Raw genomic sequence first — 530,453 nt, forward strand, 5'->3', positions numbered from 1 at the left:
ATAATATTTAATACTGCTATTGTAGTATGCTAATAATATAATATATTGTATATATTATATTATAATACTAATAATACAATATTATATAATATATGACACTGATATTCAACTATGTTCATAATATAATATATTGTATATATATATATCTCTTGGAAGCGGCTTTGAGTCCCCTAAATGCCGTAAACAAACAAAATAAACAACTCCAGCTGGAACTTTCCTGTTGCTTGTTTAGGAGCAACAACAACAACACTCTGCTTCCCTGCAAGCCCCGCCCCTTTCCCAAAGCCCCTCCCCTTTCCCAGGCCCCGCCCCCTCCCCAGACCGCGCCTCCTCCTTTGTTCGGGCTCGAAGGGGCGTCGCCGGCCTCCCATTGGCTGAGAGACTCCCAAGGGGGCGTGGCTAGAATGTAGTTTAGCAGAGGAGTGTATAGGGGCGGGGAAAGGGGCGCGGCTTGGATCCTGATTGGCCGGGCGAGGCCTAGGGGGCGTGTCTTTGTGGCGGGACGTGCCTGCGATGTCCCCAGGAGGGGGCGTGGCCGAGGGAAAGCAGGAGGAGGAGGAGCAGAGAGGGAGGCAGAAGGAAGAAGGCAGGGAAGCAGAGAGGAGAGGATGGGATGGGGACCCCCGGGTGCAGGCGCCCCCTCCCCACAGCCCCCTCCTCTTCCTCCTCCTCCTCCTCCCCAGGCCTGAAGGGGCAGCCGGTGAGTCAGACCCCTCCCCAATCCCCAATCCCCCCTCCCCTTTTCTCTGCTCTCTGGGGAGGGGGCCGGGTATCAGAGGACCCCCTCCCCCAATACATTTCCTTTACTCCACTATTTGAGGGGAGGGGGAGGTCTCTTTTTGGGAGGGGGCGTGGGCACTGACCCCCCCCCAATACATACCCACAATCTTGAGTAGGGGTCCTTCTTTGACTCTTTCTCCACCGTTTTGGGCACCAGAGACCCCTCCCCACTTCAAGATTGGTGCCCAATCTTCATTTGGGTGGGGGTCCCTCCCTTGGCTGTCTAAGGACGTTGAGAGCCCCCCCCCCTTTGGTTTGAAGGGTCCTGCCCCTCTTTTTGTACTATTTTGGGTGGGGGGTCTCTTTTTGGGACAAGAGACCCCTCCCCACTTCAAGATTGGTGCCCCCTCTTCATTTAGGTGGGGGTCCCTCCCTTGGCTATCAAAGGACATTGAGAGCCCCCCTTGGCTTGAAGGGGAGACCCCTCCCCACTTCAAGATTGGTGCCTACTCTTCATTTGGATGGGGGTCCCTCCCTTGGCTATCTAAGGACATTGAGAGCCCCCCCCGGCTTGAAGGGGAGACCCCTCCCCACTTCAAGATTGGTGCCCCCTCTTCATTTGGGTGGGGGTCCCTCCCTTGGCTATCTAAGGACGTTGAGAGCCCCCCCTTGACTTGAAGGGGAGACCCCTCCCCACTTCAAGATTGGTACCCCCTCTTCATTTGGGTGGGGGTCCCTCCCTTGGCTATCTAAGGACGTTGAGAGCCCCCCCTTGACTTGAAGGGGAGACCCCTCCCCACTTCAAGATTGGTGCCCCCTCTTCATTTGGGTGGGGGTCCCTCCCTTGGCTATCTAAGGACGTTGAGAGCCCCCCCTTGACTTGAAGGGGAGACCCCTCCCCACTTCAAGATTGGTACCCCCTCTTCATTTGGGTGGGGGTCCCTCCCTTGGCTATCTAAGGACGTTGAGGGTCCCCCCCTTGGCTTGAAGGGTCCTGCCCCATATTCTATACTATTTTGGGTGGGGTCCCTCCCTTGGCTATCTAAGGACGTTGAAAGCCCCCCCCCCCTTTGGCTTGAAGGGTCCTGCCTCTCATTCTGTACTATTTTGGGTGGGGGTCTCTCCCTTGGCTTGAAGTGTCCTGCCCCCCATTCTGCACTATTTTGAGTGGGGGTCTCTCTTTGAGAAGAGGGTGTTGGGACAAGAGACCCTTCCCGACTTCAAGATTGGTGCCCCCTCTTCATTTGGGTGGGGGTCCCTCCCTTGGCTATCTAAGGACATTGAGGGTCCCCCCCTGGCTTGAAGGGTCCTGCCCCTCATTCTGTACTATTTTGGGTGGGGGTCCCTCCCTTGGCTATCTAAGGACATTGAGGATCCCCTCCCCCTTGGCTTGAAGGGTCCTGACCCTAATTCTGCACTATTTTGGGTGGGGGTCTCTCTTTGAGAAGGGAAGTGGACACAAGAGACCCCTCCCCACTTCAAGATTGGTACCTCCTCTTGGTTTTGGGCACCAGAGATCCCTCCCCGCTTCAAGATTGGTACCCCTTCTTCATTTGGGTGGGGGTCCCTCCCTTGACTATCTAAGGACGTTGAGCCCCCCCCCCTTGGCTTGAAGGGTCCTGCCCCTCTTTTTGCACTATTTTAAGTGGGGGTACTCTCTGAGAAGGGGACGTAGGGAAAGGGACCCCTCTGCACTTCAAGATTGGTGCCCCCTCTTCATTTGGGTGGGGGTCCCTCCCTTGCCTATATAAGCATCCCTGGTGTACCCCTCTTTCTCCTCGGTTTTGGGCACCAGAGACCCCTCCCCACTTCAAGATTGATACCCTCTCTTCATTTGGGTGAGGGTCCCTCCCTTGGCTGTCTAAGGACATTGACCCCTCCCCCACACTTATGTAATCTTGAGTGAGGGTCCCCCCTTGGCTTTCAGGGTCCTGCCCCTCTTTCTGCACTATTTTGGGTGGGGGTCTGTCTTTGAGAAGGGGGCGAAGGAACAAGAGACCCCTCCCCACTTCAAGATTGATGCCTCTTCATTTGGGTGGGGGGTCCCTCCCTTGGCTATCTAAGGTTCCCCGGCGTGCCTCTCTTTCTCTCTCCATGATTTTGGGCATCAGAGACCCCTCCCCACTTTTCTCCAAGATTTATACCTTTCTCTTCTTCTGTAATTGGGTGGGGGTCCCTTCCCTGATTATCTTTGGGAAGGGGGCGTTTGCATTGACCCCCCCCCCCAAAACACACATTTCTGTAATCTTGGGTGGGGGTCCCTCTTTGACTCAAAAGGTCAATGACATGTCCTTTTTTCCAAGGCTTTGGGCACCAGAGACCCCTCCCCACTTAAAGATTGATGCCCCCTCTTTATTTGGGTGAGGGTCCCTCCCTTGGCTATCTAAGGACATTGACCCCCCCCCAAACACTTCCGTAATCTTGAGTGAGGGTCTCCCCATGGCTTGAAGGGCCCTTCCCCTCATTCTACACTATTTTGGGTGGGGGTCTCTCTCTGAGAAGGGGGCATAGGAACAAGAGACCCCCCCTCACTTCAAGATTGATGCCCCTTTCTCTTCCTTCCCTGATTATAAGGGGAGAGGGGGGCTCTCTCTTTGGAAGGGGGCATGTGCATTAACCCCCCCACCCACCCTTCCGTAATCTTGAGTGAGGGTCCCCCCTTGGCTTTAAGGGTCCTGCCCTTCAATCTGCACTATTTTGGGTGGGGGTCTCTCTCTGAGAAGGGGGCATAGGAACAAGAGACCCCTCCCCATTTCAAGATTGATGCCCCTTTATCTCCCCTCCCTTCCTCTGTAATTGGGTGGGGGTCCATTCCCCAGTTATAGGGGGAGGGGTCTCTTTTTGGGAAGGGGGCGTGTGCATTAACCCCCCCCTCACAGTTCCGTAATCTTGAGTGAGGGTCCCCCCTTGGCGTGAAGGCTCCTGCCCCTCTTCCTGTACTATTTTGGGTGGGGGTCTGTCTCTGAGAAGGGGGCGTAGGGATAAGAGACCCCTCCCCACTTCAAGAATGATGCCCCCTATTCATTTGGGTGGGGGGCGGGTCCCTCCCTTGGCTATCTAAGGGTCCCCGGCATGCCCCTCTTTCTCTCTCCATGATTTTGGGCATCAGAGACCCTTCCCCACTTCCTTCCAAGATTGATGCTTTGCTCTTTCTCTATAATTGGGTGGGGGTCTCTTCCCTGATTATAAGGAAAGGGAATCTCTCTTTGTGAAGGGGCGTGGGCATTAACCCTCCCCTCAAACGCACTCACACTTCTGTAATCTTGAGTGGGTCAGTGGCACGCCCCTTTTTCTCTATGATTTTGGGTACCAGAGACCCCTCCCCATTTCCTTGAATAATGCCTTTCTTTTCTGTCCCTCTTTCTGCAGTATTTTGGGTGGGGATCTCTTTTTGAGAAGGGGGCGTGGGGACAAGAGACTCCCCACTTCAAGATTGATGGGCCTTTCTCTCCCTTCCCCGATTATAAGGGGAGGGGGGTCTTTCTTTGGGAAGGGGGTGTGGTCATTGACACCCCCCCCACACACACACATATTTCTGTAATCTTGGGTGAGGGTCCCCATTTGACTCAAAGGGTTAATGGCGTGCCCCTCTTTCTCCATGGCTTTGGGTGGGGGTCTCTCTTTGGGAGGGGGCGTGTACACCATAGACCCCTCCCCACTTTTTTCCAAGGTTGATGCCTCTTTTTCTTCCCTTTCTATATTTGGGTGGGGGGCTCCATTCCCTGACTATATAATTGTCAGCGATCTGGCTCTAGGGTAGTCCTTCCTGCACCCATTTTTGTTGCTTCTGTCTCTTTCTTCCCTTTGGCGATAAGTGTGGAATTGGGAAATAAGGGGAGGGGTCCGGCTATAAGGGCTGGGGTCTCTTTGTTGGCTATATAATTGTAGGGGGTTCGGCTCTTGGGTGGGCTCTGCTGCACCCCTTTTTTTGTCTCTTCCTTCCTTCCGACATAATTGGTGATAAGGATGGAATAGGAGGATAAGGGGAGGGGTCCGGCTATAAGGGTTGGGGTCTCTTCCTTGACTATAACGGATGCTTGCCAGTCTATAAGGCATGGGAGGGGAGGGCTTCCTGCTTGCTGGTCTTTCTCACCCTTCTTTCTCCCCCCACTTCCTTTGCAGGGAATAAGGGGAAGGGTCCGGCTATAAGGGTTGGGGTCTCTTCGTTGGCTATATAATTGTAGGGGGTCCGGCTCTGCTGCACCCCTCTTTTGTTGCCTCCTCTGTCTCTTTCTTCCCTCTGGATGTCATTGGCGATAAGTGTGGAATTGAGAAATAAGGGGAAGGGTCCGGCCATAAGGGTTGGGGTCTCTTCATTGGCTATATAATTGTAGGGGGTCCGGCTCTTCGGTGGGCTCTGCTGCACCCCTCTTTTGTCGCCTCCTCTGTGTCTTTGGACATCATCACCGCTAAGGGTGGAATTGGGGGATAATGGGAAGGGTCCGGCTATAAGGGTTGGGGTCTCTTCATTGGCTATATAATTGCAGGGGGTCCGGCTCTTGGGTGGGCTCTGCTGCACCCCTCTTTAGTCGCATCCTCTGTCTCTTTGGACATCATCAGCGATAAGAGTGGAATTGGGGGATAAGGGGAAGGGTCTGGCTATAAGGGTTAGGGTCTTTTGCTAGACGGATGCTTGCCCGTCTATAAGGCATGGGGGGGGGGGCTTCCTGCTTGCTGGTCTTTCTCACCCTTCTTTCTTCCCCCACTTCCTCTGCAGGGCATAAGGGGCAGGGTCTGGCTATAAGGGTTGGGGTCTCTTCGTTGGCTATATAATTGTAGGGTGTCCGGCTCTGCTGCACCCCTCTTTTGTTGCCTCCTCTGTCTCTTTCTTCCCTCCGGATGTCATTGGCGATAAGTGTGGAATTGAGAAATAAGGGGAAGGGTCCTGCTATAAGGGTTGGGGTCTCTTCATTGGCTATATAATTGTAGGGGGTCCGGCTCTTGGGTGGGCTCTGCTGCACCCCTCTATTGTCGCCTCCTCTGTCTCTTTGGACATCATCACTGCTAAGGGTGGAATTGGGGGATAATGGGAAGGGTCCGGCTATAAGGGTTGGGGTCTCTTCATTGGCTATATAATTGTAGGGCGTCCGGCTCTTGGGTGGGCTCTGCTGCACCCCTCTTTTGTCGCCTCCTCTCTCTCTTTCTTCCCTCCGGATGTCATTGGCGATAAGTGTGGAATTGAGAAATAAGGGGAAGGGTCCGGCTATAAGGGTTGGGGTCCCTTCGTTGGCTATATAATTGCAGGGGGTCCGGCTCTTGGGTGGGCTCTGCTGCACCCCTCTTTAGTCGCATCCTCTGTCTCTTTGGACATCATCAGTGTTAAGGGTGGAATTGGGGGATAAGGGGAAGGGTCCGGCTATAAGGGTTGGGGTCTCTTCATTGGCTATATAATTGCAGGGGGTCCGGCTCTTGGGTGTGCTCTACTGCACCCCTCTTTAGTCGCATCCTCTGTCTATTTGGACATCATCAGTGATAAGAGTGGAATTGGGGGATAAGGGGAAGGGTCCGGCTATAAGGGTTAGGGTCTTTTGCTAGACGGATGCTTGCCAGTCTATAAGGCATGGGGGGGGGGCTTCCTGCTTGCTGGTCTTTCTCACCCTTCTTTCTTCCTCCACTTCCTCTGCAGGGCATAAGGGGCAGGGTCTGGCTATAAGGGTTGGGGTCTCTTCATTGGCTATATAATTGCAGGGGGTCCGGCTCTTGGGTGTGCTCTGCTGCACCCCTCTTTAGTCGCATCCTCTGTCTATTTGGACATCATCAGTGATAAGAGTGGAATTGGGGGATAAGGGGAAGGGTCTGGCTATAAGGGTTAAGGTCTTTTGCTAGATGGATGCTTGCCAGTCTATAAGGCATGGGGGGGGGGGCCTTCCTGCTTGCTGGTCTTTCTCACCCTTCTTTCTTCCCCCACTTCCTCTGCAGGGCATAAGGGGAAGGGTCTGGCTATAAGGATTGGGGTCTCTTCGTTGGCTATATAATTGCAGGGGGTCCGGCTCTTGGGTGGGCTCTGCTGCACCCCTCTTTTGTCGCCTCCTCTGTCTCTTTGGACATCATTAGCGCCAAGGGTGGAATTGGAGGATAAGGGGCAATAAGGGTTGGGGTCTCTTCGTTGGCTATATAATTGCAGGGGGTCCGGCTCTTGGGTGGGCTCTACTGCACCCCTCTTTAGTCGCCTCCTCTGTCTCTTTCGACATCATTAGCGCCAAGGGTGGAATTGGAGGATAAGGGGAAGGGTCCGGCTATAAGGGTTGGGGTCTCTTGCTTGGCTATAAGGGATGCTTGCCAGTCTCCAGTGCACCCCTCTTTCTTCCCACCTTCCTCTGTAATGTTTTGTGGGAGTGGGCTTAGTGGGGGGGGGGCTGTAAGTGATCAGGCCAGGGGCCTAGGGGGTGGGCTTAGTGGGGGGGGGGGTATAAACAATAAGGCCAGGGGTCTCTTGAGTGGGGTCTGACACGCCCCCTTTCTCTCTCTCTCTGTCTCTTCCCCTGGCTCTGCCCAGTGGCACCCCGATGGACCTTGACCTGGACTACGAGCGGCCCAATGTCGAGACCATCAAGTGCGTGGTGGTGGGCGACAACGCCGTGGGCAAGACCCGCCTCATCTGCGCCCGAGCTTGCAATGCCACCCTCTCGCAGTACCAGCTCCTGGCCACTCATGTGCCCACTGTCTGGGCCATCGACCAGTACCGCGTCTGCCAGGAGGTGGGTCCCGGGGAGCCCCCCAAAAGCTGCAAAGAGGGGGGCAAAAGTCACAAAAGAACTTTCAGGATTTAATTATGCCTTGAATTGTTTGGCTTTTAATGGCAATGCCATAGCATTGTATACAATGCAATATGTGTGTGTTTCTGTGCGTGATAGATCTATATTTACATAATCTGTGGAAAACTAAGTCTTGTAAATGACACCAAATAATATAGTGCCATATACATACAATAGATTTACATGATGTAAAATTGAGTCTCATAAATGATGTCCAATGTGATAGCATTATATACAGTATATGGACGAAATAGGTTTGTTTACATGAGGTGCCAAAAACCGTGTCTTGCAAATAGTACTCAGTAACATATACAGTATATATAGGAAATAGTTTTCCACGGGTTATGTAAACCTGTTTCCTATATATACTGTATATAACGCTATGTGATTGGATGCCATTTGCAAAGCTTCATTTTCCACAGGATGTGTAAACCTATTTCTCATATATATATATATATATATACATACACACACACACGCACACACACGCACACACATACACACACTAGCTGTCCCCTGCCACGTATTGCTGTGGCCCAGTCTGCATATATGTGTTTTGTGTGTGTATATATGTATTTATATGTGTGTATATATTTATGTATATGTATATATGTATGTGTGTGTGTGTGTGTGTGTGGCTGGATGTATATATGTGTGTGCATATGTATATGTATATATGTGTGTATATAATTTTTGTGTGTGTGCGTATATATATATATATACACACACACACACAATATATATATATATATATATATATATATATATATATATATATATATATATACAGGGTTAGTCAAAATGCATAGGCCAATAAGCCATTCAATTGAATGGCTTATTGGCCTATGCATTTTGACTAACCCTGTATATATATATATATATATATATATATATATATATATATATATATGGATGTATATATGTGTGTTTATATGTGTATATGTATATTGTGTATATGTGTGTGCTTGTCTGTATGCATATTTGTGTGTATATATATGGGTGTATTATGTGAGCATGTGTATATTTGTGTGTGTTAATGTGTATATGTATTCATGTGTGTATGTATATGTATGTGTGTATATTTCTGTGTGCTTGTGTTTGTATACATGTGTGTATGTATGTGTGCATGTGTATATGTATATAAGTGTATATGTATATATGGTGTATTTTTGGGGTTTTTAAGTCCGTTCTGCTCTGGTTTTTTGTGTTTTTAGGGGTGATGAACACTTGTTGAACTGTTAGGTGTCTTGTGTCCAAATTTTGTGTCAATTCATCCAGTGGTTTTTGAGTTATGTTAATCCCACAAACTAAAATTACATTAATATCTATATGCACACACACACATATATATACATACACACATATATATACACCTATACCTATACCTATATAATATATATATATATATATATATATATATATATACACACACACACATATACACACACACACACACATATATATATAGACACACAGAGAGAGAGAGAGAGAGATACATACACACACACATACACATTGTATATGTTACTGGGTGCCATTTACAATATAGGATTTTTGCCACCTCCTGCAAACCTATTTCCTATATAAAGGCTTCGTTAAATACCAAAAAACCATTTGTAATTTTTGGCCCACCCTTTGCAAACATCTTGCAATGACATGCAAGAGCATAACATCACGTACAGTATATATAGGAAATTTGTTTACGTAAGATGTGAAAAATATAGTCTTGTAAATGCCATCCAATGCCGTAGCATCATATACAGTATATATAGTGGGAATAAATGTACACAATGTGTGAAGGATTAAATCAAATTAGTGGCATTCAATACTATCATATCATATATAGTATATACAGGAAGTGTGTGTATATAATCCGTGGAAAATTGAGTTTCATAAATGGTGTCCAATATGATAGCAACGTATACAGTATATAGAGGAAATAGGTTTACGTTAAATGTGAAAAATATAGTAAATGGCATCCAATGTTGTTGCATGATATACAGTATACAGCGGGAATAAATGTGTATGGTGTGTGAAAGATTGAATTTAATGAGTGGCATTCAATACTATAGCATTATATACCACGTATATAGTAAATAGCTTTGTGTTGCATGTGAAAAATCGGATCGCATCAATGGCTCCCAATACTATAGCATCATATACACAGGCATGGGCCAACTTTGGCCCTCCCTCCAGGTGTTTCGGACGCCAACTCCCACAATTCCTATACTTCCTTCTTTGCTTCCACTCCGGGCTTCTTTCTCATGCCGATAAACAGCTTCACTCTCACAGAGGCTCCTCTCAAACCGAAGTTACACAGGAGCTTCACACAATAGCTTTACACACAGGCCTTCACACACTGAAGTTTCACACAGTAGCTTTACACATGAAGCCTTCATTCTGGGGTTTCTCTCACCGAAGCTTCTCATACTGAAGCCTACCTCACACTGAGGCCTTCTCACACTGAGGAATTGTGGGAGATGAATTCCAAAACACCTGGAGAGAGAGCCAAAGTTGGCCCACTCCAGGCTTCTTTCGCATGCAGATAAACAGCTTCGTTCTCACAGAGACTCCTCTCACACCAAAGTTACACAGGAGCTTCACAAAATAGATTTACACACAGGCCTTCACACACTGAAGCTTCACACAGTAGCTTTACACATGAAGCCTTCATTCTGGAGTTTCTCTCACCGAAGCTTCTCATACTGAAGCCTACCTCACACTGAGGTTTACGTCACACTGAGGCCTTCTCACACTGAGGAATTGTGGGAGTTGAATTCCAAAACACCTGGAGAGAGAGCCAAAGTTGGCCCACTCCGGGCTTCTTTCGCATGCAGATAAACCGCTTCGTTCTCACAGAGGCTCCTCTCACACCGAAGCTACATAGGAGCTTCACAATAGCTTTACACACAGGCCTTCACACACTGAAGTTTCACACAGTAGTTTACACATGAAGCCTTCACCCTGGGGTTTCTCTCATCGGAGCTTCTCACACCAGGCCTTCTCATACCAAGACCTACTAACACTGAGGCCTTTCTCACACTAAGGCCTTCTCACACTGAGGAATTGTGGGAGTTGAATTCCAAAATACCTGGAGAGAGAGCGAAAGTTGGCCCACTCTGGGTTTCTTTCTCATGCAGATAAACAACTTTGGTCCTCCCTCCAGGTGTTTTGGACGCCAGCTCTCACAATTCCTATACTTCCTTCTTTGCTTCCACTGTGGGCTTCTTTCTCATGCAGATAAACAACTTCACTCTCACAGAGCCTCCTCTCACACCCAAGTTACACAGGAGCTTCACACAATAGCTTTACACACTGAAGCTTCACACAATAGCTTTACACACTGAAGCTTCACACAGTAGCTTTACACATGAAGCCTTCACCCTGGGGTTTCTCTCATTGAAACTTCTCACACCAGGCCATCTCATACTGAGACCTACCTCACACTGAGGCCTTCTCACACTGAGGAATTGTGGGAGTTGAATTCCAAAACACCTGGAGAGAGAGCCAAAGTGAAGAAGCCTTCACCCTGGGGTTTCTCTCAACGAAGCTTCTCACACCAGGCCTTCTCATACTGAAGCCTACTTCACACTGAGGTCTACCTCACACTGAGGCCTTCTCACATTGATGAGAATTCCAAAACACCTGGAGAGAGAGCCAAAGTTGGCCCAGGTCTGATAAACAGTATATAGAAGACCCCTCCCTACCTGACTGCCCCTCTTTCTGTCCTCCCCCAATCCTTTCCTCCCCCCCCCCCAAATGACAGGTTCTGGAGCGCTCCCGGGACGTGGTGGATGAGGTCAGCATCTCCCTCCGCCTTTGGGACACCTTTGGTGACCACCACAAGGACCGGCGCTTCGCTTATGGCAGGTGAGGCCGGGGTACCCCTACATCAGTGATGGGCAACCTTTTGAGCTCGGTGTGTCAAAATCTGCCAAAAACCTGAGCATAACTTGGGTGGAGTGTCACTTTGAGGGGAAAAACCATAATTTTGCAATATTTATAGTTTAAATAAATATTTAAACCAGGCCTTCTCATACTGAAGCCTACCTCACACTGAGGCCTAGCTCACACTGAGGCCTTCTCACAATGCCGAACAATGCTCAAACGTGCAGATGTTAAATTTGTAAGGATGGAATGTAAGGATGGAATTAGATTGGCTCTTATAAGGTGTATTTCTCTGTATGTGGCTGCATGTGTCTGTGTGTCATCAAAAATAGCCATGCGTGTCAGTGCTGATACGCGTGTCGTAGGTTCACCATCACGGCTCTACATGCTGGCCAAGGGTGAGCCTCTCTCTTTGATGGACGTGTGACTTTCCACATGCAACCAGGGCCAAACGTCCTCCTTGACCAGCGGAATAGGGAGGGGGAGCTATTCAGGGGAAGGGCAGAGCCGGACCTGGCCGGTATCCAGCTGGACGGTTCTGTGTTTGGCAAAGCGGCCCGAGAGTATGGATTGATTGACCACATGAGCTGCAGTGATGGGGAAACGAGGCAGGACAAGCAAGAGTTTGCTGCAACTCCAGGGAGGGGCTGCCCCCTTTCACAAAGTCCATGGTGGTGAGAGGAGGGGGTGTCCTTGGCATTTTTATTTGTCGTGTAAGAGCAACCAGTCCATTATATTACATTTCTAACAGAACAAAGCAAACAAACAGAAAAATACACAACTTGTGAGTTTGGTAGCTGGTTAAATGTCCTTTGACCAGTATCTGGCCACTTGGAGTGCTTCTGGTGTTGCTGCAAGGAGGTCCTCCCTTTTGCATGTGGCAGGGCTCAGGTTGCATTGCAGCAGGTGGTCAGTGGTTTGCTCTTCTCCGCACTCGCATGTCGAGGATTCCACTTTGTAGCCCCATTTCTGAAGGTTGGCTCTGCATCTCGTGGTGCCAGAGCGCAGTCTGTTCAGCGCCTTCCAAGTCGCCCAGTCTTCTGTGTGCCCAGGGGGGAGTCTCTCATCTGGTGTCACCCATGGATTGAGGTGCTGGGTTTGAGCCTGCCACTTTTGGACTCTCACTTGCTGAGGTGTTCCAGCGAGTGTCTCTGTAGATCTTAGAAAACTATTTCCTGATTTAAGTCATTGACGTGCTGGCTGATACCCAAACAAAGGATGTGCTGGAGATGCCTCTGCCTTGGTCCTTTCACTATTGGCTGCTACTTCCCGGCGGATGTCAGGTGGTGCAATACCGGCTAAGCAGTGTAATTTCTCCAGTGGTGTAGGGCGCAGACACCCCGTGATAATGCGGCATGTCTCATTAAGAGCCACATCCACTGTTTTAGCGTGGTGAGATGTGTTCCACACTGGGCATGCATACTCAGCAGCAGAGTAGCACAGCGCAAGGGCAGATGTCTTCACTGTGTCTGGTTGTGATCCCCAGGTTGTGCCAGTCAGCTTTCGAATGATATTGTTTCTAGCACCCACTTTTTGCTTGATGTTCAGACAGTGCTTCTTGTAGGTAAGAGAACAGTCCAGAGTGACTCTCAGGTATTTGGGTGCGCTGCAATGCTCCAGTGGGATTCCTTCCTAGGTGATCTTCAGAGCTCGGGATGCTTCTCTGTTCTTGAGATGAAAGGCACATGTCTGTGTTTTAGATGGGTTAGGGATCAGCTGGTTTTCCATGTAATAGGCAGTAAGAGCACCTAAGGCTTTGGAGAGCTTCTGTTCAACCATTTCAAAGCTCCCTACTTGAGTGGTGATGACATGATCGTCAGCATAGATGAAACTCTCTGTCCCTTCTGGCAGTGGCTGGTCATTTGTGTAGATGTTGAACATGGATGGAGCAAGCACGCTTCCCTGAGGCAGGCTGTTCTTCTGGTTCCGCCATCTGCTTCTCCGGCCCTGGAACTCAACAAAGAAGCTCCTGTTTTGTAGCAGGATTCCTTCACTGTATCTGGTTGTGATCCCCAGGTTGTGCCAGTCAGCTTCCGTATGATATTGTTTCTAGCACCCACTTTTTGCTTGATGTTCAGGCAGTGCTTCTTGTAGGTCAGAGCACGGTCCAGAGTGACTCCCAGGTATTTGGGTGCGCTGCAATGTTCCAGTGGGATTCCTTCCCAGGTGATCTTGGGAAGAGATAACCCCGGTCTGTGTGTTTTTGTGCACTTTATCACTTTGGGATACTGGTGTTGGGTCATGCTGCTGCTCATAAGTTACTCTGCTGTACATTTATGAGGAGGGGCTTGGGGAATGGGTGGTCCTTGGCCTTTGTGAGTTGGGGTCCCCCAGTAGAGAGTGTGGAAGGCATGCTGGCCCAAGTAATCCCTTCCTTCCCTGCCAGAGCTTTGCTGGCCGGCTTGGCCTCACGTTCCGGCTGCGGCTCGTGCTGATAATTCCTTCTAAGATGTTTCTGTGGCATGCGATGGAGGGGAGGGGGTGTTCCCCAAAGCCCAGGGTCTTTTGCCCCAGACAGAACATGCCCAGCTCCCGGAATGAGGTTCAGGAATGCGTTGTTGGGCAAACGGGCTTAGTAACAAAAGATTCTCCTCATAAATGTACAGCAGAGTAACTTATGAGCAGCAGCATGACCCGACACCGACACATTGGAACACATCTCACCACACTAAAACAGTGGATGTGGCTCTTAATGAGACATGCCACATTATCATGGGATGTCTGTGCCCTACACCACTGGAGAAATTACAGTCTAGCCGGTATCGCACCACCTGACATCCGCCGGGAAGTAGCAGCCAATAGTGAAAGGACCAAGGCAGAGACATCTCCAGCTCATCCCCTGTTTGGGTATCAGCCAGCACGTCAACGACTTAAATCCAGACATAGTTTTCTACGATCTACAGAGACACTCGCTGGAACACCTCAGCAAGTGAGAGTCCAAAAGTGGCAGGCTCAAACCCAGAACTGATACCAAATGAGGGACTCCCCCCTGGGCACACAGAGGACTGGGCGACTTGGAAGGCGCTGAACAGACTGTGTTCTGGCACCACGAGATGCAGAGCCAATCTTAAGAAATGGGGCTACAAAGTGGAATCCACGACATGCGAGTGTGGAGAAGAGCAAACCACTGACTACCAGCTGCAATGCAACCTCAGCCCTGCCACATGATGCACAATGGAGGACCTTCTTGCAGCAACACCAGAGGCACTCCAAGGGGCCAGATATTGGTCAAAGGACATTTAACCAGCTACCAAACTCACACATGTTGTAGTTTGTCTGTTTGTTTGCTTTGTTCTGTTAGGAATGTAATATATTTGACTGGCTGCCCTGACACGAGGAATATATAAAAAAAACTTAGAAAGTGCCAGGTGATTTCCAAATCCTGGCAGGTATGGTCCACCTTTGCAACAGATCCCCTGCCTCACTTCAATCCTCTTCTTCTGCAGGTCGGACGTGGTGGTGCTCTGCTTCTCCTTGGCCAACCCCAACTCCCTGAAGCACGTGAAGACCATGTGGTACCCCGAGATCAAGCACTTCTGCCCGCGCACCCCCATCGTGCTGGTGGGTTGCCAGCTGGACCTCCGCTACGCCGACCTCGAGGCCGTCAACCGCGCCCGGAGACCCCTGGCCAAGTGAGGAGCCCCCCTCCCCACTAGATAGATAGACCCCCCACCTGCCTTCCTTTGGGTGTTTGGGTGGGACCTCCTGTTACTCTTGGAGGTGGGAGATAGAATCATAGAATCAACGAGTTGGAAGAGACCTCATGGGCCATCCAGTCCAACCCCATTCTGCCAAGAAGCAGGAATATTGCATTCAAATCACCCCTGACAGATGGCCATCCAGCCTCTGTTTAAAAGCTTCCAAAGAAGGAGCCTCCACCACACTCCGGGGCAGAGAGTTCCACTGCTGAACGGCTCTCACAGTCAGGAAGTTCTTCCTCATGTTCAGATGGAATCTCCTCTCTTGTAGTTTGAAGCCATTGTTCCGCGTCCTAGTCTCCAAGGAAGCAGAAAACAAGCTTGCTCCCTCCTCCTCCCTGTGGCTTCCCCTCACATATTTATACATGGCTATCATATCTCCTCTCAGCCTTCTCTTCTTCAGGCTAAACATGCCCAGCTCCTTAAGCCGCTCCTCATAGGACTTGTTCTCCAGACCCTTGATCTGCTCCCTCCTCCCTGTGGCTTCCTCTCACATATTTATACATGGCTATCATATCTCCTCTCAGCCTTCTCTTCTTCAGGCTAAACATGCCCAGCTCCTTAAGCCACTCCTCATACGGCTTGTTCTCCAGACCCTTGATCTGCTCCCTCCTCCCTGTGGCTTCCTCTCACATATTTATACATGGCTATCATATCCCCTCTCAGCCTTCTTTTCTTCAGGCTAAATATGCGCAGCTCCTTAAGCCGCTCCTCATAGGGCTTGTTCTCCAGACCCTTGATCTGCTCCCTCCTCCCTGTGGCTTCCTCTCACATATTTATACATGGCAATCATATCCCCTCTCAGCCTTCTTTTCTTCAGGCTAAATATGCGCAGCTCCTTAAGCCGCTCCTCATAGGGCTTGTTCTCCAGACCCTTGATCTGCTCCCTCCTCCCTCTGGCTTCCTCTCACATATTTATACATGGCTATCATATCCCCTCTCAGCCTTCTCTTCTTCAGGCTAAACATGCCCAGCTCCTTAAGCCGCTCCTCATAGGGCTTGTTCTCCAGACCCTTGATCTGCTCCCTCCTCCCTGTGGCTTCCTCTCACATATTTATACATGGCTATCATATCCCCTCTCAGCCTTCTCTTCTTCAGGCTCAACATGCCCAGCTCCTTAAGCCGCTCCTCATAGGGCTTGTTCTCCAGACCCTTGATCATTTGAGTCGCCCTCTTTCTCTGGACACATTCCAGCTTGTCAATATCTCTCTTGAATTGTGGTGCCCAGAACGGGACACAATATTCCAGATGCCAGGGAAGGATCCACTCCCAATGGGCGTGTTTCCCTGAATGGGGTGTGTGTGTGTTTTCAGACAAAATATCTCCACTCCCCATGCTCGCGAGCAGCGGTGAATAGTTTATAATGGAGAATAAAAGACAAAAGGCGCATTGAGCCCGTCGATGCTGATGACGAGAGGGTGTCTTTATCAGTTATTTATATGACTCGCAGTTGTCTCAGGAAGTTAGTGAAGTTACTGTGAGTCCCATTATCTGTGGTCCATCCCCCTCCAAACTGCTCCAGGATGGAGAGTTGATCATGGGGGTTTTGTGTGCCAAGTTTGGACTTGATCGGTCATTAGATGAGTGTTGCAGAGGTCTTGGGAAGTGAGTGGAGGTACTTGAAGTCCCATCATCCCTAGTCTGTACTCCCCAAACCTCACCAGAATGTTGAGTTGGCCATGGGGGTTCTATGTTCCAAGTTTGGTCTTTATTGGTTTTTGAATGAGTGTCGCTATGGTTTCAGGAAGTGAGTGAACGTACTGCAAGTCCCATCATCCATCGTCCATCCTTCAAACAGCACCGGGATGTAGGGTGGGTCATGGGGGCTGTGTGTGCCAAGTGTGGGCTTGATCGGTCATTAGATGAGGGTTGCAGCAATCTTGGGAAGGGAGTGGAGGTACTTGAAGTCCCATCATCCATGGTCTGTCCTCCAAACTGCACCAGGGTGTAGAGTGGGTCATTGGGGCTCCGTGTGCCAAGTTTGGTCTTGATTAGTCATTGGCGAGGGTCTCAGTGGTCTCCCTCACCAACTGCAAACCCTGTGATTCCAAGGGGCAGGGCAATGGGAGCATACCTGTTGGGCAGGTGGGCTTATTAGCAAAAGACCCTCCTCCTCATAAATGCGCAGTAGAGTAACTTAGTTGCAGCAGCGTAACCCAAAACCAGTAGCCCAAAGTGATAAAAACACACAGACCAATGTTATCTTTATAGTAAAATAATATGGTTGCGCTGTTTACAATAAGGTTTACAAATAAGGTTTCCATAACACAAATAAACAAACACATAGTCGCATTACACGCAGCAGCCTTCACATTGGAGCTCTCTCATATGAGGCTTCTCTCACACAGTGGTTTACCTCACATTCTTCAGGACGACACTAGCTTTTGCCCACTGACTCTAACAGGCTTTGCCCTACTCACTCTCCTCAGCCTACTCACTCTCCTCGGGACAACACTAGCTTTGGTCCACTAACTCTAAAAGCTTCGGCCTACTCACTCTCCTCAGGACAACACGAGCTTTCGCACACTGACTATAACAGTCTTTGGCCTAGTCACTCTCCTCTGTATGACACTGGATTTGCCCACTAACTCTAACAGGCTTCAGCCTACTCACTCTCCTCAAACGACACGAGCTTTCACCTACTGACTCTAACAAGCTTTGGCCTACTCACTCTCCTCAGACAACACGAGCTTTCGCCCACTGACTATAACATTTGACTTACTCACTCTCCTCAGGACGACACGAGCTTTGGCCCACTGACTCTCACAGGCTTTGGCCTACTCACTCTCCTCAGGACAACACTAGCTTTGGCCCACTGCCTCTAACAGGCTTCAGTCAACTCACACTCCCCAGGACGACATGAGCTTTGGCCCACTGACTTTAACAGGCTTCAGCCTACTCACTCTCCTCAGGATGACACGAGCTTTGGCCCACTGACTCTAACTGGCTTCGGCCTACTCATTCTCCTCAGGACGACACTAGCTTTCGCCCACTGACTCTAGCAGGCTTCGGCCTACTCACTCTCCTCAGGACGAGACTAGCTTTGCCCACTGACTCTAAGAGGCTTTGGCCTACTCAGTCTCCTCAGGATGACACGAGCTTTGGTCCACTGACTCTACTCACTCTCCTCAGAACAACACTAGCTTTGGCCCACTGACTCTAACAGGCTTCAGCCTACTCACTCTCCTCAGGATGACACGAGCTTTGGTCCACTGACACTAACAGGTTTCAGCCTACTCACTCTCCTCAGGACGGCACTAGCTTTGGTCCACTAACTCTTAACAGGCTTTGGCCTACTCACTCTCCTCAGGACGACACGAGCTTTGGCCCACTGACTGTACTCACTCTCCTCAGAACAAGACTAGCTTTGGCCCACTGACTCTAACAGGCTTTGGCCTACTCACTCTCCTCAGGATGACACGAGCTTTGGTCCACTGACTCTACTCACTCTCCTCAGAACAACACTAGCTTTGGCTCACTGACTCTAACAGTCTTTGGCCTACTCACTCTCCTCAGGACAACACTAGCTTTGGCCCACTGACTCTAACAGGCTTTGGCCTACTCACTCTCCTCAGGACGACACTAGCTTTGCCCACTGACTCTACCAGGTTTTGAAGCCTACTCACTCTCCCCAGGACGACACTAGCTTTGGCCCACTGACTCTACCAGGTTTTGAAGCCTACTCACTCTCCTCAGGACGACACTAGCTTTGGTCCACTAACTCTAACAGGCTTCAGCCTACTCACTCTCCTCAGGACGACATGAGTTTTCACCCATTAACTCTAACAGGCTTCTGCCTACTCACTCTTCCCAGGACGATACTAGCTTTGACCCACCGACTCTACCAGGTTTTGAAGCCTACTCGCTCTCCCCAGGATGACATTAGCTTTGGCCAACTGACTCTAACAGGCTTTGGCCTACTCACTCTCCTCAGGACGACACGAGCTTTTGCCCACTGACTCTACCAGGTTTTGAAGCCTACTCACTCTCCCCAGGACGGCACTAGCTTTGGCCCACTGACTCTACCAGGCTTTGATGCTTTGGTCTCGTCCGTTCAGCCATGACCTTCTTTCTCCCTTGCCCCCTCCTCTAGGCCCATCAAGCCTTCAGACATCTTGCCCCCGGAATACGGGCACGAAGTGGCCAAGGAGCTGGGCATCCCCTACTACGAGACCAGCGTGGTGGCCCAGTTCGGCATCAAGGACGTCTTCGACAACGCCATCCGGGCTGCCCTCATCTCCCGGCGCCACCTCCAGTTCTGGAAGTCCCACCTCAAGAAGACCCAGCGGCCTTTGCTGCAGGCCCCCTTCTTGCCCCCGAAGCCCCCGCCACCCATCATCCACATCCCGGAGCCGCTTCCCGAGGAGGGCCGGGGTCCCACCGCCCTCTTCCACCAGCCCCTCTGCGCCGACGTCGCCTTCTTCCTCCAGGGCGGCCACCGGATCTTCGCCCACCGCGTCTACCTGGCCACCTCCTGCTCCAAGTTCTACGACCTCTTCATGCTGGACTTGGGGGGAGAGGCGGTTGCGGCGGCCAAAGAGCCCGCCGGCAGGACGAAAAGCTTGGACGCCGCGGATAAGGCGCCACCGGGACCCCCGGCAGCCTCTCTTCGGACCTCGCAGAGTGACGACCCGCTGCGCTTGGCCCCGCCCGCCCGGGAGTTGTCCGGCTGGGGACGGGGCTTCGTGCGCATGTGTCCAGAGGTGGTGCGGGATCCTGTGACGTTGCAGGAGAGGTCCATGACGGCGGTGTACCTGGACGGGCTGGTGCAACCGGGACCCTTCCGGGCGGTGCTGGAGTACCTCTACACGGGACACCTGGAGCAGCACCGGGCCGACCTCATGCAGGTGGCCGCCATCGCTGAGCTGCTCGAAGTCTTTGACCTGCGCATGATGGTGGCCAACATGCTCAACAAGGAGAGCTTCATGAACCGCGAGATCACCAAAGCCTTCCATGTGCGGCGGGCCAACCGGATCAAGGAGTGCCTGACCAAGGGTACCTTTGCAGGTAGGTGAGAGAGGGGTGGGGTGCCCCCCACCTTGGTTGGTTGAGAGCGTTGGGGGCATGATCCGCCACCTGCGCTTGCAACACTGTCTTCCTTTCCCCCTTCAGATGTGGTCTTTGTGGTGGACGACGGATCGGTGCCGGCGCACAAGCCGCTGCTCCTCGCAGGATGTGACTTCATGGTGGCCATGTTTGGCGGCACATTCCGGGAGAGTTGCGCTGCTGAGGTGAGGCGAGGAGGGGCTGGAAGTAGAATCGTTATTTTTCCACTGACTCTAAGAGGCTTTGGCCTACTCACTCTCCTCAGGATGACACGAGCTTTGGTCCACTGACTCTACTCACTCTCCTCAGAACAACACTAGCTTTGGCCCACTGACTCTAACAGGTTTCGGACTACTCACTCTCCTCAGGATGACACGAGCTTTGGCCCACTGACTCTAACAGTCTTTGGCCTACTCACTCTACTCAGGATGGCACTAGATTTGGCCCACTGACTCTAACAGGCTTCAGCCTACTCACTCTCCTCAGGACGACACGAGCTTTGGTCCACTGACACTAACAGGTTTCAGCCTACTCACTCTCCTCAGGACGGCACTAGCTTTGGTCCACTAACTCTTAACAGGCTTTGGCCTACTCACTCTCCTCAGGACGACACGGGTTTTCGCCCATTAACTCTAACAGGATGACACGAGCTTTGGCCCACTGACTCTAACAGTCTTTGGCCTACTCACTCTACTCAGGATGGCACTAGATTTGGCCCACTGACTCTAACAGGCTTCAGCCTACTCACTCTCCTCAGGACGACACGAGCTTTGGTCCACTGACACTAACAGGTTTCAGCCTACTCACTCTCCTCAGGACGGCACTAGCTTTGGTCCACTAACTCTTAACAGGCTTTGGCCTACTCACTCTCCTCAGGACGACACGGGTTTTCGCCCATTAACTCTAACAGGATGACACGAGCTTTGGCCCACTGACTCTAACAGTCTTTGGCCTACTCACTCTACTCAGGATGGCACTAGATTTGGCCCACTGACTCTAACAGGCTTCAGCCTACTCACTCTCCTCAGGACGACACGAGCTTTGGTCCACTGACACTAACAGGTTTCAGCCTACTCACTCTCCTCAGGACGGCACTAGCTTTGGTCCACTAACTCTTAACAGGCTTTGGCCTACTCACTCTCCTCAGGACGACACGGGTTTTCGCCCATTAACTCTAACAGGATGACACGAGCTTTGGCCCACTGACTCTAACAGTCTTTGGCCTACTCACTCTACTCAGGATGGCACTAGATTTGGCCCACTGACTCTAACAGGCTTCAGCCTACTCACTCTCCTCAGGACGACACGAGCTTTGGTCCACTGACACTAACAGGTTTCAGCCTACTCACTCTCCTCAGGACGGCACTAGCTTTGGTCCACTAACTCTTAACAGGCTTTGGCCTACTCACTCTCCTCAGGACGACACGGGTTTTCGCCCATTAACTCTAACAGGATGACACGAGCTTTGGCCCACTGACTCTAACAGTCTTTGGCCTACTCACTCTACTCAGGATGGCACTAGATTTGGCCCACTGACTCTAACAGGCTTCAGCCTACTCACTCTCCTCAGGACGACACGAGCTTTGGTCCACTGACACTAACAGGTTTCAGCCTACTCACTCTCCTCAGGACGGCACTAGCTTTGGTCCACTAACTCTTAACAGGCTTTGGCCTACTCACTCTCCTCAGGACGACACGGGTTTTCGCCCATTAACTCTAACAGGATGACACGAGCTTTGGCCCACTGACTCTAACAGTCTTTGGCCTACTCACTCTACTCAGGATGGCACTAGATTTGGCCCACTGACTCTAACAGGCTTCAGCCTACTCACTCTCCTCAGGACGACACGAGCTTTGGTCCACTGACACTAACAGGTTTCAGCCTACTCACTCTCCCCAGGACAGCACTAGCTTTGGTCCACTAACTCTAACAGTCTTTGGCCTACTCACTCTCCTCAGGATGGCACTAGCTTTGCCGACAATGGGTTAAACCCTTGTGCCGGCAGGACTGCTGACCTGAAGGTTGGTGATTTGAATCCGGGGAGTGGAGTGAGCTGCTGTCTGTCAGCTCCAACTTCTCATGAGTGAAGCCTCCCACAGGACGGTAACACATCCGGGCATCTCCTTTCCAGGTGGCACAATGGGCTAAACTCTTGTGCCGGCGGGACTGCTGACCTGAAGGTTGACGGTTCGAATCTGGCAAGTGGGGTGAGCTGCTGTCTGTCAGCTCCAGCTTCTCATGAGTGAAGCCTCCCACAGGACAGTTAACACATCCGGGCATCTCCTTTCCAGGTGGCACAATGGGCTAAACTCTTGTGCCGGCAGGACTGCTGACCTGAAGGTTGGCGATTTGAATCCGGGGAGTGGGGTGAGCTCCTGTCTGTCAGCTCCTGTCTGTCAGCTCCAGCTTCTCATGAGTGAAGCCTCCCACAGGACAGTTAACACATCCGGGCATCTCCTTTCCAGGTGGCACAATGGGCTAAACTCTTGTGCCAGCAGGACTGCTGACCTGAAGGTTGGCGATTTGAATCCGGGGAGTGGGGTGAGCTCCTGTCTGTCAGCTCCAGCTTCTCATGAGTGAAGCCTCCCACAGGACAGTAACACATCCTGGCATCTCCTTTCCAGGTGGCACAATGGGCTAAACTCTTGTGCCGGCAGGACTGCTGACCTGAAAGTTGGCGGTTCGAATCTGGCGAGTGGGGTGAGCTGCTGTCTGTCAGCTCCAGCTTCTCATGAGTGAAGCCTCCCACAGGACAGTAACACATCCGGGCATCTCCTTTCCAGTTGGCACAATGGGCTAAACTCTTGTGCCGGCAGGACTGCTGACCTGAAGGTTGGCGATTTGAATCCGGGGAGTGGGGTGAGCTCCTGTCTGTCAGCTCCAGCTTCTCATGAGTGAAGCCTCCCACAGGACAGTCACACATCCGGGCATCTCCTTTCCAGGTGGCACAATGGGCTAAACTCTTGTGCCGGCAGGACTGCTGACCTGAAGGTTGGCAGTTCGAATCTGGCGAGTGGGGTGAGCTGCTGTCTGTCAGCTCCAGCTTCTCATGAGTGAAGCCTCCCACAGGACGGTAACACATCCGGGCATCCCCTTGCAGACAGCCTATTCTCTCGCACCAGAAGCGACTTACAGTTTTCTCAAGGGGTTCTGTGTTTCTGAGCATGCATGTGCTCCCTTTCACGGAGAGGGTCTCTCTTCATGGCCCACCTTTTGTCCCACGGGCTTCTCAAAGTGCTTCTTCTAACCACTCCTTCTGGTTTTGAAATGCCAAGTCAACGTTGGTGCTCCTGACACGATAAAATTTCAGGGTTCCTGTGTTTCTGACCATACATGTACTCCTTTTCATGGAGAGGGTCTCTTTTCATGGTCCACCCTTTGTCCCACGGACTTCTCAGGTCAAACATTGAAGTCCCCATTGGCCTCTTGGACGTTTAGGGGTCCGGCCCAGCTTACTTGTCCGAACGTATCTCTCTCTACGTTCTATGTCGTAGTTTAAGATCCACCAGGGAGGCCCCACTCTCGGTCCCACCGGCCTCGCAAACATGTCTGGTGGGGATGAGGGACAGAGCCTTCTTGGTGGTGACACCCCGCTTGTGGAATTTGCTCCCTAGTGAGATTAAATCGGCATCCTCCCTCCTTTCCTTTAAGAAAAAATTGAAATCGTGGTGTTGGTCCCCATTATCCTCTTGGACGTTTAGGGGTCCGGCCCAGCTTACTTGTCCGAATATATCTCTCTCTATGTTCCGCCTCGTAGTTTAAGATCCACTGGGGAGGCCCCACTCTCGGTCCCACCAGCCTCACAAACACGTCTAGTGGGGATGAGGGACAGGGCCTTCTCGGTGGTGACCCCCCGCTTGTGGAATTTGCTCCCTAGTGAGATTAGATCGGCGTCCTCCCTCCTTTCCTTTAAGAAAAAATTGAAATCGTGGTGCTGAAGTCCCCATTAGCCTCTTGGACGTTTAGGGGTCCGACCCAGCTTACTTGTCCGAATGTATCTCTCTCTACGTTCCGCCTCGTAGTTTAAGATCCACCGGGGAGACCCCGCTCTCGGTCCCACCGGCCTCACAAACACGTCTAGTGGGGATGAGGGACAGGGCCTTCTCGGTGGTGACCCCCTGCTTGTGGAATTATCTCCCTAGTAAGATTAGATCGGCGTCCTCCTTCCTTTCCTTTAAGAAAAAATTGAAATCGTGGTGTTGGTCCCCATTAGCCTCTTGGACGTTTAGGGGTCCGGCCCAGCTTACTTGTCCGAATATATCTCTCTCTATGTTCCGCCTCGTAGTTTAAGATCCACTGGGGAGGCCCCACTCTCGGTCCCACCGGCCTCACAAACACGTCTAGTGGGGATGAGGGACAGGGCCTTCTCGGTGGTGACCCCCCGCTTGTGGAATTTGCTCCCTAGTGAGATTAGATCGGCGTCCTCCCTCCTTTCCTTTAAGAAAAAATTGAAATCGTGGTGCTGAAGTCCCCATTAGCCTCTTGGACGTTTAGGGGTCCGACCCAGCTTACTTGTCCGAATGTATCTCTCTCTACGTTCCGCCTCGTAGTTTAAGATCCACCGGGGAGACCCCGCTCTCGGTCCCACCGGCCTCACAAACACGTCTAGTGGGGATGAGGGACAGGGCCTTCTCGGTGGTGACCCCCTGCTTGTGGAATTATCTCCCTAGTAAGATTAGATCGGCGTCCTCCTTCCTTTCCTTTAAGAAAAAATTGAAATCGTGGTGTTGGTCCCCATTAGCCTCTTGGACGTTTAGGGGTCCGGCCCAGCTTACTCGTCCAAACGAATCTCTTTCTTCGTTCCACCTCGTAGTTTAAGATCCACTGGGGAGGCCCCGCTCTTGGTCCCACCAGCCTCACAAACGTGTCTGGTGGGGACGAGGGACAGGGCCTTCTCGGTGGTGACCCCCTGCTTGTGGAATTCGCTCCCCAGTGAGATTAGATCAGCGTCCTCAATCCTTTCCTTTAGGAAAAAAAAATGAAATTGCCACCTCGTAGTTTAAGATCCACTGGGGAGGCCCCACTCTCGGTCCCACTGTCTTCGCAAATGCGTCTGGTGGAGATGAGGGACAGGGCCCTCTCGGTGGTGACCCCCTGCTTGTGGAATTTGCTCCCTAGTAAGATTAGATCGTTGTCCTCCTTCCTTTCCTTTAGGGAAAAACTGAAATTGTGGTTTTGGAACCAGGCTTTTGGCTAGCAGGCACTTTGGATCATGATTGTTATGATAACGTAAACGGTTATGTGACTGTATAATTAACGTTATTGTTTGTAATTTATTGCATATTTATGGTTTTATATTGTAGTTATATTGATATTGTGGCATTGAATGGTTGCCAGTGTTAGTCGCTGTGAGTCCCCCCCTCGGGGGTTGAGAAAGGCAGGGTAGAAATGTTGTGTGTGTGTGTGTGTATGTGTGTGTATATATATATATATATTGGTCATCTGCAAGGATGTTGCCCAGGGGACGTTGCCTGGATGTTTTGATGTTTTATTTATTTATTTATTATTTAAATAAGGTAAAGGTTTTCCCCTAACCTGAAATCCAGTTGTGTCCGACTCTGGGGTGTGGTGCTCATCTCCATTTCTAAGCCGAAGAGCCGGCGTTGTCCGTAGACACCTCCAAGGTCATGTGGCCGCCATGACTGCATGGAGCGCCGTTAAAATATAAATAAACTAGCTGTACCCGCCGTGCATTGCTGTGGCCAACCTTCCCTCCCTCTTTCTCTCCTTCTTTTCCTCTACTTCTTTCCCTTCCTATTTATCTTCTTTCTTCCATCTCTACCTGTTTCATTGGTGGAGTTCAGAATGCTCTTTGATTGTAGGTGAGCTATAAATCCCAGTAACTACAAATCCCAAATGTCAAGGTCTATTTCCTCCAAACTCCACTAGTGTTCATATTTGGGCATATGGAATATTTGTGTCAAGTTTGGTCTAGATGATCCATCATTGTTTGAGTCCACAGTGCTCTCTGGATGTGGATGAACTATAATCCCCAAACTCAAGGTCAATGTCCACCAAACCCTTCCAGTGTGTTCTGTTGGTCATGGAAGTCCTGTATGCCATGTTTGGTTCAATTCCATCATTGGTGGAGTTCAGAATGCTCTTTGATTGTAGGTGAACTATAAATTCCAGCAACTATAACTCCCAAATGACAAAATCAATTTTTTTGAGTGAAGGACATACATTGGGTTGTTAGGTGTATGCTGTCCAAATTTGGTGTCAACTGGCCCACTGGTTTTTGTGTTCTGTTAATACCACAAACGAACATTACATTTTTATTTATATAGATAGATTATTAGTAATATTACATGTAAATGCTCTGTGCATCATGAGTACCTTAAAAACAAAAGAACCAATGAACGAAATCCCACCAAATTTGGCAACAAAACGTCTCACAACACAAGGAGTGACCGTCACTCAAAAAATTATGATTTTGTCATTTGGGAGTTGTAGTTGCTGGGATTTATAGTTCACGTATAATCAAAAAGCATTTTGAACTCCACCAGCGATGGATTTAAACTGAACTTGGCACAACTCCCATGACCAACAGAAAACACTGGAAGGGTTTTGTGAGCATTGACCTTGGGTTTGGGAGTTGTAGTGCTCTCTGGATGTAGGTGAACTACAATTCCCAACTCAAGGTCAATGTCCACCAAACCTTTCCAGTTTTTTCTGTTGGTCATGGGAGCCCTGTATGCCATGTTTGGTTCAATTCCATCATTGGTAGACTTCAGAATGCTCTTTGATTGTAGGTGAACTATAAATCCCAGCAACTACAACTCCCAAATGTTAAGGTCTATTTCCTCCAAACTCCATCTGTGTTCCTATTTGGGCATATGGAATATTCGTGCCAAGTTTGGTCCAGATCCATCATTGTTTGAGTCCACAGTGGTCTCTGGATGTGGGTGAACTACAACTCCCAAACTCAAGGTCAGTGCCCACCAAACCCTTCTAGTGTTTTCTGTTGGTCATGGGAGTTCTGTGTGCTAAGTTTGGTTCAGTTCCATCATTGGTGGAGTTCAGAATGCTCATTGTTAGTTCGCCCTCAGACCGTGAGAGGCCTCAGTGTGAGAAGGCCTCAGTGTTAGTTCGACCTCAAACAGTGAGAGGCCTCAGTGTTTGTTTGCCCTCAGAATGTGAGAGGCCTCAGTGTGAGAAGCCCTCAGTGTTAGTTCGCCCTCAGACTGTGAGACGCCTCAGTGTGAGAAAGCCTCAGTGTTAGTTCGCCCTCAGACTGTGAGAGGTCTCTGTGGAAGAAGAGCCTCAGTGTGTTAGTAGGACTTAGTATGAGTAGGCCTCATAGTTCTCAGTATGAGAAGGCCTAGTATGAGAAGCTTCAGTGAGATAAACCTCGGAATGAAGGCTTCATGTGTAAAGCTACTGTGTGAAGCTTCAGTGAGTGAAGGCCTGTGTGTAAACCTACTGTGTGAAGCTCCTGTGTAGCTTCGGTGTGAGAGGAGGCTCTGTGAGAGCGAAGCTGTTTATCTGCATGAGATAAACAGCTCTGCCCCTCCCCTGTTACTTTGCCTCAGTATATGAGAGGTGTCAGTGTGAGGTAGGCCTCAGTGTGAGGTAGGCCTCAGTGTGAGTAGGTCTCAGTATGAGAAGGCCTGGTGTGAGAAGCTTCAGTGAGAGAAGCCCCAGGTGGAAGGCTTTGTGTGAAGCTTCAATGTGTGTAAAGCTACTGTGTGAAGCTCCTTGTGTAACTTCGGTGTGAGAGGAGACTCTGGGAGAGCAAAGCAGTTTATCTGCATGAGAAAGAACCCCAGCATGGAAGCAAAGAAGGAAGTGTAAAGAACTTTGTTCATTAGGTTCTTGTAGGTTTTTTCGGGCTATAGGGCCATGTTCTAGAGGCATTTCTCCTGACGTTTCGCCTGCATCTATGGCAAGCATCCTCAGAGGTAGTGAGGATGCTTGCCATAGATGCAGGCGAAACGTCAGGAAACATCCTCACTACCTCTGAGGATGCTTGCCATAGATGCAGGCGAAACGTCAGGAGAAATGCCTCTAGAACATGGCCCTATAGCCTGAAAAAACCTGCAAGAACCTAGTGATTCCAGCCATGAAAGCCTTCGACAAAACTTTGTTCATGTTATGAAAACCTTGTTGTAAATAGTGCAGCCATATTATTTTGCTTCTAGCCATCCCATGCCACGCGTTGCTGTGGCCCATTCTGGTGGTCATGAGGGTTCTGTGTGGGAGGTTTGGCCCAATTCCATTATTGGTGGAGTTCAGAATGCCCTTTGACCGTAGATGAACTACAAATCCCAATAACTACAACTCCCAAATGTCAAGATTCTATTTTCCCCAAACTCCACCAGTATTCACATTTGGGCATATTGAGTATTCATGCAGAGTTTGGTCCAGATCCATCATTGTTTGAGTCCACAGTGCTCTCTGGATGTAGGTGAACTACAACTCCAGAACCAAAGGACACTGCCCACCAAACCCTTCCAATGTTTTCTGTTGGTCATGGGAGAACTGTGTCCCAGGTTTGGTTCAATTCCATCGTTGGTGGGGTTCAAAATGCTCTTTGATTGTAGGTGAACTATAAATCCCAGCAACTACAACTCCCAAATGCCAAGATTCTATTTCCCCCAAACTCCACCAGTGTTCTCATTTGTGCATATTGAGTATTTGTGTAGAGTTTGGTCCAGATCCATCATTATTTGAGTCCACAGTGATCTCTGGATGTAGGTGAACTACAACTCCAGAACCAAAGGACACTGCCCACCAAACCCTTCCAGTGTGTTCTGTTGGTCATGGAAGTCCTGTATGCCATGTTTGATTCAATTCCATCATTGGTGGAGTTCAGAATGCTCTTTGGTTGTAGGTGAACTATAAATCCCAGCAACTACAGCTCCCAAATGTCAAGGTCTATTTCCCTTAAACTCCATCTGTGTTCATATTTGGGCATATGCAATATTTGTGCCAAGTTTGGTCTAGATGATCCATCATTGTTTGAGTCCACAGTGCTCTCTGGATGTGGATGAACTATAATCCCCAAACTCAAGGTCAATGTCCACCAAACCCTTCCAGTGTGTTCTGTTGGTCATGGAAGTCCTGTATGCCATGTTTGGTTCAATTCCATCATTGGTGGGGTTCAAAATGCTCTTTGATTGTAGGTGAACTATAAATCCCAGCAACTACAACTCCCAAATGTCAGGAGAGGAGATTCCATCTGAACATTAGGAAGAACTTCCTGACTGTGAGAGCCGTTCAGCAGTGGAACTCTTTGCCCCGGAGTGTGGTGGAGGCTCCTTCTTTGGAAGCTTTTAAACAGAGGCTGGATGGCCATCTGTCAGGGGTGATTTGAATGCAATATTCCTGCTTCTTGGCAGAATGGGGTTGGACTGGATGGCCCATGAGGTCTCTTCCAACTCTTTGATTCTATGATTCTATGATTCTATGATTCAAGATTCTATTTCCCCCAAACTCCACCAGTGTTCTCATTTGTGCATATTGAGTATTCGTGTAGAGTTTTGTCCAGATCCATCATTGTTTGAGTCCACAGTGATCTCTGGATGTAGGTGAACTACAACTCCAGAACCAAAGGACACTCCCCTTTTGGTGGGGTGGGAAGACCGAGCCGTGTTGGCACCAGGAAGGCAGGTCAAAGGCGTTAAGTTGCAAAGAGGGTCAGGACTGGGGTCAGATTGCGCAGCTTCCCTTGGCTCTTTCCTCTTGGTCCTCCTCCCCTATGAATCCGGACCCCTCTCTTTGGCAGGAAGGAAGAGCAGCTGGTCCCAGGAATGCGCTCCTCCAGCCACTGGCGGGGAAGGACCCAAGATAAATTGGGCAGTGCAAAAATAAAAGGGCCAGGCGGTCAAGCAGGCCAGCAAGCCTAACGCCTCTCCTCCTCCTTCTGCCATATTCTTGGGTGGTTTGGCTCTTGGCTCCACCGCCAACCTCATGGACCTTCCTTCCCAGGCTCAGGCAGGGGCCAGCACAAGGAGTGCCACTGAGCATGTGCAGAGTGGACTCTGCCCTCCCAAGTCTTAGAGAAATGGACTTCTGTCTTTCAGGAATCATAGAATCATAGAATCCTAGAGTTGGAAGAGACCTCTTGGGCCATCCAGTCCAACCCCATTCTGCCAAGAAGCAGGAATATTGCATTCAAAGCACCCCTGACAGATGGCCATCCAGCCTCTGTTTAAAAGCCTCCAAAGAAGGAGCCTCCACCACACTCCTCAAGGGGCAGAGAGTTCCACTGCTGAACATAGAATCATAGAATCCTAGAGTTGGAAGAGACCTCGTGGGCCACCCAGTCCTCCAGCCTCTGTTTAAAAGCTTCCAAAGAAGGAGCCTCCACCACACTCCTCAAGGGGCAGAGAGTTCCACTGCTGAACATAGAATCCTAGAGTTGGAAGAGACCTCGTGGGCCACCCAGTCCAACCCCATTCTGCCAAGAAGCAGGAATATTGCATTCAAAGCACCCCTGACAGATGGCCATCCAGCCTCTGCTTAAAAGCCTCCAAAGAGGGAGCCTCCACCACACTCCTCAAGGGGCAGAGAGTTCCACTGCTGAACATAGAATCATAGAATCCTAGAGTTGGAAGAGACCTCGTGGGCCACCCAGTCCAACCCCATTCTGCCAAGAAGCAGGAATATTGCATTCAAAGCACCCCTGACAGATGGTCATCCAGCCTCTGCTTAAAAGCCTCCAAAGAGGGAGCCTCCACCACACTCCTCAAGGGGCAGAGAGTTCCACTGCTGAACATAGAATCATAGAATCCTAGAGTTGGAAGAGACCTCTTGGGCCATCCAGTCCAACCCCATTCTGCCAAGAAGCAGGAATATTGCATTCAAAGCACCCCTGACAGATGGCCATCCAGCCTCTGTTTAAAAGCTTCCAAAGAAGGAGCCTCCAACACACTCACTTCGGGGCAGAGAGTTCCACTGCTGAACGGCTCTCACAGTCAGGAAGTTCTTCCTTATGTTCAGATGGAATCTCCTCTCTTGTGGTTCCTCTCTTGTGGAAGTTGAGGTCCAAGGCATAACACAGGGGTGGCCTTGCTTGGGAGCCTTTCTAGTCCAGTTCTGGAGGGGAAGGGTGATTATTGAACCATAGACCCCAATCAATCAATTAAAATAAATAAATAAATAAATATAAATATAAATAAATAAATAAATAAATAAAAACACCCAAGCAACGTCCCCTGGATGTTTTGAAATACTTATGAAAAGGAGAACCAGTCCAACCCCCTTCTGCCATGCAGCCACATACAATCAAAGCACTCTTGACAGATGGCCATCCAGCCTCTGTTTTTTTTTTCTCGTGTCAGGAGCGACTTGAGAAACTGCAAGTCGTGTCCGGTGTGAGAGAATTGGCCATCTGCAAGGATGCTGCCCAGATGTTTTGATGTTTTATTTATTTATTGAAAGCATTTATATTCTGCCCTTCTCACCCCAAAGGGGACTCAGGACGGAGCACAACATACAAATGGCAAACATTCAATGCCAAAACATACTACACTGAAAGGTAAAGGTAAAGGTTTCCCCCAGACATTAAGTCCAGTTGTGTCCGACTCTGGGGGTTGGTGCTCATCTCCATTTCTAAGCCTAAGAGCTGGCGTTGTCCATAGGCATTTGCGTTTTCGGTTTTGTAATTTGTTGATTGGGCTTGGCCTCATGTATGTCGCTCCGAGTCCCCATTGGGGAGATGGTGGTGTGGTATAAATAAAGATTATTATTATTATTATTATTATTATTATTATTATTATTATTATCTCCAAGATCATGTGGCTAGCATGACCACAATGAGCACTGTTACCTTCCCGTCGGAGCGTTACCTATTGATCTACTCACATTTGCATGTTTTCGAACTGCTAGGTTGGCAGAAGCTGGGGCTGACAGCTGAAGCTCATGCCGCTCCCCAGATTCGAACCTGCGACCTTTCGGTCAACAAGTTTAGCAGCTCAGCGGTTTAACCCACTGTGCCACCGGGGCATACAAAAACATTAAAATCACTTATCCTTGTGGGAGGCTTCTCTCATGTCTTCACATGGGGAGCTGGAGCTGATGGAGGGAGCTCAACCCACTCTGATGGGGTTGGACCTGATGGCCCACCAGGTCTCTTCCAACTCTAGGATTCTATCATTCTATTATTATTATTATTATTATTATTATTATTATTATTATTATGTTCAGCAGTGGAACGCTCTGCTCCAGAGTCCGGTGGAGACTCCTTCTTTGGATGGCTGGATGGCCATCTGATTCTATCATTCTATTATTATTATTATTATTATTATTATTATTATTATTATTATTATGTTCAGCAGTGGAACTCTCTGCTCCAGAGTCCAGTGAGACTCCTTTTTTGGAGGCTCGGAAGCAGAGGCTGGATGTCCATCTGATTCTATCATTATATTATTATTATTATTATTATTATATTATGTTCAGCAGTGGAACCCTCTGCCCCAGAGTCCGGTGGAGACTCCTTCTTTGGAGGCTCGGAAGTAGAGCTGGATGGCCATCTGTCAGGAGTGCTCTGAATGCAATTTTCTTGCTTCTTGGCAGAATGGGGTTGAACTGATGGCCCACGAGGTCTCTTCCAACTCTAGGATTCTATTATCAGATTCTATTATTATCAGGTCTCTTCCAACTCTAGGATTCTATAATATCATTATCATTATTACTATTATTATTATTATTATTATTATTATTTTGTTCAGCAGCGGAACTATGTGCTCCAGAGTCTGGTGGAGACTCCTTTAGAGTCTCAGAAGCAGAGGCTGGATGGCCATCTGATTCTATCATTCTATTATTATTATTATGTTCAGCAGTGGAACTTTCTGCTCCAGAGTCCGGCGGAGACTCCTTTGGTGGATCAGAAGCAGAGGCTGGATGGCCATCTGTCAGGGGTGCTTTGAATGCAATTTTCCTGCTTCTTGGCAGAATGGGGTTGGACTGGATGGCTCACCAGGTCTCTTCCAACTCTAGGAGTCTATTATCGTTGTTGTTGTTGTTATGTTCAGCAGTGGAACTCTCTGCTCCGGAGTCCGGTGGAGACACCTTCTTTGGAGGCTTGGAAGCAGAGGCTGGATGGTCATCTGATTCTATCATTCTATTATTATTATTATTATTATTATTATTATTATTATCTTCAGCAGTAGAACTCTCTGCTCCAGAGTCTGGTGGAGACTCCTTAGAATCATAGAATCATAGAATCAAAGAGTTGGAAGAGACCTCATGGGCCATCCAGTCCAACCCCATTCTGCCAAGAAGCAGGAATATTGCATTCAAATCACCCCTGACAGATGACCATCCAGCCCCTGTTTAAAAGCTTCCAAAAAAGGAGCCTCCACCACACTCACTCCGGGGCAGAGAGTTCCACTGCTGAACGGCTCTCACAGTCAGGAAGTTCTTCCTCGTGTTCAGATGGAATCTCCTCTCTTGTAGTTTGAAGCTATTGTTCCATTATGTCCTAGTCTCCAAGGAAGCAGAAAGGAAGCTTGCTCCCTCCTCCTCCCTGTGGCTTCCTCTCACATATTTATACATGGCTATCATATCCCCTCTCAGCCTTCTCTTCTTCAGGCTAAACATGCCCAGCTCCTTAAGCCGCTCCTCATAGGGCTTGTTCTCCAGACCCTTGATCTGCTCCCTCCTCCCTGTGGCTTCCTCTCACATATTTATACATGGCTATCATATCCCCTCTCAGCCTTCTCTTCTTCAGGCTAAACATGCCCAGCTCCTTAAGCCGCTCCTCATAGGGCTTGTTCTCCAGACCCTTGATCTGCTCCCTCCTCCCTGTGGCTTCCTCTCACATATTTATACATGGCTATCATATCCCCTCTCAGCCTTCTCTTCTTCAGGCTAAACATGCCCAACTCCTTAAGCCGCTCCTCATAGGGCTTGTTCTCCAGACCCTTGATCTGCTCCCTCCTCCCTGTGGCTTCCTCTCACATATTTATACATGGCTCTCATCATACCCCCTCTCAGCCTTCTCTTCTTCAGGCTAAACATGCCCAGCTCCTTAAGCCGCTCCTCATAGGGCTTGTTCTCCAGACCTCTTTGGAGGCTTGGAAGCAGAGGCTGGATGGCCATTCTATCATTCTATTATTGATTTATTGTAAACTGTCTTTTTCTATGTTGTTGTACACCGCCACGAATCGCCCTAGGGCTGAGAGCGGCGGTTAATAAGTGCAAGTAATAAATAAATAAATAAATAATAAATTATTATTATTATTATTATTATTATTATTATTATTATTATTATTATCTTCAGGTCCCTCTTCCGGGCACCAACTGTGCCTGCCTCCGTGCGGTGCTGGAGTTCCTCTACACGGGCCACTTTGTGCCCACTCCGGACCTGGACGCCATGGAGCTGCTGGTGCTGACCAACCGCCTCTGCTTGACCCGTTTGCAGGCCTTGACCGGTGAGTCCAGGGACCCAAGATATGTGTTGGGGTGGAATTGGGACGTGGCAGTCGCAGCCCCACACCACATCCCCTCCCCAATGTCCTGCTGCTGGACCGGCCAATCTATCTGACCGCTTCCTGCCTGGAGGCCTCTTACATAAGCTGCCAATAAGATAGCGAGGAGGGCGGTGGGGACACAGCGTCCCTGTAATCAATTTGTCCCAGGGACTTGTTTTGGCTTGCCAGCAGCACAGTCAAAAACAAAAGGGTGGCGTGGGGGGGGGGGGGGGTGGGGGGGGGTATTAATCTCCGTTGGAGTACTGAACAAGCCAATTGAATCCCAGAGCCATTGGACCCATCCATAAGGCTTGCTGGTGTGATTGTGGTGGGCAAAGGGACCTCTGAGCATCCCCAGAGTGCACCCAGCATTCCATGCACTTGACTTCCGACAAGAGGATGGTTTGCTAGTCACTCAGCCAACTTTCCCCCATGTTTGCGATTGATTTTTCATTGCATTGTTTTGTTTTGTTTTATTTTGCTTTGTTTTACTGTATTCCTAAGTTTTGCTTTTGGTTTATTTTGTATTTTGCTGTAATGTATTTCTGGGCATGGGTATAAATAAAGATTATTATTATTACTAGCTGTACCTGCCTCTTTCTCTCCTTCTTTCCTTCCCTCCCTTTCCTTCCTTCCTTCCGCCCTTCTTTACTTCTTTCCTTCCTCCCCCTTTTCTTTTCCTTCCTTTTCTCTCTCCTTTCTTCCTTCTCTACCTCTTTCCTTCCTTCCTTCCTTCTCTTTTCTTCCTTCCTTCCTTCCTTCCTTACTTCTTTCCTTCCTCCCCTTTTTCTTCTCCTTCCTTTTGTCTCTCCTTTCTTCCTTCTCTACCTCCTTCCTTCCTTCCTTCCTTCCTTTCTTCCTTCCTTCCTTCTCTTTTCTTCTTTCCTTCCTTCCTTCCTTACTTCTTTCCTTCCTCCCCCTTTTCTTTTCCTTCCTTTTCTCTCTCCTTTCTTCCTTCTCTACCTCCTTCCTTCCTTCCCTTTTCTTCTTTCCTTCCTTCCTTCTTTACTTCTTTCCTTCCTCCTCCTTTTCTTTTCCTTCCTTTTCTCTCTCCTTTCTTCCTTCTCTACCTCTTTCCTTCCTTCCTTCCTTCCTTCCTTCTCTTTTCTTCTTTCCTTCCTTCCTTCCTTCCTTCCTTCTTTATTTCTTTCCTTCCTCCCCCTTTTCTTTTCCTTCCTTTTCTCTCTCCTTTCTTCCTTCTCTACCTCCTTCCTTCCCTCCCTCTTTCTTTCCTTCCTTCCTTCCTTCCTTCTTTACTTCTTTCCTTCCTCCCCCTTTTCTTTTCCTTCCTTTTCTCTCTCCTTTCTTCCTTCTCTACCTCTTTCCTTCCTTCCTTCTATTTTCTTCTTTCCTTCCTTCCTTCTTTACTTCTTTCCTTCCTCCCCCTTTTCTTTTCCTTCCTTTTGTCTCTCTTTTCTTCCTTCTCTACCTCCTTCCTTCCTTCCTTCCTTCCTTCCTTCCTTCCTTCCTTCCTTCTCTTTTCTTCTTTCCTTCCTTCCGTCCTTACTTCTTTCCTTCCTCCCCCTTTTCTTTTCCTTCCTTTCTTCCTTCTCTACCTCTTTCCTTCCTTCCTTCTTTCTCTTTTCTTCTTTCCTTCCTTCCTTCCTTCCTTCCTTCTTTACTTCTTTCCTTCCTCCCCATTTTCTTTTCCTTCCTTTTGTCTCTCCTTTCTTCCTTCTCTACCTCTTTCCTTCCTTCTCTTTTCTTCTTTCCTTCCTTCCTTCTTTACTTCTTTCCTTCCTCCCCCTTTTCTTTTCCTTCCTTTTCTCTCTCCTTTCTTCCTTCTCTACCTCCTTCCTTCCCTCCCTCTTTCTTTCCTTCCTTCCTTCCTTCCTTCTTTACTTCTTTCCTTCCTCCCCCTTTTCTTTTCCTTCCTTTTCTCTCTCCTTTCTTCCTTCTCTACCTCTTTCCTTCCTTCCTTCTATTTTCTTCTTTCCTTCCTTCCTTCTTTACTTCTTTCATTCCTCCCCCTTTTCTTTTCCTTCCTTTTCTCTCTCCTTTCTTCCTTCTCTACCTCCTTCCTTCCTTCCTTCCTTCCTTCTCTTTTCTTCCTTCCTTCCTTCCTTCCTTCTTTATTTCTTTCCTTCCTCCCCCTTTTCTTTTCCTTCCTTTTCTCTCTCCTTTCTTCCTTCTCTACCTCTTTCCTTCCTTCCTTCCTTCCTTCCTTCCTTCCTTCCTTCCTTCCTTCCTTCTCTTTTCCTTCCTTCCTTCCTTCCTTCCTTCCTTCCTTCCTTCTTTACTTCTTTACTTCCTCCCCCTTTTCTTTTCCTTCCTTTTCTCTCTCCTTTCTTCCTTCTCTACCTCTTTCCTTCCTTCCTTCTCTTTTCTTCTTTCCTTCTGTCCTTCTTTACTTCTTTCCTTCCTCCCCCTTTTCTTTTCCTTCCTTTTGTCTCTCCTTTCTTCCTTCTTCTACCTCTTTCCTTCCTTTCTTCCCTTTTTCCTTCCATCCTTCCTTCTCTTTCCTTCCCTCTTTCTCTCCCTTTCCCCCCTTCCTTTGCTCCCCCTTTCCTTCCCTTTTTTCTTTCCTTCTCTCCTTCCTTCCTTCTCTACCTCTTTCCCTCCCCCCTTTTTCTTTTCCTTTCTCTCCTTTCTTCTATATCTCTTTCGTTCCTTCCTTCCTTCTGTTTGCTTCCATGCTTCCTTCTCTCTCTCTCTCTCTCTCTTTCTCCCTTTCCTTCCTTCCTTTTCTGTATCATCATTTAGCTTTTTGTCATTTAGTTTTTGGGGTTTTTTGAGTCCTTTCTGCTGGTTTTTTTCTTGGCCACTCATTGGTCTGTTAGAGGTATAGTGTCCAAATGTTGTGTCAATTCGTCCAATGGTTTTTGAGTTATGTTAATCCCACAAACGAACATTACATTTTTGTTTATATAGATTATTATTATTATTATTATTATTATTATTATTATTATTATTATTATTATTAGCCAAGCTGAGGCCTTTCCTCTGGTATCTCCTTTTCCAGAGCAGTACGCGGTGGACGAGCTTGTGCACGCCAGCCTGCAGCAGGTGGAGATAGACGCCCAAGTCATCCTCTACCTGGAGATGACACAGGTAGGAAGTCGGGAACACACTGTCGTTGCCTCCTGCTAGGTATCAACTTGTGGGGCATCACTGAGATCTCTCTGGAGGCTCAATTGGTGGTCATCTTGGTGGCTGCCTCCTTTCAGCATGGCCTTTGAAATAGGCCCACAGCCTATGGAGGTACATGGGAGGGGAGAGCCATGCACACCTGTCTGCCAGGTCTGTCAGGGCAGGGGGCATGTTCTACAATCCTTCCTCTGTCTTTGCTGGAGGTTTAGCACAGCTGGTAAATCATCAGCAACTATAAGATCTACCAACCGAAAGGTTGCAAGTTCGAAGCCCTGGGTCAGCATGAGCAGCTGACCGTCAGCCCTGCTCACTGTTTACCTAATCAGTTCGGAAACAGCTTTAGCTGTAGAGAAATTAGGTACCGCTAAAAGCGGGGGAGGTGTTTTACAACATTAAAAAGGATCAGAAAATGCTGGAATGAGGAAGTCCTGAGAGCTCTTCGTCATAGACGATGGAGCGACAGCACCTCCTGTGCACTCAAATCCAACCGTCCATGGCATTGAAACAGTACACCTTCTGTTCTGTCTGTGCACTATGTATACAAACGGCATTGAATGTTTGTCGTGTACATGTAAGCACCGGGATTGTGGTGCTTACATGTACACGACTGTACATGTAAGCACCGGGATTGTAAGCACCGGGATTGTGGCTCAGCTGGCTGAGTGTCAGCTGTATTAAGATCACTCTGACCAAAAGGTCATGAGTTCGAGGCCAGCCCGGGCTGGAGTGGGTGTCCAGCCATTGTGTAGCCCATTGTCGACCTTTGCAACCCGAAAGACAGTTGCATCTGTCAAGTAGGAAAATAAGGTACCACCTTAAAGTGTGGGAGGCTGAATTTAACTAATTTATGAGGCCATAAAGAAAGAAGACTCCGGGGAATGTGGAATGCGGAAGAACTTCATCAGTGTCGTTGATGGACGATGAAAAGCAGCAGCTCCCCCGGCGGCCAGAAAAAAGTTAAATAGCCTTGGTGTATTTGTCTGTATTTGTTGTCTGTCAAACTGGCATTGAATGTTTGCCATATATGTGTTTACTGTAATCCGCCCTGAGTCCCCTGCGGGGTGAGAAGGGCGGAATATAAGAACTGTAAATAAATAAATAAATAATAAATGTAGTGTGATCCGCCCTGAGTCCCCTTCAGGGTGAGAAGGGCAGAATATAAATAAAGTATTATTATTATTATTATTATTATTATTATTACTACTACTATTATTATTACTACTACTAGCCGTCCCCTGCCACGTGTTGCTGTGGCCCCTCTAGTGGTCATGGGGGTTCTGTGTGGTAGGTTTGGCCCAATTCTATTGTTGGTGGGGTTCAGGATGCTGAACCCCACTCCACCCTGAGTCCCCCTTAGGGGGTTGAGAAGGGTGGGGTAGAAATGCTCTAAATAAATAAATAAATAAATAAATAAATGCTCTGTGATTCTAGGTGAACTATAAATCCCAGCAACTGCAACTCCCAAATGTCAATATTCTATTTTCCCCAAACTCCAGCAATGTTCACATTTGGGCATATTGAGTATTTATGTAGAGTTTGGTCCAGATCCATCATTGTTTGAGTCCACTGGATGTAGGTGAACTACAACTCCCAAACTCAAGGTCAATGCCCACCAAACCCTTCTAGTGTTTTTTGTTGGTCATGGGAGTCTTGTGTGCCACATTTGGTTCAATCCCATCACTGATGGAGTTCAGAATGATCTTTGATTGTAAGTAAACTATAAGTCCCAAGACCTACAACTCCCAAATGACAAAATCAATTTTTTTGAGTGAAGGACATAGATTGGGATGTTAGGTGTCCTGTGTCCAAATTTGGTATCGATTCGTCCAGTGGTTTTCGAGTTCTGTTAATCCCACAAACGAACATTACATTTTTATTTGTATACTAGCTGTACCCTGCCATGCGTTGCTGTGGCCTATAGTAAATCTTTTCAAAGTAGAGGTAGATATCTGGACTATTATGAAAGAGAGGTACCTACCTATTCCTTCTCCCTTTTTCTCCCCCTTTCTCTCCTTTCTTCTTTCTCTACCTCTTTCTTTCTTTCTTTCCTTCTTTCGCTCCTTGGTTTCATCCTTCTCTCTTTCCTTCATTCCCTCCCCCTTTCTTCCTTTGCCTCCTTTCTTCCCTCCATGTTTCCTTCTTTCATTTTTTATTTCCTTTTCTCCTTCCTTCTTTACTTCTTTCCTGCCTTTCCTTCCTTTTATTTTTCTTTCCTTTCTACTTTCTCTTCTTCCTTCCTTCGGTACCTCTTTCTTTCCTGCCTTCCCTCCTTCCTTTCTTCCTTCCCATTGCTTACCAAACCCTTCTCGTGCTTTATGTTGGATCTTGGGAGTCCTACCTCCCCTTTCCCTGCCACGCGTTGCTGTGGCCCACCTTACCTCCCTCTTTCTCTCCATCTTTCCCTCATTCCCTTTTCTTCTTTCCTTCTTTTTTTCCTTCCTTCTCTTCCTCTTTCCTTCTTCCTTTTTTCTTTTCCTTCCCTTTCTCTTTCTTCCTTCTCTGCCTCTTTTCTTCCTTCCTTCCTGTGGTTTTTGTTTCCATTCTTCCTTTTGTCTGTCCTTCTCCCCCCCCTTTCTCTTTCTTTTCTTCCTTTGCTCCTCTTTCCTTCCTTTTCTGTCCTTCTCTCCTTCCTTCCTTCTCTTCCTCTTTCCTTCTTCCCTTTTTCTTTTCCTTCCCTTTCTCTTTCTTCCTTCTCTGCCTCTTTCCTTTCTTCCTTCCTTTGGTTTTTGTTTCCATTCTTCCTTTTGTCTGTCCTTCCTTTCCCCTATTTCTCTTTCTTTCTCTTCTTCCTTTGCTCCTCTTTCCTTCCTTTTCTTTCCTTATCCTCTTCCTTCTTTCTCTACCCATTTCTTTCCATCCCTCTTCATTTCCTCTTTCTCTCTTTTCTTCCTTCTCTACCTCTTTCCTTCACTCTTTGCTTCCATGTTTCCTTCTCTGCTTCCTTCCTTCCTTCAATGTTTTTCCTCTTCCTTGATTGGGCCCGCCGCGGCGAAGGAAGGGGGCATGTCTTACCGGAGGGGGGTGGGAGGAGGGAAGGATTGACTCAGGGAGGGAAGGGGGGGCGAAGGAAGGGGGCGTGTCGCGTGGGCGGGGTAAGATGAAGGAGGGGGAGGAGGGTTGTTTTTGACAGGGCGGGAAGCGGCATGGTGGGGCTTGGAGTGGACAGGGCTTCTTTGGAGGCGGCGTGTTGTGACGTGATCGTGTGGGGCGGGCAGGGGGAGGGCGGGGTGTGTTCGTGGGGGCGGGGTGATGGAGGATGGGGGCGTGGCTTGTGCGGAGGGAGCGTTGGCCGGCAGGCAATGTGCGCATGCCAGGGAACTTGCGGCTGGGTGCCATTGCACATGCTCAGTTGTTTTGTCCTTTTGTGAGTATGATGTTGTGTTGTTTTTTATTTTGATTCGATATGTTTGTACCTTGTGGGTTGAGGTATGTGCATGGGAATTTTGGTTAATTTTCGTTGGGGGGTTTTTGAGTTTTGCTGTCCCGTTGGATGCCCCTTACAGATTTATATATATAGATAGATGATGATGATGGTGATGATGATTATTATTATTATTAGAAACACAACAAGATGAGTCCACACAGATACTCTGCTGGCTGTTGTATTGAATCACACGTTGGACACTTCCCAAGTGTCTAGGACTGTGTGATATTATTATTATTATTATTATTATTATTATTATTATTATTATTTGCTCCTCACGGCTGCCGATTCCTCTTCTGCAGTTCCATAACGCCCGCCAGCTGGCTGCTTGGTGCCTCCACTATCTCTGCACCAACTACAACAGCGTCTGTCGGCGGTTCCCCCGCGAAATGAAGTACATGTCTCCAGGTAGGGCTGCACCTCCACGCTTTGGCTAGGCCAAGGGAAGTGACAGGGCAGTGGGCTAGGAGGGAGTTTTGGGGAACCTGGGCAGAGTTTGAAGTATATTCCCTTTTTGTGGAATTGTGGCGCAGCTGGCTGTCAGCTGAATTATAGATCACTTTGGCCAAAAGGTCATGAATCATAGAATCATAGAATTAAAGAGTTGGAAGAGACCTCCTGGGCCATCCAGTCCAACCCCATTCTGCCAAGAAGCAGGAATATTGCATTCAAAGCACCCCTGGCAGATGGCCATCCAGCCCCTGTTTAAAAGCTTCCAAAGAAGGAGCCTCCACCACACTCCGGGGCAGAGAGTTCCAATGCTGAACAGCTCTCACAGTCAGGAAGTTCTTCCTCATGTTCAGATGGAATCTCCTCTCTTGTAGTTTGAAGCCATTGCTCCATTGTGTCCTAGTCTCCAAGGAAGCACAAAACAAGCTTGCTCCCTCCTCCTCCCTGTGGCTTCCTTTCACGTATTTATACATGACTCTCATCATATCTCCTCTCAGCCTTCTCTTCTTCAGGCTAAACATGCCCAGCTCCTTAAGCCGCTCCTCATAGGGCTTGTTCTCCAGACCCTTGATCATTTTAGTCACTCTCCTCTGGACACATTCCAGTTTGTCAATATCTCTCTTGAATTGTGGTGCCCAGAATTGGACACAATATTCCAGGTGTGGTCTAACCCGAGCAGAATAGAGCATGACTTCCCTAGATCTAGACACTATGAGTTCGAAGCCAGCCCGGGTTGGAGTGGGTTTCCAACCAATTGTGTGTAGCCTCTTGTCGACCTTTGCAACCCGAAAGACAGTTGCATCTGTCAAGTAGGAAAATAAGGTACCACCTTAAAAGGTGTGGTAATTGACTAATTTATGAGGCCATAAAGGAGACTCCAGCAAAGCATTCCAGTAGGGAAGCATGCGGGGAATGCGGAAGTACTTCATCAGCGTCACAGATGGACGATGAAAGCGACAGCTCCCCTGGCGGCCAGAAAAAGTTAAATAGCCTCTGTGTATGTCTGTATATGTTTGTATGTCAAAAATTGGCATTGAATGTTTGCCATATATGGGTACGCTGTAATCCGCCCTGAGTCCCCTGTGGGGTGAGAAGGGCGGAATATAAAAACTGTAAATAAATAAATAAATAAATTTTGGGGGTATTTGGCCACCCAGAGTCAAGGGACCCAGACTGCTAATGCACCCACTTTCCCTGTTTCTCCACCCCAAATTTCCTGCTTCTTGGCAGAATGGGGTTGGACTGGATGGCCCTCCAGGTCTCTTCCAACTCTGGGATTCTATGATTCTATAATCAAAGCACTCCTGATGGATGGCCATCGAGCCTCTGCTTAACTATAGAGTGGCCAGGGAGGGTGGCACATGGACCAGGTGAGGGTTGGGTGCTTAGGGATGCCACTCACCTGGTCGGATGGCCCTCCAGGTCTCTTCCGATTCTAGGATTCTATAATCAAAGCACTCCTGATGGATGGCCATCGAGCCTCTGCTTAACTCTAGAGTGGCCAGGGAGGGTGGCACATGGACCAGGTGAGGGTTGGGTGCTTAGGGATGCCACTCACCTGGTCGGATGGCCCTCCAGGTCTCTTCCAACTCTAGGATTCTAGGATTCTATAATCAAAGCACTCCTGATGGATGCCCATCGAGCCTCTGCTTAACACTAGAGTGGCCAGGGAGGGTGGCACATGGGCCAGGTGAGGGTTGGGTGCTTAGGGATGCCACTCACCTGGTCGGATGGCCCTCCAGGTCTCTTCCAACTCTAGGATTCTATAATCAAAGCACTCCTGATGGATGGCCATTGAGCCTCTGCTTAACTATAGAGTGGCCAGGGAGGGTGGCACATGGGCCAGGTGAGGGTTGGGTGCTTAGGGATGCCACTCACCTGGTCGGATGGCCCTCCAGGTCTCTTCCAACACTAGGATTCTATGATTCTATAATCAAAGCACTCCTGATGGATGGCCATCGAGGCTCTGCTTAACTCTAGAGTGGCCAGGGAGGGTGGCACATGGACCAGGTGAGGGTTGGGTGCTTAGGGATGCCACTCACCTGGTCGGATGGCCCTCCAGGTCTCTTCCAACTCTAGGATTCTATAATCAAAGCACTCCTGATGGATGGCCATCGAGCCTTTGCTTAACTCTAGAGTGGCCAGGGAGGGTGGCACATGGGGCAGGTGAGGGTTGGGTGCTTAGGGGTGCCACTCACCTGGTCGGATGGCCCTCCAGGTCTCTTCCAACTCTAGGATTGTATAATCAAAGCACTCCTGATGGATGGCCATCGAGCCTCTGCTTAACTATAGAGTGGCCAGGGAGGGTGGCACATGGACCAGGTGAGGGTTGGGTGCTTAGGGATGCCACTCACCTGGTCGGATGGCCCTCCAGGTCTCTTCCAACTCTAGGATTCTAGGATTCTATAATCAAAGCACTCCTGATGGATGGCCATTGAGCCTCTGCTTAAATATAGAGTGGCCAGGGAAGGTGGCACATGGACCAGGTGAGGGTTGGGTGCTTAGGGATGCCACTCACCTGGTCGGATGGCCCTCCAGGTCTCTTCCAACTCTAGGATTCTAAGATTCTATAATCAAAGCACTCCTGATGGATGGCCATTGAGCCTCTGCTTAAATATAGAGTGGCCAGGGAGGGTGGCACATGGACCAGGTGAGGGTTGGGTGCTTAGGGATGCCACTCACCTGGTCGGATGGCCCTCCAGGTCTCTTCCAACTCTAGGATTCTATAATCAAAGCACTCCTGATGGATGGCCATTGAGCCTCTGCTTAAATATAGAGTGGCCAGGGAAGGTGGCACATGGACCAGGTGAGGGTTGGGTGCTTAGGGATGCCACTCACCTGGTCGGATGGCCCTCCAGGTCTCTTCCAACTCTAGGATTCTAAGATTCTATAATCAAAGCACTCCTGATGGATGGCCATCGACCCTCTGCTTAACTATAGAGTGGCCAGGGAGGGTGGCACATGGACCAGGTGATGGTTGGGTGCTTAGGGATGCCACTCACCTGGTCGGATGGCCCTCCAGGTCTCTTCCAACTCTAGGATTCTAAGATTCTATAATCAAAGCACTCCTGATTTATGGCCATCGAGCCTCTGCTTAAATATAGAGTGGCCAGGGAGGGTGGCACATGGACCAGGTGAGGGTTGGGTGCTTAGGGATGCCACTCACCTGGTCGGATGGCCCTCCAGGTCTCTCCCAACTCCAGGATTCTAAGATTCTATAATCAAAGCACTCCTGATGGATGGCCATCGAGCCTCTGCTTAACTATAGAGTGGCCAGGGAGGGTGGCACATGGACCAGGTGAGGGTTGGGTGCTTAGGGATGCCACTCACCTGGTCGGATGGCCCTCCAGGTCTCTCCCAACTCCAGGATTCTAAGATTCTATAATCAAAGCACTCCTGATGGATGGCCATCGACCCTCTGCTTAACTATAGAGTGGCCAGGGAGGGTGGCACATGGACCAGGTGATGGTTGGGTGCTTAGGGATGCCACTCACCTGGTCGGATGGCCCTCCAGGTCTCTTCCAACTCTAGGATTCTAAGATTCTATAATCAAAGCACTCCTGATGGATGGCCATCGAGCCTCTGCTTAACTATAGAGTGGCCAGGGAGGGTGGCACATGGACCAGGTGAGGGTTGGGTGCTTAGGGATGCCACTCACCTGGTCGGATGGCCCTCCAGGTCTCTTCCAACTCCAGGATTCTAGGATTCTATAATCAAAGCACTCCTGATGGATGGCCATCGAGCCTCTGCTTAACTATAGAGTGGACAGGGAGGGTGGCACATGGACCAGGTGATGGTTGGGTGCTTAGGGATGCCACTCACCTGGTCGGATGGCCCTCCAGGTCTCTCCCAACTCCAGGATTCTAGGATTCTATAATCAAAGCACTCCTGATGGATGGCCATCGACCCTCTGCTTAACTATAGAGTGGCCAGGGAGGGTGGCACATGGACCAGGTGATGGTTGGGTGCTTAGGGATGCCACTCACCTGGTCGGATGGCCCTCCAGGTCTCTTCCAACTCTAGGATTCTAAGATTCTATAATCAAAGCACTCCTGATGGATGGCCATCGAGCCTCTGCTTAACTATAGAGTGGCCAGGGAGGGTGGCACATGGACCAGGTGATGGTTGGGTGCTTAGGGATGCCACTCACCTGGTCGGATGGCCCTCCAGGTCTCTTCCAACTCTAGGATTCTAAGATTCTATAATCAAAGCACTCCTGATGGATGGCCATCGAGCCTCTGCTTAACTATAGAGTGGCCAGGGAGGGTGGCACATGGACCAGGTGAGGGTTGGGTGCTTAGGGATGCCACTCACCTGGTCGGATGGCCCTCCAGGTCTCTCCCAACTCCAGGATTCTAAGATTCTATAATCAAAGCACTCCTGATGGATGGCCATCGACCCTCTGCTTAACTATAGAGTGGCCAGGGAGGGTGGCACATGGACCAGGTGATGGTTGGGTGCTTAGGGATGCCACTCACCTGGTCGGATGGCCCTCCAGGTCTCTTCCAACTCTAGGATTCTAAGATTCTATAATCAAAGCACTCCTGATGGATGGCCATCGAGCCTCTGCTTAACTATAGAGTGGCCAGGGAGGGTGGCACATGGACCAGGTGAGGGTTGGGTGCTTAGGGATGCCACTCACCTGGTCGGATGGCCCTCCAGGTCTCTTCCAACTCCAGGATTCTAGGATTCTATAATCAAAGCACTCCTGATGGATGGCCATCGAGCCTCTGCTTAACTATAGAGTGGACAGGGAGGGTGGCACATGGACCAGGTGATGGTTGGGTGCTTAGGGATGCCACTCACCTGGTCGGATGGCCCTCCAGGTCTCTCCCAACTCCAGGATTCTAAGATTCTATAATCAAAGCACTCCTGATGGATGGCCATCGACCCTCTGCTTAACTATAGAGTGGCCAGGGAGGGTGGCACATGGACCAGGTGATGGTTGGGTGCTTAGGGATGCCACTCACCTGGTCGGATGGCCCTCCAGGTCTCTCCCAACTCCAGGATTCTAAGATTCTATAATCAAAGCACTCCTGATGGATGGCCATCGACCCTCTGCTTAACTATAGAGTGGCCAGGGAGGGTGGCACATGGACCAGGTGAGGGTTGGGTGCTTAGGGATGCCACTCACCTGGTCGGATGGCCCTCCAGGTCTCTTCCAACTCTAGGATTCTAAGATTCTATAATCAAAGCACTCCTGATGGATGGCCATCGACCCTCTGCTTAACTATAGAGTGGCCAGGGAGGGTGGCACATGGACCAGGTGAGGGTTGGGTGCTTAGGGATGCCACTCACCTGGTCGGATGGCCCTCCAGGTCTCTCCCAACTCCAGGATTCTAAGATTCTATAATCAAAGCACTCCTGATGGATGGCCATCGACCCTCTGCTTAACTATAGAGTGGCCAGGGAGGGTGGCACATGGACCAGGTGATGGTTGGGTGCTTAGGGATGCCACTCACCTGGTCGGATGGCCCTCCAGGTCTCTTCCAACTCTAGGATTCTAAGATTCTATAATCAAAGCACTCCTGATGGATGGCCATCGAGCCTCTGCTTAACTATAGAGTGGCCAGGGAGGGTGGCACATGGACCAGGTGAGGGTTGGGTGCTTAGGGATGCCACTCACCTGGTCGGATGGCCCTCCAGGTCTCTCCCAACTCCAGGATTCTAAGATTCTATAATCAAAGCACTCCTGATGGATGGCCATCGAGCCTCTGCTTAACTATAGAGTGGCCAGGGAGGGTGGCACATGGACCAGGTGATGGTTGGGTGCTTAGGGATGCCACTCACCTGGTCGGATGGCCCTCCAGGTCTCTCCCAACTCCAGGATTCTAAGATTCTATAATCAAAGCACTCCTGATGGATGGCCATCGACCCTCTGCTTAACTATAGAGTGGCCAGGGAGGGTGGCACATGGACCAGGTGATGGTTGGGTGCTTAGGGATGCCACTCACCTGGTCGGATGGCCCTCCAGGTCTCTTCCAACTCTAGGATTCTAAGATTCTATAATCAAAGCACTCCTGATGGATGGCCATCGAGCCTCTGCTTAAATATAGAGTGGCCAGGGAGGGTGGCACATGGACCAGGTGAGGGTTGGGTGCTTAGGGATGCCACTCACCTGGTCGGATGGCCCTCCAGGTCTCTTCCAACTCCAGGATTCTAGGATTCTATAATCAAAGCACTCCTGATGGATGGCCATCGAGCCTCTGCTTAACTATAGAGTGGCCAGGGAGGGTGGCACATGGACCAGGTGAGGGTTGGGTGCTTAGGGATGCCACTCACCTGGTCGGATGGCCCTCCAGGTCTCTCCCAACTCCAGGATTCTAAGATTCTATAATCAAAGCACTCCTGATGGATGGCCATCGAGCCTCTGCTTAACTATAGAGTGGCCAGGGAGGGTGGCACATGGACCAGGTGAGGGTTGGGTGCTTAGGGATGCCACTCACCTGGTCGGATGGCCCTCCAGGTCTCTCCCAACTCCAGGATTCTAAGATTCTATAATCAAAGCACTCCTGATGGATGGCCATCGAGCCTCTGCTTAACTATAGAGTGGCCAGGGAGGGTGGCACATGGACCAGGTGAGGGTTGGGTGCTTAGGGATGCCACTCACCTGGTCGGATGGCCCTCCAGGTCTCTTCCAACTCCAGGATTCTAGGATTCTATAATCAAAGCACTCCTGATGGATGGCCATTGAGCCTCTGCTTAACTATAGAGTGGCCAGGGAGGGTGGCACATGGACCAGGTGAAGGTTGGGTGCTTAGGGATGCCACTCACCTGGTCGGATGGCCCTCCAGGTCTCTTCCAACTCTAGGATTCTAGGATTCTATAATCAAAGCACTCCTGATGGATGGCCATCGAGCCTCTGCTTAACTATAGAGTGGCCAGGGAGGGTGGCACATGGACCAGGTGAGGGTTGGGTGCTTAGGGATGCCACTCACCTGGTCGGATGGCCCTCCAGATCTCTTCCAACTCTAGGATTCTATAATCAAAGCACTCCTGATGGATGGCCATCGAGCCTCTGCTTAACTAGAGTGGCCAGGGAGGGTGGCACATGGGCCAGGTGAGGGTTGGGTGCTTAGGGATGCCACTCACCTGGTCGGATGGCCCTCCAGGTCTCTTCCAACTCTAGGATTCTATAATCAAAGCACTCCTGATGGATGGCCATCGAGCCTCTGCTTAACTATAGAGTGGCCAGGGAGGGTGGCACATGGACCAGGTGAGGGTTGGTGCTTGCGGATGCCACTCACCTGGTCGGATGGCCCTCCAGGTCTCTTCCAACTCTAGGATTTCATGATTCTATAATCAAAGCATTCCTGATGGATGGCCATTGAGCTTCTGCTTAACTATAGAATGGCCAGGGAGGGTGGCACATGGTCCAGGTGAGGGTTGGGTGCTTAGGGATGCCACTCACCTGGTCGGATGGCCCTCCAGGTTCTTCCAACTCTAGGATTCTATAATCAAAGCCCTCCTGATGGATGGCCATCGAGCCTCTGCTTAACTCTAGAGTGGCCAGGGAGGGTGGCACATGGACCAGGTGAGGGTTGGGTGCTTAGGGATGCCACTCACCTGGTCGGATGGCCCTCCAGGTTCTTCCAACTCTAGGATTCTATAATCAAAGCACTCCTGATGGATGGCCATCGAGCCTCTGCTTAACTCTAGAGTGGCCAGGGAAGGTGGCACATGGACCAGGTGAGCGTTGGGTGCTTAGGGATGCCACTCACCTGGTCGGATGGTCCTCCAGGTCTCTTCCAACTCTAGGATTCTATAATCAAAGCACTCCTGATGGATGGCCATCGAGCCTCTGCTTAACTCTAGAGTGGCCAGGGAAGGTGGCACATGGACCAGGTGAGCGTTGGGTGCTTAGGGATGCCACTCACCTGGTCGGATGGTCCTCCAGGTCTCTTCCAACTCTAGGATTCTAGGATTCTATAATCAAAGCACTCCTGATGGATGGCCATCGAGCCTCTGCTTAACTATAGAGTGGCCAGGGAGGGTGGCACATGGACCAGGGGAGGGTTGGTGCTTGGGGATGCCACTCACCTGGTCGGATGGCCCATGAGGTCTCTTCCAACTCTAGGATTCTAAGATTCTATAATCAAAGCACTCCTGATGGATGGCCATCGAGCCTCTGCTTATCTATAGAGTGGCCAGGGAGGGTGGCACATGGACCAGGTGTGGGTTGGGTGCTTAGAGATGCCACTCACCTGGTCTCCCTTTGTTTACCCCCCCTTCCTACAATCTGCAGAGAACCAAGCCTACTTTGAGCGCCACCGCTGGCCCCCCATCTGGTACCTGAAGGAGGAGGACCGCTACCTGCGCCTGCAAAAGGAGCGCGACCTGGAGGAGGAGGCACTACGCAAGCAGCACCCGCGCAGCAAGTGGTGCTTCTGGCGCCCTCATCACACCAGCCACATCTCCTGAGGCCCCCCCCCCCCTTCCGATATCGGAAACGGGGGTGTTATGGGAGGCCAACGCTGCTGTTCGGTCGGCGCCTTTGCTGGCGAGGGTGCTGGCTGGCCGGCAGCGGTTGGGCAGAGGGGGAGACCTGTACCCCTCCCTCTCCATTAGCTATTAAGAGGGGCCCCTGCCTTGTTTACAGTCTCTCCCCCCCAGAAAGACCCCTCCTCCTGGAGTGCCGGCCCTGTGCCTGTTGCTGCCATGCCTTCTTCACTCGTTGTTTACACCCCTGCGCTGATTGTGGGTCCCAATCCACCTCTCTCTCTCTAGTTGCTACCTCTGACCTTAGCAGTATTTTGGTGACTGAGGGAGGGGAGGCCTTTGGGGTGGAGCTGGGGGGGGGGGGGCTGTGACGAGCGAGGGAGGAGGGGGGGCGCTTCGGACGAGGCGCCCGCTGGATCCTGCCCCCTCCCCAAATGGGACTGGATGGAACTGGATTCTTGGTTTGGGGTGAATCGCTGAGCTGTGTGACTCGGACAGGGGAAAAGTGGGGAGGGGGTTTAGGGGGGGCTTTCTTTGCAGAGTCAGTAAGTAAGGGAGGGTGCATGGGGACGTTGGGGCCAAATGGGGCCCTTGACGAGGGGATGGGGTAGAGCAGGTATGGGCAAACTCTGGTCCTCCAGGTGTTTTGGACTTCAACTCCCAGAATTCCTAACAGCCTACCGGCTGTTAGGAATTCTGGGAGTTGAAGTCCAAAACACCTGGAGGGCCAGAGTTTGCCCATACCTGGGGTAGAGTGTCTCTGAAGGCATCTTGGTGTAGACGTTGCTTCCTGTTTTGTGCTTGTCTGCTGTGAGAGGGGGGGTGCGTGCGTGCGTGTGCGCAGAGTGGGACCCCCTCCCCATTTGCCTGCCGACGTCTGTGCCTTGGACACAACACACGCCTCTTCCCGGCACGGGCCACACCTTGGTGCATTAAGGGAAGCGGTGGCCAGGTGTGTGCGTGTGCGTGCGTGCGCGCTTTGGAGAGAGGGGAGGGTCGCCGAGCCCCCCTCCCTTGGGAAATTGCACACACCCAGATAGAAAGGTGTTCCCCCCACCACCACTACCACCACTTTTTTCTAATCCACGCTCCACTTTCCTCGCCCCAAGACCTCAGCCAAGCACAAACCTAACCCGGGGTGGGGGCCCCTTTCGTGGCACTCGCTGTTCTGAAGGGCTTTTGGGTCACGTGCGCCTCTCGTGGGCCGCGTGCACCCACGTTTCTAACCACTGTGAGCTGGGCCTAGCCTCTCCTTTTCTTACACACTTCAGTATTGGACTGTTTTAACCTTTAATAAACGCCTTTTTTGTATTGTGCGCCCGAGTGAGAGTCGGCTCTTTTGGGGGCAAGTAGGGTGGGTGGGCAGTGGCCTGTATGTCCTCATGGGAGCCAGAGGTGGGCAAAGTGTGGCCCTCCCAAGCGGTGGATGGGCACAGCTGGCATGACCAGGAATGACAAGCCTCTAACAGTCCTAGAGAGACCCTCCTGGCTTGCAATCCCACCTTTGCTCAGCCTAGAGAGCCCCCACTTCAGTGTCTTGGGAGGAACTTCTTTCCAGGAAGAGTTTTCAGGTGGTGGAATGGGCAGCCTCAGGTGAGCGTGGGCTCTGTGAAGGTCTTTCTTCAGGGGGGCTCTTTGGGGAAGTCCCTTCGAGAAGAAATAGGCGACCCCTAGAATCCTGTGTTGTCAGAGGCAGAGTGTGAGATCAACTTCCATTTGCAAGCCAAGAACCAAAAATAGGTTGTTGTAGGTTTTTCAGGCTCTATGGCCATGTTTAAGAAGCATTCTCTCCTGACGTTTCACCTGCATCTATGGCAGGCATCCTCAGAGGTTGTGAGGATGCTTGCCGTAGATCAGTGTTTCTCAACCTGGGGGTCGGGACCCGAGGAGTTCACAAAGGGGTGTCAGAGGGGTCGCCAAAGACAATCGGAAAACACAGTATTTTCTGATGGTCCTGGGGATTCCGTGTGGGAAGTTTGAGCCAATTCTATCGTTGGTGGAGTTCAGAATGTTCTTTGATTGTAATGAACTATAAATCCCAGCAACTAAAACTCCCAAAAGTCAAGGTCTATTTTCCCCAGGCTCCACCAGTGTTCACATTTGTGCATATTGAGTATTCGTGCCAAGTTTGGTCCAGATCCACCATTGCTTGAGTCCACAACACTCCTCTGGATGTAGGTGAACTAAAACTCCCAAACTCAAGGTCAATACCCACCAAATCTTTCCAGAGTTTTCATTGGTCATGGGAGTTCTGTGTGGCAAATTAGGTTCAAATCCATTGCTAGTGGAGTTTGGAATGTTCTTTGATTACAGGTGAACTATAAATCCCAGCAACTACAATTCCCAAATTACAAAATCAATCCTCCCCTAACCCCACTAGCATTTGCATGTGGGTGCATTGGGTATTTGTGCCCAGTTTGGTCCAGTGAATGAAAATATATCTTGCATATCTAATACTTACATTATGATTTATAACAGTAGTAAAATGACTGTTATGAAGTAGCAACAAAAAGAATGTGATGGTTGGGGGTCACCACAACAGGAGGGACTGGATTAAGGGGTCACGGCATTAGGAAGGTTGAGAACCACTGCCGTAGATGCAGGTGAAACATCAGGAGAGAATGCTTCTAGAACAGTGGTTCTCAACCTTCCGAATGCCGTGATCCCTTAATATATATTGTTTCTCATGTTGTGTGAACCCACAACCATAAAAAGATTTTGTTGCTACTTCATAACTGTAATTTTGCTAGTATTATGAATTGTAATGTAAATATCTGATATGCAGGGTGTATTTTCATTCATTGGACCAAATTTGGCACAAATACCCGATACACCCAAATTTGAATACTGGTGGGGTTGCGGGGGATTGATTATGGACTCGCTATGGACTTGCCAGGGATACTCATATGCCCAAATGTGAACACTGGGAAAATGGATCTTGACATTTGGGAGTTGTACTTGCTGGGATTTATAGTTCACCTACAATCAAGGAGCGTTCTGAACCCCACCAACGATAGAATTGGGCCAAACTTCCCACACAGAACCCTCATGACCAACAGAAAATACTGTGTTGTCTGATGGTCTTTGGCGACCTCTCAGACATCCCTTCATGACCCCCCAGAGATCCCGACCCCCACATTGAGAAACACTGTTCTAGAACATGGCCATATAGCCCGAAAAACCTACAACAACCCAGTGATTCCGGCCATGAAAGCCTTCGACAATACAAAGAACCAGAAGGCTTCAAACCCCAGGACTGGCCAGTTTGGGCTTAAGTGGGAGCAGTGGGGCCCTTGGTCTCTCCCCCGGGCCACAAAGCAAAGAGTGCATATGGGACATGTATTTCCTTGCATGTTGACACAACTCGTTGTGTCCACTCAGGATATTTTTGTGTGGGGACAGATGCAAAGAAAGAATTACCTGGAGCCACGACACAGTGAGATTGGGCTGTGAAGGGCCACAGATCTGGAGCAGCACATTTGTCCTTGCAACAACCCACACGGCTGGATGGCGGAGGGAGGCTTTGAAGCCCCCAGAAGCCAAGTTCCATCACCCTTTGGCCCATGGCTGGTCAGATGACCAGATCAGACACAGTCCAGGGAAAAGGGAGGCTTGCCAAGTGGGTTGAGGGGTAGGGGTGTGGTGCTAAGCCCTCCTCCTCCTCTCACATGCCTTGGGGTCTGGACTTCACTCTGCATTCCAGCCAGCCGCCAGCTGGGCTTTCTCCTCCGGCGAGAAGCTGCCAAGTCAAACAGGACATCCTGCTTGTGCCCCAAACGCCTCTGAGTGACGACGCTGCTTCCAAGTGCAGATACGTGTTGATGTTTTTAATAAATAGCAAAAATACAAAGCCTGCCCCTCCCATCTCTTGAGGCAGTCAAGGGCAGGGGTGAGGAAATCTCCCGGCTTAGGTTTGATAGCAGAACTAGTGAGATCCCTGTGAGATTCCTTCTAGTGGGAAACCTGAAAGAAGGGGGCGCTTGTTTGTGCTCTCAAGGCTGCTCTGAGTCTACAGCTAGATCGCTCAGGACCTGCCATCCAGGGAAGAAGAGCTTTGCTCAGGATGGCATATGGCCACACTGGGGGTCCCTAGGCACTGCCCAAGGAAAGGGGAGCGAGGAAAGGAGGGCAGGAAAGCCAGCTGGCCCTGGTTTCTATTCCCAAGCACCCCCCCTCTACTATTAAGGTTCTCTAAGCTTCAAAGGGAGCCCTCATCCTCCCTTTTGGGGTGGCTCTGAACAGGGGAGCTACACCTGGACGTAGCGGATGATCTCGCTGAGCTCGAAGCCCGTGACGGCAAAGACGCTGCCTTCAGGGTTGCAGAAGCGGGCCCCACAGAGCAGGCTGTCGGTCACGCACTCCCCGTGGCAATGCTCGATCTGCAGTCAGAAAGAGAGGGAGAGTGAGTGGGGTGCCCCTGGCCGCAGGGGGGGATGTAGCCATCCAGGTGGGTGAGGGGGGATGCTTGCTTCCTGCCCCCTCGTTACCTCCACGGCCTCTGTGTCTGGATTGCGGCTCAGCCTCCACACCTGCACAAAGGAGTCCTCCGCAGCAGACAGGAGCTGTGGGGAGGAAGTGGGAACAGATTAAGGCGGGTGAGAGGCTGCTGGAGAGAGGGGGGGGGTGCATTTTCAACACAACTGGAAGCTGTAGAGATGAAAAGCAAAGTGAGGCTGCAAGGACAAGGCCTCCTTCAAAGAGTGGAAGCACGGCTAGGCCCACCACACTTGTCAGGAAGGCCAAGGCAGGCGTCATTGCAAAGAGTTTGCTTGCATGCTGGTCGCTTCTGTGGTGAGAGAATCAGCCGTCTACGAACACGTTGCCCAGGGGACGCCCGGATGTCTTGCAATCCTGCAAGGAGGCTTCTCTCATGTCCCCACTGGAGCAGATGGCGGAAACAGAAGAACGGCCTGCCTCAGGGGAGCGTGCTTGCTCCATCCATGTTCAACATCTACACAAATGACCAGCCACTGCCAGAAGGGACAGAGAGTTCCATCTATGCTGATGATCGTGCCATCACCGCTCAAGCAGGGAGCTTTGAGATGGCAGAACAGAAGCTTTCCGAAGCTCTAGGTTCTCTTACTGCCTATTACAGGGAAAACCAGCTCATCCCCAACCCATCTAAAACACAGACATGTGCTTTTCATCTCAAGAACAGAGAAGCATCCCGAGCTCTGAGGATGATTACCTGGGAAGGAATCCCATTGGAGCATTGCAGCGCACCCAAATCCCTGGGAGTCACTCTGGACCGTGCTCTGACCTACAAGAAGCACTGCCTGAACATCAAGCAAAAAGTGGGTGCTAGAAACAATATCATACGAAAGCTGACTGGCACAACCTGGGGATGACAACCAGATACAGTGAAGACATCTGCCCTTGCGCTGTGCTACTCTGCTGCTGAGTACGCATGCCCAGTGTGGAACACATCTCACCACACTAAAACAGTGGATGTGGCTCTTAATGAGACATGCCGCATTATAACAGGGTGTCTGCGCCCTACACCACTGGAGGAATTACACTGCTTAGCCGGTATTGCACCACCTGACATCCGCCGGGAAGTAGCAGCCAATAGTGAAAGGACCAAGGCAGAGACATCTCCAGCTCATCCCATTTGGGTACCAGCCAGCACGTCAACGACTTAAATCAAGAAATAGTTTTCTAAGATATACAGAGACAATCGCTGGAACACCTCAGCAAGCGAGAGTCCAAATGTGGCAGGCTCAAACCCAGAACCTCAACCAATGGCTGATACCAAATGAGAGACTCCCCCCTGGGCACACAGAGGACTGGGCAACTTGGAAGGCGCTGAACAGACTGCACTCTGGCACCACGAGATGCAGAGCCAACCTCAAGAAATGGGGCCACCAAGTGGAGTCCACGACATGCGAATGTGGAGAGGAGCAAACCACAGACCACCTGCTGCAATGCAACTTGAGCCCTGCCACATGATGCACAATGGAGGACCTTCTTGCGGCAACACCAGAGGCACTCCAAGTGGCCAGATACTGGTCAAAGGACATTTAATCAACTATCAATCTCACAAATTTTGTATTTTGTCTGTTTCTTTGCTTTGTTCTGTTAGAAATGTAATATAATGGACTGGTTGCCCTGACACGACAAATAAATAAATTACAAAGAGTGGCCGCAGCAGGCCACCACTTTCCTGCTTCCCTCCAGGTCTAGGGCTCCACAGAGAACCTCAGCATCTTCAAAGCAGTGTGCATAGGACTTCAGAGGCAAGTCTGGATCCTGTTTACGCCTGACAAGGGATTGCTATGGCTCTTTTCCCTCCGTGCTCCCTTACACATACAAACACACCATGGGATGCCTCTTCCTTTCCTGTGGGGAAGTAACTCCCACCTTTCCTGAGAGCGGTGCCAGGTCCAGGGCATTGATCCAGCGCGCATGAGCACTGACTTCAGCGCGCAGGGTCCCGCTGGCTGCCTCGTAAAGGCGGATCTGCCCGTTCCCGTAGCCAGCAGCAATGATCCCGTTCCACAGCTTCACGGAGGAGCAGGGGTACCTGGAGGAGGAAGGAATTGCAGAGCGAATTACAGAGAGTGGTCAACCCTCCTGTTAAAGGAGCTCCACTGGCTGCCATTTACCGGGATTGTGGCGCAGCTGGCTGAGTGTCAGCTGCATTAAGATCACTCTGACCAAAAAGGTCATGAGTTCGAAGCCAGCCCGGGTTGGAGTGGGTTTCCAACCAATTGTGTGTATCCTGTTGTCGACCTTTGCAACCCAAAGACAGGTGCATCTGTCAAGCAGACGACACCAAATTGGGAGGGATAGCCAATAGTCCAGAGGACAAGAGCAGAATTCAAAACGATCTTGACAGATTAGAGAGATGGGCCAAAACTAACAAAATGAAGTTCAACAGTGACAAATGCAAGATACTCCACTTTGGCAGAAAAAATGAAATGCAAAGATACAGAATGGGTGACGCCTGGCTCGAGAGCAGTACGTGTGAAAAAGATCTTGGAGTCATTGTGGACAGGAAGGTAAACATGAGCCAACAATGTGATGTGGCGGCAAAAAAAGCCAATGGGATTTTGGCCTGCATCAAGAGGAGCCTAGTGTCTAGATCTAAGGAAGTAATGCTACCCCTCTATTCTGCTTTGGTTAGACCACACCTGGAATATTGTGTCCAATTCTGGGCACCAAAGTTCAAGAGAGATATTGACAAGCTTGAATGTGTCCAGAGGAGGGCAACTAAAATGATCAAGGGTCTGGAGAACAAGCCCTATGAGGAGCGGCTTAGGGAACTGGGCATGTTTAGCCTGAAGAAGAGAAGGCTGAGAGGAGATATGATAGCCATGTATAAATATGTGAGAGGAAGCCACAGGGAGGAGGAGGGAGCAAGCTTGTTTTCTGCTTCCTTGGAGACTAGGACGCAATGGAACAATGGCTTCAAACTACAAGAGAGCAGATTCCATCTGAACATTAGGAAGAACTTCCTGACTGTGAGAGCCGTTCAGCAGTGGAACTCTCTGCCCCGGAGTGTGGTGGAGGCTCCTTCTTTGGAAGCTTTTAAGCAGAGGCTGGATGACCATCTGTCAGGGGTGATTTGAATGCAATATTCCTGCTTCTTGGCAAAATGGGGTTGGACTGGATGGCCCAGGAGGTCTCTTCCAACTCTTTGATTCTATGATTCTATGATTCTATGAATGCTGAGCAATAAAGTGCAGAGTTCAGAGGGCTCTGAGTTTGTGCAAAATTTCTAGATAGAGCTATGAGAAAGTGCAGAATTCAAAAATAAAATAGTCAGTGCTGGGAGAATCATATTTGTAGGTGTTAATATGTCAGAATTATAGAGCGGAGGGCCATGCTAAAGTGTGGAAACTTAGAGAACATTGGCCCATTCTTTGGAACTGCCTAATCGAAGGCACTGCGGAAAATCCATGTTTTTAAGTTCTTGCGGAAGATGGACAGGGTGGGTGCCAGTCTGATCTTCCTAGGTAGAGAGTTCCAGAGCTGGGGGCCACCACTGAGAAGGCCCTCCTCCCACCCACCCAAAACAAACAAACAAACAAACAAACAAAGAGCAGTCCTTACTCAGAAGCTGGGATCTGAGTGACCAGCCTGAACTTCTCTCCAGAGCACCAAACGCACAAAGCACCAGAGTCATCGGCTGTCACCAAGTCAGCAGATCCCTCCTGTAACAGAGAAAGAGCACATGAATAATCCTCTTGCCTTCCTCTGTTGAGGTGGTGGGAGCAATGTATTATCGATAAGGGACTCTCCAGCATGATGGCAGCCTTGCCTAGAGATTGGTTTCAAACTGGACACGGTACCAGTAATAAGACAACAAAAATGCATAAAACCCTAGGCTCATTTGACTTGGCCCAAGTCGTAATTTGTGAGCAGGTGGCCATTTTAAATGTAGCCACCATACAAAGAAAGCTTGGCTGTAATTGCATGCTTTGCTACAGAAAAGCAGCAAAGCACATTAGTAGGCGCTAAGGGCACATGCTGAGAAGGTAGGACATCTCTGGCACAACCACATGAGGTTTCTCTCACACACAGGTTTACCTCACACTCCTCAGGACGACACTAGCTTTGGCCCATTAACAGGCTTCGGCCTACTCGCACCCCTCAGGACGACACTAGCTTTGGCCCACTGACACTAACAGACTTCGGCCTTCTCACTCGCCTCAGGACGATACTAGCTTTGGCCCACTGACTCTACCAGGCTTTGGCCTACTCACTCTCCTCAGGACGACACTAGCTTTGGCCCACTGACTCTAACGGGCTTCGTCCTACTCACTCTCCTCAGGACGACACGAGCTTTGGCCCATTGACTCTAACAGGCTTTGCCCTACTCACTCTTCTCAGGACGACACTAGCTTTGGTCCACTGACTCTTACAGACTTCGGCCTACTCACTCTCCTCAGGACGACACTAGCTTTGGCCCACTGACTCTTACAGACTTCGGCCTACTCACTCTCCTCAGGACGACACTTGCTTTAGCCCACTGACTCTTACAGACTTCGGCCTACTCACTCTCCTCAGGACGACACTTGCTTTAGCCCACTGACTCTTACAGACTTCGGCCTACTCACTCTCCTCAGGACGACACTTGCTTTAGCCCACTGACTCTTACAGACTTCGGCCTACTCACTCTCCTCAGGACGACACTAGCTTTGGCCCACTGACTCTTACAGACTTCGGTCTACTCACTCTCCTCAGGGCGACACTAGCTTTGGCTCACTTACTCTAACAGGCTTCACCCTACTCACTCTCCTCAGGACGACACTAGCTTTGGCTCACTTACTCTAACAGGCTTCACCCTACTCACTCTCCTCAGGACGACACTAGCTTTGGCCCACTGACTCTTACAGACTTCGGCCTACTCACTCTCCTCAGGACGACACTTGCTTTAGCCCACTGACTCTTACAGACTTCGGCCTACTCACTCTCCTCAGGACGACACTTGCTTTAGCCCACTGACTCTTACAGACTTCGGTCTACTCACTCTCCTCAGGGCGACACTAGCTTTGGCTCACTTACTCTAACAGGCTTCACCCTACTCACTCTCCTCAGGACGACACTAGCTTTGGCTCACTTACTCTAACAGGCTTCACCCTACTCACTCTCCTCAGGACGACACTAGCTTTGGCTCACTTACTCTAACAGGCTTCACCCTACTCACTCTTCTCAGGATGACACTAGCTTTGGCCCACTGACTCTATCAAGCTTCAGCCTACTCACTCTCCTCAGGACGACACTTGCTTTAGCCCACTGACTCTTACAGACTTCGGCCTACTCACTCTCCTCAGGATGACACTAGCTTTGGCCCACTAACTCTAACAGGCTTTTCCCTACTCACTCTCCTCAGGACGACACTAGCTTTGGCCCACTGACTCTTACAGACTTCGGCCTACTCACTCTCCTCAGGACGACACGAGCTTTGGCCCACTGACTCTAAAAGGGTTCGTCCTACTCACTCTCCTCAGCAATGCCCAGCGCACAGTGAGATGTGGCCCTATCTGGGACAAGAGGATCCTTCTTGCTGGTCAGTTGGGTTCCGGCCGCCTTACCGGCTGCTCGCACAGCTCGGCCCCAACGTCCGTGATGGCGCTGGCATGCTTTTTCAGGACTTCGCTCAGCGTGATGTTGGTGCCTTTGGAAGGAACATCAAAGACGAGGACAGCCCCGGAGGATGTTCCTGTGGAGGGGAGAGATAGAGTGAGTGTGGGGACCTTTGCTAAGTTCCCCCAGCCAGACTCTGCCGTCTTTCTCCAGGTGTTGCAGTTGGGATGCAACTCCCATCATCCACCTAAGCCAGCATGGCCAATGGTGAGGAATGCTGGTGTTTACAGGCCAGAAGCATCCAGAGGACCACACTACCTATCTGTGTGCCTTCTGCAATTCCCTTGGTGATCCTGGAAGCATGAGAGTTGATAGATTCATACAGAATACACAGAAAAGCCACTGAAATCCACAAAAAGCATGTGGACAATTTCAACAGAAAGGAGGAAACCATGAAAATGAACAAAATCTGGCTGCCAGTATTAAACATCTCTAAAATTACAACAGCACAACAACAGAGAGGAAACAACCAGGCACATCTTAACACCTCTCAACAGAACATTTTCCCAGGCTCAGGCAGGCCTTCAAATGCTAATGAAGGTGGTCAGCTGAAACATTCACACCTAGCTTCAATAAATAAAGAGCAACAGGGGAATTCCAGACAATCAGGGCCAGCTAACATGTGCCGTCGCGCCTGGGGGCTATTTTTCTTAATGAAGGAGGCATGGATGTGGCATCTTTCCCCCAGGGGATTGCTTCTTGCCCTCCTATAGGAAACTAGAACTCTCAAAAACCCAAAACATTGTAAACAACTCAAAATAAGTTTTATTGATCACAAAGATTCATTTCTTAAAGCAATGAGCTGGAAACTTCAGAGGGTGAAGGAAAATATACGTTACAGTCTCAATTAGTCCTGGGTCCAAGGGGTTTGAAGCTGAGAAGCCTCACCAAGTTTCCTCTTTCCTCAATGGCTGTGAATGCCGGAGCAAACCACAACCCCAGTCCAAATGGCCTATGTTTTGAAGACTCAGGATCTTCCTCTGGTGCCTCAATGTTGTCCAGGACGATCTGGACATAAAGCACGAGTCCCAAGGGTAAAAAACCTCAGAATTGGTGCTAAGAGGTAACTTAAATCAAGGTCCTTTAGAGTCAAGTCTTTTACTCACGTCCATATGGTAGGAACTCTGATGGCAGAATGAAAAAGAAAGGAAGCACTCCCCTCCTGCAGGAAGAGGTGGAGCCAAACAGCACTGATTGACAGCTACAAGTAACCAATCCATACAACTATACATAAGCAGGGTAAAAAGGCAGGATTAAGCATGATACGCCAATTTAAATCTTACAACTAACAGTTCTATACATAGGTGGCGCCACTCGCGCCGTTACATAACACCTCCCAACAAATTATTCCCCTAGGCAGGAAGCAGCCAGGCTTTGAAACTGCAAGGCCATTCAATGATAATCAAGGTGGCTAATTGCAACATGCACACTTGCTTCAAGCAGACAAGAGTTCTTTCTCCCAGATATATAAATGTTATTCCAGATATATTAATCTCACTTGCCTCGTTTCCAACAGACCTTACAACCTCTGAGGATGCCTGCCATGAATATGGGCGAAATGTCAGGAGAGAATGTGAACAATTTCAACCATGAAAATAAACAAAATCTGGCTACCAGTATTAAAAAAAACCCCTCTAAAATTAGAACAGCACAACAACAGAGAGAAAACTAACAAGGACATTTAATCACCTCTCAACAAAAAGATTGCCCCAGGCTCTGCCAGGCCATCAAATGCTAATGAAGGTGATCAGTTGAAACATTCACACCTAGCTCCAACAGACAAGAGTCCTTTGCCCCACCCTGGTCATTCCACAGATATATAAACCCACTTTCCTAGTTCCAACAGACCTCACTACTTCTGAGGATGCTTGCCATAGACGCAGGCGAAACGTCAGGAGAAAATGCCTCTAGAACATGGCCATATAGCCCGAAAAAACCTACAACAGCCAAGTGATTCCGGCCATGAAAGCCTTCAACAATACGTCAGGAGAGAATGCTTCTGGAACATGGCCAGATAGCCTGGAAAACTCATAGCAACCCACCGACAGATATATAGTTTGAATGAATACCTAACAGTATCTTTATTTCCTACCTCTTGTAATTTCCACCTCCCACAACAACCATCCTCCCTGCATGCCTTTCTGAAGGAATCAACTCGCCCCTCCGGCATACATCAAGCCCACATCTTGGCCTCGCTGGATAACACGAACATAGGATTCCACGACTACCCCACTCCTGACGTGCTGTTTGCTTACCTATGCAGATAAAGTGTTTCCCAGTCGCTGCAATCCCACGTGCAAATGCTGCCATACCTGGAGATGACAGGAGGGGAGGGGACAGTCAGAGTGTGGGAGCACCCCCTCAGCCCTGCCTGAGCTGCCCACCTCTTTGTAGTAGAAGCGGTGCTTGCACAACAACTTCTTTGCATGAGCAGACAGAGTAGCATGGAAATGTGCAAACACCCAGCACACAGGACTAAGAATTCCTAACACTCAGTGGTTGTTTGGGCATTCCTTGCATATGACAACTGACTGTCCTCTAATGCCAATATGATAGAAGCCTTTGCACATTGGTTTGTGTGCTGGTACAGCTGTACCAGGAGCTCCAACGTAGAAGCGTGTTTGCATGTATTCCAAAGTTCCATGCATTTTGCAATAAGGTGGCTTCCCTTGGTTTGCAATCATAGGGCCAATGACCCATCAATTATCATTATGTTCTTTAGTTCCGCCTGTTCTGGTACAGCTGTACCAGGAGCTCCAACTTTATTTGCTTTGTATTAAATTGCAGTCCAGGGTTTCAGGGACTCTGCAGATAGGTGGCTTCCTTTGGTTGCAGTCATAGGGCAGGCTTCCTGTCCATCATCGTTAAGTTTTGGTCCCGCCCCTTGCTCAGGGCATTTGGGAAGGGAAGGGAGCCATTTTTAGTTAGTCTCAGCAAGGAAAGCTAATGTACAGGATGTGTACAAGCTTCCCCTGTACAAAAGCTTCAACCCTTAAGACTTTCCAGGGAGAAACAGTCTTAAGAGCATCCAAGACTTTCCGGGGGAGAACCGTCTTAAGAGTCTCCAAAGATTTCCAGGGAAACTGCCCTAAAGACCAAAGAACTCCAGCTGGAGAACATCTAAGCCTTTGCTGGTAGGTCCACTCGGCGTTCGAGAAGCAGTTCGACCCAGTAGCGGAACCCACATCAGTAAGGGTTAGATTACAGTCAGCCTGGGAGAAGTTAAAAAAGGGGATTTTCCTTTAAAAAAGAAGTTATTGAAGACAGTTACCTGTCCTTCGTGGGCAAGATTAGGAATTCACCAGTTGACTAAAGGCTTGGAATCATTTGCTTAACTTTACTGAAGACAAGAGAAGTTTCTGTTTGATTGTTCATTAGTAAAAGAGTTTGTTGTACTTCTCAAGCCATCGAAAGACTGTTTGTGGTGGAAACCTCTGAGAACTTCTCTTCCCGTTGGACAAAGGTTGCACGTCCTGTTTTAAAGACATCTATTTACAGGCCCAGCGTGCTACAGAACAGGAGGCCTGTGTCTCAGCAATGTAAACACACACACACCATGCAGGAAAGAGTACCTGGTGAGGACGACTCCATGCCCTCCAGAGCGTGCCAGTACACCATAACGGACCCATCTGACTCATACATCTTGGAGGAAGAGCAAAAGGAGAGAGATGGCAGAGGAGTGAGCCTAGCAGGGAAGCCCACAGACCCTCTTGGGTGGGTGATGAAGATTGGGGTTCCAGGCTCCGGGGTCGATTACTTAGCCTGGCTTGAACTCAGGAACACCTCTCACCTGGATCCCTTTCCGTGAGGTCAGCACCAGGAGGACACGAGAAGGGAGGGAGCACCACAATGCCTGGAAAGGAAGAGGTGAATGTGAATGTGCCAGGCCAATCTGCAGCACTGGAACACCACAGAGAAGGCGTCCCACACAAGACCTCCCCGTGGAAAGATCAGGGTCTAATGCAGGAACCCAGAAAGCAGAACATCTATCTATCTATCTATCTATCTATCTATTGTCGAAGGCTTTCATGGCCGGAATCCATGGGTTGTTGTAGGTTTTTCCGGGCTATATGGCCATGTTCTGGAGGCGATATCCATACTAGCGAAAGGAGGAAATTTTGCTGTAACTGCCACCAGGATCCCAGTAGATCCTGCCAATTTCATTCATCATTGCCAATGTCGAATCAGCAATTTATCGCCTCCCCGAGGAAGAAGCAGAAGAAGTAAGAGCGGAAACAGCAAGCATCCTGAAAAAGGCAAAACTTCCCTCCAGTAACATTACAAGGAAGGAAAGACAAGCCATCAGAGACCTCAACTCAGATCCTGACATCCTCATTCTCCCAGCAGACAAGGGGAATGCCACAGTAATCATGCATACAGAACAATACAAAGAGAAGGTCAGAAAACTCAGGAGAAAAATTGCCTCCAGAACATGGCCATATAGCCCGGAAAAACCTACAACAACCTATCTATCTATCTATCTATCTATCTATCTATCAATCAATCAATCAATCTATGTGCTGAAAATGAACGGCAGCCAATGGAGCTCCTTAAACAGGGGAGTTGACCACTCCCTGTAATTCGCCCCAATTATTAATCTGGCTGCTGAACGTTGGACCAATTGAAGTTTCCGGGCCGTCTTCAAGGGAAGCCCAACGTAGAATGCATTGCAGTAGTCCAGTCTAGAGGTAACTAAGGCGTGGGCTACTGTGGTCAAGTCAGACTTCATGAGGTATGATCGCAGCTGGCATACAAGTTTTAATTGTGCAAAGGCCCTCCCAGCGAAGGAGATTCCACTGGCATCTGAGGGAACAGCATATTCCAATGCTGCACAGTTCTGTAGTCAGCCCTCCATATCTACAAATACTACAACCATGATTTAATAATACATTCCAAACAAAACCCCCAAAGCAATCTATGCTGGTACAGCCATACCAGGAGCTCCAACTTTATTTGCTTTGTATTAAATGTTTGCTTGCAGTCCAAGGTTCCTGGGATTCTGCAGAAAGGTGGCTTCCTTTGGTTGCAGTTGTAGGGCAAGTCATGTGTCCATCATCGTTAAGTTTTGGTTCCGCCCCTTGTTCAGGGCAATTGGGAAGGGAAGGGAGCCATTTTTAGTTAGTCTCAGTAAGGAAAGCTAATCTAGAGGACGTGTACAAGCTTCTCCTGTACAAAAGCTTCAACTTTCCAGGGGAGAACAGTCTTAAGAGCATCCAAAGATCTCCAAAGATTTCCAGGGAATCAGCCCTAAAGCTTTGAGGAATTTCGGAGGGTAAACAGTTTGGAAGACCAAAGAACTCCAGCTGGGGAATCTACTGGCTTTACTGGTAGGTCCACTCGGTGCTCGAGATGCAGTTCGACCCAGTAGCAGAGCCCACATCAGTAAGGGTTAGATTACAGTCAGCCTGGGAGAAGTTAAAAAGGGGATTTTCTTTTAAAGTAAAGAAATGGTTATTGAAGACAATTGCCTGTCCTTCGTGGACAAGATTAGGAAGCCACCAGTTGCATAAAAGCTTGGAAGAATTTGTTTAACTTTATTGAAGACAAGAGAAGTTTCTGTTTGATTGTTCATTAATAAAGGACTTTGTTATACTTCACAAGCCATCTAAAGACCATTTGTGGTAGAAAATCCTTGAGAGCTTCTCTTTGGGGGCCCCTGGCTTCCTGCTGGGTTCAAGTTGCACGTCCTATTTTAAAGACACTTCTTTACAAGCCCAGCACGCGACAGAACAATCTATCTGTGGAATGTCCAGAGTGGGAGAAAGAATCCTTGTCTGTTTGAAGCAAAGTGACTTTTGCAATAGAAGCAGGCTACCACCTCACCCGCCTCATAGGAAACCTGCTACAAAACAGGAGCTTTTTTGTTGAGTTCCAGGGCCAGAGAAGCAGATGGCGGAAACAGAAGAACGGCCTGCCTCAGGGGAGCGTGCTCGCTCCATCCATGTTCAACATCTACACAAATGACCAGCCACTGCCAGAAGGGACAGAGAGCTTCATCTATGCTGATGATCGTGCCATTACCGCTCAAGCAGGGAGCTTTGAGATGGTTCAACAGAAGCTCTCCGAAGCTCTAGGTGCTCTTACTGCCTATTACAGGGAAAACCAGCTGATTCCCAACCCATCTAAAACACAGACATGTGCCTTTCACCTTAAGAACAGACAAGCACCCCGAGCTCTGAGGATTACCTGGGAAGGAATCCCACTGGAGCATTGCAGCGCACCCAAATACCTGGGAGTCACTCTGGACTGTGCTCTTACCTACAAGAAGCATTGCCTGAACATCAAGCAAAAAGTGGGTGCCAGAAACAATATCATACGAAAGCTGACTGGCACAACCTGGGGATCACAACCAGATACAGTGAAGACATCTGCCCTTGCGCTGTGCTACTCTGCTGCTGAGTACGCATGCCCAGTGTGGAACACATCTCACCACAGTAAAACAGGGGATGTGGCTCTTAATGAGACATGCCGCATTATCACAGGGTGCCTGCGCCCTACACCACTGGAGAAATTACACTGCTTAGCCGGTATTGCACCACCTGACATCCGCCGGGAAGTAGCAGCCAATAGTGAAAGGACCAAGGCAGAGACATCTCCAGCTCATCCCCTGTTTGGGTATCAGCCAGCACGTCAATGACTTAAATCTAGAAATAGTTTCCTAAGATCTACAGAGACAATCGCTGGAACACCACAGCAAGCGAGAGTCCAAAAGTGGCAGGCTCAAACCCAGAACCTCAACCAATGGCTGTGAGTCGCCTTCGGGCTGAGAACAGCGGTATATAAGTAAGGTAAATAAATAAATAAATGGCTGATACCAAATGAGAGACTCCCCCCTGGGCACACAGAGGACTGGGCGACTTGGAAGGCGCTGAACGGACTGCGCTCTGGCACCACGAGAAGCAGAGCCAACCTTCAGAAATGGGGCCACAAAGTGGAATCCACGACATGCGAGTGTGGAGAGGAGCAAACCACTGACCACCTGCTGCAATACAACCTGAGCCCTGCCACGTGCACAAGGGAGGACCTTCTTGCAGCAACACCAGAAGGACTCCAAGTGGCCAGATACTGGTCAAAGGACATTTAATCAACTACAAAATTCACAAATTTTGTGTTTTGTCTGTTTGTTTGCTCTGTTCTGTTAGAAATGTAATATAGTTGCCCTGACACGACAAATAAATAGGAAGCAGGCAAGACGTCAGGAAAGAATGCTACTGAACATGGCCATACAGCCCGAAAAACTCACCCCGACCCAATAATAACAATAATAAAGAGTGTGGGTCCAGAATAGGTCTCTGCTGTCACTTTCGGACCCACCGCCAAGACCCTACTCATGGAAGACAATCAGACTCACAGGCCACAACAAGGGATTGCTAATGAGTTTGTGTATCCTGGGACATTATTGATTTTGCTATTGCTTTCTGTGAGAGCCCCCCTCCCCCCTTTGCTTGCTCCCCTGCCTCCATTGATCACTTCGTTCTCTGTTCGCTGGCCAGTGTTTATGCCCCAGGGGATGGACATTGGCTTCTCGGTGACAACAGCGGCAGCAGCGCAGTTGCCCAATGGCAAGCCATCGATGCAGTGGGCACGAGGCCCAGCACAACCCCCCCCCACCCTCCACGGCCCCCTTTACCTGAGTGATGAGGGAGGTGCCCAGGCCCAGGCCACCCTCCTTGGCCATCAGCTGGCGGTGGGAGATGGACAGGCCATCGTCAGAGGCACTGGCCATGGTGACGCTGGTGCCATGGACGCTGGCAAAGTAAGTGACCTGCTTCCCTGGGACCGGCAGCACACTCAGGTTGTTGTAGAGGGCCAGGCTGCTCTCCTTCAGCGCAATGCTCTTCTCCTTGCGGTACATGCTGCTGCTTCTGGCACCACCACAATTGGGGAAACTGAGGCAAACAATGTGGGGTGGGGGCTTCTTTTCAGTCAGCCTGGCCTCAGAGCCCGGAGAAGTCTCCTTCCCGGGTGCCCCTGCCTCTCAGGACCATCCTTCAGTGCCTGGAATCATAAAACAGAATAACTTTTTTGTCATTGTATAGAAACAATATCATATGCAAGCTGACTGGCACAACCTGAGGATCACAACCAGACACAGTGAAGACATCTGCCCTTACGCTTTGCTGCTCTGCTGCTGCGTATGCATGCCCAGTGTGGAACACATCTCACCACGCTAAAACAGTGGATGTGGCTCTTAATGAGACATGCCGCATTATCACAGGGTATCTGCGCCCCACACCACTGGAGAAATTACACTGCTTTGCCGGTATTGCACCACCTGACATCCGCCGGGAAGTAGCAGCCAATAGTGAAAGGACCAAGGCAGAGACATCTCCAGCTCATCCCTTGTTTGGGTATCAGCCAGCACGTCAATGGCTTAAATCAAGAAATAGTTTTCTAAGATCTACAGAGACACCTGCTGGAACACCTCAGCAAGCGAGAGTCCAAAAGTGGCAGGCCCAAACCCAGAACCTCAATCAATGGCTGATACCAAATGAGGGACTCCCTCCTGGGCACACAGAGGACTGGGCGACTTGGAAGGTGCTGAACAGACTGCGCTCTGGCACCACAAGATGCAGAGCCAACCTCAAGAAATGGGGCCACGAAGTGGAGTCCACGACATGCGAGTGTGGAGAAGAGCAAATTACAGACCATCTGCTGCAATGCAACCTGAGACCTGCTACGTGCACAATGGAGGACCTTCTTGCGGCAACACCAGCGGCACTCCAAGTGGCCAGATACCGGGCAAAGGACATTTAATCAACTGCCAAGCTTGCAAACTTTGTGTTTTGTTTGTGTGCTTGTTTGTTTGCTAAAAAATGCAATACAACTGTTTGGTTTGCTCCTGACACGATAAATAAATAAGCACAGCACAAGAGACTTCCTGGCCCCCTCTCACTTCACTCTGGCCCAAAGCAGCAGTGGAATGTCCAGAATAGGGGAAAAAACCCTTGTCTGTTTGGGGCAGGTGTGAATATTCAGGCAGTAAGAAGCCAGACCTTGAAACTGCTAGGCCATTAAATGTATATCAAGGTGGCCAATTGAAACATTCGCACCTACCTCAAAGAGACAAGAATTCTTTCTACAGAGACACTGCTAGGCCATTCAATTGGCCACCTTGATTAGCATTTAATGGCCTAGCAGTGTCAAGGTCTGGCTTCTTACTGCCTGGAGTGTCATGGTCTGGCTTCTTACTGCTCTGATTGCTTCTTGTCTGGAATTCCCATTTTTGAGTGTTGTCCTTTATTACCAGTTATGATTTGAGAGGTTTTTTTTAAATACTCAGGCAGTAAGAAGCCAGACCTTGAAACTGCTAGGCCATTCAATGCTAATCAAGGTGGCCAATTGAAACAATCACACAAGAGTTCTTTCTCCCACCCTGGACATCATTCCAAGGTATATAAACCCCATTTTTCCTAGTTTCCAACAGACCCCACAACCTCTGAGGATGCCTGCCACAGATGTGGGCGAAACATCAGGAGAGAATGCTTCTGGGGCATGGCCAGGCAACCCGGAAAACTCACAGCAAGCCAGGTGTTTTAATTCCTACGCTACATTTCTTCTTCTTCTTCTTTTATTATTATTATTAATTTATATTATTATTATTATTATTATTATTATTATTATTATTTCTGGCCTACTCTTCTTCTTCTTCTATTAAGTATTATTACTATTATTTTATTATTATTATATTATTTTTATTATTATTTTATTTTTATTTTTATTTTATTATTATATTATTTTTATTATTTTATATTATATTATTATTATTATCATTATTATTTCTGGCCTACTCTTCTTCTTCTTCTTCTATTAATTATTATTGTTATTATTATTATTTATTATTATATTATTATTATATTATATTATATTATTTTATATTATTATTTGTGGCCTACTCTTCTTCTTCTTCTTTTATTAATTATTATTATATTATTATATTATTATAATAATTATATTTTTATTATTGCATTATTATCTATTATTATTATTATTTTATTATTATTATTATTCTGACATGACAAATAAATAAATTATTATTATTATTATTATTATTATTTCTGGCCTATTCTTCTTCTTCTTCTTTTATTAATTATTATATTATATTATATTATTATTTTATTATTATTATATCATTATTTTATTATTATATTATTATTATTAAATTATATATTATTATTATATTATTATTATATTATTATTATTTTATTATTTTTATTATTATTATTACTATTATTATTATATATTATATTATTATATTTTTATTATTATTTTATATTATTGTTATATATTATTATTATTTTATTATTATTATATTATTATATTATTTGTATTATTTTATATTATATTATTATTATTATTATTCTTTCTGGCCTACTCTTCTTCTTCTTCTTCATTTATTATTATTATTATTATTATAATATTATAATATATTATTATTATTTTATATAATATTATTATTATCATTATTATTATTTCTGGCCTACTCTTCTTCTTTTATTAATTATTATTATTATTTTATATTATTATTATATTTATTATTTTATTATTATTTTATTATATTTATATTTATATTTATTATTATTATTATTATTTCTGGCCCTCTCTTCTTCTTCTTCTTTTATTTATTATTTTTATTATTATTATTATATTATATTATTTTTATTATTTTATATTATTATATTATTATTATTTTATTATATTATTATTTTATAATAATAATAATAATATTTTTATTATTTTATTTATATTATTATTATTATTATTCTTTCTGGCCTACTCTTCTTCTGCTTCATTTATTATTATTATTATATTATAATAATATATTATTATATTATAATATAATAATAATATATTATTATTATTATTATTATTTTATATATTATTATCATTATTATTGTTTCTGGCCTACTCTTCTTCTTCTTCTTTTATTTATTATTATTATATATTATTATTATTATTTTATATTATTATTATTATATTTATTATTTTATTATTATTTTATTATTTTATTATATTATATTTATTATTATTATTATTATTATTTCTGGCCTACTCTTCTTCTTCTTCTTTTATTTATTGTTATTATATATTATTATTATTATATTATTGTTATTATTATATTATTGTTATTATTATTTTATTTTTATTTTTATATTATTATTATTATATATTATTATTTCTGGCCTACCTCGCAGGGCGCGCGTTGCCTCAACAGGAGGGGGCGTGGCTTCCAAGCGCGCGCGCGAGGGAGGGAGGGAAGGAGGCGGCCAATGGGAGCCCGTCTCGCGGCGAGGGGGCGTGGCCAGCAGCAGCAGCGACGCTTGCGGCCTTCACTCCCAGTCTCGGCTGCGGCCTCTCCCTGCCGCGGCCTGCCTGCCTCGCTTCTCCCTTCGCCTCCTTCCCGTCCTGCCCGCTGCCATGGAGACGACGCAAGGGCGGAGTGACGTCCGGAGGGCAGGCGCACGTATGTGGGCGGCGGCGGCGGCGGTTGCCGCGGTGACGCGACGCAAAGGGGGCGGGGCCACGGGGAGCGCCGACGGAGAAGGAGGGGGCCGAGCCGAAGAGGTACCGGAAGCCCCGCCCCCGAAGGCCGGTTCAGCCTATAGGGTGCGAGGGGCGTGGCGAACGGCGGAGGGTGGCGGAAGTATAAGGGATTGTTGTGCGCATGCGCAGTGAAGCCTACTAGTTGGGTTGGGAAAATAAGGGATTATTGTGCGCATGCCCAGTGAAGCCTACTGTGTTACAGCAGCAGAGGACCAAACCACCCAATAAACCTTGCACCTCTTCGTGTGCTTTTCTGCTTATGTCTTATGTTTGATGTTTTTTCATAGTTTTAACACTTTTATCTACAATTTTATGTTATGTGATATTATGTGATTTCTATATATATGTGAGTCATTGAATTTGCCATTGAGTCCCCCCAGGGGTGAGAAAAGCGGTCTAGAAATGTAGTTAATCATAATAAATACTTATTAGAGGGAATACTTTGTAACCAAACTGGAAAAAGTTTGCTCCAGATCCCTCCTCGGTTGGGTTCACAATGCTCTGTTGATGTGGGTGAACTACAACTCCCAACGTCTTGGGTCAATTTCCCCCAAACCTTGCTAGTATTTAGAGTTGGTCATAGTGGGTCTATGTGCCAAGTTTGGTCCAGATCCGTCATTGGTGGGGGTTGCAGTGCTCTCTGAAGTTGGGTGAACTACAACTTCCAACATTGTGGGTCAATTTCCCCCAAACCTTTCCAGTATTTAAAGTTGGTCATAGTGGGTCTGTGTACCAAGTTTGGTCCAGATCCGTCATTGGTGGGAGTTGCAGTGCTCTCTGAAGTTGGGTGAACTACAACTTCCAACATTTTGGGTCAATTTCTCCCAAATCTTGCCAGTATTTAGAATTAGTCATAGTGGGTGAGCATGCCAAGTTTGGTCCAGATTCGTCATTGGTGGGGGTTGCGGTGCTCTCCAAAGTCGGGTGAACTACAACTCCCAATGTCGTGAGTCAATGTCCCCCAAACCTTTCCAGTCTTTAAAGTTGGTCATAGCGGGTCTGTGTGCCAAGTTTGGTCCAGATCCATCATTGGTGGGGGTCACAGTGCTCTCCGAAGTCGGGTGAACTACAACTCCCAATGTCGTGAGTCAATTTCCCCCAAACCTTGCCAGTATTTAGAATTAGTCATAGTGGGTCAGCATGTCAAGTTTGGTCCAGATCCGTCATTGGTGGAGGTCACAGTGCTCTCTGAAGACGGGTGAACTACAACTCCCAACATCGTGGTTCAATCTCCCCCAAACCTTGCCAGTATTTAGAGTTGGGCATGGTGGGTCTGTGTGCCAAGTTTGGTCCATATCCATCCTCGGTTATGTTCACAATGCTCTATGGATGTAGGTGAACTACAACTCCCAACATTGTGAGTCAATTTGCCAGTATTTACAGTTGATCATAGTGGGTCTGTGTGCCAAGTTTGGTCCAGATCTGCCATTGGTGGAGGTCGCAGTGCTCTCCGAAGTCGGGTGAACTACAACTCCCAACGTCATGAGTCAATCCCCCCACCCAAACTTTGCCAGTATTTATAGTTGTTCATAGTGGGTCTGTGTACCAAGTTTGGTCCAGATCCATCATTGGTGGGAGTCGCACTGCTATCCAAAGTCGGGTGAACTACAACTCCCAACATTGTGGGTCAATTTCCCCCAAATCTTGCCAGTATTTAGAGGTTGTCATAGCGGGTCTGTGTGCCAAGTTTGGTCCAGATCCATCATTGGAGGGGGTCGCAGTGCTCTCTGGAGTCAGGTGAACTACAACTCCCAACGCCATGAGTCAATCCCCTCCCCCTAAACCTTGCCAGTATTTAGAGTTGGTCATGGTGGGTCTGTGTGCCAAGTTTGGTCCAGATCCGTCATTGGTGGGGGTCGCAGTGCTCTCTGGAGTCAGGTGAACTACAACTCCCAACGTCGTGGGTCAATTTCCCCCAAATCTTGCCAGTATTTAGAGTTGGTCATAGTGGGTCTGTGTATCAAGTTTGGTCCAGATCAATCCTCGGTTATGTTCACAATGCTCTATGGATGTAGGTGAACTACAACTCCCAACATTGTGAGTCAATTTGCCAGTATTTAGAGTTGGTCATAGTGGATCTGTGTGCCAGGTTTGGTCCAGATCCATCATTAGTGGGGGTCGCAGTGCTCTCCGAAGTCGGGTGAACTACAACTCCCAACATCGTGAGTCAATTTCCCCCAAATATTGCCAGTATTTAGAGTTCATCATAGCAGGTCTGTGTACCAAGTTTGGTCCAGATCCGTCATTGGTGGGGGTAGCAGTGCTCTCCGAAGTTGGGTGAGCTACAACTCCCAACATCGTGGGTCAATTTACCCCAAATCTTGCCAGTATATAGAGTTGATCATAATGGGTCTGTGTGCAAAGTTTGGTCCAGATCCGTCATTGGTGAGGGTCTCCGAAGTCGGGTGAACTACAACTCCCAACGTCGTAAGACAATTTCCCCCAAACTTTGCCAGTATTTAGAGTTGGTCATAGCGGTCTGTGTGCCAAGCTTGGTCCTCATCCATCATTGGTTGTGTTCACAATGTTCTATTGATGTGGGCGAACTACAGCTCCCAATGTAGTGGGTCAACTTTCCCCCTCAAATTTTGCCAGTACTTAGAGTTGGGCATGGTTGGTCTGCATGCCAAGTTTTGTCCAGATCCATCCTTGGTTATGTTCACAATGCTCTATGGATGTAGGTGAGCTACAACTCCCAACATTGTGAGTCAATTCTCTCCCTCTCCGGACTTTGCCATTATTTAGAGTTGGTCATAGTGGGTCTGTGTACCAAGTTTGGTCCAGATCCATCATTGGTGGGGGTTGCAGTGCTCTCTGGATTCGGGTGAACTACAACTCCCAACATTGTGGGTCAATTTCCCCCAAATCTTGCCAGTATTTAAAGTTGGTCATAGTGGGTCTGTGTGCCAAGTTTGGTCCAGATCCATCCTTGGTTATGTTCACAATGCTCTATGGATGTACAACTCCCAACATCGTGAGTATATTTGTCAGTATTTAGAGTTGGTCATAGTGGGTCTGTGTGCCAAGTTTGGTCCAGATCCATCATTGGTGGGGGTCGCAGTGCTCTCAGAAGTCGGGTGAACTACAACTCGCAACGTCGTGAGTCAATTTCCCCCAAATCTGGCCATTATTTAGAGTTTGTCATAGTGGGTCTGTGTGCCAAGTTTGGTCCAGATCCATCATTGGAGGGGGTCGCAGTGCTCTCTGGAGTCAGGTGAACTACAGCTCCCAATGTCATGAGTCAATCCCCCCCCCCCCCAAACTTTACCAGTATTTAGAGTTGGTCATAGCGGTCTGTGTGCCAAGCTTGGTCCTGATCCATCGTCGGGTGTGTTCACAATGCACTATTGATGTGGGTGAACTACAGCTCCCAGTGTTGTGGGTCAACTTTGCCCCCAAACTTTGCCAGTACTTTGAGTTTGGCATGGTGGGTCTGCATGCCAAGTTTTCTCCAGATCCATCCTCGGTTATGTTCACAATACTTTATGGATGTAGGTGAACTACAACTCCCAACACTGTGAGTCAATTCTCCCACTCTCCATACTTTGCCAGTATTTAAAGTTGGTCATAGTGGGTCTGCGTGCCAAGTTTGGTCCAGGTCCATCATTGGTGGGGGTCGCACTGCTCTCCAAAGTCAGATGAACTACAGCTCCCAACATCGTGAGTCAATCCCCACCCCCACCCCACCCAAACTTTGCCAGTATTTAGAGTTGGTCATAATGGGTCTGCATGCCAAGTTTGGTCCAGATCCGTCATTGGTGGGGGTCGCAGTGCTCTCTGAAGTCAGGTGAACTACAGCTCCCAACGTCGTGAGTCAATCCCCACCCCCACCCCACCCTAACTTTGCCAGTATTTAGAGTTGGTCATAATGGGTCTGCATACCAAGTTTGGTCCAGATCCGTCATTGGTGGGGGTTCTAGTGCTCTCTGAAGTCAGGTGAACTACAACTCCCAACATCATGGTTCAATTTCCCCCAAACCTTGCCAGTATTTAAAGTTGGTCATAGTGGGTCTGTGTGCCAAGTTTGGTCCAGATCCCTCCTTGGGATGCTCCCTTGATGTGGGTGAACTACAACTCCCAACATTGTGGGTCAATTTCCCCCAAACCTTGCCAGTCTTTAAAGTTGGTCATAGTGGGTCTGTGTGCCAAGTTTGGTCCAGATCCCTCCTTGGGATGCTCCCTTGATGTGGGTGAACTACAACTCCCAACATTGTGGGTGAATTTCCCCCAAACCTTGCCAGTCTTTAAAGTTGGTCATAGTGGGTCTGTGTGCCAAGTTTGGTCCAGATCTATCCTCGGTTATGTTCACAATGCTCTATGGATGTAGGTGAACTACAACTCCCAACATCGTGAGTCAATTTGCCAGTATTTAGAGTTGGTCATAGTGGGTCTGTGTACCAAGTTTGGTCCAGATATGTCATTGATGGGTGTCGCAGTGTTCTCTGGATTTGGGTGAACTATAACTCCCAACATCCAAGGGCAACCCCACCCCACCCCCCACCAAACCCTGCCATAAATAGATAGATACATAGATTTTTAAAAACTTTTATTTATATGGATAGTTAAGAGAGAGAAAAACAACCAGAGAGAACAAAAACCAATACCGAAATTTTTTTTTCATAAGTCCCTTTTGGCGGTGATAAAGTGGGGTATAAATATAATAATAATAATAATAATAATAATAATAATAATAATAAACGAAATCTCATTTCTCATGCGCAATCAATCATCTTCCAGAGGTAGGGACTTGACGACCTCTAAAACAATGACCGGAATCTTCATAATTCGGAATAAAGTCGGAAAAAATACATTTTTCAAAGCGATTTCGAAGTTTTTAAGGAAACCGGAAGTCCGTTCGCCTTTCCAAAGCTTTTTCCGCCATTTTTGTTATGACTCATGAAGTGAGTTGGAAATTATTCGACTTTTCCCCACCAGAGAAGCCAGTTTTAAACCAGAAGAGGAAGGAATGTCCTGCCCTCGGCTCAAGCCAGAGAAGCCAATTTTAAACCAGAGAAGGAAGGAATATCCTCAGTTTGCTTTCCCCCGCTTCTGGTCCCTGGCCTCAGCTCAAGCCAGAGAAGCCAGTTTTAAACCAGAAAAGGAAGGAATTTCCTGCCCTTGGCTCAAGCCAGAGAAGCCAGTTTTAAAGCCAGAGAAGCCAGTTTTAAACCAGAGAAGGAAGGAATTTCCTCCGTTGGCTTTCCCCCGCTTCTGGTCCCTGGCCTCAGCTCAAGCCAGAGAAGCCAGTTTTAAACCAGAAAAGGAAGGAATTTCCTGGCCTCGGCTCAAGCCAGAGAAGCCAGTTTTAAAGCCAGAGAAGCCAGTTTTAAACCAGAGAAGGAAGGAATTTCCTCCGTTGGCTTTCCCCCGCTTCTGGTCCCTGGCCTCAGCTCAAGCCAGAGAAGCCAGTTTTAAACCAGAAAAGGAAGGAATATCCTGGCCTCAGCTCAAGCCAGAGAAGCCAGTTTTAAACCAGAGAAGCCAGTTTTAAACTAGAGAAGGAAGGAATTTCCTCAGTTTGCTTTCCCCCGCTTCTGGTCCCTGGCCTCAGTTCAAGCCAGAGAAGCCAGTTTTAAACCAGAAAAGGAAGGAATTTCCTGCCCTTGGCTCAAGCCAGAGAAGCCAGTTTTAAAGCCAGAGAAGCCAGTTTTAAACCAGAGAAGGAAGGAATTTCCTCCGTTGGCTTTCCCCCGCTTCTGGTCCCTGGCCTCAGCTCAAGCCAGAGAAGCCAGTTTTAAACCAGAAAAGGAAGGAATTTCCTGGCCTCGGCTCAAGCCAGAGAAGCCAGTTTTAAAGCCAGAGAAGCCAGTTTTAAACCAGAGAAGGAAGGAATTTCCTCCGTTGGCTTTCCCCCGCTTCTGGTCCCTGGCCTCAGCTCAAGCCAGAGAAGCCAGTTTTAAACCAGAAAAGGAAGGAATATCCTGGCCTCAGCTCAAGCCAGAGAAGCCAGTTTTAAACCAGAGAAGCCAGTTTTAAACTAGAGAAGGAAGGAATTTCCTCAGTTTGCTTTCCCCCGCTTCTGGTCCCTGGCCTCAGCTCAAGCCAGAGAAGCCAGTTTTAAACCAGAAAAGGAAGGAATTTCCTGGCCTCAGCTCAAGCCAGAGAAGCCAGTTTTAAACCAGAGAAGCCAGTTTTAAACCAGAGAAGGAAGGAATTTCCTCCGTTGGCTTTCCCCCGCTTCTGGTCCCTGGCCTCAGCTCAAGCCAGAGAAGCCAGTTTTAAACCAGAAAAGGAAGGAATTTCCTGGCCTCAGCTCAAGCCAGAGAAGCCAGTTTTAAACCAGAGAAGCCAGTTTTAAACCAGAGAAGGAAGGAATATCCTCAGTTTGCTTTCCCCCGCTTCTGGTCCCTGGCCTCAGCTCAAGCCAGAGAAGCCAGTTTTAAACCAGAAAAGGAAGGAATTTCCTGGCCTCAGCTCAAGCCAGAGAAGCCAGTTTTAAACCAGAGAAGGAAAGAATATCCTCAGTTTGCTTTCCCCCGCTTCTGGTCCCTGGCCTCAGTTCAAGCCAGAGAAGCCAGTTTTAAACCAGAGAAGCCAGTTTTAAACCAGAGAAGGAAGGAATTTCCTCAGTTTGCTTTCCCCCGCTTCTGGTCCCTGGCCTCAGCTCAAGCCAGAGAAGCCAGTTTTAAACCAGAAAAGGAAGGAATTTCCTGGCCTCAGCTCAAGCCAGAGAAGCCAATTTTAAACCAGAGAAGGAAGGAATATCCTCAGTTTGCTTTCCCCCGCTTCTGGTCCCTGGCCTCAGTTCAAGCCAGAGAAGCCAGTTTTAAACCAGAAAAGGAAGGAATTTCCTGCCCTTGGCTCAAGCCAGAGAAGCCAGTTTTAAAGCCAGAGAAGCCAGTTTTAAACCAGAGAAGGAAGGAATTTCCTCCGTTGGCTTTCCCCCGCTTCTGGTCCCTGGCCTCAGCTCAAGCCAGAGAAGCCAGTTTTAAACCAGAAAAGGAAGGAATTTCCTGGCCTCGGCTCAAGCCAGAGAAGCCAGTTTTAAAGCCAGAGAAGCCAGTTTTAAACCAGAGAAGGAAGGAATTTCCTCCGTTGGCTTTCCCCCGCTTCTGGTCCCTGGCCTCAGCTCAAGCCAGAGAAGCCAGTTTTAAACCAGAAAAGGAAGGAATATCCTGGCCTCAGCTCAAGCCAGAGAAGCCAGTTTTAAACCAGAGAAGCCAGTTTTAAACTAGAGAAGGAAGGAATTTCCTCAGTTTGCTTTCCCCCGCTTCTGGTCCCTGGCCTCAGCTCAAGCCAGAGAAGCCAGTTTTAAACCAGAAAAGGAAGGAATTTCCTGGCCTCAGCTCAAGCCAGAGAAGCCAGTTTTAAACCAGAGAAGCCAGTTTTAAACCAGAGAAGGAAGGAATTTCCTCCGTTGGCTTTCCCCCGCTTCTGGTCCCTGGCCTCAGCTCAAGCCAGAGAAGCCAGTTTTAAACCAGAAAAGGAAGGAATTTCCTGGCCTCAGCTCAAGCCAGAGAAGCCAGTTTTAAACCAGAGAAGCCAGTTTTAAACCAGAGAAGGAAGGAATATCCTCAGTTTGCTTTCCCCCGCTTCTGGTCCCTGGCCTCAGCTCAAGCCAGAGAAGCCAGTTTTAAACCAGAAAAGGAAGGAATTTCCTGGCCTCAGCTCAAGCCAGAGAAGCCAGTTTTAAACCAGAGAAGGAAAGAATATCCTCAGTTTGCTTTCCCCCGCTTCTGGTCCCTGGCCTCAGTTCAAGCCAGAGAAGCCAGTTTTAAACCAGAGAAGCCAGTTTTAAACCAGAGAAGGAAGGAATTTCCTCAGTTTGCTTTCCCCCGCTTCTGGTCCCTGGCCTCAGCTCAAGCCAGAGAAGCCAGTTTTAAACCAGAAAAGGAAGGAATTTCCTGGCCTCAGCTCAAGCCAGAGAAGCCAATTTTAAACCAGAGAAGGAAGGAATATCCTCAGTTTGCTTTCCCCCGCTTCTGGTCCCTGGCCTCAGTTCAAGCCAGAGAAGCCAGTTTTAAACCAGAAAAGGAAGGAATTTCCTGGCCTCAGCTCAAGCCAGAGAAGCCAATTTTAAGCCAGAGAAGGAAGGAATATCCTCAGTTTGCTTTCCCCCGCTTCTGGTCCCTGGCCTCAGTTCAAGCCAGAGAAGCCAGTTTTAAACCAGAAAAGGAAGGAATTTCCTGCCCTTGGCTCAAGCCAGAGAAGCCAGTTTTAAAGCCAGAGGAGCCAGTTTTAAACCAGAGAAGGAAGGAATTTCCTCCGTTTGCTTTTCCCCGCTTCTGGTCCCTGGCCTCGGCTCAAACCAGAGAAGCCAGTGTTAAACCAGAAAAGGAAGGAATTTCCTGGCCTCAGCTCAAGCCAGAGAAGCCAGTTTTAAACCAGAGAAGGAAGGAATTTCCTCCGTTTGCTTTTCCCCGCTTCTGGTCCCTGGCCTCGGCTCAAACCAGAGAAGCCAGTTTTAAACCAGAAAAGGAAGGAATTTCCTGGCCTCAGCTCAAGCCAGAGAAGCCAGTTTTAAACCAGAGAAGCCAGTTTTAAACCAGAGAAGGAAGGAATTTCCTCCGTTTGCTTTTCCCCGCTTCTGGTCCCTGGCCTCGGCCCAAGCCAGAGAAGCCAGTTTTGAACCAGAGAAGGAAGGAATTTCCTCCGTTTGCTTTTCCCCGCTTCTGGTCCCTGGCCTCAACTCAAGCCAGAGAAGCCAGTTTTAAACCAAAAAAGGAAGGAATTTCCTGGCCTCAGCTCAAGCCAGAGAAGCCAGTTTTAAAGCCAGACAAGCCAATTTTAAACTAGAGAAGGAAGGAATACCCTCAGTTTGCTTTTCCTCGCTTCTGGTCCCTGGCCTCAGCTCAAGCCAGAGAAGCCAGTTTTAAACCAGAAAAGGAAGGAATTTCCTGCCCTCGCCTCAAGTGAGAGAAGCCAGTTTTAAAGCCAGAGAAGCCAGTTTTAAACCGGAGAAGGAAGGAATTTCCTCCATTTGCTTTTCCCCGCTTCTGATCCCTGGCCTCGGCCCAAGCCAGAGAAGCCAGTTTTGAACCAGAGAAGGAAGGAATTTCCTCCGTTTGCTTTTCCCCGCTTCTGGTCCCTGGCCTCAACTCAAGCCAGAGAAGCCAGTTTTAAACCAAAAAAGGAAGGAATTTCCTGCCCTCGCCTCAAGTGAGAGAAGCCAGTTTTAAAGCCAGAGAAGCCAGTTTTAAACCGGAGAAGGAAGGAATTTCCTCCATTTGCTTTTCCCCTCTTCTGATCCCTGGCCTCGGCCCAAGCCAGAGAAGCCAGTTTTGAACCAGAGAAGGAAGGAATTTCCTCCGTTTGCTTTTCCCCGCTTCTGGTCCCTGGCCTCAACTCAAGCCAGAGAAGCCAGTTTTAAACCAAAAAAGGAAGGAATTTCCTGGCCTCAGCTCAAGCCAGAGAAGCCAGTTTTAAAGCCAGACAAGCCAATTTTAAACTAGAGAAGGAAGGAATACCCTCAGTTTGCTTTTCCTCGCTTCTGGTCCCTGGCCTCAGCTCAAGCCAGAGAAGCCAGTTTTAAACCAGAAAAGGAAGGAATTTCCTGCCCTCGCCTCAAGTGAGAGAAGCCAGTTTTAAAGCCAGAGAAGCCAGTTTTAAACTGGAGAAGGAAGGAATTTCCTGCCCTTGCCTCAAGCCAGAGAAGCCAGTTTTAAAGCCAGAGAAGCCAGTTTTAAACCGGAGAAGGGAGGAATTTCCTCCATTTGCTTTCCCCCGCTTCTGTTCCCTGGCCTCGGCTCAAGCCAGAGAAGCCAGTTTTAAACCAGTGAAAGAACAAAATTCCTGGCCTCGGCTCAAGCCACAGAAGCCAGTTTTAAAGCCAGAGAAGCCAGTTTTAAACCAGAGAAGGAAGGAATTTCCTTCGTTTGCTTTCCCTAGCTTCTGGTCCCTGGCCTTGGCTCAAGCCAGAGAAGCCAGTTTTAAACCAGAGAAGGAAGGAATTTCCTCGGTTTGCTTTTCCCCGCTTCTAGAGTAAAACAACTACTTTCTAAGTAAAGACCACCCAATGAAACAGGAAATAACACTTTCAAACCATTAACGAAAGGATTCGGAAGTCTCAAGTTTCAAAAAGTTTTAAACGTTTTTTTCTGTGAAAATCGGAACTGACTCTAGAATCGAACCACCAGCGGCCCTGCATCCGAAACGAATTTTGAACCATTTTTTAAAAATTAAACAAGCCTAGTCCATAGACAACATCAGGGTTAACTTGCCGCACCTGTGGTTAAAATGTTAGGTGATTGGCAGCAGCCCCTACCTGTGTTGGAGCCCCCCTGAGAGTCGTTCCAGACAAAGCACTACATGAGCAAACTTCCTAACTTGGGGGCCCGCACTCCCTGCTAGGAAGACTGGCTGCCCAGTGATGGAAGGAAGGAAGGAGAGATAGAAGGAAGAATGAAAGGAAGGGAAGGATGGAAGGAGAAAGAGGGTGGTAAGGAAGGCAGCCAGCGAGGGAGGGAAGGAGAGAGGGAAGGCAAGAAAAAAAGGGAAGGATGGAAGAAAGGAAGGAAAGAAGGAAGAAAAAAGGGAAGGAGGAAGGCAAAACAGAAGGAAGGAAAGAGAGAAGGAAGGACAAAAGGGTGGAAGGGAATGTAGAGAGGGAGAAGGAGGGAGGGAAGGGAGGGAGGGAGGAAAGAGAGAAGGAAAGACAAAAGCAAGGAAGGAGAGAGAGAGAAAGTGGGAGAGAGGAAAAGAGGGAAGGAAGGAAGGAGGAAGGAAAAAGAAGGAAGGAAAGACAAAAGGAAGGATGGAAGGAAGGAGAGAGAGGGGGGAGGAAAAGAAGGAAGGAAAGAAGGAGGAAGGAAAGAAGGAAGGATGAAAGGTAGGAAGGGAAGGATGGAAGGAGAGGGTGTAAGGAAGGCAGCGAGGGAGGGAAGGAGAAAGGAAAGGCAAGAAAAAAGGGAAGGAAGGAAGGAAGGAAAGGAGGAAGTAAAGAAGGGAAAGAGAAAGAAAAACAGAAGGAAGGAAAGAGAGAAGGAAGGACAAAAGGGTGGAAAGGAATGGAGAGAGGGAGAAGGAGGGAAGGGAGGGAGGAAAAAGGGAAGGAAAGACGGAAGGAAGGAAGGAGAGAGAGAGAGAGGAAAAGAGGGAAGGAAGTAAAGAAAGAGAAGGAAGGAAAGACAAAAAGGAAGGAGAGAGAGAGAAAAAGGGAAGAAGGAGGAAGGAAAGAGAAGGAAGGAAAGACAAAGGGAAGGATGGAAGGAAGGAGAGAGAGAGAAAGAGGGCGAGAGGAAAAGAGGGAAGGAAGGAAGGAAGGAAGGAGGGAGGGAGGGAGGGAGGGAAGGAAGGATGAAGGGGAGGAAGGGAAGGATGGAAGGAGAAAGAGGGTGGTAGGAAGGTAGGCAGCAAAGGAGGGAAGGAGAAAAGGAAGGCAAGAAAAAAAGGAAGGAAGGAAGGAAAGGAGGAAGAAAAGAAGGGAAAGAGAAAGGAAAAACAGAGGGAAGGAAAGAGAGAGGGAAGGACGCATAAAAGGGTGGAAGACTGGAGAGAGGGAGAAGGAGGGAGAGAAGGAAGGGAGGGAAGAAGGGAGGAAAAAAGGAAGGAAAGAAGGAAGGAAGGAAGGAGAGAGAGAGAAAGAGGGAGAGAGGAAAAGAGGGAAGGAAGAAAAGAAAGAGAAGGAAGGAAAGACAAAAGGAAGGAGAGAGAGAGAGAGAAAGAGGGAGAGAGAAAAAGAGGGAAGGAAGGAACGAGAGAAAGAGAGAGAGAGGAAAAGAGGGAAGGAAGGAAGAAGGAAGGACGAAAGGGTGGAAGGGAATGGATAAAGGGAGAAGAAGGGTGAGAAGGGAGGGAGGGAGGAAAGAGAGAAGGAAGGAAAGACAAAATGGAAGGGAGGGAGGGAAGGAAGGAAGAAGAGAGAAAGAGGGAGAGAGGGAAGGAAGGAGGATGGAAAGAGAGAAGGAAGGAAGGATGAAAGGGTGTAAGGAAATGGAGAAAGGGAGAAAGAGGGAAGAAAGGAAGGATAGGATGGTGATAGAGAGGAGGGCCTGAGAAAAGAGCCCTGTGCCTGGGTTTCCCATACCTGCACTACAAGGCTACTTGTCATAGCTGGACAGCTCCCTGGGGTCAGGACCTGGCCCTTTTCCTGCTTCTGTCCACAGCACTTCTGGCTACTGCTTTCCCAATTCCCTTCCCAAGAAGCCTGGAGACTGGACTCCACACCCCTATGTTTCCCCATTCTCTTCTGGCAGGGGTTTTCCTGGTCTGGAATGCCCTCTGCTGGACGCTGGACTCGGAATCCTGGCCTTTGAGGTTGTCATAATCAGGGTTCTTGGGTCGCCAGGCAACCGGATACACTTTGCCCGGAGAGTGGTTGGCGTGGGACAGGACAGCCCTGCCTTGCAGCTCCTTGGTCTTCCTGTTCCCTAGCCGTGGTGCTGAGTGACCCCTTCTGTTTGCCCCCCTTGCAGAAAATGGCCTCCCGGGACCGTGTGGCCCAAGCCAAGTCGCGGGCGGAGCGCTCCCGTCCACCCACGGTGCCCGTCCCGCAGGTGGAGATCGTGCCCGGGCGCCTGTCCGAAAGCGACTGGGTGTCCATGCTCTCCTTCGAGGAGGCGGAAGACAGCGTGGGAGACCTCCTGTCCGTGATGCTGGACCAGGTCATGGAGGAATGCTACAAGGTCTACCTGCAGCGACAGGTGAGAGGCCTCTCCTGGGGCCGGCAAGGTGGGTGGGATGGGGTGGGGGTCTACACGACCAAGGGCGACTTTGGAGGGCAGGAAAGGTGACCCTGGGGGTCAGAATCGGGCATGTAGGCTTCTCCCTAGGGAGACCATAGCCTACAAAGAGAGGCTGGGGGTCACGCTTGGCGGGGCCTTCTCTGTATTGGCACCCAGTTGTAATACAGAAAAGCGCTTGGCACCCAATAGGTTCTGTCCAAATCTGTGCCATTGTTTTACATGCTTTCAAAACAAGGCTTCTCCCTAGGGAGACCATAGCCTACAAAGTGAGGCTGGAGGGTCACGCTTGGCGGGGTCTTCTCTGTATTGGCACCCAGTTGTGGACCACACTCTTAAGCCAGGGTGGTGCTCTTTGGAGGGCAGGAAAAATGACCCTGAGGGTCAGAATCGGGCATGTAGGCTTCCCCCTAGGGAGACCATAGCCTACAAAGTGAGGCTGGAGGGTCACGCTTGGCGGGGTCTTCTCTGTATTGGCACCCAGTTGTGGACCACACTCCTAAGCCGGGGTGGTGCTCTTTGGAGGGCAGGAAAAGTGACCCTGAGGGTCACAATCGGGCATGTAGGCTTCTCCCTAGGGAGACCATAGCCTACAAAGTGAGGCTGGAGGGTCACGCTTGGCGGGGTCTTCTCTGTATTGGCACCCAGTTGTGGACCACACTCCTAAGCCGGGGTGGTGCTCTTTGGAGGGCAGGAAAAGTGACCCTGAGGGTCACAATCGGGCATGTAGGCTTCTCCCTAGGGAGACCATAGCCTACAAAGTGAGGCTGGAGGGTCATGCTTGGCGGGGTCTTCTCTGTATTGGCACCCAGTTGTGGACCACACTCCTAAGCCCTTGTCACCCAATAGGTTCTGTCTAAATCTGTGCCATTGTTTTACATGCTTTCAAAACAACCCAAGGGACCGTCGAAGGCTTTCATGGCCAGGTTTGACCTCTGAACCAACCTCTGAAGATGCCTGCTATAGATGCAGGTGAAACATCAGGAGAGAATGCTACTGGAACATCGCCATACAGCCCAGAAAACCCACAGAAACCCAATCCAAGGGATCTTTGACATCTTGTTTTAACTTGTGTAGCTCTTTATAGTTTGTTCAGTCTGTTCATTTAAGAATTTTTACCTCTTTATTTTGTTTGTTCATTTATTTAATGAGTTGTTGTGAATTTTCCGGGCTGCCTGGCCATGTTCCAGAAGCATTCTCTCCTGATGTTTCACCTACATCTATGGCAGGCATCCTCAGAGGTTGTGAGATCTGTTGGAAACTAGGCAAGTGGGGTTTATATCCTTCCTTCCTTCCTTACTTACTTACCTTACTTAGGTGATCCCTCATAGTCCGAGGATGATGGTTCTCCAAGTGTAGTATTCTGGTGGTGGGTCAGTAGGTGACTGTGGAGTCCTCTTCTTGACCTGCATGTTCTCCCGCAGTGAGGACATTGGTTTCCAGGTGGGAGGCGGTCCCGATCAGGGTTGGCTTGACGTGCCTTCCTCTTGGAACATTTCTCTCTTTCACCTTCCATTCATGCCTATTCAAATTCTGCAGCACTGCTGGTCACAGCTGACCTCCAACTGGAATGCCCGAGGGCCAGGGCTTCCCAGTTCTCGGTGTCTATGCTAGAGTTTTCAAGGTTGGCTTTAAACCCATCTTTCAATCTATTTTCCTGTCCACCAACATTCTGTTTTCAGTTCTTGAGTTGGGAGTATAGTAACTACCGGTACTTTGGGAGATGGTGATCGGGCATTCGGATAATGTGGCCCGATAGTAGTAGTAGTAGTAGTAGTAGTAGTAGTAGTATAAAATAATAATAATAATAATAATAATAATAATAATAATAATGATATAATAACAACAATGTGATAATAACGTTGTTGTTGTTCATTCATTCAGTCATTTCCAACTCTTGGTGACCTCCTGGACTAGCCCACGCCAGAGCTCCCTGTCAGCCGTCACCACCCCCAGCTTCTTCAAGGTCAATCCAGTCACTTCAAGGATGCCATCCATCCATCTTGCCCTTGGTCGGTCCTTCTTCGTTTTTCCTTCCACTTTCCCTACATTTCCTTCCAGTAATAATGTAACAACAACAACAACAACAACAACAATGTAATAATAATAATGTAATAATAATAATAATGTATTGTCGAAGGCTTTCATGGCCAGAATCACTGGGTTGTTGTAGGTTTTTTCGGCCTATATGGCCATGGTCTAGAGGCATTCTCTCCTGACGTTTTGCCTGCATCTATGGCAAGCATCGTCAGAGGTAGTGAGGTCTGTTGGAACTAGGAAAATGGGTTTATATATGTGTGGAATGACCAGGGTGGGACAAAGGACTCTTGTCTGCTGGAGCTAGGTGGGAATGTTTCAACTGACCACCTTGATTAGCATTTGATGGCCTGGCAGTTGTTTGGTGCGGCTTGTTGGTGCAGAGAGGAAACAAACAAGGACATCTAATCACCTCTCAACAAAAGTTTGCTCCAGGCACTGTCAGGGCATTATATGCTAATCAAGGTGGTCAGTTGAAACATTCACATTTAGCTCCAGCAGACAAGAGTCCTTTGTCCCACCCTGGTCATTATTCCACAGATATATAAACCCCTTTTCCTATTTCCAACAGACCTCACTACCTCTGAGGATGCTTGCCATAGATGCAGGCGAAACGTCAGGAGAGAATGCCTCTAGAACATGGCCATATAGCCCCCCCCCCCCAAAAAAAAACCTATAACAACCCAATAATAATAATATCCCCTATAGAGGCAGTTGGTTCTGGTCCTGCCTAAAAGTTTGGTGAGTTGCTATTTTCACCAAGCAAGGATTCATCCTGCCTCCAGAGAGGATGAGGTAGGAAAGGAAGGGCTTTTGCAGCATGGATGTTTGATTCTGGCAGCCCAAAAACAAGCCATTAGAACCAATGCCACCAAAGCCAGAATTGAAAAGTTGACGACAGATCCCAAGTGTAGATTCTGCAAGGAAGCAGATGAAACAATAGATCCCATCCTCAGCTGCTGCAAGAAGATCGCGCAGACAGACTCCAAGCAGAGGCACAACACCCTTGCTCAGATGATTCGTTGGAACTTGTGCCACAAAGACCATCTGCCTGCAACAAAGAAATGGTTAAATCACAAGTCGGAAAAATTACAGAAAATGAACACATCAAACTCCTCTGGGATTTCCAGATTCAGACAGACAGAGTTTTGGAGCACAACACTCCTGACCTCACAATCGTGGGAAAAAACAAAATGTGGATAATCGATGTCGCAATCCCAGGTGACAGCAGGATTGACGAGAAGCAACTGAAATGTATTGTCGCAGGCTTTCATGGCTGGAATCACTAGGTTCTTGTGGGTTTTTTCGGGCTATATGGCCATGTTCTAGAGGCATTTTTCCTGACGTTTCGCCTGCATCTATGGCAAGCATCCCCAGAGGTACCTCTGGGGATGCTTGCCTCTGGGGATGCTTGCCATAGATGCAAGCGAAACATCAGGAAAAATGCCTCTAGAACATGGCCATATAGCCCGAAAAAACCCACAAGAACCTAGCAACTGAAAATATTACACGATATGAGGTTCTAAAGATCGAATTGCAAAGACTCTGGCACAAGCCAATCAAGGGGATCCCAGTGGTGATCAGCACACTGGGTGCAAGGCCTAAAGACCTTGGCCTGCACTTAAAAACAATGGGCACTGAAAAAATTACCATCTGCCAGCTGCAAAAGACCATCCTACTCGGATCTGCATGCATTATTCGCCAATACATCACACAGTCCTAGACACTTGGGAAGTGTCCAACCTGTAATCAAATTCAAAAGCCAGAAGAGTGATCTTGTTTTCTGTGTACTCATCTTGTTATGTATAATAATAATAATAATAATAATAATAATAATAATAATAATGTATTGTCGAAGTCTTTCAGGAGAAAATGCCTTTAGAACATGGCCATATAGCCCGAAAAAACCTACAACAACCCAATAATAATAATAATAATAATAATAATAATAATAATGTATTGTCGAAGGCTTTCATGGCTGAAATCACTAGGTTCTTGTGGGTTTTTTCGGGCTATAGGGCCATGTTCTAGAGGCATTTTCTCCTGACGTTTCGCCTGCATCTATGGCAAGCATCCTCAGAGGTAGTGAGGATGCTTGCCATAGATACAGGCGAAACGTCAGGAGAAAATGCCTCTAGAACATGGCCCTATAGCCTGAAAAAACCCACAAGAACCTAATAATAATAATATTTTCTACAGAGGCAGTTGGCTCTGATTCTGCCCAAAAAGTTGGCGAGTTGCTGTTTTCACTAAGCAAGGATTCGTCCTGGCTCCAGAGGGAATGAGGGAGGAAAGTTTGCAGCATGGGATGTTTGGAAGGGGCTCCTAAAGGTCACCTAGTCCAACTTCTGGCAGGAAACCTTCTGCCAAAGCAACTCTGAGAAGGGGGGCACCCAGTCTCCAAGGACGGAGGATCCACCAGCTTCCACTTTCCCGGTCCTTCACCTTAGGGACCTCTTCTTCCTAATGTTCCTTTGGGGACTTTGGCATTTGGACATTATTTATTTATTTATTTCTCGTGTCAGGGCAGCCAGTCAATTATATTACATTTATTTCAGAACAAAGCAAACAAACAGAGAAAATACAAAATGTGTGAGTTTGGTAGTTGATTAAATGTCCTTTGACCAGTATCTGGCCACTTGGAGTGCTTCTGGTGTTGCTGCAAGAAGGTCCTCCATTGTGCATGTGGCAGGTCTCAGGTTGCATTGCAGCAGGTGGTCAGTGGTTTGCTCTTCTCCACACTCGCATGTCGAGGATTCCACTTTGTAGCCCCATTCCTTAAGGTTGGCTCTGCATCTCGTGGTGCCAGAGCGCAGTCTGTTCAGCGCCTTCCAAGTCGCCCAGTCCTCTGTGTGCCCAGGGGGGAGTCTCTCATTTGGTATCAGCCATTGGTTGAGGTACTAGGTTTGAGCCTGCCATTTTTGGACTCTCGCTTGCTGAGGTGTTCCAGCGAGTGTCTCTGTAGATCTTAGAAAACTATGTCTGGATTTAAGTCGTTGACGTGCTGGCTGATACCCAAACAAGGGATGAGCTGGAGATGTCTCTGCCTTGGTCCTTTCACTATTGGCTGCTACTTCCCGGCGGATGTCAGGTGGTGCGATACCGGCTAGACAGTGTAGTTTCTCCCGTGGTGTAGGGCGCAGACACCCCGTGATAATGTGGCATGTCTCATTCAGAGCCACATCCACTGTTTTAGTGTGGTGAGATGTGTTCCACACTGGGCATGCATAGCAGCAGAGTAGCACAGTGCAAGGGCAGATGTCTTCACTGTATCTGGTTGTGATCCCCAGGTTGTGCCAGTCAGCTTTCGTATGATATTGTTTCTAGCACCCACTTTTAGTTGATGTTCAGGCAGTGCTTCTTGTAGGTCAGAGCACGGTCCAGAGTGACTCCCAGGTATTTGGGTGCGCTGCAATGCTCCAGTGGGATTCCTTCCCAGGTAATAATCCTCAGAGCTCGGGATGCTTGTCTGTTCTTAAGGTGAAAGGCACATGTCTGTGTTTTAGATGGGTTGGTTTTCCCTGCCTATTTGAACATGGTTTGCTGGGGACCTAGGTCATTAGGACGCCTCTGTCCTTTGCGTTGTCCTTCCTGCCTCTGCATTGTGCTCACACGCTTGCCTGCTTGATCTCCCCAGTGCATCCCCTATGTCATCAATCAGGCCCGAGAGGCCATGATCCAGATCATCGAGTGGCGCTTCCTGGTGCGGGACGAAGGTGATGCGGATGTGCCTACGGACCCGGCCTGGCAGGAGGACGAGGAGCCAGTGCCTGGCATCACGGACTGCTGGGCTCAGGGCTCCGTACCTGTTGTCCAAACCACGCCAGCTCCGCTGGAGAGTGAGGTATGGGGCTTGTGCGGGAGGGAAGCGAGCACCTTCGCCACATATCCTAGTGAGGCAGGGGGTAAGGCATGAAAGGAGCTGGAGGCAAGTTCTCATGGTGCAATTCCACCGCGAGAGGTGGTGGAGTGGGTGCAAAGGGCTCTGTGATGAGGTGGGAGTGAGAGGACCTCATAGGACTTGGCTTAGTGGAGGGACTTAGGAAAAAGGGGGCTTCCATCCTGCTGTTGTAGTTCAGCTTGTGATTGTGTCTGATGTCACTGGGATAATGGTTCCTTGGGCCCATGTCTGATATCAATGGGGATGATGGTTTATGGGCATGAGCCTTGTTGAGATGCCCAAGGTTTCTTATGAATGGAGTGCTTCTCCTGTAGATTCCCAAGGTCAAATTCCTGGGAGGGGCCCACAGCAGTCTTTCTCTGAGAAACTTCCACCAATCAGTGCATGTGTTGTAGTTCAGCCTGTGGTTGTGTCTAATTGAGAGGATGATGGTTTTCCTGGCCTTGTTGAAAGGCCTGATTCTCGCCTTGCTGAGATGCTCAAGGGCAGCCAGTTTCTCATGAATGGGATGCTTCTCCTGTAGATTCCCAAGATCAAATTCCTGGGAGGGGCCCACAGCAGCCTTTCTCTGAGAAACTGTCTTCTGAGGATGATTTGTCAGGTGCAGAATTTAATAAGTTTGAAGATAGAAAGCAAGACTTTTGTAAACTAAGGCAAAGTTCTCGAGATCACCGAATATCAGCCTGTCTGCTAGAAAAGAGAGATAAGAAATCGTTATCTGCTTGTAAAGGCGAAAGGGATGCTTTCCTTTCATTTCATGGGACAGGAAAAGCTTTATATGAGATGGGGAAAGGATTTTAGTTCAGTCTCGTCAACGTTGAATTTTCATGACGGTCTTGTTTTCAAGTGGATTTCTAGTTTCTGTGGTCAGTGGCATCGGCCGCACAGCAAGGCAAGGAACACGATCATCACAGGCACTTTAGGCTATAAACTGCTTTATTTACAGCTATACACAGTAGCACATCGTAAAACTGCTTCTTCTTCGTCTGGTAGCTACATCGCGAACACACAGAACACGCTGTTATCAGTACTAGTCCACACCTCCTGCATTCAAGAATGACGTATGACGTACGGCGTCCATTGCACTATACACTTTGATTTATGACCTCTCTAGGAATGCCATTCCCTCCATGGTTCAGTTAACTCTTTCCACACAGGAATACACACGGCATATAATATTGCATTTTAAACATACACTAGCTGTGCCCTGCCACGCGTTGCTGTGGCCTATAGTAAAACTTATCAAAGTTGAGGTAGATATCTGGACTATTATGAAAGAGAGGTACCTACCTAATCCTTCCCCCTTTTCCTCCCCCTTTCTTTCCTTTCTTCCTTCTCTACCTCTTTCTTTCTTTCCTTCTTTCACTACTTGGTTTCATCCTTCTCTCTTTCCTTCATTCCCTCCCCCTTTCTTCCTTTGCCTTTCTTCCCTCCCTGTTTGCTTCCTTCTTTCTCTTTTTATTTCCTTTTATTTCACCACCATCATAACAATAACAATAATGCAATGCATTGCCTCCGGGACCTGACACCTCTCCCATTCCCCCTAAAAGGGTCTCATAGGAATAATAATAGCATAATAATAATAATAATAGAAATAACAACCTTTACCCGCCATGTGTTGCTGTGGCCAACCTTCCCTCTTTCTCTCCTTCTTTCCCTCCTTCCTTCCTTCTCTCCCATCTTTCCTTCTCCTCTTTCCTTCTCTATCTCTTTCCTTACTTCCCCCTTTTTCTTTCTCTTCTGGTCTCTTTTCTTCCTTCTCTCTTTCCTTCTTTCCTTCCCTCCCTCTTTCTCTACATCTTCCCCCTTCCTTCACTCCCTCTTTCCTTCCTTCATTCCCTTTTTTTCTTTCCTTCTCTCCTTCCTTCCTTCCTTCCCCCTTTTTCTTTCTCTTCTGGTCTCTTTTCTTCCTTCTCTCTTTCCTTCTTTCCTTCCCTCCCTCTTTCTCTACATCTTTCCCCTTCCTTCACTCCCTCTTTCCTTCCTTCATTCCCTTTTTTCTTCTCTCCTTCCTTCCTTCCCCCTTTTTCTTTCTCTTCTGGTCTCTTTTCTTCCTTCTCTTTCTTTTTTTCCTTCCCTCCCTCTTTCTCTACATCTTCGCCCTTCCTTCACTCCCTCTTTCCTTCCTTCATTCCCTTTTTTCTTTCCTTCTCTCTGTCCTTCCTTCCCCCTTTTTCTTTCCCTCCCTCTGTCTCTCATTTCTTCCTTCTCTACCTCTTTCCTTCCTTCCCCCTTTTTCTTTCTCTTCTGCTGTCTCTCTTTTCTTTCCTTCCATCTTTCATTTTCTTTCCTTTACTTCTTCCTTCTTTCTCTAACTTTCCTTCCTTCCCCCTTTTTCTTTACCTCCCTTTCTCTTTCTTCCTTCTTTCCTTCCTTCCTGTCTTTCCTGGATTTTGACAGGGCGGGAAGGGGCGGGGTGGGGTTTGGAGATGGCGTGAAGTAAAAGGTGGTAAGATTGGAGCAGGGGAGTGATGGAGCGTGGGGTTGCGTGTGTGTGTGCGATGGCGGGGGGAGTGGGGTTGTGTGTGTGTGTGCGGTGGTGGGGGGAGTGATGGAGCGTGGGGTTGTGTATTTGTGTGTGGCGGCAGGGGTAGTGATGGAGCGTGGGGTTGCGTGTGTGTGTGCGGCGGCGGGGGGAGTGATGGAGCGTGGGGTTGCGTGTGTGTGTGCGGCGGCGGGGGGAGTGATGGAGCGTGGGGGTGCGTGTGTGTGTGTGGCGGCGGGGGGAATGATGGAGCGTGGGGTTGTGTGTGTGCGTGCGGCAGGGGGGGTGTGCGGGAAGCAGCGCGGCAGGGCTTGGAGTGGGCATGGCTTCCGCAGAGGGAACGTTGGCCGGAAGGCTGTGTGCGTGCGCCAGGGAACTTGCGTCTGGGTGCCAATGCGCATGCTCAGTTGTTTTGCCGTTTTGTGAGTGTGTTGTTGTGTTGTTTTTCATTTTGAGTAGGTATGTTTGTACCTTGTGGGTTGTGTTATGGGCATGGGAATTTTGGTTAAGTTTCATTGGGGGGTTGTGGAGTTTTGCTGTCCCGTTGAACCAACCTAACAAATTTATATATATAGATACCTACATACATACATACTTTGAAATCTACATTACACATTTCAAACAGCTCCAATAGTTTCATATGTCAGGTGTTGCCAGGTTCCTCTTCTGGGTATTGGATCTCCATGCTGTCTTGTTCTTTTGGATTTTGCATCCTTGGATCTTGTGTTTCTACCTTTGTACGTTGAAGTTCATGGACTGTTTGTTACCTTTGGAAAATACTATAGTGTTTCTATCCTTTTTATTGCTTTGTTTATATATATATCCTTCAATAAACTGCTTGCTAATTTTACTATACTGGTGTGGTGCTTAAGGACAGAGTTGTCCCTGCTCTGGGATACAACAGATGGGGAGTGAGAGGACCTCATAGGGCTTGGCTTAGAGGAGGGACATAGGAAAAAAGGGGGCTTCCTTCCTGCAGTCATGGTGACTGGACAGCTCCTCATGGTGCCCTTTTTCCTTCCAGATGCTGTTAGCTATCTTCCTGGACACACATTCAGTTTCCTGAACATACTTTTTTTTTGCATACCATTGCCACACACCAAGGGACAGGCATGACCCCAGGAGACTTCTCCACCCCAAGAACCACCTATAAACTCTCATTGGAGGACGCAGGGTTTCCTTGCCCTGCGAGAAGGGGATCCCCAGCCATGTCACCCCCACTTCCACCAATCAGTGCATGTGTTGTAGTTCAGCCTGTGATTGTGTCTGATTGTGAGGATGATGGTTTTCCTGGCCCTGTTGAAAGGCCTGGTTCTGCACTTGCTGAGATGCCCAAGATTTCTCATGAACGGGATGCTTCTCCTGTAGATTGCCAAGGCCAAATTCCTGGGAGGGGCCCACAGCAGTCTTTCTCTGAGAAACTGTCTTCGGAGGATGATTTGTCAGGTGCAGAATACAATGAGTTTGAAGATAGAAGACAAGACTTTTGTAAACTAAGGCAAAGTTCTCAAGATTGCTGAAGGTCAACCAGTCTGCTAGAAAAGAGAGATAAGAAATTCTTATCTGGTTGTAAAGGCAAAAGGAATGTTTTCCTTTCGTTTCATGGGACAGGAAAAGCTTTATATGAGACGAGGGAAGGATTTTACTCAGCCTTGTCAATGTTGGATTTTCAAGATGGTCTTGTTTCCAAGTAGATTTCTAGTTTCAGGTTTTGCCAGGTTCCTGTTGGATCTCCATGCTGTCTTGTTCTTTTGGATTTTGCATCCTTGGATCTTGTGTTTCTACCTTTGTATGTTGAAGTTCATGGACTGTTTGTTACCTTTGGAAAATACTATAATGTTTATATACTTTTTATTGCTTTGTTTATATATGTCCTTCAATAAACTGAAGATAGAAAAAATACTTTTGTAAACTAAGGCAAAGGTCTTGAGATCGCCGAAGGTCAGCCCATCTGCTAGAAAAGAGATAATGTCAAGGTCAGATGCCAGCCAATTAAAGGAGTATCTTTATCTGGTTGTAAAGGCAAAATGAATGTTTTCCTTTCATTTCATGGGACAGGAAAAGCTTTATATGAGACGAGGGAAGGATTTTAGCTCAGCCTTGTCAATGTTGGATTTTCATGATGGTCTTGTTTCCAAGTAGATTTCTAGTTTCAGGTTTCAGGTTTTGCCAGCTTCCTGTTGGATCTCCATGCTGTCTTGTTCTTTTGGATTTTGCATCCTTGGATCTTGTGTTTCTACCTTTGTACGTTGAAGTTCATGGACTGTTTGTTACCTTTGGAAAATACTATAGTGTTTACATACTTTTTATTGCTTTGTTTATATATATCCTTCAATAAACTGAAGATAGAAAAAATACTTTTGTAAACTAAGGCAAAGGTCTTGAGATCGCCGAAGGTCAGCCCATCTGCTAGAAAAGAGATAATGTCAAGGTCAGACACCAGCCAATTAAAGGAGTATATTTATCTGGTTGTAAAGGCAAAAGGAATGTTTTCCTTTCATTTCATGGGACAGGAAAAGCTTTATATGGGACGAGGGAAGGATTTTAGCTCAGCCTTGTCACTGTTGGATTTTCATGATGGTCTTGTTTCCAAGTAGATTTCTAGTTTCAGGTTTCAGGTTTTGCCAGGTTCCTGTTGGATCTCCATGCTGTCTTGTTCTTTTGGATTTTGCATCCTTGGATCTGTGTTTCTACCTTTGTATGTTGAAGTTCATGGACTGTTTGTTACCTTTGGAAAATACTATAGTGTTTATATACTTTTTATTGCTTTGTTTATATATATCCTTCAATAAACTGCTTGCTAATTTTACTATACTGGTGTGGTGCTTAAGGACAGAGGTGTCCCTGCTCTGGGATACAACAGGTGGGGAGTGAGAGGACCTCATAGGACTTGGCTTAGAGGAGGGACATAGGAAAAAAGGAGGCTTCCTTCCTGCAGTCATGGTGACTGGACAGCTCCTCGTGGTGCCCCTTTTCCTTCCAGATGCTGTTAGCTATCCTCCTGGACACACATTCAGTTTCCTGAACACACTTTTTTTTGCATACCATTGCCACACACTGAGGGACAGGCATGACCCCAGGAGACCTCTCTGCCCCAAGAACCATCTCTAATCTCTCATTGGAGGACCCAGGGCTTCCTGCCTGATGAGAAGGGGATCCCCAACCCTGTCATCTTCACTTCCACCAATCAGTGCATGTGTTGTAGTTCAGCCTGTGATTGTGTCTGATTGTGAGGTTGATGGTTTTCCTGGCCTTGTTGAAAGGCCTGGTTCTCGCCTTGTTGAGATGCCCGAGGTTTCTCATGAACAGAGTATTTCTCCTGTTGATTCCCAAGGTCAAATTCCTGGGAGAGGCCCACAGCAGTTTTCCCCTGAGAAACCATCTTCTGAGGATGATTTGTCAAGTGCAGAATATAATGAGTTTGAAGATAGAAAAAATACTTTTGTAAACTAAGGCAAAGGTCTCGAGATCGCTGAAAGTCAGCCCATCTGCTAGAAAAGAGATAAGTAATCTTTATCTGGTTGTAATGGCAAAAGGAATGTTTTCCTTTCATTTCATGGGACAGGAAAAGCTTTATATGAGACGAGGGAAGGATTTTAGCTCAGCCTTGTCAATGTTGGATTTTCATGATGGTCTTGTTTCCAAGTAGATTTCTAGTTTCAGGTTTTGCCAGGTTCCTGTTGGATCTCCATGCTGTCTTGTTCTTTTGGATTTTGCATCCTTGGATCTTGTGTTTCTACCTTTGTATGTTGAAGTTCATGGACTGTTTGTTACCTTTGGAAAATACTATACTGTTTATATACTTTTTATTGCTTTGTTTATATATATCCTTCAATAAACTGAAGATAGAAAAAATACTTTTGTAAACTAAGGCAAAGGTCTCGAGATCGCCGAAGGTCAGCCCATCAGCTAGAAAAGAGATAATGTCAAGGTCAGACGCCAGCCAATTAAAGGAGTATCTTTATCTGGTTGTAAAGGCAAAAGGAATGTTTTCCTTTCGTTTCATGGGACAGGAAAAGCTTTATATGAGACGAGGGAAGGATTTTAGCTCAGCCTTGTCAATGTTGGATTTTCATGACGGTCTTGTTTCCAAGTAGATTTCTAGTTTCAGGTTTCAGGTGTTGCCAGGTTCCTGTTGGATCTCCATGCTGTCTTGTTCTTTTGGATTTTGCATCCTTGGATCTTATGTTTCTACCTTTGTATGTTGAAGTTCATGGACTGTTTGTTACCTTTGGAAAATACTATAGTGTTTACATACTTTTTATTGCTTTGTTTATATATATCCTTCAATAAACTGCTTGCTAATATTACTATACTGGTGTGGTGCTTAAGGACAGAGGTGTCCCTGCTCTGGGATACAACAGATGGGGAGTGAGAGGACTTCATAGGGCTTGGCTTAGAGGAGGGACATAGGAAAAAAGGGGGCTCCCATCCTGCAGCTATGGTGACTGGGCAGCTCCTCATGGTGCCTTTTGTCCTTCCAGGTGCCACTAGCCATCCTCCTGGAGGAAGCCCCTGCTGTGGAAGAAGAAGGGATGCCTACTAGAGACATGGCGGTGGGTGTTGCTCCAGGGCTCCTGAGCTCCCTACTAAAGGAGGACGAGGAGGAGGAGAAAGAGGAAAAGGAGCAGGAGGAGCTCCCTCAGCCCTCCTTGCCAGACCTCCGTCCAATGGAGTCCCGTACCAGCCGGCTCAGATCCCAGGAAGGGGTCTCACCAGTAAAAACAACCCGACCCCCGCCTCCCCAGCCCCGTTTGTCCATCAAGGGGTTGGCGCCCCACGAGATCAGCGAGAAAACCGTGCGGACGGCCCGCTTCAGCATCCCTTTCTCCTCCCTGGAGGGCTCTGAGAAGGAGAAGGAGCCTCTCCTGCAGAAGCTCTCTCAGATCTCCCTGAAGCCGCCGGAGCCCAAAGAGGCGGGCCACCCCGTGATGCTTCCCCCCTCCTGCAGCAACCTCCTGCGGATCCAGGTGGGCCGCCCTCCCATCACCAAGGACGTCTCCTACGACGCGAGCGGGCGCATCACTATCGTCCCCCGTCTGGACCCAGCCCGGCTGCCCAAGCACTGGATCCGGCCCGTCGTTGAGATGGTGGACATGGACGCGGAGTCCCGCCGCCGGGAGGCTCTCAAGACCGTCTCGGGGAGATGCCCCGTGCGCGGAAGCTCCCGCCGACGCCCTACCAAATACTCCCTGGCGTCCAGGATGGACACAGTGGTGGCCTTCGATGGCGTCCAGCCTCTGGGGGCCCTTCCGGGGGTCTCGTGGGAGGGCTCAGGCCGGACCCTCCAAGAGCAGCTCTTGGAACAAGCCGCCCAACCTCCCCCTCCTCCGGGAAAAGTCCTGGAGCCCACCAGCCTCATCTTCGTGAAGCCCACCTTGCTGATGGAGAGGGTGGAGCTGGCCCCAGGAGTCACGCTCCGCTACGGAAGGAGCTCCACCCTCTGCCTCCCACCTGTGGCCCCTCAGGAGGAGGACACGGCCGGGAAGTCCCACGGGGATCTCCGCCCCCTCTTCCCCATGGCGGCTGCGGAGCAGCGGTCCATGGCCCCTCGGCCCCTGCCACGGCTGCACCCGGGAGCTTCCGCAAGACGGGGGTGCCCTTGCTAGGAATCGGGACCCTCGCTCTTCAGCCCCTCGTACAATAAAAAGGAAGGACTTTGGCACAACTCTTTATTTATTTATTTACAGTATTGATATCCCGCCTTTCTCACCCCGCAGGGGACTCAGGGTGGATTACAGTGTACACATATATGGCAAACATTCAATGCCAATTTTTGACATACACACATACATATACAGACATAGGTAAGGTAAAGGTAGTCCCCTGACATTAAGTCCAGTCATGTCTGACTCTGGGGTGTGGCGCTCATCTCCATTTCTAAGCCGAAGAGCCAGCGTTGTCCGTAGACACCTCCAAGGTCATGTGGCCGGCATGACTGCATGGAGCGCCGTTACCTTCCCACCGTAGTACCTACCCATCAGTAGTACCTATTGATCTACTCACATTTGCATGTTTTCGAACTGCTAGGTTGGCAGAAGCTAGGGCTGACAGCGGAAGCTCACGCCGCTTCCCAGAATCGAACCTGCGACCTTTCGATCAACAAGCTCAGCAGCTCAGTGCTTTAACCCACTGCGCCACCAGGGGCTCCTATATACAGACATACACAGAGGCAATTTAACTTTTTCTAGCCACTAGGGGAGCTGTCGCTTTCATCGTCCATCTGCGACACTGATGAAGTACTTCCGCATTCCCCGCATGCTTCCCCGCTGGAATGCTTTGCTGTAGTCTTTTTTTATGGCCTCATAAATTAGTTAATTTAGCCTTCCCACACTTAAGGTGGTACCTAATTTTCCTACTTGACAGATGCAGCTGTCTTTCGGGTTGCAAAGGTCGACAACAGGCTACACAATTGGTTGGAAACCCACTCCAACCCGGGCTGGCTTCGAACTCATGACCTTTTGGTCAGAGTGATCTTAATGCAGCTGACACTCAACCAGCTGCGCCACAATCCCGGTACAGTCTCCTTCTCCTTGGCTGATATTGACAAGCTGGAATGTGCCCAGAGGAGGGCGACTATAATGATCAAGGGTCTGGAGAACAAGCCCTATGAGGAGCGGCTTAAGGAGCTGGGCATGTTTAGACTGAAGAAGAGAAGGCTGAGAGGAGATATGATAGCCATGTATAAATATGTGAGAGGAAGCCACAGGGAGGAGGAGGGAGCAAGCTTGTTTTCTGCTTCCTTGGAGACTAGGACGCAGAGCAATGGCTTCAAACTACAAGAGAGAAGATTCCATCTGAACATGAGGAAGAACTTCCTGACTGTGAGAGCCGTTCAGCAGTGGAACTCTCTGCCCCTGAGTGTGGTGGAGGCTCCTTCTATGGAAGCTTTTAAACAGAGGCTGGATGGCCATCTGTCAGGGGTGATTTGAATGCAATATTCCTGCTTCTGGGCAGAATGGGGTTGGACTGGATGGCCCAGGAGGTCTCTTCCAACTCTTTGATTCTATGATTCTATGATTCTATGATTTATGGGGTTCTCCCTGGTTGCTGGCTCTGAATAAGGAAAGGGTTAATACCGTATATACTCGAGTATAAGCTGACCCGAATATAAGCCGAGGCACCAAATTTTACCACAAAAAAACTGGGAAAACGTATTGACTCGAGTATAAGCCGAGGGTAGGAAATGCAGCATCTACTGGTAAATTTCAAAATAAAAATAGATACAATACAATTATATTAATTGAGGCATCAGTAGGTTAAATGTTTTGAATATTTACATAAAAATATAATTTAAGATAAGACTGTCAGATTAAACCATTATCCTAACCTCCTTCAATGTAAATGTGCTTGCATATCCTTCCAATAAAAATAGAGTAAAATAATAAATGTAATGATAGTACTGCTAATAATAGGGTAAAATAATGGAAATGTAATAATAACAGTAATAATAGAGTAAAATAATAAATATAATAAAAACAATAATAAAGTGGAATGATCAATGTAACAACAACAACAACAACACATTTATTATGTATTTCTAACAGGGTAAAATAATAAATAACCTTGACTCGAATATAAGCCGAGCGGGACGTTTTCAGCCTAAAAAAAGGGCTGAAAAACTAGGCTTATACTCGAGTATATACAGTAATAATAATAATAATAATAATAATAATAATAATAATAATAATCTTTGTCAAAGTTTGGCAATGAACAGCAGAAGGATTGCTAGATCAGCAGACACTGTGTTGCAAAATAAGGACTCTGCAGGCTTTTTGGTTCAAGAGAAACTAAGTTTTACTAAGCACATTCAATAGACACGTCTTACTACAGCGAGCTACAATTCAGGAACTAGTCAAAACGAAAGTCTCTTCACATCTGCTTATCGCTTCTTGCTGAGACTAGTTACTCCCTTCTGTTCCCAGCAAGAGCAAACCTCATCTTACTTCTCTCAAGGTCGCATAATCACAGCCTCATGGTATGAATATTCTGCACAGCATTTCTAATACACAGTGGAATCCATCTTGGAAATACATAGAAATACATTTAAAACACATACATATCTAAATTAATCCTGACAATTAGTACCCCGCCACCATCTCCCCAACAGGGACTCGGAGCGGCTTACCTGGGGCCAAGCCCAACAACACAGCAACAAAACAAAATCAAAACATAAACAACAACATAATCAATTACAGAAAACATACACTATAAAATTTTTACAAGCAATATACAATAGAATGAAACCAATCAGAGGAAGAAGCAGTTTATGGTCTTGGCTCATTCTGGGTTTGCGAAGTTAGACATATTCTTTAGATGCTCAGGAGGAGGCCTGTCTGTACTTTGGGTTCCATGTTGGAAGAAGGATGACTGTGAGAGCCGTTCAGCAGTGGAACTCTCTGCCCCGGAGCGTGGTGGAGGCTCCTTCTTTGGAAGCTTTTAAACGGGCTGGATGGCCATCTGTCAGGGGTGCTTTGAATGCAATATTCCTGCTTCTTGGCAGAATGGGGTTGGACTGGATGGCCCATGAGGTCTCTTCCAACTCTTTGATTCTATGATTCTACGATTCTATGTCATGCAAATATTTATTTATCGTGTCGGAAGTAGACCGAGGGTACAGTTGGAATGTATTTAAAAACACAAACAAAGTTTGAAAAACTTGGCATGGTACTAAATGTCCTTTGACCAGAAGCTGGTCACTGTGTCACTGTGAGAAGGTCCTCCCTTGTGCATGTGGCAGGGCTCAGGCTGCATTGCAGCAGGTGGTCAGTGGTTTGCTCTTCTCCAAAAGCCCTCCCAGACACCGCCGACGCCTGAGCTTCAAACGTGAGCGATGAATCCAAGAGGACTCCCAGACTGCGGACCTGTGGCTTCAGGGGGAGTGTAACCCCGTCCAGCACAGGTTGCCACCCTATACCCCGGTCAGGTTTACGATTGACCAGGAGGACCTCTGTCTTGTTGGAATTAATCTTCAGCTTGTTCCTCCTCATCCAGATAGACACAGCGGCCAGGCACTCGTCCAGCACCCGAGAGGACTCCTTGGAGTTGGGTGGAAATGAGTAATAGAGTTGTGTGTCATCTACATCGAGGTGTCACCCAACTCCAAAACTCCGGATGACCTCTCCCAGCGGTTTCATGTAGATGTTAAAGAGCATGGGAGACAGAATAGAGCCTTGATGATTTACCAGCTGTGCTAAACCTCCGGCCCTTTGTGATATTGTATATTATTATTAGTTTTTCTCATGAGAAGGCAATGATTTACAGCAGTGTTTCTCAACCTTCCTAATGCCGCGACCCCTTAATACTGTCCCTTATGTTGTGGTGACCCCCAACCATCACATTATTTTCGTTGCGACTTCACAACTATAATTGTGCTCCTATTATGAATCGTAACGTAAACATCCGATATGCAGGATATATTTGCATTCACGGGACCAAACTGGGCACAAATATTCAATAATACAACCAAATTTGAATACTGGTGGGGTTGTGGAGAGGATTGATTATGTCATTTGGGAGTTGTAGTTGCTGGGATTTATAGTTCACCTACAGTCAAAGAGCATTCTGAAATCCAACAACAACGGAATTGAACCAAATTTGGAACACAGACCTCCCATGACCAAAAGAAAATATGGGAAGGGTTTGCTGTGCATTGACCTTGAGTTTTGGAGTTGTAGTTCACCTACATCTAGAGAGCACTGTGCACTCAAACAATGATGGATCTGGACCAAACTTGACACAAATACTCAATATGCCCAAATGTGAATACTGGTGGAGTTTGGGGGATATAGACCTTGACATTTGGGAGTTGTAGTTGCTGGGATTTATAGTTCACCTACAATCAGAGTATTCTGTTCTCCACCAAGGATAGAATTGGGCCAAACTTCCCACACAGAACTCCCATGACCAACAGAAAATACGTTTTCTGATGGTTTTTGGCAACCCCTTTGCCACTCCTTCGTGACCCCCAGAGGGGTCCCGACCCCCAGGTTGAGAAACACTGATTTACAGTGTCATAGGCTGCTGACAGGTCAATGAAGACAGCGCCTGCTTGAGGAAAATGAAACTGATGCACCATCAGACTAATACCTTTGCAGAACAAAGGAGTTGAAAGGTGGGATGTTGCATCTATCCTGCCCACCTCCATTAGCCAAAACAGGTGGAAGAGCACCCCAGTTCAACCAGTAGGAAAGTTGCCTCCAGCCCTGTGGGAATGGGTCAATCCACTTTGCTCCTGGCCGGGACTGGTGGGTGGGTGGTCTTAAGGACAGTAACAGCACAGCGCTCTCCTCAAATGACCCTTTCCGCCCCAAACATCCAAGCCCGGTGTCATGTTTGTTCATGACAAGAGTGCAGAGCTTCAGCCAAAACCCGTAGAGCAAATTTGTTCTCCCTCGGCCAGTTTCAGGTCAAGGCTAACTCAGGGGTGGCCAATGGGACATGAATTGCAGCAGGACGTTGCAGTGGATCAGAGGGAATCTCTGGCTGGGGGTCTACCTGGTGCAAACCTGAACTCCCAGCAGGACGTCACAGTTTCTCCACCTCTTCTGCAAGTATGAAACTTCTCCTGTGTTGAGCCCCAGGTAAGACCCTGCCCTGGGCACAATTCACACACACACCTCGACCTTGCATCAGGTGCAAGGGCAGAGGCGTCTCGCCCTATTACTATTACTATATTGTACTATACCACTATTACTTACTTACTTACTTAGGCGATCCCTCGTAGTCCGAGGATGATGGTCCTCCAAGTTTGGTGTCCTGGGGGTGGGTCCGTAGGTGGCTGTGGAGCCCTATTCTTGACCTGCATCTTCTCCCGCAGTGAGGGAATTGGTTTCCAGGTGGGAAGTGGTCTTGGTTGGGGTTGGCTTGACACACCTTCTTCTTGGCACATTTCTCTCTTTCACCCTCCATTCGTGCCTTTTCAAATTCTGCAGCACTGCTGGTCGCAGCTGACCTCCAGCTGGAGCGCTCAAGGGCCAGGGCTTCCCAGTTCTCAGTGTCTATGCCAGAGTTTTTAAGGTTGGATTTGATCCCATCTTTAAATCTCTTTTCCTGTTCAACAACGTTCCGTTTTCCATTCTTGATTTCGAAGTAGAGCAACTGCTTTGGGAGATGGTGGTCGGACATTTGGACCACGTGACCTTCAGTCCAGCAGAGTTGATGGCCGAGGACCATTGCTTCAATGCTGGTGGTCTTTGCTTCTTCCAAGTTTGCACCACGCTGACATTTGTCCGCTTGTCTTCCCAAGAGATTTGCAGGATTTTCCAGAGGCAGCGCTGATGGAATCGTTCCAGGAGTTGCATGTGATGTCTGTAGACAGTCCACGTTTCACAGGCATAGAGCAGGGTTGGGAGGACAATAGCTTTATAGACAAGCACCTTGGTATCTCTACTGATGTCCCGGTCCTCAAACACACAGAGATAGGATGTATCTGGTGGGATACATCCTCTCATGTCCCTATAAGGGGAGCTGAAGCTGACAGAAGGAGCTCACCTGCACTCCCCACGGATTCGAACATCTGCCCTGTTGGTCTTCAGTCCTGCTGGCAAAAGGGTTTAACCCATTGCGTGTTTTAAATGCAAGGACTTTGCTCAGATGTTTTGATGTTTTACCATCCTTGTGGAACTCTTCTCCCATGTCCATATATGGGGAGCTGGAGCTGACAGAGGGAGCTCACCTGCACTCTCTGTGGATTCGAACCTTCGACCTGTCGGTTTTCTGTCCTGCTGGCGAAAGGGTTTAACCCATTGCGTGTTTTAAATGCAAGGACTTTGCCCAGATGTTTTGATGTTTTACCATCCTTGTGGGAGTCTTCTCTCATGTCCCTGTATAGGGAGCTGGAGCTGACAGAGGGAGCTCTCCGTGGATTCGAACCTCTGACCTGTCGGTCTTCAGTCCTGCCAGCACAAGGATTTAACCCATTGCGTGTTTTAAATGCAAGGACTTTGCCCAAATGTTTTGATGTTTTGCCATCCTTGTGGGAGGCTTCTCTCATGTCCCTGTATGGGGAGCTGGAGCTGACAGAGGGAGCTCACCCGCACTCTCTGTGGATTTGAACCTCCGACCTGTCGGTCTTTGATCCTGCTGGCACAAGGGTTTAACCCATTGCATGTTTTAAATGCAAGGACTTTGCTCAGATGTTTTGATGTTTTGCCATCCTTGTGGGAGTCTTCTCTCATGTCCCTGTATGGGGAGCTGGAGCTGACAGAGGGAGCTCACCCACACTCTCCGTGGATTCGAACCTCCAACCTGTCGGTCTTCAGTCCTGCTGGCACAAGGGTTTAACCCATTGTGTGTTTTAAATGCAAGGACTTTGCCCAGATGTTTTGATGTATTACCATCCTTGTGGGAGGCTTCTCTCATGTAGTGAGCTGGAGCTGACAGAGGGAGCTCACCCACGCTCTCCACGAATTCAAACCTCCGACCTGTCAGTCTTCGGTCCTGCTGGCACAAGGGTTTAACCCATTGCGAGGACTTTGCCCAGATGTTTTGATGTTTTGCCATCCTTGTGGGAGTCTTCTCTCATGTCCCTGTATGGGGAGCTGGAGCTGACAGAGGGAGCTCTCCATGGATTCGAACCTCCGACTTGTCGGTCTTCAGTCCTGCCGGCACAAGGGTTTAACTGAAGAAACTATATTAAGAAGCAACAATAATTATATAATTTCTTTAAAGCACCCCAAAATGGTAATTAGTTTCGCTCATAGATCCGAGAGGCCGATCAGGTGTGCTATGCTCAGACCGTCTCATAGGGCTGGAGAACAAGCCCTATGAGGAGCGGCTTAAGGAGCTGGGCATGTTTAGCCTGAAGAAGAGAAGGCTGAGAGGGGATATGATAGCCATGTATAAATATGTGAGAGGAAGCCACAGGGAGGAGGGAGCAGATCAAGGGTCTGGAGAACAAGCCCTATGAGGAGCGGCTTAAGGAGCTGGGCATGTTTAGCCTGAAGAAGAGAAGGCTGAGAGGGGATATGATAGCCATGTATAAATATGTGAGAGGAAGCCACAGGAAGGAGGGAGCAGATCAAGGGTCTGGAGAACAAGCCCTATGAGGAGCGGCTTGGGGAGCTGGGCATGTTTAGCCTGAAGAAGAGAAGGCTGAGAGGAGATATGATAGCCATGTATAAATATGTGAGAGGAAGCCACAGGGAGGAGGGAGCAGATCAAGGGTCTGGAGAACAAGCCCTATGAGGAGCGGCTTAAGGAGCTGGGCATGTTTAGCCTGAAGAAGAGAAGGCTGAGAGGGGATATGATAGCCAGGTATAAATATGTGAGAGGAAGCCACAGGGAGGAGGGAGGAGATCAAGGGTCTGGAGAACAAGCCCTATGAGGAGCGGCTTAAGGAGCTGGGCATGTTTAGCCTGAAGAAGAGAAGGCTGAGAGGGGATATGGTAGCCATGTATAAATATGTGAGAGGAAGCCACAGGGAGGAGGAGGGAGCAAGCTTCCTTTCTGCTTCCCTGGAGACTAGGACGCAATCGAACAATGGCTTCAACTACAAGAAAGTAGATTCCATCTGAACATGAGGAAGAACTTCCTGACTGTGAGAGCCGTTCAGCAGTGGAACTCTCTGCCCCGGAGTGTGGTTGAGGCTCCTTCTTTGGAAGCTTTTAAGCAGAGGCTGGATGGCCATCTGTCAGGGGTGCTTTGAATGCAATATTCCTGCTTCTTGGCAGAATGGGGTTGGACTGGATGGCCCAGGAGGTCTCTTCCAACTCTTTGATTCTAGGATTCTACTGTATTTCAATGACTAGTCCTGAATCCATCCCGCTGGACTCTGCTCCAAGAAAGCATGTACACCTGAGCCTTGGACTTTCACCTGTATTGTGCCCAAGCGCAGGGCTTGCTTCATCTGAACTCCTGGAAGAGCCGCAGAGTTGGGCAACTGATTGCAGGAACCGTCCGGTGGAGACGGAAGAGAGTGCCGAGCATGGACGTCCTGAGCTCCGTGACCTCCCACCCCATCTGGTTTGCCTGCTCCTTGGCCCTGTCCACGGCGCTCTGGGTGTGCAAGAAGAGGAGGTGGGCTCCTGGCTCCTGCCCCGTGGATCTGAGCGGCAAGACGGCCATCGTCACCGGAGCCAACAGCGGTGAGTCTTCTGCCAGGGCTGGGCTTGCAAAACCTGGAATCATTGAAAGTGTATACAGGAAGCGCTGTAAATGTAAACAACGGTGTGCTGGTACGTCTGTACCAGGAGCTCCAACTTTATTTTCTTTCTGTTAAATGTTTGCATGCATTCCAAGGCTTCGGGGATTTTGAAAAGATGACTTCCCTTGGTTTGCAGTCATGGGGCAAGCCACCTGTCTATCATTAAGTTTGGATCCGCCCCTTCTCCCAGGGACATGGGAGGAGAGGGAGCCATTTTTAGTTCAGTCTTACAGAAGGAAACCAAGCTATAGAACGTGAAGTAGATTTACCTGCAGAAAAGCTTCACTTCTTAAGAATTCCAGGGAATTCCGGAGAGAACAGTCTCAAAGCTCTGGCAGGGAGCTTACAGCCTCTCAGCCTTACAGCATCTGAGGCAAACAGCCCTAAAAGGTTTAGAATCATAGAATCAAAGAGTTGGAAGAGACCTCATGGGCCATCCAGTCCAACCCCATTCTGCCAAGAAGCAGTTTCTTAAGAAATTCCGGGGGAAAGCAGCTTTACAGACCCAAAGAACTCCAGCTGGAGAATCTGCAAGCCTTTACTGGTAGAATCATAGAATAGAATAATAGAATCAAAGAGTTGGAAGAGACCTCCTGGGCCATCCAGTCCAACCCCATTCTGCCAAGAAGCAGGAATGTTGCATTCAAAGCACCCCTGACAGATGGCCATCCAGCCTATGCTTAAAAGCTTCCAAAGATGGAGCCTCCACCACACTCCGGGGCAGAGAGTTCCACTGCTGAACGGCTCTCACAGTCAGGAAGTTCTTCCTCATGTTCAGATGGAATCTCCTCTCTTGTAGTTTGAAGCCATTCCTCCATTGCATCCTAGTCTCCAGGGAAGCAGAAAACAAGCTTGCTCCCTCCCCCCTGTGGCTTCCTCTCACATATTTATACATGACTATCATATCTCCTCTCAGCCTTCTCTTCTTCAGGCTAAACATGCCCAGCTCCTTAAGCCGCTCCTCATAGGGCTTGTTCTCCAGACCTTTTATCATTTTAGTCGCTCTCCTCTGGACACATTCCAGCTTGTCAATATCTCTCTTGAATTGTGGTGCCCAGAATTGGACACAATATTCCAGGTGTGGTCTAACCAAAGCAGAATAGAGGGGTAGCATTACTTCCCTAGATCTAGACACTAGGCTCCTCTTGATGCAGGCCAAAATCCCATTGGCTTTTTTTGCTGCCACATCACATTCCTGGCTCATGTTTAACTTGTTGTCCACAAGGACTCCAAAATCTTTTTCACACGTCCTGCTCTCGAGCCAGGCCTCATCGTCCCCCATTCTGTCTCTTTGCATTTCGTTTTTCCTGCCAAAGTGGAGTATCTTCCATTTGTCACTGCTGAACTTCATTTTGTTAATTTTGGCCATTCATCTCTCTAATCTGTCAAGATTAGGTTTACCCAGTGCTCAAGATGCAGTTTGAATCCGGTAGTAAAACCCACATCAGTAAGGCTTAGATAGTAAACAGCCTGGGAGAGGTTAAAAACGGGTTTTCCTCTCAAAGTATAAGAACAATGAATGAAGACAGTTGCCTTTCCCTTGAGGACAAGAGTAAGGAAGCCACCAGTTGACTCAAAGCCTTGAAGCATTTGTTTGACTCATTGAAGATTTGAGAAGTATCTGTTTAATTTCTTCAATAACAAAGGACTTTGTTAAATCATTAAAGACTCTAAGACCATTTCTACAGGAAAACCCTTGAGGCCCTCTCTTCGAGGCGCCCTGGCTTCCCGCTGGGCACAAAGTGCACATCCTATTCAAAGTCAATTGTTACAGGCCCAAGGCGTGACAGAACAAATGGGAAGGAGCTTTCTTCCACATGTGGTGGTCCTCGACAAAAGCAAGAGAATTCTGGTTCAAGGTACACAGCACGCTGCAAGGCGTTTTCTATTCCAAGAAACCTTATCACATCAGGAAATATTCCATTTCGGAGACTGTTTTCGAATGGGTCCCATCACTCGGCATTTGCACCATCAGTATTCCGTCTGAATCCGTCTGCAAAGCATTTCAGAAATGGATTCTTTGCAGACAGAGTTGTAATCGTCGAAGGCTTTCATGGCCGGAATCACTGGGTTGTTGTAGGTTTTTCCGGGCTATATGGCCATGTTCTGGAGGCAATTTTTCTCCTGACGTTTCGCCTGCATCTATGGCAAGCATCCTCAGAGGTAGTGAGGTCTGTTGGAAGTAGGAAAAATGGGTTTATATATCTGTGGAATGATGACCAGGGTGGGACAAAGGACTCTTGTCTGCTGGAGCTAGGTGTGAATGTTTCAGCTGATCACCTTGATTAGCATTCAATGGCTACCAGTATTAAAAAAAAACTCAAAACAACAGAGGGGAAACAAACAGGCACATAAAATCACTCTCAACAAAAGATTCCCCCCAGGCACTTCCAAGCCATTGAATGCTAATCAAGGTGATCAGCTGAAACATTCACACACTGGGGTATTGTCGAAGGCCTTCATAGCCGGAATCACTGGGTTGTTGTAGGTTTTTTTGGGGCTATATGGCCATGTTCTAGAGGCATTCTCTCCTGACGTTTCGCCTGCATCTATGGCAAGCATCCTCAGAGGTAGTGAGGTCTGTTGGAAATAGGACAATGGGTTTATATATCTGTGGAATGGCTGGGGTGGGGCAAAGAGCTCTTCTCTGCTGGAGCTAGGTGTGAATGTTTCAGCTGATCACCTTGATTAGCATTCAATGGCTACCAGTATTAAAAAAAACTCAAAACAACAGAGGGGAAACAAACAGGCACATAAAATCACTCTCAACAAAAGATTCCCCCCAGGCACTTCCAAGCCATTGAATGCTAATCAAGGTGATCAGTTGAAACATTCACACCTAGCTCCAGCAGACAAAAGTCCTTTGCCCCACCCTGGTCATTCCACAGATATATAAACCCATTTTTCCTACTTCCAACAGACCTCACTACCTCTGAGGATGCTTGCCATAGATGCAGGCGAAACGTCAGGAGAAAAATTGCCTCCAGAACATGGCCATATAGCCCGGAAAAACCTACAACAACCCAGAATTATAATAGTCGAAGGCTTCTCATGGCCAGAATCACTGGGTTGTTGTGTTTTCTGGGCTGTGTGGCCATGTTCCAGAAGCATTCTCTCCTGACGTTTCTCCCACATCTATGGCAGGCATCCTCAGAGGTTGCGAGGTCTGTTGTCAAAGGCTTTCATGGCTGGAATTACTGGGTTGTTGTGTGTTTTCTGGGCCATAAGATCATGCTCCAAAAGCATTCTCTTCTGACGTTTCGCCTACATCTTTGGCAGGCATCTCCAGAAGTTGTGAGGTCTGTTGTTGAAGGCTTTCATGGCTGGAATCACTGGGTTGTTGTGTGTTTTCTGGGCTGTATGGCTATGTTCCAGAAGCATTCTCTCCTGACGTTTTGCCCGCATCTATGCAGGCATCTCCAGAGGTTGTGAGATCTGTTGTCGAAGGCTTTCATGGCTGGAATCACTGGGTTGCTGTGTGTTTTCTGGGCTGTGTGGCTATGTTCCAGAGGCATTCTCTCCTGACATTTCACCCACATCTGTGGCAGGCATCCCCAGAGGTTGTGAGGTATGTTGTTGAAGGCTTTCATGGCTGGAATTACTGGGTTGTTGTGTGTTTTCTGCGCTGTGTGGCTATGTTCCAGAAGCATTCTCTCCTGATGTTTCACCCACATCTATGTAGGCATCACCAGAGGTTGTGAGGTCTGTTGTCGAAGGCTTTTATGGCCGGAATCACTGGGTTGCTGTGAGTTTTCTGGGCTATCTGGCCAGGCACCCTAAAAAGTTGTGAGGTCTGTTGGAAACTAGGAAAATTGGGTTTATATACCTATGGAATAATGTCCAGAGTGGTAGGAACCTCCCAACAAAGGTTTTCCCCAGACCTTGAAACTTTGCAAGATACACAAAATGCTGCAAGGAATTTTCCATTCAAAGGACCTTATCACATTAGAAAATACACATTAAAAACTGATTCTTTGCAGATAGAATTATAATCGTCAAAGGCTTTCATGAGAAGAGCCAAGAATTTTCCCTGAATTTGCCAAACCGCGATAGTTTGTCAGGAGAGACATACATTCAGTACGTTGCAGTACATTTTTCTAGAGAAACGGAGCTGTCAAAGTACAAATTTCCCACCCCCTTGCTGGCTTTCTTCTGATTGGCTGTCATCATCAGCTGGAGGGGAGGTGTGGCTGGCTTAGGCACCCCTCAGCCAATCAGGGAGCCAGCCCCGCTTCGGCTCTTGAGCCAATGGGAGTTAAGGAGGTGGTACAAGCGGGAAAACAATAAACCGAGAGGAAAACTGAGTGGATTATTGTGACTTAATGTGTTGTCTGATGGCTGGCGATAATCCGGAGATTCCTCAAGCTGGCCTTGTATTGTCCTGAAAGGTTGAAATATGCAAAAAGTGGCTGGCACAGTGGCCAAGCCCTGATATCTGTTGCAACCCAGAAGCAGGAAACGAGACCATTAGAGAACCATCCACCACACTTGACTGTGGGAAAAAACAATCCCTTTTTATTGATGAAAAATGGTTACAAAATAGAAGGAAATGCAAAGTCAAAAAGCCACAGTAAAATTCAGCAATCAAGAATATCCATGAACTAGATCAAAATTCCAAAAGCCACACTGTAAAAACCTGGAACCTGTTAGCAATTCACTAACTGTACTTGGAGTACTAGAAGCCTCTGGATGTAGGCCACGAGATGCTACTCGTGATGCTACTGAATTTTTCCCTGATGGTAATGAAAATGTTGATTCTGAGGTCAGTGGCTTGGAAAGTGAAACTACACATTCTGATGAGAATGTTGCAGAGCCAAGCGGTGATAGCTCTCCAGAGGAGCTAACACCTGGCTTCCTTAATGAGGATAGAAAAGGACAGATTTGGAAAAACAGGAGTGAATCGCAGAGTCTGCGAAGGTCAAGCAGATTAAGGGAAAGGGAGGCACAGGCTTCAAAGCCTGGAGGCGTGTCACGAAACAGTTTCTTCAGTTTTAAGTGCCTCTCCCCGGGCTGTCTCGTTAGATCAGGCATTGTTTAGACTGAGGCATTACCTTGGCAGATTTCCCGTTTCCCGTGGCCTATATCCCAAGAGGCTTCTAGTGCTCCAAGTACGATTAGTGGATTGCTAACAGGTTCCAGGTTCTTACAGTGTTGCTTTTGGAATTTTGATCTAGTTCATAGATATTCCTGACTGCTGAATTTTACTGTGGCTTTTTGACTTTGCGTTTTCCTCTATTTTGTAACCATTTTTCATCACTAAAAAGGGATTGTTTTTTCCCACAGTCAAATGTGGTGGATTGTTATCTTATGGTCTCGTTTCCTGATCTGGGTTGCAATACTCGGCCAGGATTGTTGGGTTGGATGGTGGCCTGTTTTCAGTGGATTTGCAGGGACGCTTCTGCATGCATCTATATAGAAATGTGTGTCTCCGCAGGGATTGGCAAGTACGTGGCCCTGGACCTGGCGCGCAGGAATGCGCACACCATCCTGGCGTGCCGCAGCTTGGAAAGGGGCCGGGCCGCCCTGGAGGAGATCCGCCGGGCCACGGGGAACTCCCGGGTGGAGCTGCGCCTGCTGGACACCAGCTCCATGGCGTCGGTGCGGGACTTCGCCCGGCAGTTCTTGGAGAAGGACAAGCGGCTGGACATCCTGGTCAACAATGCCGGAGCCTCAGGTGAGGGGCAGGGAGCGGGCAACAGCCACGAGGGTCCAAGAGGACTGAGGACACAAGAGCCGGAATGGAAGAAGTCAGGCCTTCGTTCCTTTTGAATTGTTTACTGCCTGGAGACATACTTGTCAGAAATATTAAGTATTAACTAGACATTTTTAATTACAAATATGTGAGTCAAGCACTGAAAGGGTTAAATGGATGCAATGACTCAGCAAAAGCTTTCGTTCAATATAAGCAGGTGTGCCTGTAGCTTAGTAGCCCTCAGTCTGTGAGAGCTCTCTGTGGGAGAAAGGCCTCAGTGTGTTAATAGGCCTCAGTGTGTTAATAGGCCTCAGTATGAGAAGGCCTCAGTGTTAGTTTGCCTCAGTATATGAGAGGCGTCAGTCTTAGAGAGCCCTCTGTGTGAGAGGGCCTCAATGGGAGAAAGGCCTCAGTGTGAGGTAGGCCTAAATGTTAGTTCACTTCAGTCTTAGCCCTCTGTATGAGAGGGCCTCAATGGGAGAAAGGCTTCAGTGTGAGGTAGGCCTCAGTGTTAGTAAGCCTCAGTATGAGAAGGCCTCAGTGTTAGTTCGCATAGTATATTAGAGGCGTCAGTCTTAGCCCTCTGTGTGAGATGGCCTCAAGGGGAGAAAGGTCTCAGTGTGAAGTAGGCCTCACTGTTAGTAGGCCTCGGTATGAGAAGGCCACAGTGTTAGTTCACCTCAGTATATGAGAGGCATTAGTCTTAGAGAGCCCTCTGTGCGAGAGGGCCTCAATGGGAGAAAGGCCTCAGTGTTAGTAGGCCTCGGTATGAGAAGGCCTTAGTGCTAGGTCGCCTCCGTATATGAGAGGCGTCAGTCTTAGCCCTCTATGTGAGAGGGCCTCAATGGGAGAAAGGTCTCAGTGTGAGGTAGGTGTCAGTGTTAGTAGGCCTCGGTATGAGAAGGCCTCAGTGTTAGTTTGCCTCAATATATGAGAGGCGTCATTCTTAGCACTCTGTGTGAGAGAGCCTCAATGGGAGAAAGGCCTCAGTGTGAGGTAGGCCTCAGTGTTAGTAGGCCTCGGTATGAGAAGGCCTCAGTGTTAGTTCGCCTCAATATATGAGAGGCGTCATTCTTAGCACTCTGTGTGAGAGAGCCTCAATGGGAGAAAGGCCTCAGTGTGAGGTAGGCCTCAGTGTTAGTAGGCCTCTGTTAGTTCACCTCAGTATATGAGAGGCATCAGTGTTAGAGAGCCCTCTGTGTGAGAGGGCCTCAATGAGAGAAAGGCCTCAGTGTGAGGTAGACATCAGTGTTAGTAGGCCTCAATATGAGAAGGCCTCAGTGTTCGTTCACCTCAATATATGAGAGGCGTCATTCTTAGCACTCTGTGTAAGAGAGCCTCAATGGGAGAAAGGCCTCCGTGTGAGAGAACGCCTCAGTGTGAAAGAAGCCCCAGGTTGAAGGTCATCGCGTGTGAAGCGCCAGTGTAAAAGGCTGCTGTGTAAAAAGTTACTGTGTGAAACTCCTATGTAACTTTGGTGTGAGACGAGGCTCTGAGAGAGTGAAGCTGTTTATCTGCCTGAGAAAGAAGCCCAGCGTGGAAGTAAAGAAGGAAGTATAAAGAACTTTGTACTGTTGAAGGCTTTCATGGCTGGAATCACTCAGTTCTTGTGGGTTTTTTCGGGCTATATGGCCATGTTCTAGAGGCATTTCTCCTGACGTTTCGCCTCCATCTATGGCAAGCATCCTCAGAGGTAGTGAGGTCTGTTGGAACTGGGAAAAAGGGGGTTTACCTTCCTTTGCTCTTTCGTTCCATCTTTCCTTGTCTCTTTCCTTCCCTATCTCTTTTCTTCCTTCATTCACTTTTTTATTTCCTTCTCTCCTTCCTTCCTTCTCTTTCTTTCCTTCCTTCTCTCCTTTCCTCCTTCTTTCCCTCTTTCTCTCCTTCCTTCCTTCCCCTTCTGTGTATATGTTTTGTGTGTGTATATATATGCATATATGTGTGTATATGTGTATATATGTGTGTTTGTGTATATATCTGGTTTTGCGCATGTGTTGTAATATATTTTGGGGCTTTTTTTGGCTTTTAAGTCTCTTCTGCTGTGTTTTCAATGATTTTATGAGTGATGGTCACTCATTGGCTTGAGAGGTGTCTTCTGCCCGAATTTGGTGTCAATTCGTCCAGTGGTTTTTGAGTTATGTTAATCCCACAAACTAACATTACATTTTTATTTATATAGATGTATAAAATATAAAAAAGAAGAGAGAAAAAATATAAAAAAATATTAAAATAATAATAATAATAAGGAAAAAAGGATATTTTGACATTGAAAGTGGGGGAACAATATCATGTATAGTAAAGTAGGAAGAAAAAGAAGGAAAGAAAGAAAAACCCATTATCTAGGAGTTAGTTTATTTCCCCTCCATGTTCTTTGTCTTTATGATTGATTCTATTTAGCATATCAACTCTATTTTCAACTGACTGAAGTAATCCTTTACTGGATCCCAATTAGTTTCTTTCTTTGGTAATGACATTGAGCTGCTTTTAGGAGGGTCTCCCCAGCCGAGGAGATCCCTGAGGACCGCACCAAAGACAGTCCTGGAACCTTGGTGAGGCCAGTGAAGCCAATTTCAGCGATAAAAAATTTAAAAATAATAAATCCTCACCAAAGTGGAAGAAGTTTCAGCGACTGAGGTGTTTTATTAGCGATTCAGCTGCAATCGGATGTATTGTAGGAATAGTTCCACCACAAGCATGCAGGAGCACAGTGATGCACGCATATTTATACAATTTTTGAAAACCCAGAGTTCAAACTTCCCGCCCCGGCTCCTCTGACATTCCCCGCTGTGATTGGGCAACAGGGCGAGCAGCTGGGGGGGGGGGCAGCCTCCCATCCCCTGGGCTCCTGGACCAATCAGGGAGCTTCAGGGGCATGCTGGATCCAAGGGGGAGGGCTCCTGTCGCCCGCCGGCCAGCGAATCAGAAGAGGGGAGGTGGGACGACAGAACAGAAAGAGAGTTCATGAATGGGTCAATGGAAACTGGCCATGCGCTCAGCGAAAAAAAGGAAAAATGTCTCCAGCCGATGCAGCTTATTGTTCTTTGAGGGGTTTTGGTGAGGGAAACAAACAGGATCAGGGCAGTGGACCTCGGGGGGGGGGGGGATCAATGCTGCCCTTTGTAAATCAATCATAATGTCCGTATTCCAAATAGACTTCCTCATCTCACTGGACCAACTCCGAGGGCGAGACAAAGGAAACCATAAATGGCTATTGTTCCATGCAGATGTGAAATAATCAAATAAGAAAGGGAGGTGGTGGTTCTCCCTCAAGCATTTCAACAGTCCTGGGTCACATTTTCTAGGGCAAAAGGCAAAGGGGAAAGGCAATATTTCATAGCAAGATACATACATTCAAATAATAAGCATTTCATAGCAACAAAACCCCATCTTTGTCCCACATTCCAAGTATATTTAATAAGAGGATTAATTTTCATGAAGAAGCCTGAAGTCCAATGTTTTAAAAGGTCTTTGAGGAAAGTTCATGAGGGAGATAGTATGTACTGAAGTCCAAGGCATGCAGGCAGAGAGTCCATGATCATTGGAAAGGCTGGCAGATGAAACCCCAGCCAATAGGTAAGTTCATCCATATTCATAACCTCTAACACAGTGGTTCTCAACCTGGGGTCCCCAGATGTTTTTGGCCTACAACTCCCAGAAATCCCAGCCAGTTTACCAGCTGTTAGGATTTCTGGGAGTTGAAGGCCAAAAACATCTGGGGACCCCAGGTTGAGAACCACTGCTCTAACACTTTGTTCAGCCATTCTTCTCTTTTTTGTAATATACAATCTATAAAACATTTTAAGCCATTTTTTTTCAAATCATAGGAATATGTGTAGTTAATTCTTTGGTTCCAGCTCCCTGCCCCCATTGTTTTAAATCAATTTGCCCCTTCACCATTGCTCCTCTTGTGTCCCTTCTCAGGTATGCCACATTCCATCACTGTGGAGGGCTTGGAGCTGACCTTCGCCACCAATGTCCTGGGCCCCTTCCTTCTCACCAACCTTTTGCTAGGTAAGCCCAAGCAGGGTTTGCTCCCCTCACAGCGTGACTCTCAGGACTCCCAAAGGGAAGCCAAGCCTTACCTGGGCCCGTGAAGGTGACAGGTGAGTCTGGCCAGGTGCCTCCTCCATGAGGAAGTGGATGGGAATCCTTGCTCTATTTCTCCTTTCCCTCCTTCCGCCCTGCGCAGATGTGCTGAAGGCCTCGGCACCCGCACGCATCGTGAATGTGTCGTCCTGCATGCATTACCACGGTTCCGTGGATGTCAGGTGCCTGACCGGAGAGGAAAGGATGAAGAATAGCAGCCAGGTTTACAACAGCACCAAGCTCATGAACATGATCTTCACAGCCGAGCTGCACCGGAGGCTGAGCGGGACAGGTGGGCATCCAGAGTCAACCTCTGTCTCAGGGTGTAGTAGTAGTAGTAGTAGTAGTAGTAGCAATAGTAGTCATCATCATCCTCAGAGCCCCCAGTGATGCAGTGGGTTAAACCATTGTGCCGGCAGGACTGAAGACTGACAGGTCACAGATTCGAAACTGGGGAGAGTGCGGATGAGCTCCCTCTGTCAGCTCTAGCTCTCAATGCAGGGACATGAGGGAAGCCTCCTACAAGGATGGTAAAACATCGAAACACCCTGACGTCCTCTGGGCAACGTCCTTGGCCTATTTTCTCACACCAGAAGCGACTTGCAGTTTCTCAAGGCAGGTTTGGGCCATAGTGGTACATATTGTGTCAGTGACATTGGCCACCACAGCAAGGCAGGAACATGATCGATCACAGCCACTTTAGGCTATAAACTACTTTATTTTACAGCTATATACATTAGAAGCTACTTAACACTAAGCACATCGTAAAACTTGCTCCTCACTGTCCGATCGTAACATCGCAAACACACGAACTACTGTTATCAGTACTAGTCCACACCTCTTGCATTCAAGAGTGACGTATGACGTACGAGCTGCCTCCATTTGCACTTGATTTCTGACCTTTCTAGGAGTGCCATTTCCTCCATGGTTCAGTTAACTCTTTCCACACAAGGATACACTCAGCACATAACTACTGCATTTTAAACATACATACATATTTTGAAATCTACATTACAAATTGCAAACAACTTCAGCATATTGGAGCACCCCAACCTGTGTTTCTCCAGAGGGAATGCATCCCCCAAATCCAGAACATGTAAATACCCCTGAAAGCCCCACGATACAATGTGCAATACATGTGTTGCTTCACCCTTTCTTCTGGTTTCTCTGGAATCATACCATTCCTTGACTTCTCCTTCCTTCTCTTGAGCCAACGGACTGTCCTTGCCTTGCCTTGCAGGGGTGTCGGTCAATGCACTCCATCCGGGCATCGTTAAGACAGAGATCATGCGCTACTACAGCTGGTGGGCTCGCCTGCTCTTCAACATCTGTTCCATTTTTCTCAAGGTGAGGTTGGACAGAGCATGGCTCTTTGCACAGGTACAAGGGAAGCAATAGAGCTGGGTTGTGCCTTATAGGAGAGACACTGTGGGACCCAGTGGGTTGGCCTTGGTGGAGGTGGCTGCCATCAGATAGTGTGTGGGTTGTGTTGTGACTCAGGTGGAACCCACAGAATGTCTCTGAGGAACCACAGAGTGTCTCTGATGAGGATGATGGGACTCAGGTTCACAGTCTGGTTCAAAATGCCCCTGTTATAGACAGTGAAGAAGTTCAGTTTCCCCCAGCAAGGAATGAAAGTGTTGATACTGAAAATAGCCAGGTGCAGGTGCAGATTGACTCAGAGAAAGAGGACAGTTCTCATCCTGATAATGATAATGAGCAAGCAGGAAAACAGGCTGACACTAACGAGCAGACTCACCTTGATGAAATGGGAACCTTAGCTTGGGCTGACTGTTTGGAATTCAGAGTTCAAAGGAGTGTGAGAATAGCTAACAGGAAGGAGGCCAGAGAAATGCCTTCACGTTTTGCAAAGAGTATTAAGCTGTGTGTTTGCAACCAAGTCACCAAATTGGTTTGCAACGACACCAAATTGGGAGGGATAGCTAATACTCCAGAGGACAGGAGCAGAATTCAAAACAATCTTGACAGATTAGAGAGATGAAGGGCCAAAGCTAACAAAATGAAGTTCAACAGTGACAAATGCAAGATACTCCACTTTGGCAGGAAAAACGAAATGCAAAGATACAGAATGGGGGATGCCTGGCTCAAGAGCAGTACGTGTGGAAAAGATCTTGGAGTCCTCGTGGACAACAAGTTAAACATGAGCCAGGAATGTGATGTGGCGGCAAAAAAAGCCAATGGGATTTAGGCCTGCATCAATAGGAGCATAGTGTCTAGATCTAGGGAAGTCATGCTACCCCTCTATTCTGCTTTGGTTAGACCACACCTGGAATATTGTGTCCAGTTCTGGGCACCACAATTCAAGAGAAATATTGACAAGCTGGAATGTGTCCAGAGGAGGGCGACTAAAATGATCAAGGGTCTGGAGAACAAGCCCTATGAGGAGCGGCTTAAGGAGCTGGGCATGTTTAGCCTGAAGAAGAGAAGGCTGAGAGGAGATATGATAGCCATGTATAAATATGTGAGAGGAAGCCACAGGGAGGAGGAGGGAGCAAGCTTGTTTTCTGCTTCCATGGAGACTAGGACGCAATGGAGCAATGGCTTCAAACTACAAGAGAGGAGATTCCATCTGAACATGAGGAAGAACTTCCTGACTGTGAGAGCCGTTCAGCAGTGGAACTCTCTGTCCCGGAGTGTGGTGGAGGCTCCTTCTTTGGAAGCTTTTAAACAGAGGTTGGATGGCCATCTGTCAGTGGTGATTTGAATGCAATATTCCTGCTTCTTGGCAGAATGGGGTTGGACTGGATGGCCCACCAGGTCTCTTCCAACTCTTTGATTCTATGATTCTCTGTCCTCCATCCACCAGCAAGCAAAGACCTCACGTCATTGTCCAAACAGGTATTTAGCATTGGCTGGAGGTGGCAGAGCACATAGGAAGAAAACTGAAGCTGGGAAGCCAGGTGCTCTGGTCAGTCTCCTTCTGGAACTGACCAGATGCCCTTTGGGGAAACCCATAAGAACCTTCTCCTCCAGTGGCAATACACCTTCAAGTGTAGGAGATATATGGCTTCGGCCAGCTTACTTGTCCGAATGTATCTCCCTCTACGTTCCGACTCATAGTTTAAGATCCACCAGGGAGGCCCTACTCTCAGTCCCACCGTCCTCGTAAACGCGTCTGGTGGGGACGAGGGTCTAGACCAGTGGTTCCTAATGCTGCGATCCCTTAATACAGTTCCTCATGTTGTGGTGACCCCCAGTCACCAAACACAAACCGCTGTTACCAGTACTAGTCCACACCTCATGTTGTGGTGACCCCCAGTAAATTATTTTTGTTGCTACTTCATAATTGTAATTTTGCTACTGTTATGAATCGTTATGTAAATATCTGATATGCAGGATGTATTCTCATTCACTGGACCAAATTTGGCATAAATACCCAATATGCCCAAATTTGAATACTGGTGGGGTTGGGATGGGAGGATTGGTGGGAGGATGGGAGGATGGGGTTTGGTGGGCGTTGACCTTGAGTTTGGGAGTTGTAGTTCAGCTACATCCGGAGAGCACTGTGGACTCAAACAATGATGGATCTGGATCAAACTTGGCACCAATATTCAATATGCCCAAATGTGAGCACTGGTGAAGTTCGGGGAAAATAGACCTTGACATTTGGGAGTTGTAGTTGCTGGGATTTATAGTTCACCTACATTCAAAGAGCATTCTGAACTACACCAACAATGGACTTGAACCAAACTTGGCACACAGAACTCCCATGACCAACAGAAAATACTGGAAGGGTTTGGTGAGCATTGGCCTTGGGTTTTAGAGCTGTAGTTCGCCTACATCCAGAGAGCACTGTGGACTCAAACAATGATGGATCTGGATCAAACTTGGCACCAATATTCAATATGCCCAAATGTGAGCACTGGTGAAGTTCGGGGAAAATAGACCTTGACATTGGGGAGTTGTAGTTTCTGGGATTTATAGTTCACCTACATTCAAAGAGCATTCTGAACTACACCAACAATGGACTTGAACCATTGAACTCCCATGACCTACAGAAAATACTGGAAGGGTCTGGTGGGCATTGGCCTTGGGTTTTAAGAGTTGTAGTTCGCCTACATCCAGAGAGCACTGTGGACTCAAACAATGATGGATCTGGATCAAACTTGGCACGAATACTCAATATGCCCAAATGTGAGCATTGGTGAAGTTCGGGGAAAATAGAGATTGACATTGGGGAGTTGTAGTTGCTGGGAATTATAGTTCACCTACTACCAAAAAGCATTCTGAAGCCCACCAATGATAGAATTAGGCCAAACTTCCCACACAGAACTCCCATGACCAACAGAAAATACTGTCTGTGATGGTCTTTGGCGACCCCTCTGACACCCCCTCATGACCCCTTCAGGGGTCCCGACCCCCAGGTTGAGAACCACTGGTCTAGACACTACACTCCTATTGATGCAGGCCAAAATCCCATTGGTTTTTTTTGCCGCCACATCACATTGTTGGCTCATGTTTAACGTGTTGTTCATGAGGACGCCAATATCTTTTTCACACGTCCTGCTCTCAAGCCATGCGCCCCCATTCTGTAACGTTGCATTTCATTTTTGTCTGCCTAAGTGGAGTCTCTTGCATTTGTCACTGTTGAACTTCATTTTGTTAGTTTTGGCCCATCTTGAGAGGGTCCCCATGAGAAACCCCTTCCCCACCTTGTGTTGACCCCTCCTCCTGTTCTTCCACAGACGCCAAAAGATGGAGCGACCAGCACGATCTACTGCGCCATCTCCCAGCAAGTGGAGGGCATTTCTGGGAAGTACTTTGACAGCGACTGCAGCCTGGCCGTGCCCCTGCCCCTCGCGGAAGACCCGGCCATCGGGCGCAAGTTCTGGGAGGCTGCAGAGAGGGTGACGGGCCTGGGAGGGGCAGGGGAGAAGCTCGGGGGGAATAAGTGATCACCCCAAAACAGCACAAAACTCTGGAAGGCCAGTCTGGCTGCTTGAGTTGCCATTCTGCCCCGCAAAGGAGGAGAGGCAGCATCGTGCCCCATGGATCCATTGGGTGTTTGTTTTCTGTGTTTGCCCATGTCCTTTTTTGTCTTACAGCGACCTTAAAGGCAGATCTATCAAGGGGTTTCTTGCCACGAGTGGCTTTGCATCATACTCCCTCTTTGGTGGCTAGCCCAGCAAGAGCAGAGACTGCTTATTGAAAAGGCAGCATTTCTATGTCAGTGTTGTATGTCAGCCTGTGATTGTGTCTGATGATCATGTTGATGTGCATGATGGGAATGGGGATGTTGATTCTGTTTCCGGGCCAAGGTCTGGGGATGAGAGGCCAGAGTAGCTGCAAGAGGATTCCCAAGGTCTCAAGCTTGGGAAAGGCTTTGCACCGCAGTTCTCTGATCAGTTATCTAGGAATGAAGTTGATTTCGAGCTCCCAGGTGTAGAAGTTAACGAGGAGAGTGTTGCACCTCAGCTGGGGTACACCTTGCTCAAACACTCACCAGGAAGGCTTTCATGGCTGGAATCACTCAGTTCTTGTGGGTTTTTTCGGGCTATATGGCCATGTTCTAGAGGCATTTCTCCTGACGTTTCGCCTGCATCTATGGCAAGCATCCTCAGAGGTGAGGTCAGGAGGATGCTTGCCATAGATGCAGGAGAAACATCAGGAGAAATGCCTCTAGAACATGGCCATATAGCCCGAAAAAACCCACAAGAACTGACTCACCAGGAAGCCCAACGTAGAAGTAAACACACATAGTTGTTGTTGTTCATTCATTCAGTAGTTTCCGACTCTTCATGACCTCAATGTAGAAGTAAACACACACAGTAAAAGAGTGAAAAAATATCCAAATAGGTAGGATAAAAAGAGTCTCACAAGACCAGAGACAAAACTCCAATGCAAAGGTTAAAACATGAATATAAATCCAAGGAGCAGGGTAAACTCATGAGCTTGAATAATCCAAAGATGAGGAAGAAAACATCCACTTAAGTGATCCAAGAATCAAAGAACAACACTTTAGCTTGAGTTCATGGTAAAATCCCCAAGACTTACAGCAAAACTTGACTTGAAGCGAGAACCAAAGCTCTAACTGCAAAGTTGTTTGATCTGAAAAACCGAAAGCAGTTTTCCCCCTTAATACAGACATCATTTATTTATTTATTTACAGTATTTATATACCACCTTTCTCATCCCTGGGGGAACTCAAAGCAATGCATGTGTCAAGACCCAGGCGGACCAACGAGGCAAAACAGCAGCTTAAGGGTTAACATAAGGTGTTTAATGGCAAATTAACAAGTCAAAAGGCTCTTATCAGCAGAGCTTGTAAACAAAAGAGTCTGCGGCTGGCAGGAATGTAAACAAACAGCAGCCCAGGCAGTCTGTGCTGCAAAAAGGAAAACAGGAGTAAGGCAGGCAAAATAGCTTGAAGTCAGAAACAAATTACAGTCAGTTCAAAAGTCTTAATACAAAAAGCAGCATGAGGAGCGGTCCGAAGTCCAAGTAGGAGTCAGGCAGAAGCGAAGAGTAGTCAAGACGTTCCAGGGTCAGGACAGGAGACAAGACTCACGGTTCCAAGCCAGGCAAGTTAGTCAGCACGATCACGGAGACACGGTTCTGGATGCAAAGACTCAAGGCAAGAGTTAAGAGCAGGATACACTGGTACACGACACTTTGAACTCTGCAACAAGACTGCTCCAAGGCTACTCCTTAAATCTCATCAGAATTGCTAGATTCGCCTTCAGGTGCATCCATTTCCACAGGTGAATCACGTTCCCTCCATTGCTGCCAGTCTGCACTCCGGGCTGCATCCTGAGAAGCAGTATCCGAAACCCATGGGTCTGCGAACCCTTGGAACTCATCGCTGGAGGTTGGAGCATTAATCACATCCAAAACCTCCTGGACCCTGGTCCAGTCCAACTCTTCATCATCACTGTCAGATTCATAGCAATCCGCTATGTCTTTAAGACGCTTGGAAATAGATTCCTCATCGCTATCAGAACTGCGTGCTACTCGATTTACACCACGGTAATCCTCCGTTTCCATCTCCTCACGAGTAAACCCCTGAAAATCCTCCTCATCAGTAGTCTCAAGGAAAATGTCCCTAATGCGCTTCAGCTGTTGCTGAGCGTCTTCCTCTTCCAAGCCTCGTTTCCTCCTACTAGCACTAGTAGATACATGAGGCACACGCTGAATTACAACAGCATGAAAGTATTCCTTTGGCTCTTCAGCCACTTTTTCCCATTGCCTGACTAGCACCTAGACTTTTCCCCACAAATAAGCAATCTTGCCTCTCTATCTAATCTTTCTTCCAGCTTGTCATTCTGCAAAACAGTTTTGTTTTCACACAGAGTCCTCCGTTCTGCCAACTGGGGAATTGCCTTCCTGTTCCAACATCCCCTCTGTCTGAACAGGCTCTGCACCCCCAGACCCCTCATCAACATCCTCAGCTGCTGTCCCTGCACCCCCAGACCCCTCATCAACATCCTCGGCTGGCTGAGCTACTGTTGTGACTCATGGATCTGGACCAAACTTGGCACAAGCACTCAATATGCCCAAATATGAACACAGGTGGAGTTTGGGGGAAATAGACCTTGACATTTGGGAGTTGTAGTCACTGGGATTCACTGTTCACCTACAATCAAAGAGAATTCTGAAGCCCATGAACGACAGAATTGGGGCAAACTTCCCACACAGAACCCCCATGACGAACAGAAAATACTTAAGGCCATCTAATCCAACTCCCTTCATCATGGCAAGAAAACGTAATTAAAGTCCTCCTGACAAAGAGCCATCCAGCCATAGAGTCACAACAGTTCACTGACTTTTTATTGCTTTGGGCTTCTTATAATCTTGAACAAACTGCTTGCTGATTTTACCCAGCTGGTGTGGTGTATAAAGTCAGAGATGATTCTGCTCTGGAGTATGAGAGTTTTACAGTTTGCAACCCACAGACGTTTTATCCTGACATATTTCTCCCTTTGTTGCTTGGGCAAACCCTTCGACAAGTCAAGCCAAACACCGACACAAGGCTGATCCAAACAAGCTTTATTCAAAAATGCATAAAAAGATGTTTACAAAAATATGAACATATAAATTTAAGTGTAGTGTCTTATGTTATGTTTATGTTTCTACGGGCGGTGCTTGATTTACACGTATGTTTTGATTTCCCCTTTCGTTCTGCAGTTCAAGGCTGAGAAAGGGTGTGTGTGTGTTAATAAGGCTCCCTTTCCGCAACCTGCTGGCATGGTTCTCCTAGCTGCAATCCCCATCGGTCACATCTGTTTCCCCAAGTTGTTTTGGGGAGCATGCATTGGGGAGCCCATTATCCACCCTGGAGCCGAGCTGAAGCACCCAGGTTTAAACCAGGAGGGTAGCAGCAGGAGCATTGCTCCCCAAATACAAACTATCTCACAACATGAAACTTTCCTTCAGTCCCCACATTTCTAACACTGCAGAGAGTGAGACACATGATACCCGTTCTCACCTAGAACAATTCCATTTACAGCAGGCACCCTCAAACTGTGGCCCTCCAACTCCCAGAAGCCCTAACGAGCTTTTTCAACTGTCAGCAATTCTGGGAGTTGAAGACCCAAACAGCTGGATGACTGCAGTTTGAAGATGCCTGATATTGGCAGTTGCCGAGCCTACTCGCTTGACTACCCCTTTGCTCTGAGGCTCTACTGAGATTTGAAGTGCATGCAGAAATTGGGAAGCGAAATATTTCCTGGGGAGTGGAATTCTTATAGAGCAGTGGTTCTCAACCTGGGATCCCCAGATGTTTTTTGCCTTCAACTCCCAGAAATCCTAACAGCTGGTAATCTGGATGGGATTTCTGGGAGTTGTAGGCCAAAAACATCTGGGGACCCCAGAGGGAGGTGATGCCTGCATTTTGCTCCCTGCTCAAGGACTGGGAACGCATCCCAGCTCAAGGACTGGGATGCGTTCCTCCTTTAGAGATCATCTATAGCAGTGCTTCTCAACCTGGGGTCCCCACAAAGTGTCTGCCAAGACCCGATAAAGATGTTCTTGGCAACTCTACATATACATGGAAACACCTGTCAATTATTGTACTGTGTAAATGTCAGACATCAGCTGATTTTATGATATTAAATACTGAAGAGATTGAGACCTCAAGCTGTGACAGCCCTTTGCTCGCTGTACACCCTACTCTGCAGAGATAGAAATAAAAAAGCCTGGAAATCGGACATGCTGTCTCCATCCTCTTCCTTCTCCTAAAGCACTCGAATGAATTTCCGGGTAACGTATTCCGCAACATTTTTAGCCTTCAACTCCCAGAAATCCTAACAGCTGGTAAACTGGATGGGATTTCTGGGAGTTGTAGGCCAAAAACATCTGGGAACCCCAGGTTGAGAACCGCTGACCTACAGCATCCACTGGCCACCAACAATGTGGTCCCAAGGCAGGGATGTGGTGCAGAAGGGTCAAAAGACACGTGGGAACGCAGCCAGGCCCAGCTCAATAAAACTGGCTTGCAGTTCTGACCTGGTGTTCTGGTTTACAGCAATGGCACTGCCAACGTGGGCAAAACATACAGGAGGAAAGGAAGCTCAGTGGTTAACCTTTCTCCAACCCCTCCCTGCTCCTTCTTCCTTGCCCTTTCAAGGCCGCACCTTCTCCTCCTTTGGGGCTAGTGTCATAGAGGTCACGCTTGCGCTGTGTTGTCAAATTCGGGGCAAGGCACAGTTTGGGTTTGAGTCTGGGGTGGGGGGTTCCTCACTTCCACGTGATGCGCAGCTCCAGGTCTTCCCTGCTGACCCGCCGGAGCAGCGCTTCGTAGTCCTTCCGGTAGATGTCTGGGCAGCGGTCCAAAACAAGAGAGCGGAGAGGGTTCTCCAGGGAAAGGATCCGGTGGATGGTGCCGCTCGAGACTTTGCACTCGACCATTGAAAGGTCAATGAGGTGAAGGAGGGCTGCGGTGGTGCCGGGGGCCCCCAGCACCTCCTCAAAGACCCCGTCCAGGGAGAAGGGCAGGCCGAACAGCATCACGTACTCCAGGCGAGGGGAGCCCTTCAGCAGGGAGACCAGGCTCGCCGCCAAGCCCAGGGTCTCTGGGGGATCCTTGGAATCCAACAAGTCGGAAAAGGTGAGGTGGAACTCCTCAAGTTGAGGGAAGGCTAAGGGGGGCAGGCTAGCGACTTGGGCCAAGGCCTCCTCACTGGGGCTGCCTTTCACCAAGTGGTCAAGGGAAGCGAAGAACGACTTGAGGTTTGGGCAGTGGCTCAAGAGGACATGGAGGGACACTTCGTCGTCAAAGGAGAAGCCCTCCAGAGAGAGGGTCTCCAGCTGGGTCCCCAGGCGCGCCGTGACAGGAAGCAACTCCTCCAGCCGCCGGAGCCAGCACTCCAGGCTGAGGCTGGTAAGAGAGCCCCAGGGCAGCAACCGCCGGGCCAGGCAAGAGTGCTCCTCCAGAACCACTGTGGCATTCGCCATGTGTGGGCACACAGCAAGGATGATGGACAAGCTGGACTCCGGCACGTCCAGGATCTCTTTCAGAGGCAGCTTGAGCTGGGAGCGGGGCCCGCTTGGGTGCAGAGAATCCCAGCGCTTCACCAGTTCTGGCATGGAGGGAAAACCAGCGGGAACCTGAGCACCACGGAAGTTTCGGTCATGGATGAGGCACACTGCATCTGTGGTAGTCTCGCTCTGCAAGACGATCAGATTGGGCAGAGCCAGGAGCATGTAGGCCAAGGCCCAGGGCAGGTCATCACAGCGCGGGCTGCTCTGCATACCATCAACATTCAGATTCTGCAAGGTTGAGCAGCAGAAGGCACTGGCTGTGGGGTCATAGACCAGGTGGAAGAGGGAGGCCGGAGAGAGTTTCTTGCACTCTGAGACGTTCAGCTCGCGAAGCCTCCGGCAGGTGGAGCCCACGGCAGACAGCACCTGAGTGTTGCACTGGGTCCCTGAAAGGATCAGCCTGGTGAGACCTGGCAAGCCTTCAACGAGGTCAACCAGTGCATCTGTGGGAACCCGGCTGCAGCCGTCAAGATCCAGCGAAGTCAAATTCTGGCCCGAGGAAATTGGGGTAGAAAAGATGGAAGGGAGGAGAGGGGAGTGAGTTAGAGAGAGAGAAAGGGTAATTATAGCCATTTATTATTTATTTATTAAAAACATTTATATTCCACTCTTCTCACCCCGAAGGAGATTCAGGGCGGAGCACAGCATATACACGGCAAACATTCAATGCCAGGACACAAATTCACATACAGTACACATAAACATTAAAAAACATTTATCAAAATATTAAAATACACCATTTAAAACCGTCCTAGCCATCCGCATCAAATCTTTCCTATCGCTGCTTTCCTGCCCTGTCCCGAAAGCTTGGTCCCACATCTAAGTTTTGACCATCCTTCTAAAGGACAGGAGGGAGGGGGCCGACCTGGTCTCACCAGGAAGGGAGTTTCAGAGCCGGGGAGCAATCACCGAGAAGACCCTGTCTCTCGTCCCCACCAATCGCGCCTGTGACTAAGGTGCCCATTTGGTGCCTTTTTGAAGTTATTTAGGGTCTCCTTAGTATGTGCCAGGGTGCACTCTGCCCATTTGGTATCTTTTAGACGTTGTTTAGATCTCAGTAGTATGTTCTAGGGTCTAAGGTGCCCATTTGGTGCCTTGTTGAAGTTGTTTAGGGTCTCCTTAGTGTGTGCCAGGGGGTAAGGTGCCCATTTTGGTGCCTTTTTGAAGTTGTTTAGGGTTTCCTTAGTGTGTGCCAGGGGGTAAGGTGCCCATTTTGGTGCCTTTTTGAAGTTGTTTAGGGTCTCCTTAGTGTGTGCCAGGGGGTAAGGTGTCCATTTTGGTGCCTTTTTGAAGTTGTTTAGGGTCTCCTTAGTGTGTGCCAGGGGGTAAGGTGCCCATTTTGGTGCCTTTTTGAAGTTGTTTAGGGTTTCCTTAGTGTGTGCCAGGGGGTAAGGTGCCCATTTTGGTGCCTTTTTGAAGTTGTTTAGGGTCTCCTTAGTGTGTGCCAGGGGGTAAGGTGTCCATTTTGGTGCCTTTTTGAAGTTGTTTAGGGTCTCCTTAGTGTGTGCCAGGGGGTAAGGTGCCCATTTGGTGCCTTTTTGAAGTTGTTTAGGGTCTCCTTAGTATGTGCCAGGGTCCACTCTGCCAATTTGGTGCCTTTTAGTTTGGTCCAGTTCCTTGGAGGATCTTAATCTCCATGATGGTTCATAGGGGGAGATGCGTTCGGACAGGTAGGCTGGGGCCGTTTAGAGCTTTATAGGCCAAAGCCAGCACGTTGAATTGTGCCCGGTAGCAAACTGGCAGCCAGTGGAGCTGGCGCAACATGGGAGTTGTATGCTCCCTGTATGCCGCCCCAGTTATTAACCTGGCTGCCTCTCGTTGGACTAGTTGAAGCTTCCGAGCAGTCTTCAAGGGCAACCCCCCGTAGAGTGCATTGCAGTAGTCTATCCTAGATGTAACGAGAGCGTGGACCACCGTGGCCAAGTCTGACTTCCCAAGGTGTGGGCGCAGCTGGCACACAAGTTTTCACTGTGCAAACGCTCCCCTGGTCACCGCTGCAACCTGGGATTCCAGGCTGAGTGATGAATCCAGGAGGACCACAAGCTGTGAACCTGTGCCTTCAAGGGGAGTGTGACCCCGTCCAGCACAGGTTGTGACCCTATGCCCTGTTTGGCCTTGCAACTGACCAGGAGGACCTCTGCCTTGTCTGGATTCAACTTCAATATGCTCACCCTCATCCAGACCGTCAGAGCGGCCAGGCATCGGTTCAGGACTTGGACAGCCTCCTTCGCATGTGGTGGAAATGAGTGATAGAGTTGGACGTCATCTGCGTACAGATGTCATTGAACTCCAAAACGCCGGATGATCTCACCCAGCGGCTTCATGTAGATGTTAAACAACATGGGGGTCAATACTGAGCCCTGCAGGACACCACAGGACAATGGCTGTGGGGCTGAGCAGGAGTCCCCCAGCAACATTTATAGCCATTGTTTGCTCTTTTTGGGCTCCCCTCAATTATATATTTTCTTTCCTATCTCATCCAGGGTTTTATCATTTTACCTTGTCCATTTGCCCTGCCCATTTTGCTTGATTTTATAATGTATTGATTTTGCTCTAATTATTTTATTTTGCTACTGCATGTATTTTATTCTGATGTAATTTTTTGTTGTCTGCATTCTGTATTTTATTTTGCGGTAATGTATTTTTAGGCTTGGCCTCATGTTAGCCGTCCCGAGTCCCCTTTGCGGAGATGGTGGTGGATATTATTATTATTGTTATTATTATTATTTATTTTGACTGAGCAATGATCCCTCACAAACTAATACCCATGCCAACATAAAGAAAGATCTGATAGTGAAGAATGGGAAGCCCAACCTTGCCAGCAAAGCAGGAAGGAAACCAATAGTCAGACAACCAGATAATAGAACAACAACCTTCATGAACCTTTTACATCTACTGAATTGGACATGGCTCTCAATACATGTAAAAATGGGAAATCAGCTGGCCTGGATGATCTACGGATAGAACAAATCAAGAACTTTGGCCCAAAAGCAAGGTTCTGGCTGCTGGAGCTGGTGAACAACTGCACTGCATCCTGTCAGATCCCCAAAATCTGGAGGAAAGCAAGAGTCATCGCCATCTAGAAGCCAGGCAAAGACTGTAATGTCCCAAAAAACTATAGATCAATCTCATTATGCCAGCTTTACAAAGTAAACAAACAAACAAACAAATAAATGACCTTGGAAGGAATCCCACTAGAGCATTGCAGCGCACCCAAATACTTAGGAGTTACCCTGGACCGTGCTGTGACCTATAAGAAGTACTGCCTGAATAACAAGCAAAAAGTGGGCGCTGGAAACAATATCATACGAAAGCTGACTGGCACAACCTGGGGATCACAACCAGACACAGTGAAGACATCTGCCCCTGCGCTTTGCCACTCTGCTGCTGAGTATGCATGCCTGGTGTGGAACACATCTCACCACGCTAAAACAGTGGATGTGGCTTTTAATGAGATATGCTGCATTATCACAGGATGTCTATGCCTCACACCGCTGGAGAAATTTTACTGTTTAGCTAATATCACACCACCAGACATTTGCCGGGAAGTAGCAGGACCAAGGTATTGAGATCTTTGGCCCATCCTCTGTTCATATAGCAGCCAGCATGCCAATGCCTTAAATCAAGAAACAGCCATTAGCGTCAGCAGAAGTTTTGCACAAGCTTGGAAGAAAACATGGACTCTGGAGACATCTGGTTACAAAGCAGGTTCAATTTTACTTAGAGCAGTTCCAAAACACAACCATTACAGTAAGCGAGCAGACATGAAGTACACAGTACGCCGGACAAAGGAAGTTGAAGATGTAAACAAACTTGCAGCTGGTTGGCAGATATCAGACACTCCATAATTTTCTCACAGTTCCACACAGAGAGTGTCTCAGGGTTACTTTCTCACAGCCTCTAATATAAACATACATCCTAGTAATACAATCATCTGGCAACCCTATTTCTACTGCATGAAATTACATTTAAACACATAACATACATCAACATACACTGACAACAGCTTCCTAAGATCTACAGAGATACTCGTAGGAACACCTCAGCAAGCAAGAGTCCAAAAGTGGCAGGTGAAAAATCCATTTCGTCCCTTAAACCAATTTTTGTGCTGCTGGCATGGCTGCTAGAATCGTGACGTCCTCAGACTGTGGCCATATCTTGACTGGGGGCGGGGGGGGGGGATAATGCATAAGATTTTTATAGCCCTTGATAAGGTAAAAAGAAGGAAACCTGATGATAAAGTAGTTGATGTGACAGAAGGAAGGAGTGGAGGAGCCACTGCTTTGTGGAGACTACATGCCCCCCAATGTGGCCATCCCACAGACCCACCCAGGTCCACTTGGAGGGGTCAGGGAAGAGAGCAAGTGAACAAAGTGCTTTTGAAAGAGATCCAGGTGTTTTCCCTTGTGCCCTCAAGCGCCAGGCAGATGCAAACCTGGTTCTAATACCCAGATGATAATGCACAAGATGGGAGGCAGGATCACCCCCCATCGCTCCGGCCACTTCCACTCCCCGCTCACCTTGCAGCGCACGGTCACCATCTGGGTGATGGTGTTGCTGACCAGCTTTGGGCAGGGGGCCAAGCGCAGCTCTGTCAGGTGGGGCACCAGGAGGAGGTGCAGCATGGCGCGGGTCACGCGTTTTCCCAGCAACTGGATCAGCTCTTGGACCAGGGAGCCAGCTGAAGGCAGGCGGGTGGAAAGAGAGAAGAAACCCAGAGGTTAACTCAGGGCCCACGGGACACATATTTGCTTCTGACTACTTGCAGACGATCTTAACACTCTTGATGGTACTTTCCTCAGATATCATAGCCTGTGTTTACCATCATAGAAAGTACTTACCTCACAGACTACAGCCATGATGGTGAACCTATGACACGCATGTCAGCACTGACACATGTAACCATTTTTGATGACACGCGGCCATATACTTTTGTGAGACCTTACTCTTAGTGTTAAATAATACCAAAACCATCAAAAGAAACAGATTGACAGATGATGTTAGTAGCACTTGCTTGGGCTTGAAGTGTACAAAATGCCAACCTTCAATTGAAGATTTAGTCCATGAAATTCAGCAACAAAAAAAGTCACTAATAAGCAGCTTAAAGAATTTCCCCTCCCACTCACTTATCTTAGTTTACGGCAACCCACACAAGTTAAATAATATCAAGACCAACAAAAGAAACTGACTGAAGGATGAACGAAGAAGTCACTAAGTGTTGGGGTTCAGCCTGCGTGTGAACCTGAACCTGATTCTCTGACTGCTGAACCTGAACCCGATTCTCTGATTGTATTTCCTGATGCTACTGAACATGTATTTTCCCTGATGGTAACGAAAATGTTGATTCTGAGGTCAGTGGCTTGGAAAGTGAAACTGTTTCAGAGCCAAGCGGTGATAGCTCTCCAGAGGAGTTAACACCTGGCTTCCTTGATGAGGATAGAAAAGGACAGATTTGGAAAAACAGGAGTGAATCGCAGAGTCTGCGAAGGTCAAGCAGATTAAGGGAAAGGGAGGCACAGGCTTCAAAGCCTGGAGGTGTGTCACAAAACAGTTGCAGAGCCAAGTGGTGATAGCTCTTCAGAGGAGTTAACACTTGGCTTCCTTAATGAGGATAGAAAAGGACAGATTTGGAAAAACAGGAGTGAATCGCAGAGTCTGCAAAGGTCAAGCAGATTAAGGGAGAAGGAAACACAGGCTTCAAAGCCTGGAGGCGTGTCACGAAACAGTTGCAGACCCAAGTGGTGATAGCTCTTCAGAGGAGTTAACACTTGGCTTCCTTAATGAGGATAGAAAAGGACAGATTTGGAAAAACAGGAGTGAATCGCAGAGTCTGCGAAGGTCAAGCAGATTAAGGGAAAAGGACGCACAGGCTTCAAAGCCTGGAGGCGTGTCATGAAATAGTTTCTTCAGTTTTAAGTGCCTCTCGACTGGTTGTCTCGTTAGATCAGGCATCGTTTAGACTGAGGCATTACCTTGGCAGATTTCCGTTTCCCGTGGCCTACATCCCAAGAGGCTTCTAGTGCTCCAAGTACAGTTAGTGGTTTGCTAACAGGTTCCAGGTTCTTACAGTGTTGCTTTTGGATGTTCATGGATATTCCTGACTGCTGAATTTTACTGTGGCTTTTTGACTTTGCATTTTCCTCTATTTTGTAACCATTTTTCATCAATAAAAAGGGATTGTTTTTTCCCACAGTCAAGTGTGGTGGATTGTTATCTTATGGTCTCGTTTCCTGCTCTGGGTTGCAACACTAAGCAGGTAAGTTAAATAATTAGTTTTTGGGTTATTAAATACGGTTATATATTACAAATATGCATTTTTTGTTATTTAAACTATAACTATCACAAAATTACGGGGTTTTTTGTTTCTCAAAGTGGCACTCCACCTGAATTATGCTCGCTTTTTTGGTGAATTTTGACACACCAAGCTGAAAAGGTTGCCCATCACTGGACTACAGCCTTGTCCTTTACCTCAGAGCACATACTACCATTATACCTCATAGTCTCCCGATATCTATACTAACTCAGAGTTTATACCGTATATTTGTACTCCACCATTCTAATCCTGTATCATTTTAATAATCAAACTGTGCCTTTGTAATCCTTTGTTTTGATTCACCTTTATTGAGCTCTGACAGAAATTCTCTCTGTTTCAGGAAACTTAATTGGTTTAATTTAATCTCGTCTCCAGAGTCTTATTTTAAAGAATTAAAGTACATATAGGGCAGTGGTTCTCAACCTTCCTATTGCCGCGACCCCTTAATACAGTTCCTCATGTTGTGTTGACCCCCAACCATAGCATTATTTTTGTTGCTACTTCATAAATTTTGCTACTTTATGAATCATAATGTAAATATCTGATATGCAGGATGTATTTTCATTCACTGGACCAAATTTGGCACAAATACCCGATTCACCCAAATTTGAATACTGGTGGTGTTGCGGGGGGATTGATTTTGTCATTTGGGAGTTGTAGTTGCTGGGATTTATAGTTCACCTACAATCAAAGAGCACTCTGAACTCCACCCACTGTAGAATTGAACCAAAGTTAGCACACAGAACTCCCAACAGAACTGACCAACAGAAAATACTGCAAGGGTTAGGTGGGCATTGACCTTGATCATGGGAGTTGTAGTTCACCTACATCTAGAGAGCACTGTGGACTCAAACAATGGATGATCTGGACCAAACTTGGCATGGATACTCAATATGCCCAAATGTGAACAGTGGTGGAGTTTGGGGAAAATAGACCTTGAGATTTGGGTAGTTGATGGGATTTAAAGTTCACCTACAACCAAAGAGCACTCTGAACCCCAACAATGATAGAACTGGGACAAACGTCCCACATAGAACCCCCATGACCAACAGAAAGTACTGTGTTTTCTGATGGTCTTTGGCGACACCTCCAACACCTCCTTGTGACCCCCCCCAGGGGTCCCGACCCCTAGGTTGAGAATCACTGATATAGAGTATACCGATGGTAACTGGGAAAATAGCCAGACGCGTATAGTTTTCTTTCAGTTCCCGGCGTGCCATCACAGTACACCCCGAGTCACATCCCCAGAGGGATACATGTTCCCTTTGGCCAAATGGCCTTTGGCACTGCCCTCCCCTGCCCCCCTCCCCTGCCTGCCTGTTGCTCACCCAGCTCGCTGAAGGGCCCCTGGATGTAGCGGAACTGGTATTCATCCAGGTACTTGTCTGTGTAATCCTTGGCCCAGACGCACTGCATGTTCGCAGCGATGTTCTCCAGGCAGAGCCTCTGGAGCGACCGGTGGATTTTCTTCCTGGGCATGACGAGAATTGTGGTGATGCTGTGACAGAGAGAAGCAGGAAGGGAAAACAAGAGGGTTGGTGCGAAGAATGCAGCAAGTTTTGTTTATGGAGAAGCTACTCATTGTACTAACATCAAATGGGAGCTCTTTTCTCCTACTGCTGACTTGCATATAAAGAACAACAACAAAACTTTATTTATATACCGCTCTATCTCTCCGAGGGGACTCAGAGTGGTTTCCAAGTAACATCATCAATACATACAGAGTAAATAACATAACCGTAAGATTAACAAAACAATATAAGCATAAAAAATTGTCACAATAACACATCTATATAAATAAAAATGTAATGTTCGTTTGTGGGATTAACAGAACTCAAAAACTACTGGACAAATTGACACCAAATTTGGACACAAGACACCTAACAACCCAATGTATGTCCTTCACTCAAAAAGAATTAATTTTGTCGTTTGGGAGTTGTAGTTGCTGGGATTTATAGTTCATCTACAATCACGGAGCATTCTGAACCCCACCAACGATAGAATTGGGCCAAACCTCCCACACAGAACCCCCATGTGGGCCACAGCAACGTGTGGCAGGGGACGGCTAGTATATATTAAAAGTAACCCTGTCTGTTCAAGGCAATTTAAAAGGCCAGGCCAAAATTAGTGCAAGCTCACAGTTTCTAGGGGCCCTGGGAATTAAGAGTGCTATAGCAGGCAACAACAAGAGTAGGTAGGGGTCTATGGCTGTTCATTTCTGGGTCCTATTAGAGGAAACAGCCTGGGTAATTGGTAGGAAGAATAAGGCCGTATTCAACAATGTCTAGGGTTGAGCTAGGACTAGTCATTCTCAAAGGCTTGTTGAAACCACCAGGTCAAGCTCTTATGAAAGGAGGGGAGGGATGGGGCCTGTCTAATTTCCCTGGGGAGGACGTTCCAGAGGCGGCGGGCTACCACTGAGAAGGCCCCCTCTCTCATCCCTACTTGGGATGGTGGCAGGAACGAAAGGAGGGCCTCCTTGGATGATCTTAAGAGTTCACGCTGGTTCATAGACGGAGATACTCCACTTTGGCAGGAAAAACAAAATGCAAAGATAAAGAATGCGACCCCTCTATTCCGCTTTGGTTAGACCACTTTACCTGGAATATTGTGTCCAATTCTGGGCACCACAATTCAAGAGAGATATTGACAAGCTGGAATGTGTCCAGAGGAGGGCGACTAAAATGATCAAGGGTCTGGAGAACAAGCCCTATGAGGAGCGGCTTAGGGAACTGGGCATGTTTAGCCTGAAGAAGAGAAGGCTGAGAGGAGATATGATAGCCATGGATAAATATGTGAGAGGAAGCCACAGGGAGGAGGGAGCAAGCTTCCTTTCTGCTTCCCTGGAGACTAGGACGCGGAACAATGGCTTCAAACTACAAGAAAGGAGATGCCATCTGAACATGAGGAAGAACTTCCTGACTGTGAGAGCCATTCAGCAGTGGAACTCTCTGCCCCAGAGTGTGGTGGAGGCTCCTTCTTGGAAGCTTTTAAACAGGTTGGATGGCCATCTGTCAGGGGTGATTTGAATGCAATATTCCTGCTTCTTGGCAGAATGGGGTTGGACTGGATGGCCCAGGAGGTCTCTTCTAACTCTTTGATTCTATGATTCTAGATGCGATCGCAATTATAGGCGGGGCCCGAACCGTTTAGGGTTTTATAGATCATAACCTGCACCTGCAACCCAAGGCAGCCTTTCTTCGCCTGATGCTTGTCTCATGCCAGGATTACAGCTCCCACCAAGAGGGAGCACTGGATGGGAACTGCTATACAAAATGCCTGGCAGCCAGAGGGCTGACAAAGGCTGCTCTACGAGCCCAAATGTTAGGAGGACATACAGTGTAATATAACTTTTGCATGTAATACACTAGCAGCATTAGGTGATTGACAAGGAAGCAGTTTGTAAACGTCTGTGTTAGGGAGAGGAAGGAAGGTGGGTGCGATAAAAGCAAGATTCTGATTTATTCCTGTAATATACTATTGTTTATATTGTGAAAATGCACTAGAAGTTTGACAGGTAAGTACTTTGTAAACACCAGGACTGTGGCGCAGCTGGCTGGGAGTCAGCTACATTAAGATCACTACTGAGTTCAAAGCCAGCCCGGGTTGGAGTGAGCTTCCGGCCAATTTGTGTAGCTTGTTGTCGACCTTTGCAACCCAAAAGAGAGTTGCATCTGTCAAGTAGGACATTTAGGTACCACCTATGTGTGGGGAGGCTAATTAACTAATTTAAGAGGCCATAAAAAGACTCCATCAAAAAGCACTCCAGCAAAGGATGCGGGGAATGTGGAAGTACTTCATCAGTGTCGCAGATGGACAATGAAAGCGACAACTCCCCTGGCAACCAGAAGTTGGAATGTTAAATAGCCTTTGACTGTCTGTCTATATGTGTTGTGTGTCTATGGCATTGAATGTTTGCCATGTATGTGTAATCCGCCCTGAGTCCCTTGCGGGGTGAGAAGGGTGGAATATAAATACTGCAAATAAATAAATAATTAAATCTATAATGGGGAGGGGAAAGGGGGTGGATGAGGTAAAAGCAAGATTTGATGTTATGGTTCAGTGTTGTCACATAATATTGTATATACTGTGAGAATTTAACACACGCACATATATATACAAAATACACGAGTGGCTATCTACAACACTGACATGTTGTGTCAGCTTCACTGGCTGTCGGTCTGCTTCTAGGCTAGATACAAAATGCTGATCATTACCTATAAATCCCTAAATGGTTTGGGTCCAGGCTATTTGACAAACCGCATCCCCTCTTACAAATGAACTCAGATACTGTGGTTAGCGGAGGAGGCCCTGCTCTCGTTCCCACCTCCGTCTCAAGTATGGCTGGTGGGAACGTGAGAGAGGGACTTCTCCGTGATGGCCCCCCGTCTCTGGAGCATCCTCCCTAAAGAGATAAAAATGGCCCCTTCCCTCCTCTCCTTCAAAACAATTCAAAACCCACTTGTGCTCTCTCGCATGTGAAAAGGAGGAGAACTAGAGAATGACAGTCAGCTACTATGCCCCTGACTGGATATTATCATTGCACTCTGGACCTGGCGGGTTGGCCGGCGCCGGGGAGATTATTGACATTACAGTTAATTTTAAATCTTTGTAAATCGAGGTTCATGCTTATATGGTTAGATATAATTTTACTGTTCAATTATCTGTGTAATTTTAGCTCTTCTGTTATAATGAGTTGTTTATTGTTGGTTTGCTTTGGGATTGGTTGGGTTGTTAATGTATAGAGTCACAGAGTTGGAAGAGACCTCGTGAGCCATCCAGTCCAACCCCTTTCCACCAGGAAGCAAGAAAATCATACTCGACAGATGGCCATCCAGCCTCTGCTTAAAAGCCTCTAAAGAATGAGCCTCCACCACACTCCGTGACAGAGAGTTCCACTACTGAAGATAATAATAATAATAATAATGGAATGAAAGAATGATAGAATCCTAGAGTTAAAAGAGACCTCGTGGGACATCCAGTCCCATTCTGACAAGAAGCAGGAAAATCGTATTCAAAGCACTCCTGACAATTGGCCATCCAGCCTCTGCTTAAAACCCTCCAAAGGAGGAGCCTCCACCACACATTATGTGGCAGAGAGTTCCACTGCTGAACATAATAATAATAATAATAATAATAATAATAATAATAGAATGATAGAATCCTAGAGTTGGAAGAGACCTCGTGGGTCATCCAGTCCCATTCTGCCAAGGAGGAGGAAAACCGTATTCAAAGCACCCCTGAGAGATGGCCATCCAGCCTCTGCTTAAGAAGGAGCCTCCACCACACACTCTGGGGCAAAGAGTTCCACTGCTGAACGTAAAATAATAATAATAGAATGATAGACTCCTAGAGTTGGAAGAGACCTCGTGGGCCATCCAGTCCCATTCTGCCAAGAAGCAGGAAAATCGTACTCAAAGCACCCCTGACAGATGGCCACCCAGCCTCTGTTTAAAAGCCTCCAAAGAAGGAGCCTCCACCACACACGCTGGGGCAGAGAGTTCCACTGCTGAACATAATAATAATAATAATAATAATAATGGAATGATAGAATCCTAGAGTTGGAAAAGACCTTGTCAGCCATCCAGTCCCATTCTGGGAGTGAAGGAAGGAGGGAAAGGAGAGAAAGAGGGAAGGTTGGCCACAGCAAAGAGTGGCGGGTATAGCTAATAATAATAATAATAATAATAATAATAGAATGATAGAATCCTAGAGTTGGAAGAGACCTGGTGGGCCAACCAGTCCAACCCCATTCTGCCAAGAAGCAAGAAAATCGCATTCAAGGCACCCCTGACGGCCACCCAGCCTCTGCTTAAAAGCCTCCAAAGAAGGAGCCTCCACCACACTCCGGGGCAGAGAGTTCCACTGCTGAACATAAAATAATAATAATAGAATGAGAGTTGGAAAATCGTACTCAAAGCAACCTTGACAGATGGCCACCCAGCCTCTGCTTAAAAGCCTCCATAGAAGGAAACTTCATCACACTCTGGGGCAGAGAGTTCCACTGCTAAACATAAAATAATAATAATAGAATGATAGAATCCTAGAGTTGGAAGAGACATGGTGGGCCATCCAGTCCAACCCCATTCTGCCAAGAAGCAGGAAAATCGCATTCAAGGAACTCCTGACAGATGGCCCTCCAGCTTCTACTGGGCGTTGACCAGGCCTTTAGGCCTTCTCAGTCAAAGAAGGCCGAACCAGCACTTCCAGGATCCCACAGCATGGAGCCAAGGCACTTAAATCACTTTCTAACCGCATCCATTCAGTCCCCAGTGTGGATTCCACATCTTACCCGGAGCTGGAGGCAATCCGTGCTTTTCAGGCGGAGAAAGAAGCGGGAAAGCACCTTCTTGGCAGCAGGTCTCTTCCTAACCGGAAGCGAGCCAACTTCCGGTTCCCTATCTCCGTTGTCTGTGATGAGTTTTACTTTAGCCCCGCCCCTTTTCAATCCACTTCCGCGTTTGCTCATATATACTCTCCGGTACCCGGATGTGAGAGGCCCCGCCTCTTTCCTTTGCGTGGCTTCATAAGCTTTACAGCGCCTGCGCAGTTTTTACTTTAGCCCCGCCCCTTTCTACTCCCCTTCCGCCTTTTGCTCCCATCCTCTCCGTTACCCGGATGTGAGAGGCCCCGCCTCTTTCTTGTCGTGGCTTCATAAGCTTAACAGCGCCTGCGCAGACCTTAGCAAAGGATAAGGGTCTTGCTTACAGCGCCTGCGCAGGAAAGGGGTCCTATTCTGAGCGGGCTGTCTTTCGTAGTGCCTGCGTTGAGTGTGGGATAGGGACAGGCGTTGAAAAGAGGCAGCCCTTTTTGGCTGGGGCTTTCCTGACAGGGCGGGGAAGGCGGTTGAAAGAGAGAGAAGAGGAAGAAGAAGAAGAAGGAGGGAGAGGAAGGAAGGGTTTGGGCCAAAACAAGGCCTCCTCTCCCTCTGGGCCCTGCAGAGCCTGCAAAGTGAGTAAGCATCCCATTTTCAATTGAGTTTGAGGAAAAGAAATGTGTTTTTGTGGCTGTGGATTCCTGTTAATGGCTGGAAATGGCCACACTCCAATCCTGTGCATTGTCCATCAAGGTAAACATGGCCCTATTTACATAGAAGTGGCTCCCATTCAAGTTTATGAGGTGCAGCTTAGGCCCCTGCTACACTGCCCTGTGAAACCCAGGTTTGTTTATTTATTTATTTCTCTCAACAGTGGAGAGAGAAAGGAACACTGGGATGTCTGTTGTTGATCAATTCCTCTGTTTGCTGTGTGCCATAGAAAAGAGCAGGAAAGGAATTGAGCAAACAGAGGAATTGATCAGTAACAGACATCCCAGTGTTCCTTTCTCTCTCCACTGGTGTGGAATGTTCATGACCCCTCCCCACTGAAAATTCCACACCAGTGGAAAGGGAAAGGAACACTGGGATGTCTGTTGCTAATCAGTTCCTGTTTGCTGTGTGCCATAGAAAAGAGCAGGAAAGGATGAAGGGAGAGGTAGTGGGGGGGGGGTTAATGAAAATTCCACACCAGTGGAGAGAGAAAGGAACACTGGGATGTCTGTTGCTGATCAATTCCTCTGTTTGCTGTGTGCCATAGAAAAGAGCAGGAAAGGAAAGGGTGAAGGGAGAGGTGGGGGGGGTTAATGCAAATTCCACACCAGTGGAGAGAGAAAGGAACACTGGGATGTCTGTTGCTAATCAATTCCTTTGTTTGCTGTGTGCCATAGATAAGAATAGAAAAGAGTGAAGGAAGAGGCAGTGGGCAGGGGTGGTGGTGGTGGTGATGGTTATGAACATTCCACACCAGTGGAGAGAGAAAGGAACACTGGGATGTCTGTTGCTAATCAATTCCTCTGTTTGCTGTGTGCCATAGAAAAGAATAGGAAATGGTGGAGGGAGAGCCAGAGAGAGAGAGAGAGAGAGATACTTGCCATAGATGCAGGCGAAACGTCAGGAGAGAATGCCTCTAGACCATGGCCATATAGCCTGAAAAAACCTACAACAACCCAGTGATTCCAGCCATGAAAGCCTTCGACAATACATCAATACCACTTCTTGTACATTCCCAAGGAAACGTTTCTGTTTTCTATGAAATACTTATGTTGCGTTCGCTACTAAGCACTTATTTTGCATTCTATATGAAACACTTATTTTGCATTCCCTACAAAATATGTATTTTCCATTCCCTATGAAACACATCTGTTGCATTTGCTATGAAACACTTCTTTTGCATTCCCTACTAAGCACTTATTTTGCATTCCCTACGAAACATGGGCTTCTTGGCCTCATGAATATGATATAATGTCCAGATCTAGGGAATCCTAGTCCCACCTGGAATAATCCTATGTCCAATTCTTGGCACCAAGAGGCTATGCACATGCTAGAAGGCATCCAGAGAAGGGCAACCAAAAGTCTGAAAAGTCAAGAATCCCTCTGAGGGGCAGGTGGGGGAGTTGGGGATGTTTATCTTGGAGAAGGTCAAGAGGGGGGCATAATAGCCATGTTTAAACATTTGAAAGGATGTCCCATTGATGAGGAATGGGTAAGTTTGTTTACTACTACAGGGACTAGGGCACAAAGCAGCTATGGGTTCAAACGGCAGGAAAAGAAATTTATCTAAACATTAGGAGGAATTTTTCAGGTGTGTAAAATTTGCTCAAACACAGTAGATTTTTTTTTGTCGTGTCAGGAGAGACTTGAGAAACTGCAAGTCGCTTCTGGTGTGAGAGAATTGGCCGTCTGCAAGGACGTTGCCCAGGGGACGCCTGAATGATTTGATGTTTTTATCATCCTTGTGGGAGGCTTCTCTCATGTCCCCGCATGAGGAGCTGGAGCTGGTAGAGGGAGCTCATCTGCCTCTCCCCAGATTCGAACCTGTGACCTGTCATTCTTCAGTCCTGCCAGCACAGGGGTTTAACCCACTGCACCACTGGGGGCTCCTACTTACAGTAGATCAGACATTTCTACAAAGTGTCCTCCATCAGACAACTTGCTTTTTTCTAAGCTTACGGAGAACATTTATAGAAAGGAAAAACAACTGCTAGGTTCTTGTAGGTTTGTTCGGGCTATATGGCCATGTTCTAGAGGCATTTCTCCTGACGTTTCGCCTGCATCTATGGCAAGCATCCTCAGAGGTAGTGAGGTCTGTTGGAAATAGGAAATGGGTTTATATATCTGTGGAATGACTGGTGTGGGGCAAAGAGCTCTCTGCTGAAGCTAGGTGTGAGAGCTCTTTGCCCCACCCCAGTCATTCAACAGATATATAAACCCATTTCCAACAGACCTCACTACCTCTGAGGATGCTTGCCATAGATGCAGGCGAAACGTCAGGAGAAATGCCTCTAGAACATGGCCCTATAGCCCGAAAAAACCTACAGGAACCTAGTGATTCCAGCCATGAAAGCCTTCGACAATACAAAAAAAACTGCATTCATAGCTACCAACCAAGTCTGGAGTCTTGCTTTTCAGGAGAGCTGGATGGGTTGTAGGTGAGGGGCTACCAGCCCTCCTGGTTTTGGATGATGTGGTGAGGAGTACGTGGGTGAATCCTTTCCTGGGAATCCTTAGCAGTGGCTGGAAAGGACCCATGGATGGTGCAGATCTGTAGCAGAACAGCATGCCCTTGTCCAGAGCGCAAGGGGAATGCGGCCTGTGCTGCCTTCCGTGACGTTTTCTTTCCCAAACAGACCCATCTGATTATTTTCCTCTGAGCGGCCACATAGTAGGCATGTCCTGTAACTCATAAAGGGAGAATCGGGCTTGGTGCCTCAGTGCCGCTCCTTTGTCTGACATCATCATCATCATGTGTTGCTGGCTACCAGAGCAGTGGCGTGTTGCTGGCGGAGTGCCGAGCGTCTGCTGAGACTGGGGTGTTCCTTTCTGCCATTGGACAAACTGAACCAAATTGGGAGATCCTTTAGAGGCTTCCTCTTGTGCCTGGCTGTCACTGGGCAGTTCTGTGCTTTGGCCTGATGGGCAAGGCCAGCGCTTGGTAGAGAGAGAGCTCAGCTGGAGAGGCAGCCCTTCCAGGGTTGCAGGGCTGGGTCTTGGGTGGCAGGAACCGCGGCTGCCCTTGCCTTACTGGTCCCAGTTTGCTGTGGATAATGCAGAAAAACACAAGGCGGAGACATGGTTAGTAAGTTGGTAGACCTGGTTTTTCAATGGGTTGTGTTTGTGTGTTCGTTTTTCCTTGCCTCAAGGATTTGAGTCTAATACTTGTTAGGGTGGTTGTAGATATTTCGAGCTGTATGGCCATTTTCTAGAAGCATTCTCTCCTGACGTTTCGCCTGCATCTGTGGCAAGCATCCTCAGAAGTTGTGAGGTTGCTATCTTTTTCTTTACCCCAGAAAACATGGCAATGGTCTATGTATTGCCGAAGGCTTTCATGGCCAGAATCACTGGGTTGTTGTAGGTTTTTTCGGGCTATATGGCCATGTTCTAGAGGCATTCTCTCCTGATGTTTCGCCTACATCTATGGCAAGCATCCTCCGAGGTAGTGAGGTCTGTTGGAACTAGGAAAAAGTGTTTATATATCTGTGGAATGACTTTTTCCTAGTTCCAATAGACCTCACAACCTCTGAGTTTGCTTGCCATAGATGCAGGCGAAACGCCAGGAGAGAATGCCTCTAGAACATGGCCATATAGCCCGAAAAAACGTACAACAACCCAAACATAATACACTCTCTTAAAAGCCTTCCTAATGCCGTGACCCCTGAATACAGTCCCTCATGTTGTGGTGACCTCCGACCATCACATTGTTTTTGTTGCTACTTCATAACAGTCATTTTACTACTGTTATAAATCATAATGTAAATATCAGATATTCCAGATGTATTTTCATTCACTGGACCAAACTGAGCACAAATACGCACCTACATGTAAATGCTAGTGGGGTTTGGGGAGGATTGATTTTGTAGTTTTGGGAGTTGTAGTTGCGGGATTTATAGTTCACCTATAATCAAAGAGCATTCTGAACTCCACCAGCGATGGATTTGAACCTAATTTGCCACACAGAACTCCCATGACCAACGGAAAACACTGGAAAAGTTTGGTGGGTATTGACCTTGAGTTTGGGAGCTGTAGTTCACCTATATCCAGAGAGCACTGTGGACTCACGGAATGGTGGATCTGGACCAAACTTGGCACAAATACTCAATATGTGCAAATGTGAACACAGGTGGAGCCTGGGGAAAATAGACCTTGACTTTTGGGAGTTGTAGTTTCTGGGATTTATAGTTCATTACAATCAAAGAACATTCTGAACTCCTCCAATGATAGAATTGGCTCAAACTTCCCACATGGAATCCCCATGACCATCAGAAAATACTGTGTTTTCTGATGGTCTTTGGCGACCCCTCTGACACCCCCTCGCGACCCCCAGGTTGAGAAACACTGTTCTAGACGCATTCTCTCCTGGCGTTTCGCCTGCATCTATGGCAAGCATCCTCAGAGGTAGTGAGGTCTGTTGGAACTACCTCTGAGGATGCTTGCCACAGATGTAGGCGAAACATTAGGAGGGAATACCTCAAGAACATGGCCATATAGCCCAAAAAAACCTACAACAACACAATGGCAATGGTCTTCTTGTATCCTTATTGGTTTGTTAACCTCCACCTAGGCATTTAAAAATGCATTGGTTGCTTTAATCTAAAGTGTGTTCTAAGTTCAGTCTCTCCCTCTCTCAATTTCTTCCCCCTTTTTATGCTGCAAGAGACTGACACGACTACATTGAAAACTATTTTGCTTTGTATTGCAGTATGTTTTACAAGAGTGAGAATGAAAGACTTCTCTGTTCTCACAGCAGGATGCACATCAAAGGTTACTTTGCATGTAACAGCAACCATGACCAAATTCCTAGAGGGAATTTTGCTCCTTCATAATAATCTTTTTGTATGTAGAGATTTGAATACATTCAGTTAACTGAAAGGTAAAGGTTTCCCCTGACATTAAGTCTAGACGTCTCTGATTCGGAGTGTGTGTGTGTGTGTGTGTTCATCACCATTTCTAAGTCAAAGTGTCAGCGTTGCCTGTAGACCCCTCCAAAGTCATGTGGTCAGCATGATTGCATGGAGTGCCATTACCTTCCTGCCAAAGTGGTATCTATTGATCAACTCACATTTGCATGTTTTTGAACTGCTAGGTTGGCAGAAGCTGGGGGTAACAGCAGGAGCTCACCCCGCTCCCTGAATTCAAACCGTTGACCTTTTGGTCAGCAAGTTCAGCAGCTCAGCAGTTTAACCTGCTGTGCCACCGGGGCATCCTCAGTTAACTATTAGGTAGGACTAAATCAGGAAGCATTAGAAGGGGGGAGGAATTGAACCAAATGAAAAACATTTTGTTCCACTAGCTATTTACTGGAATGATTTTAAACTGGTAATTCCTGATTTTATGTAGAAAAGATGCAGGAAAATGACAAAATGAAACTTGATCTGAGCTGCATTGGAAAAACCAAGGTGGAGGAGCATGAGCAGTTATGTAACACAAAACCATTAATAATAATAATAATAATAATAATTATTATTATTATTATTATTATTATTATTATTTCTACCCTGCCACCATCTCCCTGATGGGGACTCAGAGCGGCTTACATGGGGCCAAGCCCGGACAACATAATACAGCAATAAAATCAAAACATATACAACAGACAACAACAACATTATCAAAGTGACATTAAAAAGGAAAAAAAAATCATAAAATAAACATTCCAATAAACACAATAGTCAGGGGCCACATATTCAGGATAAAAACAGTTAACCAATTATAATAAGATAAAATAGGAGCAGGATGTTTATATCGAACTCTTAAAACAGAGTTGTGAGGCTGAACACCCTATTTGGAGGGCATGAACTCCATTAGCAGAAAACGAGGGGTGCAAAATATCATGCTGTGCACCTACTCATGTATAAATGTTGCCAATTGGTAGCATTAATGCTAGATCAATTTATGTGCTAAAACAGAAAAAAAAAAGAAATGATCAAGGGTCTGGAGAACAAGCCCTTTGAGGAGTGGCTTAAATAGCTGGGCATGTTTAGCCTGAAGAAGAGAAGGACGAGAAGAGATATTATAGCCATGTATAAATATGTGAGAGGAAGCCACAGGGAGGAGGAGGGAGCAAGCTTCCTTTCTGCTTCCTCGGAGACTAGGACGCAAAACAATGGCTTCAAACTACAAGAGAGGAGATTCCATCTGAACACGAGGAAGAACTTCCTGACTGTGAGAGCCGTTCAGCAGTGGAACTCTCTGCCCCGGAGTATGGTGGAAGCTCCTTCTTTGGAAGCTTTGAAACAGAGGCTGGATGGCCATCTGTCAGGGGTGATTTGAATGCAATGGCCAATGAGGTCTCTTCCAACTCTTTGATTCTATAAATTATCCTCAATAGAAAACTGGATTCTAAAAATTCTAGAACTGGCAAAAGTGGGCAAGTTACCCTGTTTGATTTCGAAGAAGTCAACTGGCATTTTTTCTAAAGAATGGGAATGATTAATGTCATGACAGTGATAATATTTGCATCGTATTTGCTTCTTGGAAGCGGGCCCTCAAACTGTTGGAGGGCCGCATTATAATTTGAAAAAAAAACATGAATGAATTCTTATGCACACTGCACATATCTTACTTATTTAGAAGGATGGTAAAAACTTGGCTGTGGGACCAAGCTTTCAGGACAGGGTAATGAAACGGCAGTGGGAAAGATGACAGGGCCAATTGGATTTGATGCGGATGGCTAGGATGGTTTTAAATGGTGTATTTTAATATTTTGATAAATGTTTTTTAATGTTTATGTATTGTATGTGAATTTGTGTCCCGGCATTGAATGTTTGCCATGTATATGCTGTGCTGAGTCCCTTTCGGGGTGAGAAGGGCGGAATATAAATGTTTTAAATAAATAAATAATAAATACTTGTAGTGCAAAAAACACTTAAAAACAATACAATAAATAAAACGAAGAAAATTTTTAATAAGTATATAAACTTATTAGCATTTCAATGGGAAGTGTGGGCCTGCTTTTGGCTGATGAGATAGGATTGTTGTTGTTGTTGTTGTTGTTGTTGTTATTGTGTGCTTTCAAGTCATTTCAGACTTAGGTTGACCTAAGCGAGGGCCGGGTAAATGACCTTGGAGGGCCATATCCAGCCCTCGGGACTTATTTTGACGACCCCTGCTCTAAGGCAAATACTACTCTGATCTCTGGTCTTTAACATGTACAGCTCTGATCTTTGACATGTACAAGATGTAATCTATGGCATGTACATCTATGATCTTTGAGGCATGTACGTGTTTAGGATGCCTGTTTCAGATTGCCAAGCCAGACCAGGCCTTGGTTTGAGGACCTCTGATCTAGATCTATGGAAAAGTGATGGTGGAGGAGCATGAGCAGTAATTGCATGCAGCACTGAACCATGGCTTAGCATCATGCGTGAATGTGGCCGATAGGTGGCATTAATACAGTAACTAACACAGTCACTAACCAGCTCCCATCCAGGCAGGTATATATCTGTAGTTCACCTGTTCACAGACATGTCCTATCGATTTACTGAATGAGCTTCAGCATCTCTTCTTACATAGTCAGGGCTCGATGACAAATCTTCCTGTTTTCTGCTTCCCAAACCACTTTTCAGGATTGCTTTTCCTTTCTGATAAAAGTGACCATTGCCCTTCTATATAGATTTGGCGTTTCTCTCAAAAACTATAATCAACTTTCAGTGGACTTAGGAGATGTTTCAGAAATGCTGCAGTCCCTCACTTAATAATAATAATAATAATAATCATCATCATCATCATCATCATCAAACAAGCAGTTGAAGAAGAAAAACACACCCTGGCAGACTATGTCAAGGAAAGCCAAGAACCTGCTTTAATTGAAGTCAATAATCGGAAACTTCTCAAAGCACAGCAGACAAAGAGTCAGTACAAGAAAACTGCACTCCAAACCAAAGCTGATAGCTGGCACAACAAAGCATTACATGGGCAGTTCCTTGAGAAGATTGAAGGAAAAGTTGACAAGGAGAAGACCTGGTTATGGCTCACGAATGGAACCCTGAAGAAGGAGACAGAAGGCCTGATTCTTGCGGCTCAGGAGCAAGCCATCAGAACAAAGGCCATGAAAGCCAGGATTGAAAAATCAGCGGATGACCCAAAATGCAGGCTGTGCGAGGAAGCGGATGAAACCATGGATCATATCCTCAGCTGTTGCAAGAAAATCGCACAGACTGACTACAAACAAAGACACAACTCTGTGGCCCAGATGATTCACTGGAACTTATGTCACAAGGACCACCTGCCAGCAGCAAAGAATTGGTGGGATCATAAAGTTGCAAAGGTCATGAAAAATGAACATGCAAAAATACTGTGGGACTTTCGAATCCAGACTGACAAAGTTTAGGAACACAATACACCAGACATCACGATTGGGGAAAAGAAAAAAGTCTGGATTATTGATGTCGCCATTCCAGGTGACAGTCGCATTGAGGAAAAACAACAGGAAAAACTCAGCCGCTATCAAGACCTCAAAATAGAACTGCAAAGGCTCTGGCAGTACAGGTGGTCCCAGTGGTCATTGGCGCACTGTGTGGCATGCCAAAAGATCTCAACCGGCATTTGAAAACAATAAACATCGACAAAATCACGATCTGTCAACTGCAAAAGGCCACCTGACTTGGATCTGCGCGCATCATTCGAAAATATATCACACAGACCTAGACGCTTTGGAAGTGTTCAACTTGTGATTTTGTGATACGAAATCCAGCATCGAGATCTCGTTTGCTGTGACATACTGTGCTTTTGTGTCAATAATATTAATAATAATTTTAAAACTTGATTTATACCTGCGCTATCTCCCTGAGGGGACTCAGAGCTCTACATTCAGCCATCCAGTGGCCAAAGTGGCCAGCGTTGGATGAGCCCCACTTGACCACAGACCCCCTCCTACCTTGCTGTACCACCTTACATAACTGGGTTCCAAGTCCTGGAGTGTCTGGCTTCTCTCTGTGTGTGCCTCAGTTTCTCCTTTGAGGAGCGCAGAAGCAATGCTTCCTTCCCAGACAGCAGTTTGGGTGTAATCTTCAATGCGCAATCCATGCTTAGTAGGGAAGGGATGTGGGTTGATTGAGTTTCTCTGTGTGTAAGGGAAGAAAAAGTTCTGCTTCAGTGGCCAGGGTTCCAGGAGGACTCTTGCCTCTCCTGGGAAGGTCTAATGAAAAAGAAGCCGGAGAGGCATCATGCGTGAAATAGAAACCCCAGGCAAGTGGTCCTTGACTAAACGAGAACCCAGTGAAACCGATTGAGAGTGCTGGCGTTCAGAAGAGACAAAAGAAGGCCCTGTTCTGTACCACTCACCAGGCAGATGGTGAATTGCTCCTTAGGCTATGCTGTGATGTTGAGCCTTTTAGGACTATTGGCTAATTCATTAGTGTGGGCAGCATGGGGTATTTTTTGTCCGCGTGACCTTCTCAGATTCTTCCGGACTGTCCTTTTTTAAGCATGAAGGTTGAGCAGCCTCTCCGGAAAGCTCCCTGGAGCAGAAATTCTCTTTTTAAGTAGGCTCTGGACTACACCTATATGTCTTTCAAAAAATGTTACATTTGGTGGTTTGGGTTTTATTTGAGGGGGGCATTTTTGATAGAATACGCAGTTCTTGAAGGGTCCCAAGATCAGAAATGTTACTTCTAGATCCAGCCATGTTGCATGCCTCTGGTTTCCCCTTGTTGATATAGAATCAAAGAGTTGGAGGAGACCTCCTGGGCCATCCAGTCCAACCCCATTCTGCCAAGAAGCAGGAATATTGCATTCAAATCACCCCTGACAGATGGCCATCCAGCCTCTGTTTAAAAGCTTCCAAAGAAGGAGCCTCCACCACACTCCGGGGCAGAGAGTTCCACTGCTGAACGGCTCTCACAGTCAGGAAGTTCTTCCTCGTGTTCAGATGGAATCTCCTCTCTTGTAGTTTGAAGCCATTGTTCCATTGCGTCCTAGTCTCCAGGGAAGCAGAAAGGAAGCTTGCTCCCTCCTCCTCCCTGTGGCTTCCTCTCACATATTTATACATGGCTATCATATCTCCTCTCAGCCTTCTCTTCTTCAGGCTAAACATGCCCAGCTCCTTAAGCCGCTCCTCATAGGGCTTGTTCTCCAGACCCTTTATCATTTTAGTCGCCTTCCTCTGGACACATTCCAGCTTATCAATATCTCTCTTGAATTGTGGTGCCCAGAATTGGACACAATATTCCAGGTGTGGTCTAACCAAAGCGGAAAAGAGGGGTAGCATTACTTCCCTAGAAGCGGAGAATAACAGAAGTGTATATACTTATGTAAGGTAAAGGTTTTCCCCTGATATTAAGTCCAGTTGTGGCCAACTCTGGGGGTTGGTTCTCATGTCCATTTTTGAGCCAAAAAGCCGGCGTTGTCCATAGACACCTCCAAGGTCTTGTGGCTAGCATGACTGCATGGAGCACCGTAATCTTTCTGCCAAAGCGGAACCTTGGGAAGTCTGACTTGGCCACGATAGTCCACGCTCTTGTTACATCCCATAAAGACTACTGCAATGCTCTCTACGTGGGGTTGCCTTTGAAGACTGTCCAAAAGCTTCAACTGGTTCAACGGACAGCAGTCAGATTGCTAACTGGAGTAGCTCTCAGGGAGCATACAACTCCCTTGTTGCGCCAGTTCCACTGGCTGCCAGTTCGCTACCGGGCACAATTCAAAGTGCTGGCTTTAGCCTATTAAGCCCTAAACGGTTCTGGCCCAACTTACCTGTCCTAACAAATCTCCCCTTATGAACCTGCAAGGACTTTAAGTTCATCTGGAGAGGACCTGCTCTCGATCCCACCATCATCACAAGTGCGGTTGGCGGGAACGAGAGACAGGGCCTTCTCAGTGGTGGCCCCTCAGCTATGGAATGCCCTTCCTAGGGAGATTAGATCAGTGTCCTTGCTCCTATCATTCCAGAAGAATCTTAAGACATGGCTATCTGAGCGGGCATTTGAAAATACGGAGTAACGGATATAATAACGGAATAACTATATGGCGGAACTGGACATTGTTTTAATGAATATCGATTGAAATATGTTTTATTATAATTTTTTGATTTTATTGTTACTGATGTTTTTTATATTGTATATTGTGACTGTGTCCTTGGTGGCATTGCATTCTTGCCTTGTAAACCACCTCGAGTCGCCGGAAGGTTGAGAGGGGCGGTATAGAAATGTACTAAATAAATAAATAAATAAATTGTTGAAGGCTTTCATGGCCGGAATCACTGGGTTGTTGTAGGTTTTTTTGGGCTATATGGCCATGGTCTAGAAGCATTCTCTCCTGACGTTTCGCCTGCATCTATGGCAAGCATTCTCAGAGGTAGTGAGGTCTGTTGGAACTAGGCAAAAGGATTTATATATCTGTGGAATGACCAGGGTGAGACAAAGGACTCTTGTCTGCTGGAGCTAGGTGTGAATGCTAATCAAGGTGGTCAGTTGAAACATCCACACCTAGCTCCAGCAGACAGGAGTCCTTTGTCCCACCCTGGTCATTCCACAGATATATAAACCCTTTTGCCTAGTTCCAACAGACCTCACTACCTCTGAGGATGCTTGCCATAGATGCAGGCGAAACGTCAGGAGAGAATGCCTCTAGACCATGGCCATATAGCCCGAAAAGTCCTACAACAACCCAATTATTATTATTATTATCAGTGGCACAACAGAGCAGCATTGGCTCCTACACAGATGTGCATCAAAGGGGAGTCTCCCTTTTTGGTGCATAGGAGCAGAAGATGGATACACATGGGAAGGGGACTTAGTTGTGCAATGAGGGGGATGAGTGAGTGATGGAAGTGACCCAGAACTGAAATAGACTCACCTCCTCCTGTTACCAGACAGCAGCATCCTCGGTTCATCCATGTGTTGCTATGGTTACCCCTTCAATGAAGCAGGATATATTGATCTGCAGTTCCAGTTGCTCCAGTTTGAGCTGTAAAAGAGAGAGAAGAAAGGAGAATGGTTTCCTGCAACATCTCTGTCAAGCGGTCTCCGCATGTTCTCGCAGCAGCTGCAGCTTTGCTCCCACGGCGAGGCTTTTTCAACCACGGCTGGAATTGTGAAATGCTGCAGTTTGTCAGTGCGCAGGTGCGCACCGTTTGACTGGCGCAGGGTCCTAGTGCTAAGCGAATTGCTGTTTTTTGTGGGAAACAAGGAGTCAAGTTTCTCTGAGTTCCTTGGCTCCCTTGAATCATAGAGTTGGAAGAGACCTCCAAGGCCATCCAGTCCATCCCCATTCTGCCAGGAAGCAGGAAAATCATATTCAAGGCCAAAATAACTGAAGGAAGGGCCGCCTCCCTCTTTAGCACCTTTCACTCAGTGCACATCCTGTCAGAATGTGTCCTAAGGACAATGGTGGAGTACAACTCTCCAGTGCCCAAAGACCGTTCCCATGTTGGTTGCAGCTCATGGGATTTGAATGACAGGCAAAGCTTGGCCTGTCATTAAACATCAAGAAAACCAAAGTGCTCTTCCAGCAGTCATCGGCAAATCCCTCTCCAATGCCAGAAATACAGCTTAGTGGAGTAACATTAGAAAATGTTGACTATTTCCGCTCCCTTGGCAGCCCCCTCTCCACAAAAATCAACATTGACACTGAAATTCAACACTGCCTGAGCTCTGCGAGTGCAGAATTTTTCTGAATGAAGCAGAGAGTGTTTGAGGACTGGGACATCCATAGGGATACCAAGGTGCTTGTTTATAAATCTATTGTTCTCCCAACCCTGCTGTGGCAGCCACCTCTCCACAAAAGTCAACATCGACACTGAAATACAACACCGCCTGAGCTCTGCGAGTGCAGCATTTTCCCCAATGGGGCAGAGAGTGTTTGAGGACCGGGACATCCGTAGGGATACCAAGGTGCTTGTCCTCCCAACCCTGCTCTATGCCTGAGAGATGTGGACTGTCTACAGACGTCACATGCAACTCCTGTAATGATTCCATCAGCGCTGCCTCCGGAAAATCCTGCAAATCTCTTGGGAAGACAGGTGGACAAATGTCAGCATGCTGGAAGAAGAAGCAAAGACCACCAGCATTGAAGCGATGCTCCTCCGCCATCAACTCCGCTGGACCGGCCATGGTGTAGAGGAAGGAGCATGAGCTAGATGGGTCTACATCCATTTTTCGGCATTCTAGGCATGTTGGTGGCCTTTGAGAGGGGAAGAAGGGGACTTTCTCAGACAAGCTTCCTTTTAATAATAATAATAATAATAATAATAATAATAATAATAATAATAATAATATATTTTATACCCCACCACCATCTCCCCAAGGGACTCGGAGCGGCTTATGTGAGGCCAAGCCCAACAACACATCAAAAACAACACACAATAATAACAAAAACAACAAGCAATAAACAAAATAAACAATACAATTAATATAACTCATAAGTAGACAATAACACACAAGAATTCAAAAACCTATGGCTGGGCCAGATGTAATAGTTAAAACTTTAAAAATAAATGCTGGACATGAACAGAGGATGTATCTAGTAGAAGGGTTTTAAATCAAAAGTAAAGAGCAACCAAGATTTTCCTGGGTGACTTCCCATCTGGCTTTGTGGTGTGTGTGTGTATCTATATCTATATAAATAAAAATGTAATGTTCGTTTGTGGGATTAACAGAACTCAAAAACCACTGGACGAATTGACACCAAATTTGGACACAACGCACCTAACAATCCAATGTATGTCCTTCACTCAAAAATTTGATTTTGTCATTTGGGAGTTGTAGTTGCTGGGATTTATAGTTCACCTACAATCAAAGACCATTCTGAACCCCACCAGCGATGGAATTGAACCAAACTTGGCACACAGTTCTCCCATGACCAACAGAAAATACTGGAAGGGTTTGGTGGGCAGTGTCCTTTGGTTTGGGAGTTGTAGTTCACCTACATCCCGAGATCACTGTGGACTCAAACAATGATGGATCTGGACCAAACTCTACATGAATACTCAATATGCCCAAATGTGAACACTGATGGAGTTTGGGGGAAATAGAATCTTGACATCTCATGGAGTTGTAGTTGCTGGGATTTATAGTTCTCCTACAATTACAGAGCATTCTGAACCCCACCAACGATGGAATTGGGCCAAACCTCCCACACAGAAGCCCCATGTGGGCGACAGCAAAGTGTGGCAGCGGATGGCTAGTATGTGTGTATGTGTATATATATATATAGGTAAAGGTAAAGGTAGTCCCCTGACATTAAGTCCAGTCATGTCTGATTCTGGGGTGTGGTGCTCATCTCCATTTCTAAGCCAAAGAGCCAGCGTTGTCCGTAGACACCTCCAAGGTCATGTGGCCGGCATGACTGCATGGAGCGCCGTTACCTTTCCACCGGAGCGGTACCTATTGATCTCCTCACATTTGCATGTTTTCGAACTGCTAGGTTGGCAGAAGCTAGGGCTGACAGTGGAAGCTCACGCCGCTCCCCGGAATCGAACCTGCGATCTTTCGATCAACAAGCTGAGCAGCTCAGTGCTTTAACCCACTGTGCCACCGGGGGCTCCTATATATATACATATATATATATATATACACACACACACACATACATATGAAACATGACTCTAAGGTTCATAATAACACAGAGGGATAACCTATTTCTGAGAAATAGACCCAAGTAGGAAAGGGACCGATCATGGGATCCTTGAAGTGACTGGATTGACCTTGAAGAAGCTGGGGGTGGTGACGGCCGACAGGGAGCTCTGGTGTGGGCTAGTCCATGATGTCACAAAGAGTCAGAAATGACTGAACGAATGAACAACAACAAGGAAAGAATGACAGGTGGCATTATAATTCAAGAATGTCCACACTTGTGAAGGTATCCATGACTTAAATTTTGGGTGCCACATGGAGAGCAACTGGTGGACAACAAAGGAGAAAAGGAGCACAAATGGGCTGTCAATGGGGTGGTTGCCTGTTAAGGTCTAAGGAAAGTGTTTTCTTGACACTGTGTGACATCTGATTGATAGCAAGGTTGATGTGTATGTGGCAGCCTGTTTACGTTAAGTACAGCCAAGGGAATGAATTGCTCATAACATTGATTTTTGTGGGATGAGACTTTAGAAAAAATTCCATATCTCATGGAGAAGAGTAGATCGCCACACTTTCTGGCCACAAGGGATGAAGGTGCTGCTCCAGCCATCGGTTCTTGAGGTGCATGCCTCCTAAAAGCTAATGGCCTCCATGAGCCCCCCACCTTTCATATCCATTTCCTCCTCTTATAGATGGAGGGCATGCATTTGATGTTTCAACATTGATTCTGCATTTATCACTACTTTGAATACCGCTTGCTATTGAAAAAAACCCAAAACTCTGCCATTTGTGGTGTGTTGACATCACAGGGCGGTTGACCAAATGGTAACCTAAATGGAAATGCAATTATCGTTAAACCCACTAGCTGCCCCAGTTAAAGATTTTTAAGTCATCCCCAAAGGCAGTCTGCAAGAAGTGTGTCTTCTCTGTTTTGCCTTCTCAAGTGCCAGATGTTTCTCCCTGGAGAGAATCTGCCAGATCAGTGGCTTTTGCTGATGAGGGGACACGTGAGGGTCCAAGACAGAAAAAACCCCAGAAAGGAATATATATGGGGGGATGTCTGTTTTTCTCCATTTTTCCAGAAGCCTTCCCGCCCACCCCAAAAAAATGAGTAAGAAACATTTTCTTTTAGAGTGAAGCACAACATGCTCTGAAATTTACTCCTTTCCGAAAGCCATGTATCCGGTAGATTTTTAGTGCAAACATTTCATAGAATTCTAGAATCAAAGAATTGGAAGAGACCTCCTGGGCCATCATCCAGTCCAACCCCATTCTGCCAAGAAGCAGGAATATTGTATTCAAATCACCGCTGACAGATGGTCATCCAGCCCCTGTTTAAAAGCCTCCAAAGAAGGAGCCTCCACCACACTCCAGGGCAGAGAGTTCCACTGCTGAACGGCTCTCACAGTCAGGAAGTTCTTCCTCATGTTCAGATGGAATCTCCTTTCTTGTAGTTTGAAGCCATTGTTCCTCATCCTAGTCTCCATGGAAGCAGTAAACAAGCTTGCTCCCTCCTCCTCCCTGTGGCTTCCTCTCACACATTTATACATGGCTATCATGCCTCCTCTCAGCCTTCTCTTCTTCAGGCTAAACATGCCCAGCTCTTTAAGCCACTCTTCATAGGGCTTGTTCTCCAGACACTTTATCATTTTAGTCGCCCTCCTCTGGACATATTCCAGCTTGTCAATATCTCTCTTCAATTGTGGTGTCCAGAATTGGGCACAATATTCCAGGTGTGGTCTAACCAAGGCAGAATAGAGCATGGGGAGCATGACTTCCCTAGATCTAGACACTATGCTCCTATTGATGCAGGCCAACATCCCATTGGCTTTTTTTGCCGCCACATCACATTGTTGGCTCATGTTTAACTTGTTGTCCACGAGGACTCCAAGATCTTTTTCCACATGTCCTGCTCTCGAGCCAGGCCTCATCCTCCCCCATTCTGTATCTTTGCATTTCGATTTTTCTGCCTAAGTGGAGTATCTTGCATTTGTCCCTGTTGAACTTCATTGTGTTAGTTTTGGCCCATCATCTCTCTAATCTGTCAAGATCGTTTTGAATCCTGCTCCTGTCCTCTGGAGTCTTGGCTATCCCTCCCAATTTGGTGTCATCTGCAAACTTGATGATCCTGCCTTCTAACCCTTCATCTAAGTCATTATTTCTCATCATTGCAGTTCTGGTCTTGGTTTATTTTTTCCTGTTCTTTTTAAGAGAGTGTTTTATGTTTGTTTGAAGGGCTAGATGAGATAAATCAATTTACTTTGTTTTACTAATGTTGATAGAGTTTTTTTTTAAAGGGGGAGGGTTTACCTTTTCCTTATAAACTAGTAAAACCAACAATGTTCCTTCCAGTTCACGTGTTCCTTTCAGTTCAACATCTTATAGTTTCCTGTGTCGCCCAAAATAAGAATTTAAAGAGCAAGTTTGCTTTGTAATTGTTTTCTGGAAAGAATGAATTTTAATACATCAGACATAATAGCTGCATGACAAATGAAGATGCATGTAATGCTTTTTATGCTCCTAAAATAACTAAATGCTCCTTTTATCTGTCATCCTGGGCATGAGGTTACAATAAGCAGGACTGGTTTCCTTTGGAGTAGCCATGTTTCACTCTAACATGTGGGGTTTTTTTTTTGGTCGTGTCAGGAATAATTTGAGAAACTGCAAGTCACTTCTGGTGTGAGAGAATTGGCTATCTGCAAGGACGTTGCCCAAGGGATGCCCAGATGAATGGATGTTTTTATCATCCTTGTGGGATGCTTCTCTCATGTCCCTGCATGAGGAGCTGGAGCTGATAGAGGGAGCTCATCCGCCTCTCCCCGGATTCGAACCTGTGACCTGTCGGTCTTCAGTCCTGCCGGCACAAGGGTTCAATTCAACAGCTATCTCCTGACTAAGATCCCTTCTACACTGCTGTATAAAATCTAGATTATCTGCTTTGAACTGGATTATATGGCAGTGTAGACTCATATAATTTAAAACAGATAATGTGGATTATCTGATTTGATAATCTGGATTATATGGCAGTATGGAAGGGGCCTAAGAGAGGCTAATGAGAACCTGTTTTGTGCCAGTGGTGATGGCGTGAATGTGAGGAGGGGTCTGACTGTATCTGAGGGGCAAGTCAGAGGGACTGGAGGGACTTGGAAGAGCTGCACGGCCGCAAAGGAACAGAACCAAGGAAGGCAGCCCTGGAGACTAGCACATGCGGTGGCAAAAAAGCCAATGGGATTTTGGCCTGCATCAAGAGGAGCATAGTGTCTAGATCCAGGGAAGTCATGCTCCCCATGCTCTATTCTGCTTTGGTTAGACCACACCTGGAATATTGTGTCCAATTCTGGGCAACACAATTCAAGAGAGATATTGACAAGCTGGAATGTGTCCAGAGGAGGGCGACTAAAATGATCAAGGGTCTGGATAACAAGCCCTGTGAAGAACAGCTTAAAGAGCTGGGCATGTTTAGCCTGAAGAAGAGAAGGCTGAGAGGAGACATGATAGCCATGTATAAGTATGTGAGAGGAAGTCATAGGGAGGAGGGAGCAAGCTTGTTTTCTGCTGCCCTGGAGACTAGGACATGAAACAATGGCTTCAAACTACAGAAAAGGACATTCTGCCTGAACATTGGGAAGAACTTCCTGACCGTGACAGATGTTCAACAATTCAACTCTCTCTCTCTCTGTCCCGGAGTGTGGTGGAGGTTCCTTCTTTGGAGGCTTTTAAGTAAAGGCTGGATGGCCATCTGTCAGGGGTGCTTTGAATGCAATTTTCCTGCTTCTTGACAGGGGTTGGACTGGATGGCCCATGAGGTCTCTTCCAACTCTAGGATTCTATGATTCTAAAACATTTATATCCTACCCTTCTCACCTGACGATTTTAGGTGCAGAATGTGTTTTGAGATGGACTCTCAAGGAAGGGAGGAGAAAGACAGCCAAGCTGGGGATGATGGGGGTGGTTGCTATTCCAAGCCTAGGATGGCAGAAGGCTTGGAGGTGGAAGGAGAGAAGGAGGCAAAGGGGGCTAATAGCAGCAGCAGCAGCGGGAGGATGGAACTGGGGTTTCTAAACGCCGCTTTAGGTGGACTGCAGTGTGAGTGGGACCTTGGAGAGGTTTGTGGCCTGACCTGCCGTGGCACTTCTTTGGCTCTGGTGAACATCCTCTGATGTTCTCAGTTGATGGATGGAAATCCATGCATGCACTCTTTCTCCTTGCAGGAAGAGCCTCAGTAAGAAGAGCTTTGATCAGGCTGAATCCCCTTGCCCTTAAATTTGCACAGAAGTGACCCCTGGGATGGTTTGCTGGCCAAGTAGGACTGGGATTACCTGTCTCTGTTTCAGTATTAGCAGCCAATAACTGCTGGGTTATTTATTTATTTATTTATTTTGCGTATTTCTACCCTGCCCTTCTCAACCCCTGAGGGGGGACTCAGGGCAGCTTACAAAAGGCACAATTCGATGCCAACACAACAGTAAAATAGAACATATATAGACAACAATTATAAACAGTCTAATGCTCAACATTCGCCAGCTCAGAATCCATAAATTCATTCCACTTTGTCAAATCCTATCAATTCTAGTCATCATTGTCCTTTGTCTATCTGCCAGATTACCCAAAAGCCTGGTCCCATATCCATGTTTTTAGTTTCCTTCTAAAGGAGAGGAGGGATGTCGATGACCTAATTTCCCCAGGGAGTGAATTCCACAGGTGAGGGGCCACCACCGAGAAGGCCCTGCTCCTCGTCCCCACCAATCTCACTTGTGATAGAGGTGGGGCCGAGAGCAGGGCCTCCCCAGAAGATCTTAAATTCCGAGGCGGGACGTAGAGGAAGATGCGTTCGGACAGATACGCTGGGTTGGAGCTGTATAGGGTTTTGTAGGTCAAAACCAGCACTTTGAATTGTGCTCAGAACTGGATCGGCAGCCAGTGGAGCTGACATAGCAGAGGGGTGGTATGCTCCCTGTATGACGCTCCGGTGAGTAATCTGGCTGCCTCCCGCTGGACTAATTGAAGTTTCCGAACAGTCTTCAAAGGCAACCCCACGTAGAGTGCGCTGCAGTAATCTATTCGGGACGTAACAAGAGCATGGACCACTGTGGCCAGATCTGACTTCCCAAGGTATAGGCGCAACTGGCGCACAAGTTTTAATTGTGCAAAAGCTCTCCCGGCCACCGCTGAGACCTGGGGTTCCAGGCTCAGCGATGAGTCTGTGATTACTCCCAAGTTGCGGACCTGTGTTTTTCCCCTTTGTTTCAAAGCATGTTAAAGAATCTTGTTCTGCCAGAGGCTTAAGACGTGGCCTGCAACTCCCCCACCCCACAGACACATCCAAAAGGGTTTGGATTTTTCCATCCTGGTATGTTGACCAACTGGCTTCAGAGCACTTCTGGTTAACTCCTGTCCTTCCTGTCTGGTGCAGTTGTGGCGAGTAGCAGATCTTTGTTGGGGTCTGTGACATCTTCCATGTGTGCCGTACGGACTCCTGACAGGAGATACCTGGTGCAAGGTGCAGATCTGCAGAACCCATTTCGTGTGCAGACGATTTCGGACAGAGAGGGCAGCATTCTTGGTGCCCTGGCTGCCCATTGCCTCTGAGTTGCACCCTACTGCGGCTGCATCAAGTTTGCAGACGACACCAAATTGGGAGGGATAGCCAATACTCCAGAGGACAGGAGCAGGATTCAAAACGATCTTGACAGATTAGAGATGGGCCAAAACTAAAAAAATGAAGATGGGCCAAAACTAAAAAAATGAAATGAGACACTGTCTCTATTTCAGTGTTAGCAGCCAATAACTGCTGGGTTTTTTTCCCATTGCTTCAAAGCATGTTAAGGAATCTTGTTCTGCCAGAGGCTTAAGATATGGCCCGCAACTCCCCCACCTTACAGACACATCCAAAAGGGTTTGGATTTTTCCATTCTGGTATGTTGACCAACTGGCTTCAGAGCACTTCTGGTTAACTCCAGTCCTTCACTGTTGTTTCGTGGTGCGGTTGTGGCGGGCAGCTGATCTTGTGGGGGGGGGGGGTCTCTGACACCTTCCATGGGTGCCGTACGGACTCCTGGCAGGAGATACCTGGTGCAAGGTGCAGAACTGCAGAACCCATTTCGTGTGCAGACAATTTCGGTGTTTCCTGGTGCGGTTGTGGCAGGCAGCTGATCTTTGTGGGGGTCTGTGACATCTTCCATGGGTGCCATACGGACTCCTGGCAGGAGATACCTGGTGCAAGGTGCAGAACTGCAGAACCCATTTCGTGTGCAGACGATTTCGGTGTTTCTTGGTGCGGTTGTGGCGGGCAGCTGATCTTTGTTGGGGTCTGTGACACCTTCCATGGGTGCCGTACGGACTCCTGGCAGGAGATACCTGGTGCAAGGTGCAGAACTGCAGAACCCATTTCGCGCACAGACGATTTCGTACAGAGAGGGGAGCATCCTTGGTGCCCTGGCTGCCCATTGTCCCTGAGTTGCACCCTGCTGCTGCTGCTGCTTCTTCTGCTTCTGCTTCTAGACCTGGCCAGAAAGGTCCTGAGATCCTTCTACTTCCTGGCCCACCTTCCCAAGCCCTTCTGCTTTCTTCTTCTGAGGAGAACATCCTGGCATTAGGACCCAGTGTGCCGTCAGACTCAATGGCAAGAGTCTGGAGCAGCACTAGCGCAGAGTGAGTCTCCCCATCAGCTGGGCAGGATTTGCGAGACAGAGAGAGAGAGAGAGACGCCTCTCCCCAGGAAAGGGCTCCTTTCTTCTCTCCTTCCCTGCCCTGCCCTGCTGGGGAGAGGGTGGCTTGCTCGGCCGAGGAGGAGGAAGAGCAGGGATGCTTTCCGGCCTCTCTGCAGCATCGGTGGTGGAGGGGCATCCTCCTTGGGCCAGCTGCCCCTTCCCACCAGCTAAAGCCCACCCTGCACAGAAATAATTGAAGCGGGCAGGAGATGGCCAGCATGACCCAGACCAAGAGGCACGCGTTCAGCCGGGTAAGTCACACACGTAGAGCGAGGGGGGTCAAGGGCCTCCTCCGCACCTGGGCCGAGGGGCTCCAAGAAGGACCTCTCCCTGCAATCTGTTGCCAGGGAGGAGGCCAGCGGGCCTGATTCAAGGGGTGGGGGCAGAGACCATGTTTGTTCTCCCCATGAAAGATGCCTCGCTGCCAGCCTGCAGCTGACGGATGCCGTGGGCTTGGCTCCTTGGGCTGAATTTCTCTTGTTCTCCCAGCCTTTTAGGATGAGATTCGTCACTGTTGTTTCTTGGTAATTAGTGTTGGTAGCGTAATGAGGCGTCAGCTCAGCTTCTGGTGATGGTCGATTCTGCCGTTCTCAGCCCCTGGTCCCCTCACCCCCAGCCACACACCGAGAAGAAGCCGGAATGGCCTCTGGAGTCCAGACTTCCACCATATTGCAGTTTAGGGACCGACTGCAATCGCAGCAGTGGGATCTGAGGCTGGGTTCATAGTGGAGGGTTGTTTTTTTGGTGAGAAGGGGGAACTGTATTAGTTATGTTATTCTTGTGTCTTTTCTTATCTCAAGCTCTCTCATCTTTCTGCGATTTGAAGGGACACTTGATCAGGATGGGTAGCTGTGGTGGTTCTCAGAACCAGTTTTCCACTCACAGGACCTTCTGGGGGGCGTTTGGACTTGTAAACATGCCCCAGCTTGGAACAGAAGGCAAAAACAAGACAAGAGGCAGCAAAATTCTACTACTTTCCCCCCAAAAATAGGCGTTTTAAATGTGAAACCATGCAGCATCACCCTGCAACCTATTGGAAAAGCTATCTGGGTCCTCCTGGAAGCTTCTGGAGAGCCAGAAGATAAGCAATCCAGGGGTCTTCCAGCCAAAAAGAAGTACCAGGGGTGTGAGGGGGTGTTCCTGAGGCCCTAGAGCAGGCATGGGCAAGCGTCGGCCCTCCAGGTGTTTTGGACTTCAATGTATTGTCAGAGGTTTTCATGGCCGGAATCACTGGGTTGTTGTAGGTTTTTTCGGGCTATATGGTCATGGTCTAGAGGCATTTTCTCCTGACGTTTCGCCTGCATCTATGGCAAGCATCCTCAGAGGTAGTGAGGTCTGTTGGAACTAGGAAAAAGGGTTTATATATCTGTGGAATGACCAGGGTGGGGCAAAGGACTCTTGTCTGTTGGAGCTAGGTGTGAATGTTTCAACAGCTGGTAGGCTGTTAGGAATTGTAGGAGTTGAAGTCCAAAACACCTGGAGTGCCCAGGTTTCCCCATACCTGCCCTAGAAGCATATTTGCCCCCCATGTCCTACTGTACTTCATCTAGGGTTGGCTGTTGGTGTGTTTCTGGTCCAGCTATAAGTTGGCCAAGGCATTTTCTTGACCGATGGTACTAGATGGCTACATTTATGCCTTCCTTCCTACCTGAAGAAGCATTTTTCCTGCCCCAAAGACACAGCCCATGCCCTCCCCATGCCTCCCAAGGACTTCTTTTTCACTCTTTCTTCTCCTTGGTGCTTTGCTAGTGGACAGACCGGTTTGTTCTCTGTCCTGAAGCTTCTTGCTTTCGTCCAGGGTTGCTCAGTGGGGAGGGGGTGGCTGTTTCTGCAGCTCAGCTGACAATCAGAAGGGCAGGATGGTTATCTCAGGAGTTGTCTCATGTGCTTCTCTGTGAAGGGCCGCTCCGGGCCCACTCCTACCTGGGAGCTGGATGGAGCTTGTTGTTGGCCTCCTCATATGCCTGGGCCTGATCCAGCAAACCTAGACATGTGTCCTCTGAAGGGTGCCTTAACTGATAGGACAGAGGGTTGGGGGACTGTGTGGAATCCTTTTATTTATCCTCCACCCTAAAGGTGGCATGTTTAAGGTTGCCAGAGATTGTGGCCTTGAGGTGTGTGTAGTGCCCTGTCAAGGTAGGCCTCTGTGTGCTCAAAGGTCTTGATGTTGTTTCACTTGGAAAGGGACAAAGGTGCATAGTCCCCAATGCAGCCCCTGGCATTCTCCAGGTAGGAGCCCCTTCTAGGAATGTAGGGAGACACTTCCAGTGTGTAGATCAGTGGTTCTCAACCTGGGGTCTCCAGATGTTTTTGACCTTCAACTCCCAGAAATCCTAACAGCTGGTAAACTGGCTGGGATTTCTGGGAGTTGTAGGCCAAAAACATCTGGGGACCCCAGGTTGAGAACCACTGGTGTAGATGATACTCAGCCAGGCTCTGAGTTTGGAGAAGGCAGCATCTTTGTGGAATATTTTAAGGAGGCTTTGCTGGTCTTTATGCAATAGTCTAAGGAGTTGAGGCACAGTAGCCAGGCCAAACAGGGCTTGTGGAAAAGGGAAGGGTGGCTTTCAGTGTTGATCAAGGTGTGGATCAAGATGCCCCCTTCTTACTCTAAGGTTTCACCTGAGAAGCCTGGGGTCTGGTTTGGGGGATCTGGAGAAGGCTGGCACTGGGATGGTTTGCCTTGTCCTTCCTGGGCCAGGGAGAGAGTTCCACTGGCTCAATTTGGGTAGCTAGCTTGAAGGCCATGTCATTGCTATTTGAACCTCTCCAGCAGAATGTGGCTTGTATTGTCGAAGGCTTTCATGGCTGGAATCACTAGGTTCTTGTGGGTTTTTTTGGGCTATAGAGCCATGTTCTAGAGGCATTTCTCCTGACGTTTCGCCTGCATCTATGGCAAGCATCCTCAGAGGGAGTGAGGTCTGTTGGAATTAGGACAATGGGTTTATATATCTGTGGAATGGCTGGGGTGGGGCAAGGTGCTCTTCCCTGCTGCAGCTAGGTGTGAATGTTTCAGCTGATCACCTTCATTAGCATTTGAAGGCCTGGCTGAGCCTGGGAAAATCTCTTGCTGGGAGGTGTTAATCTGTGCCTGGTTGTTTCCTCTCTGTTGTTTTGCTGTTGTAATTTTAGAGTTTTTTAATATTGGTAGCCAGATTTTGTTCATTTTCATTGTCTCTTCCTTTCTGTTGAAATTGTCCACATGCTTCTTGTGGATTTCAATGGCTTCTCTGTGTAGTCTGACATGGTGGTTGTTGGTGTGGTCCAGCATTTCTGTGTTCTCAAATAATATGCTGTGTCCAGGCTGGTTCATCAGGTGCTCTGCTATGGCTGACTTCTCTGGTTGAAGTAGTCTGCTGTGCCTTTCATGTTCCTGGATTCTTGTTTGGGCAATGCTGCGTTTGGTGGTCCCTATGTAGACTTGTCCACAGCTGCATGGTACACGGTAGACTCCTGCAGAGGTGAGAGGATCCCTCTTGTCCTTTGCTGAACGTAGCATTTGTTGGATTTTCTTGGTGGGTTTGTAGATTGTTTGTATGTTGTGTTTCCTCATCAGCTTCCCTATGCGATCAGTGGTTCCCTTGATGTATGGCAGGAACACTTTTCCTCTGGGTGGATCTTCATCTTTACTCTCGTGGCTTGTTCTTGGTCTTGCAGCTCTTCTGATGTCTGAGGTGGAGTCTCCATTGGCCTGGAGAGCCCAGTTGAGGTGGTTCAGTTCATCTTGGAGGAGGTGGGGTTCGCAGATTCTTTTTGCACGGTCTGCCAAGGCTTGAATGGTGTTTCGTTTTGGACTTGGGTGATGGTTGGAGTTTTTATGTAGATCTCTATCTGTGTGTGTGGGTTTTCTGTAGACGGTGTGACCCAATTGTTGATCTGGTTTGCGGATGACTAGGACATCTAGAAAAGGCAGTCTTCCTTCATTTTCTTTTTCCATGGTGAACTGGATGTGGCTTGGCTCATTGGTTTGAGTTGTCTGGAGCAGTTGCTGTTAATTGCTTTTATGCTGCACTAGTCTTTTATCTTCGTTCATCTGGAGAGGCCCTACTCTCGATCCCACCAGCATCGCAGGCGCGATTGGTGGGGATGAGAGAGAGGGCCTTTTCGGTGGTGGCCCCTTGACTCTGGAACTCACTCCCTAAGGACATCAGGCAGGCCCCAACCCTGGCAGTCTTTAGGAGGAGCTTGAAGACATGGTTGTTCCAGTGTGCCTTCCTGGAATAATGAACCCATAGCACTTTGTCCTCCAAAGCACTTTGCATTTTTAGGTCTGCTCGAATGTCCTTCCACAAATGCCGCTTTCACCTTTTGGTCCATGCTTCAGCACTGTTTCCAATTTTAATTTTACATTTGCCCTTTCCATAGTTTTAATTGTATGTTGTCTTACTGATAATGTTGCATGTTATTGTCCATGTTTTTTTTAATTTTAATTGCTTGTGTTGTTGAGATTATTGCTTGTGTTGTTGTGTTTGGGCTCGGCCTCGTGTAAGCAGCATCGAGTCCCTTGGGGAGATGGTAACGGGGTACAAATAAAGTGTTATTATTTGTGTTATTTTCTGGTCTGGGTTGTGAAGGCCCATCTCTTGCAGGACAGATAGCTTCTTCTTGGCTGGGAAGGAGAGGAGATGATTCTGGGATACCTTCTGCCACCCATGACTCATAGAATCATAGAATCAAAGAGTTGGAAGAGACCTCATGGGCCATCCAGTCCAACCCCATTCTGCCAAGAAGCAGGAATATTGCATTCAAATCACCCCTGACAGATGGCCATCCAGCCTCTGCTTAAAAGCTTCCAAAGAAGGAGCCTCCACCACACTCCGGGGCAGAGAGTTCCACTGCTGAAGGGCTCTCACAGTCAGGAAGTTCTTCCTCATGTTCAGATGGAATCTCCTCTCTTGTAGTTTGAAGCCATTGTTCCATGTCCTAGTCTCCAAAGAAGCAGAAAACAAGCTTGCTCCCTCCTCCCTGTGGCTTCCTCTCACGTATTTATACATGGCTATCATATCTCCTCTCAGCCTTCTCTTCTTCAGACTAAACATGCTCAGCTCCTTAAGCCGCTCCTCATAGGGCTTGTTCTCCAGACCCTTGATCATTTTAGTCGCCCTCCTCCGGACACATTCCAGCTTGTCAATATCTCTCTTGAATTGTGGTGCCCAGAATTGGACACAATATTCCAGGTGTGGTCTAACCAAAGTGGAATAGAGCATGGGGAGCATGACTTCCCTAGATCTAGACTCTGTGCACTCTTGATGAGCATGCCCCCTTTGCAGGCTGGTTTCCCCCATTGCTCTACTCTATCCTCCTCCTCCTCCTTGTAGCCTTGTGGTAACACTCACCCTGCCTCTATCGTCAGATGGGCTCACTTATGTCTTCCTTAAACCATGCCAGACAAATGCCCAGGTTATGAACAAGGTCCAGTGATGCGCAGGTCTTCTCCCAGGCAAACAACCAAGCGGCTTTCCTTCTTGTTCTCTTGTCTTAGAGCAGCCGGTTGTCCCTGCTGTTGAGCTCTCCTCTGATGAGGCAGCCACCACCCCCATTCTGTCACTGGGTGATGAATCTGCTATTAATCCTTAAGTAATCTCCTCCGTGGGTGAGGAGGGAAGATGGCAGCACTGTGGAATGGCACAGCTGCTGATACAGAGGTTTGGTTGCCTGGGCTGGTCAACTTCATGCTGGGCTTACTCCCACAGCCACATGCCCACCGCATCAGTCCATCCATGACTTATGTCGGAAGGCTGGGGTGCATTGAGCCTGCAGTTTTGCTGTGTTTAAAGGCCACCTTCAGTGACCTGTGACTGTTGAACGAGACTCCAGGTAGGACCTTCTCTCCCTAGTGTCGTCTGCATTGTTGTAGAAGGTGGTAGCAACCGCCTGTTGCCTTCAAGTCAAGCAAGTGGACTTCGGTTCTCCTAGGCCTCCTGGCTTTCCTTCCAAGTTGAAATGCACAGTGATTGACTGTGAGTCAGTTAGCTTCTGCCCTTTTCTGGGAGTTTTCTTTTGCAAGCTGTGCAAATTGTGTTCTTGATTGTTAGCCTTCACTCTTAAAGGTTTGCATCTAATATTTGACTTGGAGGTGGAGGCAGTGCAACAAGGAAAAGAAGGAGAAGTTCCTGCTTCTTGTCAGAATGGGGTTGGACTGGATGATCCATGAGGTCTCTTCCAACTCTATGATTCTGTTATTCAAAGGAGAGCTGCACATCCTTCTGGTGGAGTGCCGCAGGGTTCTGTCCTGGGCCCGGTCCTGTTCAACATCTTTATTAATGACTTAGATGAAGAGCTAGAAGGCAGGATCATCAAGTTTGCAGACGACACGAAATTGGGAGGGAGAGACAATACTCCAGAGGACAGGAGCAGGATTCAAAACGATCTGGACAGATTAGAGAGATGATGGGCCAAAACTAACAAAATGAAGTTCAACAGGGACAAATGCAAGATACTCCACTTAGGCAGGAAAAACTAAATGCAAAGATACAGAATGGGGGACAATGAGGCCTGGCTCGAGAGCAGTACGTGTGGAAAAGATCTTGGAGTCCTCGTGGACAACAAGTTAAACATGAGCCAGGAATGTGATGTGGGGGCAAAAAAAGTCAATGGGATTTTGGCCTGCATCAATAGGAGCATAGTGTCTAGATCTAGGGAAGTCATGCTACCCATGCTCTATTCCGCTTTGGTTAGACCACACCTGGAATATTGGGTCCAATTCTGGGCACCACAATTGAAGAGAGATATTGACAAGATGGAATGTGTCTAGAGGAGGGCAACTAAAATGATCAAGGGTCTGGAGAACAAGCCCTATGAGGAGCAGCCTAAGGAGCTGGGCATGTTTAGCCTGAAGAAGAGAAGGCTGAGAGGAGATATGAGAGCCATGTATAAATATGTGAGAGGAAGCCACAGGGAGGAGGGAGCAAGTTTGTTTATTGCTTCCATGGAGATTAGGACAAAGAACAATGGCTTCAAACTACAAGAAAGGAGATTCCACCTGAACATGAGGAAGAACTTCCTGACTGTGAGAGCCGTTCAGCAGTGGAACTCTCTGCCCTGGAGTTTGGTGGAGGCTCCTTCTTTGGAAGCTTTTAAACAGGGGCTGGATGGCCATCTGTCAGGGGTGATTTGAATGCAATATTCCTGCTTCTTGGCAGAATGGGGTTGGACTGGATGGCCCATGAGGTCTCTTCCAACTCTTTGATTCTTTGATTCTGTGATTCTATGGGGCCTTGGGACAGAATTATAGAGCTGGAAGGGGCTCCAGCGAGAGCATCTCTAGCAGATAGCTGTCTAGCCTCTTTTTATAGATTCCACCACCTTTCTAGATAATGGGTCCCATTGTCAAATGGTTCTTCCCAACAAGAACGTCCTTCTAATGTTAAGTAGGAATCTCCCCTCCTGTCACTTCAGACTTTTGGGCCCGGTCAACAGGCTTGTCCCCTCCTCTCTGTGACAGACCTTTAGATATTTAAGGAGGGCAGTCTCATCACTTGCTCAGTCTTCTTTTCACCAGGCTGAAAATACTCTATTAGAATCAGAGTTGGAAGACATCTCATGGGCCATCCAGTCCAACCCCATTCTGCCAAGAAACAGGAAAATTTATTGTCGAAGGCTTTCATGGCTGGAATCACTGGGTTATTGTAGGTTTTTTAGGGCTATATGGCCATGTTCTAGAGGCATTCTCTCCTGACGTTTTGCCTGCATCTATGGCAAGCATCCTCAGAGGTAGTGAGGATGCTTGCCATAGATGCAGGCGAAACGTCAGGAGAGAATGCCTCTAGAACATGGACATATAGCCTGAAAAAACCTACAACAACCCAACAGGAAAATTGCATTCAAAGCACCCCTGACAGATGGCCATCCAGCCTTGGTTTAAAGAGCCTCCACCACACTCCGGGGCAGAGAGTTCCACTGCTGAACAGCTCTCACAGTCAGGAAGTTCTTCCTCATGTTCAGGTGGAATCTCCTTTCTTGTAGTGTGAAGCCATTGTTCCGCATTCTAGTCTCCAGAGCAGCAGAAAACAAGCTTGCTCCCTCTTCCGTAGGACTTAGAATCATAGAATCTTAGAATCAAAGAGTTGGAAGAGACCTCATGGGCCATCCAGTCCAACCCCATTCTGCCAAGAAGCAGGAAAATTGCATTCAAAGCACCCCCAACAGATGACCATCCAGCCTCTGTTTAAAAGCCTCCAAAGAAGGAGCCTCCACCACACTCCGGGGCAGAGAGTTCCACTGCTGAACGGCTCTCACAGTCAGGAAGTTATTCCTCATGTTCAGATGGAATCTCCTTTCCTGTAGTTTGAAGCCATTGCTCCATTGCATCCTAGTCTCCAGGGCAGCAGAAAACAAGCTTGCTCCCTCCTCCCTGTGGCTTCCTCTCACATACTTATACATAGCTATCATGTCTCCTCTCAGCCTACTCTTCTTCAGGCTAAACATCCCCAGCTCTTTAAGCTGTTCTTCATAGGGCTTGTTCTCCAGATCATTTTAGTCACCCTCCTCTGGACACATTCCAGCTTGAGTCAACATCTCTCTTCAATTGTGGTGCCCTGAATTGGACACAGTGGGATTCCAGGTGTGGTCTAACCAAGGCAGAATAGAGCATGGGGAGCATGACTTCCCTGAATCTAGACACTAGGCTCCTATTGATGCAGGCCAAAATCCCATTGATGATCCCTCTGATCATCCTCGTTGCTCTTCTCTGAACCTTCTCCAACTTGTGTATATACTGTATATACTGGGGTATAAGCCTAGTTTTTCATCCCTTTTTGAGGCTGAAAAAGCCGACATTGGCTTATACTCGAGTGAGAGTCCTGGTGGGAAGGTGTGGGGCTGATTGAAGGGCTTCTTTCAGCCCCATGCCTTCTTGCCAGGACCCTCATCTCTCCGCACAGCATCCCAGCTCTCCTTCCTCTCCGCTCTCATGCAACGCGCACCTTCCTCTCCTCCTCTCTCGGTGCCAGTCTTTCCCATTTTTCCTTATTCATATACACACAGCATTTCCCCCAAAATGTATAGTTAAAATAAGTATAGTGATTATGGGAAGGATAGGTAAGCACATTTATATTGAAAAAGGTTAGAATAATGGTTCAATCAGAGTTGGACAGTCTTATCTTAAATTACAGTTTTAGGTAAATATTCCAAAACATTTAACCTACTGATGCCACAAATAATGTAATTTTATTATCTATTTTTATTTTGAAATTTCCCAGTAGCTGCTGCATTTCCCACCCTCGGCTTATACTTGAGTCAACACGTTTTCCTAGTTATTTGTGGTAAAATTAGATGCCTTGGCTTATACTCGGGTGGGCTTATCCTTGGCTTATTATTATTATGAGGAAGAACTTCCTGACTGTGAGAGCCGTTCAGCAGTGGAACTCTCTGCCCCAGAGTGTGGTGAAGCCTCCTTCTTTGGAAGCTTTTAAGCAGGGGCTGGATGGCCATTTGTCAGGGGTGATTTGAATGCAATATTCCTGCTTCTTGGCAGAATGGGGTTGGACTGGATGGCCCATGAGGTCTCTTCCAACTCTTTGATTCTATGATTCTATGATTATTATTATTATTATTATTATTATTAACTTTATTTGTACCCCGCTAACATCTCCCAAAGGACTCAGTGCGGCTTACAAAGGCCAAGGCCCTCAATAGAACAACAGCATAACAAATACAACAATAAAACTCATAAAGCAAACCAATAAACATTAAAGCTATAATAGCAAAACATCAAAAACAATATATCATGACACATTTAAAACTAGGGCCGGGCCAAATGTAATGAATAAATTAAAAATGCTGGACATGACAGATAAATGTAAGGATTTTAGGGTAGGTGCAATGTGCAGACAATCTTAAATCTCTAATAAGGTGCATTTGGGACATGATGCTGGGAGTTTCCTATTCTGGAAAGGCACACTGGAACAGCCAGGTCTTCAAGCTTTTCCTGAAGACTGCCAACGTTGGGGCTTGTCTGATGTCCTTGGGGAGAGAGTTCCAGAGTTGGGGAGCTACCACAGAGAAGGCCCTGTCCCTCGTCCCCACCAAACATGCTTGTGACGCAGGTGGGATCGTGAGCAGGGCTTCTCCAGATGAACAGAGGGATCGTGTGGGTTCATATACGGAGATGCGGTCATGCAGGTAGGCAGGTCCCAAACCGTTTAGGGCTTTGTAGGTGAGCACCTGCACCTTGAATTGGGACCGGAAAATGAACGGCAGCCAATGGAGCTCCTTAAACAGGAGGGTTGACCTCTCTCTGTAAGGAGCACCAGTTAACAACCTGGACGCCGCCCGTTGGACCAGTTGGAATTTCCGAGCCGTTTTCAAGGGCAGCCCCATGTAGAGCGCATTACAGTAGTCCAATCTTACTTTATTTTATTTTATTTATTTCGGGGTTCTTTTACCCCGCCCTTCTCACCCCGAAGGGGATTCAGGGCGGCTTACAAAAGCAAAGGCACAATTTGATGCCTGCATCACAGAACAATCAAACACAAAATTACATCAATTCACAGTTAACAACAATTCATGCATTATAACCATAAAATCAATAAAATCAATAAAACCAATACAAACCCAATTCCTCCTCCTACATGGTCAGCGTTCGCTAACTCATAGTTCTAATTTTCCGTTCCACTTCGTCAATCCTGTTGGTCTTACTCGCCTAATTGTCTTATTTAATTGCCAGAGTGCCCAAAGGCCTGGTCCCATAACCACGTCTTCACCCTCCTCCTGAAGGAGAGGAGGGATGATGATGCCCTGATTTCCCCCCGGGAGTGAGTTCCACAGGTGAAGGGCCACCACCGAGAAGGCCCTGCTCCTCGTCCCCACCAGCCTCACTTGTGACAGTGGTGGGGTCTAGAGCAGGGCCTCCCCAGATGATCTCAGACTCCGGGGTGGGACGTAGAGGGAGATACGTTCGGACAGATACACTGGACTGGAACCGTACAGGGTTTTGTAGGTCAAGACCAGCACCTTGAATTGTGCTCGGAACTGAACCGGCAGCCAGTGGAGCTGGCACAGCAGGGGGGTGGTATGCTCCCTGTATGTCGCTCCGGTGAGCAGTCTGGCTGCCGCTTGCTGGACTAGTTGAAGTTTCCGAACAGTCTTCAAGGGCAACCCCACGTAGAGAGCATTGCAGTAGTCTATTCGGGATGTAACAAGAGCGTGGACCACCGTGGCCAGATCAGACTTCCTTTTTCAAATGGGTGCTCAAAACTGAATACCTTACTCTTGATGAGGCTTTATTAGCGCAGAATATAGTGAAACTGTTACTCCCTTTGTCTTAGAAATTACAGTGTTATAAATTCAGGCTAAAATATTACCATGTATTGTTGTTGCTCATTCATTCAGTCGTTTCTGACTCTTCGTGACTTCATGGACTAGCCCAGGCCAGAGCTCCTTGTTGGCCGTCACCACCCCAGTTCCTTCAAGGTCAATCCAGTCACTTCAGGGATGCCATCCATCCATCTTGTCCTTGGTTGGCCCCTCTTCCTTTTTCCTTCCACTTTCCCCAGCATCATTGTCTTCTCTAAGCTTTCCTGTCTTCTCATGATGTGGCCAAAGGACTTCCTCTTGCCCTCTAGTATCCTTCCTTCCAGTGAGCAGTCGGGCTTTATTTCCTGGAGGATGGACTGGTTGGATCTTCTCGCAGTCCAAGGCACTCTCAGCACTTTCCTCCAACACCACAGCTCAAAAGCATCTCTCTTCCTTTGCTCAGCCTTCCCTAAGGTCCAGCTCTCACATCCGTAGGTGACTACTACAGGGAAGACCATGGCTTTGACTAGGCAATGGATCTTTGTTGCCAGTCTGATGTCTCTACTCTTTACTATTTTATCGAGACTGGACATTGCTCTCCTCCCAAGAAAGAAGCGTCTCCTGATTTCCTGGCCACAGTCTGCGTCTGCACTCATCTTTGCACCTAGAAATACAAAGTCTGTCCTTGCCTCCACGTTTTCTCCCTCTATTTCCCAGTTGTCAATCATTCTTGTTGCCATAATCTTGGGTTTTTTAATGTTTAACTGCAACCTAGCTTTTACGCTTTCTTCTTTCACCTTGATTAGAAGGCTCCTCAGCTCCTCCTCGCTTTCGGCCATCAAAGTGGTATCATCTGCATACCTAAGGTTGTTAATGTTTCTTCTAGCAATTTTCACCCCAGCTTTGCATTTGTCAAGCCCCAAAAGCTTGGTCCCACAGCCAAGTTTTTACCCTCCTTCTAAAGGACAGGAGAGAGGGGGCTGACCTGATATCACCAGGAAGGGAGTTCCATAGCTGGGGAGCAATCACCGAGAAGGCCCTGTCTCTAGTCCCCACCAATTATGCCTGTGACAATGGCGGGACGGAAAGCAGGGCCTCCCCAGAAGATCTTAATCCTCTAAACTAGAAAACTAGAACTGATGTGGTCTAGCCAATGCAGTTTTCTGAATCAGCACCCCAAATAATGAAACCAAATCTAAAGTTGACCAAAAACTGACTTGTAACCCTTTTGGTACTAATGTTGGAGAGTGGTCCCTGGTCAAAGTGGTCCCTGGTCAAAAAAGGCTGCTTTAGAAGATGCTTGGCAGAATCTTTTAAAGAACCGCCTCGACACCTCATTTTTTTTCGTTGTCAGGAGCAACTTGAGAAACTGCAAGTCGCTTCTGGTGTGAGAGAATTGGCCATCTGCAAGGACGTTGCCCAGGGGACATTGCCCAGATGTTTTGATGTTTTACCATCCTTGTTGGAGGCTTCTCTTATGTCCCTGCATGGGGAGCTGGAGCTGACAGAGGGAGCTCATTCACACTCTCCCCGGATTCGACCCTGTGACCAGCAATGGGGTCACCTTAATCTCAATGTTGAGATCACAAAAATGTGGCTACAGGAAGAGGTTTCCGAACACCATCCATTTGCACCAATTTATTAGCAGCAGTGTGCAGTGTTTACACTGGTCTCTGCAGAAAATGCTTCAGCTGTACTTCAGAGGAAGGAAAATCACCCTGATATATTATCAGTAAACTAGCTGTCCCCTGCCACGTGTTGCTCTGGTGGTCATGGGGGTTCTGTGTGAGAGGTTTGGCCCAATTCTATCGGTGGGGTTCAGAATGCTCTGTGATTGTAGGTGAACTATACATCCCAGCAACTACAACTCCCACATGTCAAGATTATATTTCCCCCAAATTCCACCAGTGTTCACATTTGGGCATATTGAGTATTTGTGCCAAGTTTGGTCCAGATCCATCATTGTTTGAGTCCACAGTGATCTCTGGATGTAGGTGAACTACAACTCCCAAACCAAAGGACACTGCCCACCAAACCCTTCCCGTATTTTCTGTTGGTCATGGGAGAACTGTGTGCCAAGTTTGGTTCAATTCCATTGTTGGTGAGGTTCAGAATGCTCTGTGATTGTAGGTGAACTACAAATCCCAGCAACTACAACTCCCAAATGACAAAATCCTTTTTTTTTTTTTTTTGCGTGAAGGACATGCATTGGGTTGTTAGGTGTCTTGTGTCCAAATTTGGTGTCCAGTGGTTTTTGGGTCCTGTTAATCCCACAAACGAACATTACATTTTTATGTACATAGACGTTTGATTTTTATATCTATTTAATATACCTGGGGTCATGTAAAAACATTTTTGGGGAAAAAGGTGTTGTGAGTGGGAAATGTTTAAGAAACCCTGTTTTGAAGGACTTTCTGGCAGGAAGGTTGGCTTTTGGGAATGTGGGAGACATGGGATTCTGTAGCTGGTGTGCAAACCTACCCCCCCCCCCCCCCCCCCCTTTAAGAGGCATGGGCCGGCTGCCTGCAATTAGCCGCTTGGGGAAATTACTTATTGATTTTAAAACGGGCCTTTTCTGTCTTTGAAGCTCTGAATTCAGAGACCCAGAGCACCAGAGTAAGCATTTTTCAGGGCACCTGCATTGCTGTGTTTTTGATCAGCTTCTAACCTGCATTTTTACCAGCTAAAGAGCTACAGCGTGCATGATATTTTCCAAAATGTCCAACTGGTGTTAATCTTTTCTCCCACGTTCCTCTTTAAAAATAATGAAGTAGGAAGAGGTTCTTTTCTTAGAATGCGACTTCTCGCTTGCTCATGCTTTGATTGTGTGTGGAGGGGTTGCTGATTTCTAACTCCCATGGATTGTGCCCTCTGACTGGTTCGCCCACTGACTGGTCAGCCCCCCAAACCTTTCGATCATTTGGTTGCCATTCTCTGGGCGCTTTTCATCTTGTCAATATCCTTCTTGAATTGTGGGGCCCAGAACTGGACACCATTTTATTCCCGGTGGGGTCTGCCAAAGTAGAATACAGTGGGACTGTTACTTCCCACAATCAAAGAAAGTCATAGAATCATAGAATCAAAGAGTTGGAAGAGACCTCATGGCCATCCAGTCCAACCCCATTCTGCCAAGAAGCAGGAATATTGCATACAAATCACCCCTGACAGATGGCCATCCAGCCTCTGTTTAAAAGCTTCCAAAAAAGGAGCCTCCACCACACTCCGGGGCAGAGAGTTCCACTGCTGAACGGCTCTCACAGTCAGGAAGTTCTTCCTCATGTTCAGATGGAATCTCCTCTCTTGTAGTTTGAAGCCATTGTTCCATTGTGTCCTAGTCTCCAGGGAAGCAGAAAACAAGCTTGCTCCCTCCTCCTCCCTGTGGCTTCCTCTCACATATTTATACATGGCTGTCCCTCTATTCTGCTTGGGTCAGACATCACCTGGAAAACTCTATCCAATTCTGGAAAGTGTTCAGAAGAAGAATGGGGGACGATAAGGCCTGGCTCGAGAGCAGTATGTGTGAAAAAGATCTTGGAGTCCTCGTGGACAGCAAGTTAAACATGAGACAATAATGTGATGTGGCGGCAAAAAAGCCAATGGGATTTTGGCCTGCATCAATAGGAGCATAGTGTCTAGATCTAGGGAAGTCATGCTCCCCATGCTCTATTCCGCCTTGGTTAGACCACACCTGGAATATTGTGTCCAATTCTGGGCACCACAATTGAGGAGAGATAGTGACAAACTGGAATGTGTCCAGAGGAGGGTGACTAATATGATGAAGGGTATGGAGAACAAGCCCTATGAAGAGCGGCTTAAAGAGCTGGGCATGTTTAGCCTGAAGAAGAGAAGGCTGAGAGGAGACATGATAGCCATGTATAAATATGTGAAAGGAAGCCACAGGGAGGAGGAGGGAGCAAGCTTGTTTTCTGCTGCTCTGGAGACTAGGACACGGAACAATGGCTTCAAACTACAAGAGAGGAGATTCCACCTGAACATGAGGAAGAACTTCCTGACTGTGAGAGCCGTTCAGCAGTGGAACTCTCTGCCCCGGAGTGTGGTGGAGGCTCCTTCTTTGGAAGCTTTTAAACAGAGGCTGGATGGCCATCTGTCAGGGGTGCTTTGAATGCAATATTCCTGCCACAGATGCAGGAGAAATGTCAGGAGAGAATGCTTCTAGAACATGGCCATACAGCCCAAGAAAACCTACAACAACCCAGTCATAAGGTTCATTGTTTTTATATTTGGTGAAAGAGAGGCATGTGAGAAGGCCCCTATATTGCCAGTTCTGGGATTTGTTTCATGGGTGTGTGTTTCTGGCTGCCTTTTATTTTTGAATTTCAGTTTGTGAATCAAGCAGGAGATGGAGCCATTGTCAGGTGAATGGCCCCTCCTTTCTTACCAGGTGGACTGTGCCATCTTGCCGCTCTATCATGATTGTATCTATTGGAATTTTATTATATTATTACTATTATTATATTATTTATTATTATTTTAATGTCATTTTGATAATGTTGTTGTCGTCTGATGTATATGCTTTGATTTTATTGCTGTATTACGTTGTCCGGGCTTGGCCCTGTGTAAGCTGCTCCGAGTCCCCATCAGGGAGATGGTGGCAGGGTAGAAATAAAGATTATTATTATTATTATTATTATTATTATTATTATTATTTAGATGTAGCAGCCCCATACCTCGTCTCTTTTCCTGCATTTTGAATCCATGACTCCATTGTCACCCTCGGGCTGAGAAGGGCGGTATAGAAATATAGTAAATAAAAAAAATTAAAATAAATAAATTGTGTCCTAGTTTCTGGAGCAGCAGAAAACAAACTTTCCCTCTCCGCAGTTGTGACACCTTTCCCAATATTTAAATACTAGCTGTCCCCTGCCACACGTTGCTGTGGCCCAATCTGTTGAACTGGAAAATAAAGTAATGAGAAAATGTTGGTTTCTAATATATGTAATTTCTTTATGCTTGTGGGTAAACAGTATTTCTTGCAGTTTCTTTGTCAGTGTTGATATGGGGAGTGTCAGGTTTGCCCACCCTGGAACATGCAACATATCATTGTCCTTCTTTAAGGGTCCCTTTCAAATCTATGATGCTATATCTGTGTGTGAGAGAATCCTCTCTCTCTCTCTCTCTCTCTCTCTCTCTCTCTCTCTATGGCTGGATGGCTCTTTATCAGGAGGACTTTGATTACGTTTTCTTGCCCTAATGAAGGGAGTTGGACTGGATGGCCTTAAGTATTTTCTGTTGGTCATGGGGGTTCTATGTGGGAAGTTTGCCCCGATTCTGTCACTGGTGGGGTTCAGAATGCTCTTTGATTGTAGGTGAACTATAAATCCCAGCAACTACAACTCCCAAATGTCAAGGTCTATTTCCCCCAAACTCTACCCGCGTTCATATTTGGGCATATGGAATATTTGTGCCAAGTTTGGTCCAGATCCATCATTTTTGTGTCCACAGTGCTCTCTGGATGTAGGTGAACTACAACTCCCAAACTCAAGGTCAATGCCCACCAAAGCCTTCTAGTGTCTTCTGTTGGTCATGAGAATCCTGTATGCCATATTTTGTTCAATTCCATCATTGGTGGAGTTCAGAATGCTCTTTGATTGTAGGTTAACTATAAATCCCAGCAACTACAACTCCCAAATCACAAAATCAATCCTCCCCAAATCCCACTAGCATTTGCATGTAGGTGCATTGGGTATTTGTGCCCAGTTTGGTCCAGTGAATGAAAATACATCTTGCATATCTGATATTTACATTATGATTTATAACAGTTTTTTGAGTGATGGTCACGCCTTGGGCTAGTAGGTGTCTTGTGGCCAAATATGGCGGCAATTTGTCCAGTGGTTTTTGAGTTATGTTAATCCCACAAACTAACATTCAATTTTTATTTATATAGATTTCAGTTTGTGAATCGAGCAGGAGATGGAGCCAATGTATTGTCGAAGGCTTTCATGGCTGGAATCACTAGGTTCTTGTGGGTTTTTTTCAGGCTATAGGGCCATGTTCTAGAGGCATTTCTCCTGACGTTTCGCCTGCATCTATGGCAAGCATCCTCACTACCTCTGAGGATGCTTGCCATAGATGCAGGCGAAACATCAGGAGAAATGCCTCTAGAACATGGCTCTATAGCCCGAAAAAACCCACAAGAACCTGATGGAGCCATTGTCAGGTGAATGCCCCCTCCTTCCTTAGCATGTGGACTGTGCCATCTTGCCAGCAAACAGCTTTTCGACGCAGCAGCCCCATACCCTGTCTCTTTTCCTGCATTTTGAATCCATGGCTTCCATTGTGTCTTTATCTCTGGAGCAGCAGAAAACAAGCTTTCCCTCTCCGCAGTTGTGACACCTTTTCCAATATTTAAATATGGCTCTCGTGTTGTCTTCTCGGCCCTCCTTTCTCCAAGCAAAATATCCCCAGCTCCCTAAGATGCTCCTCCAAGGGATGCAGGGTTTCCAAACTTTGGACTTTTTTGGTTGACATCTTTTGGACACGTTCCACTTTTGGAAGTATTCTCTTTGAATTGCTTTGCCCCGAAATGGACGCAGGGTTATTCCAGTTGAAGGCTGAGTGAGAGGTGGACCCAAACTTTGATATTGTGGCTTTATGTCTGGGCAGGACTGTGACTGACAGTATCGAAATATGGGCCGGGGAAGAGGTTAATTGCGGGAAGATGAAGGATCATCTTACTGCTGCCCGATTGCACGCTGTGGGTTTTCTGCTCTGGAGGGGAAGAGTGACTGGCAAGTGTTCCTAAGCTGCTTGGATACCACATTGCACTAAAGCTCACGTTATGGTAGATCTGTTTGCTTCTCAGGTATCCCAGGGGCTCTCTTGTTTCTTCGGTGACAAACCGACACGGCTGCCCCTCACTCAACACAAGCACCTTGGGTCATTTTGCAAAGCTCTCTAGTGCAGTGGTTCTCAACCATCCTAATGCCACAACCCCTTCATACCCTTCCTCATGTTATGGTGACCCCCAACCTTAAAATTAGTTTCATTGCTACTTCATAACTGTCATTTTGCTGCTGTTATGAATAGTAATGTAAATATCTGATGTGCAGGGTGGATTTTCATTTACTGGACCAAATTTGGCACAAATATCTGATTACGCCCAAATTTGAATACAGGTAGGATTGGGGGAAGATTGATTTTGTCATTTGGAAGTTGTAGTTGCTGGGATTTATAGTTCTCCTACAACCAAACTCCACCAACGATGGAAATGAACCAAACTTGGCACACAGAATTCCCATGACCAACAGAAAATACTGGAAGGGTTTGATGGGCATTGACCTTGAGTTTTGGAGTTGTAGTTCACCTATATCCAGAGAGCACTGAGGACTCAAACAATGATGGCTCTGGACCAAACTTGGCATCAATACTCCATGTGCCCAAATGTGAACACTGGTGGAGTTTGGGGAAAATAGACCTTGACATTTGGGAGTTGTAGTTGCTGGGATTTATAGTTCACCTACAATCAAAGAGCATTCTGAACTCCACCAACGATGGAATTGAATCAAACTTGGCACACAGAACTCCCACGACCAACAGAAAATACTGGAAGGGTTTAGTGGGCATTGACGAGTGTTGGGAGTTGTAGTTCACCTACATCCAGAGAGCACTGAGGACTCAAACAATGATGACTCTGGACCAAACTTGGCATCAATACTCAATGTGCCCAAATGTGAACACTGGTGGAGTTTGGGGAAAATAGATTTTGACATTTGAGAGTTGTAGTTGCTGGGATTTATAATTCACCTACAATCAAAGAGCATTCTGAACCCTACCAATGATTGAATTGGGCCAAACTTCCCACATAGAACCTCCATGACCAACAGAAAATACAGTGTGTTCTGGTGGTCTTTGGTGATCCCTCTGATACCCCCTCACGACCCCTCCAGGGGTCCCGACCCCCAGGTTGAGAAACACTGCTCTAGTGGGCTATTCAGGACCAGCCCTGTAGTGATTCTCTCTGCCCTGGCCTATGCCTTTCAGGTCTTCTCATTTCCACAAGAATGTTTGTTGTTATTGACGTGGAATGTGTACTTCTTGCTGGGTTTGAATTATGTGCAATCCAGGTAACTTGTCAGGCTCAACCTTTCAGCCTGCCTGGTGTCCCAGATTCAACCTGCTAACCTGGAGAGGCAAGACAAAGAGAGAAGGCAGGGGGAGGCCATACAAATCAATGGTGTTGGCCTAGTTTGAAGGCTAGCCACGCTGCTGGATCTTTGGAACAAAGGGAGCTGTGCTGCAGAGCTTTGATCGAGGCCTCTTCTGCTGGAGGAGGACAGGAATTGGGATGGACTTTGTTAAGAAGGAAGCACTTGGGATGGGGGATGAGTTGTGAGGTTGGAAGAAGTCCCAAAGGTCATCTGGTTCAACCACATTCTGCCATATAGGAACCTGTAGTGAAGTACTCTTTGGTGTGTGAGTGCATCTAACCTCTGTTTAAAACATTCCAGTGAAAGAGAGGTTCTTACTGTCCATCCTGATATTGAAGTGAAGTCTCTTTTTTACAATTTGAAACATTCGAATCACCCAATGGATTCAAGACTACTAGATGCAAAATGTCCCAGAATCATATAGGAGGCTCTTACTGGGACTTGTTTCTTTTCAGCAAAGCTGTCACAACTGTGTACATCAGTGTTTCTCAACCTGGGGGTCGGGACCCCTGTGGGGGTCGCAAGGGGGTGTCAGAGGAGTCACCAAAGACCATCAGAAAACATAGTATTTTCTGTTGGTCATGGAGGTTCTGTGTGGGAAGTTTGGTCCAATTCTATCATTGGTGAGGTTCAGAATGCTATTTCATTGTGGGTGAACTATAAATCCCAGCAACTACAACTCCCAAATGCTGTGGTCTATTTTCCCCAAACTCGACCAGTGTTCACATTTGGGGATATTGAGTATTTGTGCCAAGTTAAGTCCAGATCCATCATTGTTTGAGTCCACAGTGCTCTCTGGATGTAGGTGAACTACAACTCCAAAAATTCAAGGTCAATGTCCACCAGACCCTCCCAGTATTTCCTCTTGGTCATGGGAGTTCTGTGTGCCAAGTTTGGTTCAATTCCATCATTGGTGAACTTCAGAATACTCTTTGATTGTAGGTGAACTATAAATCCCAGCAACTGCAACTCCCAAATGACAAAATCAATCCCCCCCAACCTCACCAGTATTCAAATTTGGGTGTATCGGGTATTTGGGCCAAATTTGGTCCAGTAAATGAAAATCCATCCTGCATATCAGATATTTACATTACGATTCATAACAGCAGCAAAATTATAGTTATGAAGTAGCAATGAAAATAATGTTATGGTTAGGGGTCACCACAACATGAGGAACTGTACTAAGGGGTCGCGGCATTAGGAAGGTTGATAACCACTGGTGTACATGAACCATGGCTTTAAAACCATGAAAACAGTAATTAAAAACAGATCAAACCTTTGTTTATTTATGACATTTATATCCTGCCCTTCTCACCTGAAAGGACTCAGCGGCTTAAAAGTTATGTGTACATACAATATATTATATTATAGCATAGCACAATATTAGTATTATATATTACTATATTGTACGATACCACTATACTGCAATATTATTAGTAATATTCTATGTAATATATAACATCTAATTATTATATTGTATTATTATTATATCACAATATCATGATCAATATTATATGTACATACAATATATTATATTATTAGCATAGCACACTATTAGTATTATATATTTTTATATTGTACTATATGACTATCCTGCAATATTATTAGTAATATTACATGTAATATATAACATATAGTTATTATATTATTATTATATTACAATATTATGATCAATATTATATGTTCATACAATGTATTATATTATTAGCATAGCACACTATTAATATTATATATTACTATATTGTACGATACTGCTATACTGCAATATTATTAGTAATATTACATGTAATATATAACATATAGTTATTATATGATTATTAGATTATTATATTTCAATATTATGATCAATATTATATGTTCATACAATGTATTACATTAGCATAGCACACTATTAGTATTATAGATTACTATATTGTATGATACTACTATACTGCAATATTATTAGTAATATTACATGTAATATATAACATATAATTATAAAAAAGTCAAGACATGGCTTTTTGAACAAGTGTTTGCAAATGCAAGGTAACTGACATAGGAAAATGGAATAACTAGATGATAGGACTGGACAATGTTTTTAACAAGGAGACATTATTGATTTTGATATGGTGTTTATTATATGTTAATGCTTTTAATTGTATTTATGGTATTGTGGACATTGAATTTTGTCCTGTAAACCGCCTTCAGTCGGCTGCAGGCTGATGAAGGCGCTATACAAAAAACAGTAAATAGCATCACAGCACAGGAGGAGATGTAGAAAGAGTAAAGCAAAGCTGGAAGTGTTTTTCTGCGATTGGCTGAGGTGCCCGGCTGATGCTTTCTTTTGTGTCTCCCCTCCAGGCTTCCAGTGCCAGCGGCAGGATGAGTTCCGTGGAGGCAAGCGGCAAGCCCCTGAAAGTGGGCTCCCGAGTGGAGGTCATCGGGAAGGGGCACCGCGGGACTGTGGCGTACGTGGGGGCCACGCTCTTTGCCACGGGGAAGTGGGTTGGTGTCATTCTGGATGAACCAAAGGGCAAGAATGATGGCACGGTGCAGGGCAGGAGGTACTTCACCTGCGAGGAGAACCATGGCATCTTTGTGCGACAGTCACAGGTAAGCTTCTGCTTGGGGACCCCACCTGTGAATGGGGCTGGACATTTTCCTCCAACACTGGGAGCCCTTCTCAGTGCATATGTATGGGAAGCAGGGAGGCGAAGGATGAATTCACATGGTGCAGTGAGTCAGGTATCCTGGCCTGTTGGATGCAAGCAGAGGGACTGCACAGTCTGCCCACCTATCTGCGTGACCACATTTCTGTATACGAACCCACATGATCTCTTCAATCATCTGGAGATGCCCTACTCACAATCCCACCTTCATCGCAAGCGTGATTGGTGGGGACGAGGGACAGGGCCTTCTCGGTGGTGGCCCCTCGACTTTGGAACTCACTCCCTAAGGACATTAGGCATGCCCCAACTCTGGCAGTCTTTAGGAGGAGCCTGAAAACGTGGTTGTTCCAGTGTGCCTTCCCAGAATAAGGAAACCCTAAGCAATATGTCCCTAAATGCACTTTACTAGTGATCTAGGATTGTCAGCTCGTTTTTACTGATGTGTTGGGCCTCGGCCGCTTGTAAGCCGCACCGAGTCCTTCGGGAGTTGGTAGCGGGGTATAAATAAAGGATTATTATTATTATTATCAATATTATTATTTGCTCCTAACTCTGTAGCAGCGTGGAATAAGCAATCTTTGGCTTTATGTTTTGCTTCCCAAGCTCTAAGACTTTTGCAGGGACACCAGCTACTTTCCCAGGCGTAAGTGGGGAGACAGGACCTTCTTGGTGGCTGCTTCCAGGCTTAGAAAGTCCCTTCCTGTTGCACTGTCCCTTGCCCAGCCCTTCTATAGTTGAAATGCCCATTTTTGTAGTCCTAGCCATAGGCTTTGTTGAACCTCATCTAATGGGGTTATTATTGCAATCAGTTTAATTTTTTATTGTTGTGCTTTAGCAAGAGTTTTGTGTTTTATGATTTATTTAAAATACCTGTCTGTATGATTTTTTTTCTTGGCAATTGAATGTTTTGCCTTATATGTTGGAAACTGCCCTGAGTCCTTTCAGGGAGATAGGGTGGTATACAAATTAATACATAATAATAATAATAATAATAATAATGATGATGATGATGATGATGATGATGATGATGATGATGTTCCTAGGGAGAGAGCCGTTCAGCAGTGGAACTCTCTGCCCCGGAGTGTGGTGGAGGCCCTTTCTTTGGAAGCTTTTAAACAGAGGCTGGATGGCCATCTGTCAGGGGTGATCTGAATGCAATATTCCTGCTTCTTGGCAGAATGGGGTTGGACTGGATGGCCCAGGAGGTCTCTTCCAAGTCTTGGATTCTATGATTCTATGAGGCTGGAGTGGCTCTCCTGCTTCCAGCAAGCAAAAAATAAATAAACATAAAAATAATCTTATTCCAACAGGCTTTTAATGCCATGCTGTGTTTTATATCTTGCCTTTCAGTGAATGTTTACATGTTTTTAATGCTTTAGATTATTTAATAGCTTTCTGTGATATATGTTATGTTTTTAATTGGTTCTGGTTTTCATATTTTGTAAGCCACCTTGGGTTCCATTATCGGGAATCAGGTGAGGTACAAGTGAATACAACCGGGATACATGATGAGCCAAAGAGAAATCGTACACTCTGCTTGACGCAGGTTGCATCTACACTATAAAAGTCATGTGGTATGATCACTTTAAGTGCCATGGCTCAGTGCTGTGGAATTCTGGTCAGCTTGGTGAGATACCAGCACTCTTTTCAGAGATGGCTGTCTGTTGGGAGTGCTTTGATTGTACCTTCTTGCATGGCAGGGGGTTGGACTGGATGGTCCTTGGGGGTCCCTTTCAGCTCTAGGATTCTAGGATTATATATCAGGAGTAGGCAAGACGGGGTCTCATGGATACACTTTTCCTCCCCCCCTCCCCCCACCATCTCATCCTGACCAAGGTCAAGACTTTTGGCATCCAAAGATTTAGGGAGATCTCCTACATCTTCAGCTGCCTCTTGGCTTTTTCCCCTGTTTCTCTCAAAGGGACCCCCTTCCCTTCCCATACACCCCTCTTTTGTGTAAAAGCTGAGCCTCCAAGGGGAGAGGTATGTGCATATTGGTGTGTTGCAGAGAGAAAGAAAGAGAGTGAAAGTGAGAGGTGGGTGTGGCAGAAGGGAAAAGAGCTCTTCATAGAATCATAGAATCAAAGAGTTAGAAGAGACCTCATGGGCCATCCAGTCCAACCCCCTGCCAAGAAGCAGGAATATTGCATTCAAATCACCCCTGACAGATGGCCATCCAGCCTCTGCTTAAAAGCTTCCAAAGAAGGAGCCTCCACCACACTCCGGGGCAGAGAGTTCCACTGCTGAACGGCTCTCACAGTCAGGAAGTTCTTCCTAATGTTCAGATGGAATCTCCTCTCTTGTAGTTTGAAGCCATTGTTCCAAGGAAGCAGAAAACAAGCTTGCTCCCTCCTCCCTGTGGCTTCCTCTCACATATTTATACATGGCTATCATATCTCCTCTCAGCCTTCTCTTCTTCAGGCTAAACATGCCCAGTTCCCTAAGCCGCTCCTCATAGGGCTTGTTCTCCAGACCCTTGATCATTTTAGTCGCCCTCCTCTGGACACACTCCAGCTTGTCAATATCTCTCTTGAATTGTGGTGCCCAGAATTGGACACAATATTCCAGATGTGGTCTAACCAAAGCAGAATAGAGGGGTAGCATTACTTCCTTAGATCTAGACACTATGCTCCTATTGATGCAGGCCAAAATCCCATTGGCTTTTTTTGCTGCCACATCACATTGTTGGCTCATGTTTAACTTGTTGTCCACGAGGACTCCAAGATCTTTTCCACACGTCCTGCTCTCGAGCCAGGCATTGTCCCCCATTCTGTATCTTTGCATTTCGTTTTTTCTGCCAAAGTGGAGTATCTTGCATTTGTCACTGTTGAACTTCATTTTGTTAGTTTTGGCCCATCTCTCTAATCTGTCAAGATCGTTTTGCATTCTGCTCCTGTCCTCTGGAGTATTGGCTCTCCCTCCCAATTTGGTGTCGTCTGCAAACTTGATGATCATGCCTTCTAGCCCTTCATCTAAGTCATGAATGAAGATCCTGAACAGGACCGGGCCCAGGACGGAACCCTGCGGCACTCCACTTGTCACTTCTTTCCAAGATGAAGAGGAAGCATTAGTGAGCACTCTCTGTGTTCGTCCACTTAACCAATTCCAGATCCACCTCACCGTAGTTTTGCCTCACCCACATTGGACTAGTTTCCTTGCCAGAAGGTCATGGGGGACCTTGTCGAAGGCCTTCCTGAAATCCAGGTACGCTACATCCACGGCATTCCCCGCATCTACCCAGCTTGTAGCTCTATCGAAAAAAGAGATCAGATTAGTCTGGCATGACTTGTTTTTGATAAATCCATGTTGACTATTAGCGATGACTGCATTCGTTTCTAAGTGTTTGCAGACCGCTTCCTTAACAATCTTTTCCAGAATCTTGCCCGGTATCGACGTGAGGCTGACCGGACGGTAGTTGTTTGGGTCATCCTTTTTTCCCTTCTTGAAGATTGGGACCACATTGGCCCTCCTCCAATCTGCTGGAACTTCTCCCGTTCTCCAAGAACTCTCAAAGATGGTTGCCAATGGTTCCGAAATGACTTCCGCTAGTTCCTTCAGTACTCTTGGGTGTAGTTGATCTGGCCCTGGGGACTTGAACTCATTAAGAGCGGCCAGGTATTCCTGGACGACTTCTTTCCCAATTTGGGGTTGGATGTCCCTCATCCACTCCATCTTGCTGAGGTTGAAGACTCTCTTTTTGTGAGAAGACCGAGGCAAAGAAGGCATTAAGTAGTTCTTCCTCTCTGGGTACCCAGTCCTTCTGGCAGGGAGGGGACTTGGGGAGAACCCCCTCCCTCTCGGCTCACCAACCCCGCTCTGCCCGCCATGTGGCCCCAAAGTTAAAAAGTTTGCTCATTCCTCTTCTATAGCATCGAGCCATGACCATTAAAGTGGTGTCAAATGCATTAATTTTACAGTGTAGCCACATTCATGTGTATTCAAACTGTGTTACCCTTTGTAGAAGTAAAAAGGAGTATTTGTAATTATTCTTTCCCAGGTTGAGAATGAATTATTCTCTCTGAGGTAACTGGGAGGTTGGCTTTGAGACTGTTGTGGCGCACCATGTTCAGCCTGGGCCAGGCATGGCTTTCAGGGGAGTCTAGCATGGATGTGGTTGAGCTCTGTCCATGCAGAGGGACAGGGAAGCAGTTTCTCTTCTGTTGGAGGCAGAGAATGAAAGATCACTGTTGAGTAGAAACCAATATGAAGCCTCAAGCAAGGCGTCTTCTATGCTTCCATGTGCAATATTTCTGTGTTCATCTTTTTGCAGATCCAGGTTTTTGATGATGGCGCAGATACAACATCCCCGGAAACACCAGAATCTTCCACTTCAAAGGTCCCCAAGAGAGGTAAGGGGTCTCCAAATGCTTTCCTCCCACTGGCCCCTTTCTCCATCTTCAGGTTCATCCCTTGAGGAAGGCACCATCTGAGTGAGAGCTTCTCTCTTTCCTCAGGTGCATCTTCTTTCCTTCCAATACCCCAGTCCTCCTTTACAAGTGCAGAGGTTGGGCCCCAGTTGATTGCCCCTGTTTTAAGCTTGGATTTCTGAACAATCTTTTTTTCCCTGTCCTCTTCTAGATTCTTCAGAGGGTCCCAAAAGCAGCAAACTGGTGAGTATTTTCCTTTGAGTCTCACAACTGATTCTTTGCACCCGTGTGTTTCTTAGGGTTTGATGTCGATGAGTTTTTCTGCAGAGTTGGCACGAGATATTGTGGAGCTGAATCGCTATATTTCTCACTGCAGAGGGACTGTGCTGGTGATGGAGGAATCTGGTTGTACAGCAGGTTTTTGCCCTCCTTTAGCAATAATTTGAAAATCTAAGAAATAAGCAGCATGCAGAAATATCATCAGCCTTCCTGGCTTTCACCTGGTGGGTCTGCCTCTTCGTCCTTTGGGCCACAGAATGTGTATCAGGTGCTTTTCCAGGCTGTGTTTCCGCAGCGTGCAGCAACAATAGTAGACTGCATGCTTCTTGTAGGCACTGTTTTCCTGGATGTTCTAAACATGTTCCAAGCAATGGGTGAAAATGCCTTGCGCCATCAAGGAATTAGGTGGAGTTCCATCTCCAAGGCAGGGCCATGGAGTCCCACCTGTTGAGTTGTCATTGACGTCTACGTCCCCCCTCCCCTTGTGGGAAAGTTTGATTCCACAACCCCCGCGTTTTAATGAGCTTCCCCTCCGCAAATAACCTGCTTCTCCTTTATCTCACCCGAGTTTTTAATCAGTTTTTAATTAGTTTTTCTTTTAATCATTACATGTAGCCTGCCCGTTGTCACTGTGATTGTGTTTACTGTAATTTTATATCGTTATGCATTCATATGTTTATATGTCTGTGGAATGACCAGGGTGGGACAAAGAACTCTTGTCTGTTGGAGCTAGGTGTGGATGTTTCAACTGACCACCTTGATTAGCATTTGATGGCCTGACAGTTTTTTGGTGTGGCTTGTTAGTGCCTGGGGCAATCTTTTGCTCAGAGGTGATTAGCTGTCCCTGATTGTTTCCTCTCTGTTGTTTTGCTGTTGTAATTTTAGAGTTTTTAAATACTGGTTTTGTTCATTTTCATGGTTTCCTCCTTTCTGTTGAAATTGTCCCCATGCTTGTGGATTTCAATGGCTTCTCTTTGTTGCCTGACATGGTGGTTGTGAGAGTGGTCCAGCATTTCAGTCTTCCCAAACAATATGCTGTGTCCAGGTTGGTTCATCAGGTGCTCTGCTATGGCTGACTTCTCTGGTTGAAGTAGTCTGCAGTGCCTTTCATGTTCCAACGCCCAAACACGAACCAAGGAACCCAATTTGCCTAGTTCCAACAGACCTCACTACCTCTGAGGATGCTTGCCATAGATGCAGGCGAAACGTCAAGAGAGAATGCCTTTAGAACATGGCCATATAGCCCGAAAAAACCCACAACAACCCGAAGTAACTTTAGCTCCGCTAGATGTCAGCAGAGACAAGGAGATCTTGGAGAGAGCCATTGCTGAAAACACTTTGGGTATCTGAAGGAGATCTAGAGACAGTCCTTGGGGAGGAGGCCTGTTTAACCCTCAGAAGAAGACTGCATCGTGACACTTGCATCCTCTTTACCCAGTTTATGGGGTCACATGCATACCAGTAACCTCTAAGACTACTCACGGGGAGGCCATCTTGAAATCACTGCCTAGCTTTGTTTGTTATTGTATTGTTGAAAGCTTTCATGGCTGGAATCACTGGTGTGTTGTAGGTTTTTTCGGGCTATATAGCTATGTTCTAGAGGCATTCCCTCCTGACGTTTCGCCTGCATCTATGGCAGTGGTTCTCAACCTGGGGTCCCCAGATGTTTTTGGCCTTCAACTCCCAGAAATCCTAACAGCTGGTAAACTGGCTGGGATTTCTGGGAGTTGTAGGTAGACCAAAAACATCTGGGGACTCCAGGTTGAGAACCACGGATCTATGGTAATCATCCTCACTACCTCTGAGGATGCTTGCCATAGATGCAGGCGAAATGTCAGGAGAGTATGCCTCTAGACCAGGGGTTCTCAAACTAAGGCCTGGGGGCCAGGTACGGCCCTCCAAGGTCATTTATCCGGCCCTCACTCAGGGTCAACCTAAGTCTGAAACGTCTTGAAAGCACACAACAACAACAACAATCTTATCTCATCAGCTAAAAGCAGTCCCACTCTTCCCACTAAAACATTAATAAGTTTATATTTGCTAAAGTTGTTCTTCATTTTAATTATTGTATGTTTTAAAGTGTTTTTGCACTACAAATAAGATGTGTGCAGTGTGCATAAGAATTCATTCATGTTGTTTTCACATTATAATCCGGCCCTCCAACAGTTTGAGGGACTGTGACCTGGCCCTCTGTTTAAAAAGTTTGAGGACCCCTGCTCTAGAACATGGCCATATAGCCCCCCAAAAAACCCTACAACACCCCAGTGTTTTTTATTCCTCAGCTGTTTGGGATGTCTCTAAGTGCACTTGGGTTTGTTTTGTTCTAATTTCAGTAGGAATCAGAAGCTTCAGCCATGGGGAGAGCCCTCCCTTTTGAAAGGGGTCCCGACAACCCAGTTGAATGTTGTGGCTGTGGGACAAAGCTGTTCATATAGCAAGGAGACTGACACCCTACCCCACTCCCCCACCCTTTAACCCCACCCTTTGCATGGGAGCATCTCACTTGGACTTATAATGGAGCTTGCTGGAACATCAACATGGCTACAGCAAGGGCGTTGGTGGCCTCTTGTTGAGACTGTTAGCCTATGGTCATCCAGCAGCAAATGTCCCTGGGTATTGGTTGCCAGATTGGTGGCAGTGGGGCTACCACAATAAGGGTACCACAGAGATTAAGATCTTCCAGGGATGCCCTGCTCTTGGTCCCACCACCGTCACAGGTGTGATTGGTGGGAACGGGGAGCATCTCACTTGGACTTACAATGGAGCTTGCTGAAACATAAACATGGCTACAGCAAGGGTGTTGGTGGCCTCTTGTTGAGACTGTTAGCCTATGGTCATCCAGCAGCAAATGTCCCTGGGTATTGGTTGCCAGATTGGTGGCAGTGGGGCTACCACAATGGGGGTACCACGGAGATTAAGATCTTCCAGGGACGCCCTGCTCTCGGTCCCACCACCGTCACAGGTGTGATTGGTGGGAACGAGAGAGAGGGCCTTCACAGTGATTGCTCGCCGTCCCTGCCGATATTAGATGATCCCCCTCCCTCCTGTCCTACAGAAATTTATTTATTTATTTACAGTATTTATATTCTGATGGTAAAAACTTGGCTGTGGGAACAAGCAATAAGGCAACCATAGGAAACTCTACCCTGCTAACTGGATCTGGTATGGCTGATTGGAGATGGTCTTAAGCAATTGATTTTAAAGTGGAGATCAATTGATTTTAGTGTTTGTGTATATTTATAGTTTATGTTCCAGCATTGGATGTTTACCATATATATATGTTGTGGTCCGCCCTGAGTTCCCCTCGGGGTGAGAAGGGTAGGATATAAATACTTTAGAATCATAGAATCCTAGATTCATCCAGTCCAACCCAATTCTGCTAAGAAGCAGGAATATTGCATTTAAATCACCCCTGACAGATGGCCATCCAGCTTCTATTTAAAAGCCTCCAAAGAAGGAGCCTCCACCACACTCCGGGGCAGAGAGTTCCACTGCTGAACGGCTCTCACAGTCAGGAAGTTCTTCCTAATGTTCAGATGGAATCTCCTCTCTTGTAGTTTGAAGCCATTGCTCTGCATCCTAGTCTCCAGGGCAGCAGAAAACAAGCTTGCTCCCTCCTCCCTATGTATGACTTCCTCTCACATACTTATGCATGGCTATCATGTCTCCTCACAGCCTTCTCTTCTTCAGGCTACACATGCCCAGCTCTTTAAGCCGTTCCTCATAGGGCTTGTTCTCCAGACCCTTGATCATTTGAGTCGCCTTCCTCTGGACACATTCCAGCTTAGAGTCAACATCTCCCATAACAATAATAATAATAATAATACTTTATTTATACCCCGCCACCATCTCCCCAAGGGACTCGGAGCGGCTTACATGATGTGGCCAAGCCCGACAACACATCAATAACAAAAAAGCAATAAACAAAAACAATACAATGAATATAAGTCACATACAAACAATAAGACACAAAGATTTAAAAACCTATAGCTGGGCCAAATATAATAGTTAAAATTTAAAGATAAGCGCTGGGCATGAACAAAGGTAGGGTATGTCTGGTTGGAGGGTTTAAAAGAAGTAAAGGGAGCGCAATCCAACAAATAGTGCTTCTGAGGACATTTTGCTGGGAATTATTCCTTATTGCTCTGGAACAGCTACGTTTTCAGGCTCCTCCTAAAGACTGCCAATGTGGGGGGTTGCCTGATATCCTTGGGGAGTGACTCCCAGAATCGGGGGGCCACCACCGAGAAGGCCCTCTTCCTTGTCCCTACCAATCGCGCCTGAGAGGGGGGTGGGAGCGAGAGCAGGGCCTCTCCAGATGATCGAAGAGATCGTGTGGGTTCGTACACAGATATGTGGTCCCTTCAATTTCGGTGCTCAGAATTTGACACAGTATTCCAAATAAATAAATGATGATGATGATGATGATGATGATGATAATAATAATAATAATAATAATAATATCTGTCTCCTTATGTTCTCTCGCTGTCCTATTTGCTGGCTTTTGGATCTAAGCTGTCTTTGAGATGAGCTGGGTTCAAGAATATTTGTGTAGCTCTGTTTTGAAGGACTGGTTTCTCTGGTGTTGCATTGCTTGATTTAAGTTTTTTTTTCCCTACAAAGCTGTATCATATATTGTCGAAGGCTTTCATGGCTGGAATCACTAGGTTCTTGTGGGTTTTTTCGGGCTATATGGCCATGTTCTACAGGCATTTCTCCTTACGTTTCGCTTGCATCTATGGCAAGCATCCTCAGAGGTAGTGAGGTCTGTTGGAAATAGGACAATGGGTTTATATATCTATACACCTAGCTCCAGCAGAGAAGAGCTCTTTGCCCCACCCCAGCCATTCCACAGATATATAAACCCATTGTCCTGTTTCCAACAGACCTCACTACCTCTGAGGAACTTGCCATAGATGCAGGCGAAACGTCAGGAGAAATGCCTCTAGAACATGGCCATATAGCCCGAAAAAACCCACAAGAGCCTACTGTATCATATACTTCCATATATCGAAAACGCTCCTGTAAATATAAAGTGCTCAGTTTTGGACATGTGCGTGGGGGGAGGTCCAAACAACAGGTCCCTAGAATCATAGAATCATAGAGTTTGCTCGGTTTTGGACATGTGCGGGGGGGGGGGTCCATATGAGGGGTCCCTAGAATCCTAGAGTTGGAAGAACCTTTTTGGTCATCCAGTCCAACCCCTTTCTGCCAAGAAGCAGGGCTGGATGGCCATCTGCAAACATCCTCCTTTCTCATGTTTGGGTGCAATTTCTGGGGACTTAGAGGGTGGTCCAGGGTTGTTGGGTGGGAGGGCTACTCTTTGCTGTCTTTCCATCTCTTTAGCGGCAGCCGTGCTGCTGGCTGGTCCCAGTCTGCTTTCCCAAAAGCCGCTTTCTGTCTAACCTTCTAACCTTTGTCCTCTTTCCATGCAGCGTGGAGTGAAACCTAAAAAGGTGGTGCCTGTTTTATTCTATTTTACTGAAAGAGACCCGTATGCGCATGAAACCGTTCCGAACATGGCTGGGCTCATGGCTTTGCGGCCTCCGTCGTGCGCACGCATGTCTCCCCCTTGCATGGCTGTTATTCCCACAGCACCTGGGTTGTCTTAACAATGGATGGGCTGCCTTAACAACGTCTCTCCCTTGCCTCCCTCCTGCTGGACAAGTGGCTGTGGGCTTCCAGTAGCCATGTGGCAGGCTCCCTCCTTTGCATGCAGACTGAGGTAGAGCTGGCAGGACTCTGGCTGTTTCCCAAGAGCAAGAAGCCATTGCTGCCAGTCAGTGGTGGCATTATTGGCCTCAGTGGACCAGTGGCCACGCTCAGCATGAGACAAAGTCCTGTGCTTCTGGCCACTCTTCAGTCTTATCCCCATGTTACAAAACACCCAAAAGGGAAAAGGGTTGTGAGTGTTTAGATATCTGTCTTTGTTCTAACTCCTGTAAACCACTTGGACTCCTGAACTGAAAGACAGCAGCAGCAGCATCAACAACAATAGGTATGCAGATTTGGCCACAGAGGAAAGGCAGGTAGCCATCAGGTCCTCAACCAAGAATCATAGAATCCAAGAGTTGGAAGAGACCTGGTGGGCCATCGTCCAGTCCAACTCCATTCTGCCAAGAAGCAGGAAAATCACCTTCAAAGCACCCCTGACAGATGGCCATCCAGCCTCTGTTTCAAAGCCTCCAAAGAAGGAGCCTCCACCACAGTGAGTTCCACTGCTGAACACCTCTCACAGTCAGGAAGTTCTTCCTCATGTTCAGGTGGAATCTCCTTTCCTGTAGTTTGAAGCCATTGTTCCGCATCCTAGACTTCAGGGCAACAAAAAACAAGCCTGCTTCCTCCTTCCTATGACTTCCCCTCACATATTTATACATATTCCTCTCAGCCTTCTCTTCTGCAAACTATACATGGCCAGCTCTTTAAGCCACTCCTTATAGGGCTGGTTCTCCAGACCCTTGATCATTTTAGTCACCCTCCTCTGGACACATTCCAGCTTAGAGTCAGCATCTACCTTCAGTTGCGGGGCCCAGAATGGGACACTGTGTGATTCTAGGTGTGGTCTGACCAAGGCAGAATAGAACATGGGGAGCATGACTTCCCTGGACCTAGACACTAGACCAGGGGTCTTCAAACTATGGCCGGGGGGGGGGGGCAGATACGGCCCTCCAAGGTCATTTCCCCAGCCCTCGCTCAGGATCAACCTAAGTCTGAAACGACAACAACAACTATCTTATCTCATCAGCCAAATAACAACAACAACAACAACTTTATTTACACCCCGCTACCATCTCCCCAAGGGACTTGGTGCGGCTTACATGAGTCCGAGCCCAAAGTGCATCAACAGTAAAAGCAATAAGAAAACAATCAATACAACAGTTAAAATAAATCTCATAAACAAAAGTAAACAATTAAACAGTAACAATAACAACAAGCATTAAAAACCTATGGCTGGGCCAAATGCAATAATTAAAAAATTAAAAAATAGCAGCCAAAAGCAGGCCCACACTTCCCGTTTAAATACTAATGTTTATATTTGTTAAAACTGTTACTTCATTTTAATTATTGTATTGTTTTAAAGTGTTTTTTGCACTACAAATAAGATATGTGCAGTGTGCATAGGAATTCATTAATTTTTTTTCCAAATTATAATCTGGTCCTCCAACAGTTTGAGGGACTGTGACCTGGCCCTCTGTTTACAAAGTTTGAGGACCCCTGCACTAGACCCCTATTGATGCAGGCCAAAAATTATTTATTTATTTACAGTATTTATATTCCGCCCTTCTCACCCCGCAGGGGACTCAGGGCGGATTACAGTGTACACTTATATGGCAAACATTCAATGCCAATTAGACATACAGCGTATATAGACATACACAGAGGCTATTTAACTTTTTCTGGCCGCCAGGGGAGCTGTCGCTTTCATCGTCCATCTGCGACGCTGATGAAGTACTTCCTCATTCCCCGCATACTTTTGCTGGAATGCTTTGCTGGAGTCTTTTTTATGGCCTCATAAATTAGTTAATTTAGCCCCCCCACACAAGGTGGTACCTAATTTTCCTACTTGACAGATGCAACTGTCTTTCGGGTTGCAAAGGTCGACAACAGGCTACACAATTGGTTGGAAATCCACTCCAACCCGGGCTGGCTTCGAACTCATGACTTTTTGGTCAGAGTGATCTTAATGCAGCTGACACTCAGCCAGGTGTGCCACAATCCTGGTGCAATGCCCAGAATGGGACAAATCCCATTGACCTGACAAGAAGAGCCTGAGGCTGGCCCTTCCTCCGGTCTGCCCTCTTAGTCTCTTAGAGGTGAAGCCATATTTGCAGACAAATGACCTTTCTTGCCCCTCCCTGCACCTGAAGCTGTTCCATACACTCGCACAACCCAGGAAAAACAACAATACCATGTTATGTTCTAGTTGTGAAGCTGTTGGTGGCTGGGGAAATGCAATGAGCATGAGCAGCTCTGAAAATGGGAGTCCAGCTCTTCCAGTTCAGAGGGCATGCCTAGAGGTCCAGTGGTTCCTCTGTCACATCATTGGTCTGTTAGCTACTCTAGCAAAGGAATGAAAGACAAGAGAGAGCCTACCTGTTGGCTGCTTCCAGGTGGAGGTGGATGGCTCACCTTGGCCTCGCAGACTTTGAAAGTGGCAGTCCAGCGGGGTCTCTGTGGGTCTTTCCCGACTCCCTCTGTTCCTTCCGCTGCATGCGCCTGAGGCCTCCTGACACGCATGTGCCAGTCCCCTCTTGCTTGCCCTCAGGGCCATGCACCTTGATGCTTTGCATGAGGCACTCACCCGATCCTGGATCTGCCGCCTCTCCCTCTGACCTTAATGGCACATGGAGGAATCTGTGATGTCCCGCGGAGCGTGTGCCGATGTCCCCTCTGCGGTGCTCTTGCTGTCATCTCTTGGCTTGTGTGTTTGTTTGTGAGTCTGCCACGTTGTCACACCTGCCCCCTTCCCGGGGGGACTTCTCGCGCCGTGTCCAATCTCCTTGGGAACAAAGGTGCTGTTGCGCCCGCCTTCTTCACCCCCTTGGGAAGAGTGGGGAGGATGTTTTCTGGGGTCTCCTCTCATGGCAGCTTTTCCTTCTGTTCCTGCATTTATCGGCTCCCCAAAATGTCTGTTGTTGTTTTGTGGAAGTGCTGAATTTGGCCCCAGCTCTGCTGAGGAACCTCGACCAGTGTGTGTTTTAAAATCAAGGCTCAGTCTGGAAGAGCCGAAGGTGACAGTAGGTAAATCCTGTTTGATGAGATTAGGGGGCTCCTTCCAGCCCTGTCCAGCCCAGCCCAGCCCTGGGATTCAGGCTCAGCCGCTAATCGGGTTATGGGCTCCCTCCCTCCGGCTGCGTTTCTCAGTGTGACAGATGGCCTCGGTGGTCCCAGTGGGAGACCCCTGCAAAGGGCCTCCTGCCACCCCCTCCCTTTGCTTGACCCGCCATCTGCCTGGTCTCTGTCCTCTGGAGGGGATGGTTGCGCGCCTGTTGGGGAGGGGCTGGCAGTCTGTTCTCTGAGGGTGGGACCCCCCTCTCTGGGCTTTGCACACTAAATGCCCCCACTGTTTTCTACACACAGCCCTTGCAACAACAACAATTCTTTATTGATTAGTCAATTTTGACCATATCAAAAATGCAAAACATACAAGACATGCACACTTGCCCATACACAGCCCTTGCAGTGTATGCAGCCTACGTACAACATACACTGGCCAGAACCAGCATGGGCAAAAGTCAGAAGTGCTTCAGTTCATAGGGTAACAGGTTGCCTGGAAGTAAACAGGTGCCATGTTTATGAGCTTTGATGGGCTGGACCACTCCGCAAGGTGTTAGGTTTGCTTAGGCCTTTCTTTGACTTGGCCCCTGCCCCACAGGTCAATGGAGTCGGTGAGTGTCAATGGAGTGTGAAATTGGACCACACGCTGGTTCCACATCCTGTGCAGAGGGTCCATGGGCAGCCTTCCTACAAGGCATGAGCATGACTTCCTCTCTGCTTCGCATGGCTTCCCAATAGGAGAGATGATAAACAGATCCTCTCCTTCGTAGCCACTGATGGTGTGTGGTATCATAGAATCAAAGAGTTGGAAGAGACCTCATGGGCCATCCAGTCCAACCCCATTCTGCCAAGAAGCAGGAATATTGCATTCCAATCACCCCTGACAGATGGCCATCCAGCCTCTGTTTCAAAGCTTCCAAAGAAGGAGCCTCCACCACACTCCGGGGCAGAGAGTTCCACTGCTGAACGGCTCTCAGAGTCAGGAAGTTCTTCCTCGTGTTCAGATGGAATCTCCTCTCTTGTAGTTTGAAGCCGTTTTGTGTCCTAGTCTCCAGGGAAGCAGAAAACAAGCTTGCTCCCTCCTCCCTGTGGCTTCCTCTCACATATTTATACATGGCTATCATATCCCCTCTCAGCCTTCTCTTCTTCAGGCTAAACATGCCCAGCTCCTTAAGCCGCTCCTCATAGGGCTTGTTCTCCAGACCTTTTATCATTTTAGTTGCTCTCCTCTGGACACATTCCAGCTTGTCAATATCTCTCTTGAATTGTGGTGCCCAGAATTGCACACAATATTCCAGATGTGGTCTAACCAAAACAGAATAGACTGTTTGACTTGGCCCCTGCCCACAGGTCAGTGGAGTCAGTGAGTGTCAATGGAGTGTGAAATTGGACCACACGCTGGTTCCACATCCTGTGCAGAGGGTCCATGGGCAGCCTTCCTACAAGGCATGAGCATGACTTCCTCTCTGCTTCGCGTGGCTTCCCAATAGGAGTGATGATAAACAGATCCTCTCCTTCGTAGCCACTGATGGTGTGTGGTATCATAGAATCAAAGAGTTGGAAGAGACCTCATGGGCCATCCAGTCCAACCCCATTCTGCCAAGAAGCAGGAATATTGCATTCCAATCACCCCTGACAGATGGCCATCCAGCCTCTGTTTCAAAGCTTCCAAAGAAGGAGCCTCCACCACACTCCAGGGCGGAGAGTTCCACTGCTGAATGGCTCTCACAGTCAGGAAGTTCTTCCTCATGTTCAGATGGAATCTCCTCTCTTGTAGTTTGAAGCCATTGTATCATCCTTTAAGGCTCTCTAGGTGTGCACCATCTTGGGCTAGTAGGAAAAGGTGAAGTTTAGCGTAATAATAATAATAATAATAATAATAATAATAATAATAATAATACTTTATTTGTACCCCGCTACCATCTCCCCAAGGGACTCAGTGCGGCTTACATGAGGCTGAGCCCAAACACAACAATGCAAGCAATAATAACAACAATACAAGCAATTAAAAAACATAGACAATAACATATACAACATTATCAATAAGACAACACGCAATTAAAAACAGTGGGAAGGCCAAATGTAGAATTAAAATTGGAAGTGATGCTGGGACATGGACGAAAAGGTGATAGTGGTGTTTGTGGAAGGGCATACGAGCAGACCTAAAGAAATATAAAGTGCTTTGGAGGACAAAGTGCTATGGGATCATTATTCCGAGAAGGCACACTGGAACAGCCACGTCTTCAAGCTCCTCCTAAAGACTGCCAGAGTTGGGGCCTGTCTGATGTCCTTAGGAAGTGAGTTCCAGAGTCGAGGGGCCACCACCGAAAAGGCCCTCTCTCTCGTCCTCACCAAACGCGCCTGCGAGGCTGGTGGGATCGAGAGCAGGGCCTCTCCGGATGATAGAAGGGATTGTGTGGGTTCGTATATGGAGATGTGGTCACGCAGGTAGGCAGGTCCCAAACCGTTCAGGGCTTTGTAGGTAAGAACCTGCACCTTGAATTGGGTCCAGTGAATGAATGACAGCCAGTGGAGCTCCTTGAACAGGAGTTATGGGCTGTATGGGGAAACCTGGCCCCATGCCGCTATCCTGAATCCGCTTCAGTGCCACTGACCCTATTAGTTTTGGGCACTACAACAGAGGAGATTTGCCCCTTCCTCTGTCCACCTTCTCTGCTGCAGCAAATATTATGAGCTGCAGCGGTGCATTGGGTTAAAACCTTGTGCTGGCTGACCTGCATTTCGAATCCGTGAGATGGGGTGAGCTCCCGTCTGTCAGCTCCAGCTTCCCATGCCGGGACGTGAGACAAGCCTCCCACAGGATGGTAACATATCCAGGCATCCCCTGGGCAACGCCTCTGTAGACGGCCAGTTCTCTCACACCAGAAGCGACTTGCAGTTTCTCAAGTTGCTTCTGACATTAAAAAAAGCATAACGTTGTGCTCCTCTAGCCTGCCTGTCCTTTCTCATCCCTTCTTCAAAAGCAAGAGCTCAAATGTTTTCTGCTTGGAGGAGTCTGATGCCCTGGGCTGCAGAGGAAAGGGCTGCTGAAGTTCCTCTTGCTGAAGCCTGTGTGGAGCATGAACATGGTGCACGGCTTGCTGGAGGCCAGGAGTGCCCAGCCAAGGCTTTCTTCCCCCCATGACTGGAGCTGGTCCTGTTACCCAATGCTCCCTGGGCTCCTGGCTCTCTCCCCTCCACAGCTGAGGCCGAGCAGCTGGGGTCTCCCTTGGGAAGGAAGGGGAGGAGGGCCAAGGGGAGCACTGCTCTGGATCCAGCCAAGCCCCACCTCCTGCTTGTCTGCCTTGTCATGGACCCGGATCAGGGTTCTGCGTAGCTCTTTCCTCCGCTCCATGGTTAAGTGAAGTTCAACCCGTGAGACCAAAACAAAGGGGTTTCTGCAGATTGGGTTGCTGAAGGATGCCTTTATGACACATGTGGGGTGCGTTCTTTTTGGAGTGCAAGAACCCACACGACCCTCTGAAGGGAGGCTTTTCATGATGACTTTGTCTGAAGGATGAAGGCTGTGAGCCTGCCTCTGACGAATGGTGAAGGATCCACACAGGGCCAAATCCAAGCAGCCCAGTAGCTGCTCCCCTCTGCCTTCCTGAGGGCACCTACCCGTTTTGCAATGGAATTTGTAACTGTGTGTGTTCAGCGTGGGTGGATGTGCTTCTGCTCCTGCACAGGGCCGCGGCCAGCGGATGTCCTGAACCCGGTTGCTTAAGCCCTTAATGGTATTGGAGAGCTGCTTGCTTTGCCCAGGGTCCAGCCCAGATCAACCTCCCTCTCTTCTTTGCAAGGGAGACCCTGAGGGACCCCCCCCCAAAAGTGGTGGTGGGGCTCTAGAGTTATGGAAGGGGACAAGTTATTTGCTGGACAAGGAGACCTGGTGGAGCCCCTTTTCAGGCAGTAACTAGGAAGGGAGGGAGGGAGGGAAGGAAGGAAGGAAGGAAGGAAGGGGGGAGGGAGGGAAGGAAGGAAGGAAGAAAGGAGGGAGGGAGGGAGGGAGAGGAGGGAGGGAAGGAAGGAAGGAAGGAGGGAGGGAGGGAGGGAGGGAGGGAGGGAGAGGAGAGGAGGGAAGGAAGGAAGGAAGGAAGGAAGGAAGGAAGGAAGGAAGGAAGGGAAGGAGGGAGGGAGGGAGGGAAGGAAGGAAGGAAGGAAGGAAGGAAGGAAGGAAGGAGGGGAGGAAGGGGAGGGAGGGAAGGAAGGAAGAAGAAGAGAGGAGAGAAGGAAAGAGAGGAAGGGAGGGAGGAAGGGAGGAGGGAGGGAGGGGAGAGAAGGAAGGGAAGGAAGGAGGGAGCAGGGAGGGAGAGAGGGAGGGGAGAGAAGGAAGGAAGAAAGGAGAGGAGAGAAGGAAAGGAAGGAAGGAAGGAAGGAAGGAAGGAAGGAAGGAAGGAAGGAAGGAGGGAGGGGGGAGGGAGTGGAGATAAGGAACGAGGGAAGGGGAGGGAGGGAGGGAGGAAAGGAAGGAAGGAGGGAGGGAGAGGAGAGAAGGAAGGAAGGAAGGAAGGAAGGAGGGCGGGAGAGAGGGAGGGAAGGAAGGAAGGAGGGGAGGAAGGGGAGGGAGGGAAGGAAGGAAGAAGAAGAGAGGAGAGAAGGAAAGGAAGGAAGGAAGGAAGGAAGGAAAGAAGGAAGGAAGGAGGGAGGGAGGGAGGAAAGGGAGGAAGGAAGGGAGGGAGGGAGGGAGGGGAGAGAAGGAAGGGAAGGAAGGAGGGAGCAGGGAGGGAGAGAGGGAGGGGAGAGAAGGAAGGAAGAAAGGAGAGGAGAGAAGAAAAGGAAGGAAGGAAGGAGGGAGTGGAGATAAGGAAGGAGGGAAGGGGAGGGAGGGAAGGAAGGAAGGAAGGAAGGAAGGAAGGAAGGAGAGAACGAAGGAAGGGGAGAACGAAGGAAGGGGAGGGAAGGAGAGAAAGAAGGAAGGGGAGGGAGGGAGGAAAGGGAGGAAGGAAAGAAGGAGAGAAGGAAGGAAGGAAGGAGGGAAGGAAGGAAGGAAAGAAGGAAGGAAAGAAGGAAGGAGGAAATGAAGGGAGGGGAAGGAAGGGAGGGAAGGAAGGAAGGAGGGAGGGAGGGTAGAAGGAGGCAGGGAGGGGAGAGAAGGAAGGAAGGAAGGGGAGGGAGGGAGGAAGGAAGGAAGGAAGGAGGGAGGAAGGAAAGGAGGAAGGAAGGAAGGAAGGAAGGAAGGAAGGAAGGAAGGAAGGAAGGAAGGGAGGGAGGGAGGGAAGGAGCAGACGCCTCATTAGCCAGGCAGACAGAAGGCGTTGCTAAGTGACGAGAGGAGCACCGCCCCGGGAGGGTCCCCAGCCACAGCAGCAGCAGAGCATCCTTCTCGCCCCTTCTCTTGAGCAGGAGAGGCATCCTCAGTGCAGCAGGCAGGCAGGCAGGCATCGGTGCCAGTGCCTGGATCCGGAGTGGCCCGCCTCACGCTTGGAGGAGCCTGGAGAAGAAAGGGAGGGGCTGTTGGAGTAGTGGTGATGTAATGAGCAGCTGGGCGGTGGTTGGCGGCCTCCGGGCCAGGAGGAAGGGATGTGCGGCCGGCCCCCGGCTCCTCCAGTGCTGCTGCTGCTGGGATGCTCCCGGGCTCTAAAGCCCCAGTGATCCGCCCAGGACCTCAGAGGAGGAGGAGGCGGAAGAGGAGGAGGAGGAGGAGAAGCCACCGCTGGATCCTCGGGTCAAAGACGACGACGACGACAGAGCTGCAGCCATTTGCAAGAGCTCCAGAGAGGCTGTGCCGGGGAGGAGGAGGAGGAGGAGTGCGGCATTGTTGTGACCGGATGGTCTAGTCTTCCACCTGCCTCTTGCTCAATCTCTCTTTTTCTCCCTGTCTTTCTCTTTCTCTCTGCCTACCTGTCTCTTCTCCGCTTTGCTCCGTCTCTGTCTTCTGCAACCATGAAACAGGCCGCAACCACACGGAAGGTACAGTCTCAGGGGTCTGTCGCCGTTGCCGTTGCCTTTCCATCTCGTCCGAGAGTCGTTTCCTCTTGAGTGCTGAGCTGTCCAGGGAGGGATGCACGCCCAGGGGCATGGGGAGGCTCCTGAGATGCTTGACTCCAAGGCGACATGCTTGCGTTTCGATGCCTCTCGTTGCGAGTTCGAGTTCCCTTTCCTCCTCATTTCCATGTTGTTGCATGCAATATGTCTCTAACTCAGCTGCATGGGTGAAGGCCAGTGATGTGACCAGCGAGGCTCCGGAAAAGTTGCATGTTGCCGGCTCCCTTCCTCCTTTCCCTTCCCTGATCAGCCATTTTCCCTTGCTTCTCATACTCTAAAGCCAGAGGTCTGGACCCCTTCTCTACTCTAAAGGCTGCTTGTCTTGGGGGGAGGCACACCTGTCAGATTGGCAGGTGCCATTTCTGGGGTCTCCTGTGTGCAATGTGAGATCCGTGATCACTTAAGAGGCAAACGTGCACGTCTTTTGCCGCATTGGGAGCACTGCGTAGCCTTGTTTGAGAGATGAGGGTGAAATCCTCTAATCCTGGGCATCTGGAAGAATGCTGATGGTTTACCTTGTGGCTTTTGAAAGTTCCTAACTTGGAACCTGGCCTCAGAGGGAGCTTGTTCTTGAGCTGCCCTTGTCCTGGTCTTCTGGCAGGGATGGGAAACCCACATCTGCTTCTGGAACGGAGCAGCCTCCGTCCTCCTCATGGACAGGGATGGAGGAAGCTCACTCTCTGGATGCAGGGACCACTCTGGCTTCTACTTCCATATAGAGCAGTGGTTCTCAACCTGGGGTCCCCAGATGTTTTTGGCCTTCAACTCCCAGAAATCCTAATAGCTGGTAAACAGGCTGGGATTTCTGGGAGTTGTAGGCCAAAAACATCTGGGGACCCCAGGTTGAGAACCACTGATATAGAGTGACTGTCCTGGAAGAGGCTCCTTGTGGCAAGGCCCAGTGTGAGGCCAAAGAGGGAGGAAAACATGGTCCTTTGACCCTTGGAAAGTTCTCTCCATTTATCTGACCACAAGGACGGTCCGAGAGCCATGGCAGGCAGGGATGCTGCAGGTGAGGAGCGAAGCATTGAGACCTTTGCTCAGACCAAGGAACCAGAACTAAGTTTGCTTCCATTGCGTGGGAGCCTGCTTATGGGGTAGTTGGGTTTGGCCCATCCTGTCAGGCTCTGTGGATTTCCTCAACTAGATTGCAAGGCCCCGTGTGAGGTCAATGATGGAGGAAAACATGGTCCTTTGACCCTTGGAAAATTCTCTCCATTTATCTGACCACAAGGACGGTCTGAGAGCCGTGGCAGGCAGTGATACTCCAGGTGAGGAGCAAAACATTGAGACCTTTGCTCAGACCAAGGAACCAGAACTAAGTTTGCTTCCATTGCGTGGGAGCCTGCTCATGGGGTAGTTGGGTTTGGCCCATCCTGTCAGGCTCTGTGGATTTCCTCAACTAGATTGCAAGGCTCTGTGTGAGGTCAACGAGGGAGGAAAACATGGTCTTTGGCCCTTGGAAAGTTCTCTCTATTCAGTCTGGCCACAAGGATGGTCCTAGAGCCGTGGCAGGCAGTGATGTGCTGCAGGTGAGGAGCAAAGCATTGAGACATTTGCTCAGACCAAGGAACCAGAAGTAAGTTTCCTTCCATTGCGTGGGAGTCTGCTTCTGGGGCAGTTGGGTTTGGCCCATCCTATACCGCTCTGTGGATTTCCTCAACCACATTGCAAGGCCCATGATCCCTTGGCATGATCCATGGCCCAATTTACCTGTCCAAACGCATCTCTCCATACAAACCATCGAGGACCCTGAGATCACAAGATGATTTTATTGTATTAATTTGATTGTTTTAACTAGTTATAACTGTTGTCGTTATATTGTTGGGCAAGATGGATGGATGGCATCCTTGAAGTGACTGGACTGACCTTGAAGGAGCTGGGGGTGGTGACGGCCGACAGGGAGCTCTGGCGTGGGCTGGTCCATGAGGTCACGAAGAGTCGGAGACGACTGAACGAATGAACAACAACAAAACTGTTGTCGTTATATTATATTTTGTATATTGTATTAAGTGAACTGTTGGGCATCGAATTGTGCCTTTTGTAAACCGCCCTGAGTCCTCCCTAGGGGGTTGAGAAGGGCAGGGTAGAAACACTCCAAATAAATAAATAAATAAATAAATAAATAGCCTGGGGAGGCCCTGCTCTCGGTCCCGCCTTCGACACAAGTATGTCTGGCGGGGACGAGAGACAGGGCCTTCTCAGCGGTGGCTCCTCAGTTATGGAACACCTTCCCTAGAGAGATCAGATCGGCTCCCTCCCTACTAACGTTTCGGAGGCAAGTTAAAACATGGTTGTCGAAGGCTTTCATGAACGGAATTACTGGGTTGTTGTAGGTTTTTTTGGGCTATATGGCCATGTTCTAGAGGCATTCTGTCCTGACGTTTTGCCTGCATCTATGGCAAGCATCCTCAGAGGTAGTGAGGTCTGTTGGAACTAGGAAAGTGGGTTTATATATCTGTGGAATGACTAGTGTGGGACAACGAACTCTTGTCTGCTGGAGCTAGCTGTGAGTGTTTCAGCTGACCACCTTGATTAGCATTTGATGGCCTGGCAGTTGTTTGGTGTGGCTTGTTGGTGCCTGGGGCAATCTTTTGTTGAGAGGTGGTTGGAAGTCCCTGATTGTTTCCCCTCTGTTGTTTTGTTGTTGCAATTTTAGAGTTACCAGTATTAAAAAACTACCAGTATTTTTTTAAAAACCCTCTAAAAATACAACAGCAAAACAACAGAGGGAAACAATCAGTCACGTCTAATCACCTCTCAACAAAAGATTGCCCCAGGCACTGCCAGACCATCAAATGCTAATAAAGGTGGTCAGTTGAAACATTCACACCTAGCTCCAACAGACAAGAGTTCTTTGTCCCATCCTGGTCATTCCACAGATATATAAACCCATTTTCCTAGTTCCAACAGACCTCACTACTTCTGAGGATGCCTGCCATAGATGCAGGCAAAACGTCAGGACAGAATGCCTCTAGAACATGGCCATATAGCCCAAGAAAACCTACAACAACCCAGTAAAACATGGTTGTTTGTGTTTGACACCTGCTTTACTTCCAGGTTGATGTTCCCCCTGAGTCCTTGGTGTGTCTTCTCTGGGTCACTTGGGGTTTCCCACCAGACTTTGACACCCACAGATGGCCATTGATGTTTCTACTGTGTTGCTTGTCTGCTCTTGCAAATCAGGGCCTTCAGTTGCTGTGCATCTTTCCCTATCTGTCTGTAGTAAGGCCTCTGTGTGACACAGGTGTTGGGGTGAAAGGTTCACCTGGGCAGAAAGCGAGGTGGAGTAAATTGGGTTCTCCAGACCATCACATCTCCATCTCAGGGCAGTACCTTTCAGGCTATGCTGGAGATGGGTAACTGGATCAGGGTATTGATCCAGAGAGAGAAAATGAAAGAGTGAGTCAATTCTAGCTCTCCAAATGGAAAAGCACGCCTTGCATTTGTGTCATTACCGACATCCAGAGATGGGGAATATCTCTATTAATTCCAGCCAAATGGTCCCCAAATTGCAGGCATGCTTTTAAGAGCCAGACTTTTCTCTTGGGAAATGTGTCTGTGTGTGTGTGTGTTGGGGAAGCAGCTGAGTTTTGTATTACATCATGATGTTTGCCTTGTGGGAGGCTTCTCTCTTGTTCCCGCATGAGGAGCTGGAGCTGGTAGAGGGAGCTCACCCACCTATCCCCGGATTTGAACCTGCGACCTATCGGTCTTCAGTCCTGCCTCCCACAAGGATGATAAAACATCCAAACATCCTGGCGTCTCCTGGGCAACGTCCTTGCAGATGGCCAATTCTCTCACACCAGAAGCGACTTGCAGTTTCTCAAGTCTCTCCTGACATGACAAAAAAAAAAAGATGTTTGCCTTGTGAACATCTCAGGAAGAAGTAAAAGAAGAGGCACCAACTTCCTTCCGTGTGTCAAGCAGAATTGCTCTGCAATGCACCCAGGGGAGCACTAGCTTCATGCCCCACTCTTGGAAATAATACACTTCAGCTGCTACTTTTGAGGAAACCATATAGTTTCCATGTTAAGACTGTAAAAAGGAAAAGAAGGAAATTAGTCCTTTAAAAAATTAGTTTGAATAGGTGACTTCCGATGTAAAGGTCAACATGGATACTAGCATTGACGGCGGTGTTTATGAATATGCTTCAGAATCCAGGCCCTTTGGGTGGGACGTTATTTATTTATTTATTTGTCGTGTCAGGGCAACCAGTCAATTATATTACATTTCTAACAGAACAAAGCAAACAAACAGACAAAACACAAAATGTGTGAGTTTGGTAGTTGATTAAATGTCCTTTGACCAGTATCTGGCCCCTTGGAACGCCTCTGGTGTTGCCGCAAGAAGGTCCTCCATTGTGCATCATGTGGTAGGTCTCAGGTTGCATTGCAGCAGGTGGTCTGTGGTTTGCTCCTCTCCACACTCTCATGTCGAGGATTCCACTTTGTGGTCCCATTTCTTAAGATTGGCTCTGCATCTCGTGGTGCCAGAGCGCAGTCTGTTTAGCTCCTTCCAAGTCTCCCAGTCTTCTGTGTGCCCAGGGGGGAGTCTCTCATTTGGTATCAGCCATGGGTTGAGGTTTTGGGTTTGAGCCTGCAACTTTTGGACACTCGCTTGCTGAGGTGTTCCAGCGAGTGTCTCTGTAGATCTTAGAAAACTATGTCTAGATTTAAGTTGTTGACTTGCTGGCGGATGCCCAAACAGGGGGTGAGCTGGAGATGTCTCTGCCTTGGTCCTTTCACTACTGGCTGCTACTTCCCGGCAGATGTCAGGTGGTGCAATACCGGCTAAACAGTGTAATTTCCCCAGTGGTGTAGGGCGCAGACACCCCGTGATGATGCGGCATGTCTCATTAAGAGCCACATCCACTGTCTTAGCGTGGTGAGATGTGTTCCACACTGGGCATGCGTACTCAGCAGCAGAGTAGCATAGCGCAAGGGCAGATGTCTTCACTGTGTCTGGTTGTGATCCCCAGGTTGTGCCAGTCAGCTTGCGTATAATATTATTTCTAGCCCCCACTTTTTGCTTGATGTTCAGGCAGTGCTTCTTGTAGGTCAGAGCACGGTCCAGAGTGACTCCCAGGTATTTGGGTGCGCTGCAATGCTCCAGTGGGATTCCTTCCCAGGTGATCCTCAGAGCTCAGGATGCTTCTCTGTTCTTGAGATGAAAGGCACAGACACCCCGTGATAATGTGGCATGTCTCATTAAGAGCCACATCCACTGTTTTAGCGTGGTGAGAGCTCGGGATGCTTCTCTGTTCTTGAGATGTTGCATTTCAATGAGTAGGGTTATAATACTGGTGTTTATGGTGCATAGACTGGATAGCAAGTATACATGACATGTACTTAGCAAAGAGGATGGCTGGAAACAGCCATTCTGTCACCCAGACAAGACCTGAGAACTTCCATTTGGGGTGCTAAGAACTGCCATTTAGGGTGGGGTGGGGGGTGGGTGGGTGGCACAGCATTGGGGTCTGTATGGAGGTCTTGCCCTTCATGGGGACATTTCTCATTTGGGAACAAGGCAGTGGCGTTGTGCCCCCATCCTCTTGGGCATCTCCTTTTGCTTACCTGTGTGCTGCTTCTTGGGGTTCCAGCAAGTGCGTGAGGTGGAGGACTTACATAACAGCATCAAATATTTAGATTTTGGCATTCTGCAGCAGGAAACGCCAGGGTTATGAAATATTCCAGATTGGGGCAAGGAGTGCCTCCTGGGCCTGAGTGTTCAGATTGCCCACTTGAGCAGAAAGAGGCCTTAAAGGGCAACACCTGGAAGGCTGCGTAATGCACCTGCCTTGCTTCTAACTAGATGCTCCTCTTCTCCTTTTCCTTGGTGTTTCCAACCTGGGTCCACCAGATGCCAGGGCAATTCTGGGGGTCACATTGATAGCCCTGGCCAGCCCCATCTGCCCCACATGCCATATCCTTGATCTGAACCTATTTCAGGGGGGTTTCAGACCTGGTTTTAGGAGTTGGGTAACTTTGGTGGCCTTTGCAGGTGATCCACAGAGGAAAGAGGATAGTAGAAATACATCTCTGAGTCCTCATATACCACTCTGAGTCCTCATTGGGGAGATAGGGCGGGATACAAATGGAGTTTATTATTATTTATTATTATGTTGGACCTCTCTGTGGTTGTCCTGGTTGGGGAGATCTTTGCAGGTCTGGACTTAAGTAGACAATCTGGCCGTTCTTCCTTCCCGAAGGAGCTGCACAGAGAGCCATTTGAGCCTGTTTGTCTTCCGGAGTCGTTTCTGTCCTTCCTGCAGTTTAGCAGCTACAGGGATTTGGAGTGCCTTGTCAGCAGAAGGCTGCTTGCAACACCCATCTCTGTTTCCTCCTATCACCTGAGCAGATACTGGTGGCTTAGATGGGAAGAATCTGATCAGGAGGGTTTGGGATGAACAGTCAGTTGTATTGTGTAAAGGGGAGCACTTTGGGGGCCATTCTTGGACCCTACTTTTCACCTGGTCTTGGCCCAATTTAGCCTGGTGCTTCAGTTAGGCCTGTTATTGCATAGGACAGACCACAATTATATCCTAGCCAGATTGCTGCAAGTGACTATTTCTGGACTAACTTGGAGAAGCACCACTGTCCAAACATTCATAGAATTATAAATTGGATGAGACCCGAAGGATCATCCAGTCTGACCCACTGTCATTCAGGATAATACAATCAAAGCCCTCGGGACAGATGATCACCTGGCTTTTGCTTTGAAAACCTCCAGACGTACTTCGGTGATCCCTCGTAGTCCGAGGATGATGGTCCTCCAAATTCGGTGTCCTGGGGGTGGGTTCGTAGGTGGCTATGGAGCCCTATTCTTGACCTGCATCTTCTCCCACAGTGAGGGCATTGGTTTCCAGGTGGGAGGCGGTCTCGGTCGGGGTTGGCTTGCTGCGCCTTCCTCTTGGCACATTTCTCTCTTTCACCCACCATTCGTGCCTCTTCAAATTCTGCAGCACTGCTGGCCACAGCTGACCTCCAGCTGGAGCACTCAAGGGCCATGGCTTCCCAGTTCTCTGTATCTATGCCAGAGTTTTTAAAGTTGGCTTTGAGCCCATCTTTAAGTCTCTTTTCCTGTCTACCAACATTTCCGTACTTGAGTTTGGAGTAGAGCAACCGCTTTGGAAGACGGTGGTCGGGCATCTGGACAATGTGGCCGGCCCAGCGGAGTTGAAGGCGGAGGACCATTGCTTTGATGCTGTGGCCTTTGCTTCTTACAGCGCGCTGATATTTGTCTGCCTGTCTTCCCAAGAGATTTGCAGAATTTTCCGGAGGCAGTGCTGATGGAATCGTTCCAGGAGTTGCATGTGATGCCTGTAGACAGTCCATGTCTCGCAGGCATATAGCAGGGTTGGGAAGACAATAGCTTTATAGACAAGCACCTTGGATTCCCTACGGATGTCCCAGTCCTCAAACACTCTTTGCTTCATTCGGAAAAATGCTGCACTCGCAGAGCTCAGGCGGTGTTGTATTTCAGTGTCGATGTTGACTTTGGTGGAGAGGTGGCTGCCAAGGGAGCGGAAATGATCAACATTTTCCAATGTTACACCATAAAGCTGTATCGCTGGCATTGGGGAGGGGTTGGCTGGTGTCTGCTGGAAGAGCACTTTGGTTTTCTTGATGTTCAATGACAGGTCGAGCTTCTCGTATGCTCCTGCGAAGGTGTTTAGAGTGGCTTGTAGATCTTCTTCTGAATGCGTGTGTGCACCTCCAGAGGAGACTCCACAAGACTCTCATGCTGTAGCGGATTCTATCACTGCTACAGGTCTGACCCTCAGGATGTTCTTCATAATGTTTTGGTGGGACATTAGGAAGAACTTCACTCCAGGAGTGAGTGGCAAATGTATGGGTAGGCTCTGACCCAGGTATCACGGGGCATCTGTTCTTCAGGATCCATCCTGGTTACCACCTTCTTTCTGGGCACATCTTGACAGACCATGGGCCACCCTTCAGACTCTAAGTCAGTGGTTCTCAACTTGTGGGTCCCCAGGTGTTTTGGCCTACAACTCCCAGAAATCCCAGCCAGTGTACCAGCTGTTAGGATTTCTGGGAACTGAAGGCCAAAACATCTGGGGACCCACAAGTTGAGAACCACTGCTCTAAGTGGACTTGGGTCCACTTAGAGGGCCTCCTCCACACTCCACTATTAAAGACTGCCTGTGTTCGTATAAGAAAGCATTTATCTCACCATGTAATACCGCATGCAGTGGTCTCCTTTTTTAGAACAGTTTTCATCTCTTGGTCCTTTATGCTGCCTCAAGTTTGCTTTTCGCTGTGGTGAACCACTTTGGAAGCGCAAATGTGCCGGAAGGGTGGGAGCCTTCAGTTTTCTAAATAACATCCATAATACATGAGTCCTGGAGCCCTCCTGTGCGCCAATGCCTTCCTGGGCATCTACGCTTAATAGCTTCAAGGGAACCAGGACATCCTTGCCAAAATCTTTGTGCCAAGAATATTGAAAGGCTGGAGCCAGGGTGGATGTGTTCTGCAGATGAAGCTAGCGGAGACAATTGGGGTTGCCCCAGAGACGTCCGAGGAGCCACTGGCAGAGTCCCTTTTCCCAGGCTAGTTCCTGGAGACCTTGCCAAGGGACAGACTCAAGTCCCTTTCTCACCCGCCTTGCTCCTTTTGCCAGCAGGAGCTTTTGTGGTAAAGAGTGGGGTTGAGAAGGTTGGGGGCAAAATCTGTCCCGACTTCAGACACCCCTCCTGCCATTGCTTCTCCTCCAGCTTAGCTTCCGAGATGTTGCCAGCCACCAGGTTGGGTGCTTTTGTCATCCCTGTGGTCTCTAGAAGGTTGAGAGGGAGAAAGTAAAGGCCAAAAATCTCTGACCTAATCTTGCATCTGTTGGGTTGTTGTAGGTTTTTTCGGGCTATATGGCCATGGTCTAGAGGCATTCTCTCCTGACGTTTCGCCTGCATCTATGGCAAGCATCCTCAGAGGTACATCCCCTCTGAGGATACTTGCCATAGATGCAGGAGAAACGTCAGGAGAGAATGCCTCTAGACCATGGCCATATAGCCCGAAAAAACCTACAACAACCCAGTGATTCCGGCCATGAAAGCCTTCGACAATACTTGCATCTGTTCTTTCGTGGCGGCCATGCAGCTGCCCAGAACGCAGGCACCACTCAACTGGAAGTCATCTGAAATCAGCGTTGTGGAACTATTTTTGACTGCAAAGCTATCTGGCATTTGCCTGCCCCCACTCCCATCACTGGCCCCGTGAGCTCAGTGGAGCATGTGGACGTTGGCGTCCAAGAGCAGTTTGGAGCAGCCTCTCCCTTTGCTGACAATGGGGACTTTGTCTCCTTCATGCAGCTGTTTTGCAAGAGATGGGGGGGGGGGATTGGTGGGTGGGGTGTGGGCACCATCTCTCTGATCATGTCATCTCCTGGGAAAATTAGAACCATAAGGAAGCAGCTTCTGGCACCAAAGGAAGGCTTCATTGTCTGACACAGATCAGCAAGGCCTTCCAGAGCTACCCTGCTTCTTACTTACTTACTTACTTACTTAGGCGATGAGTAGGATAGTCTTCCATGACCAGTATTCTTGTGGATCCGTAGGTGGCTGTGGAGCCCTATTCTTCATTTGCATCTTCTCCCACAGTGAGGGCATTGGTTTCCAGGTGGACGGCGGTCTTGGTCAGGGTTGGCTTGACGCACCTTCCTCCTGGCATGTTTCTCTCTTTCACCCTCCGTTCATGCCTCTTCAAATTCTGCAGCACTGCTGGTCACAGCTGATCTCCAGCTGGAGCATTCAAGGGCCAGGGCTTCCCAGTTCTCAGTGTCTATGCCACAGTTTTTAAGGTTCACATTGAGCCCATCTTTAAATCTATTTTCCTGTCCACCAACATTCCATTTTCCGTTCTTGAGTTCGGAGTAGAGCAGTGGTTCTCAACCTGGGGTCCCCAGATGTTTTTGGCCTTCAACTCCCAGAAATCCTGACAGCTGGTAAACTGACTGGGATATCTGGGAGTTGTAGGCTAAAACATCTGGGGAAATGAGAACCACTGGAGTAGGGCAACTGTTTTGGGAGACGGTGGTAGGGCATCCGGACAACAGGCCAGTCCAGCGGAGTTGATGGCAGAGGACCATCGCTTCAATGCTGGTGGTCTTTGCTTCTTCCAGCACGCTGACGTTTGTCAGCTTGTTTTCCCAGGAGATTTGCAGGATTTTCCGGAGGCAGTGCTGATGGAATCGTTCCAGGAGTTGCATGTGACGTCTGTAGACAGTCCACGTTTCGCAGGCATATAGCAGGGTTGGGAGGACAATAACTTGATAGACAAACTCCTTGGTATCCCTAGAGATGTCCCGGTCCTCAAACACTCTTTGATTCATTCGGAAAAATGCTGTGCTCGCAGAGCTCAGGCGGTGTTGTATTTCAGTGTCAATGTTGATATCTGTAGACAGTCCTCGTCTCACAGGTAAATAGTAGAGTTGGGAGGATAATAGCTTTATAGACAAGCACCTTGGTATCCCTACGGATGTCCTGGTCCTCAAACACTCTCTGCTTCATTCGGAAAAATGCTGCGCTCGCAGAGCTCAGGCGGTGTTGGATGACGGTGTTGGATGGGCTCTTTTGGATGATGAGCCTACATCCATCCTGGCATGGAGTGCTTTCTACAGAAAGAAGCATGTTCTTTGGTTTTGGGAACAACCCTTGGATTGGGGCCTTCTCCTGAAGACCAGGCTGTGCTTTGGAGATTGTCAACTTCAGAGAAGGGGGTCTAGTCCAGAGGTGCCAGGTTCAGTACCATACCTTTGCTCCAAACCCTGGAGTGATGCTGCCAGTTTGTGTAGGTGCCCTGTCAAGTTATTGCCTCTATCTCTTTCAAACACAAAGCTTCACGTGGCTGCCAGGGATGGTCTGATTCTCAGGGGTCAGAGAAGTTAGCAATGGGTCAGATGCCTCAAGTGTGAACAGAAGTGCCTTGGAAGAGGGTTCACTTGCATGTGTGCAGAGTGCCAGGGTAGCCCTTGCTTTGGGCCAACTGAGATGCAGCCATTGCAGACAAGAAGGGGCCTCCCAATAACATCTAGACCACCTGTCCTGCTTTGAAGATGCTGCACCCTAGAAGCATGTCACGGGTGCAATGAGGAAGGGGACCCCAAGCTTCCTTCGGAGGCACCCCAGACCTGGCAGGAGGAGGGTGGACTGGGCAGTGCTTGGCCTGCATGTGGAACTGTGGCTATTGGGCAGGTGGGTGGGAGGGAATGGGGTGGCATGGCTGACCACTGTGCCACTTCTTGAGCCTGAGGAGCTGATGCGAGTACACTAACCAGCCTCCTGTCTTTCTTGTTTCCCCCTCTGCACTTTGTCCTCCGGCTGCCACTGCCGTTGCTGTCTCCGCCACTGCCGACGCTGTCTGTGTCTCTCTGTGCCTCTCCCCTTGTTTTGACTGTCTCTCCTCCTCCTCCTCTTCCTCCTCTTCCTCCTTCTGCGTCCTTGGCCTTCAGACCACCACCAGGAGGCCCAAGGTGAGAACCCATGAGCTCAGGAGGCTCTCCCACCTTGGGACCAGCACCTCTTCCACCGTGAAGGAATCTCATTCTTTCATCCTTCTTTTGCAAAACATTTAACTTCATTGCTTCCTTCATATTTTTATTTTTTCCTGATTATATAACATGTTTTTTTTATATAACATGTCATATAGCATCACTATTTGTGGTTTAGGTTTGAACCTAGGTCTCCAGATGTCCCAGTCCAACACTCAAAGCACTATATCTGGAGCACAAGCTGCTATTCATTCGTTCGTTCATTCTTTCATCTGTATAAATAAAAATGTAATGTTCGTTTGTGGGATTAACAGAACTCAAAAACCACGGGGGGAATTGACCCCAAATTTGGACAACATACACCTAACAACCCAATCTATGTCCTTCACTCATAAAAACACCGAAAAACACAGCAGAAGGGACTTAAAAATCCCCCAAAAGCTAAATGATGAAAAGCTAAATCACAATACAGAAAAAAAGGAAGAAAGAGGGAGGGAAGGAGAGAGAAAAAAAGAAAAAAAAAGAAAAGAAAGAGGGAGGGAGAGAAAGAAAGAAAGAAAGAAAGAAAAGGAGAAGGAAGCATGGAAGCAAAAAGAGAAGGAAGGAAAAAGGTGGTGAAGGAAGAAAGGAGACAAAGAGGGAGGGAAACAAAAAGGGGGAAGGAAGGAACGTTAGAGAAGGAAGGAAGGAGAGAAGGAATAAAAAGGGAAAGAAGGAAGAAAAGAGGGAGCGAAGGGGGAAGATGTAGAGAAAGGGGGAGGGAAGGAAAGAAGGAAAGAGAAGGAAGTAAAGAGAGACAGCAGAAGAGAAAGAAAAGGGGGAAAGAAGGAAAGAGATAGAGAAGGAAGAAGAGAACGAAAGATGGGAAGGAAGGAAGGAAGGATGGATGGATAGAGGGAGTGAAAGAAGGAGGGAAAGGAGAGAAAGAGGGAAGTTTGGCCACAGCAATGCGTGGCGGGTACAGCTAGTTTATTATAACATTTTAAAACCAGCCTTTGCTCATATTTAAGGATACCATGGGTATGTGCAAATGTTGTAGAACAAAATATCTCAAACTATCAAAATTGAAAACGTATCTGTAAAGTAAATGGTTGTGGAGCAGACCAAACTAGCAGCTTAGAATGCCTTAGTTAACCAAAATGTGTTGAGTTAATATGTAAACAGCCCGATGTTGACGTGGGTTGCAGCTCCCCAGTGGTGTTGCCTCACACCTCTTACCTTCCTGGTCCTTCTCTCCTGGCAACCTGCGGTCCCACTGTTCTTGGGATCAGCGAACAGTGCCTTGTCTTTGTCCAACTTGTTTAAATCCTGTTCCCAAAAGGCAGTATGGATGTTTGTGGACAACTGGGCCCATTGGTTACATTGCAGTTGTTACTCACTTTGTGTGAGATTCACCACCCCTCTGAGGTTGTGTGGCCTGGAACCAACAATTTCCTTCTGGGCAAAGACCCTCCTGACTTCTCACTCTCTCCCCCTTCTCTCTCCATGATCACTTTGCAGCCCACCCGGACGGCCAGTTCGGCAGCGTCCAGCGGCACCACCGGCCTCTCTGGATCGGCCTCGGCGTCTGCGGGCGAGATGAGCAGCAGCGAGCCCAGCACCCCGGCCCAGACGCCCCTGGCCGCCCCAGTGGTGCCCACGCCCTCCTTGGCTTCCCCGGTGGGCCCTCCGGCCATCCCGTCCCCCACCAAGGTGAGTGGGTCCTTTGGCAAGCCCTGCCCTCCTGTGGAGTTGAAGATGCCGTGAATTGATTGCTGTTAGTGGTAAAGTAAAGGTAAAGGTTTCCCCCTGACATTCAGTCTAGTCGAGTCCGACTCTGGGGGTGGTGCTCTTCTCCATTTCTAAGCCAAAGAGCCGGCGTTGTCTGTAGATGGCTCCTAGATCGTGTGGTCAGCATGACAGCATGGAGTGCCATTACCTTCCTGCCGGAGTGGTACTATTAGTCTACTCACACTGGCATGTTTTCGAACCGGCATGTTTTCAAAACTAAAATATGGATCAGCATTTTAACAGCTGAACAGAGAAAAGGAATTAAGATGCTGCAATTTAAAAAAATCATGAGTGGATGGGTAAAGCATGTAGAACTGAAAATTTGGCATGTGGATATAATTCCTAAGGATGTGTATTTTACACAAAAGAGCAATTTTTAGAGTGGAGCTCATCAATGAACAGAGAAATGCCATATGTCAGATACCTTTGGGAGAGAAGGAGGAATGGAAGGAGAGCAGGAAGGAAAGAAAGGGTAGAGAAGGAAGGAGGGAGAGAAGAAGGGAAAGAAGGAGGGGAGGAGAGAAAGAAGGAAAGAAAGAAAGGTAGAGAAGGAAGGAGGGAGAGAAGAAGGGAAAGAAGGAGGGAAGGAGAGAAAGAAGGAAAGAAAGAAAGGTAGAGAAGGAAGGAGGGAGAGAAGAAGGGAAAGAAGGAGGGAAGGAGAGAAGGAAGGAAAGAAAGAAAGGTAGAGAAGGAAGGAGGGAGAGAAGAAGGGAAAGAAGGAGGGAAGGAGAGAAAGAAGGAAAGAAAGAAAGGTAGAGAAGGAAGGAGGGAGAGAAGAAGGGAAAGAAGGAGAGAAGGAAGGAAAGAAAGGTAGAGAAGGAAGGAGGGAGAGAAGAAGGGAAAGAAGGAGGGGAGGAGAGAAAGAAGGAAAGAAAGAAAGGTAGAGAAGGAAGGAGGGAGAGAAGAAGGGAAAGAAGGAGGGAAGGAGAGAAAGAAGGAAAGAAAGAAAGGTAGAGAAGGAAGGAGGGAGAGAAGAAGGGAAAGAAGGAGGGAAGGAGAGAAGGAAGGAAAGAAAGAAAGGTAGAGAAGGAAGGAGGGAGAGAAGAAGGGAAAGAAGGAGGGAAGGAGAGAAAGAAGGAAAGAAAGAAAGGTAGAGAAGGAAGGAGGGAGAGAAGAAGGGAAAGAAGGAGAGAAGGAAGGAAAGAAAGGTAGAGAAGGAAGGAGGGAGAGAAAGAGGGAGCGAAGAAGGGAAAGAAGGAGGGGACGAGAGAAGGAAGGAAAAAAGGAAGGGTAGAGAAGGAAGGGAGGAGAGAAGGAGAGAGAGAAAGAGGGAAGGAGATAAAGAAGGAAAGACAGAAGGGTAGAGAAGGAAGGAAGGAGAGAAGGAGGGAGAGAATGAAATAAAAAAATGAAAGAGGGAAGGAAGGAGAGAAGGAACGAAAGAGAGAAAGAGGGAGGGAAGGAAGGAAGGAAGGAAGGAGAAAGGAAGGAAGGAGACAAGACAGGATGGAACCAAAGAGCAAAGGAAGCAAGAAAAGAGGCAGGTAGAGAAGGAAGAAAGAAGAAGGGAAGGAAGGAAGGAGAGAAAGAAAGAAGGAGAGAAAGAGGGAGGGAAGGTTGGCCTCAGCAACATGTGGCGGCTACAGCTAGTAATAATCATAAATAGTGTAAAATAATAAATATAACAATAACAATAATAATAACAGGGTAAAATACTGTAAATGGAATAATAATAAGAGAGTAAAATAATACATGAAAAAACTAATGTACTAAAAATAATACTAATAACAGAGTAAATAATAAATAACATTGACTCGAGTATAAGCCGAGGGGAGCTTTTTCAGCCTAAAAAGGGGGCTGAAAAATTAGGCTTATACTTGAGTATATATAGTAAATTATAAACATGCATAAAGATTAAAATCAGTTACCTCCATGTTTAAATCAACTGTTTACAACTGTCTCAAATCATCCCTATTGAATCTGGTCGGCAGGGTAAAGTTTCCTCTTGTTGCCTTATTTCACTCGTAGGAGGAGGAGAACTTGCGCAGCCAGGTGAGAGACCTGGAGGAGAAGCTGGAGACCCTCAAGATGAAGCGGAACGAGGACAAGGCCAAGCTGAAAGAGCTGGAGAAGTACAAGATTCAGCTGGAGCAGGTCCAGGAGTGGAAGAGCAAAATGCAGGAGCAGCAGGCGGAGCTCCAGAAGCGCCTGAAAGAGGCCAAGAAGGTGAGCGGGGCTTGGGATGTGGAAGAGCAAAGCTCTCTGGACCTGTGAAGGACCCCGTTGGGTGGACAGAGTTGGGTTCCAGAGCTCACTTGGCCTGCCTAGGTGGGCTTTCTGCCCTGAGGACATGGTCTCTCCCTTCACTGGCAGAATGCAGACTGCTGGGCTCTGGCAGCAACTGTTTTGTACATTCCTTGCTTCCTCCCCCCCATCTCAGACCCCTCCTTGAAACTGACTTGAGGGAAGGTTTCATAGAATCATAGAATCAAAGAGTTGGAAGAGACCTCATGGGCCATCCAGTCCAACCCCCTGCCAAGAAGCAGGAATATTGCATTCAAATCACCCCTGACAGATGGCCATCCAGCCTCTGCTTAAAAGCTTCCAAAGAAGGAGCCTCCACCACACTCCGGGGCAGAGAGTTCCACTGCTGAACGGCTCTCACAGTCAGGAAGTTCTTCCTAATGTTCAGATGGAATCTCCTCTCTTGTAGTTTGAAGCCATTGTCCCATTGCGTCCTAGTCTCCAGGGAAGCAGAAAACAAGCTTGCTCCCTCCTCCTCCCTGTGGCTTCCTCTCACATATTTATACATGGCTATCATATCTCCTCTCAGCCTTCTCTTCTTCAGGCTAAACATGCCCAGTTCCCTAAGCCGGTCCTCGTAGGGCTTGTTCTCCAGACCCTTGATCATTTTAGTCGCCCTCCTCTGGACAGATTCCAGCTTGTCAATATCTCTCTTGAATTTGGCCAAGGAGAGAGAAGCCATGTGCCTGACTTGCCAGCCATGCCCGCCTCTTTTCCGCACAGGAAGCCAAGGAGGCCATGGAGGCCAAGGAGCGCTACATGGAGGAGATGGCTGACACGGCGGACGCCATTGAGATGGCCACTCTGGACAAGGAGATGGCGGAGGAGCGGGCCGAGTCCCTGCAGCAGGAGGTGGACTCCCTGAAGGAGAAGGTGGAGTACCTCACCATGGACCTGGAGATCCTCAAGCACGAGATCGAGGAGAAGGGTGAGGAAGGAGGGCAGCTGAAGGGGGCGAGCGGGAAGCAAACCTTTCTTCAGGAAGGAGGGAGAGAAGGAGTTTTGGGCACTATGATCGCTTGGTCCTGTGGGCTGGAGCCCCCTTGTTACATTCAACCTGCCTCAGTAACGACCAGTGCGGTGTTACTTGCCCGTCTTTGGCTTCACCAGGCTCCTATTTGTGCCAAGTTTGGTCCAGATCCATTATTGTTTGAGTCCACAGTACTCTCTGGGTGTAGTGAACCACAACTCCCAAACTCAAGGTCAATGCCCACCAAACCCTTCCAGTATTTTCTTTTGGTCATGGGAGTCCTGTGTGCTAAGTCTGGTTCAATTTCATTATTGGTGGCGTCCAGATGAACTATGAATCCCAGCAACCACAACTCCCAAATGACAAAATGATAATTTTTTGAGTGATGGTCACTCTTTGGGTTAGTAAGTGTCTTGTGGCCAAATTGTGGCAATTCGTCCAGTGGTTTTTGAGTTAACCCCACAAACAAACATTACATTTTTATTTATATGTATTATTAGTAATAGTACATGTAATATAAATATATAATTATAATATCATATTATTAGTATTATTATTATATTGCATTGCATTACATTATAATATTATAAATATTATATGTAGATACAATATATTATATTACATTATATTATATTATTAGAATAGCACAGGAGACAAGGTGGAACTGTCTTCCTGGCCCTCCCTCTCTTCACTCTGGTCCAGAGGGCGAGGGGTCCCCAGCTGATGACATATGACATATAAAGGATCACTTTACCATAAATACATGTACAGGCCACCCACATCTAACTGGAGCAGGAGACAAGCATGGATCCACCATATCTGTGCAGCCAAGTGGCAGGAAAGTGGGCTTAGGTAGGGGGGACACCTGTCAAGGTGGTCATACTCTTGAGAAAGTTGCGCTGTCCCTCTCACCCGTCACTCTAGGTTCAGATGGTGCAGCCTCCAGTTACCACGTCAAGCAGCTGGAAGAACAGAATGCACGGCTGAAGGAGGCTCTTGTGAGGTAAGGAGGATGAATGGGAGGAAAGGGGGCAGGAGGGAGAGCAATCCAGTGAGTCTCTTCAATCTGTGCCCAGTCCCACCTTATTGACTGAAGTTGGCAGGGGCACCTGGTCCCAGAGGGGCAGATTCACTTGGGCAAGAGCCCTGGGGAGAGGCAGTGGCTCTTTCTCCAACTGGCATAGGAGCTCCTGTCCAGGTCCAATCCATGACTCTGACACTGTTTTGCCTCGAAAGGATGCGGGACTTGTCTGCCTCGGAGAAGCAGGAGCACGTGAAGCTCCAGAAGCACATGGAGAAGAAGAACACCGAGCTGGAGTCCCTCCGCCAGCAGAAGGAGAAGCTGCAGGAAGAGCTGAAGCAGGCCGAGAGGACTGTGGACGAACTGAAGGAGCAGGTTAGCACCCCCCAACCGTTCTTGCCATTCTTCTGCAAGTTCAAAAAATAAATACCGTATATATTCAGGTATAAGCCAACCCAAATATAAGCCGAGGCACCTAATTTGACCACAAAAACTGGGAAAACGGGTTGACTTGAGTATAAGCCAAGGGTGGGAAATGCAGCCGCTACTGGTACATTTCAAAAAATAGATACCAATAAAATTATATTAAATGTATTGTCGAAGGCTTTCATGGCCGGAATCACTCGGTTGTTGTAGGTTTTTTCGGGCCATGTTCTAGAGGCATTCTCTCCTGACGTTTCGCCTGCCTCTATGGCAAGCATCCTCAGAGGTTGTGGGGTCTGTTGGAACTAGGAAAAAGGGATTATATATCTGTGGAATGACCAGGGTGAGACAAAGGACTCTTGTCTGCTGGAGCTGGGAGTGAATGTTTCAACTGACCACCTTGATTAGCATTTGATGGCCTGGCTGAGCCTGGAGCAATCTTTTGTTGAGAGGTGATTAGATTAGACCCTTTAAAAACTCTAAAATTAGAACATCGCAACAACAGAGAGGAAACAAACAAGGACATCTAATCACCTCTCAACAAAAGATTGCTCCAGGCACTGCCAGGACCTCTCTTCGGCCTTCGATATGCATTAATAGAGTAAAATAATAAGTGTGATAATAATAGAGTAAAATGAAAATTTGTAATAATAGTAATAATAAATAGAGTAAAATAATAAATGTAATACAAATAATAATGATAATAGAGTAAAATCATAAATAACCTTGACTCGAGTATAAGCCGAGGTGGACTTTTTCAGCCTAAAAAAGGGCTGAAAAACTAGGCTTATACTTGAGTATATACAGTATGCAGGGGAAAAATACTCAGAGTAAAAAACTGTTTTGGTTGTGGGATTAATCCAGGGTATTTGCAGGTGAAGATACTACAAACTCTGAAGTGGCACCCAGTGGAGGCTCAGCCTTGCTTTCAAGGGATGGGTGGTCTCTGCCAAGTTGTTCAGTTGTAGAAACACAGAAGCCACAATCTGATTGAACCTCTGAACTCACCTTGCCTGAGGTCAAGATTAACCCTCTGTTCCGGACTTTAGCAGGGCTGGGCTTTAGCACAGCTGGTTAATCACCAGGAGCAATAGATCTTTCCCAACCAAAAGGTTGGCAGTTTGAGCCCTGGTTGGGGTGAGCACCCGACCTTCAGCCCAGCATACTGTCCACCTAAGCAGTTTGAAAAAGCTGTGAGTAGAGAAATTAGGCACCGCTTAAGCTGGGAGGTATTTTACGGCACCATAAAAAAACGGCGATCAAAGAACAGAGGAAAGTCTGTGATCAAAAAAAGGCTTGTTGTCATAGAGGATGGAGCGATAGCACTGTCACGTTGCCAGGGCTCTGCCTTATTTAGGTAGAGATGAATCAAACTCCCAGTTTTAACAAACAATTTAATTAAAACAGCACTTACTTACTGGCTGTTTTTATAGTCCAAAATATAAAACACAAAGATAGCACGCAGCTACAGAATAAACAAAAACTGATAGCAAAAATAACTTTGTAGTTAAAAGGGTCCAGTCCAATGGTAAAATGCCGAGAGTTCAATAAACAAAGTCCAGAAATCAAGAGCCTATACTGTTGTCACAAGCCAGTCCAAAGCTTCAAGGTTCCAGGATTCCATGATTAAAGGAGACAAGTCAGGATACCAAAAAATCCAACAGACCTGGGGGGAAAACCAGCAGCATCCACCACCAAAATGCAACAGATACTTTTCTCTCAAAGATCAGTCTCAAGGTTAGCTCCTTAAATCCAGTCACACCCAGCTGCAACCCATCTCCTGCACATCTCCACCCCCAATTTGCTTTCACCCATGAACTCCCACTTACAGATTACCAAACCCTCTAGAACTAATACTCACATTAACCCTTCCATCACCAACCATCAACTGCAGAACATATGACAAGCACCCCCTGTGACCAGAATTGAGCATAGCCTTCAGGACACTGAAGTTGGGAAAATTGCTGACATAATACCTCTATCTGTTGTCTGTCCTGTCTGATGGCATTGAATGTTTGGTGTGTATGTGTTCTATGATCCACCCCGAGTCCCCTTTGGGATAAGAGGGGCGGAATATAAATGCTGTAAATAAATAAATGAATGTTCCCCTCTCCAAGGTGGACGCTGCTTTAGGGGCTGAGGAGATGGTGGAGACGCTGACTGAGAGGAACCTGGACTTAGAAGAGAAGGTCCGGGAGCTGCGCGAGACTGTTGGGGACCTGGTGAGTTCGGAGGGAGAGGATGGAGAGGAGTGGGCTGTGGTTCCTGGCAGTGCCCCAGTGGGTCTTCCCCCTCTTTCATGGGAAGGGGTCCTGAGGGCCTGGTGTGTTCCCAGGAGAGCTGGCTGGATGTTCTCCTGATCCATGTAACCACTCCCAGTGATCCCAGGCATCACACACCTGCTCTTCCCTCCCACCTGTTTCTGGAGGTCTCTTTCCTTCTGCTGCTTCCAGGAAGCCATGAACGAGATGAATGACGAGCTGCAGGAAAATGCCCGGGAGACGGAACTGGAGCTGCGGGAGCAACTGGACATGGCAACGGCTCGGGTCCGTGAGGCGGAGAAGCGGGTGGAGGCGGCCCAAGAGACGGTGGCCGACTACCAGCAAACCATCAAGAAGTATCGAGAGCTGACCGCACACTTGCAGGTACAGAGTACCTCTAAGCAGGTGGGCCTCCTCTGGTTGGGGCTCTAGGGCACCTAGTCCTGCCAAAAGAGCTTAGTTCAGAAAATGCTTGGCCATTGGCTCTCCCAGGAAAACAAGCTTGGAGGACAGGGACAGGTATGCCTGTTGCTTGAAGATCCATGTGGGGCAGGAGCGTGTCATGCTCATGCAGAGGTTCTGGCACAGTGGCCTGCAGGTGTGGCTGTGCCTCTCTTCTCCTTCTTCCCCTTGAACCACTGCTCTCCTCTCCTTTGGTGGTCACTGTTAGCTTTTGGAGTGCTTGAGGCTTCTTCTCTGCCTTCTAGGACGTCAACCGGGAGCTGATGAGCCAGCAGGAGGCCTCAGCAGAGAAGCAGCAGCAGCCACCCCCAGAAATGTTCGACTTCAAGATCAAGTTTGCCGAGACAAAAGCTCACGCGAAGGTATGGCTCTGTGGAGCTGGCCATGGAGGCAAGCCCTGCTTCCTCTCCTAACCCCTCTCTGATCAACCTCATCATCCGCTGCAGGCTATCGAAATGGAGCTGCGCCAGATGGAGGTCCAGCAGGCCAACCGGCACGTCTCCCTCCTCACCTCTTTCATGCCCGACAGTTTCCTGCGCCATGGCGGGGACCACGACTGCCTCCTGGTGCTCCTTCTCATCCCGCGGCTGATTTGCAAGGTGAGTGGATCAAGGGTGAAGGGAAGGAGGGCTCTATTGTGTCCAGGCTACAAATAGTGCAAAAACCACCGTGTCTGTCTGGGTGCACAAACCTCCCTGTTTGCTCATGGAACCGTGAAGCAACTGGTCTTGTTGGTTCCTCACTGGCAATGTTGGTTCAGCACCACCAGAAGTGGCATTGGCCATAGAAGAAGTGAGTGAATGAATTTTATTATGGTTTCAGATCAGGAGTGATGTAGAAAAAGTCATACTCTACAACACAAAATAATAATAATAATAATAATAATAATAATAATAATAATAATAATAATAATTTGTATCCCAAAATAAAATAATAATAATAATCATCATCAGCATCAGCATCATCTTTATTTGTATCCCGCCCCCTCTCCCAAAAGGGACTCGGGGCAGCTTACAACAAAAATACTATATACATAGTAGTAATAATCAACAATCAACACAACACATACCTGTCCCTGCCCCTCCAAGACACAAATCAACAAATCGTAGTATAAAAACAAAAGCAACCAAGACATTAATTCTATGTAGAAAAGGACTGCTGCTCATTAGGCCGTGTTTCTCAACCTTTGTAATGCCGTGACCCCTTAAAACAGTTCCCCATGTTGTAGTGACCCCCAACCAGAACCTTATTTTCGTTGCTGCTTCATAACTGTCGTTTTCATGAATTGTCATGTAAATATCTGCAATGAAGGATGGATTTTCATTCACTGGACCAAATTTGGCACAAATACCGGATACGCTCAAATCTGAATACTGGTGGAGTTGCAGGGATTGATTTTGCCATTTGGGAGTTGTAGTTGCTGGGATTTATAGTTCACCTCCAATCAAAGAGCATTCCGAACCCCACCAACCATGGAATTGGGTCAAACTTGGCACACAGAACTCCCATGACCAATAGAAAATACTGGAAAGGTTTGTTGTGCATTGACCTTCAGTTTGGGATCTGTAGTACACCTACGTCGAGAGAACTCTGTGGACTCAAACAATGATGGATCTGGACCAAACTTGGAATGATAGTCAATATGCTCAAATGCAAACACTGGTGGAGTTTGGGGAGAATAGGCCTTGACATTTGGGAATTGTGGATTAAACCAACCAAGTATTGTGCAGGAGTCAAAATGAGTATAGGAAGACATTGGAAGTGGGTCTGCAGTCCCCTGGCACCCCTACCTTGGTGTGGAATTTGCTGCCCAGCCAGGGCCTGCTTTCAAGCAGTAGCTTAAGTGTTGAGGCGGGGAGGGGTGGGATTCTTCTCTGACAGCCATTTGTTCTCTGTTTACAGGCTGAGCTGATCAGCAAGCAGGCCCAAGAGAAGTTTGATCTCAACGAGAACTGTGCAGAGCGAACCGGCCTCCGCGGGGCTCCAGGGGAGCAACTGAGCTTTGCCGCCGGATTGGTGTATTCCCTCAGTCTTCTGCAAGCAACGCTACACAAATACGAACAGTGAGTGCCCCTGGGGATGAGCTGTGGGGCTGACCCTGCAAAAGAGCCTTAGGGGGGTTCTGGGCCTCGCCTCATGGCTTGTGCTTCCTCCCTTTCTGCTTCCCGCCACTCACAGGGCCTTGAACAAGTGCAGTGTGGAGGTCTACAAGAAAGTGGGGATGTTGTACCCAGAGATGAGTGTGCACGAGCGCTCCCTGGACTTCCTGATTGAGCTGCTGCACAAGGACCAGCTGGACGAGACGGTCAACGTGGAGCCCTTGACCAAAGCGATCAAGTACTATCAGGTGAGGGGAAGGGTGGGGTGGGGCTCCCCAAACATTGGCTACCTGATGGCCTCCCATGTTCTCGCACTCAAGGGATGGTCATGAAAATTATGCTTCCTGTTGCACTCCAGGACAGGAAAAGCCCTCTGACTGTAAACACCACACCGTTGATTGGGAAACAATCCTTTTATTGAAGATATTTTTTTTTGAAAAAACAGCAAAGTAAAAAGCACTTTAAAGGAATAGGTAAATTCAATTAGGTAAGAAGATAAGCAGGAGCAAAAGTAGTCCAGGATAAAGTTCAGCAAAGTCCATGAAAGCAAAGTCCACACTTCTCTAATAATATAATTCAGAAAACCAGGAAACATTAATCCAAGGCATGAATAGGCATTCATACAATCCAAGAATCCAAGCCATGAAACAAGAAATATTTATACAAGAATCTTCCCAGCAAGGCTTCCATGAAACAAGGACACGAACTATTTTATTTATTTATGACATTTATATGCCGCCCTTCTCACCCTGAAGGGGATTCAGAGCAGCTTACAAGTAAAAAGTAAATACAATATATTATATTACTTCCATAGCACAATATTAATATTTTATATTACATTGTACTGTAACATTATACAGTAATATTATTCGTAATATTACATTTAATATAAAATAGTAGTAGTATTATATTATTACAACTGTTATAACTATTTTAACTACACTTGATTCTAAACGATGCTTCATCTGACTATATTTCCCATTCTTGGAACTTTTATCCCCTCGTTAAGCTATCCCAAGCACTCAGAAATTGGTTTCGCTTTAATTGAGATTCCCTTATCTTTATCTGTCGGAGCTTGACAGAACGCCATCGCTACTGTTCGGCTTGTCTGTTTTGACTAATCTCCTGCAGTCTATCTATTTGCTCATTAACTTCTGCAGGTGCTGAGTTGTTTTCAAGCCCCAAAATCCTGAGAACCCTCTGGTAGCAATTCAGGGAGCACACCATCATCCTCACACCCTTCAGGAACATTCTCATGAGAAACTACACTTTGCACAGGGGTCTCCTGGTCCTTCTCTGCATCAGTATCATTGACCAAATCATTGCCATCTTGACATTCATTGGCATGACTTAGGATGGACTATGCTCCCTCATTTCTCTCCGAAAAATCCTATCCTAGTTATTTTTACCTTGTTCACGTCAGCATATTTTCAATTTTAATCTATTACATTTGGCCCGGCCATTTTTTCAAATTGTTTATGTCACTATTGATTGTTTTTTGTTTACGTGATTTATATGATTTGTATTTTATTGATTGTTTATTGATGTTGTGTTTATTGATGTTTTGTTTGATGTATTTTGGGTTTGGGACCCATCTACCTGTGTGACCGCATTTCCGTATACGAACCCCCACGATCTCTTCGTTCATCTGGAGAGGCCCTGCTCACGATCCCACCTGCATCGCAAGCGCGATTGGTGGGAACGAGGGACAGGGCCTTCTCGGTAGCGACCTCTCGACTCTGGAACTCCCTCCCCAAGGACATCAGGCATGCCCCAACGCTGGCAGTCTTTAGAAGAAGCTTGAAAACGTGGATGTTCCTGTGTGCTTTCCCAGAATAAGGGATCCCAAGCAATATGTCCCAAATGCACTTTACGAGAGATTTAGGATTGTCTGCACACCCACCTATCCCTAAAATATCCATCCTATTTCACTTGGACAAGCCCAGCATTTTTTAAATTTTTAATCATTACATTTGGCCCTGCCACAGGTTTTTAAATGCATCATGATATTATTGTTATTGTTTGGCTTTGAGTTATTTACTGCTGTATTGTTATCGTTGTGTTTTATTGTTGTTGTATTTGGGCTCGGCCTCTTGTAAGCCGCACCGAATCCTGCGGGAGATGGTAGCGGGGTATAAATAAAGGTTTATTATTATTATTACTATTATTATTATTATTATTATTATTATTATTATTATTATTATTATTATTATTTTGGGCTTGGCCTCATGTAAGCTGCACCGAGTCCCTTGGGCAGATGGTAGCGGGGTACGAATAAAGTTTATTTATTATATTACTATATTATTTTTATGACTTCCCACATCCAAAGCACCCTGATTCTGAAACACAATCACAGGCTGAACTCCCAACACTTCCTCCAGGTAGTTTTGCAGAGTCAGGGCAGTTTACCAGTTCTTGTAGTCTTTCTAAACCTGGTTCTCAAAGTGGCCCCCAAACTAGGCTTCCTATGAGGGTTTTGTTTTCTATGGCCGCCTGCACATGATCCTGAGCAAAGGACCAACAGACAGGAAAGCTGCCTGGAAATTACCTGTGTGAGCAGCTCCACCTCTGGAGTTCTCTTGGCTCATGGGCAAAAGCTAGCCACGTGTGTCCCTTCAGCATGCTCTCTCCCTTTCCAGCACCTGTATAGCATCCATTTGGCGGACCAAGCTGAGGACTGCACGATGCAGCTGGCTGACCACATCAAGGTGAGTGGTTGTTTTGCCAAGGGTGCTGGGAGACCTGCATCTGTAGGATGCAGGCTGATTCCCGGGGATTGAATTGCCATAGGCCAGTGTTTCTCCACCTTCCTAATGCCGCGACCCCTTAATACAGTTCCTCATGTGGTGGTGACCCCCAACCATAACATTATTTTAGTTGCTACTTCATAACTTTGCTACTGTTGTGAATCATAATGTAAATATCTGACCTGCAGGACGTATTTTCCCAAATGTGGCACCAATACTCGATATGCCCACATTTGAATACTGTTGGGCTTGGGGGAATTGATTTTGTCATTTGGGAATTGTAGTTACTGGGATTTATAGTTCACCTACAATCAAAGAGCATTCTGAACTCCACTAAGGATGGAATTGAATTAACGGCACACAGAAATCCCGTGACCAACAGAAAATACTGGAAGGGTTTGGTGGGCATTGACCTTGAGTTTTGGGAGTTGTAGTTCACCTACATCCAGAGAGCACTGTGGACTCAAACAATGCTGGATCTGGACCAATTCAATCGTTGGTAGGGTTCAGAATGCTCTTTGATTATAGGTGAACTATAAATCCCAGCACCTACAACTCCCAAATGTCAAGGTCTGTGTTCCCCAAACCCCACCAGTGTTTACATTTGGGCATATTGAGAATTCGTGCCTTTGCTTGTAGGTGAACTATAAATCCCAGCACTTACAACTCCCAAATGTCAAGGTCTATGTTCCCCAAACTCCACATTTGGGCATATTGAGTATCTGTGCCAAGTTTGGTCCAAATCCATCATTGTTTGAGTTCACAGTGCTCTACAGTGAACTACAACTCCAAAACGTAAGGTCAATGCCCACCAAACCCATCCAGGTATTTTCTTTTGGTCATGGGATTTCTGTGTGCCAAGTTTGGTTCAATTACATCCCTAGTGGAGTTCAGAATGCTCTTTGATTGTAGGTGAACTATAAATCCCAGCAACTACAACTCCCAAATGACAAAATCAATCCCCCCAAGCCCAACAGTATTCAAATGTGGGCATATCGAGTATTGGTGCCAAATTTGGTCTAGTGCAGTGTTTCTCATCCCTGGAGGGGTTGCCAGGGGGTGTCAGAGGGGTCACCAAAGACCACCAGAAAATACAGTATTTTCTATTGGTCAATCAAAGGCACGAATTCTCAATATGCCCAAATGTAAACACTGGTGGGGTTTGGGGAAAATAGACCTTGACATTTGGGAGTTGTAGTTGCTGGGATTTATAGTTCACCTACAAGCAAAGGCACGAATTCTCAATATTCCCAAATGTAAACACTGGTGGGGTTTGGGGAAAATAGACCTTGACATTTGAGAGCTGTAAGTGCTGAGATTTATTGTTCACCTACAATCAAAGGCACAAATTCTCAATATGCCCAAATGTAAACACTGGTGGGGTTTGGGGAAAATAGACCTTGACATTTGGGAGTTGTAGTTGCTGGGATTTATAGTTCACCTACAATCAAAGAGCATTCTGAACCCCACCAATGATAGAATTGGGCCAAACTTCCCATGTAGAACCACCATGACCAACAGAAAATACTGTGTTTCCTGGTGGTCTTTGGTGACCCCTCTGACACCCCCCTCGTGCCCCCCTGCAGGGGTCCCGACCCCCAGGTTGAGAAACACTGCCATAGGCTGACCTGGGTTTCCCCCAATCAATCAGAAGGCAAAAATACAGGAGCCAGGTGAGGTGATGGCCTAGGCACCTACTGATGCCAGTTTGCACCAAATGACAAGGTGTGTGCTTGTGTTGCAGTTCACCCAGAGTGCCTTGGACTGCATGAGCGTGGAAGTGGGCAGGCTGCGCTCCTTCCTGCAGGTAAGCCCCGTGAGCAGGTGGGATGACAAAGAGCACAACGGCCCCCGTTGGGAGGTCGTTCCAGGCAGCTGAGACCCCAAGCGAAGCCTTGCTGATTTTGCCTTCTGTGCTGGCAGATTGGGCAGGAGGCTTCCGACTTGGCCATTCTCCTGAAGGACCTGGAGACCTCCTGCAGCGACATCCGGCAGTTCTGCAAGAAGATCAGGCGCCGTATGCCGGGCACCGATGCTCCTGGCATTCCTGCCGCACTTGGCTTTGGACAGCAAGTACGTCATCTAAGATGGGGGCCCCAGTCTCCCCCTCCTCTGGCAAGGAACCTCCCCTCCTGCTGACACCTGCCATTTGCTCCCCTGACCTTCCAGGTCTCAGACACCCTGCTGGACTGCCGCAAGCACCTGACCTGGGTGGTGGCTGTGCTGCAGGAAGTGGCGGCTGCCGGGGCGCAGATGATTGCCCCCCTGACGGAGAACGAGGGGTTGCAGGCCGTGAAACTGGAAGATCTGGCTTTCAAGGCCAGCGAGCAGGTAAGGAAGCCCTTGCTTCACCTGGGAACATTGGCAGTTGCTGTCCTCCTTTCCAGTCTCCTCTTTGGTCCAGGAACTCAGAGGCAGGGCTAAGCAACACAGTGGTTTCTGGACTGGTGCCTCTGGCCACCAACAACTGGTCCCTGTGGAGTTTCCAGAGAAAGAAAGAGAAACAAATATGGGATATTGCCAGTTCCTCCTGTAAGGTTGCTTAAGAAGCACTGGGCTAGAAGATGGGGTTAGCAGGTTTATTTATTTTATTTATCGTGTCAGGCAACCGAACAGTTGTATTACATTTTTGACATAACAAACAAACAAACAAACATACAAAAGACACAAGAGTTTGCAAACTTGGTAGTTGATTAAATGTCCTTTGACCAGTATCTGGCCACTTGGAGTGCTTCTGGTGTTGCTGCAAGAAGGTCCTCCATGGTGCATGTAGCAGGGCTCAGGTTGCATTGCAGCAGGTGGTCAGTGGTTTGGAAGCCCCTGCTTCACCTGGGAACATTGGCAGTTGCTGTCCTCCTTTCCAGTTTCCTCTTTGGTGGTTGGTATCCCCTGGTGATGAACATTTGGTCCAGGAACTGTAAGCAAGACAGTGGTTTCTGGACTGGTGCCTCTGGCCACCAACAACTGGTCCCTGTGGAGTTTCCAGAGAAAGAAAGAGAAACAAATATGGGATATTGCCAGTTCCTCCTGTAAGGTTGCTTAAGAAGCACTGGGCTAGAAGATGGGGTTAGCAGGTTTATTTATTTTATTTATCGTGTCAGGCAACCGAACAGTTGTATTACATTTTTGACATAACAAACAAACAAACAAACATACAAAAGACACAAGAGTTTGCAAACTTGGTAGTTGATTAAATGTCCTTTGACCAGTATCTGGCCACTTGGAGTGCTTCTGGTGTTGCTGCAAGAAGGTCCTCCATGGTGCATGTAGCAGGGCTCAGGTTGCATTGCAGCAGGTGGTCAGTGGTTTGGAAGCCCCTGCTTCACCTGGGAACATTGGCAGTTGCTGTCCTCCTTTCCAGTTTCCTCTTTGGTGGTTGGTATCCCCTGGTGATGAACATTTGGTCCAGGAACTGTAAGCAAGACAGTGGTTTCTGGACTGGTGCCTCTGGCCACCAACAACTGGTCCCAGTGGAGTTTCCAGAGAAAGAAAGAGAAACAGATATGGGATATTGCCAGTTCCTCCTGTAAGGTTGCTTAAGACGCACTGGGCTAGAAGATGGGGGCCGGGTTAGCAGGTTTATTTATTTTATTTATCGTGTCAGGCAACCGAACAGTTGTATTACATTTTTGACAGAACAAACAAACAAACAAACATACAAAAGACACAGAGTTTGCAAGCTTGGTAGTTGATTAAATGTCCTTTGACCAGTATCTGGCCACTTGGAGTGCCTCTGGTGTTGCCGCAAGAAGGTCCTCCCTTGTGCATGTGGCAGGGCTCAGGGTGCATTGCATCAAGTCGTCAGTGGTTTGCTCTTCTCCACACTCGCATGTCGTGGATTCCACTTTGTGGCCCCATTTCATGAGGTTGGCTCTGCATCTCGTGGTGCCCAAGCACAGTCTGTTCAGCGCATTCCAAGTCGCCCCGTCTTCTGTGTGCCCAGGGGGGAGTCTCTCATTTGGTATCAGCCATTGGTTGAGGTTCTGGGTTTGAACCTGCCACTTTTGGACTCTCGCTTGCTGAGGTGTTCCAGGGAATGTCTCTGTATATCTTAAAAAGCTATTTCGTGATTTAAGTCATTGACGTGCTGGCTGATACCCAAACAGTGGATGAGCTGGAGAAGTCACTGCCTTGGTCCTTTCACTATTGGCTGCTACTTCCCAGCGGATGTCAGGTGGCGCAATGTAAACAGTGTAATTTCTCCAGTGGTGTAGGGCACAGACACCCCGTGATAGTGCGGCATGTCTCATTAAGAGCCACATCCACTGTTGTAGCGTGGTAGGATGTGTTCCACACTGGGCATATGTACTCAGCAGCAGAGTAGCATAGCGCAAGGGCAGATAGTGTTGTGGTTCAACAACAACAGCATGATGGGGATGAGAGTGAGAGTGCAGAGAGTGCAGCTGATGATGTTGGCTTTCAGTTTTCTCAGTCACAGCCTGTATCTGTAGAGAGGCCGCAGTTCTCACAGGAAAGGAATGCAGATGATAAGACAGACGCTGAGAACCAGGGTCAAGGTGCCCAGGTGTTGAGACGGAGCCCATGGATTGCGGCCAAGTGTTGAGATCATCAGTGTGGTGGGAAAGCTGATTGTTTTGATGTTTAGTGAATATATGCTCTGCTCTGGGGATTTTTGGGTGTCAGTTCCAACGTTGCTTTATGGCTGGCTCCGGCTACTGGCCTTGGGGAAGGCTGCCTCATGCTATTTCATGGACTTCCTTCATGTTATTTCATGGACTTTATACTGAACCTGTGCTTCAAGTCTCCTGCTTTGGCAATATGGATTATATTGGATTATAATCTGTATTATTGATCTTTTCACTGCTTATGAACTGCCTTTTGTTTGGAAACCTCATAATAAACTATATATCTCACAACTGTGGCTGGGTTGTTGTAGAGAGCAAGGTGAATCTTATTCTGAGACACAACAGATGTCTTCACTTTGTCTGGTTGTGATCCCCAGGTTATGCCAGTCAGCTTTCGTATGATATTGTTTCTAGCGCCCACTTTTTGCTTGATGTTCAGGCAATGCTTCTTGTAGGTCAGAGCACGGTCCAGAGTGACTCCCAGGTATGTGGGTGTGCTGCAATGCTCCAGTGGAATTCCTTCCCAGGTGATCCTCAGAGCTCGGGTTGCTTCTCTGTTCTTGAGGTGAAAGGCACATGTCTGTGTTTAAGATGGATTAGGGATCAGCTGGTTTTCCCTGTAATAGGCAGTAAGGGCGCCTAGAACTTCGGAGAGCTTCTGTTCCACCATCTCAAAGCTCCCTGCTTGAGCAGTAATGGCACAATCATCAGTATAGATGAAGCATAGATACGGCCAGTTCCTCCTATAAGATTGCTTAAGAAGCACTGGGCTAGAAGATGGAGGCTGGATTAACAGGTTACAGTTCCGCCTTCAGACGCAACCAGTACAAGGATGGATGGAGCAGGGTTCACAGCTGGCCCAAGTGGTCCTAGTTCACAGCTGTCTTGAGTTTGCCCCATAGGTGTTGGTGTGTAGCAGAGGGGACTGAATCATGGGGCCTTCCCCACTATTTTTAATTGTGCGTTGTCGTGATAATTTTGTGTATTTTATTGTTTATGTTTTTAATTGCTTGTGTTGTTGCAATTATTGCTTGTATTGTTGTGTTTGGGCTCGGCCTCATGTAAGCCGCACCGTGTCCCTTGCGGAGATGGTTGTGGGGTACAAATAAAGTGTTATTATTGTTATTATTATTATTATTATTATTATTATTATTATTATTATTAACCCTCCCTGTTCCCTCTCAGATCTATGGTGCACAGGGCATCAACCCCCACGAGTGTTTGCGCCAGTCCTGCAACATCTTGATTGCTACCATGAACAAGATGGCCACCGCTATGCAGGAGGGCGAATACGACGCTGACAAGCCCCAGACCAAGGTGAGGCAAAGGGCTTCTCTCACTTGTCAGCAACTGCCTTGGGCCAAGGCGGACAGGGAGCCTTGTAGCAAGCCCCACACTCCTCCTTGGCCAAGTGAGTGGGGAGGACGGGGACACCTGTGGGTGCTTGTTTGTGCACCAACGAGAGTGAGCACTCTGATTCGTGCCACTTTCTTGGTCCTCCTCTCTTGTTCTGCAATGATTGATATGTCTCAACTGACACTCTGGGCCGGAGTGAAGAGGGGTGGGCAGTGGACAGTTCCACCTTGTCTCCTGTTCTATTCTAATAATATAATGTAATATAATACATAATATATTGTATATAGGAGCCCCCGGTGGCGCAGTGGGTTAAAGCACTGAGCTCCTGAGCTTGTTGATTGAAAGGTTGCAGGTTCGATTCCGGGGAGCGGCGTGAGCTTCCGCTGTCAGCCCTAGCTTCTGCCAACCTAGCAGTTCGAAAACATGCAAATGTGAGTAGATCAATAGGTACCGCTCCGGCGGGAAGGTAACGGCGCTCCATGCAGTCATGCTGGCCACATGACCTTGGAGGTGTCTACGGACAACGCCGGCTCTTCGGCTTAGAAATTGAGATGAGCACCACACCCCAGAGTCAGACATGACTGGACTTAATGTCAGGGGACTACCTTTTATATTGTATATGCATATAATATTTATAATATTATAATGTAATGCAATATAATACTACTAATAATAGTTTATTATTTACTTACTTACTTACTTACTTACAGTTTTTCTATTCCGCCTTTCTCACCCCGCAGGGGACTCAGGGCGGATTACAGTGTACACATATATGGCAAACATTCAATGCCAATTTTGACATACAACATATACAGACATAGACAGAGGCTATTTAACTTTTTCTGGCCGCCAGGGGAGCTGTCGCTTTCATCGTCCATCTGCGACACTGATGAAGTACTTCCGCATTCCCCGCATGCTTTTGCTGGAGTGTTTTTTTATGGCCTCACAAATTAGTTAATTTAGCCTCCCCACACTTTAAGGTGGTACCTAATTTTCCTACTTGACAGATGCAACTGTCTTTCGGGTTGCAAAGGTCAACAACAGGCTACACAATTGGTTGGAAACCCACTCCAACCCGGGCTGGCTTCGAACTCGTGACCTTTTGGTCAGAGTGATGTTAATGCAACTGACACTCAGCCAGCTGCGCCACAATCCCGGTGCATTTGTATACCGACTTTCTCAGCCCGTAGGCGATTCAAGTCTGTTAACAGGTTAAAATTCAATGCTTACAATATCAAAAGTACAACTCAAATCATAACATATAATAAAAATTAAACATATCAATAAAATATAAATTCATAGCGTCACCTTGTTAAAAATAATATGATATTATAATTAATATTTGTATTACATGTAGTCCCCCCTCGGGGGTGAGAAGGGCGGGGTATAAGTAACAGAAATAAATAAATAATAAAAATACTAATAATACTACACGGAGCCCTCGGTGGCGCAGTGGGTTAAACCCCTGTACTGGCAGGACTGAAGACTGACAGGTCACAGGTTCGAATCCGGGGAGAGGCGGATGAGCTCCCTCTATCAGCTCCAGCTCCTCATGCGGGGACATGAGAGAAGCCTCCCACAAGGATGATAAAAAACATCAATTCATTCGGGCGTCCCCTGGGCAACGTCCTTGCAGACGGCCAATTCTCTCACACCAGAAGCTACTTGCAGTTTCTCAAGTTGCTCCTGATACGACCAAAAAACAAAAACAAAAACCAATAATACTACAGTATAATTGATATATTACAATATTGCAGTATTTAAAACTGATATTGTACTATGCTAATAATATGTTGTCTGTATATATACCTTGTAAACCGCTTTCGAGTCCCTTTCGAGGTGAGAAGGGCGGCATATAAATGTCGCAAATAAATAAATAAATATTTTAATTGAATATACGTTTAGATCGTTTTGTATTTTGATGAGATGTGTTTGATTGTTTATCTGTGCGGCATTAAATATCTGCCAGCTTTGTAAGCCGCCTTGAGTCCCCTCCGGGGTCGAGAAATGAGGTAAATAAATAGTAAATAATAGTATGAGTGAGTGCCACAACAGGACGGGGTGCGATGAAGTGCCTGGGTGTGTTTCCTTGACCCTGAGTTGCCCTGTTGCCCTTGCAGCCCTCTCCCCCAGTGGACCTGCGCGCGGCTGCCTTGCGGGCAGAGATCACCGATGCAGAGGGCCTGGGGCTGAAGCTGGAGGACCGGGAGACGGTCATCAAGGAGCTCAAGAAGTCCCTCAAAATCAAGGTCAGGGGCTTGTCCCTCCTGTTTTTCCTACACTACCCCAGATATGGAATGGTTTGTGCAGATGTCCATGGCAGGTGGGCCCTTGGAATAAGGTTTAGTGGAATATGCAGCTTCTGTCTTGCTGCTGGGCTCCTCAGTGATGCGAGCATCAGCAGGGGTATTTGGGTTGGGGGTCAATGGTAGCGGTGCTGCTTTCCCCCCTTTGGAGGCCTTATAGAGCTTTGGATCTCCCTTCTTCCCTCCTTTCTGCTGCCCAGGGGGAGGAGCTGAGCGAAGCCAATGTGCGCCTCAGCCTGCTGGAGAAGAAGCTGGACAGCGCCTCCAAGGACGCAGATGACCGGGTGGAGAAGATCCAGACCAAGTTGGACGAGACCCAATCTCTGCTCAAGAAGAAAGAGAAGTAAGAGGGGGAGCTGGTGGTTGGGCTCTATGGGAGACGGCAGACGGACTCTTGATATTTACTTATCGTATCAGGGGCAACCAGTCAATTGTATTACATTTCTAACAGAACAAAACAAGCAAACAGACAAAGAACAAAATTTGCAGGTTTGGTAGTTGATTAAATTCCTTTGACCAGTATGTGGCCACTTGGGAGTGCCTCTGGTGTTGCTGCAAAGAGGTCCTCCCTTGTGCATGTGGCAGGGCTCAGGGTGCATTGCAGCAGGTGGTCAGTGGTTTGCTCTTCTCCGCACTCACATGTCGTGGATTCCACTTTGTGGCCCCATTTCTTGAGGTTGGCTCTGCATCTCGTGGTGCCAGAGCGCAGTCTGTTCAGCGCCTTCCAAGTCGCCCAGTCTTCTGTGTGCTCAGGGGGGAGTCTCTCATTTGGGATCAGCCATTGATTGAGGCTCTGGGTTTGAGCCTGCCACTTTTGGACTCTTGCTTGCTGAGATGTTCCAGCGAGTGTCTCTGTAGATCTTAGAAAAAACTAAGGTTGACCCTGAGCAAGGGCCAGGTAAATGACCTTGGAGGGCCGTATCCGGCCCTCGGGCCTTGGTTTGAGGACCCCTGGTCTTAGAGAGCCCTCAGTGTGAGGTAGGCCTCAGTATGAGTAGCCCTGGTGAGAGAAGCTTCAGTGAGAGAAGTCCCAGGTTGAAGACCATTGTGTGTGAAGCTCCAGTGTGAAGGTTGCTGTGTGTGAAATGCTACTGAATGAAAATTCGGTGTGAGAAGAGTCTCTGTGAGAGCGAAGCTGTTTATCTGCATGAGAAAGAAGCCCAGTGTGGAAGCAAAGAAGGAAGTGTAAAGAACTTGATTTGCGTTATGGAAACCTTGTTCTGGTAAATAGTGCAACCATATTATTTTACTACTAAGAGAAGCCTCCTATGGAAGAGATCACATTGGTCTCTGTGTTTTTGTTCTTTCTATCACTTTGGGCTACTGGTCCTGGCTCACGCTGCTGCTAATAAGTTACTCTGCTGTACATTCATGGGAAGGGTCTTTTGTTAAATAAGCCCACTTGCCCAACAGTCTGTCAGCTGGGCTCAAGTGGCCTTTTGTGCCCCCTCTAACGCCATGTGTCCTTTCCTCCTTCAGAGAGTTTGAGGAGACCATGGATGCCCTGCAAGCGGACATTGACCAGCTGGAGTCGGAGAAGTTGGAACTGAAGCAGCGCCTCAGCAACCAGTCCAAGCGCACCATTGAAGGCCTGCGTGGCGCCCCTCCCTCCGGCATCGCCTCTGTTATCTCTGGCATCACGGCAGGTGATTCCTCATTGTGGCCGTGAAGGGTGTGGCGGGGGAAGCCTCAGGTTTAGGGCAGGAGACAAATATTTGACCAGGGGAGCAAATGCCAAGGCCGTGCCCTGTCCATGGGTGCTACGAGCTGAAGGAAACCATCTAGGGAACACTCCCCACGCCTATATTCCAGAAAAGCTGAACTGCAGTACAGCCAGGGGAATGGTTTTTAAACTTTGCATATTTTTAATGGTTTTTAACTGGGATTTTTTTGATACTGTTCATATTTAACCCTGTTTTAATGTTTGCATATTGGTATATTTTAAATTCTATACCAATGTTCTTATGTTAAGCTGCTTTGAGTCTCCTACAGGAGAGATAAAGCATGAATATATATATATATATATATATATATATATATATATATATATTTAACAACAACAAACCAGACAAGCAGGGAGGGTGTGCGTAAGTGGCCGCTTCATGTAAGTGGGCGCTTCATTCATTCTATAGCGGGTATGGGCAAACCCAGGCACGGGGGCCAGATGTGACCCCTTGGGCTCTTTTCTCAAGCCCTCCTCTCCCTCACCATCCTATCCTTCCTTCCTTATCTATTTCCTTCCTCCTTCCCTCCCTTCTTCCCTTCCCTTCCACCCTTTCATTCTTCCTTCCTTCCTTCCCTTTTGTTCTTCCTTCCATCTCTCTTTTCTCCCTCCCTCCATTTCCTTCCACCCTTCTTCCTTCCATCCTTCTTTCCCTCCCTCCCTCCCTCTCTTCCTTCCTTCCTTCTGTCTCTTTCTCCTTCCTCCTTTCCTCCTGGGGATGTTTGGCTGGGAGAAGAGAGAAATGGAATGATCAAGGGTCTGAAGAACAAGCCCTATGAGGAGCGGCTTAAGGAGCTGGGCATGTTTAGCCTGAAGAAGAGAAGGCTGAGAGGAGATATGATAGCCATGTATAAATATGTGAGAGGAAGCCACAGGGAGGAGGAGGGAGCAAGCTTGTTTTCTGCTTCCTTGGAGATTAGGACGCAATGGAAGAATGGCTTCAAGCTACAAGAGAGGAGATTCCATCTGAACATGAGGAAGAACTTCCTGACTGTGAGAGAGAGCCGTTCAGCAGTGGAACTCTCTGCCCCGGAGTGTGGTGGAGGCTCCTTCTTTGGAAGCTTTGAAACAGGGGCTGGATGGCCATCTGTCAGGGGTGATTTGAATGCAATATTCCTGCTTCTTGGCAGAATGGGGTTGGACTGGATGGCCCATGAGGTCTCTTCCAACTCTTTGATTCTATGATTCTAAGGTAGGGAGGGAACATGAGAACCATGTTTCAAGATTTCAAAGGGAGTCTCATTGAGGAGGAGGGGAGGGAGGGTGACTTGTTGCTGCTCCAGAGACCAGAGCACAAGGGGGCAATGGGTTCAAATGGCAGGGCAAGAGATTCAACTGAAACAATTAGGAAGAACTTCCTGAGAGTAAGAGCTATTAGAGAGTGGCCTAGGCTGCCTTGGAATGTGGTGGAGTCTCCTTTTCTGGAGGCTTTTCTGCAGAAACTGTCTATTGGGAGTGCTTTGCTTGTGCCTTTTTGCATGGCAGGGGGTTGGACTGGATGTCCCTTGGGGTCTCTTCTAGCTCTAGGATTCTATATCAGGAGTGGGCAATACGGGGTGTAATTGATACACTTTTCTCTCCCATCCACCATCTCATCCTGACCAAGACCAACCCTTTTGGGATCCAAACGTCTCCCATCTTTCCTTCGCTTTCTGCCTCTGAAAGAGAAGAGGAAGGGGAGGAAAGTACAGGGAGGGGACTTGAGGAGAACCCCCTTCCTCACAGCCTACCCACCCTGCTCTGGTCTCCCATTCAGCCCCCAAGTTAGAATGTTTGCCCATTCTTGATCTAGAAGATGGTCAAGAAACTGCTATGTACCTCACATACCTACCGCTAACAGAGTCACTGAGTTGGAAGAGATCACATGGGCCATCCAGTCCAACCCTCTGCTATGCAGGAAAAACACAATCAAAGTACCCCCCATAAATGGTCATCCAGGTTGTCCAAGAAACGACTGTGCCCCCCTGTTGTCATCACGTGGGGCTGACTGTCTAGTTCTCAGGAATGGGGCTGACCCTTGGGCAACCTAAGGGCACCTGCAGCACAGATCCCAAGCGAACTTGCTCCTGGCGCTGTCTTTTCCCTCCTCGTTTTCTATGTGCTCTGCCTTCCTCTAACTCTGCCCCTTCTTCTCCTCTCTTCCACGCGCCCCGTGCAGAGGAGCAGCAAAGAGGTACCGTAGCATGTGCCGCCCCTTAGCTGTCTGTGGATGGGCCTTGCAGGGGGGACTTTGTGTGTGGGGATTGGTGGTGGGATGAGGCGGACCCCCTGTCTAGGAGTCCCTTTAGAGGAGAAGGGAGCTGGTGGTCAGGGAGGCCCCACAGGAGAGGCTTGCCTATTTATTTATTTACTGCATTTGTATGCTGCCTTTCTCAGTCAGAGGCGACTGATACATGAAAACCAAACATGAAAACCAAACGTTAGACTCACTGAAGACTATAGATTCACAGGCCCTATATTTATTCAGAAAGCCATAGCAAAAGCATTCCGTTTCCCTTGGGAAACCTCTCCCTGACCCCTCTTTTCTCTCAATCTTGGGGGGTTTGGTGGTGGGATGATGCAGAGACCTGCCTAGGGTCTCTTTAGAGGAGAAGGGAGCTGGTGGTCAGGGAGGCCCCATAGGAGAGGCTTGCCTATTTATTTATGTATTTATTTACCACCTTTCTCAGCCAGAGGCGACTGAAACATGAAAACCAAACATGAAAACCAAACGTTAGACTCACTATAGATTCACAGGCCCTATATTTATTCAGAAAGCCATAGCAAAAGCATTCCGTTTCCCTTGGGAAACCTCTCCCTGACTCTTCTTTTCTCTCAATCTTGGGGGTTTGGTGGTGGGATGACGCAGAGACCTGCCTAGGGTCTCTTTAGAGGAAACCAAACATGAAAACCAAACGTTAGGCTCACTGAAGACTATAGATTCACAGGCCCTATATTTATTCAGAAAGCCATAGCAAAAGCATTCCGTTTCCCTTGGGAAACCTCTCCCTGACCCCTCTTTTCTCTCAATCTTGGGGGTTTGGTGGTGAGATGACATGGAGACCTGCCTAGGGTCTCTTTACAGGAAACCAAACATGAAAACCAAACGTTAGACTCACTGAAGATTATAGATTCACAGGCCCTATATTTATTCAGAAAGCCATAGCAAAAGCATTCCGTTTCCATAGGGAAACCTCTCCCTGACCCCTCTTTTCTCTCAGTCTTGCAGAGCACCTCCTCCCTAATTCCAGGTGGCAATCCTGATAAATCTGGCCTTTTCATTCAAAGCTTGACCTCCCTCGCTTTGCCAACTAGTACATTCCTTTTACTATCACTATTTGCCCTTGACTGTTCGACCTTTTCCTCGGCCTCTTTTTTTTCTGCCTGCACCGAAGCATCTTTGCCTTGAGAACCAGCTATCCCAGAATCCTCATGTTCACTATGGCTAATTGTACTCTCTTGACCATCATCTCTATACACAAACCCCTGAGGGTCAGCAGAAACCTGATCGTTTAACTCAGACATTGGAACCTCTACAAACTCATGATAATTCTCCTCAGAAGCCTGAGGCAAAGAGGCCATCGCAGGCTGCACTCCTATACTGGAGTCAGTCCAGCCACTTTGGGGGGGGGGGGGGGCACCCCTCTGCTCTTTGGGAAAGTCAAAGGATGGAGGCTCTAGGAATAGGCCACCCCTTTCCCCCACCATCCCAGACTCTGGTTGTAGGAAGAGAGCCCTAGAGAAGAATTTGAGAGGGGAGAAAAGGTGGGGAGGGGGCCATTGCAGTTGCCTACTTTTTGGTCAGTGTCCCCAAGCTCTCTATCTCCCCTTGGTGCATGCTGGGACAGTTCCACAGCATGACTAGAAGCCCATTGTTTTGTCCTGCCCTTCTTTGCATGAAGCAACCGCCAATGTGGTTTCTGTCTCTGCTTGAGTGTGTGAGTTCCCTTTCCCTCTTGTCTTGTCTTGTTTTTGTGATTGGCATGCCCTTTCATGGGTGGGCAGAGTTCCCCGTGACTGGCAATCGGTGGGGGACCTGCCAAGTCAAAAGTGAGCCCAGCTGCTCCTGTGTGGACACATGATGGTTGCCTGCTTTGGCTCCGAGCATCTTCAGGAACATTCTCATTTGATATCCTGACTTCCTTTGCAGGCTTAGGGGCCGGCCAGATGATGATGGGGGGCTCTGGTCCAGTCCAGGTCAAGGACTCCCCGCTCCTGCTCCAGCAAATTGATGCCATGCAGCTCTCCATCAAGCACCTCAAGAATGAGAACAACCGCCTCAAGGTGAGGGGTGGAGTGAGGCCCCAGGAGTCTTATTTACTTAGATTTATTGTCGAAGGCTTTCATGGCTGGAATCACTGGGTTGTTGTAGGTTTTTTTGGGCTATATGGCCATGTTCTAGAGGCATCCTCTCCTGACGTTTTGCCTGCATCTATGGCAAGCATCCTCAGACGTAGTGAGGTCTGTTGGAACTAGGAAAAAGGGTTTATATATCTGTGGAATGACCAGGGTGGGACAAAGAACTCTTGTCTGCTGGAGCTAGGTGTGAATGTTTCAGTGCCTTTCATGTTCCTTGATTCGTGTTTGGGCAACGCTGCTGCGTTTGGGGGTCCCTATGTAGACTTCTCCACAGCTGCATGGTACACAGTAGACTCTTGCAGAAGTGAAAATGAACAAAATCTGGCTACCAGTATTAAAAAATTCTAAAATTACAACGGCAAAACAACAGAGAGGAAACAAGCAAGGACATCTAATCACCTCTCAACAAAAGTTTGCTCCAGGCACTGCCAGGCAATCAAATGCTAATCAAGGTGATCAGTTGAAACATTCACACCTAGCTCCAGCAGACAAGAGTCCTTTGTCTCACCCTGGCCATTCCACAGATATATAAACCCTTTTCCCCTAGTTCCAACAGACCTCATTACCTCTGAGGATGCTTGCCATAGATGCAGGCGAAACGTCAGGAGAGAATGCCTCTAGAACATGGCCATATAGCCCGAAAAAACCTACAACCCACTTATTTACTTATTTATTTAGAACACTACCCGCCCCCTGCCATGCGTTGCTGTGGCCCTCATGGGGGTTCTGTGTGGGAGGTTTGACCCAGTTCTATCGTTGGTGGGGTTCAGAATGCTGTGATTGTAGGTGAACTATAAATCCCAGCAACTACAACTCCCAAATATCAAGATTCTAATTCCCCCAAACTCCATCAGTGTCCACTTTTGGGCATATGGAGTATTCGTGTAGAGTTTGGTCCAGATCCATCATTGTTTGAGTCCACAGTGATCTCTGGAAGTAGGTGAACTACAACTCCCAAACTTAAGGTCAATGCCCAAAAATACCCACCCAGTTATTTTCTTTTGGTCATGGGATTTCTGCGTGTCAAGTTTGGTTCAATTCCATCCTTGTCATATGGTTCATCCTTGTCAAGTTTGGTACAATTCCATCCTTAGTGGAATTCAGAATGCACTTTGATTGTAATAGGCAGTAAGAGCTTACTTACTTACTAGGCAATCCCTCGTTGGACGAGTAAGATGGTCTTCCATTATGGATTTCCTTGTGGGTCCGTATGTGGCTGTGGAGCCCTATTCTTGCTCTAAGGCAGTAAGAGCACCTTGAGCTCAGAAGCTAATAGGCAGCCAGTGCAGCTGGTGTAGAAGGGAGTTGTGCGCTCTCTGTACCCTGCTCCCATGAGCAACCAGGCTGCAGAGTGTTGGACTAGCTGGAGCTTCTGAGCAGTCTTCAAAGGCAACCCCACGTAGAGTGCATTGCAGTAATCTATACGGGATGTAACCAGAGCATGGACCAACTTGGCCAAGTCCAACCTCCCAAGATACGGACACAGCTGGCGTGCAAGTTTTAACTGTGCAAAAGCATCCCTTTCCACCGCTGAGACCTGGGTTTCCAGGCTCAGCGATGAATCCAGGATCACTCCCAAGCTGTGAGCCTGCGCCTTCTTGTAAGCATTTCAAACCTGGTATAGTCAAGAGGGAGGTGTCAGCCTGTTCCACAGACCAAGACTGAGAATTGACCTTCTGCTTGGGTGGTGTTAACCTAAACTCACGTGATTGCGTAACAGTTGCATCACACACCCTTCCTGCACCTGTTGTGGCTCAGCTGGAGCCTCAGGAAGAAGATGATGGGTTTCAGATTCCTGAACGTGTTCCTGTTGTTGATACAGACAATGTTGATGCAAAAGATGAGGAGTTTCATTTTCCCATGGCAAGGGATGTTTTGGAAGTTGTTTCTGATCTTAGAGAAACTTCCCAGGTGCAGGTGGAGGAGGCGAGCTCTCAGCCTGCCGATTCTCAGGCTAACAAGCGATCCGACCTTGAGGGCTCTGCAGATTTAGACAGGGAGGATCCCTTGCAATTCAGGGTTCGTCGCAGTGCGAGACTTGCTAACAAGAGGGAGGTTAGAGGTCAACGGAATGCGTTCATGCTGGGAAAGTATATTAAACGGGCTGTTTGAAGTCAACTCTTTGTCAATGCAACTTCTTTGAATTGCCTTGGCTTATGGGCAGTGCTCTTGGCTTCTTGGGACTTCGTCTTTGTAAAGAAGACCGTTTTAATGCCACCGAATGCCACCAAATGTGAAGGTGCGAGTGGTAAAACACCCACTGCCACCTAATCTGTGAGGGAAGCCGGGCAACGATCAATATCAGCCTAGGAGCTATTTTATAAAGGAACTGTTAATGACAGAAGGTTTTATTCAGTGGATAGCGTAGCGTTTATTGTCTCTGGTTAACTTCACTATTGCAGGCTGTTCAACTTAGGGGAAACTGTTTCAGGCAAGGCTTGAGGAAAACAATAACAAGTTTATTTTAACAGGAGTATAACATGTTTATTGTTTAACTGTTTCTTCACAAGAGGCACAAATCTTGATGGTTACATTAGAAAGGTTTCATGAGTAATCTCAGGCACAGACTTCAAAACGTTTCACAGCAGGCACAGCAGGCTTAAACCCAGCCAAACCTTGATTCTTAATTTAGAATCAACAACCCCCTGTAGCTCTCTCACTACCGGGTCCTTCTCTGCAACCACTTTGGTCACCAATTGCTTCCCTGAATCCCCACCCTGAGATTCAGTCTTTCCTATAGCACACCGGCTACAGACACATTCCCTGAATCTCCACCCAGAGACTCAGTCCTCTCAGTAGCTCACCGGCTTACTGACTGACTTTTTAAAACAGCTGCCTCCTGAAGAGGCAGTTGGCTCCGCCCCTGTTGCTATGGCAACTCAGCTAACGCCAAGTCACCATCTCCAACAAAACATAATCCTCCATACTTACCATCCCTAAACTACTGTTTAAATTACACATAACCAAAGGAATAAAATTTACACATCGTCACAGTCTTGTTCTTGGCTTCTTGGGACTCTGTCATGCTGCCATGGAATCTTGTTGGATCCATGCCTTTTGGATCCATGTTGGATCCATGCCTTCATGTGGTTTGTTATTGAACTTTGGGAACTTTGCCTTTGCATTTAAGACTCTGCTTTTGAACTTTTGAAACATTCTCTTTATGTTAAAGACTTTGTTTTTCTTCAATAAACTACAAAACCTTCAGCCTTGGTGTGGTGTTCTGAGCAAGGTGAATCTATCCTGAGCTGCGACAGCACCTTGTTTGAGACAAGCAAGAGAATGGGCTCAGTGAATCTGCCTTTGCAGCTGCAGGGTGGGCTCTTAGGGTCTGTGCAGCATCACAGCTGGGTTCAGTGTGCTTCTTCCCGCTTCCTTCCCTCTCAGGGAGCTCAGATGAGGAGGGAGTTGGCGTCGCTGACCCCTCTGCGCGTGCCCAAGCTCTCCCTCCCCAAGGACAGGCAAGGAGAGGAGGTGGTCTCCAGCTCGCTCTACCGCAAGACCAGCCAGATGCTGGAGGCCCTCTACCAGATGAGCGCCAACGCCAAGGTGGTGGACATCACGCGGCAGAGGACGGGTGAGCTTCATGTTGGGCCGGACAGGAGGCGTAGGACAACTTTGCCGCCTTCCCTTCCATCCCTGACTGTCCTTCCTTCCTCCCTGCAGCTGCCAGCCCAGCGGCTCAGCTCCTGGAGCAAACGGCCCGCCTGAAATCCCTGAGTGAAACCATCGATAAACTGAAGGTAATCATTGGATGCCTCTGAGTACTGGCAGCTCCTCTAGGTTGCAAGAAAATGGAGAGGGAGGCGGCAACTGGTGAGGATTGTAGCCTGCCATGTGGGAAGAAGATATCGTGAGAACTGTTGGGTTTCATCCCTGGACTGCCCAAGTCTCTTGTGTCATCAAGTCTCCAGACCTCAATGAGTACCTAGACTGGAGATAGGATTAGGCTGAGAGATTCCTCCTCCACATTCCTATGCATGTTTACCAAAAGGGCTGTGACTTTCCTCCTCCTGCTATCCATGGTATTCTCCTCCTTTGAAGATGTAGGAATGAAATCTCTGTGAGGGAACTTCCTTTTAAAATGTCTTTTTATTGCCCTGGGCTGGCCATGTGAGCTTTTGCCACCATCGGGTTGTTGTAGGTCTTTTCGGGCTATATGGCCATGGTTTAGAGGCATTCTCTCCTGACATTTTTCCTGCATCTATGGCAAGCATCCTCAGAGGTAGTTAGGATGCTTGCCAAAGATGCAGGCAAAACGTCAGGAGAGAATGCCTCTAGACCATGGCCATGTAGCCTGAAAAGACCTACAACAACCCAGTGATTCCGGCCATGAAAGCCTTCGACAATACATTTTTGCCACCATCGTTCTCTTCTGCCTTTTCTTCCTTCCAGTGAGGATGCACATTTTGCCTCTCTCTTTAGGCAAAAAGTAGCTGCATGGATTTTTTTTAACTTTTTACCTCTTTAGAAGATGAGATTTTGCCAAGCTAGTGACACTCCCGGGCCACAGTGGATGATGGTGTGGGCAGTGCCCTTCTCTTGTGTTGGGTTTTATCCCTGGACTGCACAAGTCTTTTGTGTCAACAAGTCTCCAGACCTCAATGAGTAGCTAGACTAGAGATAGGATTAGAATGAGGGATTCCTTCCGCTGTATTCCTATGCCTGTTTCCCTAAAAGAGCTTTGTCTTTCCTCCTCCTGCTATCCACTCTCTCCTTCCCCTTTGAAGATGTAGCAATGGAATCTCTGTGAGGGAACTTCCGTTTAAAAGGTGTTTTTATTGCCCTGGGCTGGCCATGTGGGCTTTTGCCACCACTGTCTCTTCTGCCTTTTCTTCCAGTGAGGATGCACATTTTGCCTCTCTCTTTAGGCAAAATGTAGCTGCGTGGATTTTTTTTTACTTTTTACCTCTTTAGAAGATGAGATTTAGCAAGCTAGTGACACTCCCATCCCACTCCCAGGCCACAGTGGATGATGGTGTGGGCAGTGCCCTTCTCTTGTGTTGGGTTTTATCCCTGGACTGCACACGTCTTTTGTGTCAACAAGTCTCCAGACCTCAATGAGTAGCTAGACTAGAGATAGGATTAGAATGAGGGATTCCTTCCGCTGTATTCCTATGCCTGTTTCCCTAAAAGAGCTTTGTCTTTCCTCCTCCTGCTATCCACTCTCTCCTTCCCCTTTGAAGATGTAGCAATGGAATCTCTGTGAGGGAACTTCCGTTTAAAAGGTGTTTTTATTGCCCTGGGCTGGCCATGTGGGTTTTTGCCACCATTGTCTCTTCTGCCTTTTCTTCCTTCCAGTGAGGATGCACATTTTGCCTCTCTCTTTAGGCAAAAAGTAGCTGCATGGATTTTTTTAAACTTTTTACCTCTTTAGAAGATTAGATTTTGCAAGCTAGTGGCACTCCCATCCCACTCCCAGGCCACAGTGGATGATGGTGTGGGCAGTGCCCTTCTCTTGTGCTGGGATTTACCCCTGGACTGCACAAGTCTTTTGTGTCAACAAGTCTCCAGACCTCAATGAGTAGCTAGACTAGAGATACAATTAGAATGAGGGATTCCTTCCGCTGTATTCCTATGCCTGTTTCCCTAAAAGGGCTTTGTCTTTCCTCCTCCTGCTATCCACTGTCTCCACTCCCTTTGAAGATGTAGCAATGGAATCTCTGTGAGGGAACTTCCGTTTAAAAGGTGTTTTTATTGCCCTGGGCTGGCCATGTGGGCTTTTGCCACCATTGTCTCTTCTGCCTTTTCTTCCTTCCAGTGAAGATGCACATTTTGCCTCTCTCTTTAGGCAAAATGTAGCTGCGTGGATTTTTTGACTTTTTACCTCTTTAGAAGATGAGATTTAGCAAGCTAGTGGCACTCCCATCACACTCCCAGGCCACAGTGGATGATGGTGTGGGCAGTGGCTTCTCTTATTGCCCTGGGCAAGGCTATGTGGCCTTTCGCCATTTTCCTTCTCTCTGCCTTTTTCCTCCTTTTAGTGAGCATGCACATTTTGCCTCTCTCTCTCTCTAGGCAAAATGTAGCTGCATGAACCTTTTGATATTTTTACCTTCTTAGAAGATGAGACTTAGTAAGCTAGTTCACTCCAAGACCTTTTCTATCAAGAATGTATTTTTTAAATATTTTTGAACTTAAAAGTTCTGAATTCTGCAATCCTGGGTCATCCTAACAAATAGAAGCAAAAGCGTGCTGGGCCCATAACCCTTTGTTGGGGAATCTGAGCTGTCAGGCTCAAAAATGTTGTGGTGATTCCACCATAAATATAACAGAGCGCCAAAAGCAAACTTCATAACCAGCTCATCACATGTTTCTGCTGGTTATGAAGTTTGCTTTTGGTGCTCTGCTATATTTATGGTTGAATCACCACAACTGAGAGTCATGTTTGAGCCTAACAGCTCAGATTCCCCAACAAAGGGTTATGGGCTCAGCATGCTTTTGCTGCGCCACCCAGAAATGGGAGAGAGAGGCAACAACTGCTGAGGATTGTAGCCTTCCATGTGGGAGGAAGATATTGTGAGAACATCACGCCGAGTGCCAAGAGTGCAAGGGATGGTGTCCAGGGGTGCTGACCAACCCGTTTCTTCTCCTGCAGGGTGAAGTCATGAAGGAGACGGTCCTGCAGCACCCTGGAGCCAGCGTTCCCACCGACTTTGGCACCTTCCCATCAACCCCTTTCCTGAAGGTAAGGCATGGACTTCACTTTGGGGAGAGGAGGGGAAGGTCTTTGGGTTCCTCCAGAATGAGGGTCTTCCTGTCCCACCTCTGATCCTCTGCCGGCCATTTTCTCCTCTGCAGGCCAAAGAGGAGCAGAAGGAGGACACGGTCTACATTGGCAAAGTGACCTTCCCCTGCCAGCCAGGCCACAACCAGGTCCACAGACTGGTCCTCACTCCGGAGCAGCTGCACCGGCTCCACGTCCGCCTTGTCTCCTAAGAGAGCCCTCTCCCCACCCCACCCTGCCCCTCCCTCTCCCTGTTACTGCTTCCACTTCCTTTCTCTCCTGTCTCAGACTGACCTTGGCTGCGGCAAAGCTCTGTGTGTGCTGTTGACTGCCTGAAGCTCTGTGTGTGTGTTATGTGCCTGTCTGTAGAGTGACCTGCATACCTGGGCAGGTGCTGTGGCCAAGACGAACACTCCAAACTGAAGGCGGCCCCTTCTTCTACTAATGGGCACAGGCCAGTTGCCTCTTGGTCTCAGCCCAGGCTGTTCTGGTTCCTGCCCTGGAGGAGGTGGCTCCATATGGCTTCCATCCCCACCTCCACCACCATCACCTTGGTCTCTGGCACTTTTGGGTTTTGCTGTGGGGCAAATGCCAGGGGTGGAGAAGAAGGAGTGTTCCACCTGGTGGATCTGCCCCACATTATTCAGCAAAGTCTGAGCTGAATAATGAAGCCATGCTGCTTCAAAGGGACCAGAGGTGTGAAGGGTGCCTGCTGGTCTGAACAAGGTGAAGGAATGCTCTTTCCGGCTTAGGCTGATGGGGCAAGTGTCCCTCCCTTCTGCAAACACTACCCCTTTCCTGCAGCCCAGCCTCTTTGCCTTCCTTTGTGGGAGTGGAAGGGGGTCTCCTCTAGGGGAAGGGGACAGCTCTGCAGCCTGGAGACCTACAAGCACTTTTGAGGCAGAAATCTTCTTGCATGTTGACTTCTTGGAGCTCATGAGACAAATAAACCATCTTGAACCAAGCTACATGGTGTGGTGTCATTCTCTGAGCATGTTTGGAGTCCCTAGACCTCGTGGCACAGTCCACGCCAAGGCGTAAGGATGTTTCCAACTTTTCTTTCCCACCTGAAGCAAGAGCTAATTGTTCATAGCCATGCATTGAACTGTGGGTAGTCGTTGAGCTACAAGCCGCATCACCTCTTACTGTTGGCTGTTCTCTATGGGGCTGTAAGAGTGGCAGTCCAGCTACATCTAGCTATCCACGTGCTCCCTATCTGGGCAATGCTAAGGCCCTGCCTTGGTGATGTACCAGGCAAGCCTGACCCATATGGAGATGGCCGATGTGCTGAATAAAGGCCTTGTGGACTAGCAGAATAATCAAAGCTTACTGCTTAAAATAGATGCTTTTGTCTTAGAATCCTAGAGTTGGAAGAGACCTCCTGGGCCATCATCCAGCCCAACCCCATTCTGCCAAGAAGCAGGAACATTGCATTCAAATCACCCCTGACAGATGGCCATCCAGCCTCTGTTTAAAAGCCTCCAAAGAAGGAGCCTCCACCACACTCTGGGGCAGAGAGTTCCACTGCTGAACGGCTCTCACAGTCAGGAAGTTCTTCCTCATGTTCAGGTGGAATCTCCTTTCTTGTACAGGATGAGGCAGCATAACTTCCTTTTTTCAAAACTTAATAAAACCCATTGTATGAATCAGAATTTTAATTTTTTTAATAATGTATGCGCATACGTAAAGTTTTGTTTTACGTAGTTTTGAAGATCAAATTAGGTAGGTGATGTCCCCCATTCTCCATACACTGAGTAAATCGATTTCTGGCGTTTGTCATGACTTGCCAGCATAGGAAGCGTTATGTTGCCAATTTCTTCTTGGATGTTGGTCTTCAAATCTTGTAGGGTCCTTGGACGGTTCACAGAAACACGGGATTTTAAAAAACCCCATAGAAAAAAATCACAAGAGGCCAAATCTGGAGAGCGGGCCGACCTCTCCAAATCCGCTCGAAAAGTAGGCCTCAATGGCAAAAGCACGCTCCTCACTGTTCCAACGCACGAGGAGATATGATGGCCTTGCAGACTAGGACGTAGAACAATGGCTTCAAACTATAAGAGAGGAGATTCCATCTGAACATGAGGAATAACTTCCTGACTGTGTGAGCCGTTCAGCAATGGAACACTCTGCCCCGGAGTGTAGCGACGAATGAAGAAGACAGGCAGTCCAGGAGGGTGAAGGTGATCTCCAGGTGAGGTCAGCTATAGGTGATGTCATCCTTCCTGTCTTCAAGGGTAATGTCCATACATGGTCAGTGGGGTAGGAACAGTGTATGCCTCTGGGGAGTATGGCCTGTCTCCAGTCCTAGGTCATGATGCCCTGTATACTTTGCCAAAATAGTGTGAAGCATAAGTGTCAGGGGTCTGGAATTTTTCAATGGGCGTCCAGACTAGAATGGTGTGCCAGTAAAAGCCCAGAGGCGCATTGTCACTTCAATGGGACATAATAATGTCATCACTCCTTCACCGGAGTGTGGTGGAGGCTCCTTCTTTGGAAGCTTTTAAACAGAGGCTGGAAGGCCATCTGTCAGGGGTGATTTGAATGCAATATTCCTGCTTCTTGGCAGATTGGGGTTGGACTGGATGATGGCCCATGAGGTCTCTTCCAACTCTAGGATTCTATGATTCTATGAACTGTGTCAGGACAGAACTTTATAGTTCCACCTCTCGAACTAGACCACTAGTGCTCCACTATATCTTCAACCGACTGAATTGTGCACATTTAAAAAAAGGAAATTATGCTGCCTCACCCTGTAATTTAAAGCCATTGTTCCATTGCGTCCTAGTCTCCAAGGAAGCAGAAATCAAGCTTGCTCCCTCCTCCTCCCTGTGGCTTCCTCTCACATATTTATACATGGCTATCATATCTCCTCTGAGCCTTCTCTTCTTTAGGCTAAACATGCCCAGCTCCTTAAGCCGCTCCTCGTAGGGCTTGTTCTCCAGACCCTTGATCATTTGAGTTGCCCTCCTCTGGACATATTCCCGCTTGTCAATATCTCTCTTGAATTGTGGTGCCCTGAATTGGACACAGTATTCCAGGTGTGGTCTAACCAAAGCGGAAGAGAGCATGGGGAGCATGACTTCCCTAGATCTAGACACTCTGCTCCTATTGATGCAAGATATTGTTTCTAGCGCCCACTTTTTGCTTGATGTTCAGGCTGTGCTTCTTGTAGGTCAGAGCACGGTCCAGGGTGACTCCTAGGGATTTGGGTGTGCTGCAATGCTCCAGGGGGATTCCTTCCTTCCCAGGTAATAATCCTCAGAGCTCCGCATGCTTGTCTGTTCTTAAGGTGAAAGGCACATGTCTGTGTTTTAGATGGATTAGGGATCCCTGTAATAGGCAGTAAGAAATAAACAGGATGTCCTTCTAGGCCGAAGCCTAGATTTTAGTAATCCTGCTCCACGTGCAAAAAACCCGCCTTTCCCCGCCACGCTTTCTTTACTTCCGCATTTCCTCACCGGAAGGCGAAAGACTTCCGCCGAAGCTCTCGCGAGATGGAGTCTCGAGGGATGATTGATGGGTAGGAAGCGGGAAAGGCGTGTTCCTATTGGCTCAGGCGCGAATGATGTGAAATGACGCCGGAAAAGGCGGGCCTGCGTCTTACATTCCTATTGGCTAGACTCCATTTCGAGGAGGGGGTGATTTCCGTTTCCGGCCAGGCCTCGAGGAGAAGGCCTCAGTCTGGAAGCGCCTCCGAGCGGGAAGCACGCGCGCTCCGCAGCCATCATGGTGAGGCCTACTCTGAGGGAGGGGAAGGGGAAGGGAAGGGAGGCTTGGTTGAGGCTCCCCATTCACTCACCATGTTGGCTTTCCTTCTTGCCTCCCAGGTGCTGCTCCACGTTCTCTTCGAGCACGCGGCCGGGTACGCCCTCTTCGCCCTCCGGCAGGTGGAGGAGATCGCCCTCCTGCTCCCTCAGGTACAAAACCGCATGGCCGTCTGTCGGGAGGGCTCGGGTTGTGCTTCTCCTGCAGGGTAGGACGCCAGGTGGCATTGCAGATGACTCCCTTGTTCATGCCTAGCATTATTTTTAAACTTTAATTCCATTTGGCCCAGCCATAGATTTTAAAATGTGTGTTGTATTACTGTTATTGCTGTTTTTTTGTTTATGAGTTTTATTTTAATTGTTTACTAGCCGTCCCCTGCCAGGCGTTGCTGTGGCCCAGTCTGGTGATCTGGAAAATCAAGTATACTCCACTTTGGCAGGAAAAACGAAATGCAAAGAGACAGAATGGGTGACGCCTGGCTCGAGAACATTACGTGTGAAAAAGGTCTTGGAGTCCTCGTGGACAACAAGTTAAACATGAGCTAATAATGTGATGTGGCGGCAAAAAGAGCCAAAGGGGTTTTGGCCTGCATCAATAGGAGCATAGTGTCTAGATCTAGGGAAGACATGCTCCCCATGCTCTATTCCGCCTTGGTTAGACCACACCTGGAATATTGTGTCCAATTCTGGGCACCACAATTGAAGAGAGATATTGACAAGCTGGAATGTGTCCAGAGGAGAGCGACTAAAATGATAGAAGGTCTGGAGAACAAGCCCTATGAGGAGCAGCTTAAGGAGCTGGGCATGTTTAGCCTGAAGAAGAGAAGGCTGAGAGGAGATATGATAGCCATGTATAAATATGTGAGAGGAAGCCACAGGGAGGAGGAGGGAGCAAGCTTCCTTTCTGCTTCCCTGGAGACTAGGACACAATGGAACAATGGCTTCAAACTACAAGAGAGGAGATTCCAGCTGAACATGAGGAAGAACTTCCTGAGAGCCGTTCAGCAGTGGAACTCACTGCCCTGGAGTGTGGTGGAAGCTCCTTCTTTGGAAGCTTTTAAACGGAGGCTGGATGGCCATTTGTCAGGGGTGATTTGAATGCAATATTTCTGCTTCTTATCATAGAATCAAAGAGTTGGAAGAGACCTCATGGGCCATCCAGTCCAACTCCATTCTGCCCAGTAGGTATAACATATTATACCATTCACTCGAGTTTAAGACTCTTTCAAAGGAAAATCCATGCAAACTATTCCTAACAAGAACTGTGTCTATCTAGCTAGCAGCACATTGCACCTACCTCCAAAAACCTCTACATACCTTATGTCAAGTTCAGCACTTTTAAAGTTTTATCGTTTAGCTTGATGTTTTATTATTTGCGTATGAATGTTACTGTTATATTTGTATGTTGTTGTTTGTTGGCGGCCTTGGCCATTGTAAGCCGCATCGAGTCCTTCAGGAGATTTTGCGGGGTATAAATAAAAATAATAATATTTTGGCAATAACCAAACAGGCCTTTGAAATGAGTAAATAACAGCATATTGTGATCTGGAACTCCAGAGTAAAAAGCCAATTGTGTCAGACAATGAGAAAGAGCCAGCTTAGGCCCATGTATAATGCAGTTTAACCTCCTCAACGTAACATGCTTCTAAATATGTAAAAATTATTGTTATTAACATCTTTATTAATGACTTGGATGAAGGGTTCAAAGGCATGACGACACCAAATTGGGAGGGAGAGCCAATACTCCAGACGACAGGAGCAGGATTCAAAACGATCTTGACAGATTAGAGAGATGAAGGGCCAAAACTAACAAAATGAAGTTCAACAGTGACAAATGCAAGATACTCCACTTTGGCAGGCCAAACGAAATGCAAAGATACAGAATGGGGGACGATGCCTGGCTCGAGGGCAGTACGTGTGAAAAAGATATTGGAGTCCTCGTGGACAACAAGTTAAACATAGAATCATAGAATCAAAGAGTTGGAAGAGACCTCATGGGCCAACCAGTCCAACCCCATTCTGCCAAGAAGCAGGAATATTGCATTCAAATCACCCCTGACAGATGGCTATCCAGCCTCTGTTTAAAAGCTTCCAAAGGAGCCTCCACCACACTCCGGGGCAGAGAGTTCCACTGCTGAACGGCTCTCACAGTCAGGAAGTTCTTCCTCATGTTCAGATGGAATCTCCTTTCTTGGAGTTTGAAGCCATTGTTCCATTGTGTCCTAGTGTCCAGGGCAGCAGAAAACAAGCTTGCTCCCTCCTCCTCCCTGTGGCTTCCTCTCACATATTTATACATGGCTATCATGTCTCCTCTCAGCCTTCTCTTCTTCAGGCTAAACATGCTCAGCTCCTTAAGCCGCTCCTCATAGGGCTTGTTCTCCAGACCCTTGATCATTTTAGTCGCCCTCCCCTGGACACATTCCAGCTTGACAGATGGCCATCCAGCCTCTGTTTAAAACCTTCTAAAGAAGGAGCCTTCACCACACTCTGGGGCAGAGAGTTCCACTGCTGAACGGCTTTTACAGTCAGGAAGTTCTTCGTCGTGTTCAGATGGAATCTCCTTTCTTTTAGTTTGAAGCCATAATGTCTCCTCTCAGCCTTCTCTTCTTCAGGTTAAACATGCCCAGCTCTTTAAGCCGCTCTTCATAGGGCTTGTTCTCTAGACCTTTGATCCTAAAATGGCGTCCCCCTCAGAAATTTGTTATAACTCTGTAGGTTGGGGGTGGAGAGAAGCACACCATAGAATTGTCTGGAACTCCTAGCAGATTCCAAAATAATTTCTCCTGATTACAAGTAAGTGAAACTGCAGATATGTGGTTATAGATGGCACCTTATTGTATAATAAAGTCAGGAAAACCTCCCTTTGCAGGTGGAGGAGAGTGTGCTGAACCTTGGCAAATTCCTCACTCTTGTGAAGCTGGTGGCCTTCTCCCCGTTTAAGTCTGCCCAGAGTGCCTTGGAGAACATCAATGCCATCTCAGAAGGTAAGTTTCCTCTCTGCTGGCGTTGGGATGGAGGGTCCAAGCCATGCAAGCCTTCATGGCTCAGCCTGGCTTCCTTTCTCCTGGAGGAGAGAGTTACAGAATCCTAGAGTTGGAAGAGGACCCAAGGGCCATCCAGCCCAACCCCCTTCTGCCAGGCAGAACACAAGATTAAAGCATTGCCAACAGATGGCCCTCCAGCTCCTGCTTAAAAACCGCTAGGGAATGAGACTGACGGACTCCCACCCAGAATATTCCACTGCTTAAGAGATCTTTTGACCTGTTGAGCAGCCCTTATTGCCAGGAAGTTCTTCCTAATGTCTTTCCTACAGTATGATCCCCTTTAGTCCATTGTGTCCCGATCTCTGTAGCAGCGCAAAACAAGCTTGCTCCCTTCTCAATGCAATATCCTTTCAAACATATAAATGTTATTGTATTCTTGGTGTTTAATTTTTATGCATTATGTCTAAATGGTTTATGTTTTAATCTGGTTAGGTTTTTGATTTATAGTTATATAAATAAACCCCGGTGGCGCAGTGGGTTAAACCGCTGAGCTGCTGAACTTGCTAACCAAAAGGTTGCAGGTTCAAATCCAGGGAGCGGTGTGAGCTCCCACTGTCAGCCCCAGCTTCTGCCAACCTAGCAGTTCTAAAACATGCAAATGTGAGTAGATCAATAGGTACTTCCTCCAGCAGGAAGGTAACGACGCTCCATGCAGTCATGCCAGCCACATGACCTTGGAGATGTCTACGGACAGCACTGTCTGTTTGACTTAGAAATGGAGATGAGCACCAACCCCCAGAGTCGGACACGACTAGACTTAATGTCAGGGGAAAATCTTTACCTTTTACTATATTATTGTCTAGCTATTATGTTTTGGTTTTTATTTATTTTTTAAAAATTTTTATTATATTTTTCATAATACAACAAAACAGTGAGAACAATAAAGGTGAAAGAAAAGAGAAGAAAAGTAAAAATATATAGAGAAGGTGCAATAAAATCAAAAAGGAAAAAAAATTCAAAAAGATAAAAGACAACTTCAAAAAAGAAAAACACCAAAAAAGAGAGAGAAAACAAAACTAAAAATTGACTTCCATTTCATCTTCTTGGATATTGTCTTTCTCTCATAAACATTTTATACTTAAAAAAATTTGTCTCTCATGTTTTTTATTTTTGCAGAACAAACAAAAATAAAAACATGTTTTGGTTTTTACATGTATGTAAAGTGAATTTTGCCTTTATAATGTTGGTAAATGAATGAATAAATAAATGGCACTCTAGATATGTACTTGACTGACCACTTCCACTAGTCCAGGCATGGGCAAACCTCAGCACTTCAGGTGTTTTGGACTTCAACTTCCACAATTGTTTGAGGAGTTTTGGGAGTTGAAGTCCAAAACATCTGGAGGTCTGAAGTTTGCTCATGCTCACACTAGCCTTTGCTGGCCACAGAGATGATGTACATTGTGAATCTGTCAATCCACTGAAGCTGTCGCTGTCGACATCCTCTCACTGCTGATCTGTGCCAGAAAGGAAGGGGAGAATAGCTCTAGAGCAGGCAGGGTGATTCGAATTCAATTTTCCTGCTTCTTGGCAGAATGGGGTTGGACTGGATGGCCCATGAGGTCTCGTCCAACTCTATGATTCTATGGGCTAACTTGGGCCCTCCAGGTGTTTTGGACTTCGACTCTCATAGTTTTGAACAGCTGGTAAACATCTGGAGGGCCCGTTAACTGCATTAGCCTTTGCTGGCCCTGATGACCCACTAAACATCAAGCTTAAGCCATAATAATAATAATGGTAATAATAATAATATCACACAGTCCTAGACACTTGCGAAGTGTTCGACTTGTGATTTTGTGATGCGAAATCCAGCATATAGATCTCGTTTGCTGTGACATACTGTGTTTTTGTGTCAGTAAAATAATAATAATAATGGTAATAATAATGGTAATAATAATAATATCACACAGTCCTAGACACTTGCAAAGTGTTCGACTTGTGATTTTGTGATGCGAAATCCAGCATATAGATCTCGTTTGCTGTGACATACTGTGTTTTTGTGTCAGTAAAATAATAATAATAATAATGGTAATAATAATGGTAATAATAATAATAATATCACACAGTCCTAGACACTTGCGAAGTGTTCGACTTGTGATTTTGTGATGCGAAATCCAGCATATAGATCTCGTTTGCTGTGACATACTGTGTTTTTGTGTCAGTAAAATAATAATAATAATAATGGTAATAATAATGGTAATAATAATAATAATATCACACAGTCCTAGACACTTGCGAAGTGTTCGACTTGTGATTTTGTGATGCGAAATCCAGCATATAGATCTCGTTTGCTGTGACATACTGTGTTTTTGTGTCAGTAAAATAATAATAATAATAATGGTAATAATAATAATAATATCACACAGCCCTAGACGCCTGGGAAGTGTTCAACTTGTGATTTTGTGATGCGAAATCCAGCATAGAGATCTCGTTTGCTGTGACATACTGTGCTTTTGTGTCAGTAAAATAATAACAATAATAAACACTTTATATATATTCTGTCCTATCTCCCTGGAGGGACTCAAGGCAGATTCCAAACATAAGACAATACACTCATAATAACGAAAATTGACAACTCAACATGTAAAAGCAAACAATGATGTAACAATTAGAATTAAATGAAAAACATCCTGTTCTATCAGACTTGAAGCAGAACATCAAACAGAAGCGTCAATTTCCCAGTTCTGTGGGGGCAAATAGATTGATCATTGCTCGAGATATGGATAGTAGCCTTGACCTCTCTCTACCTCAGGAATCCTGCACGAGGACCTCCGGCTCCTGCTGGAGACCAACCTGCCGGCCAAAAAGAAGAAGGTCCTTGTTGGGGTCAGCGATGCCAAGATCGGGGCCGCCATCCAGGAGGAGCTGGGCTACCAGTGCCAGACCGGAGGGGTCGTGGCAGAGATCGTCCGAGGTAAGGCTCCCAAGATTCACCCCTTTCTTTGCCTCAGCTCTTGGTTCTTAAGCAAGGTGAATATAGGCAAAACCAGAGTATCCACAATCTCTACCAGAGGTCAATACAATGCCCTCTTCTTTCTTTCCAGGCATCCGGTTGCACTTCCACGGTTTGATAAAGGGCCTGACGGCGCAGTCGGCCTCCAAGGCCCAGCTGGGGCTCGGGCACAGCTACTCCCGGGCCAAAGTGAAGTTTAACGTGAACCGAGTGGACAACATGATCATCCAGTCCATCAGCCTCTTGGACCAGTTGGACAAAGACATCAATACCTTCTCCATGCGGGTCAGGTGCGTCAAATGGAGAGTGGCCATTTAGTCCATTTCTGTTTGCTTCATCTAGTGTTACCCCTTTGTCAGTGTTGATGTGGAGATTGGGTTGCCTACTCTGGAATATGCAACATATAATTGTCCTTCTTTAGGGGTCCCTTTCAAATCTAGGATACTGTGTGTGTGTGAATCATATCTATATCTATGGCTGGATGGCTCTTTTGTCAGGAGGGCTTTGATTACGTTTTCTTGCCCTGGTGAAGAGAGTTGGACTGGATTTATTTATTTGTCGTGTCAGGACAACAAGTCAAATTATATTACATTTCTAACAGAAAGTCTCTTCTGTTGGACTAGATGGCCTTAAGTAATTTTCTGTTGGCCATGGGGGTTCTGTGTGGGAGATTTGCCCCAATTCTGTCACTTCTGGGGTTCAGAATGCTCTTTGATTGTAGGTGAATTATAAATCCCAGTAACTATAAAACCGAAATGTCAAAGTCAATTTTCCCCAAACTCCATCTGTGTTCGTATTTGGGTATACGGAATATTTGTGCCAATTTTGGTCCAGATCCATCATTGTTTGAGTCCATGGTAGTCTCTGGGTGTAGGTGAACTACAACTCCAAAACTCAAGGTCAATGTCCACCAAACCCTTCTAGTATTTTCTGTTGGTCATGGGAGTTCTGTGTGCCACGTTTGGTTCAATTCCATCATTGGTGGAGTTCAGAATGTGCTTTGATTGTAGGTGAACTATAAATCCCAGCAACTACATCTCCCAAATTACAAAATCAATCCTCCCCAAACCTCACCAGTATTTAAACTTGGGTGTATCAGGTATTTGTGCTCAATTTGGTCAAGTGAAGGAAAATGCATCCTGCATACTGGATCTTTACATTACGATTTATAACAGTAGTAAAATGACAGATATCAAGTAGCAACTAAAACAGTATTATGGTTGGGGGGTCACCACAACATAAGGAACTGTATTAAGGGGTCACGGCATTAGGAAGGTTATTTATTTGTCGTGTCAGAGCAACCAGTCCATTATATTACATTTCTAACAGAACAAAGCAAACAAACAGAAAAATACACAACTTGTGAGTTTGGTAGTTGTTTAAATGTCCTTTGACCAGTATCTGGCCACTTGGGGTGCCTCTGGTGTTGCTGCAAGAAGGTCCTCCATGGTGCCTGTGACAGGGCTCAGGTTGCATTGCAGCAGGTGGTCAGTGGTTTGCTCTTCTCCACAATCACATGTCGAGGATTCTACTTTGTAGCCCAATTTCTGCAGGTTGGTAGGAAGGCTGAGAACCACTGATTTATATAGATCTCCTCCATTTGGCCTGCCCATCCTGTTTGATATTATATTGTGTTAATTTGCTTTATTTATTTTATTTTGCTGCTGTAACTACTTTCTGATGTATTTTTTGTGTCTGTATTCTGTATTTTATTGTGCTGTGTTGTATTTTTGGGCTTGGCCTCTTGTTAGCCAACCCAAGTCCCCATCGGGGAGATGCTGGCGAGGAATAATTAAAGTTTATTATTATTCTTAAAGTGCGCTTCACTGGCACATTGTTGGGTATTGTGGCGAATGAGACCCCCTTCTGCCCAATCTCCCTGCGCTTACCACAGGCAGTGTGACTCCTACGCTGACTGTATAGAAAGGGGAGATACATCACCAGAGTCCCTGCATACACCTCAGCCAGGTTGCCTCTCTCACCTGGGCTGTATTGTTAGCAAGGGCACAAACCTTCCTTTAGCAGAAAGAAAAGATATGTTCTTGATCTCAAGTTCCTTGGCAGGTAGAACTATGTAAACAAACGCCAGTCCTGCTTCTTCCCCTTTCCCCAACTCTGCTGTTTTTGTTCCTCCTCCAGAGAGTGGTACGGCTACCATTTCCCAGAGTTGATCAAGATCGTGAGCGACAACTATACCTACTGCCGCCTGGCCAAACTCATCCGGAACCGGAAGGAGCTGAGCGAGGAGAGCCTGGAGGCGCTGGAGGAGGTGGTGATGGACAGCGCCAAAGCCCAGGCCATCCTGGAGGCCTCCCGCTCCTCCATGGGTCAGTGTCCAGGAATCCGGGGGGATTATCCTCATAAGGGGAAGGACTTCTTCTGTCCTCGAGTCTATGGGCAAGCTTGGGCCCTCCCTCCAGGTGTTTTGGACTTCAACTCCCACAATTCCTAACAGCCTCAGGCCCCTTCCTTTTGCCCCTCAGCCGCTTAAGCGGCTGAGGGGCAAAAGGAAAGGGCCTGAGGCTGTTAGGAATTGTGGGAGTTGAAGTCCAAAACACCTGGAGGGAGGGCCCAAGCTTGCCCATGCCCGTCCTATAGGATAATAAAGGGATCCAGATTGGGTTTCTGCTGGACAACCTAGGTGTTGTGAACTGCTCTTTTGATTCTGAGGGAAGAAGAGGACAGGTAGATGAAAAAGCAGCACTTGGGGGTTTGGGGTTAAGTGGTGAAGAAGAAGAGGTGGCAGACATATCACAAATCCCCACGTTTCAGGAACTAGGTTAGCAGTAAAAACACTGAGCAATCAGACCGCGGCCTAGACACACGTGTGCTAGGAGTTATAAATTAGCAATGAAGTCGGGGGGCATAGTGATGACAGCACCTAATCTCCTGTTCCAAACACCGTGTCTCTGTTTCAGTGTCAGTCCTTGCTAACGGCTCTTGGCTATTGACGTTTCTTTCTGCAACACGTAAGCTTGTTTATCAAACACCCTGGTTTCTGTCTGATCTGAGCGTTACACACAGCAGCCTTCACACACAGCCTTCTCACACAGAGGTTTATCTCACATGAGGCTTCTCTCAAACAGGCTTACCTCACACGAGGCTCCTCTTACATGAAGCTTCTCTCACACAGAGGCTTCTCTCACACAGAGGCTCCTCTTACATGAGGCTTCTCTCACACAGAGGTTTACCTCTCACATAGCTTCTCTCACACAGAGGTTTACCTCTCACAAAGCTTCTCTCACACAGAGGCTTACCTCACACAGAGGTTTACCTCTCACAAAGCTTCTTTCACACAGGTTTACCTCACATGAGGCTTCTCTCACACAGAGGCTTACCTCACACAAGGCTTCTCTCACACGGAGGTTTACCTCACACAAGGCTTCTCTCACACAGAGGCTCCTCTTACATGAGGCTTCTCTCACACAGAGGTTTACCTCTCACATAGCTTCTCTCACACAGAGGTTTACCTCTCACAAAGCTTCTCTCACACAGAGGCTTACCTCACACAGAGGTTTACCTCTCACAAAGCTTCTTTCACACAGGTTTACCTCACATGAGGCTTCTCTCACACAGAGGCTTACCTCACACAAGGCTTCTCTCACACGGAGGTTTACCTCACACAAGGCTTCTCTCACACAGAGGTTTACCTCGCAGAGGTTTACCTCACATGAGGCTTCTCTCACACAGAGGATTACCTCACACAAGGTTTCTCTCACACAGGTTTAACTCACACGAGGCTTCTCTCACACAGAGGTTACCTCACACTCCTCAGGACGACACTAGCTTTGGCCCACTGACTCTTAACAGGCTTCGGCCTGCTCACTCTTCCGTGCTTGACTCACACTTTTGTAATCAAAAATACCCAGTTAATTTTTAATATTTCCGACAGATGTATTGTCAAAGGTTTTCATGGCTGGAATCACTGGGTTGTTGTAGGTTTTTTCGGGCTATATGGCCATGTTCTAGAGGCATTCTCTCCTGACGTTTCGCCTGCATCTATGGCAAGCATCCTCAGAGGTAGTGAGGTCTGTTGGAACTAGGAAAAAGAGTTTATATATCTGTGGAATGACCAGGGTGAGACAAAGGACTCTTGTCTGCTGGAGCCAGGTGTAAATGTTACAACTGAGCACCTTGATAGCTTGGCAGTGCCTGGAGCAAACTTTTGTTGAGAGGTGATTAGATGTCCTTGTTTGTTTCCTCTCTGTTGTGCTGTTGTAATTTTAGAGTTTTTTAATACTGGTAGCCGGTATTGATGGCCTGGCAGTGCCTGGGGCAATCTTTTGTTGAGAGGTGATTAGATGTCCTTGTTTGTTTCCTCTCTGTTGTTGTGCTGTTGTAAGCGGCTGAGGGGCAAAAGGAAAGGGCCTGAGGCTGTTAGAAATTGTGGGAGTTGAAGTCCAAAACACCTGGAGGGAGGGCCCAAGCAAGCATCCTCAGAGGTAGTGAGGTCTGTTGGAAGTAGGAAAAAGGGTTTATATATCTGCAGGATTACTAGGGTGAGACAAAGGACTCTTGTCTGCTGGAGCTAGGTGTGAATGTTTCAACTGACCACCTTGATTAGCATATAATGGCCTGACATTGCCTGGAGCAAACTTTTGTTGAGAGGTGATTAGATGTCCTTGTTTGTTTCCTCTCTGTTGTTGTGCTGTTGTGATTTTAGAGTCACTCTAAAATAGCTTGACAGATGCAACGGTCTTTCGGGTTGCAAAGGTCGACAACAAGCTACACAATTGGTCGGAAGCTCACTCCGACCCAGGCTGGCTTCACATTAAGTGATCTTAATGCAGGTGACACTCAGACCGCTGCACCTTAGTGTACTATTATTAATAATATTACATGTTATGACCCCCCCCCCCCCCCCAAAGCAACAAGTGAGGATTTTTCCCTTTCTGTCTCCCAATCTGCTGCAGGAATGGACATCTCCCCCATCGACCTCATCAACATCGAGAGCTTCTCCAGCCGGGTGATCTCCCTCTCGGAGTACCGCAAAGGGCTGCAGGAGTACCTGCGCTCCAAGATGAGCCAGGTGGCCCCCAGCCTCTCAGCCCTGATTGGGGAAGTGGTAAGTGCAGAATGGGGGGGCGGGTTGAGCCTTGACACCTCCATCGCTGGCCACAGAGATGATGGACATTGTGAATCTGTCAATCCACTGAAGCTCTCGCTGTCGACACCTTCTCACTGCTGATCTGTGCCAGAAAGGAAGGGGAGAGTAGTTCTAGGGCAGGTACGGGCCCAGCTTGGGCCCTCCAGGTGTTTTGGACTTCAACTCCCACAATTCCTAACAGCCTACCGGCTGTTAGGAATTGTGGGAGTTGGAGTCCAAAACACCTGGAGGGCCCAAGCTGGCTCGTACCTGCTCTAGATGCTCATAAGGTGTGTTTTTATACCTGTAACACCTTTCTAATTTGCCACGCAGGTGGGCGCCCGCCTCATCTCCCACGCCGGCAGCCTGACCAACCTGGCCAAGTACCCTGCCTCCACGGTGCAGATTCTGGGCGCGGAGAAGGCCCTGTTCAGGTACAGCGGTGGGGCGGCTGCAGTGATGGCAGGGCTCTGGGGTGCCAGGCAAGAGGCATGGGATCCCTATCTGGGGCCGTGTTGGTGATGGGCTTGGCCCCCAGCCTCTGAGCAGCCCCCCCAGGCGTTCCATTCCTCTTTGATTGGCAGGTTAGCTATTTCTGGTTGGGGTACGGGGGGAGAGCTGGATGACAGGCGGATATGGCAGGGCTGCAACCTTCATAGGTCAATGGGTCCAGAGGAGGGTGACTAAAATGATCAAGGGTCTGGAGAACAAGCCCTATGAGGAGCGGCTTAAAGAGCTGGGCTTGTTTGTGAAGCTGGCAGGGCTGCAACCCTCATAGGAGGGTGACTAAAATGATCAAGGGTCTGGAGAACAAGCCCTATGAGGAGCGGCTTAAAGAGCTGGGCTTGTTTGTGAAGCTGGCAGGGCTGCAACCCTCATAGGAGGGAGACTAAAAGGATCAAGGGTCTGGAGAACAACCCCTATGAGGAGCGGCTTAAAGAGCTGGGCTTGTTTGTGAAGCTGGCAGGGCTGCAACCCTCATAGGAGGGTGACTAAAATGATCAAGCGTCTGTAGAACAAGCCCTATGAGGAGCGGCTTAAAGAGCTGGGCTTGTTTGTGAAGCTGGCAGGGCTGCCACCCTCATTGGAGGGTGACTAAAATGATCAAGGGTCTGGAGAACAAGACCTATGAGGAGCGGCTTAAAGAGCTGGGCTTGTTTGTGAAGCTGGCAGGGCTGCAACCCTCATAGGAGGGTGACTAAAATGATCAAGGGTCTGGAGAACAACCCCTATGAGGAGCGGCTTAAAGTGCTGGGCATGTTGAACCTGAAGAAGAGAAGGCTGAGAGGAGACATGATAGCCATGTATAAACATGTGAGGGGAAGCCACAGGGAGGAGGGAGCAAGCTTGTTTTCTGCTTCCCTGGAGACTAGGACGCAATGGAACAATGGCTTCAAACTACAATAATAATGTATTGTCGAAGGCTTAAAAAACTCTAAAATTACAACAGCAAAACAGCAGAGAGGAAACAACCAGGCACATCTTAACACCTCTCAACAAAAGATTTTCCCAGGCTCAGCCAGGCCTTCAAACGCTAATGAAGGTGGTCAGTTGAAACATTCACACCTAGCTCCAGCAGAGAAGAGCTTTTTGCCCCACCCCAGCCATTCCACAGATATATAAACCCATTTTCCTAGTTCCAACAGACCTCACTACCTCTGAGGATGCTTGCCATAAATGCAGGCGAAACGTCAGGAGAAATGCCTCTAGAACATGGCCCTATAGCCTGAAAAAACCCACAAGAACCTAACAACAACAACACTTTATTTGTACCCCGCTAACATCTCACCAAGGGACTCGGTGCGGCTTACATGAGGCCGAGGCCGAATACAACAATACATGCAAAACAACAATAGTACAAGCAATTCAAATAAAAACATAAGACAATAAAATATACATTATCAATAAGACAACACGCAATTAAAAGCAGTGGGAAGGCCAAATGTAAAGTTAAAATGGAAATAATGCTGGGACATGGACGAAAGGTGATAGATACAAGAAAGGAGATTCCATCTGAACATGAGGAAGGACTTCCTGACTGTGAGAGCTGTTCAGCAGTGGAACTCTCTGCCCCGGAGTGTGGTGGAAGCTTTAAAACAGAGGCCATAGATGTGGGTGAAGTGTCAGGAGAGAATGCTTCTGGGACATGGCCAGACAGCCCAGAAAACTCGCATCATCAACCCAATCACAACGTTGACTCTCTTCTGCACTCCAGGGCATTGAAGACCCGGGGCAACACCCCCAAGTACGGCCTGATATTCCACTCCACCTTCATTGGCCGGGCGGCGGCCAAGAACAAGGGGCGCATCTCCCGCTACCTGGCCAACAAGTGCACCATCGCCTCCCGCGTCGACTGCTTCTCAGGTGAGGTCAGGGGACCCCCTTCGTTCCTTCCCTAAAGGAGGAGATGGCAGGTGGAGAAGTGTTTTGGGGGGAGTCAAGCCACTCGGGAGCTTTGCTGTGATGTTTACATTTTTCGTCAACAGTATTTCACCTTAGTGAATGGTGACGCATCAGATCTGAGCAAAGCTTGCTGTGTGCAGAAATGGGGGGAGAGGGGGTAGAGGATTGTTTCTGCTCGTTTTCTTTAGGGGGTTCTCCAAAAATAAGACCCAGCTAGAAAATAAGCCCTAGCATGATGCTTGTAATATAAACCCTACCCTAAATATAAACCTCACTAGGTGTACCCACCACACGTTGCTGTGACCAACCTTCCCTCCCTCTTTCTCTCCTTCCTTTTTCTTCTTTACTTCTTCCTTCCTTCCTTCCTTCCTTCTCTACCTCTTTCCTTCCTCCCTTTTCTTTTTCCTTCTCTTTATCTCCTTTCTTCCTTCTCTACCTCTTTCCTTCCTTCGCTTTTTGCTTCCATCCTTCCTTCTGTCTTTCTTTTTTCCTTTCTTGCCTCTTTCTCTCCTTTCTTCCTTCTCTACCTCTTTCCTTCCTTTGCTTTCTCCTTCTGTCTTTATCTTTTTCCTTTTCTCCCTCTTTCTCTCCTTTCTTCCTTCTCTACCTCTTTCCTTCCTTGCTTTCTCCTTCCATCCTTCCTTCTGTCTTTCTTTTTTCGTTTTCTCCCTCTTTCTCTCCTTTCTTCCTCCTCTACCTCTTTCCTTCCTTCGCTTTCTCCTTCCATCCTTCCTTCTGTCTTTCTTTTTTCGTTTCCTCCCTCTCTCTCTCCTTTCTTCCTCCTCTACCTCTTTCCTTCCTTCGCTTTCTCCTTCCATCCTTCCTTCTGTCTTTCTTTTTTCGTTTCCTCCCTCTTTCTCTCCTTTCTTCCTCCTCTACCTCTTTCCTTCCTTCGCTTTCTCCTTCCATCCTTCCTTTTGTCTTTCTTTTTTCGTTTCCTCCCTCTTTCTCTCCTTTCTTCCTTCTCTACCTCTTTCCTTCCTTTGCTTTCTCCTTCTGTCTTTATCTTTTTCCTTTTCTCCCTCTTTCTCTCCTTTCTTCCTTCTCTACCTCTTTCCTTCCTTGCTTTCTCCTTCCATCCTTCCTTCTGTCTTTCTTTTTTCGTTTTCTCCCTCTTTCTCTCCTTTCTTCCTCCTCTACCTCTTTCCTTCCTTCGCTTTCTCCTTCCATCCTTCCTTCTGTCTTTCTTTTTTCGTTTCCTCCCTCTTTCTCTCCTTTCTTCCTTCTCTACCTCTTTCCTTCCTTTGCTTTCTCCTTCTGTCTTTATCTTTTTCCTTTTCTCCCTCTTTCTCTCCTTTCTTCCTTCTCTACCTCTTTCCTTCCTTCGCTTTCTCCTTCCATCCTTCCTTCCTTCTGTCTTTCTTTTTTCTTTCCCCCCTCTTTTTCTCCTTCCCTCTTTCCTTCCTTCCCTTTTCTTTACTTCTCTCCTTCCTTCCTACCTTCCTTCCTTCCTTCCTTCCTTCCTTCCTTCCTTCCTTCCTTCCTTCTCTATCTCTTTCCTGCCTCCCTTTTCCTTCTCTTTCTCTCCTTTCTTCCTTCTCTACCCCTTTCCTTCGCTTTTTGCTTCCATCCTTCCTTCTATCTTTCTTTTTCCTTTCTTCCCTCTCTCTCCTTTCCTCCTTCTCTACCTCTTTCCTTCCTTCGCTTTCTCCTTCCATCCTTCCTTTTGTCTTTCTTTTTTCGTTTCCTCCCTCTTTCTCTCCTTTCTTCCTTCTCTACCTCTTTCCTTCCTTTGCTTTCTCCTTCTGTCTTTATCTTTTTCCTTTTCTCCCTCTTTCTCTCCTTTCTTCCTCCTCTACCTCTTTCCTTCCTTCGCTTTCTCCTTCCATCCTTCCTTCTGTCTTTCTTTTTTCGTTTCCTCCCTCTTTCTCTCCTTTCTTCCTTCTCTACCTCTTTCCTTCCTTTGCTTTCTCCTTCTGTCTTTATCTTTTTCCTTTTCTCCCTCTTTCTCTCCTTTCTTCCTTCTCTACCTCTTTCCTTCCTTCGCTTTCTCCTTCCATCCTTCCTTCTGTCTTACTTTTTTCTTTCCCCCCTCTTTTTCTCCTTCCCTCTTTCCTTCCTTCCCTTTTCTTTACTTCTCTCCTTCCTTCCTTCCTTCCTTCCTTCTCTATCTCTTTCCTGCCTCCCTTTTCCTTCCCTTTCTCTCCTTTCTTCCTTCTCTATCTCTTTCACTTTCCTTCGCTTTTTGCTTCCATCCTTCCTTCTATCTTTCTTTTTCCTTTCTTCCCTCTCTCTCCTTTCCTCCTTCTCTACCTCTTTCCTTCCTTCGCTTTTTGCTTCCATGCTTCCTTCTGTCTTTCTTTTTTCCCTTTCCTCCCTCTTTCTCTCCTTTCTTCCTTCTCTACCGCTTTCCTTCCTTTGCTTTCTCCTCCCATCCTTCCTTCTGTCTTCCTTTTTTCCTTTCCTCCCTCTTTCTCTCCTTTCTTCCTTCTCTACCTCTTTCCTTCCTTCGCTTTCTCCTTCCATCCTTCCTTCTGTCTTTATCTTTTTCCTTTCCTCCCTCTTTCTCATTCTTCCTTCTCTATCTCTTTCACTTCTTCTTTCATTCCCTCTTCCCTTTTTTCTTTCCTTCTCTCCTTCCTTCTCTACCCCTTTCTTTCCTTTCCCCATTTCTTTTCCTCTTTCCTTCCTTCCTTTGCTATTTGCTTCCATGCTTCCTTCTCTCTTTCTTTCCTTCCTTTCATCTATCTTTCTCCCCTTCTTTCCCTCCCTCTTCCTTCCCTTTTTTCTGTATTGTCATTTAGCTTTTCGTAGTTTAGCTTTTTGGGGGGGGGGAGGGTTTAAGTCCTTTCCACTGTTCTTTTGGGGAGGGGGGGGTTTATGAGTGATGGTCACTCATTGCCCTGTTAGGGGTATAGTGTCCAAATTTGGTGTCAATTCATCCAGTAGTTTTTGAGTTATGTTAATCCCACAAACGAACATTACATTTTTATTTATATAGATTTAAGATCGTCAGCCAGGTAGATGCATTCATCAGCAGTACATTCGTTGCAACACACGACGGATGTATTGAATTTCAAAATAATAGTAATATATAATTATTAAATGTAAATAATACTGTTGGCATTATTGTTACTTAAAGTATAAATTACACTATGTAATGAATTTTGTTCCTTGGATATAAATTCCATTTCCTAATTGGTTCTATCACAAAAACACAGGGGAAGTTTATTGAACTGCAAAAACATCCTTCAGCGGATTTTGCAAGAGTTTTTCAATGAATATTTCATAGTCCCTGGTGGCACAGCGGGTTAAACCGCTGAGCTGTTGAACTTGCTGACTAAAATGGTGGTGAATCCGGGGAGCAAGGTGAGCCCCTGCTGCTAGCCCCAGCTTCTGCCAACCTAGCAGTTTGAAAACATGCAAATGTGAGTAGATCAATAGGTACCCCTTCAGTGGGAAGATAATGGCATTCCATGCAGTCATCTTGGAGGTGTCTATGGACAACGCCAGTTCTTCGGCTTAAAAATGGAGATGAGAACCAACCTCCAGAGTCGGACACAACTCACGTCAAGGGGAAACTTTTACCTTTCCTTATCTCATAAGCTTGCCTTTCCTCCGCAGAGGTTCCAACCAGCGTCTTTGGGGAAAAGCTCCGAGAGCAAGTGGAGGAGCGCCTGGCTTTCTATGAGACGGGAGAAGCCCCGCGCAAGAACCTTGATGTCATGAAGGAAGCCGTAGTGGAGGTAAGGAAGGGGCAAGGGGCACCGGTGTGTGTGTGTGTGTGTGTGTGTGTGTTGGGAGCAGCAATGGCGTTGGACGTGATGAGGAATTCCATGCCTGACGCATCTGCGGTGGAGGCAAAAACTGATTTAATGAGCCTGATCCAGCGCTGTTCAAACCCGTGCTCCCCTCTGGTTCCTTGGGGCGGATGACAATAAAACTCTGCTGCCCTCTTTGCAGGCGACGGAAGTCGTGGCCGAGATCAAGAGGAAGATGGAGAAGAAAGAGAAGAAGAGGAGGAAGCGGGAAAAGAAGCGGCTGGAGGCTTTGGCCGCAGCCGCTGGAGAAGAGACCGAGAACTCGGTGATGGAGGAGACCGCGGAGGTGAGGCAGGAGGGAATGGAGGCCGTTGGGGAATGTTGTGATGAAGGGATTGCTTTTGTTGTATTTGTATACCACTTTTTTCTTGAATTGGGAGCCAAGGCAGATGAGTTCGCTGGTCAGCATTATGAGCTGCTCTTGGGTGCCGTGGTTCTTGGACTGTAACTCCCAGATGTCTTCCTGATTGTTCTATCTACTATCTATCTCTATCTACGATCAAATTTGAGTTCTAGTGGGATTGAAGGGGAGATTGATGCTGTCATTTGGGAGTTGTGGTTGCTGAGATTCCATAGTCCACCTACAATCAAAAAGCGTTCTGAACCCCACCAATGATGGAATTGAACCAAACTTGGCACACAGTTCTCCCATGACCAATAGAAAATACTGGAAGGGTTTGGTGAGCAGTGTCCTTTGGTTTGGGAGTTGTAGTTCGCCTACATCCAGAGATCACTGTGGACTCAAACAATGATGGATCGGGACCAAACTCTACGCGAATACTCAATATGCCCAAATGTGAACAGTGGTGGAGTTTGGGGAAAATAGAATCTTGACATTTGGGAGTTGTAGTTGCTGGGATTTATAGTTCACCTACAATCAAAGAGCATTCTGAACCCCACCAACGATGGAATTGAACCAAACTTGGCACACAGTTCTCCAATGACCAACAGAAAATATTGGAAGGGTTTGGTGGGCAGTGTCCTTTTGTTTGGGAGTTGTAGTTCATCTACATCCAGAGATCACTGTGCACTCAAACAATGATGGATCTGGACCAAACTACAAGAATACCCAATAATAATGATAATAAAACTTTATTTGTACCCCGCTACCATGTCCCCAAGGGACTCAGTGCGGCTTACATGAGGCCAAGCCCACAGCACATCAATAAACAAAAGCGATAACAAATAATCAATACAGATCAGTTAAAATAAAACTCAAAAACAAAAAAATACACAATAAGCAATAAACAATAACAATAACATACAGCATTTGAAAACCTATGGCTGGGCTAAATGTAACAATTAAAATTTAAAATGCTGGGCATGAACAAGGTAGGGTAAACTAGGATAGAGTTTTTAAGGAAAGAAATGCCCAAGTTGTTGTTGCTGGGAGTTACAGTTCACCTACAATCAGAGAGCATTCTGAATCCCACCAACGATAGAAATGGGCCAAACCTTCCACACAGAACCCCCATGTGGGCCACAGCAACGCGTGGTAGGGGACGGCTAGTCTATATAAATAAAAATGTAATGCTCATTTGTGGGATTATTAGAACTCAAAAACCACTGGGGGAATTGACACCAAATTTGGACACAAGATAGCTACTAACCCAAGGAGTGACCATCACTAAAAAAAATGATTTTGTCATTTGGGAGTTGTAGTTGCTTACAATCAAGGAGCATTCTGAACTCCACCAATGATGGAATTGAACCAAACATGGCACACAGGACTCCCATGAGCAACAGAAAACACTTGAAGGGTTTGGTGGGCATTGTCCTTGAGTTTGGGAGTTGTAGTTCACCTACATCCAGAGAGCACTGTGGACTCAAACAATGATGGATCTGGACCAAACTTGGCACGAATATTCCATATGCCCAAATATGAACATGGGTAAAGTAATAATAATAATGAGAGTAAAATAATAAATGTGATGATAATAGAGTAAAATAATGGAAATGTAATAAAAAGAGTAAAATAATGAATGTAGCAATAACATAAAGTCAAAAATGTAATGATAATAATAGAGTAAAATGATAAATGTAGTAAATAATAATAATAATAATGAGTAAAATAATAAATGTGATAATAATAGGGTAAAATAATGGAAATGTAATAAAAAGAGTAAGATAATGTAGCAATAACATAAAGTCAAAAATGTAATGATAATTGAGTAAAATGATAAATGTGATAATAGAGTAAAATAATGGACATGTAATAATAATAGTAATAAAAAGAGTAAAATTATGAATGTAGCAATAACAATCAAAGTAGAAATAAATAAATCTAATAATAATAGAGTAAAATGATAAATGTAATAATAGTAATAATAAAGAGAGTAAAATAATGTGATAATAATAGAGTAAAATAATGGACATGTAATAATAATAGTAATAAAAAGAGTAAAATAATGAATGTAGCAATAACAACAATTATAAAGTAAAAAAATAAATCTGATAATAGAGTAAAACGATAAATGTAATAATAATAAATAGAATAAAATAATAAATTTAGTAATAATAATAATAACAACAACAACAGAGTAAAATAATAAATAACCTTGACTCGAGTATAAACCGAGGGGGACTTTTTCAGCCTGATAAAAGGGTTATACTCGAGTATATACAGTATATCTTTTGGGCAATTACAACTGCAATTGTACTTCAAAGAAACAACCATCCTCTACTAAAGAAATATATATATATGCAATGGCATGTCTTTGTCCTTGGCAGTTTAAAGACATGGTTCGTCAGTCTAACAACTGAGTTACCTGTGTGCCATTACAAATGACCGCTTATGAATATCACTTGTTCTAATCCTCTGCTAACAATATATATATATATATATGTTTATAATGGCATGTCTTTGTCCTTGGCAGTTTAAAGACATGGTTCATCAGTCTAACAAGTGAGTTACCTGTGTGCCATTACATGAACGCTTATGAATATCACTTGTTGATTTCTAACGAGGTCATGCTTTTCTTGACTTGTGGTTTTCAAAAGGTGGTCTTGATGTGTTTATGGAGATTCATATTTGCAAAATGGATGTGGCATCATTTTTACCTTTCCAGTAAGGTTGTGGTGCAGTTATTGCCAATAATTCTGAGTTTCCTTGGCTGCAATCTAGCCATATCAGGCTCCTAATGTGTATATCCACTTTCTCTCTCTCGCATATCAGGAAAATGAGGCTGAGCCCAAAAAGAAGAAGAAGAGGAAGCACCAGGAGACGGAAGACGCAGACTCGGAAGCGGCCGAGAACGGCCTGGAAGACGAAGAGGCCTCTCCCAGGAAAAAGAAAAACAAGAAGAAAGTGGCCGTAACGGAGAGCCCCCCACCCAAGGCGAAAAAGACAAAAAAGAAGAAGGCTAGAGAAGAGGAAGAGGAGGATGACGACGACGATGATGACTAGCATGCCAGGTTCTAGGAAAGAGTGATCTCTTTCTTCAAACACGACTTTTGGGGACAGGAGAGGGAGCCGTCCTTCTGTCTCTAGGCCGCTGAATGTATCCTGCCAACGCTGGGAAGCAAGTGGACAATTGACCAGCTGGGGAGAGGGGCCTGGGGCAAGCAGGACAGTCTGGAAGTCCTCTCTAGGAAGGGCTCTGGGCTCCAAAGCACTCCTGCAAGGAACGCTTAGCATTACGAGAGCAGGGTCGCATCACAAGCGCCTGTGCTGGCTGCGCAACAAGAGCGTCTCACATTTTGCAGAGTTACGATAACAATAAAATGTTTGGGCTTTTTTTTGCAGCAGTTTTACTCAGAGCTATCCTTGAGAACAAAAGTCAAAAAGCAGTTGGGTTCTTGGTTTTTGAAGTGGGAAGATGGCTACTGCAGGCAAAACAAAGTGAGTGTCGGAGGCAGGCAGTTGGGTTCTGCTCCTATTTTGATGTTAATGGGAGAGAATCATAAAGAGACCTCGTGGGCCATCCAGTCCAACCCCATTCTGCTAAGAAGCAGGAAAATTGCATTCAAAGCACCCCCGACAGGTGGCCATCCAGCCTCTGCTTAAAAGCTTCCAAAGAAGGAGCCTCCACCACACTCCGGGGCAGAGAGTTCCACTGCTGAACATCTCTCACAGTCAACAAAAGATTGCTCCAGGCATTGCCAAGCCATCAAATGCTAATCAAGGTGGTTCTTGTGGGTTTTTTTCGGGCTATAGGGCCATGTTCTAGAGGCATTTCTCCTGACGTTTCGCCTGCACATATGGCAAGCATCCTCAGAGGTAGTGAAGTCTGTTGGAATTAGGACAATGGGTTTATATATCTGTGGAATAGCTGGGGTGGGGCAAGGAGCTCTTCCCTGCTGGAGCTAGGTGTGAATGTTTCAACTGATCACCTTCATTAGCATTTGATCAGCCCTATAGCCCAAAAAAACCCACAAGAACCTAGTGATTCCGGCCATGAAAGCCTTCGAAAATACAGTAATCAAGGTGGTCAGTTGAAACATTCACACCCAGCTCCAGCAGACAAGAGTCCTTTGTCCCACCCTGGTCATTCCACAGATATATAAACCCTTTTCCTTAGTTCCAACAGACCTCAGTACCACTGAGGATGCTTACCATAGATGCAGGTGAAACATCAGGAGAAAATGCCTCTAGAACATGGCCATATAGCCCGAAAAAATGTACAACAACCCAGTGACTCCAGCCATGAAATCCTTCAACAATACAGTACTCCATATTCTTATGGCTTTAAACTTTGTGTATGTGGGGAACAGGGTGTTGAATACAAGCCTGCCTTTTCAGCAGGCATGTGCAATCTATGGTTCCAAATGGTTCTAAAGTACTTACCAAACTAAAGTTCTGGTGGTGAAAACTAAGGGGTGCTGGTGCATTGCTTCTACAGTGTTGCTAAAGATCTGGTGGTGAAAATTTCAGAACTCTTAACAAAATTTCATTATTGATGATTTTTATGACAGAACCAATTAGGAACTGCCATTTATAATGAAAGTTTTGTTAGAGTGGGTTGTTGTAGGTTTTTCCGGGCTATATGGCCATGTTCTAGAGGCATTTTCTCCTGACGTTTCACCTGCATCTATGGCAAGCATCCTCAGAGGTAGTGAGGTCTGTTGGAACTAGGAAAGTGGGTTTATATATCTGTGGAATGACCAGGGTGGGACAAAGAACTCTTGTCTGTTGGAGCTAGGTGTGAATGTTTCAATTGACCACCTTGATTTGCATATAATGGTTTCAACTGACCACCTTGATTTGCATATAATGGCTTGGAAGTGCCTGGGGGGAATCTTTTGTTAGAGTTCTGAAATTTTCACCACCAGAAATTTAGTTTTGTAAGTACTTTAGAACCATGTAGAAGCATGGATTGCACCTGGCTACTTTTCAGCCCCTTGTGGATGTGGGATCCCCTGGGAATTTGTCCCCATCTGGTGGGTTGCAACACCTCCTTCCTCCCATGTTGCTTTCACAGAAAAGGACACGCGTTTCCCTCTCAAATCTCCTTCATCGTGTGGATAAATCGCATTTACCACCGGGAATGTGGCGCAGCTGGCTAAGTGTAAGTGCATTACGATCACTGACCAAAAGGTCATGAGTTCAAAGCCAGCCCGGGCTGGAGTGGGTGTCCAGCCATTGTGTAGCCTGTTGTCTACCTTTGCAACCCGAAAGACAGTTGCATCTGTCGAGTAGGAAAATAAGGTACCACCTTGTGTGGGAGGCTAAATTAACTAATTTATGAGGCCATAAAGAAAACTCCGGGATGTGGAATGCATACATACATAAATTTGGCCTTGTTCCCAGTCAGCCTGAGCTGCCTGCTAATGTCATTGTTGTAAAGACCCCAGGAAGGGAAGGGATGGCGTTTTTCAAACCCAGCCACAAACCCCACGGCACCTTTCTGCTTCGGGAGAGAAGAGCAGCCAAAGCCTTTTTATTTGTGCGATGTTGTGACAGCTGAGCAAAACCGGAAGGGCAATAAATACGGACAGGGAAGCCAAAGCGGAGAGCACAGAGGACCACGTCCCTCCTTCCTCCTCCTCTTACTCAGTCATGGCTGTGATCACGGCGCGGGTGAAGTCATGCGAAGTGGAGTAGCCACCCATGTCGGGGGTCCGTACCTGCAAAGAAGGCGGGGAGGATTAACGGGGTGGCATTCAAGGTGGAATTGCCATACGTTGCAACGCTTCTGTTGTATAGCTTATATAGAACCATAGAATCAAAGAGTTGGAAGAGACCTCCTGGGCCATCATCCAGTCCAACCCCATTCTGCCAAGAAGCAGGAATATTGCATTCAAATCACCCCTGACAGATGGCCATCCAGCCTCTGCTTAAAAGCTTCCAAAGAAGGAGCCTCCACCACACTCCGGGGCAGAGAGTTCCACTGCTGAACGGCTCTCACAGTCAGGAAGTTCTTCCTCATGTTCAGATGGAATCTCCTCTCTTGTAGTTTGAATCTGTGCACAAAGGCAGGCCACCATCTCCCTGTCTGGTTTTGAAGAAGTTCGAGAGTTGAAATGGTAGTCTCTAGGCTTGGGCAATCCATGGTTCTAAAGTACTTACAAAACTAAAGTTCTGGTGGTGAAAATTTCAGAACTCTAACAAAACTCTCAAAATTTCATAATAAATGGCAGTTCCTAATTGGTTCTGTCATTAAAATCACCAATAATGAATCACTCGGTTTTTGTGGGTTTTTTCGGGCTATAGAGCCATGTTCTAGAGGCATTTCTCCTGACATTTCGCCTGCATCTATGGCAAGCATCCTCAGAGGTAGTGAGGAACCTCTGAGGATGCTTGCCATAGATGCAGGCGAAATGTCAGGAGAAATGCCTCTAGAACATGGCTCTATAGCCCGAAAAAACCCACAAGAACCTTTTGTTAGATGTATTGACCTTTCAAGAAGAGTTTGCTCCAGGCACTGTCAGCCCATTGTATGCTAATCAAGGTGGTCAGTGGAAAGATTCACACCCAGCCCAACTTACAAAAGCCCCTTTGTCTCACCCTGGCCATTCCACAGATATATAAACCCCTTTTTTCCCATTTCCAGCAGACCTCACCTCTGAGGATGCTTGCCATAGATGCAGGCGAAACGTCAGGAGAAATGCCTCTAGAACATGGGCATATAACCCGAAAAAACCCACAGGAACTGAGTTTTGTTAGAGTTCTGAAATTTTCACCACCAGAACTTTAGTTTTGTAAGTAATTTAGAACCATTTAGAACCATGGATTGCCCAAACCTAGTGTCTCATCTCCCAGAAGTGTTGCCCTTGAGGCTACCTTCAATAGATAGATATAGAGCAGCAGGTTAAACCGCTGAACTGCTAAACTTGCTGACCAAAAGTTTGGCAGTTTGAATCCAGGGAGCAGGGTAAGCTCCCGCTGTTAGCCCCAGCTCCTGCCAACCTAGCAGTTCGAAAACATGCAAATGTGAGTAGATCAATAGGTACCGCTCCGGCAGGAAGGTAATGGTACTTTATGCAGTCAAGCCTGTGGCCATGACCTTGGAGGTGTCTACGGATAACACTAGCTCTTTGGCTTAGAAGTTGAGATGAGTACCACTGCACTGCTGAACATAATAATAATAATAATAATAATAATAATAATAATAATAATAATAATATGATAGAATCCTAGAGTTGGAAGAGACCCGGAGGGCCATCCAACCCCCTGTCAAGAAGCAGGAAAAATGCATTCAAAGCACCCCCGACAGATGGCCATGCAGCCTCTGTTTAAAAGCTTCCAAAGAAGGAGCCTCCACCACACTCCAGGGCAGGGAGTTCCACTGCTGAACAACTCTCACAGTCAGGAAGTTCTTAATGTTCAGGTGGAATCTCCTTTCTTGTAGTTTGAAGCCATTGTTCCATGACAGCAGAAAACAAGCTTGCTCCCCGTGACTTCCTCTCATGTATTTATACATGGCTATTATGTTTCCTCTCAGCCTTCTCTTCTTCAGGCTAAACATGCCCAGCTCTTTAAGCCGCTCCTCATAGGGCTTGTTCTCCAAACCCTTGATCATTTTAGTCGCCCTCCTCTGGACACATTCCAATATTTATTTATTTAAAACTTTTATATCCCGATCTTCTCAACCTCCGTAGAGGGACTCAGACCGGCTCACAGCAAGGATTCAATGCTAATAGTACAATCTAAAAACATCATATAATGAGTTAAAATACATATAGATTAAAATTACAAATAAGCCAAATCGCCAAGATAAAATCATGTCCAACCGACTGTGTTCGTGAGAGAACTGTGCTGTAGTCGGGTTCAACCATTACTCTGGGAATACTTCCTTCCATAGCCAGGATTTCACCAGCCTCCTGAAGGACAGGAGGGAGGGGGCAGATCTGATCTCAATTGGGAGAGAGTTCCACAGCCGAGGAGCCACCACAGAAAAGGCCCTGTCTCTCGTTCCCACCAGATGCGATTGCGAAAGTGGTGGGACCAAGAGCAGGGCTCCACCAGAAGATCTTAATTGTCTTGATGGGACATAGGGGAGAATACATTCGGACAGGTAAACTGGGCCGGAACCGTATAGTGTTTTGTATGTTAAAACCAGCACTTTGAACTGTGCTCAGAAGCTAATTGGCAGCCAGTGGAGCTGGCGCAACAAAGGAGTTGTGCGCTCCCTGTACCCCGCTCCCCTTAGTAGTCTGGCTGCCGAGCATTGGACAATTAGACATAATGTCAGGGGGGAATCTATCTATCTATCTATCTATCTATCTATCTATCTATCTAATCTATCTATCTAATCTATCTATCTAATCTATCTATCTATCTAATCTATCTATCTAATCTATCTATCTATCTAATCTATCTAATCTATCTATCTAATCTATCTATCTAATCTATCTATCTTATCTATCTATCTAATCTATCTATCTAATCTATCTATCTAATCTATCTATCTAATCTATCTATCTATCTAATCTATCTATCTATCTATCTATCTATTTTATCTATCTATCTAATCTATCTATCTAATCTATCTATCTAATCTATCTATCTATCTATCTAATCTATCTATCTATCTAATCTATCTATCTAATCTATCTATCTAATCTATCTATCTAATCTATCTATCTAATCTATCTATCTAATCTATCTATCTATCTAATCTATCTATCTATCTATCTATCTAATCTATCTATTTTATCTATCTATCTAATCTATCTATCTAATCTATCTATCTAATCTATCTATCTATCTAATCTATCTATCTAATCTATCTATCTATCTAATCTATCTATCTAATCTATCTATCTAATCTATCTATCTAATCTATCTATCTAATCTATCTATCTAATCTATCTATCTAATCTATCTAATCTATCTATCTATCTAATCTATCTATCTATCTAATCTAATCTATCTATCTATCTATCTAATAATAATGGTAGACTGGGTTTCAAAGTCAAAATTGCAATAACTTACAGGGAGCTGGAAACTGCTTCCTTTAGGGCAGTCATGGTCAAATGGGACCTCCATGTGTTTTGGACTTCAACTCCCACAATTCGTTAGGAATTGTGAGAGTTGGAGTCCAAAACACATGGAGGGTCCTAATGTGCCCATGCCTGCTGTAAGGGGACAAGGAGGGTCCAGCCCCCTTCTGCTCCTAAAAGCAGGCCAAGGACATGATCCGGTATTTGGAGAAAGGCGGCTGTAAGGTCATGGCCAAGAAGGGCCCATCCATTGTGGCTCCCCTTTGAAGAGCAAGTCCGTCCCCCCCGAACTCTGGAAGATCATTGCAGAAGATGCAGTAGCCAGAAACCTGTGCTCCTGGCCCATGGCTTTCCGTTTGGCCGCACCACACTTTGGGTTAGGTTGGTTGACCTCTGGAGGGTGTTGGCCCAATGATCCTCTGTTTCACACTTGGATACAGCAATCCCCATGCTGTCTTGTTACCCACTCACCTACTGGAGAGACCAACTGGGAGGTCCTTGTGGGGCTCTTCAGTCTCCTGTTGACACCATCTTGAGAATGTGGGTCTCACTGGCCAGCTGGGTTGCCTGACCTTTGACTCTGGGTCGGTTGTGAATGCAAAAGGAGCCACAACAGAGCTCTCCAAGCTGGCTTCCATTGTGACCCTCTTGAACTGAAAGAAACCGCCATTCCCCCCTTTCTGGCTTCTCTGGGTAGAAGAGGACTATCGGATTCTTTGGTCAAGTGTTTCTGGAAGTCTAATGACGTGTTGTCCACCTGTGGGCCATATCCCAATACTTGTTGACTCCCTAGTCAAGGGTGAGGACACAGAACCCATATAGCATACTGGTTTAAGCATGGAAAGGCTGCAGGAGACCAAAGCCTAGCCATAGAAAGCTACTGGGTGACTCTAGGCAAGTCACACTCTCTCAGCCTCAGAGGAAGGGAATGGGGCCACTCCTTCTCTGTACATACCCCATGAGAGGGTTGCCATCAATCAGAAACAACTTGAAAGCGCACAACAAGAAGAGGAAGGCATGAGGATCTGTTCCCTTTGGCAAGGCCAGGCAGATTCATCTTTAATAAGATCCACTTTTTTCCATTTTTATTCAAAAAATGAAATTAAATTCAAAACGATCTTCACAGACGAGAGATGATGGGGGAAAACTAACAGGATGTTGTATGTTTTTTTCGGGCTATATGGCCATGTTCTAGAGCAGTGTTTCTCAACCTGGGGGGTCGCCTGAGGGGGTCGCGAAGGGGTGTCAGAGGGGTCGCCAAAGACCATCAGAAAACACAGTATTTTCTGATGGTCATGGGGATTCCATGTGGGAAGTTTGAGCCAATTCTATCGTTGGTGGAGTTCAGAATGTTCTTTGATTGTATTGAACTATAAATCCCAGCAACTGCAACTCCCAAATGTCAAGATCTATTTTCCCCAGACTCCACCAGTGTTCACATTTGCGCACATTGAATATTTCTGCCAAGTTTGGTCCAGATCCACCATTGCATGAGTCCACAGTGCTCGCTGAATATAGGTGAACTACAACTCCCAAACTCAAGGTCAATGACCACCAAACCCTTCCAGTATTTTCCGTTGGTCATGGGAGTTCTGTGCAGCAAATTAGGTTCAAAATCATTACTGGTGGAGTTCAGAATGCTCTTTGATTATAGGTGAACTATAACTCCCAGCAACTACAACTCCCAAATTACATAATCAATCCTCCCCCAACCCCACTAGCATTTACATGTGGGTGCATTGGGTATTTGTGCCCAGTTTGGTCCAGTGAATGAAAATACATCTTGCATATCTGATATTTATATTATGATTTATAACAGTAGGAAAATGACTGTTATGAAGTAGCAACAAAAACAACATGAGGGACTGCATTAAGGGGTCACGGCATTAGGAAGGTTGAGAACCACTGTTCTAGAGGCATTCTCTCCTGACGTTTCCCCTGCATCTATGGCAAGCATCCTCAGAGGTAGTTGCCATCGATGCAGGCGAAACGTCAGGAGAGAATGCCTCTAGAACTTGGCCATATAGCCCGAAAAAACCTACAACAACCCAGTGAGTCCGGCCATGAAAGCCTTGGACAATACATTTAACAGGATGATGGTCAACAGGGACAAATGCAAATGCAGAAAAAGAAAATGCAGAGAGACAGAATGCGGCTCGAGAGCAGGACATGTGGAAAAGATCTTGGAGTCCTCGTGGGGAGGAAGGGGAACGAGTCAGGAATGTCATGCAAAAAAGCCAATGGTATTTTGGCCTCCAACAATAGGAGTCTAGTGCTTAGATCCAGGGAAGCCATGCTCCCTATGCTCTATTCTGCCAGTCAGACCACATTGCCTGTAATCGCACTGTGTCCAATTCTGGGCACCACAACTGAAGGGAGATGTTGACTCTAAGATGGAATGTGTTCAGAGGAGGGGGACTCAAGGGATGAAGGGTCTGGAGAACAAGCCCTATGAGGAGTGGCTTGAAAGAGCTGAGCATGTTTAGCCTGCAGAAGAGAAGGAGGAGAAGAGACAGGATGAGGGCCAGGGATCTGGCCCAACTTACCTGTTCGAACGTGTCTCCCCTTACGAACCATTGAGGAATTTAGGATCGTCTGAGGAGGCCCTGCTCTCAGTCCCGCCTTCGTCTCAAGTACGCTCCTCATAGGGCTTGTTCTCCAGACCCTTGATCATTTGAGTCGCCCTCCTCTGGACACATTCCAGCTTGTCAACATCTCCCTTCAATTGCGGTGCCCAGAATTGGACACAATATTCCAGGTGTGGTCTAACCAAAGAGTAATAGAGCATGGGGGGCATGACTTCCCCGGATCTAGACACTATGCTCCTCTTGATGCAGGCCAAAATCCCATTGGCTTTTTTTGCCGCCACATCACATTGTGGGCTCATGTTTAACTTGTTGTCCACGAGGACTCCAAGATCTTCTTCGCACGTACTGCTCTCGAGCCAGGCATCATCGTCCCCCATTCTGTCTCTTTGCATTTGGCAATATTCATTCAGAAGAGGTTTGCCATGGCTTTCTTTGGAGGCTGTGAGAGTGTGACTTGTTCAAGGTCACCCAGTGGGCTTTCAGGCCTAGCAGTACTTCCAGTTCTGGTCCCCAGCATCCTAGGCAAACACTCCAACCACTAGTTTACAGCCCTCGCTGTGATGCAAAACATCCAATTGAGTAGAGAGCTCTTTAGCCTATGCTAGATTCACTTGGCTTTCTCCTACGTGGTCCCTGTGAAATGCATTTCCAGATGTATGCCATTGAGCCTTATATTCATTTGTTAATTAAGCCAAAGGAGGCCATACTTTCTGACTTGATTTTTCCCAGGCCCTTGCAAAAGAGGTTTATAGCACGGGTATCAATCAGCTCACTTCTCATTTATACTGCTGTCCCCTTAAAAGTGGTGTTTGGGGCTGCTCACAGGTTGTCTCCTTCATTGCAAGCAAAATATTCCACCTTTGCTCCACTTTTCAGTCCCAAGCTGACCCACCTTTGATGAAGGGAGGGAGGATGATGGTGGTGGTGATGGTGATGATGGATGCTTCTGGCAGGACTGCGGCAATGGTAGCATGGGAATGGAGCTTCATGGTAGCATGGGGATAGAGTCTAGTGCCTAGATCCAGAGAAGTCATGCTCCCTATGCTCTATTCTGCCAGTCAGACCACATTGCCTGTAATCGCACTGTGTCCAATTCTGGGCACCACAACTGAAGGGAGATGTTGACTCAAAGATGGAATGTGTTCAGAGGAGGGGGACTCAAGGGATGAAGGGTCTGGAGAACAAGCCCTATGAGGAGTGGCTTAAAGAACTGAGCATGTTTAGCCTGCAGAAGAGAAGGCGGAGAAGAGACAGGATGAGGGCCAGGGATCTGGCCCAACTTACCTGTCCGAACGTGTCTCTCCTTCATCTCAAGTACGCTCAAGTACCCCCTTACGGGTCTCCCCTTCGTCTCAAGTACGCTCCTCATAGGGCTTGTTCTCCAGACCCTTGATCATTTTAGTTGCCCTCCTCTGGACACAATCCAGCTTGTCAACATCTCCCTTCAATTGTGGAGGATGATGGTGGTGGTGATGGTGATGATGGATGCTTCTGGCAGGACAGCTGCAATGGGAGCATGGGGATGGAGCTTCATGCATAAGGCCAAGCTTTGCGCTGAACCGGGTGCCTTGGAGCAGAGCCGGGACAAGGAAAGGTTCTGGAGGAATGGCAGGGCCAGGGACTCCTCACCCCAGGTCTTGCCCCATTGTCTGACCAAGTCAAGCCAAGGCAAAGCAAAAATAAAATAACATCGGACTCGACCCATTCTGAGCCTCTTCACTGAGCAGAGAGAGCAGCAGAACCAGGGAGTTTAATCTTTTTTTTTTTTTAAGTTATGCTGTCTTGAGTTGTAGGTTTTTTTGGGCTATATGGCATTCTCTCCTGACGTTTCGCCTGCATTCTGAGGATGCTTGCCACAGATGCAGGCGAAACGTCAGGAGAGAATGCCTCTAGAACATGGCCATATAGCCCAAAAAACCCTTCAACACCCCAGTGATTCCGGCCATGAAAGCCTTTGACAATACATTTAATGGCCAAATTGCAAAGAGTGCACTTTTTGCTGCTGTGCATTACATTCAGTAGTAAATATTTTTGTTGGTTTCAGGGTTTTTAAATTGAAGTGTGCATTAGATTCAATGGTGCATTAGCCTCGAGTAAATACGGGTACTTTTATTTCCTATTTATATGCTTCTGGTTTTTTGTAGATTTGTCTTCTATTGCAGTAGTATCAGTTAGAAAGTAGAAAAGTAGGTTTCTCTTTCTTCAAAAAAAGGTATAATTTTAATGCACTAGCTGTACCCGCCATGTTGCTGTGGCCAACCTTCCCTCCCTCCTTCCTTCTCTACCTCTTTCCTTCCTTCCCCCCTTTTTCTTTTCCTTCTTCTTGATCTCCTTTCTTCCTTCTCTGCCTCTTTCCTTCCTTCCTTTTTGCTTCTATCCTTCCTTCTTTCCTTCCCTCCCTCTTTCATTCCTTCCCTTATTTTCTTTCCTTCTCTCCTTCTCTCCTTCCTTCCTTCCTTCGTTCCTTCCTTCACTACATCTCTCCTTCCTCTCCCTTTTCTCTCCTTTCTTCCTTCTCTACCTCTTTCTTTCCTTCCTTTTCTTTTTGCTTCTATCCTTCTTTCTCTCTTTCCTCCCTTTCTCTCCTTTCTTCCTTCTTTACTGCTTCCTTCCTTCCTTTGCTTTTTTGCTTCCCTCCTTTCTTCCTTCCCTCCTTCCTTTGCTCCTTCTTTCCTTCCTTCCCTTATTTTCTTTCCTTCTCTCCTTCCTTCCTTCATTACATCTTTCCTTCCTTCCCCCTTCTTCTCTCTCCTTTCTTCCTTCTCTACTTTTCCTTCCTTCTTCTTTTTGCTTCCATCCTTCTTTCTCTTTCCTTCCCTCCCTTTCTCTTTCTTCTTTCTTTACTGCTTTCCTTCCTTCCTTTGCTTTTTGCTTCTATCCTTCCTTCTCTTTCCTTTCTTCCCTTTTCTTTCCTTCTCTCCTTCCTTTCTTCACTACATCTTTCCTTCCTTCCCCCTTTCTTCTTTTTCTCTCTCCTTTCTTCCTTCTCTACCTCTTTCCTTCCTTCCTTTTCGCTTCCACCCTTCTTTCTCTTTCCTTCCCTCCCTTTCTCTCCTTTCTTCCTTTACTGCTTTCCTTCCTTCCTTTGCTTTTTGTTTCTATCCTTCTTTCTCTTTCCTTCTTCCTTTCCCTCCTTCCTTCCCTTATTTTCTTTCCTTTTCTCCTTCCTTCCTTCCCCTTTTCTTTTCTCTCACCTTTCTTCCTTCTCTACCTTTTTCCTTCCTCCCTACACTCTTTGCTTCCATGCTTCCTTCCTTTCTTTCCCTCCCTCTTTCTTTCTCCCCTTTTTTCTGTATTGTCATTTCGCTTTTCATCATTTAGCTTATTTGCATTTTAAGTCCTTTCTGCTGCTTTTTGGGGGGGGGGGTCATGGTTGCTCGATGGTCTGTTAGGGGTATAGTGACCAAATTTGGTGTCAATTCCTCCAGTGGTTTTTGAGTTATGTTAATCCCACAAACGAACATTACATCTTTATTTATATACATTTCCTTACTTTAGCAGAGATGTGGTTTGATTCTCTTTTATGTCAGTTTAAATCATAATAAATATAATAATAATAATAATAATAATAATAATACACATTTATTCACTATTATTAGCACAGTGCGTGACTCTGGAGTGTCTGGCATTCCCTTCCCACAGTTGGGAGCCCTTCCCTCCCAACTCAGGTATAATTTAATATATTCTGGGCCCTCTCTGCTTCCAAGACCAGGTAAACTGCATGATTGACTCTAATGACTTCCGTCATGACTGACTGCATGATTGACTCTTCCATCCTGCACTGTATCTGGGAGAAAACCCTCCCAAGTGCTCTTCTCCCTTGTTTGCTAAAGGGTCCTTGATTCTGTGATGGATTTGAGATACTGCAAACACTGCTTGACCTAAAGCACACCACCAGTACCCACTCCAGAGCAGCTTTCCCCACAATCCAGGGACTTCCAAAAGGTGAGTCCTCCAGAAGCCTTCTACAGAAAGTTCTGAGCTCAGTGCTGCCAAAAGTCTGGGACTAAAACAGTTTTAGCTTTGTGTTTTGCCTTCTCTGTCCCAAAGGAAGGAAATGAGAGGATCAGGGGCCTGCACATGCTGGGAGCGTGAAGTCTGTGGGGGCTGAGATGGGTCCCCAAGCCCTAGACGCCATAGTGGGGGTGCAGGTGGTCAATGACAGACTTGACGAAGTCGGAGGTGGTAGAGTACCCGCCCATGTCCTGGGTCCGCACCTAGAGTCCGACACAGGGAAGAGGGAGAAAAGGTGCCGGTGAACACAGGGATCGGAGGAGGGACATAGCTGGCTGGAGAGAGGCTGCAGATCAAGCAGCGATGCCAGAGAGACAGAGGCGCCCGGGACACTGCAGGAGGAGCCCAAGAGAGCCAAGGGGTGAAATGCCTGCGTCCCCACAAGGCAAAGAAGCAACCCAGTGGACTCATTGACCAAGTGGCTAAAGGAGGACCCATTTGAGATCTCCCACAATCCTTTCTCCCCCTGAGCCCTCCATGGAAGATCCCACCAAGCAAAAGCAGAGGAAGCAGACAACAAGAGGGAAAATGGAGCAGAAGCAGAGCCAGCAGAGAGAGAGATGTATATATATATAGGAAGCTCAAAAGACTCACCTTGCCGACCTTGATCACCTTCCTCACCGCATCAGAGATCATAGCTGAGTGATATTCCAGGCTGGAGAAAGAAGGGCAGAGAAGCCACAAGAATGTGAATGGATATTATAGTTGTTTTAACAACAGCCACCTCTCCACAAACACCTCTCCACAAAAGTCAACATTGACACTGAAATTCAACACTGCCTGAGCTCTGCGAGTGCAGCATTTTTCCAAATGAAGCAGAGAGTGTTTGAGGACCGAGACATCTGTAGGGAGATCAAGGTGCTTGTTTAGAAGCTATTGTCCTCCCAACCCTGCTATACGCCTGTGAGACGTGGACTGTCTACAGACATCAACATTAAGACTGAAATACAACACCGTCTGAGCTCTGCAAGTGCAGCATTTTTCGAAATGAAGCAGAGAGTGTTTGAGGACCGAGACATCTGTAGGGAGACCAAGGTACTTGTTTAGAAAGCTATTGTCCTCCCAACCCTGCTATACGCCTGTGAAACATGGACTGTCTACAGACGTCACATGCAATTCCTGGAATGACTCCATCAGCATTGCCTCTGAAACATCCTGCAAATCTCTTGGGAAGACAAGCGGACAAATGTCAGTGTGCTGGAAGAAGCAAAGACCACCAGCACTGAAGCGATGGTCCTCTGCCATCAACTCCGTTGGACCGGCCATGTTGTCTGGATGCCCGACCACCGTCTCCCAAAACAGTTGCTCTACTCCAGTGGTTCTCAACCTGTGGGTCCTCAGGTGTTTTGGTCTACAACTCCCAGAAATCCCATCCAGTTTACCAGTTGTTAGGATTTCTGGGAGTTGAAGGCCAAAACATCTGGGGTCCCACAGGTTGAGAACCACTGCTCTACTCCAAACTCAAAAACGGAAAATGGAATGTTGGTGGACAGGAAAAGAGATTTAAAGATGGGCTCAAAGCCAACCCCAAAAACTCCAGCATAGACACTGAGAACTGGGAAGCCCTGACCCTTGAGTGCTCCAGTTGGAGGTCAGCTGTGACCAGCAATGCTGTAGAATTTGAAGAGGCATGAATGGAGGGCGAAAGAGAGAAACGTGCCAAGAGGAAGGCGCATCAAGCCAACCTCGACCGGGGCTGCCTTCCACCTGGAAACCGATGCCCTCACTGTGGGAAAAGATGCAGGTCAAGAAGAGGGCTCCACAGTCACCTACGGACCCACCCCCAGGATACCACTCTTGGAGGACCATCATCCTTGGACTACGAGGGATTGCCTAAGTAAGTAAGTGTTTTAAACTGCTTATTTTATGATGTTTTATGTTTATTATAGATGTATATGGATTTTTGTTTACATGATTTTAATATGTTTTTTAAAATAATTTTTAATAAAGAATTTTTCTTACAGTTGTATGATTAAAAGTAAGAGAGAAAAAAGGGTCCTAGGATTGAAGGTAGGATAAAGTAGGGGAAGGGGAAGGTAAGGTAAGGAAAAAAATGTTAATATGTGTAAGCTGCTTTGGGTCCCATGAGGGAGAAAAGCGGGATATAAATAAAGGATTATTATTATTATCATTATCATTATCATTATTATTATTATTATTATTATTAGATACACAACAAGATGAGTCCACAGCAGACAAGTTCATTCTGCTGGTTGTTGTATTGGATCCCATGCCGGACACTTCCCAAGTGCCTAGGAGTGTGATATATCGGCGAATAACACGTGCAGATCCCAGTAAGGTGGCCTTTTGCAGCTGGCAGTTGGTGATTTTATCAGCACCGATTGTGTTTAAGTGCAGGCCAAGGTCTTTAGGCACTGCACCCAGTGCGCCAATCACTACTGGGACCACCTTTATTGGCTTGTGCCATTGTCTTTGCAGTTTGATCTTTAAATCCTTTGTCACAGGCAGATGGGATTTGTGGCACAAGTTCCAATGAATTTATGCCTCTGCTTGTAGTCTGACTGCGCGATCTTCTTGCAGCAGCTGAGGATGTGATCTATTGTTTCATCTGCTTCCTTGCAGAGTCTACACTTGGGATCTGTCACTGACTTTTCAATTTTGGCTTCGATGGCATTGGTTCTAATGCCATTATTATTATTATTATTATTATTATTATTATTATTATTATTGTGGGAGTGCGTGGGAGTATTGATGCTGAACCACAGCCTAAGCCAGGCCTGCACATCTGTGGCCCTATGGGAGTTCTGGACTTCAGCTCCCAGCATTCCTGACCATTTGAGAAGCTGGTTAGGGCTTCTGGGAGTTGGAGGCCCAAGCATCTGCAGGCTTGGCCTAGGACTTCATGAGCACAACAACCATGCAAGATCAACCAGGGAGCTATTCCAAGGCTTGAACCCCCTTCTCACATCTGCTTCTTCCCCCATCCATGCCACTCAACATGGCACCAACCCCATACGTTGAGTGTCAAGGAACCTACTTGAGATGCCGCAGCATGTTGGCGGAGGAGAGCAGCATGGCGGTGGGGTTGGCGATGTTCCTCCCCACAGCCTGGGCGAAGGGGTGACGGGCGCCCTAGAAAGTGTGGAGGGAAAAGCCATCAGACCCCCCTTCTAAACCTCCAAAGAGAAGGAAGCCAATTGTTGCCTCAGGGAGAGAGGGGGGGGGGGAGTTCTGCCTGGTCTCTCACCATCTCAAAGACGGCGTATTCGGCGCTGTAGCTCTCCCCAGGGACCACGCCAGCCCCCCCAACGAGACCGGCCGCCAGGTTGTCAATGATGTTGCCGTAAAGGTTGGGCATGACCAGGACGTCAAACTGGTAAGGGTTCTGCACCAGCTGGAAGAGACCGAAAGAGAAGGGGTGCCGAAATCAATGTGGGCCGAGCCAGTCCTGGCTGAAACCCAGCCCAATCCCTGTTGGCTACCCTTTCAGGTAGCCAACAGTACACAGGTCAACTCAACTAAGAACAAAACATTTTGCATTTAATTCTTTAAATACTGTATATACTCGAGCATAAGCCAAGTAATAAAATAAAAATAAAAATAGATACCAATAAAATTACATTAATTGAGGCATCAGTTGGTTAAATGTTTTTAAATATTTACATAAAACTGTAATTCAACATAAGACTTTCTCCCAAAACAGTAGCTGTCCCTCCTCCTCCTCCTCCTCCGTGGGTCGGCTTGACCTGGCTGACCCAATGCTGCCCTCCTGAGTGCCTTATCCGCTTTGCTTAAGGATCTTATTTCCTTAAGAGGCACAGCCGGGCTCACTGACCTGCATGCAGCAGTTGTCTATGATCATGGTGTCGAATTTGATCTTGGGATACAACTCCGACACCTCCTCACAGCAGCGTAGGAACAGCCCATCGCCCAGCTTCCTGGAATGGAGGAAAACACACACAAACAGTCAAGCCACAGGGTTGTTGTAGGTTTCTCAGGCTGTATGGCTATGTTCTAGGAGCATTTCCTCAAGCCACAGTTCAGCAGGAGCCATCTTCTGGCTGCCTTATCTGGGCAAGAGAAAGGAGTCATGGGTGGATGACCCACTTGCTGGTGAGGGCACCATCCCTCAGGGAGAGAACAAGGCTAGGTTAAAAGGGGTGGGCACGTAAACTACAAGGTTCATGTGTTTGGGGTTTGCATCATCCCAACTCCTCAACTGAGTCACTCTGGACCGTGCTCTGACCTACAAGAAGCACTGCCTGAACATCAAACAAAAAGTGGGCGCTAGAAACAACATCATACGAAAGCTGACTGGCACAACCTGGGGATCACAACCAGACACAGTGAAGACATCTGCCCTTGCGCTATGCTACTCTGCTGCTGAGTATGCATGCCCAGTGTGGAACACATCGCACCACACTAAAACAGTGGATGTGGCTCTTAATGAGACATGCCGCATTATCACAGGGTGTCTGCGCCCCACACCACTGGAGAAATTACACTGCTTAGCCGGTATTGCACCACCTGACATCCGCCGGGAAGGAGCAGCCAATAGTGAAAGGACCAAGGCAGAGACATCTCCAGTTCATCCCCTGTTTGGGTATCAGCCAGCACGTCAACGACTTAAATCAAGATGTAGTTTTCTTAGATCTACAGAGACACTCGCTGGAACATCCCAGCAAGCGAGAGTCCAAAAGTGGCAGGCCCAAACCCAGCACCTCAATTCATGGGTGATACCAGATGAGAGACTCCCCCCTGGGCACACAGAGGACTGGGCGACTTGGAAGGTGCTGAACAGACTGCGCTCTGGCACCATGAGATGCAGAGCCAATCTTAAGAAATGGGGCTACAGGGTGGAATCCTCGGCATGCGAGTGCGGAGAAGAACAAACCACTGACCACCTGCTGCAATGCACCCTGAGCCCTGCCACATGCACAATGGAGGACCTTCTTGCGGCAACCCCAGAGGCACTCCAAGTGGCCAGATACTGGTCAAAGGACATTTAACCAAATACCAAATTTGCAAAATCTGTGTGTTTTTTTCCTTTTTCTTTTTAATCTGTGTGTTTGTTTTGCTCCGTTAGAATTGTAATACAATGGTTGCTGATGACACGATAAATAAATAAATAAGTTCCTCAACTCACATGATATTGGCTTTGTGGACGGCTGTGACCTTGGAGCGCCCCGTCTTGGTGGCAAAATCAAAGGCAAACTTGGCGATGCGCTGGGATTTGGCCCGAGTGATGATCTTCAGGCACTCAATGACCCCCTTTGCACTCTGTCAAGAAGAAATGGCCTAGCTCAAGATGCGATAATAGTAAGTTGTTCTTGGAGCTGCTTTGGGTGAAGACTGTCAGGATTAATTGAGTTATGTATGTGTTTTAAATGTGCTTCTATGTATTGCAAATATGGATGCCACTGTGAATGGAAAATGCTGTGCAGAAATGCTTAGAGTTGAGGCTGTGATTATGTGAACTTGAGAAAGTAAGATAAGCTTTGTCCTGGTGAAAAACTGAAGGGAGTTGCCAGCTTCAAGCAAGAGAAGATAAGCAGATGTGAAGAAGTGTTTTGGCTTTCGGTTTTGACTAGTATGTATGTATGTCGCTCGCTGAAGAAAGATGCGTTTGCTGTATTTGCTTAGTAAAATTTAGTTTTCTTTTGTAACTCAAAGCTTGCAGAGCAGGATAACGTGGAAAAGGATGCCCCCCCCCCCCGATTGCCCCCAGCCCTCTGGTATTCTGCTAGACATAGAGGTTCCCGCCACGTTATTCGGATGCTCGACCACCGTCTCCCAAAGCAGTTGCTCTATTCCAAGCTCAAGAATATTGGTGGACAGGAAAAGAGATTTAAAGATGGGCTCGAAGCCAACCTTAAAAACTCTGGCATAGACACTGAGAAATGGGAAGCCCTGGTCCTTGAGTGCTCGAGCTGGAGGTCAGCTGTGACCAGCAGTGCTGCAGAATTTGAAGAGGCACGTATGGAGGGTGAAAGAAAGAAACGTGCCAAAGGAAGGCACGTCAAGCCAACCCCGACCGGGACCGCCTTCCACCTGGAAGCCAATGCCCTCACTGCGGGAGAACATGCGGATCAAGAATTGGGCTCCGCAGTCACCTACAGACACACCAGAATACTGATCCTGGAAGACTATCCTACTCGGCCAACGAGGGATTGCTTAAGTAAGTAAGTAAGTAAGTAAGTTAGAGGTTCCAGTCCCACAGGAAAACTGCTCTGGGTCCTCCTGCTGTGGCTTGCTCTCTTGAAATTCACCCAAGGTACGGCCAGACCCTGCGGATGACCTACAAATAAGTGTGTTCTCCCAGATGGACATTTCCATTCAGTTCAAGGTTGTACAACTGAAACAGGGCCTGTGGAGTCTTTGCTCACAAATGGGCACTGAGCATTAGGCTGTGCATTCAATTGTTCACTTGGTGTAGCACCATTCATGCATAACTCCATCTGAGAAGATGTATACTCAGTATTCTCCATTTTACCTTCAGGAGACAAGAGTGGGCAGAAACACAGAATGGAGCACCCCCATAGCAAAGTTATTTATTATTTATTTATTTCAGATATTTGTACCCCAACTTTCTCAACCCCCCCCCCCGAGGGGGGGGGGGCTCAGGGCAACTTCCAGCCAGCAACGATTTGATGCCTCCATGTGCACATAACAAAATACATAATAAAATCCAATAATTACATACAGTTAAAAATATTAAATCAATTCAATTAACAACTGTTTGAAATACAACAGACTGTTGGCCTAGGATGATACCTATATTATCCTCTACAGCCTCTCTCAAAATGGCAGTGTCAGGAGACAATTTCTGAGGGCATGAAGACATCACAAATTCCCTCCTGACTGAATCATCCTGGCTGACTCAATTCTCTCTCTGTGACATTTTGAAGCCAGCAGAGAGCGCTGGAAACTTTGTATTGGAACAACAAGCTCTAATAAGGAAACTGGGGGGGGGGGGGGGGGGGGGGGGGGGGAGAGAGATAAAAGGAAGTGGTGGTGGGAAAAAGTCAGTAGTGTCTTTCTTTGCTGCAGAGATACAAGCAATATATCCATTTCAAAGCAAAACCGGCTTGTGAGTGGTTATTTAATATTGCTATATAGATCCTACAGTCTTACATTATATATAGCATTATACAGGTTGCACCCACCATCTTGGGGGATACAGAGGAAAATATAAGTATTTGGAGATGGGAAATAGTGTTTGTGTGTGTTTTTGGGAGTCTTCTGGAAGCCAGAAAAGGGATCCAGAGACTTCATGGAGCAGCTGATGTAGGCTTACAATCCATGTTGTCACTTCCAGCCTCAAAACACTTATTAGAAATAGCCTTCTGACTCACACAATGACTTTCCCTTGCCCAATCCAATGGCCTGGCCTGACTGCTGAACCTGATAGAAGGCTATTTTCCAAACTACCCCTGCCTTCTGAGGCTGGATCTATATTGGCATATAATGCAGTTTCAGAATGCAATTTAGCTGCATTGAACTGGTTTCAATGGCAGTGTAAAATCATATAATCCAGTTCAATGCAGATGTATTATTTGGCAGTGTAGACTCATTATACCCCAGTGTAGATCCAGCCTGAACCAGGGAAGGGAGTGTAGTGGAATCTACCTTTAAGACAAGGCCGAAGCCTGCATGACAGTAGCTGTCATCTTGGAAGGCAGGCAGAGACAGGAGGAGGAGTCAAGCCGACTCCTGATTGGTGGGAGCAATTAGGGGAGGAGTCGGTGGAGAGAGGGAAATAAGCTGTCAGATCTTGACAGAGGGAGAGAAGTGTTTTGACATCAGACAAAGAAGGTTGTGATTTTAAGACAGGAAGCTACAGTAGGAATCTGACAGGGAAAGAAAGTTTTAAGTGAGCCTTTAGAATAGGGAATAAGCAGACAGACAAGGGCTAAGGGTACTGTATTGAGAGAATCAGTAACAGAAAGACTTGTCTGTTTATACTGAGGAAAAGTATAAGAGAGCTTATTTGCCCTGTGGGAGAGACAGATAGGGATCTGTTCTCCAAGTGTTACTGTTTCTAATGATAGAGCAGTGTGTTGAAGGAATCTCACAGTTGATGAAAGCTTTACTGTCAGTGGAACTACTTGTTTAAGTAACTAAGTCTCTACATCTGAATTACGCTTCTGTACCGCTCATTATATGAGTAGCTGTTTATTTAAAATTCGATAAATCCTTTCTAGTTCACTTTTAACTGGTGTCAGCTTCAGTATGTCAATCTCTACAGAACTAACTCAGTCTACCAAACCATTTTAAAGTCCAGTCATCCAGTGAAGGAGCAATAGGTGAACCAAGAGCTCAAACACACATTACCTACAACACATTCACACCTTTGGTTCCTCAGGCCAATAGAAGCTGAGGTGGTGGCAGTCATACCTACCAAGCAACATCGGTCATTTATAATATTTTATTCTCCCTTGCCTTGAGGGGCAGAGGTGGGATTGATTCTTTGTTCTCCCCTGCCCAGATATTCTTAATTTTATTATATTGGTGGCAGCGGTGGGATTCGTTTGTTCCCCCCTGCCTAGATATCCCTTTAATTTCGCAACTCCAAAACACAGCAGAGAAAGCACGCCAGAGCCCACCTCATGCTCCAGGGAGCTGTATTCCCCTTCTGTCTGTTCCCGGATGATCACCAGGTTCAAGTTGTTGTGCCGGGTTTTGTAGCCGGGGAGGCTGTTCACGTGGACCACATTGGCAAAGAGGTCTAGTTTGCGCCTGCAAGAGGAGGAATTCAAGTTAAGCTCACGGTCTTTCCGATAGACCACCCGCAGATCACATGCATTATGAGTGAAAAAGATCTTGGGAGTCCTCATGGACAACAAGTTAAACATGAACCAACAATGTGATACGGTGGCAAAAGAAGCCAATTGGATTTTGTCCTGCATCGATAGGAGTCTAGTGTCTAGATTTAGGGAAGTCATGCGACCCATGCGGTATTTGGCCTTGGAAAGACCGCATCTGGAATACTGTGTCCAATTCTGGGCACCACAATTGAAGGGAGATATTGCCTCTAAGTTGGAATGTGTCCAGAGGAGGGCGACTCAAATGATCAAGGGTCTGGAGAACAAGCCCTATGAGGAGTGGCTTAAAGAGTTGGGCATGTTTAGCCTGAAGAAGAGAAGGCTGAGAGGAGACATGATGAGAACCATGTACACATATGTGAGGGGAAGTCATATGGAAGAGGGAGCAAGCTTCCTTTCTGCTGCCTAGTACGCGGAGCAATGGCTTCAAACTACAAGAAAGGAGACTTAATCTGAAGATTAGGAAAAACTTCCTGACTGTGAGAGCTGTTCAGCAGTGGAACTCTCTGCCCTGGAGTGTGGTGGAGGCTCCTTCTTTGGAGGCTTTTAAACAGAGGCTAGGAGCCCTCGGTGGCGCAGTGAGTTAAACCCCTGTGCCGGCAGGACTGAAGACCGACAGGTCACAGGTTCAAATCCGGGGAGAGGCGGATGAGCTCCCTCTATCAGCTCCAGCTCCTCATGCGAGGACATGAGAGAAGCCTCCCACAAGGATGATAAAATATCAAATCATCCGGGCGTCCCCTGGGCAATGTCCTTGCAGACGGCCAATTCTCTCACACCAGAAGCGACTTGCAGTTTCTCAGGTCACTCCTGACATGGAAAAAAAAACAAACCAGGCTGGATGGCCATCTGTCAGGGTTGCTTTGAATGCAATTTTCCAGCTTCTTGGCAGAATGAGGTTGGACTGCATGACCCATGAGGTCTCTTCCAACTCTAGGATTCTATTATCTACAAATGCTGCCCTGATTCAGCCACTGATGCTTCTAGATGGGGCATTAACACCCGAGGGTGAGGGTGTTGATTCAGTCTGTTCCAAGTACACACACCTCCAAGTCAAAAACTGCACCAATGTAAAGTGTTTCCTTTGCATATGCTTCAAATTACGTTGGATCCAGGGAAAAACTGATATTAGGGGTGTATTGGCTATTGCTATGGCTCTTTGGAAAGTCATTTGGAGTCCCATCTATTCTTTAGGATCATGGAATCCTTGTGCAAAAAACCTCCCTGTCATCTAGTCCAACCCCCTGCCAAGAATCAGGATTACATTTTACAATGTCATTTCTGTACTATGGAATTTAACTTTTTTTGGATCCTTATATCCCAATGTTGGAAAGATAAATATTTACCATCTTACTGATTTAGAATAATAGAATGATAAGAGTTGGAAGAGACTTCATGGGCCATTCAGTCCAACTCCATTCTGCCAAGAAGCAGGAAAATCGCATTCAAAGCACCCCCAACAGATGGCCATCCAGCCTCTACTTCAAAGCCTCCAAAGAAGGAGCCTCCACCACACTCCGGGGCAGAGTTCCATTGCTGAACAGCTCTCACAGTCAGGAAGTTCTGCCTAATGTTCAGGTGAAACCTCCTTTCCTGTAGTTTGAAGCCATTGTTCCATTGCGTTCTAGTCTCAAGGCAGCAGAAAACAAGCCTGCCCCCTCCTTCCTATGACTTCCCCTCACATATTTCCACATGGTCCTCATCATATCTCCTCTCAGCCTTCCCTTCTGCAAGCTCTTCCAGCCATTCCTCATAGGAGTATGTGCTTTAGCAACACCGTCAATTAAAAAATATTTTAAAAATAGAGATAGCTTGCTAAGTGCTTCCCATCACCTCTTCACAATGGAAGCACTGTTCACCTGATGCTATTAGCATAGGGACAGCTGTGCTTGAACTCAAACTGCCTGCACAAATTAAGGATTTTGTTCCCGGGGAGCGGAGGGGAGGGGAGGGGGGCGCTGCAACCTACCTGAGCCTCATGTCGTAGGAGGCCAGTTCCCCTTTGTACTCCATTGGGGTGTGGATCTTCCCTGAAAGGACATGAGAAACATGGTAGAATGGCTCCATGTCCTATGTGGGGTGGGTGTGCTTCAGGTTTGGGGGGGGGGCAAGTGGCTGGGCCCCAAGATGGCAGGGGCCCGCTTCCCTCCGTCCTGCTGGCCATGCCTGTACCTATGAGGGCAACTTTGCTCTTCTTCATGGATTCAAAAACCTTGTCCAGGATCTCCTCCGAGGCCATGTTCTGCACCTCACTCAGGTGGTGTTCATCAAACTGGACTGGGACGCCAGCAACCTGCAGAGAAGCCAGTTAAACCCAGTTAAAGGCTTGGAGCCTGGACTGTCTGGATGGGCTAGAAGGCAATCCCTCTCCTCTATTTACAGGTGGGAGGGGATTTTGCTGGCTGGCAGAGCCAATCCTGCCCTGGGCCACACTGGCTTGTCCTTATGCCCAAATGGTCAGTTTTTTAAGGGACAAACACTGGTGTGAAAGAGAGAATGCCTTGGTATATTCCAAAAAGACTGCATTTCCCAAATCCCAAGAAAAATATTTGCATGGTTTTGTTTACAATAAAAGGGAGCAAGATACTAGGCCTGGGTAACAACGGAAAAATTTGTTTCTAAAATCGATTCGTTTTTTGGGGGTTTTTGCGTTTCGATATTTAAAATAATTACAAAATTTTCCTTTTAAAAAGTTCGATATTTACGAAATTTCGTAAATGGTAAAAAAAATAACGAATCGATTTCCGAAACAATAACGAATCGATTCGTTAATGGTGGACGCGACAGCGAAATACGTTAAAAAACCTCCAAAAACTTCTGAAGCTTCCCTCTCCCTCTGTTGTTGACTGTTGGTGTGATATTATAATTTTTTTTCACTAATTAAACCATAAAACTGGCCCAGACATGTGGAAATAATAACGAAATGACCTCAGAACAATAACGAAACGAATACAATAACGAAATACGAAGCATTTGCAAAACGTCTTTAAAAATTCGTTTTTTTTTTTAAAAAAAAATTGCTCCAGAATGGGTCGTTATCGCTTCATAATCAACAAAATTAACGAATTATTAACAAATTACGAATTAACGAAACGAAACCGCCCAGCCCTACAAGATACATTTGGCCTGCCCACCATGCTTTTATTTTATTTCTTCATCATGTTATTTTGCACCTGTTTATTTTATTTTCTGTTATTTTATTTTGCTGTTATTTTTTGCTGTTTGTATTTTATTTTATTTTGTTGTACTGTAATTCTGGGCTTGGCCTCATGTTAGCCGCCCCGAGTCCCCTTTGGGGAGATGGTGGCGGAGTATAAATAAAGATGATGATGATGATAATGATGATTAGCATCAATAATTACAAGTAACTCACAGACCAAAAGGGGGAATCATAGAGTCTTCCTATGCAGCCAAATAACCCAGGGCTGCCTTTGAAAACTTCTCAGAAGCTCCAATTAGTCCAGCGGTAGACGGCCAGCTTGTTAACTGGAGCTGCGTACAGGGAGCATACCACTCCTCTGTTGCGCCAGCTCCACTGGCTGCCGATTAGCTTCCAGGCACAATTCAAAGTGCTGGTTTTAACCTTTAAAGTCCTGAATGGTTCTGGCCCAGATTACCTGTCCAAACATATCTCCTGCTATGAACCATCACAAAGCTTAAGATCATCAGGAGTGGCCCTGCTCTTGATCCCACCACTCTCGCAAATGCAGTTGGTGGGGACGAGAGACAGGGTCTTTTCGGCAGTGGTCCCCCATCTGTGGAACTCTCTCCCTAAGGATATCAGGTTGGCCACCTCCCTCCTGTCCTTTAGAAAACAACTGAGGACCTGGCTTTGGGGCCAAGCATTCAATTAGAGGCCAGTGGCAATAGGAAAAGGAAATTTGGATTTTTGTGACATGGATTCTCCTGGCTCGGCTTGGTTTTGCTGGCACATTAATCTATTAATTTATTGTTAATTTTTTATTGATGATGCACAATGTTTTAAAATGATTTTATTGTGAGTTGTAGTTTTTAGGGTATTTATGTTGTTAGCATCCTCTGATGCTCATGTGAGGCCGCGCTGAGTCCCCCTTGTGGGGAGAAGGGCGGGATATAAATATATGAAGTAAGCAAGTAAATAAATAAATAAATATCAAGGCAGATAATCCACCATATCTGCTTTGAACTGGATCATCTGAGTCCAAACTGCCATATAGTTCAATGTGGATTTTATACAGCTGTGTGGAAGGGGCCCTAGAATCATAGAATAATAGAGTTGGAAGAAACAACATGGGCCATCTAGCCCAACCCCCTGCCATGCAGGAAAAGCACAATCAAAACACCCCCTGACAGATGGCCAGGAACTCTATATGCAAGTGATATGCAGTAGAAGCTGATGAGGCCTATCATGAATACGTAATACCCTAAATGTGACTAGGGCCCCTTCTACACTGTCATATAATCCAGATTATCAAAGCATTAGGATTTTATTTGGAGGGTTACATGGTGCCTAGATTAGTGTGAAGTAGGCGTCTCTGTGCTTACAGAATAATCTGAAGACCAACCATTAGCACTTTCAGAAAAGCATGGCTGGACTCCCAGGGGTTAGCCCTCGTTGGAGCAATCCTACCGAATTCACCGATGAACAAGGAACCAACACAGAGATAAATACCCTTGATTCAGTTTCTCTACTCTAGTCAGGATGAGCATCTGAATTTAGGCTTGAGTTTCAAATCAGTGTTAGGCTAAACAGTGAGACTTTTGATACATCCTGAGACAAAGGATTTTTCCCCACTATATAATTACAGTGCTATGGTTGCACTTCAACTGTCATGGCAATTGAATTCTGGGATATGGCATTCAGGAAGGAGTTATTTAGGCTTCTCCAGCAGAGAGTAGCCCTCTGACAAAACTACACACTGCAGGGTCCCCTAGGGTGTTGCCATGGCAGCTGAAGTGGGATCATGGCAGTGTAAAACGATCTCTCCCTCTCAGGGCCCTTCCACACAGATATATCATCCAAAATATCAAGGCAGACTAACCCACAGTAGCTGCTTTGAACTAGAATAGCCACACTACCATGTATCCCAGTTCAAAGCAGATAATGTGGGACTTTATTCAGCTGCATGGAAGGATGTAACGAGGGAGAGAGACTATTACTTTATTTAGGCAAAACCTTTTTGCTCTTATACTGATTCAGTTACTTCTTTTATATTAGCTGGGACTTTCTGTGTGCTGTTTATTCTTTGTACAGGCACCGAGACACACTCTTCTATATAACGAAGTAACACAGTTTATTTATAACTTCTCGCTTGTGGTTACATCTTGTGTTTTGTTGCAATCTTGAGGCTTACAGTCAGTTTAATCTACTTGGTTTACTTTTCTTAAATAGACTTTCAATGTTTCATTCTCACAAACATGTTACTTGCTTTACACACAATTGACTGATATTATCTTCTGACTAAAGCACCACTGGCTTTCTTTATGTTCCTAAAACTTATGTTCTATTTAACTAACTGTTTCTCTATATCAGTAGTCTTTAACACATCTTCATAACTGCTTATTTCTAACAGGAGTTCCTCTTTTCTCTCAAAGAAGTTCCTAACTGTCTCTCACAAACAGGAATCCCTCACTACCTCAAAAACAGCAATTCCTAACGCTCTTTTTTGACTCTCTAACTGCCTATTTTTTAAAACCTTGGCTCCGCCCCTTTGGAATGTTTAGCTCTGCTCTCTCTCCAACTGTCATTTTGGCCTAGCAACCTGTTCAAATCCTGGGCCTACGCTAATCTGCATATGACCAATCAGCTTCCATATGCAAATGAATCCTATCTCTGCTGTTGCTACCCTGTCTGTGCCTATTCTTCCCTATCTGCCATATGTAAACATAGAGCTATACACCAAAAATTTAACATAAAGTAGCAATTTCGCTACAAAGGGCTTTCTCTCCCCTGGTGTTCTAGCACTTCTTGATTTTGCCTTACATCTCAGCATGAAGACCAGGAGATCGTACCCACCCCATCCTCCCCACTGACACAGTATGCACCATCTTCAGAAGCCTTGCAGATACACTCACCTTGAACACCTCCTTGACTGAGTGCATGAGCTCTGGGCCCACTCCGTCCCCGGGGATCATGGTCACGGGGAACACCCCCTCTGCCTTTGGACTCTCCGCCTGGAAAAGAACAGAGCAGCACCCCCATCACAAAACAGCGAGTTCAGCTCCAGACTACTCTCTCCACACCATTCTGTAGAGCGGTTATTATAAAAACTTACTCTGGAGAAAACAAAGGGTATTATGTAAGGTGAGGGGCTAGATAACAAAGGAACGCAATCAGTTTCAGAACTCCTTGCCCTTTCCTTCTCGCTTTCTTTATTTTATTTTCTTGAAAATAAGTCACTTCCTTTTTTATTGAAATATAGTTTAACGTTGCCACTTTTATATAAGACAAGAGCTGTAGCTATTGGGCTAATATGTGGCTATGTGCACAAATGGGGCCACAAAGTGGAATCCTCGACATGCGAGTGTGGAGAAGAGCAAACCACTGACCACCTGCTGCGATGCAACCTGAGCCCTGCCACATGATGCACAAGGGAGGACCTCCTTGCAGCAACACCAGAGGCACTCCAAGGGGACAGATACTGGTCAAAGGACATTTAATAGAATGCCAAGTCTGCAAACTTTGTGTTTTGTCTGTTTGCTTGTTTTGTTAGAAATGTAATACAACAGTCTGGTTGCTCCTGACACGATAAATAAAAATAACTGAAGGATCTAGAAAAGTCCTAAAGATACTATTTTTTAACCTGGGTACAGGTAAGAGAAAACACAAGTAGGGGTTTTGCAGTTGTAAGGGTATTATAAAGGGAAATGGTGTGCTAGAGAAGAATGGAATATTTCTATGCTTCTGTTACAGGGGAACATAGAATCACAGAGTTGTAAGAAATCCCAAGGGACATCCAGTGTAAGCCCCTTCTTCCATTCAGAAGCACACAATCAAAGCACTCCTGGCAGATGGCCACCTAGCCTCTGCTTAAAAGCATCCAAAGGAAGAGACATCTTACCTGGGCTTGCTTCTGCAGGACAGGAGCCGAAGTGCCAAGGCCTCTCCATACTCCACAGCTCTGGGACTGCAATAGACACTGCAATGGAATAGAGAGACAGACATGGGTGTTTCCACAACTCCTGAGGTACCAAGAATATCAGGATCATAATCTTAGTCCCCATCACGCTCTCTGTGGTTCTGCCAGGGGTTTTTGCCACATATAAGCATATTGGTTACTGTGGCTATATTAAACATGTTTGATGTTTTACTATCTTCTCATATTCAGCTTTTACCTTGATCCACCCAAGAAAATATCCTATACATACCAGGCCCTAGGGAGGAACACCTGGAAGCTACAAGGCGTAGAGCTTTTTCGATCTATGCTCCAATTCTGTGGAACTCATTGCCTCCATATATTAGAACAGGGGTCTTCAAACTTTTTAAACAGAGTCCCTCAAACTGTTGGAGGGCCAGATTATAATTTGAAAAAAAAAACCCATGAGTGAATCCCTATGCACACTGCCCATATCTTATTTGTAGTGCAAAAAAACACTTTAAAACAATACAATAATGAAAATGAAGAATTTTAATAAATATAAACTTAGTATTTCAGTGGGAAGTGTGGGCCTGCTTTTGGCTGATGAGAAAGGATTGTTGTTGTTGTTGTTGTTGTGTGCTTTCAAGTCATTACAGACTTAGGTTGACCCTGAACGAGGGCCGGGTAAATAACCTTGGAGGACCGTATCCGGCCCCCGCGCCTTAGTTTCAGGACCCCTGTATTAGAGCAATGTCGGAGTTGCGACCTTTTGTAAAGGCTTGGCTGTTTGGTTGTGCATTTAAGTAAAGTGATCAGATCTAATTTGCCAAATGGTCACTGTTGTATGTTTTTATGTTGTGTAATTGCTATTTTATAGATTGTAAGTCGCTCGCAGCACCTTGGTGGAAAGTGACTAATTAAGAAATAAAGTGAAGTGAACTATGTCAAGAAAAATCCTTGACTAATTTCAAGAAAAACTGGGGACAAACTTCAACTATTGGATAGAATCATAGAGTTGGAAGAGACCGCATGGGACATCTAGATCAGGGGTCCTCAAACTAAGGCCCGGAGGACGGATGCGGCCCTTCAAGGTCATTTACCCGGCCCTTGCTCAGGGTCAACCTAAGTCTGAAACGACTTGAAAGCACACAACAACAACAACAACAACAATACTATCTCATCAGTCAAAAGCAGGCCCACATTTCCCACTGAAATACTAATAAGTTTATATTTGTTAACATTGTTCCTCATTTTAATTATTGTATTGTTTTTAATTGTTTTTACAGTTCAAATAAGATATGTGCAGTGTGCATAGGAATTCATTCATGTTTGTTTTCAAATTATAATCCGGCCCTCCAACAGTTTGAGGGAGTGTGACCTGTTTAAAAAGTTTGTGGACCCCTGATCTAGATGAACCCCTTGCCAAACAGGAAAAGCACTATCAAAGCACCAAAGACAGATGACCATCCAGCCATCTGAACAGACTGTGCTCTGGCACCACGAGATGCAGAGCCAACCTTAAGAAATGGGGCTACAAAGTGGCCAGCTACTGGTCAAAGAACATTTAATCAACTACCAAGCTTGCAAACTTTGTGTTTTGTTTGTTAAAAAATGCAATACAACTGTTTGGTTTGCTCCTGACACGATAAATAAATAGCCCACGCCTGGGCCTACTTGGGCCCTCCCTCTAGGTGTTTTGGACTTCAACTCCCACAATGCCTTAATCGGCTGAGGGGGAAAAGGAAGGCATTGTGGGAGTTATTTATTTTTATTTATTTATCGAGTCATCAGCAACCAGTCAATTATATTACATTTCTAACAGAACAAAGCAAACAAACAGACGAAATACAAAAATACAAAAATTGTGAGTTTGGTAGTTGATTAAATGTCCTTTGACCAGTATCTGGCCACTTGGAGTGCCTCTGGTGTTGCTGCAAGGAGGTCCTCCCTTGTGCATGTGGCAGGGCTCAGGTTGCATTGCAGCAGGTGGTCAGTGGTTTGCTCTTCTCCACACTCGCATGTCGAGGATTCCACTTTGTAGCCCCATTTCTGAAGGTTGGCTCTGTATCTCATGGTGCCAGAGCACAGTCTGTTCAGCGCCTTCCAAGTTGCCCAGTCCTCTGTGTGCCCAGGGGGGAGTCTCTCATTTGGTATCAAAGTCTGACTTAGCCACTGTGGTCCACGCTTTGGTTATATCCGGTTTAGACTACTGCAACGCTCTCTACGTGGGGTTGCCTCTGAAGACTGCTCGGAAGCTGCAGCTAGTCCAACACTCTGCAGCCAGACTACTAACGGGTGCTGGGTACAGGGAGCACACCACTCCGCTGTTACACCAGCTCCACTGGCTGCCAATTAGCTTCCAAGCACAATTCAAAGTGCTGGTGTTAAACTATAAAACCCTAAACGACTCTGGCCCTGTTTACCTCTCCGAACGTATTCTCCCTATGAACCATCAAGATTATTAAGATCGTCTGGAGAGGCCTTGCTCTCGGTCCCACCGGCATCGCAAGCGTGTCTGGTGGGGACGAGGGACAGGGCCTTCTCGGTGGTGGCCACTCGACTCTGGAACTCTCTCCCACTGGAGATCAGAACCGCCCCTTCTATCCTGATATTTAGGAAACAGGTGAAGACGTGGTTATGGAGACAGACATTCAATGAGTGAGCCAATACCCTGAGATATGGATGGAGGATGATGAGCAACGATTTTAGTGTGACGACTGACCATTGTAGTTATTGAATGTAATTGCTGTTTTAAGGTTTTACTGTAATATGAATTATGATGTTTTATTGACTGTATGTGATATTATGGTTGGAAACCGGTCTGAGTCCCTCAAGAGAGGTGAGAAGGCTGGTATACAAAACTTTTAAATGAAGAAATAAATAATATCAGCCATTGGTTGAGGTTCTGGGTTTGAGCCTGCCACTTTTGGACTCTCGCTTGCTGAGGTGTTCTAGCGAGTGTTTCTGTAGATCTTAGAAAACTATTTCTAGATTTAAGTTGTTGACGTGCTGGCTGATACCCAAACAAGGGATGAGCTGAAGATGTCTCTCCCTTGGTCCTTTCACTATTGGCTGCTACTTCCCGGCGGATGTCAGGTGGTGCGATACCGGCTAAGCAGTGTAATTTCTCCAGTGGTGTAGGGCGCAGGCACCCCGTGATAATGCGGCATGTCTCATTAAGAGCCACATTGTCGCAGCTATGGCGTTGCTGCTTTATAGTTGGGGTTGATTTCAAGCATTCAAACCCCCTTCTCGGAAGCGGCACCCCGTTGAGAAAAATAATACAATCCACAGAAGACAAACTTTCTTCCAATAACGTAAATGTTTGTGCAATAGTCACAAATAAAAGTTTCAATCCATTGATCCCAATATTCCAGCAAACCTTCCTTGAGCTTTTAAAGGAATCTATTCCTCTTCTTCTAGCTCTTGCTTTCTTCACAATCTCATCATCACCATCAGCATTCTCTGCTCATTCTCTTCTCTATCTCTTCTCTACATTCTCAGTCTCTCAATTTGGAATAGCTAAGCTTTCACAGGTGGCTTGACTGTTGCCCGTCATACAATGACTGGACATGATTCTTACAATCGCTTACCCATTTTTCACTTAAGAAATGATCTAAATAATATAAAACTCTGACACACATCCTCTGTTTTAGCGTGGTGAGATGTGTTCCACACTGGGCATGCGTACTCTGCAGCAGAGTAGCATAGCGCAAGGGCAAATAGAATCATAGAATCATAGAGTTGGAAGAGACCTCATAGGCCATCCAGTCCAACCCCATTCTGCCAAGAAGCAGGAATATTGCATTCAAATTACCCCTGACAGATGGCCATCCAGCCTCTGTTTAAAAACCTCCAAAGAAGGAGCCTTCACCGGACTCCGGGGCAGAGAGTTCCACTGCTGAACAGCTCTCACAGTCAGGAAGTTCTTCCTCATGTTCAGATGGAATCTCCTCTCTTATAGTTTGAAGCCATTGTTCCCTTGCGTCCTAGTCTCCAAGGAAGCAGAAAACAAGCTTGCTCCCTCCTCCTGTGGCTTCCTCTCTCATATTTATAAATGGCTATCATATCTCCTCTTAGCCTTCTCTTCTTCAGGCTAAACATGCCCAGCTCCTTAAGCCACTCCTCATAGGGCTTGTTTAGTCGCTCTTCTCTGGACACATTCCAGCTTGTCAATATCTCTCTTGGATTGTGGTGCCCAGAATTGGACACAATATTCCAGGTAAAGTGGTCTAACCAAGGCGGAATAGAGCATGGGGAGCATTACTTCCCTGTCTTCACTGTGTCTGGTTGTGATCCCCAGGTTGTGCCAGTCAGCTTTCGTATGATATTGTGGGAGTTGAAGTCTAAAACATCTGGAGGGAGGGCCCAAGTAGGCCCAGGCCTGTTCTAGTCTCTGTGTCTCTTTCTCCTTCAGCCCCTCAAAGTTGTGACCCATCTTCTCAGCCTCGAGGGCCTCCCTACAAGGCCAGCCCCAGGCAGCGAAGGCCCAGCAGAGCGGGGACCACACTGAGGGACACCTCGAATCAACCGAGGGCCTCCTGCCGGCCCAACAACCCTTTCTTTCCGCCACTCACCGCTGAAACTGCTCGGATACCTCTGAGAGCCGCCATTTTGGAGTCCCAGAATGCCCCGCGCGGGAGGCAGGGCTCCTGAATCACCTTGAACTCGCTTCGCCCCGCCCCTTTCGAGGGAAAGAGGGAGCCGGAACTATAGAGAACGGAGGGTAGAAGCGCTAGTCACCCACTTCCGGCCTGGGTTTCTGACCTGGGAAAGAGGGAGCCGGAACTATAGAGAACGGAGGGTAGAAGCGGCAGTCACCCACTTCCGGTCTGGGCTTCTGACCTGAGAAAGAGGGAGCCGGAACTATAGAGAACGGAGGGTAGAAGCGGCAGGCACCCACTTCCGGTCTGGGTTTCTGACCTGGGAAAGAGGGAGCCGGAACTATAGAGAACGGAGGGTAGACGCGGCAGGCACCCACTTCCGGTCTGGGCTTCTGACCTGGGAAAGAGGGAGCCGGAACTATAGAGAACGGAGGGTAGAAGCGGCAATCATCCACTTCCGGTCTGGGTTTCTGACCTGGGAAAGAGGGAGCCGGAACTATAGAGAACGGAGGGTAGAAGCGGCAATCACCCACTTCCGGTCGAGTCTAGTTCTCCCTCTCTAAGGCAACACCCTGTCAATTCCTACTATTGTTATGATTACACTAGGTAATAATTTTGATTTTGTGTAATTTCCTAATGGGTTCTATCATAAAAACATGGGGAAAGTTTGTTAAAGTGCACAAACTTTGGGTTGTTGTGAGTTTTCTGGTTTGTCTGGAGATGTTCCAGAAGCATTCTCTCCTGACGTTTCTCCCACATCTATGGCAGGCATCCTCAGAGGTTGTGAGGTCTGTTGGAAAATTAGGAAAATTGGGTTTATCTATCTGTGGAATGATGTCCTGGGTAGGAGAAACTTCCCAACAAAGGATTCCCCCAGGCAGTAAGAAGCCAGACCTTGAAGCTGCTGGGCTATTAAATGCTAACTTGGAAACTAAGTTTTATATAACCTGTGGAATGATGTCCTGGGTGGGAGAAACCTCCCAACAAAGGATTCCCCCAGGCAGTAAGAAGCTACACCTTGAAGCTGCTGGGCCATTGGAAACTAAGCAAGGGAGGTTTATATATCTATGGGATGATGTCCTGGGTAGGAGAAACCTCCCAACAAAGAATTCCCCCAGGCAGTAAGAAGCCAGACCTTGAAGCTGCTGGGCCATTAAATGCTAACTTGGAAACTAAGCAAGGGAGGTTTATATATCTGTGGAATGATGTCCCAGGTGGGAGAAACCTCCCAACAAAGTATTCCCCCAGGCAGTAAGAAGCCAGGCCTTGAAGCTGCTGGGCCATTAAATGCTAACTTGGAAACTAAGTTTTATATAATCTGTAGAATGATGTCCAGGGTGGGAGAAACCTCCCAACAAAGGATTCCTCCAGGTAGTAAGAAGCCAGGCCTTGAAGCTGCTGGGCCATTAAATGCTAACTATTGGAAGTTTATATATCTGCGGAATGATGTCCAGGGTGGGAGAAACCTCCCAACAAAGGATTCCCCAGGCAGTAAGAAGCCAAACCTTGAAGCTGCTGGGCCATTAAATGCTAACTTGGAAACTAAGTTTTATTTATCTGTGGAATGATGTCCTGGGTGGGAGAAACCTCCCAACAAAGGATTCCCCCAGGCAGTAAGAAGCCAGGCCTTGAAGCTGCTGGGCCATTAAATGCTAGCTATTGGAAACTAAGCAAGGGAGGTTTATGTATCTGTGGAATGATGTCCTGGGTGGGGGAAACTCCCAAGAAAGGATTCCCCCAGGCAGTAAGAAGCTAGACCTTGAAACTGATAGGCCATTAAATGCTAATCAAGGCGGGCAATTGCAACATTCACACCTACATAGAATCCTAGAATCAAAGAGTTGGAAGAGACCTCATGGGCCATCCAGTCCAACCCCATTCTGCCAAGAAGCAGGAATATTGCATTCAAATCACCCCTGACAGATGGCCATCCAGCCTCTGTTTAAAAGCTTCCAAAGAAGGAGCCTCCACCACACTCCCTCCGGGGCAGAGAGTTCCACTGCTGAACGGCTCTCACAGTCAGGAAGTTCTTCCTCATGTTCAGATGGAGTCTCCTCTCTTGTAGTTTGAAGCCATTGTTCCACATCCTAGTCTCCAGGCAGCAGAAAACAAGTTTGCTCCCTCCTCCTCCCTGTGGCTTCCTCTCACATATTTATACATGGCTATCATATCTCCTCTCAGCCTTCTCTTCTTCAGGCTCAACATGCCCAGCTCCTTAAGCCGCTCCTCATAGGGCTTGTTCTCCAGACCCTTGATCATTTTAGTCACCCTCCTCTGGACACATTCCAGCTTGTCAATATCTCTCTTGAATTGTAGTGCCCAGAATTGGACACAATATTCCAGGTGTGGTCTAACCAAAGCAGAATAGAGCATGGGGAGCATGACTTCCCTAGATCTAGACACTATGCTCCTCTTGATGCAGGCCAGAATCCCATTGGCTTTTTTTGCCGCCACATCACATTGTTCGCTCATGTTTAACTTGTCCACAAGGACTCCCAAGATCTTTTTCACACGTACTGCTCTCGAGCCAGGCATTATTCCCTATTCTGTCAGGAGAGAATGCTTCTGGAACATAGTCAGACAGTCCAGAAAACTCACAACAACCCAGTGATTCCGGCCATTAAAGTCTTCGAAAATATATGAATATGATTTGCAGTGATGCAAATCTTTAATATCTTTGCCTAAGGTGCCAAGTTGGCTCAAACTTGCCTAGTTTTGCCTGAGGAATAGGAAAGAGGGCGAACTTTTGCGTTTCAACTGGCGAAAGGGAGAAGGTCCAGGCTGTGATCTTCCATGGATTTGGAAGCTGGTTCATCCTTGCCGCTTCTGACACGGGAGTCACAGTAGCATCATATTGGCTCCTTTAGCTGCTGCATCACACTGTTGGCTCATGTTCAGCCTGTGGTCTCTTCAGATTCCTAAATGCCTTTTCCATGTTTTCAAACCAGGTACTGCTCATCTTATATCTCTTCATTACATACATTTCTCCTAATTTAGATTCATTTTGCCAATTTGGTCTCTCATCTGTTGAGGTCATTTTGGAGCCTGACCCTGACTTGAGCTTCCCAATTTCTGGAAATTTGAAAATGAGATCACCTTTCCAAGGCGCACGCTCCTCTGTGCGCTGGGAGATGCCAGGGCTTGCCTAAGCGATGGATGTGGGCCAGACGTCCAATCCACACAGGAACAAAAGGGGAAGCAGTCCCCAGACGGTGCTCAAACCCACCTTTGCTCCAAATGGGATTGCTTTGCTAATGACCTTCATTGTGGGGCATTAGCCTCTAAACACCTTGAGAGCCGATTGATGGGTCTGCATTGATGGGAGACCCCCTCTGAGGGGGAATTCCTCCCCATAAAGGAGGCTACCCTGAACTTCAATGGGAGCCCTGGAGAAAGGGACGGAGGCCATTGATCTGGGCCAATAATAAGCCATTGGGAGCTGCTTTGCTCTGCATGCAAACTCTGGCTTGCAGGAAAGGCTAATGATATGCAAATTCCCTGCACCCTGCAGCTTTGGGTCACTTAGCCAAGCAGGATGAATGGTGGCCTTTATCAGCCCATTGGCAGGGAGCGCATAATGATCCAGATCAAGGTCTGAAGCCAAATAAATCACAGGTAACAAATAGCCCTAAGTGGACTTACTTTGAGGGCTTTTCCACCTCTGCTTTGGAATAAGAGAGTTCGTTGTCCAGAGACAGAGCAGGAAAACAAAATAGTTCCAAATTGTGAACTGGGATGTAGACTGGATGACTACTGGGGGGAGAAACACAAAGGAGGGGGGTTACCAGTGAATATTATGGACATTGTAATTGGGTTGCTGTGGCCTAAGAACCATTTCCATTTGATGATGCCTTTATAGTTTCTGTGTCCTGTTTTCCAGTTCATTAATTATTAAGAAACTGGGTTATTGTACGGTTTTTTGGGCTATATTTTTGGGGTCTATTTTCCCCAAACTCCACCAGTGTTCACCTTTGGGCCTATTGAGTATTCATGCCAAGTTTCATCCATATCTATCATTGTTTGAGTCCACAGTGCTCTCTGGATGTAGGTGAACTACAATTCCCAAACTCAAGGTCAATGCCCACCAAACCCTTCTAGTGTTTTCTGTTGGTCGTGAAAACACTAGTACAACTCCCAAATGACAAGTTCTATTTCCCCCAAACTCCACCAGTGTTCATCTTTGGGCCTATTAAGTATTTGTGCCAAGTTTGGTCCAGTTCCATCATTGTTCGAGTCCATAGTGCTCTCTGGATGTAGGTGAACTACAATTCCCAAACTCAAGGTCAACGCCCACCAAACCCTTCTAGTGTTTTCTGTTGGTCGTGGGAGTCCTGTATGCCAAGTTTGGTTCAATTCCATTGTTGGTGAGGTTCAGAATGCTCTTTGATTGTAGGTGAACTATAAATCCCAGCAACTACAACTCCCAAATGAAAAGGTCTATTTTCCAAAACTCCACCAGTGTTCATCTTTGGGCCTATTAAGTATTTGTGCCAAGTTTGGTCCAGTTCCATCATTGTTCGAGTCCATAGTGCTCTCTGGATGTAGGTGAACTACAATTCCCAAACTCAAGGTCAACGCCCACCAAACCCTTCTAGTGTTTTCTGTTGGTCGTGGGAGTCCTGTATGCCAAGTTTGGTTCAATTCCATTGTTGGTGAGGTTCAGAATGCTCTTTGATTGTAGGTGAACTATAAATCCCAGCAACTACAACTCCCAAATGACAAGGTCTATTTTCCCCAAACTCCACCAGTGTTCATCTTTGGGCCTATTAAGTATTTGTGCCAAGTTTGGTCCAGTTCCATCATTGTTCGAGTCCATAGTGCTCTCTGGATGTAGGTGAACTACAATTCCCAAACTCAAGGTCAATGCCCACCAAACCCTTCCAGTATTTTCTATTGGTCATGGGAGTTCTGTGTGGGAAGTTTGGTCCAATTCTAGCATTGTTGGCATTCAGAATGCTCTTTGATTGTAGGTGAACTATAAATCCCAGCAACTACAACTCCCAAATGACAAGGTCTATTTTCCCCAAACTCCACCAGTGTTCATCTTTGGGCGTATTAAGTATTTGTGCCAAGTTTGGTCCAGTTCCATCATGGTTCGAGTCCACAGTGCTCTCTGGATGTAGGTGAACTACAACTCCCAAACTCGAGGTCAATTCCCACCAAACCCTTCCAGTATTTTCTTCTGGTCATGGGGAGCTCTGTGTGCCAAGTTTGGTTCAATTCCATCATTGGTGGAGTTCAGCATGCTCTTTGATTGTAGGTTAACTATACACCCCAGCAACTACAACTCCCAAATGACAAAATCAACCCCCCCCCCCAACCTCACCACTATTCAAGTTTGGGCGTATCAGGTGGTTTATGTGGTCATGGGAGCTCTGTGTGCCAAGTTTGGTTCAATTCCATCGTTGGTGAAGTTCAGAATGCTGTTTGGTTGTAGGTTAACTATACATCCCATCAACTACAACTCCCAGATGACAAAATCAACCCCCCCCCCCAACCTCACCACTATTCAAGTTTGGGCGTATCAGGTGGTTTATGTGGTCATGGGAGCTCTGTGTGCCAAGTTTGGTTCAATTCCATCATTGGTGGAGTTCAGAATGCTATTTGGTTGTAGGTTAACTATAAATCCTTGCAACTACAACTCCCAAATGACAAAATCAACCCTCCCCCCCAACCCCATCAGCATTCAAATGTGGGTATATTGGGTACTTGTGCCAAATTTGGTCCAGTGACTGAAAATACATCCTGCATATCAGATATTTACATTACGATTCATAACAGTAGCAAAATTAGAGTTATGAAGTAGCAACGAAAATAATGTTATGGTTGGGGGTCACCACAGCATGAGGATCTGTTCTAAGGGGTCGCGGCATGTGGAAGGTTGGGAATCACTGGTGTATATGGACAGTGATGAAGTTGCAATGGCACGAGAGATGAAGGCAGGATCCCAGCACATTCAGAATAGGGCTGGGGAAGCTGGCAAGGGACCAAAACTGCTTGCCCCCTTCCGTCTCCCCTTTCTCCCTCCTCTTCTGCCCCATTCCTCATTGCTGCCAACCCCCCCCCCCCCCCCCCCAAGGGAAGCATCTGTCCAGCAATTTGATCATCAAGTTTGCAGACGACACCAAATTGGGAGGGATAGCCAATACTCCAGAGGACAGGAGCAGAATTCAAAACGATCTTGACAGATTAGAGAGATGAAGGGCCAAAACTAACAAAATGAAGTTCAACAGGGACAAATGCAAGAGACTCCACTTAGACAGAAAAAATGAAATGCAAAAATACAGAATGGGGGACGATGATGCCTGGCTCGAGAGCAGGACGTGTGAAAAGGATATTGGCGTCCTCATGGACAACAAGTTAAACATGAGCCAGGAATGTGATGTGGCGGCAAAAAAAGCCAATGGGATTTTGGCCTGCATCAAGAGGAGCCTAGTGTCTAGATCTAGGGAAGTCATGCTCCCCATGCACTATTCCGCCTTGGTTAGACCACACCTGGAATATTGTGTCCAATTCTGAGCACCACAATTCAAGAGAGACGTTGACAAGCTGGAATGTGTCCAGAGGAGGGCGACTAAAATGATCAAGGGTCTGGAGAACAAGCCCTATGAGGAGCGGCTTAAGGAGCTGGGCATGTTTAGCCTGAAGAAGAGAAGGCTGAGAGGAGATATGATAGCCATGTATAAATATGTGAGAGGAAGCCACAGGGAGGAGGAGGGAGCAAGCTTGTTTTCTGCTTCCTTGGAGACTAGGACGCGGAACAATGGCTTCAAACTACAAGAGAGGAGATTCCATCTGAACATTAGGAAGAACTTCCTGGACTGTGAGAGCCCTTCAGCAGTGGAACTCTCTGCCCCAGAGTGTGGTGGAGGCTCCTTCTTTGGAAGCTTTTAAGCAGAGGCTGGATGGCCATCTGTCAGGGGTGATTTGAATGCAATATTCCTGCTTCTTGGAAGAATGGGGTTGGACTGGATGGCCCAGGAGGTCTCTTCCAACTCTTTGATTCTATGATTCTATGAAATATGTGAGAGGAAGCCACAGGGAGGAGGGAGCAAGCTTGTTTCCTGCTTCCATGGAGATTAGGACAAGGAACAATGGCTTCAAACTACAAGAGAGGAGATTCCATCTGAACACGAGGAAGAACTTCTTGACTGTGAGAGCCGTTCAGCAGTGGAACTCTCTGCCCCGGAGTGTGGTGGAGGCTCCTTCTTTGGAAGCTTTTAAGCAGAGGCTGGATGGCCATCTGTCAGGGGTGATTTGAATGCAATATTCCTGCTTCTTGGCAGAATGGGGTTGGACTGGATGGCCCAAGAGGTCTCTTCCAACTCTTTGATTCTATGATTCTATGAATGCACTATTCCTGCTTCTTGGCAGAGTGGGGTTGGACTGGATGGCCCAGGAGGTCTCTTCCAAATCTTTGATTCTATGATTCTATGAATGCAATATTCCTGCTTCTTGGCAGAGTGGGGTTGGACTGGATGGCCCAGGAGGTCTCTTCCAAATCTTTGATTCTATGATTCTATGAATGCAATATTCCTGCTTCTTGGCAGAGTGGGGTTGGACTGGATGGCCCATGAGGTCTCTTCCAAATCTTTGATTCTATGATTCTATGAATGCAATATTCCTGCTTCTTGGCAGAGTGGGGTTGGACTGGATGGCCCAGGAGGTCTCTTCCAAATCTTTGATTCTATGATTCTATGAATGCAATATTCCTGCTTCTTGGCAGAGTGGGGTTGGACTGGATGGCCCAGGAGGTCTCTTCCAATTCTTGGATTCTATGATTCTATGAATGCAATATTCCTGCTTCTTGGCAGAGTGGGGTTGGACTGGATGGCCCAGGAGGTCTCTTCCAAATCTTTGATTCTATGATTCTATGAATGCAATATTCCTGCTTCTTGGCAGAGTGGGGTTGGACTGGATGGCCCAGGAGGTCTCTTCCAAATCTTTGATTCTATGATTCTATGAATGCAATATTCCTGCTTCTTGGCAGAGTGGGGTTGGACTGGATGGCCCAGGAGGTCTCTTCCAAATCTTTGATTCTATGATTCTATGAATGCAATATTCCTGCTTCTTGGCAGAGTGGGGTTGGACTGGATGGCCCATGAGGTCTCTTCCAAATCTTTGATTCTATGATTCTATGAATGCAATATTCCTGCTTCTTGGCAGAGTGGGGTTGGACTGGATGGCCCAGGAGGTCTCTTCCAAATCTTTGATTCTATGATTCTATGAATGCAATATTCCTGCTTCTTGGCAGAGTGGGGTTGGACTGGATGGCCCATGAGGTCTCTTCCAAATCTTTGATTCTATGATTCTATGAATGCAATATTCCTGCTTCTTGGCAGAGTGGGGTTGGACTGGATGGCCCAGGAGGTCTCTTCCAAATCTTTGATTCTATGATTCTATGAATGCAATATTCCTGCTTCTTGGCAGAGTGGGGTTGGACTGGATGGCCCAGGAGGTCTCTTCCAAATCTTTGATTCTATGATTCTATGAATGCAATATTCCTGCTTCTTGGCAGAGTGGGGTTGGACTGGATGGCCCATGAGGTCTCTTCCAAATCTTTGATTCTATGATTCTATGAATGCAATATTCCTGCTTCTTGGCAGAGTGGGGTTGGACTGGATGGCCCAGGAGGTCTCTTCCAAATCTTTGATTCTATGATTCTATGAATGCAATATTCCTGCTTCTTGGCAGAGTGGGGTTGGACTGGATGGCCCAGGAGGTCTCTTCCAAATCTTTGATTCTATGATTCTATGAATGCAATATTCCTGCTTCTTGGCAGAGTGGGGTTGGACTGGATGGCCCATGAGGTCTCTTCCAAATCTTTGATTCTATGATTCTATGAATGCAATATTCCTGCTTCTTGGCAGAGTGGGGTTGGACTGGATGGCCCAGGAGGTCTCTTCCAAATCTTTGATTCTATGATTCTATGAATGCAATATTCCTGCTTCTTGGCAGAGTGGGGTTGGACTGGATGGCCCAGGAGGTCTCTTCCAAATCTTTGATTCTATGATTCTATGAATGCAATATTCCTGCTTCTTGGCAGAGTGGGGTTGGACTGGATGGCCCATGAGGTCTCTTCCAAATCTTTGATTCTATGATTCTATGAATGCAATATTCCTGCTTCTTGGCAGAGTGGGGTTGGACTGGATGGCCCAGGAGGTCTCTTCCAAATCTTTGATTCTATGATTCTATGAATGCAATATTCCTGCTTCTTGGCAGAGTGGGGTTGGACTGGATGGCCCAGGAGGTCTCTTCCAAATCTTTGATTCTATGATTCTATGAATGCAATATTCCTGCTTCTTGGCAGAGTGGGGTTGGACTGGATGGCCCATGAGGTCTCTTCCAAATCTTTGATTCTATGATTCTATGAATGCAATATTCCTGCTTCTTGGCAGAGTGGGGTTGGACTGGATGGCCCAGGAGGTCTCTTCCAAATCTTTGATTCTATGATTCTATGAATGCAATATTCCTGCTTCTTGGCAGAGTGGGGTTGGACTGGATGGCCCAGGAGGTCTCTTCCAAATCTTTGATTCTATGATTCTATGAATGCAATATTCCTGCTTCTTGGCAGAGTGGGGTTGGACTGGATGGCCCATGAGGTCTCTTCCAAATCTTTGATTCTATGATTCTATGAATGCAATATTCCTGCTTCTTGGCAGAGTGGGGTTGGACTGGATGGCCCAGGAGGTCTCTTCCAAATCTTTGATTCTATGATTCTATGAATGCAATATTCCTGCTTCTTGGCAGAGTGGGGTTGGACTGGATGGCCCAGGAGGTCTCTTCCAAATCTTTGATTCTATGATTCTATGAATGCAATATTCCTGCTTCTTGGCAGAGTGGGGTTGGACTGGATGGCCCATGAGGTCTCTTCCAAATCTTTGATTCTATGATTCTATGAATGCAATATTCCTGCTTCTTGGCAGAGTGGGGTTGGACTGGATGGCCCAGGAGGTCTCTTCCAAATCTTTGATTCTATGATTCTATGAATGCAATATTCCTGCTTCTTGGCAGAGTGGGGTTGGACTGGATGGCCCAGGAGGTCTCTTCCAAATCTTTGATTCTATGATTCTATGAATGCAATATTCCTGCTTCTTGGCAGAGTGGGGTTGGACTGGATGGCCCAGGAGGTCTCTTCCAAATCTTTGATTCTATGATTCTATGAATGCAATATTCCTGCTTCTTGGCAGAGTGGGGTTGGACTGGATGGCCCATGAGGTCTCTTCCAAATCTTTGATTCTATGATTCTATGAATGCAATATTCCTGCTTCTTGGCAGAGTGGGGTTGGACTGGATGGCCCATGAGGTCTCTTCCAAATCTTTGATTCTATGATTCTATGAATGCAATATTCCTGCTTCTTGGCAGAGTGGGGTTGGACTGGATGGCCCAGGAGGTCTCTTCCAAATCTTTGATTCTATGATTCTATGAATGCAATATTCCTGCTTCTTGGCAGAGTGGGGTTGGACTGGATGGCCCATGAGGTCTCTTCCAAATCTTTGATTCTATGATTCTATGAATGCAATATTCCTGCTTCTTGGCAGAGTGGGGTTGGACTGGATGGCCCAGGAGGTCTCTTCCAAATCTTTGATTCTATGATTCTATGAATGCAATATTCCTGCTTCTTGGCAGAGTGGGGTTGGACTGGATGGCCCAGGAGGTCTCTTCCAAATCTTTGATTCTATGATTCTATGAATGCAATATTCCTGCTTCTTGGCAGAGTGGGGTTGGACTGGATGGCCCAGGAGGTCTCTTCCAAATCTTTGATTCTATGATTCTATGAATGCAATATTCCTGCTTCTTGGCAGAGTGGGGTTGGACTGGATGGCCCAGGAGGTCTCTTCCAAATCTTTGATTCTATGATTCTATGAATGCAATATTCCTGCTTCTTGGCAGAGTGGGGTTGGACTGGATGGCCCATGAGGTCTCTTCCAAATCTTTGATTCTATGATTCTATGAATGCAATATTCCTGCTTCTTGGCAGAGTGGGGTTGGACTGGATGGCCCAGGAGGTCTCTTCCAAATCTTTGATTCTATGATTCTATGAATGCAATATTCCTGCTTCTTGGCAGAGTGGGGTTGGACTGGATGGCCCAGGAGGTCTCTTCCAAATCTTTGATTCTATGATTCTATGAATGCAATATTCCTGCTTCTTGGCAGAGTGGGGTTGGACTGGATGGCCCAGGAGGTCTCTTCCAAATCTTTGATTCTATGATTCTATGAATGCAATATTCCTGCTTCTTGGCAGAGTGGGGTTGGACTGGATGGCCCATGAGGTCTCTTCCAAATCTTTGATTCTATGATTCTATGAATGCAATATTCCTGCTTCTTGGCAGAGTGGGGTTGGACTGGATGGCCCAGGAGGTCTCTTCCAAATCTTTGATTCTATGATTCTATGAATGCAATATTCCTGCTTCTTGGCAGAGTGGGGTTGGACTGGATGGCCCAGGAGGTCTCTTCCAAATCTTTGATTCTATGATTCTATGAATGCAATATTCCTGCTTCTTGGCAGAGTGGGGTTGGACTGGATGGCCCAGGAGGTCTCTTCCAAATCTTTGATTCTATGATTCTATGAATGCAATATTCCTGCTTCTTGGCAGAGTGGGGTTGGACTGGATGGCCCATGAGGTCTCTTCCAAATCTTTGATTCTATGATTCTATGAATGCAATATTCCTGCTTCTTGGCAGAGTGGGGTTGGACTGGATGGCCCAGGAGGTCTCTTCCAAATCTTTGATTCTATGATTCTATGAATGCAATATTCCTGCTTCTTGGCAGAGTGGGGTTGGACTGGATGGCCCAGGAGGTCTCTTCCAAATCTTTGATTCTATGATTCTATGAATGCAATATTCCTGCTTCTTGGCAGAGTGGGGTTGGACTGGATGGCCCAGGAGGTCTCTTCCAAATCTTTGATTCTATGATTCTATGAATGCAATATTCCTGCTTCTTGGCAGAGTGGGGTTGGACTGGATGGCCCAGGAGGTCTCTTCCAAATCTTTGATTCTATGATTCTATGAATGCAATATTCCTGCTTCTTGGCAGAGTGGGGTTGGACTGGATGGCCCATGAGGTCTCTTCCAAATCTTTGATTCTATGATTCTATGAATGCAATATTCCTGCTTCTTGGCAGAGTGGGGTTGGACTGGATGGCCCAGGAGGTCTCTTCCAAATCTTTGATTCTATGATTCTATGAATGCAATATTCCTGCTTCTTGGCAGAGTGGGGTTGGACTGGATGGCCCAGGAGGTCTCTTCCAAATCTTTGATTCTATGATTCTATGAATGCAATATTCCTGCTTCTTGGCAGAGTGGGGTTGGACTGGATGGCCCAGGAGGTCTCTTCCAAATCTTTGATTCTATGATTCTATGAATGCAATATTCCTGCTTCTTGGCAGAGTGGGGTTGGACTGGATGGCCCAGGAGGTCTCTTCCAAATCTTTGATTCTATGATTCTATGAATGCAATATTCCTGCTTCTTGGCAGAGTGGGGTTGGACTGGATGGCCCAGGAGGTCTCTTCCAAATCTTTGATTCTATGATTCTATGAATGCAATATTCCTGCTTCTTGGCAGAGTGGGGTTGGACTGGATGGCCCAGGAGGTCTCTTCCAAATCTTTGATTCTATGATTCTATGAATGCAATATTCCTGCTTCTTGGCAGAGTGGGGTTGGACTGGATGGCCCAGGAGGTCTCTTCCAAATCTTTGATTCTATGATTCTATGAATGCAATATTCCTGCTTCTTGGCAGAGTGGGGTTGGACTGGATGGCCCATGAGGTCTCTTCCAAATCTTTGATTCTATGATTCTATGAATGCAATATTCCTGCTTCTTGGCAGAGTGGGGTTGGACTGGATGGCCCAGGAGGTCTCTTCCAAATCTTTGATTCTATGATTCTATGAATGCAATATTCCTGCTTCTTGGCAGAGTGGGGTTGGACTGGATGGCCCATGAGGTCTCTTCCAAATCTTTGATTCTATGATTCTATGAATGCAATATTCCTGCTTCTTGGCAGAGTGGGGTTGGACTGGATGGCCCATGAGGTCTCTTCCAAATCTTTGATTCTATGATTCTATGAATGCAATATTCCTGCTTCTTGGCAGAGTGGGGTTGGACTGGATGGCCCAGGAGGTCTCTTCCAAATCTTTGATTCTATGATTCTATGAATGCAATATTCCTGCTTCTTGGCAGAGTGGGGTTGGACTGGATGGCCCAGGAGGTCTCTTCCAAATCTTTGATTCTATGATTCTATGAATGCAATATTCCTGCTTCTTGGCAGAGTGGGGTTGGACTGGATGGCCCAGGAGGTCTCTTCCAAATCTTTGATTCTATGATTCTATGAATGCAATATTCCTGCTTCTTGGCAGAGTGGGGTTGGACTGGATGGCCCATGAGGTCTCTTCCAAATCTTTGATTCTATGATTCTATGAATGCAATATTCCTGCTTCTTGGCAGAGTGGGGTTGGACTGGATGGCCCATGAGGTCTCTTCCAAATCTTTGATTCTATGATTCTATGAATGCAATATTCCTGCTTCTTGGCAGAGTGGGGTTGGACTGGATGGCCCAGGAGGTCTCTTCCAAATCTTTGATTCTATGATTCTATGAATGCAATATTCCTGCTTCTTGGCAGAGTGGGGTTGGACTGGATGGCCCAGGAGGTCTCTTCCAAATCTTTGATTCTATGATTCTATGAATGCAATATTCCTGCTTCTTGGCAGAGTGGGGTTGGACTGGATGGCCCAGGAGGTCTCTTCCAAATCTTTGATTCTATGATTCTATGAATGCAATATTCCTGCTTCTTGGCAGAGTGGGGTTGGACTGGATGGCCCATGAGGTCTCTTCCAAATCTTTGATTCTATGATTCTATGAATGCAATATTCCTGCTTCTTGGCAGAGTGGGGTTGGACTGGATGGCCCAGGAGGTCTCTTCCAAATCTTTGATTCTATGATTCTATGAATGCAATATTCCTGCTTCTTGGCAGAGTGGGGTTGGACTGGATGGCCCAGGAGGTCTCTTCCAAATCTTTGATTCTATGATTCTATGAATGCAATATTCCTGCTTCTTGGCAGAGTGGGGTTGGACTGGATGGCCCAGGAGGTCTCTTCCAACTCTTGGATTCTATGATTCTATGATTCTATGAATGCAATATTCCTGCTTCTTGGCAGAGTGGGGTTGGACTGGATGGCCCAGGAGGTCTCTTCCAACTCTTTGATTCTATGATTCTATGAATGCAATATTCCTGCTTCTTGGCACAATGGGGTTGGACTGGATGGCCCAGGAGGTCTCTTCCAACTCTTTGATTCTATCACCACCCCCCACCCAGGAAAGCATCTTTCCAGCAGTTTGAGGACCCCTCTCCTACCCCCCCCCCCAAAAAAAGGGGCATCCAAAGTCCCCACCTGCCGTCCTGCATCCTCTCCAAACACATCGGAGGTGGACCCAGCTTTGCATTTTATGCCCCACACGCAGGAGAACAGCCCTTCTTCCGTGGCTCCTTTGATGGGTCTGGGGCCCCTACATCCTGGGACAAACAAACAAGCCTGTTTGCTCTCTCCTTCTGCACAAGAGTGTCAGGGGGAAAGATGCAGGCAAGCCTTTGAGGGTGTTTGCCCACCACCGGCCCTTGTTTGCTCCTTGCGAAGACCCCCTGCCAGTGGGCAGCCTGGGGTCCTCTTTCGGGCCACTTAATGGCAGATCTGTTTTACAAGCCGGGCCTTTCATCTCTCCTCCTTTTACGAGGGACTATTTGGACTGGACATGCACACATGATGAGCTCCCTCCCTCCTTCTAAGCCATCCCCGGGTAAGAGCCATTACTCTCTCGTTTGTGGGTGGCCACCTTGAACCGTTATGGCTTCCTCCTTGCAAGACACCAATCTTGAGGGATGCAATAGAGGTCCTGTTCTGCAGTGGCTCCGGTCCTTCCTAGAGGGTCGATCTCAGGAGGTGTTGCTGGGGGACACCTGTTCTACCCACAACCATTGTCTTGTGGGGTTCCACAGGGATCAATATTGTCTCCCATGTTGTTTAACATCTACGTGAATCCGCTGGGGGAGATCATCCGGAGTTTTGGGGTACGGTGTCATCTGTACGCGGATGATGTCCAACTCTGTCACTCCTTCCCACCTGCTACTAAGGAGGCTGTCCAGGTCCTGAACCGGGTTTAGCAGCTGTAACTCTGGATGAGGGCGAACAAATTGAAATTGAATCCAGACAAGACAGAGGTCCTCCTGGTCAGTCGCAAGGCCGAACAGGGCATAGGGTTACAGCCTGTGTTGGATGGGGTTACACTCCCCCTGAAGACGCAGGTTCGCAGCTTGGGTGTGATCTTGGACTCATCGCTGAGACTGGAACCTCAGGTTTTAGCGGTGACCAGGGGAGCATTCGCACATTTAAAACTTGTGCGCCAGCTGCGCCCATACCTTGGGAACTCTGACTTGGCCACAGTAGTCCACGCTCTGGTTACATCCCGTATAGACTACTGCAATGCTCTCTACATGGGGTTGCCTTTGAAGACTGCTCGGAAGCTTCAAATGGTCCAGCATTCAGCAGCCAGGTTGCTAACAGAAGTGGCACTCAGGGAGCATACAACTCCTCTATTGCGCCAGCTCCACTGGCTGCCAGTCTGCTACTGGGCACAATCCAAAGTACTGGCGTTAGCCTATAAAGCCCTAAACCAGGGGTCAGGAATCTTCGGCTCTCCAGGTGTGGTGGACTTCAACTCCCACAATTCCTTGGGCCAAGGTAAGCCTTTGGGGCAAATGCCGAGCCTCAAGGAATTGTGGGAGTTGAAGTCCACCACACCTGGAGAGCCGAAGGTTCCCCATGCCTGCCCTAAACGGTTCTGGCTCTACTTACCTCTCCAAACGCATCTCCTCCTATGAACCAACATTAAGATCATCTGGGGAGGCTCTGCTCTCAGTCCCGCCTGCATCACAGGCGCGCCCGGCGGGGACGAGAGACAGAGCCTTCTCAGTGGTAGCCCCTCAGCCACAGATATCAGATTGGCGTTTTGGAGGAAAGTGAAGGCCTGGCTGTTTGAACAAGCGTTCGATTAAACAGTGTAATTGAATATAGGAATACGGAATAATGGATGATGAGATTGGATTCTGATTTTACTGATGAGATGCTAATGATTGTTATATTGATGTTTAATCGTTGATGATGCTACTGTTTTTAACTGTCCCATATTCGTTTTGTGATGTTTTTGCATTGAATTTTGCTGCTGTTAACCGCTTTGAGTCACCTGAGGGCTGAGAAAAGCGGTATATAAATGAAGTAAGTAAGTAAGTAAATAAATAAATGCTGAGATAGCTGTTGATATTTGCTGCTCAGCATCCTCCGAGGGCAATAAGATTGAAATGCTCAGATGACACATGGCTTGGAAACAGTCCACGGGAAAGGGATCTGGGAGACTTCGTAGTAGACCACAAACTGAACATGAGTCACAAGTCTGATGCAGCAGCTGACTATTCAATATCTTTATTAATGACTTGGATGAAGGTTCAGAACAGTGTTTCTCAATTTTCCCCTTAATCCAGTTCCTCATGTTGTGGTGACCCCCAACCATAAAATTATTTTTCTTGCTACTTCATAACTGTAATTCTTCTACTGTTATGAATCATCTTGATCATCTTGAAGGGAGGTGTTGACAAGCTGGAATGTGTCCAGAGGAGGGTGACTAAAATGATCCAGGGTCTGGAGAACAAGCCCTATGAGGAGCGGCTTAAGGAGCTGGGCATGTTTAGCCTGAAGAAGAGAAGGCTGAGAGGAGACATGATAACCATGTATAAATATTAGGCATGTGCAATCCATGGTTCCAAATGGTTCTAAAGTACTTAAAAAAGTTCTGGTGGTGAAAACTAGGGGGTGCTGGTGCTTTCATTCTACAGTGTTGCTAAAGTTCCGGTGGTGAAGATTTCAGAACTCTAACAAAACTTTCAGAATTTCATTAATTTCAATAAATGGCAGTTCCTAATTGGTTCAGTCATAAAAAATCATCCATAATGAGATAATAATGAAATTTTGAAAGTTTTGTTAGAGTTCTGAAATTTTCACCAGAACTTTAACAGTGTTGCTAAAGTTCTGGTGATGAAAATTTCAGAACTCTAACAAAAATTTCAGAAGTTCCTAATTGGTTCTGTCAATAGAATTGCCAATAATGAAATAATAATGAAATTTCGCAAGTTTTGTTAGAGTTCTGAAATTTTCACCACCAGAACTTTAGCAACACTGTAGAAGCAAAGCACCAGTTTTCACCATCAGAATTTTAGTTTTGTAAGTACTTTAGAACCATTTAGAAACATGGATTGCACATGCCTAATAAATATATGAGAGGAAGCCACAGGGAGGTGGGAGCAAGCTTCCTTTCTGCTTCCCTGGAGACTAGGACACAATGGAAAATGGCTTCAAACTACAGGAAAGAAGATTCCACCTGAACATGAGGAAGAACTTCCTGATTGTGAGAGCTGTTCAGCAGTGGAACTCTCTGCCCCGGTGTGTGGTGGAGGCTGCTTCTTTGGAGACTTTGGAACAGAGGCTGGATGGCCATCTGTTGGGGGTGCTTTGAATGCGATTTTCCTGCTTCCTGGCAGAATGGGGTTGGACTGGATGGCCCACCAGGTCTCTTCCAACTCTAGGTTTCTAGGATTCTAAGATTGTGGAAATGAAGTCCAGACAACGTAAATAAACTGGTAACAATATGGCTAATTAATCACAGCAAAGATGTAAATGTAGGCAAAGCATTGAGATCAATCGAAAGTAGAGGGAAAAGATTAGTTGAGGACTTGTACACAGAAGATGGAAATCCTTTGGGCTTTGTAGGTAATCACCTGCACCTTAAATTGGGACAAAATAGAAAAGGTTATAATAACTAAGAGTATGTGGGATCTAGTTAGGAATTATTTGGAAAATGTGATAAGATGTGGAATGGAAAAACTGAGATTAAGACTGATATTTCGAATGTAATTCCTGGGGTGTGTGCTGTCGCACGCTGGGCCTGTGCATAAGACAGGACATAAATTCTGTGTGCCCAACGGGACGCCTGGGCTGCCTCAGATTAAAGGCCTTTGGATTTCCTTAAAACAGAGTCTTTAGATTGCTTAAAGGTTCAACAATGTTCTTTATTAATGAAAACAAACAGGTACTTTAAGGCTTTCGTAACAGTCTATTGGCTCTCTCTCTCAATCTTGTCCACAGGGAACAGGCACTATCTTCATAACTATATAATAACTAATGGGGAAATCCTTAACTTCTAATCTGGGCAGTCTGTCTTTGCCTCTATTGGTGTGGAGCCCCTGCACCCGGTACCAACTGTGTCTGGCTTCCGCGAGTGACCCTTGCCAAGCAGAGCTTTGTAGACTTCCAGGGGAAAAGAAGGAGTTCAGGTTGCTGTGATGGCTGGCTGAAGTTCCTCAGCGAAGGAGCTGTAAGGCTGTATAACTCCAGTCAGGCTGTAGGCTGTATATCTCCCTGGCTAAGCCGTAGAAGATGAAGCTCTTGCTTTTATGTCCTGTGCGAAAGGCTTCTCTGTGAGAACTGACTCAAAAAGGCTCCTATTCCCTCCAAAACTCAAAAAGGGGCGGGACCACGGAACCTAACTATAATTGACAGGTGGCTTGCCCTATGATTGCAAACTATAACAGGAAGCCACCCTGCTGCAAAATCCCAAGCCTGGGGTTGCAAACAAACATTTAATGCAAAGCAAACAGAATTGGAGCTCCTGGTACAGCTGTACTAGCACAGGGGGTAAGCAATAAAATAAAAATATTACCAAAAACAATAAAATATGCTGCTGCTTAGAAGTGCGGTGGAGATTTTGAAGCATAGGCTGGATGGCCATCTGTCGGAGACACTTTGTGTGTTGTGCCGAATGGGGTTGGATTGGATGGTCTTTGGGGTCTCAGCAAACTCTGATGATTCTGTGATACTACGGAAGGGATCCTGAAGATCATCTTGAGTCTAACCTTGTGCCATGTCAGAACCCACAAATAAAACTTTCCCAAAGTTTGCTTATCCTGTTTCAATTCAAAATCTCCCAAATGACTACCCTATCCCTTCCCTATTAAGACCAGTGGATCTGCTTTGCTTCCCCCCCCCCCCCCACCCCAAATCCTTGTTGTGTCCGGCATGCCATCATCGATCTGGCTCCATCACCTGAAGGGACGGGCTTGCTCGGCCCCTTTGAGGCCGGGGATAATCCTGGCACAAAAGGCAAAGGGGGCTTCTTCCTCCCATCCTTCCTCCCACCCTCCCCATAATCCAATTGGGCCGCCTTCCCTTCCCACTTTGATGAGGCCGGGGATTATTCCAGACCCGGCCATTGTTCCCGCTGGTTTGGGCATTTCCTCCTGTCTTAATAGCGGGGATTAAGGGATCCCTACAAGCTCAGGGCGTGTAATCCCAAATCATGCCCGCTCCACAGACCACAATCCCCAGGACCGGAATTTGGGAAAGGGACTTTGTTTTCTGGCTGCGACTTCTGGAATTTCCCAAACAGCACAGCTGGAGTAGAGGGCACTCACAGGGACTGGATTCCTACGGGCTTCTTTGCACAGGTGCAAATCTCCTTGCAGAATGAGGACAGTGACAGCCACCTATGAAATGGCTTTTGTCTGCTGCTGGGGAGATGTGCATTCTGTCCAAGATTGCAGAAGGGGATTGATGAAGATCGTGCATGTGGTGCCACTTTGCATGGAAGTGTATGCATGCACCCGTCATGTACCCTGTTGCATACTTGATATCCTAATTCATTTCCATGACTGGGTTGCTGGGAGTCTTTTGGGCTGTATGGCCATGTCCCAGTTGCATTCTCTCCTGACGTTTCGCCTGCATCTGTGACAAATGGCACTGCTTCACTGCTATTTATTTATCTTATTTACGTATCTCATTTTTACCCCGCCCATATCAGACCAAAGGCGGCTCAGGGCGGCGAACAATCGGCACAATTCGATGCCACCTATGAAATGGCCCAAGGCTTTTGTCTGCTGCTGGGGAGATGTGCATTCTGTCCAAGATTGCAGAAGGGGATTGATGAAGATCGTGCATGTGGTGCCACTTTGCATGGAAGTGTATGCATGCACCCGTCATGTACCCTGTTGCATACTTGATATCCTAATTCATTTCCATGACTGGGTTGCTGGGAGTCTTTTGGGCTGTATGGCCATGTCCCAGTTGCATTCTCTCCTGACGTTTCGCCTGCATCTGTGACAAATGGCACTGCTTCACTGCTATTTATTTATCTTATTTACGTATCTCATTTTTACCCCGCCCATATCAGACCAAAGGCGGCTCAGGGCGGCGAACAATCGGCACAATTCGATGCCACCTATAAAATACATACATCAATAAAAAATAAAACATCACATTACATTATATCTAAAAACATCAAACCAGTGAACAATAAAAAAAATGTTAAAACTATGTTGTCAAATTCAGTCCTCATCCATTCCGTCGTCTTAGGCGTTCCTAGGTCGTTTTTCAATTCAAGGTTTATCCAATTAAGCTGAGGCTCCAAAAGCTTGCTCAAAGAGCCAAGTTTTCAGTATTTTTCGAAAGCTTAGGAGAGAAGGGGCCGATCTGATATCCCTGGGCAGGGAGTTCCACAGCCTAGGGGCCACCACAGAGAAGCCCTGTTTCTTGTCCCCACCAGACATGCTTGTGAAGCAGGTGGGATTGAGATGATCTCAAATCCCTAGTGGGTTGATAGGGGGGGATGCGTTTAGAGGTTGTGAGGTCTGTTGGAAACTAGGAAATGGGGTTTATATATCTGTGGAATATCCAAGGTGGGAAAAGAACTCTTGAGGTAGGTGTGAATGTTGCCACCTTGATTAGCAATAATGGCCCAGCGGTTTCAAGGTCTGGATTCTTACTGCCTGGGGGAATCCTAAAATCATGTTGTTCATTCGTTCAGTCATCTCCGACTCTTCGTGACCTCATGGACCAACCCACGTCAGAGCTCCCTGTCGGCCGTCACCACCCCCAGCTCCTTCAAGGTCAGTCCAGTCACTTCAAGGATGCCATCCATCCACCTTGCCCTTGGTCGGCCCCTCTTCCTTTTATTTATTTATTATTTATTGCAGTTACTTATACCCCGCCCTTCTCACCCCCGAGGGGGGACTCAGGGCGGCTTACAAACAAAGGCACAAATTCGATGCCTGTCATATATAAAACAGTATATATAAAACAGTATAAACATTTAGCAGCATTAAAACATATCACTACATAATATAATAAAACAATTTCATGCACAGTGAAATTCAGAGTTCCGAAATGTCCATTCATTCCAACAATTCCTGCTCATCAATGGGTCCTTATTTTAGCTGCCAGAATGTCCAAAAGCTTGGTCCCAGATCCAGGTCTTCAGTTTTTTTCTGAACGACAGAAGGGAGGTCGCTGATCTGATCTCCCCGGGGAGTGAGTTCCATAGGTGAGGGGCCACCACCGAGAAGGCCCTGCTCCTCGTCCCCGCCAGCCTCGCTTGAGATAGAGGCGGGGTCGAGAGCAGGGCCTCCCCAGATGATCTTAAACTCCGAGGTGGGACGTAGAGGGAGATCCGTTCGGACAAATACACTGGGCCGGAACCGTATAGGGTTTTGTAGGTTAAAACCAGCACTTTTGCCTTCCACTTTCCCCAGCATCATTCCCTTCTCTAGGCTTTGCTGTCTCCTCATGATGTGGCCAAAGGACTTCAGCTTTGTCTCTAGTCTCCTTCCCTCCAATGAGCAGTCGGGCTTTCTTTCCTGGAGGATGGACTGGTTGGATCTTCTCGCAGTCCAAGGCACTCTCAGCACTTTCCTCCAACACCACAGCTCAAAAGCGTCTCTCTTCCTTCGCTCAGCCTTCCCAAAGGTCCAGCTCTCACATCCGTAGGTGACTAGAAGGGAAGACCATGGCTTTGACTAGGCAATGGACCTTGGTTGCCAGTCTGATGTCTCTACTCTTGACTATTTTATCATGACTGGACATTGCTCTCCTCCCAAGAAGGAAGCGCCTTCTGATTTCCTGGCCACAGTCTGCGTCTGCAGTCATCTTTGCGCCTAGAAATACAAACCCTGTCACGGCCTCCACATTTTCTCCCTCTATTTCCCAGTTGTCAATCATTCTTGTTGCCATAATCTTGGTTTTTTTGATGTTTAGCTGCAACCCGGCTTTTGCGCTTTCTTCTTTCACCTTGATTAGAAGGCTCCTCAGCTCCTCCTCGCTTTTGGCCATCAGAGTGGTGTCATCTGCATATCTAGGTTGTTAATGTCTCTTCCAGCAATTTTCACCCCAGCTTTGCATTCGTCAGGCCCCGCACATCCTCGCATGATGTGTTCTGCATACAAGTTAAAAATCATAACAATAAACAAAGAGAAACACTCAAAAACAGGGGACTTTCAGTCAAGAAACAATCAGGGCCAGTTCATCACACTCCAAGAAAGGATTCCCCCAGACAGGAAGAAGCCAGACCTTGAAACTGCTAGGCTATTAGATGGTATTCAAGGTGGCCAATTGCAACATTCACACCTACCTGAAACAGACAAGAGTTCTTTCTCCCACCCAGGACATTATTCCACAGGTATATAAACCCCATTTCCTAGTTTCCAACAGACCTCACAATGGGTTGTTGTAGGTTTTTTGAGCTATATGGCCATGGTCTAGAGGCATTCTCTCCTGACGTTTCGCCTACATCTATGGCAAGCATCCTCAGAGGTAGTGAGGTCTGTTGGAACTAGGGAAAAGGGTTTATATATCTGTGGGATGACCAGGGTGGGACAAAGGACACTTGTCTGCTGTAGCTAGGTGTGAATGTTTCAACTGACCACCTTGATTAGCATTTGATTGCCTGGCAGTGCCTGGAGCAATCTTTTGTTGAGAGGTGATTAGATGTCCTTGTTTGTTTCCTCTCTGTTGTTGTGCTGTTGTAATTTTAGAGTTTTTTAAAATACTGGTAGGCAGATTTTGTTCATTTTCATGGTTTCCTCCTTTCACACCTTTCACATATTCACACCTAGCTCCAGCAGACAAGAGTCCTTTGTCCCACCCTAGTCATTCCACAGATATATAAACCCTTTTTCCTAGTTCCAGCAGACCTCACTACCTCCGAGGATGCTTGCCATAGATGCAGGCGAAACGTCAGGAGAAAATGCCTCTAGACCATGGCCAAGAAGAGAAGGCTGTGAGGAGATATGATAGCCATGTATAAATATGTGAGAGGAAGCCACAGGGAGGAGGGAGCAAGCTTGTTTTCTGCTTCCCTGGAGACTAGGACGCGGAACAATGGCTTCAAACTACAAGAGAGGAGATTCCATCTGAACATGAGGAAGAACTTTCTGACTGTGAGAGCCGTTCAGCAGTGGAACTCTCTGCCCCGGAGTGTGGTGGAGGCTCCTTCTTTGGAAGCTTTTAAGCAGAGGCTGGATGGCCATTTGTCAGGGGTGATTTGAATGCAATATTCCTGCTTCTTGGCAGAATGGGGTTGGACTGGATGGCCCAGGAGGTCTCTTCCAACTCTTTGATTCTATGATTCTATGATTCTATATCGCCCGAAAAAACCTACAACAACCCAGTGATTCTTGCCATGAAAGCCTTCGACAATACATAGACCTCACAACCTCTGAGGATGCCTACAATAGATGCAGGCAATAGAGTCAGGAGAGAATGCTTCTGGGACATGGCCATACAGCCCGGAAAACGCACAACAGCCCAGTGATTCCGGGCATGAAAGCCTTCGACAATACATTGACTCCTAGATCACTTTCACATTTGGCACATTTGGCATTGCAATTGATTAACAAACATGATGCTCCATCCCTTTGATGCAGGAATCTGAAACATCACAGAAGCCCATTGGCGAGGCTGTTGGGCACCAAGTACGTCAGATGTTTTGCTCCTGTGCCCACATGTGAACAGGATTTGCCCACTGGCCTGATCCAGCTGTCTGTCCGTAGTGAGTTCTTCATATCATAGAATCATAGAATCATAGAATCATAGAATCAAAGAGTTGGAAGAGACCTCATGGGCCATCCAGTCCAACCCCCTGCCAAGAAGTAGGAATATTGCATTCAAATCACCCCTGACAGATGGCCATCCAGCCTCTGTTTAAAAGCTTCCAAAGAAGGAGCCTCCACCACACTCTGGAGCAGAGAGTTCCACTGCTGAACAGCTCTCACAGTCAGGAAGTTCTTCCTCATGTTCAGATGGAATCTCCTCTCTTGTAGTTTGAAGCCATTGCTCCGCGTCCTAGTCTCCAAGGAAGCAGAAAACAAGCTTGCTCCCTCCTCCCTGTGGTTTCCTCTCACATATTTATACATGGCTATCATATCTCCTCTCAGCCTTCTCTTCTTCAGGCTAAACATGCCCAGTTCCCTAAGCCGCTCCTCATAGGGCTTGTTCTCCAGACCCTTGATCATTTTAGTTGCCCTCCTCTGGACACATTCCAGCTTGTCAATATCTCTCTTGAATCCCATTGGCTTTTTTTGCCGCCACATCACATTGTTGGCTCATGTTTAACTTGTTGTCCACGAGGACTCCAAGATCTTTTTCACACGTCCTGCTCTCGAGCCAGGCATTGTCCCCCATTCTGTATCTTTGCATTTCGTTTTTCCTGCCAAAGTGGAGTATCTTGCATTTGTCACTGTTGAACTTCATTTTGTTAGTTTTGGCCCATCTCTCTAATCTGTCAAGATCATTTTGAATTCTGCTCCTGTCCTCAAAATGATCTTGACAGATTAGAGAGATGGGCCAAAACTAACAAAATGATATCGCTTGCCTTCTCCCAGGTGCCTTGACCTGTCTGTCTGGGATGGGCCGGCCACTGCCCTGTCCCTCTCCCCAAATTGGATTATTAATTTCGAGGCCTCTGCATTCCTCTCTGGCTTGGCCCGGGGAGAGGGAGCATGGGGCGCCTGGTGCAGCAAGCTTGGGAACATCTCTGTTCGGGAGATTGGCTGGGACAATGGCCCGCTCTGTCTCTCGGGGTGTAATCTTGTTTAATGGTTCCTCAGCCCTGCGCCTGGATTCCTGATCGCAATCGCAGGGGAAGACTCCATTGCAATTTACTTTTGCAGATCCAATTTGCTCAATTTATTTATTTATTTATTTATTTATCGTGTCATCAGCAACCATTGTATTACGATTCTAACAGAGCAAAACAAACACACAGATTACAAAGAAAAAGGAAAAAAAAAACGCACAGATTTTGCAAACTTGGTAGTTGGTTAAATGTCCTTTGACCAGTCTCTGGCCCCTTGGAGTGCCTCTGGGGTTGCCGCAAGGAGGTCCTCCATTATGCATATGGCAGGGCTTATGTTGCATTGCAGCAGGTGGTCAGTGGTTTGCTCTTCTCCACACTCGCATGTCGAGGATTCCACCCTGTAGCCCCATTTCTTGAGGTTGGCTCTGCATCTCGTGGTGCCAGAGCGCAGTCTGTTCAGCGCCTTCCAAGTCACCCAGTCTTCTGTGTGCCCAGGGGGGAGTCTCTCATCTGGTATCACCCATGAATTGAGGTGCTGGGTTTGGGCCTGCCACTTTTGGACTCTCGCTTGCTGGGGTGTTCCAGCGAGTGTCTCTGTAGATCTAAGAAAACTATGTCTTGATTTAAGTCGTTGACGTGCTGGCTGATACCCAAACAGGGGATGAGCTGGAGATGTCTCTGCCTTGGTGTTTTCACTACTGGCTGCTACTTCCCGGCGGATGTCAGGTGGTGCAATACCGGCTAGACAGTGTAATTTCTCCAGTGGTGTGGGGCGCAGACACCCCGTGATAATGCGGCATGTCTCATTAAGAGCCACATCCACTGTTTTAGTGTGGTGAGATGTGTTCCACACTGGGCATGTGTACTCAGCAGCAGAGTAGCATAGTGCAAGGGCAGATGTCTTCACTGTGTCTGGTTGTGATCCCCAGGTTGTGCCAGTCAGCTTTCGTATGATGTTGTTTCTAGTGCCCACTTTTTGTTTGATGTTCAGGCAGTGCTTCTTGTAGGTCAGGGCACGGTCCAGAGTGACTCCCAGGGATTTGGGTGTGCTGCAATGCTCCAGTGGGATTCCTTCCCAGGTGATCCTCAGAGCTCGGGATGCTTGTCTGTTCTTAAGGTGAAAAGCACATGTCTGTGTTTTAGATGGATTAGGGATCAGTTGGTTTTCCCTGTAATAGGCAGTAAGAGTACCTAGAGCTTCGGAGAGCTTCTGTTCAACCATCTCAAAGCTCCCTGCTTGAGCAGTAATTTGCTCAATAATAGCACCGGCTTACAAAGGTCTGTGCAAAATCCATGCAAGCCTCTAGTATCCCTGAAGTTCTGGGTGTTACAGTTTGGTGAGGCACCTGCACTCTTTGGCAGGGAAGGCTAAGGATCTGGCAAAACTACAAATCCCAGGATTCTGTGCAAAATCCATGCAAGCCTCTAGTATCCCTCAAGTTCTGGGATGTGTAGTTTGGCGGGGCAATAGCACTCTTTGGCAGGGAAGGCGAAGGTTCTGGCAAAAACTACAAATCCCAGGATTCTTTGCAAAATCCATGCAAGCTTCTAGTATCCCTCAAGTTCTGTAATGTGTAGTTCGGTGGGGCAATAGCACTCTTTGGCAGGGAAGGCTAAAGACCTGGCAAAAACTACAAATCCCAGGATTCTGTGCAAAATCTATGCAAGCCTATAGTATCCCTTGAGTTCTGGGATGTGTAGTTTGGTGGGGCAATAGCACTCTGTCAGGGAAGGCTAAAGACCTGGCAAAACTACAAATCCCAGGATTCTGTGCAAAATCCATGCAAGCTTCTAGTGTCCCTCAAGTTCTGGGATGTGTAGTTTGGTGGGGCAACAGCACCCTTTGTTCGGAAAGGATAGAGTTCTGTGTGCCAGGTTTAGTTCAATTTCATGGTTGATGGGGTTCTGAATGCTCTTTGTAGATGAACTATAAATCCCAGCAACCACGACTTCCAAATTGAAAGGTCTATTTTCCTCAAACTCCACCAGCGTTCACCTTCGGGCATATTGAGTATTAGTGACAAGTTTGGTCCATCATTGTTTGAGTCCACAGTGCTCTCTGGATGTAGGTGAACTACAACTCCCAAACTCAAGGTCAATGCCCACCAAATCTTTCTAGTATTTTCCGTTGGTCATGGGAGTTTTGTGTGTCAGGTTTAGTTCAATTCCATCATTGGTGGGGTTCAGAATGCTCTTTGGTTGTCAGTGAACTATAAATCCCAGCAACTACAACTCCCAAATGACAAAATCAATACCCCCCAACCCCTCCAGTATTCAAATTTGGGTGTATTGGATATTTGTGCCAAATTTGGTCTGGTGATTGAAAATACATCCTGCATATCAGATATTTACTTTGCGATTCATGACAGTAGCAAAGTGACAGTTATGAAGTAGCAACGAAAACAATGTTATGGTTGGGGGTCAACACAAAATGAGGAACTGTACTAAGGGATCACGGCATTAGGAAAATTGAGAAACACCGATTTAGACCTGTGTCTGGAACTGCGTAATATGGTCAGTGTAGACTCACCCAATGCAGTTCAATGTGACTAAACTGCATTATATATGGGCCTATTTTCCCCAAGCTCCACCACAATTGGCTTTTTGCTCTGGAGTTCTACATCACACTTGAGTTCTACATCACAATATGCTGTTATTTACCCATTTCAAAGGGTTATTTACTCATTGGCAAAATAGACACAGAACAGCACTAGGCCCTGAAACTCCTTCCTGGAGGGGGCTGTGGCTCTTGGCTTTCCTTCTTCCCTTTCTATTTTTGCAATTGATGCATGCTGTTATTTTCAGACTAGCTGTATCCACCACGCGTTGCTGCAGCCAACCTTCCCTCCATCTCTCCTTCTTTCCCTCCTTCCTTCACTTTCTCTTTCCTTCCTTCCTTCCTTCCTTCCTTCCTTCCTTCCTTCCTTCCTTCCTTCCTTCCCTCCCTCCCTCCCTCCCTCCCTCCCTCCCTCCCTCCCTCCCTCCTGTCTTTCCTTCTCTTTTTCCTTCCTTCTCTTTCTTTCCTTCCCCCTTTCTCTTTCTCTTCTGCTGTCTCTCTTTTCTTCCTTCTCTTTCCTTCCCTCTCTCTTTCTCTACATCTTCCCCCTTCCTACAGTCCCTCTTTCCTTCCTTCTTTCCCTTTTTTCTTTCCTTCTCTCCTTCCTTCCTTCTCTAACTTTCCTTCCCCCTTTTTCTCTCTCTTCTGCTGTCTCTCTCTTTTTCCTTCTCTCTTTCCTTCTTTCCTTCCCTCCCTCTTTCTCTACATCTTCCCCCCTTCCTTCGCTCCCTCTTTCCATCCTTCTTTCCCTTTTTTCTTCCCTTCTCTCCTACCTTCCTTTTCTAACTTTCCTTCCTCCCCCCTTTTTCTTTCTCTTATGCTGTCTCTCTTTTCTTCCTTCTCTTTCCTTCTTTCCTTCCCTCCCTCTTTCTCTACATCTTCCCCCCTTCCTTCGCTCCCTCTTTCCATCCTTCTTTCCCTTTTTTCTTTCCTTCTCTCCTTCCTTCCTTCTCTAACTTTCCTTCCCCCTTTCTCTCCCTCTTCTGCTGTCTCTCTTTTCTTCCTTCTCTTTCCTTCTTTCCTTCCCTCCCTCTTTCTCTACATCTTCCCCCCTTCCTTCGCTCCCTCTTTCCATCCTTCTTTCCCTTTTTTCTTTCCTTCTCTCCTTCCTTCCTTCTCTAACTTTCCTTCCCCCTTTCTCTCTCTCTTCTGCTGTCTCTTTTCTTCCTTCTCTTTCCTTCTTTCCTTCCCTCTCTCTTTCTCTACATCTTCCCCCTTCCTACAGTCCCTCTTTCCTTCCTTCTTTCCCTTTTTTCTTTCCTTCTCTCCTTCCTTCCTTCTCTAACTTTCCTTCCCCCTTTTTCTCTCTCTTCTGCTGTCTCTCTCTTTTTCCTTCTCTCTTTCCTTCTTTCCTTCCCTCCCTCTTTCTCTACATCTTCCCCCTTCCTTCGCTCCCTCTTTCCATCCTTCTTTCCCTTTTTTCTTCCCTTCTCTCCTTCCTTCCTTCTCTAACATTCCTTCCTCCCCCCTTTTTCTTTCCTTTATGCTGTCTCTTTTCTTCCTTCTCTCTTTCCTTCTTTCCTTCCCTCCCTCTTTCTCTACATCTTCCCCCTTCCTTCGCTCCCTCTTTCCATCCTTCTTTCCCTTTTTTCTTCCCTTCTCTCCTTTCTTCCTTCTCTAACTTTCCTTCCTCCCCCCTTTTTCTTTCTCTTATGCTGTCTCTCTTTTCGTCCTTCTCTTTCCTTTCCTTCCTCTTTCTCTACATCTTCCCCCCTTCCTTCGCTCCCTCTTTCCATCCTTCTTTCCCTTTTTTCTTCCCTTCTCTCCTTCCTTCCTTCTCTAACTTTCCTTCCTCCCCCCTTTTTCTTTCTCTTATGCTGTCTCTCTTTTCGTCCTTCTCTTTCCTTCTTTCCTTCCCTCCCTCTTTCTCTACATCTTCCCCCCTTCCTTCGCTCCCTTTCCATCCTTCTTTCCCTTTTTTCTTTCCTTCTCTCCTTCCTTCCTTCTCTAACTTTCCTTCCCCCTTTCTCTCTCTCTTCTGCTGTCTCTCTTTTCTTCCTTCTCTTTCCTTCTTTCCTTCCCTCTCTCTTTCTCTACATCTTACCCTCTTCCTTTTCTCCCTTTTCCTTCCCTCTTTCCCTTCTTTCTTTCCTTCTCTTCTTCCTTCCTTCTCTAACTTTCCTTCCTTCCCCCTTTCTCTCTCTTCTGCTGCCTCTCTTTTTTCCTTCTCTCTTTCCTTTTTTCCTTCCCTCCCTCTTTCTCTAAATCTTCCCCCCTTCCTTCGCTCCCTCTTTCCTTCCTTCTTTCCCTTTTTTCTTTCCTTCTCTCCTTACCTTTTTCTCTAACTTTCCTTCCTTCCCCCTTTTTCTTTCTCTTCTGCTGTCTCTCTTTTCTTCCTTCCTTCTTTCCTTCCCTCCCTCTTTCTCTACATTTCCCCCCTTCCTTCATTCCATCTTTCTTTCCTTCTTTCCCTTTTTTATTTCCTTATCTTTTTCCTTTCTTCTCTAACTTTCCTTCCTTCCCCCTTTTTCTTTCCCCCTCTTTCTTCCTTCTCTACCTCTTTCCTTCCTTCTTTCTCTTTCCTTCCATGCTTCCTTCTCCTTTCCTTCTTTCTTTCTTTCCCTCCCTCCCTTCCTTCCTTTCTTTTTCTCCCTTTCCCTCCCTCTTTCTTCCTTTCTTCTGTATTGTCATTTAGCTTTTCGTCATTTAGCTTTTGGGGGCTTTTTAAGTCCCTTCTGCTGTGTTTTTCAGTGTTTTTATGAGTGAAGGACAGACATTGGGTTGTTAGGTGTCTTGTGTCCAAATTTGGTGTCAATTCCCCCAGTGGTTTTTGAGTTATGATAATCCCACAAACGAACATTACATTTTTATTTATATAGACTAGCCGTCCCCTGCCACGCGTTGCTGTGGCCCATATGGGGGTTCTGTGTGGGGGGTTTGGCCCAATTCTATCGTTGGTGGGGTTCAGAATGCTCTGTGATTGTAGGTGAACTATAAATCCCAGCAACTACAACTCCCAAATGTCACGATTCTATTTTCCCCAAACTCCACCACTGTTCACATTTGGGCATATTGAGAATTTGTGTAGAGTTTGGTCCTGATCCATCATTATTTGACTGCACAGTGATCTCTGGATGTAGGTGAACTACAACTCCAAAACCAAAGGACACTGCCCACTAAACCCTTCCAGTATTTTCTGTTGGTCATGGGAGAACTGTGTGCCAAGTTTGGTTCAATTCCATCGTTGGTGGGGTTTAGAATGCTCTGATTGTAGGTGAACTAAAAGTCCCAGCAACTACAACTCCCAAATGACAAAATCAATTTTTTTGAGTGAAGGACAGACATTGGGTTGTTAGGTGTCTTGTGTCCAAATTTGGTGTGAATTCATCCAGTGGTTTTTGAGTTCTGCTAATCCCACAAACAAACATTACATTTTTATCCATATAGATATGCAGCCTCCAGCATCAGACTTAGTAATGTGATGACCTAGAGCGGTCCTGGTTGGGGCTGGCTTGACGCGCCTTCCTCTTGGCACTTTTCTCTCTTTCGCCCTCCATTTGTGCCTCTTCAAATTCTACAGCACTGCTGGTCACAGCTGGCCTCCCGCAGGAGTGCTCAAGGGCCAGGGCTTCCCAGTTCTCAGTGTCTATGCCAGAGTTTTTAAGGTTGGTTTTGGGCCCGTCTTTACATCTCTTTTCCTGTCCTCCAACATTCTGTTTTCCAATCTTGAGTTCAGAGTAGAGCAACTGTTTTGGGAGATGGTGGTAAGTCATCCAGACAACGTGGGTGGTCCAGTGGAGTTGATGTCGTAGAACCATCGCTTCAATGCCGATGGTCTTAAAAGTTATCATAGAATAGAATCCTAGAATCAAAGAGTTGGAAGAGACCTCCTGGGCCATCCAGTCCAACCCCATTCTGCCAAGAAGCAGGAATATTGCATTCAAATCACCCCTGACAGATGGCCATCCAGCCTCTGTTTAAAAGCCTCCAAAGAAGGAGCCTCCACCGCACTCCCTCCGGGGCAGAGAGTTCCACTGCTGAACGGCTCTCACAGTCAGGAAGTTCTTCCTAATGTTCAGATGGAATTTCCTCTCTTGTAGTTTGAAGCTGTTGTCCCATCGCGTCCTAGTCTCCAGGGAAGCAGAAAACAAACTTGCTCCCTCCTCCCTGTGGCTTCCTCTCACATATTTATACATGGCTATCATATCTCCTCTCCGCCTTCTCTTCTTCAGGCTAAACATGCCCAGCTCCTTAAGCCGCTCCTCATAGGGCTTGTTCTCCAGACCCTTGATCATTTTGGTCGCCCTCCTCTGGACATATTCCAGCTTGTCAATATCTCTGTGGTGAATTGTGGTGCCCAGAATTGGACACAATATTCCAGGTGTGGTCTAACCAAAGCAGAATAGAGCATGGGGAGCATGACTTCCCTGGATCTAGACACTATGCTCTTCAAATTCTACAGCACTGCTGGTCACAGCTGACCTCCAGCTGGAGTGCTCAAGGGCCAGGGCTTCCCAGTTCTCAGTGTCTATGCCAGAGTTTTTAAGGTTGGCTTTGAGCCCGTCTTTCAATCTCTTTTCCTGTCCTCCAACATTCCGTTTTCCAATCTTGAGTTCAGAGTAGAGCAACTGCTTTGGGAGACGGTGGTCAGGCATCCGGACAACGTGGCTGGTCCAGCGGAGTTGATATCGTAGAACCATCGCTTCAATGCTGACGGTCTTAAAAGTTATGATTATTGTTTTTAGGTGACAGAGGGTAGGGAATTAGTTTTATTGCTGCATTAACAGTATACCTCATGTATTGGAAAATTACTAAGTACAGGGTTGTAGTAAGTTTTCCGGGCTGTATGACCATGTTCCACAAGCATCCTCACATTTTGCCTGCATCTATGGCAGGCATCCTCAGAGGTTGTGAGGTCTGCTGGAAACGAGGCAAGTGGGGTTTATATATCTGTGGAATGATGGGTTTATTGTTTGTGTTTTCGGTTGTGTTTTGGTTTTCTTATTGTAATTGTTGTTTGGGCCTGGCCCCATGTAAGCCGCTCCGAGTCCCCATTGGGGAGATGGTGGCGGGGTACAAATAAAATTATTATTATTATTATTTATTGTTTTTGTTGTTGTTGTTGTAGGTTGTTTGGGCTATATGGCCATGCCCTAGAAGCATTCTCTCCTGACGTTTTGCCTGCATCTATGGCAGGCATCCTCAGAGGTTGTGAGGTCAACTATAGTAATCAAAGTGGTACCAAACTGCAGTAATTATGCAATGCAGACTCCATCCTTGTGGCTTCTTTTCGGAATTGGACTGGGCTCACCTGGCCAGGAGAGGAAGGAAGCCCAACTGAGGCTCTTCCAGCACTTTAATTGGAGAAGGAATATGCCCGCTTTCTCCCCCAGCCCAGGACTTAATTTGTTTTAATTAATTGGGAATTGCCAACAAAGCAAGCCTTGGCCGGGCGGTCACGCTTGCGAGTGAGTGAGCCGTAATCCCAAATCAAGGCAGCCTTAAGTAGCCTTCCGCTCTGCCCTGTCTTCCCTTAATTGGGATGCTAATGAGCAAGAGGGGCTTCCCGGGGTTTTTCCCAGACTCCCCCTTCAGCCAACACCCAAAACAAGCAGGGACAATGGGGTGGCAAATTGTGAGGGGACTCAATCGCATCGGCTACGGGGCTGCTGGGCCAGGGCTTATGGATGGGCCCAAACAATGCCCGCTTGCCCCTAATCGCCCAGCAAAGGAAGAGAGCTGCCTTGGAGGGTCATTAAAGCCAGGCCAGGCTTTGTCTTGCTTTCAGGGGTCCAAGGCCCTGGCCGCTCCCAAGACTGCTCAAAAGGCCAATGCAAGTGTAGGCTGCATCCAGACGAGCTCAGGCCTGGGCAAACTTTGGCCCTCCAGATAGAATCCTAGAATCAAAGAGTTGGAAGAGACCTCCTGGGCCATCCAGTCCAACCCCATTCTGTCAAGAAGCAGGAACATTGCATTCAAAGCACCCCTGACAGATGGCCATCCAGCCTCTGTTTAAAAGCTTCCAAAGAAGGAGCCTCCACCACACTCCAGGGCAGAGAGTTCCACTACTGAACGGCTCTCACAGTCAGGAAGTTCTTCCTCATGTTCAGATGGAATCTCCTCTCTTGTAGTTTGAAGCCATTGTTCCCTTGCGTCCTAGTCTCCAGGGAAGCAGAAAACAAGCTTGCTCCCTCCTCCCTATGACTTCCTCTCACATATTTATACATGGCTATCATATCTCCTCTCAACCTTCTCTTCTTCAGGCTAAACATGCCCAGCTCCTTAAGCCGCTCCTCATAGGGCTTGTTCTCCAGACCCTTGATCATTTTAGTCGCTCTCCTCTGGATACATTCCAGCTTGTGAATATCTCTCTTGAATTGTGGTGCCCAGAATTGGACACAATATTCCAGGTAAAGTTGTCTAACCAAAGCGGAATAGAGCATGGGGAGCATGACTTCCCTGGATCTAGACACTATGCTCCTCTTGATGCAGGCCAAAATCCCATTGGCTTTTTTTGCCGCCACATCACATTCCTGGCTCATGTTTACCTTCCTGTCCACGAGGACTCCAAGATCTTTTTCACACGTACTGCTCTCGAGCCAGGCATCGTCCCCCATTCTGTCTCTTTGCATTTCGTTTTTTCTGCCTAAGTGGAGTCTCTTGCATTTGTCCCTGTTGAACTTCATTGTGTTACTTTTGGCCCATCATCTCTCTAATCTGTCAAGATCGTTTTGAATCCTGCTCCTGTCCTCTGGAGTATTGGCTATCCCTCCCCATTTGGTGTCGTCTGCAAACTAAGAAGCTTTCCTGCTTCTTAGCAGAATGGGGTTGGACTGGATGGCCCATGAGGTCTCTTCTAACTCAACAATTCTATAAATGATGAGATCATAAGACATTACTTGGCACAAACATTCAATATTGCCTAAATGGTGGAGTTTGGGGAAAATAGACCTTGACATTTGGGAGTTGTTGTTGCTGGGATGTATAGTTCACCTATAATCAAAGAGCATTCTGAACCTCACCAACAACAGAATTGGGCCAAACTTGGACAGAACTCCCACGACCAACAGAAAATACTGGAAGGGTTTGGTGGGCATTGACCTTGAATTTGGGAGTTGTAGTTCACCTACATCCAGAGCACTGTGGACTCGAACAATGATGGAACTGGACCAAACTTGGCACAAATACTCCATATGCCCAAATGTGAACACTGGTGGAGTTTGGGGGAAAATAGACCTTGACATTTAGGAGTTGCAATTGCTGGGATTTATAGTTCACCTACAATCAAAGAGCATTCTGAACCTCACCAATGATAGAATTGGGCCAAACTTCCCACACAGAACTCCCACGACCAACAGAAAATACTGGAAGGGTTTGGTGGCCATTGACCTTGAGTTTGGAAGTTGTAGTTCACCTACATCCAGAGACCACTGTGGACTCAAACAATGATGGATCTGGACCAAACTTGGCACAAATACTCCATATGCCCAAATGTGAACACTGGTGGAGTTTGGGGGAAAATAGACCTTGACATTTAGGAGTTGCAATTGCTGGGATTTATAGTTCACCTACAATCAAAGAGCATTCTGAACCCCACCAATGATGGAATTGAACTCAACTTGACACACAAAACTCCCATGACCAATAGAAAATACTTGGAAGGGTTTGGTGGGCATTGACCTTGAGTTTGGGAGTTGTAGTTCACCTACATCCAGAGACCACTGTGGACTCAAACAATGATGGATCTGGACCAAAGTTGGCACAAATACTCCATATGCCCAAATGTGAACACTGGTGGAGTTTGGGGGAAAATAGACCTTGACATTTAGGAGTTGCAATTGCTGGGATTTATAGTTCACCTACAATCAAAGAGCATTCTGAACCCCACCAATGATGGAATTGAACTCAACTTGACACACAAAACTCCCATGACCAATAGAAAATACTTGGAAGGGTTTGGTGGGCATTGACCTTGAGTTTGGGAGTTGTAGTCCACCTACATCCAGAGAGCACTGTGGACTCAAACAATGATGGATCTGGACCAAACTTGGCACAAATACTCCATATGCCCAAATGTGAACACTGGTGGAGTTTGGGAAAAATAGACCTTGACATTTGGTAGCTGTAGTTGCTGGGATTTATAGTTCACCTATAATCAAAGAGCATTCTGAACCCCACCAACGAGATAATTGAACCAAACTTGGCACACAGAACTCCCACTGTGGACCCAAACAATGATGGATCTGGACCAAACTTGGCACAAATACTCACTATGCCCAAATGTGAACATTGGTAAAGTTTGGGGAAAATAGACCTTTTCATTTTGGAGTTGCAATTGCTGGGATTTATAGTTCACCTACAATCAAAGAGCATTCTGAACCCCACCAATGATAGAATTGGGCCAAACTTCCCACACTGAACCCTCATGACCAACAGAAAATACTGTATTTTCTGATGGTCTTTGGAGACCCCCTCGCAACCCCCAGGTTGAGAAATGCTGCCCTAAATCATAACTTGATAAGGTGGGTTGTTGTAGGCTTTTTTGGGCTATATGGCCATGTTCTAGAGGCATTTTCTCCTGACATTTCCTCTTCTAGACTCTGAGCCAGAGGAATCTAATCTATCCGTCCCTTTGAAATCTCCTCATTTGCACCCAATGGACCGTTTTTGCCCTCTTGTTGACCACTTTAATTGATCCTCCTGCTTTGCATGTGAAGGGGAATGTCCACTTCGCAGAGTATTTCTCCATTCCTAATGATCCTTTTGGTGGCCCGACAAAGGCAATGGCTCACAATGGGCCCTTGAGCAAGGATGTTCTGCTCCAGGCATACCTTCCCCATTCTCCCCAGCACTCCAGACACCCAATCCACAAACCCAGGGCATGTGGGGTGTGAAGTATGTGTGTCTGCTTGCATGCATGGGTGCGCCTGCCATTGTCAAGGTGGATGGCTGGCCATAATGAGGAGGAAGCCCTGGGTATTTCCACACCTTCCCTGATTATCATTAGCACCTGATAATCACCCCCAGGAGCCCCTGCCCAGGTGTGGGTCTGCCCCTGTCAAGAGCCATTAGTGGAGAGATACACTTCACACCCTTCGCTTTGCCAAGGGGAGGAGGAGGGGGAGTAGTAGTAGTAGTAGTAGTAATAGTAGTTCTGGGAAAAGCAGAAGGAAGGACACAATGAGGTCAGACATTTAGGGAGGGGGTCTCGAGACTCTCCCCCACCCACTCCCAATAATGGAAATATTAGGGCCCAATTGAAGAGGGAGCTCCTCCAGGAGGAATCCAAGCGAAGGGAAAGCAGTCCTGCACACAACTTCACCAAACCAGGGAAATCTATACAGCAGTGGTTCTCAACCTTCCCAATGCCGCGGCCCCTTAATACAGTTCCTCATGTTGTGGTGACCCCTAACCATAACATTATTTTTGTTGCTACTTCATAACTGTGATTTCACTACTGTTCTGAATCGTAATGTAAATATCTGATATGCAGGATGTATTTTCATTCACTGGACCAAATTTGGCACAAATTTGAATACAGGTGGGGTTGGAGGGGGGTTGATGTTGTCATTTGGGAGTTGTAGTTGCTGGGATATATAGTTCGCCTACAATCAAAGAGCTTTCTGAACTCCACCAACGATGGAATTGAACCAAACTTGGCACACAGAACTTGCATGATGAAGAGAAAATACAGGAATGGTTTGGTAGGCATTGACCTTGAGTTTGGGAATTGTAGTTCACCTAAATCCAGAGAGCACTGTGGACAATGATCAATCTGGACCAAACTTGGCACGAACACTCAATATGTCCAAATGCGGACTCTGGTGGAGTTTGGGGAAAATAGACCTTGACATTTGGGAGTTGTAGTTGCTGGGATTTATAGTTCACCTACAATCAAAGAGCATTCTGAACCCTACCAATGATAGAATTAGGCCAAACTTCCCACACAGAACCCCCATGACCAACAAAACTTTCAAAATTTCATTATTATTTCATTAATGGCAATTTTAATGACTGAACCAATTAGGAACTGCCATTTATAATGAAATTTATTCTGAAATTTTCACCACCACAACTTTAGCAGCACTGTAGATTCTACAGTGTTGTTAAAGTTGTGGTGTTGAAAATTTCAGAACTCTAACAAAACTTTCAAAATTTCATTATTATTTCATTCTTGGCAATTTTAATGACAGAACCAATTAGGAACTGCCATTTATAATGAAATTTTGAAAGTGTTGTTAGAGTTCTGAAATTTTCACCACCACAACTTTAGCAACGCTATAGAAGGAAAGCACCAGCGCCCCCTAATTTTCCCTACCAGAACATTAGTTTTGTAAGCACTTTAGAACCATTTAGAACCATGAATTGCCCTTTCCTAGTAAACACAGTACAACAGATTCCTGTAAGTGTCTAGAACAGCCATAAGGAGATGTCCAGAAGACAAAGTCAGGCCCCCAACATTAGAGACTAAAGAGACTCCATTAGGGTCAGGACCCACAGTTTAAGAATCAGTGTATGGCAAAAGTATGATAGCTGGGACCCAATGCTGGTTGTTGTTCAACGTGGGTCCCGGCTATCATACTTTTGCCATACACTGCACAACGAGTGAGAGACGCTGGTGCGTGCTATAAACTATTGCTAACTGCCATTTACTCAAACGTAACTTAATTACATGTGGATGAAGCATGCTATAAACTTAATGCTGTCTCGTGCATGTCTTCGCTTCTCTAATTCTGACCCTCGTTGCGCAACCAGCATTGGGTCCCAGCTATCATACTTTTGCCCAGTTCATCAGACAATGTTCAAGAGAGGAAGGAACTGGTAAAACCAATTCCGAAAACCTTTGCATGAAATAGTTTCAGACCCTGGGATGTGTAGTTTCACGGGTTCTTTGGCTGAGAGAGCTCCAAGGCAACAGGGATTGGGCCAATAAATCTGCCCCCACCCCAAACTTTAACTCCTAGGATACTAAAGGCTGGACCCAGGGCCAAACTGCTTTAGTGGTGCATTTTGAATTGCTTTAGGTGGGAGAGAAGGAGAAAAGTACCACCAAGGCTTTCTCCCCCCCCCCCCCATATTTCCAATTAAAGGTATGATGATGTTTGGGGGTGGGTGGGGGGACAAGGGGGTCACTGCCCAATGTCTATTTGGGGCGTGGGTGCATTTGGGAAGTCCTTCTAAAAGCCTAGTGCAGGTGGGCAGCTTCCACCCATGCCCCCCACCCCCCACTGTGAGCCCCCAGGCCCGATAATGACCCCCTGCCTTATGGGGTGTGCATCACTAATGGGTCCCCAGTGGGGGGTTTGCCCCCAGTAATGATGTGGGAAATCTCACACCAGCTTCTCAGACCAAAGGGGGGTCTCCTTAGGAAAGTGGGGGCTTCTTTGAAGGAAGGGGCACGGGCCAATGGTGCCCCCATTCTGCTTGGGACCCCCCCCCCCCCCCAGGATCTGTGGGTGTCCAAAGTGGAAGAAGGCAGGAAAGGAAAGCCATGGGTCCGACAGTGAGAAGCATTTCCCTTCCTGGCCCCTCCCCAAAGACAAGAAAGGGGCGCATTAACATTCCTGCACCTTGACAAGAGATGAAAGCCCCATAGATGGGTTTGCAGCTGGGGAGCAAAGGAGGACAAAGCCCCCAAGGACTTCAAAGGCTCCCAATAGCCCTGGCGGGAGGGGAGGGGGCAATGTTTACAATCCCAGGCGGACAAAGAGACCCCCCTGGATTGCCCCTGCCCCATCTCCGCTGCCCCCCCCCCCCCACCTGCAGGCCTGGCCTGGGCTTGGTCTGCCCCCACCAGGTGCCCCCCATCTTGGTTGCCCATGAGAAATTTCACGCCTAGCCTGCTCCCCCTTTTCCCACCCTCCAATGGGGTGTGTTTGTGCAGAAGATGGGTCTAGGCCCCCTTTCTCTGGGTCTGGCTCCAAGGGGGGGGGGGGTCCATGGAGATCTCCATTTCTCTTGAACCTCAACAGTCACTCTTTCTCAGCCTCAGGGAGGCAATGGTGGCAAACCATATAACCCAGAGCTCCTGGTAGTGCAGTGGGTTAAACCGCTGAGCTGTTGAACTTGCTGACCAAAAGCTCACAGGTTCAAATCTGGAGAGCAGCTTGAGCTCCTGCTGTTAGCCCCAGCTTCTGCCAACCTAGCAGTTTGAAAATAGGCAAATGTGAGTAGATCAATAAGTATTTATTTGTCGTGTCAGAGCAACCAGTCCATTATATTACATTTCTAATAGAACAAAACAAACAAACAGACAAAATACAAAATGTGTGAGTTTGGTAGTTGATTAAATGTCCTTTGACCAGTATCTGGCCACTTGGAGTGCCTCTGGTGTTGCTGCAAGAAGGTCCTCCTTTGTGCATGCCTCAGGGCTCAGGTTGCATTGCAGCAGGTGGTCGGTGGTTTGCTCCTCTCCTCTCGTGGACTCCACTTTGTAGCCCCATTTCTGCATCTGGTGGTGCCAGCGCACAGTCTGTTCAGCACCTTCCAGGTCGCCAGTTTTCTGTGTGCCCAGAGGGGAGTCTCTCCTTTGGTATCAGCCATTGGTTGAGGCTCTGGGTTTGAGCCTGCCACTTTTGGACTCTCGCTTGCTGAGGTGCTCCAGCGAGTGTCTCTGTAGATCTTAGAAAACTATTTCTAGATTTAAGTTGTTGACGTGCTGGCTGATACCCAAACAGGGGATGAGCTGGAGATGTCTCTGCCTTGGTCCTTTCACTATTGGCTGCTACTTCCCAGCGGATGTCAGGTGGTGCAATACCGGCTAAGCAGTGTAATTTCTCCAGTGGTGTAGGGCACAGACACCGCGTGATAATGCGGCATGTCTCATAAGAGCAACATCCACTGTTTTAGTGTGGTGAGATGTGGTCCACAAAGGGCATGCATACATCAATAGGTACTGGGTGGGGGTGGGGTGGCTCAAGAGCAGGATGTGTGGAAAAGATCTTGGAGTCCTCGTGGAAAAGTTAAACATGACCCAACAACAATGTGATGTGGTGGCAAAAAAGCCAGTGGGATTTTGGCCTGCATCAATAGGAGCATAGTGTCTAGATCCAGGGAAGTCCTGCTCCCCATGCTCTGTTCTGCCTTGGTCAGACCACATCTGGAATCCCACTGTCTCCGATTCTGGGCACCACAATTCAAGAGAGATATTGACAAGCTGGAATGAATGTGTCCAGAGGAAGGTGACTAAAACGATCAAAGGTATGAAGAACAAACCCTATGAGGAGCGGCTTCAAGAGCTGGGCATGTTTAGCCTGAAGAAGAGAAGGCTGAGAGGAGATATGATAGCCATGTATAAATATGTGAGAGGAAGCCACAGGGAGGAGGAGGGAGCAAGCTTGTTTTCTGCTGCCCTGGAGACTAGGACGCAGAAAAATGGCTTCAAACTACAAGAGAGGAGATTCCATCTGATCATTAGGAAAGAATTCCTGACTGTGAGAGCTGTTCAGCAGTGGAACTCTCTGCCCTGGAGTGTGGCTCCTTCTTTGGAGGCTTTTAAGCAGAGGCTGGATGGTCATCTGTCAGGGGTGCTTTGAATGTGATTTTCCTGCTTCTTGGCAGAATGGGGTTGGACTGGATGGCCCAGGAGGTCTCTTCCAACTCTTATGATTCTATGATTCTAAGGTGATGCCAGTGGTGATGGGCACACTGGGTGCAGTGCATAAAGACCTTGGCCTGCACTTAAATACAATCGGCGCTGACAAGATTACCATCTGCCAACTGCAGAAGACCACCTTAATGGGATCTGCATTATTCACCGATGCATCACACAGTCCTAGACACTTGGGAAGTGTCCGACGTGTGATCCAATTCAACAGCCAGCAGAGTGTCTGCAGTGGACTCATCTTGTTGTGTTTCTAATAATAATAATAATAATAATAATAATAATAATAATAATAATACAGCCAGCAGAGTGAACTTGTCTGCTATGGAGTCATCTTGTTGTGTTTCTAATAAATAATAATAATAATAATAATAATAATAGTAATAGTAATAATAATACAATGGCCAGCAGAGTGATTTTGTCTGCTGTGGACTCATCTTGTTGTGTTTCTAATAATAATAATAATAATAATAATAATAATAATAATAATATGAAAATAATAACCATGAAAATGAACAAAATCTGGCTACCAGTATTAAAAAACTCTAAAATTACAACAGCACAACAACAGAGAGGAAACAAACAAGAACATCTAATCACCTCTCCACAAAAGTTTGCTCCAGGCACTGTCAGGCCATTATATGCTAATCAAGGTGGTCAGTTGAGACATTCACACCTAGCTCCAGCAGACAAGAGTCCTTTGTCCCACCCTGGTCATTCCACAGATATATAAACCCATTTTCCTACTTCCAACAGACCTCACTACCTCTGAGGATGCTTGCCATAGATGCAGGCGAAACGTCAGGAGAGAATGCCTCTAGAACATGGCCATATAGCCCGAAAAAACCTACAACAACCCAGTGATTCCGGCCATGAAAACCTTCGACAATACAACAAGAATAATAATAATAATAATAATAATAATAATACAACAGCCAGCAGAGTGATCTTGTCTGCTGTGGACTCATCTTGTTGTGTTTCAAATAATAATAATAATAATAATAATAATAATAATAATAATAATGGGTTATATATAGCTGTGTGGAAGGGCCCTTAGAAGCACAAAGTTGGAAGGGTCCTCCAGAGGCCATCTAGCCTGACCCCAGTTCTGCCAAGCAAAGGAGACCCAATCAAGGCGTCTATGGGGCGGTCCTGCTCTCCTCTATGGAAAGCATCCCTAAAAGCATCCCTAAGGGCAAGGAGGAGGGCTCTTTGTGGCTAAGGCGGGGCGGTGGGGGGCAAGGAAGCGACCCCAATGGGGCCCCGCCCTCGCCCTGCCCCTGCCCCTCCTCGGGGCCATAAAGGAAGGCAGCCCCTGCCAGCCCCAGCCCGACTTCGCCCGGCTTTCCCCGACGCCATGCCCGCCTCCCGGACTTTCCTGGCCGCTCCCGAGTTGGGTCAGAGTGGGGTCTTGGGGTCTCCCCATAGTTCTCCCCCTCCCTGCAAAGCCAAGCGCCGCTTCGACATCGAGTCCCTGCTGTCGGAGCCCGACCCGCCCCGACGGGAAGGAGGAGGAGGAGGAGGGATGCCTTGGCCCGCCTGGCCCGGAGAAGCCGGACTACCCTTCGCCGGACTCATCCTGGCCCCCAGCCCCGCCGACACCCTCCGCCCCAACACCCTGCCTGCCTACCTGAGCACAGGTGAGTCAACGCACAGGTGAGCCCACAGCTCAGCCCAGAGGGAGCCTGCTGGCCCTTCCTAAGCAAAGGCAAGCTGCCTTGGGCTTTAGAGCAGCACTGAGCCAACTTGGGGTTTTGGACTCCAACTCCCACCATTCCTAATAGCCAGTAGGGCCCTCCCTCCAGGTGTTTTGGACTCCAGTTTCCACCATTCCTAACAGCCAGTAGGGCCCTCCCTCCAGGTGTTTTGGGCCTTCCCTCCAAGTGTTTTGGACTCCAGCTCCCACCATTCCCAACAGCCGGTAGGGCCCTCCCTCCAAGTGTTTTGGGCCCTCCCTCCAGGTGTTTTGGACTCCAACTCCCTCCATTCCCAACAGCCGGAAGGGCCCTCCCTCCAGGTGTTTTGGAGTCCAACTCCCACCATTCCTAACAGCCGGTAGGGCCCTCCCTCCAGGTGTTTTGGGCCCTCCCTCCAGGTGTTTTGGACTCCAGCTCCCATCATTCCCAACAGCCGGTAGGGCCCTCCCTCCAGGTGTTTTGGACTCTTAACTCCCACCATTCCCAACAGCCGGTAGGGCCATCCCTCCAGGTGTTTTGGACTCCAGCTCCCACCATTCCTAACAGGCAGTAGGGCCCTCCCTCCAGGTGTTTTAGGCCCTCCCTCCAGGTGTTTTGGACTCCAGCTCCCACCATTCCCAACAGCCGGTAGGGCCTTCCCTCTAGGTGTTTTGGACTCCAGCTCCCACCATTCCTAACAGGCAGTAGGGCCCTCCCTCCGGGTGTTTTGGGCTCTCCCTCCAGGTGTTTTGGACTCCAGCTCCCACCATTCCCAACAGCCGGTAGCCCCCTCCCTCCAGGTGTTTTGGACTCCAACTCCCTCCATTCCCAACAGCTGGTAGGGCCCTTCCTCCAGGTGTTTTGGAGCCTCCCTCCAGGTGTTTTGGACTTCAACTCCCACTATTCCTAACATCTGGTTGGGCCCTTCCTCCAGGTGTATTGGACTTCAGCTCTCACCATTCCTAAGCCGGTAGGCCCCCCCCTCCAGGTGTTTTGGACTCCAGTTCCCACTATTCCTAACAGCCTGTAGGGCCCTCCCTCCAGGTGTTTTGGACTCTAGCTCCCACCATTCCTAACAACTGGTTGGGCCCTCCCTCCAGGTGTTTTGGATTCCAGCTGTGAGGAATGGTGGGAGTTGGAGTCCAAAACACCTGGAGTGGAAGGCCCAAGTTGGCCCAGGCCTGCTCTAGAGAGTTATGTTTACTACACTAGGCTTTTCATATAAGCCACTTTGAGTCTCTTTGGAGAGGAAAAACAGGGTATAGGTAAAGGTACAGGTTTTCCCCTTGACATTAAGTCCAGTCGTGTCCAACTCTGGGGGTTGGTCCTCATCTCCATTTCCAAGCCAAAGAGCGACCACCGTTCCATGGTGTGTAATCATAGGATGTGTAGTCTTGCAAGGTCTCTAGCTTCTCTGCCAGAGTGCTAAGGCACGCATGGGCAAACTTCAGCCCTCCAGGTGTTTTGGACTTCAACTCCCACAATTCGTAACAGCCTACCAGCTATTAAGAATTGTGGGAGTTGAAATCCAAAACATCTTGAAGGCAGCAGTTTGCTTATCTTGTGATGGGACCTCATCTAACTACACATCCCATGCCAATGAACCATGGCAGTTAAAGTGGGTCCCAACTACATTAACTCTACAGTGTGGTCACTTGTACGCTCTTTGTCATCACCAAAGTTTTCCACCTCGACTGGTGCAGAACTGGGTCACCTATATCCACTATAGGATGGTCCTAGGGTGGGCTATCTGGGTCAGATCCCCCATGAGGGCCAGCCATTCCTCATCCTAAGTGAGAACTCCAAGGGGAAGCAGGAAACCCATGTTTGACGGAGGCTGTGTCTTGCTTTGGGTGTTTAGGCTTGGACTTGTCCGGCTGCTTCCTCGCTCACCATTCTCTGGGGTCTCCCCTGCCATGGAGACCTGGTCCCCCCTGCAAGATGAAGAGGGTCCGCACCGTCTTCACCCCGGAGCAGCTGGAGCGCCTGGAGAAGGAGTTCCTCAAGCAGCAGTACATGGTGGGCACCGAGCGGGTGGACCTGGCCGCCAACCTCCACCTGACGGAGACCCAGGTGAGCCAACGGAAGCCCGGATGCCCCAAACAAAGCTGCCTTCCTCCAACCTTAGCATCCTTTGGGCATGTTTTGGTGAGGATAGGAAAGATGGCTGCTTCTAGGCTGTGGAACTCCCTGCCACTGGAAACTCGACTGGACCCCTTGCAGGCTTTTGTGGGTCTTCCAATGGGGTCTTTGGGTGGCCACAAAACTGGGCTTGAGGGCTGTGTGTTGGCCCCCTCCCTAGAGGCATTCTCTCCTGACCTCACTATCTCTGAGGATGCATGCCATAGATGAAAGCGAAACGTCAAGAGAGAATGCCTCTAGAACATGGCCATATAGCCCGAAAAAACCTACAAAAACCCAGTGATTCCGGCCATGAAAGTATTTGACAATACAGAAAATGGGTTGTTGTGGGTTTTTCGGGCTATATGGCCATGTTCTAGAGGCATTTCTCCTGACGTTTCGCCTGCATCTTTGGCAAGCATCCTCAGAGGTACTGAGGTCTACTAGAATTAGGAAAATTGGGTTTATATATCTGTGGAATGACCAGGGTGGGACAAAGGACTCTTGTCTGTTGGAGCTAGGTGGGAATGTTTCAACTGACCACCTTGATTAGCATTTGATTGCCTGGCAATGCCTGGAGCAATCTTTTGTTGAGAGGTGATTAGATGTCCTTGTTGGTTTCCTCTCTGTTGTTGTGCGGTATTATTATTATTATTATTATTATTATTATTATTATTGTATTGTTGAAGGTTTCATGGCCGGAATCACTGGGTTGTTGTAGGTTTTTTCAGGCTATATGGCCATGGTCTAGAGGCATTCTCTCCTGACGTTTTGCCTGCATCTATGGCAAGCATCCTCAGAGGTAGTGAGGTTGTTGGAACTAGGAAAATGGGTTTATATATCTGTGGAATGACCGGGGTGGGGCAAAGGGCTCTTGTCTGCTGGAGCTAGGTGTGAATGTTTCAACTGACCACCTTGATTAGCATTTGATTGCCTGGCAATGCCTGGAGCAATCTTTTGTTGAGAGGTGATTAGATGTCCTTGTTGGTTTCCTCTCTGTTGTTGTGCTGTTCTAATTTTAGAGTATTTTAATACTGGTAGCCAGATTTTGTTCATTTTAATGGTTTCCTCCTTTCTGTAATGCTGTCCTCCCTCAGAGAATTCTTTGAAATTGTCCACATGCTTCTTGTGGATTTCAATGGCTTTTCTGTGTAGCCTGACATGGTGGTGGTGAGAGTGGTCCAGCACTTCTGTGTCCTCAAATAATATGCTGTGTCCAGGTTGGTTCATCAGGAGCTCTGCTATGGCTGATGTGCTGGTACGGCTGTACCAGGAGCACCAAGTTTATTTTCTTTCTGTTATCTGTTTGCAGTCATAGGGCAGGCCACCTGTCCATCATAATTAAGCTTTGGTTCCGCCCCTTGTCCTGGGCTCTGGGAGGGAAAGGAGCCATTTTTTGGGCAGTCTCACACAAGGTAGCTAAGTTATAGGACATAGATCAGCTCGTCCCGTAGAAAAGCTTCTTTTCTCAAGAAGATCTGGGGAAACAGAAACAGAAATTCCAGGGGAAAGGTCCCAAGGCTCTGGCTGAGAGCTCACAGCCTCTCAGCCTTACAGCAATGAGAGGGAAAACAGCCCTGAAGTTTTCAAAGAATTCTCTGAGGGAGGACAGCATTACAGATCCACTGAACTCCAGCTGAAATATCTACAAGCCTCGGCTGGTAGGTCTACTCAATACCCAGATGCATTTGGAATCGGTAGTAGGACCCACACCGATGAGGCATAGATAGTAAACTGCCTGGGAGAGGTTAAATAGGGTTTTTTTTCTTACAGAGAAAGTACAGTTACTCTAGTCCATTGAGGACTAGACTGAGAAAGCCTTGAAGTGTTGTTTGAACCATTGAAGATTTGTTGTTTGTTCCATAATAAAGACTTTGTTGTATCATTAAAGACTCTAAAGACCATCACTTCAGAAAAATCCCTGAGAACCTCTCTTTGAGGCGCCCCTGGCTTCCCGCTGGACTTAAAGACAGCTGTTACAGGCCCAGCACGCGACAGAACAGCTGACCTCTGAATACAGAAAATACTGTGTTTTCTGGTGGTCTTTGGGGACCCCTCTGACACCCCTTTATGACCCACCCAGGGGTCCCAACCCCTAGGTTGAGAAATGCTGCTCTAAAAGAGACTCAGAGCATGTTGGATGTGGGTGGTTGTGCATGTATGTTGGTGCCATGTGCTCCAATCTTAGCTGCTGATTTTTTTTTCTCCTGGAAGGTGAAGGTTTGGTTCCAGAACCGGCGCATCAAGTGGCGCAAGCAAAGCCTGGAGCAGAAGGAGGCGAAGCGGGCGCCTCGAGGGACACCACCATCACCAGCCGCCACCGAAGAAAAGGACAGTGGTGAAAATGACATTGAAGTTGAGGATTAGCCCTTGATCTTCGTCCTGGACTGGACTGGGGAGACCAAGTGGCTCTCTTGGCATGACTATATCCATATTCTGAACTGCTTTGGGATCCTTTCTAGAACAAAGGAGGAGGAGTGGTTTAGGGTTTGACGTGAATTCCTGGAGAATTCCAGGGATCGGTGTTTGAGGCTTTCTTCTGCATGCCGTGTATGCGCCTCTACCTCTTCTGAGTGGCCTTCTTTACTCACTACTTTCAATGAAGTCTTCAGCCATGGACAGGTGAGCCGAAAACTTAGGAAATATTGAGAGATACACCTTGTTGTCCTTTGAATGAATACCTTGGCAGGTCAGAGAAATATCTGTTGCAGGATGCTGGTATGTGAAGTGATTTATAGTTTCCAAATGGTGACCTCTCTGAACCATTGGACGCTGGATAGCAAATGTCCCAGAAGCAAGCAAAGTACAACAGGGTTCTTCTGTAGCTAAAAGCATGCTTCAAGCCCATCTATCAGCAGAATCCAACTGCCAGCATCTGACCTTATCTACACACTGTTTAGTAACTCACAGATTCAAGTTTTCATCCTAAATATTTGGAGACTTTTTTATTATCTATGCCTCATCGGTGTGCGTCCTACTACCGATTCCAAATGCATCTGGGTATCGAGTAGACCTACCAGCCGAGACTTGTAGATATTTCAGCATCTTCACAGTTGCATATGTACAAAAATATACAAGCAGGATACACAGGTCCACTTTCCTTATACTCACAAACAATCAGTCATGGGATAGTCACATAATAATAATAATAATAATAATAATAATAATAATAATAATAATAATAATAATAATAATAGCATATACAACAGACAACAACAACATTATCAAAATGACATTAAAATAATAATAATAATAATAATAATAATAATAATATAAAAATTCCAATAGACACAATCACAATAGAGATGACAATGGGCGGGCCACATATTCCAAATAAAAACAATTAACAGACTATGATGAGATAAAATAGGAGGAGATAAAATAAGGGGAGGGGGAAGAGGACCCCAAAATTACCATTCATTTAGTCTGGCATCGATATCAGGAACAATTCTGGAGCAAATAATAGAATTGGACGAGACCTCGTAGACCATCCAGTCTAACCTCATTATGCCAAGAAACAGGAAAATCGCATTTAAAGCACTCCCGGCAGATGGCCATTCAGACTCTATTTAAAAGCCTCCAAAGAAGGAGCCTCCGCCACACTCCGGGGCAGAGAGTTCCACTACTGAACAGCTCTCACAGTTAGGAAGTTCTTCCTAATATTCAGGAGGAATCTCCTTTCCTGTCGCTTGAAGCCATTGTTGTGTATCCTAGTCTTCTTCCGCCTTCGCAGCCGTTGTAACATGTGCCATGTTATCCTCCGCCTGCTCCGCCGTTGAGGTCTTTGGGTCTTCGGACTGTGCTTGGTCTGGGACCTCCCCCGCAGCCACTCCTGGGAGTGCACGACTCCAGTTGTTGTGCCTACAGGTTCATCGGAACACGCAAGCCCCCTCACCACGACAAGGTGACAGTCCATCGAGGGGAAGGCTGCAACAGACTGAGAAGCCACGGTCATTGTGTTAAACTACATCACCAGTGGAACCTCACTCTGTGAAGTCTGTGTGTTGATCAGTTGTGCACTGACCTCCACACATTAAAAAAATCCACGCACAGGCGTCTTCCACAGAAAATAAAAACCAACCAACCAAAGTCCCATGGCGATCAGCGAGTGGCGACGGGGGCAGGACTGTGAAATCTGGAAGCCCCTAGTCACAGACTGGCACATGGGCGGTGGGTACGGACTCAGTCGTTCTACCTCAAGGTCCGAGGCAGTTGAGTAGTTCGGCAGCTGTATCCACGACTGAGCAGCCCTATTGAGGACCCACTCTGCTCACCCCACATGGGGAGGGGGCTAGAAAAGGTGCCCCAAACATAGTCTGCCTCACTCATCCCTGACTGGACTGCCGCGTCCAGTGGGGTCACCACCCTGCGGCCAAAAAAGAAAAATGAACTTCGGTACGTGGAACGTACGGACTCTGATGGACAACAGTGGCAGTGAACGCCCCGAACGCAGAACTGCCATCATCGCAAGGGAGCTGGGACGCTTCAACATCGACATAGCAGCCCTTCAGGAGACCCGGAGAGCAGGAGAGGGACAGCTGAAAGAAGAAAAAGGAGGCTACACCTTCTTCTGGAAGGGACTGCCCGAAGAAGACCAAAGAATGCACGGAGTTGGCTTCGCTATAAGAAATGATCTGATGAAACATCTGTCCGAAGCACCCACTGGTATCAACGAACGTCTCTCCACCCTCCGAGTTGATCTTGCCAAAAACCAACGGGCAACCATCATAAGTGCCTATGCACCAACACTAGACGCTGATGAAGACATCAAGGAGAAATTCTACTGTCAGCTGGACACCGTCCTATCGGGGATACCTAAGGAGGACAAAATCATTCTCCTGGGGGACTTCAATGCAAGAGTCGGGCGAGACTTCGACCTGTGGCCAGGCACCATCGGAAAAGACGGGGTTGGAAACAGCAACTCAAATGGCATCCTGCTTCTCACCAAATGTGCGGAGCACAACCTTGTCATCACCAACACGCTCTTCCGCCAGAAAAACAAGTTCAAGACATCATGGAAGCACCCCCGGTCAAAGCATTGGCACCTCTTAGACTATGTAATCACACGTGCCAGAGACCACCGTGACGTGCTCCTCACAAGAGCCATGATAGGTGCTGACGACTGCTGGACTGACCACAGGCTAATTCGATCCTCGATGGCTATCAAGATCGCCCCCAAGCGCAGACTCCAAGGAAGGAAGACAAGGCGCAAAATGAACACCCAAGCCCTTCAGGAGCCCTCCAGGCGAGCCCATCTCCAAACAGCACTCAAGGACCATCTACCCACAGAACACCCCGAAAATGTTGAGGAACATTGGAACAAACTGAAGACCTCCATCATCCAAGCCTGCGAAGAAACTATTGGATACCAAGCCAAGAAACATCAAGACTGGTTTGATGAAAATGACATCGAGATCCAACAGCTAATTGACAAGAAAAGGAAAGCCTTCCAAGCATGGCAGAGAGACATCAACTGTGCTGCTAAGAAAAAGATCTATGCTAGTGCAAAAGCTGAGGTCCAAAGAAGGACAAGAGAACTCAAGAACATCTGGTGGACAAAGAAGGCCGAAGAAATCCAACACCTGGCAGATACCCATAATGCTCAGGGATTCTTCAAAGCCACAAAGGTCATCTATGGACCAAGAAACCATGGCATACAGCCTCTACGCTCATCAGATGGAACCAAACTCCTGAAGGACCAAAACTCAATTGCACTACGTTGGAAAGAACACTACCAAAGCCTCCTGAACCGCAGCTCCAATGTGGCCGACGAGGTCCTCTCACAAATCCCACAACAACAAACCAGGGATGAGCTTGCAGCACTGCCTAGTTTGGAAGAAGTCAGCAATGCCATCAGCCAACAGAAGAATAACAAAGCCAGTGGACCAGATGGGATCCCTGCTGAAATCTTTAAAGAGGGAGGACCTGAGCTAACACACCAACTCCACCAGCTCATAGAAAAAGTGTGGGTGACCGAGAAAATCCCAGCAGATTTCAAGGACGCCACCATCATCACCCTCTTCAAAAAAGGGGAAAGAACAGACTGCGGAAACTATCGAGGTATCTCCCTTCTAACCTCCGCTGGGAAAATCCTCGCAAGAATCCTTGCAAACCGCCTTCTGCCCCTCTCAGAAGACACCCTCCCAGAATCCCAGAACGGCTTCCGCCCCTCCAGAGGAACCGTGGACATGATCTTCACTGCACGACAACTCCAAGAAAAATGCAGGGAACAAAACCAACCCCTGTACATGGCATTCATCGACCTTGCAAAGGCATTTGACACAGTGAATCGCAGCGCTCTCTGGACCATCCTCCACAAAATCGGGTGCCCTAACAAATTTGTGAACATCCTGCGGCTCCTCCATGATGACATGATGGCAACAGTCTTGGACAGCAGTGGCTCCCAAAGTGACCCATTTAAAGTGGAATCCGGTGTCAAACAGGGATGTGTTATCGCCCCAACTCTATTCTCCATCTTCATCGCTATGACACTTCACCTTGTTGATGGGAAGCTTCCCACCGGAGTGGAAATAATCTATCGGACAGATGGCAAGCTATTCAACCTCAGCAGACTGAAAGCCAAAACCAAGGTTACAACAACATCTGTTATAGAACTCCAGTATGCTGATGACAATGTCGTCTGTGCGCATTCAGAAGAAGATCTACAAGCCACTCTAAACACCTTCGCAGAAGCATACGAGAAGCTCGGCCTGTCACTGAACATTGAGAAAACCAAGGTGCTGTTCCAGCAGTCGCCAGCCAATCCCTCTCCAATGCCAGTAATACAGCTTAATGGTGTCACATTAGAAAATGTGGACCATTTCCGCTACCTTGGCAGCCACCTCTCCACCAAAGTCAACATCGACGCCGAAATACAACACCGCCTGAGCTCTGCAAGTGCAGCATTTTCCAGAATGAAGCAAAGAGTGTTTGAGGACCGGGACATCCGTAGGGAGACCAAGGTGCTTGTCTATAAAGCCATTGTCCTCCCAACCCTGCTATATGCCTGTGAGACGTGGACAGTCTACAGACGTCATATGCAACTCCTGGAACGATTCCATCAGCGCTGCCTCCGGAAAATCCTGCAAATCTCCTGGGAAGACAAGCGGACAAACGTCAGTGTGCTGGAAGAAGCAAAGACCACCAGCATTGAAGCGATGGTCCTCCAACATCAACTCCGCTGGGCCGGCCACGTTGTCCGGATGCCTGACCACCGTCTCCCAAAGCAGTTGCTCTACTCTGAACTTAAGAACGGAAAACGGAACGTTGGTGGACAGGAAAAGAGATTTAAAGATGGGCTGAAAGCCAACCTTAAAAACTCTGGCATAGACACCGAGAACTGGGAAGCCCTGGCCCTTGAGCGCTCCAGCTGGAGGACAGCTGTGACCAGCAGTGCTGCAGAATTCGAGGAGGCACGAGTGGAGGGTGAAAGAGAGAAACGTGCCAGGAGGAAGGCGCGTCAAGCCAACCCCGACCGGGAACGCCTTCCACCTGGAAACCAATGCCCTCACTGCGGAAGAAGATGCAGAGCAAGAATAGGGCTCCACAGCCACCTACGGACCCACAAGGAAATCCATAATGGAAGACCATCTTACTCGTCCAACGAGGGATCGCCTAAGTAAGTAAGTAACTAAGTATCCTAGTCCTCAGGGCAGCAGAAAACATGCTTCAATCAAAACTTTATTTCTACCCCGCCACCATCTCCCCGATGGGGACTCGGAGTGGCTTACATGGAGCCAAGCCCGGACAACATAATACAGCAATAAAATCAAAGCATATACAACAACAACATTATCAAAATGACATTAAAATAATAATAATAATAATAATAATAATAATAATAATAATAATATAAAAATTTCAATAGACACACAATAGAGATGACAATGGACGGGCCACATATTCCAAATAAAAACAATTAACAGACTATGATGAGATAAAATAGGAGCAGGACGTTTAAATGGAACTCATAAAACACACAGAGTTGTGGGACATACAACATAGGCAGATACTGACACTGAGTCACAGAGGAGATAGAAAGATGGATTCTTTCATCTTCCTTATATAACCACCTGCCAGTAAGGGACACTGGCTGATGCTTACTTACTTACTTAGGCCATCCCTTGTTGGTGTCATGTTGCCAGGGCTCTAGCTTATTTAGGTAGAGATGAATCAAACTCCCAGTTTTATCAAACAGTTTAATTAAAACAGCACTTACTTGCTGGCTGTTTTTATAGTCCAAAATATAAAACACAAAGATAGCACGCAGCTACAGAATAAGCAAAAACTGATAGCAAAAATAACTTTGTAGTCAAAGGGTCCAGTCCAATGGTCAAATGCCGAGAGTTCAATAAACAAAGTCCAGGGATCAAGAGTCTACACCATAGTCAAAAGCCAGTCCAAAGGTTCAAGGTTCCAGGATTCCAGGAGACAGGTCAGGATACCGAAAAATCCAACAGACCTGGGGGGAAAACCAGCAGCATCCACCACCAAAACACAACAGATACTGTCATCCCAAAGATCAGACTCAAGGTTAGCTCCTTAAATCCAGTCACACCCAGCTGCAACCCATCTCCTGCACACCCCCACCCCTAATTGCTTTCACCCATGAACTCCCACTTACAGATTACCAAGCCCTCTAGAACAGTGGTTCTCAACCTGGGGTCCCCAGATGTTTTTGACCTTCAACTCCCAGAAATCCTAACAGCTGGTAAACTAGCTGGGATTTCTGGGAGTTGTAAGCCAAAAACATCTGGGGACCCCAGGTTGAGAACCACTGCTTTAGAACTAATACTCACATTAACCCTTCCATCACCAACCATCAACTGCAGAACATATGACAGTTGGCCGAGTAGGATAGTCTTCCAGGATCAGTGTTCTGGTGGGTCCGTAGGTGACTGTGGAGCCCTCTTCTTGACCTGCATCTTCTCCCGCAGTGAGGGCATTAGTTACCAGGCGGAAGGCGGTCTCGGTCGGGGTTGGCTTAATGCGCCTTCCTCTTGGCATGTTTCTCTCTTTCGCCCTGCATTCGTGCCTCTTCAAATTCTGCAGTGTGCTGACATATGGGAGTTGTAGTTGCTGGGATTTATAGTTCACCTACAATTAAAGAGCATTCTGAACTCCACCAGTGATGGAATTGAACCAAACTTGGCACACAGAACTCCCATGACCAATAGAAAATACTGGAAGGGTTTGGTGGGCATTGACCTTCAGTTTTGGAGGGGTCTCCTATTCCGCGCATTGTCCACCTAGAGATCATGCTCCAAAGCCCACTGCCCCTCTGGCTTTCCTCATTGTCTCTTTTTCATCCTGGGATCAATATCATTGGCAGCTTCTTCCCCCTTGTTAGCCCTTTCCTAAAGTGTGTTTGTGTGTGTGTGTGTGTGTATTGGGGGGGGGGGTGCCATTCTGCCAGCCCCACATTCTCTTCAGTTCTCAATGGTTCCCCAAGTGAATTCATTTCGTCAGGCCGAGGCTACTGTGTGACTCTGTAATCTCAGGGAAATCCCTTCTTTCTTCCGCTCTTCTCTCCTTTTCCTGCCTCTGAACAGAAAAGTACAGCATTGTAAAATAGTCCGCCAAATGATATTTATTTATTTAGAAGTATGTAGTTTGTTATGAAAACCAAACATCTGAAACTTAATTTATTTTTTAAAATTGTGACCTTTTTTTGTGTACCTTATTAAAATCTAGTTTGTAGAAAACGAAAAAAAAGCAAGTGTGAAGGTTCTTATTTGGGGGTCCCCTGTTTGGTGGTGGTGGTGGTGGTGAGGAGGTTGGCTAATATGTGGGGGAGGAGGGGGGGAGGGGAGAGGGAGGAATAATGATAATAATATAAAAATAATAAAATAAAAATAATTCACCAAAATTGAAAAGTTGACGACAGATCCCAAGTGTAGACTCTGCAAGGAAGCAGACGAAAAAGAAAGCAGACTTCACAACCTCTGAGGATGCTTGCCATAGATGCAGGCGAAACGTCCGGAGAAAATGCCTCTAGAACATGGCCATATAGCCTGAAAAAACCTACAACCACCCAGTGATTCCGGCCATGAAAGCCTTCGACAATACAGATGAAAAATAGATGACATCCTCAGCTGCTGCAAGAAGATCGCGGACAGACTCCAAGCAGAGGCACAACACTGTTGCTCAGATGATTCATTGGAACTTGTGCCACAAACACCATCTGCCTGCGCCAAAGAACTGGTGAGATTGCAAGCTTGAAAACGTTACAGAAAATGAACACATCAAACTCCTCTGGGACTTCCAAATTCAGACAGACAGAGTTTTGGAGCACAAGACTTATGACCTCACGATCGTGGGGAAAAAACAAAGTATGGATCGTGGAGGTTGCAATCCCAGGTGACAGCAGGATTGAAGAGAAACAACTGGAAAAGCTGACACGATATGAGGATTGAAAGATTGAACTGCAAAGACTCTGGCATAAGCCAGTTGAGGTGGTCCCAGTGGGGATCGGCTCACGGGTGCAGTGCCTAAAGACCTTGGCCTGCACTTAAACATAATTGGCGCTGACAAAATTACCATCTGCCAACTGCAGAAGACCACCTTACTGGGATCTGCACGCATTATTTGCCGATATACATCACACAGTCTTAGACACTTGGGAAGTGTCCGACGTGTGAGCCAATGCAACAGCCAGCAGAGTGATCTTGTTTGCTGTGGACTCATCTTGTTGTGTTTCTAATAATAATAATAATAATAATAATAATAATAATAATAATAATAATAATAATAGAAGAAGAAGAGAAGTCATCTCTGGCATAAACCAGCACAGGTGGTCCCAGTGGTCATCAGCGCACTGGGTGCCATGCCAAAATATCTCAGCTGGCATTTGGAAATCATAAACATTGACAAAATCATGATCTGTCAACTGCAAAAGGCCACCTGACTTGGATCTGCACGCAGCATTCGAAAAATACATTACACAATCAGGCATGTAGCCGGGGGGGGGGGGGGGGCTCGGGGGGATCAGGGGGCTTTAGCCCCCCCCCCCCCCGAAATTCTCATGGTGGTTCGCGAAAAGGCCTTACTGGTGCATTATTTAAACTGTTATGTTTATCCATATCATGATCTGATCACCATACTCAATACTATATCCCATATGCATGGGGGTATTGGGGTAACTATACAAAAGGTTTGCTAGGCTAGACCCTCTTTCACTCAGACTCAGCCCCCCCCCCCGAAACTCAGCCCCCTCAACCCCCCCCCCCCCCGAAAAAAATTCACCCCCCCCCCCCCGAAACGAAATCCTGGCTACGGGCCTGTACACAATCCTAGATGCTTGGGAAGTGTGATCCAGCATATAGATCCAGCATACAGAGCTTGTGATCCAGCATATAGAGCTCGTTTGCTGTGACATACTGTGTTTTGGTGTCACTAAAATAATAATAATCTATATAAATAAAAATGTAATGTTCATTTGTGAGATTAATAGAACTCAAAAACCATTGGGCGAATTGACACCAAATTTGGACACAAGACACCTAACAACCCAAGGTATGCCCTTCACTCAAAGAAATTGATTTTGTCATTTGGGAGTTGTAGTTGTAGTTGCTGGGATTTATAGTTCACCTACAATCAAAGAGCATTCTGAACCCCACCAACGACAATAATAATAATAATAATACTTTATTTATACCCTGCTACCATCTCCCCAAGGGACTCAGTGCGGCTTACATGAGGCCGAACCCACAATATATCAGCGAAAACAACAACAACAGTAATACAAATCAATACATAACTCATAATAAAAATAAGCAGTACACATTAACAATAACACGACGACGTTTAAAAACCTGTGGCTGGGCCAAATGCAATAATTAATTTTAAAAATAAAAAAATAAAAAATGATGGAACTGAACCAAAGTTGGCACACAGTTCTCCCATGACCAACAGAAAATACTGGTAGGGTTTGGTGGGCAGTGTCCTTTGGTTTTGGAGTTGTAGTTCACCTACATCCAGAGATCACTGTGGACTCAAACAATGGTGGATCTGGACCAAACTTGGAATGAATACTCAATACATCCAAATGTGAACACAGGTGGAGTTTGGGGAAAATAGAGTCTTGACATTTGGGAGTTGTAGTTGCTGGGATTTATAGTCATACAGGGAGCATACCACCCCCCTGCTGTGTCAGCTCCACTGGCTGCCGATCCAGTTCCGAGCACAATTCAAAGTGCTGGTTTTGACCTACCAAACCCTATACGGCTCCGGCCCAGTATATCTGTCCGAACGGATCTCCCTCTATGTCTCACCGCAGAGTCTAAGATCCTCTGGGGAGGCCCTGCTCTCGTCCCCGCCTCTATCACAAGTGAGGTTGGCGGGGACGAGGAGCAGGGCCTTCTCGGTGGTGGCCCCCCACCTGTGGAATTCGCTCCCTGGGGAAATTAAATCTGCGACCTCACTCCTCTCCTTCAGGAAAAAACCTGAAAACATGGATTTGGGACCAGGCATTCGGACAATTGGGCAGATAAAGAAAGGACTTTGACAATGGCCAGGAAATGACTAATGGAATGGGATTTGGAACTCTGAAAGACGAACGCCGAGCATGTGAATAGTTTTATATGATGTGTTGTATATTGATTGTTTTGATTGTTTTAACTGTGATAATTGTTTTAACTATGGTTTTGTACATTATGTGTAATTTGTATAGGTATCGAATTGTGCCTTTTTGTAAGCCAACCTGAGTCCCCCCTCGGGGGTTGCGAAGGGCGGGGTAAAAGTACCCAAAATAAATAAATAAATAGATAAATAAATAAATAAATAAATAAATAGTTCACTTACAATCACAAAGCATTCTGAACCCCACCAACGATAGAATTGGGCCAAACCTTCCACACAGAAGCCCCATGTGGGCCACAGCAATGCATGGCAGGGGATGGCTAATAATAATAATAATAATAATAATAATAATAATGTATTTGTAATAATAATAATGTATTTGTATTCTGCTCTATCTCCCTAAGGGCAAATTCCAGCATACAGAACACAAACATTCAATGCCTAAAGGTAAAGGTAAAGGTAGTCTCCTGACATTAAGTCCAGTCATGTCTGACTCTGGGGTGTGGTGCTCATCTCCATTTCTAAGCCGAAGAGCCAGCGTTGTCCGTAGACACCTCCAAGGTCATGTGGCCGGCATGACTGCATGGAGCGCCGTTACCTTCCCGCTGGAGCGGTACCTATTGATCTACTCACATTTGCATGTTTTCGAACTGCTAGGTTGGCAGAAGCTAGGGCTGACAGCGGAAGCTCACGCCGCTCCCCGGAATCAAACCTGCGACCTTTCGATCAACAAGCTCAGCAGCTCAGTGCTTTAACCCACTGCGCCACCGGGGGCTCCATTCAATGCCTAGAAACAACAAAACACAGATAAAGGTAAAGATTTCCCCTCTTGGTTCTGGGGGTTGGTGCTCATCTCCATTTCTAAGCCGAAAAGCCGGGGTTGTCCGTAGACACCTCCAAAGTCATGGAACCAGCATGACTGCATAGAGCGCCGTTTACCTTCCTGTTGAGGTAATGGTGAAATGCTAACAGGACGGAGAAGAGGCAGAACTGCTCAACACCTTCTTTGCCTCAGTCTTCTTTCTCCCAAAAGGGCTCCGCTTGGGAAGGATGGAGCAGAGGCTGCAGGAAGGGAAATGCAGGACAGAAAAGGTAAAGAGGCAGGACTGGAGTGTCTGGCTAATCAAAACAAATTCAAATTTCAAAGCCCTAAACGGTTCTGGCCCAACTTATCTATCCGAACGTATCTCAGCCTATCAGCCCACCAGGACCCTAAGATCTTCTGGGGAGACCCTGCTCTCTATCCTGCCGGCTTCACAAATGCGGTTGGCGGGAACGAGAGACAGGGCCTTTTCTGTGGTGGCCCCTCGGCTTTGGAACACCCTCCCCATAGAGGTACGATCAGCCTCCTCGCTGATGGTGTTTCGGAATAGATTGAAGACATGGATGTTTAAACAAGCATTCGGTTAATCCGTTGCAACGAATTTTGATGACTAAAGGATTGGTAATCATGGACGACGAATTTTGGATTGCGATTCCAGTTACGAGATGCATGGGATTATTATTGGTGGCCCAATAATTTGTATTGTATATGTGTTTTATGCTTTTAAACTGAATACTGTTTTTTAAGTGTTGTAAACCGCAATGAGTCGCCGACTTAGGCTGAGATATTAGCAGTATACAAGCACATAAATAAATAAAATAAATAAATAAATAAATAAATCTCCAGAACTAGATATGAACTACTTTCAAAGAAGAGGCAGGTAATAAATAATAACAATATAAGACAACGAGTATTTTTCATCAGATATGATTTTAGATTATTCTTACAGAGTTTTTCACACTGAATTGAGATCTGTGTTTATTTTTTCTCTATCATGTGTAGTTTTTGTGATGTTGCTAATCAAATAATTAATGTATTTACCCACTGAAGAGTAGAGACATCACACTGGCAACGAAGATCCACATAGTTAAAGCAATGGGATTCCCCATAGTCACCTACGGATGTGAGAGCTGGACCATAAGGAAGGCTGAGTGAAGGAAGAGAGATGCTTTTGAGCTGTGGTGTTGGAGGAAAGTGCTGAGAGTGCCTTGGACTGCGAGAAGATCCAACCAGTCCATCCTCCAGGAAAGAAAGCCCGGCTGCTCACTGGAAGGAAGGAGACTAGAGACAAAGTGGAAGTCCTTTGGCCACATCATGAGAAGAAAGGAAAGCTTAGAGAAGACAATGATACTATGGAAAATGGAAGGAAAAAGGAAGAGGGGCCGACCAAGGGCAAGGTGGACGGATGGCATCCTTGAAGTGACTGGACTGACCTTGAAGGAGCTGCGGGTGGTGACGGCCGACAGGGAGCTCTGGTGTGGGCTGGTCCATGAGGTCACGAAGAGTTGGAAACGACTGAACAAATGAACAACAACAAACCCACTGATATAATTGAATCCAATGGATAACGATGCGTAAATGCATTAATTATTTAATTAGCCCCATTGCAAAAACTACATATGATAGAGAAAAAATAAACAGAGATCTGAATTCAGTGCAAAAAACTCTAAAAGAATGACCTAGAATTATATCTGAGGAAAAATAATTAGATTCTATTGGTATCAGTATGTAAATGCATTAATTATTTGATTAGCTTCATTGCAAAAACTAAGCGTGATAAAGAAAAAATAAACACAGATCTTAATTCAGTGCAAAAAACTATAGGAATGAGCTAAAATTATAGAGGAAGTCCTTTGTCCACATCATGAGAATCATAGAATCAGAGTTGGAAGAGACCTCCTGGGCCATCCAGTCCAACCCCATTCTGCCAAGAAGCAGGAATATTACTTTCAAATCACCCCTGACAGATGGCCATCCAGCCTCTGTTTCAAAGCTTCCAAAGAAGGAGCCTCCACCACATTCCGGGGCAGAGAGTTCCACTGCTGAACGGCTCTCACAGTCAGGAAGTTCTTCCTCATGTTCAGATGGAATCTCCTCTCTTGTAGTTTGAAGCCATTGTAGTTTGAAGACAGGAAAGCTTGGAGAAGACAATGATGCTAGGGAAAATGGAAGGAAAAAGGAAGAGGGGCTGACCAAGGGCAAGTGGATGGATGGCATCCTTGAAGTGACTGGCTTGACCTTGAAGGAGCTGGGGGTGGTGACGGCCGACAGCTCCGTCACCACACCTAGGTTCTGGCCTAGGCTGGTCCATGAGGTCACAAAGTGACTGAATGAATAAACAAAGTGTCCAGATTGAGGGAAGCGCTAGTCCCACTCACTTCTGCTTTGGTCAGACCTCATCATCTGTGGTGGAGCCTGTGGTGGTGTGCTGGTACGGCTGTACCAGGAGCTCCAACTTTATTTCTTTCTGTTAAAGTTTGCAGTTATAGGGCAGGCCTCCTATCCATCTCAATTAAGCTTTGGTTCCACCCCTTGTTCAGGCTTCTGGGAGGGAAAGGAGCCATTTTGGGCAGTCTCAGACAAGGTAGCTAAGTTATAGGACGTAGACCAGCTTGTCCTGTAGAAAAGCTTCCTTTCTCAATAACCATCCAGGGAAAAAGGACCATTCAGGGAAACTGAAGTCCAGAAATTCCAGCTGAAATATCTTCAAGCCTCGTCTGGTAGGTCTGCTCAATACCCAGACGCACTTGGATTCGGTAGTAGAAGCCATACCAATGAGGCATAGATAGAAAGCAGCCTGGGAGAGGTTAAAAAGGGGTTTTCCTACAGAGAAGGTTCAGTTGATCAAAGTCAGGTGCCAGTCCATTGAAGACTAGACTAAGAAAGCCTTAAAGTGTTGTTTGAACCATTGAAGATTTGTTGTTTGTTCCATAATAAAGACTTTGTGGTATCATTAAAGACTCTAAAGACCATCACTTCAGAAAAATCCCTGAGAACCTCTCTTTGAGGCTCCCTGGCTTCCAGCTGGGCTTAAAGTATACGTCCTATAGAAAAGTACAGCTGTTACAGGCTCAGCGCGCGACAGAACAGGTGGTACAATGGGTAAATCCTTGTGCCGGCAGGACTGCTGACTGGGAGGCCTGTGGTTTGAATCTGGGGAGTGGGCATCACTTCAGAAAAATCCCTGAGAACCTCTCTTTGAGGCTTCCTGGCTTCCCGCTGGGCTTAAAGTATGCGTCCTATAGAAAGGTACAGCTGTTACAGGCCCAGCGCGCAACAGAACAGGTGGTACAATGGATTAAACCCTTGTGCTGGCAGGACCGCTGACTGGAAGGTCTGTGGTTTGAATCCGAGGAGTGGGGTGAGCTCCATTCTGTTAGCTCCAGCTTCCCATGCGGGGACGGGATGGTAAACATCCAGGCAATGTCCCCTGGGCAATGTCCTTGCAGATGACCAATTCTATCACACCAGAAGTGGCTCCTGACATGAAAAAATAATCCCCTGTGGTGTCCAGTTCTGGGCACCTCGGAAAACCAACCTTATAACCTGTGGTGACTGCTCTTCAATCAGGGTGCCTTCAACCCATGGTTGCTCTCAGGTGTTCCTTCCTTCTGTTGTGTGCCTTGCATGGCGCATCCTGTTGCCTTAGTGCTCTTCCTTCCAGCGCCATCACAATGCACTTCACCTGTCATCAGCAGGTGAGTGTTGCCTGGGGCTAGCCGGTGTCCAGCCAATCAGCAAGCGGCTTGAGCCATGTTATGGAGAGAAAGGAAGTGCCCAGAGCAGCCGGAGGAAGGCGTCAGAGGCCATGGGAAAAACAGAAGAGAAGTAGGGCCACAGTCAAGACAACCAGACCCAGGAGAGCAAGGAAAACTGGAACGTGAAACTCTAAGAAGAATCAGAAGAAGAAGGTATGGTCAACCATACCTCCTGCCGCTTGTCTTCCATTTGGGATCGTTTCCTTCTTGCCTTCCGTGAATGCTTCTGGGATGCAGAGATATAGCATGGGGGACATTTGGCTTGACAGTATACATGTAAAAGGCGCCTTGGAGTCCACGAGCTGAACGTGACTCAGTAGCATGATGCGGCAGAGTACAAAAGCCAGTGCAAGTCTAGGCTGCATCAATAGGAGGACAGTGTCTGGATGGAGGGACGCCATAGAGTAGAGCAACTGCTTTGGGAGATGGTGGTCAGGTATCCGGACAACAGAGTTGATGGTGGAGGACCATTGCTTCAATGCTGGTGGTCTTTGCTTCTTCCAGCACGCTGACATTTGTCTGCTTGTCTTCCCAAGAGTTTTGCAGGATTTTTCGGAGGCAGCACTGATGGAATCGTTCCAGGAGTTGCATGTGACGTCTGTAGACTGTCCACGTCTCGCAGGTGTAGAGCAGGGTTGGGAGGACAATAGCTTTATAAACAAGCACCTTGGTCCTCCCTATGGATGTCCTGGTCCTCAAACACTCTCTGTTTCATCGAAGGCTTTCATGACCGGAATCACTGGGTTGTTGTACTTATCTCAGTAATGATGGCCAATTAGAAATCCATGACACCCCAGAACAGTAGATGGGATGATGGTTGCTGTGGTTATGCGGTTGCTGGTAATGGCAATCACAAGGTTCCCAGAGATGCGTCCCCCGTGGAGCAATCTTTTGTTGAGAGGTGATTAGATGTCCTTGTTTGTTTCCTCTCTGCTGTTTTGCTGTTGTAATTTTAGAGTTTTTAAATACTGGTAGCCAGATTTTGTTCATCTTCATGGTTTCCTTCTTTCTGTTGAAATTGTGGATTTCAATGACTTCTCTGTGTAGTCTGACATGGTGGTTGTTGGAGTGATCCAGTATTTCTGTGCCATTGAAATCCACAAGAAGCATGTGGACAATTCCAACAGAAAGGAGGAAACCATGAAAATGAACAAATCCTGGCTACCAGTATTAAAAAACAGCACAACAGCAGAGAGGAAACAAACAAGGACATCTAATCACCTCTCAACAAAAGACTGCCCCAGGCACTGCCAGGCAATCCCAGGTTCTCAACCCCCAGGTTGAGAAACACTGTTCTAGAAGCATTCTCTCATCTGCTGGAGGGAACTGTTCAGGGTGGGAGAAAGAACTCTTGTCTGTTGGAGCTAGGTGTGAACATTTCAACTGGCCACCTTGATTAGCATTTGATGGCCTGGCAGTTTTCAACAAAATATTCCCCCAGGCACTAACAAGCCACACCAAAAAACTGCCAGGCCATCAAATGCTAATCAGGGTGATCAGTTGAAACATTCACACCTAGCTCCAACAGACAAGAGTCCTTTGTCCCACCCTGGTCATTCCACAGATATATAAACCCCTTTTCCTCGTTCCAACAGACCTCACTACCTCTGAGGATGCTTGCCATAGATGCAGGCGAAACGTCAGGAGAGAATGCCTCTAGACCTGTGATGGGCAACCTTTTGAGCTTGGTGTGTCATTTTTTTTTGCAAAAACCAGAGCATAACTTGGGTGGGGTGTCAACTTCGAGGGAAAAACCCCATAATTTTGCAATATTTATAGTTTAAATAAGAAAAAATGTATTTTCCTTGCTGAGTTATGGAGTGAACAATGCTCAAACATGCAGATGTTAAATTTGTAGAGCCTTTTACAAATTTAAGGATGGAATTAGAGTGGCTCTTATAAGGTGTACTTCTCTGTATGCGGCCACATGTGACCGCGTGTCATCAAAAATAGCCACGTGCGTCAGTGCTGACACACGTGTCATAGGTTCACCATCACGGCTCTAGACCATGGCCATATAGCCCGAAAAAACCTACAACAACCCAGCTGGTAAACTGGCTGAGATTTCTGGGAGTTGTGGGCCAAAACACCTGGGGACCCACAGGTTGAGAACCACTGCATTAGATGGAGCATGCAACAGACTTGTTTGCCTTCAAAAGAGCCAAAAGCGCGTTAAGAAATGGGGAATCTTGGTGCTTCCCTCTCCGTAGCGTTCCTGTAGTGGAAACATCTCAGAACAGGCAGAAAGCAGAGGGAGATAGTGGCAGATAGTGGTGGATTTGGTCCTTGCTCTGACCTTTGGTTGGGTTTGTTTACCTCCTTCTCCTTCCAGCGATGGCTCCCAAGCCAGCTGCAAAACCACCGGCGAAAGAGCCTGCGAAGCCACCAGCGAAAGAGCCTGCGAAGCCACCGGGTAAAGAGCCTGCGAAGCCACCGGATAAAGAGCCTGCGAAGCCACCGGGTAAAGAGCCTGCGAAGCCACCGGGTAAAGAGCCTGCGAAGCCACCGGGTAAAGAGCCTGCGAAACCACCGGCCAAAAAGGGCGATGGCGACGTAGACGAGAGAAGCATCTTTGAGAAAATCCCTCCAAAGTTCAGAACGTGGTGCATCTTTACGTTAGCTGTTGTGTTTTTCCTCATCTTCATAATAGCAGCTGGCTTCTGTAAGTCCCCTTCTGCTTTCTTCTGAGAAGACCCCTCTAGACTTAATTTATACAGGCTAACTCCAGTTCCCAAAACCAAAAAATATATACCAGAAGTTTAGAAAATCGGAAGAGAAATTAAGAGTGGATCACCACACAGAGGTGTTGTTAGGACTGAACAATTTTGCTGTTATACAGTATATTTAAAATGCAAGCAGTTCAACCCTTTGCACGGGCTGGATTCTCATTTGTAAACAACGTTTAGCTTGGGTTGTTGTAGGTTTTTCGGGCTATATGGCCATGTTCTAGAACAGTGGTTCTCGACCTTCCTAATGCCACGACCCCTTAATACGCTTCCTCATGTTATGGTGACCCCCAACCATAAAAGTAGTTTCATTGCTACTTCATAACTCATTTTGCTGCTGTTATGAATAGTAACGGATTGGGAGAGGGTATTGATTTTGTCCTGTGGGAGTTGTAGTTGCTGGGATTTATAGTTCATCTACAATCAAAGAGCATTCTGAACTCCACCAACGATGCATGTGATGGCACGAGTGGTGCCACCTATGTATAGTTGCAAGATTTAAACTGTTGTATCATGCTTAATCCTGCCCCTTTTACCCTGCTTATGTATAGTTGTATGGATTGGTTACTTCTAGCTGTCAATCAGTACTGTTTGGCTCCACCTCTTCCTGCAGGAGGGGAGTGCTTCCCTTTTCTTTCTCATTCTGCCATCAGAGTTCCTACCACATGGATGTGAGTAAGAGACTTGACTCTAAAAGACCCTGGTTTAAGTTACCTCTTAGCAACAACTCTGAGGTTTTTTACCATTGGGACCCATGCTTTATGTCCAGATCGTCCTGGACAACATTGAGGAGACCCAAGCACCTTCAAACTGGTTCTTTTGGTACCAAAGGAAGATCCTGAGTCTTCAAAACATGGGCCATCTGAACTGGGGTTGTGGTTTGCTCCGGCATTCACAGCCATTGAGGAAAGAGGAAACTTGGTGAGGCTTCTCAGCTTCAAACCCCTTGGACCCAGGACTAATTGAGACTGTAACGTATGTTTTCCTTCACCCCTCTGAAGTTTTCCAACTCATTGCTTTAAAGAAATGACTTTGTGATAAATAAAACTTATTTTGAGTTGTTTACAGTGTTTTGGGTTTTTGGGAGTTCCAGTTTCCTATAGGAGGGCAAGAAGCAATCCCCTGGGGGAAAGATGCCACGTCCATCCCTCCTTTATTGAGAATAATAGCCCCCAGATGCGACAGCACAATGGAACTGAATCAAACTTGGCACACAGAATTCCCATGACCAACAGAAAATACTGGAAGGGTTTGTTGGGCACTGCTTGTTATTGTCTATGCAAACACTGAATGATTAGACCAGTTTCGAGGGAGGCGGTGGTCCTCCCCTCAGGCAGTGAGCAATCTCAGGTCCCCTTTTTCTAGGGCAAAGGGCAAAGGAAAAGGCAAAGGGGCAAGCAATATTTTATACATACACGATCAAGATATTTCATACCGGAAAAGATCCCGTCCCCATCCCTCATACTAAATATTCAATAAAAGAAATTATCAATTTTATTTGAAAACTTGGAGTCTGGAGTTTTTTGAGAAAGTTTGTGGAAATAGACGTGGCTGGCAGTCCAGGGCAAGCGGCAGAAAGTTATTTCCTCGGCAAAAGTTAGCAGGATGGTTTCTGAGTTGATCGGTAACAAAATCCGCAGCTTGGTCCTTGGGGAACTATAACTCCCTCCCAAGGACTGGGCCTCCTGCCCGGCCCTCTCTCCAAGGTCTCCTGGGAGCAACCGCAGCAAGTCCCCGGGTGCGGAGCTGGGCAAGAGCGAGCAGCAGCGAGGAGAAATTGGCCGTTTGCACGGAGCCGGCAAAATTTGACAATCAGCTGTTTTCTGTCAAATTATATTCTTTAAAACAAAAAGATTATTTCCCGGGCGTAGGGATCCAAAATGAGAAAAGCAAGATAGCAGTTTAGCTGAGAATTAAGTACAGAAAAATATGGCATCAAAACGGGGCTGATCCACCATTTTGAGTTTTTAGCGGATACGGGGGTCCGAAAGGGAGATCACCGTATCCGCGGTTCCAATTGAAGCAGATTTGGCCTCCCTGGGACGTCTGAAAGGCATCCCAGGCCAGCTCACGGTTCCCCGGAGCCTAGAAAGATGTTTATTTCATGCATTGGTTAGCTTAGGCAATGAAGGACACCAATTATCAAGCGGAAAAGTTAAAAAGTTGCAATTTTCAAGTACTTTTATTAGGGATTTGGTCAGGGTTTGGGGGAAAGTGATAAAGACTGAAAGCAGTTCTAGTTTTGAGCTGTCTGTTGGGGCACATTTCATCAGTTGGTCCCAATCTTTGCTCCCAGGAACTGCGGAACTCTCCGCTGCAGTTCAAACCAACTTGAAGGCAGGGGCCTCCGCCGTTCTCGGGGTCAATTGACCTTGTGCAATGACAACTGCCAGGATTCAATAGCACTGAGCCATGGCTGTGAAAGTGGTGCCAAACTGCATCCATTCCATATTTTCCATGTAAATATCCAGAGATGCCAATATTTAAGAAGGCTTCAGTGTCGTGTTAATGTTAACTCAGTTTAACCACCATCCTGCATCTCAATGGAAACCAGCCTGTTTTGTCTTAACCATTTCAGACCTTGAACTGGCCTTAGCCAAAAGGAATCCCGCTGAAGCCAAACTAAACATCTTGAGGAAGGGCGTGTCGAAAGGGCTCAAAAACCCAAAGATCATTCAGGAAAACCGTAAGTTGAATACAAACAAGTCCTCTCGGTGCAGACTCTGGATTGGCATTCCTGCTCTTGAAATAAATAACAGAAAGTTTTGAATGTTCATATAATTTTGTGTAGCACTATTCACAACAAATTTGAGGAAAAAAAATAAAAAAAAATAACAGAAGACCAAAGAGCAAATGTTTCAAGAGGGAAGTGGGATCCCAATTCCTCCAAAGTTGTGAAGCCGCAGACACTGCGGATCCTAAAATTGGTTTGAGTCCAGTCTCTGCAATTTGTATGAGGTATTCATGAAAGATTTTCCCCGACCCACTTCCTGTGGACTGAGAAAACCGGAAAAACTTATTGACTCGAGTATAAGCCGAGGGTGGGAAATGCAGCAGCTACTGGTAAAAATAAAAATAAAAATAGATACCAATAAAATTACATTAATTGAGGAAACGGTAGGTTAAATGTTTTCCAATTCTTATATAAAACTGTAGTTTAAAATAAGACTGGTGTTGCATCCCAGATCAGGAAACGAGACCATAAGATTAAATCCACCACACTGGACTGTAGGAAAAACAATCCTTTTTTATTGATGAAAAATTGGTTACAAAAGAAAGGCAAATGCAAAGTCAAAAAGCCACAATAGAAACACAGCAATCAGGAAAATCTCTGAGCTTGAGCAAAATTCCAAAAACCATAATACAAAAACCAGGAACCTGTTAGCATCTCACTAACCATGTACTTGAAAACTAGAAGCCTCTGGGATTACCGGCCATGGAACACAGGAATTCTGCCAAGGCACAGCCGCAGTCCAAAACGTTGCTTGATCTAACGAGACACCCGTAAGGAGGCCCCTTAAACCAAAGAAACTATTCCTTGAAACGCCCCTTGACTTTGAAGTCTGGGCCTGTCTCTCCTGTAATCTATTTGACCTTCGTAGAAACTGTGAATCACTCCTGTTTCTAGCTATCTGTTCCCTTCGGTCCTCATTAAAAAACCCAGGTGTGATTTCCTCTGGAGAGCTATCACGGCTGGATTCCAAAACATTTTCATCAGGCTGTTCAGTTTCACTTTCCTCGCCACTGACCTCAGCATCAACAACAGTTTCAACACTATCAGGGAGAGATACATGTTCAGTGGCTTGCTCAGTTTGAAATACATTCAGAGAATCAGGTTCACACAGAGATTGGGGCTCAGGTTCACACAGAGCAGGCTGAACCCCAACAACTGGCTGTTCTGGCATGGCTGTACCAAGAGCTCCAACTTCTTTTCCTTTCTATTGAGTGTTGGCATGTATTACAAAGTTCCATGCATTTTGCAATAAGGTGGCTTCCCTTGGTTTGCAATAATAGGGCCAATGACCCATCAATTATCATGTTCTTTATTTCCATCCCTTTTTCTGGATTAAAGAGGGAAAAAGTGGAGGATTTTCCTTTAAAGTAAAGAAACAATTATTAAAGACAATTGCCTGTCCCTCATGGACAAGATTAGGAAGCCACCAGTTGCATAAAAGCCTGGAAGCATTTGTTTAACTTTATTGAAGACAAAAGAAGTTTCTGTTTGATTGTTCATTAATAAAGGACTTTGTTATACTTCACAAGCCATCTAAAGACCATTTGTGGTGGAAAATCCTTGAAAACTTCTCTTCGGGGGCCCCTGGCTTCCTGCTGGGCTCAAGTTGCACATCCTATTTTAAAAGCAATTCATTACAGGCCCAGCGCGTGACAGAACAAATAATATTAATAAATTAAAATAATAAATGTAATAATAATAATAATACAGTAAAATAAATGTAATAAAATAATAATAGAGTAAAATAATGTAAATGTAGTAATATCAATAATAGAGTAAAATAATAAATGTAATAAAATAATACTAATAACAGAGCAAAATAATAAATAACCTTGATTCAAGTATAAGCTGAGTGAGCTTTTTCAGCCTAAAAAGGGGCTGAAAAACTAGGCTTATACTCGAGTATATACAGTACGGTAATTGTTTTCCAGTTCCCACTATCTTATCTTTTTTTTTGTTGCCTCTACAGGCTGAAATCTTGGGTCAGAATGTCCCATTGCTGTGGAAACCTACTCTCAGTTTCCACCCTTCCTACTCTTACCAACTCCCTCGCCCGTCTCTGATGTGTTACCGAAACAACATTTCAAAATGACTATTTACAGATTTCATTCTCTAACAATTAATTAAAAAATTATATTTCAGCCAGGTGTGTCTTCACCATGGCCCAAAATTATTGCAACTACATATATAAGGGATATCTATGAAGAAAAAAAAAAACCAAAACAGTGAAGAAAATTCCAACTCTGCTCGTGTTTTTAGATGTCGTAGTAGCACATGATGTAGTGCTGTTGCCGAAGTATACATCCGACTCTTATAAGGACTACAATGAACGGAAAGCAAAATACCGTAAGTAACTTTGCTATCTTTTCATAGGGAGGTGGAGACATTGGCCACAGAGTCATGAAATTCTGGGAGTGGATATCTCCAGTAGAATTTAACCATAGTGTAGTGGTGCTGCACTTCTTCTCAGCCTTCTCCAACACGCACAGGAATACTGTGTTGCACTCCAGAGTAGGAAACAGGAAACCTCTTGTCATTAATACACCACACATTGGTTTAGGAAAAATACAATCCTTTTTATTGAATGATGAATATAAAATGGATAGAAGTCCAAAGGTAAAAAAAGCCAAAATGAAACGGCAAATAGCAATGTCCAGAAAGCTTGCTGAAAATCCAAACCAGTAATGTCCAGAAAACTCTCAATAGAAATCCATGAATAGAGTATAGCCCTTGCTAATTATCACTTGAAGCCAGAAATTCCCTTAGAGACCAGACCACTGGAAACTGGAAAACCCAGGAGGTTTGTACTTGATACTAAACTATGCTGGGTCTGAGGAAATCCCCCTCACGGCCACTCTTAAATCTCAAAAACTGATTCCGGCTAACTCTAATCTTTGGTTTCAGTTGTCAGATTCTCTCAGACCTACGTAAACATTGAGCCTCCCTGCGGTTCTGGCTTATCTCCAAACTGCGGCTGTTATCATTGACCCGACCAGGTGTCAAGTTATCTTGCAAGCTCAGGCCAGAAGGAGAAGGGAGGGAATTTTCTTCTCTTGGTCTGACAGAAACTTTCTCATGAGAACTTGGCTTTTCCCTTGAAGCCTCTAAATCAAAACCTGAAGGATTTTTACTGCCCAAAGTGTCTCCATCTCGAGCCTTGTCTTCATTGATTACATCAGCTTCACTATCCAAACTATCAACATTAGCATTAACATTAACATCAACATTAGCATCAACATTGGCATCAGGATTAGGAAATACAATCAGAGATTCAGGCTCAGGTTCACACACAGGCTGAGTCCCAATATACTGGTCTTTAGTGTCCTTTCACCAGTTGCATTGCTCACACTGGTTATGTAGAGTACTCTGGGCCCATAACCAATGTCAGGGGTTCAAAACAGCTTGTTGCAACTCAGAGTAAGCTTCACCTTCCTTCCAAACACCACCACACAAGAGCTGTAGTTTTATAGTTTATTGAGGAAAAAATCCAAGTCAAAATAAAGAATAAGCATTGCAAAGTTCCAAAGAATAAGGTTAAATGCAGAATATAGTTCCAAAGATCTTCAGGTAAAAACAGGAGACACAATCCTATTAGCAAAGTTCAAACCAGAGTCCCAGGTACAAGCAATGAAACCATTGCCCCAAGAATCACAATGCAAGAAATCCCAAGCGTACTGCTTTCCAGGCCAAGGTTATTCCATGAAGCTTCCAGGCTAGTAAGCTACGCTGAACTGACGCTTTCTCAGAGTTTGAAAGAGGCCTAAATACCTTTCTAACATGAAAACATTAGGCTCTCATCATCATAAAAGCATTGCGACGACCTTTCACCGAGCTGGCTTCTTGTCTGCTGGCCAGACAAGAACTCTGCCTGACCCGGAGATCAAGGCGAGCTTGCTGGGTCAAGTCACTATCTACACTTTCGGTATCAGCATGGGAAGGCACCTGCTCGCTATCTCCTTCGTTGAAATTCCTTTCTGCTGGGAACGGCTGTGTTGACACTGCACTGTCTGTGGGAGCCTCAGAAGCAGGCCCAGAGATTTGAGGCACAGACAGAGAGCCAGGAAGCTGAATCCCAGCAGGAATCTGAATCCCATCATCCTCATTGTCAGAAAATAGCTCAGCCACAACACAGCTTGAAATTCCTTAATATACTTTCACTTCTGTTTGGGAGCCAAAGAAGTTCTTGCTGTGAAGTGGTCTCCTCAGGAGCAAGAACAAAACAGACACAAAGCTGTTCTTTTCAACTGGAAGGCTTTTCTTTCTTCAGTTGCAGCAATAATACAAACAGTACAAATACTAACACAGTACTTGCAGTATGCACAACAAACACTCTCACTTCTGGGTTGTTGTAGGGTTTTTCGGGTTATATGGCCATGTTCTAGAGCAGGGGTCAGGAACCTTCGGCCCTCCAGGTGTGGTGGACTTCAACTCCCACAATTCCTTGAGGCTCGGCATTCGCCCCAAAGGCTTACCTTGGCCTCAAGGAATTGTGGGAGTTGAAGTCCACCACACCTGGAGGGCCGAAGGTTCCCCATGCCTGTTCTAGAGGCATTTCTCCTGACGTTTCGCCTGCATCTATGGCAAGCATCCTCAGAGGTAGTGAGCTCGGAGGATGCTTGCCATAGATGCAGGTGAAACATCAGGAGAAATGCCTCTAGAACATGGCCACATAGCCTGAAAAAACCTACAACCCAGTGATTCTGGCCATGAAAGCCTTTGGCAATACTCTCTCTTCTCTCTTTGTCCACTGACCTCCAACCTTCATCAAACTCCTACCCTCTGTTGTAGTTCAGCCAGCTGATGATGAGGATGAGGGGCTTGGCGGTGGAGGGCCTGCAGAGCCTGATGCTTCTGGAGGTGCTCAGACTGATGGGATGTTGGAACAGGATGGTGATTCCCCAGTTGGGAGAACGGAGGGGGATTTGGAATTAGATGTTGATTCTCTGTGTGAAAATGAGACTGTTTTAGAAACTGACAGGCAGAGAAGGGAGGATGACATGAGCTCATCCGATGCAGGAGGGTTGAACAGAGAATCTAGGCTGCTCCTGGGGGAAGAATTCCAGGTGCAAGCTGAGCCATGGGAAATAGAGACCTGGGAAAGAGAGCCAGAGATAGGCTTCTCAAAGCCAACGGAATGCCTTCATGCATTGCTGTCCTTAATTAGGGATAGGAAGGTCTTATGTTTCATTTCAAGCAATGTAGCGAATGGAGTAAGTGTTGTGACTCAGCTGGAATCACAGAGTGATAGTGTCAATGATTCTGATGAGGATGATGGGATTCAGATTCACAGTCAGTGATGGTCTTTAGAGTCTTTGATAATGCAACAAAGTCTTTATTATGGAACAAACAACAAACAACAAATATTCAATGGTTCAAACAACACTTCAAGGCTTTCTCAGTCTACTCCTCAATGGACTGGCACCTGGCTTTGATTAACTAAACTTTCTCTGTAGGAAAAACCCTTTTTAACTTCTCCCAGGCTGACTGTAATCTAAATCTTACTGATGTGAGCTCTGCTACTGGGTCGAACTGCGTCTCGATCACCGAGTGGACCTACCAGTAAGACCAGTAGATTCTCCAGCTGGAGTTCTTTGGTCTTCCAAAACTGTTTACCCTCCGAAATTCTTCAAAGCTTTTGGGCTGTTTCCCTGGAAATCTTTGAAAATCTTTGGATACTCTTAAGACTGTTCTCCCCTGGAAAGTCTTAAAGGTTGAAGCTTTTGTACAGGAGAAGCTTGAACACGTCCTGTACATTAGCTTTCCTTACTGAGACTAACTAAAAATGGCTCCCTCCCCTTCCCAATTGCCCTGAACAAGGGGCGGAACCAAAACTTAACAATGATGGACAGGTGACTTGCCCTATGACTGCAACCAAAGGAAGCCACCTTTCTGCAGACTCCTTGAAACTTTGGACTGCAAGCAAACATTTAATACAAAACAAATAAAGTTGGAGCTCCAGTCATACCAGCACATTGACCTTGATGAAGAAAGAACTTTAGATCGAGCGGACCATTTAGAATTCAAGGTCCGAAGGAGTGTAAGAATAGCCAACAAGAGGTAAGCTAAGGATCAGAGAAATGCCTTCATGTTTTGCAAAGGGTATTAAACAGGCTGTTTGAAAATATCCCGGTGTCAGAGCAACTTCTCGTTTCAGTCGAGGAGCTTACCTTTTGTTTGCCTGGATTTTTCATGTTCGTGGTTTCAGGACATGTTCTCCTGGGACTTTGCCTTGCTGGTGCCTTTGTGGATTCTGCTTTCAAGTGTTACCTTGTACTGATCTTTGGAACATTACTTTTGCTTTTAAGAACTTTCTATCTTTTACTTTTAATAAACCATAAAGACTACAGGCTGTGTGCTGTTTGGTGTCTTAAGCAAGGTGATTCTACTCTGAGGTTTGACAGTAAGAAGCTCCTGCCTTGTGTCATGTCTTAACTTCATGCCAAGTTTCCTAGTCAAGTTTTGCTACCAGTCTTGGGGATTTTACCATGTACTCAAGCTCATGTTTTGTTCCTTGTTTCTTGGACTAATCAAGCTCATGTTTTATTCCTGATCTCTTGGATCAATCAAGCTCATGTTTTGTTCCATATACCTTGGATTAATGTTCACGCTTTAACCTTTGCATTGGCTTTTTGTGACTCTTTTTACTCTTTTACTGTGTGTGTTTTATCAATAAACTGTTTATTATGATGTATTGTCGAAGGCTTTCATGGCCGGAATCACTAGGTTCTTGTAGGTTTTTTTGGGCTATAGGGCCATGTTCTAGAGGCATTTCTCCTGACGTTTCGCCTGCATCTATGGCAAGCATCCTCAGAGGTAGTGAGGTCTATTGGAACTAGGACAATGGGTTTATATATCTGTGGAATGGCTGGGGTGTGGCAAGGAGCTCTTCCCTGCTGGAGCTAGGTGTGAATGTTTCAACTGACCACCTTCATTAGCATTTGAAGGCCTGGCTGAGCCTAGGAAAATCCCCTGTTGAGAGGTGTTAAGATGTGCCTAGTTGTTTCCTCTCTGCTGTTTTGCTGTTGTAATTTTAGAGTTTTTTTAATACTGGTAGCCTGATTTTGTTCATTTTCATGGTCTCTTCCTTTCTGTTGAAATTGTCCACATGCTTGTGGATTTCAGTGGCTTCTCTGTGTAGTCTGACATGGTGGTTGTTGGAGTGGTCTAGCATTTCTGTGTTCTCAAATAATATGCTGTGTCCAGGCTGGTTCATCAGGTGCTCTGCTATGGCTGACTTCTCTGGTTGAAGTAGTCTGCAGTGCCTTTCATGTTCCTTGATTCGTGTTTGGGCAATGTTGCGTTTGGTGGTCCCTATGTAGACTTGTCCACAGCTGCATGGTACACGGTAGACTCCTGCAGAGGTGTTTATTACGATGTTTGGCTTCTTGATGAATGCTTGAGCAAGGTGAACTCTAGCTGAGGTCCAACCTCTCATTGTTCTGGTACGGCTGTACCAGGAGCTCCAACTTCTTTTTCTTTCTTTAAGTGTTTGCATGTATGCCAAGGTTCCATGCATTTTGCAATAAGGTGGCTTCCCTTGGTTTGCAATTATAGGGCCAATGACCCATCAATCACCATTAGGTTATTTAGTTCCACCCCCTTTTCTGGGTTTAGGATGAAAAAAGGGGAGCTCTAGTTCAGTTCACACAGAGAAGCCTTTCGTAAAGGACGTGAATCAGTTCCACCTGTAGAAAGCTTCGTCTTTTACAGCTTTTGCTGGGGGAATCCAGTCCCACAGCTCTACAGAGAAGCATAGCCTTTGCTGGGGGGATCCAGTCCCACAGCTTTACAGCCAGCCTTCGCTGGGAATTGAAGACCTTCTTTCCTCTTGGAAATCTACAAAAGGACCAGTCGTGGCAGCCATAATGCAATTTGGACTGGGTGTAGGGGCCCAAGCCAACAGAGCCTAAGACAGATTGCCCAGGTAGAGGTCAAGGATTTCCCTGATAGTGAAGAAACAGTTCATGAAGATAGTTGCCTGTCTCTTGTGGACAAGATTAAGAAAGCCACTAGTTGATTCAAAGCCTTGAAGTATTTGTTTGATTTATTGAAGACCTAAGCACTAATAAAGAACTTTGTTAAACTTTCCAAGTTTCTAAAGACTTTGTTTAGGGAAATCCAAAGGGCCTCTAATCCAAGGCACCCACGGCGTCCCGTTGGGCATACAGAACACATCCTGTCTACAGACCTTTTCACAGACCCAGTGCGTGACAGCACTCTCATCAAACTGATACAGGGTTACTATAACCTATATACAACAGTCTCGGCACTCAGCTACCACACCCCAATTACAACGACACCTGTGGTTAAGCCTGAAACACGGACTCTGTTGTCACTTAAAGGAATGTTGTGTGACTTTACAAATCCTGACAGAAGATCTAGAAAGTCCGAGAAAAGACTCCCCTTGTCCATGACTTTTTTCACTTTCTCCACATTCTCTCCTAGAAACCATTTTCAAGAAAGGAAAACTGAGGTCTGCTAACATGTGGCAGATTTTTGAGAGGAACATCTACTATATTTCCGATACAGAGAAGACTTGGTTCGATGCGGACAACTATTGCAAGACCCGGGATTCCAACTTGGTTTCCATCTTAAGTGAAAAAGAGCAGGTCTAATACCTTTCCTCTCTCATAGTTGGAGTTTTTTTAAAATGTCTTTATTTTAAAATTATGATACACCCACAAAACACGTACACATACATAGACATAGACATCCTGCCACTCACAATACAATTACCCCACATCCTGTCTGTGCCGTCACACCCAGACCCTATAAAAATAAACTAAGATGTGCTTCTTTCTTTGTCTGGGCGAACCGCGGGGGTCTTTCTTTAGAAGCTTGTGATTCCCAGCAACTGAGGCTACTGCAGGCTTTGAACATCAATACAGAATATTTATTTCTCAAAGTCCTTGCAGACTTGGCACAGCTTGTTAAAGTTACGAACAAAACATTAAATTGGTGAAACAATAGAGATGATCTTTCTTTCCTTTCCTTTAGTTACTGAGATAATGTTGCAGAATATACGTTACCCGAGATCACTAGAGTACAATCAGGAAGGAAGAGAACGGAGACGGCAATCGATTTCAGGCTTTACTATCAAGCAAGATAGGGTGTACAGATCACAAGACTGTCACAAGTTTGAAGTCGCAATTGTTCCAGTTTTTATAGCATAAAGTCACTTGTTTACACATGCGCAGAAAGGATCTGACATTTACACAGTACAATCATTAACTGGTGTTTTCCATGTATAGTTGCCAAGGAAATCTTTATCAGGTCTTGGCAGGCACGTTGTGACCCCAAACATCTGCTTGGTTATATAACATCTCAACTTCCACCCGTTACCCTAAGATGACACATATATGTTTAATTCTTTTAAATCTCTAATTGAATTATAACTTTTATATACTTATAACATAAGATTTGATCAAGGCAATCTCCTTTTAGTTAAATTCAGTCTTAATAACTTCATTAACTTATTTCTTTATATGAATAATCATGAAGGAAAAACACTAGGATGAAACTCTTCTAAAATTGCCTGCTATTTACATTAAGTAGTCAGAAGATGGCGTTCTCACCATATGACCTTAGATGTTCCAAGTCTTGGATCGATATATTGATTTCTTTGTCCTGCCAAATTTCTCTTGTTTACTTCATATCTATGTCCACATTGCCTAGAATAAACATGGCTAAAACAAACATTGGCTAGAACAAACATAGCTAGAACAACCTGATCCACGGTTCAGTGTCAATCAATATCTGCAGGTTTTCTCATGCTTGCAAATTTAGAACTGGTCTTCTCAGATTCAGGTAGGAACAAAAATCTTTTATTTTATTCTAAATTATTATGATTTCCCTTTATTATTTTATTTTTCTCTTAACGGCTGCCATATTAACATTTCCCCAAAAGGCAGAAGAGAATCCTGAGATCTTTTCACCCTAACCCTGAGCTGCTATGGTCTAGAAAAAAGCAGGTTTTCCCCTATCTATAGCTCAAGGTTAGCTTTGGAGATGAAGTAATGCTCAATATATAACTCGATACCTATCCTATCTATCTATCTATCTATCTATCTCTATAGTACTCAATTGCTTCTCTAACTAAATCTCAATATGCTTCTCTATAGCTCAATATAGTATCTCAGTCTTCCTACCTAGTGCTCAATCAGTATTGATCTTTCTATCTATTTCTTAATCTAATTAACTCAATCGTTCTTATAATGGTTTTTTTCAGAGTTACCTGCCTAACCAACAGCACATCTGAAGCTTTCTTCTCTACTGAAGGAGACAGGGGAGATTCCAAAATGGAGATCTCAACCCCTGGAAAAAGGGCGGTCCCTAAACCCAAAGAGATACTTTCTAAACCAATAGCTGCAAAAGGGGCCTGCAGTCTGGCTTTGCAGACTCTGATACTGCTTAACTTCCAAGGTGCTGCAGAGTCTGTAGCAGCCCTGGGGAAATGCAAAAGATTGCTATCCCATGCAACTAAAAGGTAATGCAAACTATGCTCCTGGAAGACAGAACACTGTCCGCAGTGCAATCCATCACCTTGTCTTCCATCACTCTTCCTTGCAGAGTTTATGCATATTTTTTAAACTTCTGTATTACGATGTACACATACATGGCAAACATTCAATGCCATAGACACAGAACACATATAGACAGACAGTCAGAGGCTATTTAACATTCAAATTTTCTGGCCACTAGGGGAGCTGTCGCTTCACCGTCCATCTACAACACTGATGAAGTACTTTCCACATTCCCCGCATGCTTTTGCTGGAGATGTTTTATGGCCTTGTAAATTTCTTAAATTAGCCTCCCCACACATAGGTGGTACTTAAATTTCCTACTTGACAGATGCAACTGTCTTTCGGGTTGCAAAGGTCGACAACAAGCTACACAAATTGGCTGGAAGCTCACTCCAACCCGGGCTGACTTTGAACTTACGACCTTTCGGTCAATAGTGATCTTAATGCAGCTGACACCCAGCCAGCTGTGCCACAGTCCCTTTCATTTTATGAGCCCAGGATTCTACAGGAATTGCTGTTGCAGACACTCCAATTGTTCTGATGTGGCAGGAACACGTCAGGCGACTCCCCAACTGTTTCAGCCACGTATTGTCGAAGGCTTTCATGGCTGGAATCATGGCTGCAGTTGTTGTAGGTTTTGGCCATGAGGCATTGTGCCGTCACACCCAGATCCTATAAAATTTAAACTAAGATGTGCTTCTCTCTTTGTCTGGGTGGACCGCGGGGGTCTTTCTTTAGAAGCTCAAAAATTCACAGCAACTGAGGCCGCTTCACGTTTGGAACATCAAAACTGAATATTTATTACTCAAAGTCCTTGCTGACTTGGCACAGCTTGTCAAAGTTACAAACAAAACAGTCAATTGGTGAAACCATAGAGATGATCTTTCTTTCTTTTTCCCTTCAGTTACTGAGGTAACTCTTCCCCAAATGGTAGAAAATATCCTGGGATCCTTTCACCCTAACCCTGAGCTGCTATGTTTAGAAAAAAAACAGGTTTTTTCCCTATCTATAGCTCAAGGTTAGCTTTGGAGATGAAGTAATGCTCGATAATATTCAATAACTCAATATCTATCTATAACTCAGTTGCTCACTTGCTATCTATCTATCTCAATTAGACCCAATATTACTCAATCATAATTGATATTCTATCTATCTATCTATCTATCTATCTATCTATCTCAATTAGCTTCTTTATCTATATAACTCAATCATTCAATCAACTCAATCGTACTTACAATGATTTTTTTCAGAGCTACCTAGCTGACCAACAGCACATCTGAAGCTTTCTTTTCCTACTGAAGGAGGCAGGGGAGATTTCCAAAATGGAGATCTCAACCCCTGGAAAAAGGGCGGTCCCTAAACCCAAAGAGATACTTTCTAAACCAATAGCTGCAAAAGGGGCCTGCAGGCTGGCTTTGCAGACTCTGATACTGTTTAACTTCCAAGGTACTGCAGAGTCTGTAGCAGCCCTGGGGAAATGCAAAAGAATGCTATCCCATGCAACTAAAAGGTAATGCAAACTATGCTCCTGGAAGACGGAACAGGCGTTCTCTCCTGACGTTTCGCCTGCATCTATGGCAAGCATCCTCAGAGGTAGTGAGGACCTCACTAGCTCTGAGGATGCTTGCCATAGATGCAGGCGAAACGTCAGGAGAGAATGCCTCTTGAACATGGCCATATAGCCCGAAAAAACCTAAAACAACCCACTCTTTCAGCCACTTTTAAAATGTCCCACTTTCTCTGCCCTCCTCCCTCTTTCCCCCCTTTGTCCTTAAGAGAACCTGACATCCTGTGGTTCCTCCTTCTCTCTCTTTCAGTTTTTCATCAGCAATCTGCTCTCACACCCTACTTGGATCGGCTTTACAGATGAAAATGTAGAAGGGGACTGGGTTTGGTCCGACGGCTCCTTTGTGCTAATCGAGTGAGTTTTTCCCATTTCTTGCTTTGGAAGGGGATGGTGGTCCTGAACCCTTCTGTGAAAGATCAGATATAGCGCCTAGAGTAGGAGCGGGTGGCTGTTGGACTTTATCGCCTCTCCAAAGGATGCTGGAAACATTTCTTGCACTTAGAAGGACCGACTTATGGCAACCTTAGAGTGAACCTTTCACAGTGCGTGCCTTTATGCAGAGGGAACATCAGCACTGTACTGAAGCACTCGTAAGTATTGGCATCTCAGGATGTTTACCTGGGAAATGAACATGAAATTTAGAATGCCTATACATGGAATCATGGGCCTTGTAGTTTTCCAAGGTCTTTAGCCTTCTCTGCCAAAGAGAGTTGGTTCCTCAGCAACCTACAACTCCCAGGAGTTCCATAGCATTGGGCCATGGCAGCTAAAGTGGTGTCAAACTAGACTAATTCTGCAGTATAGATGAATCTTTAGAACAAGGTCCATTTTAGCACCTTCCAGTCAATCATAGAGCTGGAAGAGATCCTGGTGGGCCATCCAGTCCAACCCCATTCTGCCAAGAAGCAGGACAAATCACATTCAAAGCACCCCCAACAGATGGCCATCCAGCCTCTGTTTAAAAGCCTCCATAGAAGGCGCTTCCACCACACTTTGGGGCAGAGAGTTCCACTGCTGAACAGCTCTCACAGTCAGGATGTTCTTCCTAATGTTCAGGTTTATTTATTTATTTATTTATTTACTATATTTGTATGGTAGCCCCCGGTGGCACAGTGGGTTAAACCACTGAGCTGCAAAGCTTGTTGACTGAAAGGTCGCAGGTTAGAAACCGGGGAGCAGCGTAAGCTTCCACTGTCAGCCCCAGCTTCTGCCAACCTAGCAGTTCGAAAAAATGCAAATGTGAGTAGATCAATAGGTACCGCTCCGGTGGGGAGGTAACGGCACTCCATGCAGTCATGCTGGCCACATGACCTTGGAGGTGTCTACGGACAACGGCGGCTCTTTGGCTTAGAAATGGAGATGACCACAACCCCCCAGAGTCGGACACGACTGGACTTAATGTCAGGGGATAACCTTTACCTTTACTATATTTGTATACCGCTCTTCTCAGCTTTTCGGGAGACTCAGGGTGGTTGAGGCAACAATTCGATGCTCAAGAACATCATAAAATAATTAAAATATAAAACCACAACAAGAGTAATAAAAACACAATCATTTATGTCTCCTAATTAAAAACATGTCCAATCTCGTTGTCAGTCGTTCCATATTCCTATGTCTTTTACATTGCATTTTCAAACGCTTTCTCAAACAACCAAGTCTTCACTCTTTTCCGAAATGTTAAGAGGGAGAGGGCTGATCTAATGTGCCTAGGAAGGGCGTTCCATAGCTGAAGGGCCACCACTGAGAAGGCCCTGTCTCTTGTCCTCGCCAAACATATTTGTGATGCAGGTGGGATCGAGAGCAGGGCCTCCCCAAACGATCTTAAAGTCCTACCAGGTTCATAAGGGGAGATGTGTTCTGACAGGTAAGTTGGGCCAGAACCATTTAGGGCTTTATAGGCTAGATCCAGCACTTTGAATTGTGCCCGGTAGCAGACTGGCAGTCAGTGGAGCTGGCACAACAGAGGAGTTGTATGCTCCCTTAGAGCCACTCCTGTTAGCAATCTGGTTGCTGCCGATTGGACCATTTGAAGCTTTCGGACAGTCTTCAAAGGTAACCCCATGTAGAGTGCATTGCAGTAGTCTGTATGGGATGTAACCAGAGTGTGGACTACCGTGTTACTTCTGTGGGGGAAAACAAAAGTGTTCCTCCTGATGATGGGAATGTTTTGGTTAGATCTGTTGTTAATGAAACAGAAAGTGGTTCTCATGAGAATCTTCCAAGGATTTACTCTGAAAGGAATGTGGAAGAGACAGGAGCTCTGCCTATAACTCAATTATTATGGTTTCAAAGAGATCGTGCAAAGCAGAGACAAATTCGTTATCCCCAGAGGCTCAAATATAAGCAAAGGGAACCCAGGTGTGGGAAAGAATGATGTCCTGGATAAGGTTTTTTAACCTGGCTGCCGCCCGTTGGACCATTTGAAGCTTCCGAACAGTCTTCAAAGGCAACCCCACATAGAGTGTGTTGCAGTAGTTTATATGAGATGTAACCCGTAGTCCTTTCTGGGAGTTTGAAGCCATTGTTCCATTGTGTCCTAGTCTCCAGGGCAGCAGAAAGGAAACCTGCTCCCTCCTCCCTGTGGCTTCCTCTCACATATTTATACATGGCTATCATGTCTCTTCCTAGCCTTCTCTTCTTCAAGCTAAACATGCCCAGCTCTTTCGGCCGCTCCTCATAGGGCTTGTTATCCAGACCCTGGATCATTTCATTCACCCTCCTCTGGACACACTCCAGCTTGTCAACATTTCCCTTCAATAGTGGTGTCCAGAATTGGACACAGTATTCCAGGTGTGGTCTGGCCAAGTCAGAATTGAGCATGGGGAGCATGACTTCCCTGGATGTAAACATTATACTCCTATTGATGCAGGCCAAAATCCTGTTGGCTTTTCATAAAAGCCAGAGGTCTTTAAATAAAAATCAGCAATAAACTGATTTTTAGAGATCGTGTCTGATCATTTCCTGGTTTTAGAAAAGGCCCAAAACAACCCTGAAAAAGCCCAATAACATATCAGAAATACTCTACATCAGTGGTTCTCAACCTTCCTAATGCTGTGACCCCTTAGTACAGGTCATCATATTGTGGTGACCCCCAAGCATAACATTATTTTTGTTGCTACTTTATAATAGTAATTTTGCTACGGTTATGAATCGTAATGTAAATATCCGATACGCAGGATGCATTTTCAGTCACTGGACCAAATTTGGCACAAATACCCAATACGTCCAAATTTGAATACTGGTGGGGTTGGAGGGGATTGATTTTGTCATTTTGTAATGCTGGAGTTGCTGTGATTTATAGTTCACCTAAAATCAAAGAGCCTTCTGAACTCCACCAATGATGGAATTGAATCAAACTTGGCACACAGAATTCCCATGACCAAGAGAAAATACTGGGAACGTCTGGTGGACATTGACCTTGAGTTTTTGGAGTTGTAGTTCACCTACACCCAGAGAACACTGTGGACTCAAGCAATGATGGATCTGGATAAAACTTGGCACAAATACTCAATATGCCCAAATGTGAACACTGCTAAAGTTTGGAGAAAATGGACCTTGCAATTTCGGAGTTGCAATTGTTGGGATTTATGTTTGTTGTTGTTCATTCGTTCAGTCGTCTCCGACTCTTTGTGACCTCATGGACCAGCCCACGCCAGAGCTCCCTGTCGGCTGTCACCACCCCCAGCTCCTTCAAGGTCAGTCCAGTCACTTCAAGGATGGTTGGGATTTATAGACCTGGCGTGCATCACGGAGACCTGGTTGGACGAGGCTGGAGGGGTTAATCTCACCCAGCTTTGCCCACCAGGTTATGCCGTGCAACACCAACCGAGATCCGGGGGGCGGGGAGGCGGAGTTGCAATAGTCTATAAAGATTCCATCTCCTTGGTCAGGGGCCCGGCCTTACAGTCGACCTTGTTTGAATGTGTCCACCTGAGGCTAGGAGACCGGGACAGAATAGGGCTGTTGTTGGTGTACCGACCACCCCGCTGCACCACGGCCGCCCTACCTGAGCTTGCAGAGTTGGTCTCAGGTCTGGCATTGGAGTCCCGGCGGCTTGTAGTGCTGGGGGACTTCAATGTCCATGCAGAGACCACTCTTTCAGGAGCGGCTCAGGACTTCATGGCTTCCATGGCAACTATGGGGCTGTCCCAATTAATATCTGGCCCTACCCACTGTGCTGGACACACACTTGACTTGGTCTTCTGTCAGGGCTGGGAAGAAGGTGGCGGTGTGGAGGAGTTATCAATCTCCCCTTTGCCATGGACTGACCACCACCTGATCAAGTTTAGACTTGATGCAACTTCTAACCTCTGCAGGGGTGGTGGACCCATTAAGATGGTCCGCCCCAGGAGGCTTATGGATCCAGATGGACTCCTGATGGCTCTTGGGGATGTTTCCGCTGCCTTGGATGGTGATTCTGTCGATGCCCTGGTCGCTCAATGGAATAGGGAGTTGACTAGGGCAATAGACACGATTGCTCCGGAGCGCCCCCTCTTAAGTCACCAAGCAAAACCGGCCCCTTGGTTCAACGAGGAGCTGGTGGAGCTAAAGCGAACAAAGAGGTGGCTAGAGAGCGTGTGGAGGAAAGAGCCCAGCGAGTCAAACCGAACACGCCTACGCCTCTATCTAAGGGCGTATGGCGCGGCAATAGAGGCCGCGCAAAATGCTTTCTACTCGGCCAATATTGCATCCGCAAGGAACCGTCCGGCAGAGCTGTTCCAAGTAGTCAGAGGGTTGTTGAATCCCACCTTGAGTGGGTCCCCTGACGACTCGGCAGCGCGCTGTGAAGCATTTGCTCAGTACTTTGCGGACAAAGTCGCTTTGATCCGCGCGGGCTTTGACACCACATTAACTGCAGTCTCTGAGGATGTAACTCAAGCATCTGCTTGTCCAGTTTTGTTGGATTCGTTTCAATCTGTTCAACTCGACGAGGTCATCAGGGTTCTGGGAGAGGCGAGGCCCACCACATGCATCCTAGACCTCTGCCCTTCCTGGCTGGTAAAAGAAGCCAGAGGGGGTTTGGCAGAGTGGGTAAAGGTGGTGGTTAATGCCTCCCTTCGGGAAGGCAAGATTCCAGCCAGCTTAAAACAAGCTGTCATCAAACCGCTGTTGAAAAAACCATCACTAGACCCCACTCAATTCGTCAACTTTCGGCCAGTCTCCAATCTCCCCTACTTGGGCAAAGTCCTGGAACGTGTGGTGGCCTCGCAACTCCAGGAATTCCTGGTGGACACGGACTATCTAGATCCGTCACAGTCTGGCTTTAGGCCGGGACATGGTACTGAGACAGCCTTGGTCGCCTTAGTTGATGATCTGCACCGGGAACTGGACAGGGGGAGTGTGTCCCTGTTGGTTCTGCTGGACCTCTCTTCGGCCTTCGATACCGTCGACCACGGTATCCTTCTGGGATGCCTCGCGGGAATGGGTCTTGGGGGTACTGCCTTGCAGTGGCTCCGGTCCTTTCTCGAGGGTCGCTCCCAGAAGGTGTCACTAGGGGACTCCTGCTCAACTCCTCGGCCATTGCACTGTGGAGTCCCGCAGGGCTCAATATTGTCCCCTATGTTGTTTAACATATACATGAAGCCGTTGGGAGAGATCATCCGGAGTTTTGGGGTGCGATGTCATCTGTACGCAGATGATGTCCAACTCTATCACTCTTTTCCACCTGCCACTAAGGAGGCTGTTCAGGTCATGAACCGGTGCTTGGCCGCTGTCACGGACTGGATGAGGGACAACAGATTGAAACTAAATCCAGACAAGACAGAGGTACTCCTGGTCAGTCGTAAGACTGAACAGGGTACGGGGTTACAGCCTGTGCTGGACGGGGTCACACTCCCCCTAAAAGCACAGGTACGCAGTCTGGGAGTTCTCCTGGATTCATCGCTGAGCCTGGAACCCCAGGTTTCAGCGGTGGTCAGGGGAGCATTCATACAATTAAAACTTGTGCGCCAGCTGCGTCCGTACCTTGGGAGGGCTGACTTGGCTACGGTAGTACACGCTTTGGTTACATCCCGCTTAGATTACTGCAACGCTCTCTACGTGGGGTTGCCTCTGAAGACTGCCCGGAAGCTGCAGCAAGTACAACGCGCGGCAGCCAGATTACTAACCAGTGCTGGGTACAGGGAGCACACCACTCCGCTCTTACTTGAACTCCACTGGCTGCCAATTAGCTTCCGAGCACAATTCAAAGTGCTGGTGTTAACCTATAAAGCCCTAAACGACTCCGGCCCTGTTTACCTCTCCGAACGTATTCTCCCCTACGAACCATCAAGACCACTAAGATCGTCTGGAGGGGCCCTGCTCTCGGTCCCTCCGCCTGCACAAGCACGGCTGGTGGGGACGAGGGACAGGGCCTTCTCGATGGTGACCCCTCGACTTTGGAACTCCCTGCCATTAGAGAACAGAACTGCCCCCTCCCTCATGACGTTCAGGAAACTAACAAAGACCTGGTTGTGGAATGCGGCATTTGACAACTGATTTAATTCTTTGCCCACATGAAAGGAGGAGGATGAATGGGATTGTGATGGTGTTGGACGAGTTGGCTCTTTTAACTGTGATGATAATGTTTTAACGTGTATAGTGCTGATATTTTAACCGTGTAATGAAGTGGCATTGTGTTGTTATTGTATATTTTTTGTATGTTAACACATGTTGTGAACCGGTCCGAATCCCTCTTTGAAGGTGAGAGGGTCGGTATATAAAACCTCGAAATAAATAAATAAATAATAGTCCACCCAAAATGAAATAGCATTCTGAACCCCACCAATGATAGAATTGGACCAAACTTTCCACACAGAACCCCCATGACCAACAGAAAATACTATGTTTTCTGATGGTCTTTGGTGACCCCTCTGATACCCCCTAGTGACCCCCACAGGGGTCCCAACCCCCACGTTGAGAAACACTGCTCTACATGGTCCCTAAAGAGGGGTGTGTAGGGACAAATATTTTTTTCCCCATAGCAATAAAAGTCTTTCAATTCTTTCTGCTTCCGCCCAGGTTTTGGACCCATGGCCACCCCAGATCCCATGGCAGTGGCACCAATATGGACTGCGCTTTCATTGACCCCGCGCTCGGGAAGAACAACTGGAACGACACCGACTGCTTTGAACTGAAAAGATGGGTTTGCAAGGAGAGCCTGGATATTGAAGGGCTGTCCCTTCCGCCAAACCTGTTCCTTGGTGGAACGAGAATGTCCTAGGTAGCAAGTGTTCTAGCAAGAAATTAGACATCACAGAGTAAACATGGAATACCTCTATCTCTTACGAGCATTATTCCTTTGTTAAGATGGGTGGATGGGGAATACTCGCTGGATATCGTAGTCTTCTGTGGGCGGGTGGTTGCCCTTTTCACCTAGGATTATGGCAACCCTTTACAGTAAGTAGATAACATGCCCAACTAAGCCTTAACAGCTGCTTCAGTGCTGTAATAGAAGGGTTCAGATTCTTGCTATTACTTAGCAAAAAGCCCTTAGTAAACTGTTAGAAGCAACAGTTTTGACATAAGCAGGATGTTGTTTTGGTTAACCTCTGCCTGTGTACCGGCAGAGCCCTGGTTCGGTTCCTGACACAAACACTGGGTCCAGATTACTTAACTAACCTCATCTCTGCATATAAACCTACACAGAGACTCCGGCCATCGGAGCGGACCCTGCTCTCAGTCCCACTCGCGACTCAAGTGCAGTTGGTGGGAATGAGAGAGGGGGCCTTCTTTGTGACCGCCCCTTACCTCTGGAACTCCCCCCCCCCCTTGGAAGTAAGAACAGCTTCTTCACTCCTCTCCTTTAAGAAACAATTAAAACCACACTTCTGTACACTGGCCTTCGGAGAGGAGGATGATTAGCTTTTATTCTTATGCTTCTGTTCTGCCTGATGAGGCTGGCTGAGAATATATTGCCCTAACTCATTGCACAGTCACATTGTTATTGTTCATTTCTCATGTTGATTCTGTTCATTTACTCTGTTTTTTATGGAACCTATTACCACTTTTAACACTTATTGTGCTCTCTGTGAATTTTTAATTGCTTGTTTTAATTGGTTTTTATTTACTGCTGTTTATTTCTATTTTGTTTTTGTCTTTGTAAGCCGCTCTGAGTCCCTTCGGGGAGAGAGACTCTGCTGAGAGAGCACAGACTCTGCTGACATTCACTTTAGCCATGATGAATGAACACCTCTGTCCTTTGGGTTGTTGTAGGTTTTTCCGGGCTATATGGTCATGTTCTGGAGGAAATTTTTCTCCTGACGTTTCGCCTGCATCTATGGCAAGCATCCTCAGAAGTAGTGAGGTCTGTTGGAACTAGGAAAAATGGGTTTATATATCTGTGGAATGACCAGGGTGGGACAAAGGACTTTTGTTTGCTGGAGCTAGCTGTGAATGTTTCAACTGATCACCTTGATTAGCATTCAGTGGCTTAGAAGTGCCTGGGGGGAATCCCTTGTTGAGAGTGATTTTATGTGCCTGTTTGTTTCCCCTCTGTTGTTTTGCTGTTGTAATTTTAGAGTTTTTTAATACTGGTAGCCAGATTTTGTTCATTTTCATGGTCTCTTCCTTTCTGTTGAAATTGTCCACATGCTTGTGGATTTCAATGGCTTCTCTGTGTAGCCTGACATGGTGATTGTGAGAGTTGTCCAGCACTTCTGTGTTCTCAAATAATCTGCTGTGTCTAGGTTGGTTCATCAGATGCTCTGCTATGGCTGATTTCTCTGGTTGGAGTAGTCTGCAGTGCCTTTCATGTTCCTTGATGCGTGTCTGGGCAATGCTGCGTTTGGTGGTCCCTATAGAGACTTGTCCACAGCTGCATGGTACACGGTAGACTCCTGCAGAAGTGAGAGGATCCCTCTTGTCCTTTGCTGAACGTAGCATTTGTTGGATTTTCTTGGTGGGTCTGTAAGTGGTTTGTATGTTGTGTTTCCTCATCAGCTTCCCTATGCGGTCAGTGGTTCCCTTGATGTATGGCAAGAACACTTTTCCTCTGGGAGGATCTTCATCTTGACTCTCGTGGGTTCTTCTCGGTTGTCTTGCAGCTCTTCTGATGTCTGAGATGGAGTGTCCATTGACCTGGAGAGCCCAGTTGAGGTGGTTCAGTTCATCTTGGAGGAGGTGGGCTTCGCAGATTCTTTTTGCATGGTCTGCCAAGGCTTTAATGGTGCTTCTTTTTTGACTTGGGTGATGGTTGGAGTTTTTATGTAGATATCTATCTCTGTGTGTGGGTTTTCTGTAAACGGTGTGACCCAATTGTTGATCTGGTTTGCGGATGACTAGGACATCTAGAAAAGGCAGTCTTCCTACATTTTCTTTTTCCATTGTGAATTGGGTGTTTGGGTGGATGCTGTTCAGATGTTCCAGGAACCTGATGAGTTCTTCTTCTCCATGGCTCCAAATAGTGAAGGTGTCATCCACATATCTGAACCATTGGTGGGCTTTTTGGTTGCTGTTTCCAAGGCTTGTTTTTCAACCTCTGTTCTTTGCCTTCATCCCTTCTGTGTCTTATTCAGTCCTTTGGGGAGTTTGACACACCAGGCATCCAAACCCATGGTTCTTGTAGAACTAAAATCACCCCAAAATACCGAGTTAACTTGTTGACCCAGACCAACCCTAGGATTAACCCATTTCTTCTTGCCTGCTGCTTTTCACTTCACCAAGCATTGTTATCTTTTCCAATGAGCAATGTCCTTTTATGGTATGTCTAAAGTACAATAGCCACAGGTTGGCCATCTTGGCAACTAGAAAAAGTTGAGAATTGATTTATTCTCAGGCCTATTGCTTTGGTTACTTGGCAGTCTGAGTAGCTGTCAGAACTGTATAAGATGGCATGTTTTTTATGTGAATTTATGCTTGTACCTTTTGAAGCACCTGTCTTGTATTTGGCCAAATCATAATAACCCGCTGTAGCTTTGTCTTCAACCCAGAGTGCCTGTCCTGGCTGATCGGGTTTAGGGAAGGCTCACCAGGCACAGACCTCTTTATCTGCGGTCCTATCTGAAATCACTATACGTATGATCTTTGGAGACCCCCACTATCATGAAAGGTGGAAGCTACTATGATCATGAAAGTTGGAGACTACCATGTTCATGAAAGGTAGAGATCACCATGCTTATAGATGGAGACCACCATGCTTATGAAAGGTGGAGACCGCTATGATAATGAAAACTTTCTCTCTATCTTACTTCAGCCAATTCTCAGACGCACCAGGCACACACCTCTTTATCTGCAGTCCTAGCTGAAATCACTATACTTCTGATTGTTGGAGACCCCCATTCTCATGAAATATGGAATCCACTATGATCATGAAAGTTGGAGACCACCATGTTCATGAAAGGTGGAGATCACCATGCTTATGAAAGGTGGAGACCACTATGATAATGAAAACTGAGGACCATCATGTTCTTGAAAGCTGGAGACCATTTTGCTTGTGATAGTTGGAGACGTCTATGCTCATGAAGGTTATGTTGGGAATATTATATCAATCTATGAACAAGGAAAGTTCTAAGCTTCTCTGTAATCTTGAGGTACCTAGAACAGCAAATGGGCAAACAGCAGAGTTTTTTTGTTCCAAATCAGGAGGGATTTTATCTTGCAGATTTTAGTAACAAAAATACACACAACTTTGTACAAATGTCATAGTCTCATCTTACTCTCAGCCAATTCTCAGATGCAGTCCCACATAGACCTTTCTTTCTTTCAAAGTCCATAAGTGATCAGCAACCAACAACACCAACACACAACATATTGGCTGTTCCACATTTAGGCAAAACCCAACCAATCACTTACTGTATTGCATCATTATGTTGCATCAATTATGGTGCTTACACACTACCTCATCATACATTCAAACTTGCAGTGTCATCCTGACCTAGCAATCAACTATCTGGATATGCCATCACATTTGGCTTCTTGCCAAAATCCTGATAGGCTGGAGGTCACCATGCTCATGAAAATCCAACCTACAACCTGCTGTGGTTGTGCTGTCATGCACTGCGCCTATAGCAATTGCCTTTTGAACAGGACGTGCTCTTTGTGCCCAGCGGGAAGCCAGGGTGCCTTGGATGAGAGGCCCTATGGGTTTTCCTATACAAAGTCTTTAGAAGCTTAAAAGTTTAACAAAGTTCTTTATTATTGTTTAGGTCTTCAACAAACAATCTCAGATCTTCAACAAATCAAACAAATGCTTCTTTACAATGGACAGGCAACTTGCTTGGAGAACTATTTCTTTCCTTTACGAGGAAAATCCTTTTTGACCCTTCCCCGGGGCAATCTGCTTTCTAGGCTTTGCTGGTGTGGGCCCTACTCCCAGCTCCAAATTGCTTCTTGGGTACCCGAGTAGACCTACCAGTCAAGGCTCTGAAGGATTTCAGCTGGAGTCCTTAGGATTTTCCCCACGAAAGTTGTAGGTCTGTTTCTCCAACCCCAACAAGAGTTGTGCTGTAAAGCTGTTTCTCTTAAAAGCCTTTCTTTAGAGACTGTTCTAAAAGCTGTGAGGCTGTAAATTCCCCAGCCAGAGCTTTTGGGACTGTTTCCCCCTGGACTTTGTAAGAAACGAAGCTTCTCTACAGGCAGAAAACTTTCACGTCCTGTAGCTGAGCTTCCAACTGTAAGACTGAGCTAAAATGGTTCCCTTTCCCTCCTGAACCTGGAAAAAAGGGCGGAACTAAAACGTAACGATGATAGACAGGTGGCTAGCCCCATGACTGCAGCCTAGCAGGAACCATCCAACTGCAAAATGCATGGCCAGAACACGCACATGCAAACGCTCAAAGAACGAAAGGGACTTTGGAGCTCCTGGTACAGCCGTACCAGCACAATGGTTTCTTTTTAACCATAGAATCATAGAATCAAAGAGTTGGAAGAGACCTCCTGGGCCATCCAGTCCAACTATCCCGATATTTGCTGGAAAACAAACTCAGCCAAGAGTACAAGGTCCAACAAATTCCTCGCTTGCCTTGCAGACAATTTCATGGTCCAGAAGGTAGAAGAGGCAACAAGGGGATTGGCTACTCTTGATCTCATCCTAACAAATGCGGAGGACCTGATTGATGCGGTTGAAGTGGTAGGATCCTTAGGGGCAAGTGACCATGTGCTCCTGCAATTTGAGGTACAAAGGAAGGCCGAAACTAAGACAAGTCAAACCCGCATTTTGGACTTTAGGAGACCTGATTTCCAAAAAATGAAGGAAACGCTGAGCGGCATTCCGTGGACACAGATACTAAAAGACAAGGGAGTTACGGATGGATGGGAATTTCTCAAGAGTGAAATACTCAAGACGCAATTGCAAACCGTGCCAACAAAGAGAAAAAATAGGACAAGTGCAAAGAAGCCAGAATGGATGTCCAAAGAACTTCTAACTGTGCTAAGACACAAAAGACACATGCACAAGAAGTGGAAAAAGGGAGAAATCACCAAAGAAGAATTCAAACAATTAGCCAACACCTGTAGGGAAAAGGTCCGCAAGGCTAAAGCACAAAATGAGCTCAGGCTTGCCAGGGACATTAAAAACAATAAAAAGGGCTTCTATTCTTATGTCAGTAGAAAAAGGAAAAACAAGGAGGCGATAGGACCTCTTCGCGGAGAAGATGGGGCAATGCTGACAGGGGATAGGGAAAAGGCAGAACTACTTAATGCCTTCTTTGCCTCGGTCTTCTCACAAAAAGAGAGTCTTCAACCTCAGCAAGATGGAGTGGATGAGGGATTGGAGGACATCCAACCCCAAATTGGGAAAGAAGTCGTCCAGGAATACCTGGCCGCTCTTAATGAGTTCAAGTCCCCAGGGCCAGATCAACTACACCCCAGAGTATTGAAGGAACTAGCGGAAGTCATTTCGGAACCATTGGCAACCATCTTTGAGAGTTCTTGGAGAACGGGAGAAGTTCCAGCAGATTGGAGGAGGGCCAATGTGGTCCCAATCTTCAAGAAGGGAAAAAAGGATGACCCAAACAACTACCGTCCGGTCAGCCTCACGTCGATACCGGGCAAGATTTTGGAAAAGATTGTTAAGGAAGCGGTCTGCAAACACTTAGAAACAAATGCAGTCATCGCTAATAGTCAACATGGATTTATCAAAAACAAGTCATGCCAGACTAATCTGATCTCTTTCTTCGATAGAGCTACAAGCTGGGTAGATGCGGGGAATGCCGTGGGTGGAGCGTACCTGGATTTCAGTAAGGCCTTCGACAAGGTCCCCCATGACCTTCTGGCAAGGAAACTAGTCCAATGTGGGCTAGGCAAAACTACGGTGAGGTGGATCTGTAATTGGTTAAGTGGACGAACACAGAGAGTGCTCACTAATGCTTCCTCCTCATCTTGGAAAAAAGTGACAAGTGGAGTGCCGCAGGGTTCCGTCCTGGGCCCGGTCCTGTTCAACATCTTTATTAATGACTTAGATGAAGGGCTAGAAGGCATGATCATCAAGTTTGCAGACGACACCAAATTGGGAGGGATAGCCAATAGTCCAGAGGACAGGAGCAGAATTCAAAACGATCTTGACAGATTAGAGAGATGGGCCAAAACTAACAAAATGAAGTTCAACAGTGACAAATGCAAGATACTCCACTTTGGCAGAAAAAATGAAATGCAAAGATACAGAATGGGGGACAATGCCTGGCTCGAGAGCAGTACGTGTGAAAAAGATCTTGGAGTCCTCGTGGACAACAAGTTAAACATGAGCCAACAATGTGATGTGGCGGCAAAAAAAGCCAATGGGATTTTGGCCTGCATCAATAGGAGCATAGTGTCTAGATCTAAGGAAGTAATGCTACCCCTCTATTCTGCTTTAGTTAGACCACATCTGGAATATTGTGTCCAATTCTGGGCACCACAGTTCAAGAGAGATATTGACAAGCTGGAATGTGTCCAGAGGAGGGCGACTAAAATGATCAAGGGTCTGGAGAACAAGCCCTATGAGGAGCGGCTTGGGGAACTGGGCATGTTTAGCCTGAAGAAGAGAAGGCTGAGAGGAGATATGATAGCCATGTATAAATATGTGAGAGGAAGCCACAGGGAGGAGGGAGCAAGCTTGTTTTCTGCTTCCTTGGAGACTAGGACGCGGAACAATGGCTTCAAACTACAAGAGAGGAGATTCCATCTGAACATTAGGAAGAACTTCCTGACTGTGAGAGCCGTTCAGCAGTGGAACTCTCTGCCCCGGAGTGTGGTGGAGGCTCCTTCTTTGGAAGCTTTTAAACAGAGGCTGGATGGCCATCTGTCAGGGGTGATTTGAATGCAATATTCCTGCTTCTTGGCAGGGGGTTGGACTGGATGGCCCATGAGGTCTCTTCCAACTCTTTGATTCTATGATTCTATGAATTGTGGTGCCCAGAATTGGACACAATATTCCAAGCAGAATAGAGGGGTAGCATTACTTCCCTAGATCTAGACACTAGGCTCCTATTGATGCAGGCCAAAATCCCATTGGCTTTTTTTGCCACCACATCACATTCCTGGCTCATGTTTAACTTGTTGCCCACGAGGACTCCAAGATCTTTTTCACACGTACTGCTCTCAAGCCAGGCACCCCCCATTCTGTATCTTTGCATTTCGTTTTTCCTGCCAAAGTGGAGTATCTTGCATTTGTCACTGTTGAACTTCATTTTGTTAGCTTTGGCCGATCTCTCTAATCTTTCAAGATCGTTTTGGATCCTGCTCCTGTCCTCTGGAGTATTGACTTTCCCTCCCAATTTGGTGTCGTCTGCAAACTTGATGATCCTGCCTTCTAGCTCTTCATCTGAGTCATTAATAAAGATCCTGAGCAGGACCGGGCCCAGGACAGAACCCTGCTTGTGGCACTCCACTCGTCACTTCTTTCCAGGATGAAGAGGAAGCCTTGGGGAGAATCACCCTCTGGGTTTGTCCATTTAACCAATTACAGATCCACCTCTCCGTAGTTTTGCCTAGCCCACATTGGACTAGTTTCCTTGCCAGAAGGTCGTCGAGGACCTTGTCGAAGGCCTTCCTGAAATCCAGGTACGCTCCATCCAGGGCATCTTCAACATACGGTGGTTGTCCGCAGAGCAAGGTAGTCTTCCTTTGTGTGCCTTGGCGTGCCACAGCCAGTGCCTCAGTGCTTCCAACTCCCGGCGCCATCACAATGCATCATCCCTTTCAGCTGCAGGTGTGTCAGTTATTGTGAATACTGACCAGGGTCAACAGGCATCTAGCCAATCAGCAAGCAGCTTGAGTGACTGGATGGGGGGCATATGGGCAATGTTGAGGCAGCAAGGAGCAGGCCAACTGGAGGAAGTCACTCACAGGAGGCTATGGGAGACCCAGAGAAGAAGTTAAGCAGGAGTGAAGTGGAACAGACTCAGAAGAAGACTCAAGGATAGATCTGGCGGGCAGTCTTTGACTTCTGACAAGCAGGTGTTCAGCTAGGCTGCCCCCCTATTGCACTCAATTAGCCTCCATTGAGTGAATTTCCTGAGGTAGCCACCGAATATTTAACCTCGGTCTCCTTTCTGGAGTTATGGTTTGAGGACTGGAGTAGGACACTTGGAGACCAGCATTTGAATCCCTCTTCCAACATGGAAACGCGTTGAATAACCTTTGGCAAGTCGCACTCTCTCCCTGAATAAATCTTGGGTAGCGTCTCGGAGCCTTAGGTCCACCTTACCAATGGTCCCATTTTGGGAGCATCAATTCTTTTCTTCTCACCTCCCAAGAACACTTGGAAACGCATCGAAAAGATTTTACGATTGGCTCCTTTCCAACCTGAAGTGATTTAAAGGCATTTCTATGTTTTCTTATATGAATTGCTATGTAGCGCCATAGAAACCCATCTTGAGCAAATCACACACTCTTGGTCTCAGAAAACCCTGTGATAAGGTTGTGAAGGCACACAACAACAATCCTTGTTTTAGGTCTAGATGTCCTTCCTGAAGGCATCAGAGCCTGTCTGGAAGCTAAATAGGTCAGACATAGTCAAGAGTTGGATGGGAGACCTCCAACGCATACCAGAGATGCAATGTTTCAGAGGAAGGTCCTGGCAAACCACTTCTGAGTAATGTATTGTCGAAGGCTTTCATGGCCGGAATCACTAGGTTGTTGTAGGTTTTTTCGGGCTATATGGCCATGTTCTAGAGGCATTCTCTCCTGACGTTTCGCCTGCATCTATGGCACGCATCCTCAGAGGTAGTGACGTCTTCTGGAACAAAGAAAATGGGTTTATATATCTCTGGAATGACCAGGGTGGGACAAAGGACTCTTGTCTGCTGGAGCTAGGTGTGAATGTTTCAACTGACCACCTTGATTAGCATATAATGGCCTGATCGTGCCTGGAGCAAACTTTTGTTGAGAGGTGATTAGACGCGGAACAATGGCTTCAAACTACAAGAGAGGAGATTCCATCTGAACATGAGGAAGAACTTCCTGACTGTGAGAGCCGTTCAGCAGTGGAACTCTCTGCCCCGGAGTGTGGTGGAGGCTCCTTCTTTGGAAGCTTTTAAACAGAGGCTGGATGGCCATCTGTCAGGGGTGATTTGAATGCAATATTCCTGCTTCTTGGCAGAATGGGGTTGGACTGGATGGCCCAGGAGGTCTCTTCCAACTCTTTGATTCTATGATTCTATGATTCTATGATTCTATGTCCTTGTTTGTTTCCTCTCTGTTGTTGTGCTGTTGTAATTTTAGAGTTTTTAAATACTGGTAGCCAGATTTTGTTCATTTTCATGGTTTCCTCCTTTCTGTTGAAATTGTCCACATGTTTGTGGATTTCAATGGCTTCTCTGTGTAGTCTGACATGGTGGTTGTGAGAGTGGTCCAGCATGTCTGTGTTCTCAGATCATATGCTGCGTCCAGGTTGGTTCAACAGAAAGGAGGAAACCATGAAAATGAACAAAATCTGGCTACCAGTATTGAAAAAACTCTAAAATTACAACAGCACAACAACAGAGAGGAAAAAAAAAGGACATTTAATCGCCTCTCAACAAAGGTTTGCTCCAGGCACAGTCATAGAATCATAGAATCAAAGAGTTGGAAGAGACCTCATGGGCCATCCAGTCCAACCCCATTCTGCCAAGAAGCAAGAATATTGCATTCAAACCACCCCTGACAGATGGCCATCCAGCCTCTGTTTAAAAGCTTCCAAACAAGGAGCCTCCACCACACTCCGGGGCAGAGAGTTCCACTGCTGAATGGCTCTCACAGTCAGGAAGTTCTTCCCCGTGTTCAGATGGAATCTCCTCTCTTGTAGTTTGTAGCCATTGTTCCATTGTGTCCTAGTCTCCATGGAAGCAGTAAACAAGCTTGCTCCCTCCTCCCTGTGGCTTCCTCCCACATATTTATACATGGCTATCATATCTCCTCTCAGCCTTCTCTTCTTCAGGCTAAACATGCCCAGCTCCTTAAGCCGCTCCTCATAGGGCTTGTTCTCCAGACCCTAGTCTCCATGGAAGCAGAAAATAAGCTTGCTCCCTCCTCCTCCCTGTGGCTTCCTCTCACATATTTATACATGGCTATCATATCTCCTCTCATCCTTCTCTTCTTCAGGCTAAACACGCCCAGCTCCTTAAGCCGCTCTTCATAGGGCTTGTTCTCCAGACCCTTGATCATTTCAGTCGCTCTCCTCTGGACACATTCCAGCTTGTCAATATCTCTCTTGAATTATGGTGCCCAGAATTGGACACAATATTCCAGGTGTGGTCTAAGGTGTGGTCAGGCCATTATATGCTAATCAAGGTTGTCAGTTGAAACATTCACACCTAGCTCCAGCAGACAAGAGTCCTTTGTCCCATCCTGGTCATTCCACAGATATATAAACCCTTTTTCCCAGTTCCAACAGACCTCACTACCTCTGAGGATGCTTGCCATAGATGCAGGCGAAACGTCAGGAGAAAATGCCTCTAGACCATGGCCATTTAGCCCGAAAAAACCTACAACAACCCACTTCTGAGTATTCCAGGTCTTTAAAAAACCCTGTGAAACTCATGATGTTGCCCATAAATTGACAGCCAACTTGAAGGCATGTGCATGCAGACAGGAGCACTCTTTCCTGTTTTGATTCTGCAAAATGAGACATAGCCCTTGAGTGTAGAAGAAGGAGGAATCGCTGGTGGCTTCTAAACCACGGAATGCTTCCTATCTTCCTTTCTGTCTACGTTTTTGGGTTCTGTGTATCGTGGCAAAAATCCCTGAAGCGACCAAAGACGGAACCGGGCTTTGCTTCTGCGAACTTCATGGTCTTTTCTTCTTTTCTCTCCTTCCAGCCATGCCTCCTAAGCCTACTACCTCTCCTTCCAAGTCCAAGCTTTCTCCTTCCAAGACCAAGATTTCTCCTTCCAAGGTCAAGATTTCTCCTTCTGCTACCAAAGTCCGGCCGCCTTCTTCCCCCGCCAAACCATCATGGAAAGCGAGATGGAAACGCTGTAAAGCCTGGAATCCTTGTAGGCATGTCTCCCCGAGTGTCAAGTGGGCTCTTCTTGTGACTTTTGCATTCTTCTCTCTTGTCATCTTGATTCTGATGACCTATCTCTGTAAGTTTTCATTGGTTCCACGAATGCACACCTGGGGAGGGGAGGGATTGATTCAAATCATGGCCCGGCCTTTTAATTTTTTTAATTGCCTTGTGGCACAGTGGGTTAAAGCACTGAGCTGCTGAGCTTGTTGATCGAAAGGTCGCAGGTTCAATTCCGGGGAGCGGCGTGAGCTTCCGCTGTCAGCCCTAGCTTCTGCCAACCTAGCAGTTCGAAAACATGCAAATGTGAGTAGATCAATAGGTACCGCTCCGGCGGGAAGGTAACGGCGCTCCATGCAGTCATGCCGGCCACATGACCTCGGAGGTGTCTACGGACAACGCTGGCTCTTCGGATTAGAAATGGAGATGAGCACCACACCCCAGAGTCAGACGTGACTGGACTTATTGTCAGGGGACTACCTTTACCTTTACCTTTAGGCAGGATTACTTTTAATGTATGTGTGTTATGGCAACAATTTTTATGCTTATATTGTTTTGTTAATCTTATGGTTATGTTGTTTTTACTTTGTATGTTTTGTGATGTTACCTGGGAACCGCTCTGAGTCCCCTCGGGGAGATAGAGCGGTATATAAATAAAGTTTTATTATTATTATTATTATTATTATTATTATTATTATTATTATAATGGAAGAGGTGGTCAGGCTCCTGCTTTTGCCGTCACTGCTGCCATTGCCACCCTCACTCGCTCACTCACCTGCCCTCCCTCGCTTGCTCACTCACCGCAGCAGAACCAGGACTTGGCTCGGTGAGTAGCAAGCGAGGAGTAGGTAAGCAAGCAAGCAAGCAAGAAGGGTAGCAAAAGTGGCAGCAGCTGCAGAAGCAGGACAACAAGTTCAACATGAGCCAACAATGTGATGTGGCGGCAAAAAAAAAGCCAATGGGATTTGGGCCTGCATCAAGAGGAGCCTAGTGTCTAGATCTAAGGAAGTCATGCTCCCCATGCTCTATTCCGCCTTGCTTAGACCACACCTGGAATATTGTGTCCAATTCTGGGCACCACAATTCAAGAGAGATATTGACAAGCTGGAATGTGTCCAGAGGAGGGCGACTAAAATGATCAAGGGTCTGGAGAACAAGCCCTATGAGGAGTGGCTTAAGGAGCTGGGCATGTTTAGCCTGAAGAAGAGAAGGCTGAGAGGAGATATGATAGCCATGTATAAATATGTGAGAGGAAGCCACAGGGAGGAGGAGGGAGCAAGCTTGTTTTCTGCTTCCTTGGAGACTAGGGTCTGGAGAACAAGCCCTATGAGGAGCGGCTTAAGGAGCTGGGCATGTTTAGCCTGAAGAAGAGAAGGCTGAGAGGAGATATGATAGCCATGTATAATAAATATGTGAGAGGAAGCCACAGGGAGGAGGAGGGAGCAAGCTTGTTTTCTGCTTCCATGGAGACTAGGGTCTGGAGAACAAGCCCTATGAGGAGCGGCTTAAGGAGCTGGGCGTGTTTAGCCTGAAGAAGAGAAGCCTGAGAGGAGTTATGATAGCCATGTATAAATATGTGAGAGGAAGCCACAGGGAGGAGGAGGGAGCAAGCTTGTTTTCTGCTTCCCTGGAGACTAGGACGCAATGGAGCCATGGCTTCAAACTACAAGAGAGGAGATTCCATCTGAACATGAGGAAGAACTTCCTGACTGTGAGAGCCGTTCAGCAGTGGAACTCTCTGCCCCGGAGTGTGGTGGAGGCTCCTTCTTTGGAAGCTTTGAAACAGAGGCTGGATGGCCATCTGTCAGGGGTGATTTGAATGCAACATTCCTGCTTCTTGGCAGAATGGGGTTGGACTGGATGGCCCAGGAGGTCTCTTCCAACTCTTTGATTCTATTTTTCTATGATTCTATGATTCTGCCGCCGCTGCCGCCTTTGCTTGCTCGCTCACTCATCAGGACGAATAGCAGCAGCAGAACCAGGACTCGGCTCGGTGAGTGAGTGAGCGAGTGATAGAGGAAAGGACGAGGGAGCGAGTGAGGGAGGGCAGGGAGGGTGGCAGCGGCGGTGGCAGATAATACAGAGTGTCGGATAAGCGGAAGTCAGATAAGGCGGGGCTGTACTATATATAGCGTCTCTGCGGATGTTCACTTTTTGCAGGTGGTCCTGGAACGTAACACCTGTGATAAGTGAGGGAATGCTGTATTGGAAAACCCTTTGTCAATGGGTTGTTGTAGGTTTTTTTTGGCTATATGGCCATGTTCTAGAGGCATTCTCTCCTGACGTTTCTCCTGCATCTATGGCAGGCATCGTCAGAGGTAGTGAGGTCTGTTGGAACTAGGAAAAATGAGTTTATATATCTGTGGAATGACCAGGGTGGGACAAATGACTCTTGTCTGCTGGAGCTAGGTGTGAATGTTTCAACTGACCGCCTTGATTAGCATTTGATAGCCTGGAAGTGCCTGGAGCAATCATAGAATCATAGAATCAAAGCGTTGGAAGAGACCTCATGGGCCATCCAGTCCAACCCCCTGCCAAGAAGCAGGAATATTGCATTCAAATCACCCCTGACAGATGGCCATCCAGCCTCTGTTTAAAAGCTTCCAAAGAAGGAGCCTCCACCACACTCCGGGGCAGAGAGTTCCACTGCTGAACGGCTCTCACAGTCAGGAAGTTCTTCCTAATGTTCAGATGGAATCTCCTCTCTTGTACTTTGAAGCCATTGCTCCATTGCGTCCTAGTCTCCAGGGAAGCAGAAAACAAGCTTGCTCCCTCCTCCCTGTGGCTTCCTCTCACATATTTATACATGGCTATCATATCTCCTCTCAGCCTTCTCTTCTTCAGGCTAAACATGCCCAGTTCCCTAAGCCGCTCCTCATAGGGCTTGTTCTCCAGACCCTTTTGTTAAGGGGTGATTAGATGTTCCTGATGTTTTCCCTCTGCTGTTTTGTTGTTTTAATTAGAGTTTTTTAAATACTGGTAGCCAGATATTGTTCATTTTCATGCTTTCCTCCTTTCTGTTGAAATTGTCCACATGCTTCTTATGGATTTCAATGGCTTCTCTGTGTAGTCTGACATGGTGGTTGCGAGAGTGGTCCAGCATTTCTGTGTCCAGGCTGGTTCATCAGGTGCTCTGCTATGGCTGACTTCTCTGGTTGAAGGAGTCTGCAGTGCCTTTCATGTTCCTTGATGCGTGTTTGGGCAATGCTGCTGCGTTTGGTGGTCCCTATGTAGACTTGTCCATAGCTGCATGGTATCCGGTAGACTCCTGCAGAAGTGAGAGGATCCCTCTTGACCTTTGCTGAAAGGACCATTTGTTGGATTTTGTTGGTGGGTCTTTAGATAGTTTGTATGTTGTGTTTCCTCTGCGGTCAGTGGTTCCCTTGACGTCTGGCAAGAACACTTTTCCTCTGGGTGAATCTTCGTCTTGACTCTTATGGCTTCTTCTCAGTTGTCTTGCAGCTCTTCTGATGTCTGAGGTGGAGTCTCCATTGGCCTGGAGAGCCCAGTTGAGGTGGTCCAGTTCATCTTGGAGGAGGTGGACTTTGCAGATTCTTTTGGCACGGTCTGCCAAGGCTTTAATGGGGCTTCTTTTTTGGCTTGGGTGATGGTTGGAGTTTTTGTGTAGGCATCTATCTGTGTGTGTGGGTTTTCTGTAAACGGTGTGACCCAATTGTTGACCTGGTTTGCGGATGACTAGGACATCTAGAAAAGGCAGTCTTCCTTCATTTTCTTTTTCCATGGTGAACTGGATGTTTGGGTGGATGCTGTTCAGATGTTCCAGGAACTAAGTTCTTGTGGGTTTTTCCGGGCTATATGGCCATGTTCTAGAGGCATTTCTCCTGACATTTCGCCTGCATCTATGGCAAGCATCCTCAGAGGTGAGGTCTGTTGGAACTGGGAAAAAGGGTTTATATATGTCAGAAAGATTTTATATACCAGATATATAAACCCTTTTCCCCAGTTCCAACAGACCTCACTACCTGCTTGCCATAGATGCAGGCGAAACGTCAGGAGAAATGCCTCTAGAACATGGCCCTATAGCCTGAAAAAACCCACAACAACCCAATGATTCTGGCCATGAAAGCCTTTGACAATACCTTTTGTCAATGGCTTCTTTCTTGTCTCTAACCTGTATTAGTCACTATCTAATATTAACAAGGCTTTATACATCAACCAATTTCCAAATGGCTATATGGCAGTGTAGATGGGGCCTTAGGTTGGATCTGATCCCAGATTATCTGCTTATCCCAGATGGTCTGGCAGTGTAGACTCACACTTTATTTATTTCTCGTATCAGGGCAGCCAGTCAATTATATTACATCTCTAACAGAACAAAGCAAACAAAAAGAGAAAATACAAAATGTGTGAGTTTGGTAGTTGATTAAATGTCCTTTGACCAGTATCTGTCCCCTTGGAGTGCCTCTGGTGTTGCCGCAAGGAGGTCCTCCATGGTGCATGTGGCAGGGCTCTGGTTGCATTGCAGCAGGTGGTCAGTGGTTTGCTCCTCTCCGCACTCACATGTCATGGATTCCACTTTGTGGCCCCATTTCTGAAGGTTGGCTCTGCATTTCGTGGTGCCAGAGCACAGTCTGTTCAGCGCCTTCCAAGTCGCCCAGTCCTCTGTGTGCCCAGGGGGGAGTTTCTCATTTGGTATCAGCCATTGGTTGAGGTTCTGGGTTTGAGCCTGCCACTTTTGGACTCTCACTTGCTGAGGTGTTCCAGCGAGTGTCTCTGTAGATCTTAGAAAGTTATGTCTGGATTTAAGTCGTTGACGTGCTGGCTGATACCCAAACAGGGAATGAGCTGGAGATGTCTCTGCCTTGGTCCTTTCACTATTGGCTGCTACTTCCCGGCAGATGTCAGGTGGTGCGATACCGGCTAGACAGTGTAATTTCTCCAGTGGTGTAGGGCACAGACACCCTGTGATAATGCGGCATGTCTCATTACGAGCCACGTCCACTGTTTTAGCGTGGTGAGATGTGTTCCACACTGGGAATGCATACTCAGCAGCAGAGTAGCACAGCGCAAGGGCGGATGTCTTCACTGTATCTGGTTGTGATCCCCAGGTTGTGCCAGTCAGCTTGCCTATGATATTGTTTCTAGCACCCACTTTTTGCTTGATGTTCAGGCAGTGCTTCTTGTAGGTCAGAGCACGGTCCAGAGTGACTCCCAGGTATTTGGGTGCGCTGCAATGCTCTAGTGGGATTCCTTCCCAGGTAATAATCCTCAGAGCTCAGGATGCTTCTCTGTTCTTGAGATGAAAGGCAAATGTCTGTGTTTTAGATGGGTTGGGGCCTCAGCTGGTTTTCCCTGTAATAGGCAGTAAGAGCACCTAGAGCTTCGGAGAGCTTCTGTTCCACCATCTCAAAGCTCCCTGCTTGAGCGGTGATGGCACGATCATCAGCATAGATGAAACTCTCTGTCCCTTCTGGCAGTGGCTGGTCATTTGTGTAGATGTTGAACATGGATGGAGCAAGCACGCTCCCGAGACTCATACTGAAAGGGTGTCAGAAAGATCATACTGACATTTTCACCTGCGTGATGTTGTTTGAGACAGTAGGGAGCGCCATGTGATCAGGCAATGAATGGTATGTTCCATTTTGTTGGTTTACGCAGTTGTAAATGAAGTCAAAAGTTAAATGTTCTGTATGTGTCATCCGCATTATTTTTCTGTACCAATAAGTTACATAGTTCCTTAGAATGCTTTGAATGTATGCCAACAGTATTAATATTTTCTGTCTTTGGGAATTTGAGTTGGAGTGATTCCATCCAGAGGCCTCACTGGTCGAAATAAATCTGCATTATTCTTTTCCCATTTCAAGTAAGGCTTGGCGTGTTTCCTAAAAACCTACCATCACAACATAATCCAGCTCAAAGCATATAATCATAGAATCATAGAATCAAAGAGTTGGAAGAGACCTCCTGGGCCATCCAGTCCAACCCCATTCTGCCAAGAAGCAGGAATGTTGCATTCAAATCACCCCTGACAGATGGCCATCCAGCCTCTGTTTAAAAGCTTCCAAAGAAGGAGCCTCCACCACACTACAGGGCAGAGAGTTCCACTGCTGAACGGCTCTCACAGTCAGGAAGTTCTTCCTCGTGTTCAGATGGAATCTCCTCTCTTGTAGTTTGAAGCCATTGTTCCACGTCCTAGTCTCCAAGGAAGCAGAAAACAAGCTGGCTCCCTCCTCCCTGTGATTTCCTCTCACTTATACATGGCTATCATGTCTCCTCTCAGCCTTCTCTTCTTCAGGCTAAACATGCCCAGCTCCTTAAGCCACTCCTCATTGGGCTTGTTCTCCAGACCCTTGATCATTTTAGCCGCCCTCCTCTGGACACTTTCCAGCTTGTCAATATCTCTCTTGAATTGTGGTGCCCAGAATTGGACACAATATTCCAGGTGTGGTCTAACCAAAGCGGAATAGAGGGTAGCATGACTTCCCTAGATCTAGACACTATGCTCGTATTGATGTAGGCCAAAATACCATTGGCTTTTTTTGCCGCCACATCACATTGTTGACTCATGTTTAACTTGTTGTCCACGAGGACTCCAAGATCTTTTTCACACGTCCTGCTCTCGAGCCAGGCATCCCCCATTCTGTATCTCTGCATTTCGTTTTTCCTGCCAAAGTGGAGTATCTTGCAGCTAATCTGGGATCAGATCCTGGGATACAGGGCAGTGTTGATCCAGCCTCAGTTTTGGAGGTAGCTTAGGGCCCTTCCACACAGCCCTATATCCCAGAATATCAAGGCAGAAAATCTCATAATAGCTGCTTTGAACTGGGTTATTTGAGACCACACTACCTTATATTCCAGTTCAAAGCAGACAATGTGGGATTTTATTCAACCGTGTGGAAGGGGTCTTAGCTGAGTTTTCTGCATCTGTCCTTCCTTGATACCTCTAGATGTTACATTGGCTGAAGAAAAGACCCACCCTCTGGATGAACCCATGAAGAAGCTGAGGCACACAATGGCCACGGGACTCCGAAGCCCAAAGCTCAATTACGAAAATCGTAAGTAGAAGGGGGAAGAATGGTTTGGTGACATGCAGAGACACACGCATACATACATACATACATACATACATACATACATATATACACATAGTAAGCATGTGCAACCCATGATTCTAAATGGTTCTAAAGTACTTACAAAACTAAAGTTCTGGTTGTGAAAACTAGGGGGCGCTGGTGCTTTGCTTCTGCAGTGTTGCTAAAGTTCTGGTGGTGAAAATTTCAGAACTCTAACAAAACTTTCAAAATTTCATTATTATTTCATTATTGGTGATTTTTATGACAGAACCTATTAGGAACTGCCATTTATCATGAAATTTTGAAAGTTGTTGACCCTCAGGAAGTTCTTCCTAATGTTTACATGGAATCTGAAGATGGAAGGCCGACTGGACTCTGTACCCGATTGTTTCCATCACTGCCTCGAGGCCGTGACTGGATGGCTGCGTGCCAGCAGGTTGAGGGTGAATCCAGCAAAGACGGAGATCCTACGGCTGGGTCAACCAGGCAGTGGGGACATCCAGCTGCCTACCCTGGATGGCGAGGTGCTACGCCTGTCATTGTTGGTCAAGAGTCTGGGAGTCCTTTTGGACCCTCTGCTGACGATGGAGGCCCAGGTCTCCGCCCTGAGCAGAACCGCCTTCTTTCACCTGCGGCAGGCTAGACGGCCAGCCCCCTCCCTGTCCAGGGACGACCTAGCTACGGTGATCCAGGCCACAGTCATCTCAAGACTGGACTACTGTAACGCCCTCTACATTGGCCTTCCTCTGTCGGTGATCCGGAAGCTCAAGCTGGTACAAAATGCAGCTGCTCGGCTTCTTGCGGGAACTCCGATGAGATGCCAGATAACCCCAATCTTCCTGCAGCTGCATTGTTTACCAATTGAGCACCAGATCACTTTCAAAGGGATGGTACTCACCTTGAAGGCCTTGCATGGTCTGGGGCCAATGTACCTGAGGGACCGCCTCACCCCCTACTAACCCCAGAGATCCCTCCATTCTGAGGACCAAGATCTATTGGAAGTCCCCAGTGTCAAGACCTTGCGTCTAACAGCAACCAGGCGCAGAGCCTTTACAGCAGTGGCACCATCACTCTGGAATACTCTGCCACCTGAAGTCCGTGCCTTGCGGGACTTACCAGCTTTCCGCAGGGCATGGAAGACATACCTGTTTCGACAGGCTTTTAATGTTTGATATTGTTGTTTTTAAATTGTTTTAAGTTTTCAGTTCTTCTGGGTTTTTTCGGGCTGTATGGCCATGTTCTAGAGGCATTTCTCCTGACGTTTCGCCTGCATCTATGGCAAGCATCCTCAGAGGTCTGCTGGAGCTGGGAAAAAGGGGTTTATATATTTTTTAATTTCTGTTTTGTAAAGCTCAGGAGGCTCCTAGTCAGTTGTATTCAATCCAAGGAAAGAATCAAGCTGCTGCTAGTGAAAGGAAGCATAGAAACAACACCTGCCACCTTTAACATTCTTATCCCTGTTTTAAGTTTTGTTAGATTTTAGCTATTCTTGTAAGCCGCTCTGAGCCCCAGGGGAGTGGCGGCATATAAGTTTAAATAATAAATAAATAAATAAATAAATAAAAATCCCTTTTCCTGCAATTTGAATCCATGACTCCATTGGATCCTAGATTCTAGACCAGCAGAAAACAAGCTTGACCACCCTCCTCAATGGTGCATCCTTTCCAATATTTAAACATAGCTCATGTCCCCTTATCTCAGGCTTCCTTTCTCCAATCTTATTTCAAGCTTCCTTTCTCCAATCTCCCTAAGGCACTCCTCATACAATTTGGTTTGCAAACCTTTGGTCATTTTGGTTGCCCTTCTCTGGACACCTTCCAGGTTGCCCTATACCCTTCTTGGCTTGTGGTGCCCAGAACTGGACACAGGGCTATTTTTCCAGGTGAGAGCTGGCCAAAATAGAAGAGACCATGGAACCTGCATATTTGCAATGAGATCTCTGGAGATACACTCTCAGAAAATTTGTTTCCGGAGAGTCAATATAGCCTAGTGGTTTGAGCATCAGAGTATGACTCTAGGGACCAAGGCTTGGACGCCTAAAACCAATGGGCTACCTTGGGAGGCCCCTTCTACACAGCTGTATAAAATCCAGATTATCTGCTTTGTACTGGATTATCTGGCAGTGTAGACTGCGGACGCTTCCACACAGTCATATTGCTGAAAGGCAGCACCAGAAATGTTGCAGCATAGATAGGAGAGCTACTATCAAGAGAGACCCTTTCCGGAGCAAAGAAAAGTACTGCTTTATTTCCAGCTGGGACTCTGGTGAGGAGTTGTGTCCAAAAGCACCAGAGCCCCGATATAGGCGTTGACTATGGCTCTTATACCCTCCAATTGCAGTCAAACAAAGAACATGCTTCTACATACATTGACATCATTCTCTACGTCATTTTAGCATCATAGGAATATCAAATTCTACCTTCCAACATATGAAAGGCATGTCTCTGTGTCTTTCTAAAGAGCAAGCATGCAGCTTATATTCATCAATCAAGGGGCTTACTTTGAATTGTCAGGAGAAAGGAGACATAGGCTCTCCTTAATTAGTACCAGTCTCTCTCTCTCTGGAATATATAGATAACATGCCCCCCTTCTCCTCCCTCCTGCCCGTGCCTTGGACACAGATCTCCTTCGGCATTCTTTCTAATACAGAGAGAGAACCTGATTTTTCTATACATTTCAGTGCTTGTAAACTACATACAATTTATGCATAAATAAATATCTATATTTCCAATATCTCCTCATCAATATAACCCAGAATATCAAGGCAGATAATCCACAATATCTGCTTTGAACTAGAATATCTGACTCCATACTGACATATAATCCAGCTAGATTTTATACAACTGCGTGGAAGGAGCCTCTGATAATCCAGTTCAAAGTCGATAATGTGCATTATCTGTTGTGTTGCTGTAAGTTTTTCGGGCTGTCTGGCCATGTTCCAGAAGCATTCTCTCCTGACGTTTTGGCTGCATCTATGGCAGGAATCCTCAGAGCTTGTGAGGTCTGTATGGCTTCTGGAACATGGCCATACGGTCCGAAAAACTTACAGCAACCCAGTGGTTCTGGCTAGGAAAGCCTTCGACAATGCATTTATTTATTTATCATGTCAGGAGCGAACCAAACAGTTGTTAATGCCCAATGTTTATTTTAAAAAAAATAATTTATTACATCTGGCCTGGCAATAAGGTTTAAATTCTCTGTGTTATTGTTTATATGTAAGTTATATTAATTGTACTGTTTTATTTGCTTGCTGTTTTGTTTTTACTGATGTGTTGTTGGGCTTGGTCTCATGTAAGCCGCCTCGGGCCCCTTTGGAGAGATGGTGGCAGGGTATAAATAAAGTTGTTGTTGTTGTTATTATTATTATTATTATTATTATTATTAAACAAACAAACAAAACACAAAGTTTGCAAACTTGGCATTATAGTAAATGTCCTTTGACCAGTAGCTGACCACTTGGAGTGCTTCTGGTGTTGCTGCAAGAAGGTCCTCCATTGTGCATGTGGCAGGGCTCAGGTTGCATTGCAGCAGGTGGTCCGTGGTTTGCTCTTCTCCACACTCGCATGTCGTGGATTCCACTTTGTGGCCCCGTTGTGGACTCCACCCTGTAGCCCCATTCCTAGGGTGAGTCCACACTGTTTGCTAAATCTTCAGCATGTCCCTCCCATCTTGAATTGAGCTGCAAGGCCAGGATTTTTGGTGGTCTCCCCTACCTACCATTAATATTAAGGTCAACATGATGCTCTGCTTCACATGTGTCAAACTCAAGGCCTGTGGGCCGAATGTGGCCTTCCATGTCCTTTTATGTGGCCCTCTGATGGGGAGATATTGGAAAAATAGATCTTTATTTATGCATATATTGTATGTACTTTACCAGCACTGAAATGTATAGAAAAATCAGGTTCTCTCTGTGTAAGAAAGCCAGCAGGACAAAGAAGGAATGTTGAAAGCGGGGAGAGAAGGGGGTTCGCAGCCTGGGAGTGATCCTGGACTCATTGCTGAGCCTGGAGCCCCAGGTTTCAGCGGTGGTCAGGGGAGGTTTTGCACAATTAAAACTTGTGCGCCAGCTGTGCCCGTACCTTGGGAAGTCTGACTTGGCCACGGTGGTCCACGCTTTGGTTACATCCCGTTTAGATTACTGCAACGCTCTCTACGTGGGGTTGCCTCTGAAGACTGCCCGGAAGCTTCAATTAGTCCAACGTGTGGCAGCCAGACTACTAACAAGAGCGGGGTACAGGGAGCATACTACTCCTCTGTTGCGTCAGCTCCACTGGCTGCCAGTCAGCTTCCGAGCACAATTCAAAGTGCTGGTCTTAACCTATAAAGCCCTAAATGACTCCGGCCCAATTTACCTGTCCGAATGAATGTATCCTCCCCTCTGAACCATCAAGATTGCTAAGATCATCTGGAGGGGCCCTGCTCTCGTTCCCACCGGCCTCACAAGTGCGTCTGGTGGGGACGAGGGACAGGGCCTTCTCGGTGGTGGCCCCTCGACTCTGGAACTCCCTTCCACTGGAGATCAGAACTGTCCCTTCTGTCTTGACGTCCAGGAAACAGGTGAAAACTTGGCTCTGGAAATTGGCATTCGACGAATGAGCCACGATCCTGTGATATGGGTGGATGATGACAAACAATGATTTTTTTGATGATGACTGACCATTGTAATTACATGACTGTAATTTGCTATTTTAATGTTTTAGTGTGATTTAAAATATGATGTTTTTAATGATTGACTGTAATATTGATGTTGGAAACTGGCCTGAGTCCCTCGATGGAGGTGAGAAGACCGGTATACAAAACTACCAAATAAATAATAAATAAATATCTTAAGGTTGGCTCTGCATCTCATGGTGCCAGAGTGCAATCTGTTCAGCACCTTCCAAGTCACCCAGTTTTCTGTGTGCCCAGGAGGGAGTCTCTCATTTGGTTTCAGCCATTGATTGAGGTTTTAGCCTGCCACTTTTGGACTCTTGCTTGCCGAGGTGTTCCTGCGAGTGTCTCTGTAGATCTTGGAAAACTATTGATTTAAGGTACTGAGGTGCTGGCTGATATCCAAACAGAGGATGGGCTGGAGATGTCACTGCCTTGGTCCTTTCACTATTGGCTGCTACTTCCCAGCGGTGGTGCAAGTTCTGTGTAATTTCTGCAGTGGTGTAGGGTGCAGACACCCCGCGATAATGCAGCATGTCTCATTAAGAGCCACATCCACTGTTTTAGCGTGGTGAGATGGTTCCACCCTGGGCATGCATACTCCGCAGCAGAAGTAGCAAAGCACAAGGGCAGATGTCTTCTCTGTATCTGGTTGTGATCCCCAGGTTGGACACTGCATTATCTGCCTTGATATTCTGGATTATATGGCCCGGAGTCTCTTCAGCAACCTCTCCTTTCCAAGAAAGGACAGAGCTTGGGAGAGGATGCAGATCTTCCCAACCGTTCTAGTTTTCTGTTCTTGGTTTGTTCATTTCAACTTTTGCTTTGTTTTTGAGAGATAAGGAGGCTGAATGTCAATAGTATTGCAAGCATAGAAAGGGAAAGCGAGGAGGAGGAAGCCCTTCATCTGACACCAGTCATGTTTTCTAGCCTCGAAGGTAGCAGACGAAGTACTGAAATTGCCTAAGCATATAGAAGAAGCAGAACACCTCTACAACCAACGGAAAGCCAAGTATCGTAAGTCTTTTAAGTACTTACTGTAAATATTAGTCTTGGATTTATGAATGCTAAGGAGTTCTATTTGTGGCTAGAGTGACAAATCTATTCCAGATTTTAGCCTGACTTTTAACAGAACGATAGACGGTTCTGTTGTGAAAGAAAGGACTTTGGGCAATTTTCTGCAGCTTAGTGGTTTAACCCAACGGTGTGGTAAGCTCGGCCCCTAAAAGGTATAAAAATGGAATAATAAAGATGAGGGATTTTATAAATTCAGATGGAATACTTACTTACTTATTTACTTAGGCGATCCCTCGTAGTCTGAGGATGATGTTCCTCCAAGTGTAGTATCCTGGCAGTGGGTCCATAGGTGACTGTGGTGCCCTATTCTTGATCCGTATCTTCTCCCAGAGTGAGGGTATTGGTTTCCAGGTGGAAGGCGGTCCTGGTTGGGGTTGACTTGATGTGCCTTCCTCTTGGCACGCTTCTCTCTTCCACCCTCCATTCATCCAAATTCTACAGCACTGGTGGTCACAGCTGACCTCCAACTGGAGTGCTCAAGGGCCAGGGCTTCCCAGCATGCTGGAAGGAGCAAAGACCACCAGGATTGAAGTGATGGTCCTCTGCCATCAACTCCGCTGGACTGGCCATGTTGTCCGGATGCCCAACCACCATGTCCCAAAGCAGTTGCTCTATTCTGAACTCGGAATATTGGTCGACAGGAAAAGACGGGCTCAAAGCCAACCTTAAAAACTATGGCATAGACACTTAGAACTGGGAAGCCCTGGCCCTTGAGCGCTCCAGCTGGAGGTCCGCTGTGACCAGCAGTGCTGCAGAATTTGAGGAGGCACGAATGGAGGGTGAAAGAGAGAAACGTGCCAAGAGGAAGGTGTGTCAAGCCAACCCCAACCGGGACCACCTTCCACCTGGAAAGCGATGCCCTCACTGTGGGAGAAGATGCAGGTCAAGAATAGGGCTCCACAGTCACCTACGGACCCACCGGCAGGATACTACACTTGGGACTGCCTTCCACCTGGAAACCGATGCCCTCACTGTGGAAGAAGATGCAGGTCAAAAATAGGGCTCCACAGTCACCTACGAACCCACCAGCAGGATACTACACTTTGAAGACCATCATCCTCGAACTACGAGGGATTGCCTAATATATGAATATATCCTGAGTGACTCATTACTTAGTACTTGGATGTGAAGTCATTTGGATGGATGTGAACATGGATGTGAAGTCAGCTGTTCCCAACCTGGACCCAACATAGTATCTTCTACATTGCCTTCTTTTTTCAGAATCCCTCTTTAAAAAAGGCTTGAGGTCTTCAGGGGGCTGGCAACTTTTTGGGAAAAATCTCTACTATATTTCGAAGGGACAAAAGAACTGGTACGATGCCGAGAACTTCTGCGTGTCCAGAGATGCCCACTTGGCCTCCATCCTGAGTGAAGAAGAGCAGGTGTGGTATCTGGCTTTCTTTCCCTTCTGGTTCTGAAAGAAACTGCTCTATCTTCATGTCCAATCTCAGCTCTCTCTACCTCCCCATTGTACAAGTATCTCACAAAGTCTTTCAAGTGTTACTGTGATCACTTCCTAGGGTGAGTCTACACTGTCTGCTAAATCTTCAGCATGTCCTTCCTGTGCTGTCACACCCAGACCCTATAAAGATAAAGCTAAGATGTGCTTCTCTCTTTGTCTGGGCGGACCGCGGGGGTCTTTCTTTAGAAGCTTGAGATTCCCAGCAACTGAGGCTACTTGAGATTCCCAGCAACTGAGGCTTTGAACATCAAAACAGAATATTTATTTCTCAAAGTCCTTGCAGACTTGGCACAGCTTGTAAAAGTTACAAACAAAACAGTCCATTGATGAAACAATAGAGATTATCTTTCTTTCTTTTTCTTCAGTTACTGAGGTAACCTTTCCCCAAAAGGCAGAAGAAGATCCTGGGATCTTTTCACCCTAACCCTGAGCTGCTATGGTTAGAAAAAAGCAGGTTTTTCCCCCCTTATCTATAGCTCAAGGTTAGCTTTGGAGATGAAGTAATGCTCAATAATACTCAATGACTCAATATTTATCTATAACTCAATTGCTCAATTACTCAATTGCTTATCTATCTATCTATCTATCTATCTATCTATCTATCTATCATCTATCTCAATTAGCTTCTTTATCTATATCTTCTTTATTTTTATCTATATAACTTCTTTATCTATATAATACCTATTCTATCTATCTATCTATCTATCTATCTATCTATCTATCTATCTCTATAGTACTCAATATCTATAGTATCTCAATCTTCCTACCTAGTTCTCAACCAGTATCTATGTCTTAATCCCAATAGTTCTTATAATGGTTTTTTCAGAGTTACCTGCCTGACCAACAGCACATCTGAAGCTTTCTTTCCCTACTGAAGGAGGCAGGGGAGATTTCCAAAATGGAGATCTCAACCCAGGAAAAAGGGCAGCCCCTAGACCCAAAGAGATACTTTCTGAACCAGTAGCTGCAAAAGGGGCCTGCAGGCTGGCTTTCTAGCCTCTAATGCTGTTAACTTTCAGAGTGCAGCTGAGATTGTAGCAACCCTGGGGAAATGCAAAGGAACACTATCCCATGTAACTAAAAGGTAATGCAAACTATGCACCTGGAAGACGGAACACCTCCCATCCTGAATTGAGCTGCAAGGCCAGGATCTTTGGTGGTCTCCCCTGCCTACCATTAATATTAAGGTCAACATGATGCTCTGCTTCACATGTGTCAAACACAAGGCCTGTGGGCCGAATGTGGCCTTCCATGTCCTTTTATGTGGCCCTCTGATGGGGAGATATTGAAAAAATAGATATTTATTTATGTATATATTATTTGTACTTTACCAGCACTGAAATGTATAGAAAAATCAGGTTCTCTCTGTGTAAGAAAGCCAGCAGGACAGAGAAGGAATGTTGAAAGCGGGGAGAGAAGGGGGACCGGTTATCTATATATTCTAGAGCAGCGTTTCTCAACCTTCCTAATGCCACAACCCCTTAATACAGTTTCTTATGTTGTGGTGACCCCCCAATTTGGCACAAATACCCAATACACCCGAATTTGAATACTAGTGGGGTTGGGGGGGGGGGTTGCTTTTGTCATTTGGGAGTTGTAATTGCTGTGATTTATAGTTCACCTACAATCAAAGGACATTCTGAACTCCACCAACAATGGAATTGAACCAAACATGGCACTCAGAACTTCAGTGACCAACAGAAAAAACTGTAAGGGTTTGGTGGGCATTGACCTTGAGTTTTGGAGTTTTAGTTCACCTACATCCAGAGAGCACTGTGGACTCAAACAGTGATGGATCTGGACCAAACTTGGCACAAATACTCAATATGCCAAAATGTGAATACTTGTGGAGTTTGGGAAAAATAGAACTTGACATTTGGGAGTTGCAGTTGTTGTGATTTATAGTTCACCTACAATCAAAAAGCATTCCGAACCCTACCAACAATAGAATTGGGCCAAACTTCCCACACAGAAACCCCATGACCAACAGACAATACTGCATTTTCTGATGGTCTTCAGAAACCCCTCTGACACCCCCTCACGACCCCTCCAGGGGTCCCGACCCCCAGGTTGAGAAACACTGTTCTAGAGAGACTGGTACAACATAGCCCAGCATCTTCCTTCTAAGTAAGGAGCCTATCTCTCTCCCTCCTGACAGGTCAAAATAGGCCCCTTGATTGATGGATGTAAGCTGTAAACTGCTCCTAGAAAAAATATATAGAGAGATTCCTCTTGTATGTTGGAAGATAGAATTTGATATTTCTATGATGCTAAGGTGACAAAATGATGATGTCAGTGAAATGGCAGGGAGAAGGTTTGAGGAAAAAGAGACAAAGAGAGTCCCGGAGGTCTCAAAAGCACAGATTTTATTTCCAGCTGGGGCTCTGGAGTGGAGCTTTGTGTCCAAATGCACCAGAGCCCCGATATAGGCGTTGACTATGGCTTTTATACCCTCCAATTGCAGTCAAACAAAGAACACGCTTCTACATACATTGACATCATTCTCTACGTCATTTTAGCATCATACGAATATCAAATTCTATCTTCCAACATACAAAAGGCATGTCTCTGTGTATTTCTAGCAGCAGCTTACAGCTTACATTCATTAATCAAGGGGCCTACTTTGACCTGTCATGAGGCTCCTTACTTTTTACTTATCTCTGTTGCTACTAGGACAGGCTTATCTCTCACCTGGAATGTTTCTTCACCTGCCCGTGCCTTGGACACAGATCTCCTTCAGCATTCTTTCTATACAGAGAGAATTTGATTTTTCTATACATTTCAATGCTTGTAAAGTACATACAATTTATGCATAAATAAATAAATAAATAAATAAATAAATAAATAAATAAATATTTTCCCAATATCTCCCCATCATCAGTGTATGTAGATGCATGTTTCTTTGTTTGCCTGCATTTGGAGAGGTATAGAAGGCAAAGTCAACACCTTTATCCGCACTCTGGTTTGCTTTTGGACACAATTCCTCACCAGAGTCCCAGCTGAAAATAAAGCCGTACTTTTCTTTCTCCAGAAAGGATCTCTCTTGATATTATCTCTCCTAATCTGCTGCAACACTTCCAGATACTGGACTACAACTCCTATCTTCCGTATAATTAGACATCATGACTAGAGCTGATGGGAGATGGGATGCAGTAACTGATCATTTAATGCAGTTTGAAATCAGTGTCGAACTGGACAGCAAACGCCCAGGAAAAGGCACAGAAAGGAAGCCCTTAATGCACATCCCCGCAGGATTCCATGACATTGAGCCAGGGCAATTAAAAGGAGGTCAAACTGCATTCTTTTTCCAGTGTAAATGAACCCTAAGACTATTATGAGTTGGCTAGGAGATGCATGCTGTGGGCTTTCACTTTCTTTCTTTTCTCCAGAATTACATCAACTCTCAGCTCAGCCATTCCACCTGGATTGGCCTCTCAGATGAAGAGGAAGAAGGCATCTGGGAATGGACCGATGGCTCCACTTTAGCCATACAGTGAGTCTGCCAAGGCATGTGCAGGAGGGGATGCTTCCAAATGCCTATCCTTGCGTTCTTTGTAATCGTTTGCAGCACTTACCTTGGAGTAGCCAACATGTAGTCAGAGAGGAGCGGGAATGAGGATATTGTCCCACCAATAAGTCTGCTCCCCAATTTCAGAGACCTCTAACATAATCAGTGTAATTAGAGACAGATCAAAGAAATAGGACAGAAAATACTAATGATATTGAACCCCCCCCCCCCCCAATACATCTTCAAAGCCTGGCTGGTTCCTGCCTGAGGGGAATCCTTTGTTGGGAGTGTTAGCTGGCTCTGATTGAGTCATACCTGGAATTTTCCTTTTTTAAAGTGTTTTTCTTTATATACTGTCCTGATTTTAGATTTTTTTAAAATTATGGGATCCAGAATTTGTCCATTTTCATGGTCTCTTCCTTTCTGTTGAAATTGTCCACATGCTTGTGTATTTCAATGGCTTCTCTGTGTAGCCTGGCATGGTAGTTGTTAAAGTGGTCCAGCATTTCTGTGGTCTCAAATAATATGCTGTGTCCAGGTTGGTTCATCAGGTGCTCTGCTCTGGTTGACTTAGTCTGCAGTGCCTTTCGTGTTCTTTGATTTGCATTTGAGCAATGCTGCTCCGTTTGGTGGTCCCTATGGAGCACTTAGAATGCAGAGGAGGGCGACTAAAATGATCAAGGGTCTGGAGAACAAGCCCTATGAGGAGCGGCTTAAAGAGCTGGGCATGTTTCGCCTGAAGAAGAGAAGGATGAGAGGAGATATGATAGCCATGTATAAATATGTGAGAGGAAGCCACAGGGAGGAGGAGGGAGCAAGCTTGTTCTCTGCTTTCCTGGAGACTAGGACACGGAACAATGACTTCAAACTACAAGAGAGGAGATTCCATCTGAACATGAGGAAGAACTTCCTGACTGTGAGAGCCATTCAGCAGTGGAACTCTCTGCCCTGGAGTGTGGTGGAGGCTCCTTCTTTGGAAGCTTTTAAACAGAGGCTGGATGGCCATCTGTCAGGGGTGCTTTGAATGCAATATTCCTGCTTCTTGGCAGGGGGTTGGACTGGATGGCCTATGAGGTCTCTTCCAACTCTAGGATTTTATGATTCTATGATTCTAACTTAGAGTTCCCAGGACAAGGGACTTGGAAATCCAACCTTGATCTCCCATCAAGCATAATCTCAAAACACTTAAGAATTCTAAATCTTATCCATGACATCATTCTTTCCCACACCTGGGTTCCCTTTGCTTATGTTTGAGCCTCTGGGGACAATGAATTTGTCCCTGCTTCGCATGATCTCTTCATAACTGTAATAACTGAGTTAAAGGCAGAGCTCCTGTCTCCTCCACATTCCTTTCAGAGTCAATCCCTGGAAGATTCTTTTTCTGTTTCCCTAACAACAGATCTAACCAAAACATTCCCATCATCAGGAGGAACACTTTTGTTTTCCCCCACAGAAGTAACACGGTAATCCACACTCTGGTTACATCCCGTACAGACTACTGCAATGTGCTCTACGTGGGGTTGCCCTTGAAGACTGTCCGGAAGCTTGAAATGGTCCAAGGGCGGCAGCCAGATTGCTAACAGGAGTGGCTCTAAGTGAGCATACAACTCCTCTGTTGTGCCAGCTCCACTGGCTGCCAGTCTGCTACTGGGCACAATTCAAAGTGCTAGCTTTAGCCTATAAAGTCCTAAACGGTTCTGGCCCAACTTACCTGTCAGAACACATCTTCCCTTATGAACCTGGTAGGACTTTAAGATCATTTTGGGAGGCCCTGCTCTTGGTCCTGCTTGCGTCACAAACACATTTGGTGGGAACGAGACAGGGCCTTCTCAGTGGTGGCCCCTTGGCTATGGATTGCCCTTCCTAGGGACATTAGATTGGCCCCCTTCCTCATAACTTCTCAGAAAAGGGTCAAGACTTGGTTGTTTGAGGAAGCGTTTGAAAATGCAAGGTAAAGGACATAGGAACTGGAACGACTGGATGACGAGATTAGACAATGTTTTTTTTATTAAGAGACACAAATGATCTACGTTTTTAATACTGTTGTTATGGTTTTATATTATATGTTAATGTTATTAAATGTTTTATGGTGTTTTGGGGCATCGAATCGTTGCCGCTGTAAACCGCCCCGAGGGCTGAGAAGGGTGGTATACAAATATAGTAAATAAATAAATAAATAAATAAAAGGCTCAGAAGTAAAAACCTCAGACTCCTCCAAAAAGTCCCCCTCCTGATCCTCAGAGACTTCACAGGCCTTAACCATTGCAGGTCCACCACACGTGGAAAAAAGATCCTTTCACCTTCTTGTGTCTTCCTTAGGTACTGGTCCAGCAGCGACACAAGTCTCTCCAGGTTCTCTAGCAACGAGGAGAAGGATTGCGCTTCCATGGAGCCTTCACACAGCAGGCCCAGCTGGCAAGAAGCCAACTGCCATGACCAGAAGCAATGGGTCTGCAAGGAGAGTCTCGAGGTGGAACGACTGTGAAGCTGGCCTCGCCCTCGGACCTGAAGCAACACTACCCAACAGAGTGTTTTTTTTTCATTTCCATATCAAACCCCACGGGAAATCTACTCATCACAGAATAAATAAGGAAGTATGATTGGATGCAGATTTTGATTCATTTCTATCCTTGGTGAGGTTCAGAATGCTCTTTGATTGTAGGTGAACTATAAACTATAAATCCCAGTAACTACAACTCCCAAATGTCAAGGTCTATTTCACCCAAACTCCATCTGTGTTCATCTTTGGGCATATGGAGTATTTGTGCCAAGTTTGGTCCAGCTCCATCATTGTTTGAGTCCACAGTACTCTCTGGATGTAGGTGAACTACAACTCCAAAACTCCAGGTCTATGCCCACCAAACCCTTCTAGTGTTTCCTGTTGGTCATGAGAGTCCTGTTTGATTCAATTCCATTGTTGGTGGAGTTCAGAATGCTCTTTGATTGTAGGTGAACTATAAATCCCAATAACTACAACTCCCAGATGACAAAATCAATTTTTGAGTGATGGTCATTCCTTGGGTTAGTAGGTCTCTTGTGGCCAAATTTGGTGGCAATTAGTAGAGAGCATATATATGTGAAAAAATGTGTAAAAATGTGTAAAGGTTGGGTTGTTATAGGTTTACCAGGCTATATGGCTATAAGGTGGCCTGCAGCTGGCAAATGGTAATTTTGTCAGTGCCGATTGTGTTTAAGTGCAGGCCAAGGTCTTTAGGCACTGCACCCAGTGTGCCAATCACCACTGGGACCACCTTGACTGGCTTGTGCCCGAGTCTTTGCAGTTCAATCTTTCAATCCTCATATCGTGTCAGCTTTTCTAGTTGTTTCTCTTCAATCCTGCTGTCACCTGGGATTGCAACATCCATGATCCATACATTGTTTTTCCCCACAATCATGAGGTCATGAGTCTTGTGCTCCAAAACTCTGTCTGAATTTGGAAGTCCCAGAGTAGTTTGATGTGTTCATTCCCTGTAACCTTTTCAGGCTTGTAATCCCACCAGTTCTTTGGCGCAGGCAGATTGTGTTTGTGGCACAGGTTCCAATGGATCATCTGAGCAACGATGTTGTGCCTCTGCTTATAGTCCGTCTGTGCGATCTATTTGCAGCAGCTGAGGATGGGATCTATTGCTTCATCTGTATTGTCGAAGGCTTTCATGGCCGGAATCACTGGGTTGTTGCAGGTTTTTTCGGGCTATATAGCCATGTTCTGGAGGCAATTTTTCTCCTGACGTTTCGCCTGCATCTATGGCAAGCATCCTCAGAGGTAGTGAGGTTCAACAATACATTGTGTAAAGGTTATTTCATTATAACTGAGATGATTAGCATGCTGAGTACTCTTGTGTTGAAAAGGTTCCAATTTTGAGTATTTAAATGTATTTAAAATGTATTGTTGAAGGCTTTCATGGCCGGAATCACAGGGTTGTTGTAGGTTTTTCGGGCTATATGGCCATGTGTCTAGAAGCATTCTCTCCTGATGTTTCGCCTGCATCTATGGCAGGCATCGTCAGAAGTTGTGAGACCTTACCTGGCCATATAGCTATATGAACCACATTTGTTTGGATGAACAAATGAACTGCATTTGTAACACAAGCTGCTTCAGATATTTGCAGAAAGCTGCAAAAGCAACCTGGGTTTGTAGGGATAGATTTAAATCAATTCATGGTAATTGCCACCCAAGTTTACCAGGGAAGGGATGTGGTGGTGCGAGAGGCACCACCTATGTGTAGAACTGTTAGTTGCAAGATTTAAACTGTTGTATCATGCTTAATCCTGCCTTTTTACCCTGCTTATGTATAGTTGGATTGATTGGTTATTTATAGCTGTCAATCAGTGTTGTTTACACCAGTTGAATTGCTTTCTCAAGCTCAATTGTTTGGCTCCACCTCTTCCTGGAGGAGGGGAGTGCTTCCCTTTTTTTCTTTCTGCCATCAGAGTTTCTATCAGATGGACATGAGTAAGAGACTTGGCTCTAAAAGCCCCTGATTAAATTACCTCTCAGCACCAATTCTAAGGTTTTTTACCTTATGCTTTATGTCCAGATCATCCTGGACAACATTGAGGAGACCCAAGCGCCTTCAAACCGGTCCTTTTGGCACCAGAGGAAGGTCTTGTCCCTTCAACATAGGCCATTGGACTGGGGTTGTGTTTATTCCGATATTCACAGCCATTGAGGAAAGAGGAAACAGGAAAAGTTTCTCAGCTGCAAACTCCTTGGACTTCAGAGATTTTAAAGTATATTTCCTTTAACCCTGTTGAAACATCAAGCTTATGCCTGAGAAAGATAACTCATTGTGAACAATAAATACCATTTTGAGTTAGCTGTTGTGTTTTGGTCTTTGGGAGTTCCAGTTTCCTATAGGAGGGCAAGAAGCAATCCCCTGGGGAAAGATGCCACGTCCATGCCTCTTACATTAAGAGTTATAGCCCCCAGGCGCAACGGCACAAGGGAGGAAATGGAGAAAAATGAGAAAGAAGGCTAAGCAAGAAGATTATAAAGTGTTTTTGGTGATGCTAGATGAGTGAGAATGAAGATGGGATGTAGCTGAGAGAGGAAGAGGAAGAAGCCAAAGGAGTCAGCTGCTGGATCTGGATCAATGTGCCAATTGATGGAAGAAAGGGCATTGGAAGAGAGATTGTCCACTATTGAAGACAGAAGAAGGACAGATTAATTGAGGGAGAGGAGCACTGCAGAGCAGCCGTGGAAGATGATTAAACAGAGGGAGAGGTTTGTATGGGTGGAATCAGCAGCCGGAGCAGCCTGCATACTCCCCCGAGGAGTTTGCAAAATCCATTCTCAAGGAAGTTGGACTGCAAATGTATTTTTGAATAATGACACCAGAGAGGTTGTGTTTTTTTATGTTTGCTTTTAATATCCTGGTGAACTGGCTGTGGCTTCTGTATCCAATAAGGTGGTGTCCTTCTTTCTTTCACAACAGTCATGGAATACAGGGCTGTTTGTCTTAATGTGCACAGTCAAGTCATCCACTTTGGGTTTGGCTTCCTTTTACACAACACTTTTGCTAACGCATCGCAATAAAAAGTCTGCCAACACCGAAGGTTTGTCTGGCACCTGGGTCTCACTGTCACACATATCTCTCTTTCACTTGGTCTAGTTTTTGCGGCTGGTTGATATGGAGCCCAATAGCTGAAAAGAAGAAGACAATAATAATAATAATAATAATAATAATAATAATAATAATAATAATCTTTGTATTGTCAAAGGTTTCCATGGCCGGGATCACTGGGTTGTTGTAGGTTTTTTCGGGCTATATGTCCATGGTCTAAAGGCATTCTTTCCTGACGTTTCGCCTGCATCTATGGCAAGCATCCTCAGAGGGAGTGAGGTCTGTTGGAACTAGGAAAAAGTGGAATGACCAGGGTGGAACAAAGGACTCTTGTCTGCTGGAGCTAGGTGTGAATGTTTCAACGGACCACCTTGGTTAGCATTTGATGGACATCTAATCATCCCTCAACAAAAGATTGCTCCAGGCACTGTCAGGTCATCAAATGCTAATCAAGGTGGTCAGTTGAAACATTCCCACCTAGCTCCAGCAGGCAAGAGTCACCACTACTTCCAATTCAAAAATCCAATTCTCAAGATTATCGCCCAGTGCAAGATTTGCAAGCCATGAATCAAGCCACCATGACTATCCATCCAGTTGTTCCCAACCCATGTTTTATTGAGCTTAAAACCTGCTGCAGCCACACATTTTACTGTACCTTTTGAGACTGACAGAAGTAAGCCAACCCATCTTTGCTTTCCAGTGGGAAGATCCTGTGGCCAGGAAAACCCTGGTTTGTAGCAAATTAATTAGATAGTGGAAGTATGTCTGGACCGGAAATCCACTATTTCCAGTGTATGGACTACAGAATACAGTGTTCCCTCACTTATCACGGAGGTTACGTTGCAGGACCACCCGCAATAAGTGAAAACTGCGAAGTAGGGACGTCTCCTCCCCTTCCCTCCTCGCTCTCTTTACCTCTTTACCTTCATCCTCCTCGCCACCTTGGCCTTTTGCTTGCGCCTTGCAATTGAGGAGGTGGCAGAGGTGTCATTGGGCCCCAGCAGCGGCGAGGAGGAGGAAGAGGAAGGTAAAGAGGGCGAGGAGGGAAGAGCTGCCCCCTCACCCTCTTTACCTTCCTCTTCCTCACCGCTACCAGGGCCTCTTGCTGCCTAGAAGCAGTAAGAGGCCCCAGCAGCGGCGGGGAGGAGGAATAGAAAGGTAAAGAGGCAGCATGGGACCCAAGTGGCGGCAAGAGGTTCAGGCGGTGACAAGGAGGAGGAGGAAGAGGAAGGTAAAGAGGGGGCGGCTCTTCTTCCCTCCTTGCTACAGTGTTCCCTCGCTATATACCCACAAAACGGTGAGTCCACGGTAAGTGTGCTGTCACGCACTGGGCCTATAATGATGAGGAGATATTGGAAAAATAGATATTGATTTATTGATTTATAAATTGTACTTTAAATATATAGAAAAATCAAGTTCTCTCTCTGTATAAGAAACCCAAACTAACAGGACAAGCAAGCTGCGTCCAGGCACAGCAAGAGGGGAGCTGAAGGGGAGGCATGTTATCTATACATTCCTAGAGAGAGATAAGCCACAGAGGCTGGTACAAAAAGCCCAGTGCCTGCCTTCTAGGGAAGGAGCCAGTGCCCCCCCCCTCCTGACAAGTCCAAGTGGGCCTCTTGATTGATGAGTGTAAGATGCTTGCTCTTCAGAAAGACACAGATACATGCTTTTTGCATGTTAGAATATAGAATTTGATGCTAAGATGACGTAGTGAATTATGTAAATGTATGTAGATGTATGTTCTTTGTTTGCTTGCATTTGGAATCTATACAAGGCCCAGTCCACACCTATTTCATGGCTCTGGTGCTTTTGGACATAGTCCACTCCAGGGCCCCAGCTGGAAATAAAATCCGTGCTTTTTTAGACCTCCTGAACTCTCTTTGTCTCTTTTCCTGAAACCTTCTCCCTGCAATTTCTATTGCAATTGGCTTTTGAACAGGACGTGCTCTTTGTGCCCAGTGGGAAGCCGGGGTGCCTTGAGTGAGAAGCCCTAAGGATTTTCCTATACAGAGTCTTTCAAAGCTTGAAAAGTTTAACAAAGTCCTTTATTATTGCTTAGGTCTTCAACAAAACAATCAAATACTTCTCAGATCTTCAACAGGTCAAGCAAATACTTCAAGGCTTTGAATCAACTGATGGCTTTCTTAATCTTGTCTACAAGGGACAGGCAACTGGCTTCGTGAACTGTTTCTTTTCTTTAAGAGGAAAACCCTTTTTAACCCCTCCTTGGGCGATCTCCTTTCTAAACTTTGCTGGTGTGGGCTCTACTCCCAGCTCCAAACTGCTTCTTGGGTCCCGAGTAGACCTACCAGTCAAGGCTTTGTAGATTCTCCAGCTGGAGTCCTTTGGAACTGTTTTCCCCCGGAAATTCGTAAGAAACGAAGCTTCTCTACAGGTGGAGCTGATTCATGTCCTGTAGCTAAGCTTTCAACTGTAAGACTGAGCTAAAATGGCTCCCTTTTCTTCCTGAACCTTGGAGAAAGGGGCAGAACTAAAAAAACCCAACAATGATAGGCAGGTGGCTGCAAACCAAGGGAAGCCACCTTATTGCAAAATGCATGGAGCTTTGGAATACATGCAAACACTCAAAGAAAAGGAAGTTGGAGCTCCTGGTACAGCCGTACCAGCACAGTAAGTGAAGTGCAAAGTAGTGAGGGAACACTGTACTGCAGTCCAGACAGTATTCCCACAGTTTACCGGGCTAAATAAGCCCGGTAAACTGTGGGAATACCCACCTATGAGGAAGCTGTGTAATTATCAATATCAACTTAGGAGCTGTTTTACAAAGGGACCACTAATTTAAAAAGGTTTTCTTATTTGATAGCGTAGCATCTAATGTCCTTGATTTGGTCTTACTTCTTATGCAGGGCTGTTTGGCTTAGAAGAAACTGTATCAGAGGGGCTTGTGAAAAATACAGTAACAAGTTTATTGGAATATAACAGGAGTATAACAGATTCAATGTTTCTTCTCTAGAGGCACAAACTTAGTTGGTTACATTGATAAGGTTTCCTGAATAACTTTTTCCGAATGAAGCAGAGAGTGTTTGAGGACCGGGACATCCGTAGGGATACCAAGGTGCTTGTTTATAAAGCTATTGTCCTCCCAACCCTGCTCTATGCCTGTGAGACGTGGACTGTCTACAGACGTCACATGCAACTCCTGGAACGATTCCATCAGCACTGCCTCCGGAAAATTCTGCAAATCTCTTGGGAAGACAAGCGGACAAACGTCAGCGTGCTGGAAGAAGCAAAGACCACCAGCATTGAAGCGATGGTCCTCCGCCATCAACTCCGCTGGACCGGCCACGTTGTCCGGATGCCCGACCACCGTCTCCCAAAGCAGTTGCTCCACTCCGAACTCAAGAACGGAAACGGAATGTTGGTGGACAGGAAAAGAGATTTAAAGATGGGCTCAAAGCCAACCTTAAAAACTCTGGCATAGACACAGAACTGGGAAGCCCTGGCCCTTGACCGCTCCAGCTGGAGGTCAGCTGTGACCAGCAGTGCTGCAGAATTTGAGGAGGCACGAGTGGAGGGTGAAAAAGAGAAACGTGCCAGGAGGAAGGTGCGTCAAGCCAACCCCGACCGAGACCACCTTCCACCTGGAAACCAATGCCCTCACTGCGGAAGAAGATGCAGAGCAAGAATAGGGCTCCACAGCCAGATACGGGCCCACAAGAATATTGGAAGACAATCATCCTTGGAAAGCGAGGGATCGCCTAAGTAAGTAAGTAAGGTACTAAAGTGACTTCAAAAGATTTCTTTAAGTAGATATCTCCTTCTTTGACAACTGTCTAGTAAAACAAATAAGCTAAGTGGCTTATTTAACAGTATTGGCTCCAAGCCAAATCTTGATTCTTAACCAAGAATCAGTCACCCCCTGTAGATCTATCACTACAGGATTCCTGTTGGATTTCCACTTCTACACAGGATCAACTACCTCTGTAATTACACTAATTACAGATCAATTCCTGGATCCTCTCACTGCAAGATCCTCTCCTGTAACTCTTTGGTCACAGACTGTCACTTTCAAACAGCTGCGCTGTCAAGTGGCGGTTCGCTCCACCCCCGTTGCTATGGCAACTCAGCTAAAGGCAAGCCAAGCCAGCCACCATCTCTAACAAAATATAATTCTACATATACGTATACCATTATTAACTATTGTCTAAACAACGCACAACTATAGGAATAAAAATACACATAGTCACACCACCCCGCTCCCCTGAAGACCCCAAACTCCTTAGGAAAGTAATAAAAACTTACCAGGCCTCCATTACAAGCCTTTGCTGGCTCTCCCGGTGCATAGAAATGATGTGCCAGGAGAGTGAGGGGGCGGGGGGGGGGAAGTAAATTCGCTCCTCCCCTCCCCCATTCTGAGGGAGCCGGCTGAGGCTTGGAAAGGAAGCCTGGTAAGTTTTTAATACTTTTGTAAGGGGTCTGGGGGCTTGGGGGGAGGGGGTAGGGCCACCAGACATTCTATTCAGCTAGTCCCGAGAGAATGTCTGGACACCCACCTCTGAAAGCACGTGCTTTCTGGGGTGGGTGTGGACAGGCCCCCAGGAAAATCTGTGTTTTTGTAAATGTGGATTCCCCTGGGATAAGGGCCTGTCTTGATCCGGCCTAAATTTGTTTCAAATTTACACGTCAGGTTTGATGCTGGATTTTCGGAAAGCCCAGCTGAAGAAGAAAAAGAACATATTTGAGAAAGTTTCCAACCCAAAGGCCATGAATATATGTTGGATGACTCACTATTGGGACACAGAAATGTTTCCGACTTCCCACCTGTAGCCTGCGCCTGAATTCCGGATTGCGAGCCAGTAAGATCTGTCGTTTCTCTTGAGTTCCTCGTCAATAAATTCCTATAAAAAGCATAATCACAAACTCTTTACTGGGAAGGAAATGTTAGACGATGGCCCCATGTATGATGACCATTCAATGCAGTTTGAAACTGGTCTTGAAGATGTTGCATGAAACCCCCTGTAGCAAAATTATTGTTTGTTCCTTTTGTGCCTGCAGCAGAGAGTTCCAAAGGCAGCAGATACTTAAAGTGTACTTGTTTGCCTCTGCGCATGTTCAGACAATCAGGAAACTAATTACAGTCTGCTTATGATCCCTTAATAAACTGGTTACCCTGAACTCTGTGCTTCTCTTGCCCTTTCCTTGCTGTAATGCACCTTTCTCAGCCATCATGTATTTTTCCTCCTTTCTTCTCTTTCCGGATAGCTGGTTCCCCCATTAGAAAGCCTCTGATAGTTTAAGCTCTCTCTGCTCATTATATTTCTCTCCTGCCATCCTCCCTGTCTCAGAGCAAACTCTCTGGCCTCTTCTGGGACCTAACTCAACCCAGAAGACTGTGTTTTCCAAGCCTGAGAAAACTATATCTCCCAGGACTGCGGTTAAAAGGAACTCTTTACCTGATTAATACTCATATGTTCTAAAATTATGTGACGGCGTGAGTGGTGCCACCTATATGTGAAACTTTAATTTGCGAAAGTTTGAACTGTGTAACATGCCCCAACTTGACTGTTTATCCTGTAAATGTATAGTTGGATTGATTGGTTATTTATAGTTGTCAATCAATGTTGTTTACACCAGTTGAATTGCTCCCTCAGCTCAATTGTTTGGCTCCACCTCTTCCTAGGGAGGAGAGCAGTGTTTCCTTCTTCATTCCACCATTAAACAGCTCTATAGATGGACATGAGAAAGACTTGGCTCTAAAGCCCTTGATTAAGTTATCTCTCATCACCAATTCTCAGGTTTATAACCTTGAGACTCACACTTCATGTTCAGTTCGCCCTGGACGACGTTGAGGAGTTTCAATCGCCTTCAAACCAGTCCTTTGGCAGCAAAAGGCTTTGTGCCTTCAAATATAGGCCATTGAGCTGGGGTTGTGTAAGTTCTGACTTTCACACCCATTGAGAAAAGAGAGAACTTGGGAGCTTCTCAGCTCGAAGACTCCTTAGACCCAGGACTCCAGAAACTGTAATGTATATTTCCTTTACCCCCTTTAAATACCAAATTTAATGCCTTAAAGAATGATAACTCATTGTGAACAATAAACCTATTTTGAGTTATCTATAGTGTCTTGGTCCTTGGAAGTTCCAGTTCTCTAAAGGAGGGCAAGAAGCAATCCCCTGGGGAGAGGTGTCACATCCATGTTTCTTTCACTAAGACCTATAGACCCCAGGCACGACGGCATAGTTGTTTTTCTTATCTGTTCCCATCCTTGCAATGTTTTTTGTTCCAAAGCCCCCCTAAAAGCCCATTCTGCATGCTTCTCTTTCCCCAGCATGAAATTGTATTATTTCTATGTTTTCACCTTCTTCATACCTTGATCTGTATACAAGGAAGCCTGGCTTGCATATCTGTGTGTACTTGGGAAAACTATGTCTCTCATGTGCATGAAAAATGCCTTAAAACTCCCTGCCTTTTCCTATGTTATGTTATTACTATATTTTGTGCTTCTGGGATTACCTGTTCCTTTACCTGGATGGAAAACTGTATTGCTGACCCCAAAAGGAAGTCCTGCATCCCATATGATCATGCAGCCTGCGAGAAGAGATTCCATGCTGGGGATTTCCTCAATCAATTCCCGGCCTCACCCATATTATGGACATTATCTGGACATATGGAACACAATACCCAACGGATAGGACAAGATGGCCCATTGCCTTTTTCCTGCCCACTTCAGGGGAAGTAGCTACTCTTCACAATGCGCCTTTGTGTGTGGGACCTCTTGCCATGGAAGGACCTGATTGTCTTTTCCTATGCCTCTCTCATCTGCCATTTACATGATTGCGTCAATATGTTCTGTTTTGAGTTGCCATGATCTAGGGTTTTATAGGCCAAGACTTCTGTTGGCCCCAATTTAGGAGGCAACCCCTGGCAGTGAGACCAGAAGAGGCCTGTTGGCAGAAACCCAGACAAGTGATAAGACGCAGGTTCGCAGCTTGGGAGTGATCCTGGACTCATCGCTGAGCCTGGAACCCCAGGTCTCAGCGGTGGCCGGGAGAGCTTTCGCACAATTAAAACTTGTGCGCCAGCTGCGCCCGTACCTTGAGAAGCCAGATCTGGCCACGGTGGTCCACGCTCTTGTCACATCCCGGTTGGATTACTGCAACGCACTCTACGTGGGGTTGCCTTTGAAGACTGCTCGGAAACTACAACTAGTCCAGCGAGAAGCAACCAGATTGCTCACCGGGGCGACGTACAGGGAGCATACCACCCCCCTGTTGCACCAGCTCCACTGGCTGCCGATCCAATTCCGAGCACAATTCAAAGTGCTGGTTTTGACCTACAAAACCCTATACGGTTCCGGCCCAGTGTATTTGTCCGAACGGATCTCTCTCTACGTCCCACCTCGAAGCTTAAGATCTTCTGGGGAGGCCCTGCTCTCGACCCCGCCACTGTCACAAGTGAGGCTGGCGGGGACGAGGAGCAGGGCCTTCTCAGTGGCGGCCCCTCACCTATGGAACTCACTCCCCGGGGAGATCAGATCGGCATCTTCCCTCTTGGTGTTTAGGAAAAGACTCAAGACCTGGATCTGGGATCAAGCCTTTGGTAATTCTGAAAGCTGACTGAATGAACTGATGATAGACAAGGACTAATGGAATGGATGGATATATGGACTCTGAACCTGAGCATGAGATTGTTTATGATTTTATTATGTATTGATGTTTTTAATTAATTGTTGTAATTGTTTTTATCTGTATTGCTGTGAATTGTCTTGGGCATCTAATTGTGCCCCCACTGTAAGCCGCCCTGAGTCCCCCCCGGGGTGAGAAGGGCGGGGTATAAGTAAATGAAATAAATAAATAAATAAGTCTGAGCTGCCCCTTTTCTGTGGGGCCCTGCTGTGCCAAGTGTGAAGATCCCTTACCTTGCCAACCTGGGTGGCGGGGCTTAGGAGAGGCAGGCTAGTTGGTTTCAGCTTAGAAGGCCTGGCAAAGGGCAGCAGGAACCATCTTAGTTTAGGGAAAAACTCCAGTTCAGAGAGGGGGAGTGGCCTAGGCCTAAGCCAGCCTTAGAGTAGCTAGGATTGGTTTGTTAAAAGGGGGCGGAGTTAGACTGTTGGAGGGAAAGAAAGAAGCTGTTTTAGTCAGTCAGTCTGCTGATGTGAGAGTTAGAGCAGGGTTACAGAAGCTGTTTAGGAATTCGTGATTAGAATAGGCAGTTTGCCTGAAGTTGGCCAGCCAAGTGAGCTGTGGCAAACTAGTTACAGCTATTTTAGGGAAGAAATAGCTGGGTTTTATATTTGTAACTAAGAAAGAACCATTCTCTTGCAACCGTTACGCTTTTAAGAAACAACACATTTTATCTGTAACAGCCAAGCCTCTTCAACTGCATTCAATTCATTCTGTATTATATTAAATAAACTTTCCTTGTTATTTTTGAAACCTAAAAGCCTGAGTCCAGTGTACATTTGTGAAATTAGTCCCTTTTCCTTTTAAATCAACCTCGCCTGTTTTCTTTCAAAGAAGCCTTTTAAAAGACACAGTACTTGGTGGTCTAAAAAGCCTTTTAACATTTTAACCAGCTAGAGGGTTCCTGTTCATTTGGTTTATGGTGGCAGCGAAAGTTTAAATACAGAGTCATCTCCTCAAGAGTTCTATAGGTACCAGTGGAGTCTTTATTTAGTAAAGGAGGGACAGTGGTGGGATCTGTTTGCCCCCTTGTCCAGGCAGCCTTAAAGCGTAGTTATTATATTTGGTAGTAGATGGTGGGATTGATCGTATTGGCCATCTGCGAAGCTATATATATATATATAGTTTATTATACCAAGCATACAGATCAGCCCCAATTAAAATCCCCCAGCAGCAATTTGAGAAGGTGATTTCAGCCAAGGAAGATTTTATTATCTGCAGATAAGATCCTAGCTCAGTAGTTCACCTAGAATCAAAGAGTATTCTGAGTCCCTCCTCGGGGGTGAGAAGGGCGGGGTAGAAATGGTGTAAATAAAAATAAATAAATAAATAAATAAATAAATAAATAAAGTAGATTTGCAGCCTGGAACCAGCTTGAGGCCTGGATGGTGATGACACAAACCACAGAGTACTCATGTGCATTAAGGGGTTTCTAAATCTGAAGCTGGAAGTTTTTTGATCTATCTTTGACCTGCATTAAATGTTCAGTGGAGATGGGACCTATGTGAAGCATATGCTTTGTATAGTAAGATAAGGTTTTCCCCTGACATTAAGTCCAGTCATGTCTGACTCTGGGACTCTGGTGCTCATCTCCATTTCTAAGCCGAAGAGCCAGCGTTGTCCATAGACACCTCCAAGGTCATGCGGCCGGTATGACTGCATGGAGTGCCGTTACCTTCCCGCCGGAGCGGTACCTATTGATCTACTCACATTTGCATGTTTTCGAACTGCTAGGTTGGCAGAAGCTAGGGCTGACAGTGGAAGCTCACACCGCTCCCCGGAATCGAACCTGCGACCTTTCGATCAACAAGCTTAGCAGCTCAGCACTTTAACCCACTGTGTTTTTTTATACATTTTCCTAATTCCTGTGTTTGAAGACCAAACACAGGACCACCCTGGTATCTGTAGGACTTACCCTCTACAGAAATGCTCCTTCTGTATTCCTGCATGGGTTTTGTTCATGCAGCCCAAAGTGGGCCTCTACACAGACTAGTTCAGTGGTTCTCAACCTGGGGTCCCCAGATGTTTTTGGCCTACAACTCCCAGAAATCCCAGCCAGTTTACCAGCTGTTAGGGTTTCTGGGAGTTGAAGGCCAAAAACATCTGGGGACCCCAGGTTGAGAACCACTGGACTAGTTGGTCATTAAGCACCCAGAATCATCCAAACCACCAAACTACTTCCCTCTCCCCACATGGCCAAGGGCAGGGGAACCGACAGCCAGCTTTCTTCCATTAAAACTGGCCTCGAAACAGCCCTACATGGTAAGGGAGCTCTTGCAAAGCTGCCTCTGAGCCTTGTTTCTATCCAGGAAGGAGAGGGAGAGGAAGCCATAGGATTCAAGAGAGATATTGAGAAGCTGGAATGTGTCCAGAGGAGAGCGACTAAAATGATAAAAGGTCTGGAGAACAAGCCCTATGAGGAGCGGCTTAAGGAGCTGGGCATGTTTAGCCTGAAGAAGAGAAGGCTGAGAGGAGACATGATAGCCATGTATAAATATGTGAGAGGAAGCCACAGGGAGGAGGAGGGAGCAAGCTTCCTTTCTGCTTCCCTGGAGACTAGGACGCAAGGGAACAATGGCTTCAAACTACAAGAGAGGAGATTCCACCTGAACATGAGGAAGAACTTCCTGACTGTGAGAGCCGTTCAGCAGTGGAACTCTCTGCCCCGGAGTGTGGTGGAGGCTCCTTCTTTGGAAGCTTTTAAACAGAGGCTGGATGGCCATCTGTCAGGGGTGATTTGAATGCAATATTCCTGCTTCTTGGCAGGGGGTTGGACTGGATGATGGCCCAGGAGGTCTCTTCCAACTCTAGGATTCTATGATACATGGTTACTTACGATGGCTACTTTTGCAGGTCTTGAAAGAACAGGGCTGTAGATGGACCCTCACCCTGTTGTTGTTGTTATTATTATTATTATTGTTAAACTTTATTTGTACCCCGCTAGCATCTCCCGAAGGACTCAATGCGGCTTACAAAGGCCAAGGCCTCAATACACAACATAACAATACAAACCTAAAGCAAATTAAAAACAATTAAAGCAATATTAAAACAACAAAACAACAAACAATAAACAATATACTAAAACACAATAAAACTGGGCCGGGCCAGAGTAAAGGGTACAGGAGTAAAAGTTGTGATGTGACAGGTGATATGTAAGAATTATAGGGCAAGTGCAGTGTGCAGTGTGCGGCAATCTTAATTAATAGAATCATAGAAACAAAGAGTTGGAAGAGACCTTATGGGCCATCCAGTCCAACCCCCTGCCAAGAAGCAGGAATGTTGCATTCAAATCACCCCTGGAAGATGACCATCCAGCCTCTGTTTAAAAGCTTCCAAAGAAGGAGCCTCCACCACACTCCGGGGCAGAGAGTTCCACTGCTGAACGGCTCTCACAGTCAGGAAGTTCTTCCTCATTAATTCTAGTAAAGTGTTTCTCGGACTTGGTATTGGAGATTTCCTATTCGGGGAAGGCACATCGGAACAGCCAGGTCTTCAAGTTCTTTCTGAAGACTGCCAATGTAGGGGCCTGTCTAAGATCTTTGGGGAGGGTGTTCCAGAGTCGGGGGGCCACCACAGAGAAGGCCCTGTCCCGTGTCCCCACCAAACGCGCTTGCGACGCAGGCGGGATCACGAGCAGGGCCTCTCCAGATGAACGAAGTGAGCGCGTGGGTTCGGAGATGGAGATGCGTTCACACAGGTAGGCTGGTCCCAAACCGTTCAGGGCTTTGTAGGTAAGCACCTGCACCTTAAATTGGGCTCGGTAAGTAAACGGCTGCCAGTGGAGCTCCTTAAACAGGAGGGTTGACCTCTCTCTGTAAGGAGTGCCAGTTAACATCCTGGCCGCTGCTCGTTGGACCAGTTGGAATTTCCAAGCCGTTTCAAGGGCAGCCCCACGTAGAGCGCATTACAGTAATCCAACCTAGAGGTGACCAAGGCATGGACCACCCTGGCCAGATCAGCCTTCGCGAGGTATGGTCGCAGTTGTTCTACGTACCTGATCCTTTGTATTTTCAACCCACGCCAGTTCAGCATTTTCCTTCTTACAGTATGTCCTTGCTTCATGCCAGGTTGCCATTATCGTATCAAAGAAATAGATGGCATCTATACTGGCTACCCAGCCACGGTTCAATTGGTCACGGATTTCCTCTTTGACAAAAGATAAGATATGGGGGGGGGGGGGGGAGAGGATTGGATTAAAAGAAGTTTGCTACTGTGCCAGCACAAATTTCATCTATATAAATAAAAATATTGTGTTCGTTTGTAGGATTAACATAACTCAAAAATCACTGGATAAATTGACACCAAATTTGGACACAAGTTTGGTCCATATCTGTCGTCGGCTGGGTACAGTGCTCTCTGGATAAGGGTGAACTACAACTCCCATATGCCAAGGGCAGTAACCCTCAAACCCAGCTAGTATTTAAAGTTGGCGATGTTGGGTCTGTATACCAAGTGTGATCCTGATCCATCACCAACTGGGCTGAGTGCTCTTGGGGTGCCGCTGAACTACACCTCCCAAAATCAAGGTCATTTCCCTCAAACCCCTGCAGTATGTTCAGTTGGTCATGGGGCTTCTCTATCCATTGTGGGACCCCTCCAGTCTGTTCAGTTGCTGATCTAATTCCTCTGTGGTTGCTGTGTACCATAGGAAAGGGTTAAGGGAGAGGCAGCGGGTGGGGTCATGCAATTTGTGGAAGGAGGGATGACAGGGCTCGCTTGACCTTGCATGGTGTATCCCTTATGGTTTTCTTGTATGTTCCCTTTTCCCATTATATGTGTGCATTACTATATTTATGAAATATGAAGGAAAAGCCACTGTTTTCAAAATCCAGCAACTCACCTGGCTCAGGAAGTCCCCTCATGCTTCCTGAGCTACTAATCCCCTAACAAAAGGTTTCATCACACCCATTTGCATGGACAATCAAACAAATGGTTCTTATCAGCCAAATCTCGGAGGGCACAAGGCTAGTCCACCTGGAGATAAGACCTCTGGGCATCTTGATCCACCAACACCAAAGGTGTTTTCCTGTCTGCAAGGAATTAGGACTTCACTACAGCTTCTTCCATTATGCCAGCCTTGCTGGCCGAAACCAGGTCCAAAGTTCATCAACGCACCCCATATCTCTGGATGATAAAACAAAGGACCTGGCCATTTGGGCCAGACTACAGATGATGATTCCAAGGAACTTAAACAATAAACCCTGGCCAGCTTGAGGGCTTACGCAATCGCTGGGCCATTTTGCAAACATTAGTCATTTAAACCAGTCAACTGGACATTTCTTCATTGTTTTCCTGTTGCCCGCCTCCCTTCCGCCCCATTGGTTGAGAGGCCAAAGCAGAGCTCAGGCCACCATTGGCTAGCCTGCTGGCTTGCCAACGTCACAGCTATTCACAAAGAATCTGGCTCAGAGAGTGGACATGGAAACTTTTGAATCTGAAATCTATATATTTTGTATTTACCTGCCTAGCAGACATGTTGATTTGTTTGGCAGAATTACTGCAATTGTCATCCTTTCCAGTTGGAATGTAATAAACATCTTGGTGGCTTCTGCTTCAACTCAATTTTGCAATATTGGCTTCTCTTTTCTCACCAGGCAACCCACAATGACTTGGGCCTAATCCATAGCCATTCTAAATTGCTCGACAACACTTGCACACCTCCTCCCCTCTTTCATTAATGTAGACAGAATTGCAGGTCCATTTGGACACACAACTACTACTGGAAAGTGTTTTGAAAACGTCTCTAAGTTCACAGTTGTTGACTCTTGATCCATCATGAAAGAACGAGGAAGAACTCTGTAGACCTTCAACATATCTGGCCTCACAGCACAGATTCCCCCCCCCCCCCCAACTTCCATTTAGGTTCCCCCCACATCCCAGTCTCAGTAACTTACCTATTGCTTCATCGAGTTCATTTATCATCGTGCTTAAGGTAGCCAGTTCTTGTACAGACTTTTCTGCCTCAAAAATTATGAAAGGATCTGAAAGATTGGCCACAAATTAAGTTGGTGTAGACCCTGGACTGGTCATCACAAGCTCTTCCATTCTGGTCTCAAACATAGGGTGCATCTACACTGTGGAATGAATGCAGTGTAGCTGCACTCCTGTTAGTTGGATTGGAAATTGGGTGCTGATCATGCATACAGAAAACCACACGCATGAATATAGGATGTGGGGCATCCACTAATTAGACCAATTAGACAGGACCTTTGCTTCCTAAGTTCTAAATTCTTTACAGCTACATCACATGGCACTTCACATTCTTCTTGCTGTGAGCTGATTGCTCAGCTATAGGTATCCTGTTTGTATTTTGGATGCTCTGCTGTATTTTTGGGCAGTTTTCCCTAACAGAACCCCAACACTGAGAATAGAAAAGCTGATAACAAAGGGGAGAATTTGGCTGAAGGAACTGAAGCCTTCTAGCTGTGGGACTGATTGTGGAAAATGATAAATGACAAATGGGCAATGATCCAACAAGTCTTGATAGTATAAAAAGAAGTCTGGGTTGTGGCACAGCTGGTTGGGAATCAGCTACATTAAAATCACTACTGACCAAAGGTCATAGAGTTCAGCCCGGGTCGGAGTAAGCTCCCTGTTGTGACTCAGATGGGGTCTCAGAGTGACTCTGACGAGGATGATGGGATTCAGGTTCACAATCAGGTTCAAAATGTTCCTGTTGTAGACAATGAGGAGCAGGGTGTGCAAGTTCCGTTTCCCACAGCAGGGAATGATGTTTTTGATATTGAAACTAACCAGGTGTGAATTGACTCAGAAAAGGAGGGCAGTTCTCAGCCTGAGAGTAAGCAGGAAGGCAACCAGGCTGACAGTAACGAGCAGCCTGACCTTGATGAAACGGGAATCTTAGATCGGACTGACCGTTTGGAATTCAGAGTTTGAAGGAGTGTGAGAATAGCTAACAAGAAGGAGGTCAGAGGCCAAAAAAAATGCTTTCATGTGTTGCAAAGGGTATTAAGCAGTGTGTTTGAAAACAAACCTTTGCCAGAGCAACTTTTCGCTCAACTAAGCAGCTTGTGCTCGTTTGCCTGGATTATCTTGTAGTTCTTGTGTCCATGGTCTCGGGACTTTGACATGTTCTCATGAGATTTTGTTTTGTTGGTGCCTCTTGGAATCCTGCTTTACAGTGCTATGTTTTATTGATCTTTTGGAACATTACTTGCTTTTAAGAACTTTTATCTTTTACTTTTCAATAAACTACAAAGATTTCAGTCTGTGTGCAGTTTTGGTGATTTCAGCAAGGTGAATCTATTCTGAGGTGTGACACTCCTACCATTTGTCTAGCTTGCCATCAACCTTTGCAGCCCAAAAGACAGTTGCATATGTCAAGTAGGAAATTTAGGTACCGCTTATGCGGTGAGGCTAATTTAACTAATTTACAGTGCCTTAAAAATCTCCAGCGGCATGCAAAAGAATGAGAAAGTATTCCATCGTTGTCACAAGTGGACAGTGAAGAGACAGCTCCCCCAGTGGCCAGGATTTGAAGCATACCCTCATGAAGCTGGAAAGTTAAATAGCCTCTGTGTGTCATCTATATATGTTGTGTGTTAGGGCTGGGCGGTTTCGTTTCGTAATTTCGTAATTTGTTAAAAATTCGTTATATTTTTTGATAACGAAGCGATTTTGAACCATTCAGGAGCATCTAAAAAATGAAACGAATTTTTCAATTTGTTTCGTAATTGCTTCGTATTCGTTTTGAAATCGTTTCGAAATCATTTCGTTATTATTTCCGCATGTCTGGGGCAAGTTTTATAGCTGTTGTTTGTTTAATTAGTGAAAAAAAATTATAATTATCACACCAACAGTCAACAACAGAGGGAGAGGGAAGCTTCAAAAGTTCCCCCTGTCCCATATGGAGGTTTTTTAGCGTATTGTGCGGTCGCATCCGCCATTAACGAATCGATTCGTATTCGTTTCGAAATCGTTTCGTAATTGTTTCGTAATTTATGAAATTTCGTAAATATTGAACTTTTTTAAAGAAAAAATTCGGAATTCTTTTAAATATCGAAACGCAAAAAACCCCAAAAAACGAATCGAGTTTAGAAACAAATTTTTCCGTGGTTGCCCAGCCCTATTGTGTGTCTATGGCATCAAATGTTTGCCATGTATATGTGCATTGTGATCCGCCCTGAATTCCCTGTGGGGTGAGTAGGGCGGAATATAAATACTGTAAATAATAAATAAGTTAGGGAACTGATTACAGACTAGCACCATCTCGTGGCACCTTAAATTATTGCAACAGTTAATGAAAAGAAAGAAAAAACTCTCATCTGCTTGCTCTTGCAATGCCACTGATTTTAAGAGAAATGTGTCCACCCAATATAGCATTTGTTGCTTGCTTCACCATGAAACATACAAGCCACGGTTTTCAATGGTTTACTCATAAGGAAAGATGGCCAAACATAATGCAAGTGCAAACTGAAAGTATGAAAACTCTTGCCAAAAATGTTTGGGGTGACTCGTCTGCTTTTGCTTAGCACCTTACGATTCCTGATTTGCACAACTTGAAATGAAAATTTTTGTTTCTTCCTAACTTGTCTCTTTAATGGCTTGAGAGTCCGGTGCAGATCCAAAGTATCAAGGACTCAAAATGCTTTAGATTGTCCCAGGTTGAGTTGGTGTAGATGTGGCCTGAACTGATCTATGAGGCTGGATATAAATTTTGCTGGGCACGATACTAAGTGGAGCAATCTGTTAGGATGGTGGGGATGATCTTAATACATGACTTACCATCTTTATACTGGTTGGATGAATCTCTTGAGATCATGAAGGTTCTAATCTGCAGCATCGATTCACGTAAACTGACTGTTTCCTTCCAGTCGATGTAGGCTAATGGAAAGATAGACATCTGTTACTGTCTACTCTTTGTCTCTGCTTTTGTATTCCTCTACACTGTACCCAAAAATGACTGTCAGGAAGCTTTTACCAAATCTTGGACTATAGTGTTCCCTCGCTACTTTGCAATTCGTTTTTTGCAGACTTGCTGTTTTGCGGGTTTTGCCTCCTGGCAACAATGGAGTGGTAAGGGGGTTTCACCCTCCCCCTCAGGAGAGAGGCAGCCAATCATTTAAAAAAGAGAGAGAGGAGATACAAAGCAGTATGTAAATCACGGCCTTATAGGGCCTTCTCTGTGGTGGCCCCTCGGCTCTGGAACGTGCTCTCCAGAGAAATTAGGCAAGCCCCCACCCTGGCAGTCTTTAGGAAGAGCTTGAAAACTTGGTTGTTCCAGTGTGCCTTCAATGAATCCATTGTTCCAGTGTGCCTTCAACGAATTCCTGTTCTATTTAAATAAACTTTATTGTTTATTGTTCATTACATCTGACTCAAGTGTGCCTCTATGCTTAAAGGTTTAAAAGCAGTTCTAAGCAGAAATCAAGAACTAAATGTTGTCAGTGTTTTGAAATTTATTTCTGCCTTTAACAATTTGAGTTAAATGCCCCTAAGCTAAGAAGCATCTCTTTACATTGGGCTTGGCCTCATGTAAGCTGCCCCAAGTCCCCTTGGGGAGATGGTGGCGGGGTATAAGAAAAGGTGTTGTTGTTGTTGTTGTTGTTGCGCTTTCCTTATAGCTAGCAAAAAAAAAAGGCTCATGGTGCCTTTAAATCTCTCCTCGCCCTTGGAATATTATACATATATATAATATTCCACTACTTTGCGGATTTTCACTTTTTGCGGGTGGTCCTGGAATGTAACACCCACAATAAGTGAGGGAACACTGTACAGCAAAATCGAAGATATGCAGAAAAGAGAAAAGCAGGGCGAATGGAGGTAGGGAAAGTCAATGGGTGGCAACAGGAGCATTGTGCATGGTGGTGCAGTGAGTGTAAACCATACCCGCAAACCGTATGCTAGCTGCATTCGGTTTGCAGGCCATATGCTGTTCAGGCCCAAAATAAGGGATGCTCAGCCTATACAAGTTGGAGCTGTTTGCAATTTGTACTGTAGATTTCAAAGTGTGTATGTATGTTTAAAATGTAGTAGCTTTGTGCCGAGTTATTCCTGTGTGGGAAGAGTTAACTGAACCATGGAGGGAATGGCATTCCTAGAGAGGTCATAAATCAAGTGTATAGAGCAAATGGACACAGTGTCGTGTGTCATATGTCATATGTCACTCTGGAATGCAGGAGGTGTGGACTTGTACTGATAACAGACTCTTCATGTGTTCACGATGTTACGATCGGATGAGATAGAAGCAGTTTTTATGATGTGCTGAGTGTTAAGTAGCTTCTAATGTATATAGCTGTAAATGAAGTAGTTTATAGCCTAAGGTGGCTGTGATCGATCTGTTTCCTGCCTTGCTGTGCGGCCGATGCCACCGACAGTACGCAAATGTAAAAATCAGGAAAAAGCAATAAACTTACCCAGAATAAGGAATATAAACGAGGTGACATAGACCATGAAGGTAATCCCAGCACACACGAGATACCCCGGTGGGCTTTTTATAAATGTTTTCATTTTTTGCATCTGTTTTCGAACTTCAGGACAAGAAGAAAGAAAATTAGGAACCAAAATCTCAAGACTTTCCCACTGAGTAATATGTCAATACAATACAGAAAAATTGACTAATTGATGCTTGAGCTACAATCCCTCCCCTTATATAAACCCCTTTTCCTAGTTCCAACAGACCTCACTACCTCTGAGGACGCTAGATGCAGGCGAAACGTCAGGAGAGAATGCCTCTAGAACATGGCCATATAGCCCGAAAAAAACTACAACAAACCAATCCTTCCCCTGTTCTTGTGGATGCTGGGAATCTCTTCCCCTCTAAGAATGGCTATGTTTGTAATTTGCCCAGCAAGCAAATGAAGACCTCAGCCTGGTCCACCATCCAGATTTTTCTACATTGTACCATTATTTTAAAAGGGATGAATGTCAGACCTCACTACCTCTGAGGATGCTTGCTAAAGTGCAGGCGAAACGTCAGGAAAGAATGCTTCTAGACCATGGCCGTACATCCCGAAAAAACCTACAACAACCCATGAATGTCTTTGTTAGGGTGTATCTATACTGCACTTGCCAAGCTGTTTTTATACTGCAGTCAATCTGTGTTACATTAAGTTTGTCTTTATTAGTTTTAATTTTCTCTTTCTTACTGTATTTCAATTTTAATATCAAGTCAATACAGAGTTTATGGTTTGGAATAGTATGGGTATAACATTCTTTTTGGTCGTGTCAGGAATGACTTGAGAAACTGCAAGTCGCTTCTGGTGTGAGAGAATTGGCCGTCTGCAAGGATGTTGCCCAGGGGAAGCCCGGATGTTTTGATGTTTTACCATACTTGTTATTTATTTATTTATCTACATCCTTATTATTTATTTATTTGCAGTATTTGTATACCACTTTTCTTATTATTTATTTATTATTTATTTACAGTTCTTATATTCCGCCCTTCTTCTCACCCCGCAGGGGACTCAGGGCGGATTACAGTCAACACATATATGGCAAACATTCAATGCCTGTTTGACAAACCATGTTTAACACACAAATACACCAAGGCTATTTAACTTTTTTCTGGCCGCCGGGGGAGCTGCTGCTTTCCATCGTCCATCAACGACACCAATGAAGTTCTTCTGCATTCCACATTCCCCGGAGTCTTCTTTCTTTATGGCCTCATAAATTAGTTACATTTAGCCTCCCACACAAGGTGGTACCTTATTTTCCTACTTGACAGATGCAACTGTCTTTCGGGTTGCAAAGGTCGACAACGGGCTACACAATGGCTGGACACCCACTCCAGCCCGGGCTGGCTTCGAACTCATGACCTTTTGGTCAGAGTGATCTTAATGCAGCAAACACTCAGCCACCTGCGCCACAATTACCCTGAGGGGGACTCAAAGCGGTTTACACATAAGTAGTGGCAAAAATTAAATGCCAGTACAAACAATTACAATTAAACACTACAATTTATTTACATTTATTTATTTACATTATTTATATCCCACCCATATCAGCCCGCAGGTGACTCAGGGCGGTCAATTAGAGATAGATCAAATTAAATTAATCATGACCCCGCATGGGGAGCTGGAGCTGATAGAGGGAGCTCATCCACACTCTCCCTGCCGGCACAGGGATTTAACCCACTTCACCACCGGAGACTCTGGTATAACATTAATTAGGCCAGATAAAGGTCATTTCTGGTTGCTTGATTACTATTTTGAATAGTAAATCTCAAGCAACCAGAAACTACATTTATCTGGCATCTATTAATTCCCTTAGTTTCTAGTTTACTGAGAGTCTACTGTAGTATTTTATCTGATGGTTTTGTTTTGTTTACATTTTGAATCAGAGATATATTGAAGCACCTTTTAAGTGCTTAGGGCCTCTGTAGGGCTTTATCCATCCCTGCCTTGAGCACTTCAATTTGGTTTTTTACCCTGGGTAGACATTCATTACTGATTTCTAGGCTATTTGGGGTGGGGTGGGGTGGGGGTGTTGTTGGCCAGGATTGAGCCATGGCAGTTAACTACATTCTACAGTTTAGAGCAGTGGTTCCCAACCCTTTTATGACAAGGGGCCACTTTGACCAGAGACCACTTGACAAGGGACCATTTCGATCACGGACCGCTCTCCAACATTAGTACCCAAAGGGTTACGAATCAATGTATTGTCGAAGGCTTTCATGGCCGGAACCACTGGGTTGTTGTAGGTATTTTCGGGCTATATGGCCATGGTCTAGAGGCATTCTCTCCTGGCGTTTCGCCTGCAAGCATCCTCAGAGGTAGTGAGGTCTGTTGGAACTAGGAAAATTGGGTTTATATATCTGTGGAATGACCAGGGTGGGACAAAGGACTCTTGTCTGCTGGAGCTAGGTGTGAATGTTTCAACTGATCACCTTGATTAGGAGGAAACCATGAAAATGAACAAAATCTGGTTACTAGTATTAAAAAACTCTAAAATTACAACAGCACAACAATAGAGAGGAAACAAACAAGGACATCTAATCACCTCTCAACAAAAGTTTGCTCCAGGCACTGTCAGGCCATTATATGCTAATCAAGGTGGTCAGTTGAAACATTCACACCTAGCTCCAGCAGACAAGATATATAAACCCCTTTTCCTAGTTCCAATAGACCTCACTACCTCTGAGAATCCTTGCAGGTGAATTCTGGCCATGAAAGCCTTCAACAATACAATACTTCATCTACCCGGCTGTATTTATATTACAATAAAACTGTTACATTAATTTAGGTTTGCCTTTAATTGGCTGAAGTCTCCAGGCATTGTGTAGAGTAGACATTCATTAGTGATGTCTAAGCCATTTTGGGGTGTTTGGCCAGGATTCGATAGCATGCAGCCATGGTAGATAAAATGGTGTCAAACTGCATTCATTCTGCATTCAAAGGAAGAAACCATGAAAATGAACAAAATTTGGCTACCAGTTTTAAAAAATTCTAAAATTAAAACAACAGAGAGAAAAACAGGCAGGGACATCTAATCACCTTTCATTAAGAGTTTGCTCCAGGCACAGTCAGCCCATTGTATGCCAATCAAGGTGGTCAATTGAAAAGATTCACACCTAGCCCATCTTACAGTAGCCTTTTGTCTCACCCTGGTCTTTCCACAGATATATAAACCCCCTTTTTCCCCAGCTCCAGACCTCACCCTCTGAGGATGCCTGCCATAGATGCAGGCGAAACGTCAGGAGAAATGCCTCTAGAACATGGCCATATAGCCCGAAAAAACCCACAAGAACTGAGTGCATTCATTCTACTTCGCAGATGCACCCTGAATCTCCTGGGATCACATTTTTGCAACGCTTAGAATCATAGAATCAAAGAGTTGGAAGAGACCTCATGGGCCATTCAGTCCAACCCTCTGCCAAGAAGCAGGAATGTTGCATTCAGATCACCCCTGACAGATGGCCATCCAGCCTCTGTTTAAAAGCTTCCAAAGAAGGAGCCTCCACCACACTCTGGGGCAGAGAGTTCCACTGCTGAACAGCTCTCACAGTCAGAAAGTTCTTCCTCATGTTCAGATGGAATCTCCCTCACTTCCCCACTGATTATGTTTCTATTCAGCCCTTTAGCTGTTTTCCCTTTCCACTACATTCCAACAAATTCAATAGAACACTTGGACATATATATACCATTTTCATACATTTTGATTTTTTGCCTTTTGCATCTTTTGGTTTGTCATCTTTTGCATCTTTTGGTTTGTCGTCTTTTGCATCTTTTGGTTTGTCGTCTTTTGCATCTTTTGGTTTGTCATCTTTTGCATCTTTTGGTTTGTCATCTTTTGCATCTTTTGGTTTGTCATCTTTTGCATCTTTTGGTTTGTCATCTTTTGCTTTTTTTGGTTTGCCAGCTTTTGCATCTTTTGGTTTGCCAGCTTTTGCATCTTTTGGTTTGTCAGCTTTTGCATCTTTTGGTTTGTCAGCTTTTGCATCTTTTGGTTTGGCATCTTTTGCATCTTTTGGTTTGGCATCTGTTCCACTAATGGACAGCTTCTTCTCTCCTGCTAAAAATTGATTTCCCATCAGCACTAAAGTCAATGTTAAAGATAAACTGTCCCTATATAAAAAGCATGCTTAGAGTTAAATCTTTACTAAATGATGAAGCTTATATTTTAATTATTTTGGAGAGGAAAGGGATCTACAGTAGTCTATCAATTAACCCCCACCCTCGATTGGCCCAAATAGTGGCCAGTGTATGATCAATAGCTGCCTGAAATACCCATACTCAACCACATCCATTTGCATGGACAATAAGCAAATGGCTCTACTTGCCTGGACCTCAGAGAGCCGACAGCCAGGCCATCCAGAATAATGGAGTCTATGGACATATTCAATCACTCAACACAAAGGATATTTCCCCATCTACAAGGAACCGGGTATTTGTTACCACTTCCCTGCTGTGCCACATCCTGACCTCCGGAACCTATCTCTGCTTCATCAATGAACTCCATATCACAGGACAGTAAGACAAAGGACCTGGCCTCTTGGGGCCAGACAAAAATGTTAATTCAAGAGACAAAAACAATAATTCAGACCAGGCTTGAGAGCCTGAAGCTATCACCTGGTCATTTGGCAAACACCGGTCATTTGTAATCCAGTCACCTGAACATTTCTTCATTGTTTCCCTGTTGCCTGCCTCCCTCCCACCTCATTTGCTGAGGGTGGGCATGGAAACTTTTGAATCTGAAAGCTATATATTCTGTATTTACCTGCCTAACAGACATGTTGATTTGTTGGCAGATTACTGCAATCATCATCCTTTCCAGCTGGAATGAAATAAAACCTCGGTGGCCTTCTCTTCAACTTAGTGAGATTTATTCTGGAATACTGGCTTCTTTTTTTTCTCACGAGGCTAAATCCACAATGGCTTGGATCTCACTACCCACAGCCATTCTAAATTGCTCGACAATAAAAGCACCCCCAACAGATGGCCATCCAGCCTCTGTTTAAAAGCCTCCAAAGAAGGAGACTCAACCAGACTCTGAGTCAGAGTCTGTTGGACAGCTCTTCTTACAGTCAGGAGCTGTAAGAAGCTGTCAGGAGCTGTAAACTGTTATGTTTAGGTGGAATCTCTTTTCCTGTCATTTGAACCCATGGCTCCATTGTGTCCCAGTCTCTGGAGCAGCAGAAAGGAAGCCTTTCCCTCTTCCTTATAACAACCTTTCAAATATTAAGGCATGACTCTCATGTCCCCTTCTCTCAACTTTCTGCTTGGGGACTAAACAGACCCAGGTCTTTAATCTGCTTCTCAGAGGAATTCATGGTCTCCAGAACCTTTTAGTTGCCTTCCTCTGGACATCTTCCAGCTTAGTCAATATCCCTCCTGACTTGTGGTGCCCATAATTGGACGCCATCTTAATTCCAGGTGAGGTCTGACGAAAGCAGAAGAGAGGGGCACCATGAGTTCCCTTGATCCAGACCAGTGGTTCTCAACCAGGTGTTTTGGCCTACAACTCCCAGAAATCCTAGCCAGTTAGAATTTCTGGGAGTTGAAGGCCAAAACATCTGGGGATCCACAGGTTGAGAAGCACTGATCTAGACACGTTACTCCTTTTGATGCAGCCCAAAATCTCATTGGCTTTTTAAGCTGCTGCATCCCATTGTTGGCTCAAGTCCAGGACGACCCCAAGATCTTTTTCACATGTAACTTTGTTGTCAAGCCAGATGTCACTTATCCTGTATCTGTGCTTTTCATTTTTTTTCTATCTAAGTGTAGTATATTACATTTGCCCTTGCTGAAGTTTCTTAGTTTTGGCTAATCAGTTCTCTAAATTGTGAAGATCACTTTGGGTCCTGATTCTGTCCTCTGGGGATTTATCTCTCTCCCAATTCGGTATCACCTGCTCATGTCCATCGTCCAAATCATTGATAAAGTTCGAGGATTGAATGAAAAGTAATGCCTCCACCTTCATAACTCCTCAACAGATGGCAGTATGGTATGTGGCAGGTACTGGCTTGTTCAGTAGACTCTCCTCTACAGTTCCATTTTGGCGGGAAGCCTTAGCATTGAACGGTTGTGTTGTTAAAGTGTGAAGTATGGAACCCTGCACAGACGGTTGGTCAATGCGACTTAAGCAACGTGCAGTCACCGAATTCTTGACAGCAGAAGGTGTCACCCCAAAGGGGATTCATCAGAAAATGCAAGCTATTTATGGTGATCGTGTTGATGTGAGTACTGTGCGTCATTGGGCGAGTTTCAGGCATCAGCATCCTGGGTACCCATCGTGTACAGATCTTCCGATAGCCAAGCAAAGCAATAATGTGACCCACACATTCTTGTGAAATGCCGATTATGCTTGAAATTTCTCTCTGTGTGATACGACGGTAGTCCTGAATAATCTGTCAATGTTTTGTTTGTGAAACTCGGTGGTTGCTGTCACAGGACGTCCAACTCTTTGTTTGTCACACAAGTCAGATATTCCCACCTCAACATCTTTAAACTTACTCGTTCAACAACGCACAGTACACACAATCACAGCTTGCATTCTCTAATGAATCTCCTTTGGGGTGACACTTTCTGTTGTCAAAAATTCAATGACTGCACATTGCTTAAGTCGCATTGACCGACCATTGGCGCAGGGTTCCATACTTCGCAGTTTAACAACATAACCGTTCAATGCTAAGGCTTCCTGCCAAAATGGAACTATAGAGGAGTGTCTACTGAACAAGTCAGTACCTACCGCATACCAGTACTACCATCTGTCGAGGAGTTATGAAGGCGGAGGCATTACTTTTCATTTAACCCTCGTAGAAGTAACTTACCTTCCTTGGCTGCTGGAGCTTTTTTGGGTGCCATTGTTGCCTCCTCACTGTTAGTAATGTTTCATGGTGTGTTCTGTTGGCAAAGTGAAGGCGAGAGAATATTGTCAAATTGCTATCTCCAAATAGATCCTAAGAAGGAACTAAAACATTTTCTGTGCCGAATGTTTTGACCCAAAAGTAAGAGTAGTGGTGGTGTTACGGGATGCTGTTTTCCATCTAGATTCTGTAAATGGTAGGGGATGAAATATGGGATTAATGGCAAATAAGGAGACTCTTTACGTACACCGGTCAATAAATAAACATTTAGAGTTCAAAACAAACAAACAAACAAACAAACAAACAAAATGCTATACTTCTGGAAGCTTCTAGAAGTGGAAGTCCAGAACTCCATGCTAACATTTCTGTCCTATGGGTGAAAAGAGCATCAGATAAATGTTATTCTTGACCATTGACCACCACTTCTGTCCTATGGGTGAAGAAGGAAGCAATGGAATGGTATGTTTGACATTGACCATTTCCTTAGTCCAGTGGTTCCCAATGTTTGGTCTTCCAGGTGTTTTGGACTTCAACGCCCAGAACTTCTGACTCTTGGTCCAGTTGGCCTGGGCTTCCAGGAGTTGAATCCCTCAAGACATTGAGCACCAAGGTTGGGCACTTCTGCTCTAGATTGCACAAGGCTTACTCAGAAGGCGCATAGCAAAAACAAAAGAAAACATTGCTCCACTGCTCCAAACCCCTTGCTGCCTCTTCCCAGCCTTGTCCACCTGACGCAATGCTCCCCAGGTGTCTCCACAGTCCTTTTCTGTGCTGGTACAGCTGTACCAGAAGCTCCCACTTTATTTGCCTTGTATTAAGTGTTTGCTTGCAGTCCAAGGCTTGGGATTCTGTAGCAGGGTGGCTTCCTGTTAAAGTTTGCAGTTATAGGACAGGCCACCTGTCCATCATCATTAGGTTCCTTAGTTCCGCCCCCTTTTGGGTTTTCAGAATAGAAGGGAGCCTGTCAAGACCCAGGCTGACCAACGAGGCAAAACAGCAGCTTAAGGGTTAACAGAAGGTGTTTAATGGCAAATTAACAAGTCAAAAGGCTCTTATCAGCAGAGCGTGTAAACAAAAGAGTCTGCGGCTGGCAGGAATGTAAACAAAGCAGCAACCCAGGCAGTCTGGGCAGAAAAAAGGAAAGCAGGGAAACAGTTCGTGGTAAGAACAGAATACAGGCAGTCCAAAAATCACAAAGCAATAAGCAGTATGAGGAGCGGTCCTACGTCAGCACAGGAGACAGGCAGAAGCGTAGAATAGTCAAGACGGTCCAAGGTCAGGATAGGAGACAAGACTCACGGTTCCAAGGCAGGCAAAGTCGTCAGCACGGTCACGGAAACACGATTCTGAATGCAAGGACTCAAGGCAAGAGTTAACAGCAGGATACACGGGTACATGACACTTTGAACTCTGCAACATGATGGACCCAAGCCTACTCCTTAAATCCCATCAGAATCACTAGATTCGCCTCCAGGTGCATCCAGTTCCACAGGTGAACTGTGTTCTCTCCATTGTTGCCAGTCTGCACTCCGGGCTGCATCCTGAGAAGCAGTATCCGAAACCCATGGGTCTGTGAACCCTTGGAACTCATCGCTGGAGGTTGGAGCATTAATCACATCCAAAACCTCCTGGACCCTGGTCCAGTCCAGCTCTTCATCATCACTTTCAGACCCGTCGCTATCTGCTATCTCTTTAAGATGCTTGGAAATGGATTCCTCATCACTGTCTGAACTGCGTGCTACTCACTTTACACCACAGTAATCCTCCACCTCCATCCATGAGTAAACCCCTGAAACTCTTCCTCATCACTAGATTCTAGGAACAAGTCCCTAATGCGCTTCAGCTGCTGTTGAGCGTCTTCCTCTTCCAAGCCTCGTTTCCTCCTACTAGCACTAGTAGATACATGAGGCACACGCTGAGTTACAACAGAGCCATTTTAGTCAGTCACACACAAGGAAGATAGTCTATAGGACGCAGACAGCTCGTCCCGTAGGAAAAGCTTCATTCCTCGGAATCATCTGGGGATCATCCAGGGATCCTCCAGGGAAATAGAAACAGAAGGAAAAGATCCCAAAGGCTCTGGCTGAGAGCTCACAGCCTCTCAGCCTCACAGCACCAGAGGGGAAAACAGCCCTCAAGTCCCCACAGGACAGCATTACAGAACCACTGAATTCCAGCTGAAGTATCTTCAAGCTTTGGCTGGTAGGTTTACTCGATGTCAAGACGCATTTGGGATTGGTAGTAAGACCCAGACCAGCGAGGCCCAGATAACAGACAGCCTGGGAGAGATTATAAAGGGTTCTTCCTCATGTTGAGAAAGTACAGTTAATCCAAGTCAGTGCCAGTCTCTTAAAGACTAGAATAAGAAAGCCTTGAAGTGCTGTTTGAAGATTTGTTATCTGTTCCTTAATAAAGACTTTGTTGTACCATTAAAGACTCCAAAGACCATCACTTCAGGAAATCCCTAAGAATCTCTCTTTGAGGCACCCCGGCTTCCCACTGGGTTTCAAGTATACGTCCTATAGAATAAAGACAATTTGTTCAGACCCAGTGCGCGACAGAACATCTTATTTCTGAAGGATCTTTACCATGTGGAAACTCAAGGACCTCTCTCAGCTCGATATCATGGGGAGTTATGGTCAGTCAGAGGTGGCACATTAATCGCCCTCTCACCAGGAGCTGGGCAGCTTCATGGGGATAACACCCCCCACCCCAAAATCAGCATTGCATTCCCTTTAGAAAACACAGAAAGTCAATCACTTTATCTTCTCCTTGATTGTGTTGCTTACTCCTGATGTTTCTTCTTCCAGCAGTTTCAGCCTCCTTTCTTTGTGAGGTCATGGAATCATAGAATCCTTGAGTTGGAAGAGACCTTGTGGGCCATCCACTCCAACCCCATTCTGCCAAGAAGCAGGAAAATCGCATTCAAAGCACCCCCGACAGATGGCCATTCAGCCTCTGCTTCAAAGTTTCTAAAGAAGGCTTTGAAGCAGCCTTTGAAGCACTACACTCTGGCGCAGAGAGTTCCACTGCTGAACAGCTCTCTCTCACAGTCAAGAAGGTCTTTCTCAGGTTAAGGTGGAATCTCGTTTCCTGAAGTTTGAAGCCATTGCATCCTAATCTCCAGGGAAGCAGAAAAAAGCCTCCTCCCTCCTCCCTATGACTTCCTCTCACCTCTTGATCCATGGGACTCATCATGTTTCCTCTCAGCCTTCTCTTCTGCAAGATAAACATGCCCAGCTCTTTAAGGGCTTGTTCTCCAGACCCTTGATCCTTTTAGTTGCCCTTCTCTGGACACATTCCAGCTTGTTGACATCTCCCTTCAATTGTGGTGCCTAGTAGGGCTGTCCAACCACGGAAAAATTTGTTTCTAAATTCGATTCGTTTTTTGGGGTTTTTTGCGTTTTGTTATTTAAAAGAATTCTGAAATTCTTCTTAAAAAAAGTTCGATATTTACGAAATTTCGGAAATCACAAAACAATTACGAAACAATTACGAATCGATTACGAATCAATTCGTTAATGGCGGCTTCGATCGCGCAATACGCTAAAAAAACTTCTGAAGCTTCCCTCTCCTTCTGTTGTTGACTGTTGGTGTGATAATTATATTTTTTTTTCACTGAGAAAACAAACAGCAACCCTAAAACTTGCACCAGACATGCGGAAATAATAACGAATCAATAACGAATCAATTACGAAACGAATTGGAAAAATTCATTTCATTTTTTAGTTGCTCCTGAATGGTTCGTTATCACTTCGTTATTTTAAAAAAAAAATAACGAATTTTTAACGAATTACGAAATTACGAAATGAAACCGCCCAGCCCTAGTGCCTAGAATTGGTAACAGTGTGATTCCAGGTGTAGCCTGACCAAGGCAGAATAGAGAGGTAGCATGACTTCCATAGATCTAAACACTAGACTCCTCTTTATGCAAGACAAAATCTCATTGGCCTTTTTAGCCGCCACATGACATTGTTGGCTCATGTTTAAGTTGTTGTCCATGAGGACTCCAAGATCTTTTTCACACATATCGAGCCAGGCCACTGGCATTCTATATCTTACTATTCCAGAACTCTTCATATTCACCTTATGCTCCCTTGTGATTGGATGGCTCATCAGGGTTCATCTCTCGCAAGCAGGGACATGAGTATAAGAGCTACCCGTATATGCAACTCTAAAGCTTGCATCTTTACCCTTACCATCTAAAGCTCTCCTTTCAGTTGCAGCCATCTTACCTCAACCAAGGGAGGAGGGCACAAGCTTGTTTTCTGCTGCTCTGGAGTCTAGGGCGCAATGAAACAATGGCTTCAAACTACAAGAGAGGAGATTCCATCTGAACATGAGGAAGAACTTCCTGACTGTGGGAGCTGTTCAGCAGTGGAACTCTCTGCCCCAGAGTGTGGTGGAGGCTCCTTCTTTGGAACCTTTAAACAGAGGCTGGATGGCCATCTGTCAGGGGTGCTTTGAATGCAATTTTCCTGCTTTTTGGCAGAATTGGTTTGGACTGGATGGCCCACGAGGTCTCTTCCAACTCTAGGATTCTATTCTTCTAACCAAGCTATTGCTTTGAAGGGGGAGACATAGGGAGAGGGACTACCACTGTCCCTTCATTTGGTTTGGTCTAAGCCCTCTATCGATGCCATCCTGTAGGAACTCCAGCATGTCTGGATGGCTATCCTTCTGCACAATCTGTGGAACAAGCTAAAGGTGTTTTTTGGCAAATCTTGTTAGTGGATGGCCTCCTAGAGACCAAGTTGGTGTCAGCCCAATCCCATAAAGGTGCCATTATAGAACATGGCAGAGCCTCTTCAGGTTTATTTATTTATCGTGTCATCAGCAACCATACCATTGTATTACAATTCTAACAGAGCAAAACAAACACACAGATTAAAAAGAAAAAGAAAAAAAAAACACACACAGATTTTGCAAATGTGGTAGTTGATTAAATGTCCTTTGACCAGTATCTGGCCACTTGGAGTGCCTCTGGTGTTGCCGCAAGAAGGTCCTCCACTGTGCATGTGGCAGGGTCAGGTTGCATTGCAGCAGGTGGTCAGTGGTTTGCTCTTCTCCGCACTCGCATGTCGTAGATTCAACTTTGTGGCCCCATTTCTGAAGGTTGGCTCAGCATCTCGTGGTGCCAGAGCGCAGTCTGTTCAGCGCCTTCCAAGTCGCCCAGTCTTCTGTGTGCCCAGGGGGGAGTCTCTCATCTGGTATCACCCATAGATTGAGGTGCTGGGTTTGGGCCTGCCACTTTTGGACTCTCGCTTGCTGGGGTGTTCCAGCGAGTGTCTCTGTAGATCTAAGAAAACTATGTCTTGATTTAAGTCGTTGACGTGCTGGCTGATACCCAAACAGGGGATGAGCTGGAGATGTCTCTGCCTTGGTCCTTTCACTATTGGCTGCTACTTCCCAGTGGATGTCAGGTGGTGCAATACCGGCTAAGCAGTGGAATTTCTCCAGTGGTGTAGGGCGCAGACACCCTGTGATGATGCGGCATGTCTCATTAAGAGCCACATCCACTGTTTTAGTGTGGTGAGATGTGTTCCACACTGGGCATGCATACTCAGCAGCAGAGTAGCTCAGCGCAAGGGCAGATGTCTTCACTGTGTCTGGTTGTGACCCCCAGGTTGTGCCAGTCAGCTTTCGTATGATGTTGTTTCTAGCACCCACTTTTTGCTTGATGCTTCTTGTAGGTCAGAGCACAGTCCAAAGTGACTCCCAGGTATTTGGGTGTGTTGCAATGCTCCAGTGGGATTCCTTCCCAGGTAATCCTCAGAGCTCGGAATGCTTGTCTGTTCTTAAGGTGAAAGGCGCATATCTGTGTTTTAGATGGATTAGGGATCAGCTGGTTTTCCCTGTAATAGGCAGTAAGAGCACGTAGAGCTTCGGAGAGCTTCTGTTCAACCATCTCAAAGCTCCCTGCTTGAGCAGTAATGACACGATCATCAGCATAGATGAAGCTCTCTGTCCCTTCTGGCAGTGGCTGGTCATTTGTGTAGATGTTGAACATGGATGGAGCAAGCACGCTCCCCTGAGGCAGGCCATTTTTCTCTTTCTGCCATCTGCTTCTCTGGCCCTGGAACTCAACAAAAAAGCTCCTGTTTTGTAGCAGGTTTCCTATGCGGCGGGTGAGGTGGTCGTCCTTTGTGATATTATACATTTTTCTTTTCCACTAACAGGATTTGCCTCTTCAGGTTAGAAATGGAGATGAACACCAACCCCCAGAGTCGGATACGACTGGACTTAATGTCAGGGGAAAACCTTTACCTTTATTTTGTATTGTTTACTTCATTTTGTTGCATTGTGCTGAGCCTGGGAGTTTTGGAACAGTTACATGTTTAGGTTTTTTTTGTGCAGGAGCTTGCCAAGACAAGGTAATATATGTTCTGCTTTTGAGCTGCTGGAAGGAGATCCTTCATATGGACACCCAAGGACCACTTGAATCTCTCTCAGATGACATTGTGTGAGTCAATGCAACTGTTCACATGACTATATATACGTTGTTCTGCATAACAAAGAGTAAACAACTTATTCTTTACTGAATATCTGTGTGGCATATCTTTCCTCTAGCAATACAGTGTGTGGAGTGGAATAATGTGAACTATGCATGATTTTCATTCTGCCACAACACCCACCTAAGGATCACACTGCTTCCATTCCATCTACCAGGGTCTCTGTGTTGGCTAGGGTCAGATCCAGAATAGCTGATCCCCTTTGTTGCCTGTTCCATCTTCCGGACCATAAAATTGTCTGGAATGCAAGTGAATAATTTGTTGGACTTTGTACTCTTGACAGAGTTTGTTTTCCAACAAATATCAGAATAGTTGAAATCTCCCATTACTCTTCTATCTCTTCTTTCTGCATGCTTGGTCACTTGTTCAAGGAAGGCTCCATCCAGTTCCTCAGTCTGACTTGAAGGTTTGTAGCACACCCCCCACAACTACATTTATTTTAGTCCTTGTTCACTTAATTCTTATCCAGATGTTCACAACCTGGTTAACCAGAACCTGCAGTCACCCAGAACCTGCGGTTCACCATTCAGAGTTTTTCCAATATAAACTGTTCTTTGCAACCCGATCAGCTATCTACGAAGTATTATTCCAAGCTTGGGGTCAAAGGTGTCATATCCTACTTGATGGAAGCCTCCTTGGACTACAAAGAGGAGTCAAAGCAATTACAGTCAACTGAATCTCCTCAAACCTTAGTGTCATAGCCACCTAAGGTGCATCTGCACTGCAGAATGAATGCAGTTTAGCAGCACTTCAACTGTCCTGATTCAAACTTATAGAATTTTAGGAGCTGCAGTCATAGAATCATAGAATCAAAGAGTTGGAAGAGACCTCATGGGCCATCCAGTCCAACCCCCTGCCAAGAAGCAGGAATATTGCATTCAAATCACCCCTGACAGATGGCCATCCAGCCTCTGTTTCAAAGCTTCCAAAGAAGGAGCCTCCACCACACTCCGGGACAGAGAGTTCCACTGCTGAACCGCTCTCACAGTCAGGAAGTTCTTCCTCATGTTCAGATGGAATCTCCTCTCTTGTAGTTTGAAGCCATTGTTCTGCGTCCTAGTCTCCAAGGAAGCAGGTCTTTAGCCTACTCTGCCAAATAGGGCTGGCATCTAACAATGCTACAATTCCCAGTATGCCATCACGCCTGGGGGCTTTAGATCTTAGTGAAAGAAATATGGACGTGGCATCTTTTCCCCAGGGGATTGCTTCTTGCCCTCCTTTAGAGAACTGGAACTCTCAAGGATCAAGACACTATAGATAACTCGAAATAGTCTTTATTGTTCACAATGAATTATTTTTCTTAGGCATAAACTTGATGTTTCAACAGGGGTAAATTATATATATATATATATATATATATATATATATATATATATATATTGTTGTTCATTCGTTCAGTCGTCTCCGACTCTTCGTGACCTCATGGACCAGCCCACGCCAGAGCTCCCTGTCGGCCGTTACCACCCCCAGCTCCCTCAAGGTCAGTCCAGTCACTTCAAGGATGCCATCCATCCATCTTGCCCTTGGTCGGCCCCTCTTCCTTTTGCCTTCCACTTTCCCCAGCATCATTGTCTTCTCTAGGCTTTCCTGTCTCCTCATGATGTGGCCAAAGTACTTCAACTTTGTCTCTAGTCTCCTTCCCTCCAATGAGCAGCCGGGCTTGATTTCCTGGAGGATGGACTGGTTGGATCTTCTCGCAGTCCAAGGCACTCTCAGCACTTTCCTCCAACACCACAGCTCAAAAGCATCGATCTTCCTTCGCTCAGCCTTCCCTAAGGTCCAGCTCTCACATCCGTAGGTGACTACAGGGAAGACCATGGCTTTGACTAGGCAATGGATCTTTGTTGCCAGTCTGATGTCTCTACTCTTGACTATTTTATCGAGACTGGACATTGCTCTCCTCCCAAGAAGTAAGTGTCTTCTGATTTCCTGGCCACAGTCTGCATCTGCAGTCATCTTCCCACCTAGAAATACAAAGTCTGTCACGGCCTCCACATTTTCTCCTTCTATTTGGCAGTTGTCAATCATTCTTGTTGCCATAATCTTGGGTTTTTTTTATGTTTAGCTGCAACCCGGCTTTTGCGCTTTCTTCTTTCACCTTGATTAGAAGGCTCCTCGGCTCCTCCTCGCTTTCGGCCATCAGAGTGGTGTCATCTGCATATCTGAGGTTGTGAATGTTTCTTCCAGCAATTTTCACCCCAGCTTTGCATTCATCCAGCCCCGCACATCCTCGCATGATGTGTTCTGCATACACGTTAAAAAGGTTGGGTGAGAGGATGCAGCCTTGCCGGACGCCTTTCCCAATCTGGAACCCGTCTCCTGTTCCGTGGTCAGTTCTGACTGTGGCTACTTGGTCCTTGTACAGATTCCTCAGGAGAGAGGGAAGGGGGCTTGGGATGCCCATCCCACCAAGAACTTGCCACAGTTTATTATGATCCACACAGTCAAAGGCTTTAAAATAGTCAATGAAGCAGAAGTAGATGTTTTTCTGAAACTCCCTGCCTTTCTCCATTATCCAGCGGATATTGGCAATCTGGTCTCTGGTTCCTCTGCCTTTTCTAAACCCAGCTTGAACATCTGGCAACTCTCGCTCCATGTATTGCTGGAGTCTTCCTTGCAGGATCTTGAGCATTACCTTACTGGCATGAGAAATAAGGGCCACTGTACGGAAGTTGGAGCAGTCTTTCGCATTTCCCTTTTTTGGTATGGGGATATAAGTTGATTTTTTCCAGTCTGATGGCCATTCTTGTGTTTTCCATATTTGCTGGCAAATGGCATGCATCACCTTGACAGCATCATCTTTTAAGATTTTAAACAGTTCAGCTGGGATCCCGTCGTCTCCTGCTGCCTTGTTGTTAGCAATGCTTCTTAAGGCCCATTCAACCTCACTCCTCAGGATGTCTGGTTCTAATTCATTCACCACATCGTCAAAGCTATCCTCGATATTATTATCCTTCCTATACAGATCTTCTGTATAGTCTCGCCACCTTCTCTTGATTTCTTCAGCTTCTGTTAGGTCCCTGCCATCTTTGTTTCTTATCATACCAATTTTTGCCTGAAATTTACCTCCAATGTTTCTAATTTTCTGGAAGAGATCTCTTGTCCTTCCTATTCTGTTTCTGGTTTCTTCTGGATTGAGAGAATCAGCCGTCTGCGAAGACGTTGCCCAGGGGACGCCGGATATCTTGCAATCCTGCGAGGAGGCTTCTCTCATGTCCCCCAAATATCTGGGAGTCACTCTGGACCGTGCTCTTACCTACAAGAAGCACTGCCTGAACATCAAGCAAAAAGTGGGTGCTAGAAACAATATCATACGAAAGCTGACTGGCACAACCTGGGGATCACAACCAGATACAGTGAAGACATCTGCCCTTGCGCTGTGCTACTCTACTGCTGAGTATGCATGCCCAGTGTGGAACACATCTCACCACACTAAAGCAGTGGATGTGGCTCTTAATGAGACATGCCGCATTATCACAGGGTGCCTGCGCCCTACACCACTGGAAAAATTACACTGTCTAGCCGGTATTGCACCACCTGACATCCGCCGGGAAGTAGCAGCCAATAGTGAAAGGACCAAGGCAGAGACATCTCAAGCCCATTCCCTGTTTGGGTATCAGCCAGTACGTCAACGACTTAAATCTAGAAATAGTTTTCTAAGATCTACAGAGACACTCACTGGAACACCTCAGCAAGCGAGAGTCCAAAAGTGGCAGGCCCAAACCCAGTACCTCAACCAATGGCTGATACCCAATGAGAAACTCCCCCCTGGGCACACAGAAGACTGGGCGACCTGGAAGGCACTGAACAGACTGCGCTCTGGCACCACGAGATGCAGAGCCAACCTTCAGAAATGGGGCTACAAAGTGGAATCCTCGACATGCGAGTGTGGAGAGGAGCAAACCACTGACCACCTGCTGCAACGCACCCTGAGCCCTGCCACATGCACAAGGGAGGACCTTCTTGCAGCAACACCAGAGGCACTCCAAGTGGCCAGATACTGGTCAAAGGACATTTAAGCAACTCTCATACTCACAAATTTTGTAATCTGCTTGTTTGCTTTGCTCTGTTAGAAATGTAATATAATTTGACTGGTTGTTCTGACACGACAAATAAATAAAATCCTATTCTGTTGTCTTCTTCCACTTCCATGCATTGCTTATTTAAAAATAGTTCCTTATCTCTTCTGGCTAACCTCTGGAATTGCGCATTTAACTGGGCATATCTCCCCTTATTATCACTGTTTCCTTTTGCTTTCCTCCTTTCTTGGGCTACTTCCAGTGTCTCAGCAGACAACCATTTTGCCTTCTTGGTTTTCTTTTTCTTTGGGACGTACTTTGTTGCCGCCTCCTGAACAATATCTCGGACTTCTGTCCATAGTTCTTCTGAGACTCTGTTTACTAAATCTAGTCCTTCAAATCTGTTCTTCACTTCCACTGTATATTCGCTAGGAATGTTAGTGAGATCATATCTAACTGGTCTGTGTATTTTTCCTGATCTCTTTAGTTTTATTCTAAATTTAGCAATAAGAAGTTCGTGATCTGAGCTACAGTCAGCCCCAGGTCTTGTTTTCACCGACTGGATGGACACATATATAAATTGTAATAATTACACAACATAGCTCCTGAAGACCTTTCATTTATATATATATTTAAAATAGATAATGTATGGCTTATTTCCCATAGACTTGGGAGCTGCTTGTTACGTTTGCATGGCACAGTAATATGTCCCGACAGCCGACTTTCCATTTGGAAATGGTGTCAAACTGCATTCATTCAACCATGTAGATGCACCCTGAATCTCCTGGGATCAGATTATTTTATTTTATTTTGGCAACAATTTGATGCCGCATATAAAATACACCAGCAAATTAATAGAAGCAGTAAAACCAACAATTTAAAGCATAACCTTTTGCAGCGCTTCTCCCTCTCTTCCCTACTGATTATGTTTCTTTTCAGCCCTTTAGCCATTTTCCCTTTCCACTACATTCCAACAAATTCAGTGGACCACTTGAGCATATGTACCACTTCCATACATTTGGATTTTTTGTGTTTCGCATCTTTAGGTTTGTCGTCTTTTGCATCTTTTGGTTTGTCAGCTTCTGCATCTTTTGCATCTTTTGGTTTGTCGTAGAATCATAGAATCATAGAATCATAGAATCAAAGAGTTGGAAGAGACCTCATGGGCCATCCAGTCCAACCCCCTGCCAAGAAGCAGGAATATTGCATTCAAATCACCCCTGACAGATGGACATCCAGCCTCTGCTTAAAAGCTTCCAAAGAAGGAGCCTCCACCACACTCCGAGGCAGAGAGTTCCACTGCTGAACGGCTCTCACAGTCAGGAAGTTCTTCCTAATGTTCAGATGGAATCTCCTCTCTTGTAGTTTGAAGCCATTGTTCCGCGTCCTAGTCTCCAAGGAAGCAGAAAACAAGCTTGCTCCCTCCTCCCTGTGGCTTCCTCTCACATATTTATACATTGCTATCATGTCTCCTCTCAGCCTTCTCTTCTTCAGGCTAAACATGCCCAGTTCCCTAAGCCGTTCCTCATAGGGCTTGTTCTCCAGACCCTTGATCATTTTAGTCGCCCTCCTCTGGACACATTCCAGCTTGTCAATATCTCTCTTGAATTGTGGTGCCCAGAATTGGACACAATATCTTTTCCATCTTTTGGTTTGCCAGCTTTTGCATCTTTTGGTTTGTCAGCTTTTGTATCTTGTGGTTTGTCAGGTTTTGCATCTTGTGGTTTGCCAGGTTTTGCATCTTGTGGTTTGGCAGCTTTTGCATCTTTTGGTTTGGCATCTGTTCCATTTTTGGCTGGCTTCCTTTCTCCTGCTAAAAAAATTAGTTTTCCATCAGCACTAAAGTCAATGGTAAGACAGCAAAGATAAACTCTCTCTATATAAACAGCATGCATAGAGTTAAATCTTTACTAAACGAGGAATCTTATATTTTAACTAGCCGTCCCCTGCCAGAAGATGCTGTGGCCCAGTCTGGTGATCTGGAAAATAAAGTAATGAGAAAGTGTTGGTTTCTAATATAGGTAATTTCTTTCTGCTTGTGGGTGAACAGTATTTCTTGTTTTTTGTCAGTGTTGATGTGGAGATTGTCTGGTTTGCCCACCCTGGAACATGCAACATATAATTGTCCTTCTTTAGGGGTCCCTTTCAAAGTTATGATACTATATCTGTGTGTGTGTGTGTGTGTGTGTATCATATCTATCTATCTATCTTTCTATCTAATCTATGGCTGGATGGCTCTTTGTCAGGAGTACTTTATGTTTTCTTACACTGGTGAAGGGAGTTGGATTGGATGGCCTTAAGTATTTTCTGTTGGTCACAGGGGTTCTGTGTGGGAAGTTTGCCCCGATTCTGTCATTGGTGGGGTTCAGAATGGTCTTTGACTGTATGTGAACTGTGAATCCCCCCAACTACAACTCCCAAATGTCAAGGTCTATTTCCCCCAAACTCCACCTGTATTCATATTTGGACTATATTGTACTAAACCATTGTATTGTAATATTATTAGTAATACTACATTTCTTATATATATATATTATTAGGATTATATTGTATCACATTATAATGTTATAAATATTATATGTATACACATATAATGTTATAAATATTATATGTATACACAGATGCAAGCGCGTCTGGTGGGGACGAGGGACAGGGCCTTCTCCGTGGTGGCCCCTCGACTCTGGAACTCTCTCCCACCGGAGATCAGAACCGCCCCTTCTATCCTGACATTCAGGAAGCAGGTGAAGACGTGGTTATGGAGACAGGCATTCGACGAGTGAGCCAACACCCTGAGATATGGATGGAGGATGATGAACACCGATTTTAGTGGGACGACTATTGTATTTATTGAACGTAATTGCTGTTTTAATGTTTTAATGTTCTATTGTAATGTGAAGTATGATGTTTTATTGACTGTATGTGATATTATGGTTGGAAACCGGTCTGAGTCCCTCAAGAGAGGTGAGAAGGTCGGTATACAAAATTTTTAAATAAATAAATATGGAATATTCGTGCCAAATTTGGTCCAGATCCATCATTGAGAGCAGTACGTGTGAAAAAGATCTTGGAGTCCTCGTGGACAACAAGTTAAACATGAGCCAACAATGTGATGTGGCGGCAAAAAAAGCCAATGGGATTTTGGCCTGCATCAAGAGGAGCATAGTGTCTAGATCTAAGGAAGTCATGCTACCCCTCTATTCTGCTTTGGTTAGACCACACCTGGAATACTGTGTCCAATTCTGGGCACCACAATTCAAGAGAGATATTGACAAGCTGGAATGTGTCCAGAGGAGGGCGACTCAAATGATCAAGGGTCTGGAGAACAAGCCCTATGAGGAGCGGCTTAGGGAACTAGGCATGTTTAGCCTGAAGAAGAGAAGGCTGAGAGGAGATATGATAGCCATGTATAAATATGTGAGAGGAAGCCACAGGGAGGAGGAGGGAGCAAGCTTGTTTTCTGCTTCCTTGGAGATTAGGACGCAATGGAACAATGGCTTCAAACTACAAGAAAGGAGATTCCATCTGAACATTAGGAAGAACTTCCTGACTGTGAGAGCCGTTCAGCAGTGGAACTCTCTGCCCCAGAGTGTGGTGGAGGCTCCTTCTTTGGAAGCTTTTAAGCAGAGGCTGGATGGCCATCTGTCAGGGGTGATTTGAATGCAATATTCCTGCTTCTTGGCAGAATGGGGTTGGACTGGATGGCCCATGAGGTCTCTTCCAACTCTTTGATTCTATGATTCTATGATTCTATGATTCTATCATTGTTTGAGTCCACAGTGCTCTCTGGATGTAGGTGAACTACAAGTCCCAAACTCAAGGTCAATGCCCATCAAATCCTTCTAGTGTTTTCTTTTGGTCAGGGGAGTTCTGTGTGCCAAGTTTGGTTCAATTCCATCGCCGATGGAGTTCAGAATGCTCTTTGATTGTAGGTGAACTATAAATCCCAGCAACTACCACTCCCAAATGACAAAATCATAATTTTTTGAGCGATGGTCACTCCTTGTGTTGTGAGACGTTTTGTTGCCAAATTTGGCGTGATTTCGTTCATTGGTTCTTTTGTTTTTAAGGAACTCATTATGCACAGAGCATTTTTATCTATATAGATAGATTACAGTAGACTCTAAATTAACTGGAACCAAGCAAATAGAACTTTCTACAAACAGGCAAAAATACTTTAAGTAAAAATTAAATTCAAATCAAGCTTTAGCAGAACAAACCTGCTTTTATAAAACAATAACACTATTACATTAAGGTGGGTTAGGCTTTATTTGCATTTAATTGCTATATTTCAATATTAATTATCACATCAATACAGAATTTATGGTATGGAGTATAGTATCAGTTGAGACTTTTTAAAATAGTAACTCTTAAGCAACCAGAAACTACATTTAGCCGGCATCTACCAGTTCCTATTGAAGGAGGCTCAAGCCTGTAATAGATTTGCTTTGGTGCTCCTCCCTGCAGAAAAAGAGCAACACGTCAACATCAGGGTGGAAAAATGGCTAGTCATGAAGGTAGGACTTGCTGAACATGGGCTGAACATGAGCTGGGACTTGAGTGGCAACAGATATTTGGCTGAAATTTGCCCAAGAAAACATGGGCAGTAGAATCCTAATGGATTTTTTTTTGTCGTGTCAGGAGCGACTTGAGAAACTGCAAGTCGCTTCTGGTGTGAGAGAATTGGCTGTCTGCAAGGACATTGCCTAGGGGACGCCCGGATGGTTTGATGTTTTTATCATCCTTGTGGGAGGCTTCCCTCATGTCCCTGCATGAGGAGCTGGAGCTGATAGAGGGAGCTCAGCCGCCTCTCATAGAATCATAGAATCAAAGAGTTGGAAGAGACCTCATGGGCCATCCAGTCCAACCCCATTCTGCCAAGAAGCAGGAATGCTGCATTCAAATCACCCCTGACAGATGGCCATCCAGCCTCTGTTTAAAAGCTTCCAAAGAAGGAGCCTCCACCACACTCTGGGGCAGAGAGTTCCACTGCTGAACGGCTCTCACAGTCAGTACCTACGGACCCGCCACCATGACCTTACACTTACATTCAAATCACCCCTGACAGATGGCCATCCAGCCTCTGTTTAAAAGCTTCCAAAGAAGGAGCCTCCACCACACTCCGGGGCAGAGAGTTCCACTGCTGAACGGCTCTCACAGTCAGGAAGTTCTTCCTTATGTTCAGATGGAATCTCCTTTCTTGTAGTTTGAAGCCATTGTTCCATTGCGTCCTAGTCTCCAAGGAAGCAGAAAACAAGCTTGCTCCCTCCTCTTCCCTGTGGCTTCCTCTCACATATTTATACATGGCTATCATATCTCCTCTCAGCCTTCTCTTCTTCAGGCTAAACATGCCCAGTTCCCTAAGCCGCTCCTCATAGGGCTTGTTCTCCAGACCTTTTATCATTTTAGTCGCCCTCCTCTGGACACATTCCTGCTTGTCAATATCTCTCTTGAATTGTGGTGCCCAGAACTGGACACAATATTCCAGGTGTAGTCTAACCAAAGAGGAATAGAGGGGTAGCATTACTTCTCCCCAGAATCTCCCCAGATTCGAACCTATGACCTGTCGTTCTTCAGTCCTGCCAGCACAGGGGTTTAACCCACTGCGCCACCGGGGGCTCCTATCCTAATGGATAAGAAATTCCTATATAATTTGTGGTCAAGGGGTGTGGGGGACAGCAGCCTTTTTAAAGTACTATGACCTGTGTATGGGCCTGTAGCAATTGTCTATTAACAGGACGTGGTCTCTGTATGCCCAGCGGGATGCTGGGGTGCCTCGGCTGAGAGGCCCTCTAAATTTCCCTATACAAAGTCTTTAGAAGCTTGGAAAGTTTAACAAAGTTCTTTATTGGTGCAACAAATCAGTGAAATACTTCTCAGATCTTCAACAAATCAACCAAATATTTCTTAGCTTGTCCACAATGAACAGGCAACTAGCTTCATGAACTGTTTCTTTCTTCTCTGAGGGAAATCCTTTTGACCCCTCCCTGGGCAATCTGTCTTTTAGGCTTAGCTGGCATGGGGCCCGACTCCCAGTTCCAGTTTGCTTTATGGGTCCCCAAGTAGACCTTACCGGTTAAAACTCTGAAGATTTTCAGCATTTCTGTATTATCAAATAATATGCTGTGTCCAGGTTGGTTCACCAGAACACAGAAATGCTGGACCACTCTCACCTGACCACCTTGATTTGCATTTGATGGCCTGGCAGTGCCTGGGGCAATCTTTTGTGGAGAGGTGATTAGATGTCCCAGATTGTTTATTATTTATTTATTTATTTCAATTACTTCTACCCCGCCCTTCTCACCCCCGAGGGGGGACTCAGGGCGGCTTACAAACGAAGGCACAAGTCGATGCCTAAATCAATAAACAAACAATACATAAAAGCAATTTAAACGATTAACAAGTTAAAAACATTAATACATAGTAAAATAGCAAAACAATCACATGCTCAGTGTTCAGAGTCCGTTTATCCATTCCATTCCGTTCGCCCTTGTTTATCGTCAGATCTTTCCTTAGCTGCCAGAATATCCAAAAGCTTGGTCCCATATCCAGGTCTTCAATTTTTTTCTGAACGCCAAAAGGGAAGTCGCTGTTCTAATCTCCCCGGGGAGTGAGTTCCACAGGTGAGGGGCCACCACTGAGAAGGCCCTGCTCCTTGTCCCCGCCAACCTCACTTGTGATAGTGGCGGGGTCGAGAGCAGGGCCTCCCCAGATGATCTTAAATTTCGAGATGGGATGTAGAGGGAGATCCGTTCGGACAAATACACTGGGCCGGAACCGTATAGGGTTTTGTAGGTCAAAACCAGCACTTTGAATTGTGCTCGGAATTGGATCGGCAGCCAGTGGAACTGGCGTAACAGAGGGGTGGTATGCTCCCTGTACGCTGTTCCCGTGAGTAATCTGGCTGCTTCTCGCTGGACTAGTTGAAGTTTCCGAGCAGTCTTCAAAGGCAACCCCACGTAGAGTGCGTTGCAGTAATCCAACCGGGATGTAACAAGAGCGTGGACCACCGTGGCCAGATCTGACTTCCCAAGGTACGGGCGCAGCTGGCGCACAAGTTTTAATTGTGCGAAAGCTCTCCCGGCCACCGCTGAGACCTGGGTTTCCAGGCTCAGCGATGAGTCCAGGATCACTCCCAAGCTGCGAACCTGCATCTTCAGGGGGAGTGTAATCCCGTCCAGCACAGGCTGTAACCCTATACCCTGTTCGGCCTTCCGACTGACCAGTAGGACCTCTGTCTTGTCTGGATTCAATTTCAATTTGTTAGCTCTCATCCAGTCCGACACAGCGGCCAAGCACCGGTTCAAGGGCTGGACAGCCTCCTTGGTGACAGGTGGAAAGGAGTGACAGATTTGGACATCATCTGCGTAAAGATAACATCTCATTCCGAAACTCCGGATGATCTCCCTCAGCGGCTTCATGTAGATGTTAAATAACATCAGGGACAGAATTGAACCCTGTGGGACTCCACACAACAACGGTCGCGGAGCCGAACAGGTGTCACCCAGTAACACCTTCTGGGTCCGTCCCTCAAGGAAGGATCGGAGCCACTTCAAGGCAGTGCCCCCAAGACCCATGTCCTCTCTGTTGTTTTGCTGTTGTAATTTTCCTCAGAGGTGGACCACTCTCACAACCACCATGTCAGACTACACAGAGAAGCCACTGAAGTCCACAGGCATGTGGATGGTTTCAACTGAGGGGAGGAAACCATGAGGATGAGCAAAATCTGGCTACCAATATTTAAAAAAACTCTAAAATTACAACAGCAAAACAACAGAGAGTAAACAATCAGGTGCATCTAAGCAGCTAAATATCTGTTGACCAAAAACAGGCGCCTAATCTCAGTTTAACATTCCAAGAGAAAAGCTTAGTAGAAGTAACTTACTTCCCTTGGCCACTGGAGCTTTTTTGGGTGCCATTTTTGTCTCTTCGCTGCTAGTAATGTTTCATGGTGTGATCTGTTTGCAAAGTGAAGGCAAGAGAACATTGTCAAATAGCTATCTCCAGATTGAGGCTAAGATGGAACTAAAGCATGTTCTGTTCCGAATGTTTGACCCAAGAGTAAGAGCAATGGTTGTGTTACAGGGAGGGGGCTCTTTTCCATGGATACTCTCTAAATCAGTGTTTCTCAACCTGGGGGTCGGGACCTCTGGGGGGGGGGGTCACGAGGGGGTGTCTGAGGAGTCACCAAAGACCATCAGAAAACACAGTATGTTCTGTTGATCATGGGGGTTCTGTGTGGGAAGTTAGGCCCAATTCTGTTGACGTCGAGCATGCTCCCCCACCCAACAAGGGATGGTGACTTATAGTTCTGCAAAGGACAAAGGTACCAGACTGCACAATAGGGGTTAAGTCTTGGTCAATTTGCCAAGGCCTTAACAACAATGAGGACCCCATGAAACTTCGGGAATAGCTAGACCATGGGGTCTCTGCCTCTCTTGGGAGCTGTAGTTCTCCAAGGATGGGGTGCAAAGCTTGTTTCCAGAGACACCAGGTCCATTTGGGCTACTCAAGAACTCCTGCCAGGACCTTTGTGCAACACCCTTGCGTTTTAGCCATCCCCTATAGACACTCTTTCCCCCCACATGGACAAACCTTATGAAATCTTGCCTTTTATGAACTTGAGATATATGAAATGTGTTTTCTGATTTCTTTGTGTGGCAGAAGCCTTTCCCCTTTTCTTCTGACCTTTGTTTCCCCTATATACAAGAAGAAACTCCACAAAAGGGACTACAAAGCCCCAAACATTCCAGGGTTTTTTATCCACAACTTCCTTTTGCATGAACAATAGCCTGGGCAGCTGGTGGCCCTCGGAGGAATTGCCCAGCCCTCAGCTTGTCCCTTTGGCAAAAATCTTAATCAAATTTCCTCCTGAAGGACAAAAGGTCTTCGAAAAAACCTTTTGCCTTTACTCTGATTATTCATTCCACTCAAAGCACAATAGATCAGGCTGGCTTGAGATTTCCCCTTTGTCTCGCCGGCCGCATGGCATGGCATTTCCTTTGTTTACTCCTTTCCCAGATTCCTTTGTGCTCCCTCATCCCGCCTCCATCTCTCCTGATTGGCTGTCGCCACCAGGTGGCAGAGGTCTCCCCATTGGTTCCTACGGACCACTGGAGCCCATCGCCCAATCATGGCAGGGAACAACAGGGAAGCCGGGGCGGGGAGTTTGAACTCTGCAACTTTGAATTTGCTATAAATATGACTGTATTGGTGTATTCCCCTCATGCTTATCTTTGGCGAATTATTGCAGCTTTGCATCCGTTTCAGCTAAATCACATTAAACCTCGATGGCTTTCCTTCAACTGGTGAGACTTTTCATTTGGAAATCAGGGAAAAATATGGGATGCTTCTCTGTCTCGCCAGGGAAAAAGAACTCTTTGATGAGTCTAATTGGTCTCTGCCTCCTGGCAAAGACCCCTAAATTTTAGCTCTAGATCACTATCATTGGTGGGCTTCAGAATGCTCTTTGATTGTAGGTGAACAATAAATCCCAGCAACTTCAACTCCCAAATGTTAAGGTCTATTTCCCCCAGAATGCTTTTTGATTGTAGGTTAACTATGAAAACACATCCTGCATACCAGATATTTATATTACGATTCATAACGGTAGCAAAATTACAGTTATGAAGTAGCAACGAAAATAATTTTATGGTTGGGGGTCAACACAACATGAGGAACTGTGTTAAGGGGTCGCAGCATTAGGAAGATTGAGAACCACTGTCCTAAATTGTCAGGCATGAAATATGGGATTAGTCGCAAATAAGGAGACTCTATATGTTTATTGGTCAAGAAATACTCAAATAGAGTTCAAAGGCTTCATAAAACACTATACTTCTGGAAGCTTCTGGATGTTGAAGTCCAGAATACCCAGAGGACCAGAACTCCATGCCACCATTTATGTCCTACGGGTGAAAAGGGCATCAGTTGAATGTTATTCTTAACCATTGACCATTGCCCTAGCCTAGGAGTTTCTCAATGTTTGGTCCTCCAGATGTCTTGTGCGAGGTCTTGACTTGATTGCAAACGATGTGTCATCTGACTACAGATCCTTGGGACTTTTATCTCCTCATTATGCTATGTCCCTAGCGGCCAGAAATGGATTTCGTTTTAGCCTTGTATCCCTTATCATTCTTTCTTTGAGCCTGGCAGAACGCCTGAGAGACTGATCTGCTTTTCTATTTTGACTAATAACATCCCGTCCATCTATTTGCTCATTAATTTCTGCAGCTGGGCCAGGTGCCGAGCTGTCTTCAGGCTCCAAATCATGGGAATTCTCTGGTAGCAATTCAGGGAACACACCATCATCCCCACTTCCCTCAGGAACATTCTCATGAGAAAATACACTTTGAACAGGGATCTTCTGGTCATTCTCTGCATCAATATCATTGGAAACACCATTACCTTCATGAACCTCATTGTTATCATTCCCCACATCCAAAGTACCCTGATCCTTAAACACAATCACAGGCTGAGCTCCAACAGACTTCAGCTCCCAGAATTCCTGTCTCTTGGTACAGTTGGCCTGGACTTCTGGGAGTTGAAGTCTCAAACACCTGGAGGACCAACAATTGGGCACCACTGCTTTGGATGCAGAAGGCAAACTCAGAAGGCGCAGAGGAAGAGCCATTCCTCAATCAGCATTGCATTTCGTTAGAAAGTCACCTTATCTTCTCCTCGGCCGTGTTTCTTCCTCCTGGTGTTTCCTCCTTCTGGAGCTCCAACCCCCTTTCTTTGTGAGGCTGACTATTCCAGAACCCTCCCCATTCACCTTATGCTCCTCTGTGATTGGCTGTGGTGGTCAGCCAATCAGGACACATCTCTAGCAGCCAGGTATAAATAAAGGCGAGTTATGTGCAACTCCAAAGTTCGCACCTTGAACTTCATCAGGTGGTCAGGCAGGTATAGAGTGGGTATAGGGTGGCAACCTGTGTTGGAAGGGGTTGCACTCCCCCTGAAGTCATAGGTCCGCAGTTTGGGTGTCCTTCTGGACTCATCACTTACGCTTGAGGCTCAGACATCGGCGGTGGCCGGGAGGGCCTTTGCACAACTAAGACTTGTGTGCCAATTTCGACCATACCTCGGGAAGGCGGATCTGGCCAGGGTGGCTCATGCCTTAGTCACCTCCAGATTGGACTACTGTAATGCACTCTACGTGGGGCTGCCCTTGAAAACGGCTCGGAAATTTCAGTCGGGCGGCGGCCAGGTTGTTAACTGGTGCTCCTTACAGGGAGCGGTCAATTCTCCTGTTTAAGGAGCTCCCTTGGCTGCCGTTCATTTTCCGGTCCCAATTCAAGCTGCTGGTTCTTACCTACAAAGCCCTGAACGGTTTGGGACCTGCCTACCTGCGTGACCGCATTTCTGTGTACGAACCCACACAATCCCTTTGATCATCTGGAGAGGCCCTGCTCACGCTCCTGCCTGCATCGCAAGCGCGACTGGCGGGGATGAGAGAGAGGGCCTTCTCGGTGGTGGCCCCTCGACTCTGGAACTCACTTCCTGAGGACATCAGGCATGCCCCATCTCTGGCAGTCTTTAGGAGGAGCTTGAAAACGTGGTTATTCCAGTTTTATCCCAGATGTATAAATATGTGAGAGGAAGCCACAGGGAGGAGGAGGGAGCAAGCTTGTTTTCTGCTTCCTTTGAGACTAGGATGCAATGGAAGAATGGCTTCAAACTACAAGAAAGGAGATTCCATCTGAACACGAGGAAGAACTTCCTGACTGTGAGAGCCGTTCTGCAGTGGAACTCTCTGCCCTGGAGTGTGGTGGAGGCTCCTTCTTTGGAAGCTTTTAAACAGAGGCTGGATGGCCATCTGTCAGGGGTGATTTGAATGCAATATTCCTGATTCTTGGCAGGGGGTTGGACTGGATGGCCCAGGAGGTCTCTTCCAACTCTTTGATTCTATGATTAATAATGAACCCTTAGCACTATGTCCTCTAAAGCACCTTATACTGAGTTAAGATTGTTTGTATGTTCCCACCAACGCTCCACCTCCCTATCTTGTTCATACCCAGCATTATTTTAATTACATTCGGCCCAGACATAGATTTTAAATGTGTGTTGTGCTATCGTCAATGTTTATGCTATTTGTGTTTGAGATTTATTTTAATTGCTTTGTATTGTTGTTGTTATTGCTTGTATTGATGTATTGTGAGCTCAGCCTTATGTAAGCCGCACCGAGTCCCTTGGGGAGATGGTAGCGGGGTACAAAGGAAGTTATTATTATTATTATTTCACTGCAAATTACACAGCGTAATAAAAATGTCTCTTTTTTTTAGTGTCTTGGCTTTTAAGCTTGCTCCTGAAATTATTTGGAGTGCTTATCCAGAAAATCACACTGGATAATCCAATCGGCTTGTTGGGGTTCAGCCTGATCCTGATCTGTGTGAACCGGGTTCTCTGATAGTTTTTCCAACTGAGCAAGCTCTCCCTGACAGTGTGGAATCTGTTGTTGATGCTGAGGTCAGCGGCGAAGAAAATGAAACTGAACAGCTGGAGGAAAATGTTTTGGAAGCTAGCCGTGATATCTCTCCACCTGGGTTTTTTAATGAGGACCGAAGAGAACAGATAGTTAGAGACAGAAATGTTTCACAGTTTCTACGAAGGTCAAATCGTTTACAGGAGAGACAGGCCCAGGTCAAAGTCAAGGGACATTTCAAAGAATATCTTCTTTGGTTTAAGGGGCCTCCTGCCGGGTGTCTCCTTAGATCAAGCAACGTTTGGGGCTGTGGCTGTGCCTTGGCAGAATTCCTGTGTTCCATGGCCAGTAATCGCAGAGGTTTCTAGTTTTCAAGTTCATGGTTAGCGAGAGGCTAACAGGTTCCTGGTTCTTGTATTGTGGCTTTTGGAATTTTGCTCAAGTTCAGAGATTCTACTGACTGCTGTGTTTCTGTTGTGGCTTTTTGACTTTGCATTTACCTTTCTTTTGTAACCAATTTTTCATCAATAAACAAGGATTGTTTTTCCTACAGTCCAGTGTGATGGATTTAATCTTATGGTCTCGTTTCTTAGAATTTCTTAGATATGGTTGAATTTATAAAATTTTAGTCTGCTCTTTAAAAGATCTCTTCTACAGAATCGGGATGTGTTGTATCCCAGGGCAGGAACACCGCTGTCCTTAAACACCACACCAGTATAGTAAAATCAGCAAGCAGATGTGATTTTAGCCCCCGGTGGCGCAGTGGGTTAAACCCCTGTGCTGGCAGGACTGAAGACCGACAGGTCAGAGGTTCGAATCCGGGGAGAGGCAGATGAGCTCCCTCTATCAGCTCCAGCTCTTCATGCGGGGACATGAGAGAAGCCTCCCACAAGGATGATAAAAACATCAATTCATCTGGGCATCCTCTGGGCAACGTCCTTGCAGATGGCCAATTCTCTCACACCAGAAGCAACTTGCAGTTTCTCAAGTCACTTCTGACACGACAAAAAAAAAGCAAGCAGTTTATTGAAGGATATATGTAAGCAAAGCAATAAAAATGATAGAAACAGTATGGTCTAAAACCAGTACTTTCCAAAGAGTAAATATAATCCATGAACTTTAGGGTACAAAGGTAAAAACACAAGATCCAAAGATGCAAAACTCAAAGGAACAAGGCATCATGGAGATGCAATGCCCAAAACAGGAACCTGGCAAAACTTGAAATATGAAACTAAGACATCCACTTGGAAACAAGACTGTCGTGAAACTCCAGTTTTGATGAGACTGAGCTAGAATCCTTTCCATGTATCATATAAAGCTTTTCCTGTCTCATGAACCAAAAGGAAAGCATTTAGCTTTCCCTAAGGATTTCTTACTTTTTATCTCTCTTTTCTAGCAGACAGACTGACCTCTGCCGATCTTAAGAACTTTGCCTTAATTTACAAATTCTTGTTTTCTATCATCAAACTCATTAAAATGTTCACCTGACGAATCATCCTCAGAAGACAGTTTATCAGAGAATGACTGCTGTGGGTCTCCCCCAGGAATTTGACCTTGGGAATCTAAAGGAGAAATACTTCATTCATGAGAAACTTCAGGCCTCTCAGAAAGGCCTGGACTTGAGTCAGACACAGGAAGACCCTCATCCCCATTGACGTCAGACACAGGCTCAGGAAGACCCTCATCCCCATTGACGTCAGACACAGGCCCAGGAAATCCCTCATTCCCATTGACGTCAGACACAGGCCCAGGAAAACCATCATCCCCATTGACGTCAGACACAGGCCCAGGAACATCCTCTTCTCCATTGACGTCAGACACAGGCCCATGAAAACCGTCATCCCCATTGACGTCAGACACAGGCTCAGGAATACCATCATCCCCATTGACGTCAGACACAGGCCCAGGAAAACCATCATCCCCATTGATGTCAGACGCAGATCCAGGAAAACCCTTATCCCCATTGACATCAGACACAGGCCCAGGAAAACCATCATCCCCATTGACGTCAGACGCAGGCCCAGGAAAACCCTCATCCCCATTGATGTCAGATGTAGGCCCAGGAAAACCCTCATCCGTATTGACGTCAGACACAGGCCCAGGAATACCATCATCCCCATTGACGTCAGACACAGGCCCAGGAAGACCCTCATCCCCATTGACGTCAGACGCAGGCCCAGGAAAGTCCCCATCCTCATTGATGTCAGACGCAGGCCCAGGAAAGTCCCCATCCTCATTGACGTCAGACACAGGCCCAGGAAAATCCTCATCCCCATTGACGTCAGACACAGGCCCAGGAGAACCCTCATCCCCATTGACGTCAGACACAGGCCCAGGAAAACCCTCATCCCCATTGATGTCAGACACAGGCCCAGGAGAACCCTCATCCCCATTGACATCAGACACAGGCCTAGAAAAACCCTCATCCCCATTGATGTCAAAGACAGGCCCAGGAAAACCCTCATCCCCATTGATGTCAGACACAGGCTCAGGAAAACCCTCATCCCCATTGACATCAGACACAGGCCCAGGAAAACCATCATCCCCATTGATGTCAGTCACAGGCCCAGGAAAACCATCAGACATATTATGAAGAAGTCATATCACTCCTTCTTTGGGGGACTGAGTGATTGCCTTTGCAGGCTCTGGCTCTTTGTGTGGCGGGTGGCCTGGGCCCCACCCTGCCTCTGACCCTCGTCTGTCCTGGGAGTCTTTTACCCTTATTGATATTAGTATTTGTCCTTTGTTGTGTGTCCTGCTTTTCCTCCTCCCCCTGATGTCTCTGAGAAGTGATCCAAATACTTTGAAGCATGGAAAGTAGCTATTGCGTGATGCTCATGTTTATAATTGGTTAAATTGATGAATCCAGAGGGTGCTTCTCCCCAATGCTTCCTCTTCATTCTGGAAAGAAGTGGTGAGTGGAGTGCCATCAGCAGGGTTCCATCCTGGTCCTGGTCCTATTCAACATCTTTATTAGATGAAGGGTTCGAAGGCATGATCATCAAGTTTGCAGACGACACCAAATTGGGAGGAATAGCTAATACTTCAGGGGACAGGAGCAGAATTCAAAACGATCTTGACAGATTAGAGAGATGATTGGCCAAAACTAACAAAATGAAGTTCAACAGTGGCAAATGCAAGAGACTCCACTTAGGCAGAAAAAACGGTTGTGGAATATACGTTACCCGGGATCATTAGAGTGCTTTTGGAGAAGGAAGGAAGATGGAGGCACCTTGGCAGATTTCCAGGCTTTTATTACTATCTCCGTGGAGTATAGGGTGTTCAGCAAACCAGGGGCTGACACAACTTTGACGTCGCAATTGTTCCAGTTTTTATAGCATAAAATTGCTTGTTTTACACATGCGCAGAACAAATCTGACATTTACACAATATAATTATTAACAGGTTTTTTCATGTATAGTTGCCAAGGACATCTTTATCAGGTCTTGGCAGGCACGTTGTGACCCCAAACATCTGCTCGGTTATCTCAACTTATCTCAACTTTCACCCGTTACCCTAAGATGACACGTTCAATTGCTTTAAATCTCTTTTTTATTTTTATTGAGGTTTTTCTTAATAGCAATACATCAATAGGGTGTTAATCATTGACATATTGATTATACTTTAAAAGAGCCGGGGGGGGGGGGGGGGGAGGTGATAGACCGGTGGGGTTAGAGGGGGTGGGTGAGATTCCTACCTAATGGGAGGGGGAGGATGATGAGGGAGCTGGAAGGGGGAGAGGTATGCTTTCTAATGGGGGGTGGGGGGTGGGGGGTGCCAGTGATTTTGGAAAGTGGGACGCGGAGTGTGTTAGCATTATTTAATCTTGTTAGTTAAATCTCTAATTGAATTATAACTTTTATATGTTTATAACGTAAGATTTGATCAAGGCAATCTCCTAATCAATCCAGCCTTAATTACTTCATTACAACTTAGTTCTTAATATGAAGACCAAAGGAATTTGCTTTTGAATGAAACGTTTCTGAAATTGCCTGCTATTTACATTAAGTGGTCAGAGGATGACGCTCTCTCACCATATGACCTTAGATGTCCCAAGTCTTGGATTGATATATTGATTTCTTTGTCCTGCCAAATTTCTCTTGTTTACTTCATGTCTATGACCACATCGGCTAGAATAAACATGGCTAAAACAAACATTGGCTAGAACAAACATAGCTAGAACAACCTGACCCATGGTTCAGTGTCAATCAATATCTGCAGGTTTCTCCATGCTTGCAAATTAACTCCCTGGAGCAGGTAGGCTTCTATTTTATTCTAAATTATGATTATTATTTTATTTTTCTCCTAACGGTTGCCACAAAATGAAATTATTATTATTATTATTATTATTATTATTATTATTATTATTATTATCTTTATTTGTACCCCGCTAGTATCTCCCGAAGGACTCGATGTGGCTTACAAAGGCCAAGGCCTCAGAACAAAACATAACAATACATAACCTAAAGCAAATTAAAAACAATTAAAGTAATATTAAACAACAAGCAATAAACAATACACCAAGACACAATAAAACTGGGCCGGGCCAGAGTAATGGGTACAGAATTAAAAGTGCTGATGTGACAGGTGGTATATAAGGCATTATAGGGCAAGTGCAGTGTGCAGTGTGCGGCAATCTTAATTCTACTAAAGTGCTTCTGGGACTTGGTATTGGAGATTTCCTATTCGGGGAAGGCACAGCGGAACAGCCAGGTCTTCAAGTTCTTTCTGAAGACTGCCAATGTAGGGGCCTGTCTAAGATCTTTGGGTAGGATGTTCCAGAGTCGGGGGGCCACCACAGAAAAGGCCCTGTCTCGTGTCCCCACCAAACGCGCTTGCGACGCCGGCGGGATCACGAGCAGGGCCTCTCCAGATGACCGAAGTGAGCGCGTGGGTTCATAAACGGAGATGCGGTCACGCAGGTAGGATGGTCCCAAAGATACAGAATGGGGGACGCCTGACTTGAGAGCAGTACATGTGAAAAAGACCTTGGAGTCCTCGTGGACAACAAGTTAAACATGAGCCAACAATGTCATGTAGCTGCAAAAAAAGCCAATGGGATTTTGTCCTGCATCTATAGGTGCATAGTGTCTAGATCTAAGGAAGTAATACTACCCCTCTATTCTGCTTTGGTTAGACCACATCTGGAATATTGTGTCCAATTTCCTCTCACATATTTATCCATGGCTATCATATCCCCTCTCAGCCTTCTCTTCTTTAGGCTAAACATGCCCAGCTCCTTAAGCCACTCCTCATAAGGCTTGTTCTCCAGACCCTTGATAATTTTAGTTGCCCCCCTCTGGACACATTCCAGCTTGTCTATATCTCTCTTGAATTGTGGTGCCCAGAATTGGACACAATATTCCAGGTGTGGTCTAACCAAAGCAGAATAGAGCATGGGGAGCATGACTTCCCTGGATCTAGACACTATGCTCCTATTGATGCAGATCAAAATCCCATTGGCTTTTTTTTGCCGCCACCTCACATTGTTGGCTCATGTTTAACCTGTTGTCCATGAGGACTCCAAGATCTTTTTCACACGTACTGCTCTCGAGCCAGGCATCCCCCATTCTATATCTTTGCATTTCGTTTTTCCTGCCAAAGTGGAGTATCTTGCATTTGTCACTGTTGAACTTCATTTTGTTAGCTTTGGCCTATCATCTCTCTAATCTGTCAAGATTGGCACCACTTTAACTGCCCTGGCTTAATCTTAGGGAGTTCGGGCAGAGAAGACCTTTAGCCTTCTCTGCCAAAGAGGGCTGGTGCCTCGCCACACGACAAGTACTCCACACGACACACGACAACTACTCCCAGGATCCATTAGTACTGAGGCATGATAGAACCAACCCACCCAACACCCCCCCCCCCCCCCTCCGTTCAGTTTGCAAAATCCATTCTCACAGAATCTGGACTGCAAAGGCGTTTTTGAATAATGACATCAGAGTTGTCTTTTTTATGTTTGTGTTTAATATCTTGGTGAACTGCCTGTGGCTTCTGTGTCCCAATACAGCGGTGTCCTCGTTTCTTTCGCAACAATCGTGGAATACAGGTCCATTTGTCTTGAGGTGCGCAGTCAAGTCAGCCACTTTGGGTTTGGCTTTACCTTACAAACTGTTGCTGCTTGGGCATCACAGCGTTTAGTTTGCCAACAGTTATAGTATGTTGCGCACTTTTCTTTCACCAAAACACAGGCTGTGTCTGATTCTGTTGCAAAATGAATGAGGCTTGGTTCGTTTTTTGCCCAATAGCTGAAAAGAAGATGCCACGATGTATCAAAACAAATCATGCACTACTTCTACAGTTGCATCTACCCTGATGAATAAATGCAATTTGACCTCATTTTAACTGCTATGTAACCCTGGTAGTTGTAATTGGGTAAGGCCATTGGTCTTCTCTGCCAAAGAGGGCTGGTCCTGCACTATACTACAATTCCCAGGATTACAATTCATCAAACCAGGTTAGTTATTCTACCAGGCCTGGCTTTGGGGCACCTTGTCTTCCTCGATCAAAGGAACATTCAATACACCTCCAGACTCGCCACTCCTCATAATTTCGAGAGATCGTTTGTGTTAGGCTTTGTGTATATATTAAATAGTGCAGGGGACAAAATCGAGGCTTGGGGGACACTGCCGGCCAATGGCTAAGGCGTGAGTAGGTGTCCCCAGAACCACCTTCAGGTTCATCCCTCCGGGTGGAATCATGCCATCGATCTGCAGCCAAGCCAAGTATTTAGGCTTTCATGGCTGGAATCACTAGGTTCTTGTGGGTTATTTCAGGCTATAGGGCCATGTTCTAGAGGCATTTCTCCTGACATTTCGCCTGCATCTATGGCAAGCATCCTCAGAGGTTGTGAGGTCTGTTGGAACTAGGAAAAAGGGTTTATATATCTGTGGAATGACTGGGGTGGGGCAAAGAGCTCTTCTCGGCTGAAGCTAGGTGTGAATGTTTCAACTGACCACCTTCATTAGCATTTGAAGGCCTGGCTGAGCCTGGGAAAATCTTTTGTAGAGTGGTGTTAAGATGTGCCTGGTTGTTTCCTCTCTGCTGTTTTGCTGTTGTAATTTTAGAGTTTTTTAATACTGGTAGCCAGATTTTGTTCATTTTCATGGTCTCTCCCTTTCTGTTGAAATTGTCCACATGCTTGTGGATTTCAATGGCTTCTCTGTGTAGTCTGACATGGTGGTTGGAATGGCTGGGGTGGGGCAAAGAGCTTTTCTCTGCTGGAGCTAGGTGTGAATGTCTACATAGGGACCACCAAACGCAGCAGCATTGCCCAAACATGAATCAAGGAACATGAAAGGCACTGCAGACTCCTTCAACCAGAGAAGTCAGCCATAGCAGAGCAGTTTGATGAACCAAACTGGACACAGCATATTATTTGAGAACACAGAAATGCTGGACCACACCAACAACCACCATGTCAGACTACACAGAGAAGCCACTGAAATCCACAAGCATGTGGACAATTTCAAAAGAAAGGAAGAGACCATGAAAATGAACAAAATCTGGCTACCAGTATTTAAAAAACTCTAAAATTACAACAGCAAAACAGCAGAGAGGAAACAACCAGGCACATCTTAACACCTCTCAACAAAAGATTTTCCCAGGCTCAGCCAGGCCTTCAAATGACAATGAAGGTGGTCAGTTGAAACATTCACACCTAGCTCCAGCAGAGAAGAGCTCTTTGCCCCACCCCAGCCATTCCACAGATATATAAACCCATTGTCCTAATTCCAACAGACCTCACTACCTCTGAGGATGCTTGCCATAGATGCAGGCGAAACGTCAGGAGAAATGCCTCTAGAACATGGCCCTATAGCCCGAAAAACCCCACAAGAACCAAGTATTTAGGGTTGATTTTTTAAACTAAAATTTCTACAGTCTATACATGAGTTAAGGGCAAAAAGCTCTTGATATTTACTGGAAGTAAGCCTCACCCCCTCCCAACCCCAGAGATCCCTCCGTTCTGAGGACCAAGATTTGTTGGAAGTTCCCAGTGTCAAGACCTTGTGTCTCACAGCAACGAGACGCAGAGCCTTCACAGCAGTGGCACCATCATTCTGGAATACTTTGCCACCTGAAGTCCGTGCCTTGCGGGACTTATCAGCTTTCCGCAGGGCATGGAAGACATGTCTGTTTCGACAGGCCTTTGATTTTTGATATTGCTGTTTTTAAATTGTTTTTAAATTGTGTTAGATGTTAGCCTGTTCTTGTAAGCCGCTCCGAGCCCCAGGGGAGTGGCGGCATCGAAGTTTGAATAATCAATCAATCAATCAATCAATAAAATCTACGATGAGCATGTTTTGATTTTTGGCCAGTGGAGACACTCCCCTGCTCTCTCCCAGAGTTCTCTTCCATCTCATAGAACGATATAACTGGAAGAGACCTTAAGGGCCATCACACCACGCATTTTGTCTTATAATGTAGTCACCGCTCTTTCCAAAACCTCAGGTTTTGTTTCAGATTTGAAGCTCAGATTTTGAGCTGGGTTCAAGAAAGCCTCAGCCAAAGAACAATTTATTGTTTCTATTTATTTCGTACATTTCTACCCCGCCCTTCTCCCCATAAGGGGACTCAGGGCGGCCTCACGTAAGCATCAAATCATGCTAATAAGATATACATCATAACATTACAATTAAAACAGTTAACATCATTTTAAAAACATTATACAAAATCATCAATGCATTCGTTTAAGAGTGCTACGATCCTCTAGTTGAACGCCTGGCCCCAGAGCCAGGTCTTCAATTGTCTTCTGAAGGACAGGAGAGAAGTGGACAGCCTGATGAACTCTGGGAGAGTGTTCCGCAGATGGGGGGCCACTGCCAAGAAGGCTCTGTCTCTCATCCCCACCAACCGTGTTTGCAAAAGTGGTGGGATTGAGAGCAGGGCCTTTCCTGACAATCTTAAGCTATGTGATGGTTCATAGCAGGAGATACATCTGGACAGATAATCTGGGCCAGAACCTTAGGGAGAGAGTTCCACAGATGGGGGACCACGGCTGAGAAGGCCCTGTCTCTCGTCCCCACCAACCGTGTTTGCAAAAGTGGTGGGATTGAGAGCAGGGCCTTTCCTGACAATCTTAAACTATGTGATGGTTCATAGCAGGAGATACATTTGGACAGGTAATCTGGGCCAGAATCTTAGGGCGAGAGTTCCACAGATGGGGGAAAACAACTGAGAAGCGCTGTCTCTCGTCCCCACCAACCGCATTTGCAAAAGTAGTGGGATTGAGAGCAGGGCCTTTCCTGACAATCTTAAACTATGTGATGGTTCATAGCAGGAGATACATCTGGACAGGTAATCTGGGCCAGGACCTTAGGGCGAGAGTTCCACAGATGGGGGACCATGGCTGAGAAGGCGCTGTCTCTCGTCCCCACCAACCGCGTTTGCAAAAGTAGTGGGATTGAGAGCAGGGCTTCTCCTGTCGATCTTAAGCTACCTGATGGTTCATAGCAGGAGATACATCTGGACAGGTAATCTGGGCCAGGACCTTAGGGAGAGAGTTCCACAGACGGGGGCCGCTGTCGAGAAGGCCCTGTCTCTCATCCTTACCAACCGCGTTTGCGAAAGTGGTGGGATTGAGAGCAGGGCCTCTCCTGTTGATCTTAAGCTATGTGATGGTTCACAGCAGGATATACGTTTGGACAGGTAATCTGGGCCAGAACCGTTTAGGGCTTTAAAGGTTAAAACCAGCACTCTGAATTGTGCTCGGAAGCTAATCAGTAGCCAGTGGAGCTGGCATGACAAAGGAGTAGTACGCTCCCTGTACGCCACTCCAGTTAACAACCTGGCTGCAGACCGCTGGACTAATTGAAGCTTCCGAGAAGTTTTCAAAGGTAGCTCCACGTAGAGAGCGTTGCAGTAGTACATATCTGAGAAAGTTTAAGCACTACAGGCCACGAATTGATGTCTAATGACTCACAATTGGTTCACCTCCGTACCGTCCAGATCCCAGTAAAACTCACGGCCCTTCTTCCAGATGGCAAGCCAAAAAGATCGGCTTCTCGCCTGAGTGTGGTGTTCGAGGAATTCCTATTAAAAAAGAACAACCAGAAACTCGTTACTGGGAAGGAGATGTTACCTGATCTCAAAGTTTTTCCAGCCAGTGTCCCCATGTACATTGACCACTAAATGCCCTTACCAACTGGTATTGAAGAAAGTGGATTTGCAGTGCAGATGATTCCACAGGAAATTCTGGAATCAGTTTGAGGCCTGGATGGTGATGACACAAACCCCAGAACACTTATGCGCATTAAGGGATTTTTAAATCTGAAGTTGGAAAATCTTATACCCCTTCTACACTGCCATATAATCCATATTATCAAAGCAGATAATAAATATTCTCTGCTTTGAACTGGATTATATGAGTCTACACCAGAGGTCCTCAAACTAAGGCCTGAGGGCCGGATATGGCCCTCCAAGGTCATTTACCCGGCCCTCGCTCAGGGTCAACCTAAGTCTGAAACGACTTGAAAGCACACAATAACAACAACAATCCTATCTCAACAGCCAAAAGCAGGCCCACACTTCCCATTGAAATACTAATAAGTTTATATTTGTTAGAATTGTTCTTCATTTTGATTATTGCATTGTTTTTAAGTGGGTTTTTTTTGCACTACAAATAAGATATGTGCACTGTGCATAGGAGTTCATTCATGCTTTTTTCAAATTATAATCCGGCCCTGTAACAGTTTGAGGGACTGTGACCTGGCCCTCTGTTCAAAAGGTTTGAGGACCCCTGGTCTACACTGCCCTACGATCCAGTTCAAACCAGAGAATCTGGATTTTATGCCAGTGTAGAAGGCGCCTTAGTTTGAAGCTAGCTTTGACCTGCATTAAATGTTCAGCCCAGCAGTACAATACTGACTAGTCGACAAGAACTTCTGTCCCCTATCCCCCAGCTCTTGTGGCTCAGTGTGAGCCTGAGCTTTCTGAGCCTAAGTTTCCTCAGGACGAGGAGGATGATGGGTTACAGATTTCTGAAAATGTCCCTGTTTTTGATGCAGTGTTGATACTGAAGAAGAGACGGCGTTTCCATTTCCCAGAAAAAGGAATGTTGTTTTACAAGATGGTCATAATTCGAGTAATACTTCACAGCTGCAGGTGGAAGAGTCGTTCGCTCCATCTGTGAGCTCAGTGCCTCTCGATTCCCAGGCTGACCAGTCATAGAATCATAGAATCAAAGAGTTGGAAGAGACCTCATGGGCCATCCAGTCCAACCCCATTCTGCAAGAAGCAGGTATATTGCATTCAAATCACCCCTGACAAATGGCCGTCCAGTCTCTGCTTAAAAGCTTCCAAAGAAGGAGCCTCCACCACACTCCGGGGCAGAGAGTTCCATTGCTGAACGGCTCTCACAGTCAGGAAGTTCTTCCTAATGTTCAGATGGAATCTCCTCTTTTGTAGTTTGAAGCCATTGTTCCGCGTCCTAGTCTCCAAGGAAGCAGAAAACAAGCTTGCTCCTTCCTCCCCGTGGCTTCCTCTCACATATTTATACATGGCTATCATATCTCCTCTCAGCCTTCTCTTCTTCAGGCTAAACATGCCCAGCTCCTTTAGCCGCTCCTCATAGGGCTTGTTCTCCAGACCCTTGATCATTTTAGTCACCCTCCTCTGGACACATTCCAGCTTGTCAATATCTCTCTTGAATTGTGGTGCCCAGAATTGGACACAATATTCCAGATGTGGTCTAACCAAAGCAGAATAGAGGGGTAGCATTACTTCCTTAGATCTAGACACTATGCTCCTCTTGATGCAGGCCAAAATCCCATTGGCTTTTTTTGCCGCCGCATCACATTGTTGGCCCATGTTTAACTTGTTATCCACGAGGACTCCAAGATCTTTTTCACACGTACTGCTCTCGAGCCAGGCGTCACCCATTCTGTATCTTTGCATTTCATTTTTTCTGCCAAAGTGGAGTACCTTGCATTTGTCACTGTTGAACTTCATTTTGTTAGTTTGGGCCCATCTCTCTAATCTGTCAAGAATAATGAGTTATTCAGCCTTGAAGGTGATGGGGATTTGATTAGGGAGGACCGTTTGCAATTAAGGGTATGCCTAAGTGCTTGGCTTGCTAACAAATGGGAAGTTCGAGGTCAACGTAATGCTTTCATGCTGGGGAAGCATATTAAACGATCTGATTGAAGTCAACCTTTTGTCAGTGCAACTTTGCTTACACCCTGTTAACTTCTCTAAAATCACTTCGGCTTTTGGGGAAAGCTTTTGGCTCTTTGGGACTTTGGTTTTGATCTTGGTTTCTGGGGACTCTGTCATGTTGCCATGGATTCATGTCTGACCACTACTTGTGGATTATACTTCATGTTATTTGCCTTTGGACCTTAGGAACTCTGCCTTTGGAATTGAGGCTCTGTTTTGGCTACTGAACCTTTGCAACCTTATTTCTACATTTATAATAATAATAATAATAAACTTTATTTATACCCCGCCTCCATCTCCCCAAGGGACTCGGAGCGGCTTACATGAGGCCAGCCCAACAACACATCAATAAACCAGAAACCAATAAAATAAAAATAATACAGTTAAATAAATCATATATAAACATTAACATGAAAGGATTTAAAAACCTATGGCCGGGCCACATGTAATAGTTAAAAATTAAAAACTAAACGTTGGGCATGAAAAAGTTAGGATATATCTAATAGGAGGGTTTTAAAGAAGTGAGGGGAGCGCAATCCAAGCGAATAGTTAAAGTGCATTTGAAGACATTTCGCTGGGAATTATTTCCTTATTCCGGTAAGGCATACTGGAACAGCCACGTTTTCAGGCTTCTCCTAAAGACTGCCAACGTTGGGACATGCCTGATATTCCTGGGAAGTGAGTTCCAGAGTTGGGGGGCCACCACTGAGAAGACCCTCTCCCTCGTCCCCACCAATCGCACCTGCGAGGGAGGTGGGAGTGAGAGCAGGACCTCTCCAGATGAATGAAGAGACCGTGTGGGTTTGTACACAGAAATGCGGTCACACATTTATGATTTTGTTTTTCTTCAATAAACTACAAAACCTACAGCCTTGGTGTGTGATGTTGTTCTGAGCAAGGTGAATCTGAGTTGCGACACCAGCACAAGATCCCCCTACTTCCTATCCCCAGCCTAATAGTCCCCACATCTTTACCTCCCAATCTAACAGACCCCTATCTCCTATCTCCTATCCCTCAGGCCAATAGCCCCTGATTCCTCATCCCTATACAAAAAGCCTCCTGCCCTCCTTACTTACTTACTTACTTACTTACTTAGGCGATCCCTCGTTGGACGAGTAAGATGGCCTTCCATTATGGATTTCCTTGTGGGTCCGTATGTGGCTGTGGAGCGCTATTCTTGCTCTGCATCTTCTTCCGCAGTGAGGGCATTGGTTTCCAGGTGGAAGGCGGTCCCGGTCGGGGTTGGCTTGACGCGCCTTCCTCCTGGCACGTTTCTCTCTTTCGCCCTCCACTCGTGCCGCCTCAAATTCTGCAGCACTGCTGGTCAAAGCTGTCCTCCAGCTGGAGCGCTCAAGGGCCAGGGCTTCCCAGTTCTCAGTGTCTATGCCAGAGTTTTTAAGGTTGGCTTTGAGCCCATCTTTAAATCTCTTTTCCTGTCCACCAACGTTCCGTTTTCCATTCTTAAGTTCGGAGTAGAGCAACTGCTTTGGGAGACGGTGGTCAGGCATCCAGACAACGTGGCCGGCCCAGCGGAGTTGATGTTGGAGGACCATCGCTTCAATGCTGGTGGTCTTTGCTTCTTCCAGCACACTGACGTTTGTCCGCTTGTCTTCCCAGGAGATTTGCAGGATTTTCCGGAGGCAGCGTTGATGGAAACGTTCCAGGAGTTGCATGTGACGTCTGTAGATAGTCCACGTTTCGCAGGCATATAGCAGGGTTGGGAGGACAATAGCTTTATAGACAAACACCTTGGTCTCCCTACGGATGTCCCGGTCCTCAAACACTCTCTGCTTCATTCTGGAAAATGCTGCACTTGCAGAGCTCAGGCGGTGTTGTATTTCGGCATCGATGTTGACTTTGGTGGAGAGGTGACTGCCAAGGTAGCAGAAATGGTCCACATTTTCTAATGTTACACCATTAAACTGTATTACTGGCATTGGAGAGGGATTGGCTGGTGACTGCCCTCCACCTCCAGCATATTAGCCCCCTGCCCTCTAATGGCTCCCTTCTCCTCTCCCCCCAGTCAAATTTTCCCTTGTCCCCTTCCCTCCGGTCTAATACCTCCCTAATCCTTACGCCCAGCCCTATAGCCCCTTGCACCCCAACCAAATAGCTACCTCTCCTTTTGAGGGCAGGAGACTGGGACAGAATAGGGATACTTGTAGTGTACCGTCCACCTCGCAACACTACAACCTCCCTATATGAGCTAGCTGGGGTGATCTCAGGCCTGGCATTGGAGTCCCAATGGCTTATAGGTCTTCAATGGTCATGCAGAAACCTCCCTGTCAAGAGCGGTTCAGGACTTCATGGTAACCATGGCAACTGTAGGGCTGTTGTTAAAACATGTTTTTTTAAAAAATGTAGTTAAATTTTGTTTGTAGTTGATGTCTGGCAAGAACACTTTTCCTCTGGGTGGATCTTCGTCTTTATTCTCGTGGCTTCTTCTCGGCTGTCTTGCAGCTCTTCTGATGTCTGAGGTGGAGTCTCCATTGGCCTGGAGAGCCCAGTTGAGGTGGTTCAGTTCATCTTGGAGGAGGTGGGCTTCGCAGATTCTTTTTGCACGGTCTGCCAAGGCTTTAATGGGGCTTCTTTGTTGACTTGGGTGATGGTTGGAGTTTTTATGTAGATATCTATCTGTGTGTGTGGGTTTTCTGTAAACGGTGTGACCCAATTGTTGATCTGGTTTGCAGATGACTAGGACATCTAGAAAAGGCAGTCTTCCTTCATTTTCTTTTTCCATGGTGAACTGGATGTTTGGGTGGATGCTGTTCAGATGGTCCAGGAACCTGTTGAGTTCTTCCTTTCCGAGGCTCCAAATGGGGCAAGTGTCATCCACATATCTGAACCATATCGTGGGCCTTTTTGTTGCTGTTTCCGGGGTTTGTAGCTGGTGGTGAGGCAATGGCGAAACAGAGCTGTGATGTCTTCTGGGAACCTCTGGTTGATGAGTGCCATGGTGTCTGCTACCAGGACCATGGTAAATAGAGACACCACATCGAAGCTGATCAATTTGTCATTGGTATTTTACTTGAGATTGCTGATTTTTTCTATGAAGTGGGCTGAGTCCTTGGTGTAGTGTGCGGTGAGCCCAATATGGCTTTTTAACTGTGCAGCAAGAAATTTTGCTAAGTCGTACGTGGACGATCCAATGGCACTCACGATGGGTCTGAGTGGGGTGGAGTCCTTATGGATTTTTGGGAGTCCATAAAGCCTGGGTGGAAGGGCTTCCGATTTACATAGCTGTTGTCATATGTCGAAGTTGATTGAGGAGTTCTTAATCAGAGTGTTGGTTTTCCTGGTTATTTTGGAAGCTGGGTCTTGTTTAAGTTTTCTGTATATCGTAGGATCCAGACATTTTTTGATCTTCTCCTTGTATTGTTCTGTATCCATGATTACTGTGGCATTCCCCTTGTCTGCTGGGAGAATGAGGATGTCAGGATCTGAGTTGAGCTCTCTGATGGCTTGTCTTTCCTGCCTTGTAATGTTACTGGAGTGAAGTTTTGCCTTTTTCAGGATGCTTGCTGCTTCCCCTCTTATTTCTTCTGCTTCTTCCTCGGGGAGGCGATAAATTGCTGATTCGACATTGGCAATGATGTTTTCTACTGGGATCCTGGTGGTGGTTACAGCAAAATTTCCTCCTTTCGTGAGTATGGATACTTGGTCTTCAGAGAGTTGTTTGTCTGTTATCGTTGATGATCTGTTTGCTTGTTTTGTTCTGCTAAAAATGTAATACAATGGTATGGTTGCTGATGACACGATAAATAAATAAATAAATACCCGTGTTTTTAATCAGGTTTTAATCAGATTTTTAATTAATTTTTATTTATTTATTTAAAAGTTTTGTATACCGACGTTCTCACCTCTCTTGAGGGACTCAGACTGGTTTCCAACTGTTGGGGTTCAGCCTGAGTTTGAACTTGAACCTGATTCTCTGTTTGTTCTTCCTGATGCTAATGAAAGTATATTTACTGATGCTAGTGGAAATGTACCTTTTGATGCCAATGTTCCTGAAATTAGTGAGGAAGAATCTGCTGTAGGTTTGGAAAATGCCAATGTTCCTGAAATTAGTGAGGAAGGAACTTCTGTAGATTTGGAAAATGAAAGTACCAGTGTTCATGAGAATGTTGCAGAGGGAGGCCTTGAACTTTCCCTCCCTTCTGCACCTGGTAACTGTAATGACAACAGAAGGGGCCAAATTTGGGAAGACAGAAATAAATCACTCAGTTTGCGTCGATCCTCCCGAATTCAAGAATTAAAAACATTAGCTTCAAAACAGAAGGGCGGTTCACGGAACCGATTCTTGAGTTTTAATTGCAATACGCCAGGCTGATTCCCTCAGTTCAGGCATCGTTTCAGAATTGATGAAGACCTTGGCAGTTCTCCCGGTTCTATGGCCATAGTATGGAAAGAGTTCTAGGATATCAAGTACGGTTAGTGGATTGCTAACAGATTCAAGTATTTCTCAGAGAGGCTTTTGGTTTTGCTTTGTCCATTTAAATTCATGTTTGCTGATTTTGCTGTGGCTTTTGACTTGCATTTTTCCTTTATTTTGTAACCATTTTTCTTCAATAAAAAAGGATTGTTTTTCACAGTCAAGTGTGGTGGATAGTTATCTTAGGCCTCGTTCTCTGCTCTGGATTGCAACACCAACCATAATATTTATTTATTTATTTATTTATTTATTTACTTTATTTGTATACCGCTCTTCTCAGCCCTTAGGCGACTCAGAGCGGTTTACAACAATTTAGGTATACACAATACAAAATCATTAAGCATTTAAAAGCAATAGCACCACAAATCATTAAACATCAATATCAATAGATCACTACATCAATATAACAAATCCATCAGATCTCATCAATGAAATCAGAATCCAAACTCGTTATCCGATATTCCGTGTTCCGATAGTCAGTCAATCAATCACACTGCTTAGTCGAATGTCTTTACTTTCCTCCGGAATGCCAGCAAGGAGGGGGTCAATCTAATATCTGCAGGAAGGGCGTTCCACAGCCGAGGGGCCACCACTGAGAAGGCCCTGTCTCTCGTCCCCGCCAGGCGTGCTTGTGAACCATTTAGGGCTTTAAAGGCTAAAGCCAGCACTTTGAAATGTGCCCGGTAGCAAATTGGCAGCCAGTGGAGCTGGCGCAGCAGTGGAGTGGTATGCTCCCTGAGTGCCGCTCCTGTTAACATCCTGGCTGCTGATCGTTGGACCATTTGAAGCTTCCGAGCAGTCTTCAGAGGCAACCCCACGTAGAGAGCGTTGCAGTAGTCTAAATGGGATGTGACTAGAGCATGGACTACCTTGGCCAAGTCAGGCTTCCCAAGGTATAATATCACATACAATCAATAAAACATCATAATTCATACTACAGTAAAACATTAAAACAGCAATTACCGTATATTCCGGCATATAAGACGACTGGGCGTATAAGACGACCCCAACCTTTCCAATTAAAATATAGAGTTAAGACGACTCCCATGCATAAGACTACACCCGCGTATAAGATGACCCCTGACTTTTGAGAAGATTTTCTTGGGTTAAAAAGTAGTCTTATACGCCAGAATATACTGTATATTCAATAACTACAATGGTCAGTCGTCACACTAAAATCGTTGCTCATCATCCTCCATCCATATCTCAGGGTGTTGGCTCACTCGTTGAATGCCTGTCTCCATAACCAAGTCTTCACCTGTTTCCTAAATGTCAGGATAGAAGGGGCGGTTCTGATCTCAAGTGGGAGAGAGTTCCAGCGTTGAGGGGCCACCACCGAAAAGGCCCTGTCCCTCGTCCCCACCAGACGCGCTTGCGAGGCCGGTGGGACCGAGAGCAGGGCCTCTCCAGACGATCTTAATAATCTTGATGGTTCATAGGGGAGAATACGTTCGGAGAGGTAAACAGGGCCGGAGTCGTTTAGGGCTTTATAGGTTAATTATTTCCTTGCACATGTAGCCGCTCATTGTCACTGTGACCGTGTTTATTGTAATCTTATATTGTTAATGTATTCATATGTTTTGTAATTATGATGCTTGTTGTATGTGTTTTTGGTTTTATTTTGCTGTAATTTGTTGATTGGGCTTGGCCTCATGTAAGCTGCCCCGAGTCCCCATTGGGGAGATGGTGGCGGGGTATAAATAAAGATGATGATGATCTGTAGGACTTATCCTCTTTCCTAAAAGCTCCCTTTGAATTCCTGCATGGGTTTTGCTCAGGTAGACAAAAGGGAGGTGTCTACATGCCACTTCTGTGCAAGACAAGCTTGGTGGTCGGCAAGCATCCAGAAGCGTCCAACCCACCAAACTACTTTTGCCTGCCTTTAGGCTGCTCCCTGCACATGGTCAAGGACAGGGGTGACCGACATCCAAGCCTCCACTAAATGAAAAGCAACCTTGAAGCAGCCCTGCATCGGAAGGGGATCCTTGCAAAGCTGCCTCTGAGCCTTGCTTTTGTCCAGGAAGGAGAGGGAGAGGAAGCCATAGGATAAATAGTTAGGATGTCTCCTTTTGCAGAACCCAAAAGGATGCCCTGTTCTACTTCCCCTGTTCTACTTACCTCTTCCTTGTCATCCTCAACCCGTATCATTGTAGCGTTCAGCTTTGCACACGTCTTATTTGATTCCTTCCATGTTATCATATCATCTTTAAATTTATACATGGCATTTAGATAGCTTATCCAGTTGTTTTTCAATCGTTTACGGGCGTCCTCTGTGACAAAAGATAGGATGGGTGCCTGTTCAGATTTCATATACAGTCAGTCCTTGAGCTACAAACATCCGACTTACAAATGACTCGTAGTTACAAACGGGGGTGAGACAATAAGAAGTGACAGAAATCTTCCCCTCGGAAGGGAAATTCACTTCTGGAAGAGGCATTATCATGGGGGAAAGGGGTCTCCATGGAAGCTTCTGAACAAGGGCACAGAGAGAAAGCCAAAGGGGTGTTCGCCCTTCCCTATGATTTCCAAAGCTTATCTATCTATTAGGCATATGCAATCCATGGTTCCAAATGGTTCTGAAGTACTTACAAAACTAAAGTTCTGGTTGTGAAAACTAGGGGGTGCTGGTGCTTTGTTTCTGCAGTGTTGCTAAAGTTCTGGTGGTGAAAGTGTCAGAACTCTAACAAAACTTTCAAAATCTCATTATTTCATTATTGGTGATTTTTATGACAGAACCTATTAGGAACTGCCATTTATAATGAAATGTTGAAAGCTTTGTTAGAGTTCTGAAAGTTTCACCACCAGAACTTTAGCAACACTGTAGAAGCGAAGCACCAGCGCCCCCCAGTTTTCACCACCAGAACTTTAGTTTTGTAAGTACTTTAGAACCATTTAGAACAGTGGTTCTCAACCTGGGGTTCCCAGATATTTTTGGCTTACAACTCCCAGAAATCCTAACAGCTGATAAACAGGCTGAGATTTCTGGGAGTTGTAGGCCAAAAACATCTGGGGACCCAAGGTTGAGAACCACTGATTTAGAACCATGGATTGCACATGCCTACTATCTATCTATCTATCTATCTATCTATCTATCTATCTATCTATCGCTGGTGCCACACTTAACAAATGTACTTGTTCTCACTTACAAATAAATGCAACTTAAGAACAAACCTACAGAACCGATCTTAATTGTAAGTTGGGGGCTATTTAATGAAAATCTCTTGGATGCAGGGGCGGCTCGTCCATTACGCGAAGTAAGCGGTCGCAGAACACTTTTTTTTTTGCCAGGGGCGCAGAGGCGCCTCTGTAAATGCCCCTCAACCACCACTTGAGGACCGCCCCCTCAGCTCACAACATCCCTAGCAGTCCGGGGGGAGCCTCGGCTTTCTTGCCTTGCTGCCGGGCGATCCTCTTCCCCTCTCGTTCCTGCTCCACCCAGCCACCGGGTGCGTGAGCAGAGCCGGCGCTCAATTGTTCTCCGCGTTCGATTCTTTCCCCATGACCGGCTCCCTTTCCCGATCCCCCGGCACTCCACCCGCCTCTTCTCCTCTCACCAAACCACGGGTGTGCCAAGGGGTGGAGCCGCTGCGCCTGGCCCGCTTTGGGTCTGGAGGCGTGTCTGAAGACCCCAGCGTGCGCACCAAAAGTCGCCTCTTCTCCTGACTTTCTCTTCAGCCATTGGGACCAAGAGAGAGAGTGAGAGAGAGCCCCTCTGGCTGGAGGTATCTCCCACCTCCGCTCCCTCCTTTGTTTTTGCGCCTACCTTCAGGAAGGGTGGGCATCTCCACCTCTCTCTCTCTCTCTCTCTCTCTCTCTTGGGTCCCAATGGCTGAGGAGAAAGTCAGGAGAAGAGGTGACTTTTGGTGCATACGCCGGGGTCTTCAGGCACGCCTCTGGACCCAAAGCGGGCCAGGCAAGGGAGCAAGTGCGGCAAATGTAGTTACTGGGATGTATAGTTCACCTACAATCAAAGAGCATTCTGAACTCCACCAATGATGGAATTGAACCAAATATGGCACACAGAACTCCCACGACAAACAGAAAATATATATAAATGATTGGTTGGGGGGGGGGGGGGGGCGCCAAAATACTGTTCGCTTACCGTTGAAAATTACCTAGGGCCGCCTCTGCTTGGATGCCAATGTTTGATGGCATTTCTTCCATATTGATTGAACTTCAAGAATTGCCTGTTTGTTCCAATAATGACAGTTGCATCCATATTGTAGAAGTAATGCAGCTCGGCAGCACTTGAACTGCCCTGGCTCAGTGCGATGGAGTCCTGAGAGTTGTAGGATGGTGAGGCTTCAGCCCTCTTTGACAGAAGGATTGGAGGTCCATTTGGACACACACCTATTTTTGAAAATGGGCTTGAAAGCCTTTCTAGGCTCACAGATGCCCTTCCACACAGCCATAGCACCCAGAATATCAAGGCGGAATATCCCACAATATCTGCTTTGAACTGGGTTATCTGAGCCCACACTGCCATATATTCCCGTTCCAAGCAGAGAATGGGGAATTTTAGTCAGCGGCGTGGAAGGGGCCTCAGGAAGGTTTGAGGAAGAACTCTGTGGACGTTGATCACCTCTGACCTCACAGCTTGGGTCTTCCCTCTGCATCTCAGTCCAGATTATCTGCTTTGAACTGGATTATATGGCAGTGTAGACTCATTTTAAAGCTATAGCACATACTTGCTATATATAAACCAAAAAAATTTGAAGGTTTTGAAGGGGAGTAATGTCATGACCACAAAAATTACAAATTGAGACCTTGTGGCTATGTCATTGAAGGGACAAAAGAGCACATGCGTGGGTAGTGGATGTGAAGGGCCCAATGCCAGGACCCATAAGGGTGCTATTAGGGAACAATATTATATTAGGAAAAAGCTAAAGACTACAACTCCCAGGATTCCATCCAAAAGCCGGGATTGCAGGTCCATTTGAACAAACAAATAATGCTGAAAGGTACTTTGAAAACTTCTCTAGGATCACAGCTGTCAACTCTACCACAGCGTCTCTCAACCAGTGGGTCGGGACCCCTGGGAGGTCACAAGGGGGCATCACAGGATTTTTCTGTTGGTTGTGGGAGTTCTGTGTGTCAACTTTGGTCCAATTCCATCATTGGTGGGGTTTAGAATGCTCTTTGATTGTAGGAGAACTATAAATCCCAACAACAACTCCCAAATGTCAAGGTCTATTTTCCCCAAGCTAACTATAAATCCCAGCAACTACAACTCCCAAATGTCAAGGTCTGTTTTCCCCAAGCTAACTATAAATCCCAGCAACTACAACTCCCAAATGTCAAGGTCTATTTTCCCCAAGCTAACTATAAATCCCAGCAACTACAACTCCCAAATGTCAAGGTCTATTTTCACCAAGCTAACTATAAATCCCAGCAACTACAACTTCCAAATGTCAAGGTCTGTTTCCCCCAAGCTAACTATAAATCCCAGCAACTACAACTCCCAAATGTCAAGGTCTATTTTCACCAAGCTAACTATAAATCCCAGCAACTACAACTCCCAAATGTCAAGGTCTATTTTCCCCAAGCTAACTATAAATCCCAGCAACTACAACTCCCAAATGTCAAGGTCTGTTTTCCCCAAGCTAACTATAAATCCCAGCAACTACAACTCCCAAATGTCAAGGTCTATTTTCCCCAAGCTAACTATAAATCCCAGCAACTACAACTCCCAAATGTTAAGGTCTATTTTCCCCAAGCTCCACTAGTGTTCACATTTGGGCATATTGAGTGTTTATGCCAAGTTTGGTTCAGATCCATCATTGTTTGAGTCCACAGTGCTCTCTGATGAAGGTGAACTACAACTCCAAAAGTCAAGGTCAATGCCCACCAAACCCTTCCAGTATTTTCTGTTGGTCGTGGGAGTTCTGTGTGCGAAGTTCAGTTCAAGTCCATCATTGGTGGAGTTCAGAATGCTTTTTTATTGTAGGTGAACTATGAATCCCAAATGACAAAATCCCACCAGTATTCAATTGTGGGCTGTTGTATTTGTATTTGTGCTAAATTTGGTCCAGCGAATGAAAATGCATCCTATGTTCTGTCGCACACTGGGCTTGTAACTTCTGTCTTTTCTATAGGACGTATACTTTAAGCCCAGCGGGAAGCCAGGGGGCCTCAAAGAGAGGTTCTCAGGGATTTTTCTGAAGTGATGGTCTTTAGAGTCTTTAATGATACAACAAAGTCTTTATTATGGAACAAACAATAAATCTTCAATGGTTCAAACAACACTTCAAGGCTTTCTCAGTCTAGTCCTCAGTGGGCTGGTTCCTGACTTTAATTAACTGTAATTTCTCTGTAGGAAAAAACCCTATTTAACCTCTCCCAGGCAGTTTACTATCTATGCCTCATCGGTGTGGGTCCTACTACCGATTCCAAATGCGTCTGGGTATCAAGTAGACCTACCAGCCGAGGCTTGTAGATATTTCAGCTGGAGTTCTGTGGATCTGTAATGCTGTCCTCCCTCAGAGAATTCTTTGGAAACTTCAGGTCTGTTTTCCCTCTCATTGCTGTGAGGCTGTGAGCTCTCAGCCAGAGCCTTGGGACCTTTCCCCTGGAATTTCTGTTTCTGTTTCCCCGGATGTTCTTGAGAAAGGAAGCTTTTCTATGGGATGAGCTGGTCTATTTCCTATAGCTTAGCTACCTTGTGTGAGACTGCCCAAAAAATGGCTCCTTTCCTTCCCAGAGCCCTGAACAAGGGGCAGAACCAAAGCTTAATTATGATGGACAGGTGGCCTGCCCTATGACTGCAAACAGATAACAGAAAGAACATAAAATTGGAGCTCCTGGTACAGCCATACCAGCACATCTTGCATATCAGATATTTACATGACGATTCATAACAGTAGCAAAATTACAGTTACGAAGTAGCAACTAAAATAATGTTATGGTTGGGGGTCACCAGAACATGAGGAACTGTGTTAAGGGGTCGTGGCATTAGGAAGGTTGAGAAACAATGGTCTATCAGCAGGAAATGAGGAAATACGCTGTGGACTTTCAACACGTATTGCCTCACAGCAAGAATTCCCCCTCTGATTAGGGTCTCAATAACTTACCTATTGCAATGTCAATTTCATCTAGCAACATGCCTGTTTCAGCCAGTCCTTTGGCCATGTCATCCGCCGCTAAAACTGCATCAAGATCTGAAAGATAGGCAATAATTTAAATTGGTATGGACCCTGGACTGCTCAACACCTTTGTTTTGTTTACTGCCTATTACAGGGAAAACCAGCTGATCCCCAATCCATCTAAAACACAGACATGTGCCTTTCACCTTCAGAACAGACAAGCATCCCGAGCTCTGAGGATTACCTGGGAAGGAATCCCACTGGAGCATTGCAGCGCACCCAAATCCCTGGGAGTCACTCTAGACCGTGCTCTGACCGACAAGAAGCACTGCCTGAACATCAAACAAAAAGTGGGCGCTAGAAACAATATCATGCGAAAGCTGACTGGCACAACCTGGGGATCACAACCAGATACAGTGAAGACATCTGCCCTTGCGCTATGCTACTCTGCTGCTGAGTACGCATGCCCAGTGTGGAACACATCTCACCAGACTAAAACAGTGGATGTGGCTCTGAATGAGACATGCCGCATTATCACGGGGTGCCTGCGCCCTACACCACTGGAGAAATTACACTGCTTAGCCGGTATTGCACCACCTGACATCCGCCGGGAAGTAGCAGACAATAGTGAAAGGACCAAGGCAGAGACATCTCCAGCTCATCCCCTGTTTGGGTATCAGCCAGTACGTCAACGAATTAAATCAAGAAATAGTTTTCTAAGATCTACAGAGACACTCGCTGGAACACCTCAGCAAGCGAGAGTCCAAAAGTGGCAGGCTCAAACCCAACACCTCAATCTGTGGATGATACCAGATGAGAGACTCCCCCCTGGGCACACAGAAGACTGGGCGACTTGGAAGGCGCTGAACAGACTGTGCTCTGGCACCATCAGATGCAGAGCCAACCTTAGGAAATGGGGCCACAAAGTGGAGTCCACGACATGCGAGTGTGGAGAGGAGCAAACCACTAAGCACCTGTTGCGATGGAATCTGAGCCCTGCCACCTGCACAAGGGAGGACCCTCTTATAGTAACACCAGAGGCACTCCCAAGTGGCCAGATACTGGTCAAAGGACATTTAATCAACTACCAAGCTTGCAAAATTTGTGCTTTGTTTGTTTGTTTGTTTGTTTAAAAATGCAGTCCAACTGTTTGGTTTGCTCCTGACACAATAAATAAATAAATAAATAAATAAATAAATAAATAAAGACCAGGGTGGGACAAAGGACTCTTGCCTGCTGGAGCTAGGTGTGAATGTTTCAACTGATCACCTTGATTAGCATGATAGCCTGGCAGTGCCTGGAGCAATCTTTTGTTGAGAGGTAATTAGATGTCCCTACCTGCTTCCTCTCTGTTGTTGTGCTGTTGCAATTTTAGAGTTTTTTTTAATACTGGTAGTTTTTTAATACTGGCTACCAGTATTAACAAAACTCTAAAATTGCAACAGCACAACAACAGAGAGTAAGTAGGCCTGGGTAACAACGGAAAAATTTGTTTCTAAAATCGATTCGTTTTTTGGGGGTTTTTGCGTTTCGTTATTTAAAATAATTACAAAATTTTCCTTTAAAAAAGTTCGATATTTACGAAATTTCGTAAATGTGAAAAAAATTACAAAACAATAACGAATCGATTTCCGAAACAATAACGAATCGATTCATTAATGGCGGACGCGACTGCGCAATATGCTAAAAAACCTCCAAATGGGACAGGGGGAACTTCTGAAGCTTAATTAAACCAAAAACAACTATAAAACTTGCCCCAGACGTGCGGAAATAATAATGAAACGACCTCAAAACGATAACGAAACGAATACAATAACGAAATGCAAAACATTTACGAAACGATTTAAAAATTCGTTTTTTAAAAAAATTGCTCCAGACTGGTTCGTTATCGTTTTGTAATTGAAAAATTAACGAATTTTTTAACGAATTACGAATTAACGAAACGAAACCGCCCAGCCCTAAGAGGAAGCAGGTAGGGACATCTAATCACCTCTCAACAGAAGTTTGCTTCAGGCACAGTCAGCCCATTATATGCTAATCAAGGTGGTCAGTTGAAACATTCACACCTAGCTCCAGCAGACAAGAGTCCTTTGTCCCACCCTGGTCTTTCCAGAGATATATAAACCCTTTTTCCTAGTTCCAACAGACCTCACTACCTCTGAGGATGCTTGCCATAAATGCAGGCGAAACGTCAGGAGAGAATGCCTCCAGACTATGGCCATACAGCCTGAAAAAACCTACAACAACCCTGTGTAGATATGGCTTAACCATAGAAGCCTAGAAGAGTTGGAGGAGACCACACGGGTTATCCAGTCCAACCCTTTTCTGCCAAGCAGGAAAACAAAGTACCCCCAACCGGCTGGAAAGAAATGCCTGGAAATCAATTGTGCTTGGCAGAATCCCAGGTGGAGGAACACATAAGGATGGTGGAGAAGATTAGAATTCATTCCTTACCAGTCGTGTCAAGGAAGTTTTCATCTGTTCTGATCATAAATTCTTTAACAATCGCCACTCCCTCTTTTAAGTCGGCTTGTCTTCTCTTTTCTGCCAGGACTAATGGAAAGATAGAAATCTGTTACTGCCTGCTCTTTGTCTCTGCTTGCATCTTCCTATACTCTGTACCAAAAGAATCTCTATCGGGACCTTTCACCAAACCTTGGATTAAACCAAAACCAAAGATGTGTAGAAACGGGAAATCAGAGTACTCTTATGTGGTTGTTTACAAAAATAGATGAAGCAAATACATGGGTTCCCAACTTTTGGTCTTCCAGGTGTTTTGGACTTCAGCTCCCAGAATTCCTGACCATCAAACAAGCTGGCAAGGATTTAGGAAACCAAAGTCCCATGACTTCACATATGTTTAGACTTGGTTTTATCTGTGCATATAATATCACAAAGGACTACTACCTCACCCACCTCATAGGAAACCTGCTACAAAACAGGAGCTTTTTTGTTGAGTTCCAGGGCCAGAGAAGTAGATGGCGGAAAAAGAACGGCCTGCCTCAGGGAAGCGTGTTTGCTCCATCCATGTTCAACATCTACACAAATGACCAGCCACTGCTGGAAGGGACAGAGAGTTTCATCTATGCTGATGATCGTGCCATCACTGCTCAAGCAGAGAGCTTTGAGATGGTTGAACAGTAGTCCCATGACGTGTGAAAAAGTCCCAGAAGTCCCAGTACGTATGAAAAAGATCTTGGAGTCCTCGTGGACAACAAGTTAAACATGAACCAACAATGTGATGTGGTGGCAAAAAAAAAAAAGCCAATGGGATTTTGGCCTGCATCAAGAGGAGCATAGTGTCTAGATCTAGGGAAGTCATGCTCCCCATGCTCTATTCTGCTTTGGTTAGACCACAACTGGAATATTGTACCCAATTCTGGGCACCACAATTGAAGAGAGATATTGACAAGCTGGAATGTGTCCAGAGGAAGGCGACTAAAATGATAAAAGGTCTGGAGAACAAGCCCTATGAGGAGCAGCTTAAGGAGCTGGGCATGTTTAGCCTGAAGAAGAGAAGGATGAGAGGAGATATGATAGCCATGTATAAATATGTGAGAGGAAGCCAAAGGGAGGAGGGAGCAAGCTTCCTTTCTGCTTCCCTGGAGACTAGGACACGAAACAATGGCTTCAAACTACAAGAGAGGAGATTCCATCTGAACATGAGGAAGAACTTCCTGTGAGAGCCGTTCAGCAGTGGAACTCTCTGCCCCAGAATGTGGTGGAGGCTCCTTCTTTGGAAGCTTTGAAACAGAGGCTGGATGGCCATCTGTCAGGGGTGCTTTGAATGCAATATTCCTGCTTCTTGGCAGAATGGGGTTGGACTGGATGGCCCATGAGGTCTCTTCCAACGCTTTGATTCTATGATTCTATGACTTCATATATGTTTAGACTTTGCTTAATCTGTGCATATACAAAATTCCAAGCAGTCCAAATTCCTAAACACTCCTGGTCCCAAGCATTTCCAATTAGAGATGCTCAATCTGTATATACAGTGTTCCCTTGCTACTTCGTGGTTTGCTTTTCATGAACTCGCTGGGAATTTCCAAAAAATCTTGGTCCTCAGAATGGAGGTATCTCTGGGGTTGGTAGGGGGTGAGGCGGGTACATCGGCCCTCAGGTACATCGGCCCCAGACCATGCAAGACCTTCAAGGTGAGTGCCATCCCTTTGAAAGTGATCCGATGCTCAATGGGTAACCAATGCAGCTGCCGTAAGATTGGTGTTATGTGGCATCTCATCGGAATTCCCGCAAGAAGCCGAGCAGCTGCATTTTGTACCAACTTGAGCTTCCGGATCACCGACAGAGGAAGGCCAATGTAGAGGGCGTTACAGTAGTCCAGTCTTGAGATGACCGTAGCCTGGATCACCGTAGCGAGGTCGTCCCTGGACAGGGAGGGGTCCAGTCGTCTAGCAGGTGAAAGAAGGCGGTTCTGTTCACGGCGGAGAGAGACCTGGACCTCCATCGTCAGCAGAGGGTCCAAAAGGACTCCCAGAATCTTGACCAATGATGACGGGCGTAGCGCCTCGCCATCCAGGGTAGGCAGCTGGATATCCCCACTGCCCGGTCGACCCAGCCATAGGATCTCCGTCTTACTGGATTCACCCTCAACCTGCTGGCACGCAGCCATCCAGTAACGGCCTTGAGGCACTGAGGGAAGGAATCGGGTCCAGAGTCCGGTTGCCTTCCATCTTCAGCACAAGCTGAGTGTCATCCGTGTACTGGTCACACTCCAGCCCAAAACCTCAAACCAGCTGAGCAAGTGGACGCATAGAGATGTTAAACAACCGAGGGGAGAGAATGGCCCCCTGAGGAGGAACCCCACAAGACAGAGGGAGGGGACCTCTCAGAGGCCAGGCCTCCCCTCTCCACTCGCTGTCCACGCTTGTGAAGAAAGGAGGGGAGCCAATTTGAAGCTGTCCCCCTGACTCCAGCAACAGCAAGGCGGTGGGTCATAGAATCATAGAATCAAAGAGTTGGAAGAGACCTCATGGGCCATCCAGTCCAACCCCCTGCCAAGAAGCAGGAATATTGCATTCAAATCACCCCTGACAGATGGCCATCCAGCCTCTGTTTCAAAGCTTCCGAAGAAGAAGCCTCACCACACTCCGGGGCAGAGAGTTCCACTGCTGAATGGCTCGCACAGTCAGGAAGTTCTTCCTCATGTTCAGATGGAATCTCCTTTCTTGTAGTTTGAAGCCATTGTCCCATTGCATCCTAGTCTCCAGGGAAGCTTCCTCTCACATATTTATACATGGCTATCATATCTCCTCTCAGCCTTCTCTTCTTCAGGCTAAACATGCCCAGCTCCTTAAGCCACTCCTCATAGGGCTTGTTCTCCAGACCCTTTATCATTTTAGTCACTCAAAAGGTCAAAAGCCGCTCAAAAGTTGGGTCAAAAGATTGTGGTCGACTGTGTCCAATGCTGCCTTGAGATAAAATAACACAAGCAGCGCCGACCCGCCCTGGTCAAGCTGGCATCGAAGGCAATCCGTGATGGAGACCAGCACAGTCTCTGTCCCGTACCCCACACAGAAGCCTGACTGGAAGGGATCTACTGTGTCGTCTAGGAATTGCTGCAACTGCTCCACTGCTGCCCTCTCCATCACCTTGCCCAGGAACGAGAGATTCGAAACTGGGCGGTACTGCTGAATCGAACAATCTAAGTCTGGTTTCTTCAGCAGGGGAGAGAGAGACCACCGCCTCTTTTAAACCCTCTGGAAAAACTCCTTGCTCAAGGGAGCTGTTTATAATCTTCAACAGAGAGTCACGTAATCCCTCCAAGCAGGATTTCACCAACCAAGAGGGACACAGATCAAGGAAGCAAGTGACAGGTCGGTCTAGCTGCAGCTATGAGCCTATCATAGAATCATAGAATCCAAGAGTTGGAAGAGACCTCATGGGCCATCCAGTCCAACCCCATTCTGCCAAGAAGCAGGAATATTGCACTCAAATCACCCCTGACAAATGGCCATCCAGCCTCTGCTTAAAAGCTTCCAAAGAAGGAGCCTCCACCACACTCTGGGTCAGAGAGTTCCACTGCTGAACGGCTCTCACAGTCAGGAAGTTCTTCCTAATGTTCAGATGGAATCTCCTCTCTTGTAGTTTGAAGCCATTGTTCCGCGTCCTAGTCTCCAAGGAAGCAGAAAACAAGCTTGCTCCCTCCTCCCTGTGGCTTCCTCTCACATATTTATACATGGCTATCATATCTCCTCTCAGCCTTCTCTTCTTCAGGCTAAACATGCCCAGTTCCCTAAGCCGCTCCTCATAGGTCTTGTTCTCCAGACCCTTGATCATTTTAGTCGCCCTCCTCTGGACACATTCCAGCTTGTCAATATCTCTCTGGAATTGCGGTGCCCAGAATTGGACACAATATTCCAGGTGTGGTCTAACCAAAGCGGAAGAGAGCATGGGGAGCATGACTTCCCTAGATCTAGACACTAGGCTCCTCCTATTGATGCAGGCCAAAATCCCATTGGCTTTTTTTGCCGCCACATCACATTCCTGGCTCATGTTTAACTTGTTGTCCACGAGGACTCCAAGATCTTTTTCACACGTACTGCTCTCGAGCCAGGCATTGTCCCCCATTCTGTATCTTTGCATTTCATTTTTTCTGCCAAAGTGGAGTATCTTGCATTTGTCACTGTTGAACTTCATTTTGTTAGTTTTGGCCCATCTCTCTCTCTATCCACAGCCCCTGCGTCCAGCGGGATGAACCAGTCGAGGACAGGCCCAGCAAGTGGCCATGGAGTTGTGGCCCACCTTTTCCCCAATACTGAGAATCTCGGCTGGTTTGCAAACAACAACAACTTGTTTGTATTGTCGAAGGCTTTCATGGCCAGAATCACTGGGTTGTTGTAGGTTTTTCCGGGCTATATGGCCATGTTCTAGAGGCATTCTCTCCTGACGTTTCGCCTGCATCTATGGAAAGCATCCTCAGAGGTAGTGAGGTCTGTTGGAACTGGGAAAATGGGTTTATATATCTGTGGAATGACCATTAGGAAATGCTAATTAGGAATTCCTAATTAGGATTAGGCATCATCTGGTTTTCCCTGTGATAGGCAGTATGAAATGGTTGAACAGAAGCTCTCTGAAGCTTTAGGTGCTCTTATTGGCTATTACAGGAAAAACCAGATGATACCTAATCCACGCTGATGATCATGCCATCACCGCCCAAGCAGGGAGCTTTGAAATGGATGAACAGAAGCTCTCCAAAGCTTTAGGTGCTTTTACTGACCATTTCCCCTGTAATAGTCAGTAAGCGCACCTAAAGCTTCAGAAAGCTTCTGTTCAGCCATTTCAAAGCTCCCTGCTTGGGTGGTGATGGCACGTTCATCAGCGTGGATTAGGTATCATCTGGTTTCATCTATGCTGATGATCATGTCATCACCACCCAAGCAGGGAGCTTTGAAATGGTTGAACAGAAGCTCTTTGAAGCTTTAGGTGCTCTTACTGACTATTACAGGGAAAATAGTCAGTAAGAGCACCTAAAGCTTCGATAGAGCTTCTGTTCAACCATTTCAAAGCTCCCTGCTTGGGCGGTGATGACACGATCATCAGCGTGGATTAGGTATCATCTGGTTTTCCCTATAATAGGTAGTAAGAGCGCCTAAAGCTTCAGAGAGCTTCAAAGCTTCGGCCCTCTGGAGGGAACCGAGGGATCTAAGTCTGGTTTCTTCAGCAGGGGAGAGAGAGACCACCGCCTCTTTTAAACCCTCTGGAAAAACTCCTTATTCAGTGTATAAGGGTGTGGGGAGGGCCTATAAAGACTTAAAATCTATATATATAAATCTGTTAGGTTGGTTCAACGGGACAGCAAGACTCCACAACCCCCCAACGAAACTTAACCAAAATTCCCATGCCCATAACACAACCCACAAGGTACAAACATATCTACTTAAAATGAAAAACAACACAACAACACACTCACAAAACGGCAAAACAACAAAACTCAAAAAAGCCCCCAACGAAACTTAACCAAAATTCCCATGCCCATAACACAACCCACAAGGTACAAACATATCTACTCAAAATGAAAAACAACACAACAACACACTCACAATACTGCAAAACAACAAAACTCAAAAACTCCCCAACGAAACTTAACCAAAATTCCAATGCCCATAACACAACCCACAAGGTACAAACATATCTACTCAAAATGAAAAACAACACAACAACACACTCACAAAACGGCAAAACAACAAAACTAAAAAAACCAACGAAACTTAACCAAAATTCCCATGCCCATAACACAACCCACAAGGTACAAACATATCTACTCAAAATGAAAAACAACACAACAACACACTCACAAAACGGCAAAACAACAAAACTCAAAAACTCCCCAACGAAACTTAACCAAAATTCCAATGCCCATAACACAACCCACAAGATACAAACATATCTACTCAAAATGAAAAACAACACAACAACACACTCACAATACGGCAAAACAACTGAGCATGCGCATTGGTGCCCAGCCGCAAGTTCCCTGGGTGCGCACACAGCCTTCCGGCCAACGTTCCCTCTGCGGAAGCCATGCCCACTCCAAGCACCGTCGCGCCGCTTCCCGCACACACACACCCCCTGCCGCACGCACACACACAACCCCATGCTCCATCACTCCCCCCGCCGCCGCACACACACGCGCGACCCCACGCTCCATCACTCCCCCGCCGCCTCACACACACATGCAACCCCATGCTCCATCACTCCCCCGCTGCCGCACGCACACACACAACCCCACTCCCCCCGCCGCCGCACACACACGCAACCCCACGCTCCATCACTCCCCCCGCCGCCGCACACACACACGCAACCCCACGCTCCATCACTCCCCCGCCGCCTCACACACACACGCAACCCCACGCTCCATCACTCCTCCCACCGCCACACACACACACGCAACCCCACGCTCCATCACTCCCCCCGCCGCCGCACACACACATGCAACCCTACTCCCCCCGCCACCGCACACACACACGCAACCCCACGCTCCATCACTCCCCCCGCCACCGCACACACACACGCAACCCCACGCTCCATCATTCCCCCCGCCGCCGCACACACACACACAACCCCACGCTCCATCACTCCCCCCGCCGCCGCACACACACAACCCCATGCTCCATCACTCCCCCCGCCGCCGCACACACACGCGTGACCCCACGCTCCATCACTCCCCCGCCGCCTCACACACACATGCAACCCCATGCTCCATCACTCCCCCGCTGCCGCACGCACACACACAACCCCACTCCCCCCGCCGCCGCACACACACGCAACCCCACGCTCCATCACTCCCCCCGCCGCCGCACACACACACGCAACCCCACGCTCCATCACTCCCCCCGCGGCCGCACACACACACGCAACCCCACGCTCCATCACTCCTCCCACCGCCACACACACACACGCAACCCCACGCTCCATCACTCCCCCCGCCGCCGCACACACACATGCAACCCTACTCCCCCCGCCACCGCACACACACACGCAACCCCACGCTCCATCACTCCCCCCGCCACCGCACACACACACGCAACCCCACGCTCCATCATTCCCCCCGCCGCCGCACACACACACACAACCCCACGCTCCATCACTCCCCCCGCCGCACACATATACACAACCCCATGCTGCATCACTCCCCCCACCGCCACACACACACACGCAACTCCATGCTCTATCACTCCCACCACCACCACACACGCAACCCCACGCTCCATCACTCCCCTGCCCCAATCTTACCTCCTTTTACTTCAGGCCACCTCCAAACCCCACCCCACCCCTTCCCGCCCTGTCAAAATCCAGGAAAGACAGGAAGGAAGGAAAGAAGCAAGAAAGAGAAAGGGAGGTAAAGAAAAAGGGGGAAGGAAGGAAAGTTAGAGAAAGAAAGAAGAAGAAAAGGAAAGAAAAGGAAAGATGGAAGGAAAGAAAAGAGAGAGCAGAAGAGAAAGAAAAAGGGGGAAGGAAGGAAAGAGGTAGAGAAGGAAGAAATGAGAGACAGAGGGAGGGAAAGAAAAAGGGGGAAGGAAGGAAGGAGAGAAGGAAAGAAAAAAGGGAATGAAGGAAGGAAAGAGGGAGTGAAGGAAGGGGGAAGATGTAGAGAAAGAGGGAGGGAAGGAAAGAAGGAAAGAGAGAAGGAAGAAAAGAGACCAGAAGAGAAAGAAAAAGGGGGAAGGAAGGAAGGAGAGAAGGAAAGAAAAAAGGGAATGAAGGAAGGAAAGAAGGAGTGAAGGAAGGGGGAAGATGTAGAGAAAGAGCGAGGGAAGGAAAGAAGGAAAAAGAGAAGGAAGAAAAGAGACCAGAAGAGAAAGAAAAAGGGGGGAGGAAGGAAGGAGAGAAGAAAAAAGGGAATGAAGGAAGGAAAGGGGGAGTGAAGGAAGGAGGAAGATTTAGAGAAAGAGGTAGGGAAGGAAAGAAGGAAAGAGAGAAGGAAGAAAAGAGACCAGAAGAGAAAGAAAAAGGGGGAAGGAAGGAAGGAGAGAAGGAAAGAAAAAAGGGAATGAAGGAAGGAAAGAGGGAGTGAAGGAAGGGGGAAGATGTAGAGAAAGAGGGAGGGAAGGAAAGAAGGAAAGAGAGAAGGAAGAAAAGAGACCAGAAGAGAAAGAAAAAGGGGGAAGGAAGGAAGGAGAGAAGAAAAAAAGGGAATGAAGGAAGGAAAGAGGGAGTGAAGGAAGGGGGAAGATGTAGAGAAAGAGGGAGGGAAGGAAAGAAGGAAAGAGAGAAGGAAGAAAAGAGACCAGAAGAGAAAGAAAAAGGGGGAAGGAAGGAAAGAGATAGAGAAGGAAGAGGAGAAGGAAAGATGGGAGGGAAGGAAGGAAGGAGGGAGGGAAAGAAGGAGAGAAAGAGGGAAGGTTGGCCACAGCAACACGTGGCGGGTAAAGGTTGTTATTATTATTATTATTATTATTATTATTATTATTATTATTATTATTATTATTATGCTATTCTTCCTCTGAGACCCTTTTAGGGGGAATGGGAGAGGTGTCAGGTCCCAGAGGCAATGCATTGCATTATTGTTATTGTTATGATGGTGGTGAAATAAAAGGGAATAAAAAGTGAAAGAAGGAAGCAAACAGGGAGGGAAGAAAGGCAAAGGAAGGAAGGGGGAGGGAATGAAGGAAAGAGAGAAGGATGAAACCAAGTAGTGAAAGAAAGAAAGAGGGAGAGAAGGAAGAAAGGAGAGAAAGGGGGAGGAAAAGGGGGAAGGAATAGGTAGGGACCTCTCTTTCATAATAGTCCAGATATCTACCTCAACTTTGATAAGTTTTACTATATTTATTTTATTTATTTATTTCGTGTGCTTATACCCCACCCTTCTCAACCCCCGAGGGGGGACTCAGGGCGGCTTACGAAAGGCACATCTTGGTGCCTACACAAATACAATAACATATAAAACCAGCAATTAAATAGTCAACAATTAAAACACTTAAAAACAACAGTATATCACACAATCAATAGCCAATCTCAGACACAGCGTTCACCAACTCAGAGTTCATATTTCGTTCCACCTTGTCCAACTCCTATCCATCATCACAGTCCCTTATTCAACTGCCAGAGTGCCCAAACGCCTGGTCCCACATCCACGTCTTCAATCTCTTTCTGAATGAAAGGAGGGATGTTGCTGATCTGATATCCCCGGGGAGTGAATTCCATAGGTGAGGGGCCACCACTGAGAAGGCCCTGCTCCTCGTCCCCGCCAATCTCACTTGTGACAGAGGCGGGGTCGAGAGCAGGGCCTCCCCAGAGGATCTCAGACTCCGAGATGGGACGTAAAGGGAGATGCGTTCGGACAGATACGCTGGGCCGGAATCGTATAGGGTTTTGTAGGTCAAAACCAGCACTTTGAATTGTGCTCGGAATTGGATCGGCAGCCAGTGGAGCTGACATAACAGGGGGGTGGTATGCTCCCTGTATGATGCTCCAGTGAGCAGTCTGGCTGCCTCCCGCTGGACTAATTGAAGTTTCCGAACAGTCTTCAAAGGCAACCCCACGTAGAGTGCGTTGCAGTAATCTATCCGGGATGTAACAAGAGCGTGGACCACCGTGGCCAGATCCGGCTTCCCAAGATACGTGCGCAGCTGGCGCACAAGTTTTAATTGCGCAAAAGCTCTCCCGGCCACCGCCGAGACCTGGGCTTCCAGGCTCAGCGATGAGTCCAGGATCACTCCCAAGCTGCGAACCTGCGTCTTCAGGGGGAGTGGAACCCCGTCTAACACAGGCTGTAACCCTATACCCTGTTTGACCTTACGACTGACCAGTAGGACCTCTGTCTTGTCTGGATTCAATTTCAATTTGTTAGCTCTCATCCAGTCCGACACAGCAGCCAAGCACCGATTCAAGGTCTGGATGGCCTCCTTGGTGACAGGGGAGAAGGAGAGACAGATTTGGACATCATCTGCGTAGAGATAACATCTCATTCCGAAACTCCGAATGATCTCCCCCAGCGGCTTCATGTAGATGTTAAATAACATCAGGGACAAGATTGAACCTTGTGGGACTCCACACAACAACGGTTGTGGAGCCGAACAAGTGTCACCCAAAGACACCTATAGGCCACAGCAACGCATGGCAGGGCACAGCTAGTAGTGTATAACTACTAAAGTAAATATAGCGTCCCTACTTAGAGGACTTTCACTTGCCGCGGATGGTCCTGGAACATAACACCCACAATAAGTGAGGGAACACTGCAAATGTAAAAATCAATGAAACAATAAGCATACCCAGAGAAAGAAATACAAATGCGAGGACATAGATGAAAAAGACAAACGTGGCAGCCATCTGAAATGCCTTGGCTGTGTAAAGGAATTCTTCCAATTGTTGCATTTTCTTATCCACTTCAGGGAAAGAAGAAAGAAAAAAGCAAGAACAATCAGGAGCGGAAATCTCACGACTCTCACACTGAATCATGTGTCCACACAGTACTGAAGAGACATCGGTTGGAATCATTAAATTCTGTGCTATTTGCTAATGATAACAGCTTAACAAGTGTACATTACAATAATTGCATAATGTGTATTAATCGTTGCTTTGATTTACAAACAACACTGTGTATTGTATTGTCAAAGGCTTTCATGGCCGGAATCACTGGGTTGTTGTAGGTTTTTTCGGGCTATATGGCCATGATCTAGAGGCGTTCTCTCCTGACGTTTCGCCTGCATCTATGGCAAGCATCCTCAGAGGTCACCTCACTACCTCTGAGGATGCTTGCCATAGATGCAGGCGAAACGTCAGGAGAAATGCCTCTAGAACATGGCCATATAGCCCGAAAAAACCCACAAGAACTGAACACTGTGTATTGTATTGTCGAAGGCTTTCATGGCCGGAATCACTGGGTTGTTGTAGGTTTTTTGGGGCTATATGGCCATGTTCTAGAGGCATTTTCTCCTGACGTTTCGCCTGCATCTGTGGCAAGCATCCTCAGAGGTAGTGAGGTCTGTTGGAACTAGGAAAAAGGGTTTATATATCTGTGGAATGACCAGGGTGAGACAAAGGACTCTTGTCTGCTGGAGCTAGGTGTGAATGTTTCAGCTGACCACCTTCATTAGCATTTGATTGTCTGGCAGTGCCTGGAGCAATCTTTTGTTGAGAAGTAATTAGATGTCCTTGTTTGTTTCCTCGCTGTTGTTGTGCTGTTCTAATTTTTGAGTTTTTAAATACTGGTAGCCAGATTTTGTTCATTTTCATGGTTTCCTCCTTTCTGTTGAAATTGTCCACATGCTTGTGGATTTCAGTGGCTTCTCTGTGTAGTCTGACATGGTGGTTGTTGGAGTGAGACAATCTGGCTACCAGTATTAAAAAACTCTAAAATTAGAACAGCACAACAACAGAGAGGAAATCTTCTCATAGACCAGCGTTTCTCAACCTGGGGGTCGGGACCCCTGAGGGGGTCGTGAGGAGGTTCCAGAGGGGTCACCAAAGACCATCAGAAAATACAGTCTGTTCTTTTGGTCATGAGGGTTCTGTATGGGAAGTTTGGCCCCATTCTATCATTGGTGGGGTTCAGAATGCTCTTTGATTGTAGGTGAACTATAAATCCCAGCAACTACAACTCCCAAATGTCAAGGTCTATTTTCCCCAAACTCCACCAGTGTTCACATGTGGTCATAATGAGTATCTGTGCCAAGTTTGGTCCAGATCCATCACTGTTTGAGTCCACAGTGCTCTCTAGATGTAGGTGAACTACAACTCCAAGAGTCAAGGTCAATGCCCACCAAACATTTCCAGTATTTTCTGTTGGTCATGGGAGTTCTGTGTGCCAAGTTTGGTTCAATTCCATCATTGGTGGAGTTCAGAGTGCTCTTTGATTGAAGATTAACTATAAATCCCAGCAACTACAACTCTCAATTGACAAAATCAATCCCCCAACCCCACCAGTATTCAAATTGGGGTGTTTCAGATATTTGTGCCAAATTTGGTCTAGTGAATGAAAAAAAAATCTGCATATCAGATATTTACATTACAATTCATAGCAATAGCAAAATTACTGTTATGAAGTAGCAACAAAAATAATGTCATGGCTGGGGGTCACCACAACATGAGAAACTGTATTAAGGGGTTGTGGCATTGGAAAGGTTGAGAAACACTGTCATAGACGATAGGAATAAATGAGGAGGCTAATTAGCTAGCACTGACATCATGGCTTTATGACGCATGCTCACAGCAATAAAAGACGACATTATGGCTTTATGGCACATGCACAAAGAAAGGGAAAAGAGCAAAGAAAGGGAAAAGAGTAGCTTCTGAGCAGTCTTCAATGGCAACCCCACGCAGAACACATTGAAGTAATCAATATGGGATGTAAACAGAGCATGGACCACCGTGGCCAAGTCAGACTTCCCAAGATATGGGTGCAGCTGGATGCACAAGTTTTAATTGTGCAAAAGCTCCTCTGGCCACCGCGGAGACCTGGGGTTCCAGGCTCAGGGAAGAGTCCAGGATCACTCCCAAACTGCGTACTTGTGTCTTCAGGGGGAGTGTAACCCCGTCTAACACAGGCTGTAACCCTATATCCTGTTTGGCCTTTTGACTGACCAGGAGGACGTCTGTCTTGTCTGGATTCAATTTCAATTTGTTTGCCCTCATCCAGACCGCCACAGCTGCCAAGCACTGGTTCAGGACCTGAACAGCCTCCTTAGTAGCAGGTGATAGAGTTGAACATCATCTGCGTACAGGTGACATTGAACTCCAAAACTCTGGATGATCTCCCCCAACAGCTTCATATAGATCAGTGGTTCTCAACCTGGGGGTCGGGACCCCTGTGGGGGTCGTGAGGGGGTGTCAGAGGGGTCACCAAAGAGCATCAGAAAACATAGTATTTTCTCTTTGTCATGGGTATTCTGCGTGGGAAGTTTGGTCCAATTCTATCATTGGTTGGGGTTCAAAATGCTATTTCATTGTGGGTGAGCTATGAATCCCAGCAACTACAACTCCCAAATGGCAAGGTCTATTTTCTCCTATTTGCTCACTGGAGGGAAGGATACTAGAGACAAAGTTGAAGTACTTTGGCCACTTCATGAGGAGACAGCAAAGCCTGGAGAAGACAATTATGCTGGGGAAAGTGGAAGGCAAAAGGAAGAGGGGCCGACCAAGGGCAAGATGGATGGACGGCATCCTTGAAGTGACTGGACTGACCTTGAAGGAGCTGGGGGTGGTGACGGCCGACAGGGAGCTCTGGCGTGGACTGGTCCATGAGGTCACGAAGAGTCGGAGACGACTGAACGAATGAACAACAACATTTTCTCCAAACTCTACCAGTGTTCACATTTGGGTATATTGATTATCTGTGCCAAGTTTGGTCCAGATCCATCATTGTTTGAGTCCACAGTGTTCTATGGATATAGGTGAACTACAACTCCAAAAACTCAAGGTCAGTGTCCACCAGACTCTCCCAGTATTTCTCTTGACCATGGGAATTCTGTGTGCCAAGTTTGATTCAATTCCATCATTGAGGAGTTCAAAAGGCACTTTGATTTTAGGTGAACTATAAATCCCAGCAATCCCAACATTCCCAAATGACAAAATCAATCCCCTCCAACCCCACCAGTATTCAAATTTGGGCGTTTTGGGTATTTGTGCCAAATTTGGTCCAGTGAATGAAAATACATCCTGCATATCAGATATTTATATTACGATTCACAACAGTAGCAAAATTAAAGAAGTAGCAACGAAGATAACATTATGGTTGGGGGTCACCACAACGTGGGAACCTGTACTAAGGGGTCGTGGCATTAGGAAGGTTGAGAACCACTGATATAGATGTTAAACAGCGTGGGGGAAAGTATTGAGCCATGCGGACCTCATAAAACAATGGTTGTGGGGTCAAGCAGGTATACCCCAGCAACACCTATTGGTTAAGCTTTTTTTTTTAAATAGTAATTCTCAAGCAACCAGAAACTACATCTATCTGTCATCTATAGAGAAGCACCCAAATGTCTTTGCTGAAATTCCGGAGCATTCCCTGATATTCCTTACTATAGGGCTAACCCTGGTTTAAAATGGCATTATGGACCCCAAATGTCGTATAGACATTCGTTAGTGACTTTTAGGCCACTTTGGGATTTTGGGCCAGGATTCCATAGCATGGAGCTAAGGCACACAAAGTGGTATCAAACTGCATTCATTATACAGTGTAGATGCACCCTGAATCTCCTGGACTTTTATTTTTTGCAGCGCGTCTTCCTCACTCCTGCCTTCCCCACAAACCATGTCTGTTTTCAGCTCCTTTGCCAATTTCCCTTTCCAGGACATCCCAAGAAGTTCAGTGGACCACTTGAATGTCTAGAACATCTCCATACATGCTGTTTCTTCTTCATCTTTTTCTTTGGCGTCTTTTGCATCTTTGCCCGGCTTCGCTGTGAAAAAAGAGAATATGTTTCCCATCAGTACTAAAATAGATGTAAGACAGCAAAGATAAACAAATAACACGCCTTCATATACAAAGCATGTGTCTAGTTAAGTCTTTACTAAAAGAGGCATCTTATATTTTGGTTATTCTGGGGAGGAAAGGTGAAGTCGAACTAGACTTTAGGGGGGTCAACTCCAAGGAGAGATGACCCTTAGTTCCCACCAAAGAGGGAACGCTACCTTGGCAAACCTTCAGGGAACTAACAAAATGAAGTTCAACAGGGACAAATGCAAGATACTCCACTTTGGCAGGAAAAACGAAATGCAAAGATACAGAATGGGGGACAATGCCTGGCTTGAGAGCAGCACGTGTGAAAAAGATCTTGGAGTCCTCGTGGACAACAAGTTAAACATGAGCCAACAATGTGATGTGGCGGCAAAAAAAAAAGCCAATGGGATTTTGGCCTGCATCAGTAGGAGCCTAGTGTCTAGATCTAGGGAAGTCATGCTCCCCATGCTCTATTCCGCCTTGGTTAGACCACACCTGGAATACTGTGTCCAATTCTGGGCACCACAATTGAAGAGAGATGTTGACAAGCTGGAATGTGTCCAGAGGGGAGCGACTAAAATGATCAATGGGATTTTGGCCTGCATCAATAGGAGCCTAGTGTCTAGATCTAGGGAAGTAATGCTACCCCTCTATTCTGTTTTGGTTAGACCACATCTGGAATATTGTGTCCAGTTCTGGGCACCACAATTCAAGAGAGATATTGACAAGCTGGAATGTGTCCAGAGGAGAGCGACTAAAATGATAAAAGGTCTGGAGAACAAGCCCTATGAGGAGCGGCTTAAGGAGCTGGGCATGTTTAGCCTGAAGAAGAGAAGGCTGAGAGGGGATATGATAGCCATGTATAAATATGTGAGAGGAAGCCACAGCGAGGAGGAGGGAGCAAGCTTGCTTTCTGCTTCCCTGGAGACTAGGACAAGGAACAATGGCTTCAAACTACAAGAGAGGAGATTCCATCTGAACATGAGGAAGAACTTCCTGACTGTGAGAGCCGTTCAGCAGTGGAACTCTCTGCCCCGGAGTGTGGTGGAGGCTCCTTCTTTGGAAGCTTTTAAACAGAGGCTGGATGGCCATCTGTCAGGGGTGGTTTGAATGCAATATTCCTGCTTCTTGGCAGAATGGGGTTGGACTGGATGGCCCAAGAGGTCTCTTCCAACTCTTTGATTCTATGATTCTATGATTCCAGCAATTTTATTGATATTAATAATTGAAGTGAGACTCTTGCCAAAGCAAAGAAGTGGCACCGAGGTTTCTTTATTAGCGATTCAGCTGAGATCGGATGCATTGTAGGAATAGTTCCACTACAAGCATAGCAATACAGAATTTTACTGGCATTTTTAATAGAGAAAATACAGGTTTGAAAGTTTCAAAACTCCCTCCCTCTTTGGCTCCTTAGCAAATCAGGGAGAGGGAGGCAGGACGGAAGAGGGGCATTGTTTTGTCCAGCAAAGGTTGATTTCATTAAGAAAGGTTTTCCTGCCCTTGATGGGTTTTGGTGAAGGAAAACAAACAGGATCGGGGCAGGGGACCTCAGGGGGGGGGGGGGGATCAACCCTGCCCTTTGTGATTCAATCAAAGTGTCCAGATAAACTTCCTTGCCTGCCAGACAAAGCAAACAAGAGGAAGTTTCAGCTTGCTATTGTCCATGCAGAGGTGAAATAATCAAATAAGAAAGGGAGGTGGTGGTTCTCCCTCAAGCATTTCAACAGTCCTGGGTCACATTTTCTAGGGCAAAAGGCAAAGGGGAAAGGCAATATTTCATAGCAAGATACATACATTCAAATCATAAGCATTTCATAGCAACAAAACCCCATCTTTGTCCACATTCCAAGTATATTTGATAAGAGAATTAATTTTCATGAAGAAGCCTGAAGTCCAATGTTTTAAAAGGTCTTTGAGGAAAGTTCATGAGGGAGATAGTATGTACTGAAGTCCAAGACATGCAGGCAGAGAGTCCATGATCATTGGGAAGGCTGGCAGATGAAACCCCAGCTGTGCTGCAACTGATCCACGCTTTTGGAAACTACAACTCTCACAAAGGGCAGAAGTCCCAAGATCCAGCCATTTCCCAAAAGCCTCGTGGGGTCCTTGTTGTTGTCGGTGCCTTGGCAATGTGACCAAGACTTAACCCTTGTTGTGTAGTCTGGTGCCCTTGCCCTTTGCAGAACTATAAGTCACTATCCCTTATTTTTTGGGGGGGGGGGGTGCTCGACATCAAAGGGATATACAGTAGACTCTCCATGACTGGAACTTAAGCAGCCAGCTGATTCTCCACTTAACAATAGCTTAGCCTGCTGTAGTCCACAATGTTGTAGCTTCTTTGGAGACCTTATCCAAGGCCTTCCTGCTACATCCACATCCTTCTTCCTCCTGGTTTGAGAATCCATTCCCTTATTTTAGATCCCGTCCTAACTCTCGGGGCCAATCCTATCCCTTTCCCTCCCAATTTCAGGTAAACATTTTCGTTACTTATTTTGTGTGTCAGGAGCAACTTGAGAAAGTGCAAGTCGCTTCTGGTGTGAGAGAATAGACCGTCTGCCAGCACAAGTGTTCTGTCTTCCAGGAGCATAGTTTGCATTACCTTTTAGTTGCATGGGATAGTGTTCCTTTGCATTTCCCCAGGGTTGCTACAATCTCAGCTGCACTCTGAAAGTTAACTGCATTAGAGGCTAGAAAGCCAGCCTGCAGGCCCCTTTTGCAGCTACTGGTTCAGAAAGTATCTCTTTGGGTCTAGGGGCCACCCTTTTCCCTGGGTTGAGATCTCCATTTTGGAAATCTCCCCTGCCTCCTTCAGTAGGGAAAGAAAGCTTCAGATGTGCTGTTGGTCAGGCAGGTAACTCTGAAAAAACCATTATAAGAATGATTGAGATTAAGACATAGATACTGATTGAGAATTAGGTAGGAAGATTGAGATACTATAGATTGAGTTATTTAGATAGAGAAGCTATTGAGTCGTATAAATTAAGAAGCTAATTGAAATAGATAGATTGTTCTGTTACCACTGGGCCTGTACACAATGTCTTTATTCTACAGGATGCACACTTTAAACCCAGTGGGAAGCTGGGGTGCCCGAAGAGAGATTGTTAGAGACTTCCAGAAGTAATAGGCTTTAGAGTTCTTTAAAAGTACAACAAAGTCTTTATTAAGGAACAAATCTTCAAACAACACTTCAAGGCTTTACTATTCTAGTCTTTAAGAGACTGGCACTGACTTGGTTTAACTGTACTATTTCAGCATAAGGAAGAACTCTTTATAATCCCTCCCAGGCTGCTTTCTATCTATGCTTAGTCGGCGTGGGTGCTGCTACCGAAATCCACGTGCATCTGAGTATCGAGCAGACCTTACCGGCTGAGGCTTGAAGATATAGCAGCTGGAATTCCGTGGTTCTACGATGCTGTCTAGTGGGAACTTCAGGTTTCAGCCTCACAGGTCCCCTCTGGTGCTGTGCGGCTGAGAAGCTGTGAGCTCTCAGCCAGAGCCTTTGGGACCTTTTCCTTCCGTTTCCCTGGAACTGGATAGTCAGTTTGGACCCCGGATGGTCACTGGATGGACCCCGGATCACCTTTGGATGATCCCCGGATGGCTATTTCTATTTCCCCGAAAGGTTTTGAGGAATGAAGCCTTTCCTACGTGACTAGCCGATCTGCGTCCTATGGACTGCCTTCCTTGTGTGTGACTGAAAAATGGCCCCTTCCCTCCAAAAAAAACAAAAATAAAACAAAAACCAGAGAGGGGCGGGACCAGGGATCCTAACTATTATTGACAGGTGGCTTGCCCTATGAATGCAGCCAAAGGAAGCCACCTATCTGCAAAGTCCCTGCGACTTAGGACTATGAACAAACACTCAGTGCAAAACACAAAATTGGAGCCCCTGGAACACCCGTTCCAGAACATAGAGATAGATAGAATAGCAATTAAGTGATTGAGCAATTGAGTTATAGATAGATATTGAGTCATTGAGTATTATTGAGCATTACTTCATCTCCAATGCTAACCTTGAGCTATAGATAGGGGGGGAAAAGTGCTTTTTTTCTAACCATAGCAGCTCAGGGTTAGGGTGAAAAGGTCCCAGGATTTTCTTCTCCCTTTTGGGGAAAAGTTACCTCAGTAACTGAAGGAAAGGAAAGAAAGATTATCTCTATGGTTTCACCAATTGACTGTTTTGTTTGTAACTTTAACAAGCTGTGCCAAGTCTGCAAGGACTTTGAAAAAATAAATATTTTGTTTTGATGTTCAAAGGCTGTAGTAGCCTCAGTTGCTGGAAATCTCAAGCTTCTAAAGAAAGAACCCGGCAATCCGCCCAGACAAAGAGAGGAGCACATCTTAGTTTATCTTTATAGGGTCTGGGTGTGACGGCACAACAAGGGTTTAACCCATTACACAACCAGGGGCTCCCATTGTCGCTAGTAGGGATGTAACTATGGTGGGAGCGACAAAATGATGGCATTAACACAAATAAGATTTTTGTGCTTTCCTCCAATGAAATGGTTCTTCTATCCCAAGATTTCTGGGATTGCAAAGAATTAAAACATTACTTGAATATCCAGAAATACTGTTTTGGACTCCAAAGAGCAAGCAAAGGGCTATTATACACCTGTAATCCTGCAAAGACAACACATAGGTAGAAGGAACAAACCTTCCTTGTCCGCTGGAGCTTTTTTAGGTGCCATTTTTGCTTCTTCGCTGTTAGTAATGTTTCATGGTGTGATCTGTTTGCAAAATGAAAATGAGATTATATTGTCAAATAGCTATCTCTAGATTGAGGTTAAGATGGAACTAAAGCATATTTGACCCAAGAGTAAACTCTGGCATAGACACTGAGAACTGGGAAGCCCTGACCTGTGAACTCTCCAGTTGGAGGTCAGCTGTGACCAGCAGTGCTGCAGAATTTGAAGAGGCATGAATGGAGGGTGAAAGAGAGAAATGTGCCAAGAGGAAGGTGCATCAAACCAACCCCGACCAGGACCGCCTTCCACCTGGAAACCAATGCCCTCATTGCGGGAGACGGTGCAGAGCAAGCATAGGGCTTCATAGTCACCTACGGACCCATCCTGGAGGATTATCCTACTCAGACAACGAGGGAGCACTTAAGTAAGTAAGTAAGTAAGTAAGTAAGTAAGTAAGTAAGCTGTTTTCCATGGATACTCTCTAAATTGTTGGGCATGAAATATGGGATTAGTAGCAAATAAGGAGACTCTAAATGTACATTGGTCAAGAAATAATATTCATATTTCAAAGGCTTCATAAAACACTCTACTTCTGGAAGCATCTGGAAGTTGAAGTCCAAAATACCTTGAGGACCAGAACTCCATGCCACCATTTTTGTCCTACAGGTTAAAAGGGAATCGGTTGAATGCTATTCTTGACCATTGATCATTGCCCTAGCCCAGGGGTTCCCAATGTTTGGTCCTCTGGGTGTCTTGGACTTCGTTGCACTCCAGACCAGGAGAAGCCCTCTGACTTTAAACACCACACAGTTGAGTAGAAATGCAATCCGTTTATTGCAGATAATGAAAAAGCAGTAATAGTAAAAAGCACTGTAAAGGAATAAGTAAATCCAATTAGGTAGGAAGATAAGTTCATGAAAAACAAAGTTCATGAAATACAAAGGCAGAAACTGTCAGAGTTTGTATGTGTTTTGAACTGTGCTTCGTAGTTTTCAAAGTTAGTGATTGTGTGCTTAGAAATGTAATGCTGTGATTTGCAATGTGTCGAGATGTAATTCCTGTGTGGAAAAAGTTAACTGTATCGTGAAGGAGGAGTCATAAATTTCAGTGCGGAGAGCGCTGTGCTACGTCGTATGTCATTATGTGTCATCACATCTCCAAAGAATGTGGGAGTGAACAGTCTGAAGCCTGAAGTGGTTTTCAAGGATCGGCCGGAGCAATGTAGCCGTTTTGTTTTCTCGTTCTGCTTAGTTTTTAGTATGTTTAGTTTTGTTTTAAATAAACTAGGTTTTGATAGACCAAAAGATGTGTCTCAATGCCTTGTATATGTTGAGAGCACTGACACTCCATCAATACAAACTTCTATAGTAAAATCCAAAAACTGGAAACATGAATCCAAAGGCACTTATCACATGATTCTTTCCAAAGCAAGGCTTCCAAGAAACAGGAACGAGGTCTTGACTTGATTCCAAACAATGCTTCATCTGACTACAGATCCTTGGGACTTTTATCTCCTCATTATGCTATGTCCCAAGTGGCCAGAAATGGGTTTCGTTTTAGCCTTGAATCCCTTATCATTCTTTCTTTGAGCCTGGCAGAACGCCTGAGAGACTGATCTGCTTTTCTGTTTTGAGTAATAACATCCCGTCTATCTAACTGCTCATAAATTTCTGCAGCTGGGCCAGGTGCCGAGCTGTCCTCAGGCTCCAAATCATGGGAATTCTCTGGTAGCAATTCAGGGAACACACCATCATCCCCACTCCCTTCAGGAATATTCTCATGAGAAAATACACTTTGAACAGGGATCTCCTGGTCATTCTCTGCCTCAATATCATTGGAAACTGTCAGAGTAAAATTTGGGGGTGTATGCGCAGCGGAAGAGGTTGCTAGATCAACAGACACAAGACTCCAAAAATTCAGGACTCTGCACTTACAGTTTCAAAATAACTCAAAGTTTACTCAGTACATCTACACACGTCTATTCTAAGCGGGCACTCATCAGGAACTACAAAGCACAGCATAAACAGTTTCAGACCATCTGCTTATCAGACTTCTCTAGCTGCAACCGGATCCTCCCTATTTCTTCCCAGTCAGAGAACGCGTTATCTCATTCAGTCAAGGTTACTTTTTCTCTGCTTCTTTGCCTCTCACAGTAGTTCTCATACACAATTGAACACAACAGAATCCATCTTGAATTACATCTTAATCCATCTTGAATGACATAGAAACACATTGAAAAACATACACATGCATACCTCAATAATCCTGACAGAAACACCATTACCTTCATGAACCTCATTGTCATCATTCCCCACATCCAAAGTACCCTGATCCTTAAACACAATCACAGGCTAAGCTCCATCAGACTTCAGCTCCCAGAATTCCTGACTCTTGGTTGAGTTGTGCTGGACTTCTGGGAGTTGAAGTCTCAAACAGCTGGAGGACCAACAGTTGGGCACCATGCTTTGGATGCAGAAGGCTAACTCAGAAGGCGCAGAGGAGGAGCCATGCCCCCAATCAGCATTGCATTTCATTAAGAAACCACAGACAGTCGGTCTCACCTTATCTTCTCCTTGGCTGTGTTTCTTCCTTCTGGTGTTTCCTCCTTCTGGAGTTTCAACCCCTTTTCTTTGTGAGGCCGTCTATTCCAGAACCCTTCTCATTAACCTTCTGCTTCTTTGTGATTGGCTGTGGTGGGCAGCCAATCAGGACGTATCTTTAGCAGACAGGTATAAAGCAGAGCTATGTGCAACTTCAAAACTTGTATCTTGAACCATGACCTTCATCTGTTGGTCAAGCAGGTATTCTTTCACTGGAAATTACACAGCCTACCAAAATGTCTTTTTCCTGGTGTTTTGGCTTTTAATACTACTACTACTATTACTACTACTACTAATAATAATAATCTTAGGTTCTTGTAGGTTTTTTCGGGCTATAGGGCCATTTTCTAGAGGCATTTCTCCTGATGTTTCACCTGCATCTATGGCAAGCATCCTCAGAGGTAGTGAGGTCTGTTGGAATTAGGAAAATGGGTTTATATATCTGTGGAATGACTGGGGTGGGGCAAAGAGCTCTCTGCTGAAGCTAGGTGTGAATGTTTCAGCTGACCACCTTCATTAGCATTTGAAGGCCTGGCTGAGCCTGGGAAAATGTTCTGTTGAGAGGTGTTAAGATGTGCCTGGTTTTTCCCTCTCTGCTGTTTTGCTGTTGCTCTTTGCCCCACCCTGGTCATTCCACAGATATATAAACCCATTTTCCTATTTCCAACAGACCTCACTACCTCTGAGGATGCTTGCCATAGATGCAGGCGAAACATCAGGAGAAATGCCTCTAGACATGGCCCTATAGCCCAAAAAAACCTACAAGAACCTAGTGATTCCAGCCATGAAAGCCTTCGACAATACAATAATAATATTTATTTAATACCCCGCCCATCTCCCCAGCAGCATATTACAATAAAGTAAAACCAAAACACAATAACAATAACAACACAGTAAAATACATACAACATATAAGTACAAAGACGATAAAGTAAAATCATACACCAGTTTCTGGGGTTATTTGGGGTGCTCATCAAGAAAAACACATTGGATAAACCACATCAGCTCTAGTTTTTTAGATGTGGTTGAATTTATAAAGTTTTAGACTGTTCTTTAAAAGATCACTTCTACAGAATCAGGATGTCATTACAAGCTTTCTTACATGAACCAAAGATTTATGTATTTACTAGGCATGTGCAATCCATGTTTCTAAATGGTTCTAAAGTACTTACAAAACTAAAATTCTGGTGGTGAAAACTAGGGGGCGCTGGTGCTTTGCTTCTGGTGTTGCTAAAGTTCTGGTGACTATAATTTCAGAACTCCAACAAAAGTTTCAAAATTTCATTATTATTTCATTATTGATGATTTTTACGACAGAACCAATTAGGAACTGCCATTTATAATGAAATTTTGAAAGTTTTGTTAGAGTTCTGAAATTTTCACCACCGGCACTTTAGCAACACTGTAAAAACAAAGCACCAGCACCCCCTAGTTTTCACCACCAGAACTTTAGTTTTGTAAATACTTAAGAACCATTTAGAAGCATGGATTGCACATGCCTAGTATTTACATATGCTACTGATCTTAAGGAAAATTGGTTAAAAATGCTACATAGGTGGTATACTACACCTAAAAAAATCGCAATGATGTACAAAAACAGGGATAATAAGTGCTGGAAGTGTAAAGTACATGAAAGTACATATTACCATATGTGGTGGACCTATAGAATCATAGAATCATAGAGTTGGAAGAGACCTTATGGGCCATCCAGTCCAACCCCCTGCCAAGAAGCAGGAATATTGCATTCAAAGCACCCCTGGCAGATGGCCATCTAGCCTCTGTTTAAAAACCTCCAAAGAAGGAGCCTCCACCACACTCCGGGGCAGAGAGTTCCACTGCTGAACGGTTCTCACAGTCAGGAAGTTCTTCCTCAAGTTCAGATGGAATCTCCTGTCCTGTAGTTTGAAGCCATTGTTCTGCGTCCCTCCTCCCTGTGGCTTCCTCTCACATATTTATACATGGCTATCATATCTCCTCTCAGCCTTCTTTTCTTCAAGCTAAACATGCCCAGCCCCTTAAGCCGCTCCTCATAGGGCTTGTTCTCCAGACCCTTGATCATTTTAGTCGCCCTCCTCTGGACACATTCCAGCTTGTCAACATCTCTCTTCAATTGTGGTGCCCAGAATTGGACACAATATTCCATGTGTGGTCTAACCAAGGCGGAATAGAGCATGGGGAGCATGACTTCCCTGGATCTAGACACTATGCTCCTCTTGATGCAGGCCAAAATCCCATTGACTTTTTTTGCTGCCACATCACATTCCTGGCTCATGTTTAACTTGTTGTCCACGAGGACTCCAAGATCTGTTTCACACGTACTGCTCTCGAGCCAGGCATCGTCCCCTATTCTTTATCTTTGCATTTCATTTTTTCTGCCTAAGTGGAGTCTCTTGCATTTGTCTCTGTTGAACTTCATTTTGTTAGTTTTGGCCACTCATCTCTCTAATCTGGCGGGCTGACTGGCTGTGGCTGGCTACCACAGTGCCTTGTTCATGGCAATCAGGCAAAAGTAAAATGATTGGTTTTTAAGCAGTTTATGCTCTCTTGGCTTTGCAAAAGTTGCTTATTGCTTTGCTGCCTTCTTTAGACACCTTTGGAGATTCAATCAGTTTATTTTATATTTAAACAAAGACTGCTACAGACAGCTATTTTTGGGTCATTCAGCCATTTAGGCTAATGAGCAGGCTAGCATTGTGGGAGAAGTAGTTTAACAGCAGAGTGTTGGGGATCAGCCTGTGTTTGTGTTTCAGGATCCTGATGTGGGAAATGATGAGGGAGATGATGTTGCCAAGGCTGAGGTACAAGATGCAAATGGTTTGGTCAATGATTTTCAGACAAACAATGACAGAGAGGCCCCAGTGCAAAGGGCAGTTTCTCATGAGAATATCCCTGGGCCTAGCAATGATGGTTCACTCCCTCTCTCTGTGAGCTCTCAAGATTTGGGTTTGGAAAACAATCTGACACCTGGGAATTTTAATGAGCAGCCAGAATAGGGAGCTGAAGAATAGGCGGCTGGAGATTAGCCAGGAGCGACAACAAACTCAGTATTTACATTGCCATGAAAGGCTGTGTCTGATAAAGGGAAAATATGGGGGGGGGGGGGGGGACAAAACCAATTTCCGAGTTTTGGGATATAAAGTTTGTTTCAAGGGAAAACCTGTCAGATCAGGCATCGTTTGGAAATCAAGTTCTTGTGCCATGGAAGTCTTGTTCAAGGGGTCTTGTTTCTGTGGAGTTTTTTTTAGCCTTTTGGATTGTCTTTGCATCCTGCTTGATTCCTGGCTGGATTATTGCTGTCTCAGATTGCTTTTATTTCTTGTGTGGGCATTGCTTTGTGTTACTACTTTTAATGGACTAATTACTTTTTGGAACCTTTTGATTTTCTTACAAGCATTTATTTCTTTTGGCTATTTACTAAGCTTCAATAAAAGAAGATTTGTTTCTTCACTCTTCGTGTGGTGTCTTTAACGTCAGAGGGCTTCTTTGCGACCTGGAGTGCAACACAGGGCTTTTTGCAATCTCTACCACTGGGGGCCTGGCCTTCACAAACTACAGTTAAAGATGGCTGTGATTAGCCACGCCCACCTCTTCCCTCCTTTCATCGCCAGTGGAAGGCATGAGATTTTAAAAATTCCCTTCCCTTTACCAAAGTTGCTTAATGGTTGTGAAAATTAAAATAATCTCACCAAGTTGAAGCAGAAGCCACTGAGGTATTTCTTTCTATTCCAGCTGGAAAAGGATGACAGCTGCAGTAATTTGCTGAAGAGCTGCCATACCCAAATACAGAGAAATGGACATTATATACAGTTTCTAGTTTGAGTCTCCTGTGCCCACCCCATTAGTCAACTTTGCTGTGATTGGTAAGGGTAATCCCTGACATCAGCAAGCTGGGAGGAGAGGCTGGTGCGACTCGTCCAACAAAAGCCCAAGCCCTGCTTTGGCCGCTCAGCCAATAGTGTGAGAAGAGGTGTGGCAGCAGTAGAAACAAAGGAAAATAGTTGCTTGATGATGGGATCATGAGTAGCCCTTATTGGACCCTATTGATAAGTGATCACAACAATTGTTGAGAGCCCTCAAGCCCGATCTGTCTATTGCAATAACATTTCTGTCTGGCCCTTCAGAGCCAGCCCATTGTTCAAAGGTGCAGTGATACTCGTTTCTTGATGGGCTCTGTAGATCCATTCTTCTGGGGAAAGGGAACATCATTGTTGGAGAAGCTGCTGTAGCAGCATGATAGGAGAGATAATATCAAGAGAGATCCTTTTCGAGGCAGAAAAGCACGTTTATTTCCAGCTGGGACTCTGGTGAGGAGTTGTGTCCAAAAGCAAACCGGAGTGAGGATAAAGGTATTGACTTTTCCTTTTTATACCTCTACAAATGCAGGCAAACAAAGAAACGTGCTTCTACATACATTGACATCATCACCTTGGGAAGTTTGATCTGGCCATGGTGGTCCACGCTCTGGTTACATCCCGAATAGATTACTGCAATTCATGCTACATGGGGTTGCTTTGAAGACTGTTCGGAAACTTCAACTAGTCCAACGGACAGCAGCCAGATTGCTCACTGGAGCATCATATGGGGAGCATACCACCCCCTGTTACGTCAACTCCACTGGCTTCCAGTCCATTTCCGAGCACAATTCAAAGTGCTGGTCTTGGCCTATAAAGCCCTATACGACTCCAGCCCAGCTTATTTATCCGAACGTATCTCCCTCTATGTTCCATCTCGTAGTCTAAGATCTCCCGGGGAGGCCCTGCTCTCGGTCCCACCAGCTTTGCAAACATGGCTGGAGGGGACGAGGGACAGGGCCTTCTCGGTATGAAGAACGATTTGCAAGCCCAAAGGTCCCTGATACTTGGGTGGCCTGGTTGTTGAGCCTCTGAAGTCTAAGGAAAGGGTCCATTTGTCTATTGTCCATGCTTTGGGGTATCTGAAAATCCATTCAACAACACGTAGGCCCAGGGCAGCTGGTGGCACCTGAGCCAGGAAGTGTTGGCCAGAGTTCATTAAAAGGTCACCTTGCTTCATGTTTAACACAGATATATGAATAAAAATTGTGCTGGTACGGCTCTACCAGGAGCTCCAACTTCTTTTTCTTTCTTTCAGTGTTTGTATGTATTCCAAGGTTCCATGCATTTTGCAATAAGGTGGCTTCCCTTTGTTTGCAATTATAGGGCCAATGACCCATCAATCACCATTAGGTTCTTTAGTTCCGCCCCCTTTTCTGGGTTTAGGGGGTGAAAAAGGGGACCTCTAGTTCAGTTCACACAGAGAAGCCTTTCATACAGGACATGAATCAGTTCCACCTGTAGAAAGCTTTGTCTTTTATAGCTTTGCTGGGGGGAGTTCACAGCTTTACAGAGAAGCATAGCTTTTGCTGGGGGGATCCAGTCCCACAGCTCTACAGCCAGCTCTTTGCTGGAGAAATACAGCTCCACAGCCTTCACTGGGAATTGAAGACCTTCGTTCCTCTTGGAAATCTACAAAAGGACTCTGTTCGGTAAGGACCACTCGCGGCAGCCATAACGCAATTTGGACCGGGTGTAGGGGCCTAAGACAGATTGCCCAGGTAGAGGTCAAGGATTTCCCTGATAGAGAAGAAACAGTTCATGAAGATAGTTGCCTGTCCCTTGTGGACAAGATTAAGAAAGCCACTAGTTGTTTCAAAGCCTTGAAGTATTTATTTGATTTATTGAAGACCTACGCAATAATAAAGAACTTTGTTAAACTTTCCAAGTTTCTAAAGACTTTGTTTAGGGAAATCCAAAGGGCCTCTAATCTGAGGCACCCCTGGCATCCCGTTGGGCATACAGAACACGTCCTGTCTACGGACCTTTTCACAGGCCCAGTGCGTGACAGCACAAAAATCATTGGGGATATGGGGCATATACAGGGGCTTGCCAAGGGGAAAGGGAGCATGCACGATTGGGAAAAGATGGATCCTTGTCATATAGGGGATTATGGACTGATAGTTATAGGATGGGAGAGGGAGTGGAAAGGAATGGAAAAGAACAAAAGGAAGCAAAACAGGGCTTGAGATGTGAAAAGTCCAGTATCAGCAAATGTTCTGTCACGCGCTGGGCCTGTATTTGGTTGCCTTTAAAAACAGGATGTGTAACCTTTGCCCAGCGGGAAGCCAGGGGCCCAAGGAGAAGTTCTCAGAGGTTTCCACTACAAAGAATCTTCAGATGGCTTGAGAAGTACAACAAAGTCTTTTATCAATGAAATCAAACAGGTACTTCAAGGCTTTCTTGAGAAACTATTGGCTCTCTCAATCTTGTCCTCAGGGGACAGGCACTATCTTCAATAACTTTTTCTTTAAAGGAAAATCCCCCCTTTTAACTTCTCCCAGGCTGACTGAAAGCCAACCCTCACTGATGTAGGCTCCGCTATTGGGCCGAACTGCCTCTCGGACGCCGAGTGGACCTACCAGCAAGGCAGTGGATGTTCTCCAGCTGGAGTT

At 46.5% G+C, this 530,453-nt stretch overlaps 10 protein-coding genes and 3 non-coding genes across 25 annotated transcripts; 10 read left to right on the plus strand and 3 right to left on the minus strand.

Annotated features, from left to right (window-relative positions):
• The first annotated feature begins 523 nt into the window (after positions 1 to 523).
• LOC132777129 (rho-related BTB domain-containing protein 2-like) lies at positions 524 to 51,244 on the plus strand. The gene is made up of 10 exons (XM_067468466.1): positions 524 to 700; positions 7,217 to 7,418; positions 11,242 to 11,345; positions 14,810 to 14,995; positions 19,155 to 20,068; positions 20,174 to 20,292; positions 34,336 to 34,486; positions 37,488 to 37,576; positions 41,342 to 41,447; positions 49,735 to 51,244. Exons 2-10 carry the CDS (start codon positions 7,227 to 7,229, stop codon positions 49,908 to 49,910), a joined length of 2,037 nt encoding a protein of 678 aa, XP_067324567.1. The 5' UTR covers positions 524 to 700; positions 7,217 to 7,226; the 3' UTR covers positions 49,911 to 51,244.
• A 2,496-nt stretch (positions 51,245 to 53,740) lies between these two features.
• Positions 53,741 to 71,469, minus strand: WDR54 (WD repeat domain 54). Its single transcript, XM_060779489.2, has 10 exons — positions 71,209 to 71,469; positions 67,651 to 68,018; positions 63,811 to 63,873; positions 63,593 to 63,662; positions 62,276 to 62,332; positions 59,969 to 60,096; positions 57,984 to 58,084; positions 56,289 to 56,451; positions 54,416 to 54,490; positions 53,741 to 54,307 (listed from the first exon to the last, which is right to left on the minus strand). Exons 2-10 carry the CDS (start codon positions 67,873 to 67,875, stop codon positions 54,176 to 54,178), a joined length of 1,014 nt encoding a protein of 337 aa, XP_060635472.2. The 5' UTR covers positions 67,876 to 68,018; positions 71,209 to 71,469; the 3' UTR covers positions 53,741 to 54,175.
• A 2-nt stretch (positions 71,470 to 71,471) lies between these two features.
• C5H2orf81 (chromosome 5 C2orf81 homolog) lies at positions 71,472 to 98,275 on the plus strand. Its single transcript, XM_060779488.2, has 4 exons — positions 71,472 to 71,627; positions 83,918 to 84,145; positions 89,859 to 90,065; positions 97,092 to 98,275. The coding sequence occupies exons 1-4, from the start codon at positions 71,487 to 71,489 to the stop codon at positions 98,214 to 98,216; spliced, it is 1,701 nt and encodes a 566-aa protein (XP_060635471.2). The 5' UTR covers positions 71,472 to 71,486; the 3' UTR covers positions 98,217 to 98,275.
• Positions 98,276 to 106,525: 8,250 nt separating this feature from the next.
• On the plus strand, positions 106,526 to 121,447 carry LOC132777126 (retinol dehydrogenase 13-like). The gene is made up of 6 exons (XM_060779486.2): positions 106,526 to 106,694; positions 112,188 to 112,427; positions 116,367 to 116,456; positions 116,635 to 116,823; positions 117,772 to 117,878; positions 121,238 to 121,447. The coding sequence occupies exons 1-6, from the start codon at positions 106,535 to 106,537 to the stop codon at positions 121,445 to 121,447; spliced, it is 996 nt and encodes a 331-aa protein (XP_060635469.2). The 5' UTR covers positions 106,526 to 106,534.
• Positions 121,448 to 124,523: 3,076 nt separating this feature from the next.
• Positions 124,524 to 143,057, minus strand: LOC132777125 (uncharacterized). 2 transcript variants are annotated; one of them, XM_060779484.2, is made up of 4 exons: positions 142,766 to 143,057; positions 134,673 to 134,842; positions 131,552 to 131,712; positions 124,524 to 127,520 (listed from the first exon to the last, which is right to left on the minus strand). In XM_060779484.2, exons 2-4 carry the CDS (start codon positions 134,821 to 134,823, stop codon positions 126,228 to 126,230), a joined length of 1,605 nt encoding a protein of 534 aa, XP_060635467.2. In that variant the 5' UTR covers positions 134,824 to 134,842; positions 142,766 to 143,057; the 3' UTR covers positions 124,524 to 126,227. The 2 variants fall into 2 exon arrangements, with proteins under 2 accessions (XP_060635467.2, XP_060635468.2); XM_060779485.2 differs by lacking the exon at positions 142,766 to 143,057 and adding an exon at positions 139,637 to 139,789.
• DCTN1 (dynactin subunit 1) lies at positions 140,212 to 250,559 on the plus strand. Of its 11 annotated transcripts, none has more exons than XM_060779482.2 (32): positions 140,212 to 140,299; positions 183,338 to 183,589; positions 187,916 to 187,994; positions 188,224 to 188,255; positions 193,727 to 193,747; positions 202,965 to 202,982; positions 214,524 to 214,544; positions 216,063 to 216,254; positions 218,301 to 218,498; positions 219,300 to 219,504; positions 220,471 to 220,549; positions 220,783 to 220,942; positions 223,108 to 223,212; positions 223,444 to 223,635; positions 223,959 to 224,075; positions 224,160 to 224,312; positions 225,616 to 225,776; positions 225,892 to 226,060; positions 228,452 to 228,520; positions 230,304 to 230,366; positions 230,483 to 230,632; positions 230,729 to 230,890; positions 234,331 to 234,462; positions 236,622 to 236,750; positions 237,008 to 237,150; positions 238,287 to 238,453; positions 240,689 to 240,703; positions 242,660 to 242,793; positions 246,256 to 246,445; positions 246,535 to 246,611; positions 249,467 to 249,556; positions 249,670 to 250,559. In XM_060779482.2, exons 2-32 carry the CDS (start codon positions 183,359 to 183,361, stop codon positions 249,805 to 249,807), a joined length of 3,792 nt encoding a protein of 1,263 aa, XP_060635465.2. In that variant the 5' UTR covers positions 140,212 to 140,299; positions 183,338 to 183,358; the 3' UTR covers positions 249,808 to 250,559. The 11 variants fall into 11 exon arrangements, with proteins under 11 accessions (XP_060635465.2, XP_060635464.2, XP_060635462.2 ...); XM_060779481.2 differs by having other exon boundaries at positions 140,218 to 140,295; XM_060779479.2 differs by lacking the exon at positions 140,212 to 140,299 and adding an exon at positions 143,358 to 143,452.
• A 2,664-nt stretch (positions 250,560 to 253,223) lies between these two features.
• NOP56 (NOP56 ribonucleoprotein) lies at positions 253,224 to 274,343 on the plus strand. The gene is made up of 12 exons (XM_060779473.2): positions 253,224 to 253,324; positions 253,423 to 253,512; positions 256,229 to 256,343; positions 259,156 to 259,317; positions 259,448 to 259,646; positions 261,496 to 261,683; positions 264,270 to 264,421; positions 264,776 to 264,876; positions 266,658 to 266,806; positions 270,410 to 270,531; positions 270,749 to 270,892; positions 273,782 to 274,343. The coding sequence occupies exons 1-12, from the start codon at positions 253,322 to 253,324 to the stop codon at positions 274,010 to 274,012; spliced, it is 1,656 nt and encodes a 551-aa protein (XP_060635456.2). The 5' UTR covers positions 253,224 to 253,321; the 3' UTR covers positions 274,013 to 274,343.
• On the plus strand, positions 261,229 to 261,368 carry LOC132777405 (small nucleolar RNA SNORA51). The gene has a single exon (XR_009631687.2). It is a non-coding gene; the product is annotated as a small nucleolar RNA SNORA51 (small nucleolar RNA).
• LOC132777402 (small nucleolar RNA SNORD56) lies at positions 266,898 to 266,969 on the plus strand. The gene has a single exon (XR_009631684.1). It is a non-coding gene; the product is annotated as a small nucleolar RNA SNORD56 (small nucleolar RNA).
• On the plus strand, positions 270,602 to 270,673 carry LOC132777401 (small nucleolar RNA SNORD57). The gene has a single exon (XR_009631683.2). It is a non-coding gene; the product is annotated as a small nucleolar RNA SNORD57 (small nucleolar RNA).
• Positions 274,344 to 276,445: 2,102 nt separating the features above from the next.
• On the minus strand, positions 276,446 to 307,118 carry IDH3B (isocitrate dehydrogenase (NAD(+)) 3 non-catalytic subunit beta). 2 transcript variants are annotated; one of them, XM_067468471.1, is made up of 12 exons: positions 307,014 to 307,118; positions 302,419 to 302,496; positions 301,433 to 301,531; positions 297,551 to 297,671; positions 297,348 to 297,408; positions 295,160 to 295,292; positions 291,700 to 291,833; positions 290,389 to 290,491; positions 289,801 to 289,947; positions 289,591 to 289,685; positions 287,187 to 287,247; positions 276,446 to 276,672 (listed from the first exon to the last, which is right to left on the minus strand). In XM_067468471.1, exons 1-12 carry the CDS (start codon positions 307,047 to 307,049, stop codon positions 276,595 to 276,597), a joined length of 1,146 nt encoding a protein of 381 aa, XP_067324572.1. In that variant the 5' UTR covers positions 307,050 to 307,118; the 3' UTR covers positions 276,446 to 276,594. The 2 variants fall into 2 exon arrangements, with proteins under 2 accessions (XP_067324572.1, XP_067324571.1); XM_067468470.1 differs by lacking the exon at positions 276,446 to 276,672 and adding an exon at positions 286,142 to 286,795.
• A 44,492-nt stretch (positions 307,119 to 351,610) lies between these two features.
• On the plus strand, positions 351,611 to 354,347 carry LOC132777291 (homeobox protein notochord-like). The gene is made up of 2 exons (XM_067468351.1): positions 351,611 to 351,836; positions 354,099 to 354,347. Exons 1-2 carry the CDS (start codon positions 351,705 to 351,707, stop codon positions 354,249 to 354,251), a joined length of 285 nt encoding a protein of 94 aa, XP_067324452.1. The 5' UTR covers positions 351,611 to 351,704; the 3' UTR covers positions 354,252 to 354,347.
• A 29,897-nt stretch (positions 354,348 to 384,244) lies between these two features.
• On the plus strand, positions 384,245 to 425,309 carry LOC132775523 (CD209 antigen-like protein C). The gene is made up of 9 exons (XM_060776242.2): positions 384,245 to 384,311; positions 386,845 to 386,948; positions 393,594 to 393,795; positions 404,786 to 405,052; positions 411,882 to 411,989; positions 417,588 to 417,674; positions 418,956 to 419,116; positions 422,586 to 422,689; positions 425,024 to 425,309. Exons 4-9 carry the CDS (start codon positions 404,788 to 404,790, stop codon positions 425,187 to 425,189), a joined length of 891 nt encoding a protein of 296 aa, XP_060632225.2. The 5' UTR covers positions 384,245 to 384,311; positions 386,845 to 386,948; positions 393,594 to 393,795; positions 404,786 to 404,787; the 3' UTR covers positions 425,190 to 425,309.
• Positions 425,310 to 530,453: the final 105,144 nt, after the last annotated feature.

Source organism: Anolis sagrei, chromosome 5 (genome assembly GCF_037176765.1).
Source record: "Anolis sagrei isolate rAnoSag1 chromosome 5, rAnoSag1.mat, whole genome shotgun sequence".
Classification (NCBI taxonomy): Eukaryota; Metazoa; Chordata; class Lepidosauria; order Squamata; family Dactyloidae; genus Anolis; species Anolis sagrei.

Excerpts from the sequence above, each read along its gene's own strand:
- LOC132777129 (XM_067468466.1), top strand. The coding sequence starts at position 7,227 with ATGGACCTTGACCTGGACTACGAGCGGCCCAATGTCGAGACCATCAAG. Across the intron at positions 34,487-37,487 it reads CCGTTTGCAGGCCTTGACCG|AGCAGTACGCGGTGGACGAG; the intron begins GTGAGTCCAGGG and ends CTCCTTTTCCAG. Across the intron at positions 41,448-49,734 it reads AATGAAGTACATGTCTCCAG|AGAACCAAGCCTACTTTGAG; the intron begins GTAGGGCTGCAC and ends TACAATCTGCAG.
- WDR54 (XM_060779489.2), bottom strand. The coding sequence starts at position 67,875 with ATGTACCGCAAGGAGAAGAGCATTGCGCTGAAGGAGAGCAGCCTGGCC. Across the intron at positions 62,333-63,592 it reads CATGGAGTCGTCCTCACCAG|GTATGGCAGCATTTGCACGT; the intron begins GTACTCTTTCCT and ends TGTCATCTCCAG. Across the intron at positions 60,097-62,275 it reads GAAACACTTTATCTGCATAG|GAACATCCTCCGGGGCTGTC; the intron begins GTAAGCAAACAG and ends TCCCCTCCACAG.
- C5H2orf81 (XM_060779488.2), top strand. The coding sequence starts at position 71,487 with ATGTGGGCGGCGGCGGCGGCGGTTGCCGCGGTGACGCGACGCAAAGGG. Across the intron at positions 84,146-89,858 it reads AGGTCTACCTGCAGCGACAG|TGCATCCCCTATGTCATCAA; the intron begins GTGAGAGGCCTC and ends TGATCTCCCCAG. Across the intron at positions 90,066-97,091 it reads CAGCTCCGCTGGAGAGTGAG|GTGCCACTAGCCATCCTCCT; the intron begins GTATGGGGCTTG and ends TTGTCCTTCCAG.
- LOC132777126 (XM_060779486.2), top strand. The coding sequence starts at position 106,535 with ATGGACGTCCTGAGCTCCGTGACCTCCCACCCCATCTGGTTTGCCTGC. Across the intron at positions 116,457-116,634 it reads TCTCACCAACCTTTTGCTAG|ATGTGCTGAAGGCCTCGGCA; the intron begins GTAAGCCCAAGC and ends CGCCCTGCGCAG. Across the intron at positions 117,879-121,237 it reads TCTGTTCCATTTTTCTCAAG|ACGCCAAAAGATGGAGCGAC; the intron begins GTGAGGTTGGAC and ends GTTCTTCCACAG.
- LOC132777125 (XM_060779484.2), bottom strand. The coding sequence starts at position 134,823 with ATGCCCAGGAAGAAAATCCACCGGTCGCTCCAGAGGCTCTGCCTGGAG. Across the intron at positions 131,713-134,672 it reads GGGGCCCTTCAGCGAGCTGG|CTGGCTCCCTGGTCCAAGAG; the intron begins GTGAGCAACAGG and ends GCCTGCCTTCAG. Across the intron at positions 127,521-131,551 it reads TGGTGACCGTGCGCTGCAAG|AATTTGACTTCGCTGGATCT; the intron begins GTGAGCGGGGAG and ends TCCTCGGGCCAG.
- DCTN1 (XM_060779474.2), top strand. The coding sequence starts at position 161,804 with ATGGCCAGCATGACCCAGACCAAGAGGCACGCGTTCAGCCGG. Across the intron at positions 223,636-223,958 it reads AGCTGACCGCACACTTGCAG|GACGTCAACCGGGAGCTGAT; the intron begins GTACAGAGTACC and ends TCTGCCTTCTAG. Across the intron at positions 224,076-224,159 it reads AGACAAAAGCTCACGCGAAG|GCTATCGAAATGGAGCTGCG; the intron begins GTATGGCTCTGT and ends CATCCGCTGCAG.
- NOP56 (XM_060779473.2), top strand. Across the intron at positions 256,344-259,155 it reads CATCAATGCCATCTCAGAAG|GAATCCTGCACGAGGACCTC; the intron begins GTAAGTTTCCTC and ends TCTCTACCTCAG. Across the intron at positions 266,807-270,409 it reads CCGCGTCGACTGCTTCTCAG|AGGTTCCAACCAGCGTCTTT; the intron begins GTGAGGTCAGGG and ends TTTCCTCCGCAG.
- IDH3B (XM_067468470.1), bottom strand. The coding sequence starts at position 307,049 with ATGGCGGCTCTCAGAGGTATCCGAGCAGTTTCAGCG. Across the intron at positions 297,409-297,550 it reads GAGCAAAGTTGCCCTCATAG|GGAAGATCCACACCCCAATG; the intron begins GTACAGGCATGG and ends ATGTCCTTTCAG. Across the intron at positions 295,293-297,347 it reads TCCTACGACATGAGGCTCAG|GCGCAAACTAGACCTCTTTG; the intron begins GTAGGTTGCAGC and ends CTCCTCTTGCAG.
- LOC132777291 (XM_067468351.1), top strand. The coding sequence starts at position 351,705 with ATGAAGAGGGTCCGCACCGTCTTCACCCCGGAGCAGCTGGAGCGCCTG. Across the intron at positions 351,837-354,098 it reads TCCACCTGACGGAGACCCAG|GTGAAGGTTTGGTTCCAGAA; the intron begins GTGAGCCAACGG and ends TTCTCCTGGAAG.
- LOC132775523 (XM_060776242.2), top strand. The coding sequence starts at position 404,788 with ATGCCTCCTAAGCCTACTACCTCTCCTTCCAAGTCCAAGCTTTCTCCT. Across the intron at positions 411,990-417,587 it reads AAAGCTCAATTACGAAAATC|CCTCGAAGGTAGCAGACGAA; the intron begins GTAAGTAGAAGG and ends CATGTTTTCTAG. Across the intron at positions 419,117-422,585 it reads TCCTGAGTGAAGAAGAGCAG|AATTACATCAACTCTCAGCT; the intron begins GTGTGGTATCTG and ends TCTTTTCTCCAG.